General features: G+C 45.8%; 12 protein-coding genes, 3 long non-coding RNA genes and 5 pseudogenes across 41 annotated transcripts in view; 10 read left to right on the top strand and 10 right to left on the bottom strand.

Moving 5' to 3' along the window:
* Positions 1–61,519, bottom strand: part of LOC309658055 — a 77,870-nt gene extending 16,351 nt beyond the window's left edge. The window contains exon 1 of the long non-coding RNA XR_014262014.1: positions 59,283–61,519. This is a non-coding gene — a long non-coding RNA (uncharacterized lncRNA). The remainder of the gene's footprint in view (positions 1–59,282) is intronic.
* Positions 1–215,158, top strand: part of RNF220 (ring finger protein 220) — a 216,615-nt gene extending 1,457 nt beyond the window's left edge. Inside the window, exons 2-14 of one of the 6 annotated variants that reach the window (XM_082455263.1) lie at positions 178,257–178,389; positions 187,108–187,153; positions 190,690–190,791; positions 195,501–195,543; positions 199,274–199,317; positions 199,756–199,888; positions 208,115–208,211; positions 208,415–208,501; positions 208,641–208,696; positions 208,813–208,891; positions 213,060–213,168; positions 213,316–213,390; positions 214,144–215,158. In XM_082455263.1, coding sequence (XP_082311389.1) covers positions 178,257–178,389; positions 187,108–187,153; positions 190,690–190,791; positions 195,501–195,543; positions 199,274–199,317; positions 199,756–199,888; positions 208,115–208,211; positions 208,415–208,501; positions 208,641–208,696; positions 208,813–208,891; positions 213,060–213,168; positions 213,316–213,390; positions 214,144–214,215 — 1,076 coding nt within the window. In that variant the 3' untranslated portion in view covers positions 214,216–215,158. Of the gene's footprint in view, positions 1–178,256; positions 178,390–187,107; positions 187,154–190,689; positions 190,792–195,144; positions 195,373–195,500; positions 195,544–199,273; positions 199,396–199,755; positions 199,889–208,114; positions 208,238–208,316; positions 208,502–208,640; positions 208,697–208,812; positions 208,892–213,059; positions 213,169–213,315; positions 213,391–214,143 lie in introns of those variants that run through there. The other 5 variants (XM_082455262.1, XM_082455265.1, XM_082455267.1 and 2 more) reach the window with 5 other exon arrangements.
* Positions 27,295–33,582, bottom strand: LOC309658011 (cytochrome c oxidase subunit 7C, mitochondrial pseudogene; annotated as a pseudogene). The gene is made up of 2 exons (XR_014268810.1): positions 33,386–33,582; positions 27,295–33,058 (listed from the first exon to the last, which is right to left on the bottom strand). The product of XR_014268810.1 is annotated as a cytochrome c oxidase subunit 7C, mitochondrial pseudogene (transcript).
* LOC309658034 lies at positions 170,282–194,942 on the bottom strand. The gene is made up of 4 exons (XR_014262002.1): positions 194,567–194,942; positions 189,755–189,942; positions 189,249–189,427; positions 170,282–170,578 (listed from the first exon to the last, which is right to left on the bottom strand). It is a non-coding gene; the product is annotated as an uncharacterized lncRNA (long non-coding RNA).
* A 1,511-nt stretch (positions 215,159–216,669) lies between the features above and the next one.
* TMEM53 (transmembrane protein 53) lies at positions 216,670–235,457 on the bottom strand. Of its 4 annotated transcripts, none has more exons than XM_082455897.1 (3): positions 235,166–235,457; positions 222,782–222,903; positions 216,670–218,122 (listed from the first exon to the last, which is right to left on the bottom strand). In XM_082455897.1, exons 1-3 carry the CDS (start codon positions 235,224–235,226, stop codon positions 217,559–217,561), a joined length of 747 nt encoding a protein of 248 aa, XP_082312023.1. In that variant the 5' UTR covers positions 235,227–235,457; the 3' UTR covers positions 216,670–217,558. The 4 variants fall into 4 exon arrangements, with proteins under 4 accessions (XP_082312023.1, XP_082312024.1, XP_082312022.1 ...); XM_082455898.1 differs by having other exon boundaries at positions 216,670–218,119; XM_082455896.1 differs by having other exon boundaries at positions 216,670–218,212; positions 235,166–235,452.
* Positions 235,458–237,876: 2,419 nt separating this feature from the next.
* Positions 237,877–283,517, top strand: LOC309657684 (armadillo-like helical domain containing protein 1). The gene is made up of 12 exons (XM_082455512.1): positions 237,877–250,240; positions 251,263–251,490; positions 258,461–258,529; positions 259,471–259,637; positions 260,599–260,795; positions 263,323–263,407; positions 282,038–282,160; positions 282,259–282,331; positions 282,479–282,608; positions 282,686–282,763; positions 283,055–283,136; positions 283,211–283,517. The coding sequence occupies exons 2-12, from the start codon at positions 251,285–251,287 to the stop codon at positions 283,327–283,329; spliced, it is 1,329 nt and encodes a 442-aa protein (XP_082311638.1). The 5' UTR covers positions 237,877–250,240; positions 251,263–251,284; the 3' UTR covers positions 283,330–283,517.
* Positions 267,445–311,143, bottom strand: LOC309657968 (MARCKS-related protein pseudogene; annotated as a pseudogene). The gene is made up of 2 exons (XR_014268808.1): positions 307,508–311,143; positions 267,445–273,875 (listed from the first exon to the last, which is right to left on the bottom strand). The product of XR_014268808.1 is annotated as an MARCKS-related protein pseudogene (transcript).
* On the top strand, positions 287,031–298,665 carry LOC309657686 (transcriptional adapter 2-alpha pseudogene; annotated as a pseudogene). The gene is made up of 2 exons (XR_014268809.1): positions 287,031–291,211; positions 298,568–298,665. The product of XR_014268809.1 is annotated as a transcriptional adapter 2-alpha pseudogene (transcript).
* LOC309657986 (armadillo-like helical domain containing protein 1) lies at positions 298,861–301,754 on the top strand. Its single transcript, XM_082456069.1, has 3 exons — positions 298,861–299,293; positions 299,563–299,666; positions 299,741–301,754. The coding sequence occupies exons 1-3, from the start codon at positions 299,046–299,048 to the stop codon at positions 299,857–299,859; spliced, it is 471 nt and encodes a 156-aa protein (XP_082312195.1). The 5' UTR covers positions 298,861–299,045; the 3' UTR covers positions 299,860–301,754.
* On the top strand, positions 304,567–306,109 carry LOC309657697 (transcriptional adapter 2-alpha pseudogene; annotated as a pseudogene). Its single transcript has one exon. The product of its transcript is annotated as a transcriptional adapter 2-alpha pseudogene (transcript).
* LOC309658001 (large ribosomal subunit protein eL33 pseudogene) lies at positions 310,825–317,296 on the top strand (annotated as a pseudogene). The gene has a single exon. The product of its transcript is annotated as a large ribosomal subunit protein eL33 pseudogene (transcript).
* Positions 317,297–327,506: 10,210 nt separating this feature from the next.
* KIF2C (kinesin family member 2C) lies at positions 327,507–345,921 on the top strand. The gene is made up of 21 exons (XM_082455172.1): positions 327,507–327,730; positions 328,586–328,680; positions 331,188–331,289; positions 331,457–331,505; positions 333,625–333,747; positions 335,485–335,607; positions 336,160–336,260; positions 336,916–337,011; positions 337,756–337,810; positions 337,902–338,064; positions 339,242–339,332; positions 339,603–339,666; positions 339,746–339,837; positions 340,598–340,740; positions 341,524–341,728; positions 341,847–341,957; positions 342,830–342,897; positions 343,235–343,340; positions 343,434–343,547; positions 345,026–345,149; positions 345,259–345,921. Exons 1-21 carry the CDS (start codon positions 327,664–327,666, stop codon positions 345,339–345,341), a joined length of 2,175 nt encoding a protein of 724 aa, XP_082311298.1. The 5' UTR covers positions 327,507–327,663; the 3' UTR covers positions 345,342–345,921.
* LOC309658044 lies at positions 341,967–357,715 on the bottom strand. 2 transcript variants are annotated; one of them, XR_014262006.1, is made up of 3 exons: positions 357,603–357,715; positions 356,977–357,563; positions 341,967–342,283 (listed from the first exon to the last, which is right to left on the bottom strand). It is a non-coding gene; the product is annotated as an uncharacterized lncRNA (long non-coding RNA). The 2 variants fall into 2 exon arrangements; XR_014262007.1 differs by lacking the exon at positions 341,967–342,283 and adding an exon at positions 346,010–347,899.
* On the top strand, positions 357,585–360,308 carry RPS8 (ribosomal protein S8). The gene is made up of 6 exons (XM_082455988.1): positions 357,585–357,735; positions 358,132–358,238; positions 358,707–358,806; positions 359,192–359,367; positions 359,600–359,729; positions 360,146–360,308. Exons 1-6 carry the CDS (start codon positions 357,732–357,734, stop codon positions 360,253–360,255), a joined length of 627 nt encoding a protein of 208 aa, XP_082312114.1. The 5' UTR covers positions 357,585–357,731; the 3' UTR covers positions 360,256–360,308.
* BEST4 (bestrophin 4) lies at positions 360,147–376,062 on the bottom strand. The gene is made up of 9 exons (XM_082455489.1): positions 366,903–376,062; positions 366,716–366,810; positions 365,890–366,123; positions 365,551–365,705; positions 365,068–365,145; positions 364,592–364,777; positions 364,410–364,490; positions 364,144–364,298; positions 360,147–363,970 (listed from the first exon to the last, which is right to left on the bottom strand). The coding sequence occupies exons 1-9, from the start codon at positions 367,052–367,054 to the stop codon at positions 363,697–363,699; spliced, it is 1,410 nt and encodes a 469-aa protein (XP_082311615.1). The 5' UTR covers positions 367,055–376,062; the 3' UTR covers positions 360,147–363,696.
* A 173-nt stretch (positions 376,063–376,235) lies between these two features.
* On the top strand, positions 376,236–381,232 carry PLK3 (polo like kinase 3). 2 transcript variants are annotated; one of them, XM_082455157.1, is made up of 15 exons: positions 376,360–376,598; positions 376,758–376,865; positions 376,955–377,071; positions 377,211–377,340; positions 377,422–377,509; positions 378,304–378,399; positions 378,487–378,685; positions 378,797–378,923; positions 379,127–379,218; positions 379,460–379,553; positions 379,690–379,773; positions 379,867–380,029; positions 380,187–380,316; positions 380,495–380,608; positions 380,716–381,232. In XM_082455157.1, the coding sequence occupies exons 1-15, from the start codon at positions 376,389–376,391 to the stop codon at positions 380,905–380,907; spliced, it is 1,944 nt and encodes a 647-aa protein (XP_082311283.1). In that variant the 5' UTR covers positions 376,360–376,388; the 3' UTR covers positions 380,908–381,232. The 2 variants fall into 2 exon arrangements, with proteins under 2 accessions (XP_082311284.1, XP_082311283.1); XM_082455158.1 differs by having other exon boundaries at positions 376,236–376,598; positions 377,211–377,509.
* On the bottom strand, positions 381,227–381,910 carry DYNLT4 (dynein light chain Tctex-type 4). The gene has a single exon (XM_082455949.1). It carries the CDS (start codon positions 381,903–381,905, stop codon positions 381,246–381,248), a length of 660 nt encoding a protein of 219 aa, XP_082312075.1. The 5' UTR covers positions 381,906–381,910; the 3' UTR covers positions 381,227–381,245.
* Positions 381,911–381,933: 23 nt separating this feature from the next.
* BTBD19 (BTB domain containing 19) lies at positions 381,934–471,681 on the top strand. Of its 6 annotated transcripts, none has more exons than XM_082455528.1 (9): positions 381,934–383,382; positions 383,984–384,131; positions 385,412–385,625; positions 385,718–385,883; positions 386,966–387,025; positions 387,125–387,193; positions 387,271–387,402; positions 387,527–387,652; positions 470,582–471,679. In XM_082455528.1, the coding sequence occupies exons 1-9, from the start codon at positions 383,289–383,291 to the stop codon at positions 470,734–470,736; spliced, it is 1,164 nt and encodes a 387-aa protein (XP_082311654.1). In that variant the 5' UTR covers positions 381,934–383,288; the 3' UTR covers positions 470,737–471,679. The 6 variants fall into 6 exon arrangements, with proteins under 6 accessions (XP_082311654.1, XP_082311652.1, XP_082311653.1 ...); XM_082455530.1 differs by having other exon boundaries at positions 381,948–383,382; positions 385,718–385,771; positions 470,582–471,676; XM_082455529.1 differs by lacking the exon at positions 470,582–471,679 and adding an exon at positions 387,780–388,550 and having other exon boundaries at positions 381,948–383,382.
* PTCH2 (patched 2) lies at positions 395,266–415,325 on the bottom strand. 5 transcript variants are annotated; one of them, XM_082454958.1, is made up of 22 exons: positions 410,595–411,089; positions 409,957–410,149; positions 403,463–403,652; positions 403,286–403,355; positions 403,000–403,091; positions 402,164–402,359; positions 401,443–401,564; positions 401,147–401,294; positions 400,930–401,061; positions 400,692–400,847; positions 400,515–400,607; positions 400,112–400,237; positions 399,900–400,018; positions 399,445–399,793; positions 398,983–399,295; positions 398,749–398,891; positions 398,483–398,663; positions 398,075–398,355; positions 397,849–397,986; positions 396,655–396,797; positions 396,461–396,560; positions 395,282–396,087 (listed from the first exon to the last, which is right to left on the bottom strand). In XM_082454958.1, the coding sequence occupies exons 1-22, from the start codon at positions 410,685–410,687 to the stop codon at positions 395,824–395,826; spliced, it is 3,642 nt and encodes a 1,213-aa protein (XP_082311084.1). In that variant the 5' UTR covers positions 410,688–411,089; the 3' UTR covers positions 395,282–395,823. The 5 variants fall into 5 exon arrangements, with proteins under 5 accessions (XP_082311086.1, XP_082311083.1, XP_082311085.1 ...); XM_082454957.1 differs by having other exon boundaries at positions 395,269–396,087; positions 400,515–400,847; positions 410,595–411,090; XM_082454959.1 differs by having other exon boundaries at positions 395,269–396,087; positions 400,515–400,847; positions 402,251–402,359; positions 410,595–411,090.
* On the bottom strand, positions 417,226–570,622 carry EIF2B3 (eukaryotic translation initiation factor 2B subunit gamma). Of its 3 annotated transcripts, XM_082455413.1 has the most exons (12): positions 570,490–570,622; positions 564,804–564,960; positions 557,918–558,063; positions 516,083–516,242; positions 503,402–503,513; positions 463,759–463,848; positions 443,167–443,294; positions 441,792–441,982; positions 439,897–439,974; positions 439,201–439,349; positions 425,354–425,457; positions 417,226–417,445 (listed from the first exon to the last, which is right to left on the bottom strand). In XM_082455413.1, the coding sequence occupies exons 2-12, from the start codon at positions 564,949–564,951 to the stop codon at positions 417,393–417,395; spliced, it is 1,359 nt and encodes a 452-aa protein (XP_082311539.1). In that variant the 5' UTR covers positions 564,952–564,960; positions 570,490–570,622; the 3' UTR covers positions 417,226–417,392. The 3 variants fall into 3 exon arrangements, with proteins under 3 accessions (XP_082311539.1, XP_082311540.1, XP_082311541.1); XM_082455414.1 differs by lacking the exon at positions 564,804–564,960 and having other exon boundaries at positions 570,490–570,528; XM_082455415.1 differs by lacking the exons at positions 564,804–564,960; positions 570,490–570,622 and adding an exon at positions 552,668–552,734 and having other exon boundaries at positions 557,918–558,058.
* Between the last annotated feature and the right edge of the window lie 3,561 nt (positions 570,623–574,183).

The following is a 574,183-nucleotide window of genomic DNA, read 5'->3' as shown; positions in this document are numbered from 1 at the left end:
TGTCATCTTCTCCAAGTACCTTGCTGGGCTCCGGCTACACTCACTAATAGTTGGGGCTAAACCTTTACTTGGAACTTGTAGAGTAGGAGTGTTGAACCCTGCCATCTTCGCCTCTAATATAATCAGAAAATAATTGTGTTTTGAAGCTTCTGGACTATGGGTAGACCCCACAGAGCAGTTTTCTTCAAGCCTGGTGAGAATTTATGAACTGAGGGTGTTTTTCCACCCGATCCTTTGTTCTAAGATTTGCTTCATTTTATTTTCTTAAGAAAACTACATCTGAGGTTTGCTTTCCCCTCTTCTCTATTTTTTGTGCTCCCGTCCTCTCTAAAACCACCACCACGAATGTCATTTTTTTCCTCTTCTCTTTATGATGCCGAGGAGAGTAATAGAGACGTTGCAGCTCTCTCCCCTGTCGGCACTGCTTCCTCAGGCTGTCTCCTTGAATTAGGCACTGTGTTAACTTTCCTGCGCTAAAAGGCATCTGCCTAAACCCAGCGTACCTTTTCAATAAAAGTCATCATAAAATCAACCTGCCTTGTAAATCCATCGCTCTTTGGTTTTGAAATATGTTGCGAGTGTGTCTTTTATGTCAGCGTCTGTAAGCCCAAGACCTCTCCACTTAAGGGAGAAGGCTGCTATCTGACAGCACAACTGCCCACGTTCTCTCTCTCTCTCTCTCTCTTTTGCTTTAGCTCCTATTCCACCTTTTCCCTTTCTGTACAGCTGATGTGTGAGTGTGTGTGTGTGTGTGTGTGTGTGTGTGTGTGTGTGTGTGCTGATCCTGCTTTGGGAATATACTTGCTGAACACGGATTGGCGTTGTGTCGGTCTGTTTTAGTTTAGTGTAGTTTAGTTTTCATTTGTCGAAGTGCAAGTGATCAAGGCAAGCTCTAACCTGACCTCTGGCCAAAACTGTCCTGGGTTCGGGTGTGACAGATTCTGCTCCTTTTTTCTCCAAACACAAGTTGAAAATGAAATCCTCTTAAAACTAACATGCCACAGAGTAACACCTGGAGATCAAGATTCCTTTCTTCTCTCCTAACAAATCCAGCTTGTCTCCATTTTTCCATTTTTTAGCCCAAACCTGTCTCAGACCCCCAGAGCAGGAAGAAGCTTGTTAGTCAGGTCAGCACTCATAGATGTGGATATCCATTCCCCTCTGAGTGTCAAAGCCATAACTCTTCTGTTTGCCTTGTTTGCATTGTGTAGGGGTGCCATCCCCCGTGGAGATGGATCCCTCACACAGGAATACGCCTGGGTGGAGAAAAATTAAATGAGTCTGTCTCCCAAAGTGAAATGGAGTTCTGACCTTGAAATTAATGAGATTCTGATCAGAAGGGTGGGGAAACTTCTTTATTTCAAAATGTAGTGTTGTATAAATTGGAGCCCTTTCCCCTTTTATTTGTTTAAAATATGCTTTCTTTAATGAGTATTTTGTGTTCTCTTTTTTCCCTTACACAAACGTTAGACCTGTAGGTGTGTCTGTGAGTGTAGACTGTCCACTCACATTATTATCTAGAGTTGCATTTGTGACTGATCTTAAATGAGAAATAAAGGTACAAAGTGAATAGGAGAATGTTACCCTGTGATAACCCTGGATTTGTGCTCCTTTCTCCTTTCCTTCCCTTGGGTGGGGTAGCAGCCTTCACAGGGTTGTACTGGGGAGCATTTGGTGCTTTTCATTTTGAGTTTTTGGAAGGCTGGGGAAACATTTTTCTGTAAGGAAGGGTCGAAGAGGCACCATGACAAAGTCTGCTGCAGCTTTCTTGGCTCCTGTCATATGCCGACGTGTGTCGGAATATTTATGGTCTGTTTTATGTAAATACATATTTAAGGGCCGTTAGAAGGCCTGATTATTCCCACTAGATGCCTTTCAGGTCCTCCCTACAGAACCGTTTTGAAATAAGTAATATTTCTCAGATAATCGAGTGACAGTATACAAGACTGCTTCCAAGGGGAGAGCTTGAGGGGCAGATGGGGCAGTGAGGGGGTGGGGAGGCAAGAAGAGAGAGGATAGAAAGTGTTCAAAAGAGCAAAGTGATAGGATACAGAGGCTTTTGCCCAGATTGCCAGAAATTAACCGTGTATATTTTAGGTTTTGTAATTCTTAAAATTTAGAGTTAATCTTTGATATGGTTGACTGATTTTCAGTTTTCATATAAATAAAATTTTTTTCATAAAATGTAAGACATGTTTTAATTAAATACAACAGTAAAACTCCTAAATAAGCATGTAGCTTTAGGGGTTTGCTGCGGGGTGGGATGAGTATGTGTGTGTGTGTCCCTTACTTAGAGTAGAAGTTTTATGACTGAGTTTTAAGTCAATGAAAAAAATTAGTTTTACAGTGGAAACACTGACAGTTTTTACTCTCGCAGCCTCCCCCTGCTCACACACTGCATCCATATGCAGATATGTCCACATCTGAGAGCATTTGAAAGAGGGGCCTGCAGACGTGGTGTAATGCACACGTGTTCTTTCCTTAAATCTGGGTACTGATAGGCAGGATTTCTTTTGTGATTAAATATGCGTTTTTGTAGAAAGAAATGCAGCTATTTGGGTAAAGTATTGTCTCTCCTAGTAGATGATTCCAGTTTGCTTGCCTGTTCATCTACTTGGCATCACAGGTGATTCCTGAGGTAGGTGTTGGGCTCTATGGAAAAAAGAAGCCTTTACTCAACAGGACTGACTTATGTGCCCTGGAAAAAGGGAGAAGTATTTTGTGAGAAGCCATTCGTGGAGGATGCATGATTCCCCAGGAAGGGGACTGAGGTAACTCCTGTTTATTGTTGTGCTCTGAACCCGTCTCCAAGGCTCCTTGTCCAGGGAAATGAGGTGAAAATTTATGGACCAATTACGAATAGTCCACGTGTGTCTTACATATGAAGTGTCTACAGATATGTTTCCCAGGGCTTTTAAAATAAACATTTCCTCATTAAGGAAACTTTACAACAAAAGGGAAAATAAGTATTCTCTGCTGCCTTGTGCTAGAATCTATACATTTATTACCCCCTTAGCACTCTGGCTCTTATCATGTACATTTCCTGATTGTTGTCTGTAGACCACTCCTGTGCCCAGTTCCTGTCTGGGTGACACAGCAGTTGGAGTTGGCTAGGATGCATGCTCACCCTGAGGGCTGAGAGGGATCAGAACTGCCCTTGGGAAGTGATGGCGGGCCCTGCCTTCTGGCTCACCTCAGAGATGGGCACTGGGCATTGACCCCAAGTGGCCCTCTTTCTTTGCCCTTCCCTGTGGTCAGGCAGATTCACAGGTAGGCAGGGAACCCTGTGGCTCACAGTAGTTCCCAGATGTTCTGCTTTGCTCTCGTATTTGATATATTCGAAGTCATTCAAATTTGAAAAGCCCTGAGTAGGAGAGATGGTATTTTGACTCTGAGATGTGTCTTTACAAAGGCACGTATTCTTGAACACCCTATGTCCTAGGAATCAAATCAGCTGAGCCAACATAGGCCCAGGGCAGCCTGGAATGAGCAGGGCTGGCCACATCGTGGGGGTGGTGTTAGGGGCGCTACTTCCCAAGGGCTCTGGGACTACCCAGGACTACCTCTGGGTAGCGACCTTGATCTGGGCTTTTAGGAGAATTGGTCTTGCTGGGAAGAATGTTTGGGGCGGTTCTCAGGTCACCAGGCTCAACTTCTGGATTGTAGCTGGAGCAGATGACCACCCTGAAAGGGTGCAGAAATCACCAGAAAGATGGGTCAGATGGTGCCCTCTGTACTGACTGCCCAGACCTAGCCCGGTTGTCGGCTCAGCTGCTCCCGGGGTTCTCGCGGAGTCCCTTTTCCCTCCCCATCTGGGGTGGGTCAGGGAGGAGGGGGCGAGAACTCCTGTGATGTGTGTGGTTGTTTCTGGTTGTTCACCCCCAACACAGTCATGGAGACTCCTTTTCATGCTGCTAGGTTTAATTGTCTTGTCGGGATAAAGAAATGTTTGCACAGCTAAAGTGGGGCCGGGCTGGACGGGAGCAGTCCCTGATGGCTGCAGAGCCATCTGGCCTGGCTTGGCTTGGCTCGGCGCGCCGCTGGCCCGCCCGGCGGCTGGGCTCGCTCCCGCTCCCGCTCCCGCTCTTCCCCTGCCTTCGCTCCACGCCGCGCCGCTCTGGTCGGCGGCTGCCTCCTCGCACGGCCGGAATGCCTAATCACCATGGTGAGAAAACGGACACCACAGCCGTCCTCCCTCCTTGCCTCGCGCCCTCCCTCCCATCAATTGTCATGCAGAAGTGATCCGGGCTGCCGTTTCCTCGCGGCCTCCAGCCAGCCCCTCGCCGCTCCCGGCAGAAGGGTGGCTAGTAATTGATCGTTTGGGGGAGGGGGCGCGGAGAGGCGCGAGGCCGGCGAGGGGGGAGGAAGGACCACAGAGTGGGCCCCGTTGGCTCACTTGAAAAGGACCCCCAGCCTCCGCCACGGAGATGGCGTTCAAGTGGTTTCAGAAATGTTGGTGACCTCGCCGTCGCTCGGCCGGACTCGGAGGCTGCGGGAGAACTCCGGGCGCTGCCCCGGGGCCGGGCGAGCCCCGCGCCGCCGCCGCCGCCCGCGGCCAGGACCCGAGGGCCGCCTGGTCCCCCACCCCCGCCCCGCCCCGCCCCGCCCTCCACGCCCAGCGCCCCCAGGTCGCACTGAGAACCGAGCCCTGGGCCGGTTTCCTGTACGTCGTCCGAGCCGCAGAGAGATAGGGTCGGGGTGAGGGGGTGGGAGGGGTTGTGGCCGAGGAGGGGGCGCGCCCACGCGGAGGTCGGGGCGATCGGGGACCCGGCGGGAGGTGCAGATGGGCGGGTGGCGGAGTGAAGAGGCTAGGGGACACTGAGCGGGGAGGGAGCTTGGGGGGCGAGGCTGGGGGAAGGCGGGAGTGGGAGGAGGGAGCGCGGAGGGCGCCGGGGCGCGTCGAGCCGGGGGCATGGACGTGTGCACGCGCGCATCTGGATCTGGCGTCGCCACCGGCATCCGAGGACTTTGAGGTTTCTCACGTAGGTTCGAAATGTTTTCCCCGTCCGTCTTGCTTTTCAAGTCCGGGAAATGTTTCCCAAGTCCCGGGGTTCGTGAATCGGCAGGATGGCTGGTATTCGGGCGAGGCGAGTCGCGGTCACCTCTGACCGTCTGAGGCTCGCAGCCAGCACAGCGGGGCTCGTTAATGTCCGGGCAATTTCTGGAACTCTTCCCACGGGAAGTTTTCCGGGGCTGCCTTCCGGTCAGTGGCCCCAGGTTGATTATTTGGTGGCCCTTTTTTGTTTGAAAACAAAAAACACACATTGTATCCAAATAACAAAAGTTGCTTTCCCTCCCCACCCCTTTTCCTCATTAGGCAGGGAAGAGGAAACTAAAAAATAGAATTATATTTTTATATTGGTTTATCTTATTTTTAACCCTTATTAACTACACCCATCTGGTTAATAAATATTGGCACACTTTGAAATAGAGTCTTTGTAAATACTCCAGATTTGGAGTGACAATACACTTAATAGAGTTATATTTTTATGATGGATTTTCATATTTTTAACTCTTTTTAGCCACATCTCTCTGGTCAAAAAATATCAGAACACATGTTGGAATGTACTCTTTATAAATACTTGAGATTCGGAGTGATGTTACATTTTATTGTAAAACCCACACGATTTTAACACCAAAATAACAATAATTTTTGGATTTAAATATTCTCTTCACACAGTTCGGCAACATTTCCCAGTGCCATTTTACCCCTCCTGAAGAGAGATGAGCTGCAGACCTAAGGATGACGTATTGCTATATAGCAGCTAAAATGCCTTAAAATTTTTTAAAAATGCCATTTAAGTTGTGGCATTTGTGGTTGAAAAGAGTGTGTTTTTATCCTTTGGAACCTCAAAGTGTGTGCTACAGAGTGGAAATTTCTAAATATCTCTTTCTTTGGGGCAAGGAGGAGAATTTTCTGCAAAAGAACTTTCACCTACTTAGTCACTCTGTTGTGCCTTTTCCAGGAAGAGGTCCTGAGTTGGGGCTATGGGTTTAGACCTGGAGAAATGAGAGGCTGTAGTATGAATCAGTCAATCTGGTAGATGCTAAGTAAACAGGAGTAATTCATGCCCTTCCAGCCTTACCCAATGGATCAGACTTTTCTATTATCTCAGTCACATTTTAGTTTCAGTGTTAAAAAAATTTTTAGCACTAAATCAGTACCAATCACAGCAAAGCGTTCAATAAGTGTTTGTTGAGTATTGAATAAATTGATGGCAGTGATTATAATCTAATTTTTACTTTAAGTTTTCATCAATTTGCCACTCTTCAGCCTTGCACTGGATAGTATCCATAAAACTGTGCTATCCCAAAGGTGTAGTGGTTTGAGGAAAGAAAGGAAGAATTTATATACCTTGAGTTTTTTTTTTTTTTTTTTTTTTAAATTAATTAATTAATTAATTTATTTTTGACTGTGTTTGGTCTTCGTTTCTGTGCAAGGGCTTTCTCTAGTTGCGGCGAGTGGGGGCCACTCTTCATCGTGGTGCGCGGGCCTCTCACTGTCACGGCCTCTCTTGTTGCGGAGCACAGGCTCCAGACGCGCAGGCTCAGTAGTTGTGGCTCACGGGCCCAGCTGCTCCGCGGCATGTGGGATCCTCCCAGACCAGGGCTCGAACCCGTGTCCCCTGCATTGGCAGGCAGATTCTCAACCACTGCGCCACCAGGGAAGCCCATATACCTTGAGTTTTGATGAGGAGGTAAGGAAGGAGTTTTTTAAGAGACGTGCAATTACCTTTCTCAAATATAGATTTATTGTGTTATTTTGGTTAAAAAACTTTCATAGCTTAAAAAATAATTTAAAATTTGCTTTTCTCTCCTAACTCTCTAGAAACCTAAGGTTGGAGTCTATCCCCTACCCAAATGTTTTCCCACAGCATTACATCTCCTATCATGGAGTCTACAAAAACAGATCTTCTTTGGGTGTGTATTTTAGGAAAAAAAGTTTCTACCTAGATCCTGGTTGCAGCTGGAACCAGACAAGTGATGTGGGAGTTTTGTAGACACATACAACCATCTGGCAATTCAGACATTTGACTGGCAATTTTCTCTGTGGAATGTGTTCTGAGTGAAGATGACCTAGAGGAAACGAAAGTTGTGTTCCTGGGGGGAGACATGGTGCTGCATCCAGTACATTCTGTTCAGCAGACACAGAGCTTTAGGAAAGTCTAGAGCTGCATGGGTGAAGAAGGAACCTTTTGGTACAGTCTCATGAGAAATCAAGCCCGGTAAGCCTTAGTGTGACTCACCAGATGAGGGTTGTCTTTTTCCACTGAAATTCATTTGCAGGCTGAGACTTACGGCTTCGCATCCATCTTACAGCAGCAGACAGTCAGAAAGCTGTAGGGAGGGGGCAAGGGCCAGCCCTGGAGAGACCTTTGCTTTATATTCAGGTATATGATTTCCATTTAGGTGCTAGCTGATCCTATATTGCTCTCACTTGACCTTGCTTTTCAGAGTTTGATCTACACTGAGTCAGAATGGCCTAGCATAATAAATACCTGTTAGAGGGATAAATACTGTATTTGCCCCTTTGAGCCTCAACTTGAAGGTGTTTCACATCAAAGGTGGGGAGGCAATATAACATAGTGGCTATGAGTTCAGCCTCTGGAGTGAAATCACGACCCTTTAGCTTACTTGCTCTGTGACCTTGGGCAAATTGCTTAACCTCTCTGGGCCTCAGTACTCTCATCTGTAAAGTGGGAATTACACAACCTAAAAGGGTTGTTGTGAAGGACTGAATGAGATTAAGCACACTGATAATGCTTAGAACAGTTCCTCACACATACTAAGTGTGCAATACATAATGACTATTATTATTTTCAAGGACAATCTGGTGGTATAATCTTCCTTGTTAGAAGCACTGATGTAGACAAACACAGGGTCATTACTGACTAGCATGTATGTAGGATCCTTTCACGCACTCATGCCTTATGGTGATATGGAAGAGGGAGGGAGAAAGGCTCAGAGCCCTTTTCTGTGATAGCAGCTGCTTCACCTCCCTGCATTATTATCCATCCACCAGGATTAGCCCTGGTGGCCCTCTGACCTCTTTCTTCCTTCATTTTATTAAGAAGCAAGGTAATATTATAGTTAAAGTAACTGAGTCTCTGAGTCAGGAAGGGACTTGACTAGGATTAGATATCTAGGCAGTGGCCCAGGTTAGAGAATCTGAATCTCATCATATCTTCTTATTCTGGAATTTTGTGTTATCAGATATTATTTGAAATAAATGGGCCATTACAATTTGTGTGTGCTAGAAATTTGGGCCATATATAATAGGATTTGCTTTAATGGTATTTGACTAGTATTAGAATTCAGAGTCCCAGAGTTTCTAGTATGTCCTCAGATTTTAAGTTATACAGGCACTTTTCCCCTCTTGCCTATGTGAGAGAAATCTGTGAACCTTCCCCCATCTGTGTGTGTCACAGTCCCACAGCATGATGGATTGTCTCTGCTTGGGGGAGGCTTAGGAAGGGGCTTGAAGAGGCCTTGTAGGTCAGGAGAGAAATACAGCAGCAGGACTGAGCCTGGGGGGTGGGGTGGGCAGGGGGCTGCTGGGGAGAGATTAGCAGGGGAAGGGGAGGGCAGGGTTGGGCGGGGATAGGCCTCTTCCATAGTGTCTGTGTGCATTCTCCTAGGAGTAAAAGAGGGCTGTCCATTACCCTGAGCGCACAAATAAACTCAGTGTTTTTCTCTTTGTAGAAAGAAAGCCCCAGGGGGCTTGGGAACACCAGAGAATGACTGCACATCAGTAGGAGAGGTGGGGAGTAGGAGGATGGGAGTGGGAAAGACTGACCCTCTGCCTGAGGACCTTGGATTTGAGTCTGTTATTTAAATATAGGTTTCTCTTCACATATATACATAGCAGAAAATAGCCATTGGAGGCCAGTTGTCTGATACCTCAATCCCCATCCGTTCCTTCATGGCTCCATTTAAGAGAAGGGGTTCAAGTCGCTCTGGGGGGCAAAATGTCTCTGTAGATCATAGAGCACCCACTCCTCTCTCCCAGTCCCCAGTCCTTTCCACACACAGACACAGAAACGTATGGGATGTAGGAAGGGAAACGCTGAACATTCTTAATTTTGAGTTTTTAAAGAAGGGTGGAAAGTCTGGGATTTAGGCCCAAATACCACAGTCATAGGAAGGAACTCTAGGAAAGGAAGGAGTTGGGTCTGAGAGGTAGATAGTGAGGTAAAGGCAGCAGCGCATGCGAGGGTAAGTAATCAGCAGGACTGCAGTTAGGGCCTAGGCTTCAGCTTCCTTCCTGAGCAGTAAAATTAAAAAAAAAAAAAAAAAAAATCCTTAGAACAACAAAAGTCTGGACGCATGGGCTTCCTTCCTGACAGGCCAACCTGGTGGGGCTTCATTCAGCCTGAGCAGCAGTCAAGGCTGATTTACGGGTAAGAGGTCCCAGACAGACATGTGCTCTTAACCCTTTCCTAACTGCTGAGGTGCCTCCTTGCAAATGCTGCCCTCCTCTTCCAGTTTCCCATCATGGCGTGGGTATCTTTTTATTGTGGTTGTTTCTTTATTCAAAGAGAGTACCTGCTGCTGAAGGACCTAATATCTTCTTCATGAAAAAGCTGGGTCTCTGGAAGTTGAATGACTTGAAATTTCGAGATCTTACCATCCAGTCTGTGATGGCTGGCATTGTGGCTTCTGGCTGGTATAACTCTCAGGCTCTTGGTGACATTACATTGACTTTGGAGTGCTGTGTCCATCTCAGATCATGGCAAGTGCCTCCTGGAATCTGTACTGGAGTGATCCTGTGAGCCTCCGATCTACATCTATAAAATACTGATACTGCAGAAGGAATGGTGCTGCTTCATCTTGGGTGTTTTTTGGTGGCGTTGTGGGTAAAACTGCAGCAGAGTACAGGAGGCATGGTTCAGTTTCCAACCTGATAGAAAGTATGATACACTCATCAATTCATTTAATCATTCAACCAGTATTTCCTAAGTACTTGTGTCCTTCCAGACACTGTGCTGGGTGCTGGGGATACGATGATGAGCAAGACAGATTAGAGTTGCTGCCTTACTGGAGCTGAAAGCTTAACAAGCAGTTGCAGGATGTTGTGAAAAGTACTCTAATAGGGGAAATATAAAACACCATGGGGTTAGAAGCAGGAGCACCTATCTTGTCTGTGAGTCAGGAATAGCTTTCTGGAGGGAGTGACCTTTAAGCTGATATCTGAAAATCAAGGAGTTACTTATTCAAAGAGGCTAGGTGTGGCAGTTTGCTTTTCTGGACCAAGTATTGCATCTGAATGCGGAAAAAAGAACTCCGGAGCTTCCAAGGATTGCTCATGATGGTGAGTAAGAATAGAATTTCTCTCTACCAGGGCCTCAGACCTGACCTTGGGTCTCCATTATATTTCATCCTATAGCCAGGCATTCTTGAGAATGTCCATTTGGTGCTTATATGGTTCTGAGGCCCAGCATCATGTAGGGTCTTGCTTTTAAAGTAACTTTCTAAAGATCAGTCACTATAAAATACTTCCTGATGACATATGATATCTTAAGACCCATGAGCACACACAACCATGCTTGGGATGGAGTAGACACTCAGGAAATATTTGCTGAATGCAGGAGGACCATGACCCTGATGATGTTTAGTGGGATAGATTAAGTGCCCTAAGCTTTATACTAAAGTTCATGCTCAGCTATGTACTTTGCCCTGCATGGAGACCTGATGGATCTCAGGATCTAGAGTACTTCCTGGCCATTAAACTAAGCCACATCGCACCGAGGATTCTTGGCAGGATTTCTTGGCAAAGTTTCCTATGGGAGGTGCATTGCACAGACTTGACTTGCACGAGGGAGGTTAGGAGAGTAGTGCCAAGACTACCGAAGAAGGAAAAAAAGAAGGCGAAGCCAACTGTTGTCCCAGCCTGGCTCATGTAGGCATCCTAAAAACAGTTCCTTCCAGCCGGGGCCTCGGGACTCCGCCGTCTCTGCTGTGGTTTTCCTTCCCCCGGCCTCTTATCGCCATTGTCGTAGCTCTACATGCACAGCATTTCCTGAGCTCCTGTGTGTAGAGCCCTGGGCTCTGCGCTGTTTGCGGGGGAGTCAAAGAGTTAGGAGATGATACTTCCTCTTCTTGAGGGCCTTATGGTTAAGGTGAGTAGTTAGGATGTACATGTGAAAAAGAAACAATAACGTAAGATAACAGACAGATAGGACTCTGGGATTTCAGGAGAGGGAGTAATCCCCAAGGCTGGTTTCTCAAAATGTGATCTAAGGACCACCAGCATCCTGATCACTTGTGGTTGTGGTGGCGGAGGGGCTGGGCTGGGGATGGGGGAGAATGTTACTTATAATGCATATTCCCAGGGCCCACACCAGACCTCCTAATCAGAATCACAGGGAACGTGGCCTGGAAATCTGCATATTGAGCAAGCAGGTGGTTCTCCTTAAAGTTTATGACCCCCTCCTCTAGGGTGAGAGTCTCAGAGGGAAGCTCTGGCAGAGGAGTATGGCTTTGGAGGAAGGGGAGTCAGGACCAGGCAGTGGAGAGGGAGAGGCTGGGATTCCACTGAGGAGACCGGGGCTGGTGAGGGTGAAGACCCAGGGCTTGCCCACGGCAGTACCTTCTCCAGTCTCCTGTCGTGGGTGGGATCTGGCAGCTGCCTCTCCTTCCCAGCTTTGCCTTCACTCCTCCTCATGTTGTTTCCCTCTCCCTCCCTTATTGCCGATCAGCTGACTGTATTGGCGCAGACCTCCCCTTTCTTGGTGCAGCATTGTAATTGAGGTGGCCCAGCGGACGGGTTCATGGTGCTTAGCCAGATGTGAGGGAGGCCAGTGAGCGCTTTGGTGCTCCTTGGGCTCCAGCCAGCTTGTCTTCTCACTGTTGTTATACTGCCGAGAAGGGGCTGGAGAGTATTTTTTGCCAGCCTCCTCTCTCCTCTTCCCCCTGAAGCTTCTGTTGCTGAAATGCTCATTTGGAAAGAAAGAAGGGTTAGAGGAATCTCACAGTGTCAGAATCGGTCACCAGCACCTGCAGGCTGGCTCTCTGCTTCAAGCTTTAACCCTTCTGGGGGCAGCTGCCAGTGGGCAGGAGGTTAAAAGAGCCGCGAATAGGGGCCTGGTTCACGGTTCGGGTGGCTGCAGACACCTGTACGCTAGTGGTTGCTCTTGGCAACCTTGCTAATGGACTTGGGCTGGTGTTCTTTTCCCAGCGTACTTGCCCCTTCTTAAACACTCATCACTTTGTACTGTAATTATTTGCTTAATTGTCCCACCTCCAAGGGCCCATGTCTGTCCCCTGTGTGACTCTATGCAGTATTTCTCCTCGTGTAGCACCTGGCTCAATAAACATTTGTTGGGAGAGTAAGGGAACCCAGGATCACTGTTTCCTGGGCCAGGTTATGCTGAGCGTTGCCAGCTGGCTCTACCCACTGTGACCTAGTCTGAAGGACCACACAGGATCCACCAAGGGCTGGGCACCTCGTGGCACGTTTACAAGTGGGAAGTGATGACAAGGAGTAGAGGCGTTGGGTACAGCTCAGCGATGGGGCAGGAGCATCGAGCCAGAAGCTCTGACTTGTTATTTGCTAGTTGTGTAACTTTGGGCAAGTTGCTTTGTTTCTCTGAGCCCCAGCTCCTCATGTATAAAACGGGAGGTGGCAAATAATCTTTGCCCTACCTTATAGGGTTCTTGAATCAGAAAAGATAATACAGATGTGTTTTGGTTATCTAAAAGTGACCATATAAAGGACACACAATATATATTTTATATATATATATATCCCCTTCCAGGAACATCTGTCTAAAGAGTAAAATGGTCTTAGGAGACTAAAGTAGTTTATGAAATACCTGAGTGTTCAACCTAGAGGGAGCCCTCTTACATGCTGTTTCATCCTTGAAGTTGGCTCCAGAAGAGAGGCTGCATTCCCTGACACTGGCTGCAGCTGTTTATTTTCCTAGGCAGTTTGGGACAAAAGTTGTGTAGACTTTTTGTGAACGTAGGTTGGCAGGCCCCTTTCTGTAACAGATCTGTGACATCTCAGCTGAAATTTTATCTTGCCAGATTCCCACTGAAAGGAATGTACCCTCTGCCTTTCTTCTCAGCAAAGTTCAGAGCATCTTTATTTTTCGTTTTCCAGGGCCAGTGACTCTAATCCTACTTCGAGGAGGGAAATGTTTTGGCTCAGAGGCATAATGCTTCGGCCTAAGGGATGATAGGCAGAATCAAGGTGAAGAGGGCTTTCTGCCCTGGAGACCTTTCCTAGGCTGCGAGAATAGCCATGCTCTACAGGAGAGTAGGACAAGATGAAGAGGCCCTTGTCAGATTTGGAAGGATTTGGAAGGGCCTTCCCTTAGGGGAGAGCTTTAGAAGTCAGAGCTGGGCCAGGAGAATTGGAAAGAGCAAGCATTTGAAAAAGGCTTTACTTGTGCGGTAAACTTCACTGTGTGATTATTTAATAGACCATTAACAAGCAGATTCATTAACAAGATCTTAATTAACAAGTTCCAGGGTTATTCCTCCAACTTCCCAAGGGAACTGTTCTCCTCCTATTTAGTCCCAGAGACTTCCTATCCTCCTTAAACTAACCACACCAGATGCATTTAAATTCAGTCTTTTTATTGCAAGTGAAATGACTGTGGGCAAAGACAGGCACAGAGGCCGCTCCTAATAAGAATAGTAACATCTTTGGAGCACTTTCTAGGTGTCAGGCCCAATTCTGAGTGCTTTACAGGCAATCATTTATTTAATCCTCATAACATTCCTATGAGATAGGTATTGCCATTTCCATTTTACAGATGAGGAAACTGAGGCCCAGAGCGTTTTAGCAACACACTGTACTCATTGTCACAACAGCAGGAAATAGCAGAGATGAGATTCAAATCCAGGCAGTCTGGCTCCAGAGTCAATGGGAAGGAGGAAAACCCCAGGAGAGGGAGACCTGTGAGTCAGATTCATGAGGAAATAAGAATAAGAATAATCCTTGTATCTGCTCATTTGTGCTGGCCACAGTTCTCAGTACCACACGTATGTATGTCAGGCTGCGTCCTTATGTGAAGTCTTCTGTAGTGAGCAGCTGTTAGGCACAATCTGTTGGCCGCTCACGAGCCTTTGTCACCCTGTCTCCACTGTGAGTTCTGTGAGGTGAGATCTGTGTCTTATTCATCTCTGTTCTCAGTACCTAGAGTGTTGCCTGGAACGTACTAGTTATCATCTAAAACAAAACAAAACAAAACAAAAAACAGTTTGTCAAATGTACCCCTTGATGGAAGGGGAAAGATGCTTTAGCGTCTGCTAAGTCCTAGTGCTTCTCACGGTGCAGTGCCTGCCTTTGGGATACTTCGCACTTTACAGATACCACAATTCAGAAGACCTAACTCTGAGATAGGACAGCTTCATCTCATCTTTCTGTGCCTCAGTTTCCTCAGGATAAAGTAGAATTAGCACTAGTATCAATCCCCTAGGGTTGTTACAAGGATTAAATGTGTTCATATAAAATGCAAATCAAGTCCTAAGAACAGGCCCTGGCACAAAGTAAGCCTTTAATATGAGTTAGCTAGAATCACTATTACAGGGGCTTGGGCACAGATCTGAAGTCTCTTGAACCAGGATCTTCCCGTGACCCCCAACCTCTACTCTTGATAACATTATGGGGACAGTGAACTCTGGTGAGCCCTGATCTCTTATGGGTTTGTACAGTTTGTGACAGGTCTTTCTATAGCCAGAAGAATTCCCAATTGACATTAAGGAGCTGGTACCCACAATGTTGTCCTTCCTTCTTGGCTCCAGTTAAATGGGGCTGGGGCACGAAGGACTAGAACTCACCTGGTGACCCCCCTTTTTAACTGCCCTCAAAGGCATAGGGTGGAAATAACTAGAACTCTTACCCTGGAAAGGACAGTGAACCATCAGGACTTTCTTTTGGGATAAAGGGCTTGGTTAAGTCTTGTTGTTGGCCTCTGCCCTGCCAGCCACTCAAATAGCAAAGTCTGTGGGCCAGCTATATTGGGGAGAGGATGAGGGAGTGGCAGAACGCCTAGAATCATTGGGAAATTTGAGCTAGGAAGGAACTATTGCAGGTTGCTTTATTTTTCTTATTATTTAATTACTTACCTGAAGCTTAAGACTGTGTTTTCCCCTTTATCCTAAGGGAAAAAAATTCCTTTTTCACTATCTAGATTCTCATCCCATTCTTACATTCTACAAAAACCCTTCTCCTCGGGCTTCGCTGGTGGCGCAGTGGTTGAGAATCCGCCTGCCAATGCAGGGGACACGGGTTCGAGCCCTGGTCTGGGAAGATCCCACATGACGCGGAGCAACTTGGCCCGTGAGCCACAACTACTGAGCCTGTGCATCTGGAGCCTGTGCTCCGCAACAAGAGAGACTGCGATAGTGAGAGGCCCATGCACCGCGATGAAGAGTGGCCCCTGCTCGCCGCAACTAGAGAAAGCCCTCGCACAGAAACGAAGACCCAACACAGCCAAAAATAAATAATTAATTAATTTAAAACAAAAAAACCAAAAAACCCTTCTCCTCAATCTCAACTTGAAGACTTCCTAGAACACTTGTTCTCATGGCTGGCCACTTTTGCTCCCACTCCTGTATCCACCCCCTGCCCCATCATCTGTAGTTAACGATCGATTGATGCTCATAAACCCCCAAACTGGCCTCCCTCTTCCCAACTTAGCATCCTTGTGTTCTTTCTAAGTAGCATGGCCACAATATCACTTTCTTTAGCAGCATTCTAACTTCTAAGAAGCTTAATAGGCAAGGAGATTGTGGGCTCTTTGACTTTCTCTGAGCCTCAGCCCTAAGTGGTTTATTCTATTAAGCTGATTCTTGATGGTGCACAGAGCTTCGCTGGATAAGAAGTTGGGGGCAGTGGGGGTGGGGTGCAGTTAGAGGCATAGGATGCTCTCAGTCCCCCTTCCACTCTGCCCCTCCCTCCAAGCCATTCCTGCCCTGTGATTCTGTTTTCAGAGCTCAGGAATGAAGGGAGTGGTAATGGAGCTAAAGTAAAGAACATTTCTTAGCAGACTTAAGAAGTTGGCCTTTTTCCCTGAGCTGTGCTTTGCCCTCTCCCCACTATCCTTCCTGCCCATTTGTTCCTGCTCTTCAATCAACCACTTTGGGATTTTTTTCCTTTCTTTCCTTCCACCTTAACTTTTGCCTCCACTCCCATTATAGCCACACACACAAAAAACAGTAATGAATAAAAATTAAGAACTATTGATTCAAAGGCAGGAAATCCAGGTGTGGAATGTAGGAAAAAATAACAGATTCAGTTCTAACAAGGAAACAATGCAGAATTCTTCTCGATGTTTTTCCTCAGAGTTATGCCAAGATGAATTTCTTCCTTCTGCTATTTGGACCCAGATTAAAGATTTTCGGGTTTCCCTATTAACATTCTTTCTTGCTTCAGGAGGGCCAGCAGGTTGGAGAGCAGAAGAGTGTCTGTTTTTTACTGAATCACGGTCAGCTGCAGAGAAACTTTAAGGGAACTTTGTGAGCAGGAAAAATGGGGCTGTCGGAGAATTGAGGGAAGGGAATCACGAGTGTAAGTGTAGAAAAAGTACAGGACAGACTTCACAGAGGAGGCAGGAAGAAAACCAGAAGTGATCAGAAAGCTAAAAAGAAGGAAAGAAAACTTGAAGATGGAGGCAGGAAGACGATGGAAATTTTGAAGCATTTCAAGGAATTACACATATTTTGTTTGATAACACAGCCATTGTTGGTGAAGGTATGGGGAGACAGGGTCCTGTACACATCATTGGTGGGAGCGTAAAGTGGTACAGTCTCTTTGGAGGGCAGGTTAGCACTATTTGCCTATGAAAGTTTTAAATGCAAATATCCTTTGATGAGATTCAACAATAAGAAATTATCCTACATATATTTGGTCGAGTACCTAAAGATGTATGTACTTTATAGGATTGTTTGTAATTTGAAAAAACAGAAGCAACCTAAATGTAGATTGATAGGGAATTGATAAAATAAATTATGATACATCTGTATAATAGAATATTAGGTAGTGGTTTTTAAAAATGAGTTAGAGCCATATGTGCTTATATGTAAAACAAGGTACAGAGAAGTATATGACCCGTTTGTATAGAGAAGAAGATACGTATATATCTTTATATTGATATTTGCATGCAGAACTTTTGAAAGGGTGCAAAATTAATTGTTGACAGTAGTTTCCTTTGAGGAGTATGACCGAGATGGAAAGTAGGAGTAGTACCTTTTTTTTTTTTAAACTTTGAGTTTATTTATTTATTTACTTATTTATTTATGGCTGTGTTGGGTCTTCGTTTCTGTGCGAGGGCTTTCTCTAGTTGCGGCAAGCAGGGGCCACTCTTCATTGCGGTGCACGGGCCTCTCACTATCACGGCCTCTCTTGTTGCGGAGCACAGGCTCCAGACGCGCAGGCTCAGTAATTGTGGCTCACGGGCCTAGTTGCTCCGCGGCATGTGGGATCTTCCCAGACCAGGGCTCGAACCCGTGTCCCCTGCATTGGCAGGCAGATTCTCAACCACTGCGCCACTAGGGAAGTCCAGGAGTAGTACTTTTTGTTTTACGCTCTTCTGTGGGATTTGAATAGTTAGCATGTACATGTACTATTTTTATAATTTAAAAATCTGGTTTATAATTTAAAACAGATAACGTGGAAGTACTGGAGTAGAAAAAGGACGCTAGGTAAAAACTACAGAAATCCAAATAAAAAGTATGGACTTTGGTTAATAATAGTGTATCAATATTGGCTCGTTAGTTATGACGAAGTACCATACTAAAATAAGATGTTAATAATAGGGGAAACTGAGTGTGAGGAATATAGGAACTTTCTGTACTATCTTTGCAACTTTTTTGTAAATCTAGAAACTATTCTAAAAGATTTATTTTAAAAAAGACAATTTGGAAGACTATTTTATGGGAAAGGTCCATAGCCTAGCATCTAAAGATTGAATCTTAGAGAGATGAATTGATAAAAATTGAATGATTCGTCTGGTTCTAGAACTAATTACTAATTGGTTCCATTTCTTTCAAACGGCCAAGTGGGATGAGATGTACAGTCACAATTGCTGGACAAGTGTCTGATTTCTTGTTGTTGTTTATTAAATTAATTTTCTCTTCTGAATTAGTTTGTAAAAAAGTTTAACTGATGGTTGTTTCAGTTTCAACGTCCAAAAAGTACAGACTGGTCCGGGAGCTATATGGTGAAGGAGTTTCAAAAATGAAGAGACTTAAAGGTGGTCAAATGCTTGCTGCTTTCTTCAGATGAGCAGGGTGGGGTGGACAGAGTGCAGATGTGAAGGGTATGTGGATTCCCACTTAACTAGCTCCGTTTATGGCCATTTCTATGAGATTTGCCCCTCACGTCGGCACTGCAGCCAAGTAGAAGCAGGCCAGAAGACTCCATCCCTTGCCATCCTCTAAGTGGGGTCCCTTTCCTCCATGTACCATGAGGGCTAGTGGTGGCCATTGGCAGTTCTTTGCAGCATTAGGGTCTAGAAAACACAGACCTGCCATTGGCTCAATATATGTCCACATCTGTCTTTCTGCCACTGATGGTAAGAAATGGTTAAGACCACGTATAAGAAATGTTCCCTCTGAATTAGTTTACATGCCAGCCAGAGGAAGGAGGACTTGGTTTTACCTTTCCATGTAGTGGAAGGAGATCTCTAGGCCCTGCGCCCAGTTGACCTTGGCACCCAGTTCAGAGGAGGGATCCTCTGTAGTACTAGATACAACTGATGACTTCATCCTTCTGGGAATTCCCCTCCCTTGGCTTCTGGGACATGATACTCCCTTGGTTCTTTTTCTACTTCTTCAACCATGTTTTTGTTCCCATAATACCTGGTGTTTCCCCTTATTGCAACACTTATTTTGTTTTATCATGATAGAGAGTGAAGTGTGCAGGTGAGGGGAGTAGGGTGCTATGTTACCCTGTAGAGGAATTTTAAAACAACAATCAACTAAAAGTTTGCTTGCTTTTAAATACCATCACATGCTGACAGTTTTAAACAACGTTGATTATAATATATTTCTCCCCGAAAATCTCTTTTGTTGGTCTAAGTTCTGAAAAATTGCTGTGGTTATTGAGTTTTAATAATACATATGTACGTTTCAAATTTACATCTTTTTTATTATTTATTCTTTAATAAACACTGCATTCTGTAAGGAAGAATTGGGAGAACTTCCAGTTACACTGTGGGCCACGACATCTGCAGACTCGCTTCAAGTGTAAGTGCCTAACAGCTCAGAAGCAACTGAGCTCACTTAGGACACAGTTTCTATCCGTATTCATATGCAGGAATATGCAGTACCCAAGTCCTGTAATACTGCATATTCCTGCATATGAAGAGTAGATTCAAAGTGAACAATGAGAGCACATTAATTATAAAGAGGAGGAAGCATAAATTGAGTTATTTCAATTCTGCCATTCTTTGGGACTACTTGGAGTTCTTATTTATGTTTAAATTTTGGAACAGTGAAACAAGCTGTGAATGAGGGGTGGGACATTTCTGTTTGGTCTGTGCAAATTTTAGTTCACCTAGTAAATAGTTTACTAAACTAGAATATCTCTAAAAATAAAACATTCCTTTAATATTGTTAATCACTTATGTTAAAGCTGAAGAATTAATCAAGAAAATAGCTTTATGACTGATTATGTCATAAAAAATGTAAAAATGATACGCTGTGTCAAATATGCCTGGTATACCTCTGGAGGTGATGTCTGAGTTGAAATATGAGTGATGAGCAGGTGACAACCACATAAGTGTTGGAAGAAGGGTGTGTTGGCACATTTAAAGAGCAGAGAGACGGTCTGAGGGCTTGGATGGGGTGAACTTGGGGGGATGCAGCAAGAGATGAAATGGAGGGGGGCTAGACCTCCGCGAATCTTTAGGGTCACAGAGAGTTTGGATTTTATTCTAGATGCAACAGGAGGCCGCAGAGTGTTTAAACAGGGAGATGTACCATGTTGTCATTTATCATTTAAAAAGATTACTCGGGCTGCTATGTGAATAACCGACTGAAGGAGGGTAAGTGTCCGTAAAAGAGGACCACTGTAAAAAGGCCATTGCAGTGTCCCAGTGAGAGAGGGGGAAGGAAGCATGTCTGTCTTACACTTCTTGAAATAGCCACAATGCCTTTCCCATAGTAGGTACTTAATAAATACTAAATAAATAAATTTATAAAGCACTACGTGTCTTAAAACAAAACAAAACAAAACCAAAACTGCAACAGGACGGATGCTGAGTAACATGGTGTTAAGCCAAGAACCACTGACTTTGATGCTCAACAGATTGGATTTTAGTCACAGCTCAAGCACTTATTAGCTGAGCTGCTTTGGGGCAGGTCATTTAAACTTTTCTGAGCCTCAGTTTTCGTGTCTGCAAAATGGGAGTGAGCTGACTCACCTTTTTGTTTTATTGAACAAATTAAATGAGATAATGTGTTTATAGCATGGTGCCTGATCTGCGGTAGCCACTCAATAAATAGTGACTATTATGGTTAGCAGGACATGAGATAGTGGTCACTGGGGCTTTGATGTGGTTCCAGCCATGGGGACAGGGCATCTGAGACTCCTTAGGGTGTGAGGAACACTTTGGATCTTTTCACAATTGAGATTCTGTCTCGTGAATCTAAACTTTCACTGGCCCTTGAGTAACTGGATTTTCAAGTCTAATGAGGAAAAATCAGAAGAGAACTCTGGAAAGAGAAAGTTAGGGTTAGATTATTCTCTCAGCTCAGTTCTTCCCTTTGATTTTAGGAGGAGTCATATCTCCTGTCCCTTCATTTCCAAGTGGAACAGTGAAGTCCTAAGGTATGTGCTTCCTTCCACGCAAAGTAGCTACTCCCCAAAGCAAGTTTCCAGTTTTCTCTGCAAAAGCTCCACTTTTGCAGAGTGACACGTAGTGCTTTATAAATTTATTTATTTAGTATTTATTAAGTACCTACTATGGGAAAGGCATTGTGGCTATTTCAAGAAGTGTAAGACAGACATGCTTCCTTCCCCCTCTCTCACTGGGACACTGCAATGGCCTTTTTACAGTGGAGCACAGGGAGCTCTAGTCTTGTACCTAGTTAAATGCCTCACTTAAGGATGCAATCATAGCTGTTTGGCTCTGTAAATCATTTCACCCTCACCTAGAGCATTCCAGGCCTCTGGGACTGCAGCAATGGCCATTCAGAATCTTTGAGGGCAGGGTGGAGCTGGAGACAGCATTTATCCTCAGAGAGGAGAGAGCCACCTCTTTGGGGGTGACATATTTTTTCTTTCTCTTAAGGTTTTCTTGCCAAGATACGTGTGTATGTGTGTGTGTGTGTGTGCGTGTGTGTGTGAGAGAGAGAGAGAGAGAAAGAGAGAGAGGAAAAAGGCCCAACAGTGTAGAGAAACTGTTAGCACAAAGGCCAGGGGGAGGGACTTGCCAGGGAAGACAAGGAAGTGATTTTGCCCAGTTTAAATCCCACTTGAACCGTGTGGTTTCTGAGTCCTGAACCTTTTGAGGTTCAAGTTGAGTGCACTCTCGACAAAACGTGATTTTCTGGTTCACATCAAAAAGGCTTTAAAAGACTTCGAAGTCTTTTCCTTGGGACATCAAACAGCCCTCCACAAAGCAGGGTGCTGATGAGATGCCTGCAAATGAACAGATTCAACTCTCCCGTGAGGATTAGATTCTCCTTAAGAAGCATGTGAAGTTGGAAACACGGGAGAAGGGGCTACACCAAATATACTCCCACACGGGGACCCTGGCGTCCTCGCGCCTGTTTACCCTCAGTACCTCCCGGGCCTGGAAGCTGACCTTATTTGTTATAAGGTTCACATCGGAGTACCCAGGGAATTAGAAGCCGAAAACAAACTCTTCTGTATTCTCTACCTTGCCTAAGGCAACACTTATGTCCCCCAATAAAAGGTGTAAATTAACTTAGAAAAGATAGGTCATTCCTTTGAAAAATTGTCAGTTGTCTAGGTGGCTTAGAGCAGAATTTTGCTTATTGAACCAGCCTCAATCTTTAGAGAAATAAGGACTTAAATATCTGCTCTCTTAAGGTAAGTGGACTAGCCGACTTCGAGTTTGGGGTAGGAAACCAACCAACGCAGTAGACTCTGTTTCAGAGCCAGCAGCAGATGCTAACTGCAGACACGGCTCTGGGTAGGTCTACGGCATGTACGCAGTCTCTATGCTGAGCAGCTGAAATATTAATGATTAGCTTTAAGGTGAAGCAACTCTCCTGAAGAAACCATAATTAGCAATTAAAGTATATTTAAAAAACTGTTCCAACCAGCAGCTTCTAAATAAATAATTGTCACTGCTGATTGAACCTGTTTTCTTTCCCTGTGTTTCTTATCTTGTTCCTCCCTTGCATAACTTACAACCCTGTAAATGCTCAGTAGCTTTTAATATGATTCTGTCAATACGTTTACCATGGTGACTTGGGCCGTATTTGGCGAGCATTTGAAGAAATCAGTCACTGGTTGGAGGGAGGAAAGACAAGCTGTCGATATCCAGGGAGAAATGCTAATAACCCTGGTGACAAATCATCCTCTGGATTCTCCAAGGGTTAAGAAAAAGCACCTCTTAGACATGGGAGCTCAGGGCTAAGTGGTGGTGACTTGTTAGGAAGCACAGACGTTAGCTGTCACAGACCTGCAATGTCCTTTTCATTGTCTTACTTTGTACCTCTCAAAGCCACAGATGAGTTTTGGAGACAAATGGGCCTGGATTTGGGTCCCGATTCCCCTGCTTTTTAACTGTGTGACCTTGAGCAACGCCAAACCTTCATTTTCTCGTCTGTGAGTTAGAGATTGTAATACCTAGCCTCAGAAGGGTGTGGAAAAGGCCTTGCACAAAGATATTATTCACTGCTTCTCAGACTCTTCTGGGAAAGGACACAAACGATAGAAGAAAATAAACTTCTGGCCCCAGCATCGTAATGGTGAATAGAGAGTATAACGTATTTAGGAATCTTACATTATCTAAACTTTTTGTGAATTTTGCATTCTGGGTTTAATTTATCAAAATAATGTTTAAATATGCTTTATCATTAATAGAATTGGTGCTCTGATATGATACATTAATTCAACACTTATTTATTGAATGCCTACTACGTGCCAGGCAGTTATAGACACAAAGGACACAGCAGTGAATAAAATAGGTAAAGTCTGGACTACCAGTGAGTCTACGACTGCATCAATCAGGAAACCTAGTACTGGCTATCTCTGAGGTCCTCTGTGACCCACTTGAGGGGACATCAAACCCTATGCCAGAGAATCCTGGGGAGGACTGGCTAGTTGCCATGATTTTAAGCAGGGAAAGATAGTGAAACATCTACCCAGAGAGAACTATTAATATTTTGGCATATATCCTTCGAGATTCTTTTTATGAGTAGATAGGTAAGTTGACAAAAATTTTATAAAAGTAGGATTATGTTAACATGCTAGCTTGTGACTTTCTTTTTCACTTTTTCATTTATTATAGATAGTGCTCTGTGTCAGTAAATATAGATCCATAGCACCACTTTTAATAGCTACTTAGTATTCCATTGCAGGGATGTATCATATTTTATTTAACCAACCTCTGGTTGTCTAATTAGATCGTTTCCAGCTTTTCAGTATTATAAACAACACTTACAGAGAACATCTTTATAAATTCACCTTTGTCAAGTGTCTGATCATTTTCTTAGGATATATTCCTAAAAGTAGAATCGCTGGATAAAAAGTATGCATATTTCAATTTTTATGCTTATTGCCAGATTACTTATTTCTTCATGCTCTTATCAACACATTAGGATGAAACTTTTTAATCTTTGCCAATTTAATAAGCAAAATTGTATTATGTTAATTTAATCTGCATTTATTTAGTTACTAATGAAGTTAAACATTTTTTAATATTTTCTGAGATTAGTTTATCTTCTTTTTTGAAATGCCTGTTCATTTCTTTTATCCACGTGGTGTCCACCTTTCTCTTATTGATTTTAAGTACTCTTTTTATTAATCCTTTTTCATCTATAATTTATGTTGTATATTTTTTTCCAGTTTATCATTTGTCTTGATATATTGGTGGGGTGTTATTGTTGTTGGTTTTTTTTGTTTTTTGTTTTTGGCTGCACTGGGTCCTTGTTGCAGCTCTTTGTTGCAGTGGGCTTCTCTCTAGTTGTGGTGTGAGGGCTTAGTTGCCCCTTAGCATGTGGGATCTCAGTTTCCCAACCAGGGATCACACCCACATCCCCTGCATTGGAAGGCGGATTCTTAACCACTGGACCACCAGGGAAGTCCCTGTTGTTGTTTATTTTGCATATAGAAGTTTTTAATTTAATGAGGCATTTTATTATTCCTATCCTTTTTAGTTTCTGACTTTTAGCTTCTGACTTTTAGCTTATCCTTAGAAAGGTATAAGGCCACTCCTAATCAATCCCTAAAGCTTCCAATGTGCAGAAGTTACCTCAAAGATAATAGTCCCCAACTTGGAAAAAGCCTAAATCCTGAGATCCTCTGGATGTCCACTCAAAGGGAAGAAAAGAAGTATCCACACCTGAGAGAGGAAGTCTGTAGGACCCCAAGAACACCAATGAAGTTTACACCCTAATGGAAAATACAAAGCAGTAATTAAAAAAAAAAATGTGATGAGTGATATTATAGGAGAAGGGTAGAGGAGGCTATGGAAGGTAACAAGGAAGAAACCTAACTGAGTCCAAGGTCTCAGGATATGCATCCTGGAAGAATAGATATTCAAGTTGAGATTTTAAGACTGAGTAGAAGAGTGGGGAAATACCTTTCCATGCAAGGAAATGGCAAATGCAAAGACTTACAGTCTAGAACTGTAAATTATGGTAGCCACTAGCCTTGTGGGGCTATTTAAATTTAAATTAATTAAAATTAAAGAAGATTAAAATTTGATCTCCTTGGTCCCACTAGCTACAATTCAAGTGCTGACTACCCACATGTGGCTAGTGGCTATTATAGTGGACAGCTATAATATGGAACTTTTTCATCATTGCAGAAAGTTCTATTGGACAATTTCTGTGGAGAAAGAGCTTGATGTATTCAGGGAACTGACAAGAGTTTACTCCAGCAGGTACATTTTTTTTTTTTTTTTTTTTTTATTGCTGTGCTGGGTCTTCATTTCTGTGCGAGGGCTTTCTCTAGTTGCAGCAAGTGGGGGCCACTCTTCATTGCAGTGCGCGGGCCTCTCACCATCGCGGCCTCTCTTGTTGCAGAGCACAGGCTCCAGACACGCAGGTTCAGTAATTGTGGCTCACGGGCCTAGTTGTTCTGTGGCATGGGGGATCTTCCCAGACCAGGGCTTGAACCCGTGTCCCCTGCACCAGCAGGCAGACTCTCAACCACTGCACCACCAGGGAAGCCCAGCAGGTACATATTGTGCAAGGGAGGGGAGGGGCAAAAGATGAAGAGGACATAGCAAAGAATGGAGGGACTTAGTCAAAGCTGACCCTGGGATTGGGACTGATGTTCCCAGCCTGTTATAGAGGAAGTAAAAGGGAAACCAGGAAATAAGTTTAAGATTTATTATACAACAACCCTTCAGGTAGATATCATCTCCATTTTATAGTCTCAGAAGATTTAAGACATTGACCAACACACAGCTAGTTAGTGGCAGAGCTGGGATTCAAAGCCAGACCTGTCTGATGCCAAAAACTTGTGCTCTTGCCCTGTATCACTGCAATAGATTGCAGAAATCTCTACCAAATGATCTCTTCAGTCAGGATAGAAGGGATTCTGACTTAGAAGAGACTGCTTCTCAACTTGGTCCTTCTTCTGTTGGGGGAATATTAATCATGGGTGAACTTGGGACCCCACCTGGAGGTACAAGTGAGAGCTTAGAGGCAGAACTTTCTTTGGAGCCTTAGGCCTCCTGTTCCCTGAGTCTCAAAGAGAAACTCCTTCAGATACCTTAGAGACCTTGATATTAGCCAAATTCAAGCGGGAGATCTCCTCAGGGCCTGGCCCTCCGAACCAGGACTGCATTGTCAAGGAGAGCAGCCAGCTTGAAGCAAACTATCTGAAACCTGGCGGTGGCACTCCTATGTATCAGAATGTGTCCCTTGATTCATCCCCTGACCTAGAACCTGTTGCGGTGGCCACTTCCAAGGTACTATCTTTGGAAAGAAAGAGTGCCGGTCCCCCGTTAAAGGGGAATTCCTTGCCCTAGTACAATCCCATCTCATCCAGCAGTTGAGAGAAGTGTCAGGCCGTGCCTGCCCCAGCCCTAAGCAGCCATGGGGACCGAGGCTTTTAGTTTGCTGTCACAACTCCAGGCATTTTCTGAGCCTGTGAAAGTCATGCATGGCAGGATATTAAAGAGAATTACCATCAGGATGTGAATTCTAGATTAGTCTGTTTCCCTAAGTACAGTATCTATTATTTTCTAGGGTGAACATGGTACCTTCACATTCTCTGAGCTGGTATGAATGAATGAGGGGAAGATAAAATGTAGAATCATTCAGAACAGGAATAATGAAGGATGCAAATCTGGGGAAGAAATACGAGATACGGTCAAGGTGATAGATAAAAGGATTAGCCTTGGAGATGAGCAGTTATTCTAAGAGGAGTGAAAGAAGAGAAAAATTTTAATTGATGGGGAGAAAGATTCTAGTGGCCTCTACCTTTAAAGTAGGAAGTGGAGAACTGTGGAGGAAAGGACAGAGTAGCAGCTGAAAACTTAATGCATGGAGAAGGTTTGTGATCTCCGTTGAATGTAGTGCATAGATTACTCAAGACATGATTATAAGAAGAGTAAGCAGCATTTCTTCATTCATTCATTCATTCCACAAATTTATTGAGTACCTACTATATACTGTGAACTATTAGATCATAAGAATCCAGTGTAAACAAGACCCAGCTTTCCTTCAAGCAGCTTACAGTTGTGGAGAACACAGATATATAAACAGCCAAATACATTACATTGCAGCAAGTATTTTAAGACAGATAAGTACATGGTATAGTTCACAGGACTGGTACCCAACCTAGAATTAGGTCAAGGAATTTTTTTTTCCAGTTTTATAACTTTATTTGACCATCAGCTGTAAGTTCTCATCCAGATTTTTGAAAGCAGTGACAGGTACATAGGTATACAGCGTATAGAGCTTGTTTCGTGGACCTTCATCCTCAGTACGTTTTCTGGACAACCACACCTGGACGGATACAGTATGGGGCATTCCTTATTCCTTTGACCCAGACAGCTTTGTTGAGCCTGGTGTCAATGCACTCAGCTGGAGTTCCCGTTTTTTTCATGGCAAATTTCCATATCTCTTTGAGTGCCCGAGGGGCATACTTCTTGAACTCTACTCCATGGATGTTCATGTAAATGTTGATGGTGTATTCTCTGGTCACTACCTCGTTGATTTCAGAACAGTCCTTCTTCTTGCCACCTTTTTTTGTGGGACCCAGGTTGGAAAGCAGGGGATCCTTTATGTTTCAATTCACATGTATGTATCTCCTATGTGAAGCCTTTTCTGATTTCTTTTTAATTTTCAACAAAACAGCTTTTCACTTATAAACACATCTAGCAGTACATAGTTGTTAATGTACTTTTTGTTTTTTCCCTAAGTACATTAATTTTTTCTTTTATATTGTGAAATATAGCATACCTAGAGAAAGATGCACAAACTGTATGTGTACAGTTAAGCAAATAATTGAACCCTCATGAAACCACAGCCAGCCCAAGAAACAGAACATTTCCAGCATCCTACTAATCCTTTGTATACTTCTCCCTGGTCACAACCCATCTCTCCCTTACTTGGATAATCACTCCCTTGACTTTTATGATGATTACTTTCCAGCTTTTCTTTATAATTTTATTACCTATGTCTGTATCCCTAAACAATACAGTTTAATTTAGCATTCTTGGATCTTTATATGGGTAAAATCATGTTTTTGTACTGTTTGGGTCTTGTTTCTTTTGTTCATCATTAAGAGTTTAGGATTCATCCATATTATTGCGTGTACTTGGAGTTCATTCATTTTTATTGCTGTATTATAGTCCATTGTATGAATACACCCTGATTCATGTATCCATTCCAATGATGATTCATATTTAGGTTATTTCCAATTTTTTTTCTTATGGAAAATGCTACCACAAACATTTTTTATAAGTGTCCTGGTGTACAGGACACAAGTTTCATTAGGGTAGAGATCTGGAACTAGAATTGCTGGGTCCTGAGATAAGTGCTTCTTCAACTTTACTAGCTAACATCAAACTGTTTCCAAAGAGGTTCTGCCAGTTTGTTCTACTACCAGCATGTAGAATTTTTGTTGTTCCACATTCTTACCAATACTTGGTATTGTGAGACCTTTTCATTTTTGCCAGCCTTGTGGATATATAACAATTTCTCAGTATGGTTCTTACTTAAATTTCCCTGGTTACTGGGTAGAGTACGTTTTCATGTGTTTATTAGCCATTGATTTTTCTTTTTTTGTGAAGTACCTTTTCAGAGTTCCGCTGATTTTTCTATTGGGTTGTCTCTAACCTGATTTCTTCATGTAGACATAGTATTTCTCCTTCTAGTCAACCTATTCTCCCTATGAGTATCTCCTACAAATATACTCTTTTTTGTTGTTGTTGGCTGCGCCGCATGGCTTGTGGGATCTCAGCTCCCCAGACAGGGACTGAACCCAGGCCACGGCAGTGAAAGCCTAGAATCCTAACCACTGGACCACCAGGGAATTCCCATCCTACACATATATTCTGTATTTTCTAACTGCTCTCCTTATCTCTCAACTCCATCCTCTTCATAGCTACCAGAGTTCTGTTTCTAAGACAAGCCCTGTTCTTGTAACTCCCATGCCTGGAACCCTTTGGTGGCCCCCATGGCCTCACCGACAGCACAGCGTGGAAGGCCCTCCATCATCTGCCCTCTGCCCAGCAAGCCTCAGCTCTTACTGGATCCTCCCAGCTCCTCCTCCCTCCTTTTTTACTGTAACCTCCATCTCTACCAAGCTGCTTGCAGTTCCCTGAACACATAAAATTGTTTTACACCTGTCTTTGCTAGTTATCCTTTTTCTTCCTTTTGCTCTTAATTTGGAAAACACTCATCTTTTTAAAACTCAGTTCAAAGGTCACTGCCTCTAAGAAACCTTTCCAGCTTGCCTTCTCATCTCTCATTAACCTCTCCATCTCTTGTCCTTCTACTAAGAACACTATTGTTGTTTCTAGCAGGGCATTTGTTTACTCTATTGCATGTATTGGTCCATATACCTGCCTCCCCCATCAGACTGTACATAAACCCTCTGAAGGCATGGGAAGCCCCTGAATGTAGGGAAATTTCTTATTCCTCTTTTCATTCCTAAGGCCTAGCACAGCGTCTGGTACAGAGCAGGTGGTGGTAAATAGCACAAATTGTTATTAATGTTATAACTATCATTAGGAGTACTTGTCTATCTGTTTTCCTTATTAGATTGTGAATTCCTTGAGGGGCCTGCTACTTGGGTGGTATGCAGTGATATTTGTCTAATGAATGAATAACTTATAAAAACTTCTGAAAACAACGATTTCTTTAAAGCAATATATGGAGTAGGAATATAGAAGTCATGAGTATTAAATTTGTAGAGAAACAAAACTGATTTACATCCATCTCATGAGGATGAAATTTTAGGCCCAAACTAATTCAAAGCAAAATTTTATTAAAAGAAATGTAAAATGTTATGCTTGGGTTAAAATTTTTTTAAGGATTTATGCCATAAGTTTATTTACAAACATATCTAGGATGTTGAGTTCAATCCTTTTTTCAAAGAGATTGCACCTCTTAAAATGCTCCTCTTCATTTCTGTCTCATGGATTATTATTATTTTTTAATATTTATTTGGCTGCATTGGGTCTTAGTTGTGGCACGCGGGATCTTTGTTGCGGCATGTGGGATCTTTTTTTTTAGTTGTGGCACGCAGGATCTTTTAGTTGCGGCATGCGAGCTCTTAGTTGTGGGATGTGGGATCTAGTTCCCTGACCAGGGATCGAACCCAGGTCCCCTGCATTGGGAGCGTGGAGTCTTAGCCACTGGACTACCAGGGAAGTCCCTCATGGATTATTTTTTAAGCAGTTGTTGTCTTACTATAAAGAAAGGTGCAGCAAATCCAGACCCAAAGTACAAAGTCATCATAGCTAATAACCACCACTTGTTTTCCACTGAAAATGGTAAATTATTCCCTGGACCTTCCTCATAGTGGCTCTTACAGACCATAGAGGTTGTGAACCTCTCCGGATGCTCTGTCCCAACATAGCGCTGTTGGGAGCTGTTGGGAGCTCTGCGAAAGGCGCAGAGACTGAAGGTAGAAGAAATGGCGGCAGCACCTTGGTTAAAACATTAAGCTGTAAAAGTAGGAAAAACTTAACTTGTTGGTTCATATGGAAAAGGAGTTCAAATTTGTTAGATGATATTGTCCTCCATCTAAAACAGTTAAGTTTCTGCAGTGGATTATAATTTGCATGTGACTGGAAAGATGAAAATCTAAGGAACACAGTGTCAGGAGATTATCCGTTGGTTAGCACCTATGTCTGCTGTCTGAAGAGCTTGTCACTGTCACAGTGAAAGCTTGTACATGTCCCAGCTAAGACTTTCTTTGCTCAACAAGAGTGCCTGTTCCTCGGAGTAACCATTCTGAAACTGTTTCCAAGATGAAACAATGGATGAACTTCACATGCGTGGTACTCTGTCACAGACAAACCTACGATGAATGATGTACAATTTCTGATCCACGAGCTCTGCTTCCACCTCTTTCTCTCCCGCCCCCAAGAAAGCATATCATAATGGAAGTGAGCAGTAGTGACATTATTTATTATAGTGATAACCTTGATCTGTTCCAAGTTATATTTTCTAAAAACTCAATCATTTCTCTAAACTTCAATACTTTGTTAGTGGTAAGAAATTACTATATTCCTCACAATTGACATCTTGGTTGAGAACCAAGATATGTACAGAGGTATATTTGTAGGAAGAAGAGAGATTTTGGAATCACACCAACTATAATTCATATTGCAGTTCAGTCACTGCCATGTGATCCTCAGCTAGTTGCTTAATATCTCTGACTTTTATCTGAAAAATGGGCTACTTTATAAGTTGCTGTCAGGACTATAAATAATTATGTAAAACACTCAGCATAGTGCCTGCCTCCTAAATATCTTTCAGATCTGTATATATATATCTCTCCCAGCTCCCCACCTCTCCAAGGCTGCATCCCTGTTTTAAGCCACTAACATCTGTGTTCTGGATTACTGCAGCATTGTTCTTACTGGTCTTTTGCCCCCGTCCTTTCTTGCCCTGTTTTATTCAGAGCAAAGGATATTCTGCAAGGCTGACTTGAACCCTTAACCCCTAACATATGGAGACGGATATGTAGCTACCATTTACTGAGCGCCGATCACATGAAAGGAGCTGGTCTAGCATTTTATGCATCATCTCATTGAATCCTCACAATAAGCCTGTGAAGTAGGTATTGTCATTCACCTTCAAAGAACTAGAGGTTGCAGAGATTGAATGACTTGCCCACAGCCACTCTGCTAGGAAGTAAGGAGCGCTGTGTGTGTCCAGGTTTCTCTGGTTTCAAGGTATGTGCTTTGTTCCTGTTTCATGCTGCCTTTGCATCAGGCTCAGAGACTGGTGTTGTTAAACCTCCTAATCCTGTGACTGACTAACTCCGTGTGTGCTGATTCTGGGCTTACCACATTGTCTCCTAGGAATCTGGCTTTGCACATCAATTGGCTACAGGAAGATGATGATGGAGGCAAATATCTGGTCATATATTAATAACTGACACTCTAGTTTTATGCTTCAGTTTTTTATGACTTAGTGAACATGCATAAAGCTCCCTGGGTTCTCTCAACTCTGACAGGATTGAGTGTCTAGACGAGTAAGACTGAGGGCCAGACTCTGGACTTTGATAAGTTTGCCAAGGGAAACACCACCTGGCATGGGTCTTCTGGCAACCAGCCTGCTGCTTCAAGTTACAATTTTCTGATGCCTACAATTAACCTTGAAGACATTGATGAAAAACCTTATATTTGGTTCGAGACTTGACTGCTTTTATAGAATTTTAGCTGGTAACAGAGATGCAGACACTCTCTGCACTTGGTTTCCTGAGACTTAGGCTAGTCTTTGTGAATGGCTGCTCATTTCTTAATGTTTTCTCAAGCATTCAATCAACAAACATGTTTAGAGCCCTATAACAAGGGGGAATACAAAGAAATTTAGTAGTTTAAGATACTTACAATGTAATGGGGATCATTAAACATGAAAAAAAGAAATGACCAACTATTAAAAATACAAGATCCCAGTACTTTCACATGATAAGCATTCTGTGAATCAAATGGGTTTGAAGTGAGTGTTTGATGTAACATGTGCCTGGAGCTTATGTGGGAGCTCAATAAATATTTGTTGAATGATTGTTGAATGTTGACCTTCTAGATGCCACTCTCGTAGACAACTTCTAATCCATACCTCTAGCCCTGATGTCTCTAACAAGCTGCAGACTTGAGATATCCAACTCTCCACTGGACTGGTTAACCTCAGTGAATAGCCCATGAGCACCTCAATCACAACATATCAAAACTGATTTTATTAACTTTCCCTCTTTGGAGAAGCAGTATAACCTCGGGATTAAGAGCACAGGGTCTGGGATATTGGCTGTACTTATGGCTAAGTGACCTTGGGAAAGTCTCTTAGCTCTTCTTTCCTCGTGTGAGGGAAATATAAGGTTCTTCTTCATATTCAATGATATAATGGATACAAAGCATTTAACATAGTACCTGCACACAGTAATCATTAAATATTAGCTATTGTCATAATTTCCCCCAAACTTCCTGTTTTCCTTATTTGGTAATGATATCATTATCCACTCCAACCCTCTCCTTCACCCCTCGCATCTAATTAGTTACCAAAAACTGTATGTTCTACCTTTTTACTATCTTTATGATTCATTCAACATATACTTACTCAACATCTGCTGAATGCCAAACACATTGCCAGGCACGAAAGACACAGAGATGAATATTTACCAGTTTCTGTGTTTGCAGAGGCAGATACATACATAGCTGCAGCCTTCAGATGATCCACATAATGGAAATGCACAAAGTGTGTTAAAAAGAGCCTGGGGGCTTCCCTGGTGGCGCAGTGGTTGAGAATCTGCCTGCTAATGCAGGGGACACAGGTTCGAGCCCTGGTCTGGGAGGATCCCACATGCCGTGGAGCAACTAGGCCCGTGAGCCACAACTACTGAGCCTGTGCGTCTGGAGCCTGTGCTCCGCAACAAGAGAGGCCGCAATAGTGAGAGGCCCGCGCACCGCGACGAAGAGTGGCCCCCACTTGCCACAACTAGAGAAAGCCCTCGCACAGAAACGAAGACCCAACACAGCCAAAAATAAAATAAATAAATAAATTAAAATAAAGAGAAATAATTAAAAAAAAAAAAAAGAGCCTGGAAGAGATATCTCTTCCGCCTTTCAAAACCAATGCTCTCGCTTAAGCCTGCATCACCTCTTACTGTAGATATTGCAGGAGGTTTTTTTTCCTTCTTCTTTTGACTGATTTTGAAAATGTACAGGTAAAACAGAAATACTTGCTATAATAAATTACAGAACACTAATTACAAAGTAAAAGTCTCTTTTACTCTACTTCTTTAATCGACTCCCCTCCATAAAGGTAAGTACTGTCTACGGATTAGTATGTACCCTTCCAGACTTTTTCTTCTTTATACATGTGTGCATTTATATATTTTATGGTAGATAAAAATATAGTTTTTTACACAAATGGAATCATACCATAAACATACCTCTTGCTTTTTTCACTTAATGATATATCTTTAAAATTTTTCCATGTCGAAATAAAAACAAAAATAAACAAATGGGACCTAATTAAACTTAAAAGCTTTTCCACAGCAAAGGAAACCATAAGCAAGACAACCCTCAGAATGGGAGAAAATATTGGTAAATGAAGCAACTGACAAAGGATTAATCTCCAAAATATACAAGCAGCTCATGCAGCTCAATATCAAAAAAACAAACAACCCAAACCAGAAATGGGTGGAAGACCTAAGCAGACATTTCTCCAAAGAAGATATACAGATTGCCAACAAACACAAGAAAGGATGCTCAACATCGCTAATCATTAGAGAAATGCAAATCAAAACCACAATGAGGTATCATCTCACACCAGTCAGAATGGCCATCATCAAAAAATCTACAAACAATAAATGCTGGAGAGGGTGTGGAGAAAAGGGAACCCTCCTGCACTGTTGGTGGGAATGTAAATTGATAACAGCCACTATGGAGAACAATATGGAGGTTCCTTAAAAAACTAAAAATAGAACTACCATACGACCCAGCAATCCCACTACTGGGCGTATACCCTGAGAAAACCATAATTCAAAAAGAGTCATGTACCACAGTGTTCATTGCAGCTCTACTTACAATAGCCAGGACATGGAAGCAACCTAAGTGTCCATCGACAGATGAATGGATAAAGATGTGGCACATATATCCAATGGAATGTTACTCAGCCATAAAATGAAACAAAATTGAGTTATTTGTAGCAAGGTGGATGGACCTAGAGACCATCATACAGAGTGAAGTAAGTCAGAAAGAGAAAAACAAATACCATATGCTAACACATATATATGGAATCTAAAAAAAAAAAAGGTTCTGAAGAGCCTAGGGGCAGGACAGGAATAAAGACGCAGACACAGAGAATGGACTTGAGGACATGAGGAGGGGGAAGGGTAAGCTGGGATGAAGTGAGAGAGTGGCATGGACATATATACACTACCAAATGTAAAATAGATAGCTAGTGGAAAGCAGCTGCATAGCACAGGGAGATCAGCTCCGTGCTTTGTGACCACCTAGAGGGGTGGGATAAGGAGTGTGGGAGGGAGGAGCAAGAGGGAGGAGATATGGGGATGTACGTATATGTATAGCTGATTCACTTTGTTATACAGCAGAAACTAACACACCATTGTAAAGCAATTATACTTCAATAACGATGTTAAAAAAATTTTTTTTCTCCATGTCAATACATAATAGAATTATCTTGTTCTTTTAACCCCCAAATGCTTTTCCATATTTTGTAACTACCATGGCTTATTTAGTTATTTTCCTGTTGGAAGCTTTTCAGTTGCTTCCAGTTTTTTACTATTACAAGCACTGCTACAGCAAACTTTTTGCAGAAATATGCAATTATTTCTGCAAGTAAGTTTCTAGTAGTAGAAGTGCTGGGTTAAAAGATGTGAGAATTTATATTTTTGTTAGAGTGTGCTCAGTTACCCTCCAAAAAGACTGCCATCCAACAGTGAATGAGAATGCTCATTCCCCCACATCTCATCAATACTGGATATTATCATTCCTTCAATTTTTGCAACTCTAATGAATTAAAAAGCTATACTTATATTTTATAGATTTGCATTTCTGTGGTTACTAGTGAATTTGAGCATGCTTTAATATATTTATTGATCATTTGTATATCTTCTGTGAATTGCCTTTCTATGTTATTTGCCTGTTTCTCTATTAGATTGTTATCTTTTTCTTATTGATTTGAAGGCTTGCATCATTTCATTCTGATATTCTTTCTCTGTTATATATGTTACAAATATATACATATATATTTTAGTCCATTGTTTGTCTTTATTTACACTGTCTTACATAATACAAAAGGTTTTCATATGTAGTAAAATTCATCAGCCTTTTCTATTATGGCTTCTGGGGTTTGTGTTTCTCTCCCGGAAGATTTTATACATATAATCTTTTTCCTCTCAATACTTTCATAGTTTTATTGTCCAAGTTAGATCCTTAATACAATTAAAATTAATTTTCATCAATAGTATGAATTAGGATTTTAACTTTAGTTTTTTCCTAAGAAATTTTAATTGTCTTGACACAATTAATTAGTCTACATTTTTCCAACTGATTTGAAATGTCAGGTTGTACATGGGTCTGCTTCTGGATTCTATCCTGCTCCCCAGACTTTTTGGGTCCATTTTTGTACCAGCACCACACTGTTTTGATTATTGTAGCATTATAGAATGTTTTTATACCTTATGGGACCCAAAACTACATATACTACCATTTTTTCTTTGTCACATTGTTTTTCTTTCTCATAATTTTCTTGACTGCTTTTGTACATTTCCTTTCCCAGGTGAACTTTAGAATAAATTTGCCCAGTTCCATAAAATATCCTATAAGTATTTTGATTGGAATTCATTAAATTTATAGTTTAATTTGAGTCTCATCCAAGAACGTGATGTATTCTTCATTTATTTTTGTCTTCTTTTAAGAACAATTAAGTTTAAGATATTTGCATTGATGTTCTTAAGTAAACTGGTAGTTTTCTCCTTCGTCTGTTTTTCCTGCTGGAGTAATATTAGTTTAGTACAATGGTTCCTAAACTTTCTGGTCTCAGGACCCATTTGTACTCTTAAAAATGATTGATGATCCTCAAAGAACTTTTGTCTATGTGAGTTTCCTGTCACTATTAGAATTTAAATGGAGAAAAATTTAAAACACAAGAATGTACAAGCATACGTTTTCTTTAATTTTTATTTATATTTTTATTTATTTATTTATTTATTTTTGGCTGTGTTGGGTCTTCGTTTTTGTGCGAGGGCTTTCTCTAGTTGTGGCAAGTGGGGGCCACTCTTCATCGCGGTGCGCGGGCCTCTCACTATCGCGGCCTCTCTTGTTGCGGAGCACAGGCTCCAGACGCGCAGGCTCAGTAGTTGTGGCTCACGGGCCCAGTTGCTCTGCGGCATGTGGGATATTCCCAGACCAGGGCTCAAACCCGTGTCCCCTGCATTAGCAGGCAGATTCTCAACCACTGCACCACCAGGGAAGCCCAAGCATACGTTTTCTTAATTGCCAGAGCAATGACATCATCACATGGCATTCCGTCAGTCTCTAGAAAACTTCACTGTACACGTGTATGAGAGAATGAGAGTGAAAAAGCAAAAACATCTTAGTATTGTTATCAAAATAGTTTTGCCTTATGGGCTCCCAGGAAGGGTTTCAGGGATCCCTAGACCATACTTTGAGAACTGCCAATCTAGCAGAACGAGTTATAATTTTTCCATATTTCCTATGTACTAATATAAATAACGTAGAAATTTTTTATGTTTTGAAGGTAGAACTAATCTGTAGATTATTTGGAACTGATGGTTTTGGGCATGATATAACTTTGCCTACCATTTCAATTTCCTCTATGATTATTGTCCTCCTCGTGTTTTATATCTCTTCTTGACTCAATTTGTACATTTATATTTAACTAGAAAGTCATGGAATTTCAGGTAGCTTTTTACTTTTTAAGTATAAAGTTATGTTTAATTACAGTTTTTAGATTTTCTTTATGTCAAATATTAAACCCCCTCTTTTATTTTCGTTATTATTTGCCTGTGTGTTTTCTTTTTTATTCTTCTGTTGCTAGAGGTTTATCTGTTTTGTTTTGTTTTGTTTTGTTTTAATTGTGTGCTTTTTTTTTCAGTATTTTTTTTTTAATTTAATTAATTTATTTATTTATGGCTGTGTTGGGTCTTCGTTTCTGTGCAAGGGCTTTCTCTAGTTGCGGCAAGTGGGGGCCACTCTTCATCGTGGTGCGCGGGCCTCTCACTATCGCGGCCTCTCTTGTTGCAGAGCACAGGCTCCAGACGCGCAGGCTCAGCAATTGTGGCTCACGGGCCCAGCTGCTCCGCGGCATGTGGGATCTTCCCAGACCAGGGCTCGAACCCGTGTCCCCTGCATTGGCAGGCAGATTCTCAACCACTGCGCCACCAGGGAAGCCCGGTTTATCTGTTTTAAAGTCAGATTTACTGAGGTATAATTTACATATAGTAAAATTCACCCTTTATAGTGTACAGTTCTATGAGTTCTGGCAAATCAGTACAACCATGTAACAACCGGTACAATCAGGATACAGAAGAATTCTGCCATCCTCAGAAATTCCCTCATTCCTCTTTGTAGTCGACCTTTCCTTTGATCCCCAATTTCTGGCATCATATTTCCTGTTTTAGTTGTTTATTCCTTTTTATTTCTGAGTAGTATTCCATTATATGGTTACACTGAAGTTATCTGTTCACCAGTTGAAGGATATTTGGGTTGTTTCCAGGTTGGAGAGATTATGAATAAAGCCACTATAAACATTTTCAGATAGGGTTTTGTGTGAACATAAGTTTTTATTTTTCTTGGGTAAATACCTAGGAGTGGGATTTCTAGGTCACATGGTAAGTATCTGTTTGACTTTATAAGAAATTGCCAAATCATTTTCCTGTCATTCTCCGTTTACTGGATTTCTATTTGTTTTGTTCTTTCCTTTGCTTCTGTCAAATCTCTTTTTAGAATGTGTTTGGTCTCCTCACACTGATTCAGGTAGCAAGGGCATGCCTCAAACATAAGATGCCAGGGAGGACACCTCAGTGACAAGACTTGGGAAGTGGTTGAGCAAGATGATATTATGTTTTCTGAATTGAGCCACCCATGGGGGTCATAGGAGGGAGGGAAGGAAAATGGGATAGAAAGAAAAAGAGAGCAAAAGAAGAGGAAGCAGAGCTTCCCTGGTGGCGCAGTGGTTGAGAATCCGCCTGCCAATACAGGGCACAAGGGTTCGAACCCTGGTCCAGGAAGATCCCACATGCCGCAAAGCAACTAAGCCTGTGCACCACAATTACTGCGCCTGCACTCTGGAGCCCACGTGCCACAACTACTGAAGCCCGCGTGCCTAGAGCCCGTGCTCTGCAACAAGAGAAGCCACCGCAATGAGAAGCGTGCGCACTGCAACAAAGAGTAGCCCCTGCTCGCCACAACTAGAGAGAAGCCCGCACACAGCAATGAAGACCCAACGCAGCCAAAAATAAAAATAAAAATAAATTAAAAGAAAAAAAAAAGAAGAGGAAGAAAAGAAAAGGAAACAAAATGGTGCCTGAAAGGGGAGTGATGCATGCTACCCTAAAATACTTTAATGTAACATGATGATGTCATGGGAGCCTACAGAGAGCACTGACCTTGAGGACAATAGGGTAGGGAAGGTGGGCCAGGAACCACTAATGCAGACCCTGAAAGCCTGTGGTTCCAAAGTTCAATCTGAGTAAAGATAAGCCATTATGGGCTTTGGAAAAGGGGAATGATCTGATCCCAGTGATTGTTGTGATGGGTCTGGGGTTTGGGAAAAGGAAAGAGGCTGGAGGTGGGGCCAGCAGTGAAGCTGCTGTAAGAGTCTTGGGGGGCTACTGGTACTATAAAGGGAAAGAGAAATTTGTGGGCTGGAAAATGTGGCAGGCATCCAACCAATACTTGTTTAATTAATTAATTAAGGAGTTTGATATTTTAAGTTGGTTGCAAGAAATAGAGGTTTGTTAGAACTGCAAATGAATGAACTGGAGATGTTGAAAACAATATGGAAAAATGAGTAGGTTGAAAGGGGAAAAGAATCCTGAAAAATGAATTTAACAGTCTGGGGTAAGGGAAGGAGTTGGCAACCAAGACAGAGAATCAACTAGTCAGAAAGCTATGACTATAGCACAGACTCTTTGGAATAAACATGGAAACCTAGTGAAGATCAAGGATGACTCTGAGTTCTCTAGCTCCAGCACCTGCCATCTGTCCCTGATTGACCAGAGCTCATCTAGGGACACCCTGAAGTCAGAGAGCCAAGTGATGAGAAGGAGTGTTCCTGAGGGGGTCTCAGCTTTGGGGTGGGGGTGAGGGCAAATTAAATGACCCTCAAGAACCTTTCTAGCCTTGGGATCTTGTGATTCTAGTGAAAATATTGCTCAAGTGTCATATTCCCAGAATAAGAATAAGGACTCTCTTGATTTGGAGAAAGGCCCTAAGACCTTCAGAGGAAAAGACTAAGTAAAGGCTATTGGGTAACCCAAGCCAAGACAATTACCATTAATCTCTGGAGATGTTTAATTTAGGAGAGAATGCAGCTCTTTCCACTGCCGAATTTGTGGAATTTTTTGTCCAGTGCTCCTATAATGAGGTATGGTTACTACATGTTGTAGGAAAAGGAAAAAATCAGGCGGTAGGACAGACGTCTTCTCCCTTCAGATTACATGATTTTTGTTCATAGCTTCAATGGCACATTAAGGAAGAATTCAGTTCCCCCTTTACAAGAAAGGCCATTTACTTCTCAGAGCACCGAAAAGCCCATGGAGTTGAGTCCTATGGAAGAAAATAGTGTAGTGTGAAAAATGACATCATAACGTTGCATTATTTATGTAACATTTGCTAGGAACCTCCTAAGTGCTGGGTGCTGTTTTAGGCACTAGAAATACCGTAGTGAACAAAACACACTGAGGCCCTGCCCTCAAGAAGCTTCTGAATTTTGGTGGGAGCACATGTGAGAAAGTATTAACCTCACCTGAGACCAGGGAAAGCCCAAGAGAAGAGTGACACTTGTCACTCTCCCTATCTGTTCTACACACAACCAGAAAGATGTTTTTAAATCACAAAACTGAAAATGTTATTTATTCCCTTGCTTTGTTTCACCAATGGCTTCTCTGTGCTCTTCTGAGAAAGATCCAAGTTGCATTAGCATGACCGGGTAGCACCCTGAGGGATCTGGCCTCACACCCGTCACCCACAGTCTCCCTTATGCTCTGCAGTCCTGCCACCCCAGCCTTCTTTCAGTGTCTCAAACATGTCTCCCCTCCTGCTTCTGCCTCTGGGTCTTGGCACCTGCTGTTCCCTTGATCCAGAACACGTGTTCTCCCACCCACCTCTTTGCCCCTACCCACCCTTGCCTCCAGCCCATGCTGCCCAGTTAATCCCACTACCCTTCAGATCTGCTCCAAAGTTGACTCCTCAGAGTTTTCCCAGCATTTGCCTTTTCCTGCAACTTTCTCGTAACAGCCTGTGTCTACTTTCCTGTCCCCTCTTCCTTTCTCCTCTCCTCCTTCCCTCAAACGTTAAACAAATGAACACAAAGAGAAATAGAAAACGGTAAATTGCAATAAATGCTTTGAAGGAAAAGAACAGCTTATAACATTTCAATAAAGACATATAATTATATTATTATATATATTAGTTCATTATTCACATAGATGTCCAGAATCGTGTTGAATAAATGAATGAAGAATAATTATGAGTAAGATTTCTCTCATCGGAGGAGGTAGTAAAGAGAATTCCAGGCAAGGAAAATGACACGTGCAAAGATACAGAAGCATGAATGGGCATGAAGTAATTGGCAAATCACTAGAAATATGACTAAGTGGATTGGCTGGAGTTAAGATTGTAAAGGTGAGGAGGATCCTGCTTGTAACGTTGGCTTTTTTCCCTGTTGGGAGTGGGAGAAGGTGGTGGGAATCAAAGGTTTTTAAACAAGAGAGTGCTATATTCAAAGAGGGATAGAGAGAGAACTGATTCTTCATCTATTGCTATTCCATCCCCCAAATTTTAAATTCTAAAACAGAGAAGTCCTACTCATTCAGCATGGCTAGTAGGATGATTAATCAAAATCAGTTAAAGCGGGAAATCATCAAAAGTACTCCATATATGTTTTCAACCTCTTACTCTAATTTAGAATATACAAATGCACTTGCTAATCTTCAGGTAGAGGGCCAAGGTATTCCCGTAAGTGTGGAGTCTTTGATTCTTGAATGACCGCACCCATATTGAATCGTCTGATTGATTTCAGCAGAACAAGTAACTTAAATATTCCTTATAAAATAACCTTGCCACAGACTCCATGATTATGATTTTTTTTCAGGTTTTTTACATGATAGCATAATGGTTAAGAGCACAATCTCCCAAGCCAGACTGCCTGGCTTCAAATCCTGGCTGCACCACTTTCCGACTTGGGCAAGTTGTTGGCTTCTTTGTGCCTCAGTTTCCTCAATACTCACTTCAGAGAATTATCGTGAGGATCAAATCAATATTTTATATAAAGGCTTAATGTAGTGCCTGACACATAGTCAACATTCAGTAGATGTTAACTGTTTTCCAGTTGTCTCACCCACACCCAATTCAATAGCATTTTAAAGAGACTTTCCTTTATTGGGACTTTCCAAAGCATTTAGTTTAGTGTTCTTAGAAACAACCGTTCTCTTTCTTTTTGCATCACTGGCTTACATAATATTTAATTAAATTATGTAAGTACAGTAACTACTACTCTTGGCATAAATAAATTTTGGAACAATCATAAAGACTTACACTCAACTTGTGGAAGTAGGTGTAGACGTGCAAGAGGGTAGCCTACTAGCCAGGACCAGGCAGGGTGCTGTGGCCATTAACCAGGGTGTGTTACAGCGGGAAGGGGAATTTTTAGTGAACCCAGTAGGTCAGTAAAGAAGAGATCAGTTAAGAGAGCACCTACTCTTAGGTGACAACCTCTATCCTTCTTGCGTCCTCTCTCCTTTGCTCTTATAGCTACGCTTTAATTTCATCAATTCCCTAGGCCCAGGCCAGACCTGTAATCTTCCTAAGCATCAAAAAAGAGACAGTTCCCTTGTGGAATTTTTTTTTTTTTTTACATCTTTATTGGAGTATAATTGCTTTACAATGTTGTGTTAGTTTCTGCTGTACAACAAAGTGAATCAACCATATGTATACATATATCCCCATATCCCCTCCCTCTTGAGCCTCCCTCCCACCCTCCCTATCCCACCCCTCTAGGTCATCACAAAGCACCGAGCTGATCTCCCTGTGCTATGCAGCAGCTTCCCACTAGCCATCCATTTTACATTTGGTAGTGTATATATGTCAGTGCTACTCTCTCCCTTCATCCCAGCTTCCCCTTCCTTCCCCCCCAACCCCCGTGTCCTCAAGTCCATTCTCTACATCTGCACCTTTATTCCTGCCCTGCCACTAGGCTCATCAGTACTCCCCTATGGAATTTAAAATAAAAACAATACTAACTTATAAAATAAGCATAAGGAAGTCCAGTAAAGTCTGACTTTTCCCATGGTGATTATTTCCGTGCTTTTAAAAAAAATTTTCAGATTCTCTCCCCAGAATTGTTGCAGGGGTTCCCTTTGCTTTGCTGGTGCCTTGAGAATATGTTTATCTATTGGGTAATCCAGCACTGCCTTTGACTCTTGCATTTTTTCCCAACCTCTCAGCCTCTGCCTAGAATCACTTTCCTCCCTATCAACCCTTGATCCCAAGATCCATCACTTTTAACTGCTTTCTTGCCAAAATCTTCTACCCCATTTCCTCACATACTTGTCCTTACACAGAACCCATCCAATAGCCCCCCAAACATTGGCTATATTGAATTTGAGGTGACTTTTCACTCCCAAGTAGAAATGCCCAATAGACAGTCGAACATAAAAGTCTGGAACCCAGGAGACAGAGTACAAGTAGATAAAGGGATTTAAAAATCTGCAACACATAAGTGGAATTTGACCCCATGTATGTAGGTTACATCACCAAAAAAGGGCATGTTGAGCGGGAAGAACAATGGCTGAGTTAAGAGCTCTGAGGAACATCACTGTGTAAGGGGCAGGGGAGGCAGGAGCTGCCGATGACAGAGGGAATCTTGACACGCAACGAAGCCTGAATCCAAGGCAGGAGGGCTTGAGGAAGCGATGGTTACCAGTGTGAGACATAACAAAGAAGTGAGGTAAGATTAGACAGGGCCTGGCACCTGGTAGGTACTCCAGTGCATACTTCTTCACTAAATAACACATTAGGACTGAAATCATTAGGATGGCATTGGTGATCTTGGTGCTAGGTTTGAGTTTCCAGAGAAGCAGACCTTGAGACAAGGATTAGTTTATTTGAAAGGTGAGGGAACACAGGGAGGTGGGAGAGAATCATGAAATGGGGCCCAGGAGCAGCCAATAAAGGATGAGTTATCAAGCCAGCAACCACTGTGGGCAATTAGCGTTAATCCCGCTGGAAAGCTCCGGAAGTCAGTGCAGAGCGCTCAGCTCACAGTTACCCGATGCAGGAGTTGAGGGAGCTGGGGTATTATATACCGACTCCTGCACGTCATTTGTTGAGGGCTGCTCTTAGGGGCATTAACTTACTGACCTTTCCAGCCTGATACTTGGGCAGCAAAGCAGACCCTGGTTGCACGAAAAAGCAAATGAATGCAGGTGCTGGCAGTTGGAAGTCGGGTGTGCACTCAAGTAGTAAGGGCAGGGATATGGACAGAGTGGCAACAGCACCTTGGAATCTGCAGTTTCAGTGGCAGAAGCTAGAATTCTATGGACTGGTAGTAAGTTGGAGGTGAGACCTGGAGGTGATAACTTTAGATAACAATTTCAAGGTGCTTGGCTGAAAAAAGAAGATAAAAGATATGTCAGTAGGCTGACTCAATGGAGGGCAGAATATAATGGGAGATCAGAACCTCCTGGTGATGGTCATTGAGGAAATTCTCATTTTCCCCTTCTTAGAGTGAGAAGTAGCGAGCTGCTCTAACTACTTCCCACTTCAGGGTCCTTCCTCAGCTTCCTTAGATCAGCATCCAGTGGTTTTTCTGCTGGGTTTTGGGACCTGAGTTCCCCCACTGAAGAAGCCCTGCTGAGCTAGTCTTTTCCAGCCTCAAGGTTCCAGAGATGCTAAGCCTGAAGAGCCAGAGGGGTGGACTGACTGGGGGTGCTGAGCATATTGGGGCAGGAGTGGAGGGCAGTGGCCAGACTCTGAGCCCACGGAGAACCACAGGGTCCGAGGAGAGGCCTGTGGGCTTTTCCACGGAGTGGCTCCTCGCTTGCCCGGCCTTCCTCTCTCATGTCAGCACATCACAACAATAGGTTTGGTTGAAGCATAACAGGCAAAACCACAAAAGAAACATTCTTGTGACATTCATCTAAAGTATGGCTCTTTATTTGATTGCTGTCTATCTCAGCTAAAGCATAAGCTCATGAGGGCAGGGACTGTACGCATTTTACCACTATTGTATGCCTTGTGCCTGGCACATAATCAGTATTCAATTAATATTTGCTTAATGGGGAAGAAAAAAGTAATGCTGTCTATTGATGGTGCCTAGACCAATAAGAAGCTGAGATTTTTACCCCCCCCCAGAAATGGATTTTCTATGAAGCTAATGAAATTTAAACTTAAGGGCCCCTTATTTGCATGGGGTCCTAGGAGAGGCCTTCATGGTCACATTTTTTTAATTTGGAAAAAAATACCTTAATTAAAGCTGAAGATGACCACTGTTTCCACTCTAACTTCGTACTTCTCCTCCTGTGGAGTGGCTTTGAAGTAGCTGTGGGTGTTTTGGGGACCTGGTTAAAGGGAAGTTGAGTTGGGAATATAGTTTGTTTATTTGGATTTAATGGGATCTATTTATGTGGTTCACAGTCTCTTCTGTGCAGAGTTAACTTACTACTGGCTGTCCTGGTGTAGAAGTGGCTCTCAGGAGACCTGCTACTGCCCACTGTGCTAACTCACTGGGGACCAGGACGCAAAGGTGCATGGCCAGAGCTTCTATGGGCATGAATGTGCCCTAGGGTACCCTGCCATGGAAGAGAAACAAGGCTAAAAACGTATGGATCCAGAAACTAGTCATCACATATGTAAAATTGTAAGTGGAAATTTTAGTTTTTACTGATGCCTGGTCAAAACAGAACCTCTCACCTATCAGGAATATATTTCTTAATGCAGTATATACAATGATAAATGTATTATGTATTTTTTCCTTTTTTGATGGGAATCACATGAGATAGAGTTTATTAAAATTCCTGTGTTTATAGGGCATAAACCTGTAGCAATGCTACTAATAATAAGTGCATTCTTATGTGAAGTTATGTTTTACACATCCCCAAAATATTGACATCACTGAAGATAACATAAAACTCTTAATGTGCACTATAACTAGGGCATCAATAATAAACTGGTAAAAGAATGTCAATAAAGTCCAAAAGTATTCAGGAAAATTTGAAATGCCCTGAATGCCTATATGAAAGAAACTTGATAGATGTTTCCCCAAATTTCACAATAATCCTTTAAAAAATTATATAACAATACTAATAGGGAGTTTTGAAGCTGAAAGAAATTCCCTCTATTTTCAATAATAAAGTTTGATCAATAATGGTAGACAAAAGACTGAATTATATTTCCCTTTTCTTTACAGAAAATTAGTTAACAATTGTTGTTCATATGAAGAGTTAATCAGAGTATGCAGTCTGTTAAAAACTTTTGTGATGCTTATGATTTTCCTCAACTTTTAAAATTTTGTAATTTGTCGTGCTATCGTTTGTCATTCTGAATACTCACTTTTGAACCTGATTTATATGTGTAATTTTTTAAAGAGAGCTCTCAAAGTTGTACATGCTAAGCTTCAAAACATGGATCTGCTCCTGTATCCTCCCTCTCTCTTCCTGGCTTTAGGTGATTTTGGATGTGAAACAACACAGTCTTTAGAATCGCAACTGTAGATAATTGGTGTATGACTAGTTGCCATGGAGACATTTTAGATGATGCCTGACCTCCTTTTTTGGTTTATAGAATAAATTGAGTTTCTAGAATTAACCAGGAGCTGAGGACCACTCCCTTCTGATACACTCATGGAGCTTGAGTTTTAATCTTACCCAGCTTCTTAATTCTAGAGTCTCTCTGAGCCCAGGCCCCCGGGACAGATTTCTTCTTCCTTTGCCATTTGGCTGGCTCTAGAATGGAGGCAGAGTTGAAGGGAAGAAGGGGGAAGAGCATCACATGCATTCTAATTCTAATTTGATGTCTCTTTGGGGGCAGTGCCTCCTAATTGGTCCCAGTTGGTACATCTTGTAGGAAATTTGGCAGAAATGAGAAAGGAGAAGACATACGATGACCGGTTGCAGTTAGTGGGGATATTTAGCCTGGAGAAGCAATGTCTCTGTTGGAAACCTGTATCACAGGTTTGAGCTTTTGTCACATTGTATAGTATGTCTACTCGAAACTCAGTGCCATAATGTGGTGGGTGTTTGTTTCTTGAATGCACAGGTATGTGGATCACTGAGCATCAGCTGATCTCAGCTGGGCTCAGCCGGGCTTGGCTTCAGGCTGTGGGTTAGGTCTGTGTCTGCTCTATGTGTCCTTTATCCCCCTTGAACCATCAGCCACCAAAGGCGTGCTCTTCTCATGGTGAAAGGCAGGAGCCCAAGAGACCAATGCCAACCGTGCAAGCACATTTTTAGCCTCTGCTTGCACTAGTCTGCTAACATTCCATTGGATGAAGCGCATTAACGGCCAAGCCCAAATTCAAGGGTAGGAAAATCATCGCACCCTGCTTTGAGGGCAAAGCAAGTCATATGGGCAAGGCAACATCAGTGGGGCAGGGAAGATGGAGGTGGGGGAATGGAGGGGGTGAACACTTGGTGAACCATTATGTAATATATAAAAGAGCAGATTTCCTCACTTCTCGGTCCTCAACTCACCAGAGTCTATCCTCATTCCCTGCTTTTACCAAAATCACTGTCTTACTTATTTTGCCTCATTATACATAGAATCTGATTCTTCTTCATTCTCACTGAATTGCTTGCCTGCATTGCTACTGTAGCCTGCTAACTGCTCCCCTTGTCTCTGGTCTTCTCCTTTCCCAATTTATCATCCACAGAGCTGCCAGCTATTATCAGTATCTCATCAGCATCAGCATTATTGTTATCTATTTTGCATTACACTTACTGGTTTATGTGCCTTCATTATACTGAGAGCTTCTGGATAGCAAGAACTGGATTTTATTTATCTTTGAATCTCCAGCATCCTGCACTGGGCCTGACGCATGTAAAACTTCAATAAGTGAATATGGAAAGAAGGAAGCAAAGAAGAAAGATGGGATTCCAATTTAAGCCTATATGACCTTAAAGCTTAAAATCTTTCTACTCTACCATAATTTAGCCTTAGTCACAGATGTGTTGCTGATAAAAACAAGGATAAAGCTCAAACCCTCTCACTCCTACACTGGTAGAAAAGCAGGCTACTTGCTCTAGATTAACTAAAGATTGTTTCTCCCGTAATCGCAATAATCCTTCCTGATCCTAATTCTTCAAAGATGGAAAGGTCTAGAAGCCACAAAAATTTTTAAATGGCCATAAGCACTTTAACTATGTGAAAAGATGCTCAACTTCACTCGGAGAGAAATGCATATGCCATTTTTTACCTATCAGGTTGGCAGAGATCAAAAATGTTTGTAACGCTGTACTGGTGAAGGGTGTGGAAAGAGGTACATAAATTGCTGATGGGAGTGTAAATGGGTTCAACCTCTAAAGAGGGCAGTTTGGCAATATCTATCAGCTCTTTATGTACTGATATGGAAGGGTCTCCAATAGACCCTGTGTTGTAAGTGCAAAGGCAAGATGCAGAACACGGACCAGAGTTACCTTCTGTGTGCGTGGAAGGAAGAAAATCAGATATACGTATATGCTGTTTTTGCTCAGACAAGCTCTGGAAAGATATATAAGAAACTGTTAATAACACTCCCTTTTGAGGAGGTGAATTGAGCTGGAGAACAAGGCTGAGAGGAAGATTTCTTTTTCATTTTATATTCTTTTGTATCTTTTAAGTTTTGTTCCATATAGAATAGAATTGTTTAGGTGACAGAAACACTATCAGAAGATCAACAAACTGGAAAACATATTTGTAACATAATATGGCAAAGGGCCAATTTCCTTAATCTACGAACAGTTTATAAATCAGTTAAATTAAGACAGAGGGAGAAGAGGGAAGGGATATAAGAACTAGTTTCAGAAAGAAATACAGATGGCCAATAGTTATATGAAAAAGATGCTTAACTCATACATTATTAAAGAAAATAAAGGAAAAATCAGAAGGAATCCTTCAGAGAAGAACTGAGCTCTGTTATTAGATGTGTTTAAGGAGAGACTAAGTGACCAATTATTAAAGTTGTTTGTTGAAGGGTTTCTTTCAAGCATCTGATAAAGGAAAGATTTCTAGCATCCAAAGGAACTAATTCTTTCCAATCCTTAGGGTCTTTAATTCCTTATGGTAGCCAATGGAGGGGTGTTGACAAGGCCAAGCAAGCAAGCCTAGGGAAAGAAGGGAAAGGAATATAATGGAAGTTCACCTAAAAGCACAAAAATCTCAGAAATAGAAGGAATCTTGGAGCTCATCTTTCAAACATCCCACCTAATACATCATCTCCTGGGGCACAGTTCCAGATTTGCCACTTAATAACACTGAGCAAGCTTATTACCAAATCATTCATTCGTTCAATAAATATTTACTGAGTTCCTTCAACGTGTCAGGCACAGCCCCTGTCCTCATGGAGACAGACATTAATCAAATATTTATTCAAACAAATGTAAAACTGCAACAGTGGCAGGCTATGAAAGCCTAAGGGTGTGATATGACCCAGGCAGGGATTTTAGGAAAGTTGAGCTAATTAGGCTGAATACGAGTTTAACCATGCACCAGGGAGAGGGAAAACATACCTAGGCAGAACCAACGGCATGCGCAAAGGCCCTATCAGGAGGGATCACGACAAGGCCTACGACGGAAAGGACTGAAAATGGTGATAAGCCTGTGGCTTAGCAGTCTGGCCTTAAGGAGTCCATCATGGAGAGCCCGCAGAGGGTTTAGGGAAGGAGAAAAAGGGGACAAGTGCCTTGATCAGATCACATTTTGAAACTATTAATCTGGCTCCCTAGTGGAGAATGGATTGGAGGGAAGCAAGAGCAGATGGACACAGGTGAGTTAGGAAGCAGATGCAATAGACGAGAGAGAATGGTCACTTAGATGAGAGTGCTGGTGGTGGAGCGATCTGGGCAAATGCAAAAGAGGTTTAGGAAGTAAAATTGACCAGACTTGGTGATGGACTAGATCTGAAGACTGACAGAGAGGAAGGAACACTAATATTTCCTAATTGGATAGATGGTGGTACCATTCACTCAGACAGAAAACAATGGAAGACAACTGTTAAGGAGGAAATCTCAGAGTTCAGTTTAGAACATGCCAAATACGAGATGCTTTTGAGAAGACACATCAGTCAGTCGGCAGCATTTATTTATGGAGTGTGTACTGTGCAGCTGGCAGTGGAATATACAGGTTTATTGTTTATTTGTGAAAAAGAAAAAAAAAGGATAAACACAATTCCCCTTTTTTTGAGGCCCTTGCTGTTCCACTATTATATTGTCTGTTCCTTCTTACTTCTGTCATTTGTCTGACTCTCTCGACTCCTCATTTGTTGGATGGAATGATCCAATACCTCACATTTACGGTTTCTTGGCCTATTAATTTCTAAAGACCACTCTACTTCACTACGTAGTCCCATGGCCACACCATGAACCTTATCACTCAGAACTCATCGACCTTGAACTTCTTTCACTTTCAAACTATACCCTCCTATACTTTCCAGCTCTCCCATTTTTCCTCCATGTCCATGTCTTCCTCCATTTGCTGTCCCATTTCTTTCCTTCCATTATTTCCAAGGCTTTTAAAAGGACTTCCTCCCTATTACAGCCTGACACATAGCAGACATGTAATAAGTATTTGTTGAGAGAATGAATGTCTACTTCCTTATCTCCCATTCATCCCCCAACCCGTCATGGTCCAGTGTTGACCTCCATCACTCCACCTTTAGACCAGTAAGTCTTCCTAATTACCAAACCCAATGGATACTTTTCAGCTTTGTTCTATCAGAACGTTGCTACCTTCCTTTTAAAACCCTGTTTCCTTAAGTTCTGCATTTTCTGCCTTTCTGATCACTTTTTCTTCATATCTTTTGAGGGATCTTAACCCTCAAGGATTGTCTTCAGCCTTCTTCGTTTCTCCTTTACACATTTTCCCTAAACAATCACATCCATTCTCTCTGTTGTTAATCCTGAAATATCTATGTCCAGCTTAGAACTCAAAGAATGTGTCTCCAAATGCCTACTAGATAGTCTCACCAGGCACCCAGTAGGCATTCATTAAATATTTGTTAAATGAATGAATGAAAATTCCATAAGCACCTCACAGTTATCATGTCCAAACAAGAAGTCATCTTTTCCTTGCAACCCACTCCTCCTCTTTTTATGTTTCTTATTCTGATTAATGGTAGCATCGCCCATCTAGTCACCAGACTCTTTACTGATGTAAGGAGCTCTGATTATTTTCACCCCTAAATGTGTTTGACTCTGTCTCCTCCTCTCTGTCCCCCCTACTACTATCCTACTTCTGGCCCTCATCAGATCCCTGCTGGCTTTTCCTTTCTCAGTCTTACCATAGCTCACCTAGATTATTCCAGTAGGTTTAAAATTAGTCTCTCCGGCCTTTATCTTGCTCCTCTCCAGTATTTTTTTTTTTTTTTAATGAGATAAAAATTTACATAACATAAAATTAACCATTTTAATCATCTTGAAGTGTACAACTCAGTGGGTTTTAGTATATTCACAACATTGTACAGCCATCACCACTATCAAATTCCAGAACATTTCCATCACTCCAAAAAGAAACACTATATTTCCCAACTCTCCCCCTTCCTCCATCTCTTGACAACCACAAATCTACTTTCTGTCTTTATGGATTTGTCTATTCTGGACATCGCACATAAATGGAATCGTATAAGGTGGCCTTTTGTGTCTGGCTTCTTTCACTTAGCATAATGTTTCTGAGCTTCATCCGCATTGTAACATATATCCGTACCTCATTCCTTTTTATGGCTGAATAATATTCCATCATACGGATATGTCACATTTTGTTTATCCATTCATCACTTGATGGACATTTGGGTTATTTTCACTCTTTGACTATTATGAATAATGCTGTTGTGAATATTAGTGTACAGGGTTTTTTGTGGATATATGTTTTCAGTTCTCTTTGGTATATACCTAGGAGTAGAAGTGCTGAATTATATGGTAACTCTGTGTTTAATATTTTGTGGAACTGCCAAATAATTTTCCATAGTGGCTGCACCATTTAAAGCTGCCATTCCTGGGACTTCCCTGGTGGTCCAGTGGGTAAGACTCCATGCTCCCAATGCAGGGGGCTGGGGTTCGATCCCTGGTCGGGGAACTAGATCCCTCATACATGCCGCAACTGAGTTCGCATGCCACAACTAAAAGAGCTCACATGCCGCAACTAAAGATCCCGCATGCCGCAACAAAGATCCTGCATGCTGCAACTAAGACCTGGAGCAGCCAAAATAAATAAATAAATAATTTTTTTTTTTTTTTAAAAAGCTGCCATTCCCATCAGCAGAGTATGATGGTTCCAATTTCTCCACATCCTGAACAACACTTGGTATTTTCTTTTTTGTTTGTTTGTTTTAATAGCCATCCTAGTGGATGTGAAGTGATATCTCATTGTGGTTTTGATTTGCATTTCTCTAATGACTATTGATGTTGAGCATCTTTTCATTTTTTAGCTGTCTGTATATCTTCTTTGGATGCAAAGTCTTTTTAAAAAGTAATCTCTACAAACTATGGTGAAATGCAAAACACAAGAAAAAAAAAGCAATCTCATCATGGTACTTCAAAAATTTTAACCCCTCCTTATTGCTGAAATAATCAAATGAAAATTTCTTAATATAGTACACGAGGCCCTTTCTGTTCCACCTCTTCTAACACTCTCCTCCTCACTCTTTACTTTTTAGCCATATTGAACTGAGGAGAGGTTGGGGGGATTTAACTTTTGTCTCTTTTTTTGTCAACCCAGTCTCCAACAATAGAGGATGTTCAACCGAAGTTAAGGAAGAGTCATCTGACCAGTGGAATGATAAGGTGGAATTAGGATACCTGCAAATCCCTGCTGGTTTTTCCTTTCTCACTCTTATCCTTCTTGTCTTGCTTCTTGGCGGCACTCACTTTGCTTTAACCAAGCCATATAAGTCCTAGACGGGACTAGATTCTTGTCTCTAGACCTTTCTGGAAGGTTCTAGCTTTTAGGTCTTCCTGGGCTGTCAGGTGTGTGCTTCCTCCTGTCCCTCCACGTTCTTGGGACTGTACAACCCAGGAGGAGGCAGGTGGGCAGAGGAAGAGGAGGCATTGTTTTCTGCAGGCCCCTTCCCTCTCTTGTGGCTGCAAAGGGCTGGAAAGTCAGCTTCTACTGTGATTATGTTATAATTTAAGGCAGTGAACATGTGCTCTGCTGGCGGCTATAAAGATTCAAATCATAAAGTTTTACAGTGGAACGGTTTCTGTAAAAGCATCGTTAGGAAGTGGGAACCATGCCTTTAATTCTTATGACATATGGGACTGCCTGGTTTGTTTTGGTTTCTGTGGAGTTTAGTAGGGTGATGGTCTGACTAATTAAAGTCAGGCCCTCTTCCTCGCCACAACGCTGTGCCTCACCCGAGGACAATGTAGGAAGGTGGAACTTTTCTCCCCACTCTGTTCCTTATCTCAGCTTATCAGGGACACAGAACTCTTAGAAATAAAGAGTAACCATTCAATTACTGAATATTTTTAAATCTCCTAACCTATCAGGCTTCATTCCTTGGGGAGTCCATGTCTTCCCTTTACTGGCCCAGGAGCAAATCTAGGCAGTGAACCAAGCCTAACTGAGATGATTGCCTTCAGGGAGATCAGCTGAGAAGCCAGGTGGGCCCAGTAACTAGGTCAACGGTAGAAACAAAGAGAATAATAATATGGTAGCTGGCTTCACCAGCTTCCACCTAACTGACTTGCCAAGATAACCAACACTCTATGCTCTGTGAAACACACTAAATAATGCCTACAGTGTACTCTCGCCTGATGGTTACTGTTAATTTTGCTGTTACATAGTATGGCCACTCACAGCTTCTCCCACCAGCTAACTTGTGTGCTTATCAAGACTCAGTTGTACTTGTTCCTAAACCTGTTTATGCCACTGGTAGCAGTTATTGTAATTGCCTCATGTCATTAAATATTTTGTAAACTGAACAATATAAAATTGGAAAGAGGTGTTGTTTGTTGTTGTTGTTGTTGTTTTATGAAAGTCAAGTTGAAAATTAAGGTGAGTTTCTAAAATAATTGCTGTTGAAAGAGGGGTGGGTAAGATAGATTGAGGAAAAACATCACAACAATCTAAGAATCTGCTCTCTAATTTCTTTAAGTTCTTGTTCCACTATAAAAAACTAAAACCAAGAATTGTAGACACTGTATTATGAGTGTGATTTATGCAGGAAAGGTCTGGAAAGCCAGTCAGCAGCACATGCCCTGGGCTTATATCAAAAAACTGGAGAATGAATACACATTTATATATTTTAAGTTAAAATAAAATGTTCAGGTGAGTGTATATCTTTTGTAAGTGATGTTCTGCTTTACAGGACTTTCTGGATAATCAACCAGTGTGTTGGACAAGAAGTTTCTTTGTAATAGGATTTATCATTTATTGGTGCCATTATTGAGTGTGTTAAATCATTACAGAGGAAGGCATTGCTGTACCCATTTCACAAGTGAAGAAACTGAGGCTTAGAGTGGTTAAACTTGTCCTAGTTCACTCAGAGACAGTGACCATCCCAGGTCTGTTAGCTGTAGAACCAAGAGGAAGAAGACACAAAGGCTAACATGGAGTACATGAGTAAACAGAACTGCGGAAGAGGTATTTGTGTTTGATAAAAAGTAATAATAAGTATAACCTGATAGACTGCTGGGAATAGAAATTGTTATCATCGCTTTGGAAAAACATAACATTATCTACATTTATTCAATCAGTATCTATTGAGACACCCACCCTGTGCCAAGCACTGTTCTAGATTCTGGGCATAAGACAATGAACAAAACAGACAGAAATCCTGACCTCATGCACTGCAGCTGACATTCCTGTAGAGCTGAGTGCTTAGCAGTTCCATCCCTAGGCATATTCCCTAGAGAAACTTTTGCTCACAAGATGTTCACAGCAGAATTGCTCATAATGGCAACAAAACAAAGCCTGTAAATAACCCAAATGTCCATTAACAGGAGAATGGATGAACAGATTGTGGTATATTCATGTAATTGAATACTATAGAGTTGTGCAAATGAAAGCATTACAACCATATGAATCAACACAGAGAACTCTTAGAAATATAATGTTGAGTAAGAAAAGCCAGTTGCAGAAGAATACATATGGTGTGATACACTCATAAAGTTCCAAAGCAAGCCATATATTGCTTAAAAACATACATTTTTGGTAAACTATAGAGAAAAATAAGGATCTGAGGAGGAAAAAATCCGGGATGGTGGTTATATGAGTGGGATGGAAGAGATAGGAAGATGGAATCCAGAAAGACAACATAACTATTAGCGGTCATGTTCTATGTCTTAAGTTGGACGGTGGTCCACAAATGTTCATTTATTATTTTGCTTCATATCATATATGATATGATATCTGTGTATCATATAACTCAGATATAACATTTAATACAATTTTAAGCCTCAAAGAAGGAAAAGAAAGTAGAAAAGTATAGAAATTGAAGTCAAAGATCTTGACTTGGAGAAGCTTGGGGTTAGGAAGCCAGAAAGCCAGACCTCCAGAAACAATTCACTTAGCGTGGTAGCTTGTACCAGGATCCAGGTTTTGGGTCTTCTTTCCTCCCCTCCCTTACAAGAGGACCTCCAGGTTTACAAGAGACCCCAGTGTGCGGTCTGTGGCCTCAGAAATATTGCAGAGACTGACATTGGGACCTTGCAGCAGGGGCAAAAGATGCTACAGGGAGGAAGCTGGAGGTGGCTTGGAGAAGGTATATGTTGGAGTCACCAGTGTGTGGGCTTGGAGCCATCGGGCTGATGATACCCTTGGGCCTCAGGTTTCCACCGTAGCTTTGAACCAAGCTCTGTGCGTCTGTGTGTGTTTTTGTGGGGAAGCTTATGTTTTTGGAACAGATAGAATACACCAACCAAAGTTTGTGAAAAAATTTGCCCTGGCCTTGGCAGAAACAGCAGATGGCCTCACCTGCATCCGTCTTTGACCCCAAGTCATAATATTTGTCCAGAAGCAATGAAACACAGTGATGTACAAGGAGCCCATCAGTTAGATTGGTTGGTTTGGTTACCAAAGAGGCAACCTAGTTCCTTGGGAAACACAGCTCATTAGGAAGGGAACAAAACAGTTATTATTAAAAGTAAGAAGAATGGAAATAAACTGAATTACATTCTTAAAGCTGCTTTCTGAGTAGTCCAAAGAGTATGCCAAGTGTTCCCCAACATATCTATTGATAACCTACTATGCACCAGTCTTAGTCCTAGACTTTGAGAATGCATTAGTGAATAAATGGACATGGTCCTCTCCTTTACAAGGCTTATAGTCCAGCGGGAAACAAATAAGGAAACATAAATATTTATTGTACAAATGAGGATGAGTACTATGAAACAAATGGCACAAAGATATAGAATAATTGGATGATCTACTAAGGGTGGTCTCTGAAGAAATGCATTTAAATAAAGATCTGAAGTTAAGACCTGCAATGAGCAAAGCCATGTTCAAAAAGAAGGAACAGGTTATTTTAACAGTCCTGAGGCAGAAAAGTGCTTGTTGCATTTGAAGGATGAGAAAGAACCGGGGGCACCAGTGTTTTGAAGAATAAGAAAGAACCACTTAGCTATTGCTACGTAACAAACAACTACAAAAATCTCAGCTGAATACAGCAGTAGCACTTATTTCTCATGCATCTGTAGGTTGGCTGATCTAAGTTCCACTTGACCAGGCACCTCTGCTCCTTGCAGGAGGTTGAGCTCTAGTTTGATCCATGGATGTTCATTCTGCAGCTTCGGCTGAGGAGGTGGCAGCTACCTGGGAAGAACTCTTCTCCTTAGGAGGGCCAACCACACAAGCATATTTCAAGCCCATGTTTGGGTCATTTTTGACTCCGTATACCACTGGCCAAAATAATCACATAACTGAGCCAAAACTCAAGGAGCAGGAAAGTAAACTCCCGTGGAGTCTGGAACAATAATCTAATCAATCACAGTCTACCTCTTGTTCATGAATATTCACAATCCTCTCACCTGTAAAATACACTCACTCACAATCCCAAGACTTGCCCAAATTTTATCTGAATCATTGTTCCTGGCTTAAAGGATCATGTTATATCCATGTCAGGTCTAAATATGGTTTCTCTTGATCTGAAAACCTAAGAACTAAAAAAAAAAAATCAACCATCCCCTGCCCCCAATTCAACATAGAGTGGTGGGGGCTTCCCTGGTAGCGCAGTGGTTGAGAATCTGCCTGCTAATGCAGGGGACACGGGCTCGAGCCCTGGTCTGGGAAGATCCCACATGCCGCGGAGCAGCTGGGCCCGTGCGCCACAACTACGGAGCCTGCGCATCTGGAGCTTGTGCTCTGCAACAGGAGAGGCCACGATAGTGAGAGGCCAGAGCACCGCGATGAAGAGTGGCCCCCGCTCGCCGCAACTGGAGAAAGCCCTCGCACAGAAACAAAGACCCAACACGGCCAAAAATAAACAAATAAATAAATAAATATTATTTTTAAAAAATAAATAAATAAATAAAAAATTAAAAACAAACATAGAGTGGTGGAAAAGTACATGATAACAGCAATAAATTATTTCATTAAAAAAGGGTAGAAATAAATGTACATAGAAATCACCAGTCCATAGCAGTTCTGAAATTCTACTGGGCAAATGTTGACAGGTCCTACCATGCTGGGAGTTGGGAATGTTCCCTGATTAGGCCCTGGTTCTGATTACTGGGAGTGGGTCTCCAATCCATTGTTTTCCATGACTCAGAAAGCCCTACCTTTTCCATCATCCTTGGATAATTCTGAAGAGGACATTGAATAAGATGCCTTTTTTGGTGGCTGGGCAGCTTTTTCAGTGTACTGCCTGGCTGTAGAAATTTGGGGGCTCAGAGATATTTTTACATCTTGAACAGTCTCCGTCCCTTTTAGCTGGAACTGGCAGTGTATTTGCCAATACAACTGTCTCACAAACTTTGTGGGTTTCCCATGTATCCAATACTAATCAGTTCTATGTGCCACAAGCCATACCTACAGTTCATACAAGGCATGATCTATCCAGACTTAAGTACTGGTACTCTGGGTATGTCAGGCTGCTGTAAAACCATGCTCATAAGCTTTCTAGAAGCCTCTTTTCCAACTGAAAGAGCCTGTTAAATGCTGCCTTGTTTTTTTCAGAGCTTAATGAAGACCCTCGATTTTGAATTCACCTTGAAACTTTATCTTCTGGCAGCACCATCGATTTGATCTTTAGCCCCAGGATGGATCTTAATTTGAAGATCTTTTACTAGAGAGGCTGGAGATGAGAAAGTTTTGTTTTTAAACCCAATAAGTTCTGGGTTCTCAATATTCCTGCTGAACTCTGCTTGCAAACTAGCCAGTTCTCTTTGAGTTTATCTCTTTCTTGTTAGTGCCTCAACAAATGTAGCTAAAAGCAACCAGCTCATGCTTTCCATATTTTGCCATAAAGTCTCCTCCTCCAACTCTACTGGTTCATTAGATACATTTTCTGCCTTCCAGATTATTATCGTTTAGCCAAATGCTTTACTACTACATAATACAAGTTGCTATTATTCCTGACTTTTATACCAGCTTCCTTACTGCCCACTATCTAGCTTCAAAGCTGGTGTCATATATTTCAGATGTTCTGTTGTTTTTGTTATAACAACACCTCATTATTATTATTTTTTTAAGAATCAGTTTGGATTGATTGGATCAAAGATCCAACCCCTGGAGAACTCTAACATTTTAATATTTAGTAGAAGAAAAGAAGAAAGTCTGAGAAGGAGTGGACAGAGATATGGTAAAACCAAGGAGCAGGAGGGGGAGTGTTCTTAAAAAGAACAAATGGTAAGCTTTATCAAATGCTACTGAGAGATCAGAGAAAGAGATGTCTTCAGGATTTGGCAATATGGAGGGCGGGTAACCTTGAGAACCATTTTAGTGGAGTGACAGGGCAAATTCAAATTGACATGAATTGAAGAGTTAAGGGGAGATGAGAAAAGGTATACTGCAGATGTAGACAATATCTTGGAAATGATTGGCTATAAAGAAGAGCATAAAAATATGATGTCAGGTGGAGAGGATGTGGGTTTAAGTGAAGGATTTTTTTTTAGTTTATTTTTAATTTTTAAAAACATTTTATTATAGAAAACAATAAAAACAATAAAATATAAACAAAAATAGCAGTATAATGAACTCTTCTGTATCCATCATTCAGGTTCAACTCATAGTTAATCTTTTTTTTTTTCTGAGATATACATTTTAAAGTAATAACTAGAATTATGACTTATAACATTATACCAGAACATATAAGATTTTTAGAAATTTCATGTAATGTCTGAAACATTTATATTAACATATTTCCATACAAATAACCCAATGAAAGTTTAGTATTAGTTGTTTGTTTTTTTTTTTTTATACTGCAGGTTCTTGTTAGTCATCAATTTTATACACATCAGTGTATACATGTCAATCCCAATCGCCCAATTCAGCACACCACCATCCCCACCCCACCACAGTTTTCCCCCCTTGGTGTCCATATGTCTGTTCTCTACATCTATGTCTCAACTTCTGCCCTGCAAACCGGCTCATCTGTACCATTTTTCTAGGTTCCACATACATGCATTAATATACGATATTTGTTTTTCTCTTTCTGACTTACTTCACTCTGTATGACAGTCTCTAGATCTATCCACGTCTCAGCAAATGACTCAATTTCATTCCTTTTTATGGCTGAGTAATATTCCATTGTATATATGTACCACAACTTCTTTAACCATTCGTCTGTCGATGGGCATTTAGGTTGCTTCCATGACCTGGCTATTGTAAATAGTGCTGCAATGAACATTGGGGTGCATGTGTCTTTTTGAATTGTGGTTTTCTCTGGGTATACGCCCAGTAGTGGGATTGCTGGATCATATGGTAAATCTAGTTTTAGTTTTTTAAGGAACCTCCATACTGTTCTCCATAGTGGCTGTATCAATTTACATTTAAGTGTAAATTAAGTGAAGGATTTTTTTTTTTGATAGAAGATACCAGTGCACGTGTGTATGCTGATTGAAATGATCCAGAAAAGAAAAAGACTGGTAGTGCAAGAAAGAGAGATGATGATTAATGAAGCAGTTTTTAAAAGGCAAGGAGGGATGAGATCCAGAGTACATGGGGAGGACTAGACTTTATTTTTTATTTATTTATTTTAAATTTCTATTTGTTTCTTTTTGTTTTTGTTTCTTTTTTTACACATAAATTTATTTATTTATTTATTTACTTATTTTTGGCTGCTTTGGGTCTTCGTTGCTGTGCGTGGGCTTTCTCTAGTTGTGGTGAGAGGCAGCTACTCTTCGTCGCAGTGCACGGGCTTCTCATTGCGGGGGCTTCTCATTGCAGTAACTTCTCTTGTTGCGGAGCACAGGCTCTAGGTGTGTGGGCTTCAGTAGTTGTGGCTCGCGGGCTCAGTAGTTGTGACACATGGACTTAGTTGCTCCGCGGCATGTGGGATCTTCCCAGACCAGGGATCAAACCCGTGTCCCCTGCATTGGCAGGCAGATTCTTAACCACTGCACCACCAGAGAAGTCCCAGGGCTAGACTTTAATAGGAAGAGGGTCATTGTCTCAGTTGTAACAAGAGGGCACAAGGAGAAGATGGGTGTTAATTCAGAGATAGGAAGCCAAACAATAACAGCTAACATTTTCGGGTGCCTTTTATTTGTCAGACATTGTGCCAAATGTTTGCATGCAATACTTCAGTCCTGTGAACTTGGGTTTTTTTCATCCCCATTTTACAGATTAAAAACATAAGAGTCTTAAAGAGGTTAAGTGTTTTTCCTGAGACTTATCACCTTATAAGTAGCAGAGCTGGGACTTGAACACAGTCAATCCAGCCTTGAGCCCACACTCTTAACTTCTGTTCCATGCTGATTCAATTCATTTTTCCATAGTGGAATAGTATTTTTTTAAACGATATTAAACCAATCCAGACCAGCACTGTCCAGTCTAGACCTCTGTAGCCTCCCTTCTTGAGTGGGCAGGAGGAGTGGGGAGAGTGTGCTGCAGTGAAGACGTTCAAGGGAAGGAGGGAGATCAGACTGACACTGATACCAATCTGTTCCCCTGCATATACTGCATATTTTTCAAAGTATTTTTGCGTTCCTTCTCTCAGTGAGTGATGCATGGCTTAAATGGAGCTAAAAGTCTATCAGTAGAAAGAAAAGGAGCTGTGTTCTGGTAGTCATGAGGTACCTGAGTTCTAGGGGATCGGAAGTGGGATTTTTCCTATTTCACAGTGCAGCCTTGGCACAGCTGATGGCTATTTCAAGCATAGGGTAAACATACACCTTTCCAGGGGTAATTCCCATCTCCTTGTAAGCCAGTTAAGTCTGCTCTACCTTGCTCAATGCCAGAAGCCCAGCTTTCAAATACCTGCCCTTGATCAGAAAGAAGACTGAAAGGAAGTATGTGGAGGACTATCTCCAGTTTCACAGCACCACTATAGAGTAAGGAGAGGGGGAGAGCCACGCCTGTATCAGAAAATAGACTCGTCATATTAACACATGCAATGCTTGGTGCCCATTCATTTAGCAGATACTGAGCCAGGACTGAGCTCCAGGCCCTGAGCCAGCTGAGGGGGTACAGAGACAAATGAGGCTCTTCTCCTGACCTTGAAGAATTCCCAAGCCAGCGGGCAAGCAGATTATCCCAAAAAGGTGTCTGATGAAGATGTGTCCAGGGAGCTGTGAGAACAAGCAGTGCCAGGGTAGACAAGGAACCAGATCAAGGAGGACCAAAGAGTGTAAGCAGTGGTGCGACTTGATCTGATTTGAGATTATGATTTAGAGTTTGCTTTCACATACATGTTTATTATTCCATTTGAGTCAGATTTTCAAATACTTCCCCCTTATTACCTTTTCTCCCTTGAGCCTTCCAGACGCTATCAGAATGAAACGTGCCAGGTGTGTGAGGGACCAAGGAACTGTGCGCAGCCTTTCCCAGGTCCAGCATCTGGGCCCACAGCCGGCCTCCGCTGTCCTAAGCCCCTTATCCTATCCAAGTGCTGAAATGTCTCCGAAATCTGCTTTCCCAGCCTTATGCTCCAGGTTCTCCTTCCTTCCCTGCTCTTCATAAGCTGTACAGCCTCTGAGGAAGGGGTTGAGTCATCTCATTTGCAGGCTTTATTAGCCAGGATAGGGTAATTACTACATCAAACAAACCCTGTTTAGAAGGCAGCCTCATGGTGGTGATTTTGGAATTCAGGTCCATCAACCCCTAGGGTTCAGAACCCTCTGCTGGATGTTCTAGCTGCCATTTGAGAAAGAAGGAGAACACGGAGGAGTAAGTGGGAGACCTTTACTGGCCCAGGGGAAGTGGCATACATCCCCTCCACCTGCAATCCAACAAGCAGAGTTCCGTCACATCTCAGGGCAAGGGAAGCTGGGAAAGGCAGTGCAGCTTTGTGCCCGGGAAGGAGAGGAGCTGGGCCTCGGTGGGCACACAGTAGGCTTGGCTGCACAGTGTGGAGCTGACAGAGAGAGCAGACTATTGAGCTCTGGTGACAACGACAACAATGACAATAACGGGATCCGCCAATGTCTGGAGGCCTAGCATATTCTAATTCAACTTTTAGGTTAGGATGTCTGGGAAAGGCACTATCCACCCATTAATGAGAGCCCATGCATGGGGGTGGGGGGTGAGTGAGAACTGCTCTGGCTGGGACGGGAGCTGACCCTGGACTGGGAGGGGGTTCTCTGCTGGGCTCTCTGAACAATGCTGTAACAGAGTCAGTCTAATGGTCTCTCTGCAGCCTTTTTCAATCAGGGTGAGCATGAACGTGCTAAGGCTCCCCCTTGAATGTAATGAATCGACCTCTCTCCTATGCATCTAGGATGTACCATCTAGATGTACTAGTGGTACCACCCTTGGGAGAACTAAGGAAACAGTTACTCAAGTAATTTTTCTGTCTCTCTGGTTCAGCTGAGGAACCTCGGTGAGAAACACTGCCTGAGGAGACGCAAACAGTATTTTTCTATTAGAAGCAAATTCTCTGGGCTCTTTCCCCCTCCCCTCAATCTCCTGCCCCCTGAAAGGAAGCAAACTGATGTCAGAAGAAATTCCTTTCTAATAACAAAAACAAATGGGAGGTCTCAGGGGGATTGTTCGCATGGAGAGAACGTGGTCGTTTAAGAATGAGAAAATGGTGACTCCTGTTCAGAGTTCTGGTTAAGTACCAGGTAGAATTTTTCCAACATCGTTTTGAATCAAGAGAGACAGTGAAATCACTTTAGTAAAATCTTTGAGTGGGAAAAATGTAAAGAAAACCAAATGCAACTCAGGCTCCTTTTCCCCAGGAAAGGCATTAGTCAGGCAGCCGCTGGAGCCAGCCGCCTCTCAAGAGCCTGTTTGTCAGTGTCACTACGGTGACTCTCCATGCTCTGGGTTTTAATTCTAGCCTCTAATCTCAGTTGCTTCTGTGATAAATTAATTGTAATGATAGAGGCCCCCCTCACAAGGTCTGCACCGTTTGCTTGTAATGTGAGCGACAGGTTTAGGGCCTGCTTTATTTAAGATGCTGGGGTAATTACATGGGAGTTAGCATATGCAGGCAGAGATATGATTCATTCTTCCAGCCACAAGCATGACACAGCTGTTTGCGGGATAAAATAGGGGAACCGTGTTGTTACAAAATGTTCCCCTTATTATACCTCATTAAAAACAAGGCTGCGATAAGTCAGGGCTGGCAATGAAGAAAATCTATTGCCCCTCTGTAAAACCTGATAGGAGAGGGGCTCAGAGCTGTGCTGTGTCATTTTATTTTTTTTTATTTTTTATTTTTTTGTCCTTTCTCTGACTCTTTTCTCCGTTATTCAGTATCTCACTGAATACTTGGGGAAGGAACAGTCTCCCAGACCCTCTTCCCTTCTTCTTATGAAATAGGGTCTGCCCTTTCCCTTTCTTAGATAAAGCTGAGAATTTTCAGAAAGAGAGAGCATTCACTCAGAGCAAAGGAAGGGGGGGTCTTTTGGGCGACCTGTCCCAATTTTGTCCTCATCACCTTCCACAGGAGTCCACAGGCTAAGAGAGTGCCCAGAGCAGAGAGAGCTCAGAGTCTCCAGCAGGGAGCAGAGCTTCAAAGTCAGAGACAATCATGGGCAGGAGACAGAGGCTCCTTCCTTTTAAGAGACAGACGTATGCTGTCTTCCCCCATCATCTTGCTTTTTAAAAATAACTTTAAAAATTGGGATGAATTTTGGCCTCATTTTCCTCCTTCTTTTCTCTCTCTCTAAGGGAACTAGTGAGAGTTTAAATCAACCTGCAGATTAACATTGAACTACAGACCCAGAGCCAAATAAATTAGGCTGTTCTTGATCAAAATGGATGGTTAGAAAAGCTAGGAGCCACAGCAGAGAGAACATCCTTCAGGCAATAGCTACTCAGGGCCATTTCAGGAGAGCTGTTCCATGAGACATACATGTGTCTGTTTAACAAGAAAGCTACTTGGGAGGCCAGGGAGCTTAGTGGTTAAGAGCATGGGCTGGGAAGCTAGACGGCAGGGTTCAAATCTTAGCTCTACCACCTCCTAGCCGTGTGGCCTTGGGAAAGTTGAGTCAATATCTCCATACCTCAATCTCTCCACTCTATAAAATGAAATTGGCAATAATATTACCTACCTCTAGGGTTGTCGTAAGGTATAAATAAGATAGTACATGAAAAGAACTAAGAACAATGCCTGGAAAACAGCAAGTGCTCAGTAAGTGCTATTATTTTAAGTAGCATAGTTAACAGCAGCAAACTGCTATGAGCAAGTGTGTTAGATCTAAATCTGTGTGATAGATTTGAAAAGACAGTTTTAAAAAATGTTGTTGCTGCCACAGAAGTAAAGACTCTAACCTGACTTGCGACCCTTCTTCAGAGTTTGGACTTGGGGACAAAGTTTCAAACTTTCAGTTAGAGACACAGGGAGGGAAGTCTCTGGGCATTCTTAGTTGTTTGAGTTCTAAACCAAAGACCTGGTCACCTTGGTAATAGTGGTGTCTTAGGCCTTTAAACTTTTTACACTGTGATTTACAGTAAGAAATATGTTTTACAGTGTGACTCATTACATACCCACCAACTGAAACAAAAGTTTCACAAAGGTAATACTTATTCATACTTTATGCAATGCACTCTGCCATTTTCTACCTTACTCTATTCTATTGTATTTCATTAAAATACACTCTTAAGTTGATATCACCCTCCACTAATAGATCTCACTTTGCAAGTGATAGGTACTTGGTTAGTTCTCAATAGGCGAAGTATTCTGGAGGAGAGGGTAGAATATGGAAAGAACAAAGACAAGTGTGTGTGGCATGTTCAGGGTGCAGCAAGTTTTAAAATACTGCTAGAATGATAAAAGTTGAAGTTGAAGAGGTAGGGCCAGATAATATAAAATCTTATATATGACACAAGTAACTATGGTCAGAAAAGCATTAGATCCTAAGAGAAGAGATCATGCAGATTTAGAGATAACTATAAAACACCATAAGAAGAATTCTGAGAAGTTGTGGGAGTTCAGAGGAAGATGAGATGGCTTTCAGGAGTTCCTTGTTTTCCTCAGGATTCTGTTCTCCACATTGTTCATGTATTCATTCATTCAATGAATATTTATTGAGTTCCCACTATGTGACAGGCACTCTCTCTTGGCTCTCCTCCATCTCCCTGGTTTCAACCACATGAGGATGACTTGGATTTTCAGCTGCCTATTAGGTATTTTCCAGCATGAAAAAGGAAATGTCTTTTTCTCAAAACCACAGTTAAAGTCCCAGTGTATCCTTTTGACTTTGACTTGTGCTCATTTCTGAAACAATGCTCTTATGTCTGGGTCAGATCCATCAGCCGGGAGTGAGGGGTAAAATCTGCTTCATCAGAATCTCATAGACTAAAGATGGGGGAGAGGGTGGTCTTAAATACACTACTTTGTTTCACAACTCTAAGTCTTCACCCATACTATTTCCACTGCCTGGGAAATGGTCTTTCATTATTTTGCCTAACTAAAGAGTTACTGATTGTCCTTAGAAACCCTGCTCAGTAATTATCACCATTGTGAAACCTACTCTGCTAGACAGAGCTAATCACTTTCTTTTCTATATTCTTTTGTACTTTAAATATAAGTCTGTCACTGGATTTATCAACTTATATTACAATTGTCTGTTTCAGGGCCATCTCTCCCACTGTACTGTGAATTACTTCAGTGCAGGAACTATCTTAAATATTTTTGTATTCCCAACCCTCAGCTTGAACATAGTAGGTACTCAACAAATATTTATTAAACTAAACTGTTTTTCATAAGACTAGTTGGGTAGCAAAATGTAACATCAACTAGAAAGGGAAATACTGGATACCTTTCTTAGGGATAGTTAAAGACAAATAATGAAGGATCAGAGAAGAAATCAAAAGGGAAATTAAAAACTGAGATGAATGAAAATGATACACAAAGTATCAAAACTTATGGGCTGCAGCTAAAGCAGTGCTCAGAGGGAAATTTATAGCTATAAACATCTATATTTGAAAAAGAAAAGGGCCTCCCTTGTGGCACAGTGGTTAAGAATCCGCCTGCCAATCCAGGGGACAGGGGTCAAGCCCTGGTCCGGGGAGATCCCACATGCCACGGAGCAACTAAGCCCATGTGCCACAACTACTGAGCCTGTGCTCTAGAGCCCGCGAGCCACAACTACTGAAGCCTGCACGCCTAGAGCCCATGCTCTGCAATAAGAGAAACCACCACAGTGAGAAGCCCGTGCACTGCAATGAAGAGTAGCCCCCTCTCGCTGCAACTAGAGAAAGCCCACGTGCAGCAACAAAGACCCAATGCAGCCAAAAATAAATAAATTTAATAAATAAATAAGAAGAAATAGCTCAATTCAATAACCCAAACTTTCAACTTAAGAAACTAGAAAAAGAACAGCAAATGAAGTAAGTCTGAAAACCCAAAGTAAGCAGAAGGAAGGAAATAATAAAGACTAGAGAATGAATAAGTGAAATATAGAAAAGAAAAACAAAAGAGAAAATCAACAAAACCAAAAGTTGTCTCTTTAGAAAGATCAACAAATGGAGGAAACTTTAGTTAGACTAAACAGAGAGAGAGAGAGAAGAATGAAATTACCAAAATTAGAAATGAAAGAGGAGACATTACTACCAATCTTACAGAAATAAAAAAACATAATAAGGGAATACTATAAAAAACTATATGCCAAAAAATTAGATAACTTAGATAAAATGGACAAGTTTCTAGAAAAAATGCAAACTACCAACAGTGATTCAAAAAGAAATAAAATCTGTATAGACCTATAACAGGTAAAGAAAGTGAATTAGTACTTTTGAAACTTCCCACAAAGAAAACCCCAAGCGCAGATGGTTTCACAGGTGAATTCAACCAAACTTTTAAAGAGCAATTAATACCAATCCTTGACAAACTCTTACAAAACATAGAAGAGGAGGGAACCCTTCCCAAATCATTCTGTGAGGCCAGTATTACTCTGATACCAAAACCAGGCAAATACATCACAAGAAAATAAAACTACAGATCCCTTATGAATATATGTGCAAAAATCCTCAGTAGAATTATAGCAAACCAAATCCAGCAACATCTAAAAAGGATTATGCACCATGACCAAATGGGATTTACCACAGGAATGCAAAGTTGGTTTAACATATGAATAAATCAATGCAGTACACCATACTAATAGAATAGAGGGCAAAAGCCACATGATGATCTCAATAGATACCAAAAAATGACAAAATTCAGCAGTGCTTCATGATAAAAAAACACTCAACAAACTAAGAATAGAAGGGAACTTCCTCAATGGTGAAACACTGGATGCTTTCCTGCTGAGATCAGGAACAAGGCAAGATGTACACTCTCATCACTTCTTTTCAATATTGAGGTTCTATACAGAGCAATTAGGCAAGAAAATGAAATAAAAGCTATCCAGATAGGAAAGAAAGGAGTAAACTGAATAATAAAAAGAATAACCCAATGTTAAAATGGGCAAAGGATTTGAATAGGTATTTCTCTAAAGAAGATATGTGAATGCTCACTAAACACATGAAAAGATGCTCAATATCATTAGTTATCAGGGAAATGCAACACGAAACCACAGTGAGATTCTATTTCACACCCACTAGGATGGTTATAATCAAAAAGTCAGGCAATAGCAAGTATTGGTGAGGATGTGGAGAAATTGGAACACTAGTAAACTCCTTTTGGGGATATAAAATGTTGCAACCACTTTGCAAAACAGTCTGGCAGCTCCCCCAAAAGTTAAACATAGAGTTACCATTTGACCCAGCTGTTCTACTCCTAGATATTTAATCAAGAGAACTGAAACCATATGTCCACACAAAAACTTGTACACTGATGTTCACAGAAGCATTATTCATAATAGCCAAAACAGGGAAACAATCTAAATATCCATCAACTGATGAATGGATAAACAAAAAATGATTTATCTATACAATGAATAGTATTCAGCCATAAAAAGCAATAAATACCAAACATTTAAAGAAGAGTTAACACCAATCCTTCTCAAATTCTTCCCAAAAACTGAAGAGGAGGGAACACACCCAAACTCATTTTATAAGACCAGCACTACCCTGATACCAAAGCCAGATAAGGACACAGCAAGAAAAGAAAACTATAGGCCACTATCCCTGATGAACATAGACCTAAAAATTCTCAAAAAAAAAATTAGCAAACTGAATTCAACAGCACATTGAAAGGATCATACACCGTGATCAAGTGGAATTTATCCTTGGGATGCAAGGATGGTTCAACATAGGCAAATCAATAAATGTGATACACTATATGACCATCTCAATAGATGCAGAAAAAGCATTTGACAAAACACAACATCCTTTCGTGATAAAAACTCTTGAAAACTTGCTTATAGAAGGAACACTCCACAACATAATAAAGGCCATATATGACAAGCCCACCAATAACATCATACTCAACACTAAAAGGGTAAAAGCTTTTCCTGTTTCGGGAATAAGAAAAGGATGCCCATTCTCACATTCCTATTCAACATAGTATTGGAAGTCCTAGCCATAGCAATCAGGCAAGAAAAGGGGGGGGGGGAAGGTGTCAAAATTAGAAAGGAAGAAGTAAAATTGTCTCTGTTTACTGACGATATGATTTTATATGTAGAAAATCCTAAAAACTCTGCCAAAAAAGAAACTGCTAGAACTAATCAACACATTCAGTAAAGTGGCAGGATACAAAATCAACATACAGAAATCAGTTGTATACACTAACAATTAAATATCTGAAAAATAAAGAAAGAAAGCATTGCCATTCACAGTAGCATCAATAACAATAAACTACATCAGAATAACCTTAACCAAGGAGGTGAAAGATCTGTACACTGAAAACTATAAGACTTTGATGAAAGAAACTGAAGAAGACACAAAAAAGTAGAAAGATATCCCATGTTCATGGATCAGAAGAATTAATATTGTCAAAACGTCCATACTATCCAAAGCCATCTATAGATTCAGCGTAATCACTCACAAAATTCCAATGGCATTTTTCACAGAAATAGAACAAACAGTCCTAAAACTTGCATGGAACCCCAAAAGGCCCTGAATAGCCAAAGTAATCCTGAGATAAAAGAACAAAGCTGGAGGCACCACACTTTCTGATTTCAAACTATACTACAAAGCTATAGTAATCAAAACAGCATGGTACTGGAATAAAAATAGACATGTAGAGCAATGGAATAGAACTGAGAGCCCAGAAATAAACCCTCATACAAGGGATCCCAGAATACTCACTGGAGAAAGGATAGTCTCTTCAATAAATGGTGCTGGGAAAGCTAGATGATTACATGCAGAAGAATGAAACTGGACCCCTATCTTACACCACTCACAAAAATTACTTCTAAATTGATTAAAGACTTAAACGTAAGATCTGAAACCATAAAACTTCCAGGAGAAAACAAAGAGAAAAGCTCCTTGACAATGACTTTTTGGATATAACAAAAGCACAAGCAACAAAAGCAAAAATAAATAAATGGGACTATATCAAACTAAAAAGTTTCTGCACAGCAGAAGAAACAGTCAACAAATTGAAAAGGCAACCTATGGAATGGGAGAAAATATTTGCAAATCATATATTGGATAAGGGGTTAATATTCAAAATGTATAAGGAACATATACAACTCAATAGAAAAAAATCTGATTAAAAATTGAGCAGAGGGGAATTCCCCAGAAGTCCAGTAGTTGGGACTCTGCACTTTTGCTGCTGAGGGCCCAGGTTCATTCCTTGGTCAGGGAACTAAGATCCCACAAGCCACACAGCACGGCCAAAAAAAATAAAATAAAATGAGCAGAGGATCTGAATAGACATTTTTCCAGAGAAGACATATAAATGGCCAATAAGTACATGAAAAGGTGCTCAGTATCACTAATCATCAGGGAAATGCAAATCTAAACCACAGTGAGATACCACCTAACACATTTTATAATGGCTATCATCAAGAAGACAAGAGATAAGTGTTGGTGAGGATGTGGAGAAAAAGAAACCCTTGTGCCCTGTTGGTGGGAATGTAAATTGGTGCAGCTACTATGGAAAACAGTATGAAGGTTCCTCAAAAAATTAAAAATAGAATTAGTATACCGTCCAGCAATCCCACCTCTGGGTATGTATCCAAAGGAAATGAAATCAGGATCTTGAAGACGTATCTGCACTCCCATGTTCATTGAAGCACTATTCACAATAGCCAAGACATGGAAATAACCTAAGTGTCCATCAACAGATGAATGAATAAAGAAAATGTGGTATATACATATATAAAGTAATAGTATTCAGCCATTAAAAAAGAAGGAAATTCCACCATTTGTGACAATATGGATGGACCTTGAAAGAATTATGCTAAGTGAAATAAGTCAGACAGAGAAAGACCAAGTATGATATCACTTATATGTGGAATCTAAACAAGCCAAACTCATAGAAACAGAATAGAATGGTGGTTGCCAGAAGTTGGTGGGTGGGGGAAATGGAGAAATATTGGTCAAAGGGTACAAACTGACAGTTATAAGATGAATAAGTTCTGGGGAGCTAATGTACAGTATGGTGATTATGTATTTTAATACTGTATTATATATTTGAAAGTTGATAAGGGAATAAATCTTAAATATTGTCACCACAAAAAAGAAATGGTAATTATGTGAGGTGATGGAGGTATAAACTAACACTACTGTGGTAATCATTTTGCAATATATGTGTATCAGATCAACACATTGTACAACTTAAACTTGTACAATGTTATATGTCAATTATATCTCAATAAAGGTAGGGAAAAACAGGAATGAAGTACTGATGCATGCTGTAACATTTATGAACCTTGCATACATCATGCTAAGTGAAAGAAACCAGACACAAAAGGCCATGTATTGTTTGATTCCATCTATGTGAAATGTCCAGAACAGGCAAATCTATAGAAAGAGATAGTATATTAGTAGTTGCCTAAGACTGGGGGAATAGGAGGATTGGGGGTAATATCTTAAAGGTATGAATTTTGGGGGGTTGATGAAAATGTTCTAAAATTCATTGTGGCGATGGCTGCACAACCCTCTGAGTATACCCAGAACATTGAATTTTATACTTTTAATGGATCTATTGTATGGTATATAAATTATATCTCAATAAAGTTGTCTAAAAATAAGATATCATGAAGACTTGAACTGAAACAGTAATAGTGAGGATAGAAAAGAGGGGATAAACTAAAGATAGATTACAGAACTGGAAAATCTATTGGACTTACTAAAATTTTGATTTATGGACAAGTGAGATTCATGATAAATTCATGATAAAATTTCTAAGTTAGGTGGCTGAGAGTAATGGGTAACAACATTAACAGGAACAGGAAATTTAAAAAAAGAAAAAGACTAAGTTTGGGTGGCAAGATAAATATTTTCCAGCTTTCATGGTAATTGGCACAGAGCAGGTGATAATTAAATATCTATTTAATTCAATAGTGCTAGGCACTAAGAATACAAGATGATGTCAAAGATTGCCTTCCAAGAATATATAGTCCAATGGGAATACAGACAACTTGAAAAGTAGTTAACAATAAAATGTGGCGAGTGTTTTGATGGGGCTGGTACAATTTGCTTTGGCAGCATGAAGTTAGGGGAACCTAACCTAGTCTGGAGAGCAAGAGAGACCTAAATGATGAGTTCACTAGGCAAGAGGGAATTGGAGTAGGGAGACATTTTGGTAGAAGGAAGACAATGAGCTTTCTAAGCTGAATAAACTGTGTACCGATTGGTCCAGAGGTGAGAGGGGAAAAGAAAGTAAATCAGATTGGCTGGAGCTCTGGGATGGCAGAGATCCGTTTTGTTCACTGCCGTATCCCAGCATTCAGAATAGTGTCTGGCACGTAATAAGTGCTCAATACGTGTTCACTGAATGAATTAATAAATGGGACAGTGATAAGAGATGATGCAATGAATAAAGAGGACAGTGGGAAGGGATGATGCTGGAGAAGTAGGCGAGGGCCGGTCATGTGGGGCTTTTATAATGCTTGTTAAGTAGCTTGGACCGAATCCTAAAGACAATGAGAAGCCATTGAAGAGTTGTAAGTGGGGCAGAAATATGACAGATTTGTGTTTTAGAAGGAGCAGTATGGCTGTAGGGTGGAGAATAAAAAGGAGCTCTGGGAAAGATTGGGTGACAGGGTGAACAAAGGGACCATCCACCGAGGTGGAAGGACGAATGTAAGGGGAAGAGGGAGTGAGTTCAGCTTTTGACATACTGAAGTTTAGGTGCTTGTGGGAAATCCTGATGAAGTTGGGGATACGGGCAGTTTTACCAGGTGGAACCCGGAAGAGGGGTCTGGGCTGGTGATAGGGTCGGTAACATTTACATAGTAACTAAAACTGTGGAAGTAAAGGAGCTATCCCTGGAAGAGGGACCTATAGGCAGACAATGAATGGGTGAATGAATGAGTGAATGAATGAATGAAATGCACAACCTGCTCTGATTAGCTTTGGCTAAAAACCTGCAGGATGAGGAGTGCTGTGGAAAGAAGGAAGGCTTAAATTATGAACCAGTGCTCCCTCCCAACCCCACGCTGCAGGGCTGGATGTAAGGGAAGAAAGCTGTGTGCCCGGAAGGAGGCAAGGGAGACTTGCCACATCACCCTTGCCCTTTGCCACCTCACCGGTAATCAGGCTTTCTAGTCCAATGTGGTGCTGCCGTGTATAATAGATTTGTGTGATGTGGGCGATGGTCCAGAGCCCAATTCTTATTCTAGCTTGTCCCTTCCCCCCAACAATGAAACAGCCTCCCCTGTTCACCTAGCAAGTTGCTAAAACTAAAACAATCAAGCATGTTTACTTGGGGATGCTGAGAACAGGGAACTGTTGGGGCAGACAATTAATTATAGTGTGAGAGCTGCATGAGGTGCCTCCAGTTTCTTGTGGTTCCTCTCCAAACTCCTGACGGCCAGGAAGGCTCTTGTGCCTGCCTCCTGCCCACCTGCCTATTGCTTCAAAGGTGAAGAATCCTGGCCAGTAACGTCTCCTCTGTGACACTGGCCTGGAGATGGGGGAGGAGCGCCAGGACAATTTTTCCTCTGGCCAGTCTGCCCTTTCCCTGGATGCAGAGAAGAGTTAAACTAGTGTCACCTTTCAAATGAATTCTGGGTCTTAGAGCCCAGAATACCTGGAGCATCTCTGGAGGTTCCTTTAAAACCCTGCTGTTATAACAGACATATTTCATTTTTCTGTCTTTCTTTCTGATTGTGCCCCCCTTATCCACAATCCAGATACTTTCTTAAGGTTCTTGTTGGTTCTGGGCACGTGTGCCCATGATAATTCCTTTCCCCCCACCTCCGCCCAACCAGTATTCTACCCTATGCGTAGAGACCAAGCCCTTTCTATATAAAATCACCTGCCCTTTACGCCCTTGGACCTTTATCCACCTGTGTGGGCTAATCCCCTGGAATCTTGAGTAAACACCAGGTCTCATGAGCGTATGATCAGACTCCAGTGTATGGCAGTTTCTCTCATTCACCTGTGTGTGATAGCTCTATTGCCCCATCACCACCATGTGATAATCCTTCTTTTTGGCCTTAGTGTTGTTTTACTGAATGAGATCCTCTCCCCTAATCAAGTCCTCCTGCATAAAGGCCAAACCTTGTGAATATATGATCATCCTTACTCCCCTTCCCCAGAATATTGATAATCTCCACATGCCCCCAAGTCCAATAGTTCCCCTCACTCCTGGGTTCATTTACTATCTACGTTTATTGAGCACATATTGTTACTGCTCCCATGACCCCCTTTTACATGTCCCCCATCTTTCTGCTAGAAGTTGCCTCCTAAATTCTTGGGATACACCTTTCGCCAAAGCTAATGATGTTCCTTTTCTCATCTGAACTCCCAAGGCATCTGGACTGGACTTGGAGGCCAAGATGCCTGATACATGAAAAGCTCCTTGTGCTTCTACAAAAACAGAAACCAGCTGGGGAAAAGCTTGGCCTGGCCAAGGAGCTTGCTGGCTGGAAGCAGTGGATTAGCAGCGACTGGCCCTAACTTGGCCTTGATGGCGGTTGCTTCTCCCTAAACCCAGGCATGCCAAAAGGAAGCCAGCATTTATTATGGAGTGTATTTGGTGAGCGATACACATCCCTATTTTTTTCATTCATGGATTTGTCTATCCTTCCAAACTACACTTCTTCCGGATTCCCAGAAGAGAAGGACACATTGACAGGTGTGAAGTGGAAACCCTAGAGGTCCACATGCCCCTGGTAATACTCTCACACCTTCAGCTGTAGCACAACCAGCCTCGCCACCAAATTCTGCCCCAGAGGCTACCAGGACCAGTGTCATCATGCTCTCTATTTATTTCACTCACCACAGAAGCTCCCTGACTCCCAGGAAGCCTTCATCACCTCAACTGTCATCCCCTTAGGGCTCTGAATATCCCATAATCTAGTGGTTCTCAACCTTGCCTGCACATGGGAATCACCTGACAAACTTTTAAAATACTGATATCCTTAAGGTCCCCCTCCCTGCCAGGTTATGATTTCATTGATTCTGGAGTGCAGCCTCGATGCTGGGATTTTTAAGGGTGATTCGAATGTTGGGCAGCCATGGTTGAGAACCACTGCCCAAATTTGACCCTTCTCTCACCCCTCCCCACTCCACAATCCATCAAAATCCCCTACACCAGTAGTTCTCAAATGTTAAAATCATCGAATTATCCAGGAGGGCTTGTGAAAACACAGCTTACTGGGCCCTGCCTCCTGAGTTCTGATTTAGTAGGTCTGGAGTGCAGCCCAAAGATTTGCATTTCTAACAAGTTCCCAAGGGTTGCCAGTGCCGCTCATCCAAGGACCCCACTTTGAGAATCATTTCCAATATCCTGCTCTCTTGCTTCCTTGACCTTCTCTCCTCCAGTGATCTAATCCTCTGCCCCACCTCAGTCATGGATTCCAATGTTCATCCCCCAAACCTTGTCATTACCAATGACTGTACCCCTTCATAATGTCCATTTTATGCCTCCTGCCCTCCAGCCACCAATTTGCTCTTTGTTGTGCCCCAATTTCAACACCAGTGGGTCTGTACGCCACTGATCCTACCAGCTTCTCACTGTCCCTCACCCCCATCATGCCCTAACTTCTTCCCTAACCCAGCTTAGATCCCATGGCCCGCTTTTATGTTTATTCCCTTGCATATACCCTCAATTCCCTCACTCTTCTTTCTTTCATTATACTCTCCTAGCAAAACTCCAACCCTAGTTAAGTCCACCTCTTGCCTTCTCTCCGCTTAATTCTTGCTTCTCATTTAATTGAGAAAATGGAGCAATCAGAAGATAACTTCGACCTGCTCCCACCATCTCATGTACCAATACATTCGTGTCTGTACCATTCTTCAGCTTTCTCTCCTGTTGCTATGGGTGACGTCGGTCATGCTTCTCCTCCAGAAAGAGAACCACTTATGCTCTGGATTCCAGTCCCTCTCACTTCCTTAAGGACACAGTTCCAGCGATTGTCTCCCCTGCTTACATCTCATCATCATATTTTCTCTGTCTACTGGATCATTCCTGTCAACATACAAACATGCAATGATATTTACCATCTTTTTAAAAACCTTCCATTGGTCCCCTTTCCCCCTACAGCTACTTCTCCACTTCTCCATTGCCCCCTGTGCCTACACTTGTTGTCAACCTCTTCTCCTTTCATTCTCGTTTGAACCCTCGCTGGTCAGATTTTCCCCCATCCTTCCTCTGAAATGGCTCTTGTCAAGGTCGCTAGTGACTTCCCCTATTGCCAGATCCAATGGCCAATCCTCAGTGCACATCATGCTCGACCAATTCCCTCCTTGTAGAGCTTCACTTGGCTTCCAGGACACCTCTCTCTCTTGGTTCTCCTACCTCACTGCTCCTCTTTTGCTGGTTCTGACCTCTAAATCTTGTTGTACCCTTGGATTTGGTCCACAGATTTCTTCTCTTTTCTATCTACACTCCCATCCTACATAATCTCATCCAGTCTTGTGGCTTTTATACCAGCTAAATGCTGGTGACTCCCAGATGTATATCTCTAGCCCAGACTTCTCCCCTGAACTTCACACTCATGTACCCAGTTGCTTACTGGACATCTCTGGTTGCATGTCTAATAGGCAGTTCAAATGTATAAGCCCAGAACTGAACTCCTGATTCTTCTAACTGCTCAGGCCTATATGAACCCCTTTCTTTCTGCCATATCAGTAAATGGCGACTTCAGTCTTCCATTTGAACCAGGCCCCAAACCTTGAAGTCATTCTTGACTCCTTTCTCTCACACCTTGCATACAGCCTATCAGCAAATCCTGATGGCTCTACCATCAGGATATATCCCAAATCTGACCACTGCTCTCCATCTCTACCATAGTACCCTGGTGCAAGCCACCATTCTCTCTCACCCAGATCATTGCAACTGTCCCCTAAGGTCTCCCACTTTCTCCCCTTGCCCCAGGACCTTTTAAAACATAAATCAAATCCTCTGACTCCTCTGACTTCCTACTCATTCTGAGTAAAATCCAAACCCCTTATCAAGGCTTCAAAGACCCCACGTTATCTGGCCTCCCTGCTCCTCTCTCATGCTGTTGGGTCCGCCCTTTGATCTCTCTGCTTCAGTCTTTCTGTTCTTAAATCAACAATTTAGAGCCTTTGCTCTTGCTGTTCCCTCAGGCTGGATTCTCCTTTCCCAGACACCCCCTCCCTGTAGGCCTCTGTCTAAATTCTGGTATCCAGAGGCCTTCACGATACGCCCACCACCCCTCCCCCCATAAGCTAACCCCCACCTGGCACTCTTTGTCCCTTTTCTTGCTCTATTTCTCTATAGAGACTTATACTTGAAATATTATGATTCGATTTGTTGATCGTCTGCCTTGCCCACTAGAATGTAAGCTCTGTGAGAAGGGACTTTATTTTGTTCGTGGCCATTTCCCCAATGAGCATATGGTAGGTGCTCAATAAATACTTGTTGAATTAATTAATTAATTGAAAATGGTTCAGGTCTTTCCTCCCCAGTGGCTGCAGCCCTGTTTGGGGAGGTGTTTCCAGGCTGCCTTTCTCTATGCTCTAATAGCCTCCTGGCCACCACCTGGGCCCCCTCCCTTCCCCAGGGCCTTCCAGACTATTCTAATTGCTCCTGCTGCAGAAGGAGGGAGTTAGTCGCTAAAGAGGGAGGAGGGAGGGAGGAGCTCCATCTGGTGTCCAGGAAAATAAGGGAGCAAGCCAGGGTCTGCTGTGCTAGGTCCACCGGGAGTCCATGATGCGAGGCCAGGGAGCCTTGGGGCCTGGTGCCCTTTTGGCCCAGACTTGCTCTTGGCTCTTTTCTTCCCCTGTCAGAGGGTGGGCCTTGAGCTCCCCACAGAGGCCCCAACTTCTCTTGGTTTGGCCAACTAAGCTGAGCCCAGCTTTAGGCCCCCAAGATGCAGAAGGCAGTGGGGGTGGGGATGGCGAGAGACAATGGAGAGCCCAGAGCCAGCTCTCCTCTTCCACCAGCCTGAAGTGATACAATGATACAAAGGGAGAGTCTTGTGCAGGGGGGAAGGGGGTGGGGGAGCCCTTTGTCCCGCTATTTTCTACATTGCTGGGGGGGGAGGGGTTGGAAGGTTGGGGAGGAGCTGGTAAGCGGCTGTCAATATGGGGAGGAGTAGAGAGTGGTGCAGAGGCCCTAGAAAGTTTTTGAATTTCAATCAGATTGGCTTTGAAAGAGTTTGGCTTTTGTTGAAAGAGAGAGAAAGGTTAATGCTAAAGTTGAGGGGGAGGGGGTGGGTTTTGAAGATAGAGTCCTGCTTGCAGGCCAGTCAGCTGTGGGACACCCCGGCTGGCAGAAAGGCTGGGATGGGAGAGTAGAGAAGGAGCAGGGTCCCATCTCCCTTCGCGGGACCAGACTGAGGAGTGCCTGCCACTCAGAGAAGCATCAGGGTTACTACGAATGCGGGAAGGGAAGCACCATGGGGCAGAGCAGGGCAACTTCTTTCTTCCTTTTGCAAGCCTTCCAGAGCCTTTGACTTTTTAAGCCAGCAAAGAACGAAGTTTCCTCCCTCTCTCCCCTCCTTCCCACCCCACCCCATCACAGCAGCAGTGCATTTGCCTGGACTGACTTTGTGACAAGCACAGGCTCAGGTTTGGCGGAGAGGGGAGGCAAGGGTGGGAATCAGCTGTTTTCACTGCTTTTGTCCTCTGCTGACCCTCCTCTGCACCCTAACTCCTCCAAAAATATAACACAAAAATGTGGAGCTATTGCAGTCTTTGGAACAGGAGAAAAAGAAGGAATGCAGGAGCCGTAGCCATGAAACAGGCTAAAGATCTGCAATTCCAAGTCAGGCTGTGGGGGCCTGGCATTGCCCGGCTCAGTACCACTGATGCCACAAATACACGGAGTCCTCGGATCTGTCTCCTCTTTGAACTTCACACACACACAAACACACACACACGTTTTTATAAGTCTCCTGGCTAAGGCTGGAGGCATGATTCTGTGTTTGGGGAATCCTTCTGGAGAAATCTCCTGTGGGTGGTCAGTTCTCCAAAAGGAACCATTATGTGTTCTTGGCCCCATGGGTTATAGACCTGCCATGACACCCCCCAGACCAACCCCTGAACTCCAGCCTAGAAATACCTGAAAAGAAAAGGTTCTGAGAAAGAGAGGAAGAAAATTGGGGAATGGGATCATTCTTTTACATCTGCACACAGTGTTAGGCCTCGTCCTCAGGGAGCAAATGTTCGTTCATTAAATATTTGTTAAGCATTCCGTGAGCTTGACATTGAGCCAGGCCCTCGGAGACACAGAGGGAAGAAGAACTATCCCTGCCCTCAAAGAGCTCACCGTCTAGAATAGAAAAACGAACAGTACACAAAGAATTATAATCCAATGAGATAATAATAATACCCCATGTCACATAATACATTGTAACATAAATTACATCTAACTTCATTTGACAAGAGAATTCTACAGAAAAATGTGTGAACCAAATTTTAAGACTACATTCACATTTTTGTCTCAATTTTTGGTGCATTTGGAGTGTTTACAAAGGAAAAGCATTGCAGATGTGAAAACTTGCCCCACCAAGCAAGAAAAGGCTTGGATCCCAAACCCAGGCTCAGGGAAAAAGAGGAATGTGTCCATTTTTGTGTGCACACAAATTAATGTGCTAGAAAATGTCCATAGCTGTGCTGCCCTTCATCCAATGCCCCACTGAAAGTATTTTTCTGATTTTAGTCTTCACCTAGTTTGTAGCCAAAAAGTAATCCCAGACTCCCCACTTCCAACCCCGCCACCACCTCCACCAGGAGGTCCTCAGTTCATCTTTTAGGGGCAGATCTGAGGTGAAGAGAGGGCACTGGGATGTCAGCCAAAGGAAGATTTCTAGGCCAGTGTTCTCAAAGCCTGGGCCCTGGACCACCAGCGTCATTATCACCTGGGAATTTAGAAACGCAAATCCTCAGGCCCCACCCCAGACCGACGGAACCAGAAACTCCACGTGTGAGGCCTAGCCATTTGTGTTTTAACAAGCTCTCCAGCTGTTTCTGGTGCTCCCTAAAGTTTCAGCGATGCTGAGCAACCTTGCTACTCTTGGTTAGATAGTCCTGATGCTCCTCAAAAATAACTTGCTCTGGGTGGAAGTCAAGCCAGTGGACCAATCTAGCCCTGCACCTGTCTTTTGGTTAGTTCTTGGGCCCCTCTGCCCAAGGGTATGGACTTGAATGGCTGACACACAGTAGCTTTAAGAACCAATTTACAGGACTTCCCTGGTGGCACAGTAGTTAAGAATCTGCCTGCCAGTGCAGGGGACAAGGGTTCGAGCCCTGGTCTGGGAAGATCCCACATGCCGTGGAGCAACTAAGCCCGTGCGCCACAACTACTGAGCCTGCGCTCTAGAGCTGGCAAGCCACAACTACCGAGCCTGCGTGCTGCAACTACTGAAGCCTGTGCACCTAGAGCCTGTGCTCCGCAACAAGAGAAGCCACCGCAATGAGAAGCCCCCGCACCACAACGAAGAGTAGCTCCTGCTCACCCACACGCAGCAACAAAGACCCAAAGCAGCCAATTAATTAATTAATAGCCACCCCGTAAATTCGTTATTTCCCCTTTGATCCATGAGGATACCGGGGTGTGGAAAGTCTGTTGCTGTGTGGGGTTGCTTAGCTTTGAAGTAGCAGCAGGATTTGAACCCAGATCTGTTCATTCCTCTTTGCCACACCTTCTCAGGAGAGTTCCTCCAGGTCCTGGCTCCCTCCCAGGAGGAGGGACTCTCCTTGAGAGTCCTTCCAACATCAAGGAAACAGGACTCTGGCCAAGTCCACGGGCTGTGTCTGTCCTGGCTGGATTCCCTCTTGGTGAGGCTCAGGATCAGGCGTCGCCTAATTTCTGCCCTTCCCTTCTCCTGGCCAGCTGGACGCCGCGCCCTCCTGGCCCTGCCTGGCACCTGGGGGAGAGGGCAGAGTAAAGTCTGGACAGGGTGCCATGGGTGTCCCTTCCATCCAGTGTTAACCCCTGCGGCTGGCCCACAGCGGGGAAGCCCTCTTGCCGAGCTCTGCACCGACTGCTCGCCTGCCTGAGTTTGCATTATTTATTTAATGTCTTGTACCGTAAATAATGGTAACTTTATGGTTATTAGGAACGGGTTAAGGTACATGCGGGTAGCACCAGGCTGCCTTCAAAAGGAACAGTCCTGGCATAAAATGTTGCGATAATTGCTTTACTGCTGAGTGTTGGTCTTTATTTTGTGTCTGATTTGTCCCTTAAGCCAGCGTAACATTCTCCCCACGGCAGGAGAATGCAGAGAGCAAATTGAAGGGCTGAGCATGAACAATGCGACATGGCGCACTGCTGGGTTTTTCTTTTTTCCTCTTTCTTCGTTTCTCCCTTGACCTCCCTCCAATCCTCTCCGCTCCCCTCCCCCCATGCCCTGCCCAGTCTCCGCCCACTCTGGTTGGTAGACTCATTCTCCCCACCCTTGACACCTCAGGAAGGTAGCCCGTCTTACCTCCTTATTTTGAAAATTAGGTTAAAAAAGCACTCCTATTTCTTACCTCTTCTCCGGGCAGCAAACAAGACAAAACAAAAGAATAAACAGAAACAAGGAGGCTTCTTTTGCCTGGACCCAACACCAAGCAATGCCCGGGCATCTCAGCTCACAGGCGGGTGTCCTTCATTTCGCACAAGGAAGCCAGGTCCTGGCATGAACCAGGACACTAGTCTTCTCCATAGGGCCCACCTCACCAACTTGATAGTCCCACCCAGGGCTGCAGTGGTCCGTGGGGTGGGGAGGAGTAGGGGGCTGGTGTGCAGGAGGACTGGGTCTGCCAGCAACTTCCTGACAGTGGGACAGGGAAACGACCTCCAGTGGCCACTGGGACTCTCTTCTTCTTCTCTTGGTACCATCACACCCAGGCAGGAAGACCGCTGGCCCCGCCTGCCGTGTGTCCTACAGAGGAAGGCTGTCATTCCAGGCTGTGGAACGGAGCAGAGGGCAGGGTACCATGGGGCCCGCAGGCTCAGCCTTTTGCTTTCCCAGAGGTGGGCACTGCTGGCCTTCATCATTGCCCCGAGGGTCATCTCTCAGCCTCTGGCAATGCCCCATAGGCTGGGATGGTCCAAGAAAAGTAAAACCTCTGCCCCCTGTCCCAAAAAGCAGTCCCAGAGTCACCAGAGAGGGCCCTCTGGCTTACTCTAGACCTCAGGGCGTTTGGCAGAGGGGAGAACACTGAAGCAGGAGTCAGGAGGTCTGTGCTCTTACTTTTCCACCACCTTGGCGGGTGCTAGTAAACTCGTGGAAAGAGAAGTTCCTTGGAATCCTTCCATCTCAGTTCTGTCTGTAAAGCGAAGGCAAAAATACCCACCTTGTGAGATGACTATGATGATCAAAAGGAGATAATGGATTAATACAAACCCCAGAACAAAATGTGCTAGGTTTATCAGGGAGGCTTGCCTAGCCCCGCATGCTCTCTAGCCAAAGGCACGCGGCTACTTCTGCGTAAGGGAGAGAAGGAGGTGGGAGTGGGGGAGAGCTGGGGGGGGGGTACAAAGAGGGGGGCAGAGGGTAGCAGAGACCCCCTCGGCCCCCATAGCTCTCCACGGAGAAGGAAATCACTGTTGCTCTCTCTCCACCTGGCGGGTAACTCGCTGTGCCCCGACTTGGCGGGACACCTTTCAACCAGCACCTGGGGTCTCCTCTCACCCTCCAGCCCCAATCCCTTCCCCTTCTTTGGCTCGCTCACCTCCATCCCTTTCTTCCCCCTCTAGGGTTTCTCCAGCGGAGGAGATAACAGAGCCCAAGTACGTTGCCAGCCACTGGCTTTAAGCTGTAGGAGGCTGAGGGCGTTTGTACTTCTCTCCACTTGCCCCACCTCTCCAGAGCCTAGTAACTCATGAGTAGCGGAAATTTGAACAAAGTGGAGAACCTGGGATGAAAGGAGAAAGGCGGTGGTGATTGGGGTGGGGGGAGAGGGGCAGGGGGATGGCTTTAATTAGGGCTTCTTGGCCTCTTTAGTCCGGGGGCTGGTTGGGGTAATCCAGTTAGAGCCCCAGGCTTTCATCTCAGCTGGCTGGCCTCTCTGGGGCCCTGTCAGAGCCTTTAGGGGGCAACAAGTAGCGGGCAGGCCCCGAGTCGGGTGGGGGTGGGTACCGCGCTCACTTCCAGCTGGACGCAGAGGGGGGCGCGGAATGAAGCCCCGCCAGCACAGCAGTTGGTGCCGGGCAGTGAAGTGGCCGGTGCGGGCGGCTTGGGCGCTGGGCGGCTGTCTCCTGACACCAGAAACTCTCTTTATGAAAGGATCAAGTCGGGAGCATTGTTCTCCGGGCCAGGGAACCAAGGGCTCAGAATGCTCTTTTGTGTGGAGGTGCTCCCCACACACACACTCCCCCTTCTTTTTTCTCCCTTTGAGCCACTGCTGGCTGTGCCTCTGCCCCCATGCTTGGGGGGAGCGATGGATGGTGGAGATGGGCTCTGGACAGACAGTCCTGGGGGAGCCATCTGTGCTGGGGTAGGATCCACTGGAGCTGAAAAATTAAACAGCATTTTCAATTAACTTTTCCTCTCTTGTTTGGGGGTGGGCTGAGGGGGGTGGTGGAGCAGGCTGGTTGAATTTAACCTTTGAAAAGCTACTGTGGAGGCGAGGAGGAGGGAATGACCTTTCTTCCCGAGGCAGGGGTGGGCGGGGGTGGGGAGCGGTGAGATTGTTTCCTCAGGCCAAGCAGGGGACCCTGTCCTCTGGTGAATATCCCCAGAAGCTCTTGGTGTCCTCGGCTGAGGTCCCACCTGCATAGAGTGGGTTTGTGCGTGTATCCCCAGAGGGCACACCCCAAGCAGAGATGGGGAGAGCTGCACAGGGTCAACAGGTGGAGGGAAGACTCAGTGCTGATCAGTAAGAACCTTGTTTACCCCTGAATTACCCCCTTAATGGCTGTCCCTGTTTCTCTACACATCTTCCCTTCTTTTCCTCAAAAGGGCTGCTTTTTTCATTTCACCTCTTGGGATGGGTGCCCCAGAACACGGAAGAGCACTTGTGGAAGGACTCACTTCAGATATCTGACCCAGATGTGCTCAAAGGGCTCTCCAGCCCCGTCCGGTTGGCAATGGGGAATATAGTCAGAATATAACATGGCCAGAAATCAGAGCCCAAGAGTTCAGGTTGTACACTTCTTTCATCCCCAGTGCTGCATCCCGCGGCCTTCTCCACCTTCCCTGGGATCTGGGAGCAGATCTTCCTTAGGCTCCGCTGGTCTCTTCCTCACTCAGGGCCTCACCTCTTCCTGGGTGCCCAGTGGTGAAGACTTCTCTTGCCATAATGAGAAGAACAGTCTGTAGTTTTCAGAGGATTCGTGTGTCTTCTCTTGGTGTGTGGGATAGATGGATGGGATTAATCCCTTTTTTATGATGAGGAAACTGAGACTCAAGAGAGGTTAATTCTGAAAAATAAGGCATCCTTTGGATGGCACATCAAATCACCTGGGGGCCTCTTTCAAATTGCCCATTCCTACCCAAAAGTCCCAAAACTCACCCCTTCTCCCCCTATCATGACTTCAGAGTAGAATTGATTAATGAAATTACATCGTGTGCATTTTCTGTTAGCCAAGTACGGAGTCCCATTGACAGGAGAGAAAATGAGGAAGGCCACTCAAGTTAGCTGAGGCAAAAGAGGGAATAAACCCAATGGTTTCAGTTGCTTTTTCACCAGCCCTGGCTTTCATCAAAGCAACAGGGGAGGATGATGTTGGGAAACAAATATGGAAACGAGTTGTTTCAACCCTCCTAGGGCACAGTGGAGTACCATCCTCCCTCCCAAGCCGGCTCTTTGTCTCGTGTGTCATGCTCAGTGAAGGACGCTACACTCAGGCTTCAGCTCGGGGCCCTCTCTCCTTCACTGCCTATGTTCACTCAAACTGCTTTTCCTTTGGTTCATCAAATGTACAAGCTTTCCTTTTCAGCATCTTAGCATCTACTTCATTCAACTCTCACCCACCTTTCCTGTCTCTGTGAATTTTACTGCTCAAAGAAGCTTTTCCTGTCCTCTGAAAGCAAATCCTGTCCTCGGATTATACTTTCTCATAGCACTTCGTACTTCCTTGATATAACAGATCATGGTTTGGAGTCATACATGGAGTTGGGACTGTTTAATGTCTCTCCTCCACTAGACCTTAAGCACCGTGAGAGCAGGTATCCTGCCACTTTGTTCACTACCCTATCCCCAGTGCTTGTGGTAGGCACTCAGGGACTTAACACACGTTGAAAGAATGAATGAATGGGTGGGGAAAGATAACAACCCACAGAAAAAAATGAGCAAAATGAAAACCAAGTTTTCCCAGAAGTACAGATGAGAATCTCGCTTTGACATCTAGAAAATTACTTTCAAATCCCATAATGGAAGTCAGTAGGCATGAATGGTGCAGAGAACATTTATAGGGTAGCAGGTGGGAGAGAACATCGCTGATGGTTGAGGGCTTCTAGGTGAGGCAAGGAAAGCAGGCAGCCGACTTCAGTTTTTCCCCTGTATTTCAAAGATGTCAGTTCATTTTTGGAGCCCTGAGGAGGAGAAGAAGAATGCTAAGAACTGTAGCCAAGTGTGATGAAGAATAGGAGAAAAAAAGAGACTTTGCCTGCTAGAATCGCTTTGGGTGAGGCCGCCCTAGTTTTCTGCAAAATAAAGGGATTGTCTTCAGGAAGCAGCAGAGGATAGATCCTGGGACTGTGAACAAGAGGGTGAACCAGAGGAAATGGAGAGAAGCTTGAACTAGTGAAGGGTTAAAGGGAATACACATGTTTAGCAGTATATTGAGGTTCAGGGAAAGGGAAAGGTGGGGGAAAGACCAGCGAGCATATAGACCGCTAATAAATGAAGAGAAGTGGGAGATCCATCTTACCTCCTACAGGGCAGAGATACTCGGCTCATTTTCCAGATCCATCTTTAAGAAGAAAAATGACAAAAAGGAATTTGGATAATTAGGAAGTAAATGCAGACTGTGCAAAAATCGGTACTGATAGAAAGCAGGTAGGAGAATCCTCAGAAAATGTAAAGGTTTCACAAATCAGCAAGCCTGGATGACATCCATCATGGGGTATTAAGGCTGGTGTTCTGGGGATGTGCTGAGTGGGGAGCTGATGGAACCACTTATAATTATGTCTGGAAAATCATAGAAAGTAAAAGGAGCCATCAGGAGCCTGGGGAAGTGAAACGATGCGACTCCTGTCTTCTAAAACATGGTGCGACAGTCCTACATATGTTCACCCAGTCAGTCTGGAGATAGATACAAAGAACAGGGGGTGGGATATCTGTCATCTTGGGGAGAAAACTAGAATCGAGCTCAGTGTGTGTGTGTGTGTGTGTAGCACCTAAGGGCCAAACCACACCAAACAGAATAACACTAAGTGATCAAGTGCGCCACAAGTGGCAGTTGTTAAAACAGGTTGGGGTTCTCGCCAGTGGTGTAGGTATGCAAATGAAAACTGCACAGAGAAGAAAAATCGATGGCAGGGAATCCATTCTGGGAGCGGGACACCCTCCCGGTGAGCAGAGGATTCTGAGCCTCTTTAATGAGGTCTCAATTGGGGCTGGGAGCAACCTGCATGCAGCCGAAGAAGCTGAAAGGTGGGTGTGGCTGAGGAACAGCACAGGGACCTGGAGAAGTCACCAGTGTGAGCGCCCGGTGATGTGTGCGTTGGGGCCAGGTTGGAACAAATCAATGTGTCTGGGGCGGGGAACTCCCCCTGCTCTTCCAAGAGGCCAAAGGAAGGCCCCAGAAGCTGCCTTGCTCTGGGAGCTGCGTGCACAGTTTGGGTGTGGAGCTCTTGGGCCTGGAAGGGAGGTGACGCTGACACCCTGAAGTGGTTTCCAAAAAAGAGGGGAAGGGCCCTGAGGGGGCTGGCTGAGAGGGAGTGGCTTCTCATGGTAATGATCCTGTGGGCTCTGCAGCCCCAGCGCCTGCACGCTTTTACAAGGTTAAAGCAACAGCTTGAACCTGTATGGGGCGAGCATTTGTTTCCTTTCCAGATTGCCAGCTAATGAGGAAAGATTAAAGGAACGAAATCTGTTTAGCTTGGCTAAGTGACGACTGAGGCGGCGGGAGTGGAGAGGCATGCTGGGCCTGCCCGGCCGAGCGAGCGGCGTGATAACCGTCTGCAGATTTCAGAAAGGTGTGTGTAGCTCCAGTGTAGGAAGAGCAGCTGTCTCGGGTGGTGCAAGGGGCCTCAGCCTCCATCAGTGGGAGGAAACCCATTGTGAGCTCAGCCGCTTGTGGTGCAGTAGGTCGCCCTGCGGAGAAGAAGGCGAGGGTCTGGACATCCCAGCTGAGCGAAGGGAAGGACTGAGCCAACCCCCCTGTCCCAACCCCCAGCCTTCACTTTGCCCTCTGCTGACACCGTTTTCAGCGTTCCTGAGGGCCGTCTCTGGCCCACAGCTATCCCCACTGCAGTCAGTGCCTTAGGGGGTTTGGAGTCCAAAAAGGTTACCCCACTTTGGAGCCTGTGGCAGATGTTCTTAGTAGCTGGTTTGGCAATTCACAGCCGGGCTGTTCTTTGATGATGTCTTCGGATAGTCTTCTAAGCCTGTGAGATAGAACCTTCTAGGAGCAGAAAGAACTTCCCCCCAAAGGGGGGTCCACGGTGAGGCCCATGGTCCGCTGTCCCAGGGGCCCCCAAGCCCGGACCCTTGGGGGAACTGGGATGCGTTTCATCCTGCTTCCTGTTGGCAATCTCACAGTTAAACACTTAAACAATCTTTCTTCCTCCTCTTTTCTCTCTCCCCCTCTCTCTCTTTCTCTCTCTTCTTTTCAGAGTTGACAGGGGCCAAATAAAGCCCTTTTAAAAAAAAACACACAAAACAATTTTGTTCCTTCTGAAAGTGATGGAGTGAAAGTGAGTGCAGATTATAGGCCTGTGAGGCGAGGGCCTTCCTGACGGGGGGAGAAGTAGTGACATGATGGGAACCTAATGGCAGTAATTGGCCCTGGCTTTGACAGGGCCCATATCACGGCTCAGGAAAAGAGAGATGTTTAAAGTAAAAATTTACACAAAATTATATGTTTTCGGGGTGGAAAAGACTGTTTGGATTTCATTGTTTTTCTTCCTCTTCTTCCCCCCAGGGCATGTTTCATGGGCCTTCCTCTGCCGGTGTGTGTACGTGTGCGTGTACGTGTGTGTATGCACACACGGACATGCAGCTGTCCCGCAGGTATAGGTGCATTTTATCTCTGCACTGTCATTGCCTTCCGTTTTCTCCCTTACTCAAATGGAGGCATTGCTCAGCTTTGGAAGTTTCTCTTTCTGAAGTAGAAAGAGCCTAAGAGAATGAAAAGAGAACAATTCCAGTAATATAAGAGGCCACCCTGCGTAATTTGGCCATAACGGTGCTTGTTCGGTCTCAATACAGTCAGCTAGCATCTAGTATTTATCCTTGTAGCTCTTAGTCCTAAATAAGACCAAGTAATAGATTTGGTAATTATATTTGTTTAGTGTCTGATTCCCACTCCAGAATGTGGGCCCTTTGAGTGCAGGTCTCTGTTTATCTCATTCAGGGCCATAATCCCAGCACCCAGCACAGCGCCCAGCACATAGCAGGCTTCCAGTAATGGGTGGCCCAGGATAACCGAATTCTTTTGAGACAGGAGCTGGGTTGGAAGACCATGCCTTCCTGAGGATAAAATGCTGATAAATCAGACTTTTGTTTCAGGTACTAGAATATTCAGAAAATTGATTCTTCATTGCTTTTTAGAAATGTGGCCTGACAGGAAGACATCAGAGGTGGCAGGGCAACGAGAATATTAGGTGTTCATCCCTTGTTGAGAATGCTTAAGACTTTCTTCATTGTGAGCAGTACTAGAATCTCTACAGTCAAACTCCAATCAACTCTTTGATGCTAATGACCATTCCCAGTGTAGGCTGGTCCACTCAAAGCCTGCAACTTATACTGCAGCTCCCTGTTTTACTTGGATTTAGGCAAAGTGTAGGGGCTAAGACGAGAACTAGTCAGCTATCAGTCTACTTTTGAGCTTTCTAAAAAAAAATCCCATTTGACTAACATAATAACAAGACACACGAATGAAACTAAATTGAATGTTTTATTCACATGAGCTCAAGGTGAAGTACCAGAATCACAGACTCTCAGGTTGGGGAGTGGCTTTAGAGGTTCTGAAGTACACCCTTCACTAGTTGCATGCACAATCTCTACAATAACCTCTCAAACTCCAGTTGTGAAGATTGGTGTGCTCAGCCAGCGAGGTAGAGCTTAGAGTCAAGAAATGCAAGGGCTAGGAGCTGGGCTGAGCAGAAGCCAGCCCTGGGGAATCAGTCAGTCGTGAGGAACAAGCAGAGTTAGATAGGGGAGACCCAGCAAGGACTGTGCCAGCGAGTTGCTGTGGAGGTGGGAATCCTTTCTGAAAGGAGAGTCCAGGAGGTTGGTGTAGAATGGGGATGTATAGGTAGCAGCAACAGGACCAGGCAGCATTCTATGACCTTCCCGTTTTACCTCAGTGTTTGAAGAAAATTTCAACCCAGGCAACCCAGGAGTTTCCAAGACCACCAGGGGAATCCAGAACACTGGGTGAGCGTTGCTGGGGGTGGGAGAAGGGCATCAGTGTCTAGAATCAAATGGAAACAATGCTTCTAGAGCTGTGGTAGTCACTGAGATGACGTCGAGTCAGTACAATTCAGTGGATGGTTCTTGAATGATACAGGGTGTGGCCCATATTCTCAGCGCTGAGTTAGGTAATAGCAAGTAATGTTGGAAATGATTCATAGGATTGACGTGCTCTAGGAGTAGGGAAGATGAAGTGGTCACTTATGGTCAGAACAGAGGTTCTTAAAGAAAAACTGAGGCATTCAGGGTTTTGGAACCATTTATTTGTACCAGCATTGATGGAATGACTACTCTATTCCAGGCATTTCGTATTTGGTGAAAGCCCCTCAGACCTACTATTTAATTTGAGTCACTTCCCTTTTATTTTCCCTTTATATGCTGAATTGAGATTGTAAAAAAAGAAAAGAAATGGCTGGCATTCCATCCAAGAAAATCACAAAATGTGAAAAGTTTCTCTTACAACCTCAGAGCTCTCCAAGCTCTGTAGACAATCCAAGAGTCTAGGGTAACCGCTGCAGCTCACAGAATTTTCCTCCTCTGGCATTTGGCACAGAGATGGTAACCTTGCGCAATCGTAAATTACGTGCATTTTCCTAAAATACAGTCCTTTCACTGGGATCTGGAATAACGACTTGGATGCAGGTGCCTCTGGGTACCACTTGGCTTGCCAGTCAGTGCAGCATGTTGATCCAAGGATGAGATGCTAAACCCTTCTCGTCTGACCCCCTTGGACATGATGTTAGCTGTTACACCATAACCTCCTAAAAGGATAGCAAATGAACTATGGGTGGTATTTGCTTTTTCACTCATCTAAACTTTCCGCCTAAAATTATGGAATCTCAGAGCCTTCTTGGCGGTCAGGCAACATTTTTTTCAATAGACTGCCTAGTCTAAGTTAAATGCTGGAGATACAGAGGTCTAAAAACAGTGTCTGCTTAAAGGAATTCATAGTTCACTAGGAGACAGCCCATCCAAAGAGATTGTTTCAATATACTCTAAGTGCTAAGTTAGATGAATAAGCAAGATGCAGCACCACCAATAAGAAGCAAGCACCTCAATCAGCTAGACCTCAAGGAAGGCTCCACAGAGTTGGCAAAGCTTGAAATGATTCTTTAAGGAGGAAGAGAAGTTTGCTAAGCAGAGAAAAAGCAAAGGGCAGAGTATTCCAAGCAAAAGACATAGCATGATTGTTGAAGACATCAATTTTAAGTCAACTAATCCTGGCTCTCGGTTCCTTAATATGCTTAGCAGTTCCTAAGTTCACTTTCCCCATTTTTGTGACAATTGTATGACATGTACAGGAAGAGTGAGAAAGGGAAAGGGCTTGAAGAGTCACTAAAAGAAAGGAAGATGGGAATAAAATAGAGAGAGGGAGGAAGAGAGGGAAAAGGAAACCAGCATTTATTGAGTGGCTATTATGTGCCAGGTGGTTTTATATGATCTCATTTCATGTTATGGATGCCATTTTCTAAATTAAGAAGATGTGGTTCAGAGAGATGAATGAATTCCTTCACCCTCTCTTCACTTTTCAGTCCCCTCCTGTCCTCCATTCCCACTGTAACTCTACCTCTCTTTGAAGCTCCCTGCTGCACTTAACCACCACCACTTGGATCTCTAACAGACACTCCATCCAAAATGCTGCAGTAATTTCCCCCACCAAACCAGCTCCTTCTCAACTCTTCCCATGCCACCTCCCCATCCACTTGCTCAAGCTGGAAACCCGGAATCACTCTTTGACCTTCTCCTCTTCCTCAGCCCCACATCTGATGCATCACTGAGTCCCGACCACTCTACCTCTAAAATGTATCTCAAATGCATTCACTTCTGCCCAGCTTCTCTGGCACCACCTAAAAATCAGGCCATCATCACTCTTGAATAGTCTTCTTGTTTGATTTCTCTCTTCCATTCTTGCCACTTGCAATCCACCTGGCAACCCAGGAATCTTTTTAAGATACATGGCCCTTAGTCCTTCCCCAGCAAGATTTGCTCCCTGTCTGCCTTGACTCTCCCCTCTTGGGGTCTTTGCATCCCACCCAGCTCATTCTACCCGACCCCTTCACATGGCTGGGTCCTTCTCATCTTTTAGATCTCCCCTTAAATGTCATTTCCTCAGAGAACTCTTCCCAGAGAGTTCTAAAAATCTAAAACAGATTTCCCCCTGTTTTTCTATTTCTTATCTTTATGAAAAATTGTAGTGATATATTTATTTGTGTGTCTGTTTAATGTCTCCTCCACTAAGCACAAGCTCTAGGAGGGTAACCCTCTGTCTCTTTGTTCACCACTGAATCATCAACACCTTGCATAGTACCAAGCACAGAGCAGGCATTCAGTATGTTATATTTTAAAATTTGATATGTTTTTTGTTAAAAAGGAGTATTAAGTGAAACTGGTTCAGGATAAAGAAGAGCTTGGATTTAAACCCATCTCTTCCTGACAACAAAGCCCATGCACTTTCTTCTCCACCACACTGCCTTCCTGGGGATGAGATCCAGCCTGGGCAGTCAGGCAGCGGTCTTCCTGGAGTTTGTTTCAGAGATGAGATGGAGAGGACCCTTCGGAAACTTAATCCTGACTAGACAGTGAGCTCTGTGAAGCTAGGGGCCATTTCTTCACTGTTTAGTAATGTGCCCGGCACAGGGTAGTTGCTCAGTAAATGATGAATGAACCAACCAATGTGCCATGAGAATCTCTCAGGTTTTAATATGAGCAAATGGGCAGAGGTACCATTTACTGAGGTGGAGAAGGGAGAGGAGGAGCAGAGTTATTGGCAGGTGGGGAGGAGTGGGGAGGAATGAAGAGTTTAGTTTTAGAATGGCGTATAGAGAAAGGCACAGTCGCCAATAGGCGTGTGTTTCAGGAACAATGAGAAGTTTATTCATTCAGTCATTTATTCACTTAATCACTCAACCAACAAATGTCTATTAAGAGCTTAGTATATATCAAGCGCTATGTTAGGTGCTGAAGATGCGACAATAAATCAGATAAAGTCAAGTGAGGGAAATGGGTAAGAAGACAGATATTCAAATGCAAAGTGGTTAGTGCCATTGTAAAAGTAAGCACATGGGGCAGTGGGACCTGCGAAGTGGAAGCAGAAAGACGTCCTGGAGAAAGTAACGCCTCCATCTATCGCCTCCTGGAGGATGGAGGAACTAGCCTGACTAAAAGCCAGGGAGAGTGTTCCAGGCAGCAGAAGTAGCATGTGCAAAAGCCCAGTGATTAAAAAGAAAAGAAAAGCATTTGGAGGACAGTACATAGCTCAGTAGGCGGGAGTCATGGTGTTGGGAGCAGGATGCTCTGTGAAAAGTAGTGAGACACCCAAGTTGTGGACCTCCTCGACATGCCCCCTTTCTGTCTCTCCATTGAGAGAGAACAGAGATAGCTGAAAGTCACACACAGATGTAAGTCACTGCTCACAGTCACGTGTGTGAAGGGAAAGTGGGGAGAGAGACAGTGGGGCTGGAATCATAACCTTGGACCAAACTAGTAAGAGTTTCAGTTGCCCTAATAAAGAGTATGACTTCTAGGGGCAATTGACAACCATCGAAAGTTTTTAATTGGGAAGGGTGATGGTGGTGGTGGTGACATGATCAGATACATATATTAGAAGTAACTCATGGCTAGTGTGAAAAATGGATTAATGGAAACATGAACAGAAGCTACCATATTTTCTGTGAAGAAGACATTCTTCAGATTGAAAAATAAAATGGTAAGAAAATACCAAAGTGCAAGATAGTGTGTGTGTGTGTGTGTGTGTGTGTGTGTGTAAGAAACTATCTACGTGATGAGTCTCAATTCTGACCTTCATGAGTCCACTGAACTACTTGCCATTTGCATCCTCTTCTTGAAAGTTCCCCCCTGCCTCTTGTCCATCTTAAACTAAAACTTTAAGTCTCAGTTCAAGTCTTCCCTACACCTCTCCCCCAGAGATAAATTTAACAATTCTGTTCTCTGGGCTACCGCATCACTCTGGCCATAACAACTTCTTTAGAATTACTGTTTTTCTCAGCTCTCTCCCAAACAAGACTGTATGCTCCTCAAGGGCTGACTGCACAAGTTTCTTTGTATCCTCAACATCAGGTATGGTTCACGGTAAACAGTAGGTACTCAATAAATATTAGATGGATTGGAATGTATTGGGATACAGACAATCCCCAACTTACAATTATAAGACATGCTTGTTTGACTTTATGATGGTGGGAAAGTGATACACATTCAGTAGAATCCATACTTCGAATTTTGAATTTTGATCTTTTCCCGGGTTAGTGATATGTGGTACAACACTCTTTCTGATGCTGGGCAGTAGCAGCGAGATACAGCTCCCAGTCAGCCACACGATCACAAGGGTAAATAACCAGCACACTGACAGCTATTTTGTACCCAGGCAACCATTCTGTTTTTCACTTTCAGTCCAGTATTCAATAACTTACATGAGATATTCAATACTTTATTATAAAATAGGCTTTGTGTGAGATGATTTTGCCCAACTGTAGGCTAATGTGAGTGTTCTGAGCACATTTAAGGTAGGCTAGGCTAAGCAATGATGTTCAGTAGGGCAGCTGTATTAAATGCATTTTTGACTTAGGATATTTTCAACCTAGGATGGGTTTATCAAGATGTAACCACATGGTAAGTTGAGGAAGCGCTGTCCTAATAAACTGGGATGATCTCATAATGTGAAATGTAATACATGTAAATTCCTGCACTTGGATCCAAACCTTCTGCACCAGTACAGGAAGGGAGAGCAAGATTATTCATTCAGCGAACAGCTGTTGAATAGCAAGTGTGCTTGACACTGGACATACAGCAGGAAACCACAGAGACGCGTTCTTTGCCCTCATGGAGTTTACAGGCTACTGGGATGACAGATTTTAGATGAGTAACTAAACATAAGTGAAATGCCATAGAGAAGACCACAGAGTGCAGTGGGGATCCAACCCGGTCTGGAGGGTCAAGGAAGACTCTATGAGGAACTGATATGAAAGCTGATCCAAAAGATTGGAGTTTTCCAGGCAAAGTCAAGGGTTGGTGGGGCCCAGGAAGAGGGGGTTGGGTAGGAGATATGGCTCTCAGCAGATCTCAGCTCTATCGTTACTTCCTTAGGTAAGCCTTTTCTGACTGTCCTGTAGCTACATGGATCGTTCTTGCAGAACTTCACTGTTTCAGATTCACGTTTATTTCTGTCGTCACTTGATTAACACCCATCACCCCACTGGACTATGCACAGTGAAGAGTCTTTTTTTGCCCACCAGTGGATTCCCAGGAGAATTCCCAGGCTCTCAACTGATGTTTACTTGAGTGAAGGAAAGAATGAATGAACGAATGAGTGAGTGAATGAATGAGGAAGTGGGCATTCCAGGCAGAGGGAACAAGCACCACAGACCAATATGTCTGGGAACAGAGTGAGAAGAAGAATGACTGTCTGAGAAAAGCTGAGCATCAGCTACACATGTAACAACAAAGTGAGATGGCTGCAAACTTGGGCTTTGTTAAGAAAAATTGTCTCTCTTCTCTGCCTACTCTTTACTCGAGACTGTCCCTTGGGTATGGTTTTCTTTCCTGGGGACCACACTTTAGAAAGGACTGTGACAAATATTTGCAGAACATTTCCATGTGGGAAGCTCCATCCCATGATGGAAAGAGCATGGGATTTCTGACTCAGACCTGAGTTTGAATTCCAGCTCTACCACTTGCTGGCTGAATCAGATGGATCACTTAAGTTCTCAGAGCCTGTGTTCCTGTCTATAGAAATAATAATATGCACGTTCTGAAAGCTAAATAGAATAACACGGAAGATGCCTAACATGGTACCTGGCGCACAGTAGGTCCCCAGTAAATGCGAGCCCCCCCACCCCCCCCCACCCCCCCCCACCCCCCCCCACCCCCGTCTACTAAAAGAAAAAGAACTCTGGGCTATTTGAGTTCAGGAAGGCTTCTTGAAGAAGGCAAATTTTGAGCTGGTCACTTAAGGACTGGGGGATTCTATTTTATTGAAGAAAAGAGAGAGGCCCTAGTTGGGAAGGTGGGGCAAGGGTAATGGAGCATAGCACTGTGCTGGGCTCTGCACGTGGACAGAGAACCAGGTAGAGCCCAGTTCCCAGCTCCAGGCCAACAGTTTCCCCACTTCCATCCCTGATCTCATCTTCTCAACAGGAAGGTAATGCCCTGGAACCATCTCTGACTAGGGTATCTCTTTTGGAAAGGAGGGAACCTACAGCCTCCTTCAGGATTTGCTCACAAACGTAGGCAGCCTCTGAGAGCCTGCGCTCTGAGCTTGCGTAGTACACACACTCCACTAATGGAGGTTTGAGCAAGTACTGGTGTGTGTGTGTGAGTGTGGTTGTGAGTGTGCGCCATGTGCACGCACTGAAACACACAGTAAAGCCAGAACAAAGCGTGCTACCCACCCCGGCCTTGGAGCCTGGCAGTAACAAGCACCAGCGGCCCGTCCAGAGGGTAGCTTTGGGTATGGAAGGACTAGTAAGGGAGAAGGGAGGCGAGAGATGGGAAAGAACACATGTTCAAAAATAAACACTGCCTCCTGCTAAATGGTCTAGAAAGCATCTGTAAGAGGGGCTCTGGGCTGCGGGGTTTCCGAGGATGGTTAGCGCGGGAATGTTTTGTCTGTTGGTTGAGGTCGGGGGCTTCCACATCCTGCCCACCGCCACATCTGGGGAAGTCATCTGTGCTGGGCTGATGGCTCCCTGAGCACTCCTGTTTTAATGGCTCGTGGTGCCGCAAGAGGTGGCCCTGTAACGGCCGTTCCAGGCTGCCCTGGGAAGGGTCTGGGGCCCGCCCCAGGCAGCCTGTTGGCGCTTCTCCCACCCCAGCCATCTACCACCTTTCGGCCCGTCTTTGCCCAGGTGAGCTGGCCTGCATCCTGGTGGGGAGCCTCGGACTGGCTGTGGGGAGGCTGTGGAACTAGAAGACCCAGCATTCAGAGGGGGGAAGGATGTGGTCCTGCTCTTCTGACTGCCATCCCCTTGACCAGGCACTGGCTCCGGCGTCCATCATGGTTTTCTCTCTTCCTCTGATGCAGCTCTGTCTCATCTCTTTGCCAAAGAGGGAGGTTCAGGGTTATGGGGTCACTTCCAAGACCAAGTGGTGCAGAAAGGGCAGGCACAGCACATTTAGAAAGAACTGCTCCTCCGTGTGAAGCAGGGTATTAGGAAGAGATGTGAAAGGAGCAAAGCAGAGAGCTGCGCCCAGGGTTCCTGCCTCGGCTGTCCCCTCAAGCCTAGAAGGACCCACTAGTAATTTCTGCCCTCACGCTCCGGTGCAGCGCCATCCTAGAGCCAGTCCCTCAGCCTGAGACAGGTAACTGCAGGTGCAGATAAACCTGCTCACCAGTGAACTCTGGAATGGCCTGTTTTAATGGCCTGAGCCCCTCACCTTGCTGACAGCTCTGGACAATTACCTGGAGGGCCCGAGAGAAGGAGCATTGTGTGTAGCTACCTGCAGCCTACAAGGATGGAGTAACGGGCCCGTGGCTTCAGCAAGGGTGAGACCCCCGCCCCCGAGGCAGCCTGGAGTGGGGGACCACAAGTGCATGGGGAGAAGCTGGAGGGGCAGAGGAGAGGGGAGGGCTTGCTCCTCTCAGCGAGGGCTCGTAAAGCTGCAGGTGTGCGATGTTGTTATTTAGTCTAGAGCCTGGTATGTGACAGCCCGGACCCTCTCTCCTGCGACTGCCGCCACCGCCTCTGCTGGCCAGATAATTAGTCCATTACGACTCTCCCACCTTGGGTGGGTGGGGGCAGGGTGAGAGCCCACCCTCAGACTCCTAGTAATTCAACTTCCTGTGTTTTATGGAAGGAGGCTGTTGGGGGCAGAGAGCAAAAGGCCCTCCTCCCTAGGCTTGGCCAACCCCTTGCTCAGCGCCCAGCCCCCATCTCCCTCCTTCCACCCAAACCCCGTTGCCGTGGTGACCAAATGTTATTTCCCAGCTCCCTATTCCAACTAATTTGTAAAAGTTTTTTACATCTCTTACCTGCCTGGAAAATGAATATAAGACGGGTATATCTCTTCCCGAGTCTTGCTCTGCCTGTCTCTCTTCCCCTGCATCTCTCCTCTGTCTCTCTCTATTTTTATTACACGCTTATCGCCTTTTTCCCTCCTGCTTTTGAAATTGATTTCCTTTCCTTTCTTCCCCTATTCAGGACCTAAACGCTGAATGTTCGATATTTCATTTGAGACCGCTAATCGCATTACTGCCCTTGACGTTTTACAGATATCATATTATGGGCGCAAATTTGGCGAATTATTAGCGCTGTAATGTATAGCTTGTCAGAGGTATTTAAGACGCTAAGAGCCCAAGGCTTATCGGGGTTAGCAGAGAGCTCTCGTTGAGCTTTTGAAATGCAGAGAGCCAGTTATAAAACACACTGTGACTCTCTCTTCAGCTGGTGAAAAAAAGGAAAAGAGAAAAAGAGAAAGAAAAAGGAAAAAAAAAAAAATGTCACCCGTCTATCAGAGGCTTCCAGGGCTGATAACAAGCAAAATTCTTCTCTGTGGGTTTCACTGGAAATGTGAGAAGCTTTTAAAACATTTCTCAAGCTGTCTGGAAAAGAAAAAAAAAATCTTTATTGAAAGGATGTAGCAATCTTTTTTACTGTGGCCTATTTATCTCTGGGGAAAAAGCTGTAACAAGAAGATCCCCTACCGACCATCAGCCGTGTCAGGGCCTGCCTGGCTTTGGCGGCAGGACTTTGGTGCGGGGGCTTGCTGAGAGAGAGTGGGGCCGCCTTTAGCAAGAAGGGGAAAGGCTTCTGGCTCTAGTGCCTTCCTGTGGAAGAGGCAGCCTCAGCACAACGCCGAGTGCAGTGCTCAGGGCCCAGCAGACACATCTCATCAAATCCTTTTTGAATGAATGGATGACTGAACCAACCAACAAACCAAATCAACAGAGCCTTGAAGCTGCTGCCCCACTTTGGCCGGCCTAATAATTGTGCACTGTACCTGTGACCCCCTAGTATGGTAAGCAGTGACACCTGTGTGGCCACACGTGTTCTTTCAGACTCCCACGGCCATCCCTGCTCTCCGAGGCTGTAGGAGCCTCTCTGCCTTCCCGTCACTGTCATCTGCTGATGACATCTCCCCTATATGTGGGAACTCTGACACTCGGCTCAGTAGCTCCCTGCTCACCCCTGTTCCTGCCTTCATCCTGGGAATTTCCACGCCCACACAGATCTTCCAAATCCTGGGATTCTCGACTCCAGTCTCCTTCACTCCTCCAGCAGGAGTCCACAGGAGCATGGCCCTACCCTCCATCTGACCATCTCCTAGAATTTCTTCACCTCAGAAATCATGAACTCAGAAATTCCACCTTCTAACCAGAACCTTTATCCTTATATCTGTTCCACTTCCTCACTCCCACGGAATCTGCTTTTTGACCTCATTTAGACCTTCCATCCTTGGACCATTCCTAATTTAACAAGCCCATCATTCCTCTCCTAGCTTCACTTCCTTTCTTACCCAACCTTGACCCTTTGATCAATCTCTCTAAAGAATTTCTTCATTCAATTTCCTTACCCCTCTGCCTTTCTGCCCCCACCTGTCTGCCTATTTCAGATCCAAATCCATATCCGCACTTGCTTTCTCCTCGACTTCTGGCCTGCGATGCTTGACTAAGAAAATCACATAACCAAACCACCTGGTATCAACTTTATCCAGGCCCTGAATGCATGTCACCAGCCCTTTGGCTTGTCCCATAATCGGTTCTCTTTTCCATTTCCCACAGCAGTTGTCTTAAGCCTTTCCCTCTCTCAAAAAATGTCCTTCCTTGCCTCTGTTTACCTCATTCTCCGTAGATGACTTCACTTCCTGCTTTACAGAGAGAATAGTGGCCAACAGGCTCAAATTTCTCCCCTCTAACCCTCCCCTTGGCGCTGGCAGTCACCTTCCCTGCTTTACATCCTCACTCAGCCCTAATCCCCCCACTTCTTGTGCCCAGCACTCCTGCCCCTTCAGACCTTGCACCATCTCTTCCTTTGTATTTTAAATGTCCCTCTTCCTACCATTGCCTTTCCCTCCCTTCGAGCACCCTCAAATCTCCCCTTTAAACCTTCTTTTCATGTTATCTTCCAAGCACTTCCAAGTTACTGCCCCATCTTCCTCTTTCTCTTTACTGATAAACCTGTTCAAAAGCAGTCTTACTCTTATCCCCTCTACTTCCCCATTTCCAATTCACCCTTCCCATTGTAGACTGTGTTCTATCCCTACTGATGTTGTAGGATAACCCCTCTTTCTTCTTCAGATTATTTTTCCTTAGCTTCTCATTTCTTTGGCTTTTCTCTACTCCTTCTCATTCTCTTTCCTTAGCTTCTCCACCATCAGCAGGGTTGCTCCCCAGAGTACGCTGCTTCACTTCTCTTCTTACCTTACACATCTGCCCTGGCTGAGCTCCTCCAAGCCTGTGGCGTCACTTGCCAGCTGAACACTGATGATGCCCACGTCTACAGCCTCAGCCTCAACCTCTCTCCTGAATGTCATGCCCATATTCCAACTGCCAACTCACTATCTCCCCATGAACCCAGAGCACCTTGGACTCAACATATTCAAAACTGACATTTATATTTTTTTCAAGCCTGCAACTTAAATGATCCTTAAGCACCATCCAACCAAACACACCTGGTTCAACATAGAGGGGAGAATTCTCCCCTCTTCCCTTCCTTTTATCAGTCCTCTTTTACCTAAAAAGAAAAGAAATCTTTGGGGGTGGGGGGAGAAGTAAATCCCTTGCCTTGTACCTCATATCAAAATTAATTCCAGATGAATTTAAAAGTTAAATGCAAAGGATAGAGCCATAACTAGATCTGCATCAGATATGTATCTGGTTAAGGAAGGACCTTCTTAGCATAAACACAATGGAAAAAGTCACCAAAATTTTTAACTTGCTATACAACAACTAAAGCCCCATCATAACAAAAATAAAACGCAAATGCCAAAATGCCACCTGAGAAACAAAGATTTGCAGTAAACCTAGCAGAACATATGATGTCCTTAATATGTAAAGAGCTCTTGCAAATCAATAAAAAGCACTAATAGCTCAATATAAAATGAACTAAGGCACAAACAAGCAATTCACAAAAGAAATATAAAAATCTTTAAAATAATAAAGTTAATATAAATTAAATAAGTGACATAACATTTGGCCTATATAAACTGGCAACTTTTAAAATTATAAAGCTCAATGCTTATTTAATAAGGTTGGCATTAGACAGATATTCTTATATACTATTAGTAAAATTATATATTTGTATAATCTTTCTGGAAGCAGTTTTGTAATGTGTAGTAAAAGCCTTAAAATATTCATGTCCTTTTTTTTGTAATTCCCTTTTTGGAATCTATTCTAAGAAAATAATTGGAAATGTGGTCAAAGATTTATGCATAAGGATAATCATTTCAGTATTATTTATAGCAGGGAAAATCTGAAAACAAATGTTTGACAACAAGGAAATCGTTACATAAATTATAATACAATCATATGATGAGATATTGTGCAGCCCTTAAAAAAATATCTGTTTTTGAAGAATATTTCAGCAGAGATTCTAAAACAATGTTAAGTAAAAACTATGCATAGAAAAAAATGGAAGGAATTACACCAACATATTATAGTGCGTGGTGGGATTATGTCACTTCGTTTCCTTCTTTAGAGTTCTCTTGATTTTCTAAATTATCTACAATCAGTATATATAACTTTTACAATCAGAAAAAAACACATTTTTAAATTCTGATCATATAGTCACCAGTCATCCTTCAATGCTTGCACTTCTACTACCTATGGCCTCCTAATATTTCAGTCCTCTTACAACCTCTGCCAGTGATCTTTTAAAAATACAAGGGTCACTCTTCTTAGATTCCACCCGTGCCTCCTGGAACCCTCAAGGTAAATTTAAGGTCCTCAGTAAGTTGCCCTAAGTGCTTCACAATCCGACCCCAACATGTTTCCTCCGTCCCATTTCCCATACACCTCAGCTTTCCCTAAACATACCCTGCTTTTGCACGATTCCATGGCTTTGCACATCTTGTGCCTTCTGCCTGTTGTACTCTTACTTCCCTTTTCCGTCTATAAGAGTATTTCTTCCAAACTCGGCTCAAGGACCCTCCCTGTCCCAAGCACCTAGTTATTCTCTCTGTTGTGCACCCAAAGCACTTTGCCAGACCTCTATCATAGCAGTTAACCCCACTAGACTCTAAGAACTCAGAGGCCAAAGTCTTTTCCTTATTTTTGCTTATGTTCTCAGCACCTAGCACAAGGCCTGGCATGTGGTACATATTCAATAAATATCAGATGAGTGATTAGACTGAAGATTTCTGACTCTTCCCTGCCCCTTTGATGACAGAGAACAGGAGGGAGAGCGCCCCTCTAGCCATGACATTACAGGGTCAGAAGAGCTCTGGTCCCAACCTCCATGTTGGAATTCCCTCTATTAGGACCAATTATCATCATCCAATCTCTGCTTGAATACCTCTTATGAGGGGGAGCTCATTACTTTTCAAAGCAGTCCTTATTTGGATATCTCTGATTGTTAGAAAATACTTTTCTTAAAATGAGCCCAAATCTTATGATCAGTCTAAGTTAGCTTTAACTTTTCACCCACTTTTCTTGGTTTTCCCCATGGGGGACACACAGGAATCAGCTCCCTCTGCGTTTATCAGCCTCCTTTTTACAAACTGATGATTCCCCCTTTCTTTCTATGGTGCTGAGTTTCCCACCCTCCCTTGCAGTCCTGTCTCCTCACGTCTGAAGTCAGTACAGATTATCTCTCTCTCTGTTATTATTATGATGCTGCTGCTGATTCAGAACAGTTTACAGGTGTGAAAGTGCTATGGTTTACAATAGGTCTTCACATACATTGTTATTTGGGGCTCTCAAAGGATGGTGCTCAGACCTGCCCTGCCTGTGGTGACCCAACCAGGGAGAGCAGGAAGAGACTGTCACTGCTTGGTGAATGCAGGTGAATATCACATTGGCTGCTAACTCATATTGAGCTTGTTATCAACTAAAACCCCAAACTCCTTTTTCACTGCTGAGTCATGTCTCTTTCATCCTTTTCCTATGCTGTTATGTTTTTAGATCCAAATTCAGACCTTCCCACTTATTGTTATTATTATTATTATCTTCTACTATTTATTGAGTCCTTACTATATACCAAGGGTAGACACTTCAGATATATGCATATATTGATGTCTTTTATCAAATATTTGTATTCCTTATTAAAGCTAGGGTGGGTGTTATTATTTCCATTTAACAGGTAGGAAAACTGAAGCTAAGATAGGTAAGCAAATTTCCCAAGGTTGAGTAGCTTTTAAGAGGCAGAATTTTGTTGACTTCAAAGCCCATGTTCTTTTTTTTAAATTATAAGTGTGCCTTTCAATGGGGAAGAAGGAATAGGACAGTATGACTTGAGTGCTTATTGTGTGATTGACACAGTGTTAGAAGCCTTGCATCAACAATCTCAGTTAATCCCCCCAACAATCCCACGAAAGGCATCCAGAGCCCACCTGCTGTCCACCTAAGTTTCCTACAAATGAGAACAGCCCAAAGCAGAGGGGATGACTGGGGCTTTCTGCTGAACAGCCCCTGAAGACCCACTGACCAAGGCATGGGAGGAAAGGTAGAGCTCCAGCATCCTGGAGGAATGGGAGAGGCAGCCTGCCAGGCTCAGTAGGACTGAGCCATGGTGGAGCTGTCTCTGGACCTGCACCTGTAAGGACTAGTCTCAAAGGAAGGAGAAAGAGGATGACAAGAAGGTAGAGGGCTTTCAGTATCACAGAGATGGGACTTTGCCCCTTCTCTCTGGTTTTGGAAGGGACTCCCTGGCTTTGAGGGCCTAACGCATGCTGAATTAGTGGGTGTTGTCTGGAACAACAGTAAACAAAAGTCCCCAGAGGGCTCTGGTCTGGGGTATTTGTGTAAGCTGAAAGCTTCAGTCCAAGTTGGTTCTCTCAAACTGTGCAATAAATAAAAACATGTATGAAGTGCTTGGTCTGGGCCAGGCTCCAGGTGCTGGGACTCAAAGAGTAAGACACCTGCCCTGAAGCCGTTTAAAAGCTACCGACTAAGGCAGAGGTTAAGTTCAGGCATGTAAAGGGTCACCTAGATCAGACTCAGGTAGAGTGCCAGAAGAGGATTCCTCAGGAGATAATGCTAGACCCAAGTTCTAAGAAGTTGGCAGTGGAAAAAAAGTGGCTGGGCATTCCAGGCAGAGGGATCAGAACGAGCACAAGCAGAGGTACAAGAAAGCATCGTTTGTTAGGGGAAACTAGGCCCAGCTCAGCATTGCAGAGGCATCTGGGTGAGGGACAGAGTGCAGAAGATGAGGCTGAAGAGGGAGATGGGCACCAGTTCATGGAAGCTCTTGTGGCCTCCGCTCAAGAGCTTGAACTTAATTCTTTAGTCAGTCCACATAATAGTTGCACCTAAAGCCCAAGTACCATTTGTTTGCTGTTGGACTCTGCCAGAGCAATGGTATTTAGTCTGGTTTAGAGACATGAATCACCCTTTGGCCCACCGTTCTCTCCTTCAATCTGGGAATCCGAATGAGGTGGTCATTCCTTTATCATCACTGCCATCATCATCATCATCATCCTCGTTGTCATCAGAATAACAAAATAACACTTGGAATTGCATAGAGGGGAGAATTGTGATCCTCCATTTCATCAACCTAAAGTCGGTGATACATCAAAGCATGTTTCTGACATTAGAAAATGGTCAAGTGGTCCTTCTCTGGCCATTTGTGATCTGATTCAGATAGACATTTAAAGGGTGTAGAGAATTAAGACAACAAAGAACCTATCTAGAACAGAAGGTTATGACATGTGTTTAAGTTCTTCAAGTGAAAATGTTATTCCAAGGGGAACTGAGTTGTCCAGATTACATATGAGAATTATAGTGTCTCCTCTTGTTAGGAGGTGTGAAGCTTTCTGGCTTCATGGGGGTTGGGGAGGTAGTACAGAGGGTACAGCTTCACATATTTCCTTCCTTCCCTGTGGGGAGGGGCATCTGATATACCCTCCCTTCAGGAGGCCTCTGCTTCTAAGAAATTTGTGGAACTCCTACTGGTATTGCCTTGCCTTGTCTACCATTAGGGTTCTTTGGAAGGATCTCAGAGTCCAGGACAGTTGTGTTCAAAGTTTGAATTTCTTTCGTGAATTAGCAGATCAACTGTGAATCAATAAAAGGAGTATAGCTGTTTGGGGTACATCTCCAGCCTCTGAAGTCAACATCCATTTCCTGATACCCACGTGCATCCTTTGGTACACCGAGACAGCACAGAGCAAGGCAGAATCGACTTGCTGTCCTTCTGCCATGGCTCAAAGGGAACTACTAAAGTGATGTCCCCTTACAGGTCTGGGATGATGAATGGGGCCTAGTTAAGGCTTCTAGTCAGAGAGTTCCGTTTTAAGAATCGGCTTCTTTGACCCTCTGTCCCATTCCTGACAGTGAGGCTGTTGGGAGCTGGCCATGTGCTGTGGGTGTAGGTAGTTCAAAAGAGACCTTGCTAGGAGGATACAGTGAGAACTCTGCAAATCCTCCTTCAGCCTGGGGAGGAGTGAGAAGGGCTGAAGAAGGGTGACAGGGCCCTGAAGCCTCTTCCTGCTTCCTTACTAAATAAGGGGACTCCTAAAATCTAAAACCTGAGAAGGGGGCCTTCTCTGTTTCCTGATCGCAGCACTATTATGGCCTTTCCTGTGTTTGCTGGTGATGATGGAGTAGTGACCTTAAGAGGTATGGCCAGGACCCAATAGACTAGCTGGGAAAGCTGGGACTTCCCTCACTTACTCTTAGCTTCTCCCAGAGTGCTGAGTGGAGGCTGGGTTTCCAGAGTATCTTGAGGGCACAGAGGCAGAAGGGAACTCTGACAGAACCGCTGATCTCCAGAACATCTTCCCAGAATAAGGCTGCCTTCCCTAGAACTCACTGAGTAGGCACTTTGGGGATAAGGCAAGTGTTGCTTTGAACTGGGTCGCTCTGGAAGGTTGGAGAGCAAGTGGTACAGATTTACAAGATCTCATAAAACAGCCATAGGACTGATACAGGTTTCTGTGCTTGGAGGTTCTGGGCTGTCCAAAGGACTATAGGCCCTGTATCTCTGGGGCCCAGCACTGCAGGCCTGCAGCCTTCCTCGGCTCTCTCCTCCTCACTTTCCTCCTGAGCTGCTGAGATGGGGAAGGATGGGATCTCGTTGCTTCACTCTCATGAAATGGCGCATCAGTAAGTGCTACTTAAGAAAACACATGGTCTGCCCCTCGAAAAGGCCCCCCTCTGCTGCTGCCGCCACCAACACCTTTCTTTATTCCGCCCAAACCTCACCAAGGGGAATTCGAAACAACTGTGGTGATAAATCCGCCTGCAGATAATTGGCAAGAAAACAACACTTGTGCAGTATATAACGTTTTATGGTTGTTTCATGTACTTTATTATAATACTAATGAGCAGTTATATATCAGGAGCTAACTGCACGCCGGATTAGCTTGTTAGCATGATATGAAATGGCAGAGCAAACAGTCCAGGCCCCTCGCTCCCTGCATGCCTCCCCCACCCTCCCTCCCTACCCCTCGGTCCCATTTGCACTCAGTAATTAGTATGCAAATTAGGCCCCGGGACCACACAAGTTCTAGTATATTACAAGGGCTTTATTATGCTCTTGTGAGTACATGATGGAAACGGCCCATGACAGTGTTTATCTCACTACCTCTGTCTTGCCGCCTTCTTTATCTCTTCCTAACCCTCTGCACACACACACACACACACACACACACACACACACACACACACACCTTCCTTTGCGTGGTCTACAACCAACCTCTTCCTGAATCAGACCTCCAAACTTGATAGAGGCTTAACTAGGTCTTTCTACCTCTATCTGAACATATGCGGTAACAGGAAGCCTGCTCCTTCTGGAAGCATGGTTCCATTCCAATTGCCATACTTGAAAGAAAAGTCTCCCTTTTTCTCTGGTTGTGTATGTGCATGTGTGTGTGTGTCACAGACCCCTTTAAGAATTTCTGGAAACTCATGGACCCCATACGTATTCACATATACACAACATTTATATTCAGTTTTAGGAATCCTAAAACCCATGCAAAGAGGAGGATCCATTGACTTTTTACCTCATATTGAGCCAAAATGTGCCTTTATTTAATTCTCATCCTGGAGTTAAAGTTCTGTCCTTTGAGTCTCTTCAGAGAAAATCTTTTTTTTTTTTTTACTCTATGATGAACTGGCAAATACTTAAGAATTCCTATCGCATTTCTCAATGATTCTTTCCTCAGCTTCTCCAACCAATGATCACAAGTCGTGATTTCAAGACATCTCTCCATCTTGACCAAATCTGCCCTAGTCACCAATGTCCCCCAAACAACATGAAGCCCAAATCAGAGCAGAATGTTCCCACTGCACTTGTGGTGTGAGTGGGCTCCTTTGTTCCGTTCACTGTATCTCTGCTAATGTGGCCAAGACCTTCAGAAGTCTTTTGGCAGATGTACATTCACCCCAAACTCCCAGGTCTTCTTCCCACGAATTCTTCTGAAAGCATAACTCTTCCAACCTACACTTTCAGAATTTATTTTTAACCTACATGTAGAACACTTACCTTTTTCTGTTAAATTTCCAACTTGTGGAAGTAACTTTTGAATCCTGATTCTGTATTCCATCTTGTTGACTTGTCCCTAGCTTGTCTCACTATAATTTGTTAGCCATACTGTTTATGGTTTCAAGGTGTTGATCAAAGTGCTAAACAGGACAAAGGACAAAATCCTGTCCTATGTCACTGAAGACTTCTTTTTCAAACACTGACCAGTATTCTTTGGGAACAGTTATCCAGCCAGCTCTGGATCTACCTGTCTCTCTCCTGTGTCTCCTCTATCACCTTTTCTTTTCTGTCTGGTTTACCCTATAAATGTTCTTTTCTATTTATTTATCTATTTATTTTTATTTATGGCTGCATTGGATCTTCGTTGCTGAGCACGGTCTTTCTCTAGTTGCAGTGAGCGGGGGCTACTCTTTGTTGTGGTACGCGGGCTTCTCATTGCTGTGGCTTCTCTTGTTGCGGAGCATGGGCTCTAGGCGCACAGGCTTCGGTAGTTGTGGCACGTGCGCTCAGTAGCTGTGGCTCGTGGGCTCTAGAGCGCAGGCCCAGTAGTTGTGGCACACACGCTTAGTTGCTCCGCGGCATGTGGGATCTTCCCGGACCAGGGCTGGAACCCATGTCCCCTGCATTGGCAGGCGGATTCTTAACCCCTGCGCCACCAGGAAAGTCCCTGTAAGTGTCCTTTAAACTCCCTCTCCTTCCTAAAAACATCTACCCTTGATCCTGTATGTCTCCCGAAGCTACCCCTAGTTTTCTCATTCTCCTTGTAGCTGCATTTCTTGAAAGAATAGTCTACACTTTCTCACTTCCCATTCAGAGGTGACCTGGCTGGTCTGGCCTCTGCCCTCATAACTCCAATTAAACTGCTTTCACAAACTCAGTAACAACCTCTGAATTGCCAAATCCTGTGGACACTTTTCTGTCTTTGTCTTACTTAATTTCCCTTTCACATTTGGCGCCAAAAATCATTGCCTTCTTTTCAAAAGCTCTATTATTCCTATGACTCACCATGAGCCCGTGACATGACACTCCTAGATCTTCCCTAACTCTGAGCATTTCCTTCTTGTTCTCCTTGGGTGGCTCCTGTTCTTTCACCTGCCCCCAAACCCTCAGCTTTCTACCTATAGTTCTGTTTTTCCTCTTCTTTTTATTTGTCCATTAGTTTGTGTGCTTATTCAAAATAAGTACCACTGAGCAATTTTATGTGCCATGCACCATATTAGAAGGTAAGATACAAGGATCAAGGTAGCACGGACTCTAGCTTCAAGGAACTCGGGCTAAGAGTCCTAATTCAATGTGATGGGTGCTTGAAGGAAGATACAAAAAAGGCATTATAGGAGCCAAGAGAAATTAGTGAGCCAACCTGGAGAGGGTAGAAATGATTTCACAGAAAAGGTAATGCTAAAATCAGTCTTAAAGGATGAGTAGGGCTTTACTAAGCTCTCCTAATAATCCCTCATTTCTGAATCCACTATTTTATCATTTTTCATCTGTATACCACTTCCAAAATTTTCTGATTTCCATCTCACTCCTTGCTCCTACACCCCTACCCAATCTGCTGTCCACACCCATCATGCAGAAGAGTCTAAAATGCAAATTTGATTCTTTGTAAAATCCTTCATTGACTTCCTTTGCTATAGGCTAAACTCCAGACTCTTCTGCATAGTATGCACAGGCTTTCCTATGAATCTGGCCTCTGTTTAACCTGCCAGCTCTCTTGGGGGGAAGGGGGCTTTGGTTGGCAGGTGGTCCTGCCCACTGTGCTAGGGTGGGCAGGAGTTGGCCATGAGAAATCCAGCCTATAAAAGACATCCTCCTACATTGGCTTCAGTTGAATTTTGAAGAATGCTCCCCCTTCCCACCCGAGCTCAAAGTCTACACCTGATGGCTTCCCAAGGATACCTCCGATCCCCCTTCCTCTCCCGCTGCCCACATCTCCCTCCCAGGCAACAGCAAAGCCCCACAGTAAAAGCAGACAGGAGAGAGCAGGAGAGTAGCTACCCAAAGGAGAAAGATCAGAAAGGAAGAATCTGTAAAGCATGAGCACAGAATAATGGGCTTCATGAATACTTAGCATAAGGAAGAAAGGAAAAAAATCTGTGTAGCAGGCAGTTTTTGTAAAGCGTTGAACTGTACCACACATCACCCCCTGACAGGCCCTGATGTTAGCTCCTGGAATGGATCACAAGAGACTCATTAGAAAAAACAAATATTATCGCACGCTGAAATGATTTATGGAGAAAAATGAAAAATTTGGTGTTGTTGCGTTCCCTCTCACTCACTCCCCCTCGCCTCTGCCTTCTTATGGGGAAGTTATTTATGGCTCCAGACCCTTAACAAGAGAACAGCAAAGCTCTGAGCTGATCACTCCTGCAAACTGCCTACATTTGATTTTTATTAGTGACTTAAAGCTTCCTTTTTTTTCTTTATTGTCCTGGGTGAACCAAAATGCATTTTAATGCCTGCTATTCAGGCCAGATAAGAAATGTGTATATGCCTCCCCCACAAACCAGCCACTGCAGCGTCTCTGTCCAGAACGAAGCGTTCTGGGTGATGGAAGTGAGGAGGGAGAAAGACCAAACTCTGAGTGGACAAGCCAAGCGCCATGAACAGGGGCACTAATACATCCTCCTTTGGTGGTGGCTGCTGGGTACAATGAACCAGGTTTCCTTGTTGAGGCCAAGGCTGAACCAGGTAAGTTTCAGACAAGGACAGGAGACAGTCATTAACGTTTATTGCGGTGTTTGCTATATACCAGGCATAATTCTAGGTGTTTTCCCTTAGATTAATAGGTCTTAATCCTCCTGACAACTAGGAGTTAGGTAGGCTTATGCGCTTCCTTTTATGGAAGAGGAACTTGAACTTCAGAGAAGTCAAGTAACTTACCCAAAGTCACACAGCTAGTAATCAACTGAGCCGGGATTCAAATCCAGGTCCATCTCACATGGTTGTCTGGATTTTCTTTCTCTGCACCCATTGTCTCCTAGATTGAATCATGACGTCTTTAGAATCATAACTTCTGAGCACTAATTGGAAGGCTCCTCAGAGAACTATTTCATAGCCCCATCTCCTGCCCACCGCAGAAGCTCCCCTTTTCCTGTGCTGGACAGGTCATAACCATGCCCCTGCTGGAAGCTGCTGTTTTCCAGGGCATTCTGGGGCACTGTGGAACAGCTCCAGAGGGTGCCACATGCTTCTCACACTGAACGGTGATGGAGCATCTCCAGTCTGGTCAGATGCCTTCCCATTCTGGTCGCCTCACTCTGGAAAATTATAGCTGTTAGCAGCCCTCGTAGCATGCATCTCCTGGATATGGGTAATTTTATCAAATGAAATCTTGAGAAATCCCTCTTGAGAAAAATTTTAGCCTTTGACATCCCCGGGTGGAGTGTGGTCCTTGCTTCCAGCACTGTGCCAACCGGGACTGGTGCTACAGGAGAGTGTGGGTTTGACCTAACTAACAAAACTAACTAACTGACTCGCCTAACCTGCCTAACCTTGTTTCTGCCTGGTCTCCATGGCCTTTGACCTCTGTCTCTGTACGCTGGTCCTCCAGGCCCTAGAGTCTCTCCAGCTGCTTCTCGTACAAATGATGGTAGCACTAGGCCAAGAACAGAGTGGGAACCAGTGCAGACCCCCTCTGACCCTGGAGGCAACTTTGCAGTAACCATCATTTTTCCCTTTCCTAGTTATTTCCATTCTGATTCAGAGAACAGTGAGCTCCTACTGTGGAGCAGGCAGTTAACAACGTTAACATCTCCGTCTGTCCGGGATGGGGAAGATGCTGAGAGTGGAGGAGTGGTCACCAAAGTGTAGGGAACCACTGTAGGGACAGTTTGGGAGCGCAACTCTGGCTAATCCTAATCTGTGCTCTCTGCTCCACAGCTGGTCCCGGAGGGAAACTAAGGTCCCGGGGAAGAGAGGATGGTGTTATTGACGACATGGGCGGGGGGAGCCCCAGATGAAAGGCCACGGGGGCTGCACTTCAGTGCTATCCGTAACTCACTCTGACATCTGAACAGAAGGAAGGGCAGCAGACTAAAGAGTAGCCCCTCCCCCTCCCCCTCCCCACCTCTTCTTAATCCCAGGAGAACGGGGAGCCCAGCCTGGGGGCATCGCTAGCCCTTCCACCTGAGCAAATCAGGCTGGGCCAAAGGAGCCTGGAGAGAGGAGCAAGGGAGTGTGAGTCTGGAGTGTGTGAGCTTCCCGCCCTGCCCCAGCCCCTCCCAGGCCTGCTCTAGGCCAGCAGCCCTGGGCCTCATTCCTGCAGGGCCCCGTCTCTCGGCAGTGTTGCTAGGTGCGGTGAGCCCGGGTGCCTGCCACCCGCCGGCCCAGGCTCCGCCCGGAGACCACTGGGGAGGCTGGGAAGAAGGAGCCGCATTATTTGGTTGATCCCTCCCTCCCTCCCCCAGCCTCAGCACACTGAGCTTTCCGGAGGGATGGTTATGAGCCAGCCCATCCCCAGGCCTTCCTCTTTGTGCAGAGACCTCCCCGTCAGACCCCCCACCTTCGCTCGCTCCCCCCTCCCCCTTCCCTCTGGTTCAGCAGAGCCAGAGTTAAGCCCGGGGTTAATGCCCAGTGACACCTGCAGGTTGGCTAGTGTTGTTGACATGGGGGTGGGGGGAGGGGAGGGGTGAAGGGGGAGATCGTTGGTGGCTTTATTATGGAGAACTCAGCAGGCCTGGGGCCTTCTATTGTCCAAGTGGCAAATAAATAAATAGGAGAAAGTAAGTCTTCCCCATGGCTTACCGACGGGAGGTTAACAGCTGGACATGACATGACAAATTGGGCATTTTTCTTTGGGGACTGATCCTTACAGCAGCTAGCAGGGAGAATGAGAGAGAGAGGGCGGGGGGGAGTTGAAAGAGAGAGAGGGAGAGAGAGCAGGAGCACAGACCCAGCTAGTCACCGAAGTCAACGTTGAAGCCACGTGTGCGTGTCCACGGGTACGTCTCTGGGGTGTGCAGGGGACATGATATCGTATGTTGGATATCTGGGGGGGAAACAGGCATTTTGCGTGACTGCCTCAGGCGTAAATCCCAGAGCTCCAGAAGCTGGATATCTGGCCCTGGGGAGAGATCTCACCCCAGGGATCTGCCTCCTTGGACCCCCCCCTCCCCGCTCCGGCCAAATGGAAAACCAAAAGGTCAACACTGGCTTGGATCCTAAAGGATCTCCTCCCTCCAGATGGGTGGGATTACTGGGCAGTTGGAAGCGGTGGAGCAAGCAGCGGCCTCAAGCCTGAGACTGCCCAGCGGCCTCTCGCAAGTATGCCCAGTTGGCTGGAACTGGTCCCAGCTGGGCAGCAGAGCATCCCACTTGTATCTGTAGTGGGGGTCAGGGAGAAGCAGCTCTCCCTGGACCCCATCCCACCTTCTTTCTCTTCCCCAGAGAAGACCCAGCAGGGTCTCTGGGCCCAGAGGAGATAACCCCTCCCAAACGATCTCAGTTGCCCACTGTGAATTGGAGGAGGTGGGGGTGAAGGACGGAGCGGGAGCAGATGGAGAATGCTTGGTCTCTGCCGGGGCCCCAGAACCATTCAAGCCCAGGTCTGCTCTCCATCATCTTTTTCTGAAGCAGCAGCAGGCCATGGTTCATCGCTCAGACCTGGGATCCCATCCTGTTCCTCCTCTGCTCGGCTCTGTGATCTCGGCACATTATTTAACCTCTCTAAGCCTAGATTTCCTTATACATAAAATGGGGATAATACTAGGCTGATGGGAGGTTTAAATGAGTTGATGCCTGAAGTGCTGAGTGCAGAGGCTGGCACGTGATAAATCCTTTAAAATGCTACTTAAGATTGCTCTGGGGCTAGCCAGCCTTTTCCTTCCTTTGGCCTCGTGTTTTAAATTGACTGGGGTGGGGCTCTATGGAACTGTCCTCTGAAAAGGGAGGGGAGTGTATATCCAGTTCACATTCACAAAACTTGTATATCCACTATCTCCAAAGGCTGAATACAGACCAGGCTAGAGCCTCCATAAAACCTCGCCTGCAAGAATCACCCCCTTCCCTTCATCCTCCCCAAACTGGTGTTTCTAGCAGCGGGCGGCAAGGAGAATCCTTGCTGGCAGTGATTCTGCTCCCTACTTGCTCCATGGGGGGAAGCCTGGCCCGCATTCCAAGGACGTTTAGAGGGAAGAGAGGATTCCTGACTTTCCGGAGGGTTTGTGGCTTGTTCGTCTGGAAGGCAGACTCTCTGTTCTCCCTCTGGGACCAGAGAAAAACCACAGGAAAATGGTGCGAGAAGCTGAAGTAATTAAATCATTCAAGAAGGACTTAATGAACACTTACCAAGTGTCGAGCCCAGCTCTAGACACTGGGAATAGAGTCATAAACAAAGCAGGTGGAAACCCCTGTCCTCCTGAAGCTTACGTTCCAGGTATCTAAGAAAGGCCCCACAGTGTTGGGGCTCCCCAGAGGTGCCTCCACCCCTTACCTGAGCCTCTCAGTGTGGCCAGGGCTTTTTGTGATCTTTGATGCTCTTCCTGTTGGATTCCAATCAGGCCTGTGCTGGAATCACAAAGGGGGCCTGTGAGATGTGCAGGGCACCAGCAAAGAGCCAATGGAACAACTGGTACCTTTGGTTGGAGGGAGGGCAGCTTCCGGTGATTAACTGAAGCTTTATTAAAGGGAGATTTGAGAGGAGGAGGAGAAACGTGGAGAAGGAAGCTAGCACGTCTTGCATGCTTACTTCATACCAGGACACCAGGCACTTGACATTCATTGTCCAATTTCATCCTCATGGGCACTCTGCAAGGCAGTTAATATTATTCTCCTAGACAGATAAGGACACTGAGATTCAGAGGAGGAAGTGACTTATCCAACATCCATAGCTGGTAAATGACAAGAATGGATTTGAATCCAGAGCCTTTGTTGTTTCCTCTGCCCCATAAAGCTCCACACTGGTTTGCTAGAGAGAGCCTGCCAGATGGTTCGAAGGCAACAGCTGTAGAGGAGGAAGAGGCTGGGAGAGCAGGCTAGAGGGTGGAGGTGTTCGAAGGGCAAAGGAGAGGAGAAATCTCGGGGGCCTAGAGAGTGGAGGAGACCTTGGAGCCTCCCTGAGAGCACGTGCTGCAGAAGAGCTCTCAGAGTTGTAGCTGCTGTCCTTGCCCCTGCCTCCTTCTGCGCTAGGTGAAGGTCAATCTGAACCTGATAGAGAGGGAATAGTTCTCTGAAGATCATTGCCAAGCCAGAGGACCAAAGGGGTGGAAGGTTTATAAAAGGAGGTTTGAAGCTGTGGGGCCTTCACACATGACAAAGGCAGTAAGCACATCATGACACCTCACAGGCACCTCAGACGGGCGGAAGGTTTATAAACAGGAGGTTTGAAGCTGTGGGGCCTTCACACATGACAAAGGCAGTAAGCACATCATGACACCTCACAGGCACCTCAGACGGGCGTCTCCTGCAGATTGCGGGAGGAATTGGGGAGCTGACTCTCAGCCCTGGTGGTTGTGACCATTCAGCCTCATCACAGCCAGCACCAAAGTCTCAGTCCCTTGTCCTCCTCCCCAAGCCCAGAGCCTCGGCTCAGTGGCCCCAGGCCCAGCCCAAGAGTTCCCAGGGCCAGGACTTCTACCTGGAGAATCACTCCACTGTTAAGCCTCTGAAAGCAGGAACCACACAGGAGCTTTCATCTTCCAGGAAGTCCCTTCCCCCAGCCCCCTGCTACTCACTTCCCTATATAATATTCCACGTTAGAGCTCATAAATGCTGCTGCGGGTCCCCAGCCTGATTGAATTTGGAAGCCATTGTTTACAGACGTCTGGCTGTACAGGGGGATTTATTGAATTTTCCATGAAATGTTGCTCCCCTAATGCTGTAAAAGGCAAGCAGCCCACATCAGAGGAGCCCTGCGTTACAGGATCATGTTACCCCGAGATGGAGTGCTTGCTTCAGAATCGGTGACGCACCCAGCTCTGGCTAGAAGCAGGCAAGAGAGGCCTCAGGGATCACTCCTGACCCCCCACTGGCATCCCAAAGCTGAAACTTCTAAGGCAACCTCAGCCCCTTCTTTCCCCTCGGCCCTCTTCCAGTCAAGCTCAAAGCCCTGGAGTCTCCATCTCCAGCATACCCCTCAAATCCACCCTCCTGTCCTCCATCCCACCTGCTACTGCCTAGTTCAAACTACTGCATTGTTATGGTTGCCTCACCAGTCTCCCCGTGCAGTTCTTTCTTGCCTGTGCTAATCCCTGTACAATGTTGTATCACCCAATGCAGATGACACATAATAGGTGTTCCATCAATGTTTGTTTTGGAAACGAAGAGGAGTCAGGGCAGAAAGAAGGGAGGAAAGAATCAAGGTGTTGGTGAGTGTCACAGGCTGAAGGGGGCACCCTTCCCCCAGGGTCACTGGCACACTGGCCCTGGGGAATCTGTGAACACGAGAGGCCCCAGGACAGGGGCGGGGCGTGGCCAACAGCCCCGTGAGACGGCTAATATGGAGATGTGTCCTTGTGTGTATCACAGAAATGAACCTGGACCAAGTTTTCCCCACTTAAAAATCCTGTAGACCCTCATCACTTCTTGCGCTTCTGTCCCCTTCACTGTCTCACTGCTCAAAGGTTTATTTATACTTAACCACCTCACTTCCCACCACTGGCTCATTGCTGCCATCATTCCTACTTCTCTATTGAATCTGTTCTCTTAAAGGTCATTAATCTGAATCCCCAAGTCTGTCTTAGTCCTCGCCCTTCCCAGCATCTCTCCAGCTAACCTGCTGGCCACCTTCTGGTAACCCTCCTCTCTCTCTGGCACCACGCGCCTGGTTCTTCTTGCAGACAGCTCCTTCTTTGGCTCTTGCCCTCCTCCCACCCGAAATAAAAGCAGGTATTTTCCAGTGTTCTGTCTTTGACCCTCTTCTCTCCGTGTATGCTTTAATCTGATGATCTCATCCGTCCCTGCAGCTGCAGCTTTCATCTTTATTTAGAGGACTCCTGAATATGAAGCTCCAAATCTGACCTCTTGCTGCTCTGATCCCATTTTTCCAACTGCCTGGTGCATATCTTCAGTGCTCTGTCCCACAGACATCGTGAAATTGAATCCATCATCTAGCCCCCACCACATCATAATTCACCTTCAGCGGTCCTTATTTCTGTTGATGACATGATCATCCTTTCAATTACCCAGTCATGAAATCTTGAAGCGATCTTTGCCATAGATGCTCTAGACTCATAAACCCACTACATCCTGTGTATCTCCACCTAGAGCAAACCTGTCTTATAACAGCCATTGTTATACCTTAACACACACACACTCGCACACACACACACACACAACTTGTTCTCTTTCCCTTTATTTCTCAGCATGAAGAGTACCACTCTCCTTCCAGGCACCTAAGCCAGAAACCTAGGCATCCTTTTTCTCTTCTTTCTTGGCCTCACATCCCCCATGTCCCATCAGTCATTAAATCCTATAGATTCCTTATCATCCCTTTTATATGTCCCCTTATCCCCAGCCCCTGCTACTGACTTAGTTCAGGTCACGGTATGTCTCACTTATATTACCTAAAAATCCTCCCAATTGGTATTCACCATCCAATCGTTCTGTCACGCAACCTCCACCCCGCTGCTAGCATGATCTTGCTAAAATGCCACTCCAATACCTGCCTGCAACCCTCCAAGGGCTCCTCATTGCTCCCAGGGTAACATCCCAGCTCTCTAACGCCTCCAAGCATTTGCACACACTATTCCCTTTACCTGGCCTGCTCTCCTCCACCCTGATGCCTTCATTCAACGTCTATTCAGTACACTCCGGATCATTCTTTAAGACCCAGCTCAGAGGTCCTTTCCTTTGTGAAGTCTTCACCAACCCCTCCAGACATAAGGGAGCCCTTCTTTCCACTAAGCACTTTGTTCGTGCCATCATGTTCTCTCAGGACAGAAGTGATGTAGCTTGTAATGCTCAGTATACATGGCCATCTTCCCCAGCCAGGCAGTGTCTGTTCTGTTCCAGCAGCCCCAGCACCTGGCACGAGGCCTTCCATCTGGGAGGCTCTCTCCGAATGGTTGCTAAGCACAGGTCAAATTTAAGTAAAGGAAGCACAGCATACTCAAGGAAGCTTCCTCTACAGTGGGGTTTTTCTCTCTCCACCTTTTCTCTGGTTCTCAAAAGGAGTGGATTCCAAGAGTGACCGTCTCTTTCTTGCCTCGCATTGTTCCTAGACTGATCCCTGGTGTGTCTGGTGGTAGGAGGGGTTCACCAGCCACGAGTTTCTGAAGTCTTGGAACTCCCTGTCTCCCCCCAGCCTTGACCAGCCTCATCTGCCATCCTTCCCAGTTCGGCCTCCCCAGTCTAGCAACCCCTTCCCCTTCCTCTCTCTTCCTCTTAGCTGGGGGACCCCTGGCCTTTCCTACTCCTCCCCTCCAGCGTGACTGAAGGGCCTTGGAGGGAAAACAGTGCTCTTCCAGAGAGAGCATGTGTTCACCACGTTAGGAAAACACGCCAAGCCGCAGGGGCCGGCCTGACGGAGGGGGTCCCCGGGAAGGGGCAGGGAGAGTCCCCACACCAGCCTCTCAGCTCGCAGACAGTTCTACCCTCACTCTGAGTCGGGGTGGGCAGTGGCTCTGGAGAGAAATAGCAGGAAGGTGTTTTCTCAGATTTAATTGGTTTATTTATCTTGTGCCTGGGCTCCATCTGTCCAGCTTCCACGGAGAGAAGCAGCAAGGGCTCCAAGCTACCACAGGAGCCCTGTCCTCAGCCCGCAGCTCTGCAGGGACCCAGAGCCAGCTGAGAAGTTTAGAGTTTGTCCCCTGCAGGGCCAAAGCCTGGGACAACCTTAGGCCCTAGGGCCCAGAGGGACAGAAAGAGAGCAGACTGATCGAGAAGAGAGCACAAGAGCAGGCCCGAGCCCTCCTGACTGTTAGCTGGTGTCCCTCCACGGTCCCTTTGTCAAGGCCAGGAGGCCAAGGGGGCTTAGAGGGGTGACCCAAAGCTACTCCAGAGAAGAAGCCCAGAGGACCCAGGTCTGGCCTCTCCTACTGCAGCCGAGTGAGGCGGGTTTGATGAGGAGGCAGGTGGAGATCTCTGGGGTTAGGGAGACATTCCCCCAGGGAGCCTCCCAGGTGCCAGTGTCAGGTGCATGAGCTGGGAAGGCCATCGAGTGCCCGTGGCTGCCCTTGATTTCACAGCATCCTCAGGGCAAAGCTTCTCCTCTGGGTGCATAGGGAAGATCTAAGGGCTTGTCATCAATGATGAGCTGATGGGAAGAATCAGGCATGGGGAAATCGGGAGAGCCAGAGATTCTGAAAAGATGCAGAAAGGTTACTTTTCTTTTTTTTTTATATAAATTTATTTATTTTATTTTTGGCTGTGTTGGGTTTGGCCCATGTGAGAAGCACAGGCTTCTCTTGTTGCGGAGCACAGTCTCTAGGTGGGTGGGCTTCAGTAGTTGTGGCGCACAGGCTCAGCAGTTGTGGCGCACAGGCTTAGTTGCTCCGCGGCATGTGGAATCTTCCCAGACAAGGGCTCGAACCCATGTCCCCTGCATTAGCAGGTGGATTCTTAACCACTGCGCCACCAGGGAAGCCCCAGAAAGGTTACTTTTCTACCCTTAGGAATAGGAACCTCTCCAGAGAGCAAAGTCGTGCCTGCCCAGGACTTGCCCCAGATTCGTGCTACACCTGTCGCAGCCCCGAGGTTAGGTCATAGGAGCTGTACCCAAGTATCACATAGCTGGGCTATGAATGATGGTTCCAGCCACCCCTTCTAGCCCCGAGCCTGTGGGTGGCTTCAGCAGCAACTCAGTGAAGCTAGGGACTTCTTGGACCTCCTTGTGATGCTTCCTTCGCCTGGTCAGGTTGGCCCCCTATTCATCTCATCCTCACTCTCCATCCCTGAATGTGTGTGTTCTCCTAGTGTCACATGGCAAACTTGAGCCATGGTTCCCAGAGCTGCGAGGTTTCTGAGGCAGGCCCAGACCCATCACTCAGGCTGTTCATGGAACAGTCAATATCCTCTAGCACTGCCATCTCCACAGAGTGGAGGCTGAAGTCAAGTCTTCCCCTAGCACCCACCAAAATTGGCCCCCTCTCCTATCTTCCATGCTTCTGGAAGCACCAAAGTTTACTGCCATCTTCAATTCCTGACTTTATTTATCACCTACCTATCCCTAATCAGACAGCAAGTCCTATTTATTCTTTCCCCTATCCTTTCCCTACCCACACCCCCAAGGGCATGGAAAAACATGTTCCCACCTCCCAGAGGTAACCACTAGTAACCATCTGATACTGCATTTCTTTTTTCAGTGCGGAATTGCAAAAACACAGACCTTAGAATCAGGAATATCTGAATTTGAATCCTGGCTCTACCACTTAACTGTGTGACTTTGAGCCTCCGTTTTGTCATCTGTAAAAGGAGCTATAGACTTCCCTGGTGGCGCAGTGGTTGAGAATCTGCCTGCCAATGCAGGGGACACGGGTTCGAGCCCTGGTCTGGGAAGATCCCACATGCCGCGGAACAACTACGCCCGTGAGCCACAATTACTGAGCCTGCGCGTCTGGAGCCTGTGCTCCGCAACAAGAGAGGCCGCGACAGTGAGAGGCCCGTACACCGCGATGAAGAGTGGCCCCCACTTGCCGCAACTAGAGAAAGCCCTCGCACAGAAACGAAGACCCAACACAGCCAAAAATAAATTAATTAATTAATTAAATTTTTTAAAAAAAGGAGCTATAATAGTGTCTACTTCATAAGATAGGATTAAATGAAATGTAAGGAAGGTACTTCACACAATGCCTGACATGTAGTAAGGCTCAAGAAATATTAGCCACAGATTTACAGAAAAATTACATAGTATAGAGAGTTCCTATATGCCCCTCACTCAGCTTCCCCTAATGCTACCATCTTCAATCACCATAGTACATTTATCAAAACTAAGAAATTAACTAAACTACAGACTGGATTTGGATTTCCCCAATTTTTCCACTGATGCCCTTTTCTGTTCTAGGATTCAATTCAGGATACTACATTCCATTTTGTATCATGGTTTTTCCACTTATCATTATGTTGTGAGCATTTTCTAATTCCATTAAGTATGCTTACAAGACGCTTTTTCCAGTGATGTTGAAATACTTCATTGTTTAAAAACAAACACATATATACAGAGAACAGAGTAATGGTTACCAGAGGGGAAGGGGGTGAGGCGCAAAATGGGTAAAGGGGATCAATGGTATGGTGATGGATGGAAATTAAATTTTTTGTAGTGAGAATGCTTTAGGATATATAGAAATAGAAATATAATGTCATTCACATGAACCTTATATCATGTTATAAACTGTTACCTCAATAAAAAATAAACTAAAAATTAAAAATAAATTAAAAAAACAGCTTTCACATGCCATAAAATTCACTCAAAAAATATTTCATTGTTTAGTGTATTTTATTTTATTTTTTATTTTTTTATTTTTTAAAAAAATTTATTTATTATTTATGGCTATGTTGGGTCTTCGTTTCTCTGCGAGGGCTTTCTCTAGTTGTGGCAAGCGGGGGCCACTCTTCATCGCGGTGCACGGGCCTCTCACTATCGTGGCCTCTCTTGTTGCGGAGCACAGGCTCCAGACGCGCAGGCTCAGTAGTTGTGGCTCACGGGCCCAGTTGCTCCGCGGCAATGTGGGATCTTCCCAGACCAGGGTTCGAACCTGTGTCCCCTGCATTGGCAGGCAGATTCTCAACCCCTGTGCCACCAGGGAAGCCCTAGTGTATTTTAATATACTTAACTATTTTCCCTTTGATGAGTACTTAGGTGGTGTCTTCTTTCTTTTCACCAATGAACATTTTTGAACATACATATTTTTGAGAATTTCTGATAATTACCTTTGAAATTATTGGATCAAATTTATGAATTTTTAAAAAGTTGTTGACACATATCGATAGACAGCATTCTAAAGAGGTTATACCAATTCACAATCTCACAGCAGCGCATGATTATACCCATTTTCTTAAACCATTATCCATATTATCAATTTTTAAATCTTTGTTAATAATCTCTGCATTATTGTAGCAACCTCCCCATTGGTCGATCGGTCTTCCTACCTCCTGTTCACCTTGCACAACACCATCAGTTCATACATCCTAAGCTTACAATTTCACCATGTTCCTTCCCTGCCGAGAATCCTCAGTCCAACTCCCTGACTTGCCTGCTGCATAAGCTAGAGCTCCTCAGGCTGACATTGTACAAGCCAAAGCTTATTTTTGTCTCCTCCTGCCATGCACCTCCATTTTACTGCCCTCCAAGGGCCTGACCCAGAGCTGGAACTGGTTTGATGTGTGCCAGTGGAAGCCGTTGCCCTCTAGTGCCTGGGAGAGCCATCAAAGGACAGGCTGCAGGCTATTGAAACAGGAAGGATGGAGGCTGCTTGGCAACTGTGATAGACCTCACCCAAGACGATCTCAGGGTGCTCAGAGAAAGAAGCTCAGTAGCAGGCTCAGAACTTGTGATTGTGGAAACTGCAGATTCCTGTAACTGGCTGCCTTCAGGCTGTCCCCAGACATATCCATCTCAACATCTCCTCAAGAATGGAAATAAAACTCATCTTCCACCTCCTACCAGACCTGCTCCCCCTTCTCTTCCTTTTCTTCCCATCTTCCCGGTCACCTATGCCAGAAATGGGAGCAGTCCCTGCCTCTTCTGTTCTCCTCACTCTTCCCAGCGTCTATCACTCACCAGTCCAGGTTTTATCAAGTCTCACTGTCCCTGGACCTGTGCCTGTCCCTATCTGGGCTACTGGATCAGCCTCTGAGACAGCTCCCTGCTCCCATCTTGCCTCTGCCAATCCACTCGCCACACTGCAGCCAGTTACTTCAGTACAAATCTGATCGTATCCCTTCCCTACTTAAAAACCACCAATGGCATCCCCCGTTGCTCTGAGAACCAAGTCCAGACTCTTTAATACACTCTAGAAGGCCAGGCAGGGTCTGGCCTCTACCTCCTTTCCAGACTAATCTCTCGCCACCCTCCCCTTCTACAAACTCCAGCCATACTGAGTTACTTTCTGCTTTCCAAGGCACCAGGTTCCAACTCCTTGTTTTTGTACATGCTGTTCCCTCCTCCCTCCCGTTCTCCCCTACCCTCCACTCCTGTCAACTCCAAGATTTCCCCAGATCTTAGCTTAAACTCAATTCCTCCAGGAAGCCTTCTCTGCCCTACCCCCCAAGATTAGGATAGGTGCCACTTCTATGTATTTCCACATCAAGCCATGTTCACCCCTCTGATAAGGTTATCTTATTATAATTGCCTGATTACTCATCTGTCTCTCCAACAAAACTGTGTGCTCAGTGAGACCGGGATTATATTTTGTTTACTGTTTGTTGTATCCACGGGGCCTAGCATAGTGTCTAGAACATGGTAAGTGTTGCACAGATATTTGCTGAATATAAGAATGAATGAATATACCAAGCCATACAGCTGCCCAGTCCTGACATTCTCTATCTCAATTAAATTTCTTTTTGGCCATTGTACTCTCTGCAAAGCTGTAGGAGTGAACATCTAAGTAGAGCGATGAGAAGCTGCCCAGGCCAAGGACATGGGATTAAATTTCTGTTTGGTTTCTCTACAGTCTGCCCATCAACCCAGTAGGGAGAGGCAGCTTCTTATTAATATAATACTGAAAGGCCCATGGTAGACAAACTAGGATGGGATCGAAGAGAACTTGCTGGAACAAATATATGTCCAGCTAGTGTCATATCTCTGAGGATGCCTCTTGTACTAGTCAAGGTTCTAGCAAGGAACAGAGTCCACAAATGGAGTAACTGAGGAGAGTTTAATGAAGGGACTATTTACAAAGAGAAGGTGAAGCACAGCAGGGGAGCTGTTACCACCCCTTGGCCCGAGCGAGCATCAACCAGATCCCAGAAAGAGCTGTGGCTGTGACTACAGCTGTGCTTAGGAGCTGTGACCTTCAGAAAAGGAAGAAGGAGCCAGGATATTATTTATCCCAATTGCTTCTCTCCTCCTGTCCTCCAATGTCCTCCATGCGTCGAACCCAGTAGGAATCCTGAAGGCAAGGAAGCGTGCTTGAGGCAGTGCACAGAAGTCGGCTTCTGGAGGACAGGACAGGATGGAGAAGGGTGGTGTCTAGAGCTGGAGGGGCAAATAGAGAAGGGAGGCCGGATGGAGATGAGCAGAGCTGGGTCTCCTCATCCACTCAGGCTGCACCCAGCACAGAGAGCAAGAGCCTCTGAAGAGGCAAAGCCCAGAATGTGGGGCTCTGGCAACTCAGTGGACACTGAAGACAGACTTGGGCCAAAAATCTTGGAACTCTTATCACTGCGTAGGGAGTACGTTTCTCACCTGCCCTCACTCCTCTGTTAGTCCACTCCCCTGGCATAGTGCCAGTTCCCAAACTTACACTGAGTAGGACCCCTGGCAGCTATTTCAAATTACATTTCTTGATCTAGTCATACTCAGCAAAGCTCCCTGTTCTGAAGAGCTTAGAACCTTCCAAGGGCTTCCTCAGTGTGTGTAGAGTGAAGGGCTCCAATGTTAGCCCCAGGAAGGAGGGGGCCTGGAATCAGCTGAGAAGAGAATGGAGAGACAGAAAGATCTACCTTTTCCCTAGAAATCGTCCGAGGCACAGCTGGGGGCCCCATAACAGAGCAGTTCCTTGCCGGCAGCCATGTGGGGAGCCAGCCTGGGTCCCCGCTGGAATTTCATAGCAAGCAGGTAGAAGACAATGGCCTTCCCAGCTAACCTTCCCCACACCTTCTTCTCTCTGTTTTGGTCTCTTCCTCTTTTGGTCTCTTCCTCTTTATCTCCGTTGCTTCCGTTGTTCTAGCTCAGACCTGTCCTCATACTTCCTCCTAGATTTCTTTTTATTTATTTATTTATTTATTTATTTATTTATTTATTTTTGGCCACGCCACACAGCTTGCAGAACCTTAGTTCCCTGACCAGGGATTGAACCCATGCCCCCTACAATGGAAGCATGGAGTCCTGACCACTGGACCGCCAGGGAATTCCCTTTTTATAATTTTTAATTTAATTTTTATTTTATATTGGAACATAGTTGATTTACAATGTTGTGTTAGTTTCAGGTTTACAGCAAAGTGATTCAGTTATATAGATATAGATATAGATATAGATATAGATATAGATATAGATATAGATATAGATATAGATAAAATGGAATGGATATATATATATATATTCATTCTTTTTCAGATTCTTTTCCCATATAGGTTATTACAGAATATTGAGTAGAGTTCCCTGTGCTATACAGTAGGTCCTTGTTTATTATCTATTTTATATATAGTAGTGTGTATATGTTAATCCCAAACTCCTAATTTATCCCTCCCCCTGCCATATTTCCCCTTTGGTAACCATAAGTTTGTGTTCGAAGTCTGTGAGTCTGTTTCTGTTTTGTAGATAAGTTCATTTGCATTATTTTTTTAGATTCCACATATGTGATATTATATTTGTCTTTCTCTGTCTGACTTACCTCCTAGATTTCTGTAATAGCTTCCTAGCTAGTCTTAACAATTCTGAATCCTTAATTCTTCCTCCACACTGTTTTGAGAGTGATACTTCTAAATTGCAAATCCAACCATGTCTCACCCCTTTCTTAATTCCTTCAATGGCTCTTTTTTGCCTGTAGGACCAGGTCCAGACTCCTCAGAATAGCGTTCAAAGCCCTTTATGATCTGACCCCACTTACCTCCCTCGTCTCAGCTGCTATGGCTCCTCTCTGCATACCCTAAATTCCAGCTCTACTGAAGTACTTCCTTTGCAAATACTAATTAATTTTTACCTCCATGACTCCACATACCAATCATTTCCTCTGCCTAAAATGTCCTATGTCCCTTCATCTACCTGTTGAACTCCTACTCATTTTCCAAGACCCAGCTCGAGTGACACATCCTCCTTAAAGCCTTCCTTGATGTTGCTGATCATTCCCTCCTTTGTGCCTCTACCCAGAACATATTTCTATCACTATACCATTTTCTAAGATCTGTTCACATGTTTTTCTCCCCCTTCAAACCATGAGCTTCTTAAAAACAGGTTTCCTTCAATCTCGCACAGTGCCTGGCACATAAAACACGATCCATAAAGAGCCAGTTCATGACAACCTGAATGAACAAATGACTCCTTTCTCTGTCTTGAGACTTGCCTGCTGTCCTCTGCTAAACCTGCCCTCTTTTTACTACAGCTCTTCCAGATGGGCTGGGCCAGTGTATGATATCTCCTTGCCTCTCTTGGCTCTTCCTGGCTGTTCCTAATGTTCATTCTTAACCAAAGCTCCCCTCTATAAATGTTGCCTGACTGGCAGGGAGTTCCCAGGGAGCTCAGAGCATAACTGAGCTGTCCTTGTCCACTGAGAACCCCAGGAGACTGGAAATGGCCAAGACAATCCCAGAACTAATGGTGAACCATGGGGCCTCACTCTGCATCTCTCTAGGGGCTGAGCTGAAGGAGCTTCTTTCTGCTTAGCTCTAAAACCTACCAGTTATTTTGAGTCTCAAATTTGAGATCCACTAGAATCCCTGTCTGCCCCTTTCCATCTCAAAGCCTGATTGTCATAGGATCTTGAGGGTCTTGCCTTGGGAATTCTGACCCTGCTTTTACTCTCCATACGGGAGCCTAGATTTTCCTTTGTTGTTCATCTGTCACTACCCTGTTCTCTTCCAAATAACTCTTCTCTCTCTCCCTCTCTCTGTCCTCCCCACTCCCTTCACTGTTCCATTGTCTGAATCTAAACATGTCCTTTATTCTCCACCCCCAAATCTTGGGACTTGTCATTCCCTCTTTTCTGGGATACCTTTATGTTCTTTTCCACTTGTTAAAAACCAACTTGTTATTCAAGGCCCATTTCAAATATCACCTTCTCCATAAAATCTTTTTTGATCCCTATTCCAAACCCCACAGAACCTCTCCCTTCTTTGAGTGTCGTAGTCTCCTGCACTTTTCTTACAGCCCTCACTATGTCCACCCCGTGTTGACAGTGTTCTCTCTAATCCTCTTATAAAAGTGTAAGCTTCTGGATAGAAACTGTTCAGGTTTACATCCTGCACAATGCTTTGTCATAGTAGGTGCTCCATGAATATTTATTACATTGGATTGAAATGCCTTGAGATTCAGGGTCATCCATATTCATTCCTTCATTCAGTGAACAAACCCTGATTAAGGGACATCTACGACTCTGTCTTTCATAAATTTGTCCAAAGACTTTTTAATTCATTTATGTTTTCTGCTAGACCCACAACTTGGGATAACGAGTTTCTTAAGTTTACTGGCCCCTGTGTAAAACAGCAATCACCTGTGTTCGCCCCAAATGTGCTCAAGTTTCAAAGCAAACCCATTTTGCCTAGGGTTTCAGGATTTCATGAGTAACTCTGCAGCCACCTTTCCTACACCATTTGTGATTTCCTGCACGTCCCCCAGCAGCCCTCACATTTGCAGACTGGAGCGTGAGTCGTTTAGCCTTTCCTACCAAGGAGATTTTGCAGCCCCTGGGTCTCCTCCAGGACGGGACAGAATGACACAGTGGAGCCCTGCAGGTAGGACTGCCCCAGTTGGACACCTCGAGGAGCGTGTGCTCCTTCTTTAAAACCCTTGTTCACGGTTCTCTTAGTCTTTTGGCCAACAGCCTCGGGGAATTGTCTAAATGAAGAAGGATTTCCAGGTCCTTTGCCAGAACTGTGGCTGACCATGCAGAGTCGAGCACTGGAGAGGGGGTTTTGATGTGTTTATCACAAAAGGCATTGCCTTGCACTTGCCCGCATTTAATTGAGTCTGTACCCTTTTGCCCTGAAGTCTTCCTGCCAACTAGGTCCAGGAGGATTCTGGAAAACAGCATCCCATGGCCTGTCCCGCAACCATATATACATACACACTCCAAGGGTCATAACTTTGGCTGGATGCCTGGGGCTGTTTTCTGGGAGAGTCCTTGCACCATGTAAAATAGCAGTCTCTTCCATTTCTCCCTGTCTAGTCAGACACAAAACATATAAGCCTTTGTCTACACCCTCAGAGACCCCGTAGTAGGCTTAGGGTGGGGGTGGGGAAATAGACACGTACGATAGTATTATTAGCAGCAGCATTTACTGCTTATTGAGCTTATTGCCAGGTACTTTACATACATTCTTTATATTGAGGAATCAGGTTTAATCCTTACAACAGCCCCACAAGGTAGGTATTTTAACCCCATTTTACAGATGAAGCCACCAAAGCACAGAGAGGTTAAATAACTGCCCCAAGTTCACACAGCTAGTAAGTTCACAGTTAGAATTTTTTCCCAGGTGTGTCTTATTCCCAAGTCTGTGTCCTTTGTCACTACATTACATGGTCTCAACACATAACAGCTACCTGACATGTCAGAGCCCTGGTGAAAGTGGTCAGTATTGGACTCTTCTGGTCTCTCCCTGAGAGGTACTAACCTTTTCGTACCTGAGCTTAAACCTCATTTCCTGAGGGAAGCTTTCCCCAGCCCCCATTATTCACACCTATAACACCTGCCCTTGCCTCTTGCAGCCACATTTAAGCAACTGTTTGTTTCGTGTTTTCCTTTCCTACTGGAAAGCAAGTCCAGAGGGCAGGACCTATGACAAATTTGTTCACCGTTTTGTCCCTAGCACCGAGCTCGGTGCCTGGCACATAGTAGATGTTCATTAAACTTTCTTTCTCGGGGAGCTTCACTGGATTTCCAGCCCTCCCTCCTCCCCAGCTGGGAGCAGAACACCCCAGGCCAGCCCTCCTCTGCCACCTCCACATTGCTTCTAGAACTTCCTTCAGTGGTGACACTCCAGCATCCCCTCACCTCAGTCCTCAGCCTTCCCATCTCTTGGCTACTGGGAGTTTTGTTTGTACTTTCGTGCCGTTCCGTGGAAGCACGGCAGCCCCTCAGCCCCAGCAGGGCAGGGTGCTGACAGGAGCAGCCAGTAGCCAGGATACCAGGTTTCCCTTTGCTAAGCTTTTTCCTTAGGAATGATTTAAGGCCCCGAACAGATACGTGAAGAGCAAACCCGCAATGAAGTCAGCACTCTGCTTATTAAGTGGAAAAAGCTGTGCTCGGCTTATTGAAATGTTCATTAGACAGATATATAGAGATGGGAAGGAGGAAGGGAGGGCGGGCAGCACTGCAGGATCAGGCCAAGCACAGCAGGCAAGGCCGGGGGCATCTCAGGGGAGACCTTGGGCCGGCCCTGAAGGAGCAGGAGTGCGGGCTGGAGCAGGTGGGTGACACCGGTGAGGAAGAGGGGCCACAGCTCTGACTCACTGGAAAGGAGAGCTGAAGGAAGGGGGCTCTCCCGGCGTCGTGAGGAAGCTTTGCCAGCTGAAGCTGCCATCTCTGTGAGGAGGTGGATGGAGAGGACTTGGCCCCTAGGGGGTCGAGGCATCTCCAGCCCACTTTCGGGAATGCCCACTTCTCTGCATCAAATGTCACTCTCTTTGCCCGGTCATATGATTTCTGAAGAACTCCGGCCCTGTTCATTTGCCTACTGTGAAGGCAAGAGGGTGACTGTGCTTTGTCAGGAAGAGTGGGCACGTACAGAGAAGCATTGCGAAGCTGCCCCATCACTGCCCCCAGTACGGGAGCCTCCTCGGGCAGAGCCCCCCAGCCCCCTGCCTACAGCTCCATCAGCCCTGAGCTCCCTCTAGGAAGGGCTGTTCCTGGGCTGGGAGCTGAGGCTTGCTGGGCCCCTCGGACCAGGCAGAGTCATGGCTCCTTCACAGCCTCCAGGCTCCCGGCTCCTGTCATCCAGGTAGTCCCAGCAGAGCTCAGAGCTCTGAGTGGGGTGGCCTTTAAAAAGGCTGTAGCCACTTGGTACTCAGGATCCCCTCCTGAGACGTGGGGAGAACTCGTGGTGAGCAGGTACTTGTTGGGTGGTCCTGTGCCCCCAGCACTAGCGCAGAGCCTGGCTCCAAAGAGGCCTTCTTCCATGGAAGGTTGAGTTGGTAGCTGATTGAGTGAGTGAAAATTCTGCACCCCTGTCCCACCCTTTCAGATGATAGTAGAAGAATCATGATGTGATTCGAGGACCAGGCACTGTTTTCAAACAGGAAAATCAGCCCCAAGATCTTCCAATATTTTCAAATTCCTTCCTTGCCTTCATTAGTTTGGCTCCTGGAGAATAGAGGTGGTGGTGACCATAATAAGAAAAAGGATACTGGCAGGAAATGTGTGGGAATAGAAGGATAAAAATAGTATCTGTAGCATTTCAGAGCGTCTTCACACACATTATCTCGTTTAATCCTCATTCACTTGTTCAACAAATACTTGTTGAACTCCTTTTCCCTGTCAGACACTGCCCAAGCACTGGAGCTACCTCTGTGAGCAAGACCCAAGCTGTCCCTCCCCCTGTGTAGCTTATGGCCTTCTGGAGAGCAAACTTCATGACAATTCTGCATGGATTCCTTCGTTCAGCAAACAATGATGCCAGGCCGGACTCCTGGGGATGGTGAAATGAATCAGACGTGAATCCTGCCCTAGAGAAGTTTATAGTCTATGAAGCACATGGACAAGGAAACAGACAATTATCAAATAGTGCAATAAATGCACTGAGAGGTTAGCGAAGCCCTCCTGAAGACTTTTGAGCTAAGTCTTAAAAAAGAGCATATGTTTACCAGGCATTCAGGGAGAAGGAATTTCTAGGCACACAGAACATGGATTTGGGGGGGAATTTAAACCATTCAGCCATGAGGGAAGTAGTGGAAATGGTGTTAAAGAGGGAAGCCTAAATCCAGAAGGAATTGCCATGCTAGGCTCTGGAGTTGGAACCATTCTACAGGCACTGGGGGTCACCGAAGAGGAAAAGTCCCCTTGGCAGCAGTGAAAGAGGTTGTCTAGAGGGGCAGAGCAAATGCAGGGCCCATTTGGGGCCGTCTCCCAATGGGCTGAGTGAGAGGTGGTGCGTCAGACCAGGGCAGTGGCACTGGGATGCGTTGACTAAGTGACCTGCCGGGTACAGGGACTGGAGGAGGCCGTCTCCGTTTCACAGTGAGGGAGAGTGCAGAGGCAGTGCCCCATCCAGGTGGACCCAGAGCCAGGTGGGGGGTCGAAGGGGCTGCAGGGAGCTACGGCTGTTTCAACCCACAGGCAGTCCCCGCCTCTGATGCTGAGGCAGCTGACACCTGCTCCCGGGCCCTGAAGACTCCATTTCCCACTCCCTCCCTCTGCCTCGCTGACTTTGGAGGTGATTAGTAATAAAACTTTAACAAGCATCCATAGGTGTGTCTCCCTGTCACTTTTATGAGGCCATTTCCTGAGCAAAGATATAGGAGCGCCTTCAGCCTCTCCGAGCTGCTGTTTCAGTCTCCACCTCAGCCTGAGCAGGTCCCAGACAGCTGCAGGGGCTAAGTGGGGATGCCTGAAGGAGACTGGAACACACTTAGCTCAAAGAAGCCCAGAAAAGGCAGGTGCCAGCTCCCTTTACGCCCCAAAGTTTTCTTCCTATGGACTGGAAATTGTCGCTGGAAAGCCTGGGGCCATTTTCCCTGCCGGAGCCATTACACATCCAAAGGGGCCTCATTTCTCTTACCTTCCTTTCCTCCACCCCATGCAGCCCCTTCCAGCCTTGTCCTAGAGTTTCACTTTCTTGATTCATTCAATCAATATGTATTCATCCAATGCCACCGCAGAAGGAAGCCCGGGATCCAGTCAAGAGCCATACCTGCTCCCTGCCCTTGGGCAGCTGGTGACCTGATTGGGGCTGGAAATGGCAGACACCTACCAAGTAATCAAAATACACGTGATCGAAGTTCTCTTAGGCAAGAATAAAACACTATGGTGGGAACCCAGAAAATGGTGCACTTGACAAGGCCAGGGGAATCAGGAGAAGATGGGGAGTATTTCACCAGGAAGGGGATGATGGGCCTGGGGGCCTGGGCCTCACCGAATAAGAAGGATTTTGTGAGCTGGAGCAGAGGGAGGCAGCCTCTTCTTCCCTGGCAAGGCCCTCAGTCCGCAGGGGCAAGGCCAGGCTGGGCTCGTTCGCTCTGAGCAAGCTCTAACTGGGCTGAGTGGAGGCCGAGCGGGGCCGCCGGGCTGTGGGTCCCCTGCTGCAGGGGTGGCTGAAGTGGCACAGCGGTTGTGGAGCAACGGGCTCTATGCACAACAGCTGAGGGCTTGAGGGATGCAGTGCTTTCCTCCTGGTCCTGATGGTGCCTCTTCCAAGGCCCTCCAGGGAAGTGGGGCCAGGTGAACAGGAAGAGGGGAAGCTGCTGCACTTGACACTTTGGCTCCTCCCTTGTCCTAGAAATTCTCTATCCCTGGGTTCTGTGACCCCATTGTTTCCTGTAGTATGACCTAGTGCACTGATGCCTGAGATTGGACAGACCTGGTTTCAAATCTCAGCTCCTGAATTTGAATCGCCTGATAACACCCGAGGCAAGTTACACTCTCTGAACTTCCACCTGTAAAAGAGAGATAGAGCACCTACTTCAAAGGGTTTTTGTGGAGTTCAAACGCAGTGATAACTGTTATGCACTGGAAAGCTGACGGCTTGTTTGCCCAGCGCCACCCCCTTTCCCGCCTCTCCGAGTGCCCTTCAGTCTTGTTCCTGTGCTCCTTTTCTTCCACAAACCCCATGGGGTTCCCCAGGGCTGATGGCTCCTCAATCCATATGTCCTGGTATTTCTCTCCTGAGTTGGAGACCCACAGGTCTACGCACCCATTAGATTCAGCTAGTTCATCAATTATTAGATGCCTATCCTGTGAGAACTCTACTGGCTCCTGTGGATTCAGAGCTGGTGCCTGCCCTCCAGGATTTATAATCCCACAGTTTTATCCAATGGCCTCAGTTTCTTCGTGAAGTTGTAATTGAGGTCATCTGCTAAGAGGGGTGAGAGTGGGAGGAATGGGAGACCAGAGAGTGTTAACGGTTAAAAATAGCTGTAAAAGAACAGTTCTCAAATTTCCTCTTCCTCCCACCCTTGTTATTGCTACCCCTGTTTAGATCTCTGTCATCTCCCGCCTGGACTGTTGCAGTAGCCTTCTAACTCAGTGGTTTTCAACCTTGGCTAGATGTCTGAATCCCATGATGGAGATATTTTAAAAATCTGATGCCTGGATCTCTCCCCAGAGATTTGGATTTCATTGATCTTGATGTGGCCTGGGCATCAGCATTTTTAAAGCTTCCCCCGTTAATTCTGTTGTGCAGCCAAGATTGAGAACCACTCTCCTGTCTTCCTGCCTCTGTTCTCATCCCCTCTAATCTGCTCTCCATCCCGTGTATGGTCAGGGTGATCTTTACAAGTTTGGTCGTGCTGTTCCCTTGCTTCCTCGCCCTTCGATTTTCGGTTCCTCCAGCACAGGGACGATACCTGAATCAGCTCTGTATCACAGTCCCTGGCATGGGGCCCTCAGTGCAGAGCACCCAGTTAGCATTCAGTGAATGAATTAATGAATCGGTAACCAAAAGACTGACAGATAGCAGTCGGTTCTGTTACTAGGAATATGTTGGTGAGCGACAGCAATTCACCACTGAGCCAAGAGGATAAGGCCAGTTAGGTACAGATCAGGAAGCCTGGGGAGAAAGCAGACCCTGGGGAGGGTGGGAGGGAGGAAGGAGGCAGTGAGAGGTCAGAAAGGCAGAGTTTCCTGAGAGGTGAATTATCAGAGGGACCACCACGAGTCGGGCAAGCACCTCAGCCCAGGAGTAATGGAGTTAGGGAGGAAGGCCCGGGCAGAGCCAGAGACCGATGGAAGCTGCTTAATCTGCCCCCAGGAAGTGCAGGCTGGGGACAAGCAGGCAGGAGGCAGCAGGCCATTCCTCAGCGGCTAATGCCCCCAGCTTAACGCGATTACCCCTTCTTTCTCCTTCGGCCCAGGCAAGGGGGAGGTTGCACGGAGGGCAAGCATGCCCCGCAGCTGGGGAGGGTGGGGGCCATGGCTGGAGAAATCCAATCAGGAGTTCCACTTCAGTATTAGCCCGAGTTACCCATTTTAGCTGGAGGGGCTGGCAGAGCCTGGGTTAGGACCCGCACGGAGATGCTGATGGGAGATCTGTGAAAACCTTCCATTCCACCCACCCCCCTGCCCCGGTGCCAATGGGACTTGATCCGAGACTCCCATCCCCACTGTGTGACCCAATCCTGCCGGCCAGCGGCCTCCCCTCTTCTCTGAAGACGATATGCCACCTCAGGGCTGGCCCCCGTCGCTGCTCCTCACTCCCCACCTCACAGCCTCTCACCCTCCCTCTCTGTTCCACATTGATATAAATGGAGGCTTCGGCTGCCTTTAAATAGTCCGATCTATCAGAGGGGCACACGCTGCCCATAAATCTGCCGGGGCTGATGGCTCCCTAAGTGGACTGATAGGAGCTATTTCCGGCAAGGTGTTCAGTTACTGTGCCCCTCCCGTCCCTCCCCCCAGCTTGCCCTTCCCCAGGGGCAGGGACCCTTTTTGTCATCTGGTAATTGACATTTTTTCACTTGCACTTGGTCCTACAGAGAGAGTGCAGCGCCCAGCCTGGCCCCTAACGGGATTAGCATTGGCTTTCAGAGAAGGCCCCTCCGGAGTCGACCTTCCCGTTCAAGAGATCAAGATCGAGCTGTTGGCTCAACAAGGAAGGGGGCCCGAGGTGGGAGGAGAGTGCCCTGGGGAGCCAAGACTAAGTGGGGGCGGCGGGGGTGGGGGGGATGAAGTCCCAGTCCCTCTCTGGCTAAGCCTGCCTGTTTCCAAGGCCCGGGCCTGTGGGGCATGGAAGGGACCAGAAGATAGGCTTAGGAGTTGGGGGTCTCCATCCTGTTAGATCCATCTCCCCCTGCCCATCAAGGCTGCTTTGGGCTAGCCTTGAGCTTTCCTGGTCTAGAAATGACCTCGTATTGAAGGGGGGATGAGGTCTCTCCAGATAAGTGGTATGGATCTGAGATAGAAGCTGGGGAAGCCTCAGGGCTGGCTGTTACACAGTAGGGGGTCTGGGGAGCACATACATTACCTTAATTTGGAGGGCAACTGCTAATGGATAGATTTCCCTGAGGGAGGGAGGAGGACCTCTAGAGCTCTGCCTGGCCTCCTGGCCCCAGGGCCCTGCCTGGGGAGACATAGAGATGCCCTTGGAGGTCACCCCAGTGGCCTCTGGTCAAGAGGTCATGATGGCTGCTCAGAGAACATCACTAACATAGCTCTAGTTCCCATCCCTTCCTCCTATTGTTTTCAGAGGGCAGAAAGCTGAGCCTGCCCGGTTATACAGGCCCAGGCCCTTGCCCCTGCCAAGGACTCCTAGAATATTCCTAAGGTTCTTGGGTCAAAAGAGGAGACAAAGCCAGAGATGGTGAAGGGCAGAGAACTAGCGGAGAATTATCCTGGAGTGTGTCCAGGAGGCACCTGTCAGGCTTCTCTCCTGAAGTCTGGGTTCTCTAGAACGGGATCAAGTGGGTGGGCCAGGATTCCTTACCAGGGTGCAGGAGGTGGGATGTTCCTGCTATGGATTCTGGTTAGGGAACCAGGAAGAGTCCAAACAGAAGGCTTGGAAGAGTGTTATTTGGAACAAAACAAGATTTGCATATTATAGTGATCCCATTTCTGACCAGCTGTGTGAGATGAAGACACAGCAGAAGGTGAAGGGAAGGACATGTGGGGAGACTCCCAGCTGGGCAGGATCCTGGGGCAGGGACATAAGTTGGCCACATAGCCCCTAGCCAGAGTCTTGGACCTGAAGGAGACTTTATCTCCTGCTCCAGGGAAGGGCCAAATAGTCACAGCAGTAACAGACTGAGCCCTGGGAATAACATCAAGAATGCCCATATCATGGCGGTTGTTAATATCAACAGCACTTCTCACGAGATCTTTCAGGAGACTTGGAGAGAGCCTACCCTTTCTGGGTTGGGGGGTGGTAGGGAGGTGTGTAACCTTTGTTTAGGAGCAATCCAGAGAGATTCGGAGGTGGCCCCCAGGACCCCAGGGGAGCCTTCCAGAGCATAAGCATAGCTCCACATCCCTCCCTCCTTCCTTTCATTCATTCATTTATTCATTTATTCACTTGCTCATTCAGTGCACTGTGTAACCTGCCTTGTGCTGGTGACTGAAGGTGGGAGGTTAACCAGGCCCAATTCTTGCCACAAGGAGCTCGAGTCTAGCAGGGAGAAACAGACTTGTAAACAGATGATGAAACCCAGCCTGTGAGCCCGGAGGTCCCTGATCAAAGCAGCCTGGAAAGCCCAGCCTCGCCCTGCAGTTGCAGACTCCACCCAGACTCCTGGACATCCCCACTTGTTTGACCCTCACACTTCTCAGATTCAACTTGTCCAAAGTTGAACTTGCCATCTGTCCCACTGAAGTCTGTTCCCCCTTCAGTGTCCCTAACTCAGTGAACGGTGCCATAGTGAACCAGCACTCAGTCACCACAGCCAAAATTTCAGCTCATCCTCGATTCCCTCCTAACCCTCAACGTCCGCATGCAACTAGTGATTTGTCAAGAGTGTCCCCTTTTCCCAATGTAGTTAACACCGTGCCACTCCTCTGCTGAGAATCCTCCAATCCTCCTATTCCTCTTACTCAGGGTAGCACCTCTACTGTGGCCACAAGGTCCTGCAGGAGCTGCCTCTCCCACCCTCACTCTGCTCCAGCCACACCGGCTGCCTGGCTCTTCCTCATTTAATAATATTAATAAACACTTGCTATGACATAAGTATGTGTTATTTACACGTGTTATTTCACATAGACATTTGTGTACCTGTTCTTGACTTTCCTACCTGTGATCTTGAGAACACTGAATTTATCTTAACTCTTGTTGGATAAATTCACCACTGTAACCCCAGTGCCTGGCACATGGTAGATGCTTGTGTAATATCTGCTGAATAAATGAATGGGCAAATACCAAATGGAGTAGCCCTGGATGAAGAAAGACCCTGGAGAAGTGCACTAGTCTAATCACTCTGCAGAACTTGGAAGGTGTTTCTTTACAACCCTTGTACTCCTGGAGCTCTGTCCAGACCTATGACAATCAGAGACAGAGAGAAGTCAAGGCCATGTGACTGACTGATGAGCAATGTGCCCATGACTCAAGGGGGCCCCAGCATCTGAGCTTGGTCTTAACAGATGAGGAGGATGCCCAGGCTGGGGACCAGTGAGGATGGAGTTATAGAGGCAGGAGAGGAGAGGTGCGTGGAAGGTCATGAGGGCTGAGTTGCATCTCTCCCACAGACACACTTTGTGGCTTGGAATAACTCATCTCCCCTCTCTGTTCTTTTTTCTTTTCATTTATGGAATGGGATGGGGGGGGTTAGATGGAAAGATTTCTGAAGGCCATTCTTTCTTGAATATTCTAGGATGCTACACAAGCTGTTTGGGTGCAGACTAATTGACTGGGTCTGGAAGCTCAGCAGAGGAGCCTGGCTTTTTGGTCTTGTTGGCAGAACAGTTTCTAGGCAGAGAAGTTGGCCTCAGAACTTAATCCGTTTCAGGACTAGAGGCAAAAACTTCCTTCCTGCCCTCCAAACAGACCTTGAGGTTTTTGGAAAATTGATGAAGACCAAAGACTTCACTTGCGGGCAGTCTAGGTGTGGAGCTAAAGAGAGGTGACTGCAGCAAAGGCATTGTCCCCCCGAGGGAGACTCTGGAAAGGAGCTTTTTTCTGTTTTTAGACTAGCCTCTCTCCCCGCCCCACTCGCCCCAAAAATTATTATAAAGAATTATTGCCATTAGTACGTCTTTCCTACTGAAAGGAGAAAATCGCCTCATTCATAATTTATACCCTCAATTACTATTAATAAAGAAATATTTCAGCAGAAAATCGCCTGGGAAAATTACACGTAACATTGCATTAACATTCTATTTGAACATTTTCATCACATTTGTTATAGAGTTAATAAGAGGGATACGGTCCCCTGACTTCTTCATGAAATTATGGGCTGACGATGATAGTTTAATCTTTTAGACTTTATATAATATATTCACTTTACTAATTGAGCTATCCAAGGAGCAGTTAGAGATGTTCTTAAACGTGGAGACAGAGGAATCAGGGCCATGACTTTGCTGCCAGAGGCACCAACTGTCAGGGTGGGGCATGGACGAAGCCTGCTGACTTAGGCACTGGCTAGCCTAGACCCGACCCTCGCCAAGCCCAGGATTTTTGCATCACCTCCAAAGGCAGCAGCTACCCAGGACCAGCAGGAAGGCGTGGGGGCTGCTGAGAGGGAACAGAGAGAAAGGGAGAAAGAAGACCATGGGGAGGTGAGCAGAGAGGAGAAAAGGAGACAGAAAGGGCATTCCTTTCTAGACCTTTCTTTCCATAGTCATTGACTTACATGCCTTCTGCCTTCATTGTCCTGGGCCCCAGGGGGAGCTCAGACCCATGATGGTTTGTGGGATGGCTCTTGGCGGTGGTCCTAGGTACCAAGAGCTCCTGGAAGATCGAGGGCCATCCTAGCACAAAGGAAGGAAGTGGGGGGGGGGCGGCCGGGGGGGTGTTCAGGTCTTAACGGAAATGATGGGTGTATGTTTTGGGTAATGGGGAGGAGCGCTGAACCAAGTTAAGACCATTATTCGTAACTGCTTTAGTTGATGTGCTCTTCCGTCCATTGCCTCAGTGCGCACCCAGCAATGCTGGGAAGCAGACCCAGCGAGGGGTGTAGTTCCCACTCCTGACTCAGCTCAAATGGCGCCTCCATGGGGGCTTTTCTTACTCATCCCTTTCCTTGTCACTCTCTATGATTGATTTGGGGGGGTAACATTTATCACTTCTTAAAATGGCTTGTTTTCTCCCCTGCTAGAGTTTAAGTTCTCTGTCAGTGCCATTCAGTGTTGAATGCCCAGCACCTAGAACAGGGCTTGCATACAGTAGGCACTCCGTACGTGTTTGTTGGGCTGACAGATGTGAAGTATAGAATGGTCAGAAAATGCAGCTGAGACCACATAGTTCTATCTGAGCAGAGACTAAAACTGAAGCCTCCTCCTTTCTAATTCACTTACGATTCTTGGCACCTCTTTTAATCTTACTTACCTGCTATATCAGCCAACGGGAAGGTGTCAGACCACGTCTCACCACCTTCATTGCTTGTATGGGAATGCAGGCCACCATCAGCCTTCCTTGTACCCCTGCAATAGTCTCCCTGCTTCCTTTCTTGCTCTCCTACAATCGGTTCTCTATACAGTAGCCAGAGTAATCCTTTAAAACATAGATCAGATTAGATTAATCCCTTGCTCCAAACTTTACCAGATCTTCCTATCACAGACAGAGTAGAATCCAGTGTCCTTATCCGGGCCCACAGGACCCATGGTCTGGCCCCTGCCTCTCTCTCCACCCCCACTTCCTGCCACTCACCCACATGCTCCCTTCACTCCGGCCACATAGCCTGGCTACTCCTTTAGGCACCAAGTACATTCCCCATCAGGGCCTTTGAACTTGGCTCCTCTGCCTAAAACACTCTTCCCACAGATTCCCATGGTCCTGTTGCTCACTTCATTCAGACATGTGCTCAAATGTCACCTCTTCAGAGAGCCTTTCCCTGACTGCCTACCATCATGCTGGGCATCTCCTTTCCCTGTTTAATTTTTGTTCATTGCATTTGTCCCTTTCTGACCTCCTATTGTATTTTTACTTGTTGGTTGTCTTCCTCCACCAGTACAAGGTAAGTTCCACGTTCACTGCTATATTTCCAGCACCTGGAACTGTACCTGGGACATGGTAAGTGCTCAATAAATTTACTAAATGAATGAATGAATTTTTGCTCCACTTTTCTCTGCACGTACTCTGGGTGATCTCAACACACCCATGGAAGGGCTACTCCAATATGTCAATGGCTTCCAAATCTTAACTTCAATCCAATTCAGTCTCCTGAGGGTCCAACTCACTTTCCAACCACCTACTGGACATCTCCCCATAAAGATGTCTAAAGCACAATACAGCCGGCCCTCCATATCCGTGGGTCCCGTATCCACAGACTTAACCAACCGCATAATCTGTGGATACTGAGGACCGACTGCACGTCGCCATTTTACATAATAGACTTGAGCATCCGTGGATTTTGGTATCCGTGGGGGATCTGGAACAAATCCCCTGGGGATACCAAGGACGACTGTCCTTGCAGAATTGAACGTCTCATTTTTCTCCTCTTTTAGTTCCCATTTCATTAAATGGCACCATAATCTTAGATGTCCAAACCAGAAACCTGGGATCATTTTTGACTCTCCCTTTCTCACATCCAATCTCCAAATTCTGTTTATCCGACTCTTAAATAGCTCTCAGATTTATCCACCTCCCTCCATCTCCAAGACTCCTAGCCTAATCCAGGCCAGAGCCATCATCTCTCTGCAGAATTACTGCATCAGCCTCCAGCTGGTCTCCCTGCCTCCAGTCTCCATTCCCTCTAATCCGTCCTCTACAGGATGTTTTATGTTTTATCTAAAACATAAATCTTTGTGTCAGAGATAATGTCCAGGCTTCTAGCTTGAGGAATTTGATGATAATGACTCCTATCACATTAAATGGAAGAGAAGGCAGTCTGGGGACGTGTGACATTTGACTGCCTTTGTGGCATTTTTTTAAAATAAATTTATTTAATTTTATTTATTTTTGGCTGTGTTGGGTCTTCGTTGCTGTGCGCGATCTTTCTCTAGTTGCAGTGAGTGAGGGCTACTCTTCGTTTCGGTGCGTGGGCTTCTCATTGCAGTGGCTTCTCTTGTTGTAGAGCTCAGGCTCTAGGTGCGCGGGCTTCAGTAGTTGTGGCACATGGGCTCAGTAGTTGTGGCTTGCGGGGCTTAGTTGCTCCATGGCATGTGGGATCTTCCCGGACCAGGGCTCGAACCCGTGTCCCCTGCATTCGCAGGTGGATTCTTAACCACTGCGCCACCAGGGAAACCCTCCTTTGTGACATTTTTTACCTTGACTGTCTCCTCCCACTAGGTGGCAGAGATCGTCTCACTCACCTTTGTATCCTCTGTGTCCTCAGCACCCAGCACAGTGCCTGGCACAGAGCAGGTGCTCGTGAATGTTTATTGCATGTGACTGTCACCCTGAAATTCATTTAGAGAAGGAACTCTTTTGACATTCATGCCTCAATGGCACCCCACCACTGCTATTATAATATTTATCATACCATACTGTAATTCCTGTGTATTTGTCTGATTCCTTGCTAAATGATGAGCCCCTCTTTCATAGATAAATCGTCAGCCCAAAGTGAGTGCTCAGTAACATTTGTCAACTAAATGACAGCCTGACTCTCTCCCTGGGACATTGCAACATTCCATTTACTGGTCCTTCTACTCCTCCTGCCCAGCCGGCCTCCACAGCCTCAAGGCCAGCCATCTTGCCCGGCTGATCTTCTCTGGCTCAGCCACTTCTCAGCTCTCTTGGTGTCTGTGACTCACTGCAACAAGGGTAGCTTTTGATCTCTGCCATCGCTACCACCACGGAGGATCCTTCTCACCCCTCTTCTCTACAATATCAAGTACCCATGCCGTCTGAGAGAAACGTCTGTCCATAGAATTTTGTCCTGTTGCTCTGCTTGTGGAGAGATGCTCCTGAGGAAGGATGATGGGGAATTTACCAAGCAAACAATAAAGGGAAGGGTCCTCCAGGTGGAAATCACACTGGACGAAATGGACAAGTACAGGGAGGATTGAAAGAGGAGTTTTCTAGGACCTCATGGGGGAAAGCATGTGGGAGAATAGCGTGAAAGAAGACTGAAGAGAAAGGCAGCAGAACACAGGTTGGGGGGTGGGGGAGCTTATAATATAATTATAATATGCTATAATAGAAATTATATAATTATTAAATTATTTTATAGTAATAAGACCTGTTATTAATTGAATGCCTAAAATGTGTCAGGTGGTGTGCCAAGTGCTTTACGTGCATTATCTCATTTGCCCTTCACTAGAACTCTGTGAGTTAGGTGCTAAGGAGTTTGAACTTCATCTCGTTTATTGCATGCAAAAAAAGGAGATGTCAGAGAGAATAGACTGGTGGTTGCCAAGGGGCAGGGGGTGGGAGAGGGATGGATTGGGAGTTTGGGATTAGCAGATGCAAAATGGTATATATAGAACGGATAAACAACAAGGTCCTACTGTATAGCACAGGGGATTATATTCAATATCCTGTGATAAACCATAATGGAAAAGAATATGAAAAAGAATGTATACATATAACTGAATCACTGTGCTGTACAGTAGTATTAACACAACATTGTAAATCAACTATGCTTCAATAAAAAAAAGTGGGGAGAGGTCAGGATCAGGAAAACCATGGGATCATTACTAAGCTATCAGTCCATGGGGACAACAGGCCAGAGAGAGGAGAAGAGGCCAGAATCCATGGGAGGAAACTAAAGGTGGGCATGATGGAGAGTAGACCTTCACTGTGAACCAGGGCAGAAGCCTGAACTAGGAGTTTGGAAGTTTGGAAGGATATCAGGAGGAGTTCTCTTGGATAGTTTGAGTTTAAGGAGTTTCCATTCACTGACAGTTGGATGTAAGAGTTTGATACTCCCAAGAGAGTTCCAGGGTAAACATAAAAATTAGAATCAACAGAATATAGATGGCAGTTGCATCCTTGGGACCATATCCCCATTCAGGACAAAGAACTGGGCTTACCAGGCCCTTCATCAGTTAACCCTTGCCTACCTCTTGGGAATCATCCCTCAGTGTCCCCTCAGAGTTGCTCTCCCCTCTGGCCATACTATAATTCTTAGATTTCTCCAGCTGGACCATGCTCTTCCACCTGCAGGCCATTTCCTGGGCTTTCCTTTCTGGGAAAACTAACTTTTCCCTACTCCTACTCCACACAAAATCAAGCTTTAAATTGCTTGCCCTTGAGAAGGCTGATGTGCTAAGTCCAGGAGAACGTATATTAATCCTGTGCTTCCTGTAGTCCATAAGTACACCATCTCAAGCCCCTTCATGCTCCAGTTTAAGAAGCTTGGGTAGCATAGGCAAAAGCTTCCCAAGGCTTCACATGATTCCTTAATAAATTCACTTAGGGAAGACAGATCCAGCCATTCACTGGCCCCAGGTGCCTGAGAGCCTAAGGCCTCACCCTTCAGTACTATTTTGGGAGGACAAGAGAATAAGAGAGATCACCCAGGTCAGCCTGCCCCTGCACCACCATTAGGGATTCTGCAAGTTCATTCTTCCTTCATTTAATGAGCACATTTGTTTACTGTATCTTAGATGCTGTTGGCTCAGAGAAGCCTTTCCTGACCTCCAGGCCCAGGGAGGTGCCTCCTCTGTACTTGCTCAGGCCCCTGTGCTCATCCCTGCCATAGCATTGCTCTCACTGGGTTGTTTTCTTTTTCTTTTTAAGTATTTTTATTTATTTATTTAATTTTTGGCATTGGGTCTTCATTGCTGTGCGCGGGCTTTCTGTAGTTGGCGGTGAGCGGGGGCTACTCTTCGTTGCAGTGCTCAGGCTTCTCATTGCGGTGGCTTCTCTTGTTGCAGAGCACAGGCTCTTGGCACGTGGGCTTCAGTAGTTGTGGCACGTGGGCTCAGTAGTTGTGGCTTGCAGGCTCAGTAGTTGTGGCGCACAGGCTTAGTTGTTCCACAGCATGTGGGATCTTCCCGGACAAGGGATCGAACCCGTGTCCCCTGCACTGGCAGGCAGATTCTTAACCACTGCGCCATGAAGGAAGTCCCTCTCACTGTGTTTTTCTTACCTGTCTTTCCCATTCGTCTGAGAGCTTCTTGAGAAATATTTGCTTAATAAATAGAATAATTGTGCCCCCACTATGTGTCATGCTCTATGATGGGCCCTGGGGCCACCAAGTTGACTAGGCCAAGGGCCCTGCCTTGAACGGCTGCCAATCTAGGGGCTTGATCCTCATCCCTGGAGTTCAGCTATTTGACTTCAATGAATTACTATAGATCACTTCATCATAGCAACAAATGCTTTTCAAGTCTTTGCATATACATAATCTCCTTTGATCCTCAAGCAGCTTTGAGGGGGGTGGTAGATAAAGCAGAGATTAGTTCCCAGACCTTAGCTACCAGGAAGAATGGGGGGGAGGAATGCCATCTTTGTTGTCATAAGTTCACCACTTGAAAGAACAGAGATGGAGGCCATGGGATTCCAGCAGTTCTCCTTTCTCGGGGGCTCCTTAGGGCAGAAGTGTGGCTATGCGGCCAGGTCTTATTCCATTTTGCACTCTATCTTGAGACATTGCCATCCATGGCCCTAAGGCCTGTAGGATCCCCTCAGCCCTACTGCTCCTCAGCCTGAGATAGAGATTGAGGAGCTCTGGGCCGAGAGAGGCCACTGGCTGGTCTCTGACTCGAGTTCCTGGCCCAGCCAGAACAGGATGGGCCCCAGTGTAAACCGGATTCGCCTTGTAAACAGCTGAGCAGCTGGGCTCCATCTTGGCGGGGGAGCTCCAGCAACAACCCAGCGGGACAGCCCCAGCCCAGCAGAGCATTGTCCAAAGAAAAAGGGGGGGAAAAAAGCTGAGTAAACAAAAAGGGCTGGCCAGTTTTTTCGTCTCTGACTTGTTATTTCAGCCGACAGTTGCTGTGCTGACCGCGGGGCTGGGTTGGGCTGGGCCAGGCGAGCTTGGCTGACCGGAGCCAGGCTAAAGGCGCCGTCAGCCTCCTCACCTCACCTCACTCTGCCTTCCCTGCTGTAGGCTCACTTCTGGGAAAGGGGACAAAGATGGCACTGCAAACCAGTGGGGACAGGCCCCAGGAGCTGATGGGAGGGTAAGGAGTTGGGCGTTTGCCAAGTTTCCGTGCGCACATGGAGGTAAGCAAGGTGCTGGGAGAACGTAAAGCAGAGATGTGACTAGTTGGGGCTGCTTGAGTAACACTGTCTCCGACACCCCACTCTGCCCCTGCAAAGCGAGCTCACTCCACCCTTCCAATGATCTTGATCCCAAAGCTCCGTGTGGAAGCCTAGGATTGTCATTCCTATTGGGTTTCACATCCTAGTCTTCCTTGGTCACTGCCCAGGTACAAGCCCCTGCAGACTTCTCCCCTGTATTTTCATCCCCGAACCACTGTGCACTCCCTCCCCTTACCCACAGCCACCTCCCCTCCCAGCTTTTCCTCTCTGCCACCTGAAGCCACAAACCTTGGCTTCTTAATATTCCCTCTACTTCCCAACTTAACTGAAATTCAACTCTCTTCAAAGGCTTCTGCTTCTCCTACAGCTCTCTTCAATAGAGGCCGTTCATTCTCCCAAGATCCCAGCCTCATTCTCCTCTCCTGCGGCACTTCCAGACTGTCACGAGTCTACCCCCGTGTAAAAAGAAAATCCCCTTTCCCTTCAAGCTAGCTCTTGCCAATTGGCTAGACCATGTATCACTTGCTATCTTCATAATCTACCACCTTCTTTGTTGTTCCCCGACATGTATACCTGTATCAGTCTTCTCTAGCCCGTCTCCTTCCCTCATCTTAGGAATCTCAGGGCCCGTGAAATGATGAGCCATCCAGTACCTCAATTCTTGGGTCTTGACCTCCTTAACTTCGGTGACCTTTCCCACCATTGTATTTGTCCATCTCTGATCTAATGTCATTCATTCATTTCACACATATTTAGTAAGCATCTACTCTCTTCTCATCACCAGAGTGGTGAACAAAACCCTGTTGTCAAAGAGCTTTTGCTTTAGAGGCAGGAAACAGATGATGAAAAAAATACAAGATAATGAAGAGAGCATATTATGTATTATGAAGGAAATAAATAGTATGATAAGATAATGTGGCGGGAGAGACTCCTTTATATAGGATGATACAGGAAAGGACTCCACGTTACATGTAACATTCACGTTGAGAACTGATAGATGAAATGGAGTCAGACATGCAAAGAAGGATCCTAAGAAAGGAAAGAACTGGGTGGAATAGGACCTGATAAGGAGGCCAGAGTAGCTAGGATGTAGAAAGGGGAAAGTGGTACAAGAAGTCAGAGAGGCAGCAAAAAGCCAGAATATGTGGGCCTCATAGCCTATGGCAAAAAGTTTGGATGTACAATGGGAAGCTACTTAAAGGATTTTAGATAAAAGGTTTTAGATAAAACTGCATTACCTCTGAAAATGTCACTCCAGCAAACTATTCTTTCCCCTCTTTCACACCAGTACTCCCACCCGAGAGGCAAAGACAGCATCCGTCAGGTTTCACCCCTGTATCCCTGGCACACGACTGGTTTCCAATAAATATGGTTTGCATGAGGGAATGAATAATTGAATAAATTAATTCACAGTTGAACACCTCCTCTTTGACCTCATCAAGATCGCCAGTACCCAGTTCTAACATTTTCTCCCAGTGTAAAACCTGCTTGCTGTTTCTTTACCCAGACTCACCGCTGCACCTGCCCTGTAACACTACTCAGCACAGCCCTGACTCTGTATCGTTGCCATGCTCTATCTCTATGCCCAGAGCTGAGAGCTACTGAGCAAAATTATACAACTCTGCAGACACGTCTTCCAAATCATCTACGTCTCTGTGTTGACCCTCTTCTATCCCTCTATCGCTCTTGCAGCCTACTTTATCTAGAAAACCAGGACACCTACATGCCATCCCTCAACTTTGAGCCTCTCCCTTCGACTCCACTTAGACTCTTTCTTCTCTCCTTCTCTTTTTCCTAGAGGACTACCTCCTCTTGCTCAGGATCATGCTCCTCTGCCTGCGTACAAGTCCCCCTGTTGTCAGATCTCTACCTTTCCTTCCTCATCTCCCTTCATTCTATGTCTTATCCTTTCACACCAAATCAGGCTGAACCCAATAGCCAACATAGCTAGTATGTATTGAGGCCTTGTTATGTATCTGTCTCTGTTCTAAGCACTTTATATAAGTTAACTCATTTCATCATCACCATGACCTGTACTATACTATATGACTCTATAATATACTACCCATTCTATGCTACAACTGTCCCCCTTTTACAGATGAAGAAACTGAGGCACAGAGAGGCTAAGTAACTTACCAAGGTCACGCAGCTAGTAAATGTTAGGGTTCAGATCTTGGCAGTCTGACAACAAACCTCATGCTTTTTGCTCTACTGTTTCTCAGCTGAGAGTATGCTTGTCTCTACTTCTTGGCCTAATTTCTACTCCTCCGTAAAGACAGAGCTCACGAATCATTAACTCCAGGGAACGCTCCCTTACCACCCTTTCCCAATCTCTTTCCCAGCACCCTAGCCCTGCTGCAATGAATATCTAACATGTAGTAGATGCCTGATTGATAAAAATTTTTAACAGCATTATTGAGATATAATTCACATACCATATAATTTAAAGTGTACAATTTAATGTGTGGTAGAGTGTTTTTGTTTTTGTTTTTTTGGTATATTCACAGAACTGTGCAACCAATACCACAATCTAATTTTAGAACATTTTGTCCCTCCTAAAAGAAACCCCATTAGCAGTCAGTCCCCCTCTTCCCCCTCCACAGCCCTAAGCAACCACCGAACAGCTCTCTCTATAAGTTTGCCTACTCATAGCAATGGAATTCTTCAATATGTGTTTTTATGTGTGTGCCTGGCTTCTTTCATGGAGCATGTTTTCAAGGTTTATCCATGCTGTAGCATGTGTCAGTACTTCATTCCTTTTCATGACCGAATAATATCCTATTATTTATCCGTTTATCAGTTGAAAGGCATTTGGGTTTTTTCCACTTTTCGACTATGATGCATAATGCTGCTATGGACATTCACATTCATGTTTTTGTGTAGAAGTATGTTTTCCATTCTCTTGACTATATACCAAGTGAAAATTACAATCCCACCAGCAAATAATGAGGGTTCCAGTTTCTCTACATCCTCACCTACACTTGTTACTAGCTTTTTGGTTACAGCCTTCTGAGTAGGTATAAAGTGTTCTGACAAATGTTCTTTAAACTAAATATTGATCCAGGGGTTCTCAAGGAAGGTTGACATTGGAGTTAGGTCCTGGAGGGTGAGAATGAACTAACCAGGTGAACAAGGAGGACTGAGACACTCGGCTGCCAGGCAGAGGCTCTGTTTTCTCTCTGCTGGCTCTGAGCTATGGAATATCACAAAGGACCTGAAACCATGTTGATGAGACCTGCAGAAGACATGATCCTAGGAGAAACAATGACTGAATCAGAATATCAAATGATCTTGATTGGCTCGAATAAGGGGTAGAATCTTCCAGCCAGATGAAATGCAACCAGGATAAATATTTGAATTTGAGTACATGCAGAGGGAAGGGAGACAAAGCTAAAGAGGCTCAGGGGGATTTTTGATAGTAAATTCAGAAGAATCCAACAAGTACTATGGCTACCCACAAGCAGCTGGTATCATCTGGATGCCAGAACAATGGAGGGGACAGATAGCTCTGCTCCACTCTGCATTGGTCAGATTAACTTGGGGGCCTACATCCAACGTGGGAGACTAGGCGCTGATCAACAGCTCTAATCAAGCCCCCCCACCCCCACCCTGCCGCAGAACACAGAACTTGACAGTCTGCCAAGAATGACACAATTCCTATTATTTAGCACCCATGACCTTCACAACTGTCCTGGGAGCAGAATAATAATAATAGCTAATATTGTTGAATGCTTACCGTGTGCCCAACATTTTTTGTTCCAAGTGTTTTACACGCGTAAACCACATAAGCCTTGTAACAACCGTGAGGTAGGTAAATATTTCAGATGAAGGAACAGGTGCGGAGGGTTAGGTAACTTGGCCAAGATCACACAGTTAGCAAGTGGTTGGACCAAGATCCAAAGCCAGACTACTGAAGAGTCTGAGCAAGCCAAAGATACAGAGGCGTTTTGGGAATCAGCACTAGTTGCTTCAGCAGGAAGGGCAAGGCTGGATCTTAATCTCTCCCCAGGCTTGAGGAGCCCCAGTCTGAGCCTTGAGTGCTGGTGCTGTGGGGCCTGCAAAGGGAGGGGCTCCATCACTGAGACAAGCAGCCTCTTACACGTGGGCTCATTTGAGCATGAAGGGCAGGAATGGGGACAGACTGCATGTTTGAAGCTATTTACTAGGATTTGGGGCAGTTAATTCTGGACGCTTGTCTGGGACAAGCAGCTGTTTGTGGATATTGTTTGCTGTTTCTGCCTCTCTCCTCATCCTAGGACCTCTGTGGACCTCCTCTGCTTGGGCAGGTCTCCACTAACATCCTGGTCTGTCCTTGGACCACATCCTGAAGAACTTGTTCCAATGGGGAGGTTGTTCCTCTACCTAGTGTTATAATAGAGAAATGAAATCTCCAAAAGGTGAAGTACCTTACTCAAATTCGTATCGCTGTTAAATAATGAGGCTGAGATTTTGAACCTTGGGCTCTGACTCTGGATGCTTGCTTTTTCCCCCTTTACCATACAGACTTACTTTTCCTACCGTGATGATAGAAAATGGACATAACATTCTCAGTGGAACAGAACTGGAGTGCCGATAGGTTATGATACTTGAAGTTGGGTCATAGTGGGAACCATCAAATGGACTAGAAATGCTCAATCTAGAGAAAAGAAGACATCAAGGGACATTATTAATGTTTTCAGATTCCCAAAAGGCTATTGTGTAGAACAGAGATCAAACCTTTTCTGTCTGAGCCCAAGCAGTTATATACAGACCAGTAGGTGGAACTTCCAGAGAAATAGATTTTAGTTCAGCCTCTATGTTAACTTTCTAAACAGCCAAAACTCTGCAGAGCAGACATGATACCTGGGGATGCCTGGAGTCTCCTGGCCTTGGAGGTGTTTAGGCGGGCCACCTGTCAGGGATATTGTGAAGATGGGCTGGACCATGAGAACTTTGAGGCTTTAAACAGAATAATCTGGGGTTCTTGGCTCTAAGTCCAGCCTCTCCTGGCCTTCAGAGTTCTGAAAGCCTCTGAGTACCACACTTGCCACCTGGCCTGCTCTCTCTGGTACGTGTCCTTCCTGTCCAAAGCATCCTCCAGCTTCTCCAGGAGACCCAGGAGAGAAGACCAGCATGGTGGGTCTGCTACCACCATGTGGGTGGGTGACCAGTTGGGTGGGTCACTGGCTCCTTCAAGTCTTGCTTTTCCTCTAACGTTGGGTAGACCTTCCTAGGCCAGGAAGTGGAGCCAAGGCCAGGTCCAGAGCCAGGGTCTGGGCCAGGGGAACTTCATGGGAGAAAGGCACACCTATGCTCAAGAGCTGAGGTCTAGGGCCTAACCCTGGCTGAGGCAGGGAGTGTCCTGAAGGACTGGCTGTCTGGGGCTGAGGAGGGAAGGCTCATCTGAGAACATCTTCATTAGGATTTTCCTCTCGTCATACAGACTGTGCACCACACTCACACACATATATAACTATTGGAAAAACGATTTTAATACCCATGGCACATTGTCCTTGTGTGATATAAAATCCAATGACATGTGGCATTTGGAAAAGGTCACTTCTCCCATCAGGATTCATTAGCCTGTTTCAGCCTCTACGCCTGCAGGAGGGGTCCCAACTGCCTGTCCCCTGTAGCAGGGCCAGCTGGACAGGCGGAGCCCACAGGGACCCTCCCTAGAGAGCAAAAGGACTCCCCAGGGTGCTAACCAGGGAATCCTTGCTTTGGCCAAGCTCCCTCTCACACATGCCTGAGGAGTAAGGAGGAGTGAGATCCAGAGAAAATGAAGTCTCTGGCCAGGCAACCTTGGCTTCGGGGTCTGGAGTGCATGGGAAGGGGAAAGACAGACCCACAGCCTCAGTGTTTTTCTAAGAGTATCATCCTCTGGGCAGAGAGAATGAGAGTTGAGAGGCTCTGGAGAAAGAGCTGAGAGTACAGAGTGGATGCTATGAGGAGGTGAAGGATGTGGGGGAAGAAGGAGGTCTGGGAGGCCACATTGGGCAGGATCCTGGGCCTTCCTTGGGGACCCTGGATAGAACCTGGGGTCTCCTAGTATCTTATTCATTCCTCTTTGCCAAAGTGGGGGCCTGGGCCTGTCTTCTTACTCCACTCTTGTGTTGTGTATGCTCTTAGATTTCGTCTCTGGGGATGAAGCAGCTGCGCCCATTAGCCAGGTCCACGGGAACGGGCAGTATCTGTCAGCACTGGTGTGGCCAAGGATGAGCTATACACGAAACACTCGGCACTCACCTTGAGAGGTGACCCCCTTCCCAGCTAAATGAGAGCAGCCTGACCCTGGGGCTTTTGGTTTGTCTGTTGAGAGTTACCAGTAGATCACAGAGAAAGCTAGTGGCAGAGCAGAAGAATGAGGACAGACAGAGGAAGAGAGATGACTTTGCAAACACTAAAACCGGGGGCCAGTGAGGTAGGAGGAGGGGAACAGGAAAGAGATACTCCCTGAGGGGAAGCCTGAGAAACCAGCACCCCAGCATAAGAAGAGAAGGCCCTGGACCCTGAACTGTGGGGTCGGCCCACTCACACACTCATGCACACCTTCTCCTAAATCTATTCTTGCACTCCAGTGTTTAGAGGATGGGAAAAGGCGGGGCCTCCAGCACGGAGGCTAAGAAGGAGTGTCCAGTGAGGCAAGAAGAAAACAGGAGAGTGTGTTGTAAAGGAAGCCGAGTGAAATAAGTGTTTAAGAAGGAGGGAGTGATCTACAGTGAAGTGGCTGCCAATAGAATCGATGAGGATTACAGAGACTTAACCATCGGAACTGGTAAACCAGGCATCTTTGGCCACCCTGGCAAGAGCACTTTCAAGAGAGGATTGGAGGGAAGGAAGAGAAAATGGTGACTGTTGACATCTCTTTTGAGGAGTTTTGCTCCTAGCAGCAGATAGATACATTTATACAAAGATTCGTTTATTCATTTGCGAAACATTTTTTGAGGCCCTAATCTCTGCGAGGTTCTGTATTCGGCATGTGTACCCAGAAGTAAGCAGCAGAGCCCTTGACCTTGGCAGCCTCACAAAGTAATCAGTGAATGAACGAGATGAAGTCTCCTTTCTCCCACTGACAATTTTAGCTTCATTTTCCTAACTGTTCACATAGAGATACTAGAAATCCCTGCCCTCTCTGCTTACGAAACTCAACACGTCCTAGATTTTCTAAACTGCCCCAATTCCAAATGTTTCGACCTATTATCGCACCAGGTGATCACACTGGGTTCTAATTTTTGATTTAGAAATTGTGGGCATTATGGGATTGTTGTGAGAATCAAAAGAATTAATCACAAGAAAGTATTCCGTGACCTGCCAAGGGCTCTATCATACAAGGCATTATTCAAACTGGCTTAGACTAGAGAGGCGGCTTAGTCACTCCCTTCTTTGTGCTTTCAGAGTAACGTGTACTTCCTCCTCTCCAGCACTGGCCTCCCTTGATTTTTAATGTGTTTTAAGGTGTGTGCCTCTCACACTAAATTGTGTCTGACACAGGGCCTGGCACCCAGTGTAACTTCTCAATGAAGATTTATTGGATTTCTGAATGGATGGATAAATGGTAAGAGACATAGAAAAGTAAACAGCAAATTACGAAGTAAGACAGAGTAAAATGATAATTACATAGTTAACACTTACTGAGGACTAATGCTCATTTCTTTACATGCAGTAGCTTTCATCCTTTCAGCTACAATAGGAGGTAGAAGGTACTAATCTCTCTTACGGATGAGGCTGAGAGAGGTTAAATGACTTGCCCAAGATGCAGAGGTCCTGAGGGCCTGGGGGCTCCAGCTCAGTCCGGCCTGCGCCAGGCTTACAGAAAGCATCCTTTGGCCCATGCATGGTCCCTCTTTCAGCCCATTCAGTTCAGAGCCCAGACAACTGGCCATGAACCCACCACTGAAATCTTCTCCCCTCCTTCACCAGGGCTGGCCAGGCCAGGCTAGTCTAACCCTAAGCAGCCGCTAGGGCAGGAGCTGCCCAGAGCTTCATTCCTCTTTTACGGCCCTTGTCAAATTCCAAAGCAAGTTGTAAATTCATTAACCTCGAAGGGATTAAGCTGTACAGCTTACTTAGCACCATAAACAAGATCATTGGGATGTTGATTTTCCTCTTTTATTGCTTCACTTGAGAAAACCTAGCTGGCTCCAGCTCTGGAAACAGAAGTTGGCTCCCCCAGCAGGGACTGCTACTGTCCCTTAGTAGTTTGCTGGTACCAGCAGGAATGGGATTTGGGGCTCAGGTGTAAATCTCCCTGCAGGCTTGTCTTGACACAGCCAGAAGTAGCCACTTCTAATCCAGCCACCCAAGCCCCTCTCTCTAGAGCTGGCTCTAGGCATCCTGGGGAAAAGTAGAAGAAAAAAGCTCAGATACCTACCTGCTCTCCAGGCCACCTGGCTCCCAGCAAAGATGGTCGTAAGGAGGCATCTCCCTTCTCCTGGCTCCCCAGCCCCTGAGGCTTTCCTCTAGCTCAGCTCTTCCGTAGTAAGGCTGCCTCTGTCTGTTTAACCCATCTCTCCCTCCAACAGATTAATGTCCCCCGTGGGCAGGAATTGTTCCCTCTCCTGGTGCTTGGGATCCCATTTCCTCATGTCCCCTCTGAGGCCTAGCTCCAGCAACGATCCTCTCTCTGGAGCCCCAAATGTCTTCCAAACACTGAAAAGAAACACACGATAGTCATTATGCAAAACAACCCTGTGCCACTCTTGCTCCTTCCTTCTGGTTCTTGAATGGCTTGTCCACTCTTTCCCTCCCTTTGATTCCTTAAACACCTGCAGCTTCACGTATGTCCCTGCTGCTCCCTGACCCTGCTCTTGCCAAGATCCAGCAACTACTCAAATACAATATACTGTCAAGTCCAATAGATGTATTTTACTCCTTTATTTGTATTCTTTCACCCAACAGATACTTAATGGGTTCCTAGATGCTGGTGACACAATAGTAAGCAAAAAAGAACAAAACTGAGAACCTGAGAGGTTAAATTTAGCATAAGCACAGGCTGCCAGCCCACCTGGGTTCATACTGGGCAAGTTCCTTAACCTCTCTGAGCCTGGCTTTCTGACCTCTAAAATGGAATGATCATAGTATCGTTGTGAAGATGGTTGTGAGGGTGAAGTGAATTATGGAGGCTCATAGCAAGTGCTCTAGCTACATTCACATTACATAATTCATCTAATAGCACACAGCTGGCAAGTGGTCGGGCCAGGCTTTGGACCCAAATCTACCTGATTCCAGAGCCTTCACTCTCAGTGGCATCAGCTACCTCCCTGTTTTTCCTGCCTCCCCCTCACTCCCACCACCCTGGGCTATTTGGGCTTGGCACATGGTAGTTACCTGGAAAATCTTTGCTCAGTGTGTTCATTTAATCAGTTTGTTCTGTGTTTGGGGAGGCTAGGGGACCAGAGCAATAGTTTGGTTTTTTAATTTAATTTATTTATTTATTTTTGGCTGCACTGGGTCTTTGTTGCTGCATGCGGGATTTCTCTAGTTGCGGTGAGCAGGGGCTACTCTTTGTTGCGGTGCGCGGGCTTCTCATTGCAGTGGCTTCTCTTGCTGCGGAGCACAGGCTCTAGGTGCGCGGGCTTTAGTAGTTGTGGCACGTGGGCTTCAGTAATTGCGGCACGAGGGCTCAGTAGTTTTGGCTCACGGACTCTAGAGCGCAGGCTCGGTAGTTGTGGCTCATGGGCTTAGCTGCTCCGCGGCATATGGGATCTTCCTGGACCAGGGCTCGAACCCGTGTCCCCTGCATTGGCAGGAGGGTTCTTAACCACTGCACCACCAGGAAGCCCAACAACAGTTATTTAACAGATAGAAATGAAGTGGAGGAAACGAAGCTGTTTTGAAGAGAAGATAATTATTTCCATCATGGATATGTCCTTTGGGCAGTTGACAATTCAGATGGAGTTCTGGACAGACATCTAATTAGAGGCAGGTTTGGGAAGGGAAGTTGAAGTCCTCAAGGGTAAGAAGAGAGATTCTCCAAGAGCAGAGAGCAGAAGAGTTACAGAGGAACTGGGAAGAGGCGACAAAGTACGGGAGTCAGGTCCACTGAAGAGGAGGGAGGGACAGGAAGAGGATAGATGGCAGAGCAGGAGCCTTGAGGGAAAGCCACAGATGCTATGAGAAGGAGGCCATGAGGTCCCTTATTCCAGGAGGCAGATGAGAAGATGGAAGAAGATTAGGAAGGGAGGGAGGGACCAGGAGCAGCAAGATCAAGGGAAGGGCTGGCCATTTTTTTTTTTAATTATTTTTTTAAATATTTATTTATTTATTTATTTGGCTGTGCCGGGTGTTAGTTGCAGCATGCGGGATCTTTAGTTGCGGCATGCAAACTCTTAGTTGCGGCATGTGGGATCTAGTTCCCTGACCAGGGATTGAACCCAGGCCCCCAGCATTGGGAGCGCAGAATCCTACCCACTGGACCACCAGGGAAGTCCCAGGGCTGGCCATTTTAAGAGAGAAGTTACACACAAGTTTGAAAGGGGAAGAGAAAGGACTAACCTAAGGGCGACACCCAAGAGTCAGAGGAGTAGATGTGAGGGTGAAGCCCCTCCAAGGACAGTGGGAACGGCTCTAGAGGGCAGTAGGCACTGGTTTTGGAGGAAAGGCAGAGATTCTGAGGCCTGGTAGATGGAAGGAACCAAGTAGAGGGAAATGGCATTTGAGTTGAAGAGAAGAGTGGGGGGGACTCCTTTTACGTGGTCGTCTCAGCAACAGAGTAATAGTGACAACAATAATTATAAAAACAGTTCATTGAGTAGCTCAACTTGAGAGGTACAAATTGAAATCTTTACCCCCGCCAATCTCTACCAGCTATACCTTGTCAAATATCCTTTCTTGGATGGGTAGTTGAAACCTGAACAATATGGGCAAATTCCCCTGCTAAGTCCCAATTACTTCTGCTTTTTAAAAGTTTACGCAATTTGAAATTCCAATCTCATTTCTGGCTTAAGGCGTTCCTCTCCTGGTTTTTATTCCCCCTTCTACCACCTTGCAGGGTGAAGAGGGGGGCAAGTCGGCCTCCGGAGGATTGTCTCTCCCTCTGAACCAGCCTCCAGCTCCTCGGATGGGGTAGAGGCAGAGAGGATGGTCTGGCCTCTCTGACCCCCTCCAGGCTGTTGCAGCCCAGCTCTCCCGTGGAATTACTATTTCCCTGGCTAACAGTCGGCATGTGGGGTTCTCTGTAGAGCTGGTTCTCCTGTAGGGCACATGTGCTCAAATCACTTAACCTGCCTGAGCCTTAGCTTGCTTCCTCTTCTATAAAATGAGTAACACTAGCTTCGACCTTACAGGATCAGCGTTAAGGCTTAGACAAATGCTTGTAAAGCACCTTATACACAGCACTTGCTCCACAAATGGAACTCCCATTACCGGATGCGTGAGGCAGATAGCTCCTAGGCATGCATGGGCATTCCTGTCTCTGTCAAGATGTGTGTGTGTGTGTGTGTGTGTGTGTGTGTGTGTGTGTGTGTGTACCTGTGTGTGCAAGAGAGAGTTATGTGTGGGCCGGGAATGGGGCACCCTTGTGCGTCAGCTATTGTGTGTGTCATTGCCTACAACTGACCCCAGGGCTGTAAATCCTGCCTCTGTGCCCGCTAGAGTGAACACTTTATAGCCCAAGGTCAGGCCCGTGAATCATAAGCGGCCCAGCAGGAAGCAATCAGACTGAGTTGGGTGGGGCCAGGCCAGGGTGGGGTGCTGGGATGGAGGAGTTCCCAGTATTAGGACCACTTGGAGAGGAGCCCTGGGCATATCCTGCAATCCTAGATCGCAAAGAGCCTGTCTGTTCTCAGCAGGGTTGCAGTTTCCCTGCAGCCTCCACTGGCAGGGTACCCTTCTCTACTGACAGCACCATTCACACTGGGGCTGGGGCCGTGGCCCTGCCCTCCCAGGACTGGCCTCTCCAGTATTCTGGGCCCCTGCACTGTGGGCGGGTGAGCCGCACTTCAGGCTCACCTGAAGCTGGAGGATGTGGGTCCTGAGCCCAGGGCTCCCAGCCTGGTGGATATGGAGCGCCCAGCCCTTTGAGCCAGATGCTTTTATTTCTTCTTTTCCTTTCCAATCTGTCTTGGGGAAAGTGGCCCCAATAAGGCAGCCCTTTCACTCTGAAACCTTTTTATGACTCCAGCCATAATTAACTGGAGTAATAAAATTTTTCAAATCCAAATAGATATAATTAACATTTAATGCCCCTGGTTGGTGCTGGTGGCTGGGCCCATTAAGAGCGCAGTATTGATTGAGAAGGTGAGCCAGCTGGGCCTGCCGCCGGGCCAGGGGGCAGAGGTGTCTGGAGCCTAGGGCTGCCTAGGGGCCAGGCCCCAGCCCAGGTGTGAGGAGGGTGGCAGGTGGCCAACCCCCATCCCTGCCTGGGGGACCAGGGTGTGAAGAGTACGGGGGCAGGACGGAGTCACCTCTGCCAGCCATCTCCCATGGCCCTCCCACCTTCAGACCCTGTGACCTCAGGCCTCCCTCACCACCGTGCACTTCTCTACCAGCCCTCACACTGCCTTTCTGGTGCCTGAGGCCGCCTCCTCTCCCAGAATGTATAAGGAGAGGACAAGGCCACGTCTTCTCCCTGAAGAGTCCCCTGGCTTCAGGCATGCCTCTTCCCACTATTTCTCCTTTCTGACTCACTCTGCCAGGCTGGGTGCTTCAGGCTGAACTCTAAACCCAGGAAAGAAGCCTTTCCTGACTCCCTGACATGACTTACACATCCCGACCTCCAACGGAACCTCACATCCCCCAGGAAGCCGGAGAGAGTGGTACAGTGGGGGGAGCATTCATTTGAATCCCAGCCCCTCCACTTCACTGCTGTGCGAGCTTGGACAAGTCATCAAGCTTTTCTGAGCCCCAGTGTGCTTATCTGTGAAATAGAAATAAGAAGAACATCCACCTCCTAAACATGTAGTAATGTCAACCTTAATCTCACTTATGTTTCTCAAGAGTCGCAGGCGACGGGATTACTGTCTCCTCTTTACGTGTGACAAAACAGATTTAAAAAAGTCAAAATCCCCATCCCTGTGTCTTACACTTCTCTGTCTCTCCCAATAGTTAAATTTAATATATATTAAAAACAACATCTACACTGGGAACCAGAAAGAACAAGATGATTCTAAGATCAGACCACTGCCCTCAGGGAGCTCCCGGTCTGGTGGGGGTATAGTGCAGGGAAAAGGGGTGCACACAATCAGTTGGTTTAAGTTAAGGCTTCAAGGATAAGTGTGCAGGCTGTGAACCCTGGTGCAAGTTAAGAGGCAAAGTGCTGGAGGAGAAACAGGTGAAGGTCATGGGCCCAAGGCAAAGCCAGATATGAGGACCGAGGTATGACCAGGATGGACAAAGCACAATGGGGCTGATGTGTGTGGCTCTGTGACCGTGAGGGTGCTGGTCCCTCCAATGGGGCATGGTCCTCGGAAAATGCATTTCCTGTGGGAAGCCCTAAGCTGGGGAGCAGGCACCTGGTGCTAGCACTCTCAGGCATGGTTTATGACATCCCAGCTCATCCACTCTTCATGTTAGAAGGGCCAGACTCCTCGGACAATCACCAACATGATGCCCGTGGTAGGGCGGGCAGCCCAGGCCCTGCTGGACAAGGAGTCTAGCTAGGGGGCTGAATGCCTTCCTCTGTCCGTCGTTGCTCCCACATGTCCCCCTGCTCCCAGACTTACAGTCCTCTGCTCTCCCTGAATCTGGGTATTCCCTATCCATTGGGGCCTTCCTCTCAATGACCCCTTCCCAGCCTTTAGGAGCCCCACTCTTCCTTGGTGCTTTCCCAACCCAATAGGGCCTTCCACTGTGGCCCTGAGGACTACCTGCTCTAGGCTAGGTCTTGCATTGAACTTGAACTCGAGTGAGTCTCTGCTTTCTCCACCAGCCCCCTCCGGAATGCCTGCTCCCAGCAGGCCCAGGGCCGTATCAGCACCATCTCTGTTCTTGGAGCCCAGACGCTCTCCCAGGGTTGCTAGCTCAGGGGGCCGTGGGGAGGGATGCTGCTGACACCAGAGGCAGAGAATAGGAAGGCCGGGGCGGGCGGTAGCCACCCCTCCGCTCATTCTCTCGTTTGACATCATCCACTGCGCCAGGCCTGCTGAGAAAATAGAGGAGTAATGTGTAATCACAGTGTGACAGGTGAGGCCAGGAGGCTATGGGGACACAGAACCCAAAGGTCCGGAGGGTACCGCTTCTAGAGGAGCTCACCTTGAAGCTGAGCTCTGAAAGGCGGTGTTCCAGGCAGAGGAAACAAAGTGTAAAGCCCAAAGGCGAGAGGAAATGGCCCGGTTGAGAAACCGAAGGAACTCTGTGTGACCAGAGCATCGGTGTGAGGGCAAGAAGCGGTGAGGCAGGAGGCTGGCTGGGCATGCAGTGGTCTCCACGGGAGCGCCCCGCAGGCCTTGCTGAGGAACCGGGCCCTTCAGGTCCCCGCTCCATGATGTGCTGGCGGTGGGACTTCCCGTATCTCGCTTGACTCCTCTGAGTTTGGGTTCCCCGGTCAGTGAAATGGGGGTAATAATCCCAGCTCCCTCACCAAGCACAGGGCTCAGGACGCTTTGCACTGGGCCAGGACCAGCTTTTAGGGTGTGGTTACAGACATGGCCGAGACATGCCCTTCCACAAAGGGCTATTCTAGTCACCAGCCTCAGTTCCCTGTCTAAACACTGAGAGGGCTCAATAACATGGAGGAGGTCTATGAGTCCTCCCGGCTCTGACATGCCAAGGTCGTGTTATCCCTGCCTGACAGTGCACCCTGGGCCCCTAATGCCTACAGAACAAAGGACCAGGGGAGCCCCCAGCAACCTTTATCTCCCAGACTCCAGTACTCCCTCCATCCTCCTTCTATTCCAGCCACACACTAGCCCTGCTAGGCTGTTTCTCAGCCTCTATCTTGGTCATGGCTCCACCCTTCCTTCTCTTGCCATCCTACACTCCAGACTTCCGGCGCCCCCTCCTCCAGGAAGCCCTCCACTCCTGCACATTGCGACCTCACTGTCCCCCTTAGCCCTTCTCACTTCAGCCTCGTAGTGGTATCTGCTGTACCCAGCCTGATAGCTTTGGAGCCTGGGCTGCACTTCTCTCCACAACCCCCAGAGCACTGGCTCCCAAACTTTGAGGGTGTTCCAGGACTAAGTTTGGAACTGCTCATGATAAAAATGAGAGAAAGAGAAAGGAAGGGACAGACCAATGGACAGAAGGAGAGAGGGCAGAGTCTCCCTTGAGCATTCCAGCCTGAGCCAGGGTAGTCTTCACCCAGATCCTCCCTCAGCCCCGCTCCACAATTAGAACTGAGAACTGGGACACGGGAGCCTGGGGCTGTGGCTTTCAGCCAGGGCCTGCTGGTTGAGGCTGGGCTCAGAGGCCCATGGCGCAGCTGGTACCAGGCTGTGCCTGGCCAGGCCTCCCGGCTGCCCCGCTGTCTCTGGCCCTCTTTGCACATAACCTCCAACCCAACCCCCCACGCAGCTGCCTTCCTCATGACACTGGCCTGTGTTGTCCTGATGACCGCTGACCGCTATGCCTGGGGGAGGGCTAGGCCCGCCCGGAAGGAGGGGTTCTAGAGCCTCTGGGCAGAGCCTCCCAAGGCTCCTGGTCCCCCTGCACTCCCAGGTCCACAGATGCTCCCCAGCAGGTCAGGAAGACATGCCAAGACCTACTCTGTGCAAGTCTCTGGGTTTCAGGTTCAGGTTCAGGCACACTCTTCTCATTCACTTGGTAAAGCAACCTGGGTGCCAGTATTATCATCCTCAGTCTCTAGGGATGAGGAAATGAAGACTGAGATAGAGCAAGGTACCAAAGGGTACATGGTTACTAGTGCAAAGTTGGGTTTCAAGACCAGGTCTGTCTGACCCCAGAACTCATGTGCCACCTTCCCAGGCTCCTCCCTAACTCCCGCTCCCTACCTTCAGCTCAGCCCTGGCCCCGGGATTCTGCCTACGACTGAGCCACCAGGACAGAATGCAGAGAGCGCAGGTGGAGGGGATGCCAATGTGGAAAGAGATGAGGAGGCCACAAGCTTGAGGGGAGAGGAGATGTTTCTGGTGGGGGCACTGGGTCCAGAGCTGCCCTGGTAAGTGTCTCCTCTGGGTCATGGAAGCCCAGTAGGCACCCACAGAACAGTTCCAGGAACAGAACCTACCCAGTCTCCTCCCCCTACACAGACCCCCATTAATTCCCACAATTCAACAAAGGGAGACGAGGCCCCCCCTGCCTGTTCCCTCCCATGCACTAGACTTAGCAGTGGGCAGGAGACCGTTGGACCTACAGACCTACGCAGTCAGTCTTTGCTTCCTGATATGGATTACTTTGGCCAGATGTTTTTAGTGTAGTCGACAGAACACAGCACTGGACTATAGGAGCCAAAAGTTTCACTTTTAAGCTTACTAGCAACAGACAAGTACTTTTACCTTTCCCTATCTAAAGAAGCTGTCCCTATCTAAGGTGCTTAATATCCCAGGATATTAATAATAATAATAGCGAACACTTGACAAAGAGGGCTTATATGTGCCAGGCACTATTCGAATAACTTAAGCGTAGCCTTATGAAATAAGTACTTTTAGTCTTTCCATTTTACAGATGAGAAAATTAAGGTACAGAGAAGTTAAGTAACTTTCCCAAGGTATTCAAAGGATCTTTTTTATTTAAATGGTTGATGAGAAAGTGACTTGTGAAACTATAGATATATTTTGTAAATGTAGAAGTACTTTATAAATTCAGAGACCGTTTTCCTAAATAGAGATATTTGTAAGTTGGTGGTGGGGGGGGTGCTTTTTAAAGGCAGAAGGGTTTGGTACATGCAGGAGTATTTTTTTTATTACACGACGCCTCAGTGTGAGAGATGGTTCTTCTCTGATTGGACCCATCTCCTCTACTACAGACTTGGGGAGTGGGTCACGGTGTGTAGCCCACCAGGGCAAGGCCAAATTGCTCCTATTCAAAACTGCATTCCTACTTAAAAAATCACAACATGTCAGACTTGGAAGGGGTAAATCCTTATAGTCCAGGTCATATAACTATCACCCCTGCAAGAATCAGCTTCTGTTGTGCCCAGGAGGGCCAGAGAGTAGACGGGGCTGGGAAAGAGGAAGTCTCCTTAGAGAAGACTTGATTTAGAAGAGAAGCCCTCGAGAGTGCTTTGCCTGCCCTACCCCACCACTCACCGTTCTCTTCACTTCACCCCACACACTCACACACACGTACACACATCCTCCCTGTTCACCTGCAGTCAGGGTTGGGCTAGTGTACATGCTTCCTCCCCGCCTACCCCACATCCAGGAAATGGAGCCCTTAGAACAGAAAACATGGGGTAAGACACGTTTCCCCAACAGCAAGGGGCCTTCCAGGAAGAGTGTGGGATGCCTATTCTCAACCGGACAGCTGAATTGCTTTTTCTCTCTGCCTGGGGGCAAATGCCTGAACATTGCTGAGGTCTGGATGAGCTTGTTGGAGGCATATGTCCACCGATCCTAGCGCCCCGCTGTCCTGGCTCAGGCTGGTATCTAGAAGAAAGGATAGCAGAGGACCTGGAGGTTGTCAGAGAGGACACTCAGTCTTGGGATAGAACTGAAGCAACGAGTAGCACAAGTGCTGGACTTAAGGGGGCACAAGAACTGGGCTGAGGTTGGCATCGAGATATAGCTCTGAAGGTGGTAGCTGGGATTATTAGGGGGAATTAGGATTGATTCAAGTTTAGATTGACGTTTAGGATTTGAGCTAGGAGGTAGGGCTGAGTTGACTCAGAGGACTGGGGTTAGGTTTTGCCTCAGGGTTTCCCTAGAAACTGCCTACTTCATGCAATCCAGCTGAGCCCATCTCCAAAAAAACGGGATCCTAATAGTTACCCTTGGCCTCTGGTCTGGGAGCTTTACTGAGGAAATAGGAGTGAGGGTGAGCGTTGGCTTTGGAAGGGAGCTGAGTCAGTGTCCCCCGACTAGGGAGCCGTAGAGGTTACGGTCTCGGTCTCGGTCCTCAAAGGGTGGTCCACAGACACTTCCAGTTTGAGAAGCACTGGGGAAGTTTTCCTAGCAGGAAGGCCCGAGGTAGGGGTGGGAGAGGCCAAAGGACACCCAGCCCCTCGGCCCGCTCCAGGGCCCCCTGCCTGACAACCCCTCCCAGTGCTGGAGCCACAGCGACACCTACTGGCCACAGGCATCTAGGCTGCCCCCTCCAGGACATCTGGACCCTATGGTCCTGCTCTGCCTGGCCTCCACCCTGAAGCTGGCATTCCGCAGTTCTGGGGGTCTGGCTTCCCCAGCAAGGCTGCAGCAGGTGTAGGATGGGCCAGGGCCTCAGGGTGGAGCAGGGCTATGTGCAGGCTGAGGCTCTGGGGCCTCCGTGTGAAGAAAGCAGGACAGGTGAGCAGGTGTCCTCAGGCACATAGAACTCAGGTCACATCCCAGCCCTGGCGTTCTCTCCACACTCAACAGCACAGAACGCATGTTTGCACTCTTCTCTTAGGTCCTCAGCCAAAATGGACAGGGTGCAGCTTCCCCTCCCAATCAGCATCCAGCAGATGCCCCAGTGGGACTTGAACCCTTGTCTAAACAACTCTTCCTGGAAGCAGGCTTTTAGGAGCTACAACAATTGAAAAGCAACTCAGGGAAGGGGAGTCGCTGGACTACTTCTGGTCCAGGGTGGTGGTTGCTGGAGGAGACTCCCATGACAGAATTCTAAGTTAAAGCAGGAGGCTAAGGCCATAGGGCAGAGGAGTAAAAGGATGGGGAAGGAAGCCAGCCCACCTCCAGGACAGGGCTCAAGAGACTCGCCCCAGGGGACCAGGCTGGTCCAGAGGGCCCCCTGGGTGCCAGGCCGCTGGGCCAGGGCCACCAGGATCGAGAGAGGGGCCTCCTTCTGGGCAGCAGTCATCCCCTCTCCCATCATTCCCAAATCTCAATTATTGCTGGATGCCCCTCTAGTCTGCTCTCAGCTCTGAGGAGGGGTTTGCCTGAGAACTAAATGATTGTGATTGCCCACCAGTGTCTGCATTAGTGGTGATTAGTTAAAACATCAGAGTCTAAACAGTCAATTGGTTCTAATAATTAATACTATGGCTCAGCTGTGATTGAGAGAGGGTGATGGAGAGAGAGAAGAGAGGTGGAAAGAGGAGAGGGAGAGAGGATTGGCAGAGGAGCCCTAGCTCTTTAACTACCATTTCCTGACCCCCCCTCTGGTCCTGACGCCCCCCTGGTGCCAGGGCACATCTGGCTCCTGATTCTGTGCGCTTACAAGACTTTTTAATAAGTTACATCACTGAGTTATCATAACCACCCTATTAATCTCCGTTTTACAGGTAAGAAGAATGAGGCACAGAAAGGTAAAAGCCAGTAGATGCTCAGTAACAACTTGGTAAATGAACAGATAAATAAATGCATGAAGTACCCAAAACTGAAAGCCAAACCCACGTTAGCCTGACTCCAAAAATTTTGGGGGGACAGGATTATGGAGGGAAGAATTTGCAGAGACAGAGGAAAAAAGAGAAAACACACAACCACTCTTCTCTCTCCCACCATCTCTCTCCTTATATATGCACTCCTCTCCCACACGTATTCCTCTCTGCTTCATCACAGAGATACACCTCTCTCTCTCTCTCCCTCTTTCTCTCTCATAGAAACCTCCATCATTCACCCCTCCCCCCATACTTCCCTCTCTCAATGTGCCCTTGTGTCCCATGCCCACTGGCCTCCGTAGTAAGTAAGCACTCAAAGAGCACTTGGGAATTGAAATAAACACACCCACCCTTTCCTCCCGCCTTCCCGCACACACCCACTCTCTTGCCCCCTCCACGAGTTAGGCCCAGAGGCCTCCAGCTGGGCTGTCTCTGGCTAGGCTTGCTAACCTTTGAACTGTCCCCAGATCTGGAAGGGCCACAGGGACCGCCCTGCCTGGCAGGGGCGGGGGCTCTAGCCCGTCTCCTTACTTATCCTGGAGCCGGCTCAGCCTCTCCCCACCCCCTCCCCAGGTCAGGCGCAGCGGCAGAGCCAGCGAGCAGGATGGCTGTGTGTGCATTGCTATTAATCACCCCTCCTGGTCCGCTAACGAGGCTAATGCGGTAAGTGACAATAGCCCATCTTGGTTCCTGATTTAGGGGCTCAGGACGGAAGCTGGGCTCCTGGGAGTGAAGACGTGAATTCTCCACGACACTAAACCTTCAAATAAATCTCCTCCAGTCAGAGAAGCCCAGGGCACTAAATCCCACGCGCCAGTAATTGAAACCCTTAGAGCTTTCTCGGGTAGGGAAATTGCTGAGAAAGAGCAGCCAGGGGTTCCGGGTGGGGTGGCAGGCCAGCACAGAGGCCGCAGAGGGCCCTGTTACAGGGGAGGCTACTGGGGACCCTCCCTGAGCACGTGGGTATCTGCCTGTCCTGGGGGGTATGTCTGTCTGTCAGTGTTTCCAGACGTGGGATTTTACTGTCTGGTGGCCACAGCCCACTCTCTTCCCACCAAGTCTATGAACACTTGGTATTGTGGGACAGTAGTTATGGAGCTTCTGTCTTTTGAGAGCCTCTGCCTTTTGAAACCCTTGCGGCCTCTGCCTCTCATTGACCATGAAAGCCAGGCTTCATTTAAGCAAAAGGAATTTTCAGCATCACCTCAATTGCCTTCCTTCCCCTCTTCCCACCTCTCTCACCCCCACCCGCCCCATCTTTCCCTCCCCTTCTGTCCCTTTAAGTCCTTCTCCCATTAACTGGGTCACTGAATCATTCAACAGTCACTACCACTCTGTGCCAGACCTTCTTCAGGGTCCTGAGTGTACCAGGATGAGTCAGATAATTTCCCTGCCCTCAAGGAGCTCAGAGTCTACCAGGAGAGACAGATGGATAAAGAAATAATTGCAATATTATCTGATGTGTGCAATAATCAAGGTGTAGACATATAAGAAGTATAACATGAAAAAGAGGAATTCCCTATCAGGGAAAGCTTCAGAGAGGAAGTATTGTCTGAGTGTGGTCTTAAAGAATAAATAGGAGTTACAAGTTGCCCATGGGGAGATGGATGTCATGGGCATTATTGGCAGTGAGAATTATAAGTGAACAGCTAGGTCTTGTCCAGCCATACATAGCACACGGTATTGCTGGAAGGGATATGAGACTGGAGAGAGACTGTCTGATAAGGAGTTCAGGATTTATGCTGTGGGCTTTGGGAGCCAAGGAAGGGTCTTAAGTAGCTGAATGATAGGATGCAATTTGTGTTTTTGGAATATCCTTCTAGCTGTAGAGATAGAAATGGATAAGAGGGGAGAGAGATGCATTAGGAAACTTAAGAGTAAAGACTGGAGATGATGATGCCTGAACGAGGGCACTGCAGAAAAGAAGATGGTTCCAGGGTACTTAGGAGGTAAAAACAGCTACGATGTTGATTTACTGCACGTAGGGGCCTGAGTCGAGAGTAAGAGTCCAGATTGCCGATTCAGGGAATTCTGTGGGTGCTGGTGCCAGCCACTGAAGTTGAAAAACAGGAGGAGGGCAGGTCTAGAGGAAGATAAGTCTTGTTTCAGGCACGTTGAGCTTGAAGAGCCTGTGGGACATCCACGTAGAGAATCTGGTGTACAGTGATTCATAAGGTTCAGGACTGGAGGTACAAATTGAGGAAATGAAACCAGAGTAGAGATCACGCTGAGAGTGTGCAGAGAGGGGAGTGGATGATGGCGAGGATGACAGCTAACATCAGAGGAAGGAGAGTGGTTGAGAGCAGGGGCTCCACTATAGCACTGCCTGGGTGGAAAGTCCAGCAACACCACTCACCGGGTAACCATGGCAAGTTACAGAACTTCTTATGCCTCTGTGTCCTCATTTATAAAATGAAGGGGGTGGTGAGGAATGGCACAATGCCTGGCACATGGTAAGTATTTGATCAATGTTATCACTTCCCTTCCTCCTCATCTATTCAACTCCTACTTATCCATCACATCTCAGCTTGTGTCTCTTTCTCAGTGAAGCCTTTCTGGATTCCTCTGAGCAGGGCAAATCTCCATATTATAGGCTCCCGTAACCCTGTTCACCTCTCTTTGACACAACTGCAACGTTACAATTATTTGTAAAATTATTTTATTGCATGCTTCCTCACTGCTTTGCAAGCTCCATAAGGACATAGATTTCGTGGTATCCTTAGACCTTGGTGTAGTGCTTCACACATGGAAAACACCCAATACATATGTATCGAATTAATAAATGAATATAGCTGCAGTTCCATCATATTTGGCAAACGATGACCATCAAGGATCTGACTGAGAGCAGACTGATTGAGAGTAGGGTGAGGGGGATGAAAATCAGACTGCAATGAGTTTATAAGTGCTTGGAAGATAAAGGAGTATGGACAGCAAGCAAGACTCCTTGGAGCATCTTAGGTGAAAAGGGAAGCAGAAGGAAAGGGCATTAGCTACAAGGTGCCATAAGAAAGAGAGGGATGCATTGTTGATACTGTTGTAACGGGGGAGACTCGAGGACGTATATGCTGATGGAGGGAAGCATGAGGAGGGAAAGGGGAGGACGCAGGAGAGAGGGGAGAACAGGACAGCTTCCTGAGGAATGTGGGCAGGAATGGGATTCTGAGTCCAGGAGAAGGGATTAAGGTAAAACAGGATGGTGAATACCTCTTGCCCTGAAACTGGAAGAGGAAACAAGGAAGTGAGTTTGGGTCTGGAAGTTGAGGGAATTTGTGCCTAAGGACTTCAAATTTCTGAGTGAAGTAGGCAGTGACGCCACCTAGAAAGAGAGAGAGGGACGGAAGATGGGGAGGGGGACTCGAGACAGTAAAATATTATTGGATTGTCTCTGTGGGAAGGGGAGACAGAGCTGACCAAGGGCATGGAAGAGGATTGCTTAGTAGTGCTGAGATTGGAAACTATGAATTTTTATTGGCACATCTCTGCGTGGTTTTGCGATTTTCCCCAGCTGCGCTGAGCCGCCTGCGTGTCTGAGACAAAAAGGAGATTAGCTGGGTTGTGGAGAAGGCAAAGGAAGTAAAGAGGTTGAATATGTTGACAAGAGGGTGTTGCAGTGATGCGCCCTGGGGTCCAGGCTAGAATCCATGAGTAAGTGGTCTCAGGAGGTGGGAGGAGGATCGAGAGAGAGAAGCAAGTGTGATGGGTACAAGGCCATGAGAGGGCTGGGGGAGAGGGAGTTCTTTCACAGAACAATTTAGGTTGTTGACAAGGTCCTCCAGGGGGAAGTGGAATACAGGAAAAAATAACAGGAGCTGAGGAGGTCAGGGCAGTGACAGGGCTCGGGGTGACAGGTGAGTGTCAAAGTCCTTGGCAGATGTGGAGAAGGGGGATAACAGTGATGAGGGATGCAGCGTGGTACTTGCGCTCAGAGCCCAATGGGTGGAGAAGCAGTGGTCTGAAAGCGGCAGTGAGCACTAAGGAAGACACTGACCCCACCTCCTGGCCTGAGGAACCTGGAGTTGGCAGAAAAACAGCCAGCACTGGAGAGGACTGCCGGGAAGTGGTGTCTCTGGGGAATATACCAGCTTTCCGGGAAAGTGAAGAGAGGAAGTAAAGGGAGTATCTAGGGAGCGAGGATGGAGAGGATTTTATTGGCATGGTACTCAGTCCCAGAGAGCGTGATGGGAAGATGGTCAAGAGCCTCCTCCATCCCCTCCTTTCCCAGCATCTCTCCTAGGACTGTCTGCGTCTCTAGCCCACCTCCCCCACTTGACATCGCTCCTCCAGTACCATCTACTCCCCAGCCCACCTCCCACATGCATGTTCCCCATCCCATCCTCACGTCCCTCCCTCTTCTTCCCACACCTCCTCCCCAGTTCTCTCCTCCCCAAACCCTCTTCCTGCCCTGCCCCACCCCAGCCGGCCTGAGTGAGCAGGAACCCCTGCACCTTCATTTCTCAGGTCACTGCTTGGCTAATGGGCTATTAATTTGCTCAATCGTCCCCTGTGAGGCAAACTCAATTTCTGCCAGCCAGTCGTCCCTCCCTGTCGACAGCGTGATTGATTGGAGGAACAGCTGTCACCGCCCGGCTGCCTGCTCCCTGCCTCCTTCCCCACAAGTCCCCGCCACCCCTCCTCCTCGGGCCGCCGCCCCGAGCCCACAGAGGCAGCGCACCCCTGCCACCTGCCCAAGGATCTGTCGCCAGCAATGAAAAATGACAGAAATATTTAAGGACAAATAAGGCTTCCCAACGCAATTGAAAATGATTACAGGCAGCTACAGATGGGGCCAATCTGATGCGCAGCAGCAAATCAAATCGAATTTCCTTATCGGCGTATTATTTTAGGCGTTATCTGGCACGTTGATGCAGTTATCAATTCAATTTCAGCCGCCGGTCCGCTGTTTACTGTCTCGGCTTTGCTGGGAAAAGGTAAACATGCTCAGCCCAGCAAATTAATTTCTGGCTGAAGCCAGAGGCTACAAAGAACTGCTCCGCAGGATTCACGGCCCCCACCTTGGCCCTGGGCTACAGTGGGCCAGGCTGGCTGGGCCTGGGGCAGGCCAGAGCTTGCCCAGAGAGCAGAAGCCCCACTAGCTGCCTGCCCCTGCCTGGCCCCATCCCCAAGCAGGATTCAGGGCTCCTAGCGGGCTGAGGTGACCGCTGTTGACTCCGCGGCTGGTGCCAGGGAGAGGTGAAGGTCTCCCATTAATTCTCAGCTAAAAATGACAAATTCATCTTGGACGACAATTAAATGAAGTCAGTAATTGATGCTAATTGATCTCCAGATGCAAGGGCTCCCCTCAGCCTTAGCAGCACGTGGCTGTCTTGCTCACTCTGCCCACCCCAGCCCTTGCACACCCCCAGCCCTCCACTTCTCTCTCCTCCTCTCTTGGTCCTGGCACACCCCGTGGGCTCTGGGTCTCTGGACCCCAGAGGTCAGTGGGATACAGCTGGCCGGGGCTAGGCTAGCAGGCAGCGCCCAAGGCCAAGAAGCTGGCCCACTGCCCATCCAGCTCTGCAGGCACTTGTAATCAGTGCCCCAACTTCCCCCCATGAGCTTAGAAGGCAGGTAACGCTGCCCTCCTCGGCGCTTCAGGATTTACTGCCCACAGCTGCGGAGGTTCCCACTTCATTTTTATAAGCCCATCGTCAGAGCCAGCAGGGGGTAAAGCACACTTGGATTTGCTTTAAACAGTCCAGTCCTAGCATTTTGGCTCCAAAGCAAGGAAGACACTGGGGGAGAATGAAGTGTGTGGGGAGAGTGTCCGGGGGTACTCAGTCTACACTTGCATATATACGTGTGCTCACGTGTGTTTATCTAGATGGGAACAAATACCCACACTTGTCCAAGCACGTGTGTGTGCCAGTGCCCACACGTGCGTGTGTGTGTCCAGACATTTAAGAGGATATGTGTGCATGTCTATATGTGGATATTGTCCTGAACTGGGCCCTTTTCTGCAGTTCATAATAAAGCCTAATCCCAGGGAACTCTGGGAAGCCCACCCATCCTACCCACCACTGGCCTGGCCCAGCACAGGGCACTGTCTGGAAGTCATTAGCTAAGGGAGGAGGGAAACTTAGCTAAGAGGAGAGAGGTTGCAGTTGTGTTTGGGGCAGCCAAGGTCAATGGTGTGAAATAGCTGTGACCCCTGAAGCCGCACCAGCCTCTCAACAGTCTGGCTGGTGCACTTGGCTGGAGCAAATGCTCATGGGGCCAAGCATTTAGGGTCCATGCCCAAAACTCAGTGAGCTTGATTATGCCTTGGCCCAGAGCCCTTGGTTCCAGCTAGAGCCCAAGTGTGAGCCTAGACTACCCACAGGCTGACCTCCTCCTGGCTGTCTTGCAGATGTTTGCCATTGGCCACCCAAGAGCCATGTCTGGCTCAATCCAGGCCCCCTCTATTGCTAGAGACAGTAAATAGCATCCATCACAATAGGGGTCAGGGCACCAGCCTGGCTCCTGTTTCACAAGAACCTGGAGCTGGCAGGAGGCCATGTGGAACGGGCAATGCCAATCTGAGTTTCTGCCAGCAGAGTAGAGGGAGAAGGGAAGATGGCAAGGGCATGTGGGCATGAACATGTCACCCTTATGAATTCTACCTGAGTGTATATGTCACGCGTCAGGGAGCCAGTGCTGTGTGAGGGGGTCCTCCTTATGCAAGGAAGAGGAGCAAGGGAAGAAGAGCATATACAATAGGATAGATGACCAGACCAGACCAGGGGCGAGGTAGGGGCAAGGAACCAGACAAAACCCCCTCAACGTCTCCCAGCTAACATCTGCATCTTCTGGGGGTTTAGCAAGGTCAGTGATCACTTATTCATTCATTCAAGGAATATCTTTTGGTTCCTACTTTTACTACTACTATCCTCTTACTTTGGGCTATGCCCTCTGCTAGACACTGGGGCTATAGCAGTAAACAAGTTACTCCCTGACCTCAAGAAATTTACATTCTAAAGAGAGCAACAGACACATGATAGGCAATTATAATACTGTGTGACCAGAGGTAGCACAAGAAGCTGTGGGAATGCAGAGGAGGCACCTAGTGCAGTCTGGAGGAGTCGGGAAAGGCTCCCTGGAAGAAAGAATTCAGAGTCTTAAAGGATGAGTAAGATTTAGCCAGCCTGTGCAAATGGTCCCTGCCATATCCTTTTTGGTTGCTTGGCAAGCCCAAAGCAGAGACAGATAGGCCTATTTGGTTCCACGTGACTCTGGAACTGCTAAAAATGTCACCAGACCACCAGCCACTGCCCTGGGGTCTGGGCAGGGGGGGGGGCAGCTGTTTTCAGGGCACCCCTGGGCACTGGCGGATAAGGATGGGCCATAGCTAAATACACGTCTCCCCTCTGCCCGCCCCACCCCCACCTCCTCGATCAGGGATGCCTATTAATCCTGACAAATGATGACTTACGAACATGTAATGCAAACTGATTCATCATACATTCAAATCCACCGCCCCGCCCCAGCGGGAGGCCCCAGCCAGACAAGTGTATTACACGGATAATGTATTTGACGTATTAATAAAACCAGCCGCATTGCTCTGGCGCGGGGACTGGGGAATGCCAATATACGATGACAGATCACATATTGATGAAATCCAGATGTTTGGAATCATAGTCTTGGGGCCTTGTTCATATTGACTGAAGGTAAAAAATGCCATCTGTCAGCATGTTAACTCTTCTTGTCCCACACTCAGCAGAGGCACCAATCACGGTTTTCTGGAGAGAAGAGAAGGAAGAGGGGAATGAGTGAGAGGGCAGAGTGGTGGCTTGGATGGATGTGGTGGGGTAGATGGTTGTACCATGGACATGATGGGTGGAAGGGACACTTTTCATGCCTTGTGTTCTTAACCTCTCAGCAGCATGCGACCCTATCGATGACGCTCCCCCCTCCGTGAAACTCTTCCCTTCTTGGCTTTGATGACATCACCTCGTTTTCATCCTCCTCTTGGCTGTTCCTTCTTAGTCTTCAATGACTTAAACTTCCTCCACCTGTTGGAGTTACTCAGGGTTCTGTTCCAGCCTCTTCTTACTGTACACTCTCGCCCTAGGTGATCTCATCTACTCTTAACTTTTGTTGAGTATTTACCATATGCAAGACATTGTTCTAGACACAGAACATGCAGTGGTGAATTTCAGTCTTTATCTATATATCAGCGTCTTCAGTTCTATAATTCTAGCTCTGGCTCACAAATAGTGCCTACTCAGCATTTTCACAGGGTTGCCTTAACAGTTCCTCAAAGTAAGTTTATCCAAAACTGAACTCATTTTCTTCCTTACCAAGCCTACTGCTCTTCCTCCTGTTCCACAAGTCAGTAAATGGTCTACACCTAGCAGTTGCTCAAGTCAGGCAGCTTGGAGTCATCCTTGACTCCTCTCTGTCCTTGAACCCCCATGTCCAATCCACCCGCTTCTGTTCATCTCCAGCATCATCCACATCATCTCACTAGAGCAGGTCACCTTCATGTCTCACCTGAGTTAGTCAGATAACCTCCTAGATGGCCTTCCTGCACTTGATCTTGTCCCCTTAGACCATTCTCCGCTTTGCAGTTAGAATGATCCTTTTAAGATGCAAGTCTGGGACTTTCCTGGTGGCGCAGTGGTTAAGAATCCGCCTGCCAATGCAGGGCACACGGGTTCCGGGAAGATCCCACGTGCCGCGGAGCAACTAAGCCCGTGCGCCACAACTACTGAGCTGGTACTCTAGAGCCTGCGAGCCACAACTACTGAGCCTGCGTGCCACAACTACTGAAGCCCGCACACCTAGAGCCTGTGCTCCGCAACAAGAGAAGCCACCACAATGAGAAGCCCGCGCACCGCAACAAAGAGTAGCCCCCACTCGCCACAACTAGAGAAAGCCCGCGCTCAGCAACAAAGACCCAACGCAGCCAAAAATAAATAAATTTTAAAAAAAGATGCAAGTCTGATATGTCACTCCCCTGCTTAAAATTCTTCAATGGCTTCTCACTGTATGTTAAAAAATAATAATAATAAGCCAAAATCATTAACATAGTTGAAAAGTCTTCCAGGATCTGGCCTCTCTTTCAACAGCTCTCAGTGCTCTGCCCCTCACTCTCTGCTCCAGCCATACTGGACCCTTTTCAATTCTTCACTTAGGCTTTCTCCCCTCTGTACCTTCAAACATGCTGTTTTCTATCTAGAACACTACTTCGCCATCATTGCTTGACTGGTTCCCAGTCATTCTTCAAGACTGCTTAAATGTCACTTATTTCACCTCCCAGACCAGATGATATACTCCCATAGTTCCACGTACTTGCCTTGTTCTAAGACCACGCTGGGGATGTTTGTTGAATGTCTCTATCCACAGTTAGTTCTTAAACTCCCTGAGGGCAGACAGTGTGTCTGTCTGTTCATTACTGCATGGTATCCATACTGTAGCAGACCCATCTTTGGTACTCAACTGACATTTGTCAATGATTATTGAATCATTCCCGAGGTGGGTGGATAGGTGGGTAGGTAGCTGGGTATTATCCAGTGGTTAAGAGCACTGGCTTTGGAGTCAGACAAATATGGATTTAAATCTCTGCTCTGAACCTTCCAGCTCTGTCATTTCACTGTTCTGAGCTCCGTTTTCCTCATCAGTGTGATAGAGACAGATTAATTATACCTACCTCATTGGACTGTTGTAAGGATTAAATGAGATTACATATGTGCAGCATTAAACCTACAGCCTAACATATAATAGCACTCAATAAACTGTTATTATTATTAATGGGCAGATAATGTTTAAGTGGATGGATGGATATATTGACAAACAAACCAGTAAATAGTTATATAGGTATGGATGGATAGGAAGAAGGAACTCCATGGAAGCCTAAAGGGCCAGGGTACCTACTGAGTGGTACACAATCTTGATCATAGCAGGGAAGAAGGCTGGATACAGGGCAAGGCCAGGCTGGTGTCAGGATGGGGTAGATCCAGGCACAAACAGCAAACTGTGCTAGTGTCCTACTAGAGATAATAGTGACTTAGCACACAGCCCTGACTTAACTAGATCCTGAGAGTTAGTTGTTATTATCCCTGTTTCAGACAAGAAGAAACTAAAGCTCAGAAGTGTTAAATGATTTGCCTAATGTCTCACAGCTAGTAAGAGGCAACTCTGTTGAACGTTGCTTGAAGGCTCTTGGTCACCAGGAAATGGAAGCCCTTCGGTCGGGATTGCAGGAGGAAAAGGGTGGAGCACACACATATGTACACATAAACACACATGTACACACACGTACATACTCTTGAAAGTCCCAGCCTCCACTGCCAGTTGTCATTAGAGTTACCCTCCCCCTCATTTTAACCCTCCCCATTCTTAAGTCAGGCAAGCTCTGCCTTTTGCGGTCCGTGGAAAAAAGATAATGAAGTTGGGGTTTGCTGCTTGAATAAACAGAGAGGCAAGAATGGAACCCACAGGCAGCAGAACTGGGACAAAACCAAACAGGCCAAGCTGGAGAGGCAATCATATGGTTGGGAGTTGCAGGGCCGGATGTGGGTTAGTGATCTAGGAAGGGAGGGTTTTCTCTTTGAATGAGACCCTCATCCTCCAGGGCCCAGTTCTGCACCAGGCCTCACTATGGAAGATGGCAGAGAAGGAGCAGCTGTGCCAGCCCTTGAGCTCCCAGTGGTCAGCAGTTCCCAACAGAGGGGCACAACAGAGGGCTGATCCTGGACCCCAGGTACCTGAGGCCTTGATCCAAGGCTTGAGGGCCGGACTAGCTGGAGCCTGGCCCAGGCCAGGGAAAAGCTACTTGGCTGGACTGCCCCTCCTCAGCAGGCCGGTCCCCCCAGCTTACAACCGCAGGCAGTCACTTCCTGGTGGAGCTGGCTGTTTCCTGGTGGGGAGGTATCCCGGCAGCTCACAAAGCGGAAGGGACCGTTTGGAGGCCCCACAACTAAGGGGCCTCCAGGCAGGGCCTGACTCAGCCCTGACTCTCTGCTCTTTGAGCTGGCAGTGCCCCGTGTGAGGCTGAGGGTAGGGTCAGGCCGCTCTGCTCCCTGCTCTCCTCCTGCCTGGGGGATACCTGCGGCAAGCGGAGAGGTGGAGGTGGCAGGAGCGGCGGAGCCGGCGGCGGGGTGGCGGGAGGGAGGTGCGGTAATGAATGTGGACGGGAGGCGGAATGAGCGATCCATCTTTGCATGGGAGGGGAGGGGAGGGGGCCGCGCGCCTTCCCCCCACACACTCACACACTCAATCAGGCGCTGTCAGACCTCCGGCCGCCTGGCATTTTGGTGAAGAATCTCTCAGCTAAAAATTGTTGTCAGTCCCATTTCCTCGTTATCAGTGCAAGGGCTGAGGCAGCGCCCGGGGATTAGCAGAAGCGGCGAGCGCCCGCACCGCCATCCACTGCCGATAACACCAGGCCTCGTGTCTCACCTCCCCCATTCATCATCTTTAGCAGTGACAGCCCGTCCCAGTCCCTGTCCCCATCCCCTCATGCTTCCCGCGTCTCCCCACGATGCTGCTCAGCCTGGCTCCTGACCTCCCTGGAGAGCCAGGCCTCCTGAAGAGGGACGGGATTCAACCTAGGCCCCTCGGACCTAGACCCACCTGTGGCCGAGGGCTTGGCCAGCTGTGGTGTGGGGGAGGCGGGGTCAGGAGTGAGGAATGCTCAAGGAGAAGATGCTTTCTGACAGCCCGCCGCTGGTGGGCTCCGTCTGCCTACCTGCGATGCTGGCAGCGGTGTTGGAGAAGGGATTCCTGCATTAGATGGGCAGCTGGACTAAGGATTTCTGGAAGCCTCTCCAGCCTGAGATGGACTCCCAGATACTGGGAACTGTGGAAGGGTAGAGCCAAAGGATGGCTAGGAAGAGTAGGGGGTTGAAGACTTTGTTCCCACCGCTGCAAGACCACAGCCCCTTCCTTTTGGCCATCCCCAGCGGTTTTATGGCCCGTTTTATGGCCACTGTAATGGCCCAGGTCAAAAGCTTCAGGGAGTTGTATTCTGGGAATTATGCAAACGAGGAGCAGGCCCAGGGCCAGAGTATGGATTTTGTCATTAAACCTGGGCAGGCCATGTCGTTAGTGCAGTAAAACCCACGTCATGACCACAGGTCTCAATATAAAATTATAGGGAACACAGCGGGGGAGGGAAAGCAGGGGCCCCACAGCCATGCTGACACCTGCCATTCCAGCCCCTGAGAAAATAGGGGTGGGATGGAGGGCACAGGCTGCAGGGTCCCTCCGCTGATCCCTGTGAGTGCTATTCCTGAAGCTGGGAGCCAGGAAGAGGACCCACTGTCCCAAAAGGGAAACTGAGGCCAACATCAGAAAAGTAGAAGATCCCTGTTAACAAAGCAGATGAACTGAGGACAGGTATACGGGAATGCTGGTGCCTGCTCCCAGGTGTAGAGGGAGGAACCTGGGCTCTAGGAAGCCCTAAGAGCCATACTTGGTATCCCAGGCTGAGAGGGGCTGAAATCCTGATATTTCCACCTCAGCTCCTAGCCCATGCCCTAGATCCTACTCTTTCTCCATTCTTCTCTCTTACCATTTCCCCTCTTATGCCCAGATCCTTCCTCAGTGCTTGGTTTCAACAGCCTTGTCAACTCTCCCTTATTCATCCTTCATGCCTGCCATCAAGCAATGCCCACCCCCCATCCCCCCCGGCTGGGTCCTACCACCCTCCTCTGGCCCCTTCCTGCCCACCCCCACAAACACCCATTCATGCCTCCCTCAGCCCTGACCAGGGCTGCACTGACTGCAATCATTGATTTTCTTTTTCACCTTTCCCACTAGTTTGTGATCTCCTTGAGGCCAGGAATGTGTTATCTTTATCTCGGAGAAAGAGATAAAGATATCTCAGTTTCTCATAGAATAATACCTGATGTAGAATAATTGTTTGATAAGTGTTTGCTGAATGAATAAATAAATGAAGCAATGAGATCAAGAGCCAGGTAGAGGCCCCTGTCTAGTTCTGAGCCTCAGTTTCCCCATCTGTAAAATAAAGATAATGGCCTGCAGAATTTCTAGGGCCTCACTCACCTCTGAGATTTTCTGGCTGAATGAAGTTAGAATGAGCTTAGACTCCTCATCTCCCCACTCCCAGACCGGGACCACATCTGCTTCTTTTACTCAGAGCTGCCTTCCAGCTGTCCCCTGAGCATCTGAGGCACAGCCACCAGGGCACATGATCAGTAGATTCCCTTCCCTTCCTCACAGACCTAGCCACACCAACTAGAGCCATCCCAACCCGACCCCGGCACACACAAAGCCTCCACAGCTGACATCCCAGCTCTGCAAAGGTCATCTTGCTTCTGGGACAGTTAGCTCTTCGTTCCTACCTCTCCTCCTTCCCCTCCTCTTCTCCACTGTCTCATCTCATCGTTGAGCATCTAATCTATGCCAGGTCTTTTTTCTATTGTCTATAGATTAAAAGATGGTTAAGAAATGGTCCCCACCCACAAGAAACTCACAACTCAACCATTCATTCATTCATTCCTTTGCTCCCATTCTCTGCCTGGAACTCTTCTAAGGCACATCTCAAATTTCATTTCTTTGGTTAAACCTTCTCTTTTTCCACTCCTCAAAACACACACCCAGAATGAATCACTCCCTCCTCTGAGCCCTCAGATGGCCTAGTCTGGGCATCCAGAGTGATCACCCTCAGTCTTGTGTCAAAAGGAGGCGAGTTCTTGTGTTCAGCCTGAACTGGGAATTCCCTCAGGCATAGGGTTACTAGACTTAGCAAATAGAAATACAGGACGTCCCGGTAAATTTGAATTCTAGAAAATCGATGAATAAGTTTTAACATAAGTATATCCTGTGCGATAGTTGAGACATATTTATACTAAAAAATTATTATTTATGTGAAATTCAACTGGGCATCTTGTATTTTATCTGGCAACCCTACTGAAGCAACCATCTTAATCATCACTGGCATGGCCCTTTATCTCTCTAAAAGCTAATTTGACCCTCCCTAAACACCAGAGGAAAGAAGAAGCAGGGAGAAAGATGTGGCCTTAAGCTAAAGAAGTCCTTCCTACAGTCAGAGTTTACATGGATAGACAGGGATGTTTCTAGATGAATAGGGCTCTTCAACACTGTGCCTGTTAGCAGAGGCCAGGGGAGCACTGGCTGGGGACAGTGGCAAGGGAGGGGGTTTAGGTACCCCAATGGGTGCACTAGGCAACCTTCAGGCCCCTTCCTAGCACAGTGTGCTCTGGTTACCATCAGGGACAGAGTGGGAACAGAGTTCAGGCTCCCAGCGGGCTCCCAAGTCAGCATAGCCAGTGCTAAACCCACGTGTGGCTGTGTATTGGGGGTACACAATTTAAAGGGCATTTTGGAGGGGAAGAGCTCAGAATCTGTTATACTCACAGAGGCCAATGAGGTTATCCAAGTGAGAGGGAGTGAGACCTGAACTGGGAGAATGTAGATTCCAGGAATATTGAAGCAGAATGGAGAGGACTTGGTGGTTAAATGAATGTGGGAAGGGGAGTAAGGCCAGGGAGGGGGCCGAGGGCGAGGCGAAGGTTACTGGCTTGGGTGACCAGGTGAATGCAGGTGTCTTTCACTGAGAAGAGCACTGCTGAAGAGGGCGGGGAGGGGAAAGTGAAGAAGCTGAAGTACTCAATTCTGGATTGTTGACTTTCAGATTTTTGTGGGACATTCAGGCATTTATGTCCATTAGGCATTTGGATATAGGGGTCTGAAGAACACGGGAGGGATCTGGCATAGAGAAATGGATTCTGGAGTCAGCAGGGCACAGGTGGGAGTGATGGCCATAAGAATGAACAAGATCATCCCAAATGCAGAGGGAGGAGAGGAGAGGCCATGGAAGGAAGCATGGGGAAAAGTGAGGAACTGGGAGAGGATGCCACCCTGGCAGTCACCCAGGTCCTTTTCTGTCTTTCCCACTCAACTGTGAGCGCCTCAGTTTCAGGGACTAGATCTGATTATATTCTGTGTCCCCACCACTCTGCACTAGGCCTGATTCAGTGAAGACATCAATGTTTGTTGAATGACTGCAGGAAAGAATCCCCTTTCTCCCTCTTTTCTTCCTTCTCCCGCTTTGGGGAGTGTGAAAGCAGTGAGGCTAAGGTAGAGACAGAGAGGGCCCTGGATACTCTGGGTGATGGTGTGATTAAACAAGACCTGCTTCACTAACGTGTGAAATGAAGTGATCAAGGTTTGATTGCACAGAGCATTGATTGCGTCCTGATAGATTTCCGAGAGGGGCAGCTGGCTGGGGAGGTGCCGTGCACAGCCACGGCCTCTGGAACTGCAAAGCTGAGTGATGTTCATGGGCTCTGAGACCCTCAGGCTCACCCTTCCTCTAGGCCAAGAAGCCCTAGGAGGTAGCAGCTGGCTTGGAGTGGAGGATTGGGACAAGGCATTTCCCTCCACATATAGCCGGGCTTATATGTCTGTCTCTTCTTCCCTTACCAGGTAAGAAAAAGGCAGCAGCACTGTTTGACAGCCAGGCCCCTATTTGCCCCATCTGCCAGGTCCTGCTGAGGCCCAGCGAGCTGCAGGAGCATATGGAACAAGAACTGGAGCAGCTGGCGCAGCTGCCTGCCAGGTAAGCCACCTGACGGGGAGCCTGCCCGCCGGACGCCTCCACTCGGGGTTCTGGCCAACAGGTCCCAGCCTTTTGGCAGAAGGCAAGGCCCTGCTGCCATTCTCCACTCTGCTTTCAATCCTCAGCTCCACCAGCTGAATGGTGCTGCCTTTCTCTTCTTGCTCTGTTTTTGGAGATGTGAGGAGAGTGAGCCTCAGCCTCAAAAGGGCACAAGAGGAGCTGGAAAGGGGAGGAGCCTCGGGGCAGGGTAACGGAAGCAGGGACCGGGCCTGGCAGCTCCCCCAGAAGTGCAGCCTGGGGTTGCCATCCACCTTCTCTATGAATCTCAAGGTCTGAAAGGTGACAATTTTGAGAACGTGCTCCGGCGTGTCCCCCCTGCTCCACCCCACCTCCCTTGTCCCTGCCTGAAGGACCGCGCGGAGGCTCCTCCCAGGCCTTGTGGAGGAGCCATGGTTGTTAAAGGCAGCAGGGGAGGTGTGTAGCAAATTACCCCAAAGCTTAGCGGTTTAAAGCAACCATTTCATGGTGCTTGTGGAATCTGTGGGGTCAGGAATTCAGACAGAGCACAGAGGGGGTGGCTTGTGTCTGCTTCATGATATCTGGGGCCCCAGCTGGGAAGACATGGTGGCTGGAAGCTGGGATCACCTGGCTGCTTCATTCACATGTCTGGTGGTTGATGTTGGCTGTCAGCTAGGACTTCAGCTGGGGCCGTAACCAAAGCACCTACACATGGCTTCTCCTTGTGGCCTGTGCTTCCTCATAGCATGGCAGCTTAGGGCTCGAAAGCAAATGTTCCAGTCAACTAGATGGAAGCTGGACCACCATTTATAACCTAGCCTCAGAAATCACTTAACATCACTTCTGCTGTCCTCTCTTGGTTGAGGCAGTATTAGCCCACCCAGATTTTAGGGGCAAGGACACACACCCCACCTTTTGATGGAGAAGTGGCAAGCTCCTATTACAGAAGAGCATGTGGGATGGGAGACATGGTCGTAGCCATCTTTGGGGAAAAGGGGAATACAGTCTCTTCCACTACTCCCAATCCCACCCCTTGTTCAGTTCAAGTCACCAGACTTGACTGATCTTCCTTCCTCTACCCTCTCACCTAATCCCCCGTGCAGGGTGCAGGGGACCAAAGGTGAATCAGAAATGGTCCCATGTAAGTTGGTGCAGCCACTATGGAAAACAGTATGGAGGCTCCTCAGAAAACTAAAAATAGAGCTACCATATGATCCAGCAATCCCACTCCTGGGCATATACCCAGACAAAAGGATAATTCAAAAAGATACATGCACCCCTATGTTCACAGCAGAACTATTCACAATAGCCAAAACATGGAAACAACCTAAATGTCCATCAACAGATGAATGGATAAAGAAGATGTGGTACATATATACAATGGACTACTACTCAGCCATAAAAAAACCACAATGAAATAATGCTGTTTGCAGCAACATGGATGGACCTAGAGATTATCATACTAAGTGAAGTCAGGAAAAGAAAGACAAATACCATATGATATCACTTATATGTGGAATCTAAAATATGGCACAAATGAACCTATCTACAAAACAGAAACAGACTCACAGACATAGAGATCAGACTTTTGGTTGCCAAGGGGGAGTGGGGGAGGGAGAGGGATGGACTGGGAGTTTGGGGTTGGTAGATGCATACTATTACATTTAGAATGGATAAACAACAAGGTCCTACTGCACAGGGAACTATACCCAATCTCCTGGGATAGACCATAATGGAAAAGAATATAAAAAAGCATGTCTCTATGTGTATAACTGAGTCACTCTGCTGCACAGCGGAGATTGGCACAGTATTGTAAATCAACTACACTTCAATTTAAAAAAAGAAGAAAGAAAGAAATGGTCCCACCCTCAGGTGCTCATAATAGCAGAGTAAGGAGAGCCAAGCACTAGAAACCCTGAGGGATAGAGGCTGCTCTACGGGAAGAACAGGAGCTGTGGGAGCATCGAGGAGGCAGCAAACCCAGCTCAGAGCAGAGAAGGCCTCCTAAGGGAGGTGAGGCCTGGGCTGAATGTTGAAGGCCAAAATACTAGTTGCTGTGTTACAAATTCCTCCAAAAATCCATGGCTTAAAACAGCAAACACTTAATATTTCAGTTTCTGTGGGTCATCAATTCAGACACAGCTTAGTTGGGTAATTGTGGTTAGTTGTGGGTAGTTGTGGCTTCTGGCTCAGTCTCTCATAGGCTGCAGCCAGGATGTCAGCCAAGGCTGCAGTCATCTGAAGGTTTGACGGGGGCTGCAGCATCTGTTCCCAGGATGGCTCACTCGCATGGCTGTTGGCAGGAGGCCTCAGTTCCTCAATATGCAGGTCTCTCCACAGGGCCGCTTGAGTTTCCCTGTGACATGGCAGTTGACTTCCCATGGAGGAAGTGATCCAAGAGAGAGACTAGAGAGGAAGCCACAATGCCTTTTATGATCTAGTCTGGGAAGTCATACACTATGGCTTCTAATGTATTCTATTCTACTCACTAGAAGCAGGTCACCAAGTCCAGCCCACACTCAACAGAGAATTAAATACTATAAGCTCTTGAAGGGGACAGCACCAAAGAATTTGTGGGAATACTTAAAACTACCACAGAAGACTATACTAATGATGATAATAATAATCCTGTTGAACACCGTGTGCCAGGAACTTTATATTGTATCAACTTATTTAATCTTCACAACAACCACTGGGCTAGGTAATAATTATTAACTCCATTTTACAGATGAGGAAACTGAGGTCAGAGAGGTTAAGTGACTTCTCTAAGGTTGCACAGCCTGTGAAGTGGTAAAAATTCAAACCCAATCAATCTGACTCTAGAGCCCATGCTTTTAACCACTCCCACCTCCCTCCCACACACACACACACACACATGCAGGACTAGCCTAGAACAGGCAGGGAGTGAAAGAAACACCCTTCTGCAGTTGAGTTCCATACCTTGGCTATCCAGGAGTGTTTCTGGGTAATTTGCTCCCAGTGGAGGACTTCTCAACAGGAACTGAGAATACAGGCAGAGATGGAGGGACCCGCAGAGTCTTGTAATCGCAGTGCACCCCCTAAGGGTCTGGAGAATGGGGGCCAAAGCTCTCTGCCTCTTCACTGGGGGTCACGCTACAGCCTAGTCCCTGTGGCCCCATCCCTGCACTGCCCAGGGCATCCACTTCTGCCCACAGAAGTGTTCCAACCCCATCCGTGACCCTGCACCAATCCCTCCTCCCTCACGTCCTCTCAGAGCATCCCCTACGTCCACACCCTTCGGCCCACGTCCATTTCCTCACCCGGAGCCTTCACATCTGCCTCGCCCCTCACCGCTGTCTTGCGTGCCCCACTTCTGTGCCCCTCTCGTCCAGGCCCAGCCCAGCACCCCCTAACCCTTGGCACGTCCCCCCTCCTCAACCCGGTGTCTGACAGCCGGACAGCGGGATCTGCACAGCAAGTGAAATTCCCGTCGGATCGATAAAGCCGAAGCGCTGGCGGCGACGGGTCGATGGTTTTATCTGTCTCGGCCCCGCGCGCCCGGCGCGCTGACAGTCCGACCGGCCGGCAAAGGCGTTCAAGGGCAGCCGCGCCCTCCGCCCCCTCTCCTCTTCTCTCCCGCCACCCACCCACCCCTACCTCCCTGCAGCCGCTTCGCCCACCGGACTGCAGGCTGGACCGGTCTGCCGCCGCCCCTGTGATTTATCTGGATTTTTAATTGGAAAAAATTTGCGAATTAATTGATTTCAGGAACTTGCCAATTAACATTGTAATTGGGTGCGTGATAAATTCCCAAGGAGCGTGTCAGCTCCCTCCGGGCTGAGGGCCGTGGCGCCTGGGTAGCTCGGGGAGGGACCCAGCCTTGAATGCCCTTGCCCCGCCCCTGCCCACTCTCTAGGAGGCAGGAGGGGAGACGTGGAGGTTGGGAGAAGATGTGGCACGCGGCCTCCCGAGACCCCTCCCTCCTCCTCTTCCCGCCATCAGCACCGAGCTTTAAGCAGGTATTTCACAGATGGGGAAACCGAGTCCTGCCGGAGGGCAGAGATTGTGTGTGCATCACTCAGAGAGTTCTGGGCAGAGCCCAGACGAGGGCATACGCATCCACGGCGTGTGGTCAGCAGCTTCTTCCCCAGCTCTCCAATCCTCCCTTTCTGTTCCCTTCTCTCTGCTCCCCTCCCTTTCTTTTCTTTCCTCTTCTCTCCAATTGTCCCCTCCCCTCTCTTACCCTGCCTTTGCCTCCTTTTCCCTCCTTCCCTTCCCTCAGCCTAGCCAGCTCCTGAGTCTGTGGATGCTGCTGCCAGGGTGCCTCTGCATCACCCTCCCACATGGTTGGGCCCAGAGTTCTTCTGGGTGGGCCTGGTTTGTGCTCTCTGCCCCCTTCTGCACAAAAGCACAGAGCAGGCTGCTATTTTAGACACACCCAAGGGCTCACACAGAGGAGCAGGGACCTTCCAGCTCCCAAACTAGAGCTGGCTGGTTTTCACAGACACAGGCGCAAATATATGTCCACAACATACAGGCACACGCACACAGCCCCATTCCAACACACACAGATGTGCTCACACCTACCCCCTAAAAGAACCACTTCCCACATATGCTCATTCCCACAGGCACACGGGCACACAGACACAGGAAGAAGAGTCAGAACTCCCATTGGCAAAGCACTTACACTTTTCAAAGCACTTTTCCATTAGAGATCAGAGGCTGTGCCCACACACCCTCCCTCACCCCATCTTCTACCATTCCCCCTCTCAGTCCTGCACAGGCACTCCAATAGGCCCCAGGACTCGGCTACCTAGAACAAGAAGGGCAAAGTTAGACTGAGGACAGATAGTGGAGGGCCTTCGATGCTGGAGGGTGGTCTTGGAGGTAATGGAGGAATTAGAACATCAGTGAGCTGAAGAAGCCTATCAGAGAGCTGAGCTGTAGGAGAATCACTCTGGAGGCCAGTGCGGGACATGATTTGGGGGTAGAAGCAGGGAAGCAAGTGAGGAGGTTAGGCAGGGTCCAAGGAACAGGTGGTGAAGCTGACCTAGGACAATGGCATTGGCAGTGGGAACAGAGAAGAAGGAATGATGAGAGACTGGTGGCGGGGGGGGAGAAGCAAGAGAACTTAGCTGATTACTTGTGGGGTGCTTACTAGGAAGAGCTTTCTGACGGGTCATGGGAAGAGTGATAATGGCAGAGAAGCAGATATCTGAGGGAAGGTGGGGACAGCGGACAGAGCTCTGGGCACGCTAAGCTCTCTCTAGGATGGTGATGGGGTGGAGACTGGATGTGTACAGACAGGCAGGAAAATAGATGGGGGCTGAAGATTGAAGGACAGGTCAGGGAGTGGCCCCCAGTCTTCTCTGTGGCCCTCAAACAGAAGTTTCCACCCAGAGAGAGGAAACAGCCTTGGATGCGGAAAGATTGCACAGAGCTGAAAGGAGGGCTTGGCTTGGTGGGGCCTGAGCTCAGAGACCTTTTCCTGGAGGCTTCCACAGCCACTCTGAGATCTGGCCTGTAGGCTGGGAAGCAGGATCTCTGGTCAGTGCTTTAAAGGGGCTGGAAGGAGCCAGAGGGAGGCTGGGTGACTCTAGAGGGGAGGCGGGGTGTGGAGATGGCAGTGCCCCCACCCCCACTTAAGTCTTATTTAAGGCCGGCCTCAGTGTTTGGTTGGGTAATGAACTAGATAAACAATTCCCCAAATAGATTAAAACGAAGTGTAACTTACAAAGGCGGCTGGTGATGATGGTTTATTCCCGGGCAGCACACCATTTCTTTATTTCCAAGGATAATTCAGTGTAAATCACCTTAATTAAAAGTGTCAGCCCAGCCCATGAATATTGTACTTAAGAACGCGTTTCCTGGGTCCCAGTTATAATTTAAAACCCATGGATCACTAGGCAGCGAGTGACTAAGAAGGGAGGAAATCTTTGGGGGCGGGCTGTGGAAACAGGGAGGGACGACGGCAGAGCAGAGCGCCTGGGCTGGGCAGGGCAGGAGCCCGGCTGCCAGCGGCTCAGAGCTCCGACTCTCCTCTCCAAGGTGGGCCCTTCGCCAGACTCCTGTGTCTGGGGGAACCAAGCACACTTGGAGGTAAGCAAGTTGTTGGAGGAAAGGTAGGGCAGTGGGGTGCTTGCTCAGGGAGAGGGAAGGAGTCCGGCGTAGTACCAGTCCAACTCGAGGGAAGGGGAAGAGGATTGCCAGGAAAAGATCCAGAGGGCTGGCAAAGGGAGAGGCTGGACATCCTGGCCCTAAACGTCTCCATTTCTACTCACCAGCGCAGTAAACTAAAGCCCAGAGTCAGAAGGACACTCCCCAAATTGAAGAGAGAAAAAGAACTCAGAGCTCAGCCCTCCATCCTAACCCCTGAGTGTCTTTAGGAGGCTGTGGCCAACCGAAAAGTAGCACTGTGGACTCCGTCAGACCTGAACTCAAATCCCAAACCCTGCATGGGCTGAGCAGAGAGGTGTCACGTAGCCCGCTAGTCAACTTTGTAAAGTTTTTGTGAAGATTTAAAGAGATGACACATATAAAGTTCCTAGCCCATGCCTGTCACGTGTGGTGGGTACACAATTAATTGTTCATTCTTTCCTCTTCTGTTTCACCCTGATCTTGCTCGGATAACACTCAGACTTCAGTCCAGGGGTCTGGCGAGAACAGTGTCATACAGTAGATGCCCCAGTTCTGCACCCGTTCAAGTCCAGGAATGGGGCCGGCACAACGGCGACGTCAGCACTTGTTGACAGTGAAAGAAAGATAAAAGTAACAAACTCGCACCTAGCAGTTCCTCAAGCGCAGCTCAGTTTCCTCTCTGTATCCCTGGTGCCTGGATCAGGAGCAGGAACATGGGGACCATTTATGAACAAAATGGCACTGACTGGAACCCAGTCTGGTGGTCCTCTCCTGCCTGTGATGCCCCCACTGTGTGATCAGACAGGCAGACAGCTGTTTTTTGTTGTTTTTTCAACATTTTGGCCATGTCCCGTGGCATGTGGGACCTTAGTTCCCCGACCAGGGACTGAACCTGCGCCCCCTGCAGTGGAATCTTGGAATCTTAACCACTGGACTACCAGGGAAGTCCCCAGACAGCTGTTTTTACACTCAGATCTTAGCCTCAGCCTGCTGCTGCCAAGCCTTCTGGCCCCTGCACTGTGATGTATGTGTCTGCTTGTGTGGGTGTGTATCCACGTGTATCTACATTTGTGGGTGCATGAGTGTCAGGTGTTGGCACACACGGGTGTCTGTGCATGCTTGTGTGGATGTGGGCACAGCTCTTCATCCAGGCCTGGGTGACAGTCGTGTGTCTTTAAGGACACATCTCTGGGAACAGGACTCTGTGTGCCTGCACCTCTTTGTGCATATCTGAGCCTCCAGGTGTGACCACACGTTGACAGAATTATAGAGACAATGGATATGTGTGTATCTGCCTTTATACCAGGGTTTCTCAACCTCAGCACTTACTGACATTTGGGGCTGGATAATTTTTTGTTGTGAGCATCTATCCAGTACCCTGAAGGATGGCTAATCCCCTCTACCCACTCCATGCCAGTAGAAAACTCCCCGCCCCCACTTGTGACAATCAAAAATGTCTCCACATGCTGCCAATTGTCCCCTGGGGGGCAAAATGGCCCTGGGTGAGAACTCTTACTTTATCCAAATCTGCCTAGCCTTTGCTCACATATTGGCTGTGTCTATGCCTGACCCAGTGGGTGTTCCCTGTGTATACACCAATCGTGTGTGCCCCGTGTATCTGCCCTGGGGGTGCGTCTTTTGTGCTGCGTGGATCTCTTGGGTGTGCTCTACCTGTACACCTTGTATGTGCATCTGTGTGGGGACCCTATGTGAATGGGCTGTATCTGCCTCCTGCGTGTATCAGCCAGCGCCTCTGTGTGCATGTAGTATTTCTGTGCGTGTGATAGCACGTAAGCGAACGTGTGAGCACAGATGTGGTGAGCACAGTGGGGGTGGCAGGGAGGGAGGGCCAGGAACAGGGATATTAATGTTTCTGAAGTGGATCTGATTTGATACGTCTTGTTCCATTGTCAGCATCTGTTTAGCGGGGATTTGTAATACTTTGTGGCTCTGGATCACTCATGCTTAGCGCAGGATGTGGCCTTGCATACCAATTTTGTTATTAAACACAGTCCTCGCCTCCCCCACAGCCCATCCATCACCTCCCACCCCCGCTCCCCCGACTCTGAGCCGCCCACCGTATTTCAGGGCCCAGCTACCGCCCGCCTGCCGCGCCTGCCGCGCCCGATGCCGGAGGGCCTGGGGCTGACAAATTGAATCAGGGGGAGATCATTCCTGGCCTAACGCAGTTTGCAGCATGTTGGAGGGAGAATTGACAAGAGCCATGTCAGTTCTATCACCCCAATCCCATAGGAGCTAACAGCAGGCTGAGGACTGGGTTGGAAGGAAGGGGGCAGGACACGCAGAACCCTCAGGGCTGATGGGAGCAGTCAGGTAAAGTCCCCTTCCTCAGATCCACGAGACAGCCTACCATGCCTAGTGTCAGTACCCCTGCCCAGGAGCCCACTCTGGCCCCTGGCCCCCGATGGAGGCTGAGTGAGGCAGGGCCAGCTGGGGCTGAATGGGCTGGGTGGAGCTTGGCTGAGGGGGGCTGAGCTAGGCTGGCTATGTCTTCTCTCCTTGGGATCTTCTTCCTATTCTACTCTTGCATGCCCTGGGCAGCAAGTGGAATGGTCACCCTGTTCTCTTCTTTCTTGGCAGCAAGAATTCCCTTCTGAAGGATGCCATGGCTCCAGGCACCCCCAAGGTAGGTGGACAATTGTGTTTTCCTCCTGCCCATCCTAACCTAAGCCCACTTAGAACTGGTTCTTGAGAAAAAGGAGCTCTTCTTGGATCCCCAGCTGTTTTCAGGGTTTGATCGTCAGCCTGAGGCCTCGGGCTGCCCTGTGCACTTGAGTACATGTGTGTGTAGTCTGAGTGTGAGTCACAGCATGCTCACCTGACTTTCTCTTCTAGTCAGGATGGGGTCAAAGCCAAGAATGACCTGGGGGTGTGGGGGACCCAGACACTAAATCTAGGGAGACTCAGACAAGGAAGGTGAGCTGTAGCAGGTAAAGAAAAATATAGAAGTGCAGGTCAAGACAGGTGGTGCAGGGCCTTAGAAGCCAGACCATGGGGTGTGTGCATGTGCTTTGTCCTGAGGGCAACAGGGAGCCAGAGAGGATGCTGGGCTCTTTTGGGGAGACAATCTGACCCTCTGAACAGACACTATGGAAGGGAAGCTTGAAAGCATCAGATGGAGAAAGGAAGAGTGAAGGACAAGTGGCTCAAAGGAAGGGCCAGAGGCCTCAGCAGGATGACATGACTTGTACCAAGAACTCCCATAGGTGGCCACATAGGTAGATGGTACTGCATCCTCAAAGGTGATGTTTTGAGGGAGTGGGGACCTGGGGTTGGAGGACTAAACACTCACTCACTGACTGTCCTCTCCCCCACCCCTCAGTAAGGTGGCATCCTGTCTTATAAGTTCTCACAATGACTTGTAAAGGCAGAAATCCTCAGCCCTTTCTACAGGGAGTGAGGAATGAGTGCTGAATGGATACATTTTTTTTTTTGGCCGCGGCGCGTGGCTTGCAGGATCTTAGCTCCCCGACAAGGGATTGGTCAAACCCTTGGCAGTAAAAGTGCGGAGTCCTAACCACTGGACCACCAGGGAATTCCCCAGAATGGATGAAATCAGTAAGGGAGTGTGTGTGGAGAGATTAGAGCAGAAGCCAAGAAGAGTCTGGGACTCCTGTGCTGGGGGTCAAGAGAAGGTCCCAGAGCCAGGGAAGGAGCAGAAGAGGAACAGTGACGAGTGAGGAGGGGCACAGAAGAGCATGGTGTCCCAGGATCCTAAGGGAAAAAAATTCCAAAATGTCTGGGGTGGTCGGCAGTCAAGTAGAAAAAGGCTGGAGAAGGAGGCCATTGTATTTAGAAGTCTTAAAAGCACTGGTGACCTCTGAGAGAGCAGTTTTGGGAAAAGGAGCCAGAGTGACAATCTTACTTCCAGGGGGTTGGCCTGTCTCCCCTGTAGGCCCTTCAAAAGGGTGGGAGTGGACTCCGCACCTTCATTCAGGGAATCACTCAACACAGCAAGCTGGACAGAGGAGGGGCAGGGAACCTAGCCCAGCCCCGGACTGATGCAGGCCCTGGCCAAGGAACCAAAGCCCTCCCAGCCCTCAAGAGAAAAGGCGTTGGGGGAGAAAGGGGGGCCACACTGGCGGAGCTTGGTCCAGCCTGCAGTCTCCAGTGGCTATGGTTAAGGCAGGCAGGTCACGGACGTGCTGCCAGGTCAGCCACAACCACTGACCCCTGACACCTGAGCATGGCTGGCAGGCTGGGGACTGGACCCCAGTGAGGCCTGTGTTCAAAGCACAAACACAGACACGATCCACGTCCACACCTGGTTCCCCGCATACACAGATGCACACCCACCACCTGGCCCCATCAGAATACTCATATAGGAAGTCTTAAACATGTGCAGATTCCTGCAACCACCAACGCGGGCTCATTGATAATCAGACTCAGAGGCAAGGGTCACCGCTCACCCACTTCTAGATATAGGCTCACGCCCCCAAAGCTGCCTATCTCAGGGTCTGTCCTCTGCCTGGACTGGGGCTTTAGGAAAGCAGGTCATAGGTAGAAGAGGCACGAGGTAGAAGGTTCAAGCAAGAGACTGAGAGGACAGGGAGGAGGAGGGAGGGAGGGAGGAGGAGGAGAGGGCGAGGGGGCCTCAGACAAGATTGATGGCCTCGTTGCCATTAAGAAAAAAATTAGCCGGTGGCGGCTATCATATTAAAGGGTGAAGAAGCCGTGAATTATTTTCTTAAAGATCTTATCGCTTACAATGATAATTTTACCTTCCAAAAGGCCACTTTTAATGAGGCGAAGAGCCAGGCAAAAAGTCATGATTTAATGTCGGGATTTTTTTTTCAAAACACATTTTACTGCTTTTTGGTCCATGTTTAAAAAGCGCCAGTGACCTTTTTTTATTCCGCTTGCCCCAGGTGTAATGCTGAGACCTCTCAGGGCTTCTAACCTAGAGAGAATGAGAGAGCGCACACAAGCGTGAACTTTCTCATGATGGGGGGGTAGGGGCCCCACGATGCTTCCCCTCCTCAGCATCCTCCTTGGGACCAGAGAAGGAAAAGGACATTGCCTGAAAGCCCACCTCTTTTCCGAGCTGGGGGCCAAGGCACCCACTAGGCCTCCCACTGGGCCTGGGTAGGTGAGGAAGGGGCTCCAAGTTGCAGGGAATCCCATCCCAGTCCCTGCCTGGCCTCTTCCCTCCTCCTGCTCTTGGGATGAGGCCGAGTCAGGGAACCCTGCCAGACCAGCAGCTGCCCCTCCTTCCCAGGGCCCTTGCCTGAGGATGTGCAGCGTGGCCACCGCATGCAGGTCACATCCTAAGGCTCAGTCGGAGATGAAGGATAAATGGCTGCTCCATCTTTCCCAAATTGCTTTCTTTGGGCTGTCAGTGGCGATTTGGCATGGTTTTCTAAGCTGGGGAGGCCTCCTAGGGAATTGTATGCTTCCGGCTCTGGGCTGTGCAGGCTGGAAAAGGCGGGGGGGGAGGAAGTATGGATTGCTTTCAGGCCTCCAGGCCCCCAGTTTGCAGTTGAACAGGCCTTGGCGAGAGCCAGCAAGAGCAGGCTGAACGTGCCATGTGGTATTTAGAATTGTGGTGCTTGTGTACAATTTAAAGCAGACAGTTTATTAATCTAAACTGCGGGTGTATGTAGAAGAGGCCATGCAGGATTGACATGGGGGGGATTAGTTTTGCTGGGATTTTTGCTGGGGTCATCGCCACAGCACGGGGATAAATGGAGCCAGTGTACATCCCTAGCTGCACGAAGGAAACTCTTACACACTATTTAATTTACCGTCTCCATAGTGGGGCTGCCACCAGCCTGTATTAGGGGCAGGCAGGGCAGCAGGGATGTGGCTTTACCCCCAACCCTTCAGAGAGGTCCCAGAGTCTCTGCTCACTACGGGAGAACACAGCCTATACATAGTCTCAGCCCACTGGGAGGCCTGCCCCACTGGGACGGAGATTAGCTGGGGTGGAAGAGGTTGGACCCTCTCCAAGGGTCTCCACCCATCCCTAGGATCAAGCTATCCTTTCCCACAACCAGACTCTGGGGGGCCTGACCACATGCCTTCAGAATCTCAAGTGGTCTCTACCCCTCTGCCCTCCTTTTCTCTGCCTCTATCCCAAAAGCTCCATAGGACCGGACACTCTAGGGGACTGACTGTAGGTCTCATTCAGCCTGAGGCCACGTGTCCTTTTTCTTCTTCCAGTCCCTCTTGTTGTCTGCTTCTATCAAGAGGGAAGGAGAGTCTCCGACAGCATCACCACACTCGTCTGCCACCGATGACCTGCACCACTCAGACAGATACCAGGTGAGGAGGGGTGGGCTGGGCCCTTGGGTGAGAGCCTATAGGGCAGGCCTGGGGCTAATTCCTCCCATCCTCAGGAGACAAGGGGAAAGGCCTGAACTGTGTTTGGTTCCCTCTGTGTCTAGTGCCTCTAACTGAACCAAAAGGCACAGGTGTCAGGGAATGTGCCATAAATAGATGGATTTTAGGGAGAGATGCCAAGGTCCCCTGGGCTCAGGTGGGCTCTTCTGAAGCATCCCAGCCATCTGGAGGTCTCCTCTAGGGTTCACTTTCATCAGGGACCCAGGGACATAGCCCAGAATCACCTGACGACTTCACACTTCAAAACCAGGATCCCCTGAGCAAATAACCATCAATCCTGCCAAACCCTGGTGTCAGGCCGTGAGAGAGAGAGAGAGAGAGAGAGGGAGAGAGAGGGAGGGAGAGAGGGAGAGAGAGAGAGAGAGGGAGGTAGATATTGCCTGTGAGTGCCTTGGGCAAACAGGAAGGGAATAACTACACAATCCTAAATCAGCAGAGCAGGAGGGGGACCTAAGGGTAATATTCCAGCTTATATAGACCTTATTTGTGGTAGGAAGGAGAAAGAGCTTCCCCCAGAAGCTTCTGAGGAGAGACAGAGCCCTGCCTTCAGGAGCTCCAGTCAGAGGGCAGAAAACACGGCCTGCTCCAAGGAACATTTGTCTAAATGGCAGCACGGCTTCTCAGGGAGCCCTTATGTGAAAAGGGAAACACAGTCCTGACTAATGCAAAGAGACAAGGCAGCAGGGACCTATCATCTGGGGTAGAGAACCAGGGCCACTGCTGGTACACAAGAAGCCTTTCTTGGAATTCGAGGTCTTCTCTCTGGGCACTTTTTCCTCCCAGCTGACACAGCCTGGCGTCAGGGTGCAGAGCTTGGTGAGTGGAATACGGAGTGTGGGCTGTACACCAGCTTCAACTAGCACCTCCTCTGCTGGATGCCCTTGTCTGGGACTCAAACTGCAGAGCCCAAAGTGCCAGCCCTGGGGAGGGATCCCTGCTCTTGTGAGCCCTGGTTTGAGAGAGGCAGTCAGTCCTCACCCAAACAATCCTGATTCAAGATGGAGAAATGACCCAACTCTAGGGGATTCTGGGATAGGGAGACAAGGCTCCATCCCAGAGAATTCTGTCCCAAAGGGAGACAGAGCCCTGCCTTCAGTGGCCAATCCTCTCTATTTCAGCCACAGCATTCAGCTCCACAATTTGTTGAACTAGGGAAAGAGTAACCATCAGGCACAGGCATGGCATGCTAGGCATAGGCTAGGCATGCTAAGGCATGGCACCAAGGCCTCTGTGATTTAGAATCGACCTTTCCAGCTTCCATTCCTAATACTGCCTTCCGTGAATCCTGTGGGCTGTGCTCGCCAGATTAATGCTAACCACTCGTTGGCTGTGCCACTCCTTTCTTGCCTCTCTGTTTTTACACATGCTGCTTTTAATGGGGTTATTTTACCCCACCCCATCAAATTTCTATTTATCCCTCAACAACCTGCCCAACTTCCCTCTGCTCCGGGAAGCCTTTCTGGATTAGCTTTCTCTTCTCATGACCCCGTCATGTCCATGTTATTGCCCCGATCATCTTATATCAACACCCATTTAAGTATGTTTCCATTATCTTCTAGTATATAACAAACCATCCCAAAACTTAGTGGCTTAATACAACTTATAATCTCTCATGATTTCTCATGGTTCTGTCGGCTGAGTAGGCCTTTCCTCATTCATGAAGCTCATTCAGCTGGAGGAGTAGCTGGCCTAGAAAGTCCAAAATGGCCTCACCACATGTCTGGAAGATTAGGGGCCTTGGTTTTCTTCCATACGGCCTATCATCCTCCAGGAGGTTAGACTGGCTTCCTTACTTGGCAGTCTCAGGACAGTGTCATGCCAAGAGGGCGAAGGCCAAAGCTGAAAGGCCTCTTGAGGCCTAGGCTCTGGAACTCACAAAGCTAACACATAATCAAGGGATGAGGAAATGCAGCTCTTTGATAGGAGGAGCTGCAAAGAATTATGAACATACTTAATCTATCATGATGAGCCTGACTCTTGCACTAGATTGAGGGTCTCGCCAAGGCCCCTTCTTTACTCCCTTCCTTTACTCAAACACTTATCTAGTACTCACTCATGCTCAGCCCAAGGTCCTTGCCTTCACGGGGTTAGATCTGCAAATAGATAATTACAGCCCAGTGTTTTAAGTGCTATGATAGGGATATAAATAAGTTTCTAGGACAGCACAGTGGAAAGAGAAAATCAGAGTAAGATTCACAGAGGAGGTAATGACTGAACAGGATGAGTAGGAGTTCACTTTGATGGACAAGGAAGAAAAGATATTCCAGATCAAGGCAACTCTATGTATGTGCAAAAGGCAGAGAGGTGTAACACAGAATGATGTATTTGGGGACCCACTAGCAGTTCAGTTTTGTTAGAATGTAAAACACAAGGGGAACTGGTAGAAAGTGAAGCTGGAATCCCCTGATCTTTACACAACACCTGGCATGTAGTAGTTGCTCAATTATGTTGGACTGTTTTTAAAAAATCATCAAACTTGGCCCTGAAATCAGGAGGTACTGGTTTCTGGTTTGGTTTCCCATTTCCTTAGCCCCTGCTGGGTTACCTAACCCTTTAACCATTACCTCACTTTACCCTCATAGCAACTGTACAAGCTAGGATTCATTGCCCCCAATTTATAGCTAAGGAAACAGGCCTAGAGAGAAGAAGTGACTTTTCTAAGAGCACATATATTATAAGTAACCAAGTCAGGATTTGAACTTGAGTTTGTCTGGCCCTGAATCCTAGATTGTTTCTCAGCCCTGCACTGGGTTCAGGGGCTTCCCTCATAAATATCCTCCTCTCCACCCCATGGATTTCTCCTGCATGCCAGACCCTGTTACTGGATGGAGATGACCTCCCAAGTAGAAGGGGCAGGTCTGTAAACAGTCAAAATATCCAAGTTCAAAGGAAAGCCAAGGGACTGTGAAAACTCAGAGGAAGCAACTAACCCAACACTGGGGGAAAAGCGAAGTCATCCCAGAGTCCTGTAGGATGAACAACAAACAGTTAACCAAGCAGGGAATATGGGTGCATAGAGAATAATATAGCCCAAAGTCCAGAGTATGGGGTGCTCCAAGAGCTACAGGTAGTGTCAGGAGGGGAAAAGGAGAGAGCAGGAGTGGCAGAAGAAGAGTCTGGAGAAACAGGCAGAGCACGTCAGAGACGACCTGTATGCCACGGTGCAGATCTCAGTGGAGAACCACTAAAGGATTTAAAGGGGAGGAAGAAAGAGGGTCAATTTTGCATGATACAAAGATCACACTGCATGTACTGTGGAGGATGGGTTACAGGGAGAAAAGCTGGAGATGTGAAGGCCAAATGGGAGACAGCTGCAAATTTAGAGAGCTCCTAAGATTATGAACTAGAGCAATGACATCCAAGATAGGTATAGCCACTGAAGAAACACGCAGGGATGGCTGGCCCTGTGCCCAGCGCTGTGCCCAGCGCTGTGCCGGGCTCTGGCTTCACCCAGGACTCACACATGGCCCCATCCCTGGAGTGGTCAGCCCACCGATAACAATTTGTACAAGCCATACTGAGAGTAGAGATGGAAGTAGAGAGGAAATAATATTTTTAGGTTAGGCCTGGAAGGGCGAGAAGGAGATACACAGAAGGGGAGATAAAAAGATTTAGGAGACGTTTAAAGGTAGACTCTGAGATGAAAGAAGGCTGGAGTGTGAGGACCTGAAGGAGGGTGGGGTCAAGGACGACTCACTCTCAACTTTCTGGTGTGGGCACACCAGAGTGGATGGTGGTATCCCGTTAGAAACTGCGAATCCTGGAGGAAGGCACTTGTTTGAGTGATGCTGGGTTCCACTTTGGCCGCGTGGCTGTGCGTTGCCAGTGGTGCCAGTGGCAGCTCCAGAGGTTGTCCAGAAGACAGCTGAAATGTTGGGAATCCTCTAATATCGGGACTGCTGAAAGGCTGGGGACTGGGGAAGAGACAGCTGGGACTCGCGGTGAAACGGGCCGCTGCAATCGGGAAGTCCTACGCCATCTGCCCAGCAAAGGGGTAGCCGCGCGGGAGGCGGGAGCCAGGCGAGGTTCCGGGGCGGAAGGAGCCCCGCGCTAGGAGGGGCCGTGGAGTAGGCTGCGAGGACCTCGCAGCCACTAAAACCCGGGCCGGTTGGCTTTGCGGCCGGTGGGAGGGACCCCAGGGCGGCCTCAGCCTGTTGCTGCCGGAGTGCGAGCCGCTGTTTCCTGGTCCCGGTCCAGCAGCCCCCACCACTTCTTGAACTTTCACCCCCGGCGCGCGACGGCGGCGAGTCACGTGATCAAGGCCAACATGGCCGCCGCCGCCGCTGGGAGCTGAGGTGCCGCCGCCGCCGGGCAGCCGGGGGGAATCCGCCCACATCGCCGCCCTCGCCGGCCGGGCGGCCGCGGGGCCCGGAGCGCCGGAGGCCGGGGCTGGGGCGGCACCGCGCGGTGGCCACGGGGTCCCGCTAGAGCAGCCTCCGGCGGCTATGCCGAGGGCCCGGAGCGGCCGGCGGAGCAGGGGGGCCGGCGGGAGGGAGGAAGTAGGTTTGTTTATGGGCTGTTTGGGGCGGGGCAGGTCTGGACCGGGGGCTGGGGCTGGGGCGGGGGTCGGGACTCCAGGCCGCGCTGACACTCTCTTCTCTTTTTTGCATTTGCCCGGGATCTTTTCCCAGACCTTCTTGCGAGTGCGAGCCAACCGGCAGACCCGGCTGAATGGTGAGTCTTGAGCGGCCCCTCCCTCCGCCCCACCCCCGGCCTCCTCCCTCCCTCACTGCCTGCAGTTCCTGACTTCCCTGGGTCTCTTCGACATTAGGGCCCACTGGCTTCTTCACAGTCACAGCGTCTGAGTATGTGCTGACCAAGGCGGCCGCCCTCAGTTTCTCCATCTGTCTAGTGGAGGTTATGGTCCCCAGCTCTTGCGTGAGCCTCTCTAGGCCTTGAAGAACCTTGGGGGTCAGTAAGTGCCAGAGAATGAGAAACAAGCCACACAATTCCACGCGGGAGCTCAGTTTTGAATTTGCAAACTGCTGGGACCTCACTGTACAAGCCGGCAGGGCGCTGAGAATGTTTTTCTTCCAGTTTTTAATCAGTGCCCAGTAGTGTGAATACAGCCTCTCTGCTGAGACTTGACAATGCAGTGAGATCTGGAGTTCCCACGGCAACAAGAACTAACTCATCCCAGGGCTTTTTGAGTTATCAGTCGGCCCACATTTCACAAAGGTGATCAGCGTGGGCTCGACAGCTCTTAGAGGCCTTCTCTGAAAGCACTCCGTGTATGTACTACCTGGCAGGCCACCATCCCCCCCCACCTCCGCCCCGCGCCCCTTTTGGATTCAAACCTCTGGAACATTCCTATTTGCTGAACACAATTGAATGATCTAGTGTTTTGTGCTGGCTAGGATGTGGTATATATGGGGGTTGTTTGTAAGGGGCTTGGGGGTCTCTAGGCCAACTGGTGAGTGAGGCCATGGATGTTCAAGGTCCCCAGTTCCTGCCACTTGGTTTCTGCTGGGAGGCTGAGCCCCAGACTGGGAAAAGGAGAGCATTTATCATGGGCCGGCACCATGTTAAGCACCTTTATCATAACTGAGAGGGAGTGTTAACACACATTTTGTAGATGAGGAAACTGAGGCTGGGAGAGGTGAAGGTGATTTGTTTAAAACCACACAGCTGGGATGTAACTGAGCCATGGTTTGAACTGGTTTGTTTACTTCCAAAGCCTGTGCTTCTTGGACTATGCCATGCTACCTCCTTGGCAATACTTTGACTTGTCCTACTCAGTGGAAGCCTCTAGGTAGGGAGCAAACTTTCCCTATCATGTTTTAGTAAGCTTAGTTCAGGACTTAGAAGATGAATGGCAAGAAAATAAACCTGAATTGCTTATCTGAGAATTTCCAGGTGATGCCCAATCCATCAGGGACTTTCCTGGGACTACAAGGAATTTTCTGGCATGGGTGGCCTGGGCAAGGAGAGCATCCAGTATCATGCCTTCCTTGGCAATCCTATGAGATTCATTCCTTTATTCAATTATCAGTGTCTGTCATAGTCTCCTTCTTACCAGAGAGGCACTCCCTTGAGCTTTAGGCCGGGTAGGGAAGGAACCTTTGTACTGGCACACTGCTCCATACAGGCTTCTAGAAGTTTCAGGGTACCTTGCTCAATGCCTTTCTGATATCTAGCATCCCTTCTCCATCCTAGCCCTGCCTCTAGAGCAGTGGTCCCCAACGTTTTTGGCACCAGGGACTGGTTTTGGGTAAGACAGTTTTTCCACAGACTGGGGCGGGGGTGGGGGGTGGGGGGGAAGGATGGTTTCAGGATGAGTCAAGCGCATTACATTTATTGTGCACTTTATTTCTATTACTATTACATTGTAACATATAATGAAGTAATTACACAACTCACCATAATGCAGAATCAGTGGGAGCTCTGAGCTTGTTTTCCTGCAACTAGATGGTCCCATCTGGGGGTGATGGGACCACCTCAGCTCCACCTCAGATCATCAGACATTAGATTCTCATAAGGAGTGCACCACCTAGATCCCTCGCATGGGCAGTTCACAGTAGGGTTCGCGCTTCTGTGAGAATCTAGTGCTGCCGCTGATCTGACAGGAGGCGGACCTCAAGCCATAATTCGACCAATGGGGAGCGGCTGTAAATACAGATGAAGCCTCCCTCACTCACCCACCGCTCACCTCCTCCTGTGTGGCCCGGTTCCTAACAGGCCATGGACTGGTACTGGTCCATGGCCTGGGGGTTGGGGACCCCTGCTCTAGGGTGTCAAGATGGCCCAAGCCTGAGAGTCCAAGGTTTAGGGAAGTCAAGGTGAAGGAGTCTAGATCTTTGTCCACAAAATCAAGTGGGGCACCAGAACATAGTCACATCTCCTAGAGTGAGAGCACAGGAAATTGAAGAGACGGGCCAGGCTGCAGACCACGGTTTCTCAAACTCCATGCTCAGTCCTGGTGGGATGGTGGCTTTCTTGATGATTTGGCTCTTTCTAGGGCTACTCTGTTTTAGGGTTGGAGTAGCTCCCTGCCTCAGACCCTCAACAGGCAGGAGCCCCAAGTGCGTATTCTTGCAGACCTAGCACACTCACAGGATCAATCTTTGTTGATGCTGATCAGTTGGGGGCACTCGGGACAGGAGAGCCTTCTAAGCTATGGAGTCAGGCCTGGTTTCCTATGCTCCCTTTGCCACTTTTTAGCTACCTGGACAACTGCCTTGACTATCTTTTTCTGTTAAAATGGATAATACAACCTAGTTTCTGGATATAGAATAAAATGAGCTACCTTGTATAAGGTATTTGGCTCTGAACCTTACACACAATTGAAGCTCTAAACTGTAACTTATCGACTCTCACCTGCATCACCTTTCACCTGTGTCTTGCTCCCTAAACTGCATTGATGAGCTTTCCACCAGGGTCAGTATCCACAGGAAGTTCTTTCTGGCCTTGCAGTGGGGAACCCTTCCCTCCTTGGCTGGCTCCACCCCTATCCCCACCCCAGTCAGTCTGGTCTCAGAGTGGCTAGCTCTACTTCTACTGATGCATCACAGGAGGGGACAGAGGGAACAGAGTCCCTTGTTTTGACCCCTTCCTGCTTCAGTGACAGGAGGGCTGCAGAGAGGGATTAGTGAGCTAATTAGAAATGATCGTATCTCTCGGCATTAATTAGCAGTGCTGTGGGCTTGCAGCGTGCACTTTGGAATTGAGCCCCCTGCGGGACAGCATGGCAGGGAGCCTTCTGCCTCGAGGGCCTGCCAGCCCCTCCGCACTGATTAGAAATGATGGAACAGGTTTGGGTAGGCACAGTAAGAGCTACCCTCTCAAGGTATCTGGGCTGTCTGACTCAGATCCTCTATACCTTTATGACTGGGCCTCAGTCTCCTCTTCTGTAAAATGGGACCAGTGGACATGAGAGAAATTCTCACTGGGGTAATTCTACATAAGACAGTAAGGGCTGTACCTCAGGGCTCTTGGCCCAGGAACAAAGGGGTTTTAACTGATAAGTGAACAGCAGGCCAAATTAGGCCCCTGGAGGGACCTTGGATTCTAGCCAAGAAATGTTCTCTCAAGTTATGCTTCTTGACTCTAAAAGAGCGTATGGTCTTGGCCTTCTGGGGAGACACATAGCAAGCGCTAAGGAGAGCATCTTTGCTCACTGGATTCATTGAGCACTGCAGGTAGGAAGGTAAGGGTTGAGCTTGAGCCAGCTGTGGCCAAAGAGTGGACACTTCGCTGGCCTAGCACCAATCTCCTCCCCAGGTGCTCTTGGCAAGGTCCAGTCCCCAAAGGAGCCGAAGGTGCTGCATGATGAGGGCCAGATGAGGCACTGAACAAAAGGGCTAATGGCTGGCAGGAGGTCAGGATGTGTCAGCTCCACTGGGACCTTGGGAACTACAGTGACCGTCTGCCTGTTCTATGCTTTGTTTTCGGTTTCTCCATGCAGCTCGGATTGGGAAAATGAAACGGAGGAAGCAAGATGAAGGGCAGGTATGTCCCCTGTGCAGCCGCCCCCTGGCAGGATCGGAGCAGGAGATGAGTAGGCATGTGGAGCATTGCCTTTCTAAGGTAGAGGGGCCATCACCACCTACCTCCCCTCCCCTCCTTCCCCTGACACTAGCTGCTGACTGCCTCCAGATCTATGGGCTGTTGGGGTCTCCCTGTGGTCTCAGCAGCTTCTTCCTCTCTGTTCTTTGCTCTCTTCCTTTGCTTTCGCTCTCCCACTCCTCCCCTGGGGCTCCAGTGGAAAATTATTGGGGAAAAGCCCAGGTCTTTGACCTCTAGATTCATTTACTTCAAAGGAGCCCTAGAGCTGGGGGCCTGTGGGGCACACTGCAGCTTGGGGCTAGGGCTGTGCCTTCCTTGCAGGCCCTGGGGAGCAGGTAGGGATGGCCTGGGACCCGCATGATCCTGCTCTGCTCTTCACAGAGGGAAGGCTCCTGCATGGCTGAGGATGATGCCGTGGACATCGAGCATGAGAACAGCAACCGCTTTGAGGAGTATGAGTGGTGCGGGCAGAAGCGGATACGGGCCACCACTCTCCTGGAAGGTGGTTTCCGAGGTACAAGCAGCTGACACATAGGCAGTGGCACTCTGGTGGCCAGGCCTCTGCTGGGTATCCATCTGTTGGGAGCCAAGAGGCCAGGGCTGGTGGCTGGTCATCCATTCCACCACGTGCGAGCTGCTGCTGGCGGGGCTCCTTTGTGACCGTGCTGCCTGCCTGTGATGTGCATATTAAAATGGATGTATTTGGGTGGGGAAATGGAACTGTGAGGCTGCAAGCTAGGAGTGACGAGGGGGTCTCTCAGCCTCGGGTGATGCATTGAAGGTGACAGCCAAGCCACGTTAGCACCTGCATAAAATATTAAAGGGACGGTTATGCATTTATCACTCCATCCCTCTTAAGGCTGATAAATGAGAATCCAGCAACCTGCTGTACACCTCCAGCACTGGGGGCCCCGAGGGCTTCCAGGCAAACACATTGGATTCCCCCCGCCACCCCCCCGCTCCTCCTCCTCGGCCCCATGTCAGGGAAATCAGTTACAGAGGAGAGAGTGAGTTATGGCAAAATTTGACCTCCCATGAGCTTCATTGGTGAATCTAATTTTAGCTCTGATCCCATCTCTTCTCCCTGGGCGCCCTCTGCCCTGAAGCAAGAGGGGCCTGTGCCCAGCTGCTCCCTGCTTCCCTGGGACTCTCCCCTGCTGCTGCAGAGGACTCTGCAGGACCCTGCCCAGACCCACTACCTACTTGGCTCCTTGGAGAGATAAAGCTTGGCCCAGTGGCAGTCCCCCACCCCCACCAGGTCAAATAGCAGACTGGTAGGTGCCCAGGGTCGGTGTCCTCTTGTCAAAGCCTTCTGCCTTGGGCAGGGCAAAGGGGGAGCTGTCAGCCTCCCAGCCTCCAGCTCTTCTCTCTTTCTGTGCACAAGCACAGCTGGCACTGCAGCTTGTGGTCATTAAGTGAGCCAGTCTGCTTCCCATCTGCCTCCAGTTCTCTGGGCAACACCCTTGGGAGTAGTGCTGTGTCTGGTCCCTGGGGAATCTCACAGCAGCTGGGAGGAGGGTCTCTGCCTCATTGGGGGCAGTGCTTCTCGGGCTGGTGCTGAGGAGTGGTCCCCACAGTGCCATCCAGGGCAGACTGGGTACATGAAGGGGCCACGAGCCCAGGTGTGGCATTATGCTTCTGGGCTTCTCTCATATTGCCCAAGCGTTTGGGGACAAGCCAAAGTGTAAATCAGGAAGGTTAATCAGGCCAAACCGTTTCCCGATCCTGAGCGCTGAGGTGGGAGGATGTCCGTTTGCCATTTCACTTTGGTCCCATCCTGGAGTTTCCGAGTGTCTGAGGCCCAGGGAGGATGAGCAGCAAAGCCCAGGGTCCAGTGACTTGTACACACAGGTGTCTGTTCCAGGGGCAGTTCCAGGATGCCGCTCTGGGTTCGCTCTGTTGGGTGGCTGCAGATTTTCATATCTTCCATTACCGCGGCAAGTTTTTAGTCAGGTTTCTTGGCACAGAACTGGACCTGGTGGCTTCTGGGCACCAGACAGGGCTTAGGGGGATGAAGCTGCATGGGGCCTGCTGCTACAACCAAGTATTTCCCAGGTGCTGGGACGCACTTGCAGAGCGGGTGTGAGGGGCTCTTCAGCCCTATGGGCGGGTGTCAGTTTTCCCTGAGTGTTTACACTGTGAGGTTGTTCTTTTCAAGAATTCCTGAGAGGAGTTCAAAGGGGGCTTTTCTTTGAGCGATTTGGAGAGCGAGAATGAGAGTGAGACTTGAAGAGGGAATGGGGCCGGAGGTGCCTTTATCTGCAGAGAATTGCTCCGGCTTTCCTGATAGAAGCTGCTGCCGCCTCTTAAACAGCTTAGTGCAGTCAAAAGACAGGCAGACTTGAAAGGCTGTTTTACAGCGAGATCAGCAGGGGCCACGAGGCAGAGAGCAGGGCGCAGTGGAGCGGAGGAGGCTGAGGCTCCTCGGTGGGGGGTGCTATCAAAGGAGGCCCTGTCTGATCCTGACCGCCTCTGCCCCCGAAACCCTGTCTGCAGGAGCTGGCCATCTGTCAGTCTACCCTCCTTGGCCAGGACCGATAGGCCCCAACTCTTGGGGGGTTGGGTGTGGCCCCGCCAGGCGGGCTGGTGTCAGTGTAGCGCATTGATCGCCCGCCGGGCGGGCTGGGCCGCAAGCCGGGCAGCGCGTGCTTAATGTGATTGAAAGGCAGTTAAAATGGCGGTGACCTTTTCAGGAGGAATTAGATTGCCTGCCAAGACCGGTTAGAGGGAGTGATAACGCTGGCTGAAGAAGCTGCCCAGCCGACTTCAGAGAGAGGGAGCAGAGGCAGGATGAGCAGACGAGTGGTGAGGCCCATTTAAGCCGAGCTGTGCGTGCTGACAGAACAGAGATTGCCGTCCTTGTTAGATATGAAAGAATTGCAGATAAGTTCCTGTATCCGATCACCCCCTATCCCTCCTCCCAGACCAGGACCCCTTCATCATCCTCATCAAAGCTTCCCACCAGGCCCACTGGGAGATGGTCTGGTGGAGCAAATCGGTTTCCTTGAATGTATTCTGCCGTGGAACCAGTGAACAAGCAAGAGTTTTTGGTGGGACACTTGGCTGAGGGGAATGGGCCTTGGAGATGGGGCCTATGGTTACTGAGGGTGAGGCCCAGATTGCTTAGGCCTGGGAGTACTTGGAATTGGTATTTTAGGACAAAACGAAGGACCAGACAGAACAGGTAAGCACTCAGATAGGTCCAGCTGGAAGTGGATCTTTAAGAGTCTGAAGGAAGAGATAAAGTTTTCAAGAGAGTAGTTTGGAAGAAACTTTCAGTGACTAGGAAACGCTCTGGCCTTCTCAGTTCTCAGAAACACCCTGGGCTGCGTGCCTAAGCTATTGATTGTCCTCTCTGAACCTTAGGTTTGCTAACCTGCTAGTGCTGTTTCTCCCCACCCAGAGTTAATAACTGCATAAAGGGCAGCACATGGACCCTAGTACTTCACCAACATTCCCCTAAAAGAGCTCAACAGTTAGGGAAGAAAGACGCTCTTCTGGTGCCCTATGCCAGCCCTGGGCAGAGCAAGGGACCTCTAGGCTGGGCCACAGCGGAAACCTAATTATACAGCCCTTGGGGACAAACCTGCTCTTGCCTATAGTCAAAGGAGGTATGTGATGAATGAGCCCCAGCTCTCCTCATTGCCTGTCACCAGCTCCTGGGTCCCGGAGAAGAGACTTGTGGTGGGAGCTTTGGTCCCTCCTGTTTTGGTTGCCAGTGAAAGTTCACCCAGCTGGATTGGGGGAGCCTGGAGCTCATCATATCTGGAATGGACAGGCTGGAGAGAGAATATGGAATGGTTGGCTTCAGATAAGGTCACAGTGATGTGGTGGGCACATGAGTGGCGAGATGGAGGGATTTCCCAGGAGGTGGCACAGGAAGTGGAAGGTGCTGCAACTCCATCTTTGAGCCCTGGAGGGAAATGCATCCCTGGAATCCAGCACTGAGCCCCTTTGAATCAAACAGGTGGAGGACAGGGATGATACTAAGAGAACCCACTGTCCAGGGCCTCTGCCCTGCCCTTGTCCTGGCCTAGGGACTGCATCTTTCTCGAGTTCTTGCCTTAGATTTAGGCTGGTTCCATGTGGCCTGGGATGAGATGCCATGGAGAGGACAGGCAGGGCAGCTGTGGCACAGGTCTTTTAACTGGCTGTTGCTTGATAAAACTTCAGCTCCAGATTATGGGTCAAGGGGTTGAGAGGTGTTCTGAGCCCAGGGGCATGGAGAAATTGGCCTGGCCGTAGCTGCTGCCTCCTTTGCCGTGTTGGTTTCCAAAAGATGGGAACCCCAGATGCTAAAAATGTCCCCCAGCGCAGCCCTGCTGCCGGGTGCAGTCAGTGACAGGTGTTGGAACAGCCGACTGCTGCAGGCAGTGTTGGAATGGAGAGTGTTAGGGCTGCCACCTTCTACCTCCTTACCACCTTTAGTTATAACTGTTGGCTGCTGGGAGGGGCGAGGAGAGGTGGCAAGGAGCAGGGCACCTTCTTGTCCCCTGTGGCGACTGTCGGGATTTAATCGCCTTTTGGAACACAATTGTTAAGCCAGGACAGGGGGAGTACAGGCAGAAGGAGTAAGTATCAATGGTTTTAAACGGCGTCTGTCTCTCTACGTCTCTCCTGACGTGAGGCAGTGAAACACGTTATCGAGGAGGCCCGGAAAGTGGCTAAGTGCGTTTGACACACGCCAACTCCCTGCCTCCACACTGGATAATTGCATTGTCAACTGTTCAGCGAGGTGGCAGGTGACACTGCAGGCCGATTGATTGTCCCGCATCGCAGCTCCCCAGACTGTCAGCTCCCCAATCGATGGCGTTTACACAAGACACCGTAACTGCATCTGTAACTAATTCCAGTGTAAAACTCTCCGGAAGCTGCTGCTTTGCACCACCACCCTCAAACCACACCTTTGGAGAGCACAGGCCTCCAGAGGCCCCAGGACTCCTTTCTCCCTGGGCTCTGGTTTTGTTGGGAGCAGCAGGTGAGGAAATCGATGGCTCCTTTTTTGTGGTTTCATGTTCTAGGACGTTACTGCCCCCAGTAAGCGGGCATCTCCAGTTTCTCAATCGATGATCTGATCAATTGATCAAATTAACGCTGATTTTTTTCTCTCTCTCTCTCTTTGACCTAAGAAAAAAGGAGTTTATGAGAGGGGGGTCGTTTTTATAAAATTTAGGCTTTGCTTATCATATATGCACTTAACCCTCTCCCTTTCTATCGCTAGTGTCCAGTTGGAGGTTTTTTGCACCGCCCGTCCTCCCAGGACCAGGCTCCCGCTGCTGAGCATCACTGACTCTCAGGCTTAGTCTGCCTGTGGGCAGCAGCCCAGCCCTTTGTGCCACAATACAGTGGGGCTGAGCCTCAGCAAGGCGGCCTCCCTGGTGACTAAAGGGTACTCTGGGTCATCTTGCAGGTCCCAGGGGCAGAGTCCCTTCCCTGGATAGTAGCATCAGGAGTGGCAGCTTGCCTGTTATCCCCAGAGCTGCACAGAACAGGAGCCAGAGGCTTGGAAAGGAGTACTCCGTGCCATCTTGCCTCTGAGTACTGGCTTGGGATGTTCCAGCAGCTGAGAACATAAAATGACTGGAGCCTTCTTCTCAAATCAGGGTGGGGGGGGGGGCGCAAGCTGGCAGGGGCGCTGTCTGCATAAAACGGCTTTATGGCCATTTCTTTTTATTATGATTCTGCCAGAAGTCAGCAAGTGACATTTCATTAAGAAAATAAAGTTTAATGTGCTGGGAAGGAGGTTGGAGCTGGCTGGGGCAGCACAAGAGTGAAATTGGTGGTGGCAGCCTGTTCTGAACACCTGTGGGGGTAGGGAGAGGTTCCCAACATCTGTCTCTGCTGGGGGATGGGGTCAGCGTCAGAGGAAACTGCTCAGACCAGAGACAGGCCTTCTCCTTGGCAAACAAGATGTGTTGTGCTCTCCATCCTGCCAGGCTGGTCAAGGCAGCAGAAGGTCGTGGCTCACCCGAGAGCTGGGGTCTGAGAGGGAGGGTTGTGGCCTGAGAGGTTTCTCCAGGCCACCAGCTAATCAGGCCTTGGCTTTCTGGCACAGGGCTCCCAGGACCTGATAGAACAGCATTGTTGGCATTAAGCCATTACTGCTCGGGTGTGTTGTATGGCACCCTCTGTGGGCCTGGCCAGCTCTGTGCTGGATGACGCTGAGATCACAGACTTGGGCTTTCATTCTGGTAAGGGACAGTGACAATACGTGGTAATAAATACGATTTTGGAGTTGCACAGGAGCCTGGATGGACGCCACGGAAGGGACCCCTATGCAGAAATGTCTGGGGACGTCTCGTCCACACTCAGCACCTTGAGGGTAGGAATCAGGTCTGGAAACACTGTCCTCAGTGTCAAGCCAGGCAGAGGGTGAGTTCGATAAAGGTTGAGAGAATGTTGAGGTGAGTTCATTCAGGAAGTATTTATAGAGCAACTACCATGTGTAGGCACTATGAATAGAAGGCATGATTGAGAAGAGTCAGACTCGCAGAGTGAGCAGGAATTTGTTCTGTAGACCAAGAGGGAGATGTTTCTAGGCAGAGATAACAGGAAGTACAAAGGCATGGGGGCATGAGAAAACATGCAGGACTTGGGAAACCACAATAGCTAGGTTCCACTGGAGTACAAGACCTGGTTCAGGCCTGCTAGGCAATGCGACTGCAGAGATAAGGACTTCGGCCACGGGGCTGCTTTATGTGTTGAGAAGCTAGGACTTTTCCTGGCAGTTCGGCGGTGCCCCGTTTTCTCAGCTGTGCCGTGGGAGCCATACTGGGCTGAGGAGTGGTGCCAGGATTCTCAGCTTTGCTTCTCGCCCACCCAAAAGGCAGGGCTGGGCAGGGTCAGGCAGGCCCTGGCTAAGCCAAGGATGTGAGGCTGACTGCTGAGCTGCATGTACTTGGGGGAGGGAGGTTGGCAGAGCTCGGGAGGCGCAGGCTGTAAGTGAACCTGACGGCCACATTCTGATTGATGGCGGAGTTTGTCTCCCAAACTGTCAGAGGGTTTATAGAGGTGCCATTCACCCACAAGGCAGGAATTGCTTGTCAGGACACTTGGCCATGAACAGTAGACAGGGCTGTAACTTGGTGTTTTCTCAGCTTAAGGGCCCCGCTGCTGACCTGCCTGCTGCCTCGAGTTTGTTGGTGCCTCAGTGTGGAGGGAAGATGAGGACTGGCAGGGAGGGGTGGAGCCTGGGCAGTGCCTGGCCTCTCTCTTTCCCTGGTGCTGCTTACCTCTGGGATGGGTGGAACCTTTGTGAGACCAGAGACCAGAGGTGCAGGAGGGAGAAGAAGGATCAGGAAGAAAGTGCTTTCGAAATGGGCTTGAAAGGTGGAGGACATTCCAGATGGAGGGGAGAGCATGAGCAGGACACGGCGACGTTTGAGGTGCAGTAAGTAGTCTATCCGTATATGTGGAGCTTATGGAGTGAAGTGAGAGAAAGAGGGAAGGTGGAGAAGTGGGGGCATCCGGAGCTTAGCGGGTCTAACTGAGGAGCTGGGACCTGGTCGTGCGTGCAGAGGGGAGCTGCAGACACTGCTGGAGCAGGGAAAAGGAGGGTCAGAGCTCTAAGGTAACAGGGTGAAGGAACAGGCGAGAGGCGTGACAACCCGTTACATGTCTGTTGCCCTGATGAGCGTGTTAAGACCCTGGAAGTGGGAAGAATGAACAAGAAATGTCTGAGATCATGAGGCAGAACCCTGAGCTGCTTCACACCTCTGATTCCACTCAACCCAGATCCCATCGCTTTCAGCCCCTTTTGTTCCCGGCAGGGCTGTTCCACTGGCTCATGAGATGTGGTCTGAGATGGGGACCACTGGGAGAAGACACGGGCGGGGAGGGAGAAGCAGCTTTGTGATCACTGGCCCTGGGCCATCAGGAAGGGTGGTCCTGGGAGTCAGACCACATGGCAGGTGAGCGGGCCTGGAGTAGCTTCAGCAACTCAGTGCCTTACATCACCGCTGCCACTGGCCGAGAGTCCGCCTGTGGCTGTGCCAGATGCACCTCGGTGAGCTCAGCTGCCTGCCCGGCCCTTGGCCCTGCCTCCGCCCACCTGCTTGCCTCCATGGACTGCTTCGTGAAGCAGGTGTGCGTGCTTGTCCTCCCTCGGCCATCCCTTCTTAATCCCTTTATAACTGCACTTGTCCAGGAATCTGGGCTGAGTGAGGTTGGGATGAATAATTAATGTCAGGCGCTTCAGACACCAAATATTTGAACAGCTGCCTGGTGTTTTTGCTGGCAAGGACCTGACGGCCAAAACCAGGACGTTGGCTGGGGTCCCGCTGTATGGCTCCGACGGGCCTTTGCCAGCCTACTCTCCCTTCTGGTAGACTTGTCAGGCTGGACCCTGGGACACGGGATGCCCAGGTCCTGGGTGGGGGTGGCCTTGTAGACCTGAATGTCTCTGTCTTCTTCCTGCTCTTCTTAGACCTGGAAGACAGGTGTTCAGCAGGCCTAGACTAGGTGTCTCCTGAGGACCTGACCTAGTGTATGAATGGGCTAGTTTATAAGCAGAGACCACTTGGAGCAGGAGGCAGTGCAGAGAAGGCTGAGGTATGCAGAGTGAAAAGGACTGAAATGTTAGTCAAGAGCACCCAAGTTTCTTGGCTCTCTATATCCCAAGCCCAAGTTTCTGTTTGGCCTTACCTAGCCCAAAACCTGACCCGTACCTAGGGAAACAGAAGGGGTACCCTTGGACTCGTCTTGCTGGCCCCAGGCCCTCCTCATATCCTGCTTCCCACAGGCTCTGGCTTCGTCATGTGCAGCGGCAAAGAGAATCCGGACAGTGATGCTGACTTGGATGTGGATGGGGATGACACTCTGGAGTATGGGAAACCACAGTATCCTTGGGGCACTGCGGGACAAGGTGGGGCTGGTGGGACAGTCCAAAGGGAATAAGAAAAGTAGCGAGCACCTCCGGTCACTCATCCACACCACCCCCCCAGGGTCAGTGTCTCAGCTTGGGCCGGGGGAGCCCTCCTGAGGATTCAAGCCTCATGGCCCACCGCAAACTAGGATCCATTGTCCTTGACCACCATGCCAGATACACGGAGGCCGACGTCATCCCCTGCACAGGCGAGGAGCCCGGTGAAGCCAAGGAGAGAGAGGCACTCCGGGGCGCAGTCCTAAAGCAAGTGTGGGCACAGGCTTGGGCGGGTGGGTTAGAGGGATGGGAAGCCCTGAGGTGGGTGTCAACCCAGTACCCGCCCTCAAGGTTATCCTGCCTGCCTTCAGGGCTCACTTCGTTCTTCCTCCTTCCTTTCCTCTAGTGGTGGCCCTCCCAGCACACGCATCACACCTGAGTTCTCTAAATGGGCCAGTGACGGTAAGTCCTGACGCAGGTTAGGAGTGATGGGGGGTGGTAGTGACTGCCTCAAGCCCAACCCCTCACCTGTGCTGCCCAGTCTGGCCAGAGTGTGAGTTGCCTCTCTGTCCCAGCAGAGATGCCATCTACCAGCAATGGTGAGAGCAGCAAGCAGGAGGCCATGCAGAAGACCTGTAAGAACAGTGACATCGAGAAGTGAGTGTTTGGCCAGGAGGGAGGCCCGGGGAACCACAGCTCAGTTGGAGGGCGAGGGGCCCTTTGCTAGCAGGAAGGCCTGCTGCCCTGGGCACACAGCCGACGGTGGGTGCTGAGCATGCCTCTGTGAATTGATCGCTGGGCCCAGGCCCTGGGAGCCTTGGTGGAGGGAGGAGCAGTCAGCCTGCCTGCCCGCCCGCTGCAGAGGCCTCCGCCCAGGGAATGTGATGTATGGCCGCCCAGCCCAGCCAGCACACTTGATTCATCTCCAGTTTCTGTTTCTTAATCGGGAGCTAAATTGGTTTCATTTTTCTTGTCCCGGGTGGCGCTTGCAGTGGGTTTTAGGCAGGAGTATTGGGTCTCATCACTTCTGGTAGGAATTTTTGGTCCGTGTTCTCAGGCAGGGGAAAAGGGGATCCGTTAGCACTTCCCCCAGGTTTGGGCAACCCCTGGCCTGGATCCTCAGGAGCCACCAGGATTTGAAATCAGCAGGGCACCTTAGTGCCTTTCCAGAAGCCCAGGCAAGGCCAGTTCTGGCCCCAGGAGGTGGCATTGTCCAGTTCTGGCTGCCTGGAGCTGCTGCCATTGGCCATTACCTAACTCCTAACACCCACCCCTCCCTCCTCTCGAGGCTAGGTTGCCCAGGGTTAAAAGGCAGCCTCTTCATTCCAGGGCCAGTGTTCCATCTTGCCTTCTGCCAGGAGAGTGGATTGCAGGCCGGTGCAGGGCCGGGTCGGTGGCCCAGGGTCACCTCCCATTTGTTTCCCTCCATTTTGTGTTGTCATAAATTCATTCCAGCCCGTTGTGGTTGATCAGTTTATCTCGGCCAGGGCCGTGAGTGCTGCTGGCATGATGTATGGGCCGCAGCGCGGGGCCCAGCTGCCCATGAATCACCGCAGCTGCTCCATGTCAGCGCCGGAGCGGGCCGCACGGGTTCGGCGCAACCAGCTTTGGGGGGGGGGGGAGGAATGACGTATGGATGTTTATTTAATAATTCTCTCCTACTCCAGCTGAGTGGGGCGGGCAGGGCTGTAAGGGGCACCCACCCTCATCTGGAGGGGCTGCTCATAAATCAGAAAGACAAGATCATTAATCAGGGATGGCGCCCAAGGGGGAGGTGGGGGCCAGAACCAGTGGCCATCCATGAAGGTCCTACCCTCTGAGGGCTGGGGGAGCTGGGGACTGTCCCACCTGTGTGAGCACAGGCACCAGTGGGCAGGGCTGTCTGGGATGAACTGGGGATTGGCTCAGTCATGTGCAGAGATCTCCATTGGGTCTGGATTTGCCAAGATTAGGGCCCTTCAGTCCCCATGATGTCTCTCTTCCCCGTACACATTATGGGTTCCCATCCTAGATCTTTTTCACAACCTAGGGAAGGAGGAAGGCAGGAAGACATGGCTTCTTCCAAGAAATTCTCCACCCCATACCCCAGAGGGGCTCAGGAATAGCTCACAACCTACCTGGGTCAGGGGCCTGGAGGATTGGATATTTCACCAGAGCAAAGAATAGAGGCCAGTCATGTGCCGAGCAAATCCAGGGGAGGGTGAGCTCTGGAATTGGATGTGGCCTTGGAGCCTTTGGAGATGGAAGTGGGAAATGGCTTCATTCTCTCCTGAAGCCCCATCCTTTTTGCCTTCCCAGCTCTAACTCATTCTCTGGTTTGGGGTTTGACAGTTAGTTTTCTACTCTGGGGTAGGCTGCCCCCAGCTCCAGGCCTTGGTTTCCCAACCTTTGAAATAACCTCATAGGATCAGCCTGGTCCTTGGAGAGGAAGGGAACACAGCTACCCATCCTTGTCTCCTTGTCAGGAACTTACCAGCAGTCCAGGTGGGGATGGCACATAGAGCATTGGGCAAAATGCCTGGGGGAGGAGCCAGCTGTGCAAGTGCTTGTGAGGAAGGAGGGGATGGTAAAAGCTTTCCAGAGCTGGAAAGTTGAATGGATGCTCCCAGGAAATCCGCCAATGCCAGGAGGAGTTGTAGTCAGAGCCTTTCTCGGCTTCCCTGGAGAGAGGCAAGGCAGAAAGAATCATGGACCCATGGAGTGATGGATCTAGAGCATCCCTGACATAGGGACACAGCCATCAGGAAGTCACATTCTGTGTCACTGCTAGTGCCCTAAAAGAGAAAGGTCAGAGATCAAAGTTCATTGCTGCCCATGAAATGTTTCCCACCATCCTACCCATGCCCCCCCATTACCACTTACACCCAGCAGGGACAGACTACCTGTAAGCTTTCAGGCTTTCTGGGCCAACTGTCTCCCCTAAGCTGGCAAGACAGGCCACCCTAGGAGATGGTCCTTGCCCACACACCACCCTTGTGATTCTACCTCAGCTGACTGAATACACCCTTTAAACCTCAGCTCTTACCCTTTACAGCCCTCTTCCAACATTCTCAACAACTTCCTGTAAATTGCCTGTAAGATAAACTTTCCTTTCTGATTGCGGCATCTGGGGCTTCTTGGACACAGTCTCCTTTCCCAGTGTAGCACCTTCTGCTTACTCAGAAGTGAGCCGTCCAGCCAGATGGGACTCTAGGGCCTCTAGGCCTTGGTTCCCACTGTTCCCTCAGCCTGGAGGCCTGTCTCCTCCTGGGTGTAGCCAGTGTAGGGTAGTGGTTACTTACACAGTTACTGGTTGATCACAGAATCAGTCTGCCAGGGTTTGAATCCCATCTTCCCCACTCTGTGAACCTTGGACAGGCTACTTAATGTTTCTGTGCTTTAGTTTCTTCATATATAAAATAGGAGTATTAGGATCTCCTCATGGGGTTTTTGTGAGGTGTAAATAAGATAATTACTTTTAATCCCTCAGTACAATCCCTGGCATTTAGTAAGTGCTTAATACATTTTAGCTCTTTTATTTGTATTATTGTCATTATTATTCCCTAAAGCCTGTCTCCAGTGCCATCTTTTCTACTCCTCCAGGAAGCATTCTTCCTCCTGTGAGCCTCTCCAGGTTCTGTTGACTTGTTTTAGGAGAGGTGGAAGGGATCACTCTTTAGAATAGTCCTAGCTATTCCCTGTTCAGTATTGCAGCTCAGAGAGTCTTCAGGAAGTTGTAGGGACCTTGTGCAGGGCTTGGACTACAGGTGAGGACCAACAGGACATTTGACATGCCTAGGAAGAAGCAACCAGGAGCCCTTGAGGTAGGCTAGGACTGTAGCCCAGGGGCCTCATCAGTCCCCGCATTTCTCACTCTCCCTGGGGGTTAGACCAGCTATTTCTTCAGCAGATGTTTATTCATACTCACATGCCTAGTATGGCATGGCTAATGTTCAGAGGCAGTATTGGTGGAGTGAGCAGCTTGCCCTCAGGGAAGTGAGTCTAGCAGTGACAGGCATTTGTGGTTATACTGCTATGGTGAAGCCCAGTGCAGGGGCTGGAAGAGCACAGAAGGCACAGCCACCATTGGGGTACTGGCTGGGGGCTTGGAAAAGGCTTCTGGGAGGAGGTGGGAACTAGGCCTGAATGATGAGATGGGACTAGTGAGTTAGGAGGTTGGGGTGATCCAGAAGAAGCAGAAAGTGCTGAGAGGCCAGTGGAGTGAAAAATGGTGGGGTGTGTGGGGAAACTCAGGAGTTTGGCATGAATGGAGCATAAAGTACGTGGCAGGGCACTGAGGGATGCAGCTGGCGGGGACCGGCCCAAGGAGGCCCTTGTAAGCTTGTGGAGAGTTTGGTGGAGCTTTATTCTGAGGTAGACACTAAAATGTTAGAAGGAGAAGTGGTCAGGTTTGCAGAATTCTAGGTGCTAGGAGAACAGAATGGAATGAGGGGACTGGAGGCTGAGAGGCCATTCAGGTTGGTGGCACAATCCACAGAGGAAATCATGAGCACCTGGACTAGGGGTGGTAGCTATGGAAAGAAGTGGAGATGCCAGAGATATTAGGAGCTAGATGACAGATTCTGGATGTCAGGAGTGACTGGGAAGAAGTGGTTTGAGAATGGTTCCCGGGTATCTGGTTTAGAAATTCACCAGGATGGAGGTGGAGGAGCAAGGAGGGTGAGGAGTGCAGTTCTGGAATGTGGAGTTTTCGGATCTGGGATATGGGTGGGTGTCTAGCAGACATCTATATATGTGATTCTGGAATTCAAGGGAGTTGTAGGCTGGAGGTTCAGGTTAGGGATGCCAGCCTGCTGCCTGCCCAGGTATGCCATCCTCTTTGCAGAATCACCGAAGATTCAGCTGTGACCACGTTTGAGGCACTGAAGGCTCGGGTCAGGGAACTTGAGCGGCAGCTATCCCGTGGGGACCGTTACAAATGCCTCATCTGCATGGTGAGAGGAAGGGAACCTCGGGCGCCCTTGCTCAGGCTTCAGTGCTCCCTGGGGGTTGGAGAGGGTCTCTGCCCTGTGATCTGGGCCCTTCAGAGGGTGGGACAGCCTCAGAGTGACCCCTCCCTTCTCTGCCCATTTTCTCCCTAGGACTCCTACTCGATGCCCCTAACGTCCATCCAGTGTTGGCATGTGCACTGTGAGGAGTGCTGGCTGCGGACCCTGGTGAAGTGGCATGGGGGTCGGGAGTGGGTGGCCATTTGGGGGTACTGCCCAGATGTCCATGCTTATGCTTGAGCCTGCTTCGGGAGAGGAGGAGCGAGGGGCAGGGGGAGCAGAAGCATAGACCACAGCCCGAAGCCAGGATGTTCACCCCCAAGCTCACTGCCCTCCCTCCTCCCCCACCCAGGTTTATTAAATTCTCCCCACGCGTGGGTTCTCTGCCTGCTCCCTTCCCCCGTCCCCCCACCCCAGCAGGCCCACGCATTACACACAGAAGTGAGATCCCGGGTCAGGAGGAGGCTGGGTGTGGGTGAGCAGGACCAGGGCCTCAGCCCCTCCCCCTCCCATTACTAAGCTCCTTCTGCTCCTGCCCCTGTTCTTCGCTCGGGAGCAGCCATTAAAATGTCGCCCGGAGACAGCAATAAAAGGCCCGGACGTGGGCTCTGTGTCCTGATCAAAGGCCGCGTGTAATCTCGTTAGGGCCGCGGCAGCCACAGCTGGACCCAGCCTTGTTCTCATTACTGGGGCTCCCGCCGCGGGCCTGGCCAGCCGGTTTGATCCTGGCGTCTCCCCAACACAGGAGTGTGCCTGCCTGCTCACAGAGGCCGCCCATGCCTCCCCAGCCCAGGTGGGCAGGACCGATCCGAGGTCCCAGCACACAGCTGGTTCGGGGAGATGCGGCTGCAGGCCCAGGGGCTCACACGAGCAAATGTGCGGCACAGGGTATAACCAGAGCCCTCCCTGTTCTCCCTGCAGGGTGCCAAGAAGCTCTGCCCTCAGTGCAACACCATCACAGCACCCGGAGACCTGCGGAGAATCTACTTGTGAGCTAGCCACCCCAGGCAGGCCTTGCCTCGAGCGCCCCACCTGCCCCGCCTGTGACGTGACCCCCCCCTTGTACATACTTGCACACAGGTTCCCCGTGTACATACATGCACACACATGAACGCGCACACACATGCACACACACAGGACTCGAGCCAGAGTGGAGGCTGAGGCCCAGGCCCTGCCTGCTGGCTCCCACCAAGATTGGGGACCATACCTGTTCCAGGTTCCGTTCCCAGGGTGGGGCAGGGAGGTGGGGGTAGGGGGAGTAACCAGGCAAGGCTCCTGAGATCCAGCCCCCACGACTGACAGACGGACAGACAGACATGCAAACACCAGACTGAAGCACATGTAATATAGACCGTGTATGTTTACAATGTTGTGTATAAATGGGACAACTCCTCACCCTCTACCCCGTCCCCTCCCCTTTGGTTGTATGATTTTCTTCTTTTGTTAAGAACACCTGGAAGCAGTGCCTCCTTTAGGGCTGGCTGGGGGCTCGGCCCATCCACCTTTTGGGGTGCCTGCCTCTCCCCCTCCCTCTCCCTCTCCCGTGGTTCTCTTCCCTCTCCCATGTGCTCGGTGTTCAGTGGTGTATATTTCTTCTCCCAGACGTGGGGCACGTGCCCCAAGGGACGTGATCCTCTCCTTAGTCTTAGCTCCTGGGGCTCTTCATAAGGAGTTGGGGGAGGGGGGAGGCACAGGAAATGGGAACCGAGCTGACGCAGGGGCTGAGACTGGGGCTGGATGACGGTGCTCCTAGCTACCCAGCCTTCTGCAGAGAACCTTCCCTGGGATTAGACTGCTGTTCCCAGGGAAAAGTGTTGTCTCCCCTGCCCTTCTTGTGGGCCCCATGGTGTGATGCTGTGTCTGTATATTCTATACAAAGGTACTTGTCCTTTCCCTTTGTAAACTACATTTGACATGGATTAAACCAGTATAAACAGCTGCTGCCTCTGTGCATGTGTATAGGGAGGGGTGGATGATGGGGTGGTATGAACAGAGGCAGTTAAGGGGTTAATTCCTGGCCGCAGTGTGGGAAAGGACTTGGCTATGGGTTTGTAAAGCAGTGTGGGGTTGGTCTGCTCAGGGGCCCTGGAGCACTGTCAGGGGTGGGGGTGAGGCTGGGACCTGGACTCCTGCCTATTGATGGGTAGGGGCTCCAGGTTAATTCCTTATCGATGCAGAATCGTCAGCTCATTAATCACAGAAGAGGTCAGAGCTTGGGGCTACAGAGGGGTTGCAGCCTCTATCCCCCAGTCTAGGGCCGGAACAGCTATAAGCTTGGGTGAAAATATAAGCCCCAAACCTCTGTCCCTTTCTAGTCCCTTGAAGTGAGCCAGGGACCAAAAATGGAACCACCATCTCAGTCCCCTGTGGCTTCTGTTCTCCATCCTAGTGACCAACAGCCTGGTATAGTTAACTGCCCAGATCAAACAAACAGTAGGAACCCCCTTTAACCAAAGTGGACCCTCAAGTCGGGGAACTGAGGCTGGGCAGCCAGCACTGGAGATGGAGCTTTGTCAAACGGTTATCCCCACGGCTGCCCAGTGCCAGTGAGTGAGCAGCATTCTGGGTACTTGGGCAGGGGCTCAAAGCTGCAGAGGAGTCCTTGTCCACCACGGAAAGCTGTTTTGACAAAACAAGATTTTGCTAAAATTCAAGACCTCAGAATATCTTTATGACTCCAGACTCCTCTCCACACATTCTCACACAGCAGGCCCACCCTCCATCATCTTCCCAAATCTCAGACACACCTGTCTCTGGGATGCCCACAGTGAATATTACAGAATCAGGTCCAGTTGGCAGCTCATGTCCCTCTCTGCACCCAGATGACAAATCACCCTGGTTGGAGTCCAGCGAAGGCCCTTCACAGGCCCAGGCCCAGCTTGATGGCACCAAATATTCTGAAAGCAAGGATCCTGGGGCCCAAGATTCTAGGGAATGTATGTGGCCCGTTGAGGCAGAGCAGCCCCAGTGATGGCTGAGGGTTTGGAAGAGAAGTGGGCAATGCCCAATCCCCACCGGGCTGGCTCCTTCCGGCTCTCTACTCTCCGCTCTCCCTGCCTTGGACTCAGTGGGTCCTTGATGGCTGGTTACTTACACCCTGGGGACCATATGCTCTCTAACAGGAGACGTTAACCCAGAGTGAGGGCATGAAACCCGCCCTGCTGTGGGATCCTTGAGCACTATCGCGTGCAGCACTGCCACCTGTTGGCCATGCCTAGGAATGCAGCCATGCAGGCATAGGAACTGGCTGCCACAGTCGTGGGGGAGTCCCAGAGGGCTGAGGCGATGTAGGGAGAGCTTGGCTCTGGAGACAGAGGGTCCATCAGCCCTGAGACTATCAGGGGTCAGCTCCCACCCAGAGCTTTTCCAGCCATCTCCTTCACTGCCGGTCAAACTTTCAAAGCCCATCCCTGCCCCCCAAGTCCCTCGATCACCACAGTAAGCTCATTAAATCAACAGATATTTATTGAATGCCTGCTATGTGCCAGCATTGTGCAGCAGTGACTTGTAGAATGATAGATGATACAGGACTCTAAGGCTGAAGGCACTGCTGCTGCCTACAGAGGATCCAAGTGGGTCTCCCTCGAGGAGATGAAGGAGTTTTTTTCAGGCCAGTGGTTCTGGTTCTGGTCTTTAGGGCTCCTGACTCAGCTTGTCCCAGCTCCCATCTGGCGCTGCTGTCTTCCTGCTCCCCACTCCATCTGCCCATTACACACACATCTTGCAACTTTCCTGGATCTAGTGGCTTCCTGGCAAAGTGTGGTACACCTGGACAGGCCCCCCACCTGTGTATCCTCAGCTCCCCATTTGGCTTCCACATCAGACTCCCTGGCAATGAGAAGCCTGAGTGAACTGCCAAGTGGGATCCACAGGGACGGTACTCCATGCTGTGGGGCTCTGCCCTTCCGGGACCTGGGAGCACAGGTCACAGCCCCTGCCCCAGCCTGCCCCTACCCTCTGGCACCTATTCAAGGAATCGGAGAGCAACGCTGGGGCTCATCCTCACCCCTACCCCCCACCCCCAGCTTTATTAACCCTTCACAGCCTAAATGCCACAGGGGTCAACAGCCTGACTGTTGCACTTATCCAAACACAACCACTGCTAGGCTTCCGCAGAGACCTGCGCAGGCACTCCTGCCCCTAGAATCCTGGGATAAGCAGACCACCACAGTCCCCAGGACAGAGGCCCATGGAAATTCTCTACCTGGAGGACCATAAAGTCCCAGAGGGCTGCAGGGAGTTGAACCAGAAGAGGACCCCACCCATGGATGTAGGTTATGGGGAGGTGTCAGGCATTTATTTCTGGAGCAGAGGTGAGGTGGGTAGGGCAAGGACCTCAGCACTGGACGCAGCTGCGCATGAAGTTGACACAGAGGCTCGTGTAGTAAGTAGGGTAGTCGCGGAGATGGCTGACGTGTGCAGATGACACAAAGTCCACAGAGTGCACCAGGACCCGGTGCGCCAGGCGTGCCTCCACCATGCGCTCCACGTCCCTGGCCAGGACCACCTCGTCGGCCCTGGAGTAGAGGTAGAGCTCGGGCCAGCGAGAGGCTGCGTCGAGCAGCCTGTCATAGAAGTGGGTGTGGAAGAGGGAAGTGAGCGGCGCCAGCAGGACGTGGAACAGGACTGCCACCAGGGCAAAGGCCATCAGGAGCAGCAGGCGCAGCGCGGCAGGCCGGTGCTCCAGGACGGCTGCCAGTGCCCTCAGAGCCCCCAGCAGGTTGCCGTCGCCAGGACCGCTGTCAAAGATGGTGCCCACCACACGCAGGTGGCAGAAGCGCCGGTGTGTCTGCAGGAGCTCCAGCACGTATCGGTACAGCATGACGCCGGCGTTGCTGAAGACGTGGAAGAGCAGGGGCTCCTTCTCAACCTCGTAATCAAAGAGCAGCTCAAGCAGCTTCTGGGCCAAGACACGAAGTGAAGGGATGCCCAGGGACTCGGAGAAGAAGACCATGTGCCAGGGGGCTGTGTATCGGATCACGATGCAGCCCTGAGGAGAGGAGAGAGGCCCTGTCCATCCTCGGGGATGGGGTGGGGAGGTGGGGACCAGCTAAGGTCAGAGGGGTCCAGCAGCTCCAGTTTCCACAGGCCCATAAGCTGGCAGTGCTCTAGGCCCTGCTGGAGTCTGGGCAACAGCTCACCTCTCCTAGACGCAGGAAGGTCCACCAGGACCATTTGTGGAATAAGCGCTTCATGCTGGCCAAGCCCCCTCATCCTGGGATGGTATGCGAGGCCTGGAGCCCAGAGCTCACTCAGGAAACATCTGGGCTGACCAGAAGGAAGCCTCCTCACTCGGGTCCGCTCCCTGTCTCCCTCCCACCCCTGACCCTGCACCCTCATCTGCTCAACTCTGGCACATTTAAGGCCTCACTGCTTGGCTACACCCTGCTACAGCGACTCTGCTCTTGCCTGTCCCTACTTCCCAGGGACAAACAGGTATCCCCACAAGACCCAACACCAGAGACAGCCTGCAGGCCCAGCCTTGACCACCAGAGGCCACCCGTGAGCCAGGCCCACATGGCGTCAGTCTCTGGCCACTGCCACCTTCCCACAGGGCCCTGAGAACAGAGGCCATACTCCCAAATGTCTGGTTCCAAAGCCTGGGATCACTCCTCACTCTCCCTGAAATTCCAAATACAGTAAACTCCATTGTTCCTCAAATTCTAAAATCTTAGCTAAACTCTCTGTAGGCCTCTGTACCCCTCAATGCCTGGGTCAAGTACACCTCAAGGTCTCCACACAGATCCCCTTCTAGGCCAGTTAGAACAGGCAGCCAAAGCCCGCCTGAGTCCTAATCCTCTCTCATTAACATGTGCCAGAGACAAAGGGCCCTTTGTCAGGGGAATCTGAGTTAGGCAGGCTCTGGGGTCAGACAGTTCTGGGCTCAATTCCTGGGACCAGCACTTATTAACAGTATGGATGAACAGCAATTTACTTCATTTTTCTGAGTCTGCATTCCCATCTGTAAGTTGGGAATAACATCCATCTCATGGGATTGTGGTGAAAATGAAACGAAAAAACGTTATCTCGAGTGCCCAAAACAGCACTTGGCACAAAGTCCTCAGCTAAGAGCAGCAGTCATTAGTGGTGGTAGGAGTAATAACAAGGAGAAAATTATATGCGCGCAGTACTTGAATGACCCAGAGCCAGAGAGAGATGGTCAGCTGAGGTAACCCTGCCATCAGCCTCCTGACCTTGTCCCCTCCCGCTGACTGTGATCACATGTGCCCCAACTCCTCCTGGCTCTGCTCTCACCAAGACCCTAGCGTACCTAAGCACCCCTCCCAAGACTCTGCAGCGGGGGTCACGGATGCTACCTGGCCCCGCAGATCTGGAAAATTTCACAAAGAGCTCTGCTCCAACTCCCCAGAGGGTGCTTTCCACCCACCCTCAACTTACACACAGCATCGCCCACGAACACAAACATACCCCACACCACCACCACACACACACGACCCTTGGGACTAAATACAGCCTTGTCCGCCTCACATCCCACAGATGCAGACACCCATGGCACCCACTGCACACTAGGGCACCCACTGCACCACCTGTGAAGTGCACAAAAAAGCACAGCCACCAACGCACACCCACAGCACACACACCACTGTAGGTGCTGCCTTCAGGAGCCCACACATGTGCGTGCGCACACGCCCACACACACTTCTCCCCAGAAGCGTTCCGTGCAGAACTACCTGTTGATACAGGCATAAACTCAGCAATTCCTGGGAACTCACCATCTCTGAGGGCGCATGTGCCCTCCACCTCCACGTCACCCGTGAGTGCATGCACAGAGCTTGCCTTGTGAACACCCAACACCCCCTGTGAAGGAAGGGCACATACACCAAGCTTCCCTGGGCCTCGCTCTGAGGTTTCCATCTCTGCTGCCACCTCCCGAGTCAGATGCTCCTAGAACCCCCCTGCACCAAGGACCGGGCTCTCACTGGCTGCCGATCCCAGTCTCTTCTCTCTCCCCTGAAGCCAACCATCTCTCCATCTCCACACACGCTCGGTCCCAGCCTGATCCATCTGCCCTCACCTCACTCTACTGTATTTCAGTCTCTTCCTCGTTCCAGATTCCTGCTCAAACCGATCTCATTAAAAAAAATTAAAGCCTCTGCCTTTCCACCATGTTCCCCTCTAACTCTGTCCCACCCTCTCTTCACCTTCCCAAACTTTGACACCCACCCTCTCCACCTGGTCCCCTCCCACTGACTCCACTCTGACAGCTGCACTGCTCTTACCATGGTCGCCCACATTCTCCCGAATGGCTAAATCCCATGACACCTTTCGGTCCCCACCGTACTTTCCTTCTGGCAGCATTTGGGATTACGAGCTCTTAGAAACACTCTCTGGTAGCCCTGGCTCTTCAATAAGACAGAAACAGGAAAAAATGGACTGTTCTAGACTTATAAGAGACTTAAGGAACAAAATAACTGATGCAATGGGCGATCCTGGATTGGACCCTGGTTCGGGAAAATCAGCTATAAAGGACACTTTGGCGACTATCAGAGAATCTGAATATGGACTGGAGACTCGATGAGATTAAAATGTATTAACATGGGAAAGTGGAGACCACGGTCCGAAAAAAAGCAGGATATAAAATAGTGTATTCAAGAGATCTTATTTAGGTAAAGAAAAGATGCACAAATGGGAAAAAAGCTGAAAGGATATATACTAACGCTCAATAGAGGTGATCTCTAGGGGACAGACTATGACGTTTTTATATTCTTTTAAATCATAAAGTATCAGGAGTTTGGGGTTGGAAAATTTTTTTCTCTACCCCCATCTTATCCTCCTGAGCAGGGGGTAAAGGCACCCACTCCTTTCCCAGACAACCCCCTGCCAACGAGCGCTGCCACCTCAAGCCCTCTGCCTTCCCTGGGATCAATTCCTCCCTCCACTCCATCACTTTCTCCCATGCCGTCTGCCCCAAGAACATCTTTCCTCTCTCCCTCCACAGTGGTCCATTTCCCTAAGACACTCTTCCTGTGGATTCCATCACATTCCCCTGAGTTTTCTTGTCCATCTGTAGCCACTCCTCCTTTCCATGTGGGACCCTCTTCGTCTTCTGCTCCTTTAAGCTTGGGTTCTGTCCTGGGCCTCTTCTCCTTGCCCTCTACACACTCCCTGGGGGAAATCTCATCCACCCCAGAGCCCACGGCTTCTCTTCTAGTGCTCCTTGTTTCAAAGAACCCAGGATCTGCTGCAGCCGGAAACCTGGCATTACCCAGACCCCTCCCTATCCCTGTGCCCACACACAATCTCTCATCCAATGACCACTCTACCTCCTAACAAGCTCTTGATCCATCAACTTCCCTCCACCAGCACCACCAGCCCCAAGGTCCTGGCCACCTCAACAAACTCACTTCCCAGCCTCTGGTCCTGGCCCCCACAATCCTTTCCCCACTCGGCAGTGAGGTATTCTCAGAAGCACAAGTCTAACATCACACCCCTGCTTAAGTCCCCTGAGGACCCTCCCAGCCTCATCTCTTCACACTTGCCCTTTCTTTTGTCCTCTGTTCTGGCCACACTCACCTATTCCTAGTCCTCTGCCTGCCCTCAAGGATCTTAGTCTAATGAAGAAGCCAGACAAAACTAGCCTCACCCAGTAAGTAGAATTCAGAAGCAGCTGAAACTACTTAAGGAATAAGGCAATGCCAGAGGACCAGGCTTGTTGGTTGAGGGGAGGCCTCAAGCTCAGAACTACATCTTTCCTCCAATTCCTCTCCCATTCCAGGGCCACCACACACCTGGGGCACAGCACAGACGTGGGTCAGTGGAGGGAGGCTGAAAGGAGGGGGCCCCAGCTGGCCCTTCTCCCAGGTGACTGCCATTCCTCCTCAGTGCAGGGCTTCCAGCTGGTGGCTGGGGGTCTGTACTGATGCCTCCCTGCTTCGGGAGGTCTGGGCTGAGGAGGGCAGGGTCAGGCCAGCGGCCAAGGCTGTGAAAGGGGCTTCCCAGATATAACCAGGCCCTCCCAAGGCTCTCTCCAATAACCACAGCCTCTACATCCAACTCTTGGTGCATCCTGAGATGAAGCAAGGAAACCGCAGTCCTGAATCTCTCTTCCAAGAGGCCCTTCTACTCTGGAAACGTGAAGGTGCCATGGTCAGCCCTAAGACAGAAACTCACCTGGTCAGAAAAGGAGAAAGCCCCAGGAGTCCAGACTATGCCCAGCACACCCGGCCCAGGTTCCTGCTGCCCAGAGAGGCAGCACTAGCCAACAGAGACTTGAGGTCTGGGCTGACTCCGCAGCTGGGAGCACATCTGGGATGGGCTGTCCACTGTGGGGCTTAGGGAGGAAGGAAGGGGGAGCAGGTCAGGGGGCTGAAGGGGACAGACCAGGCCACAGAGCTGGCTGCAAGGGGTGGATAATCCTGCCCAAGTCCCCATGGGCCCAGCGTCTTCCTCACAGGCTATTCTTGGTGCCATTTCCAGGCCTGCCTGGGCTGACTGGTGGTCAGCCTCCACTGCAGCCCGGAGATGAGGGCAGCCAAAGCTGGGAGAGCCCCGCAGAGCGGCCCCACGCACTGGGCGTCCACACACCTGCAGTACTCACCCTTTTGTGGTAGATGGCGCTGTATTTGGCCAGGTTCTTGTCCGTGCAGCCACCCCAGCCCAAGAGAATCACCAAAGGCTGTCGAGTCCCCGCCTCCTTCCCGCCTTGGTTGGGGCTGTTCTCTGAAACACAAGCAGGGTAAGACTGTCATCCCTGGAGTTAGGGTTCGGGGTGGGGGTGACTGGCCAATCCAGAGCCAGCGCTACTCGGGCTGCTGGCAGGGGAGCACCAGGTGCCAGGCCCAGACATCCTGCTGGTCCCTGTGCCTCAGGTTCCCAGGGGGCTCCTTCCTCTGTCCTTCACTTCAACTGGCTTTTAGGCTTCTCAGGAGGCACTGCAGGGTAACTGGAAAAACCCACCTGAGGGCCCCTTTCTTTGGTGACTCAAAGACAGCCCAGGTGAGAAAAGTGAATAAATACTTCCGCCATGCAATTTCACCTTCTAATCCAGGGATCTGCAAACTACAAGCCATGGGCCAAATTCAACCCATGATCTGTTTTCATATGACCTTCAAACTAAAACTAAAAATGTTTTTTACATTTTAAAATGGTTTTTTAAAAAATCAAAAGAAGATTTTGTGATGTGAAACTCAAATGAAATTTAAATTTCAGTGTCCACAAATAAAGTTTTATTGAAACACAGCCCAGCTCATTCATTTACATAATGTCTACGGCTGCTTTCAAGCTAAACAGCAGAGTTGGGTAGCTGCAACAGAGACCACGCAGTTCACAAAGCCTAAGATACCGCCCTTTACAGAAAAAGTTTGCCAGTTGCTGTCCTAATTGCATGAGCAGATGGAAGAAGAGGGCTTTAAAAGGAGAAATGGGGGACTTCCCTGGTGCCGCAGTGGTTAAGAATCCGCCTGCCAATGCAGGGGACACGGGTTCGAGCCCTGATCCGGGAAGATCCCACATGCCACGGAGCAACTAAGCCCATGCGCCACAACTACTGAGCCTGCGCTCTAGAGCCCGTGAGCCACAACTACTGAGCCCGTGCGTCACAACTACTGAGCCTGTGCACTAAAGCCCACAAGCCACAACTACTGAGCCCCGTGCACCACAACTACTGAAGCCCGCATGCATAGAGCCCGTGCTCTGCAACAAGAGAAGCCACCACAATGAGAAGCCCACACACCGCAACAGAGTAGCCCACATTCGCCACAACTAGAGAAAGCGCACAGCAACGAAGACCCAGCGCAGCCAAAAATAAATAAATAAAATAATTATTAAAAAAGAAAAAAGGAGAAATGGATAAGGCAGTATAAGCAGGGAAGTGAAGCAGACAGACTCTGGCGGCCACTACCAAACCACCCACCCTGTCCTGACAGAGAAGAATAACAGCCGGTATTTACTGAGGTTTAACCCTCACAACAACAATACAAGTAATATTATTACAGATGAGGAAACTGAGGCACAGAGTGGTTAAGTTACTTGCCTAAGGTCACACAGGAAGTGTAGAGCTGGGAATCTGGTCCCTGCTCCCCATCCTAGCTAAGTCACTTGAGACCTTCTGTGCCACCAGCCCCATCCACAACTAGAAGCTCATCTCCTTCAGTGACGTGCCAAGGCACAAGCCACAAGCTGCTTCTGAAGGCCTCCCTGCAACCTTGTCGGTCAGACCTCCTCTCATTTCCCCTGCCAAGTGAGTACCCACCCTCCTTGGGGCGATTTCTGTGCACAGACTGTCTGTTGCTAGTTATCTGCCCTTCTGAAAGGACCGGGGTGTACCCTTCCAAGGATCAAGCCACTTGGCTATGCTCAGCTGCCACCCTAAGATTTATGGATGCTGGTGGTGACCTGGCAACAGTAAATTTCAAGGCTAGTTAAGAGGATGGTAAATATAAATCACTAACCTTTGGACAAAAGGAAGACAACAATTTCCTGTGGAAATTAATGTGATTGAAAAGTTCAGTGTTCCTGCTCTCCAGCAGTGGCAACTCCGGCCTTTGGAGATTAACTGCCTGCACCCATGGGGATGCCAGACTGAGTTGCAACTCAGCCTGGACCAGGAGCTCCCAGCACCTCAGTCCCTTGCTGACCCCTGCCAGCTGTCCCAGCCTCCCCTGACACTGGCCTCAGCCTCTGATAAGAGAGATGGTCCCACAGCTCTAACCAGGCCACTCTAAATATTCTCATCACCTTTCTTGGCCTGGTGGCCTCCTGTCCTTGGCCAGGGCAGCTCTTCGCCTACACTGGCCTTTCTGTTGGAGAGGCTCTATCTGGGCCTCACTGAGGCCCCGGCCCAACCCTGCTGGGCAAGGACTACCCGTAAAACTCAGGCTGCGGCAGCCTCATGCGTGGTAATCAAAAGCTACAGTTTGGATCTGCCTTTGACCCTCTGAGGTCCAGCAGCTGGATTTCTGAGACTCGCTCCAGGGAGGCTCCCTAACCTCTGTGCAGCTGTCTGAGCATGGGCTCCCCTCCCACAGCCTATGGGGCTCCCCTCCAGGTACCACCACCAAGACACCAGCAAAGGGTTTGGGGGTTTATCTCAAATAGAGAGAAGGCAGCCAGGGGCGGTCACATCCCCTGGTGGCCGCCCTCACCAGCAGTGGTGGGGCATTCCCAGTCCGGGAAGGTTCAGACACTTCTGCCGGGCCTCTGAGCTGCCCCTCACCCCACAGCTGGGCTCTATAACTCCACTTTGCTCCACTGCAGGTTTTGCCGGCACTCTTGGCTTCACCAACTCAGGCAGAAATGACTCTTCACCAGACACACGTCTCCACGAAGAAACTCAGAATACGGACACCCTGGACACACTGCCTCTTCGCAGAGCCCAAGCTTTCCATAACATTCCTAAAAGGAGGGAATCTGTCCTTCTACTCCAGCCAGGCATTTGAGGCCACCCCCCTGAAGCACAAGGTGCTCCTCCTACCCACAGGCATCTCCCACTCCCCCGACACAGTCTCTTCCCAGGGCCCCCTCTCCATGCCCATTCCTAACTCAGAGCCTTTGTCATGACCTCCTCCCACTGGAGCCACGCTGCCCATTCTGATTCTAGACGTGGAGCACTATAAACCAGAAAAGTCCAAGGTGCTCCGGGAACATGGCTGAGAGAGTGATGGTGACCAGGAAAGGCCTCCCACAGGAAGACACGCTTGCTGTGCTGGCCTTGACGGACCGTAGGAGCATGCCAGGTGGAGAAAGGGCATGAGCAGGGGCAGGGGACGATGGAGAGGTTACAGTTGCTCTGGGGCACAGCAAGCAGTCCTAGGAGGCTAGAAGCCTGGAAGAGGGAGCAGCAGTGGGCAGGAGAGCTGCCAAGTGTGGGACTGGGGCCCGATCCTGCAAGGCCCCCAAGCCATGCTTAGGAGTCAGGATTTTATCCGGAGCAGTGGAGAGCGAATGAAGATTCTGGAACTGGGGGAGTGGCATGATGCAGTCTGTATTGATTAATGACTTGCACAATTACTCGTATAATGTCTGTCTCCCCTCAGCCAGTAGGCTCTGTGAAGGCAGGAACTGGGTTTGTTGCATTCAGCGCCATATTCCCGGTGCCCAGCAGTGTAGCTGGCCCGTCTAGGCACTCAGCAGAAACATGCTGAATGAATGAACACGTGGCTGCAAATTGAAGGATAGATCCAAGGAGAAAGAGCTGGCATTCTTCTTGTTACCCATTGCCCTTTCCAGAGTAATAAAAGTAATAGCTATGGCTATTGTTATTTATTGCCACATCCAGATCATGATTCCTCCATTCTCTGTAAAAGCCCCTGCTCCTTTTATGCTCCTTCCACTGGTCATCCCCCTCTCCCCCTCCCACTGCTGACATCTCCTGGCCTCTGGCCACTGCCCCTCAGGCACTGAAGACTCGGGCACTGGCTCTGTCTCCCACTTCTACACCAGGACTTACCACAGCCCTGCACAGGCAATCAAACCCACCTTGGTCCTAAACCATCACAAACCTCTCTGAATTCCACATCTCCTTTAGCTCCTACCTCCCCCTCTTTCCCATCACCAAGAAAAACAATAACAATAACAGCAAAAAGAGAATTGTGTCAGGCACTATTCGAAGCACTTTATATATCAACTCATTTAATCCTCACAACAATCGTACGAACAAGGTACTGTTATTATTCTTATTTTACTGATTAAAAACTAAGCCACAGAGATAGTAAATAATTGTTCAAGGTTACACAACTAATAAGCAGTGAAGCTGGAATCCAAACCCAGGTGGTCTGACTCAGAGACCAGCTCATCACCACTACCCCAGGAGGCCCCCTGGGTAAAAAAAACAAGTCTTAACCAAATCTCTTTCCACTCAGCTCCAAACCCGTACACATGGCTGCCTCTTTATAGCAACAGATCCAACACCAACCTCTTCCACCTGCTCCTCCTCAGGGACTGGCCATCGCAGTCAGAACCTCAGCATACGCTGCCTCATTTGGTCCCTCGACCACCCGAGGAGTTAGCTGCTATTGCTATCCCCATTTTACAGATAAGAAAACTAAAACACAGAGAGGGTAAGTCTTTTTCCCCAAAAACACACAGCCAGGAAGTGGCACAGCCAGCATCCATCTCTGGACCACCATGCCACACTACCCCCCGCCTCCAGGACCTTGCACATGCGCCTCACTCCCCAGCCCTGGAGGCTGATGCTCCATGTTATGCTTTGCTAATGCCCACGCCACCTGCTGAGTCAGCTCACTGTTGACATCCAAGAAGCCCCCCCTTGATGCCCTCCCCAGACCCTTCATCACTAGACTGGGTTAGATGCCCCTCCTCTGTACTGTCACAGCACCACCATCACCATGCCACTGTACTTATCCACTGCACTGAAAGGGCCCGTTAAGAACAGGTCGTGTTACTACTGTAACACGCAAGGCAAGAGTTGGCAAATGCCTGAACCAGAGCAGTGGGGGACAGGTAGGAAGGGGGAAGGAACTGATAGGGAGAAGAGAATCACAACAATTTTGGAACATGTATTAAAAGCTTCAAAACACATGCACTCTTTGACTTAGTAATTCTACTCCTATGAAAGAAAAATGTTTAATCATATGGAAATAGTCTGTAATACATTAAGCAGATCATAGACATAAATGTAAGAGCTAAAACTATAAAACTCTTAGAAGAAAATGTAAGAGTAAATCTTTGTGACCTTGGATTAGGGAATGGTTTCTTAGACATGACTAAAAGTACAAGGAATAAAAGAAAAAATAGACTTCATCAGAACTGAAAACTTTTGAACATCAAAGGACACCATCAAAAAGTGAAGAAACCAGACTTCCCTGGTAGCGCAGTGATTAAGAATCCACCTGCCAATGCAGGGGACACAGGTTCGAGCCCTGGTACGGGAAGATCCCACATGCCGAGGAGCAACTAAGCCCGTGCGCCACAATTACTAAGCCTGCTGTCCAGAGCCCGAGTGCCACAACTACTGAAGCCCACGCACCTAAAGCCCGTGCTCCACAACAAGAGAAGCCACTGCAATGAGAAGCCCACGCACCCCAATGAAGAGCAGCCTCCGCTCACCACAACTAGAGAAAGCCCACGCGCAGCAACAAAGACCCAATGCAGCCAAAATAAATAAATAAATTTATTTTTTTTTTAAATGAAGAAACCCACAGAATGGGAGAAAATTTTTGCAAATCATATATCTGATAAGGGGTTTGTATCCAGGATACATAAAAAAACTCTCACAATTCAAAAATAAAAAGACAAATAACCCAACTTTACAATAGGCAAAGGATTTGAAAACATTTCTCCAAATAAGATGTACAAACGGCCAATAGATCATGAAAAGGTGCTCAACATCACAGTCATTAGGGAAATGAAAATCAAAACCACGAGACAGCACATTATACCCACTAGGATGGCTATAATAAAAAGTCAGATAATACCAAGTGTTGATGAGGATGTGGAGCATTCAGAACCCTCATACACTGCTGGTGAGAATGCAAAAAGGTGCATCTACTTTAGAAAGCAGTTTGGAAGTTCCTCAAATAAAATTAAACATGGAGTTTCCATATGACCCAGCACTTCCACTCCTAGGTATATACCCAAGAGAACTGAAAACATATGTCCACACAAAAACCTGTACACGAATGTTCACTGCAGCATTATTCACGATAGCCAAAAAGTAGAAACAATCCAAATGCCTATCACCTGTAAATGGATGAACAAAATGTGGTATATCCATTCAATGGAATATTATTTGGTCATAAAAAGGAATGAAGTACTGCTAAAACATGGATGAACCTTGAAAACATATGCTAAGTTAAAGAAGTCAGACACAAAGACCATATATTGCATGATTCCATTTATATGAAATGTCCAGAATAGGCAAGTCCACACGGTAGAAAGTAGATTAGTGGCTGCCAGGAGCTGGAGGGAGGGGGAAGTGGGCAGAGACTGCTAATGGTTCAGGGCTTCTTTTGGAGGTGATGAAAATGCTCTGAAATTAGATAGTGGTGACAGTTGCACAATTCTGTAAATATACTAAAAACCAATGAATTGCACATTTTAAAAGGGTGAATTTTATGGTACGTGAATTGTATCTCAATAATGTTATTATTTTAAGAATTAACAGTAACACATTAAGTGAAAAAGCAAGTTGCAAAGAAGTATGTACAACAGAACACCTATATACATACATACACACATACCTACACATACTTATGCATAGAAAAAAATACATCAAATATTAATAGCAATTATTTCTGGGATCAGAGGCAATTTCTTTTTCATGATTTTTTTTTCTACCCACTTTCTAAAATCCATATGTATCACTTTTGCAATGAGAGTTAAAATATTATTTTTTAAAAAAGGGTCGGGGGGGTGCTTCCCTGGTGGCGCAGTGGTTGAGAATCTGCCTGCCAATGCAGGGGACACGGGTTCGAGCCCTGGTCTGGGAAGATCCCACATGCCGCGGAGCAACTAGGCCCGTGAGCCACAATTACTGAGCCTGCGCGTCTGGAGCCTGTGCTCCGCAACAAGAGAGGCCGCAACAGTGAGAGGCCCGCGCACCGCGATGAAGAGTGGCCCCCACTTGCCGCAACTAGAGAAAGCCCTCGCACAGAAACGAAGACCCAACACAGTCATAAATAAATTAATTAATTAAAAAAAAAAAAGGTGGGGGGAGGTGTCCTGCAGAGTCAACAGCACTTGAGAAGTCAAAGAGATCACGGATACCCAGAAGCCCCTTGGCGAGGCAGAAGTATTCTTTTCAACCCTGGCACTTCTTCAGTACCCCACAAAACAATTTAATCTCACGGGCTCTCTGTCCTCTGGACTTTTCTCAACAAACAACACTGACACCAATAATACAAGAATTACAGATACATACTATATTGTACAACAGTTCAAGTCATAAAACTAAAGCATAAATTGGATTGTGTATATCCCAGGGGCATATGGGGAAGACAAAGGAAAGGGCTGACAAGGCATAAGAATCTGTGGAACAATATGTGCTTTTCTTCTGCAAGCCAGAACGAAAATACAAAGAACCTATGTTTTCTTCTTAAAATACAAGGAATAAAAGGATCCTCAATTTCCTCTACTCCCAAGAAATACTTTCTAGAGTCTCACAGTTCCTATATTTAAACCAAATTACTTCATTTTAAATTTACTTTTTTTTTTTTGGAGTAACAGCATAGGAGAGTAGCATGGTATCTAGGAGTGCATACTGTATAAAACCATACCTGGGTTCAAATCTCTGGTTCTGCCACCAATAACTATGAAACAGACCTTGAGCTAGTTCTCTAAGCTTCAATTTCCTTATCTGTGAAACGGGGATAATAATACATAGGACTGAATAAGATAGTGACTACTGAGGGCTTAGCATGTTACCCTGGCACAAAGAAAGAGTTCAATGAATTGAAGTTATTATTACTTCATGAGGAATGCATGCTCACTGTAGAAAAAGCAGAAAATGAATATCTCATAAAATTGGAATCATACTGCTTTTGTAATCTGCTTTCTTCAATTTAGCAATATATTGTGAACATCTCTCCCTGTCGGTTTATATATCTCTACACCATTCTTTTTAGTGGCTGCAGAGCAGCTATAGAATATTTCATAATTTATGGTGGCCAAGCTCCCATTATTGGACATGATGTTGTTTCCAATCTTTTGCTGTTATAAAAATACTTTAATGGACACCTCTTTCTTCCTGCATGTCCTTAATTGTTTCCTAGAAATGGAACTGTATTCAGGCAGTACTTCCCGATGGCAACTGAAATCTGCATGCACAGGCTTTGGAGTGAGGCTCCCAAGTTGGAATCTGGGATAACCTGGGGCAAGATACTTCACCTCCCCTGAGCTTCTGTTCCTCATCTGTAAGACGGGATAAGAGTACTCCCTACTTCACAAGGTGGTTGTGAGAAGTAATAAAATCATAAGAGGGGTTCCTGGCAGGCCTGGCATGTGAGCCAGGCATGGTCAACAATGTAAGTGCAACAGAAACCACAGAGACCTCAGGCAAAGGAGGCCAGCAAAGGGTCCTTCAGGTCTGGAGCTCAGATCCAGGGCCTAGCACGGTGCCTGGTATAAAGCAGACAAATTAGGAAGGGTTTTTATTAATGCATGAAAGAAAAGACACCGTGATTTAAAAAATAAACAAAACTCCCCTGTTTAAAAAAGAAAAGCACCTACGGGGTCCCCACAGACAAGAAGAGGGTCTAGTCCCAACCCTTCACCCGGGGCTTTGAGGCCTCTCTGGTATGACAGCTCTTGAGATTTTCTCTCCGGCTCCTGAAAGCACCTGGCGGCCTGCTGCCAGGGCCCTGCTCTCTCGGGCCACTCTCAGTCCCCCCAGTGCCCCTAGTTCTGCACTTCCTGCTGCTCCCCATCTACTTGTCAGCCCTCCCGCAGCTCCAGGTCCAGCTTGGGCCACTCTACTACAGGAAGGCAGCCGACCCCTGGGGCCCACCATGGTGGTCCGGACTGTGGTCCACCCCAGACTGTTTCCCCGGTGCCAGGGAAAACTTCCTGGGGGTCAAGACAAGGTCTACATTTCTTTGACCCGGGCGGGCGCTCAGCAGAAGAGCAGACTGACAATTAAGCCTGGGCCTACAATAAACCTATCACTTCCCTTCTCTGTGACCCCCCCCCCCCCCACGGAAGGCTTTCTTTGTACCCTAAGAGTGAGTCCCTTGTCCCAGCCTCATTAATTCTGTGAATCAATTATTTCTAAAAAATGTTTACTGAACATGAAAGCAACAGGGTGCCTTTAAGAAGGCCTGCTGGCCTGCCAGTGAGCCGCAGAGGGGCCCCAGGGCAGGACTTGGCTGACCATTCTCTGGCTGGGAGGAGGGGCAGCACAGCCCTGGCCTGGGATGGCAGAGCAACTTGGGCGGGGCCCAAGTGCTGCCAAACGACTCCCTTCAGCTCATTTGGCACTTCATCCTTGCCAGGCTCTGGCAACACTGAGCAAAACCCTCCAACAACACCACAGAGATCCCTGCTGTGGCAGCCCTGAGAAAAGAACCTTCCCCAAGGAAATGAGATGAGAATACCCGATTCTCACTTAGGAGGGTGAGGGGATCACTGGTCAAAGAGGAGTGGGTGGGATGGGGGGAAATGCTGGGTCAAGGGATCAGCTTCAGCAAAGGACCAGGCAGACGACCCTCATTCGGCCCAGACAGCCACGGATACTTGCTGGTGGGAATCCCAGCAGAAGGACCCTGGGCTCTGAACGACCCCAGATCTGTAGCTGCCTTCCAGCTAATTGATGTGCCAGCAGAAGCTGCTCGTCTCTCTATCAACTCACAGCAGTGCTGGGCTCTGTGGCTCTGATGCTCAATTATGGGGGAAAAGCAATTCCAGAAACCGAATATGACTGTCCTACACACTTCTCCACCGTTAAACAATAATTGCGAAAGAGAGACAATCTCTGGACCCCCAAAGATTGTCTGTGAAGCCCTGTCAGCCTGGAGGGGAGCTCTCTGCAGACAGGAAGAAAACAGAATCAGGGGATCACAGTGCTGTCACTTCCTTCTGAGGGCCATACAGCCTTGAGTTCAGCTCTGGGCTATGCACTTTGAGAGGGAAAGGAATGAGAAACCAAAGCCAGTGCAGAGGAGCAATCAGAAGGAGGAGGCTATTAGAACCACACCAGAGGACGAACAACTGAAGGCCCTGGAGGTATTTCTCTTGGAGAAGAGAGATGAGCTGTCCTCTTGCAAAGAGAGGAAGAGAGACTACCTTGCTCTGTGTTGCACCCACCACAACATCCTAGCCCTGCAGTTACCACGTCTTTGTGAAACCACCTGCTTCGAAGCCCTCAGCCCTCCCCAGAACCACAGCTCCTTGAAGGAGTCTGTGTGTGAGTCACTTCTGAGGCACCAGCAACTAACCCATGGCCAGGACACAGCAAATGCTGAACTGAAAGCAGAAATGACAGGAAGGCCTATTGTGGCTCAAGAAAGGGAAGTGCTTTCTACCAATCCCAGTTGCCTCCAACAGGCCAGGATATTTGGGAGGAAGCATCCTGTCAGGGAAGGGTCTGGTGGCAACAGCATGCTCTCATGCCAGGAGAAGGATGCAGGACAAAGTGGTCCCCTGAGATTTCTTCCAATTCTAGGACCCAGCTCCCTGAAGCAGGGAGGGGAGCCGCAAGGGGAGGAAATATACCAACAGAGCACCTGCTCCATGCCAGGCACACACATCCAGTCACTACCTTGTTAACCCTCACAATAGGGAATCTGAGGCTCAGAGAGGTTCAATAACTTGCCAAAGCCATAGAACAGCAGGAGGTAGAACTGAAATGCAAACCAAGACCACCAGGTTGCCCACGTGGGATGAGGGAGAACTTCTGCCCTCCTGGCCATGCAGAAGGCAGCTCCAGCTCTTTGCAGTTGAAGGTTCTCCAAGGGCAATATTATTAACTGGCTTTATCTCCCACTGATGCCAAAACTTTTCAAAAGCATTTTTACATCTATAAGCCTAAGAGCCCTCGGCCAACAGAGGGCTCTAGAGAAATACAGCTGGTCTGGAGCCATCTGTTCTGGGGAAGCCTAGGGGTTGCACTCCCCTCCTAGACCCCACCCCAGGAACACAAGATGCTATGGGAGGGGTCTGGGAAGGCTCTCCTGAAAGAGGTAACATCTGAGCGAAGCCTTAAATGATGAACTAGGCAAGCGAGGGGGCAGTGTGGGGCAGCAGAGGGAAAGGGCATTCCAGACAGAAGAAATGGAGGGAGCACAGGCAGAGAAGCAAGAAGTGTGTGGAGAATCACAAGCAGTTTGGGGTTGCTAGAACATAAAACTCAAGTTGAACAGTGGAAGGACACAGTGATCAAGGAGGTAAGCAGGGTCTGCTAAATTACGGAGGACTTTGAATGCCAGGCTAAGGAATCTGGATTTGATTTATCCTGAGGGCAATAAGGAGCCACTGAAGGGTTTTATGTAGAACAGTGATAAGATCAAAGCTTTGCACTGGGAAGACGGTTGTGGTAGCAATAGAAGAGGCTGAGCAGCAGCTGGAGGTGTGAAGACGATGTGGAGTAACGCAGGCAAGACATGCAGCTCAGGCTGGGGTGTATGTCAAGGCTCCTCTACCATGATTCCCAATCAGGGCCAAACTTTCCATTCTCTGGGCCCGCAATCCCACTCACACTGCCAGGGATCCAGACCTGCTCTACAGGCTACTAATTTTGTGGAGCCTCCCACACACCTTTCTGTAATGATACGACTGTAGAGAGGAAAACAAAGCTAATCATTAAACTCACTCTGTGCCAAGCATTATGCTGGGTCCTTTACACAATCTCAGTTGTGCAACCAACAACCCTAGGAGGGAGGTTACTATTGGTACCCCAGCTGTGCAGATGAGGAAACCGAGGTTCAGAGCTGGAAGCCTGCCAAAGGTCATCCAGCTACTAAAGGGAGGAGTCAGGATTTGAGCAGACTGCTATTTCACGGCAGAGACGGCTCTGTAACCACTGCCAAGGAGAGTGCAGAGGACGGAGGGATGAAGGTTCTGTGTCCTGGGCTTCTGCATGGGCCCCAAGGAAAATAGTGGATGAAATATAATGGGTGGGACCCCTAACCACAACTGCCGAAGAAAGGCTAGCAGTGGGAAGCCCGACCCCAAACAAAGGAATCAGGAGGGCCTTCAGCTACCAGGAGAGAAGCGAAGGTACGGGCCTCAGAACCCCGACTAAAGAGACAGAAAAAAGGGCCCCAACCTGCGGGGTTAGGGGTCAGGTAGACGCCGGGAAGGGGCGGGGCTCGGACACCAAGAGCACTCTGGGGGAGGGGCTTACTAGGGGGCGGGGCTCTCTGGACCCGACCAAGTCTAGGACCTGCGGTGAGGGAGGGGGCCCCCCCACCGTGAGGGGGTGGGCCGCGAGAGGACAGGGCCGCAAGAGGGGCGGGGCCACAGCTGCGCTTGCGACCCACAGACTCCTTAGGTCACCTCCCCACGACTGGACCCAACCCTCGTTACATACCCTGGCTCCGGCAGGGCTGATCCGGGATCTCGATGGTGTAGTCCAGCTGGGCCGAGGCCATGATGAAGGCGCCGGCCCTCAGCTCGGGCCTCCGGCCGGAACTCTCGCTCACGTTCCCGCACCTCACCCGGGGGCCTCCTGGGCACCGCCCAATCACCACCCACCTCCCTCGACGCTACCCAATCCCTGAGCCGCGCTCTGTGACCTCCCCCCCTTAGCAACCACCAAGTCTCTCTCGGGGCCTCTCGCAGCACCCTGCTAGCTCGGCCCTAGCAACCATGCCCCGCCCCAGTCTATCCCTGGCCCTCAGCCATTGGCTGACTTGCTTGATCAGGATCAGGTATTGGCCAGCCAAGACGCCGGTCAGGAAGAGTCCCCACCCTCCTGTATAGGTAAGAGGGTCTGCGGGAGAGTTGCTGTGTTCTGGGGTTGGGGAGGGTCTTCCTTCCTAACTGTGTCTTGTCGTACCGGGTGGACAGCAGTGCCCTTTGACTTACATCATCTAGCTATCTCTACTATCCTCTACCAGCCGCAGCTCCGAGGGCTGGAGGTAGAAAACCGTACAAAACGGCCACAGGAATGCGTGCCAGCCCATCCTCCACCCAGCTGGTCGAGGAATATTCTGACTGGTGAGGTGGGTAGGATGCAAAGGAGGTGCTATTTTCTAGCGAATACTTTAGAGACTGCCCTGTTCGTGCGGGACATAAAGGGGCTAAGGGGTACAGTTTTCTTAAATTTATCCACGCGCTTAAAAAATATTTACTGACCACCTGTTAACATAGGTGGACTCTAGTGAGGATTAGATTTTTGGCTCTGACTTCCATAAGTCTTAAAAGGAGAGGGAGAGAAATCATGCATGAGCCAACTGCAATACTGTGCAAGGGGTAAGTACTACAAGAAGAGTAGGCCCTAAGGATTTTAGGAGCTCAGAATTAGAGGGGCATTTATGGCAGTGCTGATGGCTCTTGAGCTGGGCTTTGAAAGACTTGTGGAGACGTGAGAACTTACAGGGTTCAAAGAGAGGAAAGTGAGGGCTTCCCTGGTGGCGCAGTGGTTAAGAATCCGCCTGCCAACGCGAGGGACACGGGTTCGAGCCCTGGTCGGGGAAGATCCCACATGCCGCAGAGCAACAAAGCCCATGAGCCACAACTACTGAGCCTGTGCTCTAGAGCTCATGAGCCACAACTACTGAAGCCTGCGTGCCTAGAGCCTGTGCCCTACAACAAGAGAAGCCCGCGCACCGCAACGAAGAGTAACCCCTGCTCACCGCAACTAGAGAAAGCCCGCGTGCAGCAACAAAGACCCAACGCAGGCAAAAATAAATAAATAAATTTATAAAAAGAGAGGAAAGTGAGGGGTCGGTGCCAGGAATTCTGAGCATTTCCTGGCCAGAGGAGAGACTAACGGAGAGCAATCCTGGAGGAACAGGTAGGCCCAGATTCTGGAGGGTCTTTGATACCACACTCAGCTCTGAATTTATGGGTAGATCTTACTGATGGAAAAAATTTCCAATGCATTTTACACCAATGAGCACAAGAGCTTAGACTTTATCCTAAGGACAATGGGGAGGCTGCAGGGCTTTAAGTGGAAGAGTAACAATCAGATTTGTGTTTTAGAAAGATCAATGAAGAGAATGGATTGGGGATTGGGAGAAGGAGGGAGACCAGTTTTGGAAGTTGTTTTAGTAATGGGGAAGGATTATGGTGGCCTGAAACATGGAGAGGTAACAGGATTGAAGAAAAGGGGATGAATTCCTTAGACACTTACGAGTTTAAAAGAACTGGACTTGGTGACTGGTTAGACATGGGGTAAGTAGGAAAAATGAAGAATGACTTCTGAATTCCTGCCTTGGGCAAACAGAAAGGAGAGTTCTTAGGAGAGGGTCAGTTCTGGGCATGGTGAGTTTTAGGTGCCAGTGGGACATCCAAGTGGAGGTGTCCAAGAGGCAGTTGAGTATGCCTGACTGGAGTTTGCAAGATAAGTCTAAACTGGAAATTAAAATGTGTAGTCTGTTGTGCCTTATATGGCAGCCACACGAGTGGATTGATTTGTTGGGCTTGCCCAGGGAGTATGTGTAGAGTAAGAAGAGAAGAGGGCCTAGGACAGAGCCCTGAGGAGCACCTACATTTGAGGTTCTGCAAAGATAAGTGAGATGAAGTGTCCACAGTGGTTAATTAATCAGTAGTAGAACGTGGTTTCCCAGAAACCAGGGGAGGAAAGTGTTGAAGGCTGATGACTAATCAAGTAAAATAAGGTCTAAAAAATATCCACTGGTTTTAGAAACAAGGAAGTGGTTGTAAAGGCAGTTTCAGTGGAGTGGTGGGAGCTGAGGTTGAATTACAGTGAGTTGAGAAGTGGGTGGGAAGGTGAGGAAGTGAAGACTACACTTTTAAGAAGTTTGGCTCTTTAAGAGGCAAAAAGAGAGAAGAAAATAGCTGGAAGGAGAGGCAGGTTTTTATTCAGATGGGAGAAATGCTGTTGGCATGGATCCAGCAAAGAGAAAAAGATAATATTATAGGGAAAAAGAGATAACAGAGAGTGGCGCCCCCAGAAAAAGAGTAAGGTAGGGCAGCAGTCCCCAACCTTTTTGTCATCGGGACCGGTTTGGTGGAAGACAATTTTTCCACGGATGGGGCAGAGGAGGGGATGGTTCAGGCGGTAATGCGAGCGGTGGGGAGCGATGGGGAGCGGCAGATGAAGGTTCGTTGCCCGCCGCTCACCTCCTGCTGTGCGGCCCGGTTCCTAACAGGCCACGGACTGCTACCGGTCTGCGGCCCGGGGGGTTGGGGACTCCTGAGTAGGGGATCCAAAGCATTAGTGGAGAAGTTCACTTAGAGGGACATTTGCACTGTGACAGAAAGGAGGCATGTGAGATTAGTACATTAGTAGATTTGCTGGCAGGAACTTGAGAGAATTCTTGTATGGTGGTTCCTATTTTTTCTATGGAATAAGGACATGGTATCAGCCAGGGAGAAAGGGACTGGAGATGATTTGCAAGATTTGAGACCAGCAGAGAAGGATTGAAATAGCTGCAGTGGAGAATGGGAGCAAGATGACTGAGGTGGCATACAGCTTTCTGGGCAGTTATGAGCCCTATTGAGGTTGGTGACCATTATTTTGTAGCAGCAGCAGTCTGCATGGTTGTGTGCTATGTATTTTTCCCCCAACAATATTCAGCCATCTACTGGTGGCTGCAGAGAGGTGAATTGAGTTGATCCAGGTTTGAATTTTATCAGGTGGATGAAATGGAAGGACAAAGGACAAGGAAGTTGAGGATCCTGGCAAAAGAGTAGTTGAGATGGTGGATCTTAGACCCTAAACTGCATAGGAGAGAGTAAAAGTGTTATGGGCTGGAGGTCCCAATGAAGTCAGAGAACCCATATCTTGGAAACAGTTGAATGAGAGAGTTATGATGAGAAAGTGGAGTAATGAAGTTTGAGTAGTTTCAAGTGATGACAGGGTCCAGGGTATGGCCATGGTAGCAGGTGGCCAAAGTGGAATACAGAAGACAGCCAAGATGTTGACATGGCCATTGAAATCCCCCCAGATGATGGCAGGACTTGAGGAGGGAAAAGGGAAGAGGATGCTTGTGAGCCAGGTACCAGTAAAGCAGGTTGTTCTGGAGTCTGTAGATGACAGCAAGAGGAGGGGCAAAGGTCAATACAGCTGAATGGCATGACCCTAAAGTAGCAAGGGTTTTTACAAAGAGCAGGTAGAATAGGAACTGAATTGGACTTTGGTAGAGAGACATTAGCCCCTCTCCCAGTCCTGAGATCCCTTGTGTTTAAGAGTATAAGCAGCCTCCTCCAGGGTCGGCTATGCAGAAGTGGCGCCCTGAGGAAGAGCCAGCTTCCGGGGCAGGCTGGAGGTGGGCAGAGCGAGTGTGGAGCCGCTAAGTGTGGAGGAGACTTTGCTGATCAGAAACAAAAGTTTTCCAGGGAAGAGTAAGAAGGTTGGGAAGGGAAGGAAGGACAGGAAATCAGGTCAAGGAAGATGAAGCATAGAGCAGTGAAGGGGTGAGGAGAACGTGGGCAGAGAGACTCTGGTTGACCTAGAGAGTTACATTTTGTGGGGAGGGCATGAAGCCAGGCCTGTGGAGTGGAGCTGGGGGCAGAAGTGAGTCTGGGGAGAGGAAAAGGGGGTCCATGGGTAGAGAATGAGGGTAGGTCTGGGAAGCTGGTGACGGCAGTAGGTTTTGCAGGAAGGAGATGGGGAAAATGGTCTATGGAAACAGGATGGAGGGAATGGTGGCTGGCTGTGGGGAAGAGATGGGGCAGATGGAGTCTGTGAAGAGGGTATGAGTGGGGAGCAGAAGGAATTTGTCACTTTCTTCTCTATGAGAAGAAAGTGACAAATTGTGTTGCACTTGGCCCTGAGGTGGAAGTAAAGGCCAGGACACCCTCTTTGGCTGGGCCTGAAGTTGAAAGGAGAATGTTTCTGTCTCTATCTCTATCTCTTCTCCCTCTCTCTCTGAATGAGGAGCTGAGAGTGAAGAGTCGGGTTGGGAGAAGGCCTCTGTCCCATTGTGCAGGTGGAACCCGCAAGAACAGGAGACAGTGACTGCCTCATCTCCGAGGCCATGTGGGAACAAGGAGCCAGGCTGGCAGCCCATGCCCTGGAGGCTTCTTGCTTTTAGAAATGTGTCTTTTGATTTAGGAGGAAAAAAGCGCTCTGAGAAATTTTATTTAGAAACGAAACCTAGTGACCTTTTGATTTTTAATACCTCTTCTCACTTGTTGCTAAGGACCTCTGGCTTAGTACAAGAGCTGAGGGTTTTGAGATTTCTGTGATTTTTGTTTCCTGGCACGAAGAAGAACCATTTGGCTGCTATAGAAATGATTGATGGATGAGTCCAGATTTATTAATCACCTCTGAAGATGGAGAGGAAATTAAAAACAAAGAGTCCACTCTGGGCTGAAGACAAAGTAGGTTTGTCGTCCTTGCAGAAGACCTTGCCAAGGTTAGAAGGCCACAAACAAACCAATTTGGACCGAGGTTCCTAATCCAGATTTTAATTTCATGTGCTTTGATTTTTTCAGACCATTTTCTCTCCAAGGTAAAATAATGACCATTTTAATTGGCTGCCACTTACAGAGAGTTTCCAATAAGCATGATGGCATACGTATATTTTTCTCTGGCATTCTGGGTGTGCTCTGGTTCTTATGATCAAGCTGGTGAAACTGACTTTTACTGCATGCTGCATGCCGTGATCAGTTGACTATAAATTAAATCCTCTTTTCCAAAAGCCATTATCCATTAGTGCTAATTTGTTTGCTTCTCATTTCCACTGATCATTAGAGTCTCTGGTTGTGAGCACCAAATTGGAAATGATTTCTTTGACATTTCAAAAAATTTTCTCTCCTTCTTGAATGCCATTTGGCTGCAGCTAAAGAACAGTATGGTTTGCAGAGGAACAGTTCACTCCAATTACAATTTAACTGACCGTTCATGGCACTGAATCCCTGTCCTCAGTGTCCAAAGATGACACCGCTGCTGACATTGCTATTTCCTGTCAGCTGTAAAATGCCTCATAGACTATGCACTGGCCTTCTTGGATGGAGATTCTGCCACTCTGCACATGGCAGCTTTGGGAAGTTGGTAGTTTTATGGACCTACATATCATGAACATTCAGATATAACTGTCTAAACGGGAGCTGGCTGATTTCTTTACTCATTCACCCAGCGAGCATTTATTAAACATCTATTTTGTGCCAGGCATTAGGCAGGCCCTGGGGACATAGAGACAGGGAGGACCAACCCCTGCCCTTGAGGAACTCACACTCTAGTGGGAGGGACGGTGAAGTTTTACAGCATAGCAGGAGAAGAGGTGGCATAAGTGGGACCACAGACCTGATAACCCCTAGCTGTCTTGGGGAATTAGCCAAAGGGCAAAAAGGAGGCTGGCCATTCCTGATGGCAGAGCAGGGTTGAGATACAAGTGGGCCCTGGAAGGGCCTGGGGAGTTGAGAAGTTGGTGTCTGTTGCAACGTGGAAGTGACTGCAGATGAGGCAAGGCTGGGGTCAAGTTTTGAAGGATCTTGTATGCCACATTGAGTTCAGACTTTATCCTGTAGGCCAGAAGGAGAAATTTGGGGGTGAAGAAGGGAGGAAGTGTAGAAGCTTGAGGGAAAGTCTTTGTTTATGTATTTGTTGGGGTTGACAGAGATCGAGCAAGTTTAAGAGGAATCAGAGGAGATAGAGAGATTGAATATAGAGGGGCAGAATCTAGCGCACACCGAAAGGCTGCGTGCCCATGTGGTGAGGTTAAGAATAGAAGGAGAGGACTTCCCTGGTGGCGCAGTGGTTAAGAATCCGCCTGTGCAATGCAGGGGACACGGGTTCAAGCCCGGGTCCAGGAAGATCCCACATTCCGCGGAGCAACTAAGCCCATGCGCCACAACTACTGAGCCTGCGCTCTAGAGCCCGTGAGCCACAACTGCTGAAGCCTGCATGCCACAACTACTGAAGCCCACACGCCTAGAGCCAGTGCTCCGCAACAAGAGAAGCCACAGCAATGAGAAGCCCGCGCACAGCAACGAAGACCCAACATAGCTTAAAAAAAAAAAAAAAAAAAAAAATGAATAGAGGGAGAAGGAGTTCCCTGGTGGCCTAGTGGTTAAGATTCCAGGCTTTCACTGCCGTGGCCCGGGTTCAATCTCTGGTCGGGGAACTGAGATCCCGCAAACCACGTGGCACAGCCCCCCCGAAAAAAATGGAGGGAGAGAAGGGAGTTGCTCCTGATGGGCCCTGTTTTTTTTTGTTTGTTTTTTTTAAATTTATTTATTTATTTATTTATTTATTTATTTATTTATTTTTGGCTGTGTTGGGTCTTCGTTTCTGTGCGAGGACTTTCTCTAGTTGTGGCGAGTGGGGGCCACTCTTCATCGCGGTGCGCGGGCCTCTCACTATCGTGGCCTCTCTTGGTGCAGAGCACAGGCTCCAGACGCACAGGCTCAGTAGTTGTGGCTCACGGGCCTAGTTGCTCCGCGGCATGTGGGATCTTCCCAGACCAGGGCTCGAACCCGTGTCCCCTGCATTGGCAAGCAGATTCTCAACCACTGCGCCACCAGGGAAGCCCGGGCCCTGTTTTCTCTGTGAAGTAGGAAGCAAGGTTATCTGGGCGTCCTCCCTGATTCCTCCCCCTTTCATCCTCCACAGTCAGTCACCAGGTCCTGTCGCTCCTTCCTATGTGGCGTTTCTACCTCTCTCCAACCCTAGTGTCATCAACATCTTTTGCCGAGATTATGGGAACAACTTCCTAACTGGTGCCCTGCCTCCAGTCTTGCCCCTTTCTGATCACCTTTCTACACTAGAGTCAAGATGCTATTCCTAGAACAAAGTCTTTTCTTGTCACTCTTGACTTAAAGCCCTTGACTTAAAACCCTCACGTTGCCCTCAGGGTAGAGTGCTGACCCTGCAGCAGAGCATCAAGGGCCCCTTGTTCTCTGGCCTCCACCCATTTTCCCAGCCTCGTCTCTTGCCGCTTCCATCCTCATACTGTGCTCCAGCCACTCTGAACAATCTCAGCAATGAAAATAAGAACTAAGCTTTATTGAGGGTTTCCTATATGTTAGGCAGTTTGTTGACCCTTATGAGGGTCATGATTCCTTATGAGGTATTATTATCCCCTCTTCTCAGGTAAGAGAACTGAAGCCTGGAGAGGTTAAGTAATTTGCATAAAGTCACACAGCCGAGAGGTGGAAGATCATCCAACTCCAGTGTCTGTGTTCCTAACCACTACGCAACACTGCCTTCCACTCGCAATTCTTTAAATATACCTTACACTCGCGCGCTTCTGAGCCTCCGCATGTTTTATTCCCTCTACCTGGAGTACAGCTTCCTCACCTCTTCACCTGGCTAGCTGCAGATGCCTTTCAGCCTGGATGGCATCTCCTCTGGAAATCTTCCATAACAGCCCGCACCCCAACTAAGGCTAGGTTAGGTGTCCCTCGCTCACATTCCCAAAGTATCCTGTGCTTGCCCCATCCTAGCACTTACCACACTATTGGACTTAAAATGGTTTATTTACAGGGCTCTATGCCACCCCCAAACTGCATACCCCTTGAGGGAAGGAACTCTGTTTTGTTCTCACAATTATCCCTAGAGGCCTAACCCAAGGATGGGACACACTTGTCTCTCAGTATTTGTTGACTTTCATGTTGAATGGAATTGCTGATAGTAAGGTTGACAGTGGGGCAGAGGGACTCCTAGTCACGTCTGAGACAATTTACTGAGGATTTACGTACAACGTGACAGGCACTGGAAACTGAAAGATGGGATGGCGGGAGGCAGCAGCCAGGGATGCAGGCTGTCCAAGAGAAGATGTCAGGGTGGAGAGGCATCAGGGAAGAAAGCCTCTTGAGCAGGAGGGATGGTCAGTGATGTTAGTTGTTGCAGCAACAGAACAAGTAAACAAAGGACTAAGATGTCCTCATTGACCTGGACAATTAGGAGGTTATCAGAGACATGGCTGAATGTGCAAGCAAGTGAACGGGGAGTGGAGAGAAGCAGAATTGCAGTGGGTTGAGGAGAGACTGGTCCGTGGAGGATCAGAAAAGAGTGTGTAGACTGTTTTTAAGAAGCTTTTCTGTGAAGGGAGAAAACCAGAGAGGTGACTGCAGGGGGACAAGAGGGTGAGGTAAGTGGTTTTTGTTTTCATTTTTGCTTATTTTTGTTTTAGGATAGGCAAGAATTAAGTAAGTTAACAAGAAAAAAATGCCTAATTAAAGAGAGCAGTTGAGGATCCAGGGGAAGAGGGAGTAGTGGATGGAGTGGGGGCTCTAAGGAGGCAGGATGGGTGGGTGTAGAGCTCTGGTAAAGGGGTAAAGAAGGAAAAGAGAAGGATGGGTATGGATACCATAACGTGGGAAGAAGGAAGAGACTGTGAGGACGTTTCTGCCTAATGGCCTATAACTTTTTTGTGAAACCCAAGAGTAGATCTCCTGAGAACAGATGGAAGAGGTGGGAGGGTAAGGAGCTCGGAATTGTAGACTTCCCAGGCTATTCACAAAGTTTAGGCTGTGGACCATGAGTGTGGATGCTGGATTGGATGAAGGTCACCAGAGTCCAGATTTTGTGCCTCTCCTACAAGCCCCAGCAGACCCTGGGATTTACCCCCATGAGAGCGCTTTACACTTTTCAGTAAAATCATCTGGTTCCCTTTCTCTCTACTCCACCAGTTTGTAAGCACCTTTTTTTTTTTTTTAACATCTTTATTGGAGTATAATTGCTTTACAATGGTGTGTTAGTTTCTGCTGTATAACAAAGTGAATCAGCTATACATATACATATATCCCCATATCTCCTCCCTCTTGCGTCTCCCTCCCACCCTCCCTATCCCACCCCTCTAGGTGGTCACAGAGCACCGAGCTGATCTCCCTGTGCTATGCAACTGCTTCCCACTAGCTATCTATTTTACATTTGGCCACTCCATGCCACTCTCTCACTTCGTTCCGCTTACCCTTCCCCCTCCCCATGTCCTCAAGTCCATTCTCTACATCTGCGTCTTTATTCCTGTCCTGCCCCTAGGTTGTTCAGAACCTTTTTTTTTTTAGATTCCATATATATATATGTGTGTGTGTGTGTGTGTGTGTGTGTGTGTGTGTGTGTGTGTGTGTGTTAGCATATGGTATTTGTTTTTCTCTTTCTGACTTACTTCACTCTGTGTGACAGTCTCTAGGTCCACCCACCTCACTACAAATAACTCGTTTCTTTTTATGGCTGAGTATATATGTGCCACATCTTCTTTATCCTGTCGTCTGTCGATGGACACTTAGGTTGCTTCCATGTCCTGGCTATTGTAAATAGAGCTGCAGTGAACATTGTGGTACATGACTCTTTTTGAATTATGGTTTTCTCAGGGTTGTAAGCACCTTGAGGGCAAAAAATATATTTGTTATGTTGACCAATGCCAGTCCCAGTGCTTGGCTAGGAGTGGCACCCAGGACATCTGTTTAATTAATTACTGTGTGGGGTTAAGGAAATTAAAATGCTTATTATGAGCACAGTGTGTTGGATGTCAATTTAAATAACACTTGTTGAATACCCATGATGTGCCAGGGACGATGCTGGCCAAAATTACGAAGGTGGAACAGGTTGATGCTGAAATTGCCTAGCAGCTCTTGGGTAAACAGGAGGACTTGGGTGCAAGAGGGAATGGCAAGTAAATCAGCACTGGGGCAAGGGAGACGGGGAAGGACAGGACGCCTGACCTCAGAGGAAAAGAAATGATTGAGAAACAGTATGAGGACTTTATTTTTTTTTTTATGAATTTATTTATTTTTGGCTGTGTTGAGTCTTCATTGCTGTGCGCGGGCTTTCTCTAGTTGCGGCGAGCAGGGGCTACTCTTCATTGAGGTGCACGGGCTTCTCATTGCGGTGGCTTCTCTTGTTGCGGAGCATGGGCTCTAGGCGCGTGGGCTTCAGTAGCTGTGGCTCGAGGGCTCTAGAGCACAGGCTCAGTAGCTGTGGCTCACGGGCTTAGTTGCTCCGTGGCATGTGGGATCTTCCCGGACGAGGGCTCGAATCCGTGTCCCCGGCATTGGCAGGCGGATTCTTAACCACTGCGCCACCAGGGAAGTCCCAGCAGTATGAGAACTTTAGAGAATGGTGTGTGAAGCATGGGGAAGCTGGCAGCCTTCCCTTAGTTCCTACTGGAAGCAGTGACATGGGGGGCGGGGTAGGGGGGACAGACTCATATTTCAGGTGTGGCAAAACTTAGATGGAAGACGTTCTTCGGCCTGAATGAAGAAGGGTAATGGGGAACAACTGGAGAGTTTTAAGCAGGGAAATATGCCCGATTTGTATTTTTTAAAGAATCTCACATCACTACCTGGAGAATATAGCCAATATTTTGTAATAACTGTAAATGGAGTGTATCCTTTAAAAATTGTATAGAAAATAAAGCGCATTTTATTTTATTTTATTTTTTAATTTTATTTATTTATTTATTTATTTATTTATTTATGGCTGTGTTGGATCTTCGTTTCTGTGCGAGGGCTTTCTCTAGTTGTGGCAAGCGGGAGCCACTCTTCATCGCGGTGCACGGGCCTCTCACTATCGTGGCCTCTCTTGTTGCGGAGCACAGGCTCCAGACGTGCAGGCTCAGTAATTGTGGCTCACGGGCCCATTTGCTCCGCGGCATGTGGGATCTTCCCAGACCAGGGCTCGAAGCCGTGTCCCCTGCATTGGCAGGCAGATTCTCAACCACTGCGCCACCAGGGAAGCCCAGCGCATTCTATTTTAATGATATAAAAAGAAGACTGTCGCATCACTGTGGAGGTTAGGTTGGGGTAAACCCGAAGATCAGTTAGGAGGCTGTTGCAGCGATCCATGTGAGGGATGGGGGTAAACTACAACAGTGGCAGTGGAGATGAAGCTAAATAGACTGATCTGAGGGAGATTTAGGTGGTATAATAGGCAGAACCTGGCAGCAGATTGGATGAGGAAGGCAAGGGAGAGGAATACATCAACATAGCTCTTGAGTGACTAGGAGAGTGGTAACAGTCACTGAAATAGGACCAACACAGGGAAAGGAGCAGGGGTGAGGGCTTGATGAGTTCAGTTTGGGACTTATGGATTTGAAGAGTGTGTCAAACCTACCAAGGAAGACGTCTGTGGTCATTTAATCATATTCTCAGCCTGGGAGGGAGGCCCAGGCTGAAAATATGGATTTGGGAGTCATAAAGCCTACAAATGTAATATGAACTCTTGAAAGTGGTACGTTTCTCCCCTTTTCCCAGTTTTCTTTCCTTAATTCTTTTTAAAACTGTACTTATTAGGTTTTAGGGGTTGTTTTTTTTTTTCAATCATCATCAAATCTTATTTTGAAGAAAAGTTGAGATTCAAATAAATACGTGGCTGTAGTCTCTTGATTAAACATGGCTGCCCCCCTGTATTTCCCCCTACCTCTCAAAGCCTTGCTGACTTAACACTAAAGAAATATAAAAGGTATTAAGTTACAAAAGCTCAGAGAAGGAGGCAACAGCAGATGAAAGTCAACAGATATATGGAAGTAGAAGGCAGGTGGGGGAGTGTTACCTGGCTTGAAACATCCTAAGAAGTTACAAACCAGCTGCCAACCAGGGGAGATTACCAACAAGAAGCAAATCAGTTCACCCAGTTTAATCTCCAAGACGCTTAATGCCTTGGAAGCATGAGTTACTCCAGAAGGTCAGCAATGAGGTACAGGGCTAAACATGGGGGCTTGGCTGGAGTCTGTGTGCAGAGCACTTTGCTGCGGCCCCAGAGCTCCGCTCTCAAAAGCCAAACGACTACTCTAAACTCTCTTGCTGCATAAGGAGGAACTCTGGAGGCCTCCATACTCAGGGACTTCAGGCAGGGTTTGAAGGGCAGGGATGAGATACAGGGTGGAAAACTGAGGGATGGAGGGAAGATTTACACACTACATGGTGGCAGCCCTAGTCCCTCCCCCACCCCACCCCCAGTATGCCAGCAGCCAGGCACTTAGCACCCCTACCCTCTCATCCTCCCTGGGAAAGTAGAAAACTCTTCTCCAGAGGCCCTGAGAACCTCAGGTGGGGAAAAAAGAAAAAAAAAAAAAAAACCCTCCACTGACTGACATTTGTGAGTTTCTCAATGAAAAGTCTAGTTGTTGCCTGTTAAAGAAATTTTCAAAAACTGAAGGACACAGCACGGAAGGCTTAATATAACAACTGTAAAAGACCTGCACCAAGGCATATCACCGTACAATTTCAGAAAAGGTTTTCAAAGCATCAAGAGTGAAAAAACAAGCCACAGACAAAGGCACAGAAATCAGAATGATGTCAGATTTCTCAACAGCAACCCTGGGATGCTCAATCAAGGGAAGCTTGTTCTAACCTGGAATTACACACCCAACCAATCTGACATGAGGTCAGAATACTCTCAGATTTTCAAGGACACAGAAAAAAATTCATTTCTTAGGAAGCTACTGGAGAATGTGCTTCAACAAAATGAGAGAGTAAACCAAGGAGGATAAGGTGGATCCAGGAAATAGGGCAATAGACAGAGAAGACAGGCAAAAGGAAATCCCAGGACAACATTTGAACGCCAGGCTTAGCAAGCAGCCAGTCCAAACTGGAGCAGAAAGACAGACGTCCTTGGGACAGAGTTCTCCAAGGAGAAGATGGGACTGATCAGTTAGGGGTTGAACATTCAGAAAGATCATTGCTATGTGTTTGGAATATTTGGAAGAAAACAGCTCTAGTACTTAGAAAATTAAACAATTGAAAAAAGAAACAATTATGGGGGCTTCCCTGGTGGCGCAGTGGTTGAGAATCTGCCTGCTAATGCAGGGGACACAGGTTCGAGCCCTGGTCTGGGAAGATCCCACATGCCGCGGAACAACTAGGCCCGTGAGCCACAACTACTGAGCCTGCACGTCGGGAGCCTGTGCTCCGCAACAAGAGAGGCCACAATAGTGAGAGGCCCGCGCACCATGATGAAGAGTGGCCCCCGCTTGCCACAACTAGAGAAAGCCCTCGCACAGAAACGAAGACCCAACACAGCCAAAAATTAATTAATTAATTAATTAATTTAAAAAATAAAATAAAATAAAGCTTCTTAAAAAAAAAAAAAAGAAACAATTATGAACTCCAGGTAAAACCAACTTGTAAGAGAAGGAAAACATAATAGTAGTTTACAGCTTGAATGAACAGTGTTTATTTACTTGGTCAATAATGTAAACACTATTGATTTAACTATAAATTGTGGAAAACTATATTGTGAGAATGAGGGGAGAAAAATGGGGGTTAGAGTGGTGCAAGAGAGCTAATTCCTCAGAATTAGAAATAAATAGTGCCTAAAATTGACGAATCAACTAATAGTAATGTATTAGTTTGCTAGGGCTGCCGTGACAAAGTGGCACAGGCCAGGTGGCTTAAACAACAGAAATTTATTATCTCACAGTTCTGTACCTCTGATAAAGGTGTCCAAGATCAAGGTGTCACAGGATTGGTTTCTTCTGAGGCCTCTCTCCTTTGCTTGCAGATGGCTGCCGTCTGGTGTCTTCAGATGGCCTTCCCTCTTTATGTGTCCGTGTCCTAATCTCCATTTATAAGGATACCAGTTATGTTGGATTAGGGCCCACCCTGATGACTTCATTTTAACTTAATTAGCTCTTTAAAGACCCTATCTCTAAATAGAGTCACATTCTGAGGCACTGGGGATTAGGGCTTGAACATATGGATTTGTTGAATTCAGCCCATAGCAAGTAGTATAAACTCATTATTTGGACAAATAGAAGTAACTCCAGAAGAAATAGCCAAAAGAGTTGAAAGTGGTTGCCTCTGGAGTGAGACTGGAGGATGGAAAAGGGGGAGGCAGGTACTATTTAACTCTTTTACTTTGTCAGGTGGGCAGTGGGGCCTTGAACCCAGTCTGACTCTAAATCTCATGTTCTTCCCCACTACTATGAGATTTGGAGCTCCTCCAGGCCAGGGCAGTGCGGTGCGCCTCTTCACACCTCCCTCAGCACCTTGCACAGTGCTTTACTACATATATATGACTTACAGCTGTATCACTATGACTTTAAAGCTGCCATTTGTCAGTTTTCTTTTCCTGTTTAAAAAAAAAAAAAAGCTGTTGGGGAAGACAGATCCAAGGAAACCTCGAGGGGCCATAATATGCAGCATCCAGCTGAAAGTTTCCCACCCTTGGTGTTCTAGAATCGTTGGGTGCATCTCTAATAGCACTTTGAGTTTTGATCCTAGAAACAAACGGTCCAACCACGGCAGGGGAGGGGCACAGGCTGCTTTCCTGCTGTTGGTGGTGTATCAACCCTTCCTTCCTGGGGTCTTCAACAGCCACTCATCCCCATTTTCTTGAGTCCAGTTTGGCTGTTAAAGGTGGCCATGGCCTCTGTAAGTTATTCTCAGATTTAGGGCTATAATGTCATTCACAATGATTGATGCCTGATCCCATGAGGGGTTTTGGTCATTTTTGTGTTTCGGTTGATCCACAGTTATTCACCTGGCTGTTAAGGCTGACAGGATATTGTGGTTGGCTCCATCCCTGAGGCTACGTGGACACCCTTCCTGGGAGCACATACCCGGTGTCCTCTGGGGAGCAGTGGAGGTTGGTGTGTATGTCTGTCTGTCTTAGCATGCCTCAATTGCTTCCTGATAAAATTCTGAGAGTTGGGCCCCATCAATATCTCAAATACATGTGAGGAAACGTTAATTTAGAATCAATTTTAAGATGTTTCAGACTGTAAAGTCCTTTTAACTATATCTCTGGCGAAGATGTAGAAGCACTGTATGGGACTGTAAATTTCATGTTGAACAGTCTTCGTGAAATACACATCTCCCCTACACACAAGCTGTTTTCTCCATATCAATCATGGCCCTGCAAGTAATGTTTCACAAATATTCTGTAAATCACAGAAAACCCCATGATAATGTGAAGTATGACTTTCACTTGTCTGTTAGACAAAAGAATCACATATGCCTCTCTCCCATCAGCACTAACATTTGTTATGGATAATAACACTTTCAATCACAACTATTTTTGGAAAACGGGTTTATTTTAAACCTTCCCTCCCCCACTGAAAACACTCTCCCAAGGACACAGCCTCCTACAAACCACAGCCCATTAATCTGACTGTGGAATGAGAACTTTTTCTTCCCACTAACTTTGTTTAAAAGTTGTTTTTAAGAGAGTTAGCCTAAAGGCCACAGGTACAAGATTAGGGAGCATTTTGCCTTGGCTGATTGGCGTAAGCGGGGGCTGGGTCTCTAAAGGCCCAGGCTCTGATGCTGTGTGAGGTGAGGGCTAAGAGAGGCCGTGGTTTTAGGCAGCATCTGCGTATCACCTGGAGCCTGTGGTCCTTTTAGCTGCGGGCACCAGCAGAGAAGCCAAAGAGCTGAAGATTTATACTGTATATTCTTAATTCCATGACAACACAGCTGGATCCTCCCTGTTCAAGTAGCAGGTGACCAGTCCTAGAGGTGTATTTTGAACGTCACTACATCCGTGAGGGTGACAGAGTCTCACCCTGCCTCCAGATGATTGCTGGAAAAGCAAAACTCACAGAGTAACTACAGGCCTTGCATGGTTCTGAGTACTTTGGTAACCTGTCTGTTTTCCCTCCTCCGTAGCCAACTTCAGGACTCACTGATCATGACTTCTGTAAAGGAGCAGGCAGCAATTAGCCGGCTCTTGAGTTTTTTACAGGATTGGGACAATGCTGGCAAAGTCGCAAGGAGTCACATCCTCAACAATTTCATTGAAACCAACCAAGGCAAGACTGCCCCTGAGCTGGAACAGGAGTTTTCCCAGGGAGCCAGCTTGTTCCTGGTCCGCTTGACCACCTGGCTTAGACTCACGTATCCTTTGCTGAACAGGAAAACAAATAGGCAATCTTCAAAAGAGAAAAGGAACAAAGATTGTCGAGGGAGCTCTTCTCCTGATTCTCTCTCAGATTTTAGAACAGGACATCTAGTGATCAAAATACCATCCCTGAAGTCAAGAACTCCCTCAACATCCTGTCTTCCCAATCTATAAATATATCCTCATTCTCACTGCTAACCTCTCTTGCTCCCATCAGAGTTGAAGTGGGTGTTCCTTGTCTAGGACTAATACTCTGTCTGTGTTGCGCTTGAATCCCCTCCCATCTCCCCAAGGACTTTATTCGTTCTCTCCTATAGCCTTCACTTTTGCCTCATTACCAGCTTTTTCATCATCATTTATGTATGCTCAAATCTCTTCCACCTTAAAATTTTAATTCAATCCTTGTCTGGAACCTATATTCCACCTTGCTTCTGCCCTTCGTGCTGAAGCCTGTTGAAAAGGCTGTTGACCTTCCCCGCCTCCCTTTCTCCTACACCCACTGCAGCCTGACTTCTGTCCCCTCCACTCCACTGACGCAGGTCTTCCAAGGTTACCAATGCTTTTCTAATTGTGAAACCCAGTGACCACATCCTCAGACCTTATACGTGACCTCTCAGTGGCATTTGTCAGCCAACCATTCCCACTTCTCACAACATTCTTCCCTGAAACTAATGTAATGTTTATGTCAATTTTACCTCAATAAAAAAAAAAGAGAGAAGGAAAGCAAAAAGAAGCACATATAGACCATATCACCACACACACACACACACACACACACACACACTCACACACACACACACTGTCACACACTTCCTGTGGTTTCTGATACCAGTTCTCTTGGTTTTCTCCTTTCTTTCTGTCCATCCTGCTCCTCTTCAGCCATGCCTTAAATGTTGGTGTTTGCTGGATTCCAGCCACAGCCCTCTTTTCTGCTTGCTCTCAGCTTCTCCCTAAGTGATCTAGCCACTGTCAGGATGTCAACACCACTCCAGTTTGAGGACTCTCAGATGTGTACCCCACCCACATTCCTCTGGAATCTGAGTTCCATACCTGTTAACCCAGCTGCCACCTCCACTTGTCTCCCACAGACTCTCACGTTTCTGGCTTGGGAAACTAGGCGAATGGGACATCATTACGTGGGAAGAGAATACAAGGAAAGGAGTGAGTCTGGGGGTAGATAAGTTTGATTTGGGACATGTTGCGTTTGAGGTGCCTGTGCTCAGGAGCCCCAGAAGCAGACTTGGGGCTGAAGACAGATTTGGTGCCCATCATGGTGATAGTTTGAGTCGTGGGTGGATTTCAGGATATTCCTGCTCTGTATGCCTGTAGCACTCCATGGATTCATCTCAGACCCTTTTCTTATGTATTTTTCTCTTTGCCTGAACCCTCTCCCCTTCCCTAAACCTCCTCTTTATTTAACTAATTCCTACTCCATTATTCGGGTCTCAATCCAAGCATCACTTTCTCAGGAAGCCCTTTTCAGAGCCCCAGACTAGCTTAGGTTCCCCTGTTAAATATACTCATGGCACTTCCTCTATTTTAATAGTCATAACATCTTGTTATTACCTGCTTAATATCTCACTTCCCCCACTGGATTGTAAGCTCTACAAGGGCAGGAATTACATCTGTTCTACTCCTCTCTGTATTTCTAACACCTAACACATGCCTGGCACATAATGGGTACTTAATACATGTTTGTAGAACAAGGGAATGAATGAATCAGAGACTCTGAAGCTAAGCAGAACTAAATGCTTAGGTAAACACAGCTGTCTCTTCTTATAGTTAATCACTGATAAAATTATTAATTAGACTCAGGCCTTGAACACAGTCTGACGGGAATCCACTGAATACATCTCTAGGTTAACCCCAATATTCTCAGACATTAAAAGAGGTTTAAAATGCAGATAACCAGTCTGCCTCCCCACCCCACCACCAGGTTTTGATTTAGTAGATTAAGGGTGGGTCCCTGGACTCTTTATTTTTCTTTTCTTTTTTTTTTATTAATTTATTTATTTTATTGTTTTTTTTATTGGAATAAAATTGCTTTACAATGTTGTGTTAGTTTCTGCTGTACAGTGAAGTGAATCAGCCATATGTGTAGCTATATCCCCTCCCTCTTGGACCTCCCTCCCACACCCCCCCATCCCACCCATCTAGGTCATCACAGAACACTTAGCTGAGCTCCCTGTGCTGTACAGCAGGTTCCCACTAGCTATCTGGGTTTTTTGTTTGTTTGTTTTGTTTTGGCTGCATTGGGTCTTCATTGCTGCACACGGGCTTTCTCTAGTTGCGGCAAGCGGGGCTACTCTTCATTGCAGTGCGCAGACTTCTCCTTGCGGTGGCTTCTCCTGCTGCGGAGCACGGGCTCTAGGCGTGCGGGCTCAGTAGTTGTGGCACGTGGGCTCAGTAGTTGTGGCTCATAGGCTCTAGAGCGCAGGCTCAGTAATTGTGGCACACTGGCTTAGTTGCTCTGCAGCATGTGGGATCTTCCCGGACCAGGGCTTGAACCCATGTCCCATGCATTGGCAGGCGGATTCTTAAACATTGTGCCACCAGGGAAGCCCTAGCTATCTGTTTTACACATGGTAGTGTATTTATGTCAAACCTAATCTCCCAGTTCGTCCCACCCTCCCCTCCCCGCTCTGTGTCCTCATATCCGTTCTCTATATCTACGTCTCTCTTCCTGCCCTACAAATAGGTTAATCTGTACCATTTTTCTAGATTCCACATATATGCGTTAATATATGGTATTTGTTTTTCTCTTTCTGACTTACTTCACTCTGTATGACAGACTCTAGGTCCATCCACATCTCTACAAATGACCCAATCTTGTTCCTTTTTATGGCTGAGTAATATTCCATTGTATATATGTACCACATCTTCTTTATCCATTCATCTATCATTGGACATTTAGGTTGTTTCCATGTCCTGGCTATTGTAAATAGTGCTGCAATGAACATTGGGGTACATGTGTCCTTTTGAATTATGGTTTTCTCAGGGTATACGCCCAGTAGTGCGATTGCTGGATCATATGGTGGTTCTATTTTTAGTTTTTTAAGGAACCTCCATACTGTTCTCCATAGTGGCTGTATCAATTTAGATTCCCTCCAACAGTGCAAAAGGGTTCCCTTTTCTCCACACCCTCTCCAGCATTTATTGTTTGTAGATTTTTGATGATGGCCATTCTGACCAGTGTGAGATGATACCTCATTGTAGTTTTAATTTGCATTTCTCTAATAATTAGTGATGTTGAGCATCTTTTCATGTGCCTCTTGGCCATCTGTATGTCAGGACTCTTTCGTTTTCAAAAGAGCCCTGGGTTGACTCTGATGCCAGTGGTCCACAAGTGGTGCTTTGAAAAACATCAGAATCTACAATCTGGCTTTGTCCCAATAACTCGTGACACTAACCTCACCAAAATGTTGTCACTAACTTGACAACATTTTCCACTCAACCAAAGGGTGACGTGAGTGAGGCAGTGTCAGATCCTAGCTTTATTTAAAACTTTGATATTTTATTCATCGTGTATTTTTATATTATTTTTTCTTTTTTTAATAATGCAGGAAATATTATTTAGTTACTGAGATTTTGATGCCCCCTCAAATTTCATACCTGAGGGAATTCCCTGACAGTCCAGTGGTTAGGACTCCTTGCTTTCACTGCCAAGGGCCCGGGTTCAATCCCAGGTCAGGGAACTAAGATTCCACAAGCCACGCGGCCAAAAAAAAAAAACAATACATACCTGAAGCAAGTGAGTCACTCGCCTCACACCCTAGTCCCAGCCCTGCTTGACCACTGCCCTTTCTAAAGCTCTCCTCTCTGGACTTCCCTGGTGGTCCATTGGTTGAGACTCCACACTCCCAGTGCAGGGGGCCTGGGTTTGACCCCTGGTCAGGGAACTAGATCCTGTATCCATGCTGCAACTAAGAGTCCGCCTGCCACAACCAAGAAGTCCACACGCCGCAACTAAAAAGATCCCACGTGCAGCAACTAAAGATCCTGCACGCCGCAACTAAGATCCCATGTGCCGCAACTAAGACCCGGCGCAGCCAAATAAATACATAAATAAATATTTTTTAAAATAAAAAGTAAAAAAAAAATAAAGCTCTCCTCTTCTCTCCCTTCTCCCATCGCTGTTTCTCAGTCACTGTTGCAGGGTCTTTCTTACCACCCCTTAAATATTAGTGTTTCTAAGAATTCTGTGTTCAGCCCTATTCTTTTTTAATTTTATTTTATTTATTTATTTATTTATTTTTGGCTGCATTGCGTCTTCGTTGCTGCGCGCAGGCTTTCTCTAGTTGCGGTGAGCTGGGGCTACTCTTTGTTGCGGTGTGAGGGCTTCTCATTGCGGTGGCTTCTCTTGTTGCGGAGCACAGGCTCTAGGGCACGAGGGCTCAGTAGTTGTGGCACACTGGCTTAGTTGCTCCGCGGCATGTGGGATCTTCCCGGACCAGGGCTCGAACCTGTGTTCCCTGCATTGGCAGGCGGATTCATAACCACTGCACCACCAGGGTAGCCCAAGCCCTCTTCTTTTCATACTCAATCATTGCACTTGTTAACCGAGGCATTATTCTTCTCCATGTCCTAAGTGCTAATCAGAGCACCCAACATTTAGTGGACACTCAGCCAATGTTTATTAAATGAACCACGCTTTTTTTTTTTGACCACGCTGCGCGGCTCGTGGGATCTCAGTTCCCGACCAGAGATTGAACCCAGGCCACAGCAGTGAAAGCCCAGAATCCTAACCATTATGCCACAAGGGAACTCCCAAACCACGCTTTTAGTATACAACTGTATATTCAGTTTCTACACCTGGAATTATTCATAATTTCCTAACTTTTTGTGACCTTGTCATACAGGAGAGAAAAGAGACTGGCTGAAGAAACATAGCATTTTGAATCAGTGACCCCCCCACTTCTCCTCCCCACCCCTCCAGTTACGGTGGATTTTAAAGGAAAACAAATCAATATAGCATCATTATGTTTTGTAAAATTGACTGCCACCTAATCCCACATTAGCTTCAAACCCCTTTTTGAAACTTGAACTTCTAGAACCAATCAGTAAAACTAAAGATTTATATATTATAATAACAAAAATTATTAGTTACCGTGTATTGAGTCTTTTTATGCTCTAGGCACTGAACTCTGTGTACCGCATAAATATCTCATTTGAGCCTAACACCAAGCCTAATAGGTATTGGTATCGTTCCCCCAACCACCATTTTGTTTGTTTGTTTTTGGCCTCACCGCGAGGCATGTGGGTTCCCCGACCAAGGATCGAACCTGCGGCCCCTGCAGTGGAAGCACGGAGTCCCAACCACTGGACCACCAGGGAATTCAGTATCATCCCATTTTATAGATTAGAAAGATGAGCCTTGAAAAGGTTGAATAATTTACTAGCAGGTGGCAGAGAGAAGGATTAAAATGGGTGGTCTGGCTCCAAAGCCCATACACCATCCAGGCGACTTCAGTGTATCCCTGCCACGGTCCCACCTCCAACACCATCTGTGTCAATAGCCCACTCCCTCCCTCTGTTTGTCTATAGGCAGGAAGGGCTGACAGTAAGAACCCAGACTCTGAGTTAGGCTGCCTAGGCTCAAATCCCAGTTCCATCAGTTAACTTTGGGACCATGATCAGGTCCTTAAACTGTCTGGGATTGTTTCCTCATGAAGGAAGTGGAAATACTGATAGCACCCACTGCAGGGTGCGCTGAGGGTTAAATGTGACAATGCCAGCGAAGCAGTTAGCACAATGCCTGGCACACAGTAAATGTTTAGTACTTGTTAGCTACTGCTGATATCGTGGCAAACTTCTGGAACTAATTGCTGGAAATAATGGGCCAGAAATATGTATAATGAAGTGGTTATGAAAATAAGGCTAGCCTGGGACAGAGGAAAAAGAAGATGACGAAAGTCGGTCAGCCTCGCTGCTAGCTGAAGAAAAGAGGCACTGAGAAGGCATGGAGGCGGAAATGGGGGCTGGGGTTTCAGAGGAGCTGGGTGGTGGGCTGATAGCCTGGCCCCCAGCTAAAATGGCAACAGGCAGGGGAGCCTGGCTCCAGAGCAAACACTGCTTTGCAGTAAAGAGCCTTTCCTAATGAGCCAATCTGTCTCTACTTCTATTGGCATCCTGGGAACCAGGGTGCAGCCGAGATAATTTGCCTCATGCACCCTCCCTCCCCAACAAAGCACCATTACCTCCAACCCATTACATTAGCCTTTATCAGTCTTGGAAACTCTCAGTCATCCTCCATGAGCTGCAATAATTTCAGCTAATTTCTTAAGTGTTCTAAGAGCCTGTGATGTGTTATGAGCCTAGTAATTGTTGACTGGTTCCTTTTCTGTTGTGGCTTGATTTCATACCTTGTATCCGAGCTGATGCGTGCTCTGGGTGCTTTATTACAACGAAGCTTTTTGCAAAAGCTCACATTAAAAAATAACATTAAGTACCAGGGTTGTTTTAAATCAGAGTTTAATTTTTCCACCATCTCCTGTTGTTCTTATTAGGAAGACACACAATTCTTCATAAAGATAGTGACCTCCATTATAAAGCTTTGAGCAAGTACAAAATTGAGAATTAATGATGAAGCTGATTATTTTTAGAGAAGTCCAGGAATGAGGCATAAAGTAATGAACTGGGCTGAGCCCAAGGGTGCAATGGTCATGGCACAGAGAAGCTTCGGAAATTGACCCCCAGCTTTCTTCATGCACCCTGCATTCATCAGAGCCTCTTACTCTCTAGAGAGCATATCAGAGCCAAAGTGGCTGAACTACCCCAGAAGAGCTTCCTGGAGAACCATGAACATGCCTGCCACCACCCCCCATGCCCCTACCCCTTCAACCTAGTGGCCCCTCTCAGATAAAGGATACAATTCAGCTGTTGGTCATCCTGGGCCATAGGTGGTATTAGGGATCAAACACGGGATGGAAAACCACCCTGAAATTCACTCTTTAACTTGTCGTACAGCTACATGACTGGCTCACGTTTAGATAAGCTGCTCAGGTCCATTGGCATCTTCTTATCAGCTGTAAGCAGGTGAGTTCTGTTCTAGAGAAATTCTGGGGTCTCAGTTGCCTACCGGGCTCATGGTATCCTTGACGTTCACACCACATGGGACCTTAGCTTCTAGGTATCAGTGGGTATCTAGTAGCCCTCAGGATGGACCCAGAGATGGTGGCAGCTGTGGTCCTGGTCTAGTTGCTCCTCCATCCCACGTTCTCCATTGATAGTTTGCTAGTCAGCACCCTCTTGGTTGTGACTTACAGAAAACCAACTCATACTGGACCAGGAAAAAGTAGAAATTATTAGACTACTTAACTGAAATGTCCAGAGAGTGGAAATCCATATTTCAGGCCTGACTATATCCAGGGGCTCAAAAAATGTCATCAGTACTTGATCTCTCCCTCTTTTTCTCCATTTCTCAGTATTTGGTCTCTCCCTCTTTTTCTCCATTTCTCAGCTTTGTTTTCCTCTATATTCATAGGCCTCCATGTGTTGTAGTCCTCAGTACTCCAGACATGCATCCTTCTAGCTCAGTCACACCAAAAAGAGAACATGTCTTTCCCAAGCGTTCCCAAGAAAGTCCCAGGTTTTGAGCCTCATTGGACCAACTTAGGTCACATGCCTGGCCCCAAACCAATTACTGCAGCCAGAAGGATGACACACCTTCACCTGCTCACCCTCCCAAAACCACATGGCTCGTGAGTGGTGGAGGGGTGATCTCCCATGGGACAGTTGAGGTGCCCTTTCAAGAAGAAGAGACAGATGCTGGAAATCCAAGCACAGGAAATGGCCATTGTATTTAACTTCTGCATTTCCTTCTGGAAGGAAAATTTCCAAACTATTGTGTCACTTTACCCACGAACATTTCCTGGCTAGGAGGAGTATATGAAAAAAGGTCCTTGGGATCCCTTAGAAAGGTTAGTGTCAAGGAACTTGACAATGTCTTATTTCTACTTTTCTATCCCTCTGGACAGTAATCGATATCTTGTAGAATTTCTTGAGGTTGGAGGGGCCCTAACACTCTTGGAAATACTTGCACTGAAGAAGATCGAGGAGGAGGACAAGAAGGAATCCATCAAGCTACTTCAGGTTATCGCAAACTCTGGCAGGAAGTACAAGGAGCTCATCTGTGAAAGCTATGGTGGGTACCGCGTAGAACGAGGGTGTCACTCTTCCTGTCTCCCAGGGGGCCGCCCCCAGCACTGCTAGAGGAAAATGCATCACGGACCTGGTTGCACAGGAAGCGTTCTGTAGAGTGGACTCACTTAGCTTCTATCCGGATCACCACCGGAAGACCCAGAGTTACGATTTTCTTGATTTATCATTTGCTCAAATCTTTCCATGGTGGTTTTGGAAATACTTCATTTCAAATATATCCTCTTTCATGCATCCATTCAACAAAGATTTGTTGAGCCATTTATGAATAACTCTAGAAATAAGATTGAACTAAAATCGTTGAATATGTATGCTAGGTATACGCTAGGGTGCTGGGAACACAAAGATGCATAAAATACAGTCCTTGTCCTCAAAGAGCTTACAGTGCCGTGAGAAAAGGAAATAACCCGGTAATTTCAGTATGTCCCACCAAGTGGTCTGCTTGAGGTGTGCACAGGAGATGCCATCCCCCACGCATCCCTCTTTAAAGCACTTCCCTCACTGCTCTTTCGTCATTTCTCCCCCATGGCCTCTGTCAGCCTCGGTGTATTTATCCTAAAAAGGGACCAACACCTCCCTCTCAGTGGTTTTCAGGGCTAGATAAGGTAGTATTTGTCAAAAAACATTTAGTGCTGAGCGCTATCTATGTGTTAGTTATCATACAGCAATCAAAAGTGCAAGTTTTGTGCATTTTGCAGAGCCATTTTAAATTTTAAAACAGCTTTTGACAAGCTAACATGCCTATGTTGAAACAAAATCCCCCAGCCACCTAGGCACGAGGTGAAAACAGTAGTGATGCAACATGAGAACAGAGCCTCAATTTTGCTTTGACTGGACAGGCCTGGTTAAATACATCTTAATCCTATTACCTCATATTATGTAACCTTGAGTGAGGATTATTTTCATAAACCCCTTCCAATTTAGCATTTCCTCTCTCCTTTGCTCAGGTGTACGATCCATAGCAGAATTTTTGGCAAAGTCTAAGTCAGAAGAGACCCAGGAAGAAGTGCAGATTCTGTTGGATTCTTTGATCCACAGTAATCCCAAGTACCAGAATCAAGTGTACAAAGGTCTAATAGCTTTGCTGCCCTGTGCGTCCCCGAAAGCTCAGCAGCTGTCCCTGCAGACTCTCAGGACTGCCCAGGTGAGCCCAGGCTGCATGCTTCGGTGGTTCTGATTCCAACTCAGTAATCTGACAATTACCTTCCACAGTTGCACTCCATGCAGGCATGAGAAACAGAGCTCAGCCTCCCGCTGCATGTCTGCTGTTCCATCAGCGTTACTTCCAGAAGGCCAGGGCAGGGCAGAGAGTTCGTGTCTCCCAGCAGAGTGATTTGTCCTGTTTACTTACGGATCAGAAAGATGTTGGCAGACTTGAAAGTGGTTGAGACAAGCAGCAAGGATGATGAAAGGACCGTAGAAAAGATTAAAAGAGTCAGTTTGATAGGGAAAGAATCATGGTGCATTTGTAGGCAGCATGTAAGTGAAGAAAGAAGCCAGATCTCCGGTGCTCGGGAAAGCTCCATTTCTCTCGTTGTCTTCTGCCTTCCTCTCGGTGCCCTAGAATGCAGCAAAGTCAGCTTTGGGGCGTGGTGACCACACGAAGACACCATGTAAGGAGGGAATAGAGGCTCCAAGAGAGATTTTGAGATGAATCGTCAAAAGCTCTCGGGCTTCCCTGGTGGCGCAGTGGTTAAGAATCCGCCTGCCAATGCAGGGGACACGGGTTCGATCCCTGGTCTGGGAAGATCCCACATGCCGCGGAGCAACTAAGCCCGTGCGCCACAACTACTGAGCCTGCGCGTCTGGAGCCTGTGCTCCACAACAAGAGAGGCCGCGACAGTGAGAGGCCTGCGCACTGCAATGAAGAGTGGCCCCCGCCCTCTGCAACTGGAGAAAGCCCTCGCACAGAAACAAAGACCCAACACAGCCAGAAATAAATAAATAATTAAAAAAAAAAAAAAAAAAAAAAGCTCTCAGTAGTACAGCTCCAGGAAGGGCTGGAGGCAGGGAGGCAATTAAGAGACCAAAGAGATGATACGGCCTGAACCGTGGCAGGAGGAATCGAGGTGACCAGGTTGGACAGACATTTCCGGGGCAGAGTGTATGGGACTTGGCGCAGTAAAAGAAAAGGAGTCAAGAAGACGCCAGCTTTGGACTTAGACCACGGGGTGAGTTGTGTGCCACCAAGAGAACAGGAAAAACGGATCTGATTTAGGTTTTGACCCAATAAACTTGATGAGCCTTGGTGGCTCCCAAGTGCCCATCTCAGGAGGCCAAGCTGGTTGCAGAAGATATAGATGGATCACTTGTGCAAAAAATACTGAACCCTGAGCTCCCCTCCTGTAGAATCTGACAGCTTTCGGGTGGCCTTTAAGTTCCCCCAGGCAATTCTGATTCCTAGCTCAATTGAGGAATCACTGCTCGGGACGTCTAGTAGAGATGCCCACAGGACAGTAGAAAATAAAAGTCTGAGGCTCCAGAGAGAGATCCGAGATGAAGATGGCAGTTTGGAGTTCATGAACAGAGAAGTGATACCCGAAAGAGTAGAAGTCAATAAGATCACCCAGGTAGAATACACCAACTAAGAAGAGAAGGAACACTGCCAACATTTAAGAGATGAGCTGAGGAAGAAGATCAGCAAAACATCTGATTTTCATTATTGTTTCCAGTTTCCATTTATTAAGTGCCTCCTACATGTCAGGCACTGTGCTCAGGGCTTGCTTACACTGTTTCTTTTAGTCTTCACAGTGGCTGATGGAGACAGGTATTATCATCCCCATTTTAAAGGTGATGCTAACGAGCCTTAGGAGGGTGTTCAGTGACTTATTCAAGGCCACACACTAAGTAGAAGGTGAACATTAAAATCCAACTCTAACTCCAGAGTCCTTATTCTTTCCATATACCACTCTGCCTCCTTGAAAAAGAATGATGGCGGGGGGTGGGGGTGGGGGTGTGATGAATTGGGAGATTGGGATTGACATGTATACACTGATGTGTATAAAATGGATGACTAATAAGAAAAAATAAATAAATAAAAAATAAACATTAAAAAAAAAAGAAAAAGAATGATAAGCCATAAAAGAAGAGGAAAACACAGGGCTGTGAAAAATAAGGGAAAAGAGTTTCAAGAAGAAGGACATGGACTTCCCTGGTGGCACAGTGGTTAAGAATCCACCTGCCAATGCAGGGGACACAGGTTCGATCCCTGGTCCGGGAGGATCCCGCGTGCCGCGGAGCAGCTGAGCCGGCATGCCATAACTGCTGGACCCGCACGCCTGGAGCCTGTGCTCCGCAGCTAGGGAGGCCACCGCGGTGGGAGGCTGGTGCACCGCGTCGAAGAGTGGCCCCCGCTCGCCGCAACTAGAGAGGGCCCATGCGCAGCAACGAAGACCCAACGCAGGCAAAATAATTAATTAATTAATTTTAAAAAAGAGAGGGAGAGCTCTCCCTCCCTACTAGTATGCAAAAAATTGACTATAATGTTAAAAAAAAAAAAAAAGAAATTAACCTCTCGGGTGCGGGGCCAGGGCCCAGTGACTCACTGCTGCCCCCCTCTCCCCATTCAGCTAAGGCTTCCCGGCTGTTTGGAAGCCAGCTTTTCACTTCTCCCAGGTGGACTAGACGGAAAGGAAAGAGTAACCGCCTTGTCCTGCTGTCTTTCTTGCCAGTCGATCATCGGGACAACACACCCCGGCATTGTGGACGGCGTGCTGAAGGTGCTGCGCACTGTGCACCTGGAAGTCCAGTATGAAGGTAGGGGAGGCGGCCGGGTCTGCTCCAGATGGCAGAAGGTGGCCATGAGAGCTAGGCAGCTTTGCTCTGAGATGTTTTCTCCTATTCACAAAGAGCCTGATTGAGTGTCCTAGACAGCCTCGGCAGACAGAAGGTCCTGGCTCTGTACTGATGGGCAAGTTATTCAGAAAACGACAGTCACGTTCTGTGCCTGGAATCAGCCACATGCTCTAGCAGTTGTTAGAATGTGCCTGGGTCCAGAGCTGGCTCTGGTTCCCAGACTTATGTGGCACTTCCCCTCCAAACAGAAATCACCCTGGGGACTGTTCTTCTAAGAAACTAGGTTGGGTAATGGTAGTATTAATAAGTTTTCATTTATTGAGTATGCCTATGTGCCAGCCACTTTCCATGCATTGCTCCATTTAATTCTCAAAATAACCACAAGAGTATGGATTCTGGTACATATTAGGTATTCAAATGTTCAAATGAATGAATGGTGGGGGTCGGCATTTTTATGTTTTTCAAGCTAAAGCACTGAAGCACAGAGAGATTAAGTATGCTTCCCAAAGTTACACAGCTGACCAGATTCAAACCAGATCTGTCTGACTCCAAAGCCTATGCTTTTAACATGCAACACATGGCAGGTGTTTCCAGGATGTTATTTCCTTCCCTGCTCTTAAGATGGTTCAGAGAAGGGAGATTCTGTTTTCAACAGGAGAGATCAAGGAAGGGTTCTCTGAGAAGGTGGTATTTGAGCTGAGCCTTGAAAAATGGGAAGGTAGAAAGCAGAGAAGGGCATTCTGGAAAGGGGAATGGTGTCAAGGAAGGCCCAGACACAGGGAAGTACAAGATGTGTCTGGGGAGTGGCATGGAGATCATTTGGTGGAGGTTTGGTAGCGGTCTTGGTCTAGGAAGACCTAGGAAGGTAGGCCAGGACCAGATCATGGAGCACCTTGAATGTCAGATGGAATAGCAGGCCAGAGCCACAGGGAGACTTTAGGCTGCAGTTGTTCAGACAACAAAATGGAATGTGCTGATCTAGCAGGATAGAGAGGCCCCAAGAAGAGAGAGGAGAGACAGGACTGGGGACCGCCTGGGTGTGGAGAGTGAGATGGCACATGAAGGGGGAATGGGCCTAGCCGAGGAGGCCAGGGCAGGGAGACCCATAAGGCAGGAAGGGTCTGGGTGGCACTACATATCGGGACTTCTGTGCCCAGGATGACAGGCTGAGCCCCAGGTCCAGGAAGCCTAGGAGGGTCAGAAGGAGGAGGCCGGTACCAGGGTTAAGGTATACAAGTGAGACCCTGGGGATCAACAAAGGCCTGGCGCTCACTCCCAATCTAGATTGTTTTTTGGAGGCAGTGTTGAGATTGAATGCCCACCTTATCTTTCCTTCAGCAGCACTGTCAACTTTGTATCTGTTTGACCCCTGCGGGGGTACATGGACTCCTGTGTTGGGAAGTAATGCTATGTTGGAATCGGTTACCAGCTGGAGCAGAGCCTCCTAGCTGGGGAGGAGTTGCCAGTGAGCGGGTGGAGTGGTAGAGGCACCTAAGTCAAGGTCAGGCCCAGCAGCAGAGAGTTGTTGCTGGCATTGGAGCAAGGGGGTGAGCTGGCGGTGGAATCATGTCAGGAGGCTTAATCAAACAACCCCAAGGAGACTAGATTGGGTGGCGCTGTGACCTCCCTCCCCTCACCCAACTTCCACGTGGCAAAATGACCATTCCGTCACTTCCCCCCTTAAGCATTTCTTCTCTGAGGGCTTCCCTGACCTGCCTTCACCCCTGCCCAAATGTCAGCCTCCTTCCTTTTTACCATCTTGCTCCCTCCTCCCCCCCAGCAGCTGCCTCCATTGGAGCAGTTATCTCCAGAATGGTAACTGCCCTTTACATAGACTGTGCACGTTTCCATGCAGCTCTCATAGTTTTTGTCCTTATATCCCCAGCACAGTCCCCAGAGTATGTTAGGTCCTCGGTACGTGTTTGTTGAGTGCGTGAGGGAGGGAGGGAGTCCTGCACATGCATACTGTATTAGTGACTACTTGCCTAAATGTCTTCCCCTCTGAGCAGCTTCAGGGTGCGGACAGGGTCTGATTCATCTCTTTTTCCAGCTCAGGGCCTGGCATATAAAGGGTGGTGTGCAGTAGAAGTTTGTTGAATAAATTTATGAAGAAATGGCTTTGCTTCAGTTTTGCTGATGAAGTCCTCCAGAGTGGAACTGGCCCAGCTTCTTCCCATATCAGGCCCAATCTAGAGTCCCGCTGAGTTTATTATGTAACAACTGACTCTGACAGAGGCAGCAGGAGCATGAATTGTCACTGCCTTTTTGGTTTGATGTCTGCTGGTGTGAAACTGTGCTCCTCAAAATAATTTCAGATAAGCCAGACTCGTAACAGGGGTACAAGAAATGTCTGTTGAATGAAAGAATTATTCTTTTTTACCGGGCACTTCAAAATAGTCTTCGTGTCCCTGGGACTATAGAGCATGCATGTGCATTGATCGTCCACTAGGGGGAACTATTTCACATGATTGGTGGGGTGGAAGTTAAGGGCAAGAATATGGTTCTCAGTTTCCACAGCGACTCCTCCAAAGGCAGGGGAGGGAAAGTCTGACAGGTCTTAGGGGGGGCCTAACAGTGACGACCGGAGAGGATCAGAGGTGAATTTCTCTGAGTTTGAGGACACCAAATTGCAAGACCAAGGTGGAGCCCCCCAGGATGGTGGCAACATCAGGGGGAGCCAGTGATATAGCTGAAGGGACTAAGCTTTATAAGGGCTTGATTTTAAAAACAAGTATTAATTGAACATCTGTGGTGTACCAAGTACTAGGGTTTTGTTTGTGTTTGTCTGTTTGTATTTGAGGAGAAAAAGGAATGGTTTGGAAGGAGGAAGTTACGGAGGCCGTGCTCTCTACCCTGCGAGCTGCATGGGGTGGGGGACGATATCCTTCCCTGAGAAGTCTCCAGGGAAAGTGGATTCTCAGGGGGAGTCCTGTGAAAACAGGAGGTGGAGAGGCTCGGTGGGCCTGGTGACCCTTTCCCTCGCAGTGGGCGTCTGTGATGGAGGAGCCAGGAGATGACCTCACCTCCTTTTCCATTGAGACCTTCCCACCTCCACACCTACCAGCCTGCCTGGCCTGTCACCCACCTCCTCTACTCTCTTTCCCATTACAACAGAGTGTCCCTACTCCCGTCACAGGCCACCTCCTTGACCCCAAGTTCCCCTCCAGCTCCTCATTTTTCCATTTTCTTCCATCATATTGGGAATAAAATTTGAAATACCTTGTTTTTTCAGCCCAGATGGCTAAGTGGAAGCTGTGTGTCTTAAGTGACTCTTTACTTTCTGAGAGTTCTTAGGGCCAAGGCACAGGGTTCAGAGGACAAAAAGGGGAAGGAAGGTAGGAGACGATAAGGCTCTCGAGCAGAGGGGTGGGGGGGTATTCTGGCTACCTATCTCTTATAACAAGCCACCCCAGTTTTAGTGTTGTAAAACTGTCACTATTTTATTCTCACATATTATGTAGGTCAGGAATTTGAACATGACACAGCAGAGATGGATTATCTCTGCTCCATGATTTCCAGGGCCTCAGTTGGAAGACAGCTGGGACCGCAGCAGGAGCTCAAGTGAGGCTAATGAGGATCACTCTTACTGATTTTTCCTTTTGTCTCGGGCTCCAATATGGCTCCATGTGGCACTCTCACTGTTTTTATTTAACATTTTGATAGGTCGTTCTTCATTCATTTTTTTGCATTGATTTTTTTAATTGCATTAAAAAGTATCTATCTTGATTACTGGATTTTGATCTCTCCCTTAAATTTTGCATCAGAGGCAACTTGGTCTTTCCTCACCCAAGACCAAGCCTTGAGCAGCACAAGGAGGCTGGGATCTTCTGGGTCTTGAAGGTGGGACTCAGAGCTGGGACTGTGCACTGCAGCACCTACATGTGGCCTCTCCCTGTAGCTTAGGCTTCTCTCAGCTTGGTGGCCGGATTCCAAGAGGAATCCTGAGTGAGCTTCCAAGACATTCCAAACCAAAGCTGCATAGCCTTTCTTGACCTAACTTTATTTTTTTAATAAATTTATTTATTTTATTTATTTTATTTTTGGCTGTGTTAGGTCTTCATTGCTGTGTGCAGGCTTTCTCTAGTTGCAGCAAGCGGGGACTACTCTTTGTTGCGGTGCGCGGGCTTCTCATTGCAGTGGCTTCTCTTGTTGCGGAGCACAGGCTCCAGGCAAGTGGGCTCAGTAGTTGTGGCTCGCAGGCTCTAGAGCACAGGCTCAGTAGTTGTGGCGCACGGGCTTAGTTGCTCCACGGCATGTGGGATCTTCCCAGACCAGGGCTCAAACCCATGTCCCCTGCATTAGCAGGCGGATTCTTAACCACTGTGCCACCAGGGAAGCCCAACCTAGCTTCTTAAGTCACATAGCGTCACTTCCTGGCCAGATTCAAAGAAAGCAAGTAGATCCCACATCTTGATGGGAGGGGGGTCAAATAATTTTGTGGCCAAGTTTTAAAACCACTGCAGTGGGCCGTGTGGCAGCTGGGGCACATATGTTGTGGTGGCTCCATGTCTGTCTAGGTGGGATAAGCTTCTCTTTCTTCCTTTTTCTCCCCTTTCTCCATATTTTCATGCAGTTTCCTGAAATACGTTTGTCTGGCCAAGCTGGATTTTGTAACATTTTGTCTCCTCCATACCCATGCAGGGGCCCCTGGAGGAGGGGTGTGTCAGGGAGCCCCACGTTGAAGGTCGTGGGGAAAGCCCTGCCCTTCCAGGTTCCTACAAAAGAGTGGAGGAGGAAACCTGGGGCCAAGTAATGGCTTTCTGTTCCCCACTGCAGCAGATTCTGATTGCCCATTCTTGTCTGTTCTTCACTTTGAAGTAGAAATAACCGGGGAAAGGGTTCTGACACTTACATCCACTAATTTCTGAGGATGGTTTGGTTTTGGTTTTTTTTCATAGAATTAAGACTTCAGAATTTCTTTTAATGATGATCCCTTTCAATCTAAAAGAGTCAAAATTAAAATTAAGGGAGGACTTCTCCAAAGTGGTCCTGCCTGGAATTTATCTCCATTTATAATGGCTGTGAAGTGAAAAATGGCAGTTTCCTCCCAAGGAGGGTTGCTATTCCAGGAATTAGTGGAAGGCAGGGACTTAATCATGACGAGCAGTCTAAAGCCACAGAAGTATTCACTCACTGGTCTCCCTCCCTGGAGAAGAGAAATGTCAAAGTCACAAAGTTTTTTGGAAGGAGAAGTTAATTCTGTTGGGAATTTGAAATATATATGTGTGTGTGTAAATATATTAGTATCTGTTACAAATAAATTATTGCCTTAGGAACATAAAAATTACTATGTATGACTTAATTAGAAACAGACGAATCATTGTAAATTAATTTGCCAAGTGTATGCTTACCCAAAAATCAACTGGCCAGATGACCAGTTTGCTGAGTACCCAATTCACCAAATTACCAGTTTACTGAAAATGTTTACTTTAAATGTTTAAAATATTTAAAGTGTATAGCAGTTCCTCTTGGTTGTATTGGTAGGGCCTAAGAGAGCTGGGAGAAGCCAGAACTTCTGAGTTCTCAGGGGTCTCAGCCTCTCTCTGCCCCTCAGTACCACTTTCTGCCCTTGGTTGGTCCCCTTCTCTGACCCTTGCCCTCCCTTTCTCTGCCCTACCCCCTCCCCATCCCCTCTTCTCCCAAGGATGGGCAGTCTAGGCCATGTAGCATGGTGACCTCCAGCAAGTTTCCTCACCAGGTTCCCCCTCCTTGCCCCTACTCCCTGCCACTGCAGCTACAGAGAGCTTGGGCAGAGACAAATGAAGATTCCTTAAAATGCTGCTATGAAGGTCACATGAAAGGCATTATATTCAAACTTTGCAGAAATCCGCAAAAGCTGTTAAATCAGTCCATCTATATTCATTACCTATTGCTATATAACAAATTACCCTAAAACAGAGTGACTAAAAAAAATAAACATTTATTATCTCCCACAGTTTTTGTGGGTCAGGAATCTAGGAGCAGCTTAACTGAATGATTCTGGCTCAGAGTGTGTCATGAGACTGCAGTCAGGCGGTCAGCTGGGGCTGTGGTCATCCGAAGGCGTGATCAGGTCTGGAGGACAGGCTTCCAGGGTGGCTCACTTACACGCCTGGCAAGTTAGTGCTGGTTGTTGGCAGGAAGCCTCCGTTCTTCACCATGTGGACCTCGCTATAGGGCTGCTTGAGTGTCCTGACATGTCAGCTGGCTTCTCCCAGAGCGAGTGATCCAAGAGAGAGCAAAGAGGAAGCCCCAATATCTTTCATAATCTAATCTCAGAAGTTGCACATGTCACTTCTGTTTTACTCTATTCATTGGAAGCCAGTCACTAAGTTGAGCCCACACTCAAGGGGAGAAGAATTGGGCTCCACCTCTTGAAAGGAAACATACTAAAAACTTTGTGGACATATTTTAAAACCACTGTACCATCTGATAAAAATTGCTGAAAATTTAACAAATAGCTATAAGAAACAAGTTTATGGTAAAATGGAAATGTTTGCGAATTTGGAAAAATGGTCATTTGGAGAATAATTTTTTTTCTAATTGACCTACAACCTACGATTAACTTGACATGCTCATAAAATGATCATGTTTCCTATAGTGAAGTTGAAAGTGTGGCTTATCAGCCACAAAGTACAACAGCAGGATTCATGGCTAAGCAAACTGCATTCACTGATACAGTGGACTCCTCTAGAAATGTTATTGCAGGGAAACAGTGGCCCTAAGTGACCAAACAGGACAGGCACAGACAAGTCTTCAAATGTGTAACATCTCTTCCCCTCTCCTCCAGAGACCTGGAGAGACTGGCGATGGGCAAGAACATCATTGTTAATTTTCCTGAGGTTCTTTGTTCTGTGAAGTTATGTAGATTCCTAATACAAAGAAGTATGATTGGGACTTCCCTGGCGGTCCAGTGGCTAAGACTCCGCACTCCCAATGCAGGGGGCCGGGCTTTGATTCCTGGTCAGGGACCTACCCTGACCACCACCCCTCCCCTCACCCCCTGGAAACCATCAATCTTGTCTCTATGGATTCATCTATTCCAGATATTTCATAAAAGTGGAATCATACAATATATGAACTTTTTATCAGGTTTCTTTTGCTTAGCATACTGTTTTCGAGGTTCATCTATGTGGTAGCATGTATCAGTACTTTATTCTTTTCTTTTCTTTTCTTTTTCGGTTGTGCTGTGCGGCTTGCAGGATCTTAGTTCCCCAGCCAGGGATTGAACCCAGGCCACCACAGTGAAAGCACTGAGTCCTAACCACTGGACCACCAGGGAATCCCAGTACTTTGTTCTTTATTATGGCTGAATAATATTCCATTGTATGGATATACCACAATTTGTCTCTCCATTCATCTGCTGATGGACATTTGAGCTGTTTCCACCTTTTGGCTATTGTGAATAGTGCTTCTATGAACATACATGCACATGTATTTGTTTGAGTGCCTGTTTGCAATTCTTTTGGGTATACATCTAGGAGTGGATTTGCCAGGTCATATGGTAATTCCATTTAATCTTTTGAGGAACCGTCAAACTGTTTTCCACAGCAACTGAACCATTTTACATTCCCACCAGCAATGTTTGAGTGTTCCAATTTCTCCATATCCTTGCCCACACTTGTTATTTTCCAGATATATATACATAGCCATCCTAGTGGATATGGAGTGGTGGTACCTCATTGCAGTTTTGATTTGCATTTACCTAATGACTAAAGGTGTTGAACATCTTTTCGTGTGCTTGTTGATGTTTATGTTTCTTCCTTGAAGAACTATCTATTCAAGTCCTATGCCCATTTTAAAACTTGGGTTGTCTTTTTGCTGTTGAATTGTAAGAGTTCTTTATATATTCTGGATACTAGAATGGTTTCTCCCATTCTGTTGTTATCTTTTCACTTTTTTGATAATGTACTTTGTTGGTTTACTTTTAAATAACTTAAGTTTTTCATTCATTCATTTACTTATTCAACAAGAGCAGGCACTGGGCTGGGCACTGTGTATATAGTGACAAATGAAACAAAGTCCCTGTTGTCCTAGAACTTTGTTACAGAAGCAATAATCATAGTAATAATAACTGGTGATCACTACCAGTGACTGAGGATGACTATGTGCCAGGCACTGTTCTAGCTCTTTCATCGTCTCCAGTAACGGTCAGGATAATTCTGAGGAGTACGTAGTATTATCATCCCCGGTTTACAGGTGAGGAAACTGAGGCACAGAGCAATTAAATAGCCTGTCGAAAGTCTCAAAGATGTTAAGCGGCAAAGTTGTGGGTCACACCCAGACAGTCTGACTCCTGCACCCATCTCCTCACCACCACACTCTCTTGTCTCCCCAGTGTTACGAGAACAAGACTTTCTTCTTTGTTTTTGCCAGTTTTGAGCAGCACACAAAACCTGAGGATAGACATCATTATTATTACAATAAAACATATTTTTAAAAATTATATGTCTCAGCTTCATGCCCTTCACAAGGTCAAGCAAATACTAAAAGATTTCATTTTTAAAACTACAGCTTTTGCCCCGTAGAACCTTGTGCCTTTGTTTCCTCCTCTGAGTTGACACGGGGAGTAGTGTCAGCCTTTCCTGTGTAAGAGGCACAGGTCCTGTGTAACTTCAATGAACAACGGTCACAAGGCTCTGACACTAAAGGACAGTTTCACATAAAAACCTACTGAATGTTTTTAAAAGATACATTATTTCTCCAAAATTACATGAGCCCTTCAACTGCGACACTTTACTTAGCATTTATAAGTTTTATTATACAGTCTTCCAGAGTTTTTTTAAAAATAGAAAGTCCTTGGGAAAAACTTGTTTCTAATTGCCCAGTTGGCCTGGCCCTAAACACTGTGTCCGCCAGGGCCTGATACTGTCTCCCCTCACCCCACGCTGCACCTGGTGTGGGGTGTGCCGCTCGGGTGACAGGGCTGGTTGGGCTTGGCGAGACCGGCCCAGAAGGGCGGATACCAATGGGAGACACACCTTGGTAATTATTGATTCAGCAACAGGTATAGCACCATAGCACGTAACACTATGTTGCTTGGCTTTTTTTTCTTTTTAATAAATTTATTTATTTACTTATTTATTTATTTTGGCTGCGTTGGGTCTTCATTGCTGCGCCCGGGCTTTCTCTAGTTGCAGCGAGCGGGGGCTACTCTTCGATGCGGTGCGCGGGCTTCTCACTGCGGTGGCTTCTCTTTGTTGTGGAGCACGGGCTCTAGGAGCGCGGGCTTCAGTAGTTGTGGCACACGGGCTCCGTAGTTGTGGCTGGCTGGCTCTAGAGCACAGGCTCAGTAGTTGTGGTGCACGGGCTTAGTTGCTCCGCGTCATGTGGGATCTTCCTGGACCAGGGCTCGAACCCGCGTCTCCTGCTTTGGCAGGCGGAGTCTTAACCACTGCACCACCAGGGAAGTCCCTTGCCTGGCTTTTTTAAACAAAATACTGCATAAAATATATTTTTAATGTTTCAACTTTGGGCTTTGAACAGGATTTGGTAAAAGAGGTGGCGGAATGTACAGGGATCAAAGACAGGATGTAATTGGTCAGGAAGTTGCCTGGCACTGGTCTTTTCCTTACAACAGTGCGATTTGCCCAACTTATTCATACCCCAACTCTGCTGGAAAAGGAAGCAAAGCTGTGTATGGATGGCACTGAGGTGCACTTCTTTAGTGTGGCCAGCAGGTGGCAGTCTTGTCTGGATGTGAGGACAAAGAACGGGGGCACTGGTTTTCCCAGGCTCTAGGACCAAAGAATTGTAAAACCAACCTCATCAGTGCTGAGTGCCTTGGAAACGGTTGCCTGACAGAGCCACAATTCCCAGGTGCCATGCCATTTCTGAGGCACGTCTGCCACATGAACGAAGCCTGCTGCTACAGCTCTATCTCCCATTCACTGCAATTCCCTGGGCAAGTCTTTGTTCTGGGTTTCTGCATCTATCAAACAGGTGATCACAGAGCTTTCTTCTGGTGCTGACAGGCTGTGGGCTCCGTGGTTCCTCTTTGGATTGGAGGAATCCTTCCCCTTGCACTCCAGTTTCCATCGAGTGTTGGTGGCACGCTCCTTGCATCTGTTTTGTTTACTGCAGTTTCAGTCAGCGCTGTTGCTGACTGTAGCTGACACGTACCCAATCTGTTATTTGTCCAATGAATGGGCATGGGTCCTGCAGAGCTGCTTCTCAGCCTCACTGGGCATGAACTCTCAAACTACAAACCCTCCTGATCTCACCCTCCTCCCTGAGGACTCTGATCCCTTCCTTCCCAGACCCCACACTTTTCCTGTCTTCCTCCTATCTCTCTGGAAACTATTTCTCAGCCCTTCACACATCCCTTTTCCTCCACCAGTCCCTTAAGTGTTGGTTTCTTTTTCTCCTAGGAATCAATCCAAGGTCTTCTTCTCTTCTCTTCCTTTTGATTCTGTGGTACCTCATCCACTCCCATGGTTTTAATTACCACCTATAATGATAGAAACAATAATAGCTCACTTTTATAGAGTATTGACTATATACTGAGTACTGCTCTAGATCATTACTCATTTAGTCCTCACAACAAGCTGATGAGGCAGATATCACTATTATTCCCATTTTATGGATGAAGTGCAGAGTGGCTGAGTGACCACTGTGCAGCTCAGACCTCTCTCCTGAGCCTGAGAGCCTGACCCTCATACCCACTTGCCTTCTGGACATCTCCCCTTGGAGGTCACTGACCATGTTCAGAATTAGACTCTTGCTGTCATACAGAGTGAAGTAAGTCAGAAAGAGAAAAACAAATACCGTATGCTAACACATATATAAGGAATCTAAAAAAAAAAAATGGTTCTCATGAACCTAGGAGCAAGACAGGAATAAAGATGCAGATGTACATAATGGACTTGAGGACACGGGGCAGGGGAAGGGTAAGCTGGGACGAAATGAGAGAGTGGCATTGACATATATACACTACCAAATGTAAAATAGATAGCTAGTGGGAAGCAGCTGCATAGCACAGGGAGATCAGCTCGGGGCTTTGTGACCACCTAGAGGGGTGGGAGGGAGACGCAAGAGGGAGGGGATATGGGGATATATGTATGCATATAGCTGATTCACTTTGTTATACAGCAGAAACTAACACAACATTGTAAAGCAATTATACTCCAATAAAGATGTTAAAAAAAAAATTAGGGGCTTCCCTGGTGGCGCAGTGGTTGAGAGTCTGCCTGCCAATGCAGGGGACACAGGTTCGAGCCCTGGTCTGGGAAGATCCCACATGCCGCGGAGCAACTGGGCCCGTGAGCCACAACTACTGAGCCTGCGCATCTGGAGCCTGTGCTCCGCAACAAGAGAGGCCACGACAGTGAGGCCCGCGCACCGCGATGAAGAGTGGCCCCCGCTTGCCGCAACTAGAGAAAGCCCTCGCACAGAAACGAAGACCCAACACAGCCATAAATAAATAATTAAAATAAATAAATAAATACATAAATAAATTTTAAAAAAAAATTAGACTCCTGGTATTCCTGCTCCAAACCTTTCATTCTCCGAGGTCCCAATCTCAGCAAAAAGCATCCAATCACCCAGGTTAGACATGTGGGTAATTGTCATCTCTTCCTGCTTCCCACCTTCAACGAACTTCTAAAAAGACCAGTCAACTGTAATTCCTTAACATCATTCAGATCTGTTCTGCCTTCTCCATTCTGTCTCCACTGCTATAATTCAGGTCTTTGTATTTCTCACATCTACACTGATCTCCATCTCTCCAGCATGGTACCCACACATTCTATTTTCCTGGTCCTCCACCAGAGAGGTTGCAGTGGAGCTTAGTTTAACGGTGAAGAATATGAGGTTTGGAATCCAACAGAGTTATTTCACTACTCATTAGCTGTTTGACTGTGGGCAAGCTTGTCAATCTTTCTGAGTCTTAGTCTTCCCTGAAATGAAAGATGAGAAAACATCTGCTCTAGAGGGTACTTGGCACATGCAAAGCCTCCAGAAGCTGGGGCTGGCCTGCCTACACAGCCTTAGCTCTCACTCCATGATCCACCACACTGCGTCCCAGCCAGACCCCCCTGCTCGCCTGGCTACCAGAGTGGCACACACTATCCAATATGGCACTCGCCACATTCTCCCTCCCAGTCCTTCCCTTCTCCCCATGGCCTTGCCAGTTCATGTGCCACCTTCTCCAGGGAAGTCTTCTCCTGATTCTCTATCCCCCATGCCCTCAACAGGCCCTCACACCAGCCTGGCTTCCTTTGTGTTCCCATGGCTCTTTTAACACCAAATCATAAATGCCAGTTTCTTTACTGGTACTCGCCAATGGACTGTGTCGTCCCTGAGGGCAGGGATTGTATGTTAGTCCTCCTCATAGCCCAGGGATCTGGCACAGAGAAGATGCTCAATAATCATTTTGTTAGATGAATGAATCAGCCAATGAATAAATCAGTTTCTGCTTCAATTTAGGACACTTGGGAGTTGTCAACACCACAGGCTTCAGGCAAAGCTGCCAATGGCAGCAGTCTCCTGTTCCCTTTGCTTTCTGAATGAGTCCACTATGCTGAGTAATTCGCACAGTGTATAGAGTTGTAACTGGCTGCAGTTCTTGTGGAGATATTTGGGCAGGGACTAGCACTTCCACTTTGGGTATAAACAGTGGCACCTGTGAAATTTAAAACTCAATCAAAAGTGATTCAGTGGGGGCTTCCCTGATGGCGCAGTGGTTAAGAATCTGCCTGCCGGACTTCCCTGGTGGCGCAGTGGTTAAGAATCCGCCTGCCAATGCAGGGGACGCAGGTTCGAGCCCTGGTCCAGGAAGATCCCACATGCCGCGGAACAACTAAGCCCGTGTACCACAACTACTGAGCCTGCGCTCTAGAGCCTGTGAGCCACAACTACTAAAGCCCACACACCACAACGAACAGTAGCCCCCGCTCACCGCAACTAGAGAAAACCCGCGCGCAGCAATGACGACCCAACGCAGCCAAAAATAAATAATAAATAAAATAAATAAATTTAAAAAACAAAAAAAAGAATCTGCCTACCAATGCAGGGGACACAGGTTCGATCCCTGGTCCGGGAAGATCCCACATGCCGCGGAGCAACTAAGCCTATGCACCACAACTACTGAGCCTGTGCTCTAGAGCCCGTGAGCCACAACTACTGAGCCTGAGTGCCACAACTCCTGAAGGCAGCGCACCTAGAGCCCGTGTTCTGCAACAAGAGAAACCACCCAATGAGAAGACCACACACCGCAAAGAAGAGTAGCCCTCGCTCGCCACAACTAGAGAAAAGCCCATGCGCAGAAACAAAGACCCAACACAGACAAAAATAAAAGTAAATAAGTTTATATATTAAAAAAAAAAGTGATTCAGTGGGGAATTCCCTAGCGGTCCAGCAGTTAGGACTTGGTGCTTTCACTGCCGCAGCCCGAGATTGATACCTGGTGGGGGAACTAAGATCCCACAAGCCGAGTGGCACGGCCAAAAAAAACCAAAAGAACAAAAGTGATTCAGTGAATAAATCTTCATTTTGCCAAGGATCCCCATACATCATCAAGGAGCAGACACATAATCAGTGAAGGCTCAAGCATTTAGTGCAAAGTGAAGAGGCAGAACCAGGGAGTTGTGTCCTGGAGCGCTTGGTCCCATGTGGGCAGAGAATGCCATTGGTGGTCAGGGAAATTTCATTAAAATATCCTCAACCATTCATTTTTTTTACCCTGAAGGTTCACCTAGCCACTTCTTGCCACAGGAAAAGCTATCTGAGGCACAGGTTGGCATTTTCTCCAGGGCATCCTGGCACAAAGGTGCCACCAGCTTGTGCCTGGGAAGAGCCCAGCTACTACTGAGAGCTGTGCTGCAGCTGACCAGGCCCCTATAGTCAGATATGAGGAGGAGCCAACCACTCAGACCCCAAAACCAAGCAGCACTAATTCAAGAAAAAGGAAGAAAAGGTTTCACAACCAAACAATAAAAGAACAAGTGAGAAAGACTTGGGGACTGCAGGCACCAGGCTATAGCTGCCAAGTGGCCAGAGGCATCCCAGGCTGCATTTTTATCCAGGTGGGAGAGTGTCTGGGTGAAGACGGGGAGGCTCAGTGTCCTGGTCCCTTTCCCTCCACAGGGTTGCTGGCTCTGTGATTCCAAATTAGAACCATATCTGAGCAATAAGAGGTTGGGGTAGGGTGTAGTTGGGATTATGAGGGCTACCCCAGGAGACCTGGATGAAAGAGAAAGTGCAGAAGCAGTGGCCAGCTGTTTCTGGATCAGGCTGGCCCACAGAGGAAAGGGGCTGTCCCAGAGGCCTGTCCCCAGGGTACCAGGCACTGGAAGGGGTGGCACCAGACATCCTTGAGGATCTTCCTCGTGGGAGAGTAGCTCTTTGATTCTGTGATTGGGAAGAACAGGCTGAGACCAACTGGGGTTCATTCCAGGAATGCAAGGCTGGTTCAATACCCCAAAGTCAACCAATTTTACCTACCAAATTAACAGACTAAAGAAGGAAAATCACATTATTGTATATCAATCATTGCAGAAAATGCACGTGACAAAATTCAAAACTCATTCGTAATTTAAAATTCTCAGAAAAATAGGACTAGAGAAGAGCTTCCCCGGGAATTCCCTGGCGCTTCAGTGGTTAGGACTCCACACTTTCACTGCCAAGGGCCCGGGTTCAATTCCTGGTTGGGGAACTACGATCCCACAAGCCATGCGGCACGCCGGGAAAAAAAAAAAAAAAAAAAAGAAGGAAAAAAAAGAAAGGGTGAGAGAAGAACTTCCCCAGCTTGATAAAAAGCATCTACAAACAAAAAATCTACAGCTAACATTATACTTAAGAACGAAAGACTGAATGCTTTCCCCCTAAATTCAGGAACAGAGCCACTGTGTCTGCTAAAGGATGACTTCTAGCAAAAGAAAAATAATCCTAGGAGACAATTCTCTACAGGTCTTTCACGTTTCTGCACACCTTGTAAATGAAATACTTACTGTTCTTTGTTCCAGACTATCTTTTCAAGGATGTTTGTTTAGCAAACAGCTTTGGAAAATAAAGATAGTTTCGGGACTTCCCTGGTGGCGCAGCGGTTAAGAATCTGCCTGCCAATGCAGGGGACACACGTTTGATCCCTGGTCCGGGAAGATCCCACAGGCCACGGAGCAACTACGCCTGTGCGCCACAACTGCTGAGCCTGCGCTCTAAAGCCTGCGAGCCACAACTACCGAGCCCGCGTGCCACAACTACTGAAGCCCGCGCGCCTAGAGCTCGTGCTCCGCAACAAGAGAAGCCACCTCGATGAGAAGCCCGCGCACCGCAACGAAGAGTAGCCCCCGCTCGCCGCAACTAGAGAAAGCCCGCGCGCAGCAACGAAGACCCAGTGCAGCCAAAAATAAATGAATAAATAAATAAATAATAAAGTCCATAAGTTAAAAAGAAAGAGAAAAGAAAAGAAAGATAGTTTCCCCTTTAGAGCAAAGGGCAGGCATGCTTACTGAGTGCTATATAACATTCAGGTTCTCTGAAATCAGGGTTCCTCTTTGTAATAAAATCCATTGCATAAGCAGGCATTCGTCTGTGTTACTCCCATGGGACTTGGGGGCAAAGGGAACTGACGCAAAAAGAGAAAACCCATATAATCAATATGAAGACCATAAAAGGAGACATCATTATAGATGGTACATTCATTAAAATCATTTTGTTAATGGCATAATGAAAACTTCTTGCAATATGTTTGAAACTTTAGGTGAAAACAGCGAGAAAACATAATTTACCAAAACATACTCGAGAAGTAGAAAACCCAAATTGTCCTCTAACCATTGAAGAAAATGAATCAGTAATCCATTTTTTCCATAAGATCAGAAGCTTCAGAGAATTCTATCAAACATTCAAGAAAAAATTCTAGTCTTAAACTCTTCCAGAGATTAGAAGAAGATAGTACATCTTTTCCAAAAATCCCTTTCACGGATTTTCCTGGAGGAGTGGCCGTAGCACAGGAATAGACAGCAGTCTTGGAGAGTTACAATCAGCTAAGGAGAGAGTGGCAAATGTAGCTAAGTGTACTCTGGTCTCTCTTCAGATCACTTGTCCTTTTTTTTCTCTTTCGGCCGCGTTGGGTCTTCGCTATGGTGCGCGGGGTTCTCGTTGCAGTGGCTTCTCTTGTTGTGGAGCGCTGGCTCAGCAGTGGAGGCACGCGGGCTCAGTAGTTGTGGCTCGCGGGCTCCAGCGCGCTGGCTCAGTAGTTGTGGCGCACGGGCTTAGTTGCTCCGCGGCGTGTGGGATCTTCCCAGGCCAGGGCTCGAACCCGTGTCCCCTGCATTGGCAGGCGGATTCTTAACCACTGGGCCACCAGGGAAGTCCCAGATCGCTTGTCTTTTACCTTTTACTAAAGATTTTGTGGAGGGGAATGTGTGGGAGGTTGCCTTCTCATCTAAGAGGGAAAGTTTCCAATGTTTCATCTATTAGGTATGACCTTTGCTATAGTTTTTTCTAGATAGCTCTTACCACACTGAGATTCAGTTTTTTCAAACTTTCTTTCTATTAAGATGATTGCATTGTGCATTCCTAGATGGCACATTATTCCTTTTACATACTGCTAGACTCAATTTGCTAATATTTTGTGTAGAGTTTTTGCATCTATGTTCACGAGTAAGATTGCTGTATAACTTCTCTAGAGCCTCACTTACAGCTGGGGGCAGGGAATCAGAGAACCCAGTTCCCAACCTACGACTTAAACGTGGAACTGCTTTCTAAAACAACAAGTTGGCTGTATCTTCTGTTTCTTAACTAGGAACCTCTTTATATTTCTACACATCAGCCATTTGTCTTTGGAAACCCACATACTTACCCTTATTTAAGTAAAACCTCAAAAGATTCCACTACCAATTCTCAAGTGTTTCTCTCCACGAAAGTCTTTGCCAAGACACAAAAGATTTCATTAAACTGGGGAGAAATGTGTATGTGTGTACCATGCATGCCCATCCTCCCATATACTCGTTGGTCCCCCAACGTTCGTGGTGCCTTTGTACCTACCAACGAAAGCCTTTCTTCCATTGTAGAGAATTACCCCTAAACGTGTTCTTACTGGGTAAAAGCTCCTGACAGGAAAATGAAAGGTGGGACTTCCCTGGTGGCGTAGTGGTTAAGAACCCACCTGCCAACGCAGGGGACACGGGCTCGAGCCCTGGTCCGGGAAGATCCCACATGTCGCCGAGCAACTAAGCCCGTGCGCCACAACTACTGAGCCCGAGTGCCACAACTACTGAAGCCCCCGCGCCTAGAGCCGGTACGCCACAACAAGAGGAGCCACCGCAAGGCGAAGCCCGCGCACCGCAACAAAGAGTAGGCCCCCTGCTCGCCACAACTCGAGAAGGCCCCGTGCACAGTAACAAAGACCCAACGCAGCCATAAATAAATAAATAGATTTTTATTTTTAATTTTTTTAAAAAGAAAATAAAACATTAATTTCTGTTTTTCAAACAGATAATACTGTTAATATTTCTCACGTAGTCTACACTGCATTCTGGTATGCAGATGAGCTAGTCAGGGAAACAACTTTGCCCTCGAAGTAAGTGGAGAGGCCAGCAGCACTTGACTCTGCAGCTGGGGGGACAGCTCATTTCCAAGCCCTGTCTTCCATGCAGCAAGCACTTGTGTTTACCCGCTGTCCTATCACACCGCATTACCTGCCCCCTTCCAGCTCTGCCTGTCTGGGGTTCTTTTCTCTTTACAAAAATATTCAGTCCTCTGCCACCTTCCCAGGCTCTCCCACAGCCCACCCACCCCTTTTATAGCACTTGTCACCAAACTGTTCGCCGGGCCCAAGAGGCGTCCTGTGCAGATTTGCCGAAAGGCTGAGTCAATGCTAGATGGAATGAATGACTGCGAAGCAGCTACAGAAAATGCCCTCTTTAAATTCTAGTCCCCTCCTCCTTCCTAACCGAATCTGTCCCTCCTTTTGCTTCCACCACTTCCTAGCTGTGGTACCTTAGGCAAGTGCTTTACCTCTCTGTGCCTCATTCCCTCAAATGTCCAATAGGGATAAGTCATCGTGCTATTGCAAAAGGAAGCTCGTTGGTCACAGGGATCGTCACTGGGACACTGAACGGAGAGCCCTCAGCACAGAGCCTAGGCAAACAGGGCCTCAATAAGGGTTCGTCAGAAAGGAAAGTTTCTCTAAACTGCTGTCTACCTTGCCTCCTTTCTCATTTTCTGCTACGCATCCCCACCCACTTGCTCTGTCTCCCTCTCACCCCTTGTCTTTCCCCATCCTGTCTCCCTTTGAAGACCCGCGGTCCTTCCCTCCTCCACGAAACCTTCTAGATTCCTCAAAGCCCTTTGGCGGCCCTACCTCTGTGGGGCCTCCAGCTCTTTTCAGCCTCTCAGCCTCCAACCCTTCTTCCTCCGGCTCTGGCTGGTTCTGTGAGTCCCAGGGGGCCTCGGCCTCCTCCTCCCTCTCCCTTTTAACCACGAGCTCCAGAAGGGCAGGACTGAGGGGTCGCCGGCCCAGCTCCCCCCACGCCTGGCACAGTGCTGGCCAGTAACAGGTGCTAAGAAAGGTCGATAAAGACTTGGGGGGGAGGGGGGGAGGGGGTGCTGCTTCCTTGCGAGGGTGGGGAGTGGAGCGGCGGGCCTCTCCAGCGCCCCTGCCTTCCCCAGCCATCGAGCTGATCAAGGACCTGGTCAACTACGACGTGTGCCCGGCGCTGCTCAAGGGCCTCGTGGCGCGGCTGATACCGTCCTTCGAGGAGACCAGCAAACAGCAGTCCCAGATCGTCAGCGGTAGGGATCCGCTGGGATCGGGGTGGTGGACCCCGACGGGGCAGGGTGGAAGACGAGGGCGAGCGGTCCTCCAGCCTCACGGCCACTCCCTCTTGCAGACTCTTCGGTTCTGCAGCTCACCGCCCACCTGCCATTGTTCTTGCAGCAGGCCGCGGCCGCCAAGGCCATCGGGTAAGCGGGCAGCAGGTAGTGGGCGGATGCGGCAAGCCAGGCCCGGCGCTGCCCCGCGGGCCCCCAAGAGCGCTCCGGCCGCCCGGAGGGTCCCACGGGGCCGCCGCAGCCCGAATCCCACCCCCACCCCACGCCACCCCCGCCCAGGATCCTGGCGCGAGGCAACACGAGCCTAGCCGAGGAGATGCTGCACCTGCGCGTGGTGCACAGCCTCATGGCCGCCATGGGCAACACGGACCACAGCAACAGCCAGCGGCAGGCCAGCCTCACGCTAGAGGTGCGCTGGGCGGCCGGGCGGCGCGGCGGGCACAGCGCGCGGGCACGGCAGTCACGCCCCCTCGCCCGCCCACGCAGTACTTTGTGCAGTTATTCCCAGTGGTGGAGGAGCACGTGCGCAGGTCCATGGGGGAGGAACTCTACAAGCTCTTCCGTGTAAGTGCTCCCGCCCCGCCGCGCCCCGCGGGACGGAACAGTGCCCCTGTGCACACCCCAGCGCACGGCCCCTCCCCTTGTACACCCCACACACAGATCGGCCTCGGGGCCGGCGGCGGGAGGGACTGCCCTGGCTTGGGCTTCTCCGCCTGGCACCCTTCCGTCCCCTTTCCTGCCCTTCCAGTCAGGCTGAGGGCCTGACCGCAGCCTGCAACCTCCGTCTGCCCACGCCCAACTCCGGGTCCAGGCTGCCCTGGCATCCAGCCCAGGTCCCCTTGCTCCTGTCCTCAGAGCAACGCCGAGGACTTGTACGTGAAAATAGATAGCGTTCAGGCGGACATCTTGGCGGCCAACAAAGTCAATGTCACCAAAGGTGAGTGGCGTGTGAGGGGGCCTGGAGCAGAGGTGCGGCGGCCCCCAGGCTCAGGCTCACCTCCCTGTCCCCAGAGCTGTATCTCAGTGGCCTCTCCGACAGCACCATGAGCTTTTACTTTGGCCGTTGTAATCGGGGTCAGGTGGCCTCCATCACACACTTCCAGAAGGAGGCTGTGGAAGAAAGGGAGTAACAGAGCCTCCAAGGCCAGCCAGGAAGCCAAGGCTGTGTGGCAGGGAAGCCTGGCAGAAGGAAGGAGCCAGGGCCAAGCCCCGGTTGACTCCTCTTGGCCCTTGGTGGGAGGCTGGGGTTCTGCCCGCCAGAAGGGGAAAAGGAGAGCTGGCTGGGAAGGGTTCAATAAACAAACAGTCTTGCTATCTATCTGGCGTCCGTGTGTGGAGGGCAGAGGGAGCTCTAGTGAGAGTTATGACGATGGGTCGGGGTGCCCCTGCTCACCAAGGAAAAAAGCTGGTCTGAGGGGAAGGACCCCCAACGTCGTAGAAGATTCAAGGGCACAGCCTGAGGAGCGGGCCTTACCTCAGCTCCCTGCTGGCCCCTGCGCTCTCCCCTCCAGGACACCACACCCACCTGGTTTTTCTCCTGCCTCTCCGGTTGCTTCCTTTCATTCTCTTTTGCTGATTCCTCCTCTTCCACCCAGCTGCCTTCAAGGTGGAGTGAGGCAGGACTCTGACCTGGAACCTCTTCCCTACGTTTACACCCTGGTGATTCCATTACTTGAAATACCACTTCTGTGCAACGACTCCCACATTTCTATTTCCAGCTAAACAGTTCTACCTCATTGTGTTGTCGACGAAAAATTTAATCAGTCGATCGAAGAAAGCAATGGAAAATTTTATTCGAGCCAAACTGGCGGCGTATAAGCCGGGAGCAGCCTCTCAGAAAGCTCCAAGAACTGTTCTGCCTGTGAGAGGTCAAAGCACAGTTATCCAGGGCTTTGTACGTTAAATGACGTACACAGTGACATTCACACAATCCAGATCTACACCTACAAAGCAAGTAATGGGTCATGGGTCATCAGGGCCCCTTACAAGATCAAGAAGGAAGGTTATCTCCTAAGGAGTTATCTTGTTGATACTAGGAGAATGTCGCTCTTTACAGTTGAGCAGCTGTTTCTGCCGGTGGGGAGGTTGGTCGATGCATGATGCAGATACGCAATGCACAGTAGAGGGAAGAGAGGAGGCCACAGGGCAGAGAACATTTTTTATGTTCAAATTTTCCTTGACTTGCCTTAGAATATGGACTTGTATTTCATCAGTGTCCAAATCTGAACTCCCAGTCCTGTGCCATCTTCCCCAACTCAGCTGATGGCAACTCATCCTTCCTGCCACTCAGAACAAAATCGTGGTGTTCTCCTTGATGTCTCTCTTTAACCTCTGGATCCATTCTGTCTGTCGACTCTACCTTCCAAATATATCCAGAATCCAACTATGTCTCACTACCTCCATTGCTAATACTCGGGTCCAAGCCACCATCATCTCTCCTCTAGATGACTCTGCTTTCTGCCCCATTCTCTTTGTCGACACAGCAGCCAGAGTGGTCCTTGTAAACTTCAGATTCTGTCACTCTGCTCAGAACCTTGCAGGGCTCTCCATTTCACTGAGTAAAGCCCAAGCCCTTACTGTTATGGCCTCCAGGGTGATCTAGTCTCCCATGACTTCTGAACTCTCTCCTACGTCCCTCTCTCTTCTTCACTGGGCTCCAGACACATTGGCTGTGTGGTTCTTGAAGTTGACAAAACAAGCTCCTGGGGCTTCCCTGGTGGCGCAGTGGTTGAGAATCTGCCTGCCAAAGCAGGGGACACGGGTTCGAGCCCTGGTCTGGGAAGATTCCACATGCCGCGGAGCAACTAGGCCCGTGAGCCACAACTACTGAGCCTGCGCGTCTGGAGCCTGTGCTCCGCAACAAGAGAGGCCGCGATAGTGAGAGGCCCGCGCACCGCGATGAAGAGTGGCCCCCGCTCGCCGCAGCTAGAGAAAGCCCTCGCACAGAAACGAAAGACCCGACACAGCCAAAAATAAATAAACAAATTAATTAATTAATAAAAACAAGCTCCTGCTTTAGGGCTTTTGTGCAGACTTCTCTGCTGGACACTTGAGAGAGGTTCTGTTCCTAGACCTCTCACCCCAGGTGTCTGCATGGCTAACTCCTTGACCTCCTTTCAACTCTTTACACAAAAGGTATCTTCTCAGGACTTACCTGGTGGTGCAGTGGATAAGACTCCGTGCTCCCAATACAGGGGGCCAGGGTTCGATCCCTGGTCAGGGAACTAGAGCCCACGTGCACGCCACAACTAAGGAACTGGCGAGCCACAACGAAGGAGCCCGCCTGCCGCAACTAAGACCCGGTGCAACCAAATAAATAAATAATCTTTTTAAAAAACAAAGTTATCTTCTCAGGAAGGGTTACCCTTTTTTAAGTCGCATCCCACACTACCAACCCCTACACTCTGACCCCCAACCCCTGCCACTGCTGTTTTTTCCATAGCACTTATTTATGTGTTATTTATTTATTGTCTGTCTCCCCACCTGAATGTAAGCTCCAGCAGGGCAGGGATATTTGTTTTCATTACTGATATATCCCAGATGCTGAGAACAATGCCTGGCACATATGAATGAATGACCGAGTTACTGTGAGGGAATTGTCCCTCAAAGTCAGAGGACATGAAGTCAGATGGCAGTAATTCTCCAGGATGCCACAAGAGGGCATCACCGGCCCCGATCTTGTTGGTCAAAGGCAGCCTAATTGAGCCTCAGCTTTCCTCTATTTGGGCGGAGGGAGGAGAGAAAAGTTAACGAAATATCGGTATGTCTTCCATAAAGCTAAATGGATTTCCTGTTTTAAAGCCGTGTCCTGTCCTTTGGTGTCAAGTCACTCTTACTGTTTTTAGTCTTGGAATGGCCTTTTTGTAGAATCATGATTTTTAAAATTAGTACCGCAGAAATTTTTTGGAAATTTTAATAATTGGAAAATCCAACAATCTGGAAACCACTGGTCTAAGATGATAATAGTTTAATAACAATGGAACTTTTAAAAAAATGAAATCTTAAGGGACTTCCCTGGTGGTCCAGTGGCTAAGACTCCACGCTCCCAATGCAGGGGGCCCAGGTTCGATCCCCGGTCAGGGACCTAGAGCCCACATGCTGCAACTAAGGGTTCTCATGCCGTAGCTAAAGATCATGCATGCCGCAGTTAAGACCTGGCTCAGCCAAATAAATAAGTACTTTTTAAAATAAATAAATAAAAATGAAATCTTAAGTATAATACAAATATCCAAAACAAATATACGTTACATGAAATGTATCAATATACATTTATTTTCCCCCAACTTTTTATTCCCAAAAGTTCAAAACTACAAAAAGTTGAAAGAATGAGTACCTGTGACACATTTTCTTTCTCTCTTTCTGTTTACTGGGTTATTAGAAAGTTTCCGATAGCATGACATTTCACTACTAAATAGTTCACATTACGTGTCTATAAGAATAAGGCCGTTCTCCCACATAATTACTATATCATTATTGTGGTAGTGTGAGTCATAGCCTCCAAATACATCCACATCCTAATCCCAGGAACCTGTAGATATGTTACTTCACTTCACATGGTAAAAGGGATTTTGCAGGTGTGATTAAGGATCTTGAGATGGGGAGATTCTCCTGGATTATCTCGGTGGGCCCCAGGTAATTACGAGGGTCTTTATACGGCAGGAGGATCCAGAGTTAGTTAGGAGATGACACGACAGAAGCAAGAGATTTGGAGTGCAAGGAAGGGGTCACAGGCCAAGGAATGAAGGCAGCTTTCTAAAGGCAAGGGAACAGATTCTCCCTTGAAGCCTCTAGAAAAGAATGCAGCCCTGTCAACACCTTAATTCTGCACTCCTGACCTCCAGAACTGTAAGAGAATAAATTTGGGTTGTTTTAAGTCACTAAGCGTGTGATAATTTGTTACAGCAGCAAGAAAACAAATACAATTATTAATTCAATACTGTCATGTGAAACAGAGTACATATTAAAATTTCCACAAAGGTACCAAAAGTGTACCTTCTGCTTTCTTCCTGCCTTCCTTTTCTTGGTGTGTTATTGGGTTTGGTCCAGGATCCAGTTAAGGTTTGTATATTGCATTTGATTGTCATGTAGTATAAGCTTTTTTTTTTTGTCTGTCTAATTTATGCATTGTATTTATTTTGGGCGGTGTTGGGTCTTCGTGGCTGCGCGCGGGCTTTCTCTAGTTGCGTGGAGCAGGGGCTGCTCTTCGGTGCGGTGCGCGGGCTTCTCACTACGGTGGCTTCTCTTGCTGCCGAGCACGGGCTCTAGGCGCGCGGGCTTCAGTGCTTGTGGCACGCGGGCTCTAGAGTACAGGCTCAGTAGTTGTGGTGCCCGGGCTTAGTTGCTCCGCGGCATGTGGGATCTTCCGGGACCAGGGCTCGAACCCATGTCCCCTGCAGTGGCAGGCGGATTCTTAACCCCTGCACCACCAGGGAAGCCCTAAGCTTACTTCTAAAGTTAAAATTTACAGCAATTACTTGCTGTCTTGATCCACATTAGAAACTGGAAACTACAGAAAATCTCGAGCATTTCCTTTTCCTTTTCTTTTTTTTTGGCCGCGCCGCGCGGCCTGCTCGGTTTCAGTTCCCCAACCAGGGATAGAACCCGCGCCCTCTGCAGTGGAAGCGTGGAGCCCTAACCACTGGACCGCCAGGGAATTCCTAGGATCTCTTGTTTTTAACAGTTCTAGTTCTAAGGCTAAACTACCTCATCAGAAAGTATATATATAAAATATGTATCATGGCGCCTGCGCCGCACGGGAGCCAGCACGCAAGCCCAGGGCGCGCGCGCCGCTGGCGTTTCCTCGGCGCGGAGGAGGGGAATGAAGTAAGGGGGGCGGGGGGGGGGGGTCGTCAGCTTTGGTGTCTGTGTTGGCCAGTTCTGAAACCTCCTTGAAGGAGCCCTACATTGAGGAAGATCAAAGCAGCAGTCTTTGCCAACTGGGGAATGGACCGTTTGAGTTCCTTTAGCAGTGATCCCTCTGATAAGCCACCTTGCCGAGGCTGCTCCTCCTACCTCATGGAGCCTTATATCAAGTGTGCTGAATGTGGGCCACCTCCTTTTTTCCTGTGCTTACAGTGTTTCACTCGAGGATTTGAGTACAAGAAACATCAACGTGATCATACTTACGAAATAATGACCTCAGATTTTCCTGTTCTTGACCCCAGCTGGACTGCTCAAGAAGAAATGGCCCTTTTAGAAGCTGTGATGGACTGTGGCTTTGGAAATGGCAGGAAGTAGCCAATCAAATGTGCACCAAGACCAAGGAGGAGTGTGAGAAGCACTACATGAAGCATTTCATCAATAACCCTCTATTTGCGTCTACCCTGCTAAACCTGAAGCAAGCAGAGGAGGCAAAAACTGCTGACACAGCCATTCCATTTCACTCTACAGATGACCCTCCCCGACCTACCTTTGACTCCTTGCTTTCTCGGGACATGGCAGGATACATGCCAGCTCGAGCAGAGTTCATTGAGGAGTCTGACAAGTATGCAGAATGGGACTTGAGAGACATTGATTTTGTTGAAGATGACTCGGACATTTTACACGAATTATAAGAGACCATGGATTAATCAACCTTAGAAAGTTTCAGTTAATGGAACGGCGGTATCCCAAGGAAGTCCAAGACCTTTATGAAACAATGAGGCGATTTGCAAGGATAGTGGGGCCGGTGGAACGTGACAAGTTCATTGAAAGCCATGCATTGGAATTCGAACTCGGAAGGGAAATCAAGAGGCTCCAGGAATACAGGACAGCAGGCATTACCAACTTTTGTAGTGCCAGAACCTATGATCACCTCAAGAAGACTCGAGAAGAGGAACGCCTCAAACGCACTATGCTCTCGGAGGTTCTCCAGTACGTCCAGGACGGTAGCGCCTGCCAGCAGGGGCTCCGCCGGCAGGCTGCCATTGATTCTGGCCTGAGTTCTTCCGTACCAATGGCTTCGAATTCAGGTACACGAAGTGCACCGCCCTTGAACCTCACTGGCCTCCCTGGCACAGAGAAGTTGGATGAAAAAGAAAAGGAGCTCTGTCAGGTGGTGAGATTGGCCCCAGGAGCCTATTTAGAATACAAATCTGCTCTATTGAACGAATGTAACAAGCAAGGAGGCTTGAGACTGGCACAGGCAAGAGCACTCATCAAGATAGACGTGAACAAAACCCGGAAAATCTATGATTTCCTCATCCGAGAAGGATACATCACTAAAGCCTGAGGCTCTCCGGGCCTGGTGGGCCAAAGGACAGTACGGGCATTCTGGAGTTTTGCTTTTGAGCTGAATTCTCCTTGTAAAAAGAGGGGAAGAACCAAGGAAACCTTAAGTTGTATTCATGTCTACTTTCTTCTCCCCCCTGCTTTAAAATACTGCTGTTGTTGGTATTCTGCTGCAGAGTTATGTGCGAGATAAGCTATTATTAACTGTGTGTGGGCATTCATTCCTAACCCCTCTTGTAACTAAAACAAGAACCACAGCACCTCACATCACAGTGTTGGTAGAAATAGAACTAAACCAGTCTTTAGTCCCAGGAGTCCAGCTCAGATCCTTGTACTTGCTTGGGAGGTTGGTTTTCTGATTATCTGTTTTGTCTTCAAACATTACAGACAGATTTAAAATAAAGAGGTTATAGAGAGAGAAAGCTTTCTCTTTCTGTCTGAGGATTCTTTTAAGCTGACAACTTATGTTTATGAGCAAAGAGGAGGAAAATCTCCCCATGATGGTGTTGTCCCAAACTGCATCTTCAACTTTAATGTCTGGCTTTGTAAGTTGCAGTCTGGCTGTCTAATCTGCAGTAGACTCTTGAGGAGGTGACACTGGATATAAAATGTCTCTGTTATTTTTAGAATTAATGGATTAAAATGTTGTGCTACTTCAAATAAATAAATACATAATAAAATAAACATGTATCACACAAAAATCAACCAACTACACTTCAATTTTTTTGAAGTTTTTAGAAAAGCCAAGTTCCACAAGTGCAGCAGTTAGAACCACAGTCCCAGAGACGTGGGTCTCGCCTGAGGTGCTCACGTACTGCCTTGAAAGACCTTTGCAGACAAATAGGCCCAAGCCTCCACTTGAATTCAAGACCTCACCAAAGCCAGGTTAAGCGGATACTCTACAGCTAGCAACCGTCTACTGCACGATTGACTTGCTCCGTGCCAGGCCCCGTGCCGAGCACAAGAAGCAGTTCAAGTTCAGGCGTGGTGGTCTTCAACGTGCAAACATAAACCCGAAGCCCTAGGAACAAAGTGCGTTCTGCAGCTCCGTGAGTACATGCATTTCTGAAAACCGTGGGGCCGCTCGCGCTAAGGAAACGGTGGGCGCTTGTCTCGCGTCTCCTCCTCCCACCCACGGGTGCCGCCTTCCTCTAACCAGGGTCAATATCACCGCCCCACGCTACCACACGACTCCGCGAGCACCAGCTTCACCGTCCACACCAGACCCGCTGTCCGAAGACAACCTCACAGGAACGGAACACCACACCTTGCTCCCACAGAGGAGTCCAGCTGCTTACGAATAACAGCCAGAAACCGCAAGCACCGCAAGCACGGCTCGCCACTGTACTTCACTGGTCTCGCGCCGCCAACCGATGGGACTTCCAGGTGCTTGCCCAGGTTCCGAAACCACACGGACATCACGCGCCTCACCGCCAAAACACCAACAAAACAACCATCAACGTGCAAGACACAACACACCACCCACCGAAAATAATCGCTGGACAAGAACAAATCGGGACACACCGACACAAACACGACCTGCAACCGAACCAGAACTGCTTTACCCCTACTTTTTCCAGAACGGGGAACGCTACCGCCAAACCCACAGAAGAACAAAACATTCTTCTACTTACTTTTTGTACAAAGATATTAGCCTTGTGAAAACAAGGCCTCAAAAAATTGACGAGAAACTCGGAATTGTTTCTCTCCACGGAAATCTTTAGTAAAAGGCGAAAGATTTATGCGTTCTGAAGAGAAACCAGAGTATGGCGTCATAGCCTCTCACACAGGCCTCGGCTAACGGTAAGTCCCAAGACACCAATGGTAACTATTTACCCGCAAACAACGAGTGAGTTCTGCCATTATTTCAGACAATTCTCTGAAAATATCCTGATTTCGAGCGGGGGCGGGAGTCAAAAGAAATACAAGAATCTAGCCTTTTGAAAGTAGGCAAGACCCTGAATGCAATGCATTGTGGGTATGTAAATGAAGCCCGGTCACCAACCTCGCGCTTCGGCAAATGCCTTCGTTTATTAGTTTTCCTGCTCGGTCTAGAGCCACCACCAGGGGGCGGAGCAGAAGCCAGATAGGCATATAGTCGCCGAGTCCGACCAGAAAGTCTGTTTTTTTGTTTGTTTTTGTTTTGTTTTGTTTTGTTTTGTTTTTAAGATAATTTCACAGGTTGGGGCAGATTTCCCTTTATTTTTTTAGTCTTCTTTTTTTTCTTTTAAGTTTTATTTATATATTTATTTATTTATTTTTTGGCTGTGTTGGCTCTTTGTTGCTGCACGTGAGCTTTCTCTAGTTGCCGCGAGCGGGGGCTGCTCTTCATCGCGGTGCGCGGGCTTCTCATTGCGGTGGCTTCTCTTGTTGCGGAGCACGGGCTGTAGGCGTGCGGGCTTTAGTAGTTGCGGCACGCGGGCTCTAGAGCGCAGGCTCAGTAGTTGTGGCGCACGGGCTTTGTTGCTCCGTGGCCTGTGGGATCTTCCGGGACCAGGGCTCGAACCCGTGTCCCCTGCATTGGCAGGCGGATTCTTAACCACTGTGCCACCAGGGAAGTCCCAGAAAGTCTGTTTTATTTTATTTTATTTTTTTTAAGGGACGACATTTATTCCTTTTCCAAATGTTACAGTAAGACCAGGGGGAAGAAAATGGTCTTAGCAGTTAGGAAAAAAAAACAAAGTGCAAAGCTGGGGTTTGGCCGTTAAAAGTTATTTACAACAATGTGGGGGGAGGGAAGACAAGAAGTTGTTTCACATTACAGACCTCCCCCCAACCCCAAAGCTTAATACTTGCTTACAAGTCAAAAAAGAAACACAGTTGATTCACAAGCTGGAGGTTGCAACTTGAGTAAGACATTTAGAAAAACCTAGACGAGGGCAGTGTCCTCCCCCGCCCAGGTGCCACTGTAGGCACAGCACAAGAGACTACAAACAACAGGGCAAGGTGGACACTCAGGGTTTGGGAGTGTAGGCAACCCCACCTCTGGCTCAGGGATTTGGGGAGTAAACATAACCTACTTGGAGAAGAATTGGGGAAGACAACCAGCAAACTGCCTTCTGCGCGGCTGGGGACAGGGAAGGAGGTAGGGCCAGGGGCAGGAGAATTTCACATCACTAACCTAACTTGGGAAACTGCAAGGGACCATCTTCAACTGGCCTTAAGAGGAAGAGCAGATGGATGATGGTGTTGCCGCAATATCAGCTTCCCTGTGCACCAATGCCGAACAGAAATACGGAGACAGAGATTTTGGAGGAAGAGAGAGATGGCTTCATTTTTCTGCCAGGCAGAAGGGAAGACACAGCAGGCTAGCGCCTGAAGAACTGTGCCCCCATCTCCTTTGGGAATCGGAAAAGATTTTATACGTGGGGCTCGCAGTCTGGGATATATGGTAAGGATCAAAGTAGTGAAGGTCTTGCATTCTTCTTCTTCCTGCGTTATTTCAAAACAGTCACTGCTGGCATCAGGCAGCCCGGTAATTGGGTCGGTTTGTCTCTGGGCTGTTGGCCTGCGACCTTTTTTCTGAAGTGCAAATGCTACAGGGGGTGATTTGCTACAAGGCAGTGCAGGATGTAATTCACATAGTGTTAAAGAGTCATAGGTTCGGGGTGGCACAGTGGTTAAGAATCCACCTGCCAATGCAGCGGACACGGGTTCGAGCCCGGGAAGATCCCACATGCCAAGGAGCAACTCAGCCCGTGTGCCACAACTCCTGAAGCCCGCGCGCCTAGAGCCCGTGCTCTGCAACAAGAGAAGCCACCCAATGAGAAGCCCGCGCACTTCAACGAAGAGTAGCGCCCGCTCGCCGCAACTAGAGAAAAGCCCGCGCGCGGCAACAAAGACCCAACGCAGCCAAAAATGAAAGTAAATAAATAAATCTTTTTTTTTTTTTTAAAGTGATTCAGTGGGGAATTCCCTGGCGGTCCAGCAGTTAAGACTCAGTGCTTTTTCTGCCGCGGCCCAGGTTCGATCCTTGGTCGGGGAACTAAGAACCCACAAGCCGAGTGGCACGGCCACAAAAAAAAAAAAAAAAAAAAAGTGATTCAGTGAATAAATCTTCATTTTGCCAAGGATCCCCATACATCATCAAGGAGCAGACACATAATCAGTGAAGGCTCAAGCATTTAGTGCAAAGTGAAGAGGCAGAACCAGGGAGTTGTCTCCTGGAGCGCTTGGTCCCATGTGGGCAGAGAATGCCATTGGTGGTCAGGGAAATTTCATTAAAATATCCTCATCCATTCATTTTTTTACCCTGAAGGTTCACCTAGCCACTTCTTGCCGCAGGAAAAGCTATCTGAGGCACAGGTTGGCATTTTCTCCAGGGCATCCTGGCACTAAGGTGCCACCAGCTTGTGCCTGGGAAGAGCCCAGCTACTACTGAGAGCTGTGCTGCAGCTGACCAGGCCCCTATAGTCAGATATGAGGAGGAGCCAGCCACTCAGACCCCAAAACCAAGCAGCACTAATTCAAGAAAAAGGAAGAAAAGGTTTCACAACCAAACAATAAAAGAACAAGTGAGAAAGACTTGGGGGCTGCAGGCACCAGGCTATAGCTGCCAAGTGGCCAGAGGCATCCCAGGCTGCATTTTTATCCAGGTGGGAGAGTGTCTGGGTGAAGACGGGGAGGCTCAGTGTCCTGGTCCCTTTCCCTCCACAGGGTTGCTGGCTCTGTGATTCCAAATTAGAACCATATCTGAGCAATAAGAGGTTGGGGTAGGGTGTAGTTGGGATTATGAGGGCTACCCCAGGAGACCTGGATGAAAGAGAAAGTGCAGAAGCAGTGGCCAGCTGTTTCTGGATCAGGCTGGCCCACAGAGGAAAGGGGCTGTCCCAGAGGCCTGTCCCCAGGGTACCAGGCACTGGAAGGGGTGGCACCAGACATCCTTGAGGATCTTCCTCGTGGGAGAGTAGCTCTTTGATTCTGTGATTGGGAAGAACAGGCTGAGACCAACTGGGGTTCATTCCAGGAATGCAAGGCTGGTTCAATACCCCAAAGTCAACCAATTTTACCTACCAAATTAACAGACTAAAGAAGGAAAATCACATTATTGTATATCAATCATTGCAGAAAATGCACGTGACAAAATTCAAAACTCATTCGTAATTTAAAATTCTCAGAAAAATAGGACTAGAGAAGAGCTTCCCCGGGAATTCCCTGGCGCTTCAGTGGTTAGGACTCCACACTTACACTGCCAAGGGCCCGGGTTCAATTCCTGGTTGGGGAACTACGATCCCACAAGCCATGCGGCACGCCGGGAAAAAAAAAAAAAAAAAGAAGAAGGAAAAAAAAGAAAGGGTGAGAGAAGAACTTCCCCAGCTTGATACAAAGCATCTACAAACAAAAAATCTACAGCTAACATTATACTTAAGAACGAAAGACTGAATGCTTTCCCCCTAAATTCAGGAACAGAGCCACTGTGTCTGCTAAAGGATTACTTCTAGCAAAAGAAAAATAATCCTAGGAGACAATTCTCTACAGGTCTTTCACGTTTCTGCACACCTTGTAAATGAAATACTTACTGTTCTTTGTTCCAGACTATCTTTTCAAGGATGTTTGTTTAGCAAACAGCTTTGGAAAATAAAGATAGTTTCGGGACTTCCCTGGTGGCGCAGCGGTTAAGAATCTGCCTGCCAATGCAGGGGACACAGGTTTGATCCCTGGTCCGGGAAGATCCCACAGGCCACGGAGCAACTACGCCTGTGCGCCACAACTGCTGAGCCTGCGCTCTAAAGCCTGCGAGCCACAACTACCGAGCCCGCGTGCCACAACTACTGAAGCCCGCGCGCCTAGAGCTCGTGCTCCGCAACAAGAGAAGCCACCTCGATGAGAAGCCCGCGCACCGCAACGAAGAGTAGCCCCCGCTCGCCGCAACTAGAGAAAGCCCGCGCGCAGCAACGAAGACCCAGTGCAGCCAAAAATAAATGAATAAATAAATAAATAATAAAGTCCATAAGTTGAAAAGAAAGATAGTTTCCCCTTTAGAGCAAAGGGCAGGCATGCTTACTGAGTGCTATATAACATTCAGGTTCTCTGAAATCAGGGTTCCTCTTTGTAATAAAATCCATTGCATAAGCAGGCATTCGTCTGTGTTACTCCCATGGGACTTGGGGGCAAAGGGAACTGACGCAAAAAGAGAAAACCCATATAATCAATATGAAGACCATAAAAGGAGACATCATTATAGATGGTACATTCATTAAAATCATTTTGTTAATGGCATAATGAAAACTTCTTGCAATATGTTTGAAACTTTAGGTGAAAACAGCGAGAAAACATAATTTACCAAAACATACTCGAGAAGTAGAAAACCCAAATTGTCCTCTAACCATTGAAGAAAATGAATCAGTAATCCATTTTTTCCATAAGATCAGAAGCTTTAGAGAATTCTATCAAACATTCAAGAAAAAATTCTAGTCTTAAACTCTTCCAGAGATTAGAAGAAGATAGTACATCTTTTCCAAAAATCCCTTTCACGGATTTTCCTGGAGGAGTGGCCGTAGCACAGGAATAGACAGCAGTCTTGGAGAGTTACAATCAGCTAAGGAGAGAGTGGCAAATGTAGCTAAGTGTACTCTGGTCTCTCTTCAGATCACTTGTCCTTTTTTTTCTCTTTCGGCTGCGTTGGGTCTTCGCTATGGTGCGCGGGGTTCTCGTTGCAGTGGCTTCTCTTGTTGTGGAGCGCTGGCTCAGCAGTGGAGGCACGCGGGCTCAGTAGTTGTGGCTCGCGGGCTCCAGCGCGCTGGCTCAGTAGTTGTGGCGCACGGGCTTAGTTGCTCCGCGGCGTGTGGGATCTTCCCAGGCCAGGGCTCGAACCCGTGTCCCCTGCATTGGCAGGCGGATTCTTAACCACTGGGCCACCAGGGAAGTCCCAGATCGCTTGTCTTTTACCTTTTACTAAAGATTTTGTGGAGGGGAATGTGTGGGAGGTTGCCTTCTCATCTAAGAGGGAAAGTTTCCAATGTTTCATCTATTAGGTATGACCTTTGCTATAGTTTTTTCTAGATAGCTCTTACCACACTGAGATTCAGTTTTTTCAAACTTTCTTTCTATTAAGATGATTGCATTGTGCATTCCTAGATGGCACATTATTCCTTTTACATACTGCTAGACTCAATTTGCTAATATTTTGTGTAGAGTTTTTGCATCTATGTTCACGAGTAAGATTGCTGTATAACTTCTCTAGAGCCTCTCTTACAGCTGGGGGCAGGGAATCAGAGAACCCAGTTCCCAACCTACGACTTAAACGTGGAACTGCTTTCTAAAACAACAAGTTGGCTGTATCTTCTGTTTCTTAACTAGGAACCTCTTTATATTTCTACACATCAGCCATTTGTCTTTGGAAACCCACATACTTACCCTTATTTAAGTAAAACCTCAAAAGATTCCACTACCAATTCTCAAGTGTTTCTCTCCACGAAAGTCTTTGCCAAGACACAAAAGATTTCATTAAACTGGGGAGAAATGTGTATGTGTGTACCATGCATGCCCATCCTCCCATATACTCGTTGGTCCCCCAACGTTCGTGGTGCCTTTGTACCTACCAACGAAAGCCTTTCTTCCATTGTAGAGAATTACCCCTAAACGTGTTCTTACTGGGTAAAAGCTCCTGACAGGAAAATGAAAGGTGGGACTTCCCTGGTGGCGTAGTGGTTAAGAACCCACCTGCCAACGCAGGGGACACGGGCTCGAGCCCTGGTCCGGGAAGATCCCACATGTCGCCGAGCAACTAAGCCCGTGCGCCACAACTACTGAGCCCGAGTGCCACAACTACTGAAGCCCCCGCGCCTAGAGCCGGTACGCCACAACAAGAGGAGCCACCGCAAGGCGAAGCCCGCGCACCGCAACAAAGAGTAGGCCCCCTGCTCGCCACAACTCGAGAAGGCCCCGTGCACAGTAACAAAGACCCAACGCAGCCATAAATAAATAAATAGATTTTTATTTTTAATTTTTTTAAAAAGAAAATAAAACATTAATTTCTGTTTTTCAAACAGATAATACTGTTAATATTTCTCACGTAGTCTACACTGCATTCTGGTATGCAGATGAGCTAGTCAGGGAAACAACTTTGCCCTCGAAGTAAGTGGAGAGGCCAGCAGCACTTGACTCTGCAGCTGGGGGGACAGCTCATTTCCAAGCCCTGTCTTCCATGCAGCAAGCACTTGTGTTTACCCGCTGTCCTATCACACCGCATTACCTGCCCCCTTCCAGCTCTGCCTGTCTGGGGTTCTTTTCTCTTTACAAAAATATTCAGTCCTCTGCCACCTTCCCAGGCTCTCCCACAGCCCACCCACCCCTTTTATAGCACTTGTCACCAAACTGTTCGCCGGGCCCAAGAGGCGTCCTGTGCAGATTTGCCGAAAGGCTGAGTCAATGCTAGATGGAATGAATGACTGCGAAGCAGCTACAGAAAATGCCCTCTTTAAATTCTAGTCCCCTCCTCCTTCCTAACCGAATCTGTCCCTCCTTTTGCTTCCACCACTTCCTAGCTGTGGTACCTTAGGCAAGTGCTTTACCTCTCTGTGCCTCATTCCCTCAAATGTCCAATAGGGATAAGTCATCGTGCTATTGCAAAAGGAAGCTCGTTGGTCACAGGGATCGTCACTGGGACACTGAACGGAGAGCCCTCAGCACAGAGCCTAGGCAAACAGGGCCTCAATAAGGGTTCGTCAGAAAGGAAAGTTTCTCTAAACTGCTGTCTACCTTGCCTCCTTTCTCATTTTCTGCTACGCATCCCCACCCACTTGCTCTGTCTCCCTCTCACCCCTTGTCTTTCCCCATCGTGTCTCCCTTTGAAGACCCGCGGTCCTTCCCTCCTCCACGAAACCTTCTAGATTCCTCAAAGCCCTTTGGCGGCCCTACCTCTGTGGGGCCTCCAGCTCTTTTCAGCCTCTCAGCCTCCAACCCTTCTTCCTCCGGCTCTGGCTGGTTCTGTGAGTCCCAGGGGGCCTCGGCCTCCTCCTCCCTCTCCCCTTTCACCACGAGCTCCAGAAGGGCAGGACTGAGGGGTCGCCGGCCCAGCTCCCCCCACGCCTGGCACAGTGCTGGCCAGTAACAGGTGCTAAGAAAGGTCGATAAAGACTTGGGGGGGAGGGGGTGCTGCTTCCTTGCGAGGGTGGGGAGTGGAGCGGCGGGCCTCTCCAGCGCCCCTGCCTTCCCCAGCCATCGAGCTGATCAAGGACCTGGTCAACTACGACGTGTGCCCGGCGCTGCTCAAGGGCCTCGTGGCGCTGCTGATACCGTCCTTCGAGGAGACCAGCAAACAGCAGTCCCAGATCGTCAGCGGTAGGGATCCGCTGGGATCGGGGTGGTGGACCCCGACGGGGCAGGGTGGAAGACGAGGGCGAGCGGTCCTCCAGCCTCACGGCCACTCCCTCTTGCAGACTCTTCGGTTCTGCAGCTCACCGCCCACCTGCCGTTGTTCTTGCAGCAGGCCGCGGCCGCCAAGGCCATCGGGTAAGCGGGCAGCAGGTAGTGGGCGGATGCGGCAAGCCAGGCCCGGCGCTGCCCCGCGGGCCCCCAAGAGCGCTCCGGCCGCCCGGAGGGTCCCACGGGGCCGCCGCAGCCCGAATCCCACCCCCACCCCACGCCACCCCCGCCCAGGATCCTGGCGCGAGGCAACACGAGCCTAGCCGAGGAGATGCTGCACCTGCGCGTGGTGCACAGCCTCATGGCCGCCATGGGCAACACGGACCACAGCAACAGCCAGCGGCAGGCCAGCCTCACGCTAGAGGTGCGCTGGGCGGCCGGGCGGCGCGGCGGGCACAGCGCGCGGGCACGGCAGTCACGCCCCCTCGCCCGCCCACGCAGTACTTTGTGCAGTTATTCCCAGTGGTGGAGGAGCACGTGCGCAGGTCCATGGGGGAGGAACTCTACAAGCTCTTCCGTGTAAGTGCTCCCGCCCCGCCGCGCCCCGCGGGACGGAACAGTGCCCCTGTGCACACCCCAGCGCACGGCCCCTCCCCTTGTACACCCCACACACAGATCGGCCTCGGGGCCGGCGGCGGGAGGGACTGCCCTGGCTTGGGCTTCTCCGCCTGGCACCCTTCCGTCCCCTTTCCTGCCCTTCCAGTCAGGCTGAGGGCCTGACCGCAGCCTGCAACCTCCGTCTGCCCACGCCCAACTCCGGGTCCAGGCTGCCCTGGCATCCAGCCCAGGTCCCCTTGCTCCTGTCCTCAGAGCAACGCCGAGGACTTGTACGTGAAAATAGATAGCATTCAGGCGGACATCTTGGCGGCCAACAAAGTCAATGTCACCAAAGGTGAGTGGGGTGTGAGGGGGCCTGGAGCAGAGGTGCGGCGGCCCCCAGGCTCAGGCTCACCTCCCTGTCCCCAGAGCTGTATCTCAGTGGCCTCTCCGACAGCACCATGAGCTTTTACTTTGGCCGTTGTAATCGGGGTCAGGTGGCCTCCATCACACACTTCCAGAAGGAGGCTGTGGAAGAAAGGGAGTAACAGAGCCTCCAAGGCCAGCCAGGAAGCCAAGGCTGTGTGGCAGGGAAGCCTGGCAGAAGGAAGGAGCCAGGGCCAAGCCCCGGTTGACTCCTCTTGGCCCTTGGTGGGAGGCTGGGGTTCTGCCCGCCAGAAGGGGAAAAGGAGAGCTGGCTGGGAAGGGTTCAATAAACAAACAGTCTTGCTATCTATCTGGCGTCCGTGTGTGGAGGGCAGAGGGAGCTCTAGTGAGAGTTATGACGATGGGTCGGGGTGCCCCTGCTCACCAAGGAAAAAAGCTGGTCTGAGGGGAAGGACCCCCAACGTCGTAGAAGATTCAAGGGCACAGCCTGAGGAGCGGGCCTTACCTCAGCTCCCTGCTGGCCCCTGCGCTCTCCCCTCCAGGACACCACACCCACCTGGTTTTTCTCCTGCCTCTCCGGTTGCTTCCTTTCATTCTCTTTTGCTGATTCCTCCTCTTCCACCCAGCTGCCTTCAAGGTGGAGTGAGGCAGGACTCTGACCTGGAACCTCTTCCCTACGTTTACACCCTGGTGATTCCATTACTTGAAATACCACTTCTGTGCAACGACTCCCACATTTCTATTTCCAGCTAAACAGTTCTACCTCATTGTGTTGTCGACGAAAAATTTAATCAGTCGATCGAAGAAAGCAATGGAAAATTTTATTCGAGCCAAACTGGCGGCGTATAAGCCGGGAGCAGCCTCTCAGAAAGCTCCAAGAACTGTTCTGCCTGTGAGAGGTCAAAGCACAGTTATCCAGGGCTTTGTACGTTAAATGACGTACACAGTGACATTCACACAATCCAGATCTACACCTACAAAGCAAGTAATGGGTCATGGGTCATCAGGGCCCCTTACAAGATCAAGAAGGAAGGTTATCTCCTAAGGAGTTATCTTGTTGATACTAGGAGAATGTCGCTCTTTACAGTTGAGCAGCTATTTCTGCCGGTGGGGAGGTTGGTCGATGCATGATGCAGATACGCAATGCACAGTAGAGGGAAGAGAGGAGGCCACAGGGCAGAGAACATTTTTTATGTTCAAATTTTCCTTGACTTGCCTTAGAATATGGACTTGTATTTCATCAGTGTCCAAATCTGAACTCCCAGTCCTGTGCCATCTTCCCCAACTCAGCTGATGGCAACTCATCCTTCCTGCCACTCAGAACAAAATCGTGGTGTTCTCCTTGATGTCTCTCTTTAACCTCTGGATCCATTCTGTCTGTCGACTCTACCTTCCAAATATATCCAGAATCCAACTATGTCTCACTACCTCCATTGCTAATACTCGGGTCCAAGCCACCATCATCTCTCCTCTAGATGACTCTGCTTTCTGCCCCATTCTCTTTGTCGACACAGCAGCCAGAGTGGTCCTTGTAAACTTCAGATTCTGTCACTCTGCTCAGAACCTTGCAGGGCTCTCCATTTCACTGAGTAAAGCCCAAGCCCTTACTGTTATGGCCTCCAGGGTGATCTAGTCTCCCATGACTTCTGAACTCTCTCCTACGTCCCTCTCTCTTCTTCACTGGGCTCCAGACACATTGGCTGTGTGGTTCTTGAAGTTGACAAAACAAGCTCCTGGGGCTTCCCTGGTGGCGCAGTGGTTGAGAATCTGCCTGCCAAAGCAGGGGACACGGGTTCGAGCCCTGGTCTGGGAAGATTCCACATGCCGCGGAGCAACTAGGCCCGTGAGCCACAACTACTGAGCCTGCGCGTCTGGAGCCTGTGCTCCGCAACAAGAGAGGCCGCGATAGTGAGAGGCCCGCGCACCGCGATGAAGAGTGGCCCCCGCTCGCCGCAGCTAGAGAAAGCCCTCGCACAGAAACGAAAGACCCGACACAGCCAAAAATAAATAAACAAATAAATTAATTAATAAAAACAAGCTCCTGCTTTAGGGCTTTTGTGCAGACTTCTCTGCTGGACACTTGAGAGAGGTTCTGTTCCTAGACCTCTCACCCCAGGTGTCTGCATGGCTAACTCCTTGACCTCCTTTCAACTCTTTACACAAAAGGTATCTTCTCAGGACTTACCTGGTGGTGCAGTGGATAAGACTCCGTGCTCCCAATACAGGGGGCCAGGGTTCGATCCCTGGTCAGGGAACTAGAGCCCACGTGCACGCCACAACTAAGGAACTGGCGAGCCACAACGAAGGAGCCCGCCTGCCGCAACTAAGACCCGGTGCAACCAAATAAATAAATAATCTTTTTAAAAAACAAAGTTATCTTCTCAGGAAGGGTTACCCTTTTTTAAGTCGCATCCCACACTACCAACCCCTACACTCTGACCCCCAACCCCTGCCACTGCTGTTTTTTCCATAGCACTTATTTATGTGTTATTTATTTATTGTCTGTCTCCCCACCTGAATGTAAGCTCCAGCAGGGCAGGGATATTTGTTTTCATTACTGATATATCCCAGATGCTGAGAACAATGCCTGGCACATATGAATGAATGACCGAGTTACTGTGAGGGAATTGTCCCTCAAAGTCAGAGGACATGAAGTCAGATGGCAGTAATTCTCCAGGATGCCACAAGAGGGCATCACCGGCCCCGATCTTGTTGGTCAAAGGCAGCCTAATTGAGCCTCAGCTTTCCTCTATTTGGGCGGAGGGAGGAGAGAAAAGTTAACGAAATATCGGTATGTCTTCCATAAAGCTAAATGGATTTCCTGTTTTAAAGCCGTGTCCTGTCCTTTGGTGTCAAGTCACTCTTACTGTTTTTAGTCTTGGAATGGCCTTTTTGTAGAATCATGATTTTTAAAATTAGTACCGCAGAAATTTTTTGGAAATTTTAATAATTGGAAAATCCAACAATCTGGAAACCACTGGTCTAAGATGATAATAGTTTAATAACAATGGAACTTTTAAAAAAATGAAATCTTAAGGGACTTCCCTGGTGGTCCAGTGGCTAAGACTCCACGCTCCCAATGCAGGGGGCCCAGGTTCGATCCCCGGTCAGGGACCTAGAGCCCACATGCTGCAACTAAGGGTTCTCATGCCGTAGCTAAAGATCATGCATGCCGCAGTTAAGACCTGGCTCAGCCAAATAAATAAGTACTTTTTAAAATAAATAAATAAAAATGAAATCTTAAGTATAATACAAATATCCAAAACAAATATACGTTACATGAAATGTATCAATATACATTTATTTTCCCCCAACTTTTTATTCCCAAAAGTTCAAAACTACAAAAAGTTGAAAGAATGAGTACCTGTGACACATTTTCTTTCTCTCTTTCTGTTTACTGGGTTATTAGAAAGTTTCCGATAGCATGACATTTCACTACTAAATAGTTCACATTACGTGTCTATAAGAATAAGGCCGTTCTCCCACATAATTACTATATCATTATTGTGGTAGTGTGAGTCATAGCCTCCAAATACATCCACATCCTAATCCCAGGAACCTGTAGATATGTTACTTCACTTCACATGGTAAAAGGGATTTTGCAGGTGTGATTAAGGATCTTGAGATGGGGAGATTCTCCTGGATTATCTCGGTGGGCCCCAGGTAATTACGAGGGTCTTTATACGGCAGGAGGATCCAGAGTTAGTTAGGAGATGACACGACAGAAGCAAGAGATTTGGAGTGCAAGGAAGGGGTCACAGGCCAAGGAATGAAGGCAGCTTTCTAAAGGCAAGGGAACAGATTCTCCCTTGAAGCCTCTAGAAAAGAATGCAGCCCTGTCAACACCTTAATTCTACACTCCTGACCTCCAGAACTGTAAGAGAATAAATTTGGGTTGTTTTAAGTCACTAAGCGTGTGATAATTTGTTACAGCAGCAAGAAAACAAATACAATTATTAATTCAATACTGTCATGTGAAACAGAGTACATATTAAAATTTCCACAAAGGTACCAAAAGTGTACCTTCTGCTTTCTTCCTGCCTTCCTTTTCTTGGTGTGTTATTGGGTTTGGTCCAGGATCCAGTTAAGGTTTGTATATTGCATTTGATTGTCATGTAGTATAAGCTTTTTTTTTTTGTCTGTCTAATTTATGCATTGTATTTATTTTGGGCGGTGTTGGGTCTTCGTGGCTGCGCGCGGGCTTTCTCTAGTTGCGTGGAGCAGGGGCTGCTCTTCGGTGCGGTGCGCGGGCTTCTCACTACGGTGGCTTCTCTTGCTGCCGAGCACGGGCTCTAGGCGCGCGGGCTTCAGTGCTTGTGGCACGCGGGCTCTAGAGTACAGGCTCAGTAGTTGTGGTGCCCGGGCTTAGTTGCTCCGCGGCATGTGGGATCTTCCGGGACCAGGGCTCGAACCCATGTCCCCTGCAGTGGCAGGCGGATTCTTAACCCCTGCACCACCAGGGAAGCCCTAAGCTTACTTCTAAAGTTAAAATTTACAGCAATTACTTGCTGTCTTGATCCACATTAGAAACTGGAAACTACAGAAAATCTCGAGCATTTCCTTTTCCTTTTCTTTTTTTTTGGCCGCGCCGCGCGGCCTGCTCGGTTTCAGTTCCCCAACCAGGGATAGAACCCGCGCCCTCTGCAGTGGAAGCGTGGAGCCCTAACCACTGGACCGCCAGGGAATTCCTAGGATCTCTTGTTTTTAACAGTTCTAGTTCTAAGGCTAAACTACCTCATCAGAAAGTATATATATAAAATATGTATCATGGCGCCTGCGCCGCACGGGAGCCAGCACGCAAGCCCAGGGCGCGCGCGCCGCTGGCGTTTCCTCGGCGCGGAGGAGGGGAATGAAGTAAGGGGGGCGGGGGGGGGGGGGGTCGTCAGCTTTGGTGTCTGTGTTGGCCAGTTCTGAAACCTCCTTGAAGGAGCCCTACATTGAGGAAGATCAAAGCAGCAGTCTTTGCCAACTGGGGAATGGACCGTTTGAGTTCCTTTAGCAGTGATCCCTCTGATAAGCCACCTTGCCGAGGCTGCTCCTCCTACCTCATGGAGCCTTATATCAAGTGTGCTGAATGTGGGCCACCTCCTTTTTTCCTGTGCTTACAGTGTTTCACTCGAGAATTTGAGTACAAGAAACATCAACGTGATCATACTTACGAAATAATGACCTCAGATTTTCCTGTTCTTGACCCCAGCTGGACTGCTCAAGAAGAAATGGCCCTTTTAGAAGCTGTGATGGACTGTGGCTTTGGAAATGGCAGGAAGTAGCCAATCAAATGTGCACCAAGACCAAGGAGGAGTGTGAGAAGCACTACATGAAGCATTTCATCAATAACCCTCTATTTGCGTCTACCCTGCTAAACCTGAAGCAAGCAGAGGAGGCAAAAACTGCTGACACAGCCATTCCATTTCACTCTACAGATGACCCTCCCCGACCTACCTTTGACTCCTTGCTTTCTCGGGACATGGCAGGATACATGCCAGCTCGAGCAGAGTTCATTGAGGAGTCTGACAAGTATGCAGAATGGGACTTGAGAGACATTGATTTTGTTGAAGATGACTCGGACATTTTACACGAATTATAAGAGACCATGGATTAATCAACCTTAGAAAGTTTCAGTTAATGGAACGGCGGTATCCCAAGGAAGTCCAAGACCTTTATGAAACAATGAGGCGATTTGCAAGGATAGTGGGGCCGGTGGAACGTGACAAGTTCATTGAAAGCCATGCATTGGAATTCGAACTCGGAAGGGAAATCAAGAGGCTCCAGGAATACAGGACAGCAGGCATTACCAACTTTTGTAGTGCCAGAACCTATGATCACCTCAAGAAGACTCGAGAAGAGGAACGCCTCAAACGCACTATGCTCTCGGAGGTTCTCCAGTACGTCCAGGACGGTAGCGCCTGCCAGCAGGGGCTCCGCCGGCAGGCTGCCATTGATTCTGGCCTGAGTTCTTCCGTACCAATGGCTTCGAATTCAGGTACACGAAGTGCACCGCCCTTGAACCTCACTGGCCTCCCTGGCACAGAGAAGTTGGATGAAAAAGAAAAGGAGCTCTGTCAGGTGGTGAGATTGGCCCCAGGAGCCTATTTAGAATACAAATCTGCTCTATTGAACGAATGTAACAAGCAAGGAGGCTTGAGACTGGCACAGGCAAGAGCACTCATCAAGATAGACGTGAACAAAACCCGGAAAATCTATGATTTCCTCATCCGAGAAGGATACATCACTAAAGCCTGAGGCTCTCCGGGCCTGGTGGGCCAAAGGACAGTACGGGCATTCTGGAGTTTTGCTTTTGAGCTGAATTCTCCTTGTAAAAAGAGGGGAAGAACCAAGGAAACCTTAAGTTGTATTCATGTCTACTTTCTTCTCCCCCCTGCTTTAAAATACTGCTGTTGTTGGTATTCTGCTGCAGCGTTATGTGCGAGATAAGCTATTATTAACTGTGTGTGGGCATTCATTCCTAACCCCTCTTGTAACTAAAACAAGAACCACAGCACCTCACATCACAGTGTTGGTAGAAATAGAACTAAACCAGTCTTTAGTCCCAGGAGTCCAGCTCAGATCCTTGTACTTGCTTGGGAGGTTGGTTTTCTGATTATCTGTTTTGTCTTCAAACATTACAGACAGATTTAAAATAAAGAGGTTATAGAGAGAGAAAGCTTTCTCTTTCTGTCTGAGGATTCTTTTAAGCTGACAACTTATGTTTATGAGCAAAGAGGAGGAAAATCTCCCCATGATGGTGTTGTCCCAAACTGCATCTTCAACTTTAATGTCTGGCTTTGTAAGTTGCAGTCTGGCTGTCTAATCTGCAGTAGACTCTTGAGGAGGTGACACTGGATATAAAATGTCTCTGTTATTTTTAGAATTAATGGATTAAAATGTTGTGCTACTTCAAATAAATAAATACATAATAAAATAAACATGTATCACACAAAAATCAACCAACTACACTTCAATTTTTTTGAAGTTTTTAGAAAAGCCAAGTTCCACAAGTGCAGCAGTTAGAACCACAGTCCCAGAGACGTGGGTCTCGCCTGAGGTGCTCACGTACTGCCTTGAAAGACCTTTGCAGACAAATAGGCCCAAGCCTCCACTTGAATTCAAGACCTCACCAAAGCCAGGTTAAGCGGATACTCTACAGCTAGCAACCGTCTACTGCACGATTGACTTGCTCCGTGCCAGGCCCCGTGCCGAGCACAAGAAGCAGTTCAAGTTCAGGCGTGGTGGTCTTCAACGTGCAAACATAAACCCGAAGCCCTAGGAACAAAGTGCGTTCTGCAGCTCCGTGAGTACATGCATTTCTGAAAACCGTGGGGCCGCTCGCGCTAAGGAAACGGTGGGCGCTTGTCTCGCGTCTCCTCCTCCCACCCACGGGTGCCGCCTTCCTCTAACCAGGGTCAATATCACCGCCCCACGCTACCACACGACTCCGCGAGCACCAGCTTCACCGTCCACACCAGACCCGCTGTCCGAAGACAACCTCACAGGAACGGAACACCACACCTTGCTCCCACAGAGGAGTCCAGCTGCTTACGAATAACAGCCAGAAACCGCAAGCACGGCTCGCCACTGTACTTCACTGGTCTCGCGCCGCCAACCGATGGGACTCCAGGTGCTTGCCCAGGGTCTGAAACCACACGGACATCACGCGCCTCACCGCGAAAACACCAACAAAACAACCATCAAGGGGAAAAACACGACACACCACACACCGAAAACAATCGCACCGAAAATAATCGCTGGACAAGAACAAACACACCGACACAAACACGACCTGCAACCAAACCAGAACCGCTCTACCACTCCTCTTTCCAGAACGGGGAACGCTACCGCCAAACCCACAGAAGAACAAAACATTCTTTTACTTTTTGTACAAAGTTATTAGCCTTGTGAAAACAAGGCCTCAAAAAATTGACGAGAAACTCAGAATTGTTTCTCTCCACGGAAATCTTTAGTAAAAGGCGAAAGATTTATGCGTTCTGAAGAGAAACCAGAGTATGGCGTCATAGCCTCTCACACAGGCCTCGGCTAACGGTAAGTCCCAAGACACCAATGGTAACTATTTACCCGCAAACAACGAGTGAGTTCTGCCATTATTTCAGACAATTCTCTGAAAATATCCTGATTTCGAGCGGGGGCGGGAGTCAAAAGAAATACAAGAATCTAGCCTTTTGAAAGTAGGCAAGACCCTGAATGCAATGCATTGTGGGTATGTAAATGAAGCCCGGTCACCAACCTCGCGCTTCGGCAAATGCCTTCGTTTATTAGTTTTCCTGCTCGGTCTAGAGCCACCACCAGGGGGCGGAGCAGAAGCCAGATAGGCATATAGTCGCCGAGTCCGACCAGAAAGTCTGTTTTTTTGTTTGTTTTTGTTTTGTTTTGTTTTGTTTTTAAGATAATTTCACAGGTTGGGGCAGATTTCCCTTTATTTTTTTAGTCTTCTTTTTTTTTCTTTTAAGTTTTATTTATATATTTATTTATTTATTTTTTGGCTGTGTTGGCTCTTTGTTGCTGCACGTGAGCTTTCTCTAGTTGCCGCGAGCGGGGGCTGCTCTTCATCGCGGTGCGCGGGCTTCTCATTGCGGTGGCTTCTTTTGTTGCGGAGCACGGGCTGTAGGCGTGCGGGCTTTAGTTGTTGCGGCACGCGGGCTCTAGAGCGCAGGCTCAGTAGTTGTGGCGCACGGGCTTTGTTGCTCCGTGGCCTGTGGGATCTTCCGGGACCAGGGCTCGAACCCGTGTCCCCTGCATTGGCAGGCGGATTCTTAACCACTGTGCCACCAGGGAAGTCCCAGAAAGTCTGTTTTATTTATTTATTTTTTTTTTTTAAGGGACGACATTTATTCCTTTTCCAAATGTTACAGTAAGACCAGGGGGAAGAAAATGGTCTTAGCAGTTAGAGAAAAAAAAAAAGTGCAAAGCTGGGGTTTGGCCGTTAAAAGTTATTTACAACAATGTGGGGGGAGGGAAGACAAGAAGTTGTTTCACATTACAGACCTCCCCCCAACCCCAAAGCTTAATACTTGCTTACAAGTCAAAAAAGAAACACAGTTGATTCACAAGCTGGAGGTTGCAACTTGAGTGAGACATTTAGAAAAACCTAGACGAGGGCAGTGTCCTCCCCCGCCCAGGTGCCACTGTAGGCACAGCACAAGAGACTACAAACAACAGGGCAAGGTGGACACTCAGGGTTTGGGAGTGTAGGCAACCCCACCTCTGGCTCAGGGATTTGGGGAGTAAACATAACCTACTTGGAGAAGAATTGGGGAAGACAACCAGCAAACTGCCTTCTGCGCGGCTGGGGACAGGGAAGGAGGTAGGGCCAGGGGCAGGAGAATTTCACATCACTAACCTAACTTGGGAAACTGCAAGGGACCATCTTCAACTGGCCTTAAGAGGAAGAGCAGATGGATGATGGTGTTGCCGCAATATCAGCTTCCCTGTGCACCAATGCCGAACAGAAATACGGAGACAGAGATTTTGGAGGAAGAGAGAGATGGCTTCATTTTTCTGCCAGGCAGAAGGGAAGACACAGCAGGCTAGCGCCTGAAGAACTGTGCCCCCATCTCCTTCGGGAATCGGAAAAGATTTTATACGTGGGGCTCGCAGTCTGGGATATATGATAAGGATCAAAGTAGTGAAGGTCTTGCATTCTTCTTCTTCCTGCGTTATTTCAAAACAGTCACTGCTGTTATCAGGCAGCCCGGTAATTGGGTCGGTTTGTCTCTGGGCTGTTGGCCTGCGAGCTTTTTTCTGAAGTGCAAATGCTACAGGGGGTGATTTGCTACAAGGCAGTGCAGGATGTAATTCACATAGTGTTAAAGAGTCATAGGTTCGGGATGTCCCTGGTGGCACAGTGGTTAAGAATCCACCTGCCAATGCAGGGGACACGGGTTCGAGCCCTGGCCCCGGGAAGATCCCAGATGCCGAGGAGCAACTCAGCCAGTGTGCCACAACTACTGAGCCTACACTCTAGAGCCTGCAAGCCACAACTACTGAGCCCACGTGCCACAGCTACTGAGCTCGCGCGCCTAGAGCTCATGCTCCACAACAAGGGAAGCAACCACGATGTAAAGCCTGCACAAGGCAAAGTAGAGTAGCCCCCACTCATCTCAACTAGAGAAAGCCTGTGCACAGCAACGAAGACCCAATGCAGCCATAAATAAATTTATTTTTTTGAAAAAAGGAGTAATAGGGCTTCCCTGGTGGCGCAGCGGTTGAGAATCTGCCTGCCAATGCAGGGGACACGGGTTCCAGCCCTGGTCTGGGAAGATTCCACATGCCGCGGAGCAACTAGGCCCGTGAGCCACAGCTACTGAGCCTGCGCGTCTGGAGCCTGTGCTCCGCAACAAGAGAGACCGCGATAGTGAGAGGCCCGCGCACCGCGATGAAGAGTGGCCCTCACTCGCCGCAACTAGAGAAAGCCCTCGCACAGCAATGAAGACCCAACACAGCCAAAAATAAATAAATAAATATTAATTTTTTTAAAAGGTAGTAATAGTTTAGCTTTGTGAAGTACAAATCTAGGTACAGACACTACAGGTTAGTAACAGTTTAAAAAAACAACTAGGAGTGATTAACTCTTTCAGGCCAGGTTATATTTCTTCTACAGCCTGTTCACTGTTCCCTTTATTTTCCTTGTTCTAAGGAGAGGGAAAACTTCATTTCTATTTGTGCTGCAACAATGGGAGAATTAACAAGAGGGAGAGGAGGAGAGTGAACGTGGCTCGGGGGCAACCGCTCCTTCCCTTCTGGGCACAGGAAGGCAGCCAGGGCACCAGGTCGAGGCAGTGACCTCACAAGGACAGCACAGTTTTTGCAGTTTAGAGATCACCCACCTGCCCCCACCCAGCTACTCATTCTGCTCGCTCGCTGGTGTAGGGCCCCCAGGGGGTGGATGCTCTGCGCCTGGGGCCCTGCCTCTTCGGTGTCTCCTCCCTTGGAAGCAGCACCAACCTCTGCCCCTTTGGCCTGGGGCTCCTGGCTGTCTGGTGGCGGCAGCCTTCCCTTCCTGGGCAGTGCCTCCCTTGCTGCAGGCACCGACCTCTCCCTGCTCCTGCCCTTCCTCTGTGGGTGAGAAGGCAGACGAGTCACCCCCTCCCTCCTTCCGATTTCTCTTGAAGGACAGGCCACTCAATTTGAAAGGCTTCTTCAAAGAGAATTTCTTCTTCTTGGAGGTCTCCTTGGCGGGGGTTAGAGGGGGGACGCTCCCCCTTGACCTCAGCGCCCTGGCTAGGGGGTGCTGGCTTGATGGCATCGCCAGGGGCCCCGGCTGCCTCCTCTGTTCCGTTCAGGGGGGCGACTCCCCTTCACCTTTGGGGGAGAAGTTTTCATTGCTTTTCACGTGGCCGTTCTCCTGTCTGTTGACCTTAGCGGGGAGGCGCCTGCTGCCTCCTCAGTGGTCACGCAGCCCCCGAGAGCCTTGGAGCTCTGACTGCCCATGGTGGGGCTTCTGCTGGGGGCGCCCCGAGCCGTCCCGGGCTCGCGCCCGCAGAGGATAGTTCAGTTGGGTGGGACTGGCCGGCGGAGGGGTTGGGGCTCGCGGCGGAGGGGGAAGGGGGCGGGAATCCAGCTGCACCCCTCTCCGCGTCCGACCTGCCAGCTGCGCCCGTCCAGCTCCGCGCCTGAATGCATGTTTGTTTGTTTACTGAAGTACATTTGATTTACAATATTATGTTAGTTTCAGGTGTACAGCATAGTGATTCAGTATTTTTGCAAATTATACTCCATTATAGATTATAGATAATGGCTATAATTTCCTGTGCTATACAGTATATCCTTGTTGCTTACCTATTTTATGATTTTGTTTTATAATACTCCAAATTAAAATTTCTCTTGAATTAAAAAAATTAAAATTGAATTTTTTTAAAGAGGCTTGAAAATAATTGTTTTCATACATTGATGCAACAAAAATGTATGGAACACTGTGTCAAACCCTGTGCTAGGCCCTAAGAGACAGGTATGTGTGATGAGCACTGATGACAATTTCAGTGACACATAGGCTGAGCAATAAAGGATCCATAGAAGTAGCGTGGTGAGGGGGGTCTAGGCAGAGAGGCACCATGAGCAGTGTGAGCCTGAGAGGTAAAAGGACAAGTGGCTAAATGACAGGACGAGATTGGGTCTTCAGTGCCAAACTAAGACTTTGGATTTACCTTGAGAACAATGGGAAACCTCTGAAAAGCTTTAAAGAATAATATGATCAGATTAGTGTTTTGAAGCAGCATCAGCATCACCTGGTGTTATCAGTATTATGAGTTGAATTGTGTCCCCCCTCCTCCAAATTCATATGTTGAAATGCTAACCCCCATTACTCAGAATGTGACTTCGTTTGGAAATAAAGTCACTGCAGATGTAATTAGTTTAAATGAGGCCCCCAGAGCTGTCAGACAATAAAGTTCTCTTAAGCCACCCAGTTTGTGACGCTTTGTCATGGTACCCTAGAAAATATACCTAATATACCTGGGTACTCGTTAGAAATGCAAATGACTGGGCCGCACCTCAGACCTACTGAATCAGAAACTCCAGGTGGGACCCAGATACCTGCATGTTAACAATCCTCCACATGATTCTGATGCAGGCTAAGTTGAGAACCACTGGACACCCATTCTGGCTAAAGTAAGGAGACTGGAGGGCAAGATGTTTGGGGGATGATTTAGGACTGAACAGTAAAGCCAGAGAGAAATAAAAGGCAGCCTGGACCAGGGGATTGCCAGGATTGCTCAAGGAGAAAGAGTGGAAAGTGAGGAGAGGAAAAAAAGTCTAGGATAGGTCCCTAGAGAACAGTGGCCTAAGGGAGGCGCGGCAGAAGGAACAGTGAAATTAGGAAGGCCAGAGGAAAAGCAGCAGTGTGGACAGCACAGAAATCAAGGGCAGTGCACCACAACTAGAGAAGCCTGCACCACAACGAAGAGCCCACGCCACAACGAAAGATCCCACACGCCTCAAGGAAGACCCCCTTGAGGCCGCAACTAAGACCCGACACAGCCAAAAAAAAGAAAAAAGAAATCAAGGGCAGAATATAAGTTTCAAGAAGGGAGTGGTTAGCTCTGTCAAATGAGTGATCAAGTGAGGTGGGGACAGAAAAGTCCATTGGATGCAACAACAAGGCAGTTGCTGGTGACCACGGGGGTGGGGGGTGATGGAAGCCCAACTGCAGGGAGCTGATGAGGGAGGCCACGGGAGGTAGAGAACTCAGGCAACGCTTCTGAGACATTGGGCCTGTAAAGCCAAATAGAGCCGGTAGCTGGAAGGGGTGTGGGATTAATGGCAGCCTCCCTCTGCCCCTTTTGTTAATATTAGGAGAGTGTTAAACATGCTTAAACACCTTGGGAAGGAGCCAGTACAGATGGAGAGAGTGAAGAGCCTGGAGAGAGAAATTAAAGGACAGATGAAGGAAGTTGGGGAGCGGGAGGGGAGGAGGATGGAGGTCAAGTGAGGTAAGAGGAAGGATCCAGACTCTGACTCCAAGGTGGCAGGAGGAGGAGGGGAGGGAGAGGGTGCAGTAGTAATCACCACAGTGAGGATCTCTGTGGAGCTGGCCCTCCATCCTATCCCTCACCAGCAGTTCCTCCTCCTCCCACCCCTCTGGCCCTTATATACCTCTACCTTTTCAGCATCTGCCCTGTAGCAGCTGAACTGCTGGAAAAATCAGACCACTGAGCCAGGCCTCTGATGAAGGTCCGGATATTACTCGACATGTCTCTAGTTGGCTCTGCTTCCCACTCTCGAGGCGCTCACTATATACCTTCTTCTCTCACCGAAACCATCCCACACCTCCTCCCCAGCTCTCAAGTTCAGCAGATAACCCCACTACAGAAGTTGCTGAGAAAGCAGAAGCTACTTCCTTATCTTCCCACGCCCCAACCTAACAGCGCCCAGCAGAGGGCCCCTTCCTCTGCCCTCCTCCCATCAAAGACCGTCCCCCTCCAGGGCACCAGCTATCTTTCCTCCCCGCTGGTTCATCCCTGCAGGCCAGGTAGCCTCCATCAACTCCCAGCTGAAAAAGAAAGGGAGAGGGTAAGACGGTGGAGGGGAGGACAGGAAGGGGCAGCGGGGGAGGGTGAACTTACTAGACCTACATCACCCTCCAACTGCAGTCTCCTTTTGGAATATAGTGATCAACCACAACAAAGAAAAAACTTCACTGGGTATTTTTGTTTCAGAGAAAAATTCGGACAGAAATCTCTTTATTAAAAACAAACTTTCCTACAGCCACAAGAGAACAAATGAAACTTTCATTCTAAACAATTAGTTTCCACTGAGTTTCACCTTGAAGCTTAGTAGTCTTTACTGTGGATGCATTTGCATCAACTGGTACCATTTTGAATTAATTAATTTTCATACTAGATGTTTTAAATGACTTTTGTAATTATCTAAACAGTGCTTTGAAATTGATTCAAACAGCAGAGATTTCAGGATACATTTAGGTGAAATAACTTCTATAGTAAAACAGAGTTCTTAGTTTTTCCCCTGGTCTCTACTTCCTCACTCCTCATTCTTTATTACTTTAAAAGTTCATCATGAACTATTTCTAACTCCACAGAAAAGTGTAGAGGACAAAAACACACCTGATACTCAGATTTAATAGATATGAACATTTTTTCAGATGTGCTTTAGATATGTTTGAAAAGTAAACAAAAGTTAACATAGCTCCCTTTCCTCCGTTTTGGAGCCTGTGGAGGCCTGCTGGGAAGAGGACTTTAAAATGATGAATATGTCTGGAAGACTCTGGTGCAAGGCCATTTTTGCTGGCTCTAAGCAGGGTCTCTGGAAGCAGAGGGAGCACACAGCTCTTCTGAGAACTGAAGGTGTTTATGCTTGGGGTGAAACCGAATTCTATCTAAGCAAGAGATGTCCATATGTGTACAAAGCAGAGACAGCACAGTGACTCCTGGTGGCAAACCAAACCAAAGAGAGTAACTGGGAAAAGGTAATTCATGCCCATGGAAACAATGGCATGGTTCCTGCCGAATTCTGAAGCAACTTTCCTGCTAAGGCCATTGAACACAGAATCTGTGTGATGCTGTATCCCTCAAGAATTTAAATTTATTAAAAAGTAAATAAATAAAAGTGTGGATGTTCTCTTATAAAAACAAAACAAAAACCAAAACCTTATATACACATTTGAAGCCTACATTTGTTCCCCCAATCCCATTTACTCCCCCTCTATCCATTGATACCTACTCCGCTGAAGTTGGTGTGTCCTCCATCCACCAACAAGGTCAGTCATGTGTTTTTCATGTCTTTTTTTAATACTTATTTTATTTTATTTATTTATTTGGTTGCACTGGGTCTTAGTTGCAGCAAGGGGGCTCCTTAGTTACGGCTCACCGGCTCCCTAGTTGCAGCATGCACGTGGGATCTAGTTCCCTGACCAGGGATCGAACCCAGGCCCCCTGCATTGGGAGCACGGAGTCTTAACCACTGCACCACCAGGGAAGTCCCAAGTTATGTGTTTTTTAAATTTAATATAATTATTAATATAATTAATAAATAAACAAATCATTAAAATAATTAATTAATTAAAGAAATATATATTTAATATAAATATCTTACTTCATCCATCCTTTGGTAACTTCCTTTTTTTGGTCACACAGTGGGGCTTCTGGGGATCCTAGCTCCCCTAGCTCCCTGACCAATGATTGAACCTGGGCCCTCAGCAGTGAAAGTGCAGAGTCCTAACCACTGGACCGCCAGGGAATTCCCTGTAACTTCCTTTTTTAAGAAAGATATTTATTTATTTATTTTGGCTGCACTGGGTCTAAGTTGCAGCTCGCGAGATCTTCGTTGCGGCATGCGGGATTTTTTTTTTTTTTAGTTGTGGCATGCAGGATTTTTTTTTTTTAGTTGCAGCATGCGGGCTCAGAGTTGTGGCATGTGGACTTCTTAGTTGTGGCATGCGCACATCTTAGATGTGGCATGTGCACTTCTTAGTTGTGGCATGCAGACTCTTAGTTGCTGGATGCATGCGGGATATAGTTCCCTGGCCAGGAATTGAACCCAGGCCCCCTGCATTGGGAGCGCGGAGTCTAACCCACTGGACCATCAGGGAAGTCCCTAACTTCCTTTTTTTTTTAATTCAACATTACATTTTCAAGATTTATTTGTGTTGGTATCTGTAAACCTAGTTCCAGTACATCCATTTTATTTTCTGCACAGTATTCCATTGTTTGAGTATACCACAATGCCTAGGACATCCAACAAAGGGACATATAGTGACATTACTATAAAAAACTCTCTCCAACTCCAATCTATTTATTTATTTTAAGGTTTCTTAGATCTTTTACTTGTGAAAACAAAAATAAGAATAGAATTGGCAACAAACTCTGTCTCACTTTATGTATACCAACTGAAAAATAAAAGTTTGTTCATCTCATTAGATGTATTTCCAATAAATTTTTACTTTTTAGTAAATTTTTACTTTGTTTTTTACTTTACTTTTTACTTTTTAGGTTGAAAATTCTTATCTTGCTTTGATCAATCATGTACTTAGAATGATAATAATTCAACCCAGAAGATGTGTTTTAACACTCAGAGACTTAGGTAACAAGTAATCTTTTAAAAATACATAGAGAGAAATACATGTGAGTATCTTCTCATGTTTATTGGTAATTCCAGTTTCCCATTCCCGGAACTGCCTGTTCTGGTCTTTTATCCATTTTTAACTTGTTTTTTATCTTTTGCTTATTGATTTGTAGGGGTTCTTACTCTTTATATTGAGGAAACTAAACCTTTGACAGTTTATATGTATTGCAAGTTATTTCCTGTAGTCTGTCAGTTGTTTTTTTATTTGTTTATTATCATACAGAAGTTTTAATATATTCAATTCATGAATTTTCACTTTATAGTTTTCTAGATTTTAAGAAATCTTTCCCTACCCTAACGTTATAAAAATATAGTCGTATTTTCTTCTGAAAGTTTTAACGTTTTTACAATTGAATCCCTAATTATCTAGATTTTTTTTCTGTATGATGTGAAATAAAGGCCTTATTTTATTTTATGGAGCATTGTCTGCAGCATCCTTGGAGACAACCTGACATCCATCACTGGGAGAACAGCAGGTAAAATGGGTAAAATGTACTGTTATGCAACAGTTGGAAATAATGTATTAGATGTCACATTGCATCAAAAATAGAATGTTTAGTGATAAAAATGAGATGCACGATACAATAATATTAATATAACTTTTAAAATCCTTGCACGTAAATAATACATGCACACAATACCCATTTTATAAGAACAAAAAACAAGAAGATATATATTAAACATAGTGGGATATTTGCCTGGGAAAAGAAGGTGAATGAGAATAAAATAAAGAAATAATTAATGATAAATAGATAAATGAATGAATAGCAAGAGGAGCCTTCCATAGACCACTGATGATAATGTCATGAACCCAGGAGAATAATCATCTCGTGAGGGCCAAAGATGATAGATAGATAGATAGATAGATAGATAGATAGATAGATAGATAGATAGACAGACAGACAGATAGATAGATAGACAGACAGATAGATAGACAGACAGACAGGCAGGGCTGCTATGAAAAGAGAAAGAGAGGCAGAGAGAGAGAGAGATAGAGGGAGGGAGGGAGAGAGATGGTAGGCAAGAAAAAAGAATGGAAAATCGAAGAAGGAAGGAGGCAGACAAATCAAACTGAGTTGTCTTCAAGGAGTACACAATCTAATAAACAAAAAGGTCCTACTCTATAGCACAGGGAACTATATTCAATATCCTTTGATAAACCATAATGGAAAAGAATATGAAAAAGAATATATATGTGTAACTGAATCACTTTGCTGTATAGCAGAAATTAACACAACATTGTAAATCAACTATACTTCAATAAAATTTTTAAAGAAGAGTACACAATCTAGGGGAAATTATTCATGTGCCTGGAAAAACATAAATACTGTAATCATAATTCAAGCAGTGGAAGAGAGTGGTGTAAGGGAAGGGGCAGTGCTGAATGGGAGCTGAATTTCTTCTCAGGAGTCCTAAACTATAACGCCTTGGCTTGTCCCTTAATAGGCACTATCAAGATCTCCAGAACCAGCAAGTTATCTCCTCACCACAGGCAGTATTCAAAGCAGAAGGCAGATACTGCTAAATAGCATTTAAAAACAAACAAACAAACTATTACTCACTTTTTCTCTACATCCCACCTCACACCCCATTTCTGTCATCAGAAGCAACCGCTGTTAACTCTCAGCTGTTTCTTCTACTGGATATGGCCTGTGTTTCAGAATAACAGACTATACTGTTGCCTAAGTCACTAATTTTATTTATTTTTTATTTTTAAAAAATTTAAAAAAATTTTTTATTGACTTATACTTGATTTACAATGTTGTGTTAGCTTCAGATGTACAGCACAGTGATTCAGTTACATACATATATACATATATATATATTCTTTTTCAGATTCTTTTCCCTTATAGGTTATTAAAAAATAATGAGCATAGTCCTGTGTGCTATACAGTAGGTCCTCGTTGGTTAAGTCACTAATTTTAAACATTATTTCTTGATTTATATTAAAAAAACAAAATTCAACTGAGCAAATTTTAATGATCTTATTGGCTTTATTCAATGATTCATGAACTGGGCACTGTCCAATGTAGCAGAGAGAAAGGAGCTCGGAGGAGCTGTACAAGATGAAAGACTTTTATAAGCAGAAGGGAGCAGGAACAAGGAAGTTGTACTCTGCCAAAAGTCGGGTTGGTCGTGACAAAGTTCCTTTCCTTTAGGGGAGGGCAGGGGTCTATCAGGCAGATGACCTTACTAGTACTGACCAGGCAATTCCTGATTGACTGGTTTAAGATTCCATTTCTGGGAGAACCAAAACTGTAATTAAGCCTCAGTCTGGTGATGTGCGGTTTAGCACAAGCAACTACATTTTAGGTGTTTTGCCTTGTTTCTGACACTTACCATCAAGTGAGATGAGGATGTTTTCTCCCTCACGCCCCTTCTTCCCCATGCCCATCATCCCCATGTGATTGTATTTCAACATTCAATATTGTTTGAGCCAAGCCAAGTAGAGTTCTATGATTACCTTTCTTACCATGTATAACTTTTTATTTTCCTGGAGTTTAAAAAGTGCCTCACTGGGACTTCCCTGGTGGTCTAGTGGTTAAGACTCCGCACTCTCTCAATGCAGGGGGCACAGGTTTGATCCCTGATCGGGGAACTAAGATCCCGCATGCTGCACGGCGCGGCAAAAAAAAAAACCTAAAAAAAAAAAAAAAGTCCCTCGTTTTAAAAACCTTTCTATTTTTTCTATTTTAAAATTATGAAGTGGACTTCCCTGGTGGCACAGTGGTTAAGAATCCACCTACCAATGCAGGGGACACGGGTTCCATCCCTGGTCCAGGAAAATCCCACATGCCATGGAGCAACTAAACCTGAGCACCACAACTACTGAGCCCATGCACCACAACTACTGAGCCCATGCGCCACAACTACTGAGACTGCGTGCTGCAACTACTGAAGCCCATGCGCCTAGAGCCTGTGCTCTGCAACAAAGAGAAGCCACCGCAATGAGAAGCCTGCGCAACACAATAAGAGTAGCCCCCGCTCGCCGCAACTAGAGAAAGCCCACATGCATCAATGAAGACCCAATGCGGCCTAAAATTTAAAAAACTAAATAAAATAAATATAAAAATAAATAAATAAACTCAAGAGAAGTGTCACTTTTGGCCTTATCCTCTCCACCCCATCCCCTCCACCCTGTGTTCCCCTGTGTTCATTAGTTTCTGGTTTATCTTTACGTGTTTCTTTTTGAAGAAAAAAAAAAAACATTATCATCATTATTATCACACATTTTATTTCCTTTAACAAAAGGTAACATACACGTTACTTATTTCACTTAATAATACACCCTGGAAATCAAGCAACATCAGTTTATAGAGATCTCCCTCATTCTTTTGCGGCTGCACAGTACTCCATTGTGTGGACATACTATAGTTTATTCAGTCAGTCCCTATAGGTGGGAATTTCAGTTGTTTACAGAATTTTGCTATTACGGATAATACTGAACTCATAGCTTTGTGCATATGTCTTTTCATATTTCTAAGTGTGTATTTTGGGATAAATTCTCAGAAGTGAATTGTTGAGTCAAAGTCTAAATTCACATGTAGTTTTGCTAAATACAGCCAAATTCTATAGTTTGTTTCCAACTGTGCTCCCTCCAGCAACATATGAGGGTGTCTGTTTCCCCACAGGTTTGTCAACAGGATGTTGTCAAGTTTGTAAATTTCTACCTATCTAAATGGTGAAAAATGGTATCTCAGTGTAGTTTTAATTTGCATTTCTCTTTTTTATAAGTGAAGTTGAGTATTTTTTCTCTTTTTTATAAGAGAAGTTGAGTATATTTTTCATTTTTGTATCTTTTGTGTGTGTGTATTTTCTGTTTATATCTTTTGTCCGTTTTTATGTTTGCTCTTTCCCCTCAATTTTTCTCGGAAACCTGCATTGCCATCTTTCAGCCATGCATCACAGAAAGGAGAAGTTTCCCTTTATTTTAAAGAGCTCTCTGTGTGTTAAGGACATTAGTTCTTTATCTGCCATGTATCGTTAAGTTGCTAATATTCTCTCCCAGTTTTTCATTTGGCCAAGCAGGTGTTTTTTAATGGAGTCAAATTTATAAATCTTTTATCTCTTCTGGATTTTGAGTTATAGTTCAAAAGGCTTTCTTCACACACGGATTATTAAGAAAAATACACTCATGTTTTCTTCTACTATTGCATGTAGTTTCATTTTTTTTAAATTTATTTATGTATTTATTTTGGGGTTTCTCTAGTTGTGGAGAGTGGGGGCTACTCTTTGTTGCGGTGCACGGGTTTCTCTTGTTGCAGAGCACAGCCTCTAGGCGCCCAGGCTCAGTAGTTGTGGCTCGCGGGCTCTAGAGTGCAGGCTCAGTAGTTGTGGCACATGGGCTGAGTTGCTCCACGGCATGTGGGATCTTCCTCGACCAGGGCTTGAACCCGTATCCCCTGCATTGGCAGGTGGATTCTTAACCACTGGGCCACCAGGGAAGTCCTAAAATACTTCTTTTAAATCTCTTTTTCACTGATTTCTACCTTTTCCCCTCTCATTTCTTTGAATCTCAACTTTGTAGTTCTTTTTCAAATTATTGAACAAGGCATCAGTTAGGAATATTTTAGTTAGGTATGTTTTCAGTTGCTGATTAAAGAAAACATGAATAATGGTGGCTTAAATAAGCAAGTTGGGGGACTTCCCTGGTGGTCCAGTGGCTAAGACTCCATGCTCCTAATTCAGGGGGCCCGGGTTTGATCCCTGGTCAGGGAACTAGATTCCACATGCTTCAACTAAGAGTTCGCATGCTGCAAATAAAAAGATCCCACACACCACAACTAAGACCCAGCGCAGCCAAATAAATAAATAAATAATTTTAAAAAATAAACACGTGGGTTTTTGTTTTCTTTTCTTTTGTTTATAGTTACATAGCAAGGAGTTGGATTGTAGGTGGTTGCTGGCATTAGTTCAACTGTTCAGCCACCAAGAACCTTCTTGGGCTCTTCCTGCCTTCCTACTTGGCTGTCCTGAGTGTGTTGAATTTTTTTGATCTGATGACTATCAACCTACCTCATGATCGCAAGACAGCTGTCACAGCTCCAGACAAAACATCCATGTCCAAGGCAAGAAAAAAGGGGGAGGACATATTACCAGCAAATGATCCTCATTTCAGTCCCTTCTTTTTCTATCTCCAATGTGGAGATAAGTAAGGGAGAAGGGGGCTGGGAACGGCTGCAGAATTAGTCACCAACAGTGTGGGTCATAAACAACTAGCTCAGGGGGCTTCCCTGGTGGCGCAGTGGTTGAGAGTCTGCCTGCTAATGCAGGGGACATGGGTTCGAGCCCTGGTCTGGGAGGATCCCACATGCCACGGAGCGACTAGGCCCGTGAGCCACAACTACTGAGCCTGTGTGTCTGGAGCCTGTGCTCCGCAACAAGAGAGGCCGCGATGGTGAGAGGCCCGCGCACCGCGATGAAGAGTGGCCCCCGCTTGCCGCAACTGGAGAAAGCCCTCGCACAGAAACGAAGACCCAACACAGCCAAAAATAATTAAATAAATTAATTTAAAATAATAATAATAAATTAAAACAAAACAAAACAAAACAAAAAAAACAACTAGCTCATTTGTTTTCTATCTTTCTTGTTTTCTTTATCCCTTCCTGATGCCGTTTGGAAGAATCCTCACCCTGATCTTATTGCTCATCGTTTCATTTTGGCTGTAACCATTCTGCTATTCAATCCATGTATGGATTTCAACTATTAAATTTTTCATTCCCAGTATTTCCAACTGATTCTTCTTGTTTGTTCCTACCTTAGGTTAACAATATCCTCCCTTAATGGATCTAGAGACTGTCATACAGAGTGAAGTAAGTCAGAAAGAGAAAAACAAATATCATATATTAATGCATGTATGTGGAACCTAGAAAAATGGTACAGATGAGCCGGTTTGCAGGGCAGAAGTTGAGACACAGATGTAGAGAATGGACATATGGACACCAAGGGGGGAAAACTGCGGTGAGGTGGGGATGGTGGTGTGCTGAATTGGGCGATTGGGATTGACATGTATACACTGATGTGTATAAAATTGATGCCTAATAAGAACCTGCAGTATAAAAAAGCAAACAAAACAACTAATACTAAACTTTCATTGGGTTATTTGTATGGAAATATGTTAATATAAATGTTTCAGATATTACATGAAATTTCTAAAAATCTTATATTTGTATTTGTATGGAAATATGTTAATATAAATGTTTCAGACATTACATGAAATTTCTAAAAATCTTATATTTGTATTTGTATGGAAATATGTATGGAAATATGTTAATATAAATGTTTCAGACATTACATGAAATTTCTAAAAAAAAAAAAAAAAAAAAAAAAAAAAAACAATATCCTCCCTTATATTTTGAGGATATTTATTATACTTATTTTAAACTTGACCAGGTCTATTAACTCAGCTTCATCTAATATAGGTTTCTCTGTTTGTTGTTTTTCTTTCATTGCAAATATGTTTCCCTTTGAGTTCCTATTATTTTAGGGGTGTCAGTGAATTTAGGGGAAGGCTAAGGCCCAGACCCTAGGATATGAAGCAGGTGGGGAGGTAATGTTTAAGGTCCACTGGTCTAGCCCTACCTAGTCAGGCTAGAGTGCTGAGTTTACAGCCTCATGAGGCAATGGGGCAGGTAATGATCCACCCAGGGTCCTGGGGAGTGGGGGTGAGGAGGGGAGAGGCACAGGTGAGCACAACTGAAATAGCTCTCCCTCAGCCTCACCCCCATCTCAAGGCATCTGACACCCTTCCACTCCGGCTACAGTCACAGACTCCCCACAACTGGCCCCCAACTACCTTCCGTCTTCTCATGGATTTCTCGGTTTTCACTCTAGTTTTTCAAATCCTCAACCCCTCTTCAGTCCAGTGGTTGAGACTTCGCCTTCCAATGCAGGGGGTGGGGGTTCGAGTTCGATCTCTGGTCGCGGAGCTAGAATCCCACATGCATCATGGTCAAAAAAACCAAAACATAAAACAGAAGCAATATTGTAACAAATTAAATAAAGACTTTAAAAATGGTCCACAGCAAAAAAAAAAAAAAAAAATCTTTAAAAAAATTTTTCAAACAAATAAACGTTAAGTGCAAAGACACCATTTTCCATTAGCCTGCATCTACTATCATCAATTCATGGCCACAGTTATTTCCTGTCTCCCCATCCCTCACTGCTGGCCCACTGGATTATTGAATAATTTAAAAACAAATCTCATTTCTAGATATAAAAGACTTTAGGGAATTATTTTCAATTTTTTAAGTATAATAATGATACTGTAATTATGTGGGAGAATGGTCTTATTCTTGGGAGATGCATGTTGAAATACTTAGAGCTAAAGAGTCATGATGTTTGCAACTGTTAAAGAGAAAAACCACAGGCCCAAAATGGTGTCACTTGTGCTAAAGCCCATGACACCAATCCTAGATTTAATACCTAACCTATGGCAGTTTCAACCTTCACTGGAAATGTAATCTTAATCACTTAGTCTGGAATTTTCTAGTCAGCATCAATGAGGTAATCTGCCAAATGGGCCTTCTTCATTCCCCAGAGAAAGAAGAGTCGATCTGTATAATAAAACCCTTGCCAGTCCCTTCCCCCACAAAAAGATGTCCTGGCCTAAAAATAATCCTTTCTTCTCTTTTGCTAATAGCTCCCTTGCCCCACCCTCCTTCCTATAAAAACCTTCCACTTTATACAACCACTTAGAGCACCCTCCTAGTTGCTAAATGGGATGCTGCCCGCTTCATGAGTCACCAGTGTAATCGCCAATTAGATCTTCAAATTTACTCGGTTGAATTGTGTTTAACACAACTTTCAAGTAGTTCAGAAAAAAATAATGAATAAAACCTAAGTCTAGAGGCTGGACTGGATTTAGCTTACACATTTTTGGCATCATTATCTCCTAGATGATGCTGTGTACTTCATCTTGTATCCTATCAGGAGACACTTAATGTCAGGGTGCCTCACTACTGGTGATACTGTTTGATCACTTGGTTATAATGGTGACTGCCACGTTTTTTCACGTAAAGGTGTGCTTTCCCTTTACAAATTGTTAACAAATAATCTGTGGAGCAATACTCCGGCACCATACAAACATCCTGTACTCAGTAACCTTTCACCTAGCATCCACTGAATCATTTAATTAATTGGAAACTGTAGTACAGTTCCAGAGGTTTTTTTATTTCAGTGGCTGTACTTTTAAAGTGTTTCTAGTTTTTGTTTTTTTCATATATGTCTTTTTTTTAAACATATTGTTCTATCCTTTCACAATGATTTTTTTTTAACTTGCTATTTTTTTGATGTAAAGCATACCAATTTTATAGACTCTGATTGTTCTATTACCAGTTCAAGGAAGGGAGGGCTTCTTTTTCTCTCTGTTGTGGTGATATGTACATGGTAGTATGTTGGAGTCCCTGGCACACATAAGTGTCCCCAATTTAATGGCTTTGTGTTTCTGAAAGTCCTAGAGGTTTCATTATTCTCAGACCATAGGACTCTTCTGGGTCAGTTCCCCTTGCTGCTCTGACTACTCTCTTCATTTTTGGCACAAAAGGAATTCTCGACTTTGGAGACTCTGAGTTTCCTGTAGGTTTTACTGTTTTTGGACCACTTGGTGTTAAGTCCTTGACTTCAGGTTCCTATAACAGGAGGGTATTGGAATCAGAAACAAGTTATGAGGGCTGGAGTTTTATCACCCATGCAGGGCCAGGAGAAATTCACTAGGTCTGCCCAAGGTTGAGGAACTGGAAATGCCCCCTGCAAAACCCCAAGTGCCCCAAGGGCCTTGGGAAGCAGCAAGGAAGTTTGCAACTACTTGGACCCATAGGTGGAAAAAGCAAAAAAGGTGGGGATGGGTCTGAATTTATATTGCCCTCCTAACTCAGGAGGCACAGAAAATAACATAATGAACATCATGTATACCCATGATTCATGTTAAAAAACAAAATTCTATTTTGTTGAAGTACCCCTCTCCAACCACTTTACTCTCTCTGCCAGAGGCAACTGCTCTCTTGAATCTTAGTGTTTATCATTCCCAGGCATATCTTTATTCTTTTATCGCATATGTATGTATCTGTAAACAATATCCCACTTCTCTCTCTACTCTGACTTTCATCTTCAATACTTTACCAAGACTGCTCAAGGTCACCAGTGACTTAGGTGCTAGCAAATTTAAAGGATACTTCCATGTCCTCATCTTGCCTGTCCTTACTGCAGTTCTCCAGAGTTACTTCCTCCTTCATTCCTTCCTCTACTTCTACTCCCTGGTTTTCCTCATCCCTTCAAACCACCCTAATCTCACCTCCTTTGCTCCTCCTCTGCCCTCTCTCAAAATGCTGGTATGCCCCATGGCTCCATGATGGTTCTTCTCATCTCCATCTATACTATCTCCCTAGGAGATTTCATTTAGTTCCAGGACTCTGAATACATCTATCTAAAATGACTGCCAAATCTCTGTCTCTGGCCTGGATCTCTCCCTGAGCTCCTAATTTGTGTATCCAACTGCTAACCTGACACCTCCACTCTGAAGTCTTGTATATATCTCAGACTCAACATGACCAAAGTGAAGCTTTTGACCTAACCCCCCCAAACTGTTTCCTTCATAACCCCACTCCCCTATTTCAAGAAATAGTCCACCACCCACCCAGTTGCTCTAGCCAGAAACCAGCAGTCGTCCATGATTATCCCTTCTCCTTCACCCACGTATCCAACCTGTCAACCTAAATAGAGGCAAACCAAGGCAAGCTCGAATTACCAGAAATTGAGTTGCAATTTGAGAAACATATGCTGTAGCAAGATACAAGCAAGTCCGTTGAGGGTTTGGGCAGAGCTGTGTTTATGGACCAGAAGCAAGTCTGACCAGAGTCCAAAAGTATTAAGTTCATTGGCTTGAGGATGGGGAGTAATTCTTGGTGGATGTTCATTGGTCAGGAAATAAGCCTGTTTTCTGTAAGCCAGGCAATTATGGGAAATCAGTCTCTAAGTTCCATTCTTTGGAGGGTACCTTTGTGAGAGTCTCCATTTCAGATCCTCCTGTTTCATTTTAGACTGAAATCCTTTCACAAACCCATCAGCAAGACCCATTCACTCCACCTTTCCACCTCCCAAATAAGGTACACCTTTAATCCATCCTCTTAGCTACATTTCCAGTATCATGACCCCAGGCTAGGCCGGTATAATCTCTTGCCTACTAGGTCACCTCACTTCCAGTTCTGCCCCCTTCAAATCAGTTCTCTACACAGCAGCAAGCCCAATGAACATAAAATCAAATGTAATTCAGATCTTGTCACTCCTCTGCTCAAAATTCGTCAATGATTTCTCATTAGGACAAAAGCCAAAATTATAATATTACTATGGGATACAAGATGCTAAATTGATCTCACTCTTCTCCCCCTCACCTATTGCCTTCCATCCATATGGGCTTCTTTCAGTTCTTCAAGATCAAGTTCTGTCCCACCTCAGGGCCTTTGCATATATCATTCTCAGATCTTAGTCTGGAAGCCTCTCCACCTCCCTGCCCTTCATTTTGACATTCCTCCTTGTTCTCTAGAGTCAGGTTAAGTATCACTTCAAAGATTTCTCCCCTGACCATTTTATCTAAAGTAGGTTCCTCCATTTTTCTGTATTCCAGTTCTCGGTTTCCCTCCGAGCACTTACTACGTATCGTAATTTACTTGTAATTTGCTTCTTTTTGTCCCCTGTTCACGTTAGAAATGTTAGTTCGAGGGCAAGAACTACGTGTTGCTTTCATTATTGCTATCTCCAGCGCCTTGCACCATGCCTACCACGTGGTAGACACTCGATTAAAAAGCTAGCGAATCTGGTCTTCCATTCACTGTAAATGTAGCCCCTCATTGAAACTTAGCAATAATTCCGCGAGGGAGGAATCATGCTCCCCACTGTGTGAAGAGGGAAAGTTTGTAACTTGTCCGAGGTCACTGAGCAGGCAACTAAAGAAGTTCGGATTCGAACCCATGACTGTAGGACCCGTGAGCCCTCCCTCTGAGACACCATCTTGAGGTTTCTCAGTTTAGGGAACCCCAGCAGTACTGCAACCCTCTGATTGAAGGCCTGTAACCTGTCCCCTCCGGCCGCGAGGGCTCGCGAAGCTCCCACCAAGCCCTGCGTTCTCGGCTGTGGTCAGACGAGTGGGCGGTGCCAGGCCCCGGAAGGCCCCCCCCCCCGGAGACTACGTATCCCAACAGGCTCCGCAGGGCGCCGCTGATTGGCGGAAGAGAGGCCGACGACAGCGTGGTGACGTTCAGGGACGCCGGCGCGCGGGATTTAAACTTCGGCGGTTTACGCGGCGTTAAGACTTCGCAGTGTCGGCAGAGTTGTGGTTTTCTGGCATTTCGCGTTTCTCTTCCCGGAGCTCCTGCCTTCCCATGGACTCGTCGCTTCTTCAGGCTCGCCTGTTTCCCGGTCTCGCCATCAAGATACAACGCAGTAATGGTGAGGGGCGGGGTCCTGAGGCCAAGGGGACCCGTGGGCTGAGACGGCAGAGATTACCTCCCCTCCCCAAACAGCAGGCCCTGAATCACTATTGGGGATTCCCCTCCACCCCCCAGGTCTAGGTCTCCGCACTGGCAGTCAGTCTTCTCTACCAGGGCTAGGGGCCTCTGCACTGGCGGTGGGTCCCCTCCCCGTCCTCCAGGAATGGGCGGAGCTCCTTTGTGTCACTGGACCTCTCCGGGACGTCAGGGTTGCTGGATTCATTTCCCCTCCAAAGTTCGCCCCTGCAACTGCCCTGCTCTTGCAGGGACCTCGGCTTTCTCGCCCCTCTATTCTCCCATAAACACTGTGCACTTGCAGTATGTCAGATACTGGGATTCAGGGTAACGAGACAGACGAGATCCCTGCTCTTCAGGAGCTTGCAATCCTGCCCTCTCTTTTTTAGTTGAGCAGCTACCTCAACTCTGGCAGGTCTAATACCCATATCACTAGAATGGTCAGACATAAAGGTCAGGAGTGAGATAGGGAAACCTGAGGGCGCTAGAGCCTCAGTGCTGTGTTGAGGAACTGCTCACCTAAGGACTAGAGTGATTCTTCTGCCCAAACATACCTTCACCCCACTGTAGGCTCTCTTTTAAGTAGGGATGAGTCCTTATCCTCTGCAGCTCAGTTTTAAGAACTGTTCCTTGCCTACCTCACTGTGGGATATTCCAAGGGTGAAGTGCCAGGAGGTTTGTCTCCTGGGGTTAGAAAGAAAGTCAACTGTCCCTTCCTTCAGGCCAACTCTACATTAAGAGTCTCTGTGGGATCCTAAAAGTGAAAAAGATGGGTAACTCTGATCTTTTCATACTATAGGCTTAATTCACAGTGCCAACATAAGGACTGTGAACTTGGAGAAATCCTGCGTTTCAGTGGAATGGACAGAAGGAGGAGCCACAAAGGGCAAAGAGGTAGGTTCTACGAGTATGCCTGTACCACATTTAACACCTTCCTACCTAAAAGATGTGTGTGGAAATGGAACTTGTGTCAGCCTTGTTTTTGATGTCGACTTGTCCTCCCTAATCTTAAATATGGTCCTCTTTGAATGCATTGGGATTTTATTTAGGCAGGCCTGTTCTAAATTGAAGCAATCAACAGTTTCTATTGTGTTTCTAGAAAGTAAACTGCACAGAATTCTAAAACCTTGCTCACCCAAGCTAGCTCTGAGTGCACACTACCTATGATATTGATTTGGGGAGCAAAATTGATAATCTAGTTGGGGAGACAAAAGTATGTTTCTGAAACACCAAATAATAGAAGGCAACTACAGATGAATAATGCTAGAGCAGCTCAGAGGTGGAAACTCACTGAGGATGAGCTGGGCTTGTGGGGGCCAGAAAGCTTAGCAGAAACAGTGAGATGGCCCTCATGGGGACTGGTAAAGAAGCTGGCTCCGGGCATTGAGGAAGGCCAAGGATGCTTGGCAGCAGCAAAATGGCTAAAAAAGGAAACTAGAGGGTCTTTGTCTCTGGCACTAAGTTGTTTAAGATTTTATTCTGTAGGCAGTGGGAGCCTTGGAAGGATTTTGAGGAGAGGAGGGATGTGCCTAAGATATTTATGTTTTAGAGGCATTGTGGTGTGGTGAAGAGGTCACCAGGCTAAGCGTATGAAAACCTGGATTCTAGAGTATGGCTCTGCCACTACTTAATGTGTTCTCAGGCATGTTTCTGTCCCTCTTAAAAATTCAACTTCCTCATTTCTAAAATAAGGATGATAATAATATCTACTTATTTGGGGTTGTTTTGAGGACTTATTCAACAAATCCTTTTGTACTGGTTCCAAAATGCCAGCCAGTGTGTTTGGTACTGGGGATACTGAAGTGAATAAGACAGACCTGGACCCTCTTCCGTGGAGCTTAACAGATAACACATGTAAAGCATAAGGCACTTGCATAGCATAGTGCCTTATGGTAGGTATGCATATATTTAGGTGGTATATCTGAGAAATAGAAGAACTGAATTCTTTACATTATCTGTCCTTGAATCAAGAGGTTCCTAAAATTCCTTTCAACCATCTATTAGCAGTTCCGTGTGACTTATTTTTGTTTTTGTTGTTTGTTTAGAAATACAGCTCTTATTGGGTCTCACTCCAGCTTAAATATTGCCTTTGGAATAAAGTCCAAACTTCTTAGTGAGGAATTAAAGCCTTTTCAAGATCTGATCCCAATCAACTTTTTTTTTTTATACCACACACTCCTTCCAAAGTAGTGCCAGGGACAAATGGGGCAGTTCCCCACTCTATGATCCTGCCTAGTGTCTCGCTGCCTTCACACTCTCACTCTTATTCCTTCCTCCTGAATCATCAAAGTGAGGATCAATTAATGTCAGAACTTTGGTCTCCTGTGTTGTTTATGCTCTCTGTAGTTTAGGGATTGGAATCGGGGGAGTGGGGGAGGGTAAGGGTCTGTAGCTGTCCAAGAAAAGTGGATAGAAGCCTGGCTACTGAAGTACTCGCCAGCTTTTGCATTTGGTGGTTCTGTCCTCCTCGTCTATCCCATGCTGCTTTGGTTTCTAGCCCTTTGTGCACATGGCTTCTGTCTCCCACTAGAATGTGAGCTCACTGAAAGCAAGGGCGATACGTGTCTTAATTCATTTTTGAATACCTTCCCCCTACGGCCTTACTCATGCCTAATAAGTGTTTGAATAGCTAATTAATACATAAAGGTTGCATATGTAGGAGGTGAAGCTCTCACCCTGGAGTACATGCTTCAGCTCTTTCACATTTTGAAACAGAAATAATCAAGTTGGTACTATTTAGGTGTGTTTGAACCTGCTGTGAAGTATGCTGGTGAAGTTTGAGTTGTCCCCAGAGGGTTTCAGGACTCTGGTGATGTAAACCTAGAATTGTGACCTCATTGCAGGCATGAGCAGGAAGTAGGGAAGGCCTGAGCAGGACGCTGTGACTGGGGAAGAAGTTTCTGGGCCCGAAGTTTCTGGGCCCAGTAGAAAATGTAGGTAGATTTAGGATTAGGTTGCAGCTCTCGGGAACTGGTCCCTGCCCATAAGATCCTGAAGGGCCCTCCATTTGACTATCAGTGGGCAGTTAGAACTTGTTTCCTCCTTGGTGTCAGGCAGCAAGGGGTGCTCAGGGGCCTGTGCCCAGCAGGACCCCACTGCCCCGCAGAGCATTAGGGGAGCCGAGTGGCCTAGATCTACTGTGGACTTCCTGTTTGCCTGCCTGTCTGCCTTCCTCTTCACCTCATTCTCATCACTGACAGCTACCATTGGCTCGGAATCAGAAACCAATATCCATCTAGATGGTAAAACACGACTAGGGAATAAATATTTGTTTATAGCTATTAGTACTTGGTGGAACTTAAAGTTTATAAAGTCTGAATCTAGGGGTAGCCTTGATTGCAGAGATGCAGTTGGATTGAACAAGCTATGTTGTTCACAGAAGTTTTACTTGCTCCTTGCAGATTGATTTTGATGATGTGGCTGCAATAAACCCAGAACTCTTACAGCTTCTTCCCTTACACCCGAAGGACAATCTACCCCTGCAGGAGAATGTAACGGTTCAGGTAGGTGCCTGTCACCTGACTGCAGCCAGTGCCCCATTTGGCTTGTTGGCTCTTTGCTGGTTTGTTTTCTGGGGCTGCTTAGTTCTTCAGCACAGCACATGGGCCCAGGATAGGCCCTTGAGAACTGATAAGAGCCATATATTGTGGTGGTTTGTTTTGTTTTTCAGAAACAAAAGCGCAGAGCAGTCAGCTCCAAAATTCCCGCTCCAAAGGAAGGTAAATGGATTTCTACTGGCTCACTGTCATGGGGTTTGTGCCAGGAATGATGTTCTTGGAGCTCAGGAAGCTGTGAAGTAGACTCATTGCTCCAGTTTAGCAGGTGGCTTTTGTGTGGGCTGAGTCCTGCTCTGTCTTCCAAGCACCTTCCTCAGTGAGGAAGAATCTAACCTACAGGGAGGAAGAAATGGAGAGGTGTTGGTCAAAGGGTACAGAGTTTCAGTTATGCAAGATAAAGAAGTTCTGGAGATTTAATGTACAACATAGGGCCTATGATTAATAATACTGTATTGTATACTTAGAAATTTACTGTGAGGGTAGATCTTATTTTAAGTGTTCTTACCACAGAAGGAAAAAACAAAATACAAAACAAAGGGAGCAGGAAGAAACTTTTGAAGGTGATGAGTAGGTTTATGGCATTGATTGTGACGATGGTTTCATGGGTGTATACCTACCTCCAAACCCATCAAATTGTACACATTAAATATCTACAGCTTTTTATATGTCAATCATACCTCTAAAGCAGTTTAAAAAAAAAGAAAAGAAGAGAAAGAATTCAACAGTTCAACCTACAGCTCTTACTTAGGCCAACCTCTCAGGGACCTGGTGCATTTGGGAAATTTGCTGACTGGCCTGTGGAATCCAGAGCAGTGATCAGCCATTGTGGGCTTGTTTTCTCTCCTTGGGGGAACAACATGCCTTGGAGTGAGGTGGTGGGCAGGCTGTGAGAAAAGCTAGGTCAGGGCCATTTAGAAGTAGAGTTGGCAGTGCTGTGGTGATCTGGGGGTGGGGTGAGATTGGACAGATAATAGCAATGCCTCGAACTCCAGCAGAGGGTTGGGCTTTCTCTGCAGAAGAAGTCAGCATAAACCTACTTTGACTACAGTCATCTGTGACGGTGGCTGTAGGCACAAACTGCCCAAATAATCCAGCTTATAACCCAGAACCAGCTGTACCTCACAGCCTGCACAGCCTGTCCCAGTCCAGGGGGTATCACTGCCTTGACATAACACAGCCACCTCGGGCCCAGAAACGACATGCCTGGAGCTTCAGGTTCCCGGGGGCCCAAGGTGAAAGGTGGTGCAGTTTTGAGCTTGAGCTGGGCATGACTGGTGTGTTGCTGGCCCTCTCTTGCTGGCTATACCACCGTAAGGGCCTGCAGGAGAGATGGGGGTGGCAGCCCTCCCACTCCACGTGCATGACCCGAAAGGATACTGCCACCGCTCCTTTTAATGGAAAAAAAAACCTTAATGAATGTGCATGATATAATTCATGCTCTTTATGAAAAATAGGGATTATGTAGAGCCATCAGATCAGCCTAAACTTAGGAAACTCAAATTCAGTACAAGTTGATATTTGCTTATATGACACCAGTGTTTTATTTCTAAATTCACTACTTCTTTTATTTATAGGTGCATTATTTCTTTCTTATGGAGAGAAACTATATAGATGGGTAGAAATTGGCAAGAATTAAAGTATAACTCAATTGTTTCTCTCAGTTAAGCATTCTTTTAAGATTCCAGAAAATTCATGTAGCTGATCCCATGGTTTCTAAAGATGTGGCCCAGGCCTGGCTCTGTAAAGTATCTTGGAGCAGTGGAAAAAGCCCAGACTGGAATCTGGCAGTCTTGGGTTCACATCCTGGTTCTGATGCTTACTAGTTGAGTGGCATTGGGCAAGTTGCTTAATTTCTCTGTGCCTTAATGTCGTCTTCCATTAGTTGGGAATACTGATACTTACCTCATAATGTTTCGTGGTATGGGAAGATTGTAGAATGGTAGGTGCTGTTGCTAAGGTTAAGAATGCTTTTTTTCAGGGATTAGGTCTACGTCTCCAGAAATGATTTCAGATTGTCTGTAGGTCCCTCCATTTACTCAAGACAGATGCTCTTGTGGAAGCCCTCAGGAGCTCTCAGATTGCAGAACGTAACAAATTAGTTTTGGGGTCACTAGTACTTGGCCTTTCTAATTTTTCCTTTCCTTGTGTGGAAGGAATGGGAAGTTGGTGGGCTCCTTTCCTGTATAGAATCTTGGAGGGTTACCCCCAACCGCCCCTCTATTATGCCTGTTGGCTCTCCTGATCATGCTGCACTGATCGGCTGCTGCCCTTGGTCCTTCAGGTCTCCGAGGCCGCTCCACTCGCATGTCCACTGTCCCAGAGGTTCGCATCACCACTCAGGAGAATGATATGGAGGTGGAGCTGCCTGCATCTGCAAATTCCCGCAAGCAGTTTTCAGTTCCCAGTGAGTAATGAATCTGTTCTCCCTGTTTGAGGCCCTGGAGCGGCTCCTCACACATTGCCCTGAACCTGTTCTGGAATATCCTAGGATTCCTACACTCCCTCGCTTTCATATTGTTCTGCTCCTGCCCCACTGCTCCCTTATCTGGAAATCATCTCACTTTACTTTTTAAGCTTTATTTAAACATAATATATATACAGAAGAGTAAACCTATCGTTGACTACATAGTTCACAAAGTGAACACACTCATGTAACTGACACCCAGATCAAACAGAGCATTACCAGCACCCCCAAAAGTCCCCCTCTGGCCCCCTCCCAGTTCCTAAGCCCCCAAGGGTACCTACGTCCTGACTTCAGATTGCATAAATTAACTTTTTCTCTATTTTGGACTTTATATAAATGGAGATTTTAAAACTTTTTTTTTTGTTTTTAATTTATTTTTGGCTGTGCTGGGTCTTTGTTGCTGCGCGCAGGCTTTCTCTAGTTGCGGCGAGTGGGGGTTACTCTTTGTTGCGGTGCGCAAGCTTCTCACTGTGGTGGCTTCTCTTGTTTTGGAGCACAGGCTCTAGGAGTGCTGGCTTCAGTAGTTGTGGCTCGCGGGCTTCAGTAGTTGTGGCTCACGGGCTCTAGAGCGCAGGCTCAGTAGTTGTGGTGCGCGGGCTTAGTTGCTCCGCAGCATGTGGGATCTTCCTGACCAGGGGTCGAACCCGTGTCGCCTGCATTGGCAGGTGGATTCTTAACCGCTGCGCCAGCAGGGTAGAGGGTAGTCCCAAACATTTTTAATTGTCAACTTTTACTAGTTATTAGTAAATAAAGTAGGTGATTTTTGTAATCATTACATTTAATGTGTATCAAATTCAGCTCTAATAAAGGTAAACAAAAGGGTAAACAAAAGGTAAACAAAAGGGTCACGACCAGGTATGGGAAGTAGTGAGTCACCATGGGTTGTACCTTTCTGGGTTGAATCAATATGGTTGGTTGGGGCTTCCCTGGTGGCGCAGTGGTCAAGAATCCACCTGCCAGTGCAGGGGACACGGGTTTGATCCCTGGCCCTGGAAGATCCCACATGCCGCGGAGCAACTAAGCCCGTGCACCACAACTACTGAAGCCTGTGCGACTAGCGCCTGTGCTCCACAACAAGAGAAGCCACCACAATGAGAAGCTCACACACCGCAAAGGAGAGTAGTCCCCGCTCGCCACAACCAGAGAAAAGCCTGCACGCAGCAACGAAGACCCAACGCAGCCAAAAATAAAATAAATAAAATAAAAATAAATAAATTTATTTTTAAAAAAATATGGTTGGTTGTTGCTCAGGTTCCCATTATTCCTGGCTTTCAGTCCTTGCTCCTGTTAACCACCTGGGTTCTGAAGTCAGAAATTTCTCCTAAATGAGTAGAAAGGCCTGGTCTGGCCTGGCCTGAGAACCCATGCTTGGTCAAGCCTAAAGAGTTAAGGCCTTTAAAGGCTTTTCCCTTCATGGTGAAGCCCACACTGAGCTACTCACACACTCTTTAAGATTTCTTGACCCCAGGAGCCAGCCCCTGTGGAGGGACTTGTTGGGTTCAAGGTGTGGGCTGAGATGCAGGAAAAAGCCTGAGCTTTGCTCACACGGTACGAGCCTGAGCCCTTGCTGAGCTGGCAGTCGGTAGCCTTCCTCCTGGCCTATGACCCGCTAGGGCTCAGATGAGCATGGCTGCCGTATGCCTGCCTGCTTCTCCAATGACTCTTGTTCCCCCACAGCCGGCCCCCCTAGGCCCTCCTGCCCTGCAGTGGCTGAGATACCATTGACGATGGTCAGCGAGGAGGTGGAAGAGCAAGTCCATTCCGTCCAAGGCAGCTCTTCTGCAAACCCTGTGAACTCAGGTAGACACGCTGAGCTGTCTGCTGCCCTGATCCTAGTGCAGGATAGGTAGTTACAGCCTGTCCCACACCTGGCTTGCCTTGGTACCTGAGTTCAAACCATGTTTGTCACATGGGGTCGTGTTTCCCTGTGGCCACGGAATCAATCTTTCACAAGAGGTGACCCTGTCACTGTCAGGTGGCAGGAGCCCTCTGATGTAGTTGAGGTGCTATCACAGCTAAAGTCTTGGCCAACACCCGAAGAAGAGCCCAGAGTGCCCACCAAGACCAAGCAGGGATGATCTCACCTCTTCCGGTTGTTGAGAAGATGCCACAGAGGCATAGAGAGAGCTTGGGTTAGACCTGGAGTGCCCACATTAGCAAGTCTCTTGTGGGCTTGGCCATCCTAAGAGTCATAGCTGTTGCTTCCTCTCCATGCATATGGTGACATAAGAGCAAGGGTCTAGAGAAGGCCTAGTCCTGGGAAAGGCCCAGGACTCAACACAACAGCCAGAGAAGAACAGGCTGGCTTAGACAGGTAAAAGAAAGGGCTTCCTTTTTTTTTTCTCCCCCTAGTTCGGAGGAAATCTTGTATTGTGAAGGAAATGGAAAAAATGAAGAACAAGCGAGAAGAGAAAAGAGCCCAGAACTCTGAAATGAGAATAAAACGAGCTCAGGTACCTTTCTTGGGAAGCAAGGGCAAAGGTTTTTGGACAGGCATCCTTAACTGAAACCTCTGTCTGCAACAGAGATAACAGTTCGGCCCCAGCATTTCTGAGGCTCCAATTCTGATATCCAAGAAGCTTAACTAGTTTCTTCATGAGGATTCAGAGAACAAATAATTCAGATATTTTTCTGAAGGCCCTCAGATGAGGAATGTTTGCTGCTGATTGTCCAATGGGTACGCCCATCACACAGTTCAGTGTCCAGTGGGCTGCTGGGCACAGTTGCCTGCCTCCCCCGACTTCCTAGTTGTGTGTATGCAGGGGTGCCACAGTGGAGTTCCAGTTTGGATTATTTCCCTTTAGTTGGGTTAATGGCACAGGGGAATCCCAGCCTGCTGGTCTCCTAAGATGTGGGACAGTGGCTCTTGCCCCAGTTCCTAGAGTGGTTGGTGCATGCCTAGGCCCCTTGCCAATCTCTGTTCCCAAGACTTTGTTCCTGGGTTCTCTGCCCAGAGCCAGAGTGGGGGGCAGTGAGATCGTGTGGGGGCTTGTCAGCCCTGCAGGGCTGTGTGCATATGAAGAGCTGTTGTTGCTGCTGCCTAACACTGAGGCCTGAGAGCACTTAACATCTTGGCAGTTAGTCCTTCTTCACTCCTATCCCAAACAGGAGTATGACAACAGCTTTCCAAACTGGGAATTTTCCCGGATGATTAAAGAATTTCGGGCTACTTTGGAATGTCATCCACTTACTGTGACTGATCCTGTAAGTAATCCCAAAGGGCTTCTACCTCTCCTTCCTGAGTAGGTGTACAATTTTTTTTTTTAAACATAGTTGATTTCAACATTGTGTTGGTTTCAGGTGTACAGCACAGTGATTCAGCCTCTCTCTCTACATATATATGTAAATACACACACACACACACACACACACACACACACACACACACACACACACACACACACACACACACACACACACACACACACACACACACACACACACACACACACACACACACACACACACACACACACACACACACACACGATTCCTTTTCAGATTCTTCTCCCGAGTAGGCCTACAAGTGAGAGACAGAAACATTCTCTTAAGGCAATGAGAGCGTGCAGGAATCTTCACTCACCCTCAAGGGGTTTTTTAATACCCTTTGGTGGGCTGGAGCTAGCGAGGCCTAGATGGGAGAGTCTGATCTTTATCAGCTCCCACACCCCCATCCTCCCTGCTTCAATAGGTTGGCTAGATTCTTACTACTAATAATGAAAGTGTGCTGAACCCTCCTATGGGCAGCAGAGTGAGGAAACTGGGAAGAAAATGCAGAGCTACCTTCTTGCGCTCCAGAGTAACTGTGGGCATAGTGGGTTCCAGTGTTAGATCTTGGCCCTTGCCTGAGCCAGACTTGGTATTAGAACTGGACGGGTTCTGGACAAGCTTTCTTTCAACATTGCTCTGACCTTTTGCTCATGGTTGTCTTTTCTCATCCTCTTGAAGATTGAAGAGCACAGGATATGTGTTTGTGTTAGGAAACGCCCACTGAATAAACAAGGTAAGCCCTATTCAGTCAGAATGAGGCTTTGGACTGACTGTGGGTTCCCCCGTGTCCAGGGAGCATCCCCTGAAATACTGTCCTTCTGCAGAATTGGCCAAGAAAGAAATTGATGTGATTTCCGTTCCTAGCAAGTGTGTCCTCTTGGTACATGAGCCAAAGTTAAAAGTGGATTTAACAAAGTATCTGGAGAACCAAGCATTCTGCTTTGACTTCGCATTTGACGAAACAGCTTCAAATGAAGTCGTCTACAGGTTAGTCCCTTGCCTCTTTGTTTCTCCTCCTTCCCCCTGACACTTTACTCTTTCCAGTGAGGGACATTGTGGTAACACTCACGCTCACAGACATGCTGACCCTGAAGCCCTTCCTGGCTTCCTCTTGTGTTTTCTTTGGATGGGCCATGAGATAGAGCTGGCTCTGGCTCCCAGCACCTGGAAGGCCCTGTTGAGGCTGTCCCATCCCGTTTTTCAGCTTTAGTGGCCCGTGCTTGAGTGGACAGAAGTGAGGTATTACCCATTGCACTCTTTGAGGCTGGGCTGGGCAAGCCCTAGGGGTTCTTCCTGTGTCCTGCGCAGCCACCCATTTCCCACTGGGCTTAGCAGACTCAGCAAACTCTGGAACTGCTCTGTCCAATACAGCACCCACTAGCCTCGTGTGACTGTTTAAATAAAGTTAAAAATTCAGTTCTTCAGGGACTTCCCTGGCACTCCAGTGGTTAAGAATCTGTGCTTCCACTGCAGGGGGCTTGGGTTCGATCCCTGGTTGGGGAACTAAGATCCCTCATGCCATGCGGTGTGGCCAAAAAAAAAAAAATTCAGTTCTTCAGTTACACTAGCCACATTTCAAGTGCTCAATAGCCATGTGTGGCAGTGGCTACTATTGGACAGTACTGCACTAGACCAGAGGTTGATAAACTATAGTCCATGGACCAAATTTGGCTTGCAATCCCTTTTTATATGGCTCTCAAATTAAGAATGGATTTTGTGTTTTTAAAGAATCATTAAATATATATGTATATTTATGTATGTATGTATGTATGTATATATATGGAAGAGACCTATTTTAGGCCCACAAAGCCTAAAATAATTTAGGCTCCTACTTTAGATGGTTTCTTTGATCTTTGTAGTGTATCTTATGCTGGAAGTCGGCTGCTAAGCTCAAGCTTTCACCATGTGTCTCCAGGGTAGAGGAGGTGCTGGTGGCTCAGTTAGAGTGTGGACCATCAGCCTGCTCCTGGCAGGTCGGTCCAGCTCTCCCCAGGTGGCTAGGAGACTTTCAAATTTATAAGTGGGGCTGGGGTCAGGTGGGACCACTTTGTGTGAGAGGTGTGCTCATGCTTGGAAGGAGGCCCCCAGGAGTCTGCTTTGTGCTCCATGTTCCAGGGAGCACATTTGAGGAGAGATGTACCCTCTTCCCCATCCTTTCTCCTAGGTTCACAGCAAGGCCACTGGTACAGACAATCTTTGAAGGGGGAAAAGCAACCTGTTTTGCATACGGCCAGACGGGAAGTGGTAAGACTCATGTGAGTATTCAGGCCTGGCAGAGAGCAAGCCCACCCATAGCGCAACTCTGGGTCTCTGAAAAGGAGGACAATGAGTTTGTTGCAGAAAATCCCCTCAGTGCAGATGCCCCATCTCCAGATGCCTTTGCTGTGCCAGGTTCAAGGAGGGGCCTTAGTAGGTCCAGCCTCCCCTCCCAGCTTTGGTGTGGCCCACTGTGGTGGTGGAGCCAGTAGTGCCCTGGCCTAGGCCAAGGGCCCTTTACCACGGTCTTCTGCCCTTTCCCTTTGCAGACGATGGGTGGAGACCTCTGTGGGAAAGCCCAGAACGCATCGAAAGGGATCTATGCGATGGCCTGTAAGTAGTGTGTTCTGCCACAGTGGGGTTGGGCACAGAAGGGCAGGTTGCTTACTTAATCCAGCCTCTCCCCCCACAGCCCGGGACGTCTTCCTCCTGAAGAATCAGCCCCGATACCGGAACCTGGGCCTGGAAGTCTATGTGACATTCTTCGAGATCTATAATGGGAAGGTAGCTGGCAGGGAGCCCTTTGTTTATGCTGTTGGGGCCCCTGAAGTTTCAGAAACCTTGAGGCTGGCTAGAAATTGTAGAAGCCAAACAACCTGTGGGTTGTCAAGCCTCTGGGCCACTTCGCCCAAACGTGTGGGAGCTTTCATCCAATGGTGGGATGGTACCCACACTCAACAAGTATGGCAGGAATATGCCTCAGGGCCCCCTCTCAGATGGGAGGTTTGCCTGTGTGTGCCGTGTCCTCCCTCCACACACCTCCCTCATAACTCTCTTCTTCCCCATTCTCACACTCGTGTTCTCTCTATATGTCTATGTATCTTTCTACCTCTCTATGCTGTTGCAGAGTCATCTTCCCCAAGTGGGGTCTAGATAATAATAATAGCTACGGTTGCTTATTAAGATGTTACTAGGTGCTAAGCACTATTCTAAGCGCTTTACTTGTCTCAGCTCATCACCACAACCCTACTAGGAAGTATTACTGTCACTGTCACTATTGTACAGATGAGAAACGAGGCTAGGTGGTTAAGTACTTGTCCAGGTTCACATAGCTAGTAAAGTAGCAGGGTCGCATCAAACTGAGGCAGCCTGGTTCAGCTCCCAAGTGGACTGCCCACTGCTAGTCTGGCATAACCCAGCTCAGCCTCTCCTGCCTTTCCTGCTGGCAGCCCTTGTGTAAGCTGGGACTGGCCCTGAAGGAGGGAGGAGTCAGTGGGGTGCCCGGCACCTGATGGCCTTGGCCTTGTTCCCCTGCCTGACACAGCTGTTTGACCTGCTCAACAAGAAGGCCAAACTGCGCGTGCTAGAGGATGGCAAGCAGCAGGTGCAGGTGGTGGGGCTGCAGGAGCACGTGGTGAGCTGTGCTGATGACGTCATCAAGATGATCGACATAGGCAGTGCCTGCAGGTCAGAGTTCCGTCCAGGGGAAGGGGCCACCTTCTAATGCCAGGTCAGGTGCCAGACTAGCACTGAGTCCTTTGCTGTTTCCACAGAGCGCCGCTTCCCCTGGCTTGGTGCGGGCTCTGAAGGCCTCTGCCTTAAGTGGTCTCAGTGGGGCCGATGACCCAGGGCGAGACTTATCAGGGGCGAGTCAAAGTATCTTGAATCTGACCAAGGCAGGCTTTATTCCCCGGCTTTTACCCAAAGGCATGCTTCCTGACTTCTCTGGGTTTCTCCTTGCTGTTCCCTCCCTCTGTGGTGGGAGACAGGAGCTCTGGATGTGCTCTAGGCTGGAAGTGATGGGGCCACAGCTCCCTTCCTATATAGAGGTAGGGAAGTGCACTACCAGGGCCCTAGGTGTGGTGCAGTGGATGCTGGGCAGCTTATGGAGGCCCAGGGAGAGGGCTGCCCGCCCCAGGGCCCTTGAGTTGCAGCAAGTGGTTCATGACAGCCCCTCCTTCCCTGTGTGCCCTGCAGCAGAGGCAACTCATGTTTCCCCATGTCCTATGGGCCCTGGGGTCTGGCCAAGGCCCTCACAGAGAATCCAATACTTGTACTGTAAGGGTAAGCCACTAGGTCCAGAGCTGGAGGGAGGGCAGGACAGAAGTGGGACTGGATGACACAAGACATCTTAGAGTCCTGACCTGTGTCCCTCTGCTACCGGAGAACTGACTGCTTTGGGACCTGGGGTGCCATGGTGGCTGGTGACCCTGGGAGCTCATAGTCCTTCTTTGTCCTCCTTTGCCACAGGACCTCTGGGCAGACATTTGCCAACTCCAGCTCTTCCCGCTCCCACGCCTGCTTCCAGATTCTTCTTCGAGCCAAAGGGAGAGTGCATGGCAAGTTCTCTTTGGTGGATCTGGCAGGGAATGAGCGAGGCGCAGACACTTCCAGTGCTGACCGGCAGACCCGCATGGAGGGCGCAGAAATCAACAAGAGTCTCCTGGCTCTGAAGGTAGTGGGGCCCAGCTGGAGGGGAGGGGGTTGGCCTGGAGGGCTGCTGGGGGAGGGAGGGAGAGAGTGGGCATCTCAAGAGGAGGGAGGGGACCTCAGCTTCCCCTGCTGTGCCCCAGGAGTGCATCAGGGCCCTGGGACAGAACAAAGCTCACACCCCATTCCGCGAGAGCAAGCTGACACAGGTGCTAAGGGACTCCTTTATCGGGGAGAACTCAAGGACCTGCATGGTGAGTAGTGTGCCTTTGGAGGTGGTGCAGTCCTGTCCCTGGGCAAGAGGCTTGGTGCTCTTGGCCACCTGGGTTTCTAGGCTCTAACTTGACTGGGCTTCACCCCCTGCTTTTGGACACCAGGCTCCTCTTTGCCTACCCAAGAGGGGAGGAAAGGGTCTTCTCCCTTTATTGTATGTCCGTGCAGCTCTTGTTTTGGGGAAGGTCATTCCTCCCTTACCTGATGAAAAGGGGGCTGCAGAGTTCAGAAGGAGGACCTTTGGGGAAGCAGGAGAGGCAGTCCTCGTCTCTTCTGTGGCTTCCCTCAGGGGTCATTGGCTCCCAGCCTAGGAAATAGAAGGCCACAACTGTGAGTGACTTTTTTTTTTTTCTGTGGCCGCATTGGGTCTTTGTTGCTGTGCACAGGCTTTCTCTAGTTGCAGCGAGCGGGGGCTACTCTTCGTTGTGGTGCGCGGGCTTCTCATTGCAGTGGCTTCTCTTGTTGTGGAGCACGGGCTCTAGGTGTGCGGGCTTCAGTAGTTGTGGCTCGTGGGCTCTAGAGCGCAGGCTCAGTAGTTGTGGTGCATGGGCTTAGTTGCTCCGTGGCATGTGGGATCTTCCCAGACCAGGGCTCGAACCCGTGTCCCCTGCATTGGCAGGCGGATTCTTAACCACTGCACCACCAGGGCAGTCCCCAGGGACCAATTTTTAAGGCACCTTAGTTTGCAGGGCCCATGGGGCAAGTTGCCTGGCACAAAGTGGGTGCTTAATGGGTTCTGCCCCCAATTCCACGTGGGTATTAGTGGCCTAAAGAGACTCCTGCTGGCAGCCTCTCCAAGAGCACCCTTACCCTGTGATCCTTGACCTTTAACTGCCCGTTCCCTCTTTTGCAGATCGCCATGATCTCACCAGGCATAAGCTCCTGTGAATATACTTTAAATACACTAAGATATGCAGACAGGTACTAGTACCTACACCAGGTGGGATGGGGAGGGGGTGCAGGGTGGGGGAGGGAATGACAGCAATGAGAGCGGGGAGGAAGCTCTGGCGACTCAGTGCCTATTGTCTCCTCTTCTGTGACTCGCTGAATCTGAGGCCTGGGAGTTCATATGTGAGGCTACAAGGTTTTTTCCGATACCCTCAGGCTTTGGTGGGGAGCAGTGTGAGTGAGGGACTTCTCCTGGGCCAAAGCAAAGCTGCTAGTCCATCTCCTCGAAGGCTCGCAATCTGAGTGGTGCTGCACACTCGTGAGTGCCAAGGAGGCTGCTGTGGGATCTGAGACCTTCTTGTTTTCTCAGGGTCAAGGAGCTGAGCCCCCACAGTGGGCCCAGTGGGGAGCAGCCAACTCAGATGGAAACAGAAGAGATGGAAGCCAGCTCTAACGGGGCCCTGAGCGCAGGCAATGTAAGGGGCAGGGTGGGCCAGGCAAGACAGAAACGTGGCCTCCTGAGATGGGGACTGGGCCACACCGTTGTGTCTCTCCTTTTGCCCCCTTAGTTCTCCAAGGAAGAGGAGGAACTGTCTTCCCAGATGTCCAGCTTCAATGAAGCCATGACTCAGATCAGGGAGCTGGAGGAGAGGGCCATGGAAGAGCTCAAAGAGATTATACAGGTGGAGGACTGGCCCTGGTCTGGGAGAGACTGGATAACCATCCTAGCACAGGCTTAGTGCCATTCCTTGACCATGACCTGGGCTTTGCCCTCCCCCGGTCTTCTGGCTGGGGTGGCAAGAGGCAGCCATCTACACCAGCATTTCTTAATTCTCCACTTATTTTTTCAGCTGCTCTTCTAGGGCAGCTAATTACCGCACCTCCTTCCCCAGCCTGGCACACATAGGCTTTCCTCCATCGTTCTGGCTGGAGCTAGTCTCTCTACCCCATGCTCCTGACTGAGGGTTTGGAGGGTAACCTTATCTTGTTTGTTCAGTGAATGTTTGGTGAGTACTTTCTATATGCCAGCTCCTGTGCTGAGACAAGGGCCAAAAACCTGAAGTATGGATAACAGGCCCGAAAGTAAGACTTGATCAATCCTGACTCTTCTATTTATAAGCTGATTTCCTTGTGGAAGTCATTGAGCTTCACTGGGGCCCCAGATTCTTCATCCCCAAAATGGGCAAGACAAGATGGTTACATCTGAGGATTAAGTGATATGTTTTTAAAGCACTCAGCCGTCCCCAGCATGTAGTCAGCGTTTAGTAAGTGGTAGATGCTACCACTGCTGTGATCCCTGCTGTGGAAGAGTAAGTCGGGGAGAGTCCCTAAGAATGGGGCTCTCAGAGTGCAGAGCAGAGGGGAGAGCTCAGGGCACTTAGAACTGAGGAGGGAACATGTAGGATAAGTGCCTACACGTGTCCTCCCTCCCTGGCATGCTCAGGGTACAAATGTTTGAAAGGACGTGGTACTTTCAGGAAGAGTGAGAGGTTCACTCTGGCCAGAGCAAAAGGTGTGAGCAGATGAGGGAAGGAGATCAAGGCTGCGGACAGGTCAGCCGGGACCTGATGCTAAAGGGCCTTAATGGTTCACACCAAAGGCATGGACTTCGTTATGAGGGCAGTGGATGCCTTTGAAGGGAGTAAAGCAGAGTGGTGACATGGTCACATCAGAGCTTTAGGTACCTTACTATGGCCACAGTATAGAGGCTGGTTTCGGGATGTGGGGTGAGCATGAGTAGAGGCACTTAGGAGTTAAGAGCAGTTAGAAGATTGTTAGAGTTCAAGAGAGATGTTGGTGTCTAGACCAACTATGACCATGGCCATGGGATTGGAATTAGGGCATGAGATTTAAGAACCATTTCGGGGGTGGAATTAGTAGGATTGGGGGACAAGCAGGGTGAAAGAAGTTCTTGCTGAGATTTCTGGCTTGAGCATCAAGACATGATGACATTCATTTGACATAAGGGACAGGCACAAGTTTGGGGTGGGGAAGAGAATGAATTCAAGCTGAGAATTTCTGGGAGAGGATCAGGAGGCAGGGTATGGGCCATGGCTGGAGGAGTGGGCATCTGCATTGCAGATGGTAGAGCCCTAGGAATGATTTGCTAGATTGGTTTGGTCATTATTGACCTGACAAGGTTCGCGCTGTGTTGTTGCAGGAAGGGCCAGGCTGGCTAGAGCTCTGCGAGATGGCTGAGCAGCCAGACTATGACCTGGAGACCTTTGTGAATAAAGCAGAATGTGCCCTGGCCCAGCAAGCCAAGCACTTCTCAGCCCTGCAAGGTGGGTGCGGCCAGAGGATGGGGCCTCTGCGGGTGATGGCAGCTCTGCCAGAGGGAATGGGGCCTCTGAGAGACCCACTAACCCCAGGTGCACCACCCTTTCCTTCCAGATGTCCTCAAGGCCTTGCGCCTGGCCATGCAGCTAGAAGAGCAGGCCAGCAAACAAATAAGCAGCAAGAAACGGCCCCATTGACGACTGCAAATAAAGATCTGTTTGGTGTCACACCCAGCCTTTTCCCCTCCCCTTCCCTCCTCAGCGAACTCTGGGCACCTGGTGGGTCTAGTCAAGGTCTGAGCTGGGAGAGCTTTGGTAAATGCCAAGTATGGGGGCATCTGGGCCCAGGGCAGCTGGGGAGGGGTCAGAGTGCATGGGACACGACTTTCCTTTTCCTCAGTTGTAGCCATGAAGGGAACAAGGATGGAAGGAGGGAGCTTTTAGTTATCTTATGTGCTGCCCTTCTCTCCAAGAGGAGAAAGCTCTCTGGTGTAGAGTTTTCCCTTGGGCAGCACTCTGCCCGTGTGGACTGGCTGCTGGTGGAGAGCTCCCTGGGGTTGTCCTGGCTCTTGGGAGAGGGAAGGAGCCTTTAGTTCAGCTCTGCTGGCCCTGGCCTGCCTTCCATACCCTTGGTCGGGGCACTAATATGTTTTGTACTTTAAAAAAAGTTTCAGGGACCTCTTCCTTCCCTGCTGTTTTTTGAGGCCCAAGAGGATCCCTGCTGTTTTCTGTTTTATGTATTTATACATTGTGTCTGACAATAAAGAGAAAAAAATCAGCCTGTTGAGTGGTATCTGGGAAGTGCCTGGGATGTGTCTGAGCCTTCTGGGACTTAAGACCCTACTGCAACTCTGGGTAGTGCTGATTCTGTACCCTACCCAGGAGGCCAAATCTACACCTGCAGTTTAAGTGACATGGTGAAGACTCCAACCTCTGCCTTGTTCAATGCTGACTAGGTCCTAGGCCCTCTCCTGGGCACAGGAGCCCTAAGCAGAAAGGAGATGGTGCTCTGTCATTTACAGTCTGCTCAAGGCATGTTAAAAGATTCTGTGGCAACACTGACACGAAAGCACTTGCCTTGCTAGACAGGAAAGGATCTGATGGGTAACACGTTTCATCTTGAAAAATGAGAAGTTTGCCAGGTAGACTGAGGAACCAAACATAGGGCATGTATGGTTTGGGAACTAGAAGACTCCAGATCCTGTGTCACAGAACATGAATTATCTAAATGGTAACGTGCCACTTAAAGGTTTTTAGCCTGGGAGCCACACAACCAAATGTATGTTTTAGAAAGGCCTCAGTCCGGGAGACACGGTGGGGCATGGGTCATGTGGGCTACTGCAGAAACTCCAGAGAAGAGTGGGATCAGATGGACCAGGTTCTAGCCCTCTCAGCCTCAGTTTCTTCATTGTAAAGTAGGGGCATACTCTACCTCATGGTGAGAAAATTACAGGAGTTTGAGGTGCCATTAAATAATCAAATAGAGGGCCTGGATTCAGAAATTCAGCTAAATCAGAAGTTTGACAGAAATGGCACTAACTCTTGAGGCCTTAAAAGCTTCCAGATACCTAACTTCTCCCACATCTGTAAGACAAAGCCACCAATACCCACCTCAGAATTGCAAAGATCCAATGCCACCATCCCAGACCTGACCACCTTCCCTAATTACCCCACTTCGTGAATTCTTAACTCCCAGTGACCCATTCTCCCCAAGCAGCCAGAAGAATCTTTATAGGTTCTCCCCTGCTTGGAACCCTTTAATAACACAAAGAATAAATTCTAAATGCCCTATCATGGCATGGCCCAACCTGGTCAGCTCCTCTCTATTGGTCCAGTGGGAATGTAATTTGAGCAGAATGGTTTGGAAGCTAAGAGCCCAGCTTCTGAAGCCATAGTGCAGGGTGGGACCCGACCTCTGTGACTGCAGAACCTTAAGTGGGTTGTTTAACCTCTGTGCTCTCTGAAATGGGAATAATGCTGGTACAGTATAGAATTACTATGAAAATTGAGTTTGGGAATTCCCTGGTGGTCCAGTGGTTAGGACTCGGCGCTCTCACTGCCAGGGGCCTGGGTTGGATCCCTGGTTGGGGAATTAAGATCCTGCAAGCTGTGCGGTGTGGCCAAAAAAAAAAGAAAAGAAAACGGAGTTCACACACCCAGCAATAGGTACAATGTCTCACATTTAATAAGTGCTATATAATTACTAGCTATTTAAGCCCATAAGAACAAAGATTTTTGTTTTAATACTGTAACCACAATATCCTGAACATATGACAAGTACACAAAATGTATTTTGAATGAATGAATGAACGGTTCTCTAACCACCCACTGTTCTCCAACCACACTGGCCTTTATTTCTTTTTTTTTTTTTTTAATTTAATTTTATTTATTTATTTATTTTTGGCTATGTTGGGTCTTCGTTGCTGCACGCGGGCTTTCTCTAGTTGTGGCGAGCAGGGGTACTCTTCGTTGTGGTGCGCAGGCTTCTCATTGTGGTGGCTTCTCGTTGCAGAGCACGGACTCTAGGCGCGCAGGCTTCAGTAGTTGTGGCTCACGGGCTCAGTAGTTGTGGCTCACAGGCTCAGTAGTTGTGGCTCACAGGCTCAGTAGTTGTGGCACACGGGCTTAGTTGCTCCGCAGCATGTGGGATCTTCCCAGACCAGGGCTCAAACCTGTGTCCCCTGCATTGGCAGGCAGATTCTTAACTACTGCTCCACCAGGGAAGCCCTGGCCTTTATTTCTTGAATATGCCAGGGCTTTTTTAAAAATAATGAAAATGTCATTTTTACAGTTATTGAAATGTAATTCACAGTATAAAATTCACTCTTTTAAAGTGTACAATTTAGTGGTTTTTAGTATACTCATTTAATTGGGCAACCATCACCCCTAATTCCAGAACATTTTTATGACCCAAAAAGAAATCCTGTTGCACGTCAACTATACCTCAATTAAAAAAAAAAAAACATTACCCACAAGCAGCCATATACACACCCCCATTCACCTCTCCCCGCAGCCCCGGGAAACAACCAATCTATTTTTCCTTCACTATGGGTTTGCCTATTCTGGACGTTTCATATAAATGGAATCTTATAATATGTGTTTTTTTGTGTCTGGCTTCTTCACTTAGCATATGTTTTGTTTTGGTTTTTTTAATAATTTATTTATTTTATTTACTTTTGGCTGCGTTGGGTCTTTGATGGTGTGCGCGGGCCTTCTCTAGTTGTGGAGAGTGTGGGCTACTCTTCGTTGCGGTGCGCATGCTTATTGTGGTGGCTTCTCTTGTTGCGGAGCACGGGCATGGCACGCGGGCTCAGTAGTCGTGGCTCACGTGCTTAGTTGCTCTGCGGCATGTGGGAATCTTCCCGGACCAGGGCTCGAACCTGTGTCTCCTGCATTGGCAGGCAGATTCTTAACCACTGCGCCACCAGGGAAGCCCCTTAGCATATGTTTTAAAGAATCATGTTGTAGCATGTATCAATTCACTCCTTTTTATGGCCAAATAATATTCCAATTGCATGGCTATACCACTTTTTGTTTATCCTTCAGTTGATGAATTTGGGGGTTGTTTCCACTTTTTGGCATTATGAACAGACCATTTGTGCTATGAATACTCATGTACAAGTTTTTGTCTGGCATATGTTTTCAATTCTCTTGTGTATATGCAAGTCCTTTGCCCATTTTTTAAGTTGGATTGTCTTTATTGTTGACTTGTAAGAGCTCTTTATATATTCTAGATAACTGGACCCTTATCAAATTTATAATTTGCAAATATTTTCCCTCACACTGTGAGTTGTCTTTTCAGTTTCTTGATGGTATCCTTTGAAGCACAACAGTTTTTTTAAGTTTGATGAAGTCTAACTTACATTTTTGTTGTTGCTTGTGTTTTTGGTATCACATCTAAGAATCTCATGCCAAATCCAATGCTGTGAAGATTTACTCTAATGTTTTCTTCTAAGAGTTTTATGTTCTTATATTTAGGTCATTGATCCATTTTGAGTTAATTTTTGTAGCTGCTATGAGGTAGGAGTCCAAATTTATTCTTTTGCATGTGGAGATCCAGTTTTTCCAGCATCACTTATTGTAAAGACTATTCTTTCCCCCATTGAATTGTCTTGGCAACCTTGTTGAAAGTCAGTTGATGGCAGAGGGAGGAGGGGATTGAATGAAGGCAGTCGAAAGGTGAAAACTTCCATTTATAAGATAAATAAGTGCTAGGGATGTGATGTACAACATGATAAATATAGTTAACACTGCTGTATGTTATACATGAAAGTTGTTAAGGGAGTCAATCCTAAGAGTTCTCACAGGAAAAAAATTTTTTTCTATTTAATTTTATATCTATATGAGATGATGTTCATTAAACTTATTGAGATAATCACTTCATAATGTATATAAATCAAATCATCATGCTGTACAACTGAAGCTTATACAGTGCTATATATCAATTATATCTCAATAAACTGGAAGAAATAATGAAAATAAATTTTTAAAAAAGAACATGAACATATATGAGTGGGCTGATTTCTGAGACTTTAAGTGCTATTCCATCAGTCTATATGTCTATCCTTATGCCAATACTTCAATGTTGGTTACTGTAGTTTGTAATAAGGTTTTCTTTTTTTTTTTTCAGCCGTGCCATGAGGCTTGCGGGATCTCAGTTCCCCGACCAGGGATTGAACCTGGGCCACGGTTGTGAAAGCCCGAATTCCTAACCACTAGGCCACCAGGGAACTCCCGTAAGTTTTGAAATCAGAAAGTGTGAGTCCTCCAAGTTGGTTCTTCTTCAATATTGTTTTGGCTATTCAGGAACACTGGCAATTCCATATGAACTTAAGGATCAGCTTTTCCATTTCTGCAAAAAAGGCTGATGGAATTTTGATAGGGATTACATTCAATCTGGGTGGTATTGCCATCCTAATATTGTCTTCCAATCCATGAATGCAAGATGTCTTTCCATTTATTTAGGTCTTTAATTTTTTTTTTTAATTAATAGACTTTTACTTTTTTTTTTTTTAAAGTATTTGTTCATTTATTTATTTATGGCTGTGTTGGGTCTTCGTTTCTGTGCGAGGGCTTTCTCCAGTGGCGGCAAGCGGGGACCATTCTTCATCGCAGTGCGCAGGCCTCTCACTATCGCAGCCTCTCTTGTTGCGGAGCACAGGCTCCAGACGCGCAGGCTCAGCAATTGTGGCTCACGGGCCCAGCTGCTCCGCCGCACGTGGGATCCTCCCAGACCAGGGCTCGAACCCGTGTCCCCTGCATTGGCAGGCAGACTCTCAACCACTGCACCACCAGGGAAGCCCAGGTCTTTAATTTCTTTCAACAATATTTTATAGTGTACAACTCTTTCACCTCCTTGGTTAAATTTATTTCTTAGGTATTTTATTCTTTTGGATGCTATTGCAAAAGGAATTATTTTTAAGTTCCTTTTCAGATTGTTCATTGCTGGTGTATAGAAACATAACTGATTTTTGTGTGTTGATCTTTTTTTTAACCTCTTTTTAAAAACTGAAGTACAGTTAATTTACAATGTATTAGTTTCAGATGTACAGCAGTGATTCAGTTTTTTATATATATATATATATATATATATATATATATATATATTCTTTTTCAGATTCTTTTCCATTATAGATTATTACAAGATATTGAATATAGTTCCCTGTGCTATACAGTAGGTCCTTGTTGTTTATCTATCTTATGTACAGTAGTGTGTATATGTTAATCCCAAACTCCTAATTTATCTCCTCTCCCCCCGCCCCCATTGTGTGTTGATATTGTACCTTGCAACTTTGCTAAATTCATTTATTAACCGTAATAGTATTTTTGTAGATTCTTTGAGATTCTCTCTATATAGGATCATGTCATCTGTAAATAGAGAAAGTTTGACTTCTTCCTTTTTAACTAAGATGCCTTTTATCTCTTTTTCTTGCCTAATTTCCCTGGATAAAACACCCAATGTAATTTTGAATAGAAGTGGTGAGAGGGACTTCCCTGGTGGTCCAATGGTAAAGAATCTGCCTTCCAGTGCAGGGGATGCCGGTTCGATCCCTGGTTGGGCAACTAAGCCCGCACGCCACAACTACTGAACTCACGCACCTCAACGAGAGAGCCCACGTGCCGCAAACTACAGAGCCCATGCGCCCTGGAGCCCGCGCACCACAACTAGAGAGAGAAAACCTGCATGCCACAACTAGAGAGAAGCCCACGCGCCACAAGGAAGACCTGATGCAGCCAAAAAAATAAAGACGAAGAAAAAAAAAGTGGTGAGAGTGGATATCCTTGTCTTGTTCCTGATCATTAATTATGATGTTAGCTGTGGCTCCTTTATCAGGTGAAGAAGTTCTAATTTGTTCTAAACACTCTAATTTGTTGAGTGTTTTTATCATGAAGGGATATTGGATTTTGTCAAATGCTTTTTCTGTGTTTTGAGGTGATCACGTGTTTTTTCCCCTTTATTATTATTATTTTTTAAAGGAATTCCTTTATTTTTATTTTATTTATTTATTTATTTATTTACTTTTGTATGTGTTGGGTCTTCGTTTCTGTGCGAGGGCTTTCTCTAGTTGCGGCGAGTGGGGGCCACTCTTCATCGCGGTGTGCGAGCCTGTCATTATCGCGGCCTCTCGTTGCGGAGCACAGGCTCCAGACGCGCAGGCTCAGTAGTTGTGGCTCACGGGCCTAGTTGCTCCGCGGCATGTGGGATCTTCCCAGACCAGGGCTCGAACCCGTGTCCCCTGCATTGGCAGGCGGATTCTCAACCACTGAGCCACCAGGGAAGCCCCCTCCCCTTTATTATTAATAAGGTATATTACCTTGATTGATGTTCAGATGTTAAACCAACCTTGCAAACCTGAGATAAATTCCACTTGCTCATGTTGTACAGCCTTCACTTCCTGCTTGTGCAGAGCTTCAAGGTCAGCCATATATCACCGATATTAGGGCCTTTGCAGGTCTTTACTGGGCATGTACTCAGTCCTGCATACACACATGACCTTCTAGATTTTCTAGATTCCCAGGAAAATGTGGGAATTTTAAAAACTCCCATATTCTCCTATTTCTCCTTTTTAAAAAATATTTTATTTTATTATTATTATTTTTTATCAGCCTCTTGTCAGCCCCAACTCGTAATCCTGCCTCAGGCAGTTGTGTTGCCCCTGACTTTTTTTTCTTATAAACACCAGGGGTAGGGCTGTTCAGAGAGTGAGCTTTGAGTGAGATCAAATAAAGACAAGCCCTAAGAATGGAGCTTTTCAGCCAGCTGCCAGGCAGGTCAAATGGTGATAGTTCTTTGGGGATGGGGCTTTTGGGGAGCTCCACACCCATCTGCCCCCTCCACCTACTATTAGGCTGCTGCTTTTCACAAGTACCTTAGCCAGGAGGCTACTGGTTTTCAAAGCTAATGTGGAGCTAGGAGAAGGGGAGGGGATTAGGGCAAATTAAAAAGCAGTAAAGATCACTGAACAAAGTTTTAGCTGTTGTTCTTGAATAAATGCTCCTTGGATTGTTGTAAGTCTTTAGTTAATTTCAGAGTTCTGGAAAAGTTGATTTTGATGATTTTTGCCAGTGTTTTCGTTGCTTTAATGGAGGAGTGGTTTTTCAAAGATCCTTACTCCACCATTCCAGAAGTGCACACCCTTCTCAGGGCTTTTCACACTTGATGTTCCTTCAGACTGGAACCATCAGCTCTTCAAAATATTCCTTTTTTCTTTCAGGTCTCAGTTTACCCCAGGTATCTTGTCACCCCAGAGAAGCAATCTAAGAGCATCTTAACTCAAGTTTGCCCCATGACAGCGCATTATTTCCTTCATAGCATTTATTACAGTCTAAATATCTTGTCTTCTCCAGTAGAGTTTATGCTTCAAGTAAGTTTTTTTTTGGCCGCGCTGCGCAGGCAGTTCCCCAACTGGAGGTTGAACCCAGACCACGCAGTGAAAGCCCAGAATCCTAACCACTAGGCCACCAGGGAACTCCCCAAGTAAGTCTTTCATTGTAAAGATCCTCCAGGGCCTCATACCAATTATTGTTCTTAATTTCTAGTGGCAGTAGTCTGCAGAGATACATGCCTTTAACCAGCAGCATTCTGTAACCCAGGTGTCAGGCACAAGAGGTTGGACCAATCCCAGGTTTAAGGACTTACAGGGTGAGGAGCTGGTGAAAGGTTAAGGTTGAGGAAGGTAAAGATGCTCATGTGTAGGCACCCAAAAAATGACAAGGGTATTATTAGAGGAAGAGACAGTGAGTCAGGACATAAAATCTTCCAGGCACAAACTGGAGAGAACTAGAATTTATAGGTAAGTTCAATAAAGAGGAGCAGTGACTGTTGTAGTCTTAGATTCAAAGTTTGGTTTTTAGGGAGGATAGAGTAAGAATGGTCTGAAATTGGCAATGAAGACCATGGAGCACACCTGTCTCCTATCTAGAGAACAGCACAGTCATCCTCCACTTGAGAAGGCTGACAAGAAAAGAGAGAAAATCCCGAAAGAAGTAGATTTATGTTAAAAGGAAACATTCAGAGAAGAGGCTGAAGATATACAGGATTTTTCTGATGAATGACACAGGACACAGAAGATTTTTAGAAAATGAAGAATGGTGGGAGATCGGTTTAAAAAAGATAATATAATACCTATGTCAGGATAAGAGCATGGGTGATAGGTATAATCTGGGTGATGATTTTTTTAAGGTGACTAATAAAAATAGGGACAAAGGCATAATACAATTAATGTTAATGGTCTCAAAGCACATGGAGTGATGGCCTGGCTAGGAGGACAGCAGAAGAGAGGATCTCTCCAGGATCACACAGAATCATAGAGCCCCTGTTTGACTTCTGCTAAAGCAAGAGTAGAGACTTGGAGGGCATGGTGTGGGACACAGAGAACTGTCTTGCTCTGATTTCAAGAACTCCAGAGTCCATCTTGAATACTGCCCCAACAGAGATTCAGATGCATTTATTAGTTTACCTTTCAAGTACATTAAAAAAAAAGGCTCGAGTTCAGGGTTTTTGGGCATGAGCCTTCCATCTTGCGTGGCCCTGCAAGAAACCTTTCTCTGCTCCAAACTCCAACGTTTTGGAATTGTTTGGCCTCACTGTGCATTGGGCGCAGGAATTTGTGTTTGGTTACATCTCTGCTAAAAGAGGACAAAGTACGGACCACAGTGTCTCATGATCTGCAGATGCAGACGACGGTGGTGGCTACAACCCAGAAAAATACTCAGCTCATTTACAGCGCCTCCATGTGAGCAATATGCCACCTACTTCTGCAAGATGTCGAGGTTGTTGAACACCCCAGGTAGCTATAGATTCCACTGCCTCGAATGGGGGACCCCAGGACCGGCTGTTTCCTGCACTACATCCACCCTTACCAGCCCAATGAGTACCTGAAGGCCCTGGTAGCTGTGGGGGAGATTTGCCAAGACTATGACAGTTTTTTGGTGGAATGCTGTGGAAAATTGGAATTCAAAAATCCCACTGTTTCTACCACATTGAGGTCATCCACAACGCGGAAGAAAGTGGCTCCTAATGTAATTTCCCACAGTGCCTCTAAATTACATACAGACTTTGGGTGAATTGGATCTGGGTAAGGCTTTGCCTTTATATGGAAGTTTGATGTTTTCTCTACTTTTCTGGCATGGTATTGACATGGTGTTTTGAAAAGTAATTTACTTTTTAGTAATTTCAAATGTACAGACAACTTTACATACATAAAATAAGTCTAATAACTTGATTAAATATATTCCTAAATATTAATGTTGACATTATTTAAAATGGAATTTTTTTGTTTTTCTGTTTTTTTTTTAATTTAATTTATTTTTGGCTGTGTTGGGTCTTCGTTGCTGCGCGCGGGCTTTCTCTAGTTGCAGTGAGCAGGGGCTACTCTTCCCTGCAGTGCACGGGCTTCTCATTGCAGTGGCTTCTCTTGTTGCGGAGCACGGGCTCTAGGCGCGTGGGCTTCAGTAGTTGTGGCTCGCGGGCTCTAGAGCGCAGGCTCAGTAGTTGTGGCGCACGGGCTTGGTTGCTCCGTGGCATGTGGGATCTTCCCGGACCAGGGCTCGAACCCGTGTCCCCTGCATTGGCAGGCGGATTCTTAACCACTGTGCCACCAGGTAAGTCCTAAAGTGGAATTGTTTTCATAAATTCTTTTTCAGATTATTTATTGCTAGTGTATACATATAACACAGATTTTTGTGAATTGATATTTTGTCCTATAACTGCTAAATTAGTTGACTAGCTCAAATAATTTTTTGTTGTTATAGGAAGTTTTATAAGATGAAGTTTTATAAGATGATGTGATCTGTGTTCTGTGAATAAACACAGTTTTAATTTTTCCATTCACACATGGATGTCTTTTATTTCTTTCCTCAAGACTCTGGGTAGAACTTCCAGTACACTGTTGAATGACTGTGGTGAAGGCCTGCTTCCTGGCCTTCTTCCTGATTTCAGGAGTAAATCTTTCAGTCTTTAACACTGAGCACGATGTTTGCTGTGGCTTTGTATACTACTCTTTTCCATATTGAATAAATTTCCTTTTATTCCTACTTTGAGTGTTCGTATTATGAAATAGCACTGGGTTTTGATTATAGCTTTTTCTGCAGTAACAACAACAAAATGCTCATGTGATACAGACTAGCTGATGGGGTGGACCACTGGGTTAGGTGGATAGAGGAGTGAGACCATGGTGGGTGGGGGTGGGAATGATCAGTCCCATTCTCTTCCAAGCTTCAGACTCATCTTTCCAACTACTTTAAATACAAAGAATAGCACCTATATGTCCCACAGGCAATTCAAACTCATCCTAAGATTGAACTTTCCAGAAACCTGCCTCTCCTGTGTTCTCTATTAATGGTGGTGTCACCCCACCATTAATGTGTTTTCCCAGGGAAGAAACCTCATGTCACTCTTCTCTCATCCCCTTAATCCAGTCTATCACAAAATCCCATCACCCAACAAATGCCCCTTGAATCCACCTTCTCCTTTTTGTTTTTTTGGGTTTTTTTGGTTCGGTTTGTTTTTTTGGTCGCACCAAGTGGCATGCAGGATCTTAGTTCCCCGACTAGGGATCAAACCCTGCCCCCTTAAATGGAAGCACAGAGTCTTAACCACTGGACCGCCAGGGAAGTCCCCACTTTCTCCTTTTTATGTCCAATGCAATTGCCTTTTCTTTTTCTTGTGCCAAGGGGCTGGGGATGGAGAGACGAATGACATATGTGCACTATATTCTTAAGACCTCAGTCTACTGGGAAAACCCATTGAATACAATGTAAGTAGAACAATAATTTACTCAAATATTTGAGTACCATTCAAATATTTATTGAGTACTTATTAAATGCCAGGCATTATTCTAGGTGTTGGAAATACAGTAGTGAACAACACAGTTCCTACTCTCATGCTTATTATATTTTAGTGGGAAGACAGATAATGAGCATGTAAAAACAATGTTAGTATTGAGTGGGTAGAGAAAAAGGAGTGTTGCTATTTAGAGAGCAGGCGCAGGGACTTCCCTGGTGGTGCAGTGGTTAAGAATCTGCTTGCCAATGCAGGGGACAAGGGTTTGAGCCCTGGTCCGGGAAGATCCCACATGCCGTGGAGCAACTAAGCCCGTGCGCCACAACTACTGAGCCTGCACTCTAGAGCCAGCCCGTGCTCCGCAACAAGAGAAGCCACCGCAATGAGAAGCCAGGACACCACAATAAAGAGTAGCCCCCACTCACCGCAACTAGAGAAAGCCCGCGTGCACCAAGGGAGACCCAACACAGCCAAAAATAAATAAACTTTTTAAAAAATTGAGTGGTGACACAGACCCTACAGCCCACAAAGGCTACAGTATTGACTTACCCTTTACAAGAAAAGTTTGCTTTAGGCGCTCTCCCTAGGTTCCGTTCATTCTGGTAGCTTTGGTTACCATTTATATGCCAACGATTCCCAAAGTAACACCTTCTGTCCAGATCCCTTCTCTATGGATGGACCAGACATGACCATCCATCTGCCTGTCATTCCCACGTGCGGGAGTCACCAGAGCTCAAAATGAACACGTCCAGACCAGCTCCTACCTCAGCCTACCCTTTCTCACTAAGTGGCACCAATATTCATACAACTGGTCACGTGAGGAATTCGGAATCCTTGACACACCTCCCGCCCCCTAAACCAAACCCTTCAAAACAAAAGCCAAGTCCCCCTCTCGTTTCCACCTCTACTGCCTTCCGCTCTTCTCCAACGCACTCACAGCTCTCATCCAGGACTACAGCAGTAGCTTCTAAAACGGGTCTTTTCAAAACGTAAATAAAACCAGGCAAGCCCCGCCCGAATTGTGCCCTGGGTCTCTCAACCTCCCCCCGAGGCGCGCACAGGTCCGGGCTCTGTTGCACCCCAGCCTGGCCCTCGGCCGAGCTGCAGCGCCCTCTCGACCCTCTCAGGCCCAAGGCCTCGGCGCCCCGCCCTCTCGACCCTCTCAGGCCCAAGGCCTCGGCGCCCCGCCCTCCGACCCAAGGCCGCTCTCTGCGGCGCCCGGAAGATACGTCAAGAGGCGGGGCTACGTTTTACAAACCGAACCGTGACGCTTTGCGTTTTCTCTTTCTAGCCAGCGCCGAGCGATGGGTGAGTGTTTCTCTGTGTTGGGGCCGTGGCTGGGGAACGAGCTCAATCCGGCGCCATCCTGCCTCGCAGCCCAGCCGGGAGCGCGGGCGCCCGGGCCTCGGGCAGCGAGCCTCCGCGAGGAGGGTGATGCTCGGGCTTGGGCCGCCCGGGCCGCTCCGGGGGCCGCAGGGATCGGGGCCGCGAGCGGCACCATCATGGCTGCCGGGATCGGGACGGGAAGGGGTCGGGCCGCACGTGCATGATGACACCTTGGAAATGCTGTAACCTCCCGACTGCGCTATGGGGGAGCCAACCTTGGAGAGCTGAGCGTGCGGCCACTGGCGCGGGGCGTTGGGCTGGCGGGGCCCGGCCCCGGGCTCCCTGGCTGAGGCTCCCTCCCCCCGCTTCCACACGTAGGCATCTCTCGGGACAACTGGCACAAGCGCCGCAAGACCGGGGGCAAGAGAAAGCCCTACCACAAGAAGAGGAAGTATGAGCTGGGACGCCCCGCTGCCAACACTAAGGTGCGTGCGGGGCCTCACCGCCCGGGAGGTCGCCCACCTGCTCTCCGCGGTCCGCCTGAATCTTTGTGGGGCTCTGCGATTTGCTGTAGGGACTAGGCGGTCTCCTCGCCTTTGCGTGTTCGGTAAATACTGAGAGATTGCATGGTGACAGCTACTGTGTCCTAGTGGTACCTGCAGGGCGCCTGGAGCGAGTGGACTCCTCAGTGATAGTCAGAAACCTGGAATTTTTGTTGCACGGAGAATTAACTTTCAGTGTTTGGAATCAGGCTTTTCCTCTTGGAGGTAACTAGAGTGATGAAGAAGTATCCTTAGGCGTGGTTGTGGCCATCTTGGTCACCTGTGTGCCACTTGCCAATGCTAGGACTTGTCATAGTTACACTGACTTGTTACCTCCGTCCAGCCCGGGTTCCCTTCCCTCTCTCTAGCTTCTCCTTGATAACCTACTTCCTGTCTCCTTGTGTTTTCTAGATTGGCCCCCGCCGCATACACACAGTCCGTGTGCGGGGAGGCAACAAGAAGTACCGGGCCTTGAGGCTGGACGTGGGGAACTTCTCCTGGGGCTCGGAGTGTGAGTGAGGCCCTGCAGGCATGGGTGGGAACTCAGCACCTAAACCTTTTCTAAGCTTCAGTAAGTGCTTTTAGCAGGAAGTCCATGGCCTGAACCAAGATACTGAAGTTTCTCCTGTTGAAAGACCTTGAGGTTCTGGAGCTTTCTCTCCATCCTGTCCTGTCTCTTAACTCCTGTAGCTTCAGGGATTGGGGCTGAATCTAGAGACCATGTATGTGTGGGTGTCAGCCATATCTGGAAAGATGGGTGTGTGGAAGATGAGCTTATGCCCTATGGCTCTGTAAAGGCTTAGAGTTCCCATCTCCTTAGGCCCTACTAGGGCGTGGGTGGGGGACAGTTAACCTCAGGTTCACATGGCTTGATTCTGAATTTCTCCTGTGAGCAGGTTGTACACGCAAGACAAGGATCATTGATGTTGTCTACAATGCATCCAACAATGAACTGGTCCGTACCAAGACCCTGGTGAAGAACTGCATCGTGCTCATTGACAGCACACCGTACCGACAGTGGTACGAGTCCCACTATGCACTGCCCCTGGGCCGCAAGAAGGGGGCCAAGCTGGTGCGTGTTTGGGGAGCCAACTTCCTGTGGGGGGAGGGGAGGCCGCCCTGATTCCAGCCTTCTTGTGATGAAAACTCTGTCCAGTTCTGCTGCTGAAGGGAGAGATGAAAGCCTTTAGTGCTGAGGAAGGTGGCAGGGGCATGGGATATGCAGTGTTCAAGGCTGTGACATTCCTTCCCTGAGAAAGGGTTTGGGGAGGCCCCACTAACCCATGTGTATTTCCTTTATTCAGACTCCTGAGGAGGAAGAGATTTTAAACAAAAAACGATCAAAGAAAATTCAGAAGAAATATGATGAAAGGAAAAAGAATGCCAAAATTAGCAGTCTTCTAGAGGAGCAGTTCCAGCAGGGCAAACTTCTTGGTGAGATGGCTTTTGCATTTGGTGGAGGGGGCTTCCCAAGATATGGTGTGCCCTCTGTGGGCTAGAGAGTTTGGTAACAGCACACAAGCACAAATCAGAATATTTGGTCATCCCATTAGTTTGAAGCTGAAATGGAAAATAGTGGGCAGGAGCCCATAGGCCTGAGCTTGGTTTCTGCCTCTGAGTTTCAGGAGTATTCTGAGAAGTCTGTGTCCAGGCTTAGGGGGTTGTCTCAGTGATGAAAACTTTGTCCAGTTCTGCTACTGACTTTAAGTGACGATAAAGTATATCTGAGGAGACAGTGGGCTTCATGCCTGCCTCCAGTATACCTGGACCAACATGGACTCTTAAGGGGATACGTAGGTGTGGATAGGGCCACAGTGTCATTTTGCTAAGGACCACATACTCTCTTGCAGCTTGCATCGCCTCAAGACCAGGCCAGTGTGGCCGAGCAGATGGCTATGTGCTAGAGGGAAAGGAGCTGGAGTTCTATCTGAGGAAAATCAAGGCCCGGAAAGGCAAATAAATCCTCTTCTTTCCTATCTTAGCTCATGTTATAAAGGTGTTTATTGTTCTATGCCCTGTGTTTGCGTTCTGAGAATGTTTGATTGTTTGCCACACTGTAGAGTGCCCCAACTCCTTTTGCCTGCCTCCCTTTGCCCAGGTCTATTATGTGCCTTTCTATAGCAGGAGGAATGTTTCTCACCCCTAAGGCTGGGTTACAGTGGCAACAGGGATGTGGCATGCAGGCTGAGGAGAGACTGTATGAGGGAGGCATCTCAGCACGGGGCCCCCAACAGTATTGGGCTGTTGACTGGACCATGATTGGAACCTGAAACCATGCTGCTTCTGTAAGGTTCTCTTAGAGACCCTGTGTGCAGACCTTGGTTTTAGGGGTTTATTTCAGGTTCATGGATGGTCTAGAAACCTTGAAATTGTGTTCCAGATTTCTGCGTTGTTGAACAGGTTATACACATTTACATAGTCTGTATCTTGTCAGCTTTTGGATGTCTTTCTGAAGTTAATTTTCTCTTGAACCCTAATCCTTTCTCCTCTCGTTACTCAAAAGTATGTAAAATTACCAGTGATGGCTGCTGAATCTCTAAGGGTCAGCTCTTGTCTTCAGTTTAGCTACATTGTTGTCTGTTATCAACTTTTAAAAGTGGTTTAAGCTCCATCTTTCTAACTAGCCCAGACCTACTTGACACCTGCATTTGGATATCATAATCGGACTCTAAAAGGTCACCGTGTTCAAAACTGATCATGTTCTTCAGCTTTCCCATTTCAAACAGCTTCTCAATTATTTGATTGCAGCAAATAGTGGTCTTCATATGACAACATAAATGTTAGGTGATCCTTGGGTCATAACTCCCACATCTAATGTCACCACATCTTGTTGCTTCAACCTTTAACACCACCTCTACTGTTCTGGTCACCTCTCTGCATCCTACTTGCTCTTCTGTTGTCCCCAACACAATCCCAGCTGTCAGTGATCATTTTAAAAGATAAGATATTTTTTTTACAGGACATCCCATCTCAAAATTCCTACCAGATGGTATGGAACTCAGTGGGACGCGGTCCCTTCTATAGTGACTGCCATCCTGGCCTTACTGAACATATGTTCACTTACTATTCCCTGTGTTGGGAATACTTTCCATCATATACCCACATTGCTTATTCCTTCCAGGTCTTTGTTCTGTTAGTCTAGTGAGTTCTTCCCTGATCACAGGATTTTAAATTGCACTCCCCTCCATGCCATATCCTTTGCCCCTGTTTTTTCTCTTTATCCCTTAATTTGGCATAAATTTTGCTCATTTTATTTGCTTGTCTTTTTTTTGCCCTCTATTAGAATATATCTCCAGGAGAACAGGAATATGTTTCCTGCGGCATCTCCAGTACCTGGAAAGGTACATGGCAATATACCAGGCACTCAAATATGTGCTTAAGTTAATGAGTTCTAAAGAAAAAAGATTTTATCCAATTTAAAGTTGTTGGAAAGCACATGTCTTAAGAGCTAAAGAAGTACAAAATCTAATTGGTCCATCACCTTGGCTAAATTGCAGACTTCTGTGAATAGACATTTGGGAAAGGTGAACCCCCTTTTCTAGTACAAAAACTTAAGGACAAGAAGTCAGTCCAGTCCTCTAAAACCTTACCATTGACTCTGGGGAGACCTGGCCTTGGCCTTCCCACCCAGTGATCTTCCCTTACCATCTGAACATTAGCTGATGTTAGCTGAGCTGTGTGTTGGGCATGGCACAGCAACACTTTGCCTTCATCTTCTAATGTGAGCTCTACAAGGCGTTGATGTTTATTCCTCTCCTCCTTCACCCTCTAGTCAGTCCATAGGATAAGGGGTTCTTTTTCTTTTTCTTTTTTTTTTTTTTAAATTTGCACTGTATCTTCATGACTTTTTTTTTTTTTTTTTTTTTTTTTTAATGGCTGTGTTGGGTCTTCGTTTCTGTGCGAGGGCTTTCTCCAGCTGCGGCAAGCGGAGGCCACTCTTCATCGCGGTGCGCGGTCCTCTCACTGTCACGGGCCTCTCTTGTTGCGGAGCGCAGGCTCAGTAATTGTGGCTCACGGGCCCAGCTGCCCCGCGGCACGTGGGATCCTCCCAGACCAGGGCTCGAACCCGTGTCCCCTGCATTGGCAGGCAGATTCTCAACCACTGCGCCAGCAGGGAAGCCCAAGGGGTTCTTTTTCTAAAGAGCCTTGAATTCATCAACTATCCATCTCCACTGCCCTCATAGATGACCATTCTCACCCTGGAGCAAGGCTACCTCCTCTGTAGACCCAGCAAAACACCTCAGGTGCCTTCTGAGTGAATGGTGACCACAAGGTGCTTTGTCTTCACAGTATAGATTTGTCGACCAAGGCTGAGAAAAATTCAGTATCCCGTCACCCAGCAGGAAAGTAGAAGCCAGCACTATAATCCTGTCAGTCGACAGGAGGCTGCGCGTCCTCGCAACCTCTACCTACACTCTTCATGCCTCCCTTTGAATTCTGGCATTTGTCCTTCCTTTGGCCTTAATGTTCAGTTTTGGCATTCGCCAATTTCTTTAGTGGTGGCTGAGCTTAGGAGGCAGGAATCTTAGAGAAACTCAGTTTAGCAGCAACTCTAATATAGTGCTCTGTGGGGCTGTTTTCCACAATGCCCCCTCTTATTACCATCAGCTGAGTACTGCGGTCCTACTGCAGAGATGGACCTGCAGCTTTCACCCCTTAAACTGTCCTTTCTCCCTGTTTGGTTGGTAGGAGCAGAGAAGGGCTTGGTTCAAATGCTGGAAGTCTAGGCTGGGTGGTGTATGACTACCCTCACGTCTCAGTTGAATCAGCTTCAGGGCAGACTCTCAAACCCTCATCTTTAGTCCATTGGCAGAGCATGCCAATTCAGTTTTAAGCAATTTTAATTGCACAATAATAAATGAATATATTTTCATTGTAAACAAAAAATTGAATATGACAGATGAAGCAAAAGTGCCCCAGCACACACTTTGACCCCTCATCAGAGTGAGGTTATCAGAATAAGGTATATCCTAAACATCTTTTTATGTGACTGAAATTGTGATCCCTGGGGCAGCAGCAGCAGCATTCCCTGGGAACTTATTAGAAATGCAAATTCTTGACCCCATCCTAGATTTAATGAATCAAACGCTGGGAGTCATACCCAAAACTTTTTAACCAGCCCTTCAGTGATACTGATGCTCCCTCAAGAACCGGCCTAGCCCCACATTGTGGAGGAAATTAATCGTGCGCCTGGGCTCTAGTCCTCTATACCTTGCCTCTTGTGTCCTAGCTTCACCTCCCCCAAGCCAAAGTGGACGCATTCCTAACTCTGGTTCAGGCTCTTCTGCCCTCTCAAGGGTCGTCCCTAAGTGCTCCGGCTTAGGGTGCATGGAAGTGCTGCTCTAATAGCTCCGGAGGACCTAGGGGAGGCAGCCGGATGGCCCGGCCCTGCTGCCTCTGCTCAGGGCTCCTGGGCCTCGTCCCCTGACCCCAACGCCTCCTCCTCGATGCGGTCCGCGGCTTCGAGGTCGCCGCCCTCCTCGGCCCGGAAGCGCAGCAGGTGAGGGGTCCGGGGGGCTCCTCGGACGCGGCCGAAGTTCCGGAGGCTGATGGCTGGCGAGGGCGCTCCTACGCCCAGGAAGCGGCTGAGCAGCGGGGTCTGTGCGGCAGTCACCGGCCGGGCTGGCCCAGGGGACGTCTCCACCTGCAGGCTCTGCTCAGGGTCGTCGCTAATGCTGCAGGCGGGTGAGAGGGCGGTGTGAACGAGCCTCTGGCAGCCGGGGGACCGGCTCCCCAGAGTGGGGCCCGGGGCAGGAGGGACCGAGTCCTGGGCATCCTGGAGGGTGGGTGGGGAACTGGGGCCCATGTGCTGACTCAGGTCCTGCCTGGGCCTTCGTGGGCCACTCACCGCAGGTTGAAGGTGGAACCCAGGAAGGAAGGCCGCAGCGACTCGGCCACAGTGGCCACAGTGTAGGGCGGCTGCGCCGAGTCCTCATCCCAATATGGGTCCTTCTCCGCAGGAGGCAGGTTCTGGTACATGTCATCCACGGAGAGCAGGGACACCTGGGGCGGGCAGCGGGTCACAAGGATCCCCCTCTCCTGCATACCTGGGCTGAGAGCTGGCAGGGAGGGAGAGCCCGACTGCCAGTGAGCTGCCACCAGACCCCTAATCACCTGCAAGTTGCGGTCTATAAGTTTGTTGGTTTCAAAGTCGTCATCATCCTCACCAAAGGGATTGATGATCTGTTCTGCCACCTGCAGGTGATGAGAGTGTTTTCTGGGCTCAGAGCCCTATTTTCTAACCCCAGAGTTGGGGTGGGCCCTGGGCCCGTGTCTTGACCACGCGAAGTGCCCACCTTGAGCCAGCCAGCATAGAAGAAGAACTGCAGCAGAGTGGTGAGAGGCACGTACATGTCCAGGTCCCCCAGGGCTGGCCCTGGCTCCAGAGGCTCCCGAGGTTTCTCAGCCCCTGCCTCTGACTCCACGAACTGGCGGCCAACCAGGGAGAGGGCAAAGAAGGAGTATACTGCTATGGTCACCACCTGGAGAAAGGGAAGCCAGGCTAAGTAGGGCAGGGAGAAATGCCGCCCCTGCCCCGAGGGCCAGTGGCAGATCTAATAATAGTTAAAACATGTAGCAAGGTGTGGCAGCACCAGATAGGAGGGGATCATCTTAGTGGGGGGGTCCAGGGAGGCTTTGAAGATGAGCCTGTGGCTGTTGAGTGTCTCACTGGACCAAACTGCCCCAGAGCAGGTACCATCTCTAATTCTCAGTGTCACACAGCACAGGACATACAGTAGGCACTGGGACTGGGGAGGCGAGAGGCAGTTACTTGGGTGTAGACGAGGGGGATGCTGATCCAGTCATAGTGGAACAGCATGCTGCACTTGGCCCGGTACTTGTTCAGCTCCTGGTGGAACAGCAAGAAGAGGAAGTCAGTGGAGGCGAGGAAGGAAGAATGGGGAGGGGACAGGGGAGCCCAGCACACGTTAGGCCTGGGCCAGGTCTAGAGGCTCATTCTGCTTTCAGAGGTGTTGTCAGGCTGGAGTGACTGTGATGGAAAGCAGTTTAGCAAAGTAACTGCAAGGACAGAGCCTGGAGCCAGGTCTGAGGATGATTCCCAGCTCCACTAACTAGCTGTGTGACTTGAGCAAGTTTCTTTTCACTCTGTGCCTCAGTTTCCTCATTTCTTCACACTTGCAACAGTGTGCTGTACATAATTGGCACCATGTAAGTGTTAAGCACTAAAATTATTATTCCAGTTTGCAAAACGAGGGGGAGGAGGGCAGATGGCCCTGGTCCTAGGCTGACTCACTTCCAGGAGCAGGCAGAGAGCAATGTCATCACGGATTCGCCCATCCCTCCGGGCCTGGGCCGCCAGGTTGGTGAACCAGACGCAGGGGACCCAGTACTTATTGAAGTCAGATTTCAGGCTCTCAAACTTTTTCCTCTCTTCCTGGGACATGAAACCTGCAGGGATGTAGTGAGAGGGATGAAGACTCATCCTTGTCCCCAGGGACTCACTGCCTTGGGGCCCTGGAGCTCCCCCTAGTGGTCAAACCTCCCCTCCCAGGAGGCCCGCGGGGCAGGTCCGGTCCCGCCCGCTCCAGGACTCCCCCAGCGCGGCACCTGCGTCTGGCTGTGGGCCGCGCACCTGCGTCCACCACGTGCTCCATGGTGGGGAAGCGCTTGAGCACGCGGGTGCTGACCGAGCGCAGCACCAGTACCGACGCCAGGTTGGCGTAGCGGATGAGGGTGCGGCGCAGCAGGCGGCCGCGCTGGTCCACGCCGTGCACGCTGGCCGAGATGACGCACATCAGCTGGTCCGGCAGCGGGATGCTTGTGTACTGGGCCCACCAGCGGTTCACAACCAAGGTCACGTAGAAACCTGGTCACCGTCATGGGTAGGGGGGACGGGAAAGCAAGATGGAGGGCTCGGGAGTCAGCGTGTCCTGCCCCCACCCAGAGCACGTGGTCCAGGCCAGGTGGAAGCAAGGCAGGGGGAAGGACACATTGGCTCCAGCGCCCTGCCTCTCTGTCAGGGGGACAGCCTCTTCCTCTTGGTCCCTCCCTGATGTACCAAACCAGGCAGGGAGGAAGAAGAGTGCAGACCTCCTCAAGCAGAAGAGAAGTGACGGTTCAAGTCCAGGCAATGGTTAACTCTGAGCCCTGCTTCACATGGGGGTCGGGAGGGAGGTGTCACCTCTCTCCAGTTCTCCTCCAGTACCCAGAGGGTTGTGAAGCCAGCAGGTGGCTTGGGCCTTGTTTGGAGTGAGGGTCCAGCACGTGATAGGCAGGGCCTAGTCCTCTGGAAATCCTGGACCCCGCACGCAGCTCCCATGCCTGCTGAGCCTGCTCTGGTTGCCCTCCAGGCGGTTCCGCTGGGGTAATTCTGACCCTCAGAGCTAGCAACCCAACCCAAAGGTCAGGAAAGATGGTTAGGAGGCTACAAGGGAGAACCCCTGGTCCTTTGAACTTACCCAGTACAAAGGACAAGGGGATGAGCTCCGCAGAGCGATTGCAGTATCGGGCCACCTGAGCATACACAAGCCTCTGCTCCTGGGTCAGCAACAGGCTGGGGAATGTCAGGTGAGGCCAGGGTTAGAGGGAGGTAGGTAGCCTAGTCACCCGCAGGCCAGCCCTGACACCCTGCCCTCACCCTCGCACCGGTAGGTGATGCTGAGCAGAGCATACAGGGCGATGAATAGGAGGAACTCCTTGTAGAGGAGCTTGTAGATGCTTCCCCTCCAACGGAGAAGCAAGCCAGAGAAGCCTCCGAAGCGGGCCTCCGCCACTTTGAGGGTGTATGAAACCGTCATGGTGCTGGGGGCCTGGGGCAGAAGGTCACAAGAGCTGCTCCCAGAGCTGTCCTTCTGCCCCAGCAAACCTTCTCCTTAGCTTGCCTTCTTATCACCCACCTTAGATCCCCAGGCAACCTTCCTTCAACTCTGGTCATCCCCCACCCCAGCCTTCACCCTGTGTCAGTAGACAAGGGGGAGGAAGCTGCAGAGCAGACAGAGCACACCCCCACCCCCTAGAACTCAGTGGTGTGTGGGTCAAACCAGGATGAGGTGGGGCAAGAGCGAGCTGAGGTCTACACCCTCTCATGCATGAAGCTTCCCCAAGCTCCTCTTCCACTTGCAGGGCTAGGAGTAACCAGGTCCTGAACTGCTGAGGACAGGAGATCCAACTCTAGCCCAGACCCACACACCTTGGAGTCTTGCTCTCGAAGCTGATAGCTGGTCTCTCAAGGCCCAGGGTACTCTCACCCGCACCCCACATCTACTTACCTGCTCTGGACGGCAGCCTGTGCTGAGGAAGGGGAACTGGGCTAACCTTCACCCCACAGCACTTAAGTACCTCCTGGGCCCATAAAATTTGGCTGGACTGAGGTTATCGTTGATGGATTGAGGCTGTCACCCAGCTTTCCCTGGTGCTGGGAACTGGATGTGTCTCCCTATGCCTGCAGGGCTGGGCTGGCCTTTGAGTGTCATAAATGCCATCATCATTGACCCCACAGTTCACACCATGTCCTTGAAGCCAGGGTGACAGGAATTACTGTCCCAGCTCCAGGTGAGAAGACAGATGCATGATTAAGTGTTATAACAGCTGCTGATCGCAGAGCACTGACTAAGTGACAGGCACTGTGCCAAACACCACTACATCAAACGTCTGACCTGTCCTGGGAAGCTCCTTCCCCCACACTGTGAGCTGGTTCTCAATGCAAGTGTTTTCTGAAGAGAGGAAGCATGGAGAGGTGGTTAGGAGCACAAGCTGGAGAGTCAGACAAACTTGGGTTTGAATTCTAGCTCTCTGTAACCTTGTCCAAGATACCTAATTTCTCTGAACCTCAGTTTCCTCCTCTGCAAAACAGGATCAATAACTCCTTCCTCACAGGGCAGTTGGTAATATTCAGAGAAACAATGCCTGGAGCCTGGAGCATGCAGGCATTTATCCTGGGCGGCTGTTACCATGAAAAGCCAAGTCTTTTCCCTTTGGTTGCCACCTACTGGTCCACCCACTGTTTGCATCCCAGAACCAGGCAATCCTGCAGAGACAGAGTCAGAGACCTTTCCCCTGATGCCTGTCCTGCCTGTCCCCGAGCCAAACAGTGCCAGGCCTGGCTTTTAATCTGGGTATAAGGCCTCTGAGATGCCCCCCACTTCCACCTGCCATCACCAGCCTCTGGCCTCACTCCTTTTCACTGCTCCTTTGAGGTCCTTTCTTGCATCAGTTAATCATACTGGCCTATAACCCATCTACACAGAGATCTCCCCTCCAGCCCATGAGACCCTTGAGGACAGGATTGCATCTGATTCATCTCAGTAAAGCTGGGGAGGACTTGAACCCAGGCAGGCTTTTCTTTTCTTTTCTCTTTCTTTCCTTTCTTTTTATTTTATTTTTAAAATTTTTATTGGAGTATAGTTGATTTACAATATTGTGTTATTTTTTGCTGTACAGCAAAGTGAATCAGTTATACATATATCCACTCTTTTTTAGATTCTTTTCCCATATAGGCCATTACAGAGAATTGAGGAGTTCCCTGTGTTATACAGTAGGTTCTTATTAGTTATCTATTTTATATATAGTAGTGTGTCTATGTCAATCCCAATCTCCCAATTTTAACCCCCCCCATCCCCTTGGTTTTCTACATCTATGACTCTACTTCTGTTTTGTAACTAAGTTCATTCGTACCCTTTTTTAGATTCCACATATAAGCGATATCATATGATATTTGTCTTTCTGTGTCTGACTTCACTCAGTATGACAATCTCTAGGTCTATCCATGTGGCTGCAAATGGCATTATTTCGTTCTTTTTTATGGCTGAGTAATATTCCATTTTATGTATGTAATACATCTTTATCCAGTCCTCTGTCGATGGACATTGCTTCCATGTCTTGGCTATTGTAAATAGGGCTGCAATGAACATTGGGGTGCATGTATCTTTTAACCTGAGGGGTCCCCCTCCCCACTTTTTATAAGAAACTCCCTGGATGAGCAAGGTCTGGAAGTCAACTCATGGCCTGACAAGTTATGTTCTCCTTCCAGGGCCCAGGTGAGATGTCCATATGTGGAAAGAACAGGACTCCATGTGTGTGTCCTGGAGGTCTGGAAGACCCAGGACCTGACCTGGGAAGGGCAAGATACCAGCTCTGGGGCCTCAGCTATCTTGGCCGTGCAGCCCCTTCCCAAGCTCTGATCTGTGGCTTTTCTAGAGCATTCTGGGCTGCTTACCACTTAAAGAGTCTCTGGTACCTGGGAAGCCAGGCCCTGGGACTGGGGGAGCTCAGGCCCTGAAGTCCTGGTAGCTTCTCTCTGACAGTGCTCCCTGAGGGTAGCCCAGCTGGCTGCATTTCAGTCCTCAGCCCCCATCCCCATCTGAGGCCCCCTCACATCTGCCTGTTACCAACTCTCTGGATCCCTGGGCTGTGAATTTCCCACAGAGCTGTGGGTAAAGGTACAGAACCTGAAGGCTTGCCCCAGGAGGGAGCAGTCCCCAGGCCCCACCCAGCCCCTCCTTCCTCAGTCACTTTATCTCCCTTCCCAGCTGCTGTCAGGTCCCTTTGGTTTATGGTCCAGGAGAGGGAACCACTCCACCTGTAAATCATTTTCCCCACCCTTCTTTATCCTCCTCTGGCTCTTGCCTCTCCTTCTCTTCCAGTCCTAACCACCAATGCCCACTCCCCTCGTCACAGCCGAGAGCTGTATATATGACTTGGCAGTTTACAGCATGGAGTCTGGAGCCAGACCGCCCAGATTTTTAAATCCGGACTTCACTGTGCACTACCTTTGTGACCTTGACCTTGAGCAAACTGTTTAACCTCTCTGTCCTTAATTTCCCCTTGGGGAAACCGAATGATAGTATCTATCTCACAGAGTTGTTGTGACTATTAAATGAATTAATATTTATAAAGCGCTTGGTAAGCATGAAATGCTACTGTAGCTATTAGCATCTCTCTTCTTTTTGGTCCAGCTCTTTTACTTCCACCTCTGCCACCACCAAGGACACCTGAGATCTCCTTATTGCTGAATCCAGTAGGCCCCTCCTGAGTCCTAACCTTACTTGGTATCTTTCATTCTTGAAAGACTCCCTTGACCTCTATGACCTGATACTGTCAAGAGATTCTGACTATGAGCTGCCAAGGGGCAAGGAGTGTGGGATACGTGCTCAACTAGCAGTGGGCCTGAGAGCATCCTCTGGGGGATGGAGACCCAGAGAGCTCAGAAAAACCTCAGCTTGGGCAGGGGTTGTGAGAGTCTTGGGGGTAGGAGAAAGGGCACTAGTAAGAGGGACAGGGAGACATGGAGTAGTATAGGAGGACAGATGCAAGGTCAGAGAACTATGGCTCTGAGAAAACTCAGGCAGGGGAGTTTCCTGGCAGTCCTGGCAGTCCAGGACTCCGTGCTTCCACTGCAGGGGGCACGGGTTCGATCCCTGGTTGGGGAACTAAGATCCCACATACCACGCAGCCAAAAAAAAAAGAAAAAGTCAGGCAATGATGAATAGTGGAGTCAGACATCTTGGGTTCAGATCTTGGCTCTGCCCCTTGGTAGCTGCATATGACCTTGGGCAAGAGGCTTAGCCCCATGAGCCTCGGTTTCCTCATCTGTGAAATGGGGATAATAATCACATCCACATCATAAGGTTACTGTGAGCAGTCCAGAAGATAAATGCTTAGCTCCACGCCTGGTATGTGGCAGGTGCATAAGATCCCTTAATGGCAGCATATGTTACACTGAGGGAGGAGGCAGAACAGGCTGCCAGCCCCTCCAGTTACAGCATCAGGAGGATGTCCTCCTGATGCCCTGGCTCCCGATGGAGGGCTCAGGAGCCTTGTTAACCTCCCAAGGGGAGGAGCCAGTGATGGTAACAGAATATGCCACCCCAAAATATGCCACTCTGGCATACTGATTATTTTGAGCTGTAGGCACTTGAAAAACAGCAAATGCAGGGAGAGGCTTTCTCTGAACTCCTCTTATCTGCCTAAAGACACAGAGCCTCCAAAAGGAACTCAATGGTCATAAATCCCCTTCCTGGGAGTTTCATCTCATATCACAGGAGAGGAAATTAGAATTCTATATCATATCCAGTCCACTTTTGTCATAAACTATCATACCTCCCATTCATTCTTCTAAGGGCCCATTCATCTCTCCTAGAAATTATTTACTCTCCCCTAAGAAGCCTACATTCCCCTCCCCCTTTCTCTACTCAGATGTTACTTATTTTTAAAAATTTATTTATTTTATTTTTGGCTGCGTTGGGTGTTCATTGCTGCACGCAGACTTTCTCTAGTTGCGGCGAGTGGGGGCTACTCTTCGTTGCAGTGCACGGGCTTCTCATTGCGGCAGCTTCTCTTGTTGCAGAGCACAGGCTCTAGGCGTGTGGGCTTCAGTAGCTGTGGCACGTAGGCTCAGTAGTTGTGGCTCGCGGGCTTAGTTGCTTCGCAGCATGTGGCGTCTTCCCCAGCCAGGGCTTGAACCCGTGTCCCCTGCATTGGCAGGCAGATTCTTAACCACTGTGCCAGCAGGAAAGCCTACTCAGATGGTATTTAAGCCTAAATTCTAAGCCACATGGGAGAGTTATCCATTTTTCCCTGGATATCTCCCATGTATACATAAGCTCTACGTGTTAATAAACTTGCTTTTTGTTTTTTGTATTGTTCTTGTTAATCTCTTTGTTGAAGAGTCCTGTATGGGTTAATTTGTTGAGGGAATCCAACTTTAGGTAGTGTGGTTGGGGAGACCTCTCTGAGGAGGTGACATGTGAGTTAAGCCAGAAAAGATGAGAATGAATGAGTAATAAGTAAAGACTAGGGGGAAAGTATTCCAGGCAGAGGGAATAAATGTGCAATGGTCCAGAGGTAAGAACAGTTCTATTATGTGTGAGGAAGAAAGAGAAGGCCTGGCTGGAGCAAAGTAGACAAGAGGAGATTGTTTAGAGAGTTAGGCAGGGCCTGATTATGGGGAATTTTATAGACGGTTGCAAGGATTCTAGATTTCATTCTCAGAGCAATGGGAAACCACTGAAGAGTTACTGTAAGAAATGTACCAACTAATGTGAGATGATAATAATAGGGGAAATTCTGTGTGTGCGGGGGCGGGGGCAGGGGGAAGTATATGACAACTCTCTGTACTATCTGCTCAATTTTTCTGAAAAATCTAAAACTGTTCTAAAAAATAAAGCCTACTAATAAAAAATACAAAACTGAAAAAAAAAAAAGAGTCCTGTATGAAAACCTAAGATGGATGGAGCTTTGACTTCTCCTAACCCCCAGTACCTTAGATTGTGACTATATTTGGAGATAGGGCCTTTAAAAAGGTCAAGTTAAAATGAGGTCCTTAGGTAGACCCTAATCTGATCTGACTGATGTCTTTAAGAGATGAAACGATTAGGACACACAGAAAAAGATCATGTGGGACTTCCCTGGTGGTCCAGACAAGACTCTGCGCTTCCACGGCAGCGGGTGTGGGTTCCATCCTGGTCTGGGAACTAAGATGCCACATGCCCCGAGGCACAGGGCGGGGGTGGGGGGTGGGGGTGGGGGTGGGGCTCCAAAAAAGATCATGTGAGGTCAGAGGGAGGCTGCCGCCATCTACAAACCAAGAAAGAGGCCTCAGAGGAAGTCAACCTTGTCAATACCTTGATCTTGACCTTCCAGCCTCCGGAAGTGTGAGAAAATAAACTTCTGTTGTTTAAGCCACCTAGTCTGTAGTATTTTGTTATGACAACCCTAGAAAACTCATACAAAGACATTTTGCTTTATTTTCCAAATATAAAATTGCAATATCGGGACTTCCCTGGTGGCGCAGGGAAGAATCCGCCTGCCAATGGAGGGGACACGGGTTCGAGCCCTGGTCCGGGAAGATTCCACATGCTGCGGAGCAACTAAGCCCGTGCGCCACAACTACTGAGCCTGTGCTCTAGAGCCTGCGAGCCACAACTACTGACGCTGCGTGCCACAGCTACTGAAGCCCACGCACTTAGAGCCCGTGCTCCGCGAGAAGCCACCGCAATGAGAAGCACGTGCACCGCAACGAAGAGTAGCCCGTGCTCGCTGCAACTAGAGAAAGCACAGCAACAAAGACCCAACACAGCCAAAAAATAAATAAATAAATAAATAAAATTTTAAAATTGCAATATCAAATATGCCTTATCAAACTATACATGCCTCAGCCCCATTTCCCCTGTGGATTTGCTTTTTCTGGCCTCACCTCTACCATCTACCCCCCTAGAAAACTGCTGACCTGTAGAATAAAGACCAAACTCCAGAGTATGGCACTTAAGGCCTTCCTGCCCACCCCCATTCCCCTCTCCCCCTCACTCATCTGAACTACTAATATTTCTCCACCTCTCTGGCTGGTTTGGTTCTCCATTCAGGGGACATGGAGAGCAAGGCGAGAGAAGCAGGCTCTTGTGGGCCTGCTGAGGGACTGGGTGGGATATCCATATGGCAAGAGGTTGAAATGGAGATGAGACTAAAGGCAGGGAGACCAGCAAGGTGCTGTAGCAATAATCCCAACCTGAGAGACTGTGACCCAGATTAGGGTGCTTGGGGAAGATGGAGCAAAGTGCATAGATTTCAGAGATATTTGGAAGATAAAACTGACAGGAATTGGGTACTCAATAAATATTTGTTGGATTTCCTGGCTACTCTTTCTAATGTAAGCTCTTTGGTTGCTCCTCTGTTTATTTCCTTCACAGCACTTTTCACAGCCTGCAGCTACCTTGTTTATATACTTGCCTATTATCTGTTTCCATCAAGCAGAATGTAAACTAAATGAAGGCTGCAACCTTGACCAATCTTATACATACAGTGCTTGGCACTTAGTAGGTGCTCTCAGATCTTTGAGGACTGAACAGGTTAATAATTGATTGGATGGTGCAGAGTGAGCACAGAGAGGTGAAAGGACAAGCCCAGAAAGAAGCCTGTGATCCTGGGATTCAGAGGGGTTAAGATCCCACCTCTCTACCACCTCACACCGGTCAGAATGGCCATCATTTAAAAGTCTACAAATAACAAATGCTGGAGAGGCTGTGGAGAAAAGGGAACCCTCCTACACTGTTGGTGGGAATGTAAATTGGTGTAGCCTCTATGGAAAATGGTATGGAGTTTCCTCGAAAAACTAAAATAGAGTTGCTATATGATCCTGCAATCCCACTCCTGGGCACATATCCAGAGAAAACTGTAATTCGAAAAGACACATGCGGGACTTCCCTGGTGGGGCAGTGGTTAAGAATCCGCCTGCCAATGCAAGCGACACGGGTTCGAGCCCTGGTCCGGGAAGATCCCACATGCCGCGGAGCAACTAAGCCTGTGCGCAACAACTACTGAGCCCACGCACTGCAACTACTAAGGCCGCGCACCTAGAGCCCGTGCTCTGCAACAAGAGAAGCCACCGCGATGAGAAGCCCACGCACCGCAACGAAGAGTAGCCCTTGCTTGCCGCAACTAGAGAAAGCCCATGCGCAGCAACGAAGACCCAATGCAGCCAAAAATTAATTTAATTAATTAATTAATTAATTTTTTTAAAAAAAGAAAAGACACATGCACCCCAATGTTCACTGCAGCACTATTTACAATAGCCAAGACATGGAAACAACCTAAATGTCCATTGACAGATGAATGGAAAGAGAAGACATGGTACGTATATAGAGTGCAATACTACTCAGCCATAAAAAAGAATGAAATAATGCCATTTGCAGCAACATGGATGAAACTAGAGATTATCAATCCAAGTGAAGTAAGTCAAAAAGATTAAGACAAATACCATATGCGATCACTTATATGTGGAATCTAAAATGTGACACAAATAAACTTATCTACGAAACAGAAACAGACTCACAGACATAGAAAACAGACTTGTGGTTGCCAAGGGGGAGAGGGCATGGGGGAGGGATGGATTGGGAGTTCGGGATTAGCAGATGCAAACTATTTTATATAGAATGGATAAACAATAAGGTCTTACTGTAGAGCACAGGGAACTATATTCAATATCCTGTGATAAACCATAATGGAAAAAATAAGAAAAAGAATTAATATAGATGTATAACTGAATCACTTTGCTGTACAGTAGAAATTAACACAACATGGTAAATCAACTATACTTCAAATAAAGTAAATTTTAAAAAAAGTCCCCACCTATCTGTCTCTGGCCCTGGGAACAGTGGGCATGGACCAGAGATTTAGGGGTTCAGTTGGCCCGGGGACCACCTGCCCAATTGTCTATTGCTAGATTTGAGAAAATACAATTCCCATTCCTCACTTTCTGGCCTCTGGCTGTTGAGCCAGGCCAGTGGATGTTTTCAGGGAAAGGGAATAGGCACCCCTCCAGAACCTGAGATCTGCCCTTCAAAGGTGTGGATGTGGGTAGCGGAAGATGTGGCCTGGTTCATGTCAAAAGCCTTGAATGCCAGGCTGTTTGACCCCAAAACTCAGCATAGGAGCCCAGGTCTCCACGCTCCTCCCCACGCCAGGCAAGCCCAGCTGGGCGCGTGCAATTCCTTTCAGGCCCTAAGGGGGGCAGCACTGGCCTGAGCCTGGGGGCTTTGGCCAAGGGTGTGGCCAGTGCCAGTGCGCGCAAATTCCCGCGCACTTAAGGGGGAGTGTTGGTGACAAGCTCAGGCAAGAGCGAGCGCCGCCCCTGCCTCTGTCCTCCAGGCTGGAACGCTAGTCCATCTAGTTGCCGGGGAGATTCCCCAGATGTCCAGGCCCCCTCGGACCTCAGCATAAGCCCCTAAGGATGGGGGAAAAGAGGACCCCCATTAGAGAGACTCTCAGTCACCAGGGCGAGGTAGGGGACCAGGGACACAGCTGGCTCCTACATCCTGATGGCCACCCGCATGGTGACTAGCTGTATGGCTGCGTCTTCAAGGGTGGAGCAGGAAGCTGGGCCTCGGGTGCATGGGTGGGAGGCGGAGCTTCTTGATGACGTAAGGCCTGAGGAAGGGCGTGGCTTCTTGGTGACTCGCCTCCAGGAAGGGGGCGGGCTCTTAATGACGAAACGCCAGGGACAGGGCAGGCGTTCATTGATAAAAACGCTGGGCTCTCTCGGGCGCGAGCGCCGCGTAGCAAATCCAGCCAGGGCCACGCGCTGTCGCGGCCTGGCGGAAGCCAGAATTAGCCGGGCCCGCGCTGCGCCGCACCGCCCTCATGGAGCCCGCGGCCGGCTTCCTGTCCCCGCGCCCCTTCCCGCGTGCTGCCGCCCCGCCAGCGCCCCCCGCCGGGCCCGGACCTCCTGGGAGTCCCATGCCGGGACCTGAGCTGGAGGTGCTGGCCGGGCCGCTGGCGCCGGACCCTGGGCGCCTCATCACTGACCCGCGCAGCGGCCGCACCTACTTCAAAGGCCGCCTTTTGGGCAAGGTGAGCTGGGGGGTGGTGTCAGCGAGGGTGGAGGGGGACCCTGCCGGCCTCTTTGCCCGCGCGGGGCGTGGCAGGGGCGTTTGGCCTCGGCGCGGGAACCTCTGCTGGCCTGCCCTGGCGCTCCCCTGGAGCGCCCTGCCTGATGCCCCCTCCTTATAGGGGGGCTTCGCCCGCTGCTACGAGGCCACTGACACAGAGACCGGCAATGCCTACGCGGTCAAAGTCATCTCGCAGAGTCGCATAACCAAGCCGCATCAGCGCGAGAAGGTGAGCCCCAGTCCCAGCAAACGACGGGTGGGGTGGGGACAGTGGCGTGGGAGCCCTTGGCGGATGACAACCCCGCGTCCCCATTGCAGATACTAAACGAGATTGAGCTGCACCGCGGCCTGCAGCACCGCCACATTGTGCGTTTCTCGCACCACTTTGAGGATGCTGACAACATATACATTTTCCTGGAGCTCTGCAGCCGAAAGGTGAGGGATGGTGATGGAGGTGGGGGAGGGAATGGGGACCTTAAGACCCAAAGTTGGAGGCCTGCTCTTCCTCAGCAAGCACAAATGGAGGGAGGATCCGGGAGGGCAGACCAGGGGCTGAGGCAGTGGCTCTCTGCAGTCCCTGGCCCACATCTGGAAGGCCCGGCACACCCTGTTGGAGCCAGAAGTGCGCTACTACCTTCGGCAGATCCTTTCTGGACTCAAGTACTTGCACCAGCGGGGCATCTTGCACCGGGACCTCAAGCTGGGTGAGACTCCTGGGCCAACAGGATGGGGGGTTGGGGAGGCAGAGAAAAAGGCGTCTGACACATTTCTCTACCCCGGTCCAGGAAATTTTTTTATCACTGAGAACATGGAACTGAAGATGGGGGATTTTGGGCTGGCAACCCGGTTGGAGCCCCCAGAGCATAGGAAGAAGTGAGTGTTTGAGGAGGGGGGTGGCCACAGTCTGTGTGACACAGATGATGTGTGTGACAGACACTAAATATGTATGTGGGAGGCACAATGACTGCCTGATGTGTCTGTGTGACAGATGGGAAAGGATGATGGGCTGTGTGTGTGTGTGTGTGAAGGTGGCAGTGGCAACCTGGGTGAATGGGAATGACGGAGAGGCTGTGGGTCCTCTGTGTGTTTAGTCCCTGAGACAGATGGGTGTAAGGATTCTTGGAGGTGTATGACTGATCCTGTGTGTGAATGTGGACGGTGACATAAGAGTGTGTGAGACGGACTGAGAGTGTAGGGATGGTGGGACATGACACCCCGTGTGTCACGATAACCTGCTGTGGCCACGAAGACTGGGTGTAAAACAGATAGCATGTGTGGTAGTTGAGTGTTTATGGGGGACGTGACAGCTGGTGTTGGTGTGTGTGGCACAGACCATAGGAGGTGACAGCCTGTATGGGTGTCTGACAGACAGAAGTGGGGGAAGGAGGAAGGGATCAGTGATGGACCCTCTGTTGAACCTGGAGGAGGGGGCTGGGTTGGGGGTCAGGGCCTCCCCCTGTCCTGCAGAGCAGCTGAGCAGCTGGGCCAGGCGGGTGGGCAGGGACTCAGCTGCCATCCCCGGCATCCATTGTCTCAGAACAAGCAGGAGTTCTCTGGCCTTTGGTGACAGGCAGCTGCTTTGTCTGGACTCACAGTGGGGGCAGGGATGAGGGGCCAGCCAGGCTGCTTCTGAACCTTGCCCTCTGCTCTTCCCTACCCCCTTTCAGGACCATCTGTGGCACCCCCAACTATGTGGCCCCAGAAGTGCTGCAGAGACAGGGCCACGGCCCTGAGGCAGATGTGTGGTCCCTGGGCTGTGTCATGTGAGTCCCAGGGTCATGTGCACACAGCGGGTACCCAGGGGAGCATATGTTCCACTTTACTCCTGACCCCCTTTCTCTGCCCCACAGGTACACACTGCTATGTGGGAGCCCCCCCTTTGAGACAGTTGACCTGAAGGAGACATACCGCTGCATCAAACAGGTTCACTACACATTGCCTGCCAGCCTCTCACTGCCTGCCCGGCAGCTCCTGGCCACCATCCTTCGAGCCTCACCCCAAGACCGCCCCTCAATTGACCAGATCCTGCGCCACAACTTCTTTACCAAGGTTTGTGGCCCCCCAGACATGTCCAGTTTGCGGATTCCCAGGGGATTGAATGGGAGCGGGTGACAGGACCCCTGGGCTGCTCTTCTCTGCTCACATGCCTTCTCTCCTCAGGGCTACACCCCCTACCGGCTCCCTGTCAGCAGCTGTGTGACAGTCCCAGACCTGACACCCCTTAACCCAGCTAGGATTCTGTTTGTCAAAGTTACCAAGAGCCTATTTGGGAGGAAGAAGAGTAAGAGTGAGTCTGGGATGTCAGTGGTTTTGAGGGTACAGAGCAGCAGGGGGCTTGTCAAGTACATGTGAGGGTGTGAGTCTGAGTCCCTGGGGACCCCTGGGGAGAGCATGTGTTACACAGGCACATGGGTATGCCTAACAGTATCATCCCTGCGGGAAGCAGGGGGGCTGGACAGGATTCTGAGGGTTCTATCTCGCCCCACCCAGATAAGAACCATCCCGAGGAGCGGGACGAAGTCTCCTGTTTGGTGAACAGCCTCACTCGGATGTCCATTGGCCATCAGGATGCCAGGCCCGAGGTGAGGTGCTCACGTGGACAATGTTCCCCTGACTCACCCCCACCCTAGCAGCTGTGGGAAGCCTGGGATAAAAGGGGCTGATGAAGCATCTAGCCTCGTGGTGGCCTAATTGGCTGTGTCTCATCAGCCAGGCAGGGCTGACCTGGGGTGCCCCGGGTGCCAGGGCAGGGCTGGGCCATGGACTCTCAAGGATTTGGATTTCAGGGCCTATCTCACTCCCTTTCTCCACCCAACCCTCCAGGCTCCGGCAGCTTCAGGTCCAGCCCCCGTCAGCCTGGTAGAGACAGCACCTGAAGACAGTTCACCCCGTGGGACACTGGCGAGCAGTGGAGATGGTGAGCCACCGGGAGGGTGAAGGGTGCTAGAGGTTGCTGGACCTGAGACCAGGCCCAGAGGGAAGGAGTGGGTGGAGAGTCACTGTCTAGGACCTGGGGGACTATTGCCTAATTCTCAGTGCCCTGTTCCCTTCAGGGTTCGAAGAAGGTCTGACTGTGGCCACAGTGGTGGAGTCAGCCCTCTGTGCTCTAAGAAACTGCCTGGCCTTCATGTCCCCAGGTGAGGCTGGGGTCTGGCGTATGTGAATGGTGGTGGGAGTTCTTTGACTGGGAGGCCAGGAACAGGTCCTCATTCCTTCCTCTTCCATGACAGCTGAACAGAACCCCGCTCCCCTGGCCCAGCCAGAGCCTCTGGTGTGGGTCAGCAAGTGGGTTGACTATTCCAACAAGTTTGGCTTTGGGTATCAACTGTCCAGCCGCCGTGTGGCTGTGCTCTTCAACAATGGCACACACATGGCCCTGTCAGCCAACAAAAAGTAAGTGGTGTCATGGGGTGTCTTGTATCCAGCCCACTGTACTCAGCAGGGCTGTACCTTGGTGTGTGCTCCTGGGCTCCCGGACCTGCAGTCTCTCAGGGGAGTGGCGTGGGTACAGGGCTCCGTCTGACTTCTGTCTCCGTCTCCTCCCCTCCAGGACTGTGCACTACGACCCCACCAGCACCAAGCACTTCTCCTTCTCTGTGGGTGCTGTGCCTCGGGCCCTGCAGCCTCAGCTGGGTGTCCTGAGGTATTTCGCCTCCTACATGGAGCAGCGCCTCATGAAGGTTTGTGGACTGGGGTGGGGCACGTTGAGGATGAACACATCCTGATCCCTTTCTGTTCCCCTTTGGGGGCGGGTGGGCGAGGGGGTGGGTGCTGAAGCTAGAAGCTGAACCTCTAAGGGAGACATGAATGGAGAGAGGACTGACTCATGTCAGACAATTGACCTGCCCCTGCTCCCAGGGTGGAGATCTGCCCAGTGTGGAAGAGGTGGAGGTGCCTGTCCCCCCACTCCTGCTACAGTGGGTCAAGACTGATCAGGCCCTACTCATGCTCTTTAGTGATGGCACCATCCAGGTGAGAGCTCCTCTTGGAGTTGGGGGTAAGGTCTGGGAGGTCCAGGGTGCTGGGGAGGAAACGATCTGGGCCTTAGGCCCTGATCAGTGCCACCCTCCTGCGCACAGGTGAACTTCTACGGAGACCACACCAAGCTGATCCTCAGTGGCTGGGAGCCCCTCCTTGTGACTTTTGTGGCCCGCAGTCGCAGTGCTTGTACTTACCTCGCTTCCCACCTTCAGCAGCTGGGCTGCTCCCCAGACCTGAGGCAGCGGCTCCGCTATGCTCTGCGCCTGCTCCGGGACCGCTGCCCCGTCTAGGCCCCAACCTGCGGGGCCGGCCACCGCCCAAGCCCTCAGGCCTGACGCCTGTGCCTGTAAGGCTCTGGCCCTTGCCTTTGTGGCCCTCCCTGTTCCTTTGGTGCCTCACTGGGGGCTCTGGGCCGAATCCCCCAGGGAATCAGGGACCAGCTGTACTGGGGTTGGAGGCGGCCTCCTACCCCTTCTCCAAGAAAAGCCTGAGCCTTAGCCCCCCGCTAGGGGGCGTTATTTATGGACCACTTTTATTTATTGACAGACATTTATTTATTGGGATGTGAGCCCCAGGGAGGGCCTCCTCCTGGTATAATAAACCGTTTTTGCAAAACTCGGGGGAGTCCTCACTCGCAGTAGAGCCCGTGGACCGTGGCCACGGCGAAGAGCGAGGTATTGGTGATGGCGGCCGAGGCCAGCCAGTCGCGCGCCGCGTCCCAGAGCGCGCGGCTGACCACGCGCACGCCCTGGCCGGCGCGCGGCCCCAGCACCACGCTGCACACCAGTTTGTAGCGCGGCGGGCTGAGCTCGCGCAGGCGCAGGCGCACCAGCTTGCACAGCTCCCGCGCCAGCCGCCCGGCCTCGGCGCCGGAGTAGCACGCGTCGCGCAATCCTGCCTGCAACGCCGCTTCCAGGGCCCACTGTGCGCGCGCGGCCTCCCAGCGCTCCCCTGGCGCCGGCTCCGTGCGGTACGAGGGTTCTGCCCAGCGGGCGGCCGCCAGGGGTAAGCCAGAGAAGCTGACCCGCGAGCCTAGAGGGGGCAGGGGGCCCAGGGATGGGCGCCGACCCCCAAGACCTGCGCCTGGCCCGGCCAGCGAGTTGCGGCGCAAAAAGGACGAGGTCGGACCTAGCACGGAGCCACGGCGGGAGGCCGGGCCCGAGCCCTCTGGTCGGGTCTCATCGATGCTGGGCAGACGGCCTGGAGGCCACGCTGGTGATAGTTTCAGCCCATGGTCTTTGGAAGTCTCCTCCTCCTGGCGTCCGGAGGGCACAGGCCTGCCAGCCATGGACCTGCCGGCTGGAAGACCCACGCTTGGACGGGATGGCCCTCACTGGCCGTCTCTGTACACCATCCCGTCTCTTACTTAAGAGTTTTTACCCCCTAATCCCTTCTTACCTGATTTTTTGGGGGACAGGTGAATCAAATAGTCCGGGGCTGCGTGGATTCCTAGGTGCTTAGAGGGTTAAGGGCTGTTAGGGACACAATAAGAGGAGAGATGCTGCTCAGACTATCTTGCTGTCCCTGCCCCCTGAGCTCCACTTTCCTATGGAGGTTAGTTAAATGAGCTCGAAGTACACCTTTTCTCCCTTCCACCTGACTTCACCAGCAGAAGGGGGAGATGTATCTGCCCTCTGCCTCAGCCTAGAGAGTGGCGCCTCCACCCCCTGACCAGAGGGAGGGACAGAGAGACCCAACTCCTTCAACCCCCACAGATCCTTCTAGCTCTGTGAGTCTTGAATCCAGCCATCCTCCACCCCTACCTGCTCTTAAGGTGGCTGGCACAAAGATCCCTACAACTGGCTGCAGCTGGGGCCAGGTGACTCAGGATGGTCCTTCCACTCTCTGCTTTTGGCTTCTGGCCCTACCTCCAGAATCAATTCTGGGATGGCTGCCCTCTTCTCCCGAAACTCCTTAGACACCTGAGTCACCTGTAGCCTTTGGCCTCCAAGCTCTCTCCTAACAGCCCTTGCCCAGCTGGCCTGGCTGGCAGGTGGGAGGTTAAGGGCCCCTTGCCTTTGTTGTGGAGTTGCCATGGGTTGCTGGGCAAGCACTCCCCTCTTCCTGGTTCCCACTTTCCCGCCCTGGCTCTGGCTTAACCTGGGAGTGTTCCTACGTGCAGGGTGACTGAGTCATCAGAGGAGAGGGATCAGCGGGGGCTTAGAGCCCTAGGGCATACAAGTATGACTGAAGGGGCAGATGTAGAGAGGGGCTCTGGTCAGATTGGTGTCCCCCTACCCCAGAGCTCTTGAGCCACTGTCCATTTCCCCCTTGTGAAGACTGGCTCTCTACTTGTAAGCAAGTCTCAGAGGGCCTGGGATATGGGGAAACCCTGAGGCTGTGGGGGAGGCCCCTCGGAAATCCGGACCTGGGCCTACGGGAAGGAGCGTGTCCCGGCCCTGTCATCTCCCCGTCAGCCTCAACTAGGGCAAACGTTTCCGTTCCCTGTGCAGAGCTAGGGTGTGGCTTGGATGACTTCCTCAGTTCAGGGCTGGGGGAGGGGGGAAGGAAGACCCATCCGAACACAGGCCTGATGCAACAGTGGTGACTCCACTCCTAAGTGCACCCTGCTGACCTCAGCGCCCTGGGGCTTGTCCCCAGCTGTCCACACCTCTTGTGTGCCCTACTGCCCAGATTGCCGTCCCCACCCCCCTTCGGTTGCATTTCAGGGATGCCAGAGACCATGACTCCTCTGTCAGAGGTGACACCTCCTCACCTGACCCCCCTCTGGGAGCGACAGGACTGCCACCTCCCAAACAAGCCAGGTCTGGGCCCTGAAAACGGTCCATAGGGACAAGGACTTTCCCCGCTGAGGGGGGTTCCCCAGGTCTGGCTAGCCCGATCTTGACCCTGTGTGCCTGTTGGGGGGAGGGTGGGAGGAGTCAGGGAGTTTGAACTCTGAACCCAGGACAGGCAGGGGCCAGGGTGCCAAGACCCTCCGACTCTGCTTAGGGCCCCTCTAGGGCTGAAGTTTTCGCTGGGCCTGTGGGAGCTGGGCGGGGCCTCGTCTCTGGCTGGGCTCTAGTTTCCGTGGAAACCCACAGGCTTCCCACCCCAGCGCTGCCTGGGCAGGCTCCCAGCTGGGGCCTCATCCGCAGCCAGCCTCTCCTCCCGAGTCCAGTCCGCTCTACCTTGGCGTCTCTTGGTCCCCTCCCTGAGTCCCCATCCCCAAGCCAAGCCTCTGGCCTCCTCCACTGGCCTCTGATGCCTTCAGGAACCTGGGCCTCCTGCCTCATTCCTAAACTTTAGCTTCTCAGCAAACAGGCTTCCCAAGCTCTTGCCCCTCCCTCTCGGGCCTTTCTAGCTCCTCACCAGCTTTAGGGCTCAACCAGGCCTCCTGCTCCTTCCACCTACCGCCTCCCACAGACCAGCAGACAACAGGCCTCCTAGGCTGTTCCTCCTGCTCACTCCCCTGCCCTACCCCACCCATGGAGACCCCAGGACTGGTTGTGCACGGGGAGGCTGCGCCCTTTTCCACAGCACTCCGAAGCCTCGTCAACAACCCCCTATACAGGTGAGGGGGGGCCCTGTTTGTGGGTTTTCCCTAGCTGGCTCTGCTCGGCCCCATGACTCTGAGGAAGCTCTGGGTACAGAGGAAGTGGGGAATTAGGACTTGACCCTCCTCCCTGGTGAACTCAGTCTGGGGAAGTCAAGTGTAGAGGATAACTACTGGTCGCTTAGTGTCTACGAGAGCCAGAGGTGGGGGCACTGGGGACCGGAGCTCAGAGCAGCTATGTGACCTCAGGGAAAGGCCTTCCTGTTTTGGATCTTGGGCTCCTGGCAGAGAAGAGCCCTCTGCCCCCTGGACCCTGAGAAATGGAATGTAACTTGAGTGCCTCCCTAGGGAGGCAGAGGAGCAGATAACCCTGCTCTGGGAACTGCGGACTCACAAGAGGAACAAAGCTCAAGAGACTGAGCCAGAGTTGCAGACAGGAAGTAGTTCAAGGGTGCTGCCTGGGGCTCACTGCCTGCCCAGGATGCTGTGGTGTCTGAAACCAAGGGATAGAGTACAGGGGCAACGCTGGTCAGGAGAACTAGAATGCAGCTTTCTGTTCCCACTGCCTCAGAGCTGGGCCCCTCCCTATGGGTTGGTGACTCCTATAACCCTACTTCTTTGGGCATCGCAGTCTGGTCTGAGCAGTGGGATCCCCCAGGCCTTGGACCTGAGACTGGGAGGCTCCAGGAAGCTCAAGCTTCATCTCCTGCCTCCTACTTGCTATGCTGTTCAGAGGCCCAGAGGCTGGGGCCGGTAGTGATTGTGAAGATGGAAAATGTGGTCTGGCCTCATGATGGTGCCTCGCTGACATGTCTGTTTGCAGCCGGTGCACTCTGCACCCCCAACCCTACCCTCTCCTGTCTGGAGGAGGCTGAAAAAGCTGAGTCTGGAGGAGGCTGAAAAAGCTGAGTTTGCAGTCTGTGGAGGAGAAGCCAAAAAGAGTTTCCCTTACCCCAAGACACAGGCTGAGGAGGAGAGGGGTATTGGGATCAACCTTGTATCAGCCCTGGTGCCCCCTCAGTGATCAATTGATCAAACATAGCCACCTCCTAGGGTTTGGGATTCGCATCCCATTTCAGGGATGAGAAAGCTGAGAGTTAATGAGTAGGAAGTCTCTTGCCTAGGCACCACAAGGTGGAGCTGGAATTAGAACCAGGCCTGTGTGACCCAGACCTTCGGCTGGAGGGACTGTCTCTTTTACAGGGCAGACAGTAAACGGAGTTGGGCAAAGGCAAAGCCTAGAGTTGCACAGAGACTCTGGCCTCCTCTTCCTGGTTCTCTGCCCCTCTCTCCCACAGTGATGTTCGCTTTGTGGTCGGTCAAGAACGGCAGGAGGTGTTTGCCCACCGGTGCTTGTTGGCATGTAGATGCAACTTCTTCCAGCGACTTCTGGGCTCAGAGCCGGGCCCCGGGGTGCCTAGCCCTGTGGTGCTGAGCACCGTGCCAGCTGAGGCCTTCCTGGCAGTGCTGGAGTTTCTGTACACCAACAGTGCCAAGCTGCACCGCCACTCTGTGAGCCCACTGGGCAGGGGTCTGGGTGGGAGGAGGGGTGGCTGAGGGACGGGGGAGACTTCTTTCCACTCCCCCAATCACCCACTCTGCAGGTGCTGGAGGTGCTGACGGCGGCTGTGGAGTATGGGCTGGAGGAACTGCGAGAGGTGGGTTTATGTGGCGCCTCATCTCGTTTCCCCCGCCTCTTATGGGCTCAGTTCATATCCTGCCTCACACACCGGCTAGCCTGGAGAGCAACATGCACCGGTACAGACAGAAGTATGGGTATCTCTGTGTAGATATGCATTTATGTGTGCCTGTGTGCAAACAGATATGCGTGTACCATGTGTGCTGTGGGGGCATGTGGGGTGTTTATGGATGGTGCTGTAGATACCAGGATAAGTTAGCCTTGATCCCTGTTCTTCAAAGAGAGATAGACACAAGAAAACTCTTAACCCAGTGCCATAAGAAGTGTGACAGATAAGGGCAAATGGTGCTGAGACTGTACGGAGAGTCTCTAGTCTCGCCACCAGGGAGAGAGGAGGGGAAGACTTCCTGGAGGAGGAAACATTTGTGTTGGATCGGGTAGAACAGGTAGGAGTTTGTTCAGAGAGGGGAGAGGAAAGATGGCATTCTAGTTACAGAGACAGAGGTACAAAAGATGCTGGTGAGACATTTAGTGTGGCTGGACTCAGTGTGTGAGAGGAGGAGACGGAGAGATGAGATTGGAGAGCATGCCAAGGGCTGGTTCCTGCAGAACTTTCAAGAATTTGGACTTCTTTTACCCAGAGGGCAGTGGAAATTCATGAGGTTTCAGATAAAGGAGTGAGGATTTGGAAGCTAAGGGGAGAAGGGATTAGGGCTTACCAGTCCAGTAAGGGGGGGTGGTGGCAGTGGTTGCCCGAGAGAGGTGCATGGCTTTGAGAGAAGTGGAATTGGCATGACCCAGTGCTTTTCTGGATGTGGGGGGTGAGAGGGAGGTGTTGTGGATGAAATTCAAGTTTTTGGTTAAAAGAGATGTGTCTTCGAGTCCAGAGGGGGACACATGGAGAAAGATAAATGTCCTGAGAGAAAGGAAGAGTGGAATTTTCACATGGCTCTTATCTAGCTTGATTAGTGAGGAATGTACTGAAAGGTAGGCTGCTGGGCTTGGCTTTGCTAGTTTCTAGTTCCTCCAGGTTTGCCAAGTCTCAGGCCCTGGTGATTCCCTGCCTCCCTTGGCCTGGGACGTCTGTATGGGCCTGGGGCTGCTATAAGCCTGGGTGACTCACTGCTCCAAGCCTGCTCACTGCTTCTGGACTGGGGCTGGGGTCTTGGAACAGGGACATTTGGACACAACTCACATTGGTTTCTGTTCCCAGCTGTGCCTGCAGTTTGTGATGAAGGTGCTGGATGTGGAGCTGGTTTGCGAGGCCCTGCAGGTGGGTGTTGCTGGACAGGCTTGCAGGTGGTCCCCCTGTGGAGGGCTGGGCTACATGGCCTCTCCAGTCTCAACCCGACCTCCCTCATTCTGCTCTCAGATTGCCGTATCCTTTGGCCTGGGACCGCTGCAGGAGCGCTGTGTAGCTTTCATAGAGGCCCACAGCCAGGTACAGCTCCCGACCTGCATACTCCCAACCCCACACGCCTCATCCTGCTCCCCCCTGACCCAATCGCGGACCCACAGGAGACCCTCCGGACCCGTGGTTTCCTGGAGCTGTCGGCACCCGCGTTGCTGCTCCTGCTGCGCAGCGACAAGCTCTGCGTGGACGAGGCCGAGCTGGTCCTGGCAGCCCGGAGCTGGGCGCGCGTGGGCGCGGTGAGCGGGAGCTGAGGGGAGCGCGGGGTGGGGGCGCTGAAGGAGGCTCGGGCCGCAGGAACCCGGCGAGCGGGCGGCTGGGCAGGTGCCCCCGCCCGCCTGGGCTCAACGCTGGCGTCGGCAGGCGGTGCTGGAGCGGCCTGTGGCCGAGGTGGCGGCCCCGGTGGTGCGGGAGCTGAGACTGGCCTTGCTGGCTCCGGCAGAGCTGAGCGCCCTGGAAGAGCAGAACCGGCGAGAGCCGCTCATCCCGGTACGGACGCGGGGAACACGGCTCAGATTCACTCCGTGGCGTGGGGGAAAGGGCGTGGGGCGCAGCCCAGGATCTGCGGGATGAGGTAGGCATTGCGTGACTCCGCCGTGACTCGCCTCCCCTGCAGGTGGAACAGATCGTGGAGGCGTGGAAATGCCATGCTCTGCGGAGAGGGGATGCGGCCCGGGGCGCCCCGTGCCGCCGCCGGAGGGGTACCCTGCCCCGGGAGCATCATCGCTTTCTGGACCTGCCCTTTAAGTGACCAAATGCCGCGACTTGCGAGGAATTCTGGGCCTCTCCTAGACTACAGCTCCCAACATGCTCCGAGCTCGGAACGGGTTTCCGCTCCCAGAATGCCCGGCTAGCGGGGCGCAGGAGGGGCGGCAGTCTGACACGCGCAGGCGCTGTGGGTGAGGTTCCGGGGGAGGGCGGGCCTGAGAGGCGCGTTAGTGGGCTGAGCCTTGGCTTCAAGGCCCTCGCAAAGCCGGCAAGTGGGTTCGTTCGCGCTGTGCTCTGGCGTTACAGCCGGCCCTTGGGCACTCTCGCCCGCCCTGTTTACTCTTTTAATTCCCACATATCTTTTCAGCTCAGCCCCTTCTTTAACTCCAGACCTGCCTCCTGACGATCTCTCTCTAAATTTCCCACAGACACCTCAGACTCAATCCAAAATTGAGCTCACCCCTCATCTTTCTCCAGTTTTGCCCCCATCGTGTTTCTCATCTCCGTGGGTGCCCAAGCCAGAAGTCTACCGCTCATCCTTGCTTTATTCCTCTTCCTCACATCTGCCTCCCGTGGCTTCTACCTTTTAGGAGGCTGAAAGTTAGCAGAATATGCCACCCCAAAATATGCCTTTTTGGCATAAGGTTATTTTAAGCTGATTATTTTGAGAAAAGGGAGAAGTTTTTTTTTGTTTTTTTGTTTTTTTTTTTTTAAGGGAGAAGTTTTGAAAACAGAGAAGTTACCCTTTTGTAAGGGAAATTTTTAGAATGGAAATCTCCATTTGTAAGGGTGTCTCCCTCTCTGTACCAGGATGACTAACTCACAGGAGAATCTTCAGTGAAGTCAGTGAAATCTGCTGAATAAACCTTATCCTTGCTTTTGGTGCTTTTTCCTGATGGCCTTCCTATAACTGGCCTCCCCACAGTTTTCTTTCTACTGTTGTTAGCTGAAGGAGGTATTTAAGCAGGTATTTTAGGCCACCTCAGGGAGTTACTCATTTTCCCCTGGGTATCTCCCATGTATACATGAGATATACATGCTAATAAACTTCTGGGTTTTTTTGTTTTCTCTTGTTAAGATGTCTTATTACAAAGGTCTCAGCCAAGAGCACAGAGAGTAGAGAGAAAATCATTTTTCCTCTCCTGCAAGATCTTTCCAGCTGGTTCAGTTCTCTCAGCCCAATTCAGCCAGTCCTATCTGTGGCAGGAATCACTGCCACAGGCTCTTATTAATCCTCCTGCCTTCACTCCAGCGGCGACCCCCTCCCCAACCATTTTCCCACACTGCTGCCAGACTTGTGTAAGATTGTCAGCCCTACTCTCCATACTAAGTTCCTCAACATTCCCACTGCCCTCAGGACAAAATATAATCTATTTCACTTTTACGGAACTCAAAATTACTAGTGGTTCCAAACATTAGCAACTCTTCTCTCAACTACTGCCTTTGCATAAATTCACTGGTCCTGAAGGCAATGGTCCTCTAGCTCTGGATTTACTTTCTTGGTTATTGAAGACTCCCCATGCTCCCCTTTCATTTGTTACACATTTTTGTCTTCCTGAGGATCTGAATCTCCCTGGAGAAAGATCTCTGGGGCCTGGAGTGGTGCCTTATTCATTTCTACTTCCCCAGTCCCTGTCACATAATCAGTGCTCTGTAAATGTTCAGTGATGACTTTGCTTTCTTATTTAAATGTTATTTTATTCCATTAAGATACTATCAGTGTGGGGCTTCCCTGGTGGCGCAGTGGTTAAGAATCTGCCTGCCAATGCAGGGGACATGGGTTCGAGCCCTGGCCTGGGAAGATCCCACATGCCGCGGAGCAACTAAGCCCGTGCACCACAACTACTAAGCCTGCGCTCTAGAGCCCGCGAGCCACAACTACTGAGCCCACGTGACACAACTACTGAAGCCCCTGTGCCTAGAGCCCATGCTCCGCAACAAGAGAAGCCACCACAATGGGAAGCCCGTGCACCGCAGTGAAGAGTAGCCCCCGCTCACCGCAACTAGAGAAAGCCCGCGTGCAGCAACAAAGACCCAACACAGCAAAAAAAAAAAAAAAAAAAAGATACTATCAGTGTGAAATTAGGGACAATTAACTTTTCCTTTTTTTTGGCTGTGCCTCTCGCCTTGTGGGATCTTAGTTCCCCAACCAGGGATCGAACCCGTGCCCTCTGCAGTGGAAGTGCAGAGTCTTAACCCTGGACCACCAGGGACGTCCCTAATTGGAAAAAAAATATTCTTCTTTCTCAGGGATTTTATGTAAAAATATATTGCACATGGATTAAAAATAGTTATTTGCTATTATTTCTCAAGACTGAAAATGTGGTTACCCTCAGTACCACTTTGTTTGGATAATGAAAATTGAAGACAAACTAGTCCTAGAGGACTGGTTTAACCTAGAGGACTGGTTAAATTAACTATGGTATATTCCTACAGTGATATTAAAAAATATCCATGATTGGGACTCCCCTGGTGGTCCAGTGGCTAAGAATCCGCCTTCCAATGCAGGGGATGCGGGTGCTACCCCTGGTCGGGAACTAAGATCCCACATGCCGCGGGCAACTAAGCCTGCACGCCACAACTAGAGAAGCCCGTGTGCCACAACGAAGAGCCTGTGCACTGTAACAAAGACCCAGCGCAGCTAAAATTAAAAAAAAAAAAAAAAAATCCATGATCTTTGGTAAGAAAAGCACGGTGCAGACCAAGTAGAGCATGATTCATTTTGCTGAAAGAAAAGGTAATATTGAGAGGAAAAAGTTTTCCTTGCTCCTCTTCAGGTCCTTGGCTGGATCTGAAGATTAAACTGACAAAAACAATTAACAGGAGAAAAGCATACAATTTTTTTTAAAAATAAATTTATTTATTTATTTGTATTTGGCTGCTTTGGGTCTTCGTTGCTGCGCGCAGGCTTTCTCTCGTTGTGGTGAGCGGGGGCTACTTTTCGTTGCGGTGCTCAGGCTTCTCATTGCGGTGGCTTCTCTTGTTGTGGAGCGTGGGCTCTAGGCGTGCAAGCTTCAGTAGTTGTGGCACAAGGGCTCACCAGTTGTGGCTCGCGGGCTATAGAGTGCAGGCTCAGTAGTTGTGGTGCACAGGCTTAGTTGCTCCGCGGCATGTGGGATCTTCCCAGGCCAGGGCTCGAACCCGTGTCCCCTGCATTGGCAGGCGGATTCTTAACCACTGCACCACCAGGGAGGTCCCTACAAATTTATTTAATGTAAGTTTTTACGTGACATGGGCGCCTTCATAAGGAAATGAAGACCGAAAGAAACAGTTAAGCCTGAGTATTTTTATGCTAGGTTAAAGGGTAGTAATCTGGGGGGAATTTAGCAAGACTTTCTCGTTAGAATTCTTCTCAGCGTCTCCTTGCCCTTGGAGATAAGGATGCTCATTTCCTCTCAGTATACTAAAGGCAGCTCTCACTTGAGGGTTTTATGACCTGTTTCATGGGGGGGGGGTGTCGGGCGTTGGGGGAGTGAGGAGGTCAGAATGACTTTCCTGTTTTCTCAAACTCCTTCAGCTTAAAATACTCAATATGTGGAGGTGCCATATTTTAGGATAGCATGTCCTGAACCCCATCACTAAGTAGCGCAGTGATGAAGAGTACGCCTCTTCTGGAGCCAAGCTGCCTAGGTTTGAATCTCAGCTCCATCACTTTCTGGCTTTGTGATTTGATTGAGGCTATTTAACTTTCTATGCCTCAGTTTCTTTATTTATAAAATGGAGAATGGAGATAAAAATAGAATCTATTTAGTCAGGTTCTCAGGAAGATTAATTTTGTAAAGTGCTTAGGACTGTAGTGGGACAGTACATGTGTTTAGAAAACAAATCTCTTCGTTCATTTGTTACACAAATATTCATTGAGTGTTCATGGGCTAGGCATTGATTTAGAGTCATGGGATCTATCAGAGGACAAATCAGGTAAAGTCTCTGCCTCACAGAACCTACATTCTAGGAGGAGAAAGAGCAGACAAGTAAAGAAATGCATGTACGATATTCCGGGGCAGGTTTGCACTCTGAAGAAAAAGCATGTTACACAGCGATGTGGTGGTGTGATCGGATTTACATTTTAAACAATTACTTGGCCTTTGTGTGGAGAATTGGACAACGACGGTCAAGGGAGTGGGGCGGGGGGTGGGAGGCTTTTGCAGGAATCCAAGAACTCTTGTACCAGCTTGCTGGCACTGGAGGAGGAAAAACATGCAGTTGCATGAAGCATATGCTTTGAATATGGGAGTCAGTGGGAGCAGCTGCTGGCTGTGAATTCGGAGGACACAACGTAGAAAATGATATTCACTTAAAGCCACAGATCTAGATAACCTCCCCTACTGTAAGGTTGATCTAAGACCCAACGACAAGAAAACACATTTGCTAGCTTGCCCTGTCCTCTCAATAATGCTCTTTCTGTAGAGCACTTTTCACTGAGATTCTGTATTATGTACCCAATTTTTTTTTTTTTTTTTTTTTTAGTTCTTGGTTCCGCCAAAAACTTAACCTCCTTAAGAGAAAGAACCGTGTACATTTACACGGAAAACTGGCATCGAGCGAGCATTGAATGGGGACAATCTGACCAAACTGCCTCCTCTGCTAGTTTTGGGAAAGAAACCAATGAGCCTGTTTGGAAATGAGCACTGCTGCGTTTAATCTCTTTCGCTGTACATCGTGCCAAAAACGTTCCGTGCTTTTTCACGCCTTCCTTTATTTAGTTAACTTCTTCACCTACTGCGAAGCCTTGGAGAGAAACTGGCAGAAACACAGAAAAGGCATACCTCGCAAAACGAAGTAAATAATTGGAAAAAACACTCCAATAACCGACACGGGATTTCTGTCTAAATTCCCCCGGGTAATTACAGACAAGTTGTCAAAACACAGAAACAAACATTAACTTCTCGTTTTTTTTAACTCCAATATGTACCTCTTCTAAAATACACAATCTCAAAAACTTAAGTAGACACTCAAAACTGTTTCTCTCCACGGAAATCTTTAGTAAAAAGCGGAAGATTCACATGATATGAAAAGAAACCACAATATGCTTACTCGTTTCCGCTTGGAACACTCCCAGAACAACGTAACACTCAGACGACTTACGGTTGCTCCGCTCCTGCGCGGTTCGCGCTCCCTGAGTGGAATTTACACAGACCATAGATTTCTAATAGGCACTGTCCCCTGCAACAGTGGACAAACCCCGTGGTGGGAACTCAAGCAGCGTGAAACTGTCTTTTCGTGGTGCACCATGGGTATGCAAATCGCAGGCGGTTCCGGCCGCTGGGCGGCACCAGCCGCTGGCCGGGCAGGGCGACACCGTGGGGACCCCAGGGCTGCAGCGCTCTCTCGTCGCTGTGGGTCCGCCCGGGAGCCGGCGCTTCCTTACCCCGGCTGAGGTTAAGTCCTACTATTCCGTACCCTCAGGGACCGCCCCCAACCCTGCTCTAGGGACAGAAGCAGAAACGGTAGAGCACAGACAGGGACTTTGGGACCATGTAGGAGGCAGGTCACCACTCCTTCTGGAGGAGATGACATCCAACTTATCTGCAAGGATGGTTCGGGTTTATGGGAAACGTGTTCTCCGCAGAGGGAATGGCCTCTGTGAAGTTATGGGTGGTGAACATAGAAAGTAATCAGTCTGTCTGGAGTAGAGTGTGGTGTGTCTGAATGAGGGTGTGAATCCAGCCAGTCGCTGTCCTGAGAGAGCTGGGATGATGGCAGAGGCTAGATCGAGTTAGGCCTGGAAAGGGCTTGGCTTTGATCTTGTGATATCAGTGATGGGGAGCCATGAACGGGGCTGAATAGTGTGCGCTGCCACACAGGGTGGGCTGTCCTGCAAACACTGGGACTTGTCCCCAAGACTGGCCGTGGTCAGTGCCCCGGAACTGACCATTCCTCGGGTAGTCCGGCTCCAACTGGCTGGAATCCTTCGGCTGCTGCCACACCAGGACACTGTGCAGTGTTTCAGGGTTATTCACTAAGCATGCAGTTGGAGCACAGACTTTCAGCATAGCTAATATCCCACAAACTACAGAAATAGCACCTATGAGAAGCCGGGTGATGTCTTACATAAATATTTCATTTAAAATCCTGAAAGGAAAAACTAGCACCCTACAAGATAGGCTCTAATCTTCCCATTTCACAGATGAAGAAGCTGAGGCTCAGAGAGGTTCTCTGACTTTTCCAGGTCACTCAGCTGGTAAGTGGCACCAATGGAGTGACATCTTTTGCACTATTCCAGCCTGGTGAGCTCTCCTGCTCTACCCAAAATCCCCTCCAAAGTGACCCAAACACTACTGGCTCCAAATCCAGTGTCCATCCCTTGGGCATCCTGGAGGCATCCCCTACTCTAGGTTCCAAGCCAACCGCCTGCTTCTCTTAAGTCTTCTCAAGCATCTTAGTGTTGATTCAGCTGCAGAAGTCTTCCCCCTCCCCCCCCCCCCCACCTCCCTTCCCACTTTTGGTCAGAACATGATTTTCTGGCCTTTGGCCTGGTGGGGTGGAGTGTGAGAAGGGAGTACTCTGGGGGTGGGATCGTTCCTGGTGAGTGGGTGGCTGGAACCCAGGGTGTGTATGTGTGTCAGTTGAGACGGAGCCCTGGGATAATTGGAGAAGGGCAATAAAAGACCTCCCCCACCTCATGCGTCAGATGAGACTCTGTACTCTACACCCAGGGGTGTGGCCAGAATCTTCCAGGCCTCTGTATAGTGGGCCTGTTCAACCTTCACAGAACAAACAGCTTAAATACAGAACCTCACTGGTTGCTAATGCAACCTCAATTTCAACAGTGCCCTTACTGATCCCCTAGCTGTCTGGCCAAAGATGCCTCTGGGGCGCCAAGCTGACTGCTGACTTGCAGGGGCCTCTGCCTTGGACGTTGGTCTGGGCACAAAACTCCTAAAATACCTCCCTGCTATCCCCATCTCTGTTTCAATTGGCCACCTTCTTCTTTTTTTTATTTTGGCTGCGCGGCTTGTGGGATCTTAATTCCTCAACCAGGGATCTAACCCGGGCCCGGGCCGGCAATGAGAGTGCCCAAGTCTTAAGCACTGGACCGCCAGGGAATTCCCTCAGATGCTTTCTTGATCTGCTTCCACTTCTCCTCTCACCTGTTGCCTGGCTGTGTCCCTCTGCCCATCCCCCCATGCCGCTCACAAAGGAAGGTGGGTGATGAGTCTGGAGAGGTGCGCAAGGCTGGCTTATGATGGCTCTGAAAGCCACACAGTGGGGTTTGACATCAAAAACATTTGTATCACTTTGTGTACTAAGCACTTCAGTCAGACCCTGTTACCAAGTATATGACCAACACATGGGCTGAACATCATCTTCACGTGCCAGGTGAATAGACACACCAAGGACTAGGGTAGCCCCACGACCTGTGGCCCCGACGCCTCCACTTGCAAACTCACAGCTCTATCTGAAAACAAAGCGCCAAAGTCATTTGAGATGAGTTCATATAGAATATATTTCACTTTTAAAAATAAAACTTTCAGCATAGCTAACATCTATACAAACTACAAAAATAAACGTCTCCATATAAATAATTTATGTGGTGAGAGGTGGGCAGGGATACAGAGAGCCTACCCAGGACTCAGCAAGCAGTGGGGGACCAGGACTGGTGAAGGGTGCTAGAGGATCCCTCAGGCTTGGTCTGCTGGGGGCAGCAGGGTGGGGTGGGAGGGGGGACAGGGCTGCACTGCAGCCTGAAGTGCTTGCTGGCTTTCACCCCACCCGGGCATGGGCACAGGCACGGAGCACCCGGGTGTGCAAGGCTGCTCACAGCCTAGAGGGTGGTGGTTTTGTGTGGATCCCAGGGAGGTCTGTGATGGCTGGGTCGAGGAGGGGATGGCGGCAGACAGCAGCAGCAGCAGGGCTCCCCAGGAGTCTGCCCTGCGTTCAGTAACACCCCACAGCTTCCCAGTGCCTTCATGTGGCCTGAACGGGGTCTCCATGCTTCAGCTGCTCTTTCATCAGGTGGCTGGACATGGTCCCCTAGAACTAAGGTTGCTGGAGCCACTGGCAGCTGGTGTGGCAGCAGGGGACCAAGTAGGCTCTTCAGAGGCTGGGTGGATGTAGGCACCAGGCAGTGGAGGTGGGCGGAGGGCCACGGTCATGGAGGTAGTCACTCTGGCAAAGCTCTGGGGAAGGGTGGGGGCTACCCCCCACCTGAGCCCTCCTCCTTGTGCAGCTGGTGGGCTCAGGACCTCTGGGCTCTCCTTGTACATCTGTACCACCTTGGGGGAGACACCAGCCCCAGTGAGCCCAGGGGCTACTGGGGACGCAGCCCCCTTCAGCACCTCCCTGATTGGGAAGCTGGGGTCTTTGGCGGCTTCCAGCAGGGTACGAGAGCTGACAAGGGACAGGATGTCGAGGTCTGGGGCAAACCCTGCACCTAAACGGCTAAGGTGGGTCCCATGAAGAAGTCAGGAGGGCTGAGGGGTAGGGACATGATGTTTGGGCGAAGGGGGAGGCTGCCACCTTCAGTTGGTGGTACTTATGGGGAGAGGTCCCTGTGAGTTGAGCCCCGTCTGTTGGCCGCTGAGGGCATTTTGCCCTGGCTCTGTTCCACCCCATCCCCTGGGCTGGGAGCAGAAGGAGGGTGGTCACCTCTGGTGGGGGGCCCAGGATGGACAGCAGCACAGGCAGCAGCACGAGCCCATGGAGGAGGCCTAGGAGTGTGAGTACTGTCAGCACCACGAAGAAGTACCTGGAGGGGGGCGGTGTGTGGGGCCGGTCAGCCTGGGCAGGTCCTGCCGCCAGTGCAGGGCAGCCCTGCCGCCTTGCCCCGAGCCCTCCCCTACCTTACAATGAAGTCAAAGTTGGAACCAGCAAGCATGAGCAGACCCAGCAATGTGGAGATGGCCCCATCGGTCACCGGGGCCAATGTGTGCTCTAGGGCCCGGGCAGCCCGGAGGTTCCGGCTACCCTGGGAGGTCAGGAAGCCCTGGGGGAATAAAGCGGTCCTGGAGCTGCTCCTTGGCCAACCATGGCCAGCTCATCTGTGTCCCCAGGGCTCACCCATGCCTTGGCCCACAGAAGGCCAGGTGAACCGAGTCCCTGGGAGCTGCCCAGGACACAAGCACGAGTCCATATAGGTAACACTGTATAGATGAGTGAGACACAGGGATGTCTAGAATAGGTTGGCAAACTACAGTCTGTCCCATGTTTTTTTGTAAATAAAGTTTTGTTGAAACACAGCCACACCCATTTGTGCACATAGTACCTATGGATGCTTTTGGGCTACCCTGGCAGAGTTGCCACAGAGACGATATGGCCTGCCAAGCCTAAAATATTTACTATCTGGTCCTTTACAGAAAAAGTTTGCCAACCCCTGGTCTAGAAGGATGGACACCAAAGTGATAACTTCTAGGGGTGGCATTTCAGAAGATTTCTAATTCTTTCTTGGTACTTTCCAGCATGCTGACATTTTTTGTCTCCCAAGGAGTATATATTATTCTTATAAGCGGAAAAATGATAAGGCTTTTATGGGGGAAGAAGGGAGCTGTTTGTGGGGTCTGGCCAGGTCTGTGCCGGAGCTGCCAGCTGGTCCACGCCCCTCACCCCACCCGCACTCCTCCCCCGCCAGAGACCACGAAGCTGTGAGAGAGGCCTGCCTGCCTCTGTTCTAATATCTCTGTCTTGGTGGGATCTCGCCATCCAGCTACCAGCCCATTTCTCTGATCCTCTTCACGGTAAATTCATCCGAAAGAATTGTTGGTTCCCATTTCCTCACCTTCCATTCTGTCCTCCCTCACCCCTTTCTGGTCAGGCCTTTGTCCCTCCTCCCTACTGAAATGGCTGCTTATTTGTTTGTTTGTTTACTTGTTTATTGCTTATCTCTACACTCTAGAATAAGCTCCTTGAAGGGAAAGCCCGTCTGTAGTGCTCTTATCTCCTCAGTTCTTAAATAGTACCTAGCACACAGTAGGTGCTTGATCAATATTTGTTGAATACCAAATCAGCTGGCCCACCCCTCCCCTAGTGCCTGTGCTCACCAGAGCCACATGGACCGTGAACTCGACACCAATGCCTACAGACGCCACAAGGATCACCACGGGGATGGCGCTCAGCTTGATGCCCAGGAAACCCATGATGCCAAAGAGCTCCACGGTCATCACTGCCAGGACCAGTACCTGGGGAGGGCAGGGCTCACCCAGGGCTCCTGGGCAGGGCAGGGGGGCAGCTATGGGTCTCTCCAGCCCCGCCCCTGCAAGGACTCACTATGAGGGAAGCTGCCCAGGGGTTGAGCAGCAGCAGGGCGCAGACGAGGAAAGTGCACACCAGCAGGATGCAGACTGCCAGCAGAAAGCAGCGCCGCAGGCCCAGATACTGCTCCCAGAAGAGGAAGGGGGAGCCGCTGGGGTAGGCGCGCACCCCGGCCCGGCCTGCCTCGGCACACGCTGCCCGGGCCCCCTCAATGGTCTCCACGAAGTCTGCAGTCTTCTGGAGGCCGCGCAGTAGAAAGGGGAACTGGGCAAACTCCAGGGGCTGGGCGGCGGGGACTGTGGAGGGGAGGGGGTGGAGGGAGAGGGAGGGGTGGCCAGTAAGCACAGGGAGCCGTGGGCAGGGCCTCAGGGTAGGGCCTGTGTGGGCCCAGGCCTAGGCTCTTCGGGCTCCCCTGGGACTCACTGCGAAGGTTCTCCCCGGTGGTGTCGTACTTGTCATGCAGCCACTCGGGAGGTGGGGGGTAGAAGTTGGCCTGTGAGGCTGCCAGACCCAGGGGGTCACTGCTCACCCACATGGTCAGCCCCATGTAGAAGAGCTCAGGTGGAATCAGCCCGTCCTTGTCCACCAGCTTCCTTGTGGTCAGCTGTAGAGGCGGAGCGAGCTGAAGGCTGGGCCCATGGGGCCTGGAGCCCCTGGGTGCTCCCTGACCTTTCCAGTCCTCTCCCAACCTGGCTGAAATCCAGAGGCTCCTGGGCATCCCCGGTCTGGATGAGCAGCTTGTAGGCTAGGGCCCCATCCTCAGAGCCATTGCGGTATGAGTGGCGGGTGATGTGCCCAGAAGCCCAGTCCTGGTCAAACGCAGCCTGGATTCCTGGGAGAAAACAGGGTGGGGTCCGGTTGGCCTGGAGCTCTGGGAGCTCCTGCTGGCCGCAGCCCTCCCTGCCGGTCTCCTTGCCTCTCACCCTGTAGCCAGTTGCGGTAATAGTGCAGCCAGGTGCGGGGTGCCTGCGTGGCCGGTGGGGGCAGCACCGCCTTGAGGGAACTGAAGCGCTGGTGCAGATCAAAGAGGGCGCGTTGGGAGTGGGCGTAGTCAAAGCCACCCTGTGTCACCAGGGCCACCTCGTACAGAGAGAAGTACCTGAGCTGGGCGCTCAGGAAGGCATGCTCCTTGGTACCCCGAGGCACCACATCTGTCAGGGCCAGCCCATCCTGCACCAAGGTCGATCCATAGAGGCTCAGGCCCAGAAGAGCCCCAAAAAGTACCAGCACCATGGCCTGTGGGAAACGGCAACTAAGCTGGAGGCCCAGGGATACCCTTGGGCCCTCAGATGTTGGGCTAAGCCCTCTTCCCTTCTTGGGGCCCAGAGACACCTAAGAAGCCTCTGCTGCGTCTCACCTCGACCTGCCTGGGCCTGGAGGCTTACCTTGGTGTGGGACTGGAGCAGCAAGGGTGCCAACTGAGATCGGGCGAAATGGGCAAGATTCCAGCGGGCGCAGGCCAGGGACTTGCAGGCTGCCTTCTGCCTTGTCCCCTCCTCCTGGCCTAGAAGGTCCCGTGTTGACCCTCCTGGGCTGAAGAGCTCAGAGGCCAGTGGGTCAGAAGGTGGGGGCACCAGGTGGGCTTGGGGAGGCAGGATGGTGACCACATGCTGGCTGCTGGCTTCACAGTGTGCAAATGCCTGAACAGTGGCAGTCAGGTGAGCAATGCCCACTGGTACTGTCCTATCCCCCAGCTCCTGGGGCAGAATCTGAATCACCCGAGCAGAGCAGGGGCTGGAAGAGGCAGAGAGAGGGGGTGATGGGTCTGTGCCTGGAAATGCTGCTGAAGGGACAGGATGGGATGGGGCCAAGGAAGGACGGCCTGGTGGGGTAGGGATACCTAGAGAAGCAGCAGAGCACATCAAGGCGCTGGCAGTGGCGCCGGTGCAGGTCCAGGCTGAGGACCGCTGGGAAGACAAGCATCACGGCTGCAAAGTTGCAGCCAACCACTACTGCCGCCTGCGGGATGGACAGGAGGGGCACAAAGCCTGGATGAGGCCTGCCCCGGCTCCATGCCCACCCTGAGCCCAGGCCCCGTTTGTGAGGCCTCACCTGCAAGGAGAAGGCCCGCAGTGCAGGGATGGGAACTAGGGCAGCCATGAAGAAGGCGATCATGTTGTTGATGGATGTGAGTGCAACGCTGGTGCCTGTGCGCTGCAGACACTCACCTGTGCGCTCCTGTCAGGACAATGCAATGTGAAGGATGGCAGAGGTGGGTAAAGGAGCCTCATAGCAGCTAATATTTATCGTACTGTTCTAAGTACTCGACTTGAATTACCTCACCGATCCTCACTACAACCCTTACGACACAAGCACTATTATTACCCCTGTTTACAGATGAGGAAACGAGGCACAGAGAGGTTAATTACCAGCCCAAGGTCACTCAAACCAAGAGGCTCTGAGCCCCTACGCAGCACTGCCTCAGATGAGCCCAGGCTGGAGGACGAGGCCTCACCTGGAGAGGGGTGCCAGGTGGAGCCTCTGTGAAGGCATGTGCCAGCAGGAATATGTCATCCACGCCAATGCCCAGTGCCAAGAAGGGCAGCACCTGGAGGGGCACGGGGCGGGCAGCTGGAGGAACCGAGCAGCCTGGGCCGTCGGCCCCCAAGTCTGCCCCACAGTCTTGGTGTACCTGGGTAGTGGCGGCATTGAAGGCGATGCCGAGCAGGGCGCAGAGCCCGAGGCCCGAGGCCACCGCCAGGGCCACCAGCAGCACCCCGGCGAGGCCCACGGCACCCTGGGACTGAGCACAGTCCCACCGCAGCATTGTCACGCAGGCGTAGGCCAGCTGTGGGGAGAGAGGGCAGTCTTGGATAGGGGCTCCCAGGGTGGGGGCCGGTGGTGGGGGACAAGGTGCCAGGAGGACCCACCATGAGCAGGTAGCCTCCCACCACGCGGGCAGCGCTGACTTCAGAGAAGGCGTGCAGGATGTCATCCAGGGTGGTGGAGGAGAAGGCGTGGATCTGCTGGGACGCGTTCCCAGGCAGGGCCTCCTGCGCCAGCTGGGGAGACAGGGCGGTGTGAGGGGCAGGAGGCGGCAGCGGCCTCAGGGCACCGCGTTCGCCGTCTCCACGCCTCCACACTGACCTGCACGAAGCGCCGCTGCCAGGCCTGCAGCACCGTGCTGGCCTGCTCCTCGCTCCAGCCGATGTCGTGTGTCTGGTAGTCGCCCCGGAAGTGCTCATAGAGCTGGCGGGGACTCATCAGCAGGAAGGTGCTCTGCAGGGCCTCTGCCCTGGTTGGGGTACAGGAGAAGTAGGAGTCAGAGCTGGTCTGAACACCCAGGAGGGGGTGTGCAAGGGGCTTTTGCCAGAGTTGCCTGGCATCAGGGTGTGGCTCCCCATACCTGGGGTGCCCTTACCAACTCCCAGGGGAGGCCCTACCTCAGCAGCTGTCCTCGGGGGTCTCTGGCCAGGCCTCCCAGCAGCAGTTCCTCCTGCCAGTGCATGAACTTGTGGGAGAAGCCATGGCAGCCCCCGCTCAACTCCTGAGCCACATTGGGAGCCTGGAGGGGGACAGCGGAGGGGCTCATTACTCAAGGCCCTGGTTTTGGATAACTGGGTGTCTCTGGGCTGGAATCTGCAGGAACCATGCTTGCCACGGAGCTCTGTGGGCCTGGAGTGTAGATAACTATTATGCTGAGCCTCTTGCCTGCTCTGTAAGGGAGCAGCTAGTGTCCTGCAGAGAGGAGGCCACAAGAGGGAGCCGAGGCCTAGAGACTGGCTGCGGGGAGGAGTGGGCATAACTTTGGTGGTTTTGGAAAAAGGTCCACGTTCACAGGGCCACACAGACACTCAGGAAATTAGGTATGATACTCGTGCTTAGCTAATTTGTCCTGGTTCCCTGTACACTATATTTTGATGAAGTCCAGCCTTTCTGGGCTTAGAAAAGGACAAAGGGATTCATAGGCCACTTGAGGGTTCCTTAGCAGAGCTGAAGAGGAATGGAACCCTCTAGGTGTCTAGCACAGTGGGGGCAGGGTAACAACGTCCAGGAAATGGGGGGCAGAGCACAGAGCAGTCTGCTCTCTCCTAGAACAGGGGAACATATGAGGGGAAAGGGAAGGAAAATAACCTTTCCCTGGCGGACCTGGCTGGAACCCACCTGCCTGCTGTGATGGTTAGGGGCACTAGATGGGCAGTGGAGGTCGTCAGGGTGCAGACAGGGCCGCCCCACGTAGGCCTGGCCCACCTGTGCCTTGTCTAGCAGCTCCCGGAAGCCCTCAAGGGAGGCAAAGGGGCCCAGCTCCTCCAGCAGCTGCTCTGGATCCAGGTTGGTCCACTGGATGTCGGGGCGGCCCCTGCAGGGGAGAGCCCATAGTTGGTAAGGATCAAGGATCAATGCCCACCCTCCAAACCACTGCTATGGGACCCATGTAGTAGCCCACCCTCCTCCTAGCTGCTCATCTGTCCCTCTGTGTGGAGGGTGGTCAAGGCTCAGCCCAGCAGGCTGCTGCAGTGAGCTGTGGACAGATACCTGGGCTGAGATGGACCTCAAGACAGATGGTACTTAACACAATGAAAAGGCCCAGAAAAGCCCTACTGCATTCCTTCCCAAACCGTCTACCCTTGGTTCTAATACATAACCATACAGGCACCTGCTTAGAACAGGTTTTCTTTCTGGCCTGGGTCACAGCTGAGCTGACACCTAGCTAACTCTCCCTGGCAAAGTCTTTCTGGGGATTTTTTCCTTCCTTTGTTCAGATCTTACAGATCTTCGTGTTTTGTCTAAATAAGACAGGTCTGCCTCTCCTTCGGAGGTGAGGCGAAGGGGGATGTGGAGAGAGCCCTGAGGCTGCTGGTGCTCTGACCCTGGCTTGGGAGGTAATTAGGCCCTGGGTGAGCTTTTGATCATCATCTTTACTCCCACCCTTCTTTCTGCTGGGGAGGTCCTAGCAGGGGATGAAGCAGGGCCCTGGGAGCAGCTGTGGCAGCACTCACGGCAAGTAGGCAGAGCCCCCTTGGAGTTTGGCTCCTTCCCAGAAGCAGTCGAGGGGGGTGAGGATCACGCAGGGAAACAGCTTCTCAATCATCTGCCAGGGACATCCCAGGCCACATCAGTCCTGTCCCTGGGCTCTTTTCTCCATGACCTTTGTAGGATGCCCTCTGCAATGCCCCCACCTCCCGACGCCCCCCCCCCACCCCCCCGCCGTCTCTCCAAGCCCTCCCTTACTGCAGAAAAGGCTCCACCTCTACCTAGTCTCAGAGAACAGCTCAGGATACTCACCCGCTCAATCATTCCATTTTCAATTAGGGGAACTCCTGACTTGTAGCAGATTTTGTTCAAATCCCAGGACCTGCAATAACCAGGGGCACAGGACATCAGCAGAAGAAGGGGATTCCCACTCCAGCCCTGCTGCAGCACCTCTCACCCCCAGCTGCTCAGGGGCTCAGCCAGACTCACTTTCCATAGAGTGATACTTGCACTTTACTGGCGGTGAGGGCTGCCTGGAGGTGGAGGCCAAGTGCCTCAGGCGTGAGGACATTCTCCCCCTCCTGGCGCGGGGTCTGTATCAACATCTGGGAGGTGTATGCAGCCTCCTCCCCCAGCTTCTCCTTGGTGTATTGCAGCTCTTGGCTCACTCGGCTGCCCGCTGCCAGAGCAGAGAGAGAAAGCTGGGGGAAAAGAGCCTCAGTGGATCAGAGCTCCGGGGGATGTGGGACCCTAACCCACAGAGGCCTCCCAGGACAAGTGGGAGAAGCTTCTCCCTGATGGCCATGCTGACTCCCCAGGCTCCTGGCCCTCTGCTTGGAATCTGGAGTGGAGAGGTCCAGCTGTGTGGCTCTGTGGAATTCTTGTGGGACCTAAGGTTTAAGCATGAACCCAGCTGGCTGGGTTTGGAGCAAATAACTTTAAAACGAGAGATCAACATGAGCTGGGCCAGGGTGGGGTTCTGGGGGTGTCCTGGTAAGGGAGCCCTCACTCAGTCCCTCTCTACTCTGGTGGGGAGGACAAGGAGGGACAGAGGGGCCAATAGGGAGGCTGCCATTGGAGGGTCTCCTAAAAGAACAGGTCTAGCGCTGGGGCTGGTTCCTAGTTCAGGTTGTCCCAGGCAGTGGTTTATATCCATATGCTTTTTTGCAAACCGCTCTGCAGAGGGGTGGGGGGTGCCTGGCAATAATGGCTCTGTGGTGGCACAGGTGCGGGGGAGGGTCAGACGGTCTTTCAGTGTGATGCTGCCAACATACTGCTTCCACTCATGGATCCTGGCAGAGGTGACATCAAAGTGGGCCTGGGGAAAAAGATCCCTTTCACCAGTCTCTCTGTCCAGACAATGGGGAGTCCCGGCGCCAGGCCTGCCTTCATCTCCTTGATCAAGTCCTGCATTGCACTGGCCACGGAGGCCAGCTCTGTACCTGGGATCTGGGGAGGCGGGGATGCTGTGAGGGATGCTATGACCTGACTGTGGTTTGGGGGAGGCGAGGGCCAGGGCCAAACCACCCCGGAGGCTTTGTGGACTTGGCCTGGTCTTAGACCCATAATCCTGCTTCAACCCATCTGGGGCCTCTTCCTGTAGGTCACTGCCACCCTTGGGGCCCAACGGACTGCTTCTCTGAGACTCCAGCCCCACCTGGGATTATCATGCTCCCCAATCTCTTTTTCAAACCCACACAATCCCCTCACTCATGCGAGCCCCAAACCCTTGGAAACTCCCCATCACAGATTCACCCATATGCTCACACCTCCCATCCCCACAACAGTCTCACACAGCCATCATCCTGCCTTCTCGGCTGGCAATTCCACCTACTCTTTTTCTTCCTTTCCTGACTCCCCACTCCTCTGCAGTAGGCTCGTACTGCAGTGTTTATTTCACCAGGCTTGGGCCAGAGGTGCCACAAGGAGGGACAGGAGGGGAGGGCAGAGATAAGCTCCTCACAGTAAATGAGTTTGCTGAGGGGAAGGAGGCATGGGAGAAAGAAGGAACCCAGACAGAGCTAATAAGAAAGCAAAAGAAAGAGACAAGCACAATTTAAAATACAGCATCAAGGGAGTTCCCTGGTGGTCCAGTGGTTGGGACTCTGCACTCTCACTGCTGAGGGCACAGGTTCGATCCCTGGTCAGGGATCTAAGATCCCTGCAAACCGTGTGGCGTGGCCAAAAAATTAAAAAAAAAAAAAATACTGCATCAAAGAGAATAAGGAATCTTCAGAGAAAATGAGGAAGAGAAAAAGATAAGTCTTCGCTGACGATGACGATGACAGATATGAGGACAGATGCACTAGGATGTATTGTGAGGCAAGAAGAGACGGGGCGGGGTGCCACAAAGGCTCTGGACAGACCTGGCTTTGGGTCTTGGCTCTGATGCTTGGTCTGTGCTTGAGTAAATTACTTAGTCTCTCTGACCCTCAATGTTCTCATCTGTGAAACAGAGAAATGCCTACCTTGGTAGAATTAGAATCAATGCGAGCAAAGTACTTAGGAAGTTGTACACAGTAGGTACAGATATGGAGTTATTATTCAATAGCTGCTGGGAGAGAAATGATATGATGGAAAAATGAGAAAGAACTGGAGAAAAAAAGAGACTGCAACTGAGTGGGGAAGAAGCAGGGGGAACAGGGTAAGGAGACATCAAAATCATCACATTTGTTAAAAACTTTACAAAAGGGGCACATATATACAATGGAATATTACTCAGCCATAAAAAGAAACGAAATTGAGTTATTTGTAGTGAGGTGGATGGACCTAGAGACTGTCATACAGACTGAAGTAAGTCAGAAAGAGAAAAACAAATACTGTATGCTAACATATATATGGAATCTAAAAAAAAAAAAAAAGGTTCTGAGGAGCCTAGGGGCAGGACATAACGATGCAGGAATAAAGACACAGATGTAGAGAATGGACTTGAGGACGTGGGGAGGGGGAAGGGTAAGCTGGGACGAAGTGAGAGAGTGGCATGGACATATATACACTACAAAATGTAAAATAGATAGCTAGTGGGAAGCAGCCGCATAGCACAGGGAGATGTGACGTGTAGAGGGGTGGGATAAGGAGGGTGGGAGGGAGACGCAAGAGGGAGGAGATATGGGGATATATGTATATGTATAGCTGATTCACTTTGTTATAAAGCAGAAACTAACACACCATTGTAAAGCAATTATACTCCAATAAAGATGTTAAAATAAATAAATAAATAAAAGCCACTGAACTGCAGGAAAAAAAAAAAAACTTTACAAAAGGGAGGATATAACTGGTTAGCCAGCATGGAAAAAGAGTCCACTTTATAGGTAATCCAATAAATGCAAATTAAAATAGCAATGAATTATCATCTTTCAAATTAGCAAAAATTTAAGAATTGGTAGTACTCATTGCTGGCTTACAGGAATGCATTCTAACTTACCTACCGCAGGAGTGTAATTTGGTACAATATTTGGGGGAAAGCAATACTGCAGTATGTTTTAGGATCCTCAGAAATGTTCATAATCTTTGGTCCAGAAATTGCACATGTAAGGACCTGTAAGCTATTGTAGGGACTCAAGCTGTCTCTGTGTGGAATGGGAGCCATATTATGTTTTAAGCAGAGAAGTGAGATGACCAGGCTTTTTCATCACCTGATATATTCTGGAGCTGAACTGTGAATGATGAATAGGAGTTGGCCAGGGAAAGAAGTCAGGGAAAGGGGTTCTGGACCAAGTGTGTGCAGGTAACTGTAAGAGGCTCCGTGTTGCTGGGCTGCTAAGAGTGAGGCAGAGACAAAGCTGGATAAGCAACCTAGAGTATGCTAAGGAGCTTGAACTTGGTTTTGGAGACTCCCCGGAACCCAGTAGAGTGGTGGAAGGGCTCTAAATAGGGATTGACTTGGCCAGATTTAGAAGCACCACAGGAGGGCAGTGCGGAGGCAGATTTGAAGGTGAGGGGGAAAGATCAGTCACTTAATAGACCTCGATTTCCTGGGCCATCCTCTGAAAGGCCTAGTGATTCAGGGCAGCTGGGCCCTTCCCCAACCTTAGGAGGTGAAATTTGATTAGTCTAATAAGTCAATCACAGAAATTCCACCGTCTTTGCCAAGTGAAGGATTTAGGCATAGGATGCTACACAGTTCTTGCCAAAGTATAACCAAATGGGAAGTCGGAGGGGGTGGATGGTGGGGAGGGGTAGGTGGTGTATTTTTCCTCACTTTCAAAAAGGGATGCAAGACAGGGATGACTTCTCTTTTCTACCACTGCAGCAGCCACTTTGGGAGAAGGAGGTGATAAGCCTGAGGACAAAAGCCCAACATGCAGAAGGCAGAGGAGAAAGACAGAAAGAAACTGGGTCCTTGATGATGTCCTTAGATTGCTGAATTATCCATCCTGGAACTTCTCTACTGTCTACTGCTAGACTCCTTGTTGGGGGGGATAATAAATCAGTCTTCTTCTTCCTTCCTTCCTCTTTCCCTTTCTCTCTCTTTCATGTGGCTAAAAGCATGCTAAATGATACAATCAGGAGTGTACTGCCAGGCCTCAACTAGAGCAACAGCTGCAAGGGTGGAAAGGAGGGATCTGAGAGAAGCTGAGAAGGAAGAATTTTAACTGTTTAGTGACCAATCAGGTGAGCAAGAAGAACTGAGGCTGACTATCAAGGTTTCAGACTTGGGTGTCTGAGTGAATAGTGGTTCCACCAATTGATATGTGGCTGTCCCCTGCCTTCCAGACAGAAGGGCTGTATGCTCCTTATCTTCAGGGACAGCTCCAGTTTCAAACCATCTCTATCACTGTTCCTGTAAGTACTAGTTGGGCTACATGCTGTGATTTTCCTTTTCTTTTCTTTCCTTCCTTCCTTTCTTTCTTCTTCTTCTTCTTTTGCCCGCACCACCTGGCTTGCGGGATCTTAGCTCGCCGACCAGGGATCAAACCCGGGCCCTCGGCAGTGAGAACGCGGAGTCCTAACTACTGGACCACCAGGGGATTCCCTGTGATTTTTATTTTAGAGAAATTATCTGAGTCCTTCAGCTTTAATATTGATCAGGAAGGAGAAGTCACATTCCAAATCTCACCACGGCAAAGCTGGAGAGTCCAGAACTCTGATAGCTAATGTCTAGCTTCTTTCTTTGCTTTCTGTATTAACAAAACAGGAAAGGAATGGAAAATACCCTTCAGTCTTCACTGCCTAGGGCATTGCTGGAAGAAGCCTCAACAACAGATGTACAGAGAAAAGATCAGGTCAAGATCACTGCTTTTACCTCACCCATAGCCCCAGCTAATACAGGGCAGAGTGATATTCCTTTTTTTTCAAAGTAATTTCTTTCTTTTTTTTTTTTAAATAAATTTATTTATTTTTATTTTTGGCTGCATTGGGTCTTTGTTGCTGCGCGCAGGCTTTCTCTAGTTGCACTGGCGGGGGCTACTCTTCATTGTGGTGCACAGGCTTCTCATAGCAGTGGCTTCTCTTGTTGCAGAGCATGGGCTCTAGGTGCGCGGGCTTCAGTAGTTGTGGCTCGCGGGCTCTAGAGCGCAGGCTCGGTAGTTGTGGTGCACGGGCTTTGTTGCTCCGCAGCATGTGGGATCCTCCCAGACCAGGGCTCGAACCCGTGTCTCCTGCGTTGGCAGGCGGATTCTTAACCACTGCGTCACCAGGGAAGCCCCAGAGTGATATTCTGACATAAAGAGAAAAGACCTAGGAATTGATTACCACCCTCTTATATCACCCTCACACAAGCAGCAGCAAAAATCCAGTGGGATCTAGCCTATCCTGTGCTGGAGTGTAGGAGAAAGGATGAGGAAACATGGAGGTTCAAGCAGTGTTTAGATTGGGAAGATCTGGGGAATGGAGAAAGAAGAAGAGGTGGGAGACAGCCTCTACTGTGGCAGGAAATCCAAGAGTCATTTGGGACCACCCAGGCAGCAGTAGTGTGGGTGGGGCTATGTGCATGTGCCTGTGTGTGTGTGTGTGTGTGTGTGTGTGCGCGCGCGCGCGCACATTTGTCTTGGGGCTGGGGGCAGGCAGGCACAGAGAAACATCTGCTCTGGACCCCAGGGCTGGCCTAGAGTGTGTATATATGTGAGGGTCTGCAGAGGGCTGGGGGGTTGGGTGGGGATGGGGTGTGGGAGCCCAATAGGCAGGCAGGCTCCAAGAAACATCTGCTCTGGATCCTAGGGCTTGCCAGCATTTAAAATAACTCAAGGGTGTGAGAGTCTAACCTGGGCCCTGCCTTTGGGTGTGCGCCAGGGCTGGGGGAGGTTTGGGCCAGCCCACAAATGTAAATTTCCCAGGAAAAAACAGAGGGGAGTTGGACTCTGTTAAAGGGTTGCCATACTAGGCTCCAGGAAAAGAGAGTTATGTCAAAACTATTAATAAGAAATTATTTTACTCTAATGCTTCCATTAGGAAGTGAAGATCTGGTTCCACTTGACTCTGCTGTTGCCTTGAAGTACAGATTCTGTGCCACTTTTCCACTAAATGGTTGCAGGGGACCTCGCTGTATGGGACCTCTCCCTGGAGGCCTGCCAGATGATTTACTGTTTCCCCAACCTTCTAGTTCTAACTTTTCTGATTCTCCTAGTTAGATGCGATCTCTCCCTGCTTTCTTTTATACAACATAATCATTTTCTGCTCTGTATTATATTGTATATTATATCCCAACATATATTTTACTTTCCTTGCTACTGAAAGATGGGTCTTGCTTTAGTTGCCTTTACAAGCACTGCAGTGCAGTCAAATACATATGAAAGATTGCCAGTAAATGCTAAATAAACACACACGCACTCACAGATAACTGTTCCATATACCCATTCACAGGGTTCCACCATCTGCAGATGTCCATTTATGGATGTGAGAGGGAGCAGGGCTCCCAGATGCTCAGGCTCTGGCAGGCAGGTGCCCCCTCCAGACCCAGCGCAAAGCCCACTAGAACTCAGTAGCCAGCTCCTCACCCTATTCTCACCATACCCAAGCAACTATGGCCAGTGTCCACAACTCACCTTCCACCCAGAGCTGTTCTAGGTCTGTCTCAATGATGGCCACGCGGAGACCCAGTGCTAGGGCCCCAAAGGCCAAAAGTCCCAGGAAGAGCACTTTGCCACAGTGTCTCTGGATCCCGCAGCCCAGAGAGAAGAGCAGGCCCTGGAAGTAAGCACGAAGCCAGAGTGGAGCCTGAAGGCTCCCAGCTAGGATCTGGGATGGAAAGAGAAGGGTCAGCCAGGCATTACTGCAACAACGCATGAAACCTTTACCTCTTCTTATTATACCCTCTACCAAGCTCTAGCTTCTTGGTTTCTGGTTACAAGACAGAGGACCTAAACAGACACAGGCCCAAACTTGGAAAAAATTTGACTCCATTCCCTGCCTCCCACCCAATATACACCTGAGGAAGGCACAGATTCCTTTTCTGAGATAGGATACATATACACACACCTGTTCTCAGGTGGACAGAGGTGGACACAGACACACCTACTCTCACCGGGCAGAGCAGGAGGAGACACGGACAGACAGACACACAACACAGCTTTCCCGGGCGAGGGCCAATAACACACGGCATTTAAGAGACATCACACCTTGCCGAGTGACAGACCTGGGGTCTCTAGACCCGGCCCCTTCTTCCGGCTTCCCCTCCACTCACCTGGGGTGCTGCAGATCGAGCTGGGGGTGTGTAGCCCGGGGGCAGCTCCCCGAGGGGTGGCGGCCGAGCCATGCTGGCGGGGATGGGGGGCATGGGCGCCCCCAACCCGCGTTATCTGGGAGCCCCCATAGGCTGGCCTGGTCCCGCGTACCGCGAGGTCCCGCGTCGGAATTCAGTGGGGCCGCTTAGCCGCGGGTACGGGTGTACAGTGGCGTCCGTGAGCTGTAGGAGTGCAGGGCGGTGCGGGCCCGGGGCGCCGAGCCGGAGTCGGTCCCGCGTGCAGGAACAGCTACGCGACGCCCGGCGCGGCTCGAGGTGGCGACCGCAGTGCCGAGGAGGCGTCTGTAGTCCAAGAAAAAGGGAAGGGCCGGGGCTACGCCCTCCCTTTGGCTTAGTCGCCGGCAAATTACCCGGAGCTGCGCGGCTGGATCCGTTGCTAGGCAACGGCGCCGCGGGGGGCGGGGCAGGAGACCACCCAGGCAGGGCCACCCCTCTCCTCGCTTCCCCGCCCGCCCGCCCGCCTGCCTGCCCTCGGGGAGGAGGAGGGAGGGAGAACCCGGAGAGGCGATGCGTTGGCCAAATGTAAGTCAGGAGAGACCAATGCTGAAAAAAGGTATCTGCTGGCCGACGCAGCCAAGACCCAAAGACTGCTTTTCACAACTCTCTGCCTCCATTCTCTCCCCCTTCAGTCCACTCTCTCCACTGAGGCCAGTCATCTCTCTAAAATGCGAATCTGATGACAGCTGCAAAACACAAAGCCCACTTGGAGCACAGGGCCCTGCAGGATCTAAACAGTCTTCCCTCCCATAGTTCCTTCACACCCACCCAATGTTCCTTCCAGGCCTGCAGAGCCACATATAGTTTCCTAAACCCACCATGTTATTCCATGTATTTCTGCCTTTGTACATGTGGCCCTCTCGTTTTGGCAGACCACCTTCAAAACGGAGCATGAGGGAATTCCCTGGCGGTCCAGTGGTTAGGACTCCGCGCTTTCACTGCCGAGGACCCGGGTTCAATCCCTGGTCAGGGAACTAAGATACTGTAAGCCTCGCAGCACTGCCTGGAAAAAAAAAAAAAAAAAAAAGACCCAGAACTGAACATGAATCAACCATCTGCCTTTGAAGTCTTCCTTGAGTCACACCACCCCTCCTAACGGATAGTTGCTTCTTTATGCGCCTTATAACACTCAATTTATATATTTATTATTGCACATGATACAATTTATGTACTTGAAAGTCTGCCTCCCTCACTAGAGAGTAAGTAGGTGCTCAATAATTGTTGAGTGAGTCCTTTGAGAGTTGCACAAACCAGTCTTGGAAGTGACTTGGAAACAGAGCCTAGTCCCTTTATTAAACTTTCTTCAATTGTCTGGCCTCTTGAGTGTGTTTCTGCAGGTTCCTGACTGATTAATGCTGAGTGGCAGAGGAGGGTAAAATCAATATACTAGCATGTAAAGTTTGGGAAAGAGAAAAAGAATCTCCAGTAAACTCATTACTCTAACACAACTACTATTATCTCTGGCCAATTTCTTGGTCAGTTCTTCCAGACTTGTTTATGATTACATCACAAACATTTCATGTTACTACACAGTCTTTGTATCAGTCATTTGGAGAATGTTCTTAGGACAGATTCCCAGAAGTGGGGGTGTTTGGTCAAAAAGTATGAACATTTTTATGGCTCTTGCTACACATTGCCAAACTGCTTTTTGAAAAGTTGTGTCAATTAACATCATCTCCCTGGAGATCTCTCTTCAGTTCTGGTGAAAGGGGAACTTTAGGCCAAGGGGGTGAACACCTAGCAGGTTTGCCACTTCCATTGGTCCATTCATCCAGCAAAATGCCTTGGAGGAACTAATACATATGTGATGCTGTTGGCCAAGTAGTGACTACACAGTAAGAGCAGCGTATGTGCATAGCACTTTGTTCCTCCCTGTCATAGAGAAGAGGGTCCTGTTGTGTATAAAGAAAGTGTACCCTCAGCAATTATCTGGAAATAGAAATAGCCTCTAAACTAGGTTGTGTGGGCCCCTAGATTGCTCTTGCGGCTATAGCAAAGGATGAGTATGGCTGGGTGTCATCAGGACTGGAAGTAGAGAGGCTTTGCTGTAACTAGTTCTTGAGGCCTCCTTCCTTCTCGCTAGATTTGCAGACATAAGGTCCATGGAGAAATAGATTGCTAATCACCTGGGCCTTGCGACTCTGTTTCCACAGCAGGCCCACCATTGCTAACAACTGTGGTAAAGTCTGGCACTTCTATGGATGCTTTCAGGGCAAGGCCTGCCTGCTGAGAAAACTTCTTGCCTTGTAAAGTCCAAACACCAGGGTGGGAGAAACTGGTCTGCAGTTCCAACAATTCTAACCCAGGGCCTAGTGCCCTCTGACTGCTCTGAGCTCCAAAGTGACCTTTCTTCTCCCCAACAAAGTTGAGTTCCTAAGTACAGCTCAGCTCAGCCACGGTGAGCTAAAGCCACAGACCCCAGGGAACAGGGAGGGAAGAAGCTCCTCTTTTCTCTCTATAAACAGCCTGCTTCAACTATGGAATAGCCTGGTTCACAGTCACTTCCACTGGACCTCGGTATGTGTCTTGGGCCCAAACCAGAGAAATTCTCCAAGGAATAACAAAAAGAGAAAAGCAATCATTCATTATCACCAAGGAGTAAATCTAACTACTGATTGAGACAAATATTCCTTAAGGTCTCTTATGGAGCCACCCCTTTGCTAAGCTCTGGGGTTACAGAGTACCTGATTTTTAGAAGTTCATAGCCTAAGAGGGAGCACAGAGACCACATGGGAAACCACTGTGAGCTGGAATACTCAGGGAGGTTTCCAGAAGTGAGAAGATCTGGATGGGAGAGGTGGGAGGGTAACAGAATCTAAAAGGAGAAGACAGGGTTCAAGGTCTGGATCTTTCATTTACTGGCTATGAGATCTTGGGCAAGTCACATAATCTCTGACATTGCCCTAAGGATTAAATGAGATAATATATATAGCTGAGGAACAGTGCCAGGAAAAGTGAAGCAAAACACCACACACACACACACACACACACACACACACACACACACACACACACACACACACACACACTCTGTTGGGGAAAGTCATCAGCCTGGCTTCAGGGTAGGGTCCATGAGGGAGGAGCCAGGGCAGGCCTTCTTTCCCTGGTATTCCCCAAGCTACTCACTCACCATGCTTTGGGCTGGCTTCTGTTACCTGGGCCAGGCAAAGTCAATGACCCTGAGATGTGGAGGAGGGAAGCAGATGCCCTAGCAGCCCCCCACTACCACCCATTATGTTTAGGGGCCAAGCCTGGGAATGTATGCCCCTTCCCTCTAGGCAGATTTATTCCAGTAGCACCTGTCAAGTCTCTAGTGCTAGAGGCTGCAACCAGAGATCAGAGAATGGCCTTTTACCTTGATGGTGAGGGAAGGAGAGAGGATAAGAATCAAGGCAGAACTTCCCCATTTATCCATGGCAGAAAAGCCCCTGATGCAAGCCTTCTGGGTGGTGGCAGATGGCTCAGGCTGAAGACAGGTCATCCTGACCTCTAGTAGAATGTGTTCTCCTGCTCAGCCTCTTTATCTCCCTGTCAGCTCCATCAGAGCTGAGCTTTCTAGACCTTCTGTCTGGGTGGTCCTTCCCACACCCCTCTCCCCCTTCCTCAGACACATTTAACTATTTAAAAAGCAGCATACCAAGACCTGGCTTATGTACCTTCTTAGGGGTAGGGATGCCTGTGGATGAAAAAAAGTCTACTCTTTGCAATTCTCTGGAAATAGGAACAGCTTCTAAACTAGGCTGTGCAGACCCCTAGATCACTCTTGGGATCCAGCTAGAGTGTTCCCTGACGCTTCCCACTGCAGATGGGAGTGGGCTGGCAAAAGTAATGTGGTGAAGAACTGGGAAGTTCAGCCTCTCACCTTGGAAAAAGCTTGGAGGGCAGTCTTGGCGGTCAATCCCCTTACAGGCTCAGGGAGCTCTTGCTGGCAGGTAGGGGAGATGGGTTACTGGCGGAGGGGTTCTTGCACCAGTAGCCATCGAATTGTCTGATCTGGCAAGCTCCCAGAACCCTGTTCCTCAACACCTCCCCACAGTCCTCCTTGATTTGGCATTAAAGGCCCCCTTCCCCCTCTCCTCCACTCCCCTCATGCAGCATCCCTGGGAGAGAGAGGCAGGGCAGATTCTGTCAATTCTTTTGCCTGCCTGGCTCTTCTGGCTTCTGTCCCATGGAGAGGTAGCTGGCCAGTGGACATTCAGTTGCTCACTATATTTCAAACCTCTGTAGATGCTGCCAAAAGGAAACAAAAGCTGTCCCTGCCTTCTGGCAGACAAATAGAGCAAAGAGAAGAGAAATCAAAGCACCTTGGGCACTCAGCCAATTCTGGAGTTGTTGGAGACAATAGCAGCAGTGTCCTGAGCTGGGGGCTACTCCCAGCTGGGACTCAAACTCAGCAAGGTCTTCCCCTGGGGGACTTTTACCTTGTCTTCTTTTTCTTTCTTTTTTAAACTCTTATTTATTTATTTATCTATCTATTTATTTATTTTTGGCTGCATTGGGTCTTTGTTGCTGCGCACCGGCTTTCTCTAGTTGCAGCGAGCGGGGGCTACTCTTCATTGCGGTACACGGGCTTCTCACTGTGGTGGCTTCTCTTTGTTGTGGAGCACGGGCTCTAGGCGCGTGGGCTTCAGCAGTTGTGGCACGTGGGCTCAGTAGTTGTGGCTCGTGGGCTTAGTAGTTGTGGCTCATGGGCTTAGTTGTTCCGTGGCATGTGGGATCTTCCTGGACCAGGGCTCGAACCCGTGTCCCCTGCACTGGCAGGCGGATTCTTAACCACTGTGCCACCAGGGAAGCCCACCCTGTGTTTTCTCCAGCTCCCTCCTTTCCTTGGAGCAGGAGCTGCTCATGGGCTTGTGCAAGGGAAGGTAGAGGAGAGGCTTTTCCTCTACTTTACTGTCAGGGGTTCCAAGAGCTCAGTGGGGAAGATCAGAAAGGGGTATGGGAAGGCTCTGGGACAGTTTAATCAATCCCTTCTCTTCCCCTACCCCACCCTACCTCCAAATCCACCCACCTCTATCCCCTTTCTGCGGTCAAGGAGCAGTCTTCTGGCCTCTTGGGCCACCTGGACCCCAAGGGTCAGAAAGCTCTGAGAGGGGACAAAACCTGAGAAAGTCACTTAAAAGTCACCTAGTCCAACTTTTCCATTTTGCAGATATGGAAACTTAGGGACAGAGAGAGAGAGAGTGATTTGGCCAAAGCCAAACAACATTCCACAGGGCAGGTCTTCTTCCATCGAGGCCAGAACTGTCTCTAGCATCATCGGAGCCTCACAAATTTAACATCACCTCCAAAGGGGATCATCTTGGGCACTACCACAGCTCTTTATTCCCACCTCCCCCGCAGTCCTATCAATTTCAACCACTCTGCTGTGCCATTTCAGCTCCTGTCTGATTAGGACAAACTTTCAGGAACCTTGTCCTGACCAGTGGGAGGAATGTGGAGCTCTAGAGCAACCAAGAAGGCTGGCGGAGGTGGAGATCCCCCAGGGTAGGAATGCTCATCTAGTCTCTGACAAGTTCAATAAAAGCAACTAAGATTCAGGCAAGATCACTCAAATGAACTTGAGAGACTTCAGATTTTTGAAGCACTGTAGAAACCAGTATTTCAAATCATTCTTTATAATTACAGCCACCCACAGTGAGCACATCAAGAGAAACCTTTCCTTTGATAATTCTAGGAGGTGAAATCTCACCCCAGGAACCACTTTCATCTTCCACCAAACACCTGCAGGCTGTAAAAGCAATGTAGGGAGAGGCAAGAGCAGAGTGTGTATGTTTGGGAGCGGGGGTGGTGAAGGCAAGGTGCACAGGGCTCCAGAAGAGCTGTGAGTACTGAAATCTCACTTCTCAATGATCTGAAGCAGGAGAGTCTGTGTAATTAGGGTATAAAGGAGTACAGTTGGAGAAGACTCAGAAAGAATTTCAAATGATGATATAGGTTGCTGGCTCTTCCTTACCAGGTTGGGCAGACCTCACTAAGAGGAGGTGAGAAGGGGTCTAGCTTCTCTCAAACCATGGCTTTCTTTTATTGCTCTTTCCTCCACTAAAACCTGTGGGGATAGGCTTGTTGGCTAGGCAGGGGCTGCCTCCTGATTGCTTTAGGGTCTCCAAGGTAATAACAGTTGAGCTGGAGAAACTGACCCAAGACTGGAAGGATAGGAAGTAAATGGCAGGGGTTAGAGGGTGAGGCTGGCGGTGGCGTGGTGTCAGGGGCCAGGAATCTATGTGGTAGGTATGAGAGCAGAGTAGTAAGTCCTGGACTGAGGTTCAGGGGCCAGGCTGCCCAAATTGACAGCTGTAGAGGGAACATCATATGCAGAGGTCGCAATGGCAGCAGCTAGGCCTATGGGTCTAGAAAGCCTGATTAGGGTCAGGGACTGAAGTACCCCCAGGTCCTTTCAGGTGGGAGATGCTTTTAAGGACTAGGCTGGGCCAGCCAGTCAGAAAGTAGCCCTCCTAGGAACTTCACCACTGGACAGCTGCTGCCCCTGCCTGATAACCTCGGTGTACAAGAGCTAGGCCATCGTTCCACATGCCAGCTCCAGATGGTCTCTACAACATGAACACACACTGTGTATCTTTGGAGCCCATTTGATGTGGAGCTTGGGACTACTCCCTAAGTCTCCAGCATGACTTTGGGAGCCCTTCTTTTATTGGGAAATAAATACAGAGTCAAACAGGTGGGCCAGCCAACATCTGTAGTTCTGGGGGCCAAGAGGAAGGAGTCTGACTTGCTCAGAACTCAGATCTCCATGAGCTGGTCATTCCCCACGATCACCTCGTTCACTCGTTTGGCTATAAAAGAAAAAGAAAAGATTGTTTAAGAAATGGCAGCCAAATATGTCATTTCAAACCCAATTACTTCTCATTCTGTGTTCATAAACATTCATTCCTCTCCTATGTGGCTCTGTTCTTTAGAAGCTCTTGGGAATACAACTTGTCGAAAGGACTTTGGAAGAGACAGCATCTTCCCACACAGGAGGAGGGGACTGACTCTCTATACACCTGGCTTTCAGGAGACTTCACACAGGAGGGGGACTGGAACTGAGTCATAAAGAATGATAGAGTTTTTTCAGGCAGTATATCAAGGGGAAGGTATTCCAGGCTGTTAGAACAACATGAGCAAAGACATAAAGATGTAAGAAAGAGGAATGTGAAAAACTAGTGTGGCCAGAGGATAGGGAATGGGGGAAAATAGTGAGAAGAAAAGAGACTAAATAGTTAAATGGAGATATTCAAAGGAGAAAGGGAGATGCCTCATATGTCACATGTAAATAATACCACATACTCGACAGGTTATTGTGAGGATTCAATGAGTTAAAGAATCATTGAGTGTTTGACAAACAGTGGTCGTTATTATTTTTATAAAGTCCAAACTCATAAGGCCCTCTATGACCTGACCTTTGCCTACCTCTCCAGCTTTATCTTCCATCACTCTCCATTTGTACCTAGAAGCCATGTTATTTTACAGCTCTAGACCTTAGTACATGCTGTTCCCTCTGCCTAGAATGCCTTTCTTCCCCTCCCTACTCACCCTAAATGCCCTAATCAAGCACCTCCACTATGTGATGCCTTCCCTTCCAAACTGTCCATTTCCTGCTCTCTGAAAACACTCTACCTGATGTATATCTCTATCTCTACTTCACTGTAAGAATCTTGAGGGCAGGGGCAGTGGATTTATGATCACACCCCAGTGTCTAGCACAGCTACAGGCACATGAAAGATTTCAGAGGTTTGGGGTAATGAGAGGGATAGGGTATGGTTATGTAAGTGGAGAGCTAAAGTTGTAAGGGAGTGAAGGCTGGTGGAGAAGGTCGGGGAATGGTGAAGCTGAGGGGCTGGATGGTTCAGTGATGAGTATGTTTAAGTTGTCCAAGATGTTTGGAAAAAGAGAGGGAGGAAAGGGGAAGACTGTGAACCCTCAATATATTTAGGGGAGTGCCCTGGAAGCTTACCAATGATGGGGTGAAAGCTAAGAAGAGGGTTAGCTTTCAAGGAGTAAGAGCTATAGAAAGGAGGCAGTGAACCAATGGTCTGGAAGGGGTAGGGGAAACCAGGAGCATGCTGTCTGCTTGTTCCCTGGAGGTATGGAGCAGATGTAGGAGGCAGGAGAGCTTTCACTGTTCTATTGGCTCAGACAGAAAAGGCTGACCACCTGGCTGAAAATGGATTCCTTCTGGGTTAGCTTGGCTTCTAAAGGTCCAACACCTTTCTTGCCACACTTGGGGGCTTGACAGTGACCCTGATAGGTGAGACAGAAACTCTGACTTTCCTGAGGCTCTACTTCAGCCTCAGAAGGGTTTGGTGCAGCAAAATGAAGATCGTTAATGATGGGACCAAGTTTGATAGTAAGAGATGTTTTGTTCTGTTCATACTGCCCACAGCCTGGAGCCTACTTCTGCTCTGTCAGTAGAAAGGGGGTTTCTGACTGAAGCTTTGGAGACTTTGAGATTTCAGACATGTCCTCTGTTCTATCCACCTTTCCAGTTTTGTTTCTTGCTATATCTCCCTTATACACTATATTCTAGATTTTCCAAATGATTTTCAATTCCCAACATATAAGATTGTTTTTTGCCGTCAGGTGCCTGTTTACATGGTTCCCCTTTGCTTGAGAGGTTCTTCCCTTTTGTATATTTGGTAAATAGCCAACAATTTTAAGATTTAGCCTAAATTCTCTCCTTTGAGATGGCGTTCCCGATCCTTGTGCCAGGAACTGACCAATTTCTCTCTTCTGTCCTTAATTAACCCTGACAGTCTTCTACCATCATACCCGTGAAACTTTACTGTACTTATTTCTTTACTCATCTGTGTCTCTATAATAGACTGTGAGCAGCTGGACAGCAAGAGGCAAGTCTTACTCATCTTTACACCCCTAGCCTCCCAGAGCCTAGAAGATAGGCGGTAATTGTTTGTTGAAGGTGTGTGTGTTTTGGGGGTTATGTGAGGGTAGAGAAGTGGGAAAAGGAGCATGTATGGAGGAGAAGGCCTCCAATCCCCTTGTCAAAGAGAATATAACTGACACATCCGGTGTGTTACAGCAAAGGTCCTAGTGGGTCTAGAGCATCTTCGGGCCTATTTCTCTAATGTTCTCCAGTAGGAAGAGAAACCAAGGTCTAGGCCTTTCACAGTTTCTTGTTTCAGCACTGTATTTGACAGAGGCAATCTCATGTGACAAGAAAAGGTGACAGTGCAGAATAGGAGAGCTCTGAGCCATAGAGATTTGAATTCTATTGGTAATTTAACTCTGAGCAAATTATTTCATGTCTTTGGGCTTTAGTTTCCTCACAAAGTTGTGGGGATTCAGTAAGATAATTGATGTAAAGAGCCTTGATGAGTATTAAACGGAAGTTACAGGATGTGGCTGCGTCTGGCCTGTGTACTCCTGCCCTAGGAGGTATTCTTTTTATACTTCATAGCCATCTGCTTCCTTCACTGAGAGGAATGGGAGGGAGGCCCAGACAGTGCTCAGGCTGCTAAATTCCCTAGGCCTGGGGCCGGTCCTGGAGTGTGACTGTCAATCAGGCTCTACCTTGAGGTAAGACTGACCAGAAAAGAACAAAGGAAACGCTTCTCTGGCTAGCTTCCCAGGGCACCTCCAAAAGCTCCTCTTTGCCCTTTATCCCTCTGTAGCCATCAGTTAGCCACATCATCTCATAACCAGACTCTGACATTTGCTCTTCCTTCACCCAGTCTCTTCCTAGTTTCCAGGGACACTGGAATGTTCTGAAGACAGTGCCAGTTTCATTAACACTTCTTGGTCCTCAGTGCTCCAGACCAGAGGGGTTAATAAGGGGTTAGGCTGAGGCAAACAACACCTTCTTCTGCTCTGCTAGGCTCCAAATAAATACCTGCACCATCTCTGGTTTGCTCACTGGGACTCAGGGGAGGAAGACTGTATCTGGCATTTTGGGGGAAGATGTATTTTTATGGAGATTCAGTAAGGTGGAGGAAACCTGAAGGGGAAAAGCAAGCAGTACTAGTTCTGCTTGGCCAGGGCTGGAAGCAGGTTCCGATAAACACACTGGAAAAGTTCTGGGCTGGAATCAGGTCGGGAAAGATCCTAAAGGGAAGAGTACAAGGGAGGAAAGTAAGTTGGGAAAAAAACCAGTTGAGGTAGAAGGGAATGACAAGTCACATATGAAAAGCTGCACTGTTGGGAAGCTGGGAGGACTCCTGCTGGCCAGGACTTGACCTATGCACCCATCAGGTCTACTTTCACAGCCAAAGGACTGATCACTGTGGGACCAGGGAAGAGATCCAAGTTCTCTCACTGACAGTAATAAAAGACTCAGATGAAATGTCCAATTAGTTTCCCAGGTTTTGACTTTGTTGGCTGTGGCTTTTCAGTTGGCTTGAGCAGGAGGTCAAACTTGGCTGCCAGGATTTTTGCCAGAGATAATCTCATTAACTGAGCATGCTGGGTGGGGTCAGTAAAGCCAGAATTGTTAGAAAATGCCTTGTTCTCCTGGTAGTGCTAAAAAAGGGCAGAGGGGCCTACGCTGGGTTACGATAGTCCCATTTTTGGTGTGGAAGACTGCTATGGATGTGGTGACTCTGTGGCATGCAAATGACTCGGATTTGGAGAGGGGACGGCATTGCTTCTGAGGATGAATGTTTTTTCCTGAAATCCCTCCATGGGAGGAAGACTGACTGGGGACTTTGCCATCTCCTGACTCTTTGCTAGTGAGGACCTGAGTTGATGTTTGTCTGGGCCATCCATAGTTAACAGGTCTTGATTGCTGCACTGATGGTTTGGAATTTGCATTCTCAATGTGGCTCAGCCTCAAAGAAAAGTGATAGTGGGGACTTCCCTGGTGGTCCAGTGGGTAAGACTCCACGCTCCCAATGCAGGGGGCCTGGGTTTGATCCCTGGTCAGGGAACTAGATCCTGTATGCATGCCGCAACTAAGAGTTTGCATGCCGCAACCAAGAAGTCCGCATGCCACAACTAAGAAGCTCACATGTGGCACCTATGAGCCTGCATGCTGCAACTAAAGATCCCGCATGCCGCAACGAAGATCCCGCGTGCAGCAACTAAGACCCGGCACAGCCAAAATAAATAAGTAAATAAATATTAAAAAAAAAAAAAAAATAGAAAAGTGATAGTGGGAACAGGTGACTGGCCAGGAGTACCTGTGGCAGGAAGGCACTGACTACTGTGCTGGACACATTGGTCCCTCTAGCATAGAGGACAGAGCAAGAAATGTTGGGGTTCTCCAGTTTAAAGTCCAGATGACTTCCCTGGCCATCTCTCCTTCAGGACCGTTAAGGAGAGGGCATGTAGTTAGAGCCAGAAAGCCCAGGAGACGCTGCAGCCTGTGACCTCCTAGGGGTTTGGCTGGCACATCCCTACACTCCCTGATGGGAGATGTGCCTCAATACTGGCATTCAGTTGACATTCATGCATTCTGCACACAGAATGAAGAGGGGTCCTTGCAAAGTAAAAGAAAGGAGCACCATTACTTTGCTGGAAGTGGGGAGAAGAACAAGCAGAAACTGTGAGTTTCCAGGTTCCAGCAAATAAGAAAGGAGGGACACCCTAGGGCAGTGGCAAATGGAGTTCACTCATTCAAATATGCCAGTAAAAACAACAAAAGGAAGCAGCTCCTGGCTCCAGGAGGGACTGAAAGAAGAAAAGCACTAGGGGATGTTTCTACTTTTTGCTGAGCAGGAGATAATTTACAAAGACAAAGAGGCAAGAAGGTGGTGGAAGAAACATGGTGTGGGGCCATAAACCCAAATGGAAGAGAACAAAACAGGAGAGAGAAATGAGAAATGCAATGAGGAGACAGGGGAGGGGATGGGGTAAGAAAGCAGCCCCACAGACCAGCTGATCGGCTGCTTTTGAAGCTCTGGGGATCCCTTCCAAGGCCTTCCATGGAGTCAGAGAAAAGGCTGGTGTTCTGAATCCTATTTTTAAGAAACAACCAACAGGCCTCAGATGCTCAAAAAACAAGTTTCTCTGCAAGCCAAGGGTAGGCCTGGGTGAACTGGTATGCTGAGCAGGAGAAAGAGCTAAGACCTGACGTTCCTGAGGAGAGTAAGAGCCATAATATGGAGGCCAAAAATATTTTTCCTATTGGTCTGAGAAAGATGGACTAAAGGGAGAAAAAGGGTATCAATGACCAAATTCTGCTAGACAAGCCAGGAATGGCTTCTTCTTCTGGTCTTTTTGGAGGCTGTCAATAGTTCAGGCTGAAGACCCAGTTTTGTCAGGTACTAGCTATGACCTTGGGTAAATTTCAACCTTTCAGAGTCTCAGTTTCCACTTCACCAAATGGGTCCATAATGAATCCCTACCTTAGATGGCTTTTACGAGAATCCAATAAGACAATGCATGTGAGAACATTTTAAAGCTGTAAACAATAGCTGTAGGCCGGTGGCGCTCTAGGAGGGCAGGGCCATCCATGCCTCCTGTGCTGGAGTTCAAGCTGGTGTCTCAGCCCTCTCACCTAAGCTAATACTCTCAGCTGGCACGGGATCACAGCAGAAAGTACCAATAGCTGGGGCACCGCTGCTGACCAACACTCCTGTTCAAAGGTTCTCTGGTGAGACACCGGGTGGAGTTTGTCTCCTACTAACTGAACTAAAAATGCCAGCCTTCCCTGTAGCTAGGGCATGGGTATAGGATCTAGGCTTGACCTGTTAATGCAGCCACCACAAACCTTGGGCTGGGCCACCACACAAAAAAGTAGGAACCAGAGAGAATCCACCTGCTCGGCGGCTGGAGTAGCACTGCCAACTGTGATAACCAGTGTTCAGCAAGGATGGCAGCAGTGTCCTCACCAGAATGATTTGGAGTGTAAATCTTGGCTGTAACCCATTTTCTAAGCTTGATTCTGCAACTATCTTAGAGCTGTGAGCTACCTACCTTTACAATGAATTCTTTATCAGCTTAAATCAGCCAGAGTTATTAGTTTATGATGCTTATAACAAAGAACGTTATTGGTAAACTAGTGACACCCAGGAAAGGCCTCTTAGAAATGACAATTCTCATACGTAGAAGAAGAAAGCACTTGAAATGTGAGAAGAAAGGCAATGAAGAGGAGAGCTGCATCTAGTCTCAAGTGAAGAAAAAGGCTGAAGGGTGGTTTCAGGCCAAGGCCACATCTCCCCAGTTCATTTATCGGTGTTGTATGTGGTTCTTCCATCAGCATAAGTTTAGAAGAAAAGCCAGAAGAGATTTCATGGTAATTGCAACTATCTCACAAATGCCTTTCTTGGAACCCGAATTCTCTGCCCTGAAATGCCCCCAAATTCCCTTTATGCATCCAAAATTCATTCACTCATCTCTCCCATTCCCACTATCTACGATAAACCAGGACCTGTTCTGAGAGCTAGGGATACATATTGAAATAAGTCAATCCTTGGCCTGAGGATCTCAGTCTAGTAGGGAAGGTAGATTCATAAATAATAGCCATAACTTGTGTATGTACTTTAATAAAGGTATTGAAAAAGGAGCAGAGGAGGAAGGAATGCTCATTTTGACTGTGGGGAATCATGGGAAGAGTCAGGGAAGGTTCTATAGAGAAAGCACTTGGGCAGAGTCATCAAGAATTCCAGAGAGAGGGGGCATGTGCAAAGGCATGGAGAGGCACAAGAGCATGGTGAGTATCTGGAGCTGTAAGTCCCCTGGTATGCTCCAGAAGCTGTGTGTACTCCTCACAACATTTAACTGTATTTAATTCTCACAACAATCCTCCAAGATAGGTATTATTGTCTCAATTTTTCTAGTTTCAAAAATCTGAGGCCAAGAAATTAAAAACTTAACCTGGTGCACGTCCAGTGAGTTGCACAGCTGAGATCTGAACCCAGGTCTGTTTGAGTCTAAGGCTCACAAGGGAAGTATACAACTTTAAAAAAGGGAAGGAGAAAAAACTGAAGAAGGCCTCTACTTACTGGGAGAAGGAAAATGATGTGGCTTACACCAATTCAGAATTGGTGGGTTTAGTTCCTTCAGCAACTCCCCTATCCCGTCCTATTTTAGGTTTAGGAATAATCTGAAAAGGAATGAGCCATCCTTACTGATCTTGAGCTTTGTCTACTATTTGGTTAAAAATACCCAGCCAAATTATGGACCATTCAAATTTGACCAGCCCAGCAGGGAAATCCTGATGTCTGCATGTCTCTCAAGCACTATACAGTCTTTCTACAGCTACAGCGCAGAGCTAGCTAACAGTAAAGCTCACAGCGTCATCGCTAAGCAGCTGAGGATGGCTCTGAGAAAATGGCTTCTGAAGAAGCTGCTAGCCTTCTTCCAGGCCAAGAATCTATGGGACTCTCTCTCTTAACTATCAGGTCAGATGAGGTAGTCAAGGACTGCAGGAGGCCAGAGCTAGTTCCAGAGCCTTTGTTGGATCACTGGCCCTTCTCTCTTATGCCTAACAGCCACTGTAATGTACTGGTGCCAATCTGGGTCATCAGATCTTTCTGCTATGTTTTCAATTTTTTGGTAGTAAGGCTGCATAAATATATATGAGCTTATCTAACAAGATAAATTCTTAAAAATGGAACTGTAAAGTCAAAGTTAAAAAATTTGACAGTGATGTCAATCCCCTCCTAAGACAGCTCTATCAATTTATGTTCTCACCTGACGTGTATGCATATGCTTGCTCCCCAGTTCTCACCAGCACTGAGCATTATCTGTGCTACTGTGATATGTAAAAAATGGCACCTGTGATTGTAATTTGGTTTCTGGTTTACCTTTGGCTTCAATCCTCTGGCTGCTTCCAATTAGGCAGTTCTTGATGTCTGCTCCCTTCTCGATTACAGCATTGTTGCAGATGACGCTGCCCTGGATGTTGCTTCTGTAACACAGTAACCAAGTTAGGGAGTGTCCATGGCTCTCATCACTATCCTTGTCACTATGGGTTGGGGGTTCTGGCTCCCCCATATGCTAGGACTAGCTGGCCAGTCCAGTTAATGGCTACAAGCTTATCATTAGAAGACAGAATGTCTCAGCTGGGCCAGGAGAGGACTGGGCTTTAGAGAAGATCAGAGTTTGTATATGCTCATCATGATATTCCCCCAAAGCCTGAAAAGAGCAACCAGTCTGCCTTCAGTTCTTTAGGCACCCCAGACTGGGAGGTCTAAATTCCATCCAATCTCTCTTCCTTTGGTCTGGGGGTGGAAGCTGGCCCTGGTCCCTGGGCTGATCCATTGCTCCTGTCTCTCATCTGGGAATATATACCAAATTTCACTGCAGGCTCAGATCCCATGAATCTTCCCAGGAGATCAGCTATGGAAACAGTGGGTGCCCCACAGCTCTCATCATAGACCCTGGTTAATCAAAACCATACTCGTTTAGAAAAAAAAGGATGCTTTTTAAACCAACTCCATTCTACATAAAAGATTACTCATAAAAGCCACAGTCTCAAGAGTAGCTCCACTGGCTCTTAGCATTTGAATGTGTTTAATAAAGCATCTTCTTGGCTTCTGAGGACTGGTGGGTAGGGGAAAAGTCCTTTTGAAAACCTTCACTAGCATTTATTGCATACCTACCTCAGGCCAGGTACTGTGCTAAATATTCTATATACATTACAGGAGTGACTTACAAATCCAGCCATTTCATCAGTAAAATCATCTGGGACATTCCTAAATCATTCTGGAAGTACCATTTTTACCTCTGATGTAGTAAAAATAACCAAATTTTACAGATGAGGTAACAGATTAAGAGAAGTTAAACCATTTACCTAAAACCATGTAACTGCCAAGTAGCAATTTCAAAACTAAGTCTGCCTGACTCCAGAATTCATACATTTAATCATAATGCCATACAAAGAAATTAAGGGGGGACTTCCTTGGTGGTGCAGTGGTTAAGACTCCACACTGCCAATGCAGGGGGCCTGGGTTCGATTCCTGGTCAGGGAACCAGATCCCACATCATGCCACAACTAAGAGCTTGCATGCCACAACTAAGAAGCCAGCAAGCCACAACTAAGGAGCCCTGGCACAACCAAATAAATAAGGTTAAAAAAAAAAAAAAAAGGAAAGAAAGAAATTAAGGGGAGAAAAGGCTAGAGGAAGCCTGGGACTGCCTAGTTTGTTTGTTTTTTTTAAATTTATTTTATTTATTTATTTTTGTCTGTGTTGCGTCTTCTTTGCTGCGTGCAGGCTTTCTCTAGTTGTGGCGAGCGGAGGCTACTCTTGGTTACGGCGCACAGGCTTCTCATTGCGGTGGCTTCTCTCGTTGCGGAGCACGGACTCTAGGCACGCGGGCTTCAGTAGTTGTGGCACGCGGGCTCAGTAGTTGTGGCTCACGGGCTCTAGAGAACAGACTCAGAAGTTGTGGCGCACGGGCTTAGTTGCTCCGCGGCATGTGGGATCTTCCCGGACCAGGGCTTGAACCCGTGTCCCCTGCATTGGCAGGCGGATTCTTAACCACTGCGCCACCAGGGAAGCCCTGCCTAGTTGTTTTTTTGAGCCAAGATGGCTCTGTGGAAGGAGCTCTGCCCTAACAAGGGAATATTTAATACCCTAAAGAGTCAGAAGTGGGCAGCTGGAGGGGAGAAAGAGGTGAGTAGGAAGGATGTGAGTATCCATTTAAACAAAACAAAACACCAACTAAAAAAAAATCCTCAAGCAACCCAGGAGGCATGGGGGATGGAAAAGAGGCCATTCCAAGGACTAAAACTATCATGCACAGGCCATTAAAAAAAAAGATTCTTCCGTGGGACTCCCCTGGTGGTCCAGTGGTAAAGAATCCACCTTCCAATGCAGGGGATGCGGGTTCAATCCCTGGTCAGGGAACTAAGATCCCACATACCGCGGGGCAACTAAGCACGTGCACCACTACTGAGCCTGCATGCCTCAACTAGAGAGCCGCGTGCCGCAAACTACAGAGCCCATGCGCTCTGGAGCCCATGCACCACAACTAGAGAGAGAAAACCCGCGCGCCACAACTAGGGAGAAGCCCACAAGCCGCAACGAAAGGTCCCATGTACCGCAACTAAGATCCGACGCAGCCAAAAAATAAATAAATAAAATAAAATAAATATTAAAAAGAAAAAGATTCTTCCCAAATGCCAAAACTTTAGTAAACTGCCAAAAAGGAATTTTAGCACTTTATGGCATTCCAGAGCCTTTTTTATCTCTATTCTTCTAGAAGGTTAAAGCTTGTTGGAAAGCAGCAAAAGGCCAAAGCCACAGCACCTCTGTGGTGTGGGCTAGAGATGGGTAGAAACAGTTTTAGGTTTTTTTTGGCTGCACCATGCGGCATGTGGGATCCCAGTTCCCCGACCAGGGATCGAACCCATGCCCCCTGCAGTGGAAGTGTGGAGTCTCAACCACTGGACCACCAGGGAAGTCCTAGTATTAGTTTGTTTTTTGGCTCAGACTCAGGATACACTCAGTGGGTGGGCATTAAGGGACCTTCCAGCACTTTCCAATTTGCCCTCTGCCTGAGGAAAAGCAGTCCAGTCAGTGGTTAGGGTGACTCCTGCTCCTAGGGGAAAATTCACCCCAAGAGAAGAGTAAGGAAGTATATAGAAAGCCTCAGACACAGAGGTTTCTGAGACATAGCAGGCTTACAACTGGCTACAAGTTTGTCACTGAAAAGTCTCATTTCTTTTTTCAAAGTGGGAGAAAGGGGATGCTTCTTACTCAGTAGTTTAAGAGTAGTAGCATGCTCTGGAGTTAGGCTAGGGGTAAACATAGTCAGCAAACAAGAAACCGCCAACAGGAACTCCAGCAGCCATAATTAGACAGTACTAAATGGCTATTTTGGAATCTGGGACACAAGTGGGAACCGTTTCTGGAAGGAAGAATCTGGAATGACTGAGGTCAAATTTCTACACCAATGGATAGCCTGGGTTCTCCTTATGTTTAACAGGTCTGATTAAGGTCTCAGGAACCTCCCATATTGCTTTATTGCTTGTCTCATCCAGTTTGTGTGTAACTCCCTCTGAGACAAATAAACCACCACTAGCGAGTCTACAGATGTGATAGGGAAAAAGTGGGTTGATTCATGGGAAGCTGGGGGCTCTTCTGAAGCTCTTGTTCAGTGGATCTGTGAAAGGCTTTGAGACGACAAAATGCTTAGTGAGTGTGAAATCTTTTCTACCACTTGTTTCTCAATTGTTTCCCATGATCACTGTTGCAGTCACAAGTCACCTAGCAAGGCTGAGGTACTTTGGAAAAATTTTAAGCCAATTTAGCTTTCCTCTTGTCCAGAAAGAACTCCAAGGTTAAGGACTTTACAGGTAGTATGTGTGTTTGCTCAGGCTGGAGGGGAAGGACAGACACTACCATATCAAACAAGCCCCCCTCCAGGTCGCCAATCCACAGTAAAGACTTTGCCTTTTCTCCTCAGTGCTTAAAGCAGGAGGGGAGGTACTTCCTATACAGCTCATGAAAAGACCTGGCCCCAGTGCCAGAACTACAGTTTCTGAATCCTACTTTTAACTCTCAGCTTGGTACTAAGGACTCTGCTGTGCCGATGCCTGGCTGTGTTCTCTAACAAGCTGCTCAGAGATGGCTAAGATTAATGGGCTTTTGGTCCTCACTTCTTGGTGGTGTCAAATTTTAAGCAAAGCGGCAGGCCTTGAGAAATTACCCCGAGAACCCTAATGCTTCAGTGGAGAGGTGGCCATGAGAAAAACCGAGGCTTATTGTAAGATCACTGCCAAGATACCATAACATATGACAGGAGGAAGAAACCCTCACCTGGGAAGCAGGAGTGCCTCCAAATTCTCATTCCTCCTCTGGCTTTAGTTAGGACTTTCTTCAGTTTATTCCAAGAGAGAAGGGAACTCACATAAATCTAATGTCTAGTACAGCTCAGTCACTACACAAAGCGCTTTATATTCGTTATGTAACTTAATCCTTTTAGCAAACCTGCAGGAATGGTGGTATTTATTCTAATTTTTACAGAGAAAAGTGGGGCTCACAGAAGTTAAGCAATGTGCCCAAGCCTACACAGTGGTAAGTGACTCTCCACGGTGCCACGGGCTTCTGCCTCAGCTGCTGACTGGCAGTGTGTGGTAAAGAGCCATGAAACTTCTTAGTTAACTCTGAGGACAGGCAGGTTCTTCTCTGGGGATTAGCTGGCAGGCTTTCTAAACTTACTCATAACCTTGGGGGAGAAAAGAGTAAGGAACTGGAGATACACGTAGCTTTTTTAGGCATGTAACTGAAGGTCTGCTTTAGGCCAACCCACTGCTTCAGCCCAAAGATTATGGCTGAGTTGCCCGTATCTCTCCAGATGCCAGAGGCTCCTAATTTTGGCCCAAGAGGCCCTGGTCCAGGTGTTCCTCTAGATGAAGAACATGTATTATTTTTAATGAGATATTTCAGGCATATGGAAAAGTCCAGAGAATATACAGAACACCTGTGTACCCACCAAAAAACAATACAAAAATAAAGTATTTTTCTTTATTTCACATTTCCCTCCTTCTCCTCCCAGAGGTAACTACTATTTGACTCTGGTATTTATTGATCTTAATAAGCATTTTTACTACATATATTAGTAGACAATATATAGTATTCTTTTGCAAAGTTTAAAAACTTTATATATATAAATGCTATCATTCTCTATGTATCCTTCTGCAACTTGCTTTTTTCTCCTTCAGCATCATATTTGTGAGATTTATCCAGGTTAATTCATGTAACGAGATACAATACTTGAAGAAACATCTCACTTTCTTCCTGTCTCTGGTCACTCTTGCTCTTGGGTCCTCTAGATTAAAATGTACTGACTCCAGTGAGCAGGCTGAACATTTCTTCCTTTTAGTTCTACGTGCCTCCCTTTACTGTATAAAGGTTTAGTAGTGAAAAATGTCTTCCTCCTCAGAAATCTAATTATATTCCCTAAGCAGAGGCTAAGAAAAAGGGCTCAGGGGGAATAAAAGTAAAGATGTAACAATATTATTTTTAAAAATTTATTATTATTATTTTTGGCTATGCTGCGTGAGGCTTGCGGGATCTTAGTTACCAGACCAGGGATTGAACCCAGGCCCACGGCAGTGGAAGTGTGGAGTTCTAACCACTGGACAGCCAGGGAATTCCCAGGATGTAACAATCTTAAAAGAAATAAGCTGTAGTAGTCTAAGAAGATGGGCTTAGTGCAAACGGTTCCAAGTAGGGAATGAATCAAAAGTCTGAAGGAGCCCCTTAAGTCCAGGAGATCTTGCCAAAATTTTATAATTTGGTTTTTTGAAAAGTGTGACTGGAGAAACATGGACAGAATTCTTTGAACAATTATGATCTTTTTTCAACTCTAACTGCCACAGACTTAATTTTATGTTTAAGGGAGTTCACTTTTATACTCAACCTACCCATTTGTCAGTATTTTGTTTCATTACTTACTTGGCTATATTATGTCTTTGAGTACAGTTTTCCAGAGGGTTCATGGGTGACAAGTCTCCTGAGCCTTGGAGTATTTCTGATGATTTTATATTTCAACCATATAGGATTCTTAGGTCACAATTGTTTTCCTTCCAAATTTTCTAAATGTTGTTTCACTGTCTTCTGGCCTTAAATGTTGTCACAGAAAAGTATGAGGCCAGCCTGGTTTTCTCCCTTCTATGTGCCTTGATGTTTTTTTCTTTCAGTTCTATGTGCCTTGAGATTTTGCAAAAGTGGCGTTTGCCATTTCTCCTTTGGATCGTCGGTGTTCTCTTTGGATCTGACCTAAATTTCATTGTGTCTGGCAGATATTCTTTAGTCTGCGTATGGGTACATGGCAGTTATCTAGTTTTATTATAGATGAAGCTTCCTTTTCTGGTTTTGTTTGTTTTCATTTTGGTGAGTTTGAAGGAGTAAAGCACTTACTTCATGACTTTTTCTAGAAGTTGACAGGGCTCTTTTGACAGATAGTCAGTTACAGTAGGAGGGCTTAAATTAGGGATCTCTATTTTTCATTCAGTAAATACTTACAAGGTATCTAGTATATAAAAAGTACAGTATTGGGGGGATTTCCCTGGTGGTCCAGTGGTAAGGAATCTGCCTTCCAATGCAGGGGACGCAGGTTCGATCCCTGGTCGGGGAACTAAGATCCCACATGTCGTAGGGCAACTAGGCCCGCATGCCACAACTACTGAGCTCACGCGCCTCAATGAGAGAGCCCACGTGCTGCAAACTACAGAGCCCACGTGTCCTGAAGCCCACATGCCACAACTAGAGAGAGAAAACCTGCACTCCACAACTAGAGAGAAGCCTGCACGCCACCACAACTAGAAAGAGGCCTGCACATCGAGGCAATGACAGATCCTGTGTGCTGCAACTAAGACCTGACGCAGCCAAAAAAAAAATACAGTATTGGGAGTTAAGGGATACAAAGACATATGAGAAGTATTTCTGTATTTAAGGAATTTACAGTCTAGTTGAGGAAAAAAGAAAGATGCAGAAAGTGTCACATGAGCATAAGTAAAGTGATGGGCGCACGGGGAACAGAGAGGTGGGAGAGATAATTTCTGGCTAGGAAAATTCAAGAAAACTGCATGAAGCAGTTAGAATACATATTGGACCTTGGAAGATGGGTAGGATTTCTACAGGTAAAGATCTCTAAAGAGAGGCAATTCAGGCACAGTGAATGTCAGGGATAAAGGGGAGTGGAAAAGTAAGGGGCTCAGTGGGCAGGGCAGTGAGTTGAATGTCGGTAAAGAGGACACTCAGGGTAACAATGAGAAGCAGCAGTACTGTATCTTGCTTGGCTTTGAGGGCTGCACTTGCTGCCTGCAGAAAGCACGGAAAATCCAGGTGAAATCCTGGTTCCCCAGCCTGCCTGCATGTGAAGGTGCTACCCTAGACTGCTGCTTGGGTCATTCACCTTGGACTAGGAGGAAATGCAGGAGATGTTAATCAGGACCAGAGGACCAAAGATGCAGAACACAGGATTGACACTGAAGCCTCAACAATGAAGTTTTCACTACACTTTGGATTGCTGAACATCAGCTGTCATATAAATTGGAAGTGGTAGAAAATCAGAAAGACAGGCAGGAGGCTTCTCTGCATAGTCTTGCCCACACCTTCCCCAAGGCGGTCCTATTAGCATCCTTTAAGTCCTGAGGACCTTGGGCGGGTGTCCAAGCCACTGTCCAGAAAGTCTTAGCAGCTCACCAATGCTGGCAGAGACAAGCAGACTAAGAATATGAGAAACTCCTTTCTAGACAAATTCATGCTCCTACTGTGCCATTTAGTCCAGATGTAATAGCATCAGGGTAATCAAGTCTCACATGACTGCAATTTAATCACCTTTCCTAAATTTACTATAAGTAATTAAAACTAAATGACCCTGGGCTTCCCTGGTGGCACAGTGGTTAAGAATCCGCCTGCCAATGCAGGAGACACAGGTTCAAGACCTGGTCCGGGAAGACCCCACATGCCACGGAGCAACTAAGCCCATGAGCCACAACTACTGAGCCTGTGTGCCACAACTACTGAAGCCCACACGCCTAGAGTCCGTGCTCGCAACAAGAGAAGCCACCACAACAAGAAGCCTGCGCACCACAATGAGAGTAGCCCCCGCTCTCCGCAACCAGAGAAAAGCCCGCGCGCAGCAATGAAGACCCAACACAGCCAAAACTAAAATTAAAAAAAAAAAATTAAAAAACAAAACAAAACAAAACTAAATGGGAAAAATTTCATATGGGATGCAAGATGTCTCATCTTATCACCAGGAGCTAACTTGCAGGTTTGGGTAGTCTCTAATGGCCTTCCTAGTCATTAGTCCCATGTGGGCTGCCTATAGCTTCACCTAAACTTTTTTAGTTGGAAAAATAGCAGCAGCCACCATCTAAACCTTTACTGTTTCCCCAGCTAGAAATCTTATTAGGCTATCCAAGATTATACCTCCCCCAAAACAGCAATTGACTCTGGGATATTATGCTAGGTCTTTCTATGAACTTCTCTCATATAAATAAGCTGGAGTTCCTTACAGAGCCTTAGTTTCCTTACCAAGTCTGTTCATGTCAATTCAGGACACTAACAGTGGGCTTTAGAGAGCTGCTCCTTTGTCTGCCCACCCACAGGAGGGGAGGGAGAGGTTACCAATTAGAGCAAACAAGAGTTATGGTACTGTCTTCCTTGGAAGGTCTGAGGCAAGATGAGACAGAGTGGAAGTTACAAAGCCTCATGAGCTACTCTAGAACCAGGTGATCAAATGGATAAAGGCAAGTGTAGTTCTGGTTTTTAAGAGAATGGTGACATCTGTCAGTCTTACGTAGGAATCTGGAATGGGATATGGATATGCACAGGAACAATAAGAAAAAAGTCTGGATTGCCATGATTTATTCATTGTAAAAATGCAGAAATTGAGCTGGATGATTTCTAAGGCCCCATCTCACTCTAACATTCCAGGACCCAGTGTTGGAGCTAGATCATGAAAAACATGAGAAACTCTGAAGTTGAAACTTTATTCTAAAACTGAATCAAGAAGAAATAGATAACTTGAACAGACCAATCACTAGAAATGAAATAGAATCTGTAATAAAAAAAAGCTCCCTAAAAACAAAAGTCCAGGACCAGATGGCTTCACTGGGGAATTCTACCAAATGTACAGAGCAGAACTTACACCGATCCTACTCAACTTCTTCCAAAAGACTGAAACTTTATTCTAAAGGTAATGGGGATTCTTCAAAAGTTTTTGAATAGAACATGGATATGATCAGAGATATTCTTTAGGACGACAACACTGGCAACATGTCACCTCTCTGATGAGATAAAGTAGTGAAGAAGAAGATGATGATGATAACAGCTAACATTCTTTGTGCCAAGCACTGTTCTCAGTGCTTTATGTCTATTAACTCACTTAGTATTCCCAATAAACCTATGAGGCAACCCAGTTTTTACCCTATTTTATAATGAGAAAATCGGGCTCAAAGAGGTAAAGTCAATCCCCTAAATGACTAGTAAGTGACAGACTCAGGATTCAGTCTGGCAGTCTGACCCCAAAGCTCATGCTCTAATCCACAGGACCAATGCTGGAAGGGTGGATTTGGAAGAGAAAGAAAAATGGAGACAGGAAAATAAGTTAGAGAACACAGTGATTCAGGAAGCGGTCTCTGGGTCTGACCTCTTTTCCGAACCTCTGCTCACAAACTGGCTACCAGATACCTCCACACACCTGGATGTCCTACAGGTACTTCCAATCTCATGTGCCCCACACAAGCCTTATCTCCCCACAAATCTGCTCCTCCCTCACCCTTCCTCATCTCAGTGAGTACACCATCATCTACCGTTTTCCCAACTAGAAACCTGGGCTTCACCGCCAACTGTCCTCTCCCTTTGCCCTTACATTCCTTCCTTGCTCGTTCCTTGTCAGTCTCCTTAGATTCCTTTTCTTATGTCTAAAATTACTGACTTTCTCCAAGGTTCTGTCTTGGTTTCTTTTCTTTCAATGTCACACACTGTTCCTGGGTGGTCTCAGCTGTATCCATGGATTCGGTTACCACCTCCATGCCCACCGCCCCCAATCTGTAGTTCAAGCACAGGCTTCTTTCCCGAACTCCAGTCCTATATAGCAAGTGCTGCACGTCAGGCCGCCTGCCACGAGCTCAACTTGTCACAGATGGAACGTGTCATTTCTCTGCTTCCCACCCTGCAAATCTTGCTCCTTCTCCACTGATTTCTATCTTAGTGACTGGCACACCAGGAACTTTATTGCTCCAGCAAGAAATCTAAGAATTTTCCTTAATTTCTCTCTCTTTCACCTCACATATCCAGGCAGTCATCATGCTTTACAGTTTTCACCACCCTGTTACTTATCCTCTCCATCTCCACTGCTATTGCGTTAGTTAAGGACCTCTTCCATTTTACCAGGATTATTTCAGTAGTCTTCCTGCCTCCGTATTTACCCTCTACAGATCATCCTTCTCACCACAGCCAAAATGATCTTCATAAAATGGGAATTTAATCATGCTATTCCTTTTCTTTAAACTCTTAAATTACCACTACCCATTAAACTCCTTAGAGGATAGTCCATGATTTGGCTTTTGTCCATCTATAGGGCCTTGTCTCCTGTCATATCCATTTCTTTCTGAATTCTATATTGTGGTCATGATGAATCGTTTACCATTCTTTCACATAACAAATATTTATTGAGTTCCTGTAGGCCTTCAGGATATAACAGTGAAACGGAAAGATAAGGTACTTACATTCTCAAACTAACATCTTCTTGTGATAGACAGGTAAACAAGATAACGCCAGACAGTGATAATGTTATAATGAAGAAAATAAGATGTAACAGGGAGTGCTGGGACAGGTTTCTTCTGAGAGGGTAGTCAGCAGAGCCTCTTTTTAAGTGGTGAAATCTGAGCTAACATCAAAATGAGGAGCTGTTTCTGAAATAAGATATGCTCTCTCACACTTTAGATTCTTGATGTATCTAGAACATTCCTTTCTCCAGCCTGGGGGGCTCTACTCATTTTTCAAGATTCAGTTCAAGGGTCATTTCCTTAATTAAGTCTTCTCTGACCCTTTCCTCTTCTGTGACCATACAGATTTCTATCACAGCACTTGTAACTTCTTGTTGCATATAGCTTATGAGTTCCTTGAGGGAAGAGATTGAGCCTTATGTAGTTTTCCGTCTTCAGTTGCCTACTACATTCTTCAGCATAGAGTGAGTCCTTAAGTGTTTGATGAAAGGGTGAAATACTTGAGACAGGTTTCTATATCAGTGCTGTGCTGGAGCCAGCCTGTCCTGCTTGGGAGAGCTGACTCGTAGCGTCTCTTCCCAAATCAGTGTTCACTGATATCACTGGTCATAGGGGGAAACTTTATATCATGGGAATTGGCAAATGCTACAAATCAGGCCACTTATTTTTTGCTTTGGAGAACTGGTTGTTAACAATTTATCAGCACACCACTGGTAGCAGTGTACCAGAAAAATTTCTGGCTTTTTTTTTTTTTTTTGCAGTTAAAGTTATACATGCTTTAAGTTTAAAGCAAATTGTTCTGACGGTTTTATTATGAAAAATAGTAGTCCCCTGTTCCCTCAACTCATTTCCTTCTTCCCAGAGACAACTCTTTGACTTCTTTTTGCTGAGTATTTCAGTATTTACTTCCATGTCTATAGATAATAACATGCTTATATTACATCTTAATTTTTCAGTTTTAAGCATTGTCAGTAGACTTCCCACAATGGAAGATGAGGATTTAGCTTTCCTTTCTCCCCACCACTGCTCCCTTTTCCCCTTCCTACCCTCATCCTTTCAATATAGCTATAGCATAATTTTGGTCAATGCTCAATGTTTATTATGACTATGTTAATTCTATTTCATAGTTGAGCCACATAGCAAACTCTGATGCCTTCTCCTTTCTTGTACAACTTTTTTTAAAAACAGAGTTAATAACTGTTGTGTTTTTGTTAGTGTTCTATGTTATTACTAATTCAAACCTAACTTTTAGCCAGTTGTCTAAATTTTTCAAGATGTTTATATATATCTGGCATTTTATCAGTTTCATCTTCCTAAATAAGTGTTTCCTGGATTCCACTCTGGACTAACTGCTCCCTTTATGCTTCATGCATAGCAGTCATCTTTGGATCTGCCTTCACCATCACCCCATGGATTCTTTTTGCCTTATTCTGAGTTGGATCTCTTGTTTCTCATCTATCTCCTTTTGGTTTACTTTTCATTTTGGTGGGACACACCTTTTCATGTCTGAAAATGTCTTTATTCTACTGTCACACTTCATTAACGCTTACCTTGAGTACAGAATTCTAGGTTGAAATTAATTTTCCTTCAGAATTTTGAAGGCATTGTTCTATTATCTTCTAGCTTTCATTGCTGCTACTGGTAAGTCCAAAGCCATTCCGGTTCCTGATTAGTTGTATATGACCTATTATTTTCTCTTTGTAAGTTGGTAGGATGCTTTGTCTCTGATGTTCTGAAGTTTCACAATGATGTGGGTTTATTTTTACCATTGGGCTGGACCCTTAGTAGGCCCTTTCATTCTGTAAATTCATATCTTTCAGTTCTGGGACATTTTCTTTTCTTTTTTTAATTTTATTTATTTATTTTTGGCTGCATTGGGTCTTCATTGCTGTGCGGTGGCTTCTCTAGTTGTGGACCACGGGCTCTAGGTGTGCGGGCTTCAGTAGTTGTGGCATGTGGGCTCAGTAGTTGTGGCACACGGGCTCAGTAGTTGTGGCTCATGGTTTCTAGAATGCAGGTTCAGTAGTTGTGGCGCACAGGCTTAGTTGCTCCATGGCATGTGGGATCTTCCCGGACCAGGGCTCGAACCTGTGTCCCCTGCGTTGGCAGGCAGATTCTTAATCACTGCCACAACTGCTGAGCCTGTGCGTCTGGAGCCTGTGCTCCGCAACAAGAGAGGCTGCGATAGTGAGAGGCCCACGCACCGCGATGAAGAGTGGCCCCTGCTTGCCGCAACTAGAGAAAGCCCTCGCACAGAAACGAAAACCCAAAACAGCCAAAAATAAAATAACTAAATAAATAAATTAAAAAAAAAAAAAGAGCAAAGGCTTAACCTTTATTTCTATCCCTATGTACTGCCTCTCACCAAAATGCTTCACTTAATCCCTCAAGGGCAGCTGTGAGAGGTAGTTCAGCTTTTACTGGCCTCAGTCTTCCCCTATCCTTCTCTCCTATCAGTTCCCGGACAGAGAAATCAACAGATGTCAGAGCTAGAATCTATCTCAGGCTGATCTAGCCTAGTGGTGTTTTTTGTTTTGGCTGTGCTGCACAGCTTGTAGGATTTTAGTTCCCTGACCAGGGATTGAACCTGGGCCCTGGGAGCAAAAGCACAGAGTCCTAACCACTGGACCACCAGGAAATTCCCTAGTCTAGTGGTTTTTAAAATTTGTTTTATAGATCAGTTTTCACATTCTATAGGAAGGATAAGTGCCCCTTCCCCACTATATTCCAAACAACTGTGCTTTTACCAGTTTTAACTAATGAGTTTCTGCTTAAGATTTATCTTAAGAAAAAGTTTCCTTTCTAAAAAGTCTGAAAACCATTGGTAATATCTTTCCTCTCTTCCACCACTAATGTTTGCATTTTATACAAGGAAAAAACCTGAGGTCCATACAGAGGAAGAATCTTATTAAGCATCATTCAAGTCTTACTCCAAGTTCAGGCTGTTCATAAACTAAGATTTTAGGGCATTCTAAAGCAACTTAAAATGGGGAAAAAAAAAATGGGGAAAGATTCTCTATAACTTGTAACAGAGAAGCTCTCCCTCAAAAATGGAAAGTGGCTTATATGTCCATTCCTCCTAGGCCTCTGCTTTCTTCAGGGCTGCTGTGGGATACTGAGGTAGGGGAAGGTGACCCTTAGACAGTGGTACAGTGTCATTCCAGTCCTGCCAGTGGCTCACTACTGCGGCCATCCCATCAAGTAGAATATCAAAGCAAGAGAAGGCAGCTTCTCCCAGGACTACAATTGTCATAAGTATGAGAAGACTGACAGAAATGCTTTCAGAGACCATATTAAGTATTATGGAGCCCAAACCAAGGCCTAGGCACTATTCCTTCTTTCATCCTTTCCCCTTTCTTCCTCTCCCCAAGCTGACCCCTTTCCTAGGCTGGATTGGCCTCCAAAGCCTCCCAGAGATACCAGGGGCCTTGCCTCAAGTGGGTACAAGGGGAAACATACCCTTCCTCCACGGTAACTGAGTTCATGAGAAGGCAACTGGTGACAGTCACTCTATCCCTTATGACACAGGATGAACCAATGACTGAGTGCTTAATGGATGACTTCTCTCCAACCTGTGTATCTGGCCCAATGAGGCTGTCAACTCCAACCTGCAAAAGGCAAATATAAATATAAAAACTTGTCCACCCATCTCAACCAACTGCAAACCAACCCTCCAGATCCCTTGAGCTGGGTCTAATGGGATGTTTCTCTAGAGACACTTTAGCAAGAGGGATCATCATCAGTATTTCTCAGGGCCACAAGGTCATATAATATCTCTGAGACCAACTCAAACTTACACACTCATGCACTTGTGTATATAGATGTGCTCTCCTGAAGACAGTGCTCAAATCAGGGTAAGAAGAGGGATAATGATGGAAAGCTCCTGTGTCTGAGTCCAAAGACTATATAATGGACCTTCCTTACAGGGTTTGTGTGGCTGGGCTCAGCACCTGTCCAGGCAATCTTCTTGAGTGCTTGGGCTGGAAGGTAAGATTTTATAACCAGAACTCAGTTTGGGATTTCCCTGGGGCCAATGAGGTTCAGGGCTTGACCTGAGAAGCTGGTTTGGGAGAAGCCCCAAACCAGCTTCTCAAGGACAAGCCTCAGTGCACCCAGACACTGTCCCATAACTGCCCTGTCCAAGCCAGCACTTACCAGGTGTTTGCTGACAATCTGGGCTGATGAATGGACCAGTGATTCTTCCGGACAGATAACGGGTAGCAATTTGGACACCTTGAGGAAAGAGGTTTGGTCACTAAAGACAGACCAGAAAACACCTGAAAGCACCTTAAGTAGAACCCTGTGTCCAGCAGAGATGTGGGGAGTTTTCAGCCACAGCTTCCTGTCTGTATGAGGCAGGCTGATGCATTTCCCCTAGGACAGGGATTGTATACACAGCAGCTTCTAGATAATCTTATCCTTAGTTTCCTAGCTGAGAGTCCCCTCCCTGAAATTAATGCCACCTCCCTCAGCTGGAAGGCTGTGAGATAAGCCTTTGAGATACCCAGGCAGCACTTGGGAGAGGAGGCCTAAAGAGAGCAAGGAGCTTCCTGAGGCCTGACCACAGTCATCCTAGGTTCCTGCTCACCTCCTGGACCACAGTGGCCATGCATGAGGTGAGGATGGGAGTAATGTTAGACAACTCCACAATCAGGACAGACCCTGAGAAGGCATCCATGTTCTTCACCAGGCAAAATAAAATGCTGAAGGGGAAATTCACACTATTCTCTTTCCAGTATGAGAAAACTGAAAACGTTATGGGTATGGAGTGTTTTAGCTCTGGACCCATTAGGAAGGCACAGATAGTGTGTCTATCTGTGATTCTCCAGAATGGGCAGAATGCTGGTTGGAGCACTGTGTGTGGTAGTCACACTAGCTGAGGGAGGCCTTGCTAGACTGGCTACAATGGAGATGTGAAGGCTAATCCCTCAGTCCCTATCCCTGAGATCTCCTCTATTACCCTTCAGCCAAGGCCATTCAGGCCTGTCTGATGCACAGCCCCTGCTGACACTTCAGAGGATACTTCTCTGGCCTCAGGCTATCCATGGACTTGCTTTCAGACCAGCCGGACAGACTCTAGCCATAGAATTGAAGAAAGATAAATTAAAGTCAAATTAAGGAAGCTTTCTATACCTCTAACTCTAAATTGGGGCTAACTTTACCCAGGACTGCCCTGGGCAAACATGGGACTAGTTGTGATTTCTCATAAACTCTCTAGCTTGGATTCCCTTGGATTTAACCAATCCAGGTTGAGGCCAGCTTGAGGTCTGGGGCTGGGACCATATCTACCACATGGTGTGGGTCCTGAAGATTCTTGAGTCAGGTTTTCTTCAGGGATTCAATCCCAATCCCAGTGTTCCCTTCCTCCTGTGCCTGCTACACAATAAAGAGCTCCTGCACACGTTCGGCCTCTTCATTGTCCCCCTTCTTCACCCCTTGCCTTAACTAAAACCTGGCCTGCCTTTAGGGCACTGCTTTCCCTTCAATAGAAGCTACTCATTCTTCATATCTCACAAACCTCAGGATTAAAAGGGTGGATTGGCAAGACTCCTCATGCTCTAATGCTGTTTCCCAGACACTTCTCTCTCATGGGCATTCCTTCCTTGATGCTTTGCCATCTGGCTACTCTATACTCTGCTCCTTTGCCTCCTTAAGAAAGCTTCCTCTGTGTGCCTATGTTTACGTCATCACAGTAATGATTACACAGTATTTATCTGCTTGTTTATGAAGTGCTGTAGATATCCCCATGCTGAGCAGAACAGGAGAAAGCTGTTCAACCCAGAGGCCAGAAGTTAAGCCTTCTTGGAGATCTCGGCCTTTCTTTGGAGCCACAGAGGCTCTGCCTCTATGGACCAGACCCCTCACTCCCCCTTTTGCTGTACTTGGGTACCCCAATGGTTTCTCCTGACATGCCAGGTCTTGTTCAACCTTAGGAATGAGAGGGATTCTGAACAACTCACTGTGTATCTAATGAAGAAATAAGACAAAAGGCTCAGTCTGTTCCTGGGACAGGAACGCCCACGATTTCTCTTCTAAACCCATCCTCTCACCTGTCTGTTGGCTTCCATGTAGAGTCCTAGGGTGCTCACTCGAGAGCAGAGCCCCTCTCTCATGATGTGGACGTAACAGCGCACCTGTGACCTGGACAAATCTTCCCAGCTGTCTCCTCGGCAGGCATTCCAGCAGGCATCATAGGGAGCAAAGGTCAGCGTATTGGCTTCTTTTATAAAACTGTAAATATCTTCAGAACAAATACCCAAACCGAGCAAGTGCGTGAGAGACATGACAGAGAGGATACAGAATCAGTCAAGTGTTGAAAGAGGGCACAGCTCAAACCTCTTCCCCCCGCAATGCACCCATGCAGCATGGACCCTGGGGAAATCCCACTAAAACCTGAAAGACTAAGTCAAATTAAAAGAGGCAATGTAAAAAAAAAAAAAAAAAAAAAAGAGGCAATGTGCTTTGCTGTACATCTGAAATACTGTATGATATAAAAATGCTTAAAAAGAGGTCCTATAAGCAAGTTTGACTGACAATCAAGCATTACTAGGGAAAATAAAATAAATTACTCTTGTACACCATGGGGTAGCAGAAGCAACTGTCCAGGCTTTGGTGGCCAGCCATGTTGGCTTTGTGCTGCTAGCCTCCATTATCGTATCAGATAGTTGTGCTATGAGAGAAATAGCACAGGACTTGGGCCTCAGTTTTTCAACTCGTACAACAATCATTTGAAATCTTTTATTTTATGGTAAGAAAACTGGGGCTCAGAAGACTAAATAACCTGCCTTAGGTCATAGAGCTAATAAATGGCAGAGTAAAATTTCAAACCCAGGTCTGAGATGCTAAGTCCTGATATCTTAACCATCATGCTATACTGTCTCCATTTATTCCTTTGATAAGTACATTTTTTGGAACATCTACTATGAGCCCAGGACTGGGCCAGGGACCAGGCAAGGATATGAGAGCAAACAAGACTGACCTCGTCCCTACATCCTGGAAAGGAGATAGCCTGTTGGCTCTGGTTGGACTGTCATTATACAGCCTTTCCACCTTTCTTCCCTTGACAGGAGAGGCTGAGTTTAGTCAGGAGTGGGGCTCCCAGAGCCTAGAGAATAGGGGAACTGAGAAGTGGTGCGCAGAGTTCAAAGTCAAAAAGGTCTAGAGAGGAACACAGCTAAACCACAGCTGTTAACCAGAGAATGGACCAGAGGCATGATTAGCCTGTCCCTGAAGAGCACAGTGACAGGATTTGCTTGAGCAAGCCCACCCAGAGCTCAGGGAGTGGCGTCAGCTAGCCTGTCCTAACTGTTGGCTAGATGAAAACCTGCTGCCTTGAGACAGGCATCTTGGGCTGGGCTAAGTTGCCCAGCCACTCTTCCAAAGGTATTGTTACCCCTACCTTACTGCACCAACTCAAGCACTGACCTAAGGACTTCAGCTCCTTTTTCTTTAGATCCTCTTCTTTTTCTTCTTGTCCTTGTTGTGATGAAGCTGAGGAGAACTGTTTTCTTACTAGGTATGGAATCAGTTCACTCCGGATGGAAGTGATTGACCTAGGAAGAAAGAGTGGTCAAATATGAGAAATCTGACTATCTGGATCCAATCAGAATCAAAAACTGTGCATCCAAGGAAAAGCCAAATTCCTTCCTGTCATGCCACCTTGGGACGGATAGAGATTAGAAATGACAAGGATTTGGCAGTTCTGGAGAAGCAGAGGATCTACATTCTCTATCAGCTTCAGGCTGGAGGTGGGAGGGTAGTGTACTGAATCTGAGACGCCCTTTCCCTGATCTATGCAGAAAATAGTCTTTTACAAGACTTATCTACAGAGTGTGTGCCTGCATGTTTGTATGTGTGTGCACATGTGTGTATCTTAACATGGTGCTTTGACTATTAACTGGCAATAACCCATGAGAAGGTAGAATGCTCTGGCCTTTTGAAAAAAAGTTATTTAAAAAAACATAAATCATTTTCTATAAAGGTCTTGCATATTTTCTGTAAGATTAATCTGGAGTATCTTAGTTTTTTTGTTGTTATAAATGGTGTCTTTTAAACAATTATTTTCTTCTTGTTGGTCAACAGAAACTCAATTCACTGTATTTTGATCTTGTAGCCAAGACTGATAAACAATCTTAATACTAATAATTTATCTGTAGATTCTGGCAGTCATACCAACTATGTAAACAATTTTCTTTCTTCCTTTCTAATCCTTATTTTTCATTATCTTACCATATTGGCTAAGACCTCCAATATACTAACGCTGAACAGAAGCACTAATAGTCATCCTTTTTTTTTTTTTTTAACTTCATAACTCCATTCATTTTATTCACTTGACCGCTGCATGAACAGATACACCTGAAATTTAAAACAAGAGCTTATACAGAGACCTGTTCTTTCTATAGGCATTAGCTCAGAATATATGTGGGTAAGATGACATAGAAAAAAGTTTAAATGTGAAATGTGAATTTAGGGCTGAGTTAAGGAGGTGCATACTCAGTCTCATATCTGGACATGCTTCAGACACCTCCTTAATGTCTATCTCCAAGACTGAAATGACTCCGTACCTCTTTGAAGACAACAGACCATTCTGTCATCTCTTCATTGATGACCAGGCCTTGACCATATGGAATATTGGTGACAAACTCTCCTACTTTAACCAGCAGCCCAAGACCAGCAGGAAAATTCATAGCGTTCTGGATAGCTTATCATGTCACACGGTTCTGTTTTTCATCTAAGGATATGTGGTGTCCAGCACTGTTGGTAAATTGGATTTTCCTCAGAAACGGATGCAGCTCCAGACGCCATCAGGTGATCAATGCAGGTCCTGCTTCTGGAGGGCATTTACCTTTCTTCACCATCTCTGTTTTCAGATACCAGAGGAACTGCTCGCCTTTCAAATCATCAGATACAAATAGCGCCACCCAGGTCCAGCCAACATGCAGCAATAACCACATCATTCCTTGAGCCAGGGAGCTGTCCGTGGTGGCCATCTGATAGAGTGATGGGAACTGGTCTTTATCACTCAGGATGGGATCAAAAGGACCATACGTGACCTGTGGGCTTCTGTAGAGCTCCGGAACTGTTCCAATCTCGGCTGAAAATGCCAACGCGGTTCCTGTAACAATGGCCACAGATTTTCTCTGTCCCTGGCAGTTGTAGTTAGGGAAAGTCTGATTTCCTCCAGAGAGCCAAAACAGGGCACTTTCCAAGGTCCTTTGGTCACTGGGAAAGGCATTGTAGAGGATGAAACCCAAGGACAGATTGGGGAGCAGATGGGAGTCCTTATTGATTTCCTCAATGGCAACGAGAAATGCCAGCATGTATTGGTAGTTCTTCCAAAGCCACCTGGTCACACAGAAATCCACGGGTCAGTGAGGACAGGTGAAACTTGAGGCTGGTTTCAACTCAAACTTGAACTCCAGAGATAACTTGTCTTTAAGTTCATCCACGGCTTTGAAGACTGTAAGACCCTAGAGCAGGTTTCCAAACCCGGGCACTATTGATAATGCTTTGTCACGGGTGCTGCTCAGTGCGGTGTAGGCCGTCCAGCAGCATCCGCGGCCTCCACACACTAGATGCCACTAGCAGCCCCTCCCATTTGTAACAACAGAAACAATGCCTCCACACGTGACTAAAAGTCCCCTGGGGGCAAAGTCACACCGGGGAAAGGATGGGGAGAGGGGGAACTCTGAGGCGGGGACGGCGGCGCCCAGAGCTAGGAGGAAACGGAGGCTCCGGGCCAACCAGTGGGGTGAGCCTGAGGCCCCAGAGTTGGAAACGCGGCTCGTGGGAAAGGGGGAGGAATGCTGGAGCCTGTGATGGGGGTTCCCCAGACCCATGCCCCTCCCTAGACTCCTACGGGAGCCCCGGGACTGTCCGCCGCTCACAGAGTCCTGACCCTCGCACTGAGGCCGAACGTACCATGTGAACCCAGCCCCTGCGGAGAAAACTTTACACAGCGCAGTGAGCCACCCCCCCAAGTCCTTCAGCCAACCTTAGTTATTCTTGATTTTAAAGGGAATTTTTCTATTTTATCATTTAGACTGATGATTGTTACAGTTTTTTTTCCCTATCATCAAAGCCACCATTTATTGACTGTCCTCTATGTGTAGATATTGGGCTTCATGCTTTATAGCCAATACCTGGCACATGTTATTGGTTTTATAAATACCCTTTATCAGGTTAAGGAACTTCTCTTTTATTCCTAACTTGCTAAGAGCTTTCATCAATGAATGGGTACTGACTTTTACTAAAAACATTTTTTTCTTGCATCTATGGAGCTCACTGTATTTTTTTTCTCCTTTATTCTGTTATGGTAATGGATTAAAACATTTTCCGACACTAACAGGTTGAATAACACCTTTCAAAGACTATATACACAATTTCTACTCTATACTCCCTCACAGTAGAGGAATTACAGGTGATTCTTCTATTTTTATGCAAATTATAAAATTTTACAACTTTAGGTTCTTCTTTAAGTTTCTTGTCTTTCATTTTCTCATAGCTTCTACGGTACTACTCTCCTGGCTTGATTCAGACTCTGAAAATTTAAAATTCATTCTGATGACTAAGTATTTCCCACACAGATTTCAACTTCCCTTCTACTTAAGAGTGGGCTCCCTCACATTATAACAGTTGTACTTATTTACCAATGGCTATCAAAGAATTTCCACAACAAAGCTAACTTCAATTTACTTTCATGAAATCAGATCAGTCTAGGACAGCACTTACAGAAAGAAAATCAGACCAAAGATCAAAGAAGAACCTCCAGAAGGCAAAAACATTCCTGTACTACATCACTCAGATACAAGCAGTAAGCAACCTTGGTCAAGAGCTTCGGAACTCTCTTTCATTTGGCCTCGTTGGGTCCCTGGAGGCATGGTGCTTCCTCATGGGTATCGAGTCAGGATGTTGGGTCTAAATGACCAAGAATCTGTAATGGGGAAGAAGGAACCTGATCCTTAGTGCAGTGAGTATGCTTCTGATTTATACTTAGCAAAGGAAATGAAAGACTATCAAATGATTTTTAGTTTTCTCTCTCATACTGTGACCTTGTTAGAATTTTGAATCACTAGTTAATTAATTTGGCATTTAATAAGACTGTAGTAATATGCCAGTCACTGTTCTGTGCCTTGGAAATATACTGTTTCTGCCCTCAAAGAATTCATAATCCAGTGGAAAGTAGCCTGATTATGGATTTAAGGAGAAGAGTAGGAGATGAGGTTGATGAAGGAGGCAATGGAGCCAGATCATGAAAGCCTTCTGTGGCAGTCTAGACAGTTTGGACTGAGACAAGCCAGTGGTAGTTTTTAAGCAGGAAAGTGACATGATCAGTTTTATTTCTTAGTAAGGTAATTCTGATAGCAGTGAAAATAGGCTTGGAATAAGGAGAATGAACACAGAGAGACCAGTTACAAGACTCTGAAAGATGAGATAATGTGGCCTGAGAGAGGGGTTAATGTATAAGCAGCCCAGAAACCTGACAGCTGCTTCATACTTCCCACCCTCTCTCCCAGCCCCTATTCAAAGAAGCTCTGCAGGCTGACACAGGACCACACAGATGGAGTGTAGGTAGGAAGGCAAGACAGAGGTGGAGGCTGAGGAGGGTAAGCAAAATTAGGAACCCTGGAGCTACACAGTTCATGGTTTTTGTCATTTTTAAAAGATCAAGTCAAACATCTTTGAAGAATTCTGTGTAAGCTGGAAGCTCTTTTATTGAATTTCAACGTGCTTTTTCTTCTGATCCTTTGATGGAGATTAAAAATTTCCATATAAATTCAAAGAATGAAATAACACTCACTCTTAGCTTTTTTCTCCCCTTTAAATGCTCCAAACCAGTGTGGGTAGAAAATGTTCCTTGGCCCCCTCTGGTGGAAAACAAGTCAGTTCCCTTTGAAGAAATGACAAAGCATGGACAGCTGGGGGATTTTTGAGCCATGATATTTACACTATAGGCCAAACAGAACTGTCACTGCAAGAGGCAAGCAAACAAGCCTTGGCACACAGCCCTTTTAGGCAGAACCCTTTAAGGAGACCAGACAAGGATCTGAGGAGAGGACCTGAAGCAGTCCTGCCAGGTCCCACCTGCTTCTGCTAGGGCTCAGCAATCAGGTCAATTCTCATAATGCGGTTGGCCTAGCAGCACAATGGAGGACAAAATTACTCTTCCTGCATTGTACTCAAACTAGAGGTAGCTCAAAGCTGTGCCAAGAAGTGGGACAGGCCACTGTGACCCACTGTGAGCATCCTGACCTTGGGGCTGAAGATTAGCAGCTGGATCCACTGCCCTGGGCCCTGGCAACCTCACTTTTTCCCTTCCCTCTCATACACAGCCTTCCCAGAAACACCTGCCTCATGTCATAAAATTATAAGCTCCTAAGAAATAAGAAATCACAAAGGAGAACAACAGATTTGACTATCAGATGCAAACAAATAACTCCACCAAATAAAAAAGAAAAAATAATTGTTACATACAGGACAAAAGATTAATATTTTTAATAGGTAAATAGATATAAATGTTCAAAAATATATAAAAATATTTTTAAGAAATAAATATTAAAAAAAGATGCAATTTCTCTCACAAATTAGCAGATTTAAAATAATTCTCATTAGTGATAAGGGTACTTCTCATGCAATGTATAAACTGGTAAAATCTTTTCTGAAAAGTAATTGGCAATACATAACAAAGGTCTTGAAGACATTCTTATTATTTTATTCTATAATTCTATTTCTATAAATCTATCTTAAGGAAAATACATCATGCTCAATAAATATTTGCTGAATAAACAAAATAATCAGATAATAAAAAAGGATCTTTGCACAAAAAGGTATTCTTCTTAATGTCAAAAAATAGAGAACGACCAAATATCCAACAATGGAAGAACAATCACACACATATGTAATAGAATAGCATATAGGCAAAACTCTGATCGTAAAGAATTTTTTAATGACACAGCAAAATGCTCATGAAATAACACTGAATAAAGAAAGCAGAAAGCAGAGAGGGCAGACAGCAGAAGCAAGAAGAACTACAATCCTGCAGTTTGTGGAACAAAAACCATATTCACAGAAAGATAGACAAGATGAAAAGGCAGAGGGCTATGTACCAGATGAAGGAACAAGATAGAACCCCAGAAAAACAACTAAATGAAGTGGAGATAGGCAACCTTCCAGAAAAAGAATTCAGAATAATGATAGTGAAGATGATCCAGGACCTCGGAGAAAGAATGGGGGCAAAGATTGAGAAGATGAAAGAAATGTTTAACAAAGACCTAGAAGAATTAAAGAACAAACAAACAGAGATGAACAATACAATAACTGAAATGAAAAGTACACTAGAAGGAATCAATAGCAGAATAACTGAGGCAGAAGAATGGATAAGTGACCTGGAAGACAGAATGGTGGAATTCACTGCCGTGGAACAGAATAAAGAAAAAAGAATGAAAAGAAATGAAGACAGCCCAAGAGACCTCTGGGACAACATTAAGTGCAACAACATTCGCATTATAGGGGTCCCAGAAGGAGAAGAGAGAGAGAAAGGACTGGAGAAAAATATGTGAAGAGATTATAGTCAAAAACTTCCCTAACACGGGAAAGGAAATAGCCACCCAAGTCCAGGAAGTGCAGAGAGTCCCATGCAGGATAAACCCAAGGAGAAACACGCTGAGACACATAGTAATCAAATTGACAAAAATTAAAGAAAAATTATTGAAAGCAACAAGGGAAAAACGACAAATAACATACAAGGGAACTCCCATAAGGTTAACAGCTGATTTCTCAGCAGAAACTCTACAAGCCAGAAGGGAGTGGCATGACATATTTAAAGTGATGAAAGGGAAGAACCTACAACCAAGATTACTCTACCCAGCAAGGATCTCATTCAGATTCGATGGAGAAATCAAAAGCTTTACAGACAAGCAAAAGCTAAGAGCATTCAGCACCACCAAACCAGCTCTACAGCAAATGCTAAAGGAACTTCTCTAAGTGGGAAACACAAGAGAAGAAAAGAACCTACAAAAACAAACCCAAAACAATTAAGAAAATGGTAGCAGGGACATACATATTGATAATTACCTTAAATGTGAATGGATTAAATGCTCCAACCAAAAGACACAGGCTTGCTGAATGGATACAAAAACAAGACCCATATATATGCTGTCTACAAGAGACCCACTTCAGACCTAGGGACACATACAGACTGAAAGTGAGGGGATAGAAAAAGACACTCCATGCAAACGGAAATCAAAAGAAAGCTGGAGTAGAATACTCATATCAGATAAAATAGACTTTAAAATAAAGAATGTTACAAGAGACAAGGAAAGACACTACATAATGATCAAGGGATCAATCCAAGAAGAAGATGTAACAATTATAAATATATATGCACCCAACATAGGAGCACCTCAATACATAAGGCAAGTGCTGACTGCTATGAAAGAGGAAATCAACAGTAACACAGTAATAGTGGGGGACTTTAACACCTCACTTACACCAATGGACAGATCATCCAGACAGAAAATTAGTAAGGAAACACAAGCTTTAAATGACACAAGAGACCAGATAGATTTAGTTGATATTTATAAGATGTTCCATCCAAAAACAGCAGATTACACTTTCTTCTCAAGTGCACATGGAACATTCTCCAGGATAGATCATATCTTGGGTCACAAATCAAACCTCAGTAAATTTAAGAAAATTGAAATCATATCAAGCATCTTTTCTGACCACAATGCTATGAGATTAGAAATCAATTACAGGGAAAAAAACGTAAAAAACACAAACACATGGAGGCTAACCAATACGTTACTAAATAACCAAAAGATCACTGAAGAAATCAAAGAGGAAATCAAAAAATACCTAGAGACAAATGACAATGAAAACACGCTGATCCAAAACCTATGGGATGCAGCAAAAGCAGTTCTAACAGGGAAGTTTATAGCAATGCAATCCTACCTCAAGAAACAAGAAAGATCTCAAATAAACAATCTAACCTTACACCTAAAGGAACCAGAGAAAGAAGAACAAACAAAACCCAAAGTTAGTAGAAGGAAAGAAATCATAAAGATCTGAGCAGAAATAAACGAAAAAGAAATGTAGGAAACAATAGCAAAGATCAATAAAACTAAAAGCTGGTTCTTTGAGAAGATAAACAAAATTTGTAAACCACTAGCCAGACTCATCAAGAATGAAAGGGAGAAGACTTAAATTAATAGAATTAGAAATGAAAAAGGAGAAGTAACAACTGACACTGCAGAAATACAAAGGATCATGAGAGATTACTACAAGCAACAATATGCCAATAAAATGGACAACCTGGAAGAAATGGACAAATTCTTAGAAAAGCACAACCTTCCTAGACTGAACCAGGAAGAAACAGAAAATATGAACAGACCAATCACAAGCACTGAAATTGAGAATGTCATTAAAAATCTTCCAACAAACAAAAGCCCAGGACCAGATGGCTTCACAGGCGAATTCTATCAAACATTTAGAGAAGAGCTAACACCTATCCTTCTCAAACTCTTCCAAAATATTGCAGAGGGAGGAACACTCCCAAACTCATTCTATGAGGCCACCATCACCCTGATACCAAAACCAGACAAAAATACTGCAAAAAAAAATAAAATTACAGACCAATATCACTGATGAATATAGATGCAAAAATCCTCAACAAAATTCTACCAAACAGAATCCAAGAATGATTTAAAAGGATCATACACCATGACCAAGTGGGATTTATCCCAGGGATGCAAGGATTCTTCAATATATGCAAATCAATCAATGTGATACACCATATTAACAAATTAAAGAAGAAAAACTATATGATCATCTCAATAGATGCAGAAAAAGCTTTTGACAAAATTCAACACCCATTTATGATAAAAACTCTCCAGAAAGTGGGCATAGAGGGAACCTACCTCAACATAATAAAGGCCATATACAACAAACCCACAGCAAACATCATTCTCAGTGGTGAAAAACTGAAAGCATTTCCTCTAAGATCAGGAACAAGACAAGGATGTCCACTCTCACCACTATTATTCAACATAGTTTTGGAAATCCTAGCCACAGCAATCAGAGAAGAAAAAGAAATACAAATTGGAAAAGTAAAGCAGTCACAGTTTGCAGATGACATGATACTATACATAGAGAATCCTAAAGATGCCACTAGAAAACTACTAGAGCTAATCAATGAATTTGGTAAAGTCGCAGGATACAAAATTAATGCACAGAAATCTCTTGAATTCCTATACACTAATGATGAAAAATCTGAAAGAGAAATTAAGGAAACACTCCCATTTACCACTGCAACAAAAAGAATAAACTACCTAGGAATAAACCTACCTAGGGAGACAAAAGACCTGTATGCAGAAAACTATAAGACACTGATGAAAGAAATTAAAGATGATACCAACAGATGGAGAGATATACCATGTTCTTGGATTGGAAGAATCAATATTGTGAAAATGACTATACTACCCAAAGCAATCTACAGATTCAATGCAATCCCTATCAAATTACCAATGGCATTTTTTACAGAACTGGAACAAAAAATCTTAAAATTTGTATGGAGACACAAAAGACCCCAAACAGCCAAAGCAGTCTTGAAGGAAAAAACAGAGCTGGAGGCATCAGACTCCCTGACTTCAGAGTATACTACAAAGCTACAGTAATCAAGACAATACGGTACTGGCCCAAAAACAGAAATATAGATCAATGGAACAGGACAGAAAGCCCAGAGATAAACCCACGCACCTATGGTCAACTAATCTATGACAAAGGAGGCAAGGATATACAATGGAGAAAAGACAGTCTCTTCAATAAGTGGTGTTGGGAAAACTGGACAGCTACATGTAAAGGAATGAAATTAGAACACTCCCTAACACCATACACAAAAATAAACTCAAAATGGATTAAAGACCTAAATGTAAGACCGGACACCATAAAACTCTTAGAGGAAAACATAGGAAGAACACTCTTTGAAATAAATCACAGCAAGATTTTTTTTGATCCACCTCCTAGAGTAATGGAAATAAAAACAAAAATAAACAAATGGGACCTAATGAATCTTAAAAGCTTTTGCACAGCAAAGGAAAACATAAACAAGATGAAAAGACGACCTTCAGAATGGGAGAAAGTATTTGCAAATGAATCAATGGACAAAGGATTAATCTCCGAAATACATAAACAGCTCATGCAGCTCAATATTAAAAAAACAAACAACCCAATCAAAAAATGGGCAGAAGACCTAAATAGACATTTCTCTAAAGAAGACATACAGATGGCCAAGAAGCACATGAAAAGCTGCTCAACATCACTAATTTTTAGAGAAATGCAAATCAAAACTGCAATGAGGTATCACCTCACACCAGTTAGAATGGGCATCATCAGAAAATCTACGAACAACAAATGCTGGAGAGGGTGTGGAGAAAAGGGAACCCTCTTGCACTGTTGGTGGGAATGTAAATTGATACAGCCACTTTGGAGAACCGTATGGAGGTTCCTTAAAAAAGAAAAATAGAATTACCATATGATCCAGCAATCCCACTACTGGGCATATACCCAGAGAAAACCATAATTCAAAGACACATGCACCCCCAATGTTCATTGAAGCACTATTTACAATAGCCAGGTCATGGAAGCAACCTAAATGCCCATCGACAGATGAATGGATAAAGAAGATGTGGTACATATATACAATGGAATATTACTCAGCCATAAAAAGGAACGAAATTGGGTCATTTGTAGAGACGTGGATGGATCTAGAGACTGTTATACAGAGTGAAGTAAGTCAGAAAGAGAAAAACAAATATCGTATATTAACGTAGATATGTGGAACCTAGAAAAATGGTACAGATGAACCAGTTTGCAGGGCAGAAATAGAGACACAGATGTAGAGAACAAACGTATGGACACCAAGAGGGGAAAGTGACTCGTGGGGGTGGGGATGGTGGTGTGATGAATTGGGAGATTGGGACTGACATGTATACACTAATATGTATAAAATGGATAACTAATAAGAAGCTGCTGTATAAAAAAAGTAAATAAAATAAAATTCAAAAATTCAGGAAAAAAAAGCAGGAAGCAGTTATTTCTACAGCACAATCTGAAGTGTGTATATGTATATATAAAAATAAATAAAATGATGGAAAGAAATACACTAAAATGTTCACAATTATCTCACAGTAGCAGAATCATGGGTAGTATTTTAAAAATATTTTTTGAATCTTCCAAATTTCATAGTCATAGGCCATTCTTCCCTTACTTTCTGTGGCATCACTCTCTTGATCTGTTCCTATTTCTGATACCTCTTTCTTTGTTTCCCCTGAAATATTTGGTGTTTCTCAGGATTTTTCTTTTTGCCTGTATTTTTCTCATGCTATTCGTCTCCCTGAGATAGATCACTTGGTGGCTTCTTTGCAGCTCATTCCCAAATGTAGACCAAGACCTCTTTTCTTTAGTTTAGTCTCACATTTTCAACTGCCTGATGGACTCTGCCACCATTTAGATGACCCACAGGTACCTTAAAAACAATGTTTAAAACTGAACCCATCATCTTTCTCCCAAACATGCTCCCCCCACCCCAAACACTGATTACCTTGCTTAGTGATATGGAGATTCATTTAGTCACCCAAGCCAGAAATGTGGTAATCATCTTGCTTCCTCCTCCTTCCTCCACTCCTCACATACAACCAGTCACCAAACACTGCTGATTTTATCCGCCAAGTCTTTCAAAACTGTCAACTCTTCATCTCTACCGCTACTGCCTAGTCTAAGCCACTGTCATTATTTGCCTGGATTCCTTCAGCTGCTTTTAATTGGTTTCTCCTCCTCCAGTCTTACCTCTTGAAATCTATCCTTTATATTACAGACAGAACACCCTCTCTAAAGCACAATCTGATCATGTCTCTTCTTCCTTCAAACCACCCTCTGTGTTGCAGGCACAGTGATTTTTCTAAAGTATAAATCTGGTCTTATCTTCTTAAATTTATTTAATGCTCAAGATAGTGGTTACTTTTGTGTGTTGGGGGGATAGGTGCTTGAAGGGAGTGTCTGGAAACTGGGTAATGTTCTATTTTTTGACTTGAATAGTAGTTACAAGGGAGTGTTAACTTTGTGAAAATTTATGGAGCCATAAGACTGCTCTCAAATATCATCTCTCCTTGGAAGGCTTTCATAACACTTGCAGGTTTCTGTACTCTCATAGCAAAGACAATTATATGTATTTTTTTTTTAACATCTATAATTGCTTTACAATGGTGTATCAGTTTCTGCTTTATAACAAAGTGAATCAGTTATACATATACATATGTCCCCATATCTCCTCCCTCTTGCGTCTCCCTCCCTCCCACCCTCCCTATCCCACCCCTCTAGGTGGTCACAAAGTACCAAGCTGATCTCCCTGTGCTATGCGGCTGCTTCCCACTAGCTATCTATTTTACGTTTGGTAGTGTATATACGTCCATGCCACTCTCTCACTTTGTCCCAGCTTACCCTTCCCCCTCCCCGTATTCTCAAGTCCATTCTCTAGTAGGCCTGTATGTATTGTTTTTGAATCCATATCATGTGCGAGTTCCATGCTAGGAAATTAATATACATATCTCAAATTCTTACAGCAATCCTCATGGTAGGTATTATGGTCCTCATTTTATAAGTGAGGAAATCAAGGCTTAGAAAGGTTAGTTATCTTGCTTAAGGTTAACACAGCTTTTATAACTGGCAGAGCGGAAACTTACTCCACATCTATCTCAAAGCCTATGACTCTTTCCACTATACCATATTAACTAGTATCCCATGTTTTCTGCAACCACAGCACTTTCCACAGGATTTAAAATTTTCTGCTTACTGTCTCTCTACCAGTAAACATTCAGTCAGTGCTAAATAAATATTTATTTGAATAAACGAATGAGTGAATGTGTGAATGATTGAGTGTAATCCCTCTAGGCCAGACAGCTGGCAATAATTTTTCCTTCTGATTCTTGGAGATAGGAAGCAGAGCTTTCCTGATTTGGAAATGTAATGAACTCTAAATACGTTTCTGTATTATTAATATTACTAGCATTAAAAAACCAACAGTTGAAAAAATACATGTTTTAGTTTAGTTCTGCTTAAATCTGTTATTTTTAGCATTTTGCCTTGATCTGTGATCAGGTCCTCCTTGTGGCTATAAGTTTTCAGGGGAAGTCTAAAAATTATGTCCATGGCAAACGGAAAAATTTGGCTACTTTTGCATTCTGGCTTTTCTGTCTTTGTAAGCAAATCAAAGAGACTTAAAATCCTCTAAACGTCTTCTACTTCAAGTCAGTCCTTCAAAATATTAGTTAGCAAAGAGGTAGAACAGAAAACCTACTTTTATAGGGCCTGGAACTCAAGTCTGCAGAGAATACTAAAGGCTTGGGTTTTCTTGCCTCTTCTCTCAGCAGAGCTGTAATTGGGAAGAAAAGGTGATTGCTGAGTTAACCCTATGCTTTGTTTTCAGTTTTTTTTTTCCTTCAAAGAAAACAGATATAATCTGGAAGAGTAAACAGGGAATTGTTTTAGATTAAAAGGTACTGACTTTAGAACCAAGTATTTGGTATACAGTATTCTGTGATATCCTTTTCCCCTTTTTAACAAAAATACTAAAAGCTTCTATAAGAATAAATTTTCAGTGTTGGTGCATATGTCTTGAGAAAGAAAAACAGGTTCAGATCCTACAGGCTGGAGAGACTGCTTAGGCTTAGGGCAATTCAACAAACATTTTATTCATTTGAATTTATTCACTGAGTACCCAAAATGTGCCAGGCATATTCTAGACAGTGGGGATATGACAGTGAAACAAAACAGGTAAATCCATGCCCTCATATGAAGTTGATGGTTTGGCTGCCTTTATATTTACTGAGCATCTCCTGTGTGTCACAAGATGAATCAGAGTTGGTTTTTGTCCTCAAGGGGTTCAAAAAAGTAGAAAAAACAGACATGCAAATTCAGTTTAATAGGATGCATGTAATAATTGAAGATTATACAAGATCAGAAGAGAGAATGATCTCATGCCTAATGGAGATAAGCACAGAATACTATGGTAGCACAGAGCAAGGGTATCTATTCTAAGTGGGGGTGAAGGGAAAAAAAATTGAGAAAAAACTTCTTAAAGGAGTAATACCTAGGTAAGCTTTAATGGATATTTAAGAATTTGTCAGAGAAGGAAGAAAGAAGGCAAGCACACCAGTTAAGCATTATACTTATAGGGAAATTATTTTTAAATCCTCAGCAAACTAAACACATCTTTTCTTCTGGCTTTAGACTTTCTGGTTCCATATGATTCTTCTTCCTAGGAGTGCTTTAATTATAAATATTATGCCAGTTTAAAAGTCTTCTTTAAAAAGGTTATCTTTCCTACCATAATCTGGCCCATGGTCGCCTATGATAGCTTAGGCAAGGCTCAGCTGGGGGGCTTATATTTAAGTTAACTATAAGTCAATACAATGTGTTGCTAGGCCTTTGTCCCTTTTTCAGCAGCAAGTTATTTCCAGACGTCCCAGAGATCAAAATGAATGTAACCAAGAAGTCCAGAGGAGACAACCCTAGTTTAATCTTGGTAGCACCTACATCTTCAGATGTCAGTACACAGCTACCACATAATAGCTCCAGTTAGAGGGTTATGTCAACCACAAATTCTTAGCTTAATTTTGTTCTGTTATTTAAGTAAAGGATACTTCATGCAATCTCTAGGACATCTAAGGACAGGAAACCAAGTACAGCTAAGTCATATGGATGCTTGAACTGAACAGTAAGGAACCAAGGTTCCTGCCTATCTCCCATGGTCTCTCATTTCTGTTTCTTTTCTCTGCTTTCCTACACTGACTCACGGGTTTCTAGCCAGTCTATAACGTCATCTCGCGTGTGGCTTTAATTATCACCCTGATTCTGACCTTGTAACATGGCTGCCTACCCCCAATTCCTGACTTTAGTTTGTGGGGGCCATCTGTACTCCTCTGCATCCCTGTGTAGCTAAGACTAGGAAGCTGTGACTACTCTCTTATCCCCCCAGGTATGTGTGCACGTGTGTGTGTCTGTAACACAGAGACATCTGAGATATGTGGTAGATGTTGCTAGCAATCAACTCATCAACAGTGGCCGATTTTGTTGGGGTGCTGACTGTATGACACTGAGCAAATGACTTTAAGCCTCATTTCCCTCTTCTATAAATATGAAGATAATACCTAAATAAGAGAACTATTTTAAGGACTGAATGAAGTGTGAAAAGTACCCAAAATAGTATCTGGTGCATGGTTGGTGCTCTGAAGGCCAAACCCTAAGACTGTATGTCCTGCACAGATGGATTGGGTTCAAACACTACAAGAGGTTAATTATAACTCTGGGTTTTTCTGAACAGGAAGGAAGTATTCAGTTTAATTCTTCCTTTTAAGAAGATTAATTTCCTCTAGGTCTCTTAAACAGCTAGCAGGTCTAGCAAGTTAGGAAAAGGGAGAGAAAGACAATTTTTTCTGGGTTTCTGTGGTAAAGGAAACCAGGACTAATTCTGGTATGAACTGCCTGTGTCTCCGGGCTTCAGCTCAGAGACCCAGCATATTGCTTCAGTTCTCTACAGGACCGGTCTCCTTCTGGAGCAACTCCTGCTAAGCCAAACAAAAAGTTCCTAAGAGGCGAGCTTCCTTAGGCTTAGATCAGATAACACTGTAAAAGAGGAGAAACTTTTAGCTCACCACCCAGCATCAAGAGCATCACAGTAACAATACTCAGTCTAAGCTCTGCTCTGGCTCTGGACATAAAATCCAAGACATTTTTGAATTAAAATTTTCAAGACAGTCTTTGGAACATCCGTCTGTCATACTGCATTCAGAAATAGATAAAAAGACCTTCTAAAGCATATATATGCATATCTTTTTATTTCTTTAAAGCAAAAAATAGAATCATATTACACTGAAAATACATGCTAATACTGCAACTTGCTTTTTTTAGTAAATATATCTTGGAAATCTTTCCGTATCACCACACAGAGTTATACTTCATTCTTTTTAACAGTTGCACAATAATATAATTAATTACCCTGTTTAAATTGTTATAACTTTTCCCTGTTATGAAGGATGTTGCAAAGAACATTTTGCAATGAATATTTCCATACTCTTAAGTAAATATTTCTGTGGGATAGATTCTTCGGGAAAGAACTGCTTAGTCAAAGAGTATACAATTTTAAGTTTTGATAGGTATCATCAACTACCCTACAAAAAGTTTATGTAAAACAGTATAAGAGAATTTCCCCACAGCTTTACTAGCTTCATCACAAAATTTAAAAATCTTTGCCATACAATAAAGACAGTATTCTAAAACTGTTTAACATGCATTTTTATTTATAAGAGTAGGCATCTTTTCATATGTGTACTAGCTTTTTCTATGAACCAACTACCTATAACTTTTACCCATTTTTCTATTGAGTCATTACTCTTTTCTTTATTGATTTTAAAGTGCTCTTTGTAATGTGAGGAAACTAGTGTTTGGGCTATCGTGGTATTGCAAATATCCCCTCCCCCCACTTTTGTTGTTTATTTTTACACTATGTTTATTCGGTTTTAATTTCCCCTCACAATACAGAATTTAAAAACTTGTTATTAGTCAAACTTACCAACCCTCTTTTTTTTTTTTAAATGGCTTCTAAGATTTATTTGATACTTAGAAAGCTTGAGTTAGTTCTAAGATCACATACTGATGAAGCTAAGTGCCTTAATGCACATGTAGACTAGCAGACATTCAGCAAAAGATATCAGCATCCAAGCCAAACAGTGGCATCCCTAAGGAAACTCCTGCCTCATCCTTATTACCTCAGGCACTACTCCTGGGCCCATGCATTACTTCAACTGGTAAATGTTGGGACGTGGCAATGCCAGTCACCAAATAACGATGCAGTCAGATTTGCAATTTAGAAAGTCCTCTGGTAGTTTTGTGGAGGATGGATTAAAAGGGGAGAGCCTGGAGGCAGAAGACTACCAAGGAGAATGCTATATTAAGCCAGTTGAGAAATGATGGACTGTTAGCTAAAAATCAATATTGAAATACATTACCTTATTAATTTCTGCCCAGTTTTAGTGATGGATTTTGCCACTAAAGTTAATCTGAACCACTGATGTTGGTTCAGCTCAAAAACCATTCAATCCCTCCCTCCCTCCCATTGCTGCTGGAGCATCTTTCTAAAGCATAGCCGTCATGACACTCCTGCTGCCTGAGGTGCCCTTTTCCCACTTATTAAGACTGGGGATCTCTGGCTTTTTTTTTTTCTTCTCTTGTTTCATAATGTAATTTTCTCAAGGTTACAGAGACTATGGCCTATAAGACTTTGTATTCATCTTGGTATCCTCAGCCCCCAACACAGCAGTTAGAATATATTTAAGTATATATTAAATGTCTGTTACTTTGAATTTTTAAAAAATTGTGGTAAGTCCAATTCAGTTTTTAAACTCTTAAAATCATTGTTTTTGTAAATTTAACTTACATATAATAAAATGTACCTACTTTAAACATACAGTTCAATGAGCTTTGTCAAATGTATACTACTGTAATCACTACTCCAAATCAAGATATAGAGTACTTCCATCATCCCCCCCAAATTCCCTTGTGCTTCTACTATACTATTATACTACTCTACTATACTCTCATACTACTTAGCACATTTTATTGTAATAATTTAACCTGTCCCTCTTTCCCTAAACTGTGAGCAACTTGAAGGCAGAAACTCCATCTTTTTATCTTTAGCATCTAGCAACACAGTAGGTGATCAATGAAAAGTTCTTACTATGCACCAACTACTGCGCTAAGCTCTTTACAAGTATTTTTCACAACCACCATGTGTCAGGTACAGTGTGTCCCAGATGAGGAAAGTGGGGTACAGAAAGGTAGACACCTGTCCAGGGTCACACAGCTCACTTACTAAACTTCTCTCATCAAAGACAGTATAGGTTTTCTTTTCTCCACAGCTTTCCCTATAGTTTTTCTACTTAGTCAACTGCAGAAATACTCGTCTCTTCTCTAACTACTGATGTACAAAATTACTTCTGCTGTCTAAACTGTCACCACATCTCCTTTCCTTCCATTCACCAAGCATATATTGAATGCCTTACCAATCCAGGTAGGTATCTGATGTCAAGGAATTTGGGTGGAAGACATTAACATGTAGACAACTAGAAAAATATACAGGGCAGAATGTTAATTTTCATAGGTAAAACAAAGGATTGCTAAATCAGTCCTTTCTTGAAGCTATGTCTCCTAGGTTTACTTTTTCCTTTCCATTCCTAAAGGAGTCCTCATAGTCAGATTACTATAAATGCCTCTTACTTACCTTGAAAGAGTCTCTTTCCCATTCGGAATAGTCTATGTTCCCCTGCCAGGTTGAATCGTTGCTCATTCCATATGGGACTATTCTGTATAAAGACCTGTAACTCCCTGCTCAGCTGTTAAGGCCTTGTACACACTGCTCCCACCAACCTGTTCAATCCTATCTCTCAAAGCTTTGAGACATAACCTCCACTATTCCAGCCAGGAATAAAGAATCTCCCTCAAGTACCATTCTAATTTGTCCTGCTGTGCCTTTATACTTTTCTTAATTCTATATTGAAATTTACCAATTTTCAATATAATGCCTTTAATCCCAACAACTCTGAGAGGTAAAGGGTAGATGGGGCGAAGAAGAGATAAAGGTCTCTTTAACAGATCTTGAGATGGGGAGGTAGTGGAGCTGAGGCTCTGTATACTTCTTTATCACAGCAAGCTCTGGGAAAGTCCCATTTGGCAGAGCTTCTGGGTTGGAGCCACAGAATCACCAAATTTAGGCTTGCCCTGAAGGAACATACCACTGTACTACACTTGCCAGGTGTGGGAACTGCTAACTGGTGGTGGCCAAATGAGCTACAGCAGCCAGGATGAGGCTAGCTTTGTTGCAAAACTGTCTGCATATCCAGACACCAAAAGCTACAATCCCATTTGGTAGTGTTAAGGAAGTATTGTTAGATTTTTTAAAGTGTGATAGTAATACTGAGGTATTTGTTTATGTTTTAGGGATATATACTGAAATATTTATAGATAATTACAACTGAAATAATTACAGATGAAATTATATCATAATGACTTGCTTTAAAATAACCTGGTGTGACACTAGCAAGATTGGTGGTAGCAAATATAAAAAAAGATTGGCCATGAATTGGTGACTATTGAAGCTGTGTGATGGATACACGGGAGTTCATTGCATCACTTTCTCTACTTTTGTATCTGTGTGAAATTTTCCATAGGAAAAAAATTTTTTTAAAAATCATGATCTCTACCACTATTGTATCCCCTCTCAGCATGTCAAGGGTAGGACCTATTTCACAGGATTTCATTTTCATTTGGGCATAAAAAATAAACCCTTTAGGGACTTCCCTGGTGGCGCAGTGGTTAAGACTCTGCGCTCCCAATGCAGGGGGCCCGGGTTCCATCCCTGGTCAGGGAACTAGATCCCACATGCATGCCGCAACTAAGAGTTCACATGCCACAACTAAGGAGCCCGCCTGCCGCAACTAAGAAGTGGGTGAGCTGCAACTAAGGAGCCCGTGAGCTGAAACTAAGATCCAGAGCAACCAAATAAATAAATAAATAAATAAATAATAAACCTTTAATGGCAAAGAGTTAACTTCATTTTTATAATATGGATAGCCTAGACTGGTATGTGGAAAATGGGTCCTGGATCACTCTAATCTTGGTAGCAAGTTTCCTTGCTATTTAAAAAGCAAAGTCTCTACAATCCACTGTGGAGCTAAGGCTGTAAGTTCCATGAGGGCAGGGCCCATGTCTGCTTATTCACCATGGATCCCACAGTTGATTTAGCACAATGCCTGCTTCGTAACAGGTGCTTAATAAATATATGTTGATTGACTGAAAAAACAGAATAATAAATCAGAGGGGAGCAGGGCAATACTGTCCTGGTGAGAAAAAATAGAGAAACAATAACCCCTGGGAAAGCTTTCCAGGAGTCCAGATGATTTGTTTCACCATTGGCTCTACATGGGCCTTTCTGTAGTGGTTGAGCAGGTGTTGTAGGCAGGTGAGGGTTAGGATGCTGCAAGAAATATTATACTGGGCATGGAGGAACAATTCCTCTTCCCCTTAATATTCCTGTATATATCCCCCTAATATTCCTGAGTTTAAGTGCATGCTTAGCACTTGAACTCTGGTTCTCAGACTCCCTTCCCCAGCTGGTCTGAGGGAACTTGCTGCTGTGGTACCAGCCTGATTGCTTTCCAGTCTACCAGTACTATTCAAGGCAGAAACTTATCCAGCAGCCATCAAGGAAGACTAGCTGCTCCTCTTCTTAACCATGCAGTTATTACATCTTTTCCTTCCTGTTCCTCTGAGGACTCTAGTTGCATTTCCTATCAAAAATCCTTGAGATCAACCACAAAAGGAAGTTTTCTCTCTGGAAATCCACGTCCTATGATCTGCCAGACACAGTCTCTGGGAAGTATTTAAGGCCCACAGTTCTGTTATCAAAGCAAAATCAGGGAAAGCACCAAATTTTGTTTCTCTGCATTCATGAAACTTTATTCGATGTGAAGGACTTTTCCAAAATTGGAGGAAAACTTGCTCTTCTTTCTTTCCTCCTCTTGGGTATAAGTGTCTGGCCCTTTGCTAAGAGGGCCCATCTATAGGATAATTGCCTAGGGAAAGGACATCTGCTTGGAGACAAATAACACCAGAGCTGAGGAGCTCACCCTTACAGAAGGAAGGAAGAAGAGCCTGAAACTGCAGAAAGATGCTTCATAAATTACTATTAGTTTTATACAAATAAATTACTGGTTTATCATAGCACAGGTCCCCAGAATACAAGCAGGAGACTCTGGTACAGACGAAATAACAGTATGCTGTAACATGAATTCATTTCTATAACAAACTGTGTTATTTATATAACTGGTTATTGTCAAGGTTTAAAACTGTTAATTAAGTCACAGGGTAGCTTAAGTGCTGTGGGTTTGACTCTATCCCCCTCCTTCTTACTTATTTTCCATTAGGAAGTCCACAACGTATTTTTTCAAGCAGTAGAGATGGGCGTCCACAAGGCCTGTGTGGAAACGTATTCTAGGGTGCCTGCGAAAAGAATAAGAGAGGAAAGGGTCACGTGAGTTCTACCTTATTATTAGGTAGTAGGCATTAGAAAGCTTATAAGGGTGAGAGCCATGCTGCCTACACCCAACTCTGGGAAGACCAAGAAGGTGGATATCGGCTCTGATCCTACCACAGAAAAGGTCTTCTCTTTATATAAGCCCTATCTCACACTTTATGAGGTCTTCAGGCTTCCAAAGACATTGAAAATTGGTGAGCCATCAACTCATTGACAAGTCATTCTTCTATTTTACAACAAATTCCTACCCACAATTCTTGTAACTGACATTTTCCTGCTTCTACTCCAACTGCCCCACTTCCTGCAGGCCATACTTGAGCCATGCTTTCCTCTAGTATTTGGCATGTATTACTCCATGTGCATAGAAGATGAAGTAAAATTCTATGAATACTTTCTAAGTCCCTACTCTTAATTATTCATTAGGGCTCTCCTCAGGTATACTCCCTCTAGAAAACCTTCCCTGACAACCCAAATTTGTGTTCCCACAACACTTGGTGCCCATCTCTACTAGATAACTTACCATACAGTAAAGTAACAGCTTACTTACTTATGCTCTTTCCCACTAGACTAATAAAAGTTCCCTGAGGGCAGAGATTTATTTTTATAGTCTTAGCACTTAGCATTGTACCTCACACAGAATAAATATTTAATAGATAGTTGTTGAATGGACAAAGACATGAATAAATTAGGTCAAATTAAGGCATTTGCCTAGTTGCTATTTAGTCTGCCATCTTTGGTTTCAGCCTTAAGAAATGTCATGCTTATAATATAATGTTCAAGGTCATTTTATTTAATAAAATAAATAAAAGATAGCTGAAGGAGAGGAGGGGAGGAGTAGGGTGGAAAAATGGCAATTCCAATCATAGCTGCCTGGTTGTCATCCTTCTTCTACTACTCTGTGTTACTCTGCTTTGACTGGCTTATAGTCTTAAGGAAAATTATTCTCATGGGATCTAGATATCCTAGAAGTAATTTATCAAATAGATTAAGGTACACCACCCTGGGCTTCCACTCTTTTGTTAGAAGGGGGAACAAAATGCTTCCAAAAGAGCAAGAGAAGAGTCAGATTTCAGATCTCACACCCATAACCTACACAATCCCACTAAGCCAATTAATGTATACAATGAGGATGAAGAAGAAAGTAGAAGATATATCCCAATTCTAACTTCCTGAGAGTCTTGAGTCCTAAGAAATTCTTCAGGAAATAGAATTTTGCAAATGTGAATGTGGCTACTTGCCTTGTGGTGCCCGGGTTTCATCTGAAGTTCACACCCTGATAATACTATCCCTTGATCTAACCAATCTGGAAAGTTGAACTCTCCTGTTCAGTTCCTTGGTTTACAAATTCCTTGAATCATTCAACATACTCTACTTAAATTATTTTGTCCTTGCAACTACCTCATGAAGTAGATATATTACTCTCATATTTATAGCTGAAGTCAACTTTTATCATATACCCGGGAAAGGAATAACTTAAAAGTTTGAGTAATCATCTTCTAAACTGTTACCAGTCCCTAGCTCATATGGCACTAACATTCATACAGCATTTTACAGTTTATAAACTTTTTTTCAGCTTTTTACTCTCATCACATAAAGTAGGTAAAACCAGAAAGTTCTTGCATTAAAAAAATTTCCAAAAATTTAGCTGGTATAATCCAGGCTAGAGATTTAGCTACAAATCTGGAATACAATGAAGGAACAGAGATGGGCAATTCAGAGATTTTTTTTTCTTTTGCATTAAATTTGTATTGAACGTGAATCTTGGGACCGGGAGATCAATGCCATTTAAGTTGCCAAAAAGGTTGGTTCCTTATTTTATTTTTTCCCATTTAATTTTTTTTTTTTATAAATTTTATTTATTTTATTTTTGGCTGTGTTGGGTCTTTGTTGCTACGCGCGGGCTCTTCTCTGGTTGCAGTGAGCAGGGGCTACTCTTCGTTGCAGTGCGTGAGCTTCTCATTGTGTTGCCTTCTCTTGTCGTGGAGCATGGGCTCTAGGCGTGCGGGCTTCAGTAGTTGTGGCATGTGGGCTCAGTAGTTCTGGCTCGTGGGCTCTAGAGCACAGGTTCAGTAGTTGTGGTGCACGGGCTTAGTTGCTCCGAGGCATGTGGGATCTTCCTGGAACAGGGCTTGAACTCGTGTCCCCTGCATTGGCAGGCAGATTCTTAACCACTGCACCACCAGTGAAGCCCCCATTTAATTGTTTTTAAATGGTATTAGAAATAAGAATTGATATTTTAAAAGAAAACAAAATAATACCAAAAAACCTCAAAGAGGCACCGGCAAGATCTGGGTAACTGGTTAATTGCTCTGGGCCAGGAAGATGTTTTGGATTTGTATAAAATAAAGTAAGAAATCAGTAAATGGAAATGATAAGACATTTAGAAATAGTTATAATTTTATGTTTAAAAAAATAATTTAAAACAAGTTGCCAACCATAGAAAAAGCTTATTACAATAAATATAATATATATATATATATATGAAAAATTTGTGGGAATTCTTTCAGTGATGAAAACTCAGAGGAATGGTATAAAATTTTTAATCTTCAAAGTCTATAGGATCTTTGAAAAGCTCCCTAAGAAGCTTTTTCTTCTCTTCATCTAACATAAAAAGAATTTTAAAAATGCTTTTAAAAAGGTCTATTATAAAAAAAGAAAAGGAGAGTGGAGAAGAAAAGATCTTAGAAAAGCAGAACAAATAATGAACAAAAAGTTAAAAGTCTAGAAAACCTAGGACAATATAAGCCATTAGGATTATTTTTATAGACCTATTTTTAAAATAGTAAGTTGTATATTTTAGAATTTTAATTTGTAATGTTTAAAATTTAAGGGAAATCAAGCATCTTTTTATGACCTTAAGAACAGGAATACCAATTTTTAAAGCAAGGAACAAAACCAATAGGTATTAATTATGACAATTATTAATAATATTATTTTAGAATAAATGAGGAATGTATACATGAAATAAATATTGGGAATGATGCAAGGATAAGCATTTACTGTTTAACTGCAAAGATCAATGGCTTTTAAAGTATCTTCATAAAAGTCCTTAGCTGGTCTGTATAATTTACTATTTTAACCATTTTCAAGTGTATAGTTCTGTGGCATTAACTACATTCACATTGTAGTGCAACTGTCACCAACATCCATCTCCAGCACTTTCTCATCTTCCCCAGTTGAAATTCTGTATCCATTAAACACTAACTCCCCATTCCCTTCTTCCTCCTAGCCCCTTGCAACCACCATTCTACTTTACGTCTTTATGATTCTGACTACTCTAGGAATCTCATATAAGAAGAAGCATACAATATTTGTTTGTTCTTCTTGTGACTGGCTTATTTCACTTAGCATAACGTCTTTACAATTTATCTATATTGGAGCATGTGTCAAAATTTCCTTCCTTTTGAACTCTGGATAATATTTCATTGTATGTATGTACCACATTTTCTTTATCGATTCATCTGTCTATGGATACTTGAGTTGCTTCCACTTTTTGGTTATTGTGAATAATGCTGCTATGAACATGAGTGTACAAATATCAATTTAAGTCTCTGCTTTCACACACACATTTCTTAAATTTTTATCATGGAAAATTTCAAACATACACAAAATAAGAGAAAAACATAATAAATTCCCATGTGCGCATAAAGTAGTTTCAACAATTATCAACATTTTCTAATCTTTTAAAATTTTTTGCTGTAGTATTTATTATGGGTTAAATTGTGTCGCCCCAAAAGATGTTGAAGTCCTAACCCATAGTACCTGTGAATATGACCTTATTTGGAAATATGATGTCTGTAGATGATCAAGTTAAGGTTAGGTCATTAGAGGGCCCCTAATGCAGTATGACTAGTACCCTTATAAAGGGGAAATCTGAACACAGAGACAGACATGCTTAGAGGAAAGACAATATAAAGACACGAGGAGAATGCTATCTATAAGCCAAGGATGCCTGAGGTTACCAGAAGCTAGGAGAGATGGGTGGAACAGATTCTCCCTCATAGACCTCAGAAGGAACCAACCCTGCCAATACATTGATTTCAGATTTCTAGCCTCAAGAACTGTTAAGACAATAAACTTCCGTTGTTCTAGGCCACCCAGTTTATGGAGCTTCGTTATAGCAAACTAATATAGTATTTTAAAGCATATTCCAGACATAATGTCATTTTACTGTGAATATTCCAGTATGTGTAGTATGCATTGCCAACTGATAAGGACTTTGAAATATAATCACTACGTCATTATTACACCTAATAAAATTATCAACGACCTCATAATGTCATCTAATATCCAATCCAAATTCAAATTTGTCTTTTCACAGTTAGTCTGTCTGAATCAGGATTCAGTCAAAGCCTCACAATGTATTTGGCAATTTCATTTTAAAAAAGTTCCCCTTCCTGGGACTTCCCTGGTGGCACAATGTTTAAGAATCCGCCTGCCAATGCAGAGGACATGGGTTTGAGCCCTGGTCCGAGAAGATTCCACATGCCACGGAGCAACTAAGTCCGTGAGCCACAACTACTGACCCTGTGCTCTAGAGCCTGCTTGCCTAGAGCCTGTGCTCCGCAACAAGAGAAGCCACCACAATGAGAAGCCCGTGCACCACAACAAAGAGTAGCCCCTGCTCACCGCAACTAGAGAAAGCCCGCGTGTAGCAACTAAGACCCAACGCAGCCAAAAAAAAAAAAGTTCCCCTTCCTTATTCCCCTGACAAGCCATATGATTAGAGAGGGCGGATCACCTGTCTTGTAGAATACTCCATGTTCTAAATTTAGCTGGTTGCTTTGTTGGAGTGTCTTTTTTTAACAGCTTTATTGATGTATAATTTATATACCATAAAATTCACCTTTTTTTAAAAAAAATTAATTAATTTATTTATTTATTTATGGCTGTGTTGGGTCTTCGTTTCCGTGCAAGGGCTTTCTCCAGTTGCGGCAAGTGGGGGCCACTCTTCATCGCGGTGCGCGGGCCTCTCGCCACCGCGGCCTCTCTTGTTAAGGAGCACAGGCTCCAGACGCGCAGGCTCAGCAATTGTGGCTCACGGTACTAGTCCCTCCGCGGCATGTGGAATCCTCCCAGACCAGGGCTCGAACCCGTGTCCCCTGCATTGGCAGGCAGATTCTCAACCACTGCACCACCAGGGAAGCCCAATTCACCTGTTTTAGGTGTACAACTGAACGAGTTTTAGAAAATTTACAGAGCTGTACAACTATCACCACAATCCAGTTATAGAACATTTCTATCACCTAAATAAAATCTCACATGACTGTTTGCAACCAATAAATCCCCTCTCACCCTCAGTTTCAGACAATCACTAATCTGCCTCCTATCTCTATAGATTTGCCTTTTCTGTTTTTTAAAAACTTATTATAGGGACTTCCCTGGTGATCCAGTGGGTAAGACTCCACACTCCCAGTGCAGGGGGCCCAGGTTCGATCCCTGGTTGGGGAACTAGATCTGCATATGTGCCGCAACTAAGAGTCTGCATGCCACAACTAAAAGATCCCACATGCCTCAATGAAGATCTGTGTGCTGCAACTAAGACCCAGAGCAGCCAAAATAAATAAATAAATATTAAAAAAAATTATTACAGCCATTCTAGTGGGTGTGAAATAGCATCTCATTGTTTAAATCTACATTTCTTTAGTAACTAACAATATTGAGAATCTTTTTATATTCTTATTAGCCATTTGTATATTTTCTTTGGTGAAGTGTCCATTAAAATCTTTTGCCTATTTTGAAATTGGGTTGTTTATCATCTCCTTGAATTCTAAAAGTCCTTATGTTTTTATTTTCTTAATGGTATCTTTTGAGGTTTGAACGGTGACTTTAATTTTGAGGATATAAAATTTATCAATCCTTCTTTTATGAATTATGTTATTGGTGTTTTAACTAAGAATTCTTTCCCTAACCCAATTTCACAAAGATTTTTTTCTAAAACTTTTACAGTTTTAGCTCTTACATTAGGTCTGTAATCCATTTTCATTTTTGTGTATGGAGAGAGGTTAGGGTCTAAATTAATTTTTTTGCATGTGAATATCAAATTGTCCCAGCACCATTTGTGTAAAATACTATCCTTTGCTCATTAAGTTTTGACTTCTCTGGTGAAATTCAATTGACCATAAATGTAAGGGTATATTTTTGCACTCTCAATTCTGTCCCACTGCTCTATATGTCTATCCTTATGCCAGTACCATACTGTCTTGATTACTATAGCTTTATAGCAAGTTATGAATTGGAGAAGTATGAGTTCTTCAACTTTTTTGTTCTTTTTCAAAAGTGTTTTAGTTATTCTGGGTCCTCCAAATTTGCACATAACATTTAGGATCAACTTGTCAATTTCTACAAAAACTTTACTGGGATTCTGATGGGTTTGTGTTGAATCTAAAGATCAGTTGGGGAGAAATGCCATCTTAACAATATTGAGTTGGGATTAACATATATACACTGCTATACATAAAATAGATAACCAATAAGGACCTACTGTACAGCACAGGGAACTATACTACATATATATAACTGAATTACTGTGCTGTACACCTGAAACTAAAATTAACTATACGTCAATAAAAAAATAAAAAATAAAAATATTAACCTTAAAAGAAAAAACCCCCAATATTGAGTCTTCCAATCCAGAAACACTGGAATGTGTTTTCATATACTTAAACTTTATTTCTCTTGCCTTTTGCCTCATTGCAGCCGAGAAAGCAAGATCGTTCACCAGCAGCTCTACTGGAGCCATCCAAAAAAATTCGGCCAGGGTTCTCGCTCTTGCCGCATCTGCTCAAATCGGCACAGTACGATCCAGAAATATGGCCTCAATATGTGCCGCCAGCGTTTCCTCTAGTACATGAAGGACATCAGCTTCATTAAGTTGGACTAAGTGAACTTCCTTGAATGGGTCATCCAGGACATCTACCTTATGCAGAAACAATGCTAGCTCTTTGTATGTAAAATAAAAAATTTAAACTTCAAAAAAAAAAAAAAAACCCACAAACTTTATTTCTCTCAGCATGGTTTTGTAATTTTCAGTATTATGTCTTGATCTTCTATTAAATTTATTCCTAAGTACTTTATTCATTTTGATGCTATTATAAATGGAGTTGTTTTCTTATAATTTCATTTTTATTGTCCATTGACAGTATATAGGAATATAATTGACTTTTGTACATTGATCTTGTATCCTACAACCTTGCTGAACTCTTACTAATGCCAGTAGTTCTGTGGATTCCTTAAGATTTTCTACATATAGGATCATGCTGTCTACAGATAAAGGTAGTTGTACTTCTTCCTTTCCAATCTGAATGCCATTTATGTCTTTTTCTTGCCTGAATGAACTGGCTATAATGTTAAATAGAAAAAGCCAGAGAGGCCATTCTTGCTTTGTTCCCATCTTAGGGGAAAACATTCAGTCTTTCACTATCAAATATGACATTATTTAAGTTTTTTGTATTCTGTAAGTTTTTTGTAGATACCCTTTATCAGGATGAGGCAGTTCCCTTCAATTCCTAGTTTGTTGAAAGTTTTTTTTTTCCTTCTAATTTATTTTATTTTTGGCTACATTGGGTCTTCATTGCTACGCGCAGGCTTTCTCTAGTTGTGGCGAGCGGGGGCTACTCTTTATTGCGGGGCGTGGCCTTCTCATTGCAGTGGCTTCTCTTGTTGCAGAGCACAGGCTCTAGGCGTGTGGGGTTCAGTAGTTGTGGTATGTGGGCTCAGTAGTTGTGGCTCATGGGCTTAGTTGCTCCATGGAATGTGGGATCTTCCCAGACCAGGGCTCGAACCCATGTCCCCTGTGCTGGCAGGCGGATTCTTAACCGCTGTGCCAACAGGGAAGCCTTGTTGAAACGTTTAATCATGAATGGGTGGTGCATTTTTTTTTTATAAATTTATTTATTTATTTATTTTTGGCTGCATTGGGCCTTTGTTGCTGTGCGCGGGCTTTCTCTAGTTGCGGTGAGCGGGGTCTACTCTTCATTGCGGTGTGCAGGCTTCTCATTGCGGTGGCTTCTCTTGTTGCGGAGCACGGGCTCTAAGCGCACGGGCTTCAGTAGCTGTGGCTCAAAGGCTCTAGAGCGCAGGCTCAGTAGTTGTGGCGCACGGGCTTAGTTGCTCTGCGGCATGTGGGATCTTCCCGGACCAGGGCTCGAACCTGTGTCCCCTGCATTGGCAGGCAGATTCTTAACCACTGCGCCACCAGGGAAGCCCGGGTGGTGCATTTTTAAAAATGTTTTTTTCTGTGTCTATTGAGATAATCATGTAGTTTTTAATCTTTTATTCTATTAACATAGTATATTAATTGTTTTTCAGATATTAAACCAATCTTGCACCCTTAGGATAAATCTCACTTAGGCATGGTTGCTGGATTCATTTTACTAATATTTTGTTGAAAATTTTTTCACCTATATTCATAAAGGATATTGGTCTTGTGTTTTCTTTATCTAGCTTTGGTATCAAAGAGTTATACTGGTCTCATAGAATAAGTTGGGAAGTATTCCTTCTTCTTTCATTTTCTGGAAGACTTTGTGAAGGATTGGTATTATTTCTTTTTTAAATATCTGATAGAATTCACTAAAGAAGCCATCCTTACATTTTGAAGCCTCAAAGACGTTTCTTTGTTGAAAGATTTTAAATTACTAAGTTGATTTCATTAATTGCTCTAGGTCTACTCAGGTTTTCTACTTCTTCTTGAGTCAGTCAAGATGTATAGCACATGATCCTTGTGGCTCAGACTATAGCACACTGATTAACCCAGGACTCTCCTATGCTCTCAACTCACATCTGTTCTCAGTATATTGCTATGTGTGAGCTTTTTTTTTTTTGGCTGCGCCATGCAGCTTGCAGGATCTCAGTTCCCCAACAAGGGATCGAACCCAGGTCCCTGCAGTGAAAGTGGTGAGTCCTAACCACTGGACCATCAGGGAATTCCCTATGTGTGAACTTTAACCCAATACTCTAATTGATTCCAGTTACTTAAGGGAAGGAAGGACTGGAACCAGCATCTGCTGAATAGTTATTATGTGCCAGGCATTTTGCAATGTGCTTTCACATCTTCACAACATCTCCATCTTCCTTTTACAGATTAGGAAAACATAGACTCAGAGAGGTTAAGTAAGTTTCCTAGGTCACAGAGGTAGACAGTAGTAGAACTGGGATTGAAATGTAGGTATTTGGACTCTAAGGCTTTTCTATTACCTCATAAGGTCTCTCAAGCAACTTCTTTCTTTTCTCCGTATATAATCCTAGGAGTTCTATATAGATGAAGCCCTGCTCCAGTCTCACATCTAAATCCAAGGCAAGAAAGGTAGAATGCCTGGCTGTAATTAAAAAAAAAATCCCTGCTTTTGTACTTGTTCCCTTGCTGAATACCCTATTTAGGAGTTCATCAACCACTAGAACCATTCAAGAAGGAATTTGCTAAGGAATGGGGTTCTAAGTGTTGACCTAAGACAAGCCTAGAGGAACTCTTTATCATTCTGCTTCCAAGTTTCTAAGCAGATGTTAAGAAATGCTATCAAAGAAGCAGCTGCCTGTTTTGGGCAAATTACTTTTAAATGTCAAGGAGTTCAAAGACCAAGCTGTACCCGTGTTTCGTTTCAATATTTACTTACCCAAATTTTCTCCTCATATTAACAACTCGAAGTACTGTGTGTGAGGGACAAAGGTTTAAGATCTCCAGAGAAGCTGGAAGAAAGACTGCCACATGGACACTAGTCTTCAGGATTATGCAGGACTGAAGACTCAAGATTTTTCTGAGAGCTTTGCTTTAACTCAAAGAAAACTGAACACAGAGCTATGTGTACCACCCACATTGTACAAAACAAAACAATGTAAAATTACAGAGCTAGGGAACAAAAAAGCAGTTCAGAAAGGCAGCCCAGAAAGAAAGAAATATATCCATGAAAGAGAAGATAAACACTGAAAAAAACCCCACCCAAACCCCCAAAACCAAGTAATTACTATGGTTAAAATCATACCAGTTGGGCTTCCCTGGTGGCAGTGGTTAAGAATCTGCCTACCAATGCAGGGGACACGGGTTCGAGCCCTGCTCTGGGAAGATCCCACATGCCGCGGAGCAACTAGGCCCATGAGCCACAACTACTGAGCCTGCGCGTCTGGAGCCTGTGCTCCGCAACAAGAGAGGCCGCGATAGTGAGAGGCCCGCGCACCGCGATGAAGAGTGGCCCCCGCTTGCCACAACTAGAGAAAGCCCTCGCACAGAAACGAAGACCCAACACAGCCAAAAAAATAAATAATAAATAAATTTAAAAAAAATCATACCAGTTTTCTCCTAGCAGAATAAACTTAAGAATTTAAATGCCCATATCTCTTAATAACTCTAAAAAGAGGTCTGAGTTCCTTTAGTTAATAATAAGATCTATAACCCCCACGCCAAACCCCAAAGATCTTAAGGGATTCAGATGCTCATTTCCTTCAAATCTATAGAATAGAGACAAAACTCCCTCCCCAGAATCATCATGTGTGCAGGAGAAACTGAGTTGTTTTCATCCTGTTCATTGCATAAGTTATAGCAAAGGCCAACTGGGAGTTCTATTCCCTGACATGCTCATAGTACAACGCTCATTACCTAGAAGAATGAGTAGAAAAAGGCAGATAGGTAAAGAAACAGATTATGGTAACTGCATGTTTAAAAAGTGAAATTCATCTAGACACTCCATGTGGACACACTATTAGACTTCCAGCACTGCTATGAATGGGACTGCAAGGATTTCTAGCCTAGTGGGAGAACTGGCATATATGCTGAGACAGTCCACAACAACCTAGTGAAGAAAGAAAGCCTCCACTAACCTAAACTGAGTATGTCCTAATAGTTTATATGGCTATACAGAATGACTTTTTCCAAACCAAATCGAGTCCAAATTTGGGGACAGGAGAATAGCAAGGAATGGGAACAGAATGACAAAAATTCAACTGGACAAAAACTCAAAATACAGAAGAAACTTAACTCTAACATACGCTTCTCTTTGCATAAATATAAATGTTGACAGGTGAAGGAAATGTCATGGATGCCTCCTGAATTCAGATGCCAGGAGATCTGAAACTTGAAACAATGACTCATAAGAACCAGAAGCAACAATTCCAAAGAGGATAAAAGCCTCCTATGACAACTTAGCCATCTTGAAGTGTTCAATGCAACAACATAAACAACTTCTCTCTTTGAAGACCTTCAGACAATCACCTTCTATTTTGTTTGGCAATCTTAAACATGTTCCAACAAAGAAGCATCTTCTCTCCCACTTGAAGAGCCAGAGCTAATTCCCTACTGCCTAATCATTACAATTTAAAAGAAACTAGAGACCAAGGTGTGCTTGAAACAACCAAGGTTGTTCATAAGTAGAGGAAAGAGAGTGATCTATGAAGCATGGCTACTTACTAGTTATCTATAATTCTAATGAGACAGATTTTGGAGTAAGCACCTATTACATAACTACCTGGTAGCTGTTTATAGGAAGGCACCTGCCATACCACCCCAAATGCCTGATCTTGTTGGCACCGTAGGTCGCAGGAATGACAGATTGTTGATCGTTAGGAGTGCATATGGAGTTACAAAACCAAAGGTCTGCCTATGCAGCAGAGTGAGCTATGGTGCTCAGACCCTCTCCAAGAAAAGCAGTTGTACTGAAGTGGAAGCCCTGGACTCAAAGCAGCAGAGACCGCCAGAGCTGGAAGAGTTCTTAAGAGTTCTAAGTGCTGTTCCTCATTGTACCGAGAGAAAAACAAACAGAAATGATTTTAGTCCATGTCAAAAACAAATCACTTGGACTTCCCTGGTGGTGCAGTGTCAAGAATCCACCTGCCAATGTAGGGCACATGGGTTCGAGCCCTGGACCGGGAAGGTTCCACATGCCGCGGAGGAACTAAGCCTGTGCGCCACAACTACTGAGCCTGCGTGTCCCAACTACTGAGCCTGAGTGCCACAACTACTGAAGCCCACGCGCCTAGAGCCCATGCTCCGCAATAAGAGAAGCCACCGCAATGAGAAGCCCGCACACTGCAACGAAGACCCAATGCAGCCAAAAATAAATAAATTAATTAATTAAAAAGAAAAAAATCACTTCACTCCTCTACGAGACAGTCCCTAGCCTATATTCATTGAACACCTACTACATTCCAGGCACTTGGGATACAGAAGCAAACAAAATGGACATGATCCCTGCATGAAGCTTAGAGTTGAATGGAAAATCAATTATTGCAAGTATGCAATAATTGTGAAAGGTGAGCACAGAGTATTACGGAAGCATATAATGGGGGACCTAGTCCAGGGTGGAAGATGACAGGAAGCTTCCCTTTAAGCTTAAACCTGAAAGAAAAGCAGGAGTTAGCCAGGTGAAAGGGGTGGAGAAAATGAGATGGGCACTCTGGGCAGAGAAAATAGTACATGCCAAGACTCTGAGGTAGACTGGTGAGTATGAGGAACTAAAGTCGCTTAGGACCGCTAAAACACAGAAAACAAGAAGGGGAGGGGCACAAGATGAGGCTGGAGAGGTTTCCGGCCATGTTAAGGATTTCTGTTTTTATTCTAATCTTGAGACTAATGACCACTTGTATTCTGTGATATCACTGGCTTAATAGTGAGCTAAGTCAAAGTTGAAAGGCAGCTTGGTGTAGTAAAAAGAGCACTGGACTAAGAGGCAGGATTCTAATTCTGGCTTCACCACTTAAATATGGCATAATCTTTCTTCATGTCAGTTTCTTTGTTATAAAATGGAATATTGTGCTTCATAGAGTCCGAGAGTTTTCTGGAGCTGCTTTGGGAATTGCTACAGGAAACCTGAATCAGAATAAATCCCTGTTCTATGTTTCATATCTCAGGCTTCTATGTAAGATTTTACTTAAAGAAAAAGTTCCACTTCCTTAAGAGAAAATTGGAAAATTATTGCAATTTTTAATCTTAGATAATATATTCATTAATTCAACAAACATGGAGGCCCATCATATTATCTCCTTGTTGCAGAGTTATTAAGATGATCAGAAATTATGCACTTAAAGTGTGTTGCATGGTATTTGCCATATATTAGGCACTCATTAAATGATAACTATTATTATTATTATTATTATTATTATTATTATTATTATTATTATTATTATTATTATCATTGGCCAAGTACCATGCTTGGTACCAGGAACACACAGCTGAAATAGACAGACGTTGCCTTTAGGAACTCATAATCTAGTAGAGAAGACTATGTGTTAATCTATTATGTATAACGTGATAACAGTGTAGGAAGCTAGAACAGAAAAAGATGCAGTGAGCTGTCTAAGGGAGCAGGGATAGGATGAGGTTTCATAGCCTGAGGTTGGTTCTGAATGCTGAGGAGAAATCTGCTACGAAGACAAAGCAGGAACAGGATATTTCAGATTGAGAAACTAGCATATACAAAGGCAAACAGGTATGAAAAAGAAAACAAACAACAAAACCTAGGATACAATGATAAAGGTTAAAGCTAGAGGGGTAGCCAGAGGCCAGATTATGGAGAGCAGCCTACAATGCTTAGATGTCATGTTAAAGAGCTTGGATTTTGTCTCTTAGGTGATGGAAAAACCATGGAAAGTTACTGTTTTAAGGACATACATATACATGGTATGCTGGCTTATGTATTAACTTAGCTGATCTGGAATTATGTTATGCAAAATTCTCTTCTCTGAATCGTTCTGAGTTAGCAATGGCTACAAGAGATATTCTGTGTGACATTTAGAAGGCAGAAGGAAAGCTGCAGACACATTTTTTAATGCTCTGAAGGTCAATGGATGGTGCTAAGTATTATGGCAACCTGTGTATGTCACTGAGACGCTAGCTCACCTAGCAGGCAGAGAACAGTACCCAGACCTGCATTTCCTCCGGATCCTACCAGATATCCTCCTTCAGCTTCTCTGGAATCCTGAGCCAAGCACTGTGTAGCTCTGTGGTGAAGGATGTCAGTTCTCCTGCAGATCACCCACAATAATGAAGCTAAAAGTGGTGAGAGACAGATGTGGGTTCCTGTTTGTTCTTGCTCTTGTCCACATCCAGCTTTCCTTCTGACTGTTGGTCTAGCTGACTGATAGCGATTTCAGGCTCAACACTATACAGAAGCAACAACATGCACACAGAGCTCTACCAGCTTCCACAATTGCAAAATAATCCCTTATTCTATATCACTCATAGCAGTTCTACTTCTCTGATATAGAAATTGCTACCAGAAGTGGTCCTGGAAGAACAGAACCTCCAGCTCTTGCATGGCTAGAGTTACATCATATTCGGAAGATTTTACAAGACAACCTGCTCAGGCACTCCCGCCCTTTGGGGTTCAACAGTTGGGTAAATAAATTTCTCCTGAGTGGTAGATGTGCTAGGCACTGAACTGTATTAAGTATATAACACTGAATGAAACACAGCTGTAACCTAGTAATCACTTTATTGTTTGTAAACCTCTAAGACTTCCCTTTGCTTTTATTAAACCTTCTCATATTATTCTCTGTGCTTCAGAGAAACTGAGTAACTCAGTTACTTTTGCTTTCCGTTCTCTGTGTCTTCGCTCATGTGGTTCCTTCTGGAATGCCTGCCTCTATTCGTGCGCCACTACTCCCAACATGTATAAATCCTTAAAGCTCCAGCCTCACATGTAATTTTCTCCTTAAAAAATTCCCAGATTCTCCTAATCTACTGAGGTTTTTTTTTCCTTTCTAAATACTTATGGAATTCTACCGGAAAAATCACTTATAGTACTAATGTTCTATTCTGCATTGTGTATCTGTATCACCTCTTTCGGGGAAGGAAGATTTGAGACTTGATCATCATAGCAGCACACTGTGTCCAGAACAGTGTATTACATGGCAGGCACTAAATACTTACTGAATGTCCAGAAGAGTATACATTCTAATAAGAGATATAGACTCATCAGAAACAAATGTTAGAGACTTCAGGAGGGTCCTGACGAGTTTGGGTGTACTTCAGAATATTCCTGGTTGGTCCAGGAGAGTTGGCAAGGTTAGGTGCACAGTAGGGAGTGGGAAGAAAGGGGTAGGAATGGGACAAACTACTGAATGATACAGTTAGTCCTAGTATGACAGGCCCCCTACAGTCAGTGTAGCAGCTATTAGCTAGCTATGCTGAGGACGTCCTCCCAACCTCACTTCCACCTTAGGGACTGCCTAACATGCAATATGGCTCATATAACCTTAAAACGTTCTCAGTTTTTCCCAAGTTAAAATATTATTTTTCAAACTTTCCTTCTCCTCCTTCTAGTTCTACTTCTATCCTTCACAGCCAAATTTCTCAGAATAGTCCAACATGCTGTCACCATTTAACATCTTCCACTCTACCCACTTTGATAAAGTCATTAATGACTTCCATTTTAGTAAAATACAGTGATCATTTAAAAATTATCATCTTACCTAACCTCACAGCCACATTCAACACTACTGTTACTTTCTTCCTCTGGCTTCTGTGACGTATGTTCTCTTGGTTTTCCTTTTCTCTTTCTCTCTCTGATTTAAATTCCTTTGGAAGCTCATGATCCTCTAGCTGGCGTAAGCCTGTTCCTAACCCTCTTTCCTCCTCATTCTGTGCTCTTCCTAAGTGATTTCATCCATGCCCATATCTTCAGTCATCATCTATATATCAGTAATTACAAATTTTTATCTTAGGCATAGTGCTAACCTCTGAGCTCCAAGTATATATTGGGTTGCCCAAAAAGTTCCTTTGGGTTTTTTTGTTTTTTTAAAAACATCTTATTGGGGTATAATTGCTTTACAATGGTGTGTTAGTTTCTGCTTTATAACAAAGTGAATCAGCTATACATATACATACATCCCCATATCTCCTCCCTCTTGCATCTCCCTCCCACCCTCCCTATCCCACCCCTCTAGGTGGTCACAGAGCACTGAGCTGATCTCCCTGTGCTATGTGGCTGCTTCCCACTAGCTATCTATTTTACATTTGGTAGTGTATATATGTCCATGCCACTCTCTCACTTCGTCCCAGCTTACCCTTCCCCCCCCCCGTGTCCTCAAGTCCATTCTCTACGTCTGTGTCTTTATTTCTGTCCTGCCCCTAGGTTCTTCAGAACCATTTTTTTTTTTTTTTAGATTCTATATATATGTGTTAGCATACGGTATTTGTTTTTGTCTCTCTGACTTACTTCACTCTGTATGACAGTCTCTAGGTGCATCCACCTCGCTACAAATAACTCAATTTCGTTTCTTTTTATGGCTGAGTAATATTCCATTGTTTATATGTGCCCCATCTTCTTTATCCATTCATCTGTCAATGGACACTTAGGTTGCTTCCGTGTCCTGGGTATTGTAAATAGAGCTGCAATGAACATTGTGGTACATGACTCTTTTTTTTTTAAAATTATTTAATTATTTATGTATTTATTTATGGCTGTGTTGGGTCTTCGTTTCTGTGCGAGGGCTTTCTCTAGTCGCGGCGAGCGGGGGCCACTCTTCATCGCAGTGCGTGGGCCTCTCACTGTCGCAGCCTCTCTTGTTGCAGAGCACAGGCTCCAGACGCGCAGGCTCAGTAGTTGTGGCTCACGGACCTAGTTGCTCTGCAGCATGTGGGATCTTCCCAGACCAGGACTAGAACCTGTGTCCCCTGCATTGGCAGGCAGATTCTCAACCACTGTACCACCAGGGAAGCCCCATATGACTCTTTTTGAATTATGGTTTTCTCAGGGTATATGCCCAGTAGTGGGATTGCTGGGTTGTATGGTAGTTCTACTTTTAGTTTTTGGAGGAACCTCCATACTGTTCTCCATAGTGGCTGTATCAATTTACATTCCCACCAACAGTGCAAGAGGGTTCCCTTATCTCCACACCCTCTCCAGCATTTATTGTTTGTAGATTTTTTGATGATGGCCATTCTGACTGGTGTGAGGTGATACCTCATTGTAGTTTTGATTTGCGTTTCTCTAATGATTAGTGATGTTGAGCATTTTTTCATGTGTTTGTTGGCAATCTGTATATCTTCTTTGGAGAAATGTCTGTTTAGGTCTTCTGCTCATTTTTGGATTGGGTTGTTTGTTTTTTTGATATTGAGCTGAGCTGCATGAGTTGCTTGTATATTTTGGAGATTAATCCTTTGTCAGTTGCTTCGTTTGCAAATATTTTCTCCCATTCTGAGGGTTGTCTTTTCGTCTTGTTTATGGTTTCCTTTGCTGTGCAAAAACTTTTAAGTTTCATTAGGTCCAGTTTTTGTTTATTTTTGTTTTTATTTCCATTTCTCTAGGAGGTGGGTCAAAAAGGATCTTGCTGTGATTTATGTCATGGAGTGTTCTGCCTATGTTTTCCTCTAAGAGTATTATAGTGTCTGGCCTTACATTTAGGTCTTTAATCCATTTTGAGTTTATTTTTGTGTATGGTGTTAGGGAGTGTTCTAATGTCATTCTTTTACATGTAGCTGTCCATTTTTCCCAGCACCACTTATTGAAGAGGCTGTCTTTTCTCCATTGTATATACTTGCCTCCTTTGTCAAAGATAAGGTGACCATATGTGCGTGCGTTTATCTCTCGGCTTTCTATCCTGTTCCATTGATCTATATTTCTGTTTTTGTGCCAGTACCATACTGTCTTGATTACTGTAGCTTTGTAGTATAGTCCGAAGTCAGGGAGCCTGACTCCTCCAGCTCCGTTTTTCTTTCTCAAGATTGCTTTGGCTATTCAGGGTCTTTTGTGTTTCCATACAAATCGTGAAATTTTTTGTTCTAGTTCTGTGAAAAATGCCATTGGTAGTCTGATAGGGATTGTATTGAATCAGTTCCTTTGGGTTTTTCTGTAACATCTTACGAAAAAGCTAAAGGAACTTTTTGGCCAACCCAATATATAAAACTTCCTACTTTAAGACATCATTGGGCTTCCCTGGTGGCGGAGTGGTTGAGAGTCCGCCTGCCAATGCAGGGGACACGGGTTCTATCCCTGGTCTGGGAGGATCACACATGCCACAGAGCAACTAGGCCCGTACGCCACAACTACTGAGCTTGCACTCTAGGGCCTGCGAGCCACAACTATTGAGCCCGCGCGCCTCAACTACTGAAGCCCATGTGCCTAGAGCCTGTGCTCAGCAGCAAGAGAGGACACCACAGTGAGAGGCCCGCACATGACAACGAGGAATAGCCCCCGCTTGCTGAAACTTGAGAAAGCCTGCGTGCAGCAACGAAGACCCAGTGCAGGCAAAAAAAAAAAAAAAAGACATCTTTACCTGGATGCCTTAAAAACACCTCAAATTCAGCCCAAACATTGGATCTCACCTCCACAAACTCAGTGTTCCCTATCTCACTATATATCCTGTAGCTCAAACCAAAATGTGAGTCATTCCTGACAACTTTCCACACCTCAGCACCAAGGTTCAATCACACACCAAGTCCTCATATTTTACCTGTGAAATCCTTCTCTAATTTATCCACTTTTCTTTGTCTCCACTGTCAATGCCATAGTCCAAATTACCATTACTTCTCCTGGATTACTACAATACCCTCCCTTACCTGGTCTCGCTACATCCTCTCTTACCCAACTCCAATCCATTCTCCACACTACATCCAAAGTTATCTTTTCAAAGGGCAATTTGATCATGTCATTCTCCTACTTAAAATCCTTTGGTGGTTAGGACTGTGGTAGATTATTTTCAAAAACGGCCACAATTATTCCTCTCTCTGAACCCACAATTCTTTGTAAAGTAACTCTGCAGTTCCTCCCATCAAGAGGTAAAGTTTATTTTCCCACCCCATGAGTCTGGGCTGGCCTTGTGACTGCTTTGACCAAAAGAATATGGTAGGAATGATGCTGTTTCAGCCCTTTCTCCAATATATAAGATTGAAAGGTCTTACTAGGCTCTGTCCTTAAAAACTCCATGCCAAGAGTACATTCAAACACAAGATGACATGCTGGCTCCATTAATGTCCTCTTCCAACAAATTTATTTGGCTTCTACTTATGTTAGGGCATGTATTAGATCCTAGGGTAAGACAAATAAAATACAATTGTTGTCCTCATGTAACTTATAGTCCAGAGCAACAAAAGTTACAGATGTTTTCTAGAATCTCTATAGTATATAGAAGAACACAAAGGAAGAAGGGTCAATTTTGTCTAGTGCAAAGACAGTCAGGAAAAGCTTCAAAGAGAAGTGACATTTTAGCTGAGTCTTGAAAGAAGAGCAGGTATTTAGCCAGGGATGGAAGGGTAACTTCGGTTGAAGGAGTTCCAGGTATGATGAAAGCAAAAGGACAGAGGTGTAAAAAGAAATGCATAAGTCAGAGAAGTAAAAGCAACTCTCCATAGCCATATGGTGGAGTGTTGAGTATGAGGTTGTATTGGGGGAATGGTAAGATATAAGGTTGGAGGAGTAAGCATGGTTAGATGACTAAGGGTCTTAGGAATTTGTACTTTATCCTATAAGAATGTATTTACAGGTGTAGGAGAAAGAAATAGTAGAAAGCAAAGTTGAAAATTCTGGAAAATGTTGAAAAAACTGACGAAGCAAGATTCCAGGGGAGGCAGAAGAAAATGGGATAAAAGACATAAGTGAAGGGTCTGGTCCTAAATAGGAGAAAGGAAACTTCTAAGGCTACAGAAAAGGAACTGAAGATGGGTCTGAGTAAAGATAAAATCATGGGTATGCTGGGGAAATGAGCATCTGTTAGTTAGGATTCTCTCACAGAAGGAGAAAGCAGGGTCATTTTCTGAAGCAGGAGAGTGGTGGATAGTTGATAATAGCTGCTGAGTGAAGTGGAAAGGTGGTCCAGGACAGGTGTAAGAATGCAGAGTGGTTCTTAGGGCTCAGCCAAGATTGGGACCGTGAATTTATAGTGATGCCAGTCTACAACACTGCAGAATATTTCTCCTGAAGACTTTAATAGAACAGATGTAGGAGTGGACAAAGTAAATGTTAAGAGTAACCCAAAGTTGAGGGTTATGAGGGCAGATATAACAAAAGAACAATGAATGAGGATATGGAAGGAAATGCCTAAAGTAATATAAGGTCTAGATTGGATGAAGAAGAAAATGAGGGTGAGAAAGAGAAAAAAGAGAAAGAGAGAGGGAGGGAGGAAGAGCGGGAGGAAGGGGTGGTAAGTGACTAAAAGATATAAGGGGACTGAAATGAAGTAAACAGGATCCTGGGTAAAGATGGCAGACTGAACACAGGCATTAAGCCCTATTCCTTTTGAAAGCTCATTAAAGTGACAGTAAACAGTTTTTGTTTTGTTTTGTTTTTTTAAAGTTTATTTTATTTATTTACTTTTGGCTGCGTTGGGTCTTCATTGCTGTGCGCAGGCATTCTCTAGTTGTGGTGAGCGGGGACTACTCTTCATTGCGGTGCGCGGGCTTCTCATTGCGGTGGCTTCTCTTGTTGCGGAGCACAGGCTCTAGGCAGGCGGGCTTCAGTAGTTGTGGCATGTGGGCTCAGCAGTTGTGGCTCACGGGCTCCAGAGCGCAGGCTCAGTAGTTGTGGCACACGGGCTTAGTTGCTCCGCGGCATGTGGGATCTTCCCAGACCAGGGCTCGAACACGTGTCCCCTGCATTGGTAGGTGGATTCTTAACCACTATGCCCCCAGGGAAGCCCAGTAAACGGTTTTTCGATTTTGTTTTTGAAGGCATTACCCCCAAGGACAAAGATTAGGAGAGTACAGTAACAAAATTTCAGAAGCTGTAAAGAAGGACAGTGGTAAGAGATTTAGCATATCTAAGAAAGCTGAATCCTAAACCAGCCATAAGGAAAGCTGATTTGTACTGCAGAAGCCCTGAAATGATCAGGAATTGGTAGCACAGCTTTTAACCACCTAGAAAGGAGATTGGAAGATTTTTCTCTGAAGTCTGTAGCCAGTCCAAAAATAAAAAAATAAAAAGACTTAAGAATACTGACATGGCGGTTCTCTTATAAATAACCCTATCTACCATAAACAAAACCCTCAGAATGGGAGAAAATATTTGCAAACGAAGCAACCAACAAGTGATTAATCTCCAAAATATACAAACAGCTCATGTAGCTCAATATCCAAAAAAAAAAAAAATAACCCAATCAAAAAATGGGCGGAACATCTAAATAGACATTTCTCCAAAGAAGACATACAGATGGCCAAAAGGCACATGAAAAGATGCTCAACATCACTAATTATTAGAGAAATGCAAATGAAAACTACAATGAGGTATCACCTTACACCGGTCAGAATCGCCATCATCAAAAAAATCTACAAACAATAAATGCTGAAGAGGGTGTGGAGAAAAGGGAACCCGCCTACACTGTTGGTGGCAATGTAAATTGGTACAGCCACTATGGAGAAGAGTATGGAGGCTCCTTAAAAAACTAAAAATAGGGGACTTCCCTGGTGGCGCAGTGGTTAAGAATCCGCCTGCCAATGCAGGGGACACGGGTTCGAGCCCTGGTCCAGGAGGATCCCACATGCCGCTGAGCAGTGAAGCCTGTGTGCCACAGCTGCTGAGCCTGCACTCTAGAGCACGTAAGCCACAACTACTGAGCCCATGTACCACAACTGCTGAAGCCCGCATGCCTATAGCCTGTGCTCTGCAACAAGAGAAGCCACCACAATGAGAAGCCCACGCACCACAACGAAGAGTAACCCCTGCTCGCCACAACTAGAGAAAGCCCATGTACAGCAATGAAGACCTAACGCAGCCAAAAAAATAAAAACAAACAAACAAACAAACAAACAAAAAAACTAAAAATAGAACTACCATATGCCCCAGCAATCCCACTCCTGGGCATATACTGGAGAAAACCATAATTCGAAAAGATACATGCACCCCAATGTTCACTGCAGCACTATTTACTATAGCCAGGACATGGAAGCAACCTAAATGTCCATCAACAGAGGAATGGATAAAGAAGATGTGGTACATATATACAATGGAATATTACTCAGCCATAAAAAAGAACAAAATAATCCCATTTGCAGCAACATGGATGGACCTAGAGATTGTCATATTGAGTGAATAAGTCAGACACAGAAAGACAAATATCATATGATATTGCTTATATGTGGAATCTGAAAGAAAGGGTACAAGTGAACTTATTTACAAAACAGAAGTAGAGTCAAGTAGAAAACAAACTTATGGTTACCAGGGGATAAGGGGGGTAGGATAAATTGGGACATCGGGATTGACATATATACACTACTATATATAAAACAGATAACTAATAAGAACCTACTGTATAGCACAGGGAACTCTACTCAATACTCTGTAATGGTTTATATGGGAAAAGAATCTTAAAAAAAAAAAAAAGAGTGGATATATGTATATGTATAACTGATTCACTTGGCGGTACACCTGAAACTAACACAACATTGTAAATCAACTATACACCAGTAAAAATTTAAAAATAAATAACCCTATCTATGTCACCTTATAGATGTAAGAGTTAAAAGTATAGAACAGTTAAAGTTTCAGTGCCTATACTGGAGAAGACACCTTGGGAAAGGTTCCTCCCCCCTCCCCTCAAAGAACTGCAAAGTGGAGAAGTACTCTAGGAGTTACAGCTGGTAAGTAGCAGTGGGGATACTAATATAGATAAACAGCACGTATTTCAAGACTTTCCACACCAACAGGAAAATAATCAAGAATGTGAACCCATTTATCATCATCTGTAGTCCCAGAAATAGAGATCTGGCCATGATCTTTGAGGCTCTGACTTAAGTTTCTGTCTTTTTTCCAAGATGAACGTGTGAACATTTTATTCCATTTTAAAAGATATCGTTTAGAAGCTTGTTTTAATATTTTCATTACCCTTCCAGTAATAAAACCCTTGACTAGTATTCAAAAGAAAACAACATAACATTGGAGAAAAGCTACATGATTTTCTTATTAAATATTTGGCACAAATACCTTTACTTATGAGTTATTAAAAGCACATGTCTTTCAGAAATAAAATGGGAATTTTAGAGCTGAGCAGTTGGGAGGGGGTGTTTTAAAGAACAACTAAGCCAACTTCAGCTGGGGAAACTGAGGCTTAGAGAAGCAAAGTGATTTGCTCAGCGTCATACAGCTTTTGTCTCAAGACTAAATTCTAAATTCTCTGGACTTGAATTTCTAGTACCATGCTCTTTCTATCAGTAATATTCTTTTCCACTACATATAATGCCCTTCCAAGTCAGTAATGCATCAATTCAACATGTGGCAAAGGTGTTGTGCTTTCTCCAAATCCACTGAGGTAGTACGAATTTGGGCCCAGTGGAGTGAAGTCACCAGTACTGTCTGATGACAGAGGGAGAATGCCTCTGTACCTGACCATAGACTCAGCAGGACTCCTATTCCAAGTGTCTTACACTATCTCACTTTCCAGGACCAAATATGCCTGAAGCCCAACAAAACAGAACACTCTCTTTGCAATCAAGCAAATACTCCCTCCTCTGCTGGAAACAGAGAAAACAGACGGGATGTACATTCCATCATCACCGTCCTTTTCTCTTACAACCAATACCTATAAAAGTAAGAAAACTATAAAACAAGAGGTTTCTGGCTCTCTATATACACAAACGCCTTTTCCAAGATAACTTTGGTGACTTCCCAATAGGAACTAGCCCCCACCTTTGGAAATTCAGTTTGAAAAGAAAGACAGGAAGTATTGTATTCTCATATTCAAAAAGTGCTTGAAAATCTGAATCTAATTAACTATCCCACCATCTCACTGAGGCCAGGAGGAGCCATAGGAATAGGGTCATAGGAATGGGAGGAACATTTTTACTGCTCATTTATCCAGCCAGCTGCCCTATTACAGCTATACACCAAAGACCCTGAATCACTGGGGGGTAGATTACAAGTTAGAAGAATGGAATGGAGAGAAAAAAATCTGCCAACAATCAAATGTGCAACCTAGTCTTAGGAAACTGGTAGAAGATCTGGCCTTAATGGCCCCAGCATTTACCCAAGGCCCTGAGCTCAACAGGTATGAAGGAAAAATATACCTCCATCTGCTCTTCATTTTCACCTTACCTCTTGGCTGTGTCCACCTTCTTTGATCACATCATGCTCAAACCTTGCTCTCTTTGGCAGGGACCACTGAGACTATGGTATTTACTAACGGTTCACCACATGGAGCAATAAACTAGTTCCCAGGGAGGGTAAAGAGAAAGCAGGAGACAATCTCCACCTTCTAGCTGTAATTATAGAAACATATGACTCTGGCTTCTAAGAACTTTATGTCTAAACCTGCCAAATCTAATGTTGCATAAACATCAGTGCTTGATGGATGCATAAATGAGTCAGGTCCCTTGTTTCACATAATAACAGATGACCACAAGTAGTTCTTTCTGCATTCCAGAGGACAAAATCCCTTCACCCTTTGGAATTTTGTCAATCTAGCAATGCAACGCTGCATTTCTTTTTAGGTCTTATACCTTAAATCTATCCTGCGTACTGCTGTCAGACTACCTTTCCAGAATCCTGAATTATAAATATTTCTCTCCTCAAAATGTCTTTAATAATTCCCCAGTATTCAAGGCCCTCTATTTTTTTAAAAAAATAATTAATTAATTTATTTTTGGCCGCGTTGGGTCTTTGTTGCTGCACGCGGGCTTTCTCTAGTTGTGGTGAGCGGGGGCTACTCTTAGTTGTGGTGCGTGGGCTTCTCATTTGTTGTGGCTTCCCTTGTTGAGGAGCACAGGCTCTAGGTGCGTGGGCTTCAGTAGTTGTGGCACACGGGCTCCAGTAGTTGTGGCATGTGGGCTCCAGTAGTTGTGGCACGTGGGCTCAGTAGTTGTGGCTCGTGGGCTCTAGAGTGCAGGCTCAGTAGCTGTGGCGCATGGGCTTAGTAGCTCCGCGGCATGTGGGATCTTCCCAGACCAGGGCTCGAACCTGTGTCCCCTGCATTGGCAGGCAGATTCTTAACCACTGCGCCACCAGGGAAGCCCAAGGCCCTCTATTTTTGTACCAACTTAACTTCCCAGCCTTATCTCCAAGTGCTCCCCAGTAGGGATCTTCCATTTGGGCTAAACTGTTCCTAAACAAGTCTTGCATACCCTGCCTCCACACCTTTGCTCAGAGCATTCTCCCCACATAGGATTCAGCTTCCCATGTCCCTTTCCATAACAGATCCAAATCCATCCTTCAAGTCCAAATTATTCGATTACCTTTTCCTGACCACCTCAGCCCCTAGGGTTTGATGCTTCCCCTGAGTTCTTAGAACACTGTTGGCCATAATTGTCCAGAATCTGATATTGTTTGCTATTATTCATTAGGCTTTTATATGCATAATCTTATATTCCACCAAGGCTAATGAACTCTTTGAGATAGTCTCCTGCCTCCTTAAATACCAAAACAGTGGTTTAACAAGACGAGGAAACTCAATAAACATTTGCCTGTTGAACACTGTGTTCCTGAAAAGTAGAAAGCATGAACTAACAGAAAAGGCCCAGATCTGTCACTAACTAGATAATGATATGGAATAAACCCTTCTTCCTTTGGCTTTCAGTATCATTATTTGAAATATAGGGGACTGGACCAAACGACCTTCTAGCTGTGACAGTTTATGATTCTAAAATATCTATAAATAAGAACATATTTTCAATACATTAAGAGATACCCTTTCATTGCATCTTTTTTTTTTTTAAACATCTTTATTGAAGTATAATTGCCTTACAATGGTGTGTTAGCTTCTGCTTTATAACAAAGTGAATCAGTTATACACATACAATATGTTCCCATATCTCTTCCCTCTTGCATCTCCCTCCCTCTCACCCCTCTAGGTGGTCACAAAGCACCGAGCTGATCTCCCTGTGCTATGTGGCTGCTTCCCACTAGCTATCTATTTTACATTTGGTAGTGTATATATGTCCATGACACTCTCTTACCCTGTCACATCTCACCCCACCCCCTCCCCATATCCTCAAGTCCATTCTCTAGTAGGTCTGTGTCTTTATTCCTGTCTTGCCACTAGGTTCTTCATGGCCTTTTTTTTTTTTTTCCTCAGATTCCGTATATATGTGTTAGCATACTGTATTTGTTTTTCTCTTTCTGACTTACTTCACTCTGCATGACAGACTCTAACTCCATCCACCTCATTACAAATACCTCCATTTCATTTCTTTTTATGGCTGAGTAATATTCCATTGTATATATGTGCCACATCTTCTTTATCCATTCATCTGTTGATGGACATTTAGGTTGCTTCCATGTCCTGGCTATTGTAAATAGAGCTGCAATGAACATTTTGGTACATGACTCTTTTTGAACTATGGTTTTCTCAGGGTATATGCCCAGTAGTGGGATTGCTGGGTCGTATGGTAGTTCTATTTGTAGTTTTTTAAGGAACCTCCATACTGTTCTCCATAGTGGCTGTATCAATTTACATTCCCACCAACAGTGCAAGAGTGTTCCCTTTCCTCCACACCCTCTCCAGCATTTATTGTTTCTAGATTTTTTGATGATGGCCATTCTGATCGGTGTGAGATGATATCTCATTGTAGTTTTGATTTGCATTTCTCTAATGATTAATGATGTTGAGCATTCTTTCATGTGTCTGTTGGCAATCTGTATATCTTCTTTGGAGAAAAGTCTATTTAGGTCTTCTGCCCATTTTTGGATTGGGTTGTTCGTTTTTTTGTTACTGAGCTGCATGAGCTGCTTGTAAATCTTGGAGATTAATCCTTTGTCAGTTGCTTCATTTGCAAATATTTTCTCCCATTCTGAGGGTTGTCTTTTGGTCTTGTTTATGGTTTCCTTTGCTGTGCAAAAGCTTTTAAGTTTCATTAGGTCCCATTTGTTTATTTGTGTTCTTATTTCCATTTCTCTGGGAGCTGGGTCAAAAAGAATCTTGCTGTGATGTATGTCATAGAGTGTTCTGCCTATGTTTTCCTCTAAGAGTCATTGCATCTTTATGTTGAGCTCTTCTAAAATAAAAAGAAACCGTCCTCTGTTTCCTAAAATTTGATTTTGATAAATGGATTAGGAGAAAAAAAATCTGTAACAAACCCTTTGCTTCTTTTTTCACAGAAAGAATTTCAGATCCAGTCAGCTATATCCTGACTGCGGTAAGAAACAAGCTGTGTTAACAAGGTCCCATCATAGATACTCTTTATAGAGAGGGAGAGGAAAACAAACAAACAAAAAAAACAACAACAAAAAAACCCCAACTCTAGTGGGGCTGGTAAACTACCAGCCTGCCAGTTGGATGACCCTGCTGCCTGTTTTTGTAGATAAAGTTTTACTGGAACACAGCCATGCTCATCTGTTACACATCTATGGATGCTTTTGTGCTATAACAGCAGCGTTGAATAAATGCAACAGACACCAGATGGTCTGCAAAGTCTAAAATATTTACTACTTACCCCTTGCAGAAAAAGTTTGCCAATCCTTGTTCTATACCTCAACATTCATCACAGAGTGCCAAAGCCCTAGATTACAGACTCAATCATAGCTGGTCACTAGGTGATTTCCCACTTATTCATTCAACAAATATTCACTGAGATTTCTTATTACTAACTAATCCTTATTTATTTCCTCATCTGTAAAATGGCATATAATAGTATCTACTTCATAGGGTTATTGTAAAAAAGCCTTTAACACAATGCCAGGCACAAAATTTGAAAAACCATAGCTGCTACTGTCGTCATCGTCATCATAATCATCATCATCATCACCATCACCATCATCACTACCACCACCACCACCACCACCACTACCATCACCATCCTTTCCTGATGCTGTAGGAAAAGTAGGCTCTCTCTGATGGCCATGACCACCTAAGTGAAAGGAGAGAATCCTAGCATCTCTGTGGCTTGACTTCATACTTAGGAAAGAGCTATATGTTGACAGCACTCTGACTGCAATCACAAGAATACAGGAAATGTACTTTTTTTTTTTTAAAGATTTATTTATTGATTGATTGATTGATTGCTATGTTGGGTCTTCGTTTCTGTGCTAGGGCTTTCTCTAGTTGCGGCAAGCAGGGGCCACTCTTCATCGCGGTGCACGGGCCTCTCACTATTGTGGCCTCTCTTGTTGTGGAGCACAGGCTCCAGACGCGCAGGCTCAGTAGTTGTGGCTCACGGGCCCAGTTGCTCCGTGGTATGTGGGATCCTCCCAGACCAGGGCTCGAACCCGTGTCCCCTGCATTAGCAGGCAGATTCTCAACCACTGCACCACCAGGGAAGCCCAGGAAATGTTCTTTTGATATGAAATGGCAGTTGACCCTATAGGCTTCTGACACCAGAAATAACAGACACTCAATATCTTTTCCAGAGTTTATCAGGAAGACAAGTATGATTTGAATTTATGAACACCTCTCTTGAGGACTTAGAGCTTGCTTGCAGTTCCAAACTCAAGCGACAATAAAAAACAATGTGAAATTAAATGAGTCCACTGACTTATCACTACCTTCCAAATCAACCATCTACCCAGATTTGGTAACAAACAAATTTTCTCACTTTCTGTGAGAACTATGATTTTTTAAAAAGTCTAACAGCCTGAAATATGTATGTAGATTTTTCTAATTCAATCCAACAAGCAAACGTTGGATTGAAATGGGTGTCTACTTTTCCCTATTACAGTGTTGGTCATGTCTCTCTAACATGCATAGAAGTTGTCTGAGGAAATAAGTATGCTTTATGTTCTTTTTAGGATCCTTCAAAATTCTGGATAGTAATCCTAAGTGATTCACTGGTGGAATAAAAGATGATTTAAAATCAAGTGCCAACATCAACTGATAAATAATGGATAACTCAAAGGTGATATATCCAAACAACGAAATATTATTCAACAATAAAAAGGAATGAAGTACTGACATAAGCGATAACACAGATGAACCTTCAAAACATTAGGCTAAGTGAAAGAAGCCAGTCACAAAAGGTCACATATTGTATTATTACATTTCTATGAAATGTTCAGAATAGGTAAATATATGTATGTATATATGTATGTATGTATATATATATATATATATATATATATATTATATATATATATATATATATATATATACAGAAAGTAGATTAGTGCTTGCCTAGGGCAGGAGGGGAGAACTGGGGAGAAATTGGGAGTACCTTAATGGGTACCAGGTTTCTTTTGGGGGTAGTAAAAATGCTTTAAAAATGGACTGTGGTGATGGCTGCAAAACTCTGTGAATATATTAAAAACCATGGAATTACACACTTTAAATGGGTAATTGTATGTTGTGTGAATTATATCTCAATAAAGCTGTTATAAAAAAAGGGAAAATCAAATGCTAGGACTTCTGTCTTCCATCTAAGATTTTTCATAAAGCTGGAAAGAGAGCTGTTCTCATTCTAACAACAACAACAAAGAATAATCTACAAAATCATAACTTTTCTTGAGCTCATCACAGGGCAACCAAGTAGTGAGAAATCTAAGGAAAGACAAGAGACTCCAAGGAGAGATGAGATATCAACACTGGCTCAGATATGGCACAGCATGGAAGGAAGACAGGGCTACCATACAAGTAGGTAAGAAGAATTCAGTTAAAATTCTTAACGTGGGCTTCCCTGGTGGCGCAGTGGTTAAGAATCTGCCTGCCAATGCAGGGGACACAGGTTCGAGCCCTGGTCCGGGAAGATCTCACATGCTGCGGAGCAACTAAGTCCGTGCACCACAACTACAGAGCCTGCGTGCCTAGAGCCCGTGCTCCACAACAAGAGAAATCAAAGCAATGAGAAGCCCGCACGGCACAACGAAGAGTAGCCCCCGCTTGCCGCAACTAGAGAAAAGCCCTCGTGCAGCAACGAAGACACAATGCAGCCAAAAATAAAAAAAGAAATAAAATAAATAAATTTATATTAAAAAAATTATTAACATGTTTCTTCTTTGTTTCTTCCCCCCTTCTTCCCTCTCTCTCCCCACCCCCCCTTTCTTTTTTAGCTGTGCCACGCAGCATGTGGCACCTTAGTTCCCCGACCAGGGATCAAACCTGTGCCCCCTGCATTGGAAGTGCGGAGTCTTAACCAGTGGACCGCCAGGGAAGTTCCAAAATTCTTAACACATTTCTAAAGGCTGAGTGGTAACTAGCCTGAGAGGATACCATCCCAGAGACCATAGACACATGAGGTATTTGTACTTACTTTTCTCAAAGACACGGAACTGTGTACTACAAAGAGTAAAGTTTACTGTAGGTAAATGATACCTCAATAAACCCAACTTAAAAAAAAAAAATCTAGTGCCAGGTAATTAGAAACAATCTAAATGCCCAGCAATACTAGATATGGTTAATAAATGATATATGACAGATGATTATACAGCTATTGAAAACCATGTTAAAAAACCAAGAAGACTGTGGTAGTCAGGATAATGGCCCCTCAAAGATGTCCACATCCTAATCCCTGGAACCTGTGAATATGTTACCTTATATGGCAAAAGGGAATTTGCAGATGTGATTAAGTTAAGGATCTTGAGATGGGTGGATTATCCTAGATCATCCTGGTAGCCTGGTGGACTCGATGTAATTACAAGGGTCCTTATTAGAGGAAGACAGTCAGCTAAGTACTTTCTAACTGATATGGCATTTAGTTCTCCAGAATCACCCAGCCCTGAATGCTCAAATGTCAACATATTAGGCCTGACTGCAACACCACAAAACTAGTGGGTTGCCATTTGATTTATTTGGTCCTGCAAACATATCTATGGTGTTGAGCAGATGTTGCCTCCATTAGCTGGAACCCTCTCCTTCCGCTATGAACATGACCTGTAGCCCCTGGAGAATGAGAATCAGAGTTCCAAGCAGCAGTTTCAGGTGCTGGATCCACTTTCATCACTGCTTCCATTTATTCCTAGGGAGCGTGAAAATTCCTTTACACTCTGATAAACCAAATAACTATCCCTTTATTAAATATTTATAGAGCAGCACTATAGGGCCACAAACACTGGTAAATTGAAAGGAGTGTCTAGTACAGTAGTTTTCAACATTGGTACATTAGAATCACCCAAGGAACTTTAAAAAAACGCTCATCCTATGCCAGACTATTTAAATAAGAACCTCTAGGGTACATCAACATTTTAAAATATGCTCCCCAGGGTTGAGAACTGTTGGCCTTGTGAGAAGGACAGACAAGAAATCAATGCTTACAGGAGTGTGAGGCTGGAAAGACTCTAATTGAATGGATATACATTTTTTGGTACATTCTCAGTCCGGAGTTATAAGAGGCACAAATGTTATTAGATACCATTCATCACAGTTTTTATACATGCAGAGGCCAGTGCAACAGGTGTGCTTTCAGAGAAAAAAAAAACCATCCAGGAAGTTTTATTCTACAATTGAAAGAATGATCATGCCAAGAGTGAGAAAGTTTGCTTTATCAGGCAAGGCAAACCACAGGGAAAACCATGTTACTGTGTGTTGAAGACTGGATTCTCTAGAAGTGATGATGAGACACAATTTAGGGAGCAAGATGTTTATAAGGGATCAACACCTGAGTAAGGAAGCGGGGGAAGCAAGATTGGGCAGAGGAAAAACTGAGATGTAGGATCTACAAAGCCTTGGCCAATCCAGCAGAGTTCTGAAGCAAGTGTTGCCTGTCAGAATGGCCGAGACTTTACACCTCTTCCTCATTCAGTCACAGGATGCAGGCTGCCCCAGCGAGGGCATGACCTCAGCCAATGTGATTCTGTACAGATGAGACAGATCCTGAAGTTGGTGACAGCTAGAGGCTGTCTGTGGACTACACTCCCTATTGCTAAGTAACGAGTCCTTCCTTCAAGGGGGACCTAGGCAGCTTATCTCAATGTTTATCGTTCGGCACTATAACAATGGACACCATGGGCCAAGAGGTAATTCTTCTTCTCAGGAATTTATTCTAACCTAGGCCTCTCTCTCTCTCTCTCTCTCTAGGAACACAAGAAAGAAAAATTAGGACTATTTGGTGACAATATTTAAACAACAAAAGCCCTTGAAGTTTAGTAAGACCATAGGATGACTGTCCATTGTCCTTATGTTTTGGATTGAACTGGTGGTTTGTCCAAGGTCTCAGCAAAGGCATCCAGCTGAGGCAGGATGCATCCCACATACAGCCACTGACATTCCCTACTTCAAGGATATGTGGAGAGCAAACTGAGGTTGAAAGGAAAGGAACTATATCCTATTTGAACACCCCTCCTTCTCCCCAGATATCTTTCAACTTCATTGTTTCTAAGAACCTCTTGATTCAAAGCCTAGAGATTTAGGATTGTATTGGTCATCTATAATTGTACAACAAATTACCTCAAACTCAGAGGCTTAAAATAACACACATTTGTTATCTCACAGTTTCTGGAATTGGGGAGTGGTTTAGCTTGGTGGTTCTGACTCAGGTTCTCTCATGAGGTTGCGGCCAAGCTGTTGGTCGGGACTGCAGTCATCTCAAGGCTCTACTGGAGAAGAATCTGCTTTCAACATGGCTGTTAACAGGTCTCAGAATACCTGCTTCCAAGCTCATTCATATGGTTGCTGGCAGTCCTCAGTTCCTAACCATATGGCTTCTCCATAGCCTACCTGAATGTCCTAATGACATGGCAGCTGGCTTTCCTTTTCCTAGAGCTGTGTCATAACGCAGCAGCTGACTTCCCCAGAGTAAGTGATTCAAGAGAGAGCAAGAGAGCATGAGTGGGCACCAAAGACAGAAGCTGCAGTCTTTTTATAACCTAATTTTGGCAGTGACATCCCATCACTTCTACCACACTCTATTCACTAGAAGCAAGTTGCTAAGTCCAGCTCATGCTCAAGGGGAGTTTTCTTCAGAGGAAATGTATCAAAGAATTTATAAATATATCTTTAAAATTACTACAAAATTAAAACAGAATAGAAAGGTTTGGAGTTCAGTTAGGTTTGTTTTTGCAATCGGGTAAGAAAGAAATAAACAGTCCAACAAAAGCCATTAGCCATGTCCACTGCAGAAAGTGTTTTAATTCAGCAAGAGTAAAGACTCTCCCCAGCTGCAATACCCCCCAGCAGGCATCTATGCCTACTAAACCAGGAACGCCACTTCCCAAAAGCAAGAGCAAAGTCAAATACAGTAAATCCCCTACATGCGAACGAGTTCCGTTCCAAGAGCATAAAGATTTGTCATCTTTATGAAGATGACAAATTCATAAGTCCAATTTGTTCAAGTCCAACAAAGTTAGCCTAGGTACCCAACTAACACAATTGGCTATATAGTACTGTACTGTAATAGGTTTATAATACTTTTCACACAAATAATACATAAAAAACAAACACAAAAAACAAAGAAAACTTTAAAAATCTTACAGTACAGTACCTTGAAAAGTACAGTAGTGCAGTACAACAGCTGGTGTACAGGGGCTGGCATCGAGTGAACAGGCAAGAAGTTACTGACTGGAGGAGGGAGAGGAGATGGTGGTGGAGCTGAAGAATCATCAGCAATAGGAGACGGAGGGCAAGCTGCAATTTCACTCTCGCCTGACGTTGATGGAATGCACGTTCGCATCTTTGAAAGTTCGAAACTTGAAGGTTCATATGAAGGGGACTTACTGTACAGAAATGTCTTCATCCACTGGACTGTATCTTTAGAAATAACACTACCCTGAATCCTCCTCACTTTAGGTCCTTAGGCTTAATCTCCAAGGTAGTACATGTTTTTCTTGTTTTTAATACTTTTTAAATTGGAGGAAAATTTAAAATACAGAAAAGTACAAAAGAAAAAAAATAATCATCATCCATACTTTCACCTTCCAGAATTAATTGTTACTGTCTCAGCAGAGATGTTTTATTTGTTTTTTTGTTTCTGTTTTAACATAAATATCCCATTTGTTTTATGACTACCATGGCTTCTCTATTACTAAATTCTTTATTTTGATCAAATTCTTGGCTGCCTTCATTGTCAAGAAGTTTTATTTTGTCTTTTTTCCCCCCCAAGAAGGACTCATAGGTGCCACATTCTTGATTCCTTTCATGTTTGAGAATGTCTTCCCATTATTGCTTTTATATCTGAATGATACCTTCATTATTAATAATATTCGTGAGTTCCACTTTCTTTTTCTGAAAACACAGATTGTGTTTCTCTGGTGTGCAATGTAGTGAAGAACTTGGGGATAAACTTAATTTTTACTCTCATGTAAGTGATTAGCTTTTTGTCTCTGGATGCTTGAAGAACTCTTTCTTTATCTAGGGATAAGTTTAGTAAGTTTACTAGGATACAACTGGCCAAATTTTCATAGAACACAATAACAATATACTCTCAAAATCTGTAGATTTTTCACTTGATTCAGAAAATTTTATTATATCTCATTTTTAATTAAAAAATTAAAATTTAAGTTAAATATGCACATAAAGAGGTAAATAATCTCTCAAGGTTTACAATGAAAAATTTCAGTCTTCCATTCCCTTTCTTTCCCATTTTCTGTCCCCCAGAAGCACACCATTTCAATTCTTTTAGTGAATCCATTTAGTATTTCTACTCATATTTCTAATAACATTCTAATATTGATATTTCTTGGTTTTCCAATTCAGACATTGTCTGTTGATTTCCCACTATGGAAGATGAGGATTTAGCTTCCTTCCATCACCAGCCTGCCCCCACTACATACACCTGTACTTCTTGTATTCTCTACCTTTCTAATATAATTGTTTCATTATTTTGGTTAGCTTAATAATCAATGTTTAAGTTATTATGACTTCAGCTTTAGGTATTAGCTATTAACTATGAAAGAGGAAGTTTATCTCTCTTTTCTTCCCTCATACTTCCAACAGAGTAACCTTCCCTCCCATTATTCCAAAGTAATTATATCATAATTTTGGCTAGTCAGTGATTACATTATTATGCATATATAACATTAGTTACACCTGAGCCATTTAGGAACTAATGGTTTTTTTCCTGAACATTTTTATTTCTTTTTTTTTTGGCTGCGCCATGCAGTTTGCAGGATCTTAGTTCCCCAACCAGGGACTGAACCTGTGCCCCCTGCAGTGGAAGCTCGGAGTCTTAACCACTGGACCGCCAGGGAAGTCTCTCCTGCACATTTTTGTTGTTTGCCTTAGCCTTACTTGTCTTTTCATTTCTTAGTTTTCTAGATACTTATCAATAATTCAACTCCAAACTAATCACTAAGTGCTCAAAACTCCTCTCAAAATGTTGATGCACATCAAGTATTCTATCATTTTCATCAGAATACATATGAACATTTTGAAGAAAATTTTCTCAAATCTTTCTGACCTATTCCAATCTGGTCTGGTTGCCATCTATCCCAGATACACAGGTGTTATCCTGGAATCTCCCTTCATCATTATCCTAGGGATTCTTTTTCCTATATCCTATGTCTTTCTCTTTCTAAGTGTATGCCAGGGTTTTGGTGTTCTATATCCTCTTGTAGCTTCCTGAAACAGATGCATGGAAAGCAAATGCCTGAAAGGTTCTTACTCTACTCTCATACTTGATAGTTTGACTAGATATAGATTTAAGAATTCTGAAAGCATTCTTCCCTTATTTTATAGTTTCTAGTGTTGCTGTTAAGAAATTGAAAGTTATTTTAATTCCTTTATATATGATATCCCCCCTCTTCTCTGGAAGCTTGCAGGATTTTCTCTTTGGTATCAGGGTTATAATATTTCACAATGATAACTTGCTATGTTTCTTTTCATGCACTTTGCTGGACACTTTCCTTTCAGTCTAGAAACCCAGCTTCTTTCATTCTGAGAAATGTTTTTTGTAACAGTTCACTGATGATTTCTTCCCTCTTCATTTTCTCTGTTTTTTCCTTCTGGAACTCCTAATATTCAAATATTGGACCTCCTTGGCTGTTCCTTTAATCTTCTTATCATTTCTCTATTTTCCAACAATTTGTTGTTTTATTCTGCTTTGTGAAAAATTTTTCCAAAAAAATTTCCTAACTTTTCTATTAAATTTTTCATTTTAATATCAGCACTACGTGTTCTCTAAATGTTCCTTTTTAAATACAGCATCCTGCTTTTGGGTTCATGAATGCAATATTCTCTCATCTCTCAATGAGGGCAAGGATTTTAGTGTGCTTTGTTCACTGCTGTGTCCCTAGCTCCTACAACAGTGGCACTCAGATGCTCAAATATTAATAATAAATGTTACCTTTTTGAAGTTTTTTTCTCTCTGCATAATTTGTTTCCTTCAAGTTGATTTTTTTCCTATTATTGTTTTTTTTCCCCACCTGTTTATTTGTTCTGGCCTCTAAACCTGGTAATCCTTGCTTTTTTTGGGTCCAACTTCTAAGACTGGCACAATAAATATGTGATTGGGAGCACTGAACATGTGGTGGACTTTGTCAACTTTGAAATTCAATGTAGTTAGATCCAAGAAGTATGTTATCTGCTGGGAACTCCCTGATGACTGTATCTTTAGGTCTCGCCTTTTGGACTCTGCTACCACAGAGAAGAATTTTCTAATGTGCTTGTTTGACATGTGTAAGCCCGGCTGCTAGTATATAGGAGCCAAGTGGAAGAAGGAAGCTGAGGACCTCGGAACACACATTCACTTAATCCCCACTTTCCGCGTGGTACCTCCACCCTCATCTATGGCTGGTGCCCCAATCCAGAGATCCTCTATCTTACCCTCTTCTGAGAATAAATCTCCAGTCTCTTACTAGAGTTGTGAGGTTTGGGGGAGGAAATCTAAGGATCTACCTTTTAGACAAACTTTGAAGTAATCCTGTTTTTAGCCTCACTACGAGATGTACTTGGTGCTGTTGAATCTTAACTCTTTTGAGAGTTTTATAGTGCAAATCAGCTTGCATCTCAGCTTTCCCCACTTCTGGCTCAGCATTCAGCTTTCCCAGGTATGCTAAATTGTCCTGTTTTTCTGCTTCCCAATTTCTGTTGTTGTTATTTCCTTGTTCATTTTCTTTAGCCTTCTGGATTTACACCCTTCTAAAATCCCTTTACTGTTGTCTTAGTGGGGTTTCAGAAGTCTTATTTACCCAGTCCTTACAACTTTATATTAAAATCCTTAAATCAAATTACTTTACCAAGAATCCCTTATATCTTTGAATGCATCTTTTGGTCACATGTTCAGTTCTCTATTTCAGAGACGTTAACTATATTGAATCATTTTTGTCTTTTATTTCTATTAGATTCTAATTTCAATTATTTTCATTTTCATCTAAATTACTAAATATCTTAAACTTTTCCTCTCTATATATAATTTGATTTTCAGTGGTGTCAGTTCTGCTCTTTGCTATTTTTAAATTAATTAATTCTGTAACTAAGTTATTTGGTCCTCAACTTATTTTCTTAGTTCTATAACATCTTCTTTTATCTCATTTTGTTGTTTTATCATTTCATTACTGAACTCTTATTTATGAAATTCATATTCTACTGAGTTGTTTTGCAGTGGTAGAATTGTATATTTGTAAGGAAATTCTTTCTATTCATTGAGTTATGTTTTTCTCAGGGCAGGTTTTTGTTTTTTTTGCAGGGCATTTTTCTTGCTTTCATTTTTGCTATACATTTGCACAGTTGACACACTGTTTCTTTTGGTCTTGTTCGTGCCTGTTTTATTTATTTTGATATATTATAGATGAATTCTTATCTCTCATCCTCATGTATCTGAGACTGGCTACCAAGTGAGTGCTGGTTATTTTGTATTCTGTGTACTTTTCTATGGCTTCAGGGAATGATGTGAGTGGGAGGGATGGAAAGGGTATAGGGAACTCACCAAGGTACTGTAGAGTCGTTGTCCAATTATTTCTCTTTCCTGAGATTCTGTTAAATATTCTTGTTTCATACCACATACGTAAGGGGTTACCTCATTCCTATGGAAGGACAGTCTCCAGCTTCACATTATTTCACCTATTCATTTTTTTTAGGATTAGATCTTTTGTTTCTGTTAAAGAGTCAACCTCATTGTTCATTTTCCCTGCTTCATCATTTATTCCCCAGCAGTTGTTCCCATTGTTTCTCAGTCAGAAGAAGATAAATGTACAGATATGTACTCAGTTTGCTTCTTTCCAGATCTGGAGCTATTAGTGAGAATTTGCAGGGTTTCATTAACACATCAGTATGGCTTCTGGGGAGTGGTGATAAGGTGGAGTTGGGAGCCTACCGTTATTCCTTTCAGTTCCTCACCAGAATCTTGTTTCTTTCCTTGGCCACCAATTTTTAAGCTTTATTATGTTTGATTATCTTACTGTGTTTGCTACTGTTGAAATTTCTGCCATTTTTTAAATTAATTTATTTTTCACATTTAATTAGAAACTAGTAGTAGGAAGCTCTATGATGCAATCTGAAGCATCCACTTTAATCCACAAGTGTTTCTATGCAAGGCTCTAATATAGAACTCTTATCCATAAGGGTAATTGGGCCAACTGAAGCTAGAGTTTAATTTCATTTTCATTAAAATATATACTTTGAAATATGTCTCCTACCTCTGTTGTGCTGGATAGCAAAGCAAACAAACAAACAAACAGGAAAAAACCCCACCAACCAGTAAGACATTTTTCTTTCCCAATTTACTCCTCTTACATTCATTTCATCCAGGCTCCAAACATTTATTAAGCATTCCTATGTACTGGCATCAGGCAGTAAAGCTCTGAGTATAGTGGCTTCTGAGCAAGCAGTCAATAAAATGCTGATTGAAGAAAATGTGACGAGGTTGCCTTTGTGCAGCCATTAGGATGGCTACTATCAAAAAAATAGAAAATAACAAGCTTTGATGAGGATATGAAGAAATTAAAACGCTTGTGCATGGTTGGTGTGATTGTAAAATGGAAAACAGTATGGAGGTTCCTCAAAAAATAAAAAATAGGAACTATCAAATAATCCAGCAATCCCACCTCTGGATATATATCCAGAAGAATTCAAAGCAGGATCTCAAAGGGATATTTGCACATTCATGTTCACTGCAGCATTATTCACAATAGCTAAGAGGTGGAAGCAACCCAAATGTCCATTGATAGATGAACAGATAGAGAAAATGTGGTGTATACACACAATGGAATTTATGCAGCCTTAAAAGGAAGGATATTCTGACACATGCCACAATGTGGATAAACCTTGAGGATATTATACTAATTAAGTGAAATAAGCCAGTGACAAAAAGACAAATAGTGCATGATTCCACTTATAAATGGTACTTCAAGGAGTCAAATTCAGAAAAACAGAAAGTCAAATGGTGGTTACCAGGGCCTGGGGAGAGCAGATAAGAGAGAGTTGTTTAATGGATACAGAGCTTCAGGTTTGCAAGATGAAAAAGTTCTGGAGATCTGCTTAACAACAATGTCAACATACTTTTAACACTACTGAACTGTACACTTAAATATGGTTAAGGTGGTAAATTTTATGTTGTGTGTTTATCACAATTAAAAAAAAAAAAAAGGAAGTTCTATAACACTGTCAGAAAGACAGTCCTGTTCCCTGTTCTCTCCAGAGCTGCTCTGCCCCGCTCCTATGCAGGATTTGATTCTACCTTGGCAGGAAAAGACACAGGGAAAAGCTAAGCTTGTGTGGTGAAGAAAAGCCTCCATCCTATCTCATGGGAAAACATTCACATACTTTTGTCAATTTCACACAGTTTAATCTAGTTTTCATTCCCTCTTTCCCATCCACTGGGTGGTTTTATTTTGTTTTAAGACAAGGAGAATTGCCAAAAAGAAAAACCCCAGGGCTTACTTCTGCAGGATGGATCCCTTAATGACCAGCTCCTCATCCAAGTCTGCTTCATTAGCCATGAAGAGCAGCCTCTTTCCTGTGCTGTCCACTCCAATGAAGTCACGCTGCTCCACTGAATCACACACAAAAAAGGAAAATCAAACAAAGCCATTTGCCCCACCTGTATGACTAAGTCAGGGGAGAGGGCACCTGCTCACATTGCTCTTAGAACCAAATACAGGAGTGAGTGCTATGTAACACATACCACAATGTTTAAAACATGCGCAGTCAAATTTTTTTTGTATTGCTCTAAAGGATATTATTAGGTTAACAGGTGAAGCCTGAATAAAGTCTGTAGATTAAAGTATGGTACCACTGTAATTTTCTGTTTTAAGAGACTGTGGGGTGTGGGGGAAAGATACACATTGATGTATTAAAGGCAAAGGGAATCATATCTGCAATTTAGTCTCATAAATAGCTCAGAAAAATAATAATTACATATATAATATATTGTATATTCATTAGATATACATTGAATATATATTATAAGAGGGAAAGCGGGAGAATACTAGAGCAAATGTTAACATTTGGGGAATCTGGGTAAAGGACATCTGCGATCTTTATACTACTCCTGTAACTTTCTGTAAATGTAAAATTCTGTCAAAAATTAAAAGTTAAGGAGGTGATGGATATGTTAATTAGTTTGATTGTGGTAATCATTTCACAACATCTACATATGATGCCAAAACATCATGTTGTATACCTTAAATATAGAATTTTTATTTGTCAAAACTAAACAAGTACGGGACTTCCCTGGTGGCGCAGTGGTTAAGAATCCGCCTGCCAATGCAGGAGACACGGGTTTAAGCCCTGGTCTGGGAAGATCCCACATGCCGTGGAGCAACTAAGCCCACGAGCCACAACTACTGAGCCTGAGTGCCACAACTACTGAAGTCTGTGTGCCTAGAGCCTGTGCTCCACAACAAGAGAAGCCACTGCAATGAGAAGCCCGCGCACCGCAACTAAGAGTGGCCTCCACTTGCTGCAACTAGAGAAAGCCCGCATGCAGCAATGAAGACCCAATGCAGCAAAAAATAAAAATAATAAATAAATTAAAAAAAAACTAAACAAGTAAATATCAAAAAATTAAAAGTTAAAAAAAAAAAGAGGGCCAGTCAAGATACTGCTTAGTCAAATTAAGTAGATGAACCACAAGCCCACTGTATGGCACAGAAAGAAAGTGCAACTGTTCCTCTGCAAGTAATAACCTAGGTTTGCTCACTGTGAAAATGGGAATAGCATTTAAGGACATCCACATTTAACCAACATTAACTATATGTCTACTATGCACTAGATTTTGTGCTGTGTATGGGAGCACTGAAAGAAAATAAGGCAGATATTTACCAGATGTGGAGAGTTCTCTGGTAGACAATGATCTTATAGGATGCCATATTATTGCTGTCTTCTGTGTTATATATTTCTTTCCCCCAACAAGATTACAAACTGTTCAAAGGCAGACTTATGATTCCTTTAGATCTCCCACAACATCTAGTGTAGTGTTGAACACTTAATAAAATCTGCTACTAACATCCACACAGTATCTATTTATAGCTTACAAAAACATTTTCACATAGAGGCAGCATAACATAACGATTAAGAAGAGAGCCTCTGAAGCTAGACCACCTGGGTATGAATCCCACTTACTAGTTCTATCTCTTTGAGCAAGATAATAAACTTCCATTCTTCAGTTTCACCTGTAAAATGGGGATAATAGTGCCTACGCCTACCTCACAGGATTTTTAGGAGAACTAAATGAGTTAATATTTGTAAAGCTCTATTTAGTGCTATTAACTAAAACATTAAATAAAATGTTTAAGTTTAAAAAATTAAACAAAATACATGCTCTCATTTGATCTTCACAACAATCAAATAAAGCAATGATTTAATACCTATTTGAAAGGGAGAAACTAAAAGTTGAGCTCTAGGAAAAATGGTATCTCTAAAGATGAATTTGTCTACCTCCTATTGACAGACAATGGCTACTATATAACTGAACACGCTTCCCTGTTGGCTGCAGCTGCCTATATACCTAAACCAAATGCTTTACTCAAGTGTATAATGTGTTTGGCTCAGGTTCTTGAAAGCATCCATTCCTTCAGATGGTCTCTGGTTATCTCATAGGCAGTGTTTTAATCTGAATAGGGAGAAGCTATCATAAAAAATTACATGTTGTTTTTTTCTAATTACCAAGATAAGTGAATGCCAAAGAAGGAAGGGTAAATAACGCCAATTTGAAGGTAAGTTTTACAGAGAATTTCAATTGAAACTAAATTTTGCAGAGAATTTCAAATGTCACACAACAACTCCGACATATATCAATTCATCCATTACATGGAAACTTGAGAATATAACAATGTCTGCAAAGCTCTGATTACGAGCCAACATTTTAAAAAGAAATAACACAGAGATGTTATTTTTGGATATATTTGGAGTGCTTACCCTATCCAACCCCTTAGGCCCACAAAAAACCTTGAATTACTGAATGTCCTGGGAGCTATAATTTCCAACAAGTCAATTTTTCAGCTATGTTGCACTTCAGTCACATTTCCCTCACTCTCAGGCCCCCCTCCTTGTATTTGCTTCTTTGTAGCTACCATAGTAACTGGGACCTCAGAATATGATACAAATTATAGAAACTTGGACAGGTTTCTTTCTGTTCTGCTTTAACAAAGTGAATTCCACTTGGGAAACAGAGCAAGAACATTAGAATGTCCATCCTAAGAGAAAGATTACACAAATAAGGTTAAGAAGGCAGTTAAAACTATGAACTTCCATCTTAAAAAATTCTGTCATAATCAACTATTCATATATTTTTCCAGTTGTTTTTTACTTCTCTGTCTCCTCTATAGTCATTTACTTATTCATTCATTCATTCAACTAATAAATATATTTGTGCACCACCCTAGTGACAGGCATTATGTTTGGAGTGGGGAATTCCGTCTCATTTTATGAGGCCAGCATGATTCTGATGCTAAAACCAGACAAAGATATGACAAAGGAAAATTACAGGCAAAACAAAACATTAGCAAATCAAAACTAACAGTCTATGTAGTAGATTTAAAAGGGTTACAAATCTGTTGTAGCTTTGCCCATCAAGATATAGGGTCGAGAATGTAAGATGGTAGCCACTGTGGAAAACAGTATGGTGGTTCCTCAAAAAATTAAAAACAGAATTACCATATGATCCAACAATTCCACTTCTGGGTATATAACCAAAATAATTGAAAGCAAGGTCTTGACGAGATATTTTTACACCCATGTCCTTAGCAACATTACTCAAAATAGCTAAAATATAGAGGCAACCCAAATGTCCATCTATGAATTAAATAGATAAGCAAAATGTGGTATATACACATAAGAGAATATTATTCAGCCTTAAAAAGGAAGGAAATCCTGAAATACGCTACAACATAGATAAACCTTGAGGACACTATACTAAGTGAAACAAACCAGTGACAAAAAGACAAATACTGTATGATTCTACTTATATAAGGTACTGAAAGTAGCCAAAATCATACAGACAGAAAACAGATGGTACTTGCCAGGGGCTGGGAGGAGGGGGAAATGGGCATTTATAGTTAATGGTTATAAAGTTTCAGTTTTACAAGATGAGAAGAGTTATGGAGATGGGTGCACAAAATTATAAATGTATTTATTACCACTGAACTATATGTTTAAAAAGAGATGGTAAATTTTATGTGTTTTTTACCACAACAAAAAAATTTGAAGAAAAAAAAAAGTGCCCAAAGGAAAAAAAAAAAAGAAGGAAGGTTAGTAAGGTTAGTTCCCTATCCTTTATATCTAGGCTAGCCTAGTGACTAGCTTTGACTAACAGGAGTGCGGAGGAAGTGACACGGTGTGAGTTCTGAGTTTAGGCCTCAAGAGACCTTGCAGCTTCTTTCTTATTCTCTTAGAACCTGTTGCTGCTGCCATGTGAACAAGTCTGGGCTAGCCTCCTGTATGATAAGAGACTAAATGGAAAGAGAAACTCAGCTGTCACAGCTAAGGCCCTAGACATACTAGTGAGTTCAGCTGTGGCAGGCTGGCTCCAAGAATGATAACTGCTTCCTGGCATGCACACCCTTCTGTATCCCCTCCCCTTGAGCATGGGCTGGACTGGCTACTTGCTTCTACCAACAAAAAGTGGCAAAAGTAATCAGATGTTACTTTTGTGATTAGGTTATATAAGTTCATAACTTACGTGTTGCTAGAAGATTCTCACCCTTCCTCCTTGGAGAAAGGAGAGTCTATTTAATAAATGGAGGAAGGAAAAAGAGACATCTATATGGAAAACAAGATTAAACTGGATGCCAACCTCACACCATATACGAGACACAATTCTATTTGGATCAAGGAATTATGTGTCAAGAATAAATCTTTAAAATTCTTATTAGAAAATATAAGTTAAGGACTTCCCTGGTGGCGCAGTGGTTAAGAATCCACCTGCCAATGCAGGGGACATGGGTTTGAGCCCTGGTCCGGGAAGATCCCACATGCTGCGGAGCAACTAAGCCCATGTGCCACAACTATGGAGGCCTGAGCTCTAGACCCTGCAAGCCACAATTACTGAACCCACGTGCCACAACTACTGAAGCCTGTGCACCTAGAGCCCACACTCTGCAACAAGAGAAGCCACCGCAATGAGAAGCCCGTGCACCACAACAAAGACCCAATGCAGCCAAAAATAAATAAATAAATAAATAAATAAAAATAAAGAAAAAAGAAAATGTAAGTTAACATTGTTCAGAACTTGCAGTAGGGAGTTCAAGACACAAAAGATGCTTTTAAAATTTTGGTAAATTTGATTATATTAAAGTTAAGAATTTTTGTTCATAAGACGTTTTAAAGAAAGTGAGAAAAGTTTTCCCATTTTCTTTTGGGAAACTATATTTGCAGTATATCCAACTGACAAACGAGTGGTAAGAATACAAATCAGTAAGAAAAGTGCAAATAACTCATTGAAAACTAGGTAAAATATATAAACAGGCATTTCACAGAAGAGAAAATAAATGTGACCAGTGAACAAATATTCAACCTTGAGAGACCAAGGGAATGTACACAAAGATCACAATGAGGTAAGATACCATTTTACTTCTGCTCAACTGACGCAAAGAATCTGACAACGCCGAGTGCTGGAGAGTAGATGGAGCAATGAATTCTTTTAAATCTCTGGTAGTTGGGGAAACTGATATAACCACTTTGGAAAAGAGTAAAACTGTTTACCAATACCCCACAAATTGAACATTCATATATTCTATGACCCAGCAATTCTATTAAGAAACTCTTACATGTGCCCATTAAACAATATGTACATAAATGTTCATAACAGCACTGGTGACAACAGCAAAAATTTGGAATCAATCTAAACCCCCACTGCTTGAAAAGTGAATAAATGAACTGTAGTGTATTTACACAGTGCAATTTTGTATAGCATTCAAAATGAAGAAACTGTAGCTGCCCATAACAATAAGGATGAACCTCAGTAATATAATATTGGAAAAAGTAAGTCCCAGTAGATTACATCCATCATGCTATCTTTTTAAATAAAATTAGAAGCAACTAAAAAATATATCAGGACTTCCCTGGTGGCACAGTGGTTAAGAATCCGCCTGCCAATGCAGGGGACACGAGTTCAATCCCTGGTCCGGGAAGGTCCCACATGCCACAGAGCAACTAAGCCCATGCGCCACAACTACTGAGCCTGTGCTCTAGAGCCCGTGAGCCACAACTACTGAGCTGGCGTGCCACAAATACTAAAGCCCGCGTGCCTAGAGCTCGTGCTCCGCAACAAGAGAAACCACTGCAATGAGAGGTCCGTGCACCACAACGAAGAGTAGCCCCTGCTCGCCGCAACTAGAGAAAGCCTGCACACAGCAACAAGGACCCAACGCGGCCAAAAATAAATAAATAAATTTTTAAAAATACATATATATCAATATATATTTTTAGAATACATAAAGCTGAGATAAAGGAAAGCCAAAAAAAAAAAAAGATAAACAAGATTCAGTAAGGTGTTGATAATTACCTTAGATGGGGACAATAGTGAGTTGGGAGCGGGTAAGATCACATTGGTAGACGTTTTAAAGTTTGAGTTGAGTGGTGGGTTAAAAAAAAAAAAAGATTAGTATTTTCATTTTCTTTGGATATATACCCAGGAGTGGAACTGCTGAATCATATGGTAGTTCTATTTTTAGCTTTCTGAGGAACCTCCATGCTGTTTTCCACAGTGGCTGCACCAGTTTACATTCCCTCCAACAGTGTACAAAGTTTCCCCTTTCTTCACAGCCTTGCCAACGCTTGTTATTTGTGATGACAGCCATTCTGAGAGATGTGAGGTAACATCTCATTGTGGTTTTGATTTGCATTTCTGAAAAGATATATGCACCCCAATGCTCATAGCAGTATTATTTATAATAGCTAAGATATGGAAGCAACCTAAGTGTCCATCAAATGATTAGATAAAGAAGATGTAGAGTGTGTATATATATATATATATATATATATATATATATATATGCACACACATACACAATGGAATACTAATCAGCCACAAAAAAAGAATGAAAATTTTGCCATTTGTAACAACATGGAGGGACCTGGAAGGTATTATGCTTACTTAGTGAAATAAGTCAGATGAGAAAGACAAACACTGTATGTTACCACTTACATGTGGAATTTAAAAAATAAAACAAAAATAATATATAACAAAAAAGAAATAGACTAACAGATATAGACAACAAACTAGTGGTTACCAGTGGGGAGAGGGAAGGTGGAGGGGCAAGATAGGGGTAGGGGATTAAGAAATACGAAGAACTATGTATAAAATAAGTAAGCTAAAAGGATATATTGTACAGCACATGGAATATAGCCATATTTTAAAATAACTATAAATGGAGTATAATCTTTAAAAATTGTGAATCACCATGTTGTATACTTGAAACATATAATATTGTAAACCAACTATACCTCACTGAAAATAAAACAGGCAAACAAAATAGAGAATTACAGTCTAAGAGAACATGAAACGTATTAATAAAAGTTCATTTAATTTTTTTTAAAGGTAATTAATCTGAGAAAAAATTTTTAGAACTGAGGACTTGAATTTTCAGATTGAAAGGCTTATTAGCATCCAACACAGGGGATGACATTAAACTATACTAAGGCATATCAATGTGAAATTTTAGAAGTTTAGAAATAATAAGATCCTATAAGCTTCTAGAAAGGAAAAAAAATGGTCTCATACAAAAAGAATCAAGAATCACAATGGTGTTGGACTTAATAGAAAAGCTAAAAGATAGTGAAATAATACCTTCAAAATTTTGAGGGGACAGGATTTCCAAGGGAAGTTTATACTCAGCCACCCCCCGCAAAAAAAGTGGATATAAACTAAGAAAGAGGAAAATATGAGGTTCAAGATATGAGAGTGAAGGGTGAACCTAAAATGACAGTTACACAGCAGAGCAGCTAGTCCAGAATCTAGGAGAGAGATCTTTAAGAATTTGAAATTGAGGGAAACAGTGTGTTGGAAAGTAATGAGAGGAAATTCACACAACTGGGGTTAAGGCTGAATTAGTAATAAATACAAAGAAAATGAAGCAAATGAAAAAACGAGACAATTAATTTTTAGGAAAATAAAAGGAAGAAAGAGAAAAGTAACAACATACTACAGGTTGAGCTGTGAAAACCATTTATACATTCAAAATAATGTAAACATCAAATATTCAGTTAATCAACACTACAATATAAGTAACTATATTAGGAAGCTGAGGAGACTGGAAGTTTGCATACGTGTGGTGGGGGCAGAAGGTGTGGTAAAATAGAACTAAATCTTTAACTTTCATAGTAGGAAGTAAATAGATAATTCCTAAAACTAAAAATATCAAGACATAACAAACAAAAGCATGTTATTTGAGAGGTGGGGTTAAATGTGAAAAAAAAATTAGCTAAAAATGTTGAAAGTGGCTGCCTCTGAGTGAGGTGAGGAGAAACAAGATGGGGGTTGCTATTTATTATAATATACCTTGGAGAATTACATCACTTTTAAAATTATGGGCATATAAAACATTGATAGAAATTAAAACTAAATAAAAAAAAAAAAAGAAGTAGAAAGCCCAGGCTATGGAGTTATAAGGCACGGGTTCAAGTTCTGATTCTATCACTTACCACTGATGTGATATTGAACAACTATCCACAAAGTGCTATTAGGCCACAGATGGATATAAAAGTTGGTAAATAACAAAACTACCTAGCCCCATTCATTGGATTTTACCTTATGAGCAAATCTTGATTATTTATGTTTCTTATATAGGACTTAGCATAGATTTTATACACAGTATGTCCTAAATTCAATGACTACATCAAAATTTAATGCATTTGTTAGTCAGGGATCTGATTTCATACCAACCACCCAATCTGTACCTAAGTAAATTGCTCAACTCCTTCTTTTCAAATATCATGTCTTTAAAACATATTTCCCTGTAACTAAGGCATTAAACTGTTCCCTGTATTTTGTACATGCTCCTATTATTGTACTTGTCACACTGTGACACACAATTTCTAGCATATCTGAACTTATTTCTGTATACTGTTTCCTCAATCACAAGAATTTCAGTATTGAGTATGCAGGATTTCAAGTCACTTCTGTTGGATATAATTAGGAAAAAAAGGGGGGAGGGGGCAGTGAGAATAGGATTGAGAAGAGAAAAAAGATAAGTAGAAGCCTAAGCAGGAATAGAAGGTTTTTGCTTTTTTTTTTTTTTTTTTTTGCAGTAGAGCTTTGAGAAAAATCAAGGAAGCTGAAGCAAAAGAAATATAGGCTCAGAACTGCCTGCCAGCATTTGTTAATACAGAGGGAGCTAAGCTGACTGAGAGGTGACAACCAAGTGACAGCTTTCACTTGTGAGATTCTGAAGCCCTTTGATATATACTGATTCTAGTCTGAACCAAAGCTGTATATAACTCTGAGAACTAGGAAGGAGTTTGAGAAATACTACAGTGAACTGGATACGTTAAAAAACAATTGCCTAGAACTTTTTCCATTTCATATATCCCAAGAGACACAGTGGAACTATAGAGATAATAGTCAATAATTTGTGTCATAAAATCATAGTAGCATTAAACATTTGCACACAGGAATGTCCAGAAAAAAAAGCCCCTTAGTAAACATGTTATCTGTAATTAACCAAAATAAACATACTATGTTCTCACTGAAATTGAGAAAGAAGGAAATCTTGGATTTTCTAACAAGCAAGGGATGGTAAGTGGAAATTAATTATCTTTACACAACTGGTTGGTTGAATCCATATTGCGAAACCTGGATATGAAGGGCCAACTACAGTGTTTCAAGTAGCAGATCACATGCTTTACAAACATCTCATTTAATTCTCACACAAAAATCCCCAAAGGATTCAGTCTCATTTTACAGCTAAAGAAAATGAAGTTCAAGTCAGTTAGACAATTTGTCCAAGACCACACAGTTTTTGAGCGTTGAAGCCCACCCAGTCTGAACTCCAGAACGTGTGCTTTTAACAACCATGCTACAGCAGTAGCTGTTTAATTTAAAAATCTTGAAAACATTTCTAAACGCGAATTAATAGGCAATGGGAATTCCCTGTCCAGTGTTTAGGACTACATGCTTCCATTGCAGGGGGCACGGGTTCAACCCCTTGTCGGGGAACTAAGATCCCACAAGCTGCGTGGTGTGGCAAAAAAAAAAAAAAAAAAGAAAAGAAAAAAAAATTAATAGGCAATGTAGTGTCAGTGTGCTAAACCTATATTGCTGAAACTCGGGCTCTTATAATACCCACTCACGAATCTAACTACAGCTCAGACTCAAATTTTTAGGATTTAAACATCTAGGGCTTGAATTTACTTTCTCTTACCTCGGGGGCAATAAGAGTTACCTTTATAGACAGGCCCTTCAACCCATTCAGTAACATCTACTGACTGGTCACCACCGGCCATAACTGAGCCAGACGCTGGGGATAAAGTGAACAAACTGGACATGACCCATATTCTCACGGAGCTTATAGTCCAGAGAGTAAGTAAGAGAATAGGGCTGCCATACGTAGGCAAACAAGGGGCTATAATTTCATATTAGAGGGTCAAGGAAGACCTCTCTCAGCAAATAACTTGAAGGCTAAGCTGGATTTAGAGTGCATGTGTTGTGGGTAAGGGGAGAGCATTTCTGGTAGAGAACATCATGTGTAAAGGCTTGTAGCAGGAAAAAAAAAACAGTCCAAAAAATCCAAACATAAGTTTGATCCTCCCCTCTTCAGTATCTACAGCTCCTACAAATCTGAGAAGGAAGTGGCAACAGGGAGAACGATGGCTCCTGAAACATCTAGCCATTTGGCATTCTCCAATAAGCCAGTAAGAACACAATTTGGGAAACTTGGACCTAAGGGATCTAGACTATTGAACAACATCTGAGAACAAGAGGACTGCAGGCTGTTCTGGCACATAAGAGCAGCCAAGAGGCAGGCCAAATACACAATGAGAAATTTAGGATTCTTTTAAAAAAATGCTTATCACTGAAATGCATAGCATTCCATGGTAAGAATTTAAAACTCAGTCATTTAGGTGAAACTTAGCTGTCAAACATAACAAAATATAGATATTGAGGAGTTCAAAATTTCATGTTAAGAATGAAAAATCTTTCTATAACGCAAATCTGATTATGACATTCTCTTGTTTAAAGTTCCTCAAACAACTCCCCACTGTTTTGGGGATAAAGTTCAAACTCTTTAGTCTAATCCCTGTATTCTCTCCAGTACCATTTCCTGCTTCCCTGCCCTCCATACTCACACTATAACCATACAGCAAGTTACCAGTATACATCATACCTTTTCAAAGAGAATAGAAGAGCCAACATAAAGGAACTTCCACTAACCACGTTGTGACAACTTAAGCATCAAAACATTTTAAAATGAATAGATAGATAATAGTTACAGTTAATTTAAAATAAAATTGTGAAAAGCTACACATTTATAATGATACTTAAGAGATAAAGGCTAATATGTAATGTACTAAAAAGTTATAATACCAAGAAGAGTAACTATAGTAGGGTATTTGATTTTTTAAAATTGTTATAAGTAGAGGAGTGTGAAAAAAAGAAAACATTAATAATTGTAAAATATACATATGTTTATAAAGTCTGGATACACAGTTGTTTGTATCTGTATAGGTAGAAAAGGCTGAATACAGGAAATTGCGAGTAAGCAAACCAGACCTCACAAAAGTAGAAACTGTGTCAAGAACAAAAGGACTGATCCACATGAGAAGCATACATAATAACAAGGTAGAAAGAGGATTCAACAATTGATCTGCACCAGTGACTGCTTTAACACAAAAAGCAACTAGAAAGAAGTTTCAACGCTATAATCCAAAATTACAAGTTAACCAAATGCCCTGAAGAAGAGAACTAAAAGTACAAACTACATTACTCAAATCCTAGGAATGAACATTCTAGGTGGCTCTATTAATAATAGTCAGATACTAATAAGCCATACTTAGCTTCTAATAATTGCAACAGACTGCGTCAATATATAATGACAGGACAATGGGTTACATAATTCTGACTAAGAAAAACCTAAAGAACACATCATTCCAGGGAAAAACTCCAGGGAAAAAACACATCATTCCAGGAAAAACTAAAACCTATATAAAAAGTATGATCTAACAAAGCTTTTTGGTCATAAGTTCAGTTTTTTTTTTTTTTAAATATTTATTTATTTGGTTGCACCGGGTCTTAGTTGCAGCATGTAGAGTCCTTAGTTGCTGCTTGCTGGTTCCTTAGTTGTGGCACGTGGGCTCTTTAGTTGTGGCATGCATGTGGGATCTAGTTCCCTGACCATGGATCGAACCCTGGCCCCCTGCATTGGGAGCGCAGAGTCTTAACCACTGTGCCACCAGGGAAGTCCCATAAGTTCAGTTATTAAAAGTAGCCCAGTCATAGAATCAGTGACTCAGGTTTGAAATACTCTGGGAAAAGCAATCATGAACTATGCCTTAACTAAAAATCAATAACAAGTCAATAACCCAAATTCTATAACCCTGGCTGGACTAGAGTATTATTCCTTTTCTTTTTGGTCTGGTAAGATTACTATAACTCTCTGAAGATTAAAAAAAAAATAACCCACTACTAGAATCCTAGGAAATATCAAGATAAGTATGTTGTAATCCTAAGAAGACAAAGCATGGTTAACGACTATTTTGTTTATTGGCTATTCAGGGTGATTGGTGTATTCAGAAGAATCAACCATACTAAATTTGTAATAATAATTTTAATTGCTTAAAGATATCTAATTTAATGTAATCAAATATTAAGTATTTTTTAAACATTGATTTTAAATTACATTTTTTGGTTTCTTAGTATATGTATTCAATTATTTGAGTTTTAAACACAATGCAAACAGTTCTGAGTGCTCCTCTCTGCAGACAAAAGCCTCTTGGATGGTACAGAATCTAATCAATAGTTATAAGCCTCCTCAAATCAGGGACTGTGTCTTATTTGACTTTATGTCATCAACCTCTAGCACAGTAGAGTCAGTTCTCAATAAATGTTTCTTAAGTGAAAGCATGAATGATAATAATAATTATAAGAACCCAACAAACAAATAAATCAAACTCTAGTCTCCTTACCTGCTTTTTTTTTCCCCTTTTGACCTGGAACTGGTTCTAAGCCATCCTGACCTTTTCTCATTAACATGGCAAGCGATGCATCATGAGCTCTGAACAGGTCCACTACCTCATGTAAGGCAACATCTGTTATCAGATCACAGCTCAGGACCAGTATATCTGTCTGTCAAATGGAGAAGGGGAAAAGTCAATATCACAAAGGACAATGGATCACACAAATCATCACAGGATAAACTTACAATGTCTTCGAAGAACACAAACTGCACACTTGCCCTCAAACCTTTTTTATAGCAGTAGCACAGGTAAAATAAATGGGGTCGTTCTAATTGAGCTGTGTTGGAGGAGGGTCTGGAATTCCTACCTCCCCTTTGTGTACGCCTTACTGCTGCTGTCCCTGAGGCACCTCTGGAATCCTGGGCTCTAAGGAACAGAGTACGAAAACCACCACATTGTCTATTTCTGTGACTACGGAGTTAATGATCTTAAATTTATACATCCCTTTACAGTTCAAAAAGCACTTTGGCAAAGTTTGATGATTCAATATGGTTATGAAATACTTTATTTTAAAGCAGTCACTTTGATTGGAAGATTAGGATTGATACATATACATTATTGATACTATGTATAAAATAGATAACTAATGAGAACATACTGTATAGCACAGGGAACTCTACTTAATGCAATGTGGTGACCTAAATGGGAAGGAATCCAAAAAAGAGGGGATATATGTATATGTATAGCTGATTCATTTTACTGTACAGTAGAAACTAACACAACATTGTAATGCAACTATACTCCCATAAAAATTAATTAAAAAAAACTTAAAGTCACTTTTCTACAATACTAGGAAATAAATAACACATGAATATACTATAATGTGCCCTTCTTTGGAAAATCAGTCTAGCCAATAAACAATTATAATACAACCTCAGGTATGTATAAAAGCACTCATTTAATCCTCATAACAGTACAGGTTCTGCTATTTTAAAAAGTCTGAAAAACATTGGAGTAAATTATTCCAGATTTAAGAATAAAGTAAATATCTACATGGAAATTTCTGTAAGTGGCTCCAACTTTTCTAAGATTTTAATTTAAAATCAAGATTCCTGCTTTGGGGGAAAATATAGATAATTTCAACTTACATTCTAGGAAAGCAAAGAATCATACTTGCTCAGGAAGTGACTCAACCATCAGAATGCCTTATCTTACTGACTGCAATTTCTTAGTCCGAATACAGAATCTGTACCAGAACCGTCATTTCTTTTTCTACATATAACTCATTATTTATAGCTTAAACAATTCCTTTTCAAGTCCTCTTAAGTTTAAGAAGTTCAAATTTGGATTTTTTTCTACTCTTCTACTTAAGGCTCTCTTAATTCTTTCTGGATCTTAACTGAGCTAAAAAAAAAAAAAAAAGTTCCTATAAACATCTTCTTCTTAGGAAAAAAAAATTCCTAAGTCTGCAGCTCACCATCCAGGAACTGTCAAACGTTAACAGATCAGCCCACATACATGCAAGCTAAGGAAGAAATAGCTTGCAGAATCCTACTTCTTGTTAACAATGCTTAGAAAGGAAGTATGGACCATTTACTAAAGACATGTCACTTACAGCAGTACAGAAGTTGCCCCATTTCTTTATAATGAAAATGACAGTTTGTTGAAGAAAAAAAATCCTTTCTATTTTTCTAAGTTTCTTTAATAAGATGACTGATTTCTGCAAGCTGACTGTTCCACAATAAATTTAATTATTAAGTGTACTCCAGAGTGAAGAAAACGACCCCAATGCAGATGCCTCTGAAGTGGTGACAATGTTGTCTTCGAAAATAAATGCTGTTATCATTCAATATCTGCAAAAAATTAATCTGTCAGCATAGTGAATATCAAACAAGTCCTGCATAATTGTGAACAGTCTGCAGCCTCATTTATCTCTTTGCTTTTAGATGACTTTTTGCTAAGCTGAATGCAAAATCCCCAAGGAGCACAAGGAACAGAGCCCTCCCCCGTGTCTGGTTGCCATCTGTTCTCAGCGTGAAAAGAAAGGCTTCAGTCTGAAAGGGCAGGGCCTGGGATACAGATGGAGGTGCTATTCCATCAGGCCCTCTTCCTGCCTCTGCTCCCAGAGAATGGACCACTCTCACTGAGACCAAACACATTCCTGTCTTCTCTGCAACTCCACTTCCAAAGGAAGTCTCTGCTGACAAACTGTACTTTGTTTACAAAGCTAGAAATCCTGGAAGAAACTAAAGTCTAAAAGGAAAATGAAATCATCCTTACATCTTTGTAATGCTATCTATTTTTCTTTACATTTTAATAAAAGTTGTAACAGGAAGAAAATAAATGACTATTGTTTTTATTTTTATTCTAAAAATGCAAAGCCCATTCTAGAAATGCAAATGTTCTTCTACTAATTGGAGCCCAGAGAAAGAAAGTGGAAAAACTGTTAAGAGCCAGAAGTATTTCTGATCATGTGTGACCACAAACCATGAATAAACACAGACTGTTTGGACTGTGAAGCAACTGTATATCTTAACTTGAAAGTTCCTGGGACACACCAACCCTCAGCCGCCTTGTGTTTTGGGCAACCAGTTCTTTTCTAACACCACAGTATGCCTCATCTTCTGCAGAGACCAACTGGCATCTCCACAGACCTCCCTATTCACTATTCTAACAGTCCTCAGTGAGCTTTATCCCAAGTCTGCTCCTCTAGAGGAACCAGGGCAATGTCAAGGGCAAAAAGCACAGCTCTAAAGGACAGCAAATGTGTGCATTTTTCACCAAGTGGAAACATACAAGGTCTTCAAGGGAAAGTAGAAGATAGCACTTTAGTATTCAAGATACCCAGGAATTCAAAATTCAAACTGCTGCCAATTAGTCTTGGCTAAAGCAGACAAATAAAGCTTAGAAAACCCAATTACCAAGCCATGGCAAAGTCCAGAAATCTGTCATTATAAGAACATTTTCTATCAAGCCAAAACCATTGAGTAAAACTAGAAGAAAAAAACAAAACCGGATGTATGCGTGTGTGGTGGTAATGGTGGGGTAGGAGGTGGGGAGAGCCATGGGGACTAGCCTCTTTTCTTTTCCTGGAAGCTGTTCCATGACAGATTGTTATAAATAACACAATCTGGCAAACAATTTCCTCCAGAAAGGAGAAAGAAAAACACACTTACTCCCCTGGAAAAAAACCGTCAGGGCAAGGTAACTACGATGCTTTTACCCACTCAGCACTTCCACAAACAATGGCTATGATCCAAATCACCACCCTACACTCCACCCCTGCCCACACGGAACTAATGAATTCAGCTACTTGGTGTGACTGTGAATGGTCACAATTTACATTACCTATGTGGCCCAATCCCAATCCAATCCCCAAGAGTAGTTTGGTGCTTTAATAATTACTGATGGCTAACTACAATGGAGACCTCACTATGCTCAATTTTGGTTGAAATACTTGGAGAAGATTCCCAGTCTGCAGTCCCCAAAGTGTTCAGCAAAGGGCCAACTGCCACTTTGTTTTTACTAGGGTTTGACCAGCAGGTGCAGGAAGGAATGACCAACTTAGTATGTAAATAAGAAATGTGATAATCCTTAGGCTTAGAACTAAATATCTTTCCTCTGCTCCTTAGCTTATAGTGTCACCACCATCCAGGATCTGAAGACAGAAAGCGGGCCATAGCCTAGGGCTGAAGTCTTCTCTTTCCTACCCAGTACCCCTTCCTCACATCTCACTGGTCCCAAGTCCTCCTCTTTTATTTCCACTGCACTGTCTTAGTTCAGGCCTCAAAATATTTTTCCAGTCTTTTTTTTTCCTTAAATTTTAAAAAAAATTTATTTATTTTATTTATTTATTTTTGGCTGTGTTGGGTCTTCGTTGCTGCGTGCGGGCTGCCTCTAGCTGCGGCAAGCGGGGGCTACTCTTTGTTGAGGTGCGCAGGTTTCTCATTGTGGTGGCTTCTCTTGTTGCGGAGCATGGGCTCTAGGCACGCGGGCTTCAGTAGTTGTGGTACACGGGTTCAGTAGTCGTGGCTTGCGGGCTCTAGAGCGCAGGCTCAGTAGCTGTGGCACACGGGATTAGTTGCTCTGCGGCATGTGGGATCTTCCCGGACCAGGGCTCGAACCCGTGTCCCCTGAATTGGCAGGTGGATTCTTAACTACTGCGCCACCAGGGAAGCCCTTTTCCAGTCTCTTAACTGGTCTCTCTCACAGCAGTTTTCCCATATTCTAAGCCACACTCCAATTTCCACTGCTTATTTAATTTTTCTGCTTAAAGACACCCTAAAATAGTGTTCTCCAAACCAAAAAAAAAAAAAAATGATAAACACTTATCCACTTATTCCCACTTAAAAAATTTATTTGAAAACACACAAATCGGGACTTCCCTGGTGGCACAGTGGATAAGAATCCGTCTGCCAATGCAGGGACACGGGTTCGAGCCCTGGTCCGGGAAGATCCCACATGCCACGGAGCAACTAAGCCCGTGTGCCACAACTACTGAGCCTGTGCTCTGGAGCCCGTGAGCCACAACTACTGAGCCCATGTGCTGCAACTACTGAAGCCCGCGCGCCTAGAACCTGTGCTCCACAACAAGCGAAGCCACCACAATGAGAAGCCCACACACCGCAACAGAGTAGCCCCCACTCACTGCAACTAGAGAAAGCCCGCACGCAGCAATGAAGACCCAACGCAGCCAAAAAAATTAAAAAAAACCCAAAACACACAAACCACTATAAATGATATAATATGCTCTTTCTATAACATATATAAAAATAGATTTAAAAGAAGAGATAAAATTAAAAAGAACTAGATATTCTAATTTATTTATTTATTTATAGATATTCTAATATTTACCTCTGGAACTCCATCTTGCACACCCTCTGGCTTTGAGAACACTCCATTTTGGAGATCATTACTGCACAGGATTGAGTTCAAATCGCTTAGCATGACATTAAGGGTCTTCAAAATATGACTCCACCTACCTAATTCAGCCTTCTTTCTCACAATCCTCCCTCCACATAGTTAATGTTAATTTGCTAGAGTAAACTGCCAAGAATGCGTTCCCTAGTCTCTCTTTCCACGACACCACACATTCATCCATCAAGATTCTGGTCTTGTCACAGTTATCGGAAAGGGAAGAGCCAATATATTATCTCATCTAGAGATGAAGTCTTTTCTGATCCATTACTGACCTTAAATCACTAAACTGGATTACAATTTTTTTCCCATCTAGACTTTGAGCTTCATAAGGAGCTCTTTTACCTTTGTATCCCCAGAGTTCAACCTGGTATGGGCAAACAAAAGCATCAGTAAATGTTGGCACACTTCCTGTTACCTCCTTGTCCTTGTCTAAATTGACTCAAAGATTGAAGATCTAAATGTAAGACCGGACACTATAAACCTCTTAGAGGAAAACATAGGAAAAACACTCTGTGACATAAACCACAGCAAGATCTTTTTGACCCACCTCCTAGAGTAATCAAAATAAAAACAAAAATAAACAAATGGGACCTAATTAAACTTAAAAGCTATTGCACAGCAAAAGAAACCATAAACAAGACGAAAAGACAACCCTCAGAATGGGAGAATATATTTGCAAAACGAAGCTACAGACAAAGGATTAATCTCCAAAATATACAAACAGCTCATGGAGCTCAATGTCAAAAAAACAAACAACCCAATTAAAAAATGGGCGGAAGACCTAAATAGACATTTCACCAAAGAAGACATACAGATGGCTAAGAGGCACATGAAAAGGGGCTCAACATCAATAATTATTAGAGAAATGCAAATCAGAACTACAATGAGGTATCACCTCACGCTGGTCAGAATGGCCATCATCAGAAAATCTACAAACAACAAATGCTGGAGAGGCTGTGGAGAAAAGGGAACCCTCTTGCACTGTTGGTGGGAATATAAATTGATACAGCCACTATGGAGAACAGTATGGAGGTTCCTTAAAAAACTAAAAATAGAACTACCATACGACCCAGCAATCCCACTACTGGGCATATACCCTGAGAAAACCATAATTCAAAAAGAGTCATGTACCAAAATGTTCATTGCAGCTCTATTTACAATAGCCAGGACATGGAAGCAACCTAAGTGTCCATCATCGGATGAATGGATAAAGAAGATGTGGCACATATATACAATGGAATATTACTCAGCCATAAAAAGAAACGAAATGGAGGTATTTGTAGTGAGGTGGATGGAGTTAGAGTCTGTCATACATTGTGAAGTAAGTCAGAAAGAGAAAAACAAATACAGTGTGCTAACACATATATATGGAATCTAAGGAAAAAAAAAAAAAGGTCATGAAGAACCTAGTGGCAAGACAGGAATAAAGACACAGACCTACTAGAGAACGGACTTGGGGATATGGGGAGGGGGAAGGGTAAGATGTGACAGGGTGAGAGAGTGGCATGGACATATATACACTACTAAATGTAAAATAGATATGTAGTGGGAAGCAGTCGCATAGCACAGGGAGATCAGCTCGGTGCTTTGTGACCACCTAGAGGGGTGGGATAGGGAGGGTGGGAGGGAGGGAGACACAAGAGGGAAGAGATATGGGAACATATGTATATGTATAACTGATTCACTTTGTTATAAAGCAGAAACTAACACGCCATTGTAAAGCAATTATACTCCAATAAAGATGTTAAAAAAAAAAAAAGGACACATGTACCCCAGTGTTCACTGCAGCGCTATTTACAACAGTCAGGACATGGAAACAACCTAAATGTCCAATGACAGATGAATGGATAAAGAAGATGTGGTACATATATACAATGGAATATTACTCAGCCATAAAAAGGAACAAAATTGGGTCACTTGTAGAGACATGGATGGACCTAGAGTCTGTCATACAGAGGGAAGTAAGTCAGAAAGAGAAAAACAAATATCGTATATTAACGTATGTATGTGGACTCTAGAAAAATGGTACAGATGAACCTATTTGGAGGGCAGGAATAGAGACACAGATGTAGAGAACGGACATGTGGACATAGAGGGGGAAGGGGAGGGTGTGATGAATTGGGAGATCAGGATTGACATATATACAATACCATGTGTAAAATAGATAGCTAGGTGGAACATGCTATAAAGCACAGGAAGCTCAGCTCAGTGATCTGTGACAACGTAGATGGGTGGGATGGGGGGAGTGGGAGGGAGGTCCAAGAGGAAGGGGATATAGGTACACATATAGCTGATTCACTTCATTGTACAGCAGAAACTAACACAACATCGTAAAGCAATTATACTTCAATAAAAAAAAATCAACAAGAAATCAGTATCTAAAACATACAAGGAACTCTGGCAAATTCAAGTTTTGCTTTTAGAACTTTCCAGAATTTTTTTCTGAATATATTTGATCCATGGTTGGTTGAATCTGTGGATGTAGAACCCACAGATATGGAGGGGCCAACAGTGGATGTTGTAACTTGCATGAACGTTGAAAACATGCTAAATGAAAGAAGCCAGATATAAAGTCCACATACTGGATGATTCCATCATATGAAATGTCCAGAACAGGGAAATCTACACAGGCAAAAAGTAGATTAGTAGTTGTTTAAGGTGAACGAGGAGTGCGGGGTGGCGGGGGGGGAGAGCAATAGTGAAACGGTTGGGGCTTCTTTTTGAGGTGTTGAAAATGTTCTAAAATTGAGTATGATTATGGTTACACGTATTTGTGAATATACTAAAAACCAGTGTGTTGTAGATTCAAATGGGTGAATTGTATGATATGTGAATTATATTTCAACAAATATACATTTTTGCTTAAATAAACAAAAAAAAAAAATCCTTTTTTTTTTTTTTTTTAATTTTTGGCTGTGTTGGGTCCTTGTTGCTGCAAGTGGGCTTTCTCTAGTTGTAGCGAACGGGGGCTACTCTTTGTTGTGGTGCGCGGGCTTATTGCAGTGGCTTCTCTTGTTTCGGAGCATGGGCTCTAGGTGTGCAGGCTTCAGTACTTGTGGCTCGCGGGCTCTAGAACGCGGGCTCAGTAGTTGTGGTGCATGGGCTTAGTTGCTCCGCAGCACGTGGCATCTTCCCAGACCAGGGATCGAACCTGTATCCCCTGCATTGGCAAGTGGATTCTTAACCACTGCGCCACCAGGGAAGTCCAAAAAAATCCAATTTTAGATGTTTAGAAACATCAGACTTTCTGACAGAGCTGAGTACCCTTTGTAGATATTGTGACTGTTCGGAGTTAGGACAGGGATCACAGAGGTAATTTGGCAGCTTCCTAAAGCAATGAGGTAGGGAACGAACTTGCTGCCTCCAAAGAAGAAAAGACAGAGATATTTGAAAGGAAAGACATCAGATGCTGCTGTCCTGGACAGCATGGCTAGAGGGTGATGTGCTACACTTATAATTTTAAAATGTAGGTTCAATACTTATAGTCATAATATTTTTAGTTCATTCACCTTCCTACAGTAAGTTTTCCTCTTCAGTATAGAACAAATAGAAGAATTCTACTCATCTTTCCTGTGTGAAGCTAAAAACTAACTGAGAATGTATTAATTTCTGTTAAATGAGTTCTACATAAAAATGCTGGTCACTTCTCTTCCAGGATTTAGATATCTGTAATTTAATTTTAATCTCCAAATGCACTGATATTAATAGAGAAATAACAAATGCTTTTTGTTCCCTCAAATCAAACCTTCATTTTGAAATAATTTATTATTCTGAATTTATATTAAATAATTTCATTCTTTTTCTTCATGTCAGACACAAATACTCCACATGATAAATGCATCATTGCCTCATTTCAGACCACAGAGTATGCTCTTACATTACATATTTTCTGCCTGTAACTTGAATATTAATTTTATCCTGAAGTATATGACATAGAAATAGTGTCTAGTTTACTTAGAAACCAGAAAGCTCGGAAGAAGATCAGCAGAGGGCTGTGAAAGAGGGGAGTTTATAACAATATGAGAAACAGACAATTAACTAGTTAAAAAAAAAAAGAAACTAAAATCAAGGTTTTATCACCCCCCAAAAGTTACTTCTAAGATTAGATATGTTTATTTTTCCTATTAATTCCACATGTGACTTTGATAAGTCATTCCCTCTTTGGGCCTCAGTTTCCTCATCTATAAGATGAGAGGGCTGCACCAACTCTGAAGTCCTTCATGGCATAAAACTGTATGATTACAAGGGTCAAGCTATTCTCAATTCTTTATCTAGAGCTATGCTCTGGGTTCAGTGGCATTAATGATGGTGGTGACCCTAAAGTCCTGAGTTTCTAATCCACTTTGGGAATCATGATGAAAGATTAAATCATGTTAAGTATAATTTTGAGGCTCAGCACATTTAATTAAACTTGAATTCTTTCTGCACGACATGGGGAATATAGTAAATATTTTATAATAACTATAAATAGAGTATAACCTTTAAAAATTGTGAATCACTGTATTGTACACCTGTAACATATACTATTTATATCAACTATATTTCAATTAAAACATAAATTAAAGTAAATAAACTTGAATTAATTCAAAAGTAATAATCCATATATGGCATGTAAGGCAATTCTCAGTTAAGTCAGTTAGGCACAAAAATCCAGAATCAGGTAACCATTCTGGTTAAAGAGAATGCAACAATCCAAGTTAATTCATTAAAGGATGTGTCTCTGAACACCTTTTTAGCAACAGCCTGACTAACCACATACTTTTAGAATTCCAATCCATAAAGATTCCAGTTCAGAAACTAGTTACACTCTACCTGCTACTGTCAGTTCAACTTGTTCTCTAAGGCTATGTTATCTCTAAGTTGATGGCAAAGACAAGTAACTTAAAATTGGACAGCATTTTACCATTTACAAAGCTCTTACATATACTTTATTTCATTTAATTCTAAATTCACGTAATTCTAAAATATCAGTATAGTTAAACTCATTTTATAGACAAAAAAATAGGCTCAGAAACACTATGTGATCTGTCCCTTTGCCATCACATTGCTTTCCAAAATACACACACACACCCTAACAATAATAGTGGTGCTAAACGAATCTATGTCCTCTTTATACATACCCATGTTACATTTAAATTTGGTCAGGCATCTTACTATTTAAAACTAAATCATACTTAATGAAAAACTAGAAGATAGGTTGTATTTCAAAATAATATGTATGATACTTGAAAACTGTAAAGTACTGTATGATTATAAGACTTTGCTTTTATTGAAATTAATAAATCTGTGATCATTTTGTAATGTATAAAAATATCAATCATTATGTTGTACAACCTGAAACTAATATAATATTGTAAGTCTATTAATTATACTTCAATAAAAAATTAATATATCTCTTATAATAATGACCTCCAGATCATAGAATGTAAATAATACCACTGTGACTTGCACTGTTCAGACCACATTTCTGAACATCACATTCTGAAAGAGACACTGACAAATCAGAGAGGTCAGAGGAAGTTACAGGGATGCTGACGGGTCTGCAAATTATGGGAACTAGCAATCCTTAAACAGGAGAAGAGAAGAACTTGGGGACCCAATAACTGAAAGGCTGCCACTGGAAGAGCAAGATCGTGTGTTTTGATTGCTCAAGGACAGAATATGATCAAAAAGTAGAAATTTAAGAGGAGCACTGATGAGGGACTTCCCTGGCAGTCCAGTGGTTAAGACTCTGTGCTTCCACTACAGGAGGCACGGGTTTGATCCCTGGTCAGGGAACTAAGATCCCGCATGCTGCATGGTGTGGCCAAAAAAACAAAACAAAACAAAACAAAAAAGGAGCAGTGATGAGTTCAACATTACAAAAAACTTTCTAATGTCTAGAAGCTCATGAGAAATACCCATTGGAGGTTTTCAAACACAGCCTAGCATAACCTCCATGGGAATCGATTCTTGTGGAGGGTAAAAGATTAGATTAGATGTCTAATTCTAAGGTCCTAACAGTCTATCACTCTTGATTATAAAAGAACCGAAGGAATTGTTTAGGACATTTTCTCTGTCCTTCATACTGTCCTCCAACCAAAGGCCCCAGAGATGGAGTAAGTAAACTCCTTACTCGTTATCATTTCCAGGCCATTTCTCTCACTCCATTACCCCAGTTCATGACATGAAGCACATGACAACAGACAAAAGCACCTACTCCTCCTCGTTGCAGGCTACAGAACTCCCTTGTCACCCTTCTCCTTCTTTAGAGATTGTGAAAGTTTTAAGTAAAGATGATAGATTGAAGAGGCACAACTATATTTCCCTTTCCCAAAACATCAATGGAATAATAGTAATAGGATATTTTAAATGGGCATAAATGCACAAAAACAGGAAAAATGGGAGAGAATACAACATTGAAAACAATGACTCCTAAGTCAGTCATAGGAAAACTGAGAAGCAACTCAGTTTATACCAGACTCCCCAAAAGGCTCAGAAACTGATATGAGTAGAAAGCTGGGAAGGGAGGGGTTAAAATAAAAAGGCCCTTTGAAAGATCCCTCTTTTCTACTCTGTGCAACCCAACTACTGCACAGGTCCCACTGCTGTAGATGGCTGAAGAGAATAAAATAGAGGATATCTGGACTGGGGAACAAGCATAATCACAGCTGGCAGTAGGGAGACGGGATGGACCTTAGAGAAAAGGAGGGATTTAAAAAAGAATACATACAGGATTCTGAGATACCCACTTCCCCTCCCTGCCCCAACCCCAGCCCTGACTCTCATTCATTTCCTAGAATGCCAGCAGAAAGAGAAAAAACCTAAAGATACAGATGTAAGAGATTCCTCTGAAAGAGCCCAACCATATTACCATATCACCCTACAGTGAAGCTCATAGTCGACATGCTCCATCCATACACAAAATTTGAGCAAAAAGATTAAAAAATGGAAAATATGAGAGAAAAGATAAGAAAATCAGAGTACCAGTCTAAGAGATCCATTATCAGAATAGTAAGTTTCCAGAAAAAAAAAAAACAGAAAAAAATAGTTAAGAATCATCAACAAAATGACTCTTTAAAGTTCCCCTAAACTGAAGGACATGAATATCCAAGTTGAAAGGTTTCACTGAGTGGAGGGCTCACATGGATAAAACAGATTCACATGAAAGTACATCATCATGAAATTTCAGAACACTTGGGACAAAAAGAAGATGACACAAATTTCCAGAGAAAAAGGTGATCAGATTCAAAAGATTAGTAATTACAAAAGCTTAGGACTTAACAACACTGGAAGGTAAAGACAATGGAGCAATGTCTTCAAAATTCTTAAGGATCAGCTTTGCAACTGAGAATTCTATACCTTGTCAAACTATCAATCAAGTATGACGGTAGAATAAAGAGATTTTTCAGGCATGCAAGGTCTCAAAAAATTTAGCTCCCAAACAAATTTTGTCAGGAAGCTCTAGTATGTTTTTCAGAAAAACAAGGGAGTAAACCAAGAAAAAGGAAAATATGGATTCCAGGAAATTGAAGAAAAGAGGCAAAGTAAATCCTCATGATGGTGAAGGGAGATGACAGAATGATAACTACACACACACCAGGCAAAGAAGGCAATCACTACTACTCTGGGAGAGACTTCCTTAGGAAGATGAAATTGACAGAATAGCTGAGGAGTCTAAATATCTTGAGAGACGATTAGACAACTAGTAAAAAGTTGGGGTTAATCAATAAGTTCATAGAAAACTAAGCACAGGAAAGACAAGCTATGATTATTACCTTGCAGGGAAAAAAATGGTGTGGCAAAGGAAAAAAACTGTAGATGACCACAAGGCTCAGCAGTTTACATGGTCAAACTACATAGTCAAGCACTAAATATTGATCTTCCAAAATTACAATATAACTATATTAGAAGGAGCAAAATCCTCATCTGTCATAGTAGGGAATCAATAAGTAGTGTCTAAAACAGAAAGTAACCATTTAAGCATGTTATTTAGAGATACAAAGGTAAAAACCAAAATAATTAGCTAAAAGAAGAGAATGTGATTACCTTTATGGTAAAGACTATGGGGAGAGGGCGACAGGGGACTAAAATTTTTAGGGACAAACTCTGAACTGCTGAACTCTTTAAATTATGTGCACACATAACTTTGATAAATATTTATTAAGATTTTTAAAAAACTACTTTAGAACTATCTTCCTCTGTTTCATTCCTTCTTGTATTACCTCAGTAATTTCAACATCCTTATGTTAGGGTTCCTTGACCACACTTCTGATTATTTTTTGCTCCACCTCACTCAACCATTTTGTCATACCCTATTCCTTGGCATTACCAATAACTGCACTATCTCCAAAGTCTCATTTTAAAATAACCTATGAATTCATAAAACACACACATATTGAACCCTTAATACGACCAGGTACTATTTTAGGGGCTAGAGATATAGCAGTGGACAAAACAAAAATCCCTGTCCTCACTGAGCTTACATCCTATTCTCTGACCACCACCTTCTCCTATTTTTCCAACTAACTTACTTTGGTACTCTGAATCCAGCAATTCTGATTCTAACAGGATCCTTGATTCATTCACTACACTGAATTTTCACATCCTCGTTCCCCTGCTGACCTCACTTACACAGCTTATGGTGGTCAATCACTATAATTACTCCCTTACATACATCTTTGCCTTCCTCACCACTCTATCCCTTGTACTCATCTGGCAAAGCTCCAATGTTGGATAAATCCCAGCTCTTTGCCTACTTTACACCTGAATCCAAGAAGCTGAACACAGGTGGAAAAAACTCATAACAGTATTTGCTAGACTTATTTTATTTATTTTATTTTAAAATTTATTTATTTATTTAATTTTTGGTTGCGTTGGGTCTTCATTGCTGCGCGTGGGCTTTCTCTAATTGCTGCGAGCGAGGGCCACGCTTCGTTGCGCTACACGGGTTTCTCGTTGCGGTGGCTTCTCTTGTTGCGGAGCACGGGCTCTAGGCACATGGGCTTCAGTAGTTGTGGCTTGCGGGCTCTAGAGCGCAGGCTCAGTAGTTGTGGCGCAAGGGCTTAGCTGCTCCGCGGCATGTGGGATCTTCCTGGACCAGGGCTCGAACCCGTGTCCACTGCATTGGCAGGCAGATTCTTAACCACTGCGCCACCAGGCAAGCCCTCTAGTCAATTAACTCTTACATCCTCTGAGATGATTTCATATCTTCTCATCCTTCCTTAAAATTTCAATAATCTTCTCCCTTCCTTACTCTTAGCTGGTGGCTTCACTTCTTATTTCAATGAGAAAACAGAAGCAGCGAACATCTTTGTGGCAAAAAGTTAACAAATGTACATGCATTACATATTACATATTCTGTCTGTAATAATGGATTAACTGTCCCTCCTCCGATCTAAGGCAAACCTACCCACTTGCACACTGGATCACATTCCCTCTAATCTACTCGATAAATTTCATAAGGGCAGGGACTTTGTTTTATTCACTGTTCATCCCAAGAGCCCAGCACAGTGACTAGTATATTGTAGCTAGGAAAAATATAGTTGAATTGAATAACTGAATGCTTTCTTTTCTCTGTCATCAATTTCCTCCTCTTCGAGATCATTCCCATCAGCATACACATATGCTAAAATATAATCCATCTTAAAAAAAAAAAGAATGTCATTTTTATAAGCTAAGCAAGGGAGTATTTCTATCACACATATTCTTTTGTAGGTATGAAATATTTCATTCTGTCCTAATTTTCTTCTCACCTCATATCAAAATTTCTCGAAACAGCTGTCTCACTGTCTCCATTTCCTCTTCCTCCTCCCCTCCTCTCTAATCAGGCTTCTGTCCCTACCACTCCAGCAAGGGTGTAAGTCATGAATGCACCCATCTTGCCAAATTCTTAGTTCTCATTTTACTCAGCTTCTCAGTAGTATTTGGCACAACTGATCACTCCCTCCTTGATTCACTTTCCTCACTCAGCTTCCATGACATCTTAATTTCCTGATTTTTCTGTCTACTTCAGTGGCCATACTTTCCTAATCACTTTTGTTTGTTCCACCTCTGCTTCGTGATATCTAAATACTGGGCTCAGACTTAGGCCCTCTTCTCTTCTTCTGCTACACACACTCCTTAGATGATTTCACATTGGCTTTATTTAATTTTTTTTAAATTAATTAATTAATTAATTTTTATTTATTTATTTTTGGCTTCATTGGGTCTTTGTTGCTGTGCGTGGGCTTTCTCTAGTTGCGATGAGCAGGGGCTACTCTTTGTTGCAGTGCACAGGCTTCTCACTGTGGTGTCCTCTCTTGTTGTAGAGCACGGACTCTAGGCACGTGGGCTTCAGTAGTTGTGGCACGTGGGCTCAGTAGTTGTGGCTCACGGGCTCCAGAGCACAGGCTCAGTAGTTGTGGCGCACAGGCTTCATTGTTCCACGGCATGTGGGATCTTCCCGGACCAGGGCTCGAACCCGTGTCCCCTGCATTGGCAGGTGGATTCTTAACCACTACGCCACCAGGGAAGTCCCGACATTGGCTCTAAATACCATTTAATTTGTTGATGATCCCCAGGTTTGTATCTCCAGCCCTGACTTTTTCATTATTATTATATTTGTTATGGTGATCAGTGATCAGTAATCTTTGATGTTACTTTTGTAATTTTTCGGGGGTGCCATGAACTGCACCCATTAAGACTGCAAACAACAGATAAATGCTGTGTGTCTTCTGACTGCTTTACCAACTGGTCGCCCTCCCCTACCTCGGACTTCCCTAAGACACAACAATATTGAAATTAGGTCAATTAATTAATAATCCTACAATGGCCTCTAAGTGTTCAAATGAAAGGCAGAGTCGCATGTTTCTCACTTGAAATCAAAAGCTAGAAATGATTAAGCTTAGTGAGGAAGGCATGTCGAGAAGTGAGACAGACCAAAAGCTGGACTCTTGTGCCACAGCCAACTTGTGAATGCAAAGGAAAAGTTCTTAAAGGAAATTAAAAGTACTACTCCAGTGAACACATGAATAAGAAAGTGAAACAGCCTTACTGCTGATACGGAGAAAGTTTTAGTGATCTGGATAGAAGATCAACCAGCCACAACATTCCCTTAAGCCAGAGCAAGGCCCTCACTCTCTTCAATTCTATGAAGGCTGAGAGACGGGAGGAAGCTGCAGAAGAAATGTTTGAAGCTAACAGAGGTTCATTCATGGGGTCTAAGGAAAGAAGCCATCTCCATAACACCAAAGTGCAAGGTGAAGCAGGAAGTTATCCAGAAGATCTAGCTAAGATAAGTAGTGAAGGTGGCTACACTAAACAACAGATTTTCAATGTAGGTGAAATAGCCTTATATTGGAAGAAGATGCCATCTAGGACGTTCATAGCTAGAGTGGAGAAGTCAATGTCTGGCTTCAAAGCTTCAAAGGACAGGCTGACACTCTTGTTAGGGGCTAATGCAGCTTTAAGTTGAAGCCAATGCTCATCTACCATTCCAGAAATCCTAGGGCCCTTAAGAATTATGTTAAATCTACTCTGCCTGTGCTCTACAAATGGAACAACAAAGCCTGGATGACAGCACATCTGTTTACAACATGGTTTACTGAATATTTTAAGCCAACTGTTGAGATCTACTGCTCAGAAAAAAAAATTCATTTCAGAATATTACTGCTCACTGATAATACACCTGGTCACCCAAGAGCTCTGATGGAAGTGTACGAGATTAATGTTGTTCTCATGCCTGTTAACACAACATTCATTCTGAAGCCCATGGATCAGGGAGTCATTTTGACCTTATTATTTAAGAAATACATTTCTTAAGGCTATAGCTGCCATAGACAGTGATTCCTCTGATGGACTTAAGCGAAGTAAATTGAAAACCTGGAAAGGATTCACTATGCTAGATGCCATTAAGAACATTTGTGATTCATGGGAAGAGGTCAAAATATCAATATTAACAGGAGTTTGGAAGAAACTGATTCCATCCTTCTCAGATGACTTTGAGGGGTTCAAGACTTCAATGGAGAAAGTAACTGCAGGTATAGTGGAAATAGCAAGAGAACTAGATTTAGAAGTGGAGCCTGAAGATGTGACTGAATAGCTGCAACCTCATGATAAAACTTTAATGGATGAGGAGCTGCTTCTTACAGATGAGCAAAGAAAATGGTTTCTGGAAATGGACTCTACTCCTGGTGGAGATGCTGTGAAGATTGTTGAAATGACAACAAAGGTTCAGAATATTACATAAACTTGGTTGATAAAGTAGCAGTACAGTTTGAGAGGATTGAATCTAATTTTGAAAGAAGTCCTACTGTGGGTAAAATGCTGTCAAGTAGCACTGCATGCAACAGAAAAATTGCTAGTGAAAGGAAAAGTCAATGAATGCGGCAAACTTCACTGTTGTCTTATTTTAAGAAATTGCCGCAGTGACTCCACCCTTCAGCAACTACCACTCAGATTGGTCAGTAGCCACCAACATCAAGGCAAGACCCTCCACCAACAAAGATTACGACTTGCTGAAGGCTCAGACGATGGTTAGCATTTTTTAGCAATAAAGTACTTTTAAAATTAAGGTATGTACATTGTGGGGTTTTTTTAAACATTTTTTATTTCTTTAATGTTGTATCTATTTTATTTATTTATTTTTGGCTGCACTGGGTCTTCGTTGCTGCATGCAGGCTTTCTCTAGTTGTGGCGAGCGGGGGCTACTCTTCATTGCGGTGCACGGGCTTCTCATTGCAGTGGCTTCTCTTGTTGTGGAGCACGGGCTCTAGGCGTGCAGGCTTCAGTAGTTGTGGCACATGGGCTCAGTAGCTGTGGTGCACGGGCTTAGTTGCTCTGCAGCATGTGGGATCTTCCAGGACCAGGGCTCGAACCCGTGTCCCCTGCATTGGCAGGCAGATTCTTAACCACTGTGCCACCAGGGAAGCCCCTGTATATTGTTTTTTAAGACATAATACTATTGCACGTTTAACAGACTACAGTACAGTGTAAACATAACTTTTATGTGTACTGGGAAACCAAAAACTTCATGTAATTCACTTCACTGAAATATTCACTTTACTGTAGTAGTCTGGAACCGAACCCTCTGAGGTATGCCCGTAGAGTTTTATTTTCCATTAAGCAGCTGAAGTAATCTTTTAAAAGCATAAACCACATGATGTCACTCAATATCCCCCAAAGGTTTCCCAACAGAGAATAAAATCTAAATTCCAAATTCTTACTACAGTCTATAAGATCCTTTATGATATGGTTCTTACCCAACTCTCAGGCCTCATATGCTACCATTCAACTACTTAATTACTGTGCTCCAGTCATACTAGTCTTGCTGCTTCTCAAACATACTAAACTTATTCCTACCTCAGGGTCTTTGCTATTCTCTCTGCGAGGAAAGATCTTCTTATGGCTCACTACCCTACATCATTATGGTTTCTTCTCAAATATTATCTCCTGTCTAAAAGAGCTCTCCTTCCTCCACCACTTTTTTTTTTAATTGAAGTATAATTGATTTACAATGTTGTGTTAATTTCTGACGTACAGAAAAGTGCCTCAGTTATACACATAACTGAGTGTACACATATATACATTCTTGTTTATATTCTTTTCCATTATGGTTTATCCCAGGATATTGAATATAGTTCCCTGTGCTATACAGTAGGACCTTGTTGTTTATCCATTTTATATGTAATAGTTTGCACCTACTAACCCCAAATTGCCAGTCCATCCCTCCCCCACCCCCCATCCCCCTTGGTAACCACAAGTCTGTTCTCTATGTCTGTGAGTCTGTTTCTGTTTCATAGATAGGTTCATTTGTGTCGTATTTTAGAGTCCACATATAAGTTTGAAATATATGTTTGGTATATGTCTTTCTCCTTCTGACTTACTTCACTTAGTATGATAATCTCTAGTTGCATCAATGTTGTTGCAAATGGCATTATTTTCTTCTTTTTTATGGCTGAGTAGTATTCCATTGTACATATGTACCACATCTTACTTACCCATTCATCTGCTGATGGACATTTAGGTTGTTTCTGTGTCTTGGCTATTGTGTCCTCCACCACTCTTTATCCCCTTATCAGACTTTTTTTTTAAAAAAATTTATTTATTTATTTGGCTGTGCCAGGTCTTAGTTGTGGCATGCGGGATCTTCATTGTCATGTGCGGGATCTTTTAGTTGCAGCATGTGGGATCTTTAGTTGCAGCATGCAGGTTCTTTTTAGTTGCGGCATGCAGGATCTTTTAGTTGCAGCATGCGGGACCTTCAGTTGTAGCATGTGAACTCTTAGTTGCGGCATGTGGGATCTAGTTCCCTGACCAGGGATCAAACCCGGGCCCCCTGCATTGGGAGTGCGGAGTCTTAGCCACTGGACCACCAGGGAAGTCCCCTGACTTTATTTTTCTTAGCACTTGTTATCACCTGAAATTATTTATTTATTGTTTCCTTATTATATCTCTCTCTCTCCTTAAAGAGTAACTCCATGAGGGCAGGGATCTTGTTTATCTGGTTTACCACTGTATTTCTAGAATAGCACCTGGCATATAGTAGGTGTTCAATACATATTTGTGAATAAATGAAAAATACGAACATTTTATAGATGAATTAAATGCAAACTTGGAATGGACTTGTAATATCATCAAAGGTGACATAGCTAGTAAGTGACAGAACAAGAATTAGAATCCAGGTCTACCTGTTTTTGTGAAAGTCTGTATTCTTTTCACTATGCCATCCTACCTCTTCAATAAAATAAAAGAAAATAATCCTCCCTCTGGGATAACCTACTTGGGGTAGAGGGCCAGCCAAGTCAGTAAACGTAAGGCTTGGTGGGAACTTACAGATGTAGATAAAGTGAACACCAGACGGCCAATGTTATGATCCCTCTGGTCTACAATCACTGAATCTCATCCACTCACGCTTAGACTCACATAAACATCTGTGTCTATATGAAAAGGAGTAAGAAGCTTGTTCCAAATGTTTATAAAGAGCTTACCTCCATCTGTCATTCATTAAAAACAAATACTGAGGGGCTTCCCTGGTGGCGCACTAGTTAAGAATCTGCCTGCCAATGCCTGGGACACGGGTTCAATCCCTGGCCCAGCAAGATCCTACATGCCGCGGAACAACTAAGCTTGTTCGCCACAACTACTGAGCCTGCGAGCCACAACTACTGAGTCTGCACTCTAGAGCCCGTGAGCCACAACTACTGACGCCCATGTGCCTAGAGTCCATACTCCACAACAAGAGAAGCCACCGCAGTGAGAAGCACACGCACCACAACGAAGAGTAGCCCCGCCTGCTGGAACTAGAGAAAGCCCACGCGCAGCAACAAAGACCTAACGCAGGCCCAACGCAGCCAAAAATAAATAAATAAATAAATTTATTAAAAAAAAAACCAAAACCAAACAAATATTGAACATCTTCTCTATGAGAGGCCCAGATATGGTTCTTATTCCGCAGTCTAGTGCAGGGAGATGATGATTTAACAGATAATTTAAATCCTCTGTGTGACTACAGAAAAATGGTGTTAATTCAGTCTTAGAAAGCTAGGGAAAGGTTGCTGGAGCAGATGATACCCAAGGTAAGAGCTGAAAAAAGGTTGGGTAGCTACAGGCTTCTTCAAATGAACTCTCTGGTCATGATGACAGAATGCTTACTGACTTCCCACAAATTGTACATATGGGTCCATTTCACTGGTCAGGCTATGGTGTTACCTTATCATTCAGAGCAGGATAGGTGGCCCAACCAAGAGTTTCAAAAAACCTAAGCTTTTCAAAAAACCTAAGCTATGTGGGCTGCTTGTCACCCAAAGGTAAAGAGAGTTTGTGATGACAGCCTGGGCTTTCTATCATAATCACATTTATTATCACATTTCACATTTCCCCCCTACCCTACAGCCCTCATTCCATGAAAGTTTCCCTACAGAAGGAAAGAGACTCAAAGGAATCAAGCTCACACAAAACTTGCAAGTTTTCTGGCTACCAAATGTGGTATATGGCTGTAGAAATCCCATCCCACAGACCAGAGTTCCAACAAGGGTAAGATGAAAACATTTCAAGCTTGTGGACACATATACTAGATTAGTACAGTCAAGAGAAAAGCTCCATCGAGATTTCCCAGAGGGGGTATGGGAAATGGAAAAAAAGGTTCAAAAATTCCCTCATCTAACTTTTTAACTTCTTTCTGTCGTAACTCCTGGGGTTTTCTCTATGCCACCAGCAGGCTCAACGGAGGCACCATGGAGGATATACTGAGGCCCTCCCAGGCAACCACAGCCTACCAAAGCAGTCATAAGAAGGAAAGTTACCACTTAAAAAAGTCTTCAAGCAAGTTGGGGCCAAGTTCTCAGATCTTCCCCTGACCAAACTGTACTCATTTTTTTCAAGCAGATAGAAATCTGCCAAAAACAAATCCTTGGGCAAAATGAAAGGTTCCAGGAAAGAATGACAGAGATTTGTAATTTGATAAAGACATCAAGCACTCAACTAAAAACAACTTGCACCTAGCTTTTTGAACACCTAAAAATAGCACATATGCTCAATCTTTCTAATAAGCTGTCTCTCCAATGGGGATTTCATCAGCATAGTTTGTTCTTTGTTGTAGCATGTTAGCTGTTTCATAAGACATGTGACAATAGTTTTTTTTCTACATCAAAGGACCTAAATAACTAAACCTCTAACTAATGTGTTGGTATCATTATCCCTATTTTCTTCATTGTGAAACTGAGGCAGGGGGTAAATGAGGTCTGCCTGACGCCAAAGAAAGATTCCTGTCTAGATTTGATAGAAAATTATCAGCTCCACAATCCCTAAATTAAGAGAAGCCATGAGACCTGCAATATAAGATAAGTGCTTTAAACACAGGCTACAGAACTCCATTATAGATTTAGTCTGCTGAGGCCTCTTAAATATACTTCACTAACCTGTTCTCAAAACGTGTATCTAAGGAATACACTGTTTCTAAAGCACAAAAATGGCACCATTGGCCACTTACTTCAGACAATCAGAGGAGCAACTAATGTAAGTCAGGCTCAATGTCCAAGGAGTCAGCCAGCTTTGCTTTATGTGCTGATCCCAGATTGCATCCTTACTTCCTGCACAAGAGATAGAGATCTTCTTGCTCAAGAAGAGACAGGTTTCTTGCTCATATGGTCTAGACAGGATAGAAAGTCTCCCTACAACACTCGATCTCCCTCCACTTAGAGAAAGATATCATCGAGCAAAAGCAGTACTCTTGGAAGACAAGGATACAACATAGTTCCTTGAGTCTTGTTAGGAGATTTGCTAATTTTTAAATGTTTTACACAAAAATATTTATTTAAGAGTTCTAGGGCTTCCCTGGTGGGGCAGTGGTTAGGAATCTGCCTGCCAATGCAGGGGACACGGGTTTGAGCCCTGGTCCGGGAAGATCCCACATGCTGTGGAGCAACTAAGCCCGTGTGCCACAACTACTGATCCTGCACTCTAGAGCCCATGTGCCACAACAACTACTGAAGCCCAGGCGCCTAGAGCTGGTGCTCTGCAACAAGAGAAGCCACCCCAATGAGAAGTCTGTGCACCGCAACAAAGAGTAGCCCCCGCTCGCCACAACTAGAGAAAGCCCACGTGCAGCAACGAAGACCCAATGCAAAAAAAAAAAAAATATATATATATATATATAAAGAGTTCTACATACACTAAGAACCACTGAATTGCACACTTTGAAAGAGTTCTATATATAAAAATAACTACCAACCGCACAGACCCAAAAAGAAGAGGAAAATATAATTTTGAAAAATACCAGACCAACTAAACCTGTTCTAAAGCCAAGAGTCTAGAGTTAGACTATAAGGACTACTGATACTTGTCTTTTGGAGGCAACATGATTGAGTGAAAAAAGCATAGGCATTTGAAATTCATAAATGCATCTCAAAATCCAGGACTGGGTTCTAGCTCTCGCTCAGCACCTAACCAGGTGTGGGATTTGGGGCAGGTTATTTAAGCTCTCTGAGTATCAGGTTTCTCAACTGCAAAATAGAGTAATACCATCTACCTTTCAAGGTGGCTGTGGGGATCAGAAACCCAGGCCAGACATGCACAGTAAATATGAAAGATCTCCCTTGCAATCTTCAGAGCAAACGTTCTAGGTAGCTCCAAGGAAAATAAAATTTACATCCTCATATTTAGCTAATAAATTAACTCCCTACTTTAGAGTAGTCTCTAAGAACAGAAGCTAAGGTTCTGAAGTAAATTAACTAATTTCTCAAATGTACTCATTTATAAAGCTTTAGCCAATTTAATTATCCTCAAAAGTGCTCAATTGGCTACAGATAGAGATCTTGTGTGAATAATCAGCTGTTACTGCAAAGCAGGTCACTGTTGCTTTTCGATTTCATTTTTCATCTGCTTTTCTGTTCTCTCCCATTATTGTTCAACTTTTTAAAAAATGATCAAATTAACCTTAAATGGATATAATTCAGGCTGCCACCCAGAAAGACAAAAGAATACCAATTAAGTTATTTAATTGGCATGTTTTCTTCTTTAGTATATTTCAAAAAAAAAAATATAGACTTGAGTATAAGTTTTAAAGATATATGCTTAACACTGGGTGAGGCCTTCAGATCACACAATTTGGAGCTAAAAATACCCCCATATCTCAGTTTTGTAGTAATTCTTCAACAAAATCTACCAACATTTTCATGTTTTTTTTCTGGAGCTATTCTACCTCCTTCACACAAGTAATATCTATCCCTCCTCATCACCCCACCATCACAAATTCCTATTCTTCCCACAATACTCAATTAGAAAGTGATATTCATGAAGCATTCCCTCTTCAATAAGCAGATCCAAGTAGTGTTCCCTGATACTCCTCTAGAGGGCGCATAGTACTCTTCTAACTCTACCATGTCCCTAACCCACACCACTACTGCACTCTTGAATAAAAATTCAATTTCCACTGAGATAAGTGTCATCTGACTGTACCTAGCAGACATGATCCTATTAATCCCTTGATTACTCAATGCACTTACCGAGACTTTGGCACCTAATGCACAGTCTTTCTTTCCACCTGAACTTTAGGCAAGTTATTCAACCTCGTTGCCCCAAAGCAACGTACAGATTCAATGCCATCTCTGTCAAAGATCCAATGGCATTTTTTACAGAGATAGAAAAAAATCCTGAAATTCATATGGAACCACAAAAGACCCCTAATAGCTAAAATGTACTTTTCCTGAATCATTTTTTTCTTATGTTTTTTTCAATATCTTGTAATAACCCATAATGGAAAAGAATCTTAAGAATATGTATATATATATATATATTTTTCTATCTCTGTAAAAAATGCCATTGGATCTTTGACAGAGGTGGCATTGAATCTGTACATTGCTTTGGGTAGTGTGGACATTTTAACAATATTAATTTTTCTAATCCATAAACATGGGATATCTTTCCAAACAACAAAAAAGGAGAGATAAAGATAACATCTACCTCAGAGTGTAGTTGGAAGATTAAATGAAATAATGCATATAGAGTGTTTAGCACAGAGACTTCTGGTGTTGGAAAACTGGTGGACTAGGAACCCAAAAATGGTTATAAACACCTAAGAATTTTGGATAAGACAGTAACAAAAAATTACTCCAAATGTATTCAAACTTACGAGAAAGAATAGGAAAATACCAAGTGCCAGGACTGAAGAAGGAAATGAAAACTAATTTGAAACCTTGGCTGCCCTAACTGGGGTTTTAAAGTGTTACATTGGGCCAAAAGATGTAGCTTGAAGCTGGTATGAAACCTGGGAGTTTGAACTGAGACCCTGCATAAATGGGACCTCAGTGAAAGGGTAAACTCTGGAGAAAAAAAAAAAAATCTACCTATAGCACAGGTAGTCATCAAAGATGTTTGTCTGTTTGGTCTTGGAACAAAAAATTCTGAGAGAATATTATTTCTAACCTAGAATTCTGTACAAAGATAAGTTATCATTCAAGAGTAAGGATGGAATAAAACATTTTCAAACATGCGAGTTCTCAAAATATTTAACTTTTAGGCTCTCTTTAAAAAGCCAATAAGGACTGGGTTCCTTTGAAATGAGAGAGTAAACCAAGAAAGAGGAAAACGTGAGATCTAGGAACCAGGGCATCCAATACAGGAGAGAGAAGGGAATTCACAGAATGATGGTGAAGAGAAGTCCCAGGATGACAGATCTGCCGCAGGCTAGAGAGCAACCAGTAGAAATCTGAAGAGAGAATGGATGGCTTCCAGGAGGGTTGTCTTAAAGGAAAAAAAAAAAGTGATTGACAGAATACCTGATGTGTTTAAACATATTGATACATTTATGTTCCTTTTAAAGGATCTGAGGATGAACGAGCAATAGAAACAGAAAACCAAGCAACTTTAAAAGTGAGGCAATTAATAACTAAGAAAAACAAAACATTGTATTTTTTTTTAAAAAGTAGGAGCTTGGAAGAGTTGATAGAACTTTTCTTCTATATCTTGATTGTGGTGGTAGTTATACCACCACAGTACATTTATCGAAACTCAGTATAGGGACTTCCCTGGTGGTGCAGTGGTTAAGAATCCGCCTGCCGGGGCTTCCCTGATGGCTCAGTGGTTGAGAATCTGCCTGCCAATGCAGGGGACACGGGTTCGAGCCCTGGTCTGGGAAGATCCCACATGCCGCGGAGCAACTGGGCCCGTGAGCCACAACTACGGAGCCTGCACGTCTGGAGCCTCTGCTCCGCAACAAGAGAGGCCGCGATAGTGAGAGGCCCGCACACTGTGATGAAGAGTGGCCCCCGCTCGCCGCAACTAGAGAAAGCCCTCGCACAGAAACGAAGACCCAACACAGCTACAAATAAATAAATTAATTAATTAATTAATTAAAAAAAAAAAAGAATCCGCCTGCCAATGCAGACACGGGCTTGAGCCCTGGTCTGGGAAGATCCCCCATGCTGCAGAGCAATTAAGTCCGTGCGCCACAACTACTGAGCCTGCACTCTAGAGCCTGTGAGCCACAACTACTGAGCCCTCGTGCCACAACTACTGAAGCCTGCGCGCCTAGAGCCTGGGCTCCGCAACAAGAGAAGCCACCACAATGAGAAGCCCGCACACCGCAATGAAGAGTAGCCCCTGCTCACCGCAACTAGAGTGAACCCGCATGCAGCAATGAAGACCCAACGCAGCCAAAAATAAATAAATTTATTAAAAACAAACAAAAAAACATACAAAACAACACAGTATACTACACGCACACTACTATATATAAGATAGATAACCAACAGGGACCTACAGTGTAGCGCAGGGAACTCTACTTGGTATTCTGTGATATCCTGTATGGGGGGTGGGGGAGTCTGAAGGGGAAAGGATATATGTGTGTGTGTGACTGGGTCACTTTGCTGTACACCTGAAGGTAACACAACATTATGGATCAACTATACTCCAATAAAATTTTTAAAAAATTTTTTAAAAACTCAGTATACCAAAAAGGGTGAATTTTATGTATGTAACTTATACCTCCATAAACCTGATTTAAAAAAAAATCAAACTGTACAATTTAAAATGGGTGTATTTTATTGTATACAAATTATAACTCAATAAAGTTGATTTTTTAAAAAGGGAAATACAATACTCGTACACTATTAGGCTCAGCTATAAATAAGCCCTCATAATTGATTTAATAAAAATTATGATGCTACTATATTTGGGAGATTAGGAAAGGGGGAGCTTGCATATGTACATGGACAGGGGCAGACAAAGTGTTAAATGAGTCAAATCCTTACTTTCCATATTAGAAATTCAATAGATATTAACTAAAAATGAAAGAAAAGGACTTCCCTGGTGGCGCAGTGGTTAAGAATCCGCCTGCCAATGCAGGGGACACAGGTTCGAGCCCTGGTCCGGGAAGATCCCACATGCCGTGGAGCAACTAAGCCCATGCGCCACAATTACTAAGCCTGCGCTCCAGAGCCCGTGTGCCACAACTACTGAGCCCGTATGCTGCAACTACTGAAGCCTGCACGCCTAGAGCCTGTGCTCCACAACGAGAGAAGCCAACACAATGAGAAGCCCACACACCGCAACAAAGAGTAGCCCCCGCTAGCCGCAACTAGAGAAAGCCTGTGCGCAGCAAGGAAGATCCAACACAGCCCAAAAAAAAAAAAATTTAATTAAATATTTTTAAAAATAAAAATTAAAGAAAATAATAGTATAAATATGATACTTAAAAATATTGAGGACATTATCAGAAGGAAAAAAAGAAGAGTTGAAAGCAGTTGCTTCTGAAGAGCAAAAATAAGGAATGAGGAATGATAGTGCAGGAGACCCTTGTCCTTCACTCTAAGTCTTGTAGAACTATTTGATTCTTTAAGTTATATATATATTATTTACATATACAGTATATATACTAATAAAAAGAGCATGAAAACACAATCTGGGAACAAATCTAACAAAAGATAAATAAGATTTTTATGAAGGATATTACAAAACTTTGAGATATACTTAAAAAGACTGAAATAAACAGAGAGATTCTAAGTGAATTAGAGCCTGAAATGTGAGAAGCAAGACTAAACTTTTACATGAGATTATAAGAAAATATCTTTAAGACTTTAAAATAGGGAAGAATTTCTAAAGCAAGGCACAGAAATCACAAACCATAAAAGAAAAACTGAAAAATCAATTACAATAAAATTTAAAAGCTTCTATTTTTCCTACAGCCCAGATTGTAGTCCATAAACATCATGTTCCACAAAAAGAAACCAGGGCTCTTTTTTTTTTAACCACTTTTTTGAGGTATGACTGACATCATAATCAAAATCAAGGTTTTTTAAAGAAATGCCTGATTTCAGATCTGAACATAATGAAATATGAAGTATACATATGAAGTATTACTGACAAAAAACTTGAAACTGAATCTAATCAACAGTTAGAGCCAAACTCCAGTTTACAAGAAAATACTGAAAAAGAGAAACAAGTTAGCCAGTGTCAACTGCAATATTATTTACAATTGCCAAGATATGGAACAACCTGTGTCCATTGACAGAAGAATGGATAAAGAAAATGTGGTATATGAATAGAATAGAATATTATTCAGCCATAAAAAAGAGTGAAATCTTGCCATGTGCAATAACATGGATGGACCTCAAAGGCATTATGCTAAGTAAAATAAGTCAAACAGAGAAAGACAAACACTATATGATCTCACTTATACACGGAATCTTAAAACAACAACAACAAAGCCAAGCTCACAGATACAGAGAACAGACTAGTAGATGTCAGAGGTAGGGGGTGGGAGGTAGGTGAAATAAGCAAAGGGAGTCAAAAGGTACACACTTCTAGTTATAAAATAAGTAAGTCATGGAAGTGCAATGTACAGCATAGTGACTAGTTAATGATACTGTACTGCACATTTTTTAAAGTTGCTAAGAGAGTAGATCTTAAAAGTTCTCATCACAAGGAGAAAAAATTCTGTAACTACATATGGTGATGAATGTTAGCTAGACTTACTGTGGTGATCATTTCACAATATATACAAATATCAAATCATTATAACTGTATACCTGAAACTAATATTGCATGTCAATTATACCTCAATAAAAAAATAAAACAAAATACCGATCAAAAATAAGTTAAATGACATCAGTAGAAAGCAGACATACCCGAGATGTGGGAGACTCTATAGGACAAATACTTGTTTTATTTGATAAGTCAATGGCATAAGAAAAAAAAGGAGGTGGAGGGGAGATTGTTCTAGAGTAAAAGAGACTAAAAAGACATAACCAAATATAACGTGTGGACCTTTAAAAACAGTACCATTGCAATTACAACACTAGAAAGCATCTACTAATAAATTCAACAAAAGATGTGTAAGACATTTTTATAGGAAATTATTAAATTTTATTTAAAAACACAAAAATAGTCTTAATAAAGAGACATATTATGTTCGAGGAATAGAAAGACTCAGTATTAAAAAATGCCAACTCTCCCAAATTAATCTGAAAATCACTGTAATTCCAATCAAACACTAAGATAAGATTTTTCACGGCTGATACTAAAATTCATATGTCAAAGGTGAAGAGTGGCCAAGACAACTTTAAAGAAAAATTATAATAAGGTGAGGTAGAGGGGAGTCATCCTACTAGACAGAATTTCTATAAAGCTATGGTAATTAAAACAATAGGATATCGGTGAAGGAAAAGACAACTAGACTAGTGGAACAGAACAGAAAGCTTAGAAATAGTCCCATGTATATGTGGAGCTTGGTATAAATCGGGGAAGAAAAGATTATTCAATAAATTGTGCTGGGATAACCAACTCTTCATTTGGGAAAAAGATAAAAATAGATATCTATTTCACATCATATGCAACTATAAATACTAATTTAAAAATCCAAATATGAAAAGCAAAATTGTAAAGTTTTAGATGGCAGGAGTCTATCTTTAATACTTTAAGTTAAGACACAAAAAGCACCAACCATAAAGGAAAAGATTGATCTAGGTCACCACAAAAAAAAGCTAAGACTTCTGTATGACAAAAGATGCTATAAACAAAGAGAAAAGAGGGGTAACACTGGGGGGAAAGCTGCAACCCATATAATCAGCAAAGGATTAGTATACAGAGCGTAGAGAGTATATACTACAAATTAGCAAGAAAAAGACAAACAACCCAAACAAAAAGTGGGCAAATGATATGAACAGGAAATTCATTGAAAAGGAAAAGAGCCAATATACTTAGCAAAAAATTCTCAAGTAATCAAGAAAATGCAAAACTAAACCAACAGTGAGGGGAATTCCCTGGTGGTCCCGTGGTTAGCACTCGGTGCTCTCACTGCCAGGGGCCTGGGTTCAATCCCTGGTTGGGGAAGTAAGATCCCACAAGCCACGTATCATGGCCAAAAAACAAAAATGAAAACAAACAAACAAAAAAACCCCAACACTGAGGTACCATTTCACACCCATCATATCACTGAAAACGTAAAAGTCTTAGAACATCAGTTGTTAGTGAAGACAGGGAGAAATCAGAACTCTTCATTTATACTACTGGCGGGAATGTAGATTAGTATGACTACTTTGGAGAACAATTTGCCAGTATCTAGTAAACTTGGAGATGCACATAACTTACAACCCACACATCACTTCAGGTGTCTACCTTCACAACAAGAGCACAAATAAACCAGGGCAAGGATGTTCATTGTAGCACTATACATAGTGAAAGAAATGAAAGCAAACTAGCTATCCCACAGAAGAGGAATGAATGTATAAACTCTCACCCAGGACTCAGATCCAATCTGGAGGGACTGGCTCTGGGAGGAAAGTTTGTGCCAAGATCATGCCAGAAAGAAGAGAAGGAAGGGCTTTGTCCGTTAAGTCCTTAGCCAAATCTCATTCTTCCTAGCCTCAGTTTTCTCCTCTCTCCAGTGGGTACAAATGCTGACCTTGCCCATATCCTTGATCAATGCAAACATGTCTTCTCCTCCATACCTAGACACCTGAGCAATGGTGAAAGGGGAAAAAAAAAAAAAAAAAGGAAATCCCCCCAACAATTGTGCTAACTGAAGTAACTATAAATTTATATTCTTCAACATCAGCTACACCCCTGATGTTGCCTAGACCTCCTTCTCAGTGTCTCTGGTCAGCTCTCTCCCATTTTCCAGTGGTAATTCTAAAGCTTCATTACTCACAAGTCCCAATCCCATCACCTTCTCTTTCTACATTCTCAACAGACAACTTTGCCTCCTACTTCATCAAAAATATAGAGGCCTCAGGAGGGAATTATTTTAATTCCTGCTCTCCTTCCTGATCTGCATTTGAGCCTTTTCTTCCCTCCTGTCCTCTCATTTCAGTGGAAGATGTAAGCCTTCTTCCTGCCCAAAACTGTACCTTAATTCCTTCTTGTCTCCTTGGGAACCTTATCCATCATTTATCTCCTTTCTTCTGTACTTCTCCACTGTCTCTTTTGCTCTCTTATAAAAATGTTCAAGTTGCTTCCATCCTAAACTAAAACACCCTCAAAGTATAAGAAACTAATAACAGTGGCTAATAAGGAGAACTGGATGGCTGGTAGATACGGAAGAAAGGAAAACATTTCTCCATAAACCTTTTTATATTTTTAAAATTTTTGAACCACATGTATGTATTAGTTATTATTTATCTATTATTTTAAAACATCCATGATCATGAGTGTCTCTCTTTCAGAGGGTCCGCTTCTTCTACCTGTCTATTAAGTATTGGTGTTTCCTAAGGCCCTCTGGACTCTGTCTTTTATTTACTCTACTTATTCCTGGAAAGATGGTTCACATCCATAGCTTCAGCTATCACTTATAAGCTGATGACTCTTAGACCTGTATCTCTAGCTCAGATCTTCTTCCTGAACTCTACATAAGTTTATCAACTACCTGCTAGATATCCTACTTGAATCTAATTCTTAACAGGTCTGAAGCCAAACTCTTATTTTTTTATCCATCAATCCATTCATTCATTCAGTCAGTCAGTCATCATTCATTCATCCATTCAAAAATATTTAAATTTTGACCAGTAATAAGTGCCTAATTCTGTGCTGGGCACTGTAGATTCTACAGTGAAGGTAAATTTCCAACCACCTAGATCCTTATGGCCTTTAATATTTAAAGTGGCTGGTTTAATCCTTTACTATCCTTCAGTTTCTCTCATCTGAAACAAGAAAATTGTTCCCTTGGACTCTAATTCTATCCCAACCTATCAAGAGATAGGAAGAGAGGGAAACAGATAACTAACAGGAATTACAATACAGTTTTATATAAAAAGTTATATAATAAGGATAAACACAGGGGTGCTTAGGGAACAATTAGATGGGGCAATTAATTTAAACTTGGAGGCTAAGGAAGGCTTCAGAGGCAATCAAAGTTTTAGCCAAATCCTGAAAGATGAGTAATACATCTCTTGTGACCCATCTTGCATTCTGTGGGTCCATCTTTTTATTCCAGACATTTCTCTTGCCATCAGCTATGTAACCTGACAGCATTTCACTTCATGCACCAGTCATCTCTCATTTTCTGTCCTGAGATTTCCAGCAACCACCATGTGGGATACTTGTGGGAACCCACTCAGCCATTCTGGCACACATACAAACCTTAAAGAGTGAGGAAATTTATACCCACGGGACAACCTTTGACCAATGGGTAAAGGAAGCTCGTGAATAAATACTCCTCTTTTCCAAGTCTTGGGCAATTACTCTAAGGTACATTCCACATGGCCCCTGAGAAGGTCTCCAGAGCTAAGCTTCAGTTGTCCACAGTGGTAACCAAGTCCATAACACACACTTAGACTGCCATCCCCCTTTTCCCTATATCACTCTTTCCAAATCCCACTCCTGTTCCTTAGAATCACTTCTCAAAATAAACTACCCATACACATACCCTTATCTCAGGCTCTGCTTTTGGGGGGAAATCCACGTTAAGGAAGATCAGGAATTAGTTATTTAGGTATGGATAGAGGGAACTGAACATGTTCCAGGTGGATGTACAAGTATCCAAATTGGTGGAATTGCAAAGGCAGAGTGTATTTAGTAAGCTAAATGTAGTTACTCGTCATATTACCCCTATAAATTTATTCCTTGTCCTGCAGTCTCTAACTTTGTGAATGTCACCACCATCCATCCAGTTGCTCTTGCTAGAAACCTGGAAGTCACACTTGACCACTCCTTCTTTTCCTCCCACATCCAGTTAATTAGCCTTAAAGGTCTCCTAAATATTCTCCAATTTGTTCCCTTCTCTCTATTACCACTGCCATTGACTTGGTTTGGTCCTTGTTAATTTCTTACCAGGCTACTGCAAGAGCCTTCCAGGGTCTCTCTAGCTCCCCTCAGTCATGCAGTAATAGTTCTAAAATATCAACCTGTTAATGATCCTTCAAAGTATCCCTACAGGATAAAGTATACATTCTATTCTTACCTTTATCCCAGACTATATGGCACAGTATGGTAGTTAAGAGCATGGGCTTTGAAGTAAATGACTAAGGTTCAATCACTAACTCTTCCATTAAACTCTCCTAAGACAGTCCCCTTATCTAGTCTCAGTAATGTCTGAAGGGGCTGGTGTAGTCCTGGCCCTATGAATTCTCAAAATTAACGAACCACCAATACTCACTTTCAACATGAAGTCTTGCACTGAGGAGAAATCACTGGGAAAAGAATCCAAACTGGGCAGCACAGGGATAATCAGTGCAAAGGAAAGAAAAAGGCCAGATAAAATGAAGATAATGAAGCAGAGGAGAAAGATCTCAAAAGAGGGGGCCCTAGAGCTATGAAGCTAGAAAAGCTATGCTGACAGCCTTCCCTTCTAAAAATTTAGGAAAACTAATTTCAGGTTAAAATTAGTAATAGAAAAGGATTACAGTCAAATCCTATACAAGGTTATTGTTGAAAAATATAATAATAAAAGTTAGAATAACATCTCTACCATAAAAGCAGATGTCAGAAAGACATGCTCAAAAGACAGATTAAATTCATAGCCTAAGATTTCAAAATTATCTAAAATAAGAAAATGATAGAAAATGTCAAAGAACAACATAAATCTGAATTAGAATAGTTAGAAATGAAATGACAGAACTCAAGAATGAATTAAAAATAAAATTAAAAAATCATTTCAGAAATAACAGCTGAACTAGGAAGAACACAAGAATGAATAAAACACAACTCTTAATGCCTTAAGGCAGGGGTCCTGGTCCATGGCCTGTTAGGAACCAGGCTGCACAGCAGGAGGTGAGCAGCAGGCGGGCAAGCGAGCGAGCGAAGCTTCACCTGTATTTATAGCTGCTCCCCATTGCTTGCATTACTGCCTGAGTGCCACCTCCTGTCAGATCAGCAGCGGCATTAGATTCTCACAGGAGCATAAACCCTACTGTGAATTGTGCATGCGAGGTATCTAGGTTGTGCGCTCCTTGTGAGAATCTAATGCCTGATGATCTGAGGTGGAGCTGAAGTGGTGATGCTAACGCTAGGGAGCACTGGGGAGCGGCTGCAAATACAGATCATCATTAGCAGAGAGGTTTGACTGCCCAGAGACCATAATAAGTCAACTGCTTGCAGACTCATATCAAAACCCTACCAGTTGAACCTAGCTGCAGGGCAGGAATAAAGAGGTAGACATAGAAAATGGACTTGAGGACATGGGGTGGGAGGGCGAAGCTGGGGGTAAGTGAGAGCAGCATCAACATATATACACTATCGAATGTAAAACAGTTGGCTGGTGGGAAGCAGCAGCATAGCACAGGGAGATCAGCTCGGTGCTTTGTGATGACCTAGAGGGGTGGGATAGGGAGGATGGGAGGGAGGCTCAAGAGGGAGGGGATATGGGGACATGTGTATGCATATGGCTGATTCGCTTAGTTGTGCAACAGAAACTATCACAGTATTGTGAAGCAACTATACTCCAATAAAGATCTATTAAAAAAATAGATAAATAACAAGGTCCTACTGTATAGCACAGGGAATTATATTCAATATCCTGTAATAAACCATAATGGAAAAGAAAAGGAAAAAAAAAAACCCTATCAGTTAGTGGCAAGTGAAAACAAGCTCAGGGCTCCCATGATTCTGCATTATGGTGAGCTGTATAATTATTTCATTGTACATCACAATGGAATAATAATAATAGAAATAAAGTGCACAATAAATGTAATGCGCTTGAATCATCCTGAAACCACATCCCCCACCCCCACCCCCCCACCCCGGTCCATGGAAAAACTGTCTTCCACGAAACTGGTCCCTGGTGCCAAAAAGACTGGGGACCGCTGCCTTAAGGGAAACAGAATGTAAAAAAGGAAGAAAATCCTTAAAAAAAATTTGTTTTTTAAGATAAAAAGGATTTGAGGCAAAGTAGCAGAAAGAGAAGATAAGCAACAAAGATCCAGCATACACATAAGAGTCCCAAAGACTAAAACCAAAGCAATGTAACAGAACGAATGCCTAAAACTGTAATTCTAAAAAACTTCTCTGAAGTAATAAAAAAGGCAGAAACTTCACAGGGAAAGGACATACTACATATCTAGAAAATATGATTCAGAACATCAACGGGACATATTATGTAGTAAAACCACAAGATTTTAAAGAAAAATAAAAACTCCTTTGGGAGCCTAGACAAAAGGACCAATTCACTCATAAGGGAAAGAAAAGCACATTTTCACTTGGACTGTTTTGACAGCAGCACTTTACAATAGAAGATAATGAAAGAATTCGTTTAAGATATTTAAGGAAAAAATATGAGTCAAGGATATTATATCCCCATAAATTGGCTTATGAATACAAAGGCTGCAGATAATCTGTTGAGCACTGATATCATGACCACTTCTTAAGGAATCTACTAGTAATAAGCTTCAGACAGCCAAATGACCAGAGAGACAAGGACTAGGGACTGGTGGTAATGATCATTAACAGCTGCTAACACCAAAAAAAGACAATTAGAAAATGATTTGCCTCAAGATAGAAGACACCACCACCTACAAAAGCATTTTGCCAAAAAAATTCAAACTGGAATTTAATTTAGCCTCTAGGCCCAACTACCAAGTTATAGAAAATACAGAGAGAGGAGTACTTTTTAAATGACACCACAGGGCTTCCCTGGTGGCACAGTGGTTAAGAATCCACCTGCCAATGCAGGGGACACAGGTTTGAGCCCTGGTCCGGGAAGATCCCACATGCCTCAGAGCAGCTAAGCCCGTGCGCCACAACTACTGAGCCCACATGCCACAACTACTGAAGCCCGCACGCCTAGAGCCCGTGCTCTGCAACAAGAGAAGCCACTGCAATGAGAAGCCCGTGCACCGCAACGAAGACCCAATGCAGCCAAAAATAAATAAATAAGTAAATAAATGTACATAAAAAAAAAAAAGACGACACCACAGGGTCACAATCAGCAAAATGCAGACTGTGGGAAACTCTACAAGAAAAATACCCAGTTCCTTCAACATATAAATTATAAGGCGGGAAAAAAAAAAGAGAGATGGAGGGGAAATCTATATATTAAAAGAGATATTTTAATCAATTATAATGTGTAGTCCTTATTTGCTTCCTGATTTTAATAAACACACTAAAAAGATTTAAAAATTCTATTTATGAGGCAACTAGAAACTCGTATACTGATTGGATACTTGATGATACTAATGAATTATTAATTTGTTTTTTTAGGTGGTATAATGGCATTATACTTTTATTTTTTAAAAAGCCCTCATATACCAATGTTCTGAAATATTTACAGATGAAATAACATGATGTCTGAGATTTCCTTCAAAAGAACATGAGAGGTAGCAAGTTGGGTGGGAATACAGATGAAATAAGATTTGCCATGGGTTGATAACTGTTGAAGCTGGGTGACAGATACATAGGCAATGTTCCATGTACTTTTGTACATGTTTGAAATTTTCCATAATAAAAAGTTTAAAAAAGTGCTTGCTTCGGCAGCACATATACTGAAATTGGAACAAAACAGAGAAGATTAGTACGGCCCCTGAACGAGGATGACACGTAAATTCATGAAGCATTCCATATTAAAAAAAAAAAAAGTTTAAAAAAATAACTGGTCCACAATTGGTATTTAATAAATAACAATTTTAATCATTATTATTAGTTGACTGAACAAATATTTGCCAAATGAATGAGTTCAGACATAGGTAAGACTGAATCATTCATCAGCAAATATGAAACACAATTATGAAGAAAATATAAAATCTAAGAACTTTTATATTATCAGCACCAGTTGTAAGAATGGAGCTCACTCACCCAGGGCCTGGGAGAATGAATGAGCCAATAATCTCTCTTGATAAGTCAGGGAAAGAGGTTTGGGCAGCTGAAACAAAAAGTGAAAAGCCAGTAAATCAGCAAAATTGTGGGATGAGATAAGGCAAAATGAAGTAGAAAACAGTGCCAGAAGAATAAAACCAAATGAAATATGTTGAAAAAACATAACAAAGCAGATATGATGTCCAGCTCCAATATTCTATAAGAACACATGACAGAAGTTTCCACATACAAGTAGGACTGCAATACATTTAGCAAATACAAGGCAAATGACAAAGATGATAAATTAAAATGATAAAACATATTTTAAACAAAGAAGCCAAATAAAGCTAATATACTACTGTGGTCTTTCTCTGAGCAAAGCAGAAGCCACATGGGATAACCTCACAGTAATATTTGGGGAACTCAATCTGGAGGAAGTGGGTAAAGATAAAAGAACCAAAAGCAAATAAACTCAAAACTCTCAAAGGGAATATTCTTATCTTACCTAAAATCTTATTGAAAAAGAGTCTCCAAATGTTTAGGAAGCTGCTTTGTGGGCACAGGGGACGAGAAATAAATGCTCAAAGGGGCACTGCTTTTAAACCATGGCACAGCCTGTGGGTACAACTTTCTCCCTTAAGGAGGTACCAGTCATCCCTCAGCAAACACTAACAAACTGCCTCCTAAGGCTGTCTCACTTTTTTAACTATTTATACGTACTTCCATTGTGCTTCCTACAAGCTCATGTTGATCCCAATCAGATGGTTCTGAATTTTGGCTCAGGTTTTACTTTGTTCTTAATGGCTTATTCAGGCGTCTATTTATGTTCCTCCACAGGTTAGCTCTGCTGCCTTCTATTCCAGGTTGGAATACAAGCTGATGTGAAGCCAGGATTTCAGGTGCCATTGGTATAGGAGAAACCAAGTGGAGACAGCAAAGAGAGCAGAGACTTGCTAGCCAAAGTCACAGCTTGAGAAGAAAGCTCAGAGGTAGGACTGTATATAAAGGATGCCGTGTAAATGATGTGAAAACAAAGGGGTAAGGGAGGAATAGAAATTAGACTGTGCAGAATGACTTAATGAGGATTCTGATCCTAGGTATAAGGAGAAGCCCTAAAATAAGAAGTGATCAAAACCATAAGAAGAGGTAGTAACTTGGGAGTAAAATGTCCTTTTGGCAGTTACTTTACCCTTCATCTCATGCCCTCTCCTATTTATTAATAGTTGCCCCCATTATTTCTCAAGCCTCTAAGAGTTACAGGAACTTATTTGCATGAAACTCCCAGGATCTCCAGTTCTAGGCTAGGGCAAAAATAACATATCTAAGATTTATAGATTAGGGAGCAGAGAGTTTAGTTTATACCTCCATACTAAATTGTTAGTAACTAAAACAGCTCCTGGGAAGACCACTAAACACCCTTAGCTTCTTGGTAAACCTGGCGTCTATCCCTGTGAAAGAACAGAGTTCTCATGACCCTAGTGAAATTCTCCATATCTTCCCTAAAGAAATAAGCAGCTGCACTAAAGAAAGCAACACACCCAACATTATGGTATTAGAAATCCCCACTGTAATTCAGAAGCACCAAAGCCTACTTGGGTGGAAGCATAGAAGGACAAAAAGGAGGCCAAAAAGTGAAAGGAAATGCCTATATACATTGCACTGGAGGCCCTGGCCAGGGCAATAAGACAATAAAAAGAAATAAAAGGCATTAAAATTAGAAAGGAAGATATAATACTGTTTTTATTTGCAGGCAACATGATGATGTATATAGAAAATCCTAAAGAATCTACAATTTAAGAAAGTCACAGGGCACAAGGTCAATATACAAAAAAACAGTTGTATGGCTATATACAAGCAATAAACACTTAGAAAATAGAATAAAAAATACTAGTTACAATATCATTACATTGAAATGAAATAGGAATAAAATTACTGAAAGATGTTCAAAACCTCTATACTGAAAATTATAAAAATATTACTGAGAGAAATTACAGAAAACCTAAATAAATAGATGTTCAAGGATTGGAAGATTCAATATTAAGATGTCAATTCTCCCCAAATTGACCTATAGATTCAATGCAATTCCAATCAAAATCCCAGAAAGCTTTTTTTGTAAAAACTGGCAAACTAATTCTAAAATTTATATGGAAATGCAAAGGACCTAGAATAACCAAGGCAATTTTAAGGAAAAGGAAATCCAAAGGACCTAGAATAGCCAAGGCAATCTTCAGGAAAAGGAACAAAGTTGGCAGATTCATAGTACCTGATTTCTAGACCTACTTTATAAAGTTAAAAATAATCAAGACTGGGGCTTCCCTGGTGGCGCAGTGGTTGAGAATCTGCCTGCTAATGCAGGGGACACGGGTTCGAGCCCTGGTCTGGGAAGATCCCACATGCCGCGGAGCAACTGGGCCCGTGAGCCATAACTACTGAGCCTGCGCGTCTGGAGCCTGTGCTCCGCAACAAGAGAGGCCACAATAGTGAGAGGCCCGCGCACCGCGATGAAGAGTGGCCCCCGCTTGCCACAGCTAGAGGAAGCCCTCGCACAGAAATGAAGACCCAACACAGCCAAAAATAAATGAATAAATAAATAATAATTAAAAAATAAAAATAAAAATAATCAAGACTTTATTAAATGTGGTATGGAAAGTAGAGACAAAAAGACCAATGGAACGAAGTAGAGAGAACAGAAATAGCACACACAGGGACTTCCCTGGTGATGCAGTGATTAAGAATCCACCTGCCAATGCAGGGGACACAGGTTCAATCCCTAGTCCGGGAAGATCTCACATGCTGCAGAGCAACTAAGCCCATGCACCACAACTACTGAGCCTGTGCTCTAAAGCCCACGAGCCACAACTACTGAGCCCGTGGGCCACAACTACTGAAGCCTGCTTGCCTAGAGCCCATGCTCTGCAACAAGAGAAGCCACTGCAATGAGAAGCTCACACACCGCAACGAAGACCAAAAAAACGGAGCCAAAAATAAATAAATTAAATATAAATAAATTTTAAAAAAGAAATAGCACACACATAATCGGTCAATTGATTTTCAACTAGGCATCAGAGCAATTCAATGGGGAAAGGCAAGTCTTTTTAACAAATGATGCTGGGACAACTGAATATCCATACAGAAAAAAGTAAACCTTTATTCCTTTACTTTTAGAAGTAAATACAAAAGAATATCTTTATAAGCTTGGGGTAAGCAAAGATTTCCTAGGACACAAAAAGTACTAACCATAAAAGAAAAAATCAGTAATCTGGATTTCATCAACATTTAAAACTTCTGGTCATCAAAGTCACCATTAAAAATGTAAAAAGGCAAGCCACAGACTGGCAGAAAATATTCACAACGCATATCTGACAAAAGGCTTGCATCTATAATATATAAAGAATTTCTATAATCAATAATAACAAGGCAAACAACTCAAAAAAAAGGCAAATGCCTTGAACAGACATTCCATGAAGATATACAAATGGTTAATAATCACATGAAAAGGTGATCAGTATCATTATTATCAAGGAAATGCAAATTAAAACCACAATGAGATAGTGCTACGTAACACACACTAGAATGGTTAAAATTAAGAAGACTGACAATACCAAGTGTTGATGAAGATGTGAAGCAAGTGCAATTCTTATACATTGCTGATGAAGTGTAAAATGTACAACCACTTAGAAAACTATTTGGCAGTTTGCAATAAAGTAAACCCTATAACCTATAATATTTTTACAAAAAGACCTGCAGAACAATGTTCGTAACTGCTTTATTCATAGTATCTAAAAATTAGAAACAATCCAAATGACCATCAACAGAAAAATGGGTAAATAGGGGTATATTTAGTCAATGGAATACTACTCAGCAATAAACAAGAACAAACCAGTTATACCTGCAATCATATGAATGAATTTGAAAAATATTATGTTGAACAAAAGAAACCAGAATAAAATTATATAATTTCATTTATACCTAGTTCATGAACAAGCAAAATTAATATATGGTGATAGAAATCAGAACAGCAGTTGACTCTAAAGGTGCAGGATTGACTAAAATAAAGCACAAAGGAACTTTGAGAGGTGATGAAAATGTTCTAGATTTGGATAATGATAACCTGGGTATATATAATTGTCAAAACTCACTGAACTATATAATTAATAACTGTGTATTTTACTGTGTGTAAATTATTCCCCAATAAAGGGAAGGAAAGCCCGTGTACATATATGCATTAATTTTTTGTTCTTTAGTGCATAGGTAGGTTGAAAATAATAATACATCTGTTTGCAGTCACTAGAAATAGTAGGAGAAATTTTGCCCCCCAACTCAAGTAAGATAGCAACATTATCACACAGAATGAATTTTTTCCAAAGGACATCAATTTTAGAACAACTGACAGTGGATCTTTCTCACTTTATGGGCCACAGGCCACTGGGGAGACTGTACCCTCATATCCATAGACCCGTGTTAATTTCTTAATCAAAGGAGACTAAACATTCAAATATTATCATGTGGGGGAGCTGAAATTTTTGAAAGTTTCTTCGTACTTCTTTCCAGTCGATCTCTCATCTGCAGAGTCAACTGCTGGTCTGATTTCTATTACTATATATTAGTTTTGCTTATTCATGAACTTTATATAAATAGAATCTTTTGAAGTATATCTGAAGTATATCTTTTTTATAAAGATGTACTATGACTGCAAAATATTGGAAACTAGTGACTGTAACAACTGTCTAAATCTTCACTAGTAACCAAACTAAAAAGCAGTTGAAACATGGGCAAGAAAGTATGTGATGCAAGAATATATTTTTTAAAAAGCACTGTAGGGAGTTCCCTGGCAGTGCAGTGGTTAAGAATCCGCCTGCCAAGGCAGGGGACATGGGTTAGATCCCCTGTTCTGGAAGATCCCACATGCCGCGGAGCAACTAAGCCCGTGCACCACAACTACTGAGCCTGCGCTCTAGAGCCCAAGAGCCACAGCTACTGAGCCCACGTGCCTAAAGCCCATGCTCTGCAACAAGAGAAGCCACTGCAATGAGAAGCCCTCGCACCGCAATGAAGAGTAGCCCCCGCTCGCCACAACTAGAGAAAAGCCTGCATGCAGCAGCAAAGGCCCAATGGAGCCAAAATAAATAAATAAATAAAACAAAATAAAAAATTTTTTTAAAAAAAGCACTGTAAACTGCAATGCATTGGGAAAACATAAGATGATATTTATCTTCAATGAACAATAAAAATCAAGAAATAGTTTTTCACCTTAAGTTTCTGATATATGTGGCGCAGAGAATCTGCAGTTCCCATGTCAGCTTCATCAGGAATACACACAATATCTAGCTTCATTTTCAGCTTGAAGTCTGCACATAGAGCCTTTTGGACATCTCTGGTTGTAATGACAATGACTTCTATAGCATGAAAGAAAAAAAGAAGGAAAAATGCAAAAACTCTCATTCATTTAGACAATGGTTACACTTTTTCAATTAGATTTGGTCTGTTTCTAGATTTAGTAATAACAGCTAATATTATTGAGACTTTTCAATGTATTTTACATGCATTCTCTCAGTTAATTCTTACAGCAATCTCATTTTACAAATGAGAAAACTTGGAGTAAAAGAAATGAAGTGACTTTGTTCAGGGTACTAAAACTAGTAAATGAGATCTAAGATAAAACTCGCGTCTGTATGATTAGAGCCCACACTTTAACTAATACATAACACACTACTTCTTCCTGATGTAAAGAATTTAGAAGAGCATTTATCAAAGCATATACAAATAGGATCACATTTTAACTCTTCATTCACTCCAAAGAAAGAGCTATCACCACTCTTCATCAGACAGCCATCAGTGCTTCACTGAGGATCACAAGGAACCCAGTAACAGGCAGTTTCCACGTAATAGATGCCTTCACCTTAACCATGTAGCTATCAATTAATGACAGAAAACTTGGGGTTTTGTCATGGATCTTTGGCAGGGTAATGTAATCCACTGCAATATAACCTGTGTTGCTGATATCTGAAGATCAGATTTTAGCATCTCTAAAGTGTAACAATTTCCACTACTTGTTCCATGATAGTGCTCAATTATCTCTCCCTTTCACTATAATCATTCTCTTTTCTATTTTCTTCCCTTCTTTCTCCCCCTTTCTTTTTCAAATCATTTAACCTTCCTTCTTTCCTTCTCTCTTTTTTCCTTTCCCCATTTAGCTTTCTTTCAGTCATTAACTCACTCATTCAACCAATCAGTACAAATACATTTAATATGTAAAGGACAAATAGGCACTGAGAATTCAGAAATGAACTAAACATGGTCCCTATTCTTAAGAAACATAACATGGAAAAATTAGACATGGAAATGATTAATTAAGGAAGGCTTCATGGAAGGGATCGCCTCTGAGGCAGGCCATGATGAATTCAAGTCCAACAAAAATTTCTTTATTACATACTGTACATAAAATGCTGATGTTACAAAGATGAATTAGACACAGTACCTGCTCCCAGGGAGATCAGTCTCCCATGCCACTAACTACAGCATAAAGCAGGCCTTGAGAGGTACTGAGATAGAAAAAAAAGTGTGATGAAAGCATGAAAAACAAAGTGTGATGAAAGCATAAAGCTCTGATTAAAACTGTTTGTAATTTCAAAGAGAAGGTGACATTTCCATAGGTTGGAGAGGACATTTTAGGTAGAATGAAGGGAGTAACTATAAATACGGGACAGTCAGTCTCATAATTGGACCAGAACTCTTCCGTATGGAGAGACACTAATGCTAAGCAGGGCTATGTTAACTTCCCTAAAATCACAAACAATATGAACAGAGTGAACATACAGTTTACTGTTCAACTCCAGAATCCCATGTTTAGGAGACATTCTCCAAATTCTGACTGAGCCTCACTGAGAAGGAATTTTCTATATACCACAAAAGGCCATCACAGAGCATAACTAAAGATATATAGCAAAAGTAAAAAGAAAAAAAAAGTTATAGATGACAAATCCATAAGAACTTACTAAAGGGAAGTAGTATATTTAAAAGTGTATTAAGATGTGTCCTTCACCTGTGAGATTGAGATCTAAAAAGAAAATCTTTTCTAAAACACATCTCTTTGGGACTTCCCTGGTGGCACAGTGGTTAAGACTCCAAGCTCCCAATGCAGGGGGCCCAGGTTCGACTCCTGGTCAGGGAACTGATCCCACATGCATGCCGAAACTAAGAGTTCACATTCGCATGCCACAACTAAGGAGCCTGTGAGCCACAACTAAGACCCAGCACAACCGAATAAATATTTTTATTTTATTTTATTTTTTTAAAATAAATATTTAAAAAAAAGTTTTTTAATTAAAAAAATTAAAAAAGTAAAACACATCTCTTAATGTCAATGTCATACAGACTACTGCAAAGAAGTGTTCATGGGTCTGTCTCAAGAAGGTATGAGTGGAATAAACACTGGATCACAACCCAGGGGCCCAGGATCTGGCACCACCCCCATCTGGTATTCTGATTTGCTATATCTAACTATAGGACACCTCAAACTCATTGTGGCCAAAGCCAAACTCATTGTCTTCGCTCAAACCTGTTCCTTGGGAAGCAACCTAAATGTCCATCAACAGAGGAATGGATAAAGAAGATGTGGTACATACATACAATGGAATATTACTCAGCCATAAATAGGAACGAAATTGTGCCATTTGCAGAGACGTGGATAGACCCAGAGACTGTCATATAGAGTGAAGTAAGTCAGAAAGAGAAAAACAAATGTCGTATAATATCGCTAATATGTGGAATCTAGAAAAATGATACAGATGAACTTACACACAAAGCAGAAATAGAGACACAGATGTAAAGAACAAACGTATGGATACCAAGGGGGGAAGGGGGGGGTGGGATGAATTGGGAAATTGGGATTGACATATATACACTACTATGCATAAAATAGAAAACTAATGAGAACCTACTGTATAGCACAGGGAACCCTACTCAGTGCTCTGTGGTGACCTAAATGGGAAGGAAATCCAAGAAAGAGGGGATATATGTATACATATAGCTGATTCACTTTGCTGTACAGCAGAAACTAACACAACATTGTAAAGCAACTATAGTCCAATAAAAATTAATTTAAAAAAATAAAATAAAAGTCACCTGAAATGAAAAACAAAAAAAACAAAAAACCTGTTCCTTGTCTCATATTCCCTTTCCTATTATTGGCATCACCATCCACCTAGTTACCCAAGCAAAAAGTAGAAGGAACTCTTCCCTTTCTTTCTGCTACCCATTCCCATTAATCAACAACTTTTTCAGATGGTCCTTCTTCTCCATCCTTAGTGCTAATGCCTTAGTTCAGACCCTCTTCATTGCTAGTGTGGACTTTTGTAACAATCTCCTAATTTGTCTCCCTGCTTATAGTCTTAACTCCTCCACAATGATTCTTCATAAAGCTTCCAAAGCAATTTAAAAAAAAATCTGAGTTGTCAAATTTATCACCATAAAGTTGTTCACAATATTTACTTATTATCTTTTTTGTTTGTTTTTTTTGGCTGCACTGAATGGCTGCGGTATCTCAGTTCCCAGACCAGGGATTGAACCTGGGCCACGGCAGTGAAAGTGCCAAATCCTAACCATTAGATCACCAGGTAACTCCTCTGCTCATTATCGTTTTAATGTCTGTAGGATCTGTAGTGATGTCCCCTCTCTCATTCCTGTTATTAGTAATTTGTGTTTTCTCTCCTTTTTCTGATCAGTCTAACTAAAGGTTTAATAATTTTATTGGGGCTTCCCTGGTGGCGCAGTGGTTGAGAGTCTGCCTGACAATGCAGGGGACACGGGTTCGAGCCCTGGTCTGGGAAGATCCCACATGCCGCAGAGCAACTGGGCCCGTGAGCCATAATTACTGAGCCTGAGCGTCTGGAGCCTGTGCTCCGCAACAAGAGAGGCCGCGATAGTGAGAGGCCCATGCACCGTGATGAAGAGTGGCCCCCGCTTGCCGCAACTAGAGAAAGCCCTCGCACAGAAACAAAGACCCAACACAGCCATAAATAAATAAATTTTTTAAAAAAATAATAATTTTATTGATTTTTTTCAAAAAAACCCCCATCTTCTGGTTTTACTGATTTTCTCTAACACTTTTGGTTTCTATTTCATTTATTTCTGCTCTTATTATTTTTATCTCCTTTTTTCTCCTTATTTGGGTTTCATTTGTTCCTCTTTCTCCAGTTTGTCAAAGTAGAAGCTTAGATGATAATTTGAGACATTTTTTTCTTTTCTAACAGAGTGCTTAATGCTAAAAAATTTTCTCTAATCATTGCTTTAGCTATATGCCTCAAATTTTAATACACTGAATTTTCATTTTCAGTAAGCTCAAAATATTTTCTAATTTCCCTTGTGGTCAGATGGCCAAAAAGCACATGAAAAGATGCTCAACATCACTAATTATTAGAGAAATGCCAATCAAAACTACAGTGAGGTATCACCTCACGCTGGTCAGAATGGCCATCATCAAAAAATCTACAAACAATAGATGCTGGAGAGGGTGTGGAGAAAAGGGAACCCTCCTACACTGCTGATGGGAATGTAAATTGATACAGCCACTATGGAGAACAGTATGGAAGTTCCTTAAAAAACAAAATAGAACTACTATATGACCCAGCAATCCCACTCCTAGGCATATACTTGGAGAAAACAATAATTTGAAAAGATACATGCACCCCAATGTTCACTGCAGCACTATGTACAAAAGCCAGGACATGGAAGCAACCTAAATGTCCGTCAACAGAGGAATGCATAAAGAAGGTGTGGTACATATATACAATGGAATATTACTCAGCCATAAAAAAGAACAAAATAATGCCATTTGCAGCAACATGGTTGGACCTAGAGATTGTCATACTGAGTGAAGTCAGACACAGAAAGACAAATATCATGTGATATCACTTATATGTGGAATCTAAAAAAAGGGTACGAATGAACTTAGTTACAAAACAGAAGTAGAGTCACAGATGTAGAAAACCAAGGGGATGGGGGGGGTAAAATTGGGAGATTGGGATTGACATAGACACACTACTATATATAAAATAGATAACTAATAAGAGCCTACTGTATAACACAGGGAACTCCTCAATTCTCTGTAGTGGCCTATATGGGAAAAGAAACTAAAAAAAAGAATGGATATATGTATAACTGATTCACTTTGCAGTACACCTGAAACTAACACAACATTGTAAATCAACTATACTACAATAAAAATTGGAAAAAAAAAACCTTCCCTTGTGGTTTCTTCTTTGGGTTATGTAGAAATATGTGGTTTAATTTCCAAATACTTAGGGATTCTCTTGATACCTCTCTGTTATTGATTTCTAATTTAACTCTACTGTGGTCAGAGAACATATTTTGTATGATTTTAATCTTTATAAATTTATTGAGACCTGTTTTATTTTTAAAAATATGGTCTATCTTGGTAAAGGTTCTTAGCACTTGAGAAGAATGTGCATTCTCCTTTACTGGGTGGAATGTTCTATAAACGTCAATTAGGTCAAACTGTAGAAAATCCTAAGGAATCTACAAAAAGCTACAAGAATTAATAATAAGTGTATTTAGCAAAGTTACAGGATGCAAGGTCAGCATAAAGAAACTATTTTTATGTACTAGCAAGAAACTTCTGGAAATTGGAATAATTACCATTTATGATAACATCAAAAATATCAACTTAGAAATAAATCTAACAAAATATGTTTAAGTCCTATACACTGAAAACTATAAAACACTGTTGAGAGAAATTACAAAAGACCTAAATAAATGGAGAGATGTACCACGCTCCTGGATCAGAAGACTCAATATTATTACAATGTGAATTCTCTTCCTACTGATCTATGGATTCAATCTCAATCAAAATCAAAATTAAAGCAACCCTGGGGCTTCCTTGGTGGTGCAGTGGTTGAGAGTCTGCCTGCCGATGCAGGGGACACGGGTTCGAGCCCTGGTCTGGGAGGATCCCACATGCCGCGGAGCAACTAGGCCCGTGAGCCACAACTACTAAGCCTGTGCATCTGGAGCCTGTGCTCCGCAACAAGAGAGGCCGCGATAGTGAGAGGCCCGTGCACCGCGATGAAGAGTGGCCCCCGCTTGCCGCAACTAGAGAAAGCCCTTGCACAGAAATGAAGACCCAACACAGCCAAAAATAAATAAATAAATTAATTAATTAAAAAGAAAAATATTCCTTTAAAAAAAAAAAAGAAAATTAAAGCAACCCTTTTTGTAGAAATTGATAAGCTGATTCTAAAATTTATATAAAGAGGCAAAGGACTTAGAATAATTAAAACATTAATTTAACCATATTAAATCTCGGTTTAAGCCTTTCACTGGTTCCCCACTGCTTTCAGGAAAAAAAATCTAAATTCTTCAGCATGCAATACAAGGCCCTTCATAGCATGATCCCTGTTTATTTCTCTCATTACATCTACTCCTCCCCCTTACACTTGATATTACAGCCAAATAAAATGAAAAGTAGCTGCCAGAACATGCTGTGCTGATCATGACTCTATCTCTGCATACATTATTACTTCTGTATGGAATGCTCTCTCCACGCTGGTAGGCCTGGTAATCTACTTTTCAAGACTCAATTCAAGGGTCAGCTACTCTGTAAGCCTTCTCTGAATCCCTCAAGTAGAAACAGCAACTTCCTTATAACAAGCACTTATAATGTGCCTCTGTTATAACATTTATCACATTACACAATGATAATCTGTTTACATGTGTATCTTTCCAATAGACTTTAAGGTTCTAGAAATCAGGGTCTGAGTTAATATTTTCAATTCTGTACCCTAGTGCTTAATATAGTACCTGGCACATACAGGTTCTCAGTAAGTACTGATTATGAGGCACTTGTATTCCTCATATTATGTTCTGGCATCCTTCCAGGGTTCATCTTAGATCACTGTGGAGACTAGCTCTAAAAAAGTAACACTCAGCACTATCTTCTCAACCTTTTTCACACAGCGATAGAGTACTCCTGAGTTCCTAATTTAAAGAGGCCAGTCTCCAGCCAACATTGAGTCCTAGTCTTCTTTCATTCATCCTGTCTCACCCTCATAAAACTGACAAATCACTGGGATCAAACACCCTAAAAGTTTTATGAGTACATCTCATTGCCATAACTCACCTTCAAATCCAACACGTTCAAGCAGGTTCAATGGGTACCAAATTAAAGGTTTGTTCCCAACTGGAAGCAGAGGTTTGGGAATACCGGAAGTCAGGTCTGTCATCCGAGATCCCCCTCCAACTGCCATTACTACTGCTTGAAATTCCATTTTTACAAACTGCAATCACAGAGAAAAACAAGAGAAAAAGAAGTAACAAAAGTCAAAGCACACACAGTATTAATCCTATTTTTAGTTAGGTTATTGATATCCACTTATGACAAATACATCATTTCCAACTCCAATAACCAGAATAAGAAAGACTCCTTAGCTGCAGTATAAACATCACATTTATCTTATTCTCTTACTCACGGATATATACTCTGAGCTCCAGCCTGGGGAGATGGGCTGGAGGAGGGATATGAATTAAGAAAAAAAAAATCTGGCCCTTGTTCTTGAGTTGCTCACAATTAAGTGAAGACAAATAGAGTGAATTACAATATATTATCATTAATGCATGATACATCCAAGATGCAGTAGGCAAATATAGTGACGCTAACACCTAAGTCTTCCTAGAAAAGATGGAAGGTTTTACAGGAAAGTGATGCTTGAGCTGACTCTTAAAGGAGTAAGAGTTTACCAAGTTGGCTTCTGATATGTGAGTTCATATTCCTTGAAAAAAATTTTAAACTTCTGACTAGAATTAACAGCACAAATACAAGCACAGTAGATCTCTGAAAAGTGTGAAATGACTTAAGATTCTTCTAATAATCCAACCATTTACTCCCATTTTCTCCTTACCCCCAACTTGAAAGATACCACTATAAACACAAAGGTAGGCTTGTATCTTAACCTAGATTTGCAGAGCCCAATTGCAGAAACAAACCAAATTAATTCCTTTTTTTCACACTCAAGGTAATAAATGAACCTGTTTGACATTCAAAAAAATCCCTTTACAGCAGCTACCACAGAAGAGAGGCACAATAAAAGATCATAAATCAAAACCTCAACAAAATACTAGCAAACAGAATCCAACAGCACATTAAAAGGATCATACACCATGATCAAGTGGGATTTATACCAGGAATGTAAGGATTCTTCAGTATACGCAAATCAACGAATGTGATAAACCATATTAACAAATTAAAGGAGAAAAACCATACAATCATCTCAATAGATGCAGAAAAAGCTTTTGACAAAATTCAACACCCATTTATGATAAAAACTCTCCAGAAAGTAGGCATAGAGGGAACTTACCTCAACATAATAAAGGCCGTATATGACAAACCCACAGCCAACATCGTTCTCAATGGTGAGAAACTGAAATCATTTCCACTAAGATCAGGAACAAGACACGGTTGCCCACTCTCACCACTATTATTCAACATAGTTTTGGAAGTTTTAGCCACAGCAATCAGAGAAGAAAAAGAAATAAAAGGAATCCAACTCAGAAAAGAAGAAGTAAAACTGTCACTGTTTGCAGATGACATGACACTATACATAGAGAATCCTAAAGATGCTACCAGAAAACTACTAGAGCTAATCAATAAATTTGGTAAAGTAGCAGGATACAAAATTAATGCACAGAAATCTCTTGCATTTCTATACACAAATGATGAAAAATCTGAAAGAGAAATTAAGGAAACACTCCCATTTACCATTACAACAAAAAGAATAAAATACCTAGGAATAAACCTACAAAAGGAGACAAAAGACCTGTATGTAGAAAACTATAAGACACTGATGAAAAAAATTAAAGATGATACAAAACAGATGGAGAGATATACCATGTTCTTGGATTAGAAGAATCAACATTGTGAAAATGACTATACTACCCAAAGCAATCTACAGATTCAATGCAATCCCTATCAAACTACCACTGGCATTTTTCACAGAACTAGAACAAAAAATTTCACAATTTGTATGGAAACACAAAAGATCCCAAACAGCCAAAGCAATCTTGAGAAAGAAAAACGGAGCTGGAGGAATCAGGCTCCCTGACTTCAGACTATACTACAAACCTACAGTAATCAAGACAGTATGGTACTGGCACAAAAACAGAAATATAGATCAATGGAAGAGGATAGAAAGCCCAGAGATAAACCTACGCACATATGGTCACCTTATTTTTAATAAAGGAGGCAAGGATATACACTAGAGAAAAGACAGTCTCTTCAATAAGTGGTGCTGGGAAAACTGGACAGCTACATGTAAAAGAATGAAATTAGAACACTCCCTAACACCATACACAAAAATAAACTCAAAATGGATTAAAGACCTAAATGTAAGGCCAGACACTATCAAACTCTTAGAGGAAAACATAGGCAGAACACTCTATGACATAAATCACAGCAAGATCCTTTTTGACCCACCTCCTAGAGAAATGGAAATAAAACCAAAAATAAACAAATGGGACCTAATGAAACGTAAAATCTTTTGCACAGCAAAGGAAACCATAAACAAGATGAAAAGACAACCCTCAGAATGGGAGAAAATATTTGCAAATGAAGCAACTGACAAAGGATTAATCTCCAAAATATACAAGCAGCTCATGCAGCTCAATATCAAAAAAACAAACAACCCAATCCAAAAACGGGCAGAAGACCTAAACAGACATTTCTCCAAAGAAGATATACAGATTGCCAACAAACACATGAAAGAATGCTCAACATCACTAATCATCAGAGAAATGCAAATCAAAACTTTAATGAGATATCATCTCACACCAGTCAGAATGGCCATCATCAAAAAATCTACAAACAATAAGTGCTGGAGAGGGTGTGGAGAAAAGGGAACTCTCTTGCACTGTTGGTGGGAATGCAAATTGATACAGCCACTATGGAGAACAGTATGGAGGTTCCTCAAAAAACTAAAAGTAGAACTACCATACGACCCAGCAATCCCACTACTGGGCATATACCCTGAGAAAACCATAATTCAGAAAGAGTCATGGGGGCTTCCCTGGTGGCGCAGTGGTTGAGAGTCTGCCTGCCAATGCAGGGGACATGGGTTCGAGCCCTGGTCTGGGAGGATCCCACATGCCGCGGAGCAACTGGGCCCATGAGCCACAACTACTGAGCCTGCGCGTCTGGAGCCTGTGCTCCACAACGAGAGGCTGCGACAGTGAGAGGCCTGTGCACCGCGATGAAGAGTGGCCCCCGCTCACTGCAACTGGAGAAAGCCCTCGCACAGAAACGAATACCCAAAACAGCCAAATAAATAAATAAATAAATAAAAAGAGTCATGTACCACAATGTTCATTGCAGCTCTATCTACAATAGCCAGGACATGGAAGCAACCTAAGTGCCCATCGACAGATGAATGGATAAAGAAGATGGGGCACATATATACAATGGAATATTACTCAGCCATAAAAAGAGACGAAATTGAGTTATTTGTAGTGAGGTGGATGGACCTAGAGTCTGTCATACAGAGTGAAGTAAGACAGAAAGAGAAAAACAAATACTGTATGCTAACACATATATATGGAGTCTAAAAAAAAAGGGTCTAAAGAACCTAGGGGCAGGACAGGAATAAACACGCAGTCATAGAGAATGGAGTTGACACGGGGAGGGGGAAGGGTAAGCTGGGACGAAGTGAGAGAGTGGCATGGACATATATACACTACCAAATGTAAAACAGATAGCTAGTGGGAAGCAGCCGCATAGCACAGTGAGATCAGCTCCGTGCTTTGTGTCCACCTAGAGGGGTGGGATAGGGAGGGTGGGAGGGAGATGCAAGAGGGAGGAATATGGGGATATATGTGTATATATAGCTGATTCACTTTGTTATACAGCAGAAACTAACACACCATTGTAAAGCAATTATACTCCAATAAAGATGTTAAAAAAGAAATCACAAATCCCTACTGATTTAAAATAAAAGTACTCTTTGACTTACAACAAATGATGTAACCTTTTAAAAACAAGTGTGAAATTCAATGTTTTGGAAAAAAAATTATTTAACTCCAAACTGGCAAATAATGTTGCACCTTTACCATAATTGTGATCAGTCCTGTGCTCCTCACATCAGTATCTGATCTGCAACACTCACACCCTGTACACCCAAGCACAAAGTGAAGGCTCTTGCACAACATCCACAACTTAAAGATATGGTAATTTCAATTCCAGCAGGCACTGCCTCAGATTGGAATTTAACTTCAATCTGGCGCTGTATAACTCCCATAACATCTGATGTTACGTTGAAAAGAGCTCTGGACCCCTAAGGGTCAAAAGACCTTAGTCTGAGTTCTGGTTCTGCCACTTACAGGTGAGGTAACAAGGGGCCTGAGATTTAAAACTCTCAGCGTCCTCAGTTTCTAGAAGGGAGACTGGTGGTTAAGTTCACAGGCCCTCAAGCTAGACTGCCTGGGTCTGAATTCTAGTTCTACCATGAATTAGCTGTGTGATCCAGGGCAAGCTACATAACTTCTCCAAGCTTCAGTCTTAATTTTCTAAGATGAGAATAATTACAGGTTCTACTTCACAGAGATTTATTAATATTAAATGAGTTAATCTATGTAAAGCACACATAATAATGTCAATCCCATGACAAGCATTATCTGTTTGATATTCGACAGGTCATGGAAGCCTTCTGTGCCAGCTGAACCATAATTCTGGTCCCTGTATTGCTATTCTTGCTTCCTAGGTTGCGTTTCTCCTGTGCCTAGTATTTAATCACCTTCTAGACTTTTAAGACTCAGTTCAAGAACCACCTTGCCTAAAAAGCCATTCCTATCCTTTCCCACCCTCCTGGAGAAGTAACTCTTTTCTTAAGTGCCTTCACTCTACTATGTACAGATCATCTCTACCTTTACAGGTTGTATTGCGCATTTATTTAAATGTCTATTTCCTATGAGTTCCTTGACTGTCGCTGCTGTATCCCCAGTGCTTGACACAACTCCCGTCAGATGCTAGGCACTCAATCAGTGCTCTGTGGAATTGAGCATCCGTGAACCTCACAACAACCCCGTGGTAAGACTCAAGCTCAAACATTAGAACCCAGGTCACTAGGTTCACAGAGGTTCCTGCTCTCAATGAGGCTCTGGGTGATAAGCATGAACATAACCATCCGTGATACCAGGCAGCCTGTCAAATGTCTCAGTGTCACTACCACGACTCTGGGTGATGGGAATCAAGGCAAAGACTCGTTAGCCACTCAAGTTTTAGAGGGGGTGTTCATGGCATCCCAGACCTGCCTCGGTCATAGCACTCACTGCCTTCTCCTTTTGTAAACTGGTAAGATAAAACACCGTTATCATAACTGATCTCTCAGCCAGATCTTATTGTATTTCACTGTCTTGCACCCAAACAACCAAAAACAGAATAAAATGAACGAAGAACTGAAGTGTAAAGGACTAGGGACTGTGCTCAGGGCGTCTGGTCCTGGGTCTGGTGCTCACTCGCTGTGACTTCTAGCAGATCCTCCCCTCCCTGAAACTCAGTTTCCCCATCTGTTGCACGAGGTGGCTGGCTCGGATTCTCCCCGAGCTTCCTTCTAGTTCGGGCACTTGGCTCCGCGGCCGGGTCGGGCAGGCACTCGAGCTGGCGACTCAGACTCTGCACCCCCGCCAGCCGCTCAGGCCCTCCTTAACCAGGCCCTAGGAGCCCGCCTCCCTCCGATGCAGCGAGGCCCGGCGGCCTCCACCGCGCGGCTCACCCCGCCAGCCAGCTCGTGCGCGGCCTGGCAGCGCACCAGCCGCAGCTTTACCTCAGGTCCCCGCGTGCCACAACCGCTCGCTCGGGTGGCTCCCCACACCGCCGCCGACTGACAGCCCAAAGGCGCAGGCGCGCGATGGCCGGGCAGATCGATGGGACGATCTGGGCAGGCCCGCGGAGAAGGAACGAGCACCGAGTGATAGATGCCGGCCGAGAAGGGCATGGCGGGGAGGAGGGGAGGAGGCGAGGAGGTGGGGCCGCCTGAGCCTTTTCGTTCGTTCACACATCACCAAGGCCCCTTGAGCGTCCCTCACAGGGCAGGGGAGCTAGAAACAGCCTCTTCCTTCAGGCAGTTCTCCTTCTAGGACCTGGCCTCAACTGCCACTCTGCGAAAAGAGAGCTCTTTCGGAGCTGCGGTTTGGGGCTAGCCAGTGGAGAACTCACCAAGGATTGCCAAGGTTTTCTATGTCCAGTGAGGTCTAACGTGGCGACTCAGCGTTGGCTTTCTGAACCAGACTATTATGGTATGGAAAACATCCACCTGTAGCCATCAAAACAGTTGGTCGGGGGTGTGGGATTAGGGAAGATCTCATTGAGATGGTGACACTGAACAGTGGCTTGGAGAGAGTGAGTCAAATGGATATCTTGGGTAAGAGCCTTCCAAGAAGACTAGCCAGCAAGTGCAAAGGCCCTGAAGAGAGATGGCAAGTTCAAAGAACAGCAAGGAGACCAATATGGCTAAAGCAAAGTAAGCCAGGGGGAGAGTGGATGATGGCAGAGGAGGCTAGAGAGGCAATGGGGGAGAGGGTGAAGAATTCAGATCCTGTGGGTCTTGTAGGCCGTTGTGAGGACCTTGAATTATGCAGAGGAGCAGCGATATAACAGTTTTTAAAAGGATCACTTTGGTTGCTGTGTTGAGAACAGACTCCCTGGAAGCAGGGGCAACTGCACGAGAGAACCCAAACACCTGAGTCTAGACTCCAACAGCTGTGAGAGATAATAATAAAATAATTTTTTTGTTTTAAGCAGTAAATTTTGACACAGATTGTTAAGCTACATTATCTGATTTTTTTTTCTTTTTCTTTTTTTTTTGCTTTGCTGCATGGCTTGCGGGGATCTTACCAGGGATTGAAGCCAGGCCAGGGCAGTGAAAGCACCGAGTCCTAACCACAGGGCCACCAGGGAATTCCCTAAACTACATTAGATAGCAGGAACAATGGTCATTCTTTCACACACACATTCCTGCAATTTCCTAATCTTTTGGAAGCTTCCTCTTTTTCTATCCATCTCTTAAATCTTGAGTTGCCTTAGCTCCCTGCCAGTTAGGAGGCAGAGTCTAATTTCTGCAATAAAAATAAACGAGTTTGACTTCATTCAACATTATTTATTGCGTGCCTAATATGTGCCAACCAATATCTTAGATGCTAGATGCTGGGGATACAGCAAGCAATGAGAAAGATAGGACTTGTAATTTTCCCCAGACTTTCAGCCAGAAGAATAGGAGCTCAGCTTAGAACTTACTAAGAAAAAATCCTGAGCCACATCCATAAAACCAGCCTATCCCTGCCCTGCCTCTCCTTCACTTTAGAATGCTGGTGATGAGTTATTGGGAAATTATTTGTTTTAACTCAAAACACTGAGTTGGTAGAAGGGAGCCGAGCCGTGAAGTGATTGATTTGGCCACAAGAGACCGAAACTTGACTACCCTTTCCTTCTGCAGCAAGATTCTCTCTCTCCTTGGTATTAGCCCAAGCAAGCAGAAGCCTTGGGAATTATAGCATGGTTTTGAGGTAAGAACTAGTTATGAAGTAAGAACAGCATTCAACTTCATATCTGTCATCCATTTTTTAAAATTTAATTTTATTTATTTTTTATACAGCGGGTTCTTATTAGTTATCTTTTTTATACATGTTAGTGTATACATGTCAATCCCAATCTCCCAATTCATCCCACCACCCCCCCCCACACACTTTCCCCCCTTGGTGTCCATATGTTTATTCTCTACATCTGTGTCTCTATTTCTTCCTTGCAAACCAGTTCATCTGTACCATTTTTCTAGATTCCACATATATGCGTTAATATACGATATTTGTTTTTCTCTTTCTGACTTACTTCACTCTGTATGACAGTCTCTAGGTCCATCCACGTCTCTACAAATGACCCAGTTTCGTTCCTTTTTATGGCTGAATAATACTCCATTGTATATATGTACCACATCTTCTTTATCCATTCGTCTGTCGATGGGCATTTAGGTTTCTTCCATGACCTGGCTATTGTAAATAGTGCTTCAATGAACATTGGGGTGCATGTGTCTTTTTTTTTTTTTTTTTTTAAATTATTATTTATTTATTTATTTATGGCTGTGTTGGGTCTTCGTTTCTGTGCCAGGGCTTCCTGTAGTTGCGGCAAGCGGGGGCCACTCTTCATCGCGGTGCGCGGGCCTCTCACTATCGCGGCCTCTCCTGTTGCGGAGCACAGGCTCCAGACGCGCAGGCTCAGTATTTGTGGCTCACGGGCTTAGCTGCTCCGCGGCATGTGGGATCTTCCCAGACCAGGGCACGAACCCATGTCCCCTGCATTGGCAGGCAGATTCTCAACCACTGCGCCACCAGGGAAGCCCCGCATGTGTCTTTTTGAATTACGGTTTTCTCTGGGTATATGCCCAGTAGTGGGATTGCTGGGTCATGTGGTAATTCTATTTTTAGCTTTTTAAGGAACCTCCATACTGTTCTCCATAGTGGCTGTATCAATTTACATTCCCACCAACAGTGCAAGAGGGTTCTGTCATCCATTTTAAATGCTCATGTTTAAACTAGCAAATGTTTTCAGGGAGCTAGAGGACTTTCTCCTCTAGTTGAGGAAAGTAGTTGAGGGATTACTTCAGTTTAAACTCACTTTAAATTATTCCCTTAGGGCAGCAGTTCTCAAACGTTTTGGTCCCTGGACCCTTTACACTCTTAAAAATTATTGGGTGTAAAGCAACTATACTCCAATAAAAATTAGTTGAAAAAAATTATTGGGGGCTTCCCTGGTGGTGCAGTGGTTAAGAATCGCCTGCCAAGGCAGGGGACACAGGTTTGAACCCTGGTCCGGGAAGATCCCACCTGCCATGGAGCAACTAAGCCCATGCACCACAACTACTGAGCCTGTGCTCTAGAGCCCATGAGCCACAACTACTGAGCCCTCATGCTGCAACTACTGAAGCCCACGCGCCTAGAGCCCGTGCTCTGCAACAAGAGAAGTCACTGCAATGAGAAGCCCATGCACCACAAGGAAGAGTAGCCCCTGCTCGCCACAACTAGAGAAAGCCCATGCGCAGCAACAAAGACCCAATGCAGCCAAAAATAAATAAATAAAACAAATTTCTAAAAAAAATAAATGATTGGGAACCCCAAAGAACTTTTGTTTGTATAGATTGTATCTGTTGATATCTACCATATTAAAAATTCAAACTGAGAAATTTTAAAAACAATAATTCATAAAAAAATAGAAACAATTAAACCTATTACATGGTAACAGTAACATTTTAATGAAAACATAACTATGTTTCCAAAGCAAAAAAATTAGTGAGAAGAATGCAATGGTTTCATCTTTTTGCATGTCTCATTAATGTCTAGCTTAATAGAGAACAGCTGAATTTTCTCATCAGTTGTGATACGTTGTTTTGGGTGATGAAAACCCGACCTCACACAGATACATCGTTGGAAAAGGGAAAGTTATTTTAATAGCCTTTGTCAGATAATGGG

The sequence above is a fragment of the Balaenoptera physalus genome (genome assembly GCF_965194825.1).
Source record: "Balaenoptera physalus genome assembly, chromosome: 1".
NCBI classification, from domain to species: Eukaryota; Metazoa; Chordata; class Mammalia; order Artiodactyla; family Balaenopteridae; genus Balaenoptera; species Balaenoptera physalus.
Note: the sequence above shows the minus strand (reverse complement) of the source record. Positions and strands in the feature narration are given on the sequence as shown.

Coding starts and splice junctions, on each gene's coding strand:
- TMEM53 (XM_082455896.1), bottom strand. CDS start 235,226: ATGGCCTCGGCCCAGCTGGACTACACCATCGAGATCCCGGATCAGCCC. Junction 222,904..235,165: donor TCAGCCCTGCCGGAGCCAGG/GTATGTAACGAG, acceptor CTTGTGTTTCAG/AGAACAGCCCCAACCAAGGC. Junction 218,213..222,781: donor GCGCCATCTACCACAAAAGG/GTGAGTACTGCA, acceptor TCCTCTCCTCAG/GGCTGCATCGTGATCCGATA.
- LOC309657684 (XM_082455512.1), top strand. CDS start 251,285: ATGACTTCTGTAAAGGAGCAGGCAGCAATTAGCCGGCTCTTGAGTTTT. Junction 258,530..259,470: donor TTCTTATCAGCTGTAAGCAG/GTGAGTTCTGTT, acceptor CCCTCTGGACAG/TAATCGATATCTTGTAGAAT. Junction 259,638..260,598: donor GCTCATCTGTGAAAGCTATG/GTGGGTACCGCG, acceptor TCCTTTGCTCAG/GTGTACGATCCATAGCAGAA.
- LOC309657986 (XM_082456069.1), top strand. CDS start 299,046: ATGCTGCACCTGCGCGTGGTGCACAGCCTCATGGCCGCCATGGGCAAC. Junction 299,294..299,562: donor AACTCTACAAGCTCTTCCGT/GTAAGTGCTCCC, acceptor CATCCAGCCCAG/GTCCCCTTGCTCCTGTCCTC. Junction 299,667..299,740: donor CAAAGTCAATGTCACCAAAG/GTGAGTGGGGTG, acceptor CCCTGTCCCCAG/AGCTGTATCTCAGTGGCCTC.
- KIF2C (XM_082455172.1), top strand. CDS start 327,664: ATGGACTCGTCGCTTCTTCAGGCTCGCCTGTTTCCCGGTCTCGCCATC. Junction 339,838..340,597: donor TCGAGATCTATAATGGGAAG/GTAGCTGGCAGG, acceptor TGCCTGACACAG/CTGTTTGACCTGCTCAACAA. Junction 345,150..345,258: donor GCACTTCTCAGCCCTGCAAG/GTGGGTGCGGCC, acceptor CTTTCCTTCCAG/ATGTCCTCAAGGCCTTGCGC.
- RPS8 (XM_082455988.1), top strand. Junction 358,239..358,706: donor GCCCCGCTGCCAACACTAAG/GTGCGTGCGGGG, acceptor TGTGTTTTCTAG/ATTGGCCCCCGCCGCATACA. Junction 359,730..360,145: donor CCAGCAGGGCAAACTTCTTG/GTGAGATGGCTT, acceptor ACTCTCTTGCAG/CTTGCATCGCCTCAAGACCA.
- BEST4 (XM_082455489.1), bottom strand. CDS start 367,054: ATGACGGTTTCATACACCCTCAAAGTGGCGGAGGCCCGCTTCGGAGGC. Junction 364,778..365,067: donor TCCCCCTCGTCTACACCCAA/GTAACTGCCTCT, acceptor CCCTTTCTCCAG/GTGGTGACCATAGCAGTATA. Junction 364,299..364,409: donor TTATAGACCGCAACTTGCAG/GTGATTAGGGGT, acceptor TGCCCGCCCCAG/GTGTCCCTGCTCTCCGTGGA.
- PLK3 (XM_082455158.1), top strand. CDS start 376,389: ATGGAGCCCGCGGCCGGCTTCCTGTCCCCGCGCCCCTTCCCGCGTGCT. Junction 377,072..377,210: donor TGGAGCTCTGCAGCCGAAAG/GTGAGGGATGGT, acceptor GGCTCTCTGCAG/TCCCTGGCCCACATCTGGAA. Junction 377,510..378,303: donor CCCCCAGAGCATAGGAAGAA/GTGAGTGTTTGA, acceptor ACCCCCTTTCAG/GACCATCTGTGGCACCCCCA.
- DYNLT4 (XM_082455949.1), bottom strand. CDS start 381,905: ATGGCTGGCAGGCCTGTGCCCTCCGGACGCCAGGAGGAGGAGACTTCC.
- BTBD19 (XM_082455526.1), top strand. CDS start 383,289: ATGCCAGAGACCATGACTCCTCTGTCAGAGGTGACACCTCCTCACCTG. Junction 384,132..385,411: donor GTCAACAACCCCCTATACAG/GTGAGGGGGGGC, acceptor TCTCTCCCACAG/TGATGTTCGCTTTGTGGTCG. Junction 387,026..387,124: donor TGGTTTGCGAGGCCCTGCAG/GTGGGTGTTGCT, acceptor TTCTGCTCTCAG/ATTGCCGTATCCTTTGGCCT.
- PTCH2 (XM_082454957.1), bottom strand. CDS start 410,687: ATGCCCCCCATCCCCGCCAGCATGGCTCGGCCGCCACCCCTCGGGGAG. Junction 410,150..410,594: donor CTCGATCTGCAGCACCCCAG/GTGAGTGGAGGG, acceptor TTTCCATCCCAG/ATCCTAGCTGGGAGCCTTCA. Junction 400,848..400,929: donor TGGGAGGCTACCTGCTCATG/GTGGGTCCTCCT, acceptor CTCTCCCCACAG/CTGGCCTACGCCTGCGTGAC.
- EIF2B3 (XM_082455413.1), bottom strand. CDS start 564,951: ATGGAATTTCAAGCAGTAGTAATGGCAGTTGGAGGGGGATCTCGGATG. Junction 516,243..557,917: donor ACATATATCAGAAACTTAAG/GTGAAAAACTAT, acceptor TCCATTTGACAG/ACAGATATACTGGTCCTGAG. Junction 463,849..503,401: donor AAGGGATCCATCCTGCAGAA/GTAAGCCCTGGG, acceptor TTCTTTTCGCAG/GCACCCTAGAATACGTTTCC.